The sequence below is a fragment of the Schistocerca piceifrons genome, chromosome X (genome assembly GCF_021461385.2).
Source record: "Schistocerca piceifrons isolate TAMUIC-IGC-003096 chromosome X, iqSchPice1.1, whole genome shotgun sequence".
NCBI classification, from domain to species: Eukaryota; Metazoa; Arthropoda; class Insecta; order Orthoptera; family Acrididae; genus Schistocerca; species Schistocerca piceifrons.
Genome location: NC_060149.1, coordinates 899,810,882 through 900,387,597, shown reverse-complemented (window position 1 = coordinate 900,387,597; position 576,716 = coordinate 899,810,882). Strand labels below are relative to the sequence as shown.

The following is a 576,716-nucleotide window of genomic DNA, read 5'->3' as shown; positions in this document are numbered from 1 at the left end:
TTTCTACGGAATCCAAACTGATCTTCCCCGAGGTTGGCTTCTACTAGTTTTTCCATTCGTCTGTAAAGAATTCGTGTTAGTATTTTGCAGCTGTGACTTATTAAGCTGATAGTTCGGTAATTTTCACATCTGTCAACACCTGCTTTCTTTGGGATTGGAATTATTATATTCTTCTTGAAGTCTGAGGGTATTTCGCCTGTTTCATACATCTTGCTCACCAGATGGTAGAGTTTTGTCATGACTGGCTCTCCCACGGCCGTCAGTAGTTCCAATGGAATATTGTCTACTCCGGGGCCCTTGTTTCGACTCAGGTCTTTCAGTGCTCTGTCAAACTCTTCACGCAGTATCGTATCTCCCATTTCATCTTCATCTACATCCTCTTCCATTTCCATAATATTGTCCTCAAGTACATCGCCCTTGTATAGACCCTCTATATACTCCTTCCACCTTTCTGCTTTCCCTTCTTTGCTTAGAACTGGGTTTCCATCTGAGCTCTTGATATTCATACAAGTCCTTCTCTTATCTCCAAAGGTCTCTTTAATTTTCCTGTAGGCGGTATCTATCTTACCCCTAGTGAGATAGGCCTCTACATCATTACATTTGTCCTCTAGCCATCCCTGCTTAGCCATTTTGCACTTCCTGTCGATCTCATTTTTGAGACGTTTGTATTCCTTTTTGCCTGTTTCACTTACTGCATTTTTATATTTTCTCCTTTCATCAATTAAATTCAATATTTCTTCTGTTACCCAAGGATTTCTACTAGCCCTCGTCTTTTTACCTACTTGATCCTCTGCTGCCTTCACTACTTCATCCCTCAAAGCTACCCATTCTTCTTCTACTGTATTTATTTCCCCCATTCCTGTCAATTGCTCCCTTATGCTCTCCCCCCATGAACCATGGACCTTGCCGTTGGTGGGGAGGCTTGCGTGCCTCAGCGATACAGATAGCCGTACCGTAGGTGCAACCACAACGGAGGGGTATCTGTTGAGAGGCCAGACAAACGTGTGGTTCCTGAAGAGGGGCAGCAGCCTTTTCAGTAGTTGCAAGGGCGTTGGCCCACTGTCAAATGATGTGGCACATTTTTTCGTAAAGTTAATGTTAATGTAGGATTCAGAGATAACTGCACGTTCTCAAAGTTGCTAACACATTCAGTGGAACAGTTCGATCCGTTACAGAAATCATACGTATACAAAATAACCTGTGCTGATTGTGAATCCATATACATAGGCCAAACTAGTAGAACTTTCAGAGAAACATGTAGAGAACATGCTTCCCTGCATACTATTAAACATTAGAAGTTCAAAGAACATTTGAAGACAACGAAACACACGGTCGTTGGTATAGATGCGAATCCAAAAATTTTGCACTTCGTAGATAAGAGAGGTACAATGGACATCACAGAAGATCTGGAAATTTCTTTCTTATCTGATGATAAAACCGGCAAGTCCCTCGAAGTAATGAATCCACGTGCCCCCTATTTACGAGCACAACCAAAAATTCATAAAACGAATGTCCGAATGAGGCCCACTGTTAATTATTGGTTGGTTGGTTTGTGGGATTGAAGGGACCAGACTACAAGGGCCATCGGTCCCTCACTGTGAATTATATAAGCAGTCCAGTTTATAGACTGCGCAATAAGTTAAATGAGATTTTGGTCACTCACTAAGTGTTGAGCGACAGTTCTCAGTCAAGATTGCTTATGATCTGATTGGGAAAGTTAAGCTTATTCAAATACCTGATAATTAAATATGGATGTCGCTAGACACTGTAAATTTGTACAGAAATGTTCCTGTAAATGAAGTCATTTCTCTTGTAAGACTGAATTTTATTAAGTACAGACGTATGTCAGTACGTGAGATTGATGATTTTTTTAAACTGTTAGAACTAGTTCTGTCACATAATTACTTCTCATTTAAAGGAGAGTTTTTCAAGCAGCATGATGGATTAGCACTGTGGTGTTGTCTGTCGGGAACACTAGCTGCTATTTTTATCAATCATTTGGAAGTAAAATTTTTATACAGCAGCATGAGTTGAGTGGCTTAATTATATACTATTATCGATATGTTGACGATATGCTGTTATTATTTAACGAAGAGAATGAGGGGTCAAAGATAATTTTTGAGGCGTTCAAAACTCTACATCCCAGTATACAGTTTACATGTGAAAGTGAAGCAAACAAGAAAATTAATTTCCTGGATATTGCGTTGATGAATAATGATGGAAGTCACACATTTGCAATTTACAGGAAGCCAACAGCTATAGATGCGATTATCCCACGTCATTCTGCCCATCACGATAGAAATAAAACTTCTTTCTTTCACAGTTCAGACAGCAGACTCATAAAGATTCCATTAGAAGTTGATGAAAGAGAACGGGAAAATATGTTTCAAAGGATATAGCGTTCAATAATCGGTTTCGGCCTGAATTAATTGACCAAGTATAGTCAAAGATCATCAAGAAGAGTTCTGATTTTCTACACGGGATTTCTTTAGAGCGACGCAGAAAGAGACAAAAAATTTTGGCCAGTATGAGTTACGTTGGCCCACTGTCAAATGATGTGGCACATTTTTTCGTAAAGTTAATGTTAATGTAGGATTCAGAGATAACTGCACGTTCTCAAAGTTGCTAACACATTCAGTGGAACAGTTCGATCCGTTACAGAAATCATACGTATACAAAATAACCTGTGCTGATTGTGAATCCATATACATAGGCCAAACTAGTAGAACTTTCAGAGAAACATGTAGAGAACATGCTTCCCTGCATACTATTAAACATTAGAAGTTCAAAGAACATTTGAAGACAACGAAACACACGGTCGTTGGTATAGATGCGAATCCAAAAATTTTGCACTTCGTAGATAAGGGAGGTACAATGGACATCACAGAAGATCTGGAAATTTATATCCATTCCCACAAAGAACCCAATTGTTTGCTGAAAGAACAATCTAAGTCTAAGAACAAACTATTCTTTGACTGTTTTCGTAATTTCTTACGCACTTACGCCATAGTTTATGTCCTGCGTCTTAGAATTTCCTTGACATTGTAATCGGTAGATATTGTTATTAATGCTGTACAGACAGACTGTAATCTCAATGTACTTTATACCATTTGTTTGACTATACCCCGTTATTGGGTTTCATACTCTTATCTAAATATTTCAGTTACGATATTCCTTGTACATGGCTTTGTTTTCGATTACTGGTGTCGATTGTGAGACACTTTTACACTCTCAGTTTTGATGTCGACCGACTTCTTTGAGTATTCGCTGACACATATCTTTGGACGTTGTGATTTGAATGATTCTCCAATCAGTTCGCAACTGATGGTTGAAGTGCTGACATCACCGTTACAGCTACTTCTGGCATTCATTTAATGGTTGTTATTTGAGTTGTACCTTCTCGTACTGTTTTTATGTCGTTCTGTAGATAGCCTGCGTAATTCAGTTATGTTGGCCACTGATGCAGCGTATATTGGATCGTGATAACCCATTCAGCATCAACTACGTTGAGTCCGTCAGCGTTCTCAGTGTCTTTGTGCGCATTTGGCATATGAGTGGTGAGGGTTTTTCTGTATTCACGTATGATTTCTTGATAAAACGCCGTAGTTGTTCGGGTCTCTGCTTGTTCTCGTATTAGTGGTACATCATTTGTAGTTGTGGTTTGTAGGGCGCCTATTACAATCTGTCTTGTGCCTGTACGGTTATGATAACTCTTTCTCCCTTCTCCCCCCTCCCTTTTCCACTCACTACCTATTACAGGCCACGTTTCCGCCCTTTCATAACTGTTTTAGCATTGACTAGGTACGTGCCTCTTACCCATTCTCGTTGGTAGTTGATTGATTCATGATACAACTGTTACTGGATTTAGTTTGGGTTATCTGATCACATGATAAATAATTTACAGCGTATTTAAGAGAATTTTTCGGGTAATGATCTATGCTGACGTGTACGTTGCTGTCATTGGCCTCCAGTTAGTTGCTTGGTGGTAGGATTGTGTTAGCCCCAGGATTATGGGTAGATCCCTTTAAATCTCTTCAATATGCAATTATTTTAGCTGTATGTGACACATTTAGTGGTTACGCAACCGTTTTCAAGTTTACAAAGGTTTACATTTACCTTCATTCGGGTCCCGCCGGACAGGACTTGTGGCATTGCCAGTGATTTTGTTGTAATAGTGTATGTATTGCCAACTTATAGATTGCTGTAACACGTTCATAGTCTTATTTTTAACAGACATAGTAGATTTACGGAGGATCTGATTACTGACATGTTGTGTGGCCTCCTCATTGGTCGATTAATAACATGGTTTGTGTTTTAGATGATATGTATGGCCAGTAAGTTCCTTTGAAATTTTGATTGCATGGATGTAATGGCTTTTGGTTTTAATGTGGTGGAAAGACCAAGTTGTGTACTGGTTACAGTACATTTATTCATGACTATGTTACTTTAGATCTCATAGTTTTTGTTCTCTTGTGTTTAATACGTATGGATATTTTTTTAGTGGTTTACTAGCCAGAAAGCTTTTCTGATATTTTATGTGTATATATTGTTGAGTCATCCTTTATGGGGCATTGCATGCGCCCTGGCTACTTAGTGTCCTTGTTTCATGGCAGTACATGATACATAGATACAATCGCACATGAATGTTGTTCACCATGAAGTTTCTTGTGGGGTTTTTCATATGTTCTACACATGTTATGGTCTGAGGTGGGTCCTACATTGGTCTTCTAACACGCCTTGGCCATTCATTTTATGTATATGACATAAGTATTCCCCTCAACTGTTTACAATTCAGAATTTTATACTCCGACACGACACATGAACCATGTTTTTTCGCTCTGCTTGTTTCTGTGGTTGTTATTTCCTTCATACATTTATCATCTTCTACAGTTATTGCCTTTCAGTAGGTTATTTCAGGGTTGGGCTGATAATGTATTTCCGACTGGCCAATAAAAATCATAGAACAGTTATTTAATGAAATTATTAATAAATAATATAATTGCACAATGTATAGAGTGGAAATTCGTTATTGTATGCTTTTGTTATGTGACCATGGATGTATTTGATAGCGTGTGGCATCACGGACTGCTGCACAGCATGTTTGGCTATGGCATACCAACAGCATACATTCAGCTGCTCAGAAGTTACCTCACTGGCAGGACATTCAAGGTCAGACTGGACGGTGCACTGTCTACGGAACCACCTGTTGAAATGGAGTACCGCAGGGATCTGTAATGGGCCCCACCCTTTACAGTGTCTACACTGCAGATATTCCAGAGGCGCCACGTATCCGCCGAGCGATATACGCTGACGATACAACACTCATCACGAGGAGTCGACGACCAGACACCCTCCACAGAAGACTGCAAGAAGCCTGCTCAGACCTAGAAAGCTGGGCAACGAAGAAGAGAATTGACTTCAACGCCACCAAAAGCCAAGCTCTGCTGCTAACTAAAAGACGCCGTCCGGTTATACCGAATGTACAGCTCTTCGGCACCATCATTCAGTGGACTGACTCTGCAAAGTATCTGGGAGTCATACTTGATAGAGGACTCACGTGGAAGAAACACATAGACGCAGCCTGGCGGAAATCGTCTCAGAGACTGGGTCAACTATACCCACTCATCAACGAGAACTCGACGCTCCCTCCAACAGACGGACTGCATCTCTTCAGAACGTGTGTACGACCAATAATGGACTACGCGTGTACAGTCTGGGGAAATGCCGCAAAACCACACATTGACCGATTGCAGAAGCTGTAAAACAAGGCTCTCAGAAGGATATACCATGTTCCGAGATATTTCCCCGCCAAATATCTCTATGAAGCAGCGGAGGAACCACTAGTCATCGACAGATTTCGCCAGATAGCAGCGAAATTCTACGACAAGACTTGGGTTTCAGACAACCCATTTCTCAACCAACTCGGACAAACCAATGACGACCGGGACCGCCAAAAACGGCCAGTGGCACTTCTCCACCTTTAAAGAGAGGAGTCCACCAGAAGAGGACACTGCCCATGAAACTGCCAATCGTGAAGACGCATAAACACTAGGAGCACTTGAAGACAAAGACCAAAAGAATCAGTAGGCGAAACCTCCAATGGGTTAATGCTACACACAGACCGGGACGAAATACCCACAGAAGAGGCATGTGCGGCAGCTCAGTCGGCATCCATCCGTGACAGTGGGAACGTCTCTGCGCTTCTGGTTTTTTCCATTTTCGAATTTGAAATGTGCGCTGCAATCGAAAATCCCGCCACGGTTTTTGTTGGCGAAAAATCTAAAACCTATAGAAATTTATCGTGAACTGTGCGAAGTGTACGGAAGCAATGTAGTGAGTCAATGTTCCGTCCGGAAATGGTGCATTCGGTTTAAAAATGGCCGAACCAACGTTCATGAGGAAGAGAAGAGTGGACGCCCGAGCATTGTGACTGAGGGTCTTGTTGCTAAAGTTAATGAAACGATTCGTGAAAACCGTCGCTTCACAATAATGGAGCTTTCGCTATCTTTTCCACATATTTCACGGACTTTGTTGTTTGAAATTGTCACTCAAAAGCTATGCAGGCGTGACTCACTGGCTGAAGTCTCAGTCGGCAGAATTTTACGACGTATGTCTTTCAAAGCTTGTTCACCGCGATGATAAATGTCTCAATATGTTTGGAGACTATGTGGATAAGTAGTACGTCAGTCGCTCTTTCAGATGTATATAATAAAACGTATTTCTTGTACTCAGTTTTTTTAATGCCAAAATATTCCCTACTTTCTGAATAGCCCACGTAAAATTTAGCAACAGTTCAGATGGTCCGGGCTTGAGAGGGGGCTATGTTATATGTTCCTCTCTCTCCGGCCATCTATTACTTAGAACATCAAGGAATCCTATTATATCACTTAGAATGTGCAGGTGCTCTATAACATTTTACCGACACATAGAATAAAACATTTAATTAAAAATTAATTTGTGTCTCAATGTTAAAGGGGATATATATTGTTTATTCCATGTGTTTCTGTGTAAATTTTGTATTTTTCCTCTTATATTCACGTAAAATCGAAGGATTTATCCGAAATATACACGTTGTTTCACTTCTTCTCGTCACGTATTTGAAAGGATTCGATGTCCTGCGTGTTAGAGTTCGTCGACGTTATTTGACGTTCTCACCAAAAATCCCGAAAAGTTCTCGATTGGAACATTTTCATCTTTTTTTTGCAAACATAACATCAAAATGTGTGTTCAATTTCTAATGCTGTAATGTGTAAAAATAAAATTTCAAATTCCAATTATCAGAAGAAGAACAATTATAACAAGGGAATAAGAACACAACATGTAGATCAATATCAACGAAATCTGTCACTGAAGACTCCTTGCAAAGATAACTGTCTACATAGTTATACCGTAATAAGTTCTTGACCGATTTACTTCAATTTTTTACGATACTCTAATAAACATTCAAACGTACGTAGGCTATATTTTTCTAGCAACAATGTAAAGGTTTTCTGTTTACTCCAAACGGAGAAAGAATATGCTGTACCATACTATGCTGCGGAACCGTGTGGTTCCGTTTCTTCTTGCAGTCAGTGTTACCGACGATTGCAGGTCCCTTAAACTATTAGACAAATCCTTTCCCCCTTTTTTCCCTCATATATTATAATTTTAAATAAAAATTGTGTACACAACAATGTGCTGTTTCATTTTCTTCCTCGCAGTCGGCTTTAGCAGAATAAGAAAACTTTAAATTACGTTTCGTATATTTTTCATCTTTGAATGCATTGAATAAAAGGCGTGCAAATGACAGATACCAACAAGAAACAACCATATCATACATTTAAAAATTAATCCTTTATTGTAAATACATTTAACCAATATGAATGTTGCCTTGTGTATTAGAGACTTTGGGATATATAATTGGCGTTAACTTTGGTTACATTAGCCCTCAAATATTTAAAACATTTCGATCATTTCAGAGTTACGAATCAAAGGTGTTGGCAAACAACAAAAATATTTTTAAAAACAAATTCACTTCATTTATGCTTGAGAATTCTTTCACACAAGAATTTCTGAATAGATCGTATTTGTAGCTAAGTTACATTTTCTTGTACACAGATTTTAATCGAAAACTCCATTATGTAAATGATCAATACGGAGCCACGTTCTACATCATAGCGAGTTGTTGCAAATATAACTAACATAAACAGTCCTATTATCATTGATTATGACAACTATCAGACACTGATAAGATAAGGAACAGGAACTGTCTCTTATTCAGTAAGACCACACATATCAATGATGGCAACCGATTTGTGTTGTTGTCTTCAATCCAGACACTGGTTTGATGCAGCTCTCCATGTTACCCTGTTCTGTGTAAGCTTCTTCATCTCGTAGTACCTACTCCAACCTACATCCTTCTGAATCTGCTTAGTGTATTCATCTCTTGGTCTCCTTCTACGATTTCAATCCTCCACGCTGCCCTCCAATACTAAATTGGTGATCATTTGATGCCTCAGAACATGTCCTACCAACCGATCCCTTCTTCTATTCAAGTTGTGCCACAAATTCCTCTTCTCCCAAATTCTTTTCAGTACCTCCTCATTAGTTACGTGATCCATCCATCTAATCTTCAGCATTCCTCTGTAGCACTACATGTCGAAAGCCTCTATTATCTTCTTGTCTATACTACTTATCGTCCATGTTTCACTTCCATACAAATACTTTCAAAAAAGACTTCCTGACACTTAAATCTGTACTCGATGTTAACAAATTTCTCTTCTTCAGAAACGCTTTCTTTGCCAATGCCAGTCCACATTTTATGTCCTCTCTACTTCGACCATCAGCAGTTATTTTGTTCTCCAAATAGTAAAACTCATCTACTACTTTAAGTGTCTCATTTCCTAATCTAATTCCCTCAGCGTCGCCTGATTTAATTCGACTACATTCCATTATCCTCGTTTTCCTTTTGCTGATCATCTTATGTCCTCCTTTCAAGACACTGTCCATTCCGTTCAACTGCCCTTCCAGGTCCTTTGCTGTCGCTGACAGAATTACAATGGATTTTAATTCCTACTTCAAATTCTTATTTTGTTTCCTTTAGTGCTTGCTCAATATATAGATTGAATAAGAATTGGGGGTAGGCTAGAACCCTGTCTCACTTCCTTCCCAACTACAGTTTCCCTTTCATGCCCCTCGTCTCTTATAACTGCCATATGGTTTCTGTACAAACTGTAAATAGCCTTTCGCTCCCTGTATTTGACCCCTGCCACCTTCAAAATTTTAAAGAGTATTCCAGTCAACATTGTCAAAAGCTTTCTCCAAGTCTACAAATGCTAGAAACGTAGCTTTGCCATTCCGTAACCTATCTTCTAAGAGAATCCAAACTGATCTTCCCCAAGGTCGGATTCGTGTTAGTATTTTGCAGCCATGACTTATTAAACTAATAGTTCGGCAATTTTCACATCTGTCAACACCTGATTTCTTTGGGATTGGAATTATTACACTTTTCTTGAAGGCTGAGGGTATTTCGCTTTTCTCATACATCTTGCTCACCAGATGGTAGAGTTTTGTCAGGGCTGGCTCTCCGAAGGGTATCGGTAGTTCTAATGGAATGTTGTCTACTCCCGGAGCCTTGTTTCGACTCAGGTCTTTCAGTGCTCTGTCAACTGATTTACCCATTCATTTTAAGTGACTTCAATTGCCATTCAAAGTTTAGATTGCAAAAATAATAAGCAAGGTCAGGGTCAGAGATATTGGGGAAGAGGAGATGAACAAAGAGGGTTTTGGGGCAGGAAATGGACATAGCGATGGGAAGGAGGAGACGGAGAGAGAGGGGGAGGAGGTGATGAACAGAGAGAGAGGGGAAGAGGTGATGCACAGGGAGGGGGGGAGGTGTAGGAGATGAGCAAAGAGAGGGACGAGGAAGAGAAGGACATAGAGAGCAGAGGGAAAGACATTGAGTCTTGTCTGCAAACGAAACGTTGATTGAGAATTGAAGTCGGTTAAAATGCATGGGTAAATCGGTTGGGATCATTGTTATTTGAGATATGACAGAAACTTCTCAAGCTGCGGGCTTTGTGAGAATAGTAGCTTCAATAACAGCATTTCGCATAATGTATCTTCAAATGCAAAGGATTACACAGTATCGGACGGTTCAGATTCCGTAGTAGTATTCAGTTCCCATACATATTTAGGATTTCGAAGCATTCCCAGGTTCGCTAGCTGAGGATAAACATCCGAAAGAATAAACTTAACACAATAATTATCTTTGGAATTCGTATACTGTGATTCAAAAGACACATTAAAACACAATAAGTAAGTATTCAGTTCAATATTGTAGCAAAACAAATGCAACCAATGAACTGTCGGCACACACAGCTCTGCCACGGACTCATGGCTGAAGTCAACAGACATCGACCACGTAACAGGCACCAAAGTACATTTCATCAGTTATACGTAGAGGTAAAACTAGGCTATAACTAATTTTATCTTTCACATTTTATATGACGTTCAGGGAAGTAGGTCCAGTAGAGAAGCTACATTCATTAAATTGTTAGTTAGCTACTGAGAAAATTCACTGTTCAGTTGCTAAGTCATTTATATCTATTATAGATGCTTTATCTAGCACCACATTCTTCAAGTGACAGAGAATAAGTAAAGAAATGATCCACTGTACACATCATCGTTTCTTACTGAATAAGAGAGTTGTTATTCCTTCTCTTACCACTGTCTGGTAGTTGAAGTAATCCACGATTAATAGGGCTTTATTTTAGTTATTCATATGTTCTGGAAATTATATTTGCAACAACTCGCTATGATGTAGAACGTAGTCGCTGCTGATCACTTACATAATGGAGTTTCTACATTAAAATCGATGTACAAGAAAATCTAACCAAATTACAAAACCTCTCTATTCAGAAAGTCTTGTGTGAAGGAATTTTCAAGTATAAATTATGTGAATTTGTTTATAAAAACGTTTTCGTTGTTCGCCTATTAACAGGGTGAATTATTTTTATGGCTGCATACTTTGCTCCTTTCTGTGCAAGAACCGTGTTTAGTTGTAGACAGTGGAGTGCGTTTCGTTCTTAGCGGTATACCTGTGATTTCCACCACTATTTCGCTAATTCTTGACAAAACACTTCATGAGAGAGAAAGTGTAGAGTGAGACTCTTGTAATGTCCTGTTTCTTAAAGTTCTGCCGATATGAGGTTGGATGGAGGACACCAGATTATATTCGTACAGCGCGTTTTTGTGTGCATACACAACCTCTTTCATGGGAAAAGTCGGTAACATCTGTTTCTTAAAATAAAAAAGGAGTCATAAAATCTGAATAGTGAGGCACACACAACAGCACTGCGAGTCGTAACAAGTAGTGTCCTAACAACAGGCATAGTTATATGTCAAAATACAGAATGAAAAAGTACCTTGCTCGCTAGAGAGAGCACAATTAATATCAAGCCGAAAATTAGTGTCATGTTCCCAAACAAAACAATTATGGCAGAGGAGAAAGCACTGGGCGGGTTACCAGAGTTTATTCAAAATAAGGCACCGCACTATAGTGAAGCTGTGTTGTGCTTGGTCACAGTCTAGTAATCCCAAGAAAGCAAGGCCTTCATGTGAAATGAATCAAGTTCTAGGGATAAATAATATCGTATGGAACGCGTAGAATTTACGACGATTCTTATCAGATGAAATGTAAACTATAACATATATCAATGCAGTTCGGTACTTTTGCGACTAATATAAAAAATGTTCGTGCTTATCATTGCTGGAGATATTTCAGGAACTTTAAAATGAGAGTATACAACGATTAGCTTGAACTGAGGACCGTCGGAAAATTGTGAAAGAAAATAGTTGAAGCCAATTATGTGGAAAACACTACAGATAATTTACCATTCACAGAATTTTTTTGGAAGAAATCTCAGTAGCACATCAGGGAAACGGCGCAGCAAGTATCATGGTTTTACGAATTTTGAGGACCGCATTATAATTCAAATTACGTAGCTCGAATAAATAGCTGGAAAATTATCAGTGAGAGATGAATGTAACATTACGTTTCAGAGTAAAAGATGTACTCTGGAAGATGAATGATTAGTCCTCCATGCTATTCACGAGGTGATGAATCTACATAAATAGCAAGGCAATACCTAATTTTTATAGTCGGCATCAAGCCCTATTTGAAAATGCTACAACTAATAAACGAATATGATTGCTGGAAAGCCATTTCTACTACTTAAATATTTCGAAAATAATGCTTATGCCAGGGTGATTCATGTAAGTAATATGTAAAAGAAAAGTTGTTCTCACAAGTCTAAACGATAATGATTGCTTGTATGGAATTTTAGATAATTAATACGTGGTATCGGTCACTTATGATATATTCAAAAAAGTGGTTAAGGTGTCACACAGAAAGTCTATAAAATAATCCGCTAAGGTGTAAATGAAATTCCCCCTTCATATTCGTGACTTTAACAGTCAGTGTGAAACACTCTCCCCGGGATCTTGGTACAAGTAATAAACACAATCTTAAAGATGTATTCCGCCAAGCAACAAAGAGGCATTTTATAATAGTTATCAACAATATATGTTACTGTCATGCACAAAGTTTTAGCACAAAAATGCAAATGGAATGATATGAACACAGCAACTACTCTTGAAACAAGCAGGATAAGAACACATCACCTCGAGCGTCATCGTCAGCTGGTAGTTACGTTGAGTCTCAGAACTGCACAATTGACTGTATTTCGCAACGTAGCACTTGTGATCAAGCTTTAAAACTTAGTTCCACCGCTTCCTTCGCACAACAATAGTTTGCAGGTTGAATATGCATTGCTATGAACAGCAAATCAGGTAACAGTTACCAGGCATGAAATGTTAGTCATGTCAGCTGGAATTTTTATAGGCAATAATAATGCCTGAAAATATGTACTGTAACTAACAAGAAATTCCGCACAAGTCCAGTTACTTAACAAACATGTTCACTAATCGGTTTATACCCCTAGTGAAAATATAGTGATTCGACCCTTCATTGATGTATTTCATTCCCGCGCATCTCTCATAAATTCTGAAATGATCGAAATGTTTTAAATACTCGAGGGCTAATGCAACCAAAATTACCGCCAATTACATACCCCAAAGCCTCTAATACATCTGGCAACAATCATAATGACTAACTGTGTGTTACCACCAAGAGTTCATTTTTAAATATGTGGTACGGTTGTTTCTTGTTGGTATCTGCGAACTGCACACGTTTTATTCACTGCATAAAACATGAAAAATGCAAAGTTTATTGTTGTAATGTAATATAAATTTTTATTCATGTCGGGATGGCACTGAGTATTAGGATTGAAATTACTGTTAGCGAGCATGCGAGAATACGAATTACTTACTGTGCTTCGCGGGTGCTGGATGCCGATGGCCTAGGTCCTCCTCCTCAAATTGTGGGGATATTACACGGTCTTCACGTCGTGCATCAGTGTAATCTGGAAACAACAGTTAAAATTAATACTGGATCAGAGCTGAAATTAAATTTAAAGAGACAACAAAGAAATTAGAATATGTGTAACAGTGGCTGAATTTTATCAATTTCATCACGCTTTAAGATGTTACCACGAAAATTTAATATGTCTAGGTCTCCCCTCGGGTATATTCAAACACAAAGAATTTCGTATGTCTGCCGGAACTCTACGTTATCAATAGAGGAAGGCATCATCACACGGAGCAGCACACGACGCTGGTTGTTGTCAGATCACGAGCAGCGCACCCGCTGGCGTCTACCAGTCGCCTAGCCATACTTGTTGCTGTGAGATCGATAAGGGGGCGTCGTCGCTTATTGGCCCAGCATGCAACATCCGGGCCTGTTGCGCAGCTACCTCATAGAGTGCCGCGCGTTAAGGTAACAGCGGCTCACAGTTCTTTTTCGAGAGTGTTTCAAACAAAGATCTGTACCGATCAAGAATAGCGGGCGGCGCAGTTGCGCCTACTCGGTACTTACAGGATACGGTAGAAGCAGGATGTGCGGTCACCCGAAGCGACGCCATGTTGCGAGCGGCAACCCCACCCCGCGTCTCTTCAATCCACAGCCGCGCGTGCTGTGATTACCGCTAGCGGCACTGCTGTCGCTCCCTCTACCTTTAGCTGCTTCTCACGCATCATAAGCCGTTACACGTACGAATGCAAATAGATCAGTTACTGTTTCTGATACAATGTATGACAACAGCCTCGGAACGCAGTTGCAAGCGCGCGAATGCGTACGAGCGCTTGGTGTGTGTGTGTGTGTGTGTGTGTGTGTGTGTGTGAATTCCTATGCGTTCGTATTTTTCCGAATAAGCGCATAAATCGTCACCTGTCTCACATTAATTTCTCAATCGCTGAGAGCAAAATACAAATATACGTCAAAGTCCGAAGTTCGATGAAACGTAAAAAAGGATGGCCTATTTCGATTAATGGTGCTACTTTTGCAGTAATGTGAAATTTAGCATACATCATAGTTCAGCGATAATTTAATATGTTAACTCATTTCCTAGCCAAATGATGTAGTCCAGCGGTTAAAACACTGTAAAGCACTGGCCCATTATTGGACCTTCACTAAGAAGGAATGGTGTACAAATCTGTTTTCTTTGATGAAAAAATATACGTATACGTCTATACTACGCAAACCTTACCATGTGTGGCCGAGAGAACTTCGAGTAACACCCTCACTTGTCCTCTTCATCTGTAGATAATTGCCGGCCGAGTGGCCGTGCGGTTCTAGGCGCTACAGTCTGGAACCGAGCGACTGATACGGTCGCAGGTTCGAATCCTGCCTCGGGCATGGATGTGTGTGTTATCCTTGGGTTAGTTAGGTTTAATTAGTTCTAAGTTCTAGGCGACTGATGACCTCAGAACTTAAGTCGCATAGTGCTCAGAGCCATTTGAACCATTTTTTGTAGCTAATTCAGCCAAAACTTTGAATACTATGTGTTATATGGGCTGATGACAAATCAAAGGCACTGTACGAAAAAATTATAAATTGCGCTGACTAAAAAAATCAGTCATTATTTACAAAAAATCGTTATTAGTCGCCGTCCCTTTCATAATAACAGAAAGCCGGCATTAAGCACAAGTATGTTTTCAGCCAAATGATTTACGAATCCATAAGTAGGTGGCAGTAAACAGCCTCGATCCATCATACAATACAAAATCTGCGCACGGGAAGGGAACATCTTATTGAATCCTTACTGCTGGCAGACAGCACAAGATACACTAAACAGTGAAAACAGGACGACCACTTGCTTCATAGCGAGTTGCTACACAACATAGCACCTATTCGACTAGTGCTTGGTACAGTTCTGGAGATACGTGGCACCGCATGTCCGGGCCATTCTCCTGCGCTTGCATTAGACCTGTGGTAGTAATCGAAGACACGCTGACAGCTGCGAACCACAGGCATCCCTTCATGCTTGATGTCTTGCCCAACGGCGATTCCCTCTTTCAGCAGTATATTTGTCCGTGTCTCGGAGCCAGAACGGTACTACAGTGGTTTGAGGGACATTATAGCGAACTCACGTTGACGTTTCGGCGACCAAATTCGCCAGATGTATATCCTATGGAACGCATCTGGGTCGCTATCGGACGCCATCACCGCGTCCGTAGATCAGCGGCTCGTTATTTATGCAAATTACATGACCTGTGCTTATGCATCTAACGCTACACGCCTCTACAAACCTAGCAACAAAGTATCGGGTCCATGATCCACGCAATCAGAGATGTATTTCGTTCCGAAGACGGGCAAGATGATCATAATGTTTTGTCTCATCAGCGTAGTTTTAAAGATATTAAAGTCTTAAGTTCCAATGGACACGTTGTATATTAAAAGTCACTGTCTACCGACAAAACATAAGCTTTTCCAAAAACAAATGAAAAAGTATTTTCAACTATATTTTATAAAATTACAAGATCATGTAGACCCAGTGGACAGTGAAATCTGGATCACTTCACCTCATATCACATGCATAGCCTCGTGTTTGAAAAACAGCGAATTTCTTACGGCTTGCGAGAGTAACGGAATGTATCAGGTTGTTAAGACAGCGATGAGGAACAAATCTGCCGGACCTGATGGGCTTCCCATAAATTCTAACCTCAAACTTCGACAATTTTAAAATCGCAACTAAGTATTATATACAATGAAATCTTAAAAGTAACTCACTTACGTACGCCTGCAGAGAGCGCTTTACATTAGGACGTTCGTTTGGATAAAACTCTGTCATACGGCAGAGGTTTAACCCATATCAGTACCCTCTGCCAAGTACATTTTAGCAGTTCCCTCATACCACATAAACAGCTTAAACATTGTTAAAATACCTTTGTAACAAAACGGGGATATTTACACAGCAAACCCATTTATATCAGAATAAAAACATCATCAACGCGACATCTCCGAAGAGCTCTTCCCAGTGTTTCAGTCCCCGTACATCAGGGTAGCCAGCAAGAGAAGGCATACCACAGATTATAACAATTTATATTATCTTAAATTCAGTAATATCTGATCAGAAACCGCAAAACTGGCAACGGTGGAAATATATCCAGCTTTAACGTGAAATATACCGAGGCATTCAACGCTTACTAAATGTCCGAAAACGAATTGTAATCAAATACAGAAAAACATTCATCATGCGTTTCTAACCACTAATATCAGAACGACATAGTACGAACTGGTAACGGAAACCTTAAGGACACATGAAATGAAGCCGGCCTGTGTGACCGAGCGGTCCTAGGCTCTTCAGTCTGGAGCCGCGCGACCGCTACGGTCGCAGGTTCGAATCCTGCCTCGGGCATGGATGTGTGTGATGTCCTTAGGTTAGTTAGGTTTAAGTAGCTCTAAGTTCAAGGGGACTGATTACCTCAGATGTTAAGTCCCATAGTGCTCAGACCCATTTTTGAACCTGAAATGAAGTGGATTACATCTAGCAACGAATTCAAACTGCAATGTCTGTATTCATGATGCCACCACTGTGGATCACTCCATTCTTAAAGAGTCGGTCAGAAATAGAATACAAGCGAGTGACGTTGGACATACTATGCTCAATCGGGAGGAACGGAAAGTACGATTGTAAATGTTATTTTTCAGAGCTGTTGTTTAAAAATCTTTTGATTCCCATTTTATATACTTTCTGATGTTATTAAGTGAAATTCTCTATAAAACTATTTTGGCTTTAGCAAACCAGTTTGAAACAGAAGTCGACAGATAATGTAACAACTGGTGTAACAATGATGTGCTAGAACAATTAGTGACACATCGAAAACCTGGACAACTGTAATGCTTCCTTGAGACAAGCTTCCACCATCTTAAAACATTCACAATATACAATTTTACCATATAATGAGCGACATACAAATTTGAAAATCGGTTTATAAACGATGCAGTATTTTCCACTAGGGGTCGTGCTGTATGCCTCTCAAGTACACGTAAATCGGCGAAGCGCTTGTATCTTACAACAATTAAACCACAAACAAGTAGCAGCGATTGCTTGCAGTCCGGATATACACACAAATATTATTTAGCTGTAGTTGATCCGATTGCTGCGGATTGTTCTACAATGGTTTGTCACGATTTCCCTATGTCCAAGAACGACTATCTAAACCTAAGTGAAACCATAATTTATTAATTTTTAGTGAACTTCTCCCCCACGTACGCAGACTAGGCCCGAATTTTGTGTTGTATTGCAAATTAAGAGTATTCGTTCAGCTACGTTGCAATAACCTTGATTATTGATACAGTTGTATTAAAAGTTAAGAAACTAGTTTATTCGGTATGTTTCCATTCACTAACGACTCACGGAATCAGTTTTTGAGGAAATTTAGCTTATAGGGATAATAATTTTAGAATACAAAAAAATTGTTCAAAAGGCTCTGAGCACTATGGGACTCAAAATCTTAGGTCATAAGTGTTGTGGACTGACAAGACAGCCAGTCCACAGTGACGGGTAACCGAAAGGCACGCGCTTAAATTCATGCAGGCTGGCGTGAGGTCTGAAACAGGATACGTAATGAATGCTATAAAGAAAAGTACGTAGCTGCTGGAATACTTAACTTTAATCCACAATTGGTGAACATTGGTCTTGCTGATGTACATGCTTCATTAGATACATAGCAAAGGATAAATGGCGCCTTGCTAGGTCGTAGCAATTGACTTAGCTGAAGGCTATGCTAACTATCGTCTCGGCAAATGAGAGCGTAATTCTCAGTGAACCTTTCCTAGCAACGTCGGCTGTACAACTGGGGCGAGTGCTAGTAAGTCTCTCTAGACCTGCCGTGTGGTGGCGCTCGGTCTGCTATCACTGACAGTGGCGACACGCGGGTCCGTCGTATACTAATGGACCGCGGCCGATTTTAAAGCTACCACCTAGCAAGTGTGGTGTCTGGCGGTGACACCACAATAAGTCCCCTAGAACTTAGAACTACTTAAACCTAACTAACCTAAGGACATTACACACACCCATGCCCGAGGTTTTAGAATACAGAAGCGCATTGTGAAAACTATGTTTCGTGTTAGCTCTAGTCATCCAAAAGATGCCTCTTCAAAAAACTTCTTAATTTGACAAATGATGTACAGTTTATATATATTCATTGAGTTTTAAATGATAAAAATTCTCTTTCCTCAGAAAACATTAATATAACATCAGGACCAATGACAACCTCTACTAACAAGGGGAGGCCGCCAATTGTGAAATTCAGATTCGATTCATACTGCACATAATAAAAGCTCATGGCCAGAGGTGTAATGTAGCAAAGCACCAAGATGCACTTCTCAGCCGTTGTCGAGAAAATCGACAGTTAAAAGAAATCGTTGCGGTGAAATACTCTCTACGATTAATAATTTTGTACAGCGTTGTGGCGCAGCGGTAAGCGCTGGGGTTGGTAATCCGAAGGTCGCCGGATCGAATCTTGCGCCATGCAACTTTTTTTATTATTTGTTTTTCCTGATTCAAATGTATATATATATATATATATATATATATATATATATATATATATATATATATATAATTCCCGCAATCAGTTGCAACCATTATGCATATAATAAGTTGCTGAAAGTCGTTTGTCGTGGAAAAATAATACTTGAAATAAAACACAATATCACAAATAATATTCAAGTGTGTGTGTGTGTGTGTGTGTGTGTGTGTGTGTGTGTATGTGTGTGTATACATTTGAATTACAAAAAACAAATTATAAAAAAAAGTTAGAAGGCGCGAGATTCGATCCGGCGACTTTCGGATAACGAATCGTAGAGAGTATTTCACGACAACGGTTTCTTTTAACTGTCGATTTTCTCGACAACGGCTGAGAAGTGCATCTTCGTGCTTTGCTACAGTACACCTCTGGCCATGAGCTTTTATTATGCGCAGTATGAATCGATTCTGAATTTCACAATTGGACGGCTCCCCTTGTAAGGCTTAAAAGGGTTAACATTACTATAGAGAAGGGTCACATAAATTGGAGCGCATGTATTCAACAACCTCCCACGGCACAGTAAATGTGTTGTACGTATTGTGGCAGAGCTTAAAACCGAATTTAAGAACTTTCTGTCATGGGACTCCTGCATTAATGTACATCTTGACAGAAACTCTAAAGATTAGTGTTTTGGGTTATAATAGACATTATCACTGCAATAAGATAATCTTTTGTAGTGTTAATTCATTTCATTGCGTTGCAATAAAATTAAATGTACATCTTTGACCACTTTTCACATCCAAAAGACCCCTCCCTCCTTCCATACGCGATCCATGGAATGTAAAGTAAAAATAATACAAAGTTTGTCTGAATGAGGATAGCAGAAACTACCAAAAATTCTTAAAAAGTAACCATTCGAATAAAGAACCGACAAGTAGGTTCAATGCGTATGATTTGTTTCTGTAACTATTTCATAAAAACCGCGTACAAATAATTCAACGACAATTCTAGTTTTGATACATGTAGCTGAATCTCGCAGAGAAATAACGGCTTTGACTTACAAATGACAGTAAATTTCCATTATTTAGAGTTTTCCTGCTTATTTTCCATAGCGTACTAGATATTGTGCTTTTTATCGACGTTAGCTATTTTTTATTGGTATTTCAATATATAGATAGCTATTGGGGAGAAAGGTAGACGGTATTTTAGAAATCGAGGTACATAACACTTCAAAGTAATTGAAATTTACGCATTTTTTTTTGGTTAGTGCGCAGATACTAATCTGAAGGTTCTCAATTACCTTACATTATTCCGTGTAAAGGTGAATTAGTCGCATTGGACCACAGCTTTCTAATGTATGTTCTTTCTAATATGGCAGCATAATGTAATGGACAAAGGCTTTTGGTAGAATACCATAAAATCGTTAAATGGAAACAGAGAAATAAAGTGGGTGAAAGTGTAAATCTTCCCCATAATAAAAGGAATCTCAGGACACTAGCTACAGTATTTTCAGTTTATCAACGACTGTATTGCAATGAAAACCACGGTTATACGTTATCTTCTTACCTTGGTGTTTCACAGTATAAAAACATAATTACCAGATGAAAATAGAGCGTCGAAGGATAATGGTATGCACAACACAATTCAATCTTAAATTACTGTTCTTGAGGTGAAGAAGGTATACTTCATTTATTTATCAGTATCACATTTCAAGAGGCGTACTGTTTGGTATTCATCACTAGACCTTAGAATTATATAATATGACATTAGACTCTCAACAAATAAATCACTTACTCTGTAGCAAAATGCTGCTTCATTACTTTATATACATGATTACCGCTTTCATTTATTTCAGTTCAAATTTGTCTCTTAATAGACTTCAGGTACATGATTTTAGCTTGAGCTTTTCTTTCACCTCAGAACTTTTAACATTATATCTCTGCAGAATAAAAACTGCATGAATTAACCCATTTTGAAGTCCAAAACGACCACTAATAGTTTATTCTAAACTATCGAATGAGACTGTATAATTTTTAAGTAACTTTAAGAATTAGACTTAATTATTCTTCACGAATTGCTTCTTAATGCTTGATAATCAGCAATTACAACTAAATACTCGAATCAGAAATTAAAAATATTGTAATAACGATATTTTCTCCGTAATTACTTAATGCAGAAAAATGCAATGGTTTTGGATTAGAAAGCTAATGCCCCCTTGTAAAGGGACACCCTGCTCTAGCATCACTTTTCCTCAACAGAAGTAGTCGATACCAGAACTAATTTTCGAATTTTGGACAGGTCAGTATTAACTCAACTGTTTATCTGAAAAATTTCACATGTTTTTATACACAATGTTATATTTCAATCTAAGAACTATGAGTTTGAATTACTTTATTTTCGTTGTTACAACCGATATGTACTGGCTGTGTATGTACAGTTAATTTTTTTTAGAAATATTTGAAATTACTAAATATTTGGCACACTTAAAATTCCTGTTATTAATTATGCAATCTGATACTGTTTATTACGTTTACTTCTGGATTCGCTTATAAAATAATAGTATAAACTACTACAAATTCATTTGTCTAGAAAAATTGTAAAGTCTTTGTAATATTGTTATTTCCCCAGAGTGAAGTAGTAGTGGGCATGCCTTTGATGTGTTCAGATATGTTTTTGTATTAAGGAAGAAGAATGTAATTTCGGCTTCCTGAATATGAAAATTCAAAAGACAGTGTCATAGAGTAAAATGTGAAACAAATAAACATAAAAAAATCTGCACAGGCATTCATCAAATTTATTTACGTTAATTGGAACATTAGAACCTAAAATGAGAAAATTTCAGCTTCAAGAATCAGAACCCTAGACATGAAGAAATGGAGCCAACAACAATAAAAGAAGATAAATAAAAAGTTTATTGTAAATCTTACTCCTCTCGTATTTTTGAAAAGACTTTACCATCGACAATAGTAGTGACAACAGCAAAGGAGGGAGGGGGAGACTACAACCTGTATTTTATGTTGCAGTTAATGTCGTGCAACTTGCTTACCACGAGAACAAATAAACTACTTAGTGTCACACGGCGATTGTCTCCCTTCTAGAAGCCATTCTTTTTGCGCTAGATTCCAGTCTATGAGAAGTGTAGAGTGGATGAAAAGATAAGTAGCGGCAAACAATAATAATACTTAAACACTGTGCTGGTTTTTAACAAATACAATTTATAATAATTATTAGCTGTTGTTTTTACATATTACCAGTGGCCTAGAACCTACTAAAGACATATTTCACAGTTGTTGTTATTATCAAAAGAAACAGTACCTTAATGGCGGTAGTTTTTTTCGGTTTTGTTTAAAGAAGAAATCTGAAATCCAACATCACATAAATAAGATTTGAAGCCAGAACGTACCTCAAAGGCGTCGTCACATAAAACCTCCCATAAATGGCTACTGAGCATTTCCAATTTGATAAAAAATTATTTTTTACTTTCCATTGCTGTTAAGTTACTAATTATTTCAAAATGTCTTACTATTATCACTGGTGACGGCTGTTACCTGCTGCTAAAGACGACACAGTATGCTGCTCAACAAGACTTAGCTGCCATGCTTCTTCCAGCAAGTGAATCAATAAGCAACGCAATCAGTTCTGCCACTACCTGCGGCGCATGTTGCAGGGTGGAACCTGGGAATGGACCCGGCCGCGGGCCACGGTCCAGGCACGCCCACGCCGCGAGCGACTCATAGTTACAGCTGTTCGCCACTTTAGATATGGCGTGGTGTTGCTCTGCCTCCAAGTCGTTAGTTCCTCAGTAGTACGAGTACTTGCTAACTATCCCTGCCTATGGCACCGGAATCGATATTCGTATCTCATGACTTTAGCGCTTTCATCAGTGACTAATAGTGTTTTCTGCGAGCATGGCTAAGGGTCCAGTCTGTAAGCCATTATTTCTAACAGTACCTGCTGGGGTTTAGTCTGTAGGAATGTTAAGAACGCTCGTGCAGAGAAAAACAGTCGTGCTTCAAATATGAGGGAACACTCGCGAAATTTTCTTTCCGAAATCCAAAATTTAATTCTCACATACAGAATTCCGAGTACTAAGGGAGAGCTCTAGAAATGTTCTCTCTGAAATTATTCCTAGGTCCATATTGCAATATTTGACTCACATTTCAAATTTACTAGCGTACATTGATGCTATAACTTCCCATCCGATCTTTGCAATTCGTTCACTCAATTGAGGCAGACATGGAAATCCTCTACACTACACTGGCCGTTTCCTTCCCTCATCTATGCCAAACCAAGCTAGAACTACCTGCTAATGATGCCCAAAATGATCACTTGCTGACGAAGCTAGGAGGCGCTGTGGTTATCACACTCGTCTCGTTTTCGGGAAACTGTCAGATCCCCGTCCTGCCAATCATATTCTGGTTTTCTGTATTGTCCTTCCATCGTTTAAGGCAAATACAGGAATGGTTCATAGCAAAGGACACGGGCGATGTTCTTCTCTATTCTTCCGCCTAGCTGAATTTATGTTCCGTCTCTAATGACCCCATGTCTTATTTTCTTCATCAAAGTTTCCTTTCCAACTTTCTCATAATCGTCCGTAAATATCGCCCTTCAAGTACCGACCATGGATTTTCTGTCTGTGTCACAACAAAGAACAGGGAGCTGCTCCGGTGTTAATTGTGCTTGCATACATCATGTTATCATGGCAGAGAAACGAGACATTTTTACCAGTAATAATACTCATAAGCGGTAATTTTAGTAGAAAGAATAATCAGCAATTTCTCTCTTGAAAAACATTCAATACTCTGCAGGTTCATCACAATAACGTGGATTTACGCTACATAAATCGTCAACAAAGAGCAGATCATCACAAAGTTGTAGTGACGTGGAAAATAGATACGTTTAGGCTTATGTACAATCTCTTCGCAAACAAACAAATATTGTTCATGATAATCGGATTTTTTTTTTTGTACATGCTGCAGAAATTAGAAGTTTCAAAGAGAACTCACAAGTAGCAATAATACCTGGTTAAAATATCCTGGGGCAGAATAATAACGTAGCTACAGTATTTCTCGGAATCGAGATAACGAAAAAGCTAAGTACTACAAGTCTCTAAACAAACAGACCTGCTTAGAGCACCAGAACGGATAGTATGGGCCACTTATTCCAGAATCTGTATAAAACTTGTGTTCTTGAATATATAACCGTATAAAACCTATATTTCCCGTAAATGGTGAGAAAAAGATTTCTAACAAAACTGCAAAAAGCAAGAAAAGATTTTCGAACACTTAAAATTTGAGATGTTAATAAAGTGTCGGGTAGCATGGATCATACGAAAGGATGGGGTATTAAACAAAAAAACGTTTTTGTGCTTCATTAATCATATTGTATTCTGTTTGTGTGTCAGAAGTACAATACAACAAGAAATTAAGGTAAAAACTTAGACAATACAAACATAAATTTTACCTTGAAAAATATCTTGGTTCTTTCGCATGGTGAAAGTTAGCTAAACAGCACTTGTCAAATTTTCAAAGTTGAAAGTACAAAAGGAACTGTTTTCATCGTAACACAATTAATCTTCAATATCTGCACAAAATTCGTGTGAGAAGCCCTCAAATCTTTCACACTGCATCCAGTTTCCTCCAAGAAGTTATCCGTAACCAATGGTGGATTGAAAAACACCATCTATGGTATCTCCCTATTCCCTACAACTGATTTCAATCTGCTTTTCAGAGTAGTCTTAGGAGAATTAAAGCGCCGACGAATTACTTGAAACCTGTTGCTCATGGCAGTCTCAGACCTCTCTCATCGACGCTCACTGAGAAGCTTCTTCAAAGTTGGAGCCATTTGTAGAGAAAGAAAAAAAAAAGATGTACTTGTATGGCTCATACTGCCCGATTGGTACTGTACATTATAACATGTCGGAAACAAAACCGGGTATAGTGAGCGGTATTTCATTATTACAGTACAGTCTACATTTGACAACTTAAATATCCATACTTCTACGGTAATATTACTTCTCGATGCTGAAAATTATACCGTTCACCAGCTTCTATACTCAAAAACTAATAAAACATATTTGTGACACAACCTCACATACTACATCACTCAACCTTTACTAAATGGTGACGTGTATGCTTCGTTCCACACATTGCAAACTTCCGCTGCCTTACGGCACACCACGGTTTTCCTTGCTCACTTACATGCTAATCACATCCAGTTGTGTGCCAGTCCAAGTACAAAGGTTGGACGAAAATATGGAAACAATCTGATATATGGATGCTTAAAAATAAACTGAGATAGCAGCCAAGTCTGCAAGTTGAGCTGTACTATTCGACGACGAGCGGCACCTGCGTAATGTTCTCAGGACGTTGCAGGCGCCAGTTGGGGACAGAACAGTGAACTGTGTAGTTTTTAGCGCATTATGTCGGAGATGAGAAGGGGAGTCCAGAGATGCAGATCACCAATTTTGATCAAGTTTTCCAAGGACGTTCTATATTGAAAATGAAGAGGTATGAGTTTCGGATTTTTGTTAGATACTCCCTAGTTTTTGAAAAAATCGAGGACAGATCTGATGACGGAAAAAGATATTTTCACTGCTATACATAGAAAGATCGTCTGAACACAAATATTTTTTGATTAATTTACTATGGAGTTCAAAGTTAATAATGTTGGAGTTATTAATTAATGTTTTTATGTTGCGGTACCCACTGGGTACCAATCATTCTACATATCTGGCAGACCCCCACTTCCCCCCTCCCGCAACGCTCCCCCCCCCGCCCCCCGCCCCCCGCCCCCCGCCCCCCGCCCGTCTGTGGGGATTAGAATACGCCCGGGATATTCCTGCCTGTCGTAAGGGGCGACTAAAAGGGGTCCCACACGTTCCGGCCTTTATGTGATGGTCCCCTGTAGGGTTTGACCTCCATCTTCCAAAATTTTCCCGAAGAGCGAGCCAATCGGGGAAGGGTGCCTTACATGGTGCGTCGTGTCCATCGTGCATTGAGATCTTTAGCCCACTTTCTCATCTTCGCATGGTAGTCCCGCTCATTGTCCATCTCTTTGGTGTGGACACCTTTTTGTGTGCGTTTTCCACCATGCACTATGCAGTGTCACTTTCTGTGCCGACAATGACCATGGACTTCTTTGCACCTCATATCCAGCGCGGTAGCCAGTCCGTTGTGGTGGGGCCGCCATGTACCCTGTTGGTTGTAGCCCCCAGACAACACAGGGATCGCTCTGCTGAAGCCTGCGGCGTTAACTCCCCACGTATGCCAAGGAATAAATGCCCATCACACTGGGGCACCGGGACTCCCGGCAATGGCCATCCGGCCAGGAGGCCTTTGCTGCGGCTGGGTGGCGCCCGTGGGGACGGCTCCTGGTCGGAGTGGATGGCATCATTGCGGATGACGCGCTATGAAGTGTAGTACGTCATCTGTTACTGGTGGTACGCTGGCAGCAGTCTTTAAGCGGGCAAGGTCTAACTGTAATGCTAAGAAATATGACCCCAAGTCCTTCCCCTCCCTGGCCGCACAATGGGAGGAACTCCAGGCTGAGGATGGCAGTAAACCTTATTCGCCCCAGTACCTCATATGTATGAGAGGTGATGGGGAATCTTTCATGTCCATGAAGCCTCAGTTTTTGTGGAGCATTTGGAGGACAAGTTTGGGGAGGTGGAGGGATGGTCCAGAATGAGCTCTGGGTCAGTTTTGATAAAAACAGCATCCTCTGCCCAGTCACGAGCATTACTCGCTTGTGGCAAGTTGGGGGATGTTTCTGTTACTATCATACCTCATAAGATTTTAAATATGGTCCAGGGTATTACATTCCACATTGACCTTCTTTTGCAGTCTGCGGCCATCGAGGTCCGAGGGATAACCAGGTTACCACTGGTGCCTTCATCCTGGCCTTCGAGGGTAACACATTGCCTGAGAAGGTCAAGGTGATGGTCTACGACTGTGACGTCAAGCCATATATCACTCCCTGGATGGTGTGCTTTAAGTGCTGGAAGTTTGTTCATATGTCTTCCCGCTGTACTTCCGGCTCCACCTGTGGAGATTGTGGACGTCCATTGCATCCCAATACTCCATGCGCCCCAATTCCCATCTGTGTCAACTGTGGAGAGCATCATTCACCTTGCTCGCCAGACTGCAGGATTTTACAGAAAGAGAGGAAAATCATGGAATACAAAACCCTGGACCAACTGACCTACACTGATACTAAGATGAAATTTGAGTGCCTACATCCCATGGCTATGACCTCCACATACTCCGAAACTACGAGAACAGTTGTTGCCCCATCAGTTCCTCGAATTTCTGTCGCCACTCAGAACTGGGAGACTACACCTGCACCCTTGATGGTGGGGGGGCACTTCCCTCCCTGTTCCTCCCACACCACCTACTTCAGGAGTATCATCCCCCTGCCCCCAAACCATCAAACTGTCTGCAATGTATATCTTCCTCCAGATGGTACAGTACCCCTGAATGTATTAGCTGCACTGATTGATCAACTCCCTAAATCTTTCCTACTTTTGGGAGATTTTAATGCCCATAACCCCTTGTGTGGTGACACCATGCTTACTGGCCAAGGCAAAGATGTTGAAACTTTACTGTCTCAGCTTAACCTCTGCCTCTTATATACTGGGGCCACCACACATTTCAGTGTAGCTTAAGGTAGTTACTCGGCCATTGATTTATCAATTTGCAGCCTAGGATTTGTCCCATCTATCCACTGGAGAGGACATAACGACCTGTGTGGTAGTGACCACTTCCGCATCTTCCCACTTCCCCATCTTCCCCGGCGTCAGACTCACAGACGCCTGCCCAGATGGGCTTTGAAGAAGGTGGACTGGGAAAATTTCACCTCTAGTGACACTGTTGACCCTCCCCCATATGGTAGCATCAATGTGATGATTGAGCAGGTGACTACCACAATCGTTCCTGCGGCAGAAAACGCGATCCCTCGTTCTTTAGGGTGCCACCAGAGAAAGACAGTCGCTTGGCGGTCGCCGGAAGTCGCTGAGGCAATTACAGAGCCTTGGCGAGCTCTACAGCGACATCAGCGACACCCTTCCCTAGAGCATCTGATAGCCTTTCAGCAGCTCTGTGCCCGTGTACGCCAGCTTATAAAACGACTAAAAAAGGAGTGTTGGAGAGGTACGTATCGACCACTGGTGCTATATGTCACCTTCCCAAGTCTTTTTGGGTATCAGACCCCAACAGGTGTTCCTGGTGTTACCATCAATGACGTGATATGTACCGATGCAAATGCGATTGCCGAGCTCTTTGCTGAGCAAAGTCCTCTCGTTCACTATAAGCCACAGTGAACCCTATAACGCCCCTGGGCCAGATCGGATCCACAGTCACATGATTAAACATCCCTTGTCTGAAGACAAGCGCCATCTCTTCGTGATCTTCAACCGCATCTGGTGCGATGGCCTCTTTCCACCTCAATGGCGGGAGAGTACCATCGTTCCAGTGCTCAAACCTGGTAAAAACTCGCTTTATGTGGATAGATATCGGCCCATCAGCCTCAACAACGTTCTTTGTATGCTCCTGGAATGTACGGTGATTCGGCGGTTGTGTTGGGTCTTGGAGTGGCGTGGCTTGCTGGCTCCATGTCAGAGCGGCTTCCGCCAGGGCCGCACTACCATTGATAATCTTGTGTCCCTCGAGTCTGCCATCCGAACAGCCTTTTCCAGACGCCAACTCCTTGTTGCCATCTTATTTGATCTACGTAAAGTGTATGACAACAACTGGCGACATCATATCCTTGCCACATTATACAGGTGGGATCTTCGATGCCCGCTCCCGATTTTTATCCAGAATTTCCAATCACCCCATACTGCCTCCCATAGTTCTCCCCATATCCAGGAGAATGGGGTTCCGCAGGGATCTATATTATCACTGTTTTTAGTGACCATTAACAGTCTAGCATAAGCTGTAGGGCCGTCTGTGTCACCCTCTCTGTATGCAGACGACTTCTGCATTTCGTACTGCTCCACAAGTACTGGTGTTGCTGAGCGGCGCCTACAGAGAGCCATCCACAAGGCGCAGTCATGGGCTCTCGTCCACGGCTTCCAGTTTTCGGCTGCTCAGTCGTGTGTCATGCACTTTTGTCGGAGCCGTACCGTTCATCCAGAACCAGAACTGTACCTTCAAGATGACCCATTCACTGTAGTGGAGACAAATCGATTCTTAGGACTGGCTTTCCACTCCTGATTGACTTGGTTATATCACCTTTGTCAGCTTAAGCGGAAATGCTGGCAGCACCTCAATGCCCTCCGCTGCCTGAGCAACACCAACTGGGGTGCTCTACTCTGCTCCAGCTCTACAAAGCCCTTGTTCAATTCCATCTTGACTATGGGAGTGCGATTTATGGTTCGGCGGCGCCCTCAGTATTACGTGTACTCTACCCAGTGCACCACTGTAGCGTTCGACTAGCGACGAGAGCGTTTAGAACGAGTCCAGTGACGAGTGTCCTGGTGGAGGCCGCAGTCCCTCTATTGGAAATCCGACGTGCACAAACGCTCGCCAGTTATATCTCACACATTCGTAGTTCTCCTGAGCATCCGAATTACCGTCTCCTTTTTCCACCGGCGGCAGTTTATCTCCCGAATCGGCGGCCCAGGTCAGGGCTAACAATTGCGGTTCGTGTGCGATCCCTTCTGTCTGAACTGGTGTCCTTCTCTTTACCACCTCCCATCCAGGTCCGTCAGCATACGCCTCCATGGTGTACACCTAGGCCGCTATTCGTCTGGACATTTCGCATGACCCTAATAATTCAGTTACGCCTGCCACTCTCTGCTGTCACTTCCTCTCGATTCCTGACGTGTTCCGAGGCTCTGAAGTGGTTTACGCCAATGGCTCGATGGCTGATACTCATGTTGGCTTCGCCTACGTCCACAGAAACCATTTTGAACAGCATTCCTTGCCCGATGGCTGCACTGTATTCACTGCAGTGCTGGTAGCCATCTCTAGTGCACTGCAGTACATCCGTTCATGCCCCGGGGACTCGTTTCTTCTGTGTACTGATTCCTTGAGCAGCCTACAAGCTATCGACCAGTGCTACCCTCGCCATCCATTGGTAGCGTCCATCCAGGAGTCCATCTATGCCCTGGACCGCTCCCGTCGTTCAGTGGTGTTTGAGTGGACCCCAGCACACGTCGGCATACCGGGAAACGAACTTGCCGACAGGCTGGCCAAACAGGCTACGTGGAAACCGCTTCTGGAGATTGCCATCTCTGACCTGACCTGCGTTCTGACTTACGCCGTAGCGTTTTTCGGCTTTGGGAGACGGAATGACATAACAGTACGCACAACAAACTGCGTGTCATTAAGGAGGCTACGAATGTGTGTAAGTCTTCCATGCGGGCCTCTCACAGGGAATCAGTTGTCTTCTGCCGGCTCCGCAATAGCCACGCTTGGGCGACCCACGGTTACCATCTGCGCCATGAAGACCCGCCTGAGTGTCGGTGCGGCGCCCGGTTGACAGTGGCCCATATTCTGGTGCAATGGTGGGAGTAAGTACAAAATATTTATTTCTAGGCCATCTTGCGATGTATAGCATTGAAAATATGATTCTTCGTCATCAACATTGACATCGATTTTTTCAGTTACTAGGGAGCGTCTAGCTAAAAGGCAAACACATGTCTCTTTATTTTAAATATAGAACGTCCTTGCAAAATTTGATCAAAATCGGTAACCCAATGTCAGATCCTCCCTCTGTAAGATAATTCGAACGCGTGCACAACGTTGGTTCTTGTATGGTGGTGCTTCCGTAACTGAGGTTGCCGAGTGTTTGGTCTTTCAAGAGGCACCATATCGAAGATTTATACAGCATTCAGAGAAAGTGGAAAAACATCACCCTATAAGTCACAACGCGAAAGTGCGTGTTGAATGATCGTGACTAATGGTCATTGCAGAGAATTTAATAACAGGATGACAGCTGCAAAAATCACTGCATAAATGAATTTCTCACACGCGAACCCTGTGAGCACCAAAACACCACGAAGGGGGTAGTATAAGAAGGGAATTGATGGGCCAGTCGGATTTCCAGAACTACTCATCAGTGATGCAAACGCCCGTAACAGGAAAACGTGCTACCGAAGCCACAAAACCTGGACTACGGAGCAATGGAAGACAGTTGTCTGGTCGGATGAGTCTTGTTTCATTGTGTTTCCAACTTCTCGTCGCCTTTACGTCCCATGAGTGAAATGTGACGGGGCTTCGATGATGATTTGGGCAGCCATATCGTGGTATTCCTTGGGCCTTATGGGTACTCAATAGTGCCACATTACTGCCAAAGGTTATGTCGCTGTTTTTTCTGATTAGGTCCACCCTATGGTACAATGTTTGTTCCCCAGTGGTAATACTGATTTCAAAAACAACAGGACCCTTGCTCACACAGCTCGCATCATCCAGAACGGATTTTGTGAGCTCGAGGATGAATTGTCTCTGGTGTTTCCATACTTTTGCCTTGCCCCCTGTACCTTACTGCTGTCATATCAAACATGAATGACGATCTTCGTTCACTGTCATGATGGGCGCAAAACATGGGTCCTAATCTAAACCTTAAGAAGTCACAGGTCATCCTGATATCACACCAAAAATTGATCGACGAACACTTTCGTGAAACAGTTTCTACCCTGTCCTCCTGGATGGTGTCCAATTATCCTATCAAAAACAGGAAAATATGACGCCATTATTTTGGGCGAGTATTAATCTGGGAGCAACAAACGGTCCCAGCATGCTAAAATCTCCCTCTAGCCTATAAGTGATCCAAAAATTTAGTAAAATATTTCATAAAATGAAACAAAAGCAAGTCCAGTCTCATGTCTTAGCGAATCATTACTGTTGTGATATATCTAAACTCGGCACACAAGCTAGGAATAACTGCTTATGTAAGATATATTTATAATGTTCGGTTGTTTTATCATATCAGTCCTTCCTATACTCAGTTAGGGTCAATGCGCCCTGATAGGTGACTTGATTCTTCATCGTTTTCCACTGGTGTTCTTAACAACTTTCGTCCGCAGCTCATGGACCAGTGGCTAGCGTTGCTGTCACTGGATGACGGGGTCCCAGGTTCGATTCCCGACCGGGTTGGGGATTTTCTCTGCCTGGGACTCGGTGTTTGTTTTGTCCTCACCATTTCATCACCACCATCATTAGTGACAGTTGGCTAGATCGGACTGCGTAAAAAAAATTGGACTGTGTAAAAATTGGGACGTTGAACGGGCGCTGATGACCGCGCAGCTGAGTACCCCACAAACCCAACATCATCATCATCATCATCATCATCAACAACAACAACAACAACAACAATTCTCCTCGTATATCAAGTACCTATTCCCATTCCATCACATGAGATCAGTTACTTCAGATCCTCTCTTAATCTAACCAGACTTCTTTAATAAGTTAACAAAAAAATGGTTCAAATGGCTTTGAGCACTATGTGACTTAACATCTGAGCTCATCAGTCCCTAGAACTTAGAACTACTTAAACCTAACTAACCTAAGGACATAACACACATCCATGCCCAAGGCAGGATTCGAACCTACGACCGTAGCGGTCGCGCGGTTCCAGACTGACGCTCCTAGTACCGCTCGGCCACACCGGCCGGCAATAAGTTAACATAACAATATGTCTAGAACATGATCAGTAAATAATAATAACAGGGACAGCAAAGAATACAGCTTGCATTGCTATATCTATTATTGCTTTTATTATTATTATTATTCCTTTCGCTTATTTGGGCGTGTATACAATTCTTGCTACGCCGTTTCTCAGGAATTCTGGACGTATATATGCAACCCGCTTGGATTTTCCTACAGCGCTATGGACGTCTGAATGCGTCTAGAGACCCCGACCTCTCACGGACGCAGCCCCGATTCCTCCCGAAACCAGGCAGGTAAGCAGGTCACAGGACCGAATCCTCCAAAACTGACACAATGCAATAGAGCATTGTGTGCGCTATGGCCACAGCTACCTGCAGCCACTTCGCAGTTCGCGGCAGATCAGTAAGTAGGAAGGAAAGGAAAATGTTGGTTTTGAAAGGTAACACCTTCGGTTTTCAAAAACTGCTGAAAGGTGGTCTAGCGCGATGGACGTGCAACATTAATGGCTGCAGAAGTGTTGTAAAAACTATTTCTATTGAGGAGCTAGATGTCGTGGAGTGTCAAGAAGAGCACAATCATGAAGAAATGCCTCTTAACAAAATTCAGAGGCGAGAAATCATTTCTGACGTAAAGAGAAAAGCCATAGAAGATATTTGTGAGAGATCGTCAAAAATAATTTACCAGAAGTTAAAAGGAGAAGATACGCAAGATATAACTACGAGAGATGTCAACAATTTTCGTAAATCTATTTACAAAGCTAGGCGCAAAGTTCTGCCAAAACTGTCCATGAATGCTGCAGATGTTCATGATGTTATCAACACGCTGAATGTGGAAACCACAGACGGGACAAAGTGTTTATTAGAAAATAACACCGAGAAAAAAGTGATCATATTTTCTGACTCTGCAAACCTTAAAACATTAATGCAGTGCGAATCTATATATGTTGATGGTACGTTCAAGTGTTGTCCAAAGTATTTTTGTCAGCTGTTTACAATACTCGGGTTAGTTAATGGCCATTCCATTCCATTGGTCTTCTCTTTATTGAACGACAAGAAAACTTCGTCGAATTAGTACGTATTTCAAAGCGTTGTTGATAAATGTAGTGATATAGGTTTGAACTTTTCGCCATCAACAATGTTTTCTGGCTTTGAAGAGAGCATAACGAAAGCAGGAAGTGAGGTCTGGCCTGATATTCGCATTCAAGGATGCAAATTTCATTTAACACAGAGCTGGCGACGAAAAACACAAACATTGGGGCTTGCACATGACTACTACGCGATAAATGAAATTGGAAGGTTTCTGTCGTACATATTTGATTTGCAAATGCTGGCTCCTGATATGGTTGGCGACTGTTCTGTTGACGATTTCATGGCAGAGATGCCTGCATCGGAAAAATTGCAAGCCCTTTGTGACTATTTAGTAGAAACTTACATACAAGAGAATGCGCTCTTTCCTCCATCCATGTGGGCAGAACTAAGTTGTAACACACAGCGAACAGCTAATGCTTGCCAAAATTTCCATAGCAAATATAATAGTCTGTTCTACTCCTCCAGTCCTGACATTTACCGATTCCTTGCAGCGCCGAAACAAATTCAGCTCGATTTTAAAATTGCAATAAATTTTTCGAAAACGAAGAAAAATGAAAGAAATTCCCCACACTTGAAATTTATGGAACAGCAAGTAGCTAATTTCGTAGCTGATAAAATTTCTAGATTTCAGTATGTAAAATCAGTTTCATGCAAAATATACTTTCCTTTGCCTGTTTGGAGTATTCTTAACGTTTAGACCTGCTGCCTGTTTCAAAAGGGAGGAATCGGTCCCATCGTTTTTCAGACCCTTGCGGGCTTGGGAGGATTCGGTACAATTTTTCTGACCGCGGGAGGATTCGGGGCTGCACCCTCCTCTCACAGCTGCGGACGAGTTACTTCCGTATCTCGCAAAATAAGAAAAAGTTTCGAGTATTTATTAAACAACATACGCGTCTCACTGCGAGCTATCATTTGCAAACAACCTCGTTTCGATATCTCAATCGTTTAAGACATATGGCGACAGTTGCAACCACATAATTCGCGATGCGCTACTATGTCAATGGGCGTGTCCCGCTCGACCGTCCTTCGAACATAAAATCCCATAAATCAAGAACGAAATGAGATATTCGTCTGGTCTCAGTTTTAAATAAAATTTCGATATCTTATCTACATTTCATTCCTGGCAATGTATTAGCTAAAATCAACCATACACACTGCGTTTTTACCTCTGCAAAATCTTTACAATTTTGCGCGTTATTTTACTTAATTTGATGTAGCACAGTAACTATGGCATATAAAGAAAAGAAATGCAGTCCTTTTTCAAGCGAAGATATCAACTGGAAGATGTGCAAAAATCAAATTTTTTCACTTAATAGTTTTCTTAGAAACGAATGATACGTATTTCATAGCAGCCGGCAAGTCCCCGTGGACGGAACTGGGCGGGGATGTAATACCCATTAACTCGAGAACGAAATGAGATACCGTTCTGCTATCAATTTTAAATAAAATTTCGATATCTCATCTTAATTTCGTTCAGCGTGATGTAAATCAACCATACGCAATGTGTTTTTCTCTCTGCGAACTCCTTAAAATTTCTTGCAATGTTTTATGTAATTTGATGTAGCGCAGTATGACGGATAACGAAGAGAGAATGAATTCTTTATCGAGTTAAGATAGCAGACAGTAGGATGTGCCAAAAACATTTTTTTTACGAAACAGTTTTCGAAAATCTCATTGATTGTACTTTGAAGAGCCAAATAAGCTAGTACACCTACCTAATATCGTGTAGGGCCCACGCGAGCACGCAGCAAGTGCCGCAACACGACGTGGCATGGACTCGACTACTATCTGATGTAGTGCTGGAGGGAACTGACACCATGAAACCTGCACGGCTGTCCATAAATCCGTAAGAGTACGAAGGGGTGGGGATCTCTTCTAAAATGCACGTTGGCGGCCAGTGGAAGCGTTTAAACTCAGAAGGGGTCCCTGGAGCCACTTTGTAGCAATTCTGGACGTGTGGGGTGTACCACTGTCCTGTTGGAATTGCCAAAGTCAGGGTGCTTACGTACATGTCACCTGTCAGAGTCATATCTAGACGTATCAGGGGTCCCATATCACTCTAACTGCTCACGTCCCACACCACTACAGAGTCTCCACCGCCTTGAACAATCCCCTGCTGACGTGCAGGGTCCATGGATTCATGAGGTTGTCTCCATACCCCTACACAGCCATCCGTTACAATTTGAAGCGGAACTCGTCCGACCAGTGAAAATGTTTCCAATCATCTGCAGACTGCAGTCGTGTGTGTGTGAGTTGCGTTTGCCTGAGTGTGTGTACGCGTGTGTCTGTAGTCTATTGTTAACGAAGGCCTTAATGGCCGAATGCGTTATTTGTGACAGTCTTTTTGATGTGCCTATCTGCGACTCAGCATCTCCGCTATATGGTGAGTAGCAACTTTACTTATCTTAGTAGTAAGTTAGTTTTTAAGTAGGATGTTTTGAGCTAACGTACTTTATTGTTCCGAAGGATATTTGGTTCTAACTCTTTCACCACATTCTTTGACGTTTTCTGTTTGTATAGCCTTATGCACATAAGGTGTGCGCCTCAGATGCGGCCGACCGATTCGGTTCATATTTGGTACATCGCTTCTGTGTAGCCTAAAATCAAGAACTGTAAGATATTTTGCTTGATAACCCCCGTTTTGAGAAAATCATTCCTAAAGTTCATAACGCAGAATCGACTCAAAATTAACGCGATTGATAGATAATTGAAAACTGAGCATTTCCATAGTCCGCAAACGCATATTTTCCTAGAAATCTAGGAAAGAAACTTTTTCGACCACCGCTTATGTACCCACAAAGTGAAACCCGCTCACCCAAAGATCTTACGGTTGAGCCATCAAGCAGAAAATCTATGTTCGATTCGCAGATGCATTCTGCAGATTTTTTTCTTTCTTCTTTTTTCGTATCGAAATTTATATAAAGGGTTAATAATGTAAGTAAATTGATAAGGAATAATAACAAGTTAGGCAAATAAATTTCTCAAACGACTTAGATGAGGAATTGAAATTTTAAGCCTCGTTGTATGAAAACAAGCCTGACTACTGCACAGACGAACATTCGAAGCACGTTATCGCACACGGAAGCGAAAAGAGCCCTCTTACCAGTTGGTAGTATACATAAAATATCGCATTCGTAGACGGATCAATATTCCATCACAGTGTCTGGGAAGTTGTTCACTGAAGTTTTCCTGTGCTTATAAGAAACTATTGATAATTTTGTCCTCGTGGTATAGAAAAGGTCAATCATTTAACCGAAACCTTGAAAAATGTTTACGTCACTTGTTCTAAATCCGGAAAATTTACAAATTCAATTAAAAAGAGATATCTTGAGGACATTTTAAAACCAAGTTTTGTTTCGTACTGGATTCCTGGGGTGGATAAACTAATATCATCATGTACGACGGAGTGTTTGTAGATGACGAGAATCAACTGATTTGCACAGTAGAAATAACACCTTCTAATTGCACACCTGTGTGCCAGCCATGTGAGTTTTATTTTTATCACCAAGTTAAAACTTTATTTTGAGGCTTCAGAATTGCAGTCTGCTTCTGGAAACCCAGTGCATGGCGCACTCTTAACACCGAGCGACCCTTAAAGATACATTACAAGCCGCATACACACGAACACGCTCGCACATATAAAACTTCACAATTCATTCGTAAAGAGCTGCGCCTGGACCCACGATAAGTGACAGTTATTCACTTCTTTATCACCGGCAGCGTCGTCTACATTAAAATGACGACGGAAGAAGCATGCTTTGACGTAGGTCAGCAGCACGCACACGGACTAAAATTCAAACATTCTGATGGGCATATTTGGGAAGTGACAGTGGATCACCCTGGTTTCGGTCTTCGGACAATTTGGATGTTTGAGTTCCCTTTCAACGTGCTCCAGGACGTGGCCGTTGAAGCCTTCTGACCCTACAGCAACGTTGTGAGCCACATCGCGGGAAAAATGGTAGACGTTCACGACCGGCCAAGTGTTAAATGGTGGCCGACAGATCAAGATAGAACTGTCCAAATATGTACCATCCTATCTGCTGATAGATGGTGTGAGAGTCATCGTCGTGGATGATGGTCAAGCGCGTCATTGGCAGGATATGGACAGGAAGGTCATGTTGTATTGTAATCTATTCTATGTTAACTGGGGACCTAGAAACGACGTGAGGCTCCGTCCCCGCCGCAGCCGCAGTGGTCCACAACCCCACGACGACTACCGCAGTCCACTTCAACCCTCCGCCGCCTCAAACTGAACCCAGGATTATTGTGCGTTTAGGCCCCTAGTGCACCCCCTCTCCCACCAGACGAGTGTAGGAACTATGTTTGCGTGGTAGAGTAATGGTGGTGTACACGTATGTGGAGAACTTGTTTGCGCAGCAGTCGCCGACATGGTGTAGCTGAGGCAGAATAAGGGGAACCAGCCCGCATTCGCCGAGGCAGTTGGAAAACCGCCTAAAAACCATCCACAGACTGGCTGGCCCTTCGGACCTCGACACAAGTTCGCCAGGCGGATTCGTGCCAGGGACCAGGCGCTCCTACCCACAGTGGAAAGCCATGCATTAGACTGCTTGGCTAACCGGGTGGACAAGGTCATGTTAGGTCCAACTGCCTCTGTCGCCATTTGCTCCAGATTCCAGCCAGTGATGCAGCTCCCAAAGCAACGGTCACTTCTTTACCAGATACCCACACCTTGGCCAAATGCAACCCAGACGTGTCACTTCAGAATTCACCTGTTCTCCCATCAGCACTGCCCCTCAGGAACGACAATGTGGACGAGACGTCACCGCCACTATCTCCTCTGACAGCGACGAGACTCACAACTCCCCACAGCTCAATGGACGGCCTGACCACCACTATGGACATCGAATGGAGTGTGGTGCCTATCTCCAGTTTCCTTCAGACAGGCACGATTTCGGACGACGAACAACCATATTCCAACATGGAACGGCACCTCCAAAAGTAGTGGTCACTCCGAAAACGGAAGAAGCAAAGTCGAGCTCCCTTCGACGACACACTCCCTCTTATGGCATCATGGGTAGTGGACAAGACACCAGATAGTGATCTCCTTTTGAGCACCCCAGCGACAGGAGTGGCCACTCACGATATCCCATCTGGGGATCGTCCTTTCAACTGCCTGTGATCCCACCAAACAATGACAGATCCCTCGGAGGGAGGTTCCCTGGATCCCACCATGGTAGCATCACCACTCATAGCCTTTGATGAGTCAAACAGTCGCCAGCCACCATTTTCGATATCCTGGGCTGATGAGGTCAGCTCTGGAGCAGATGGGAATGCTGGCCCAGTAGTCAGGAAATGCCTCCCCCCACCCTCCCCCCCCCCCCCCCCACACACACTCTGACGCCCAAGCCAGTTTCCACCCAGAGATGGTCACAGTGGCTTTGTCGGATGTTTGGATGTTTCACTCCTGTCAGACTTCTCTGCAGGACCCTCCCTGCCAATACAAGGAGCACGCCAACAAGACTACCACATCGCAACAAAGAATCTGATCACCATTCAGGCTCCATATAAACTCGCAATGTTCAGAGGCACTATTTACGCTGTGATGTGAGCATTGCACTCCTCCAAGCAGTGGTTGTCGCTGATTTCTTCATTCCCTGGCCGAGCGGTTCTACGCGCTACAGTCTGGAACCGCGCGACCGCTACGGTCGCAGGTTCGAATCCTGCCTCGGGCATGGATGTGTGTGATGCCCTTAGGTTAGTTAGGTTTAAGTAGTTATAAGTTCTAGGGGACTAATGACCTCAGCAGTTAAGTCCCATAGTGCTCAGAGCCATTTGAACCATTTTTTCTTCATTCCCACTAACAACATAGCCCACATCACCTATGCCTTTTACAACAGTAGCAAAGTGGCCATCCCCCTCCGCACAGGGCTCCCCACTGAAGATTTAGTGTACCTTCCTAATGTTAAAGGTATGGCCCTCATGCCGTTCTGCATCTGCATCCTAAATGTATTTGGACTGTCCAGCTCCATTCAACATAGCGAATGACACATTATCTCTGCTGGCGAGGTAACGCCGCTTTTCGTGGGTCCTTCGGACGATCTGGTCCACTGTGTGAAGCTCAACTTCACGCAAGGGTCTAATGACCAAGTGCCACAACATTCACCATGCTTGGCCCTCTCAGTCATCACTGACCGACTTAAGCTTATTGACACATGAACGAATATTCATGGCACCCACGCGGGTTTCACATATTCGTATTACATGGTGCGCTCATATAGTACTCTGGAGTGTATATACCTCACACAGTCCCTTGCTGATGACACTCGACAGACCTAAATTTGGGCTCTGGCATTCTTTGACCGTGAGGCATGCATCTGCTATGTTGCCCTCGATACTGTGCAATTTTTCGCAACCCCAGACACAAGCAGTTCTTTCAAATTTTCTATGGAGCGCCTTTCATGACCTACCTTACAGCTGGAGCGTCCAAGCCATGAGCTGCTGATGATCATTTTGCCGACATATTGCTCTGACCGAATGACAAATGGAATCTCCAGAAAAATTTCTAGAAGAACACATTTGGAAGTTCCACCAACCGAAGGCGCGAGCGACTCTTGCAACACTGTTACATAGTAAAAAATAAATAAAAAAATATTAAAGACAATGAAAAAACAAAAGAAGTCTATAAGCAACACCTTTCATTTTCATGACTCCCCTGTGTGTTCTCTCCCCCAACCTTCTTCCTTTCCTCCTCCCCCCCCCCTTTCCTTTACTGATAGATGTTTTCGGATAGACACAGATAAGCGCCAACCTTGACGAGGTACAGTTCTTTTTTCTTAATACTCAAGTGACGGTGGCAAGTTAATCATTTTTTGTAGTTTCCCTTTCCTGTCCAGCGGAAATTAAAAAAACGGCCCTCCCCTTGAAAGCGAGCTAAGTTGCAACACACAGATCGAATCCGGGTCCTGGAATACCGACCGTGGGTTGGTCCACCCGTTAACTTGTGTGTGGTTTTTAAAGGGTTTCCAACATCCGTTGGGGAAAATACTGGGCTTGTCCCCAAATTCCGTCTCAGAGAATACGGTAAACCAACAGATAGAACACGATAACGCACTGAACAAAGTTAATGAGATTCACTGTTAGATGGCGCACACGACTTCCCTGGCATAGCATACTTTGACGACTGTGGCTTCACGAAAGGCATCAGGCCACAAATTTAAATAAAAAGTATTATGATGTGCTACTTACGTAATATGTACACTTTAACGGTTATAGTAGCTATTATTATTATTATTATTTACTGCTCATGAGTTACTCATATTGTCACGTTTACTCATTGACAAAGTCTGATTTGATGTAAGAGAAGGCATGAAAGCCCGGATATTCTCACATAGAATAAATACGTAACTAATTAAGAAAATAAAATAAAATAATAATAGCTGTAATAAGGTGTAAAGATCATTAGAGACGAAACACTTGCTCAACTGTAGAATGAGAGGCACAGGAGGGGGGGGGGGGGGTGGAGGTATCAATCACATTTTGTTTTAAGAAACCGTCTTTCGGAAGTGGCTTATGGAATCTACGATGAATTTGAATTAAGATGGGCAGACGGTGGCTTGAAAACCGTTAGTTACGATACCCGAGTCTCCAGCCTACCTCCATTTCGCTCGATAACTCATGATGAGACAATGCCTCGTCAAACGCTAGAAACATGCCTGTGTGACCAGTGCTGCTGTGTTCGTGGTCCTGTGAGACTACCTCCTGGAGCCAACTGAGAGAGTCTGAAAGTGGTAAAATCGTGGCCTTCCCAGTGGTGGGATGCTCTTTTCGGAGACTTGCCACCGAAGTTGGACGTGCTACGTTAGTGGTGCAACGATGCTGGTGTCAGTAGTCTCGTGACCATACTCACATCTGTAGACGAGGTTCTGGACGTCCATGCAGCACATACGCCGGCCAGGCTCTGAGCACTATGGGACTTAACTTCTGAGGTCATCAGTCCCCTAGAACTTAGAACTACTTAAACCTAACTAACCAAAGGACATAACACACATCCATGGCCGAGGCAGGATTCGAACCTGCGACCGTAGTGGTCGCGTGGTTCCAAACTGTACAGCCTAGAACCGCTCGGCCACTCCTGCAGGCCCCGCCAGGATCGTCGTATCGTAAGGGTAGTAGTGGAAGATCGTACAGCTACCATAGCACACATAAGAGAACTTGTGAGCTCATACGTGTCAACACGAACTGTTACGAACCAGCTATTAGCAGTGGGACTACGGGCACACACACCTCTAGCCCTTCAACTCATGCTACAGCACTGACGTGCACGGCTCGGCTGGTGTCGTCAGAGGATCACTTGGAAGACGGAATGGCCTGTCGTTGTTCTTAGCGATGAAATAAGATTTCCCCTGCATACAAGAGACGGTCGTTAGCGTGTACGACGTAGACCTCGTAAGTGCTGTCTAGAAGAGTGCATTCATCCAAGGCACACTGGCCCCACCCCAGGCCTTAGGCGATAAGGTACAGCTCCCGTTGACCTTTGGTTTTTCTGGGGGGGGACGCTAACCAGTGGAGTGTGTTGTTAGCCCCATTCTTCTGCCGTTCTTGCAACAGGAAGGTGATGTGTTGTACCAATAGGGTAGTGCTCTCCCACACGCTGCTCGTGAAACTCAACGGACTCTGCAAGACATGCAGTAGCTTCCCTGGCCAGCACGATCTCCAGACTTGTCTACAGTCGAGCACGTATGATGGGACGAGAAGTGACTCGCGCGACTCGACAACCAAAAACTCTTACGGATCATTGCGAACAGCTGGAGCAGGCGTGGCAATCCCAAGACAGTATTGAACATCTGTACGCTCGACTGGATGCCAGTCAGCACCTGGAATGCCACCTGTGGAGACAAACTACGTACTTCAAATGGCTCTGAGTACTATGGGACTCAACTGCTGTGGTCATCAGTCCCCTAGAACTTAGAACTAATTAAACCTAACTAACCTAAGGACATCACACACATACATGCCCGAGGCAGGTTTCGAACTTGCGACCGTAGCAGCAGCGCGGCTCCGGACTGGAGCTACGCACTAATTTGTATGTTTCAGCATGGTCGATACCTGGTTTCTCAGAACCGGTTCTGCTATTTATCTGCAAATGTAACCATTTCATGTAGTCTATGTGCACTGTTGGAACAATAAATCTTGAATGAACTGGAAACATCTGCAAGGGTGTACTGCTTTTTCGGCAGTGTATTAAGAGATTGTCAATATTTGTTAGGTTACAAATTAACTTCCACTTCAAATTCAACGTAATCTTACGGACAGGAGATGTTTTCGATGGCATAAACCACCACAAGTCTTCTTTCACTAAAAGGTGTTACGTATATTACGTATAACAGCTGGGACTGAAGGTAAACAGGAAGCACGCACAGTAGAGTTTAAATCGAATCTCCACTCAATAACCCATGAAACGTCTCAGAATGAGAACTGCTATAGAGAATGTAAAGTTCGATCAATTAGGCCTTTAATCAGTATGACTGGAATGCTTCAACGCTGTATTTAACAAACCTCACTCCACATTAAATATGAAGTTTATTGATTAAGGATATTTCAGCCGGTAATGATACAATAAATATTATCATTCAAATAGCCAAAGGGCGTTACGCATCAATTCAGGTTAGTGCAGCGGAATCCGAACAGTCTGTAGTTAAATCCTTGAAGCGGCGTGAAGCATACACTAAGCAGACTGTACTATGTTAGCGTAGGAGAACTTGGAGGTAGGCATGCAGGCGGGCACCCTCTCTAGGACAGGCCACTAGGGGGCAGGAATCTGGCCTTCAAAGACTTAGCGAGCGTGTGTCTTGATATACGAATATTAAAGCCAACTGGGTCAGATATTGTTAATGAATGTTTTCAGAAAAAATTATAACAAATTCTGAGAGGCGAGGGAGGGCCTAAATGGAGATCATTATAGTTATACAGTTGAATTATTTGCACTGATGAGAAATCAAAAACATTGCACGAAAAAACTATAGATTGTGCTGACTAAAAAATCTGTCACTGTTTGCAAGGAGACATTGTTAGTCTCCGTAGTTTTCATAATAACAAGAGACCGCTGACATTAACCACACTTTTGTTTCCAGCAAAATAATTTACGAATCCATAAGTAGGTGGCAGTAAACAGTGTCGATCCATCATACAGTACAAAACCTGCTTGGCAAGGAAACATGTTACTGAATCCTTACTATTGGCAGACAGCACAAGATAAATTGCACTGCTAAAACAGGATGACGTCCTGTTCATACTGTGTTGCTACACCTCTGGAACACAGTATAGCACCGATTCGGCGTGTATAGATTCGACAAGCGCTTGGCACCTTTCTGGGTGTATGTCGCACTAGATGTCTAGGCACAGGTCACGCATTTCCCGCAAATTACGGGCCAGTGATTTGTGAGCAGCGTTTTGGCACCCTATAGCGTCCACAACATGTTACATCGGGTTCATATCATGCGTATTTGGTGGCCAAGACATAAACGAGTTCACAATCCTGCATATCAAACCAAAAATAGTAATCGAGTTCATTGTAAAGAACTCTTCAAAACACTGTGGATTTTAACTACACGACGTGAGTACCGATCAGTTATCCACATAATAAGTAACATTAATAGTTACTGCTGAAACAGTTCTGTCCACGACCATGGATCAAAACCTGGACTGAAATTGCTTTTACCAAAATAGGATAAACTCAAAACAGCATTTTTTCTAAGAGTAAAACTGTTCAATAAATTCTCAAACGAAATTACTGCTGCTGGCTCAAGGGAAGCTGCAGCAATGGTTGGTTGGTTGATTCGGGGGAGGGGACCAGACAGCAAGGTCGTCGCTCCCATAAGATGAGGGAAGGATGAGGAAGAAAGTCGGCCGTGCCCTTTCACAGGAACTATCCCTGCATTTACCTGAAGCGATTTAGGGAAATCACGGAAAACCTAAATCAGGATGGCATGTTTTAGGCAATACATTCTATACAGTGAGAGATTACTTAGATAACGCAGAGTAGTGGTTGTGAAAAAAATGTTACAACAGTAAATAATAGTTAAAAACCTTATTCGCAAAGCGTGGTATTCTATGATAATGTCACTTTATCCTCTTTCCGACCGAAACATCACACTCATTGTAAAGCGGTACTCATGCAGTCAATGCAAATGAAAAGTTACAGAACACAAAATAAAAACAAAGCATCGTCCCTATGGTCCTGACGTCAGCTGATAGTGAGTGGTATTACATCATTAAGTAATGTGTGTGTGTAATATGTGCAGTGACTGGTAGTGAGCGATGAATGATTAGGATAGCACTAGCCTTTTACATTACTGAGTAACTTATTCCTAACACTGTACTAACCCTAGGGATAAACCGAATTATGTAGCACTGTTTTTACAGACTGGCCTTGTATTCTCGAGGGTGGATATTTCAGTCTCCATCCGGTCATCTTCATTTAGGTTTTCAGTTGTTTCCCAAGAACTACTTCAGGAAAATTCTGGGATGGTTCCCTCTATAAACTCATGTAAATCTATAAACACTACTGGCCATTAAAATGCCTACACCAAGAAGAAATGCAGATGATAAACGGGTATTCATTGGACAAATATACTATACTAGAACTGACATGTGATTACATTTTCACACAATTTGGGTGTATAGATCCTGAGAAATCAGTACCCAGGTTCGATTCCCGGCGGGGTCAGGGATATTCTCTGCCTCGTGATGACTGGGTGTTGTGTGTGCTGTCCTTAGGTTAGTTAGGTTTAAATAATTCTAAGTTCTAGGGGACTGATGACCATAGATGTTAAGGCCCATAGTGCCCAGAGCCATTTTTGAATCAATACCCAGAACAACCACCTCTGGCCGTAATAACGGCCTTTATACGCCTTGGCATTGAGTCAGAGCTTGGATGGCGGGTACAGGTACAGCTGCCCACGCAGCTTCAACACGATACCACAGTTCATCAAGAGTAGTGACTGGCGTATTGTGACGAGCCAGTTGCTCGGGCACCATTGACCAGACGTTTTCAATTGGTGAGAGATCTGGAGAATGTGCTGGCTAGGGCACCAGTCGAACATTTTATGTATCCAGGAAGGCCCGTACAGGACCTGCAACATGAGGTCGTGCATTATCCTGCTGAAATGTAAGGTTTCGCAAGGATCGAATGAAGGGTAGAGCCACGGGTCGTAACACATCTGCAAAGTAACGTCCACTGTTCAAAGAACCGTCAATGCGAACAAGAGGTGACCGAGACGTGTAACCAATGGCACCCAATGTGCGTTCACCGCGATGACGCCAAACACGGATGTGACCATCGTCATGCAGTAAACAGAACCTGGATTCATCCGAAAAAATGACGTTTTGCCATTCGTACACCCAGGTTCGTCGTTGAGTACACCATCGCAGGCGCTCATGTCTTTGATACAGCGTCAAGGGTATCCGCAGCCACAGTCTCCGAGCTGATAGTCCATGCTGCTGCAAACGTCGTCGAACTGTTCGTGCAGATGGTTGTTGTCTTGCGAACGTCCCCATCTGTTGACCCAGGGATCGAGACGTGGCTGCACCATCCTTTACAGCCATGCGGATGAGATGCCTGTCATCTCGACTGCTAGTGATACGAGACCGTTGGGATCCAGCGCGGCATTCCGTATTAACCTCCTGAACCAAGCGATTCCATATTCTGCTAACTGTCATTCGATCTCGACCAACGCGAGCAGCAATGTCGCGATACGATAATCCGCAATCGCGATAGTCTACCATCCGACCCTTATCAAAGTCGGAAACGTGATGGTACGCATTTCTCCTCCTTACACGAGGCATCACAACAACGTTTCACCAGGCAACGCCGGTCAACTGCTGTTTGTCTATGAGAAATCGGTTGGAACCATTCCTCGTGTCAGCACGTTGTAGGTGTCGCCACCGGCGCCAACCTTGTGTGAATGCTCTGAAAAGCTAATCATTTGCATATCACAGCATCTTCTTCCTGTCTGTTGAATTTCGCGTCTGTAGCACGTCATCTTCGTGGTGTAGCAATTTTAATGGCCAGTAGTCTATATATGAATTAAGTTACTTTTCTTGTTTTCAAATTTTAATACCGTCACATGTCCAGTATCCTTGATCCGCAGATGAACAGAACAACTACTACTACAACCACTATTATTATAGCAGAGTTCTGGCCTTGTGAGACGAACAGTTATCCTGTTGTAAGATGAAATTGGCGTTGGGGAAGATATCGAACATGACGGCATTCAGGTGGTCCGCGACAATATTTAAGTAGCCAACAACTGTCACGGTTCCGTAGATTACTATTGCAGTCCCACAGACGTCTTCGTGAATGTCTGCCAGAGCACAATACTGCGTCCGTGGCGAGGTGCATGTTTCGAGCTGCCGTCCGCGAGGACGGTGGCGTAACCAGACAGGACCATCGACCTGGTGTAATTCAGAAGCGTGGTTCATCAGACGAGGCTACACGTTTCAGCAGCTGCTCGGTCCTGTCTCTATGATCACGTGTCCACTGAAATCTTAATTGACGATGTTGTTGGTTTAACGAGGAAACACGTAATGGTCGTCTGCTGTGGAGGTCCATTTTCAAAAATGTGTGCTGTAAGGTGTGCTCCGAAACACATGTGCCTGCACCGGCATTGCACTCTGTCGTCCGATATGCCAGCGATCGCCGCCTGTCCCACTTTACAGAACGGGTAAGCCTCCGACTTCCACGTCCTTTGACGAGGCGAGGACTTCCAGCAACTTCTCACTTATTCTTTGATTCGCCGTCCTTCAACCACTTTCCACGATAGCCAGCGATCAAGCAAAGAGCTTCGCCGTTTCTAAAATCCTTGCTCCCAAGCATCGAGGCGTAACAATAAGCCCACTTTCAAAGCCCGTGGGTTTCCCCACTTGTGGAGCGTATCGTCGCTAGAGTCTCACGGTGGGCTGTGATCAAGATGTTTAGGTCCATCAGTCATACATAGCAAATACACATAATATCTTCTTTGACGAAATCACATAAAAGATTTTTAACTAGAGTCGGCCACCCCTGGCCATTATCAGAACAATTGAAGGAGCATCAAGATATTCCGCAAGTAATGATTTGTCGGCCATAGGGAACTATCCTGATGCTGCTTCAGTCGTTCACATGATGGCCAATGCTGATCGATACCGTTGACAGTATAAAACGTATATGATTGGTTCAAAGAAAATATTAAATGTACAGGAAAATATTAAATGTACCGGGTGTCGATAAATCATCTTCACAAACTACCACTTTAATAACTTAAAAACTATACTAGGTATTAACACATGGTTCTCTACATGTGATAACTCAAAGATTTTTTTATCTTCCAGGCGACTCAATTTTGACACAAAATTGGACATGAAAATCTCATATAATATGGCCGCCTCAGGAGAAAGCTTGGTGTGTGGCCGGCAAGATCCTCTGAACTCACACCAGTAGATCTCTTCCTCTGACTTTCGTAAGCGATCTGGTGTGCCGAACCAAGGTTACAGACTACAGGACTTGAAGGCACGCATTCGCAATTCGTCTGAATATGTCAACGTGGAGATCTTGAATCGTACGTAGGGAGAAATGGAATTCCGACTAGAAATTATCCGTGCCACTACGGGTGCACACATTGATGTGTATGAATGAGGAAACGAAACTTTATGAATAATCTTATCACATGTTGAAAACCATTTGGTAATATCCACTATAGTTTTAAAGGTATTAAATTCTTAAGTTGAAAGGGAAATTTATGGACACCTTCTATCTTCGAAGTCACTCACAATCTACCGAAAAGGTGTCAAATTTTCCAGAAACACCTGTAAAACTACGTTCAACTATGTTTTATAAAACTATGAACATGTTTACCCAGTGGACAGCGGAATTACGGTCACTATATCCCATATCACGTCTGTAGTCTCTTCTCAACAAAATAGCCAACTTCTTGCGGCTTGCGAGGGTGACGAGATATATGAAATAGTCAAGTCAGCGACGAGAAACAAATCAGCCGGACCTGATGGGCTCCTCAATGAATTTTATCTCAAATTTTGTCAATGTTAAAACCGTAAATAAGTATTATGTACAATCAAATCTTAAAGGAAACTCACGTACCAATATCATGGCATGAATGCCAGAATGAGAAATATTCTCTTCATTAATTTAATAACTTACCGAAAGTTAGTGGTAAGTGGCCAGTCAATGAAGGAAATCTTAGCTCAGTGTAAGGATCTGGTACACTTGCATTTGTATGCCAGGACATTGTTAAATTTTAGTTATATAGAATAAAGGTTTGTCTGCTACCGTTTTTTCTCCACCTAGCTGTTTTTAGGGTTTTTCTGCGTTCATTTATCATCGATTTCAAAGAACCTACCGTTTTATGTTCTGACACACTAGCACTGCAGTTGATGTCGTATAACACCCTAATTATGCCCGGTTACTGTAACCCAGCATCCTCTGTTGTTGCATCTGAAAAACTCCTTTGGCAGTTGGATTCCTGAAATCTGCAAAGCATATGACCAAATGGAACGCAGCGGCATTTGTAAAGTCATGAGAACAACGGGATTCGTAGAGCCACACACGCAGGAGAATTAAAATAAATTAACCCCCACAGAGACATTACCATACGAAGAAATTAAAAACAACGCTGCACCCTCTCCTCATGGTCGTGTGCAGTAATTATTCCTTGTTAAGGAAACTCCTTGCGCATCTCCAAATCAAAAGTGTCGTGAATGCTACATAGATGAAACAGCTTAGTTACAAAGAAGACGTCGTGACCACGAAGGAAGAAATCAATGATTACAGAAACACAGTGGGTCATTATTAAGTAGTCAGAAATGCGCAATGTTCAGCTTTTGGCAGTTCTACATCCACCATGAAGCAACATCTGTTACCTCTCGTAGAAAGCAGACTAAATGCAGATTACAATTAGAGCCGCATGTCATGCCAATACCACAGTGTATGAAAAACTGTAATAGAAATGACAAACTGCGATTCATAAAGGTTTCCGCAACATCACCTAAATTTTTGGAACCCGCAAAGAGCGCTTTACATCAAGATGTTCGAATGGGCAAAAATCATTCGTAAAGCAGTGGTTTTTACCAGTATGAGGACCCATTGCCAAGTACATGTTAGCAGATGCCTCATGTCACACATGGACCTTAAAAATATTAAACTGTCTTTTGTAACGAGGGGATAAGGTCTACGTGACCCATGCTTACAAAGCATCCCCACTTAAATCAAATAGAGTTTCATGATCATTAAAGCGACATCTCCCAAACGCTATTCCAATTGTTTCGGTTCCCGGACAACAGGGTATCCATTGACATCAGCCAAGGAAGGCATACAACACATTGTAACAACTTACATTATCTCAAATTCAGTAATCTCTGATCAGAAACAGCAAAACTAGCAACGTTGAAAATATATCGAGCTTTAACGTGAAATTCACCGAGGCACCGAACACTGATTAAATATGCGCAGACAGACTGTAATAAAATACGGAGAAAGATTCACCATACGTTTAAAATCACTAATATCAGAACCAAATGGTTTACGTTTAGCAATCAACTCAAACTGCATCGTCTGCATTCTTGAAGCCATGAAGGAGTATCACTTCATTTCGAAAGAGTCGATAAGAAATAGAACTGTAAGCTTCGGCAGTTCCACGAAGTGTCCAGTCGTCAGGAACAGAAAGTAATATCATAATAATAAATAATAATAATAATAATAGTAGTAGTAGTAGTAGTAATAATAATGTATATCAGTATGTCACTTTCAGATTAGTTGTTTAAAAATATTTTGATAGCTATTTTATGAAGTTTTTCAAGTTATTAAGTCAAATTACCGACAAATCTATCTGGGCTATAGCGAACAATTTTGAAACAGAAATCGACAGATAACGTTACAACTGTTGTAACAATGATATACTGGAACAACTAGTGACACCTGTAACACCCGTACATCTGTAATGCTACCTGGAGACAATCTTCCACCATCTTAAAACAGTCACAATATAAAATTTTGCCATATCACAATAGGATTATAAATAACGCAGTGTTTTACACTGGGATTCGTGCTGCCTGCTCCTCAAGTACTTGTAAATATTTAACTGAATGACAGTACACTCACGCAGAAAACCCCTTGCACCTTGTAACAATGAAACAAGAAATAATTAGTGCTTGCTTGCAGTTTCTTACAAAAAAATGGCTCTGAGCACTGTCATCAGTCCCCTAGAACTTAGAACAACTTAAACCTAATTAACCTAAGGACATCACACACATCCATGCCCGAGGCAGGATTCGAACCTGCGACCGTAGCGGTAGCGCGGTTTCAGACTGAAGCGCCTAGAACCGCTCGGCCACTCTGGCCGGCTTTCTTAGACAAATATTATACAGTACTAGCCGATCAGATTCCTAGGACAGTTCTATAATGGTTTGTCATGGTTTCCTTACGTGCAATTACAATTACCAACACCTGAGTGAAATTGTAAATAAATAATTGTAAATTGTAGATAAATGATGGCCAAGAGTGAAAAAACTGGTTTAGAGATTAAAAAAATGTGTATGGCACTTACACAGAAGTAGTATAAAAGGTGGGAGTCTCTACACAAATACAAAAAGTATACGGGAATCTTCTCGTATAAGTGCCTTTACTCTGTTGTTTAAGAACCAAACGAAACGAAATTATAAGTCAGCATGAATGCAAAACTTGTAATTTGAGAGTTACTGTAAATAGTACATTTCACTGGTGATTAATGAAGGAAGAAAAATCATTATGTAAATGCATTGCAGCTGTACATACTTCCGAAATAGGTCCTTGACTCTTGATTGTGTCAGCTCTCATGGAATCCACAGCTTTCTTTGCTTTTGGCTGATGGAGCTCTAGGTGCAGTTTGGTGTCTTTATTACTGGGATTCCCTCGAATAGTCACTTTCTTGCGTTGGTGTGGCGTTAGTATGATCATCTACCAGTTTTCCATCTTCTTCTGTATATTTCTGGTGTTTTGTCTTATTTCCTCGCTTTTCCTCATAAGCAGTCTCAACACTCTGCTTCAGCTGAGTTAGTCTAAACACTTTTTCTGGTCACATCGATACCCTCACAAAATGTTCCTTTATCTACTCTTATTACATCTCACTCAGTATCAGGCAATATGTAGCAAATAGTTACTTCTTAATTATTACCTATTACCGGTTGTTCAGCACTTTCCTCAGAAGACACTGAGTAGTTTTGTTACTATCATTAATTACATTTTATCTTCGCCTCTTCGCTTAAGGAACATGTACGTGAGACTTCGCGCAGGTATTTCGCTTCACTATTTCTTTTTGTGAATGGAAATCATTAAGCTACATTAGTTTCTTGTCATATTAAAACTGTCTGCATTTAAATTTAAATTTACAGGTAGGACTAAAAATGTGAAACAGTATATATAATACATTTTTTAAATTAAAATACGTAGGTCTTTGCAGGTCAGTAAATGATTCCATGACAGTAGTTAACTGTAACCTCATTATCAGAACAATTATTTTATCGATACGAAATTCACTTCCATAATACATTAAAATAGTTTAACATTACTGATGTCGATTCCAAACCTTACATAAATGTGACAACAACAGTCAGGGCCTACCTGGTGCTTGGGAGCCTCTTTGGCAGGAACCACAAATTCATCTTTTCGAGTGTATACATTTCTTTCCTTAACTGCTTAGTTTCTTCCTTTCACTTTCAGCACTACCTTCACCTCTATTCCTCCGTTTTGCTACAGCTTTACTTTCCATTTAGCAATACTGTGAATTATGGATCTATAATAATTACCTCAGCAACGCCCTATTGTTGCAAACAAATCACGGAGCTACTTCAGTTGTCAACTATTCACACAATTGCGAGCCAAGACACTAACACAGAACAGAAAGTTGGCGCATGACTCATTATTTGAACGTTGGTGTTGGTGATAGAAACAGGTACAATCTTGTGACAGCTGTAAACAGTGTTTCCCACTGCTCTGGCACTTGCATTAGAATACATATTATCGGTCTTGGTGTTTACAGCGGAATTTCACCAATAACTCAAATTTTCAGTTTTTTGAACATGATCCGTTATTTATTTACATGCCACATTTATTGTTTCTAGTGAACGTCTACTCCACGTATACACTAGGAAAGAATTTCGTCTTGTGTTGGCGAAGAATTTTGTCTTATGCTGCCGATGTTCTAGAATTCATCAAGAACATTCGTTCACCTACGTTGCAGTACCCGTGGATACTGATGTAGTTGATTTAAAAATGAAAAAATAATATATTTGACATATTGCCATTAACAACATGTTTACGGAATCATTTTTATAAAGAAATGCAGCGTACAGGGATAATATATTTAGAATACGGAAGTGCATTATGAGAGTTATGTCTGGTACTAGGGCTAACACATCCAGCAGATATTTTATCAAAAAACAGTTTATATGTATTCGTTGATGTTTTAATGGTAAAAATTCTCTTTCCACAAAAACTTTTGAAAAGCGTTAATGTAACTTCAGGGCCGAAAAAACCTCTGCTAAGGCTTCAGTGGGTTAATATTGCTGCAGAGATGAGTCAGATAAACGGAGGCATATGTTTGCACCAACCTCCCCTAGAGCATATTAAATGTGTTTTACGTGTTATACTGGAGTTTAGAACTTAATTAAAGTACTGGCTGCTGGACAATTCCATCTACACCATTGATGAACATCTTGACAGAAACTCTTAAGCTTAATGATTTAGATCAGTTTAAAACAAACATTAGCACTGTAAGGTAATAATCTTTCGTCGTGTTAATTCATTTAATTGAATTGCAGTAAAATAAAATAAACATCTTTGACTACTTTTCAAGTCCGAAAGGTCCCTCCCCCCCCCCCCCCCACCTCCTCCTCCACGTGATCCATGGAATGTGACTCATGTAAGTCATGTAAGATAAAAATGATACTAGGTTGGTGAAAGTGAATATAGTAGACACTGCCAAAAAAGTCTTAAAAGTAACTACACGAATAAATAACCGCCAAGTAGCTTCACTGCTTATTAGTCGGTTCTGAGACTCGTTTTTAAAAACCACATACAAGTAATTAAACGAAACTCTGAAAGGGCTTTCACATACAAATGACAATCTACTTCCATTATTTGGAGATTTCTTATTTATTTTACGTAGCGTAATAAATATTGTATTTTCTATCACTTCAGCTACTTTTAATGGGCGTTTCGATGTATAGATGGTGACTAGGAGGAATAGTAGTTAGTAGTTTCGAAATAATGGTACATAATATTTCAAAGTAATTGAGATTTACACATTTGTTTTAGTTAGTGTGCAAATAATAATCTAAAGATTCTCACTTACCTTATTTTCTCTCAAATAAAGGTTAATTAGTAATATGGGAATATAGGATCACAAATTCCAAATGTATGTTCTTCCTAATGTGGCAGCATAATGTAAGGGGAAGAGGCTTTAGGCAGATCACCATAAAGTCTTTAAATGGAAACAGAGAAGAAAGTGGTTGGAAGAGTATAAATCATGCTCATATGAAAGCATTCTGCAGCATAATAGCTACATTATTTTCAATTCACCAACGATTTCTTTACGAAAACTGAACTTCAGTATCGTACTTCATTAAGCTTCACGTTTCGCAGTATAAAAACGTACTTATAGATGAAAATAGAGGACCGAAAGGTAATAGTAAGCACAACAGAAGTCAATCTTAAGTAATTTTTTCTGAGGTGAAGAATGTAAAACTCGTTTATTTATCAATATCACATTTCGAGAGGCGTACTGTTCGGCACTCATCACTAGACGTCAGTAGTTTATAATATGACATACAACACGCAACAAACATACTCACCCTGTAGCAAAAGGTTCCTTGATTACATTATGTACTTATTTTGGACTATAATTTATGCCAATTTAACTCTGTCTTTAAGGATCTTTCAGGTACAAGATATTAGCTTGACAAATTCCTTTCACTGCAGAACCTTTAACTTTGTATCTCTGTAAAATAAAAATAACTTGAATTAGTGCCACTTTGAAGTCCAATATGACGACTGACAGTTTAGAATCCATTGTCAAATGCGATAGTATAATTATTAAGTAATTGCAAGAATTATGCTTAATTATTCTTTGCAATATGCTTCCTAATGATTGATAATTAGAAATTACAACAAAATATTCGAATTAGTAATTAAAGATATTGTAATGACATTTTTTCTTTGATTACTTAATGGAGAAAAATATTACAGAGAATAGTTTTAGATTAGAAACCCACTGCCTCCTGTACTTTACGTTGCAGTTAATGTCGTGCCACTTCCTTTTCGTCAGAAGGAAGTAACGACACACTGTTACACGGAGATGGTCTCCCTTCTAGAAGCCATTCTTTTTGCGCACGATTCCAGTCATTGAGAAGTGTAGACTGTATGAGACGACACGTAGCGCCAAACAATAACAAATACTTAGGCAGTGTACTGGAGCTAAGAATTCAGTTTTCAACAAATAAAATGCATAATAATTATTAGTTGTTGTTTTCACATATGACCTGCAGCCTAGCAGCTACTGCAGATCGTATTTCACAGTTGTTATTATTACTAAGAGACACAGTACATTAACGGCGGTACTTTTTTCGGTTTTGTTTAAAGAACAAACCAGAAATCCAGTACCACATAAATAAGATTTGCAAAAGCCGGAACGTACCTCGAAGGCGTCGACAGATGAAACCTCATATAAATGGTTACTGAGCATTTCCAGTTTGATAAAAAATTATTATTTTTTACTTTCCATTGCCGTTAGTTACTAATTATTTCAAAATGTGTTATTATTATCATTGATGACGACTGTTACCTTCTGCTGGAGATGACATACGATAGTGCTCAACTACACTTAGCTGCCATGTTTCTTCCGGCAAGTAAATCGATAAGCAACGCAACCAGTTCGGCCACCCCTGCGGCGCATGTTGCAGGGTTGCAACTGTGGAATGTACTGACTTCCCGGTCCATGATTTTAATCTCCTTTACGGTGTAGGCCTAGGAATATTAAAACGATCGACGGCAGCCCTTTCGGCCATTACACCTCCCAAATAACTAGAAACCCCTTGCTTCACTGTAGTTTCGGGCCACTCCCATCGACCCTCACTGGCTGGCTTGTTCTTCAACCTTGTCATCGTAACATCCCCCCCCCCCCCCCGCCCTCCTTAAAAAAAATACTCGTATGGCTCACACCCCCCGACTGGCATTGCACATTAAAACATGTCGGGAACAGAGATGGTTTCGAGTGAACGAGATTTCAGTATTATAATACAATACACATCAGAATACTTAAATATTAATACTAGCATGGTAATTTTACTTCCTCCCTTCAACAGCACAAATCGATGCTGAAAATTACACCGTTCACCAACTTCAAAACAATTAAAATATATTTATGACATAAAAACATCAGCTATATCGATCAGGTTCTGCCAAATGGCGGACTGATGTCTTCGCTTTACTCCACACATGGCATGCGTCCGCTACCTTACGGCAAACATGAGAATCACCAGGTGATCAATACCTGTCGCCGGTCCAAATCAACCACTGTTTCCCTCTCTCCTCGCTGTATATCGATGGCTCTTCATCTGTGCTACAGTCTTGTAACTACCACTTATATGCTGATGATATCCAGTTGTGCGCCAGTCCTAACTACAAGCCGCGTGGTAAATGGATACTTGGAAATAAATGCAGATGCTAGGCAAGCCTGCAGGTTGCGCTGTTCTACTCGACCACCTGAGTAATGTCCTCAGTACGTTGCAAGCTCCAGTCGTCACAACCGTGTTCTGTGTAGTTGTGAGCACACTACGTCGCACATAAAAACGGGAGGGCCTGACATGTGGCTCATCAATTTTGATCAGGTTTTGCAAGAACGTTCTAAATTGAAAGTAAAGAGGAACATGTTTCGGATTTTTGAGAGACACTCCAAAGTTTAAAAAAAAAATCTAGATGAAAGTTGATGACGAAAAACAGTATTTTTAACGCTATACATCGAAAGATCATCTAAACACAAACACTTTTTATTAATATATTATGGGGTCCAAAGTAAATAATGTTAGAGTTATTAAAGTTTTCGTGTTTCCATGCTGTAGCTTGGGTACCCATCATTCTGTCGGTGGTCGAACGGTCGAGCCATTACGTTGTCAAGCTGCTGGTCCGTGTTCTATACTTGGTCGTCGCTTTTCTTTCACATGATATTTTTTCGGAGCATCTGATAATATTCTGATAATCGGAATACTTTTCTTTGCCTTTTCTTTAAAGTAAAACACCGATAGGTCGGATTAATAACCTAATAAGTATACTGTCAGTTATTTTCATCGTGATATATAGTACAAAAGTGCACCTCAAGTATATTACTGCACAATCCTAACTCATCGTCTATCCGTGAGCGTTCTCAGTCTGTGGCGTGAAACTTTATATATATATGAACCACGAATTAATGTAGACAGAGAGGTAAAACTTGACACACATGCTTGGAATGACATGGGGTTTTATTGAACAAAAAAAAAAAAAAGTTCACAAAATGTCCTACAGATGGCGCTGGACAGCTAAACGTCAGTGACTGCGCATGACAATCGTCATGCTTGGCCTCCCAGGTCCCCAGACCTCAGTCCGTGCGACTATTGGCTTTGGGGTTACCTGAAGTCGCATGTGTATCGTGATCGACCGACATCTCTAGGGATGCTGAAAGACAACGTCCGACGCCAATGCCTCACCATAACTCCGGACATGCTTTACAGTGCTGTTCACAACATTATTCTTCGACTACAGCTATTGTTGAGGAATGATGGTGGACATATTGAGCATTTCCTGTAAAGAGCATCACCTTTGCTTTGTCTTACTTTGTTATGCTAATTATTACTACTCTGATCAGATGAAGCGCCATCTATCGGACATTTTTTGAACTTTTGTGTTTATGGTTCTAATAAAACCCCATGTCATTCCAAGCATGTGTGTCAAGGTCGCTTGTGTACAACCTAAAATTAAAACTCAAAGATATTTTGCACGATGATCTCCTGTTTTTGAGAAAACACCCCTAAAGTTCATGTCGCACAACCGACTCGATCTTAACGGGATCGATAAGTAATTGACAATACATCATTTTTTGTCATCGCATATGGCGTCCGCAAACGCATATTTTCCTAGAAATCTAGAAAAGAAAAGTAATTGAAAATACATCATTTTTTGTCATCACATATGGCGTCCGCAAACGTATATTTTCCTAGAAATCTAGAAAAGAAATTTTATCGACTAGCGCTTATTTACCCTCAAGGTAAACCCTGCTCAAAGAATGCCCATCTGGCATAGCTACCAAGGCATCTGAATTGGGAAGCAGAAAACATATGTTCGATTCCCAAATGCATTCTGCAACTTTTTCAGCTTTTTCTCTTTCTATGCTTTTTCGTATCAAAATTGACATAAAAGAGGGTTCATAAGGGAAGTAAATCGATTACGAATAACAAAAAGTTAGACAAATAAATTTCTCAAACGACTTGAATTTGTGAGAAATTAAAATTTTAAGCCTTGGTGTATGAAAACAATTCCAAGTAACGCTGCTGCGCAGGCGAGCATTCGCCACACGCTATCGCATTCGGGAGAGAAATGAACCCTGGTCGCAGTTGGTAGTATACAGAGTGTTCAGAAAGAGCTACCGAATACTTTGGGAGGTGGTAGCACTCATCGAAACAAGAAAAATAAATCCAATAAACATTCGTCCGGAAACGCATCCTTCAGGAGAGGAACACGTGCTTATAGGAACGGCTGCTCGACGCTTGGTTGCGCGTCATTAGCTCAGTCGTTGCATTGGCGCTCTGTCAGATTTCTGGGCAGGGTGTTATGATGTCTTACAGTATCTTACTTCCTACTATTAGGGTTCAAAATGGTTCAAATGGCTCTGAGCACCATGGGACTTAACTTCTAAGGTCATCAGTCCTCTAGAACTTAGAACTACTTAAACCTAACTAATCTAAGGACATCACACACATCCATGCCCGAGGCAGGATTCGAACCTGCGACAGTAGCGGTCACGCGGTTCCAGACTGTAGCGCCTAGAACCGCACGGCCACCACGGCCGGCTACTATTAGGGGGTCAGTAGTCAGTTGTGTGGTTCGAGTCGTATTGTAGGCTACGTTAATTTTCCTCGTGTTTGTGTGCCTTATTGTACAGTACTGTCAACCATGGGTACGTATCATGGTGTTTTACCTCCTTCCAAACGCTGATTCACTTATGCGTTTACTGTAATTGCGCTGTTTGTACGTACAAATCACATTTTCTCTCTTTCACCACTTGTCAGCAATGGAAGCTAGCTACTCGACAAGTGAAATGGCAGATATGATGTCCTGGTACGGTTTAGCAAACGGACGTATCCGGCGAGCCCGTACACTCTACGCTGAAAAATATCCACAGCGCAGAGTCCCCCTGATAATCTCTTCGGCGGACTTTTGCAGTGTCTGAGGGACACAGGTACCCTTGCCCCTCGGAAGACAAACAGTGGACGGCCCCGAACATTCTGCACGTTTCACATGGAGGTGCTTGTGCTACGATCGGTAGAAGGAACCCGTGGGTCTAGTGTGCGACGATTAGCAGCAGCAGAAGGCGTGTCTCACTCTCTAATCTGGGAGTGCACTTCACGAGCAGTTCCTGTACCCATATCATCCACAGGGCTTTCAGGTCCTGAGGCCACAGGATCATCATTGCAGACGGCTGTTGCAGAAGTGTGCCGCAGATCCACTGTTCACATCCGAGATTTTATTTACCGATGAGGCAGGGTCCACAAGAGACGGTGTTGTGAATTTCCAGCATGTATGGGCAGATGTAAAACCCCAAGCAGTTCAGGGAAGAGAGCATCAACACCAATTCTCCATTAACGTATGGGCGGGCGTACTTGGCGATAGATTAATAGGTTCATACGTGCTACCACAGAAGTTAACTGGGCGTATTATCTGGACTTTCTCATTAATGTATTGCCTACCTTGCTAGAGGCTGTGCCATTTCAGTAACGAATACAAGTGTGGCTCAAATAGCTCTAAGCACTATGGGACTTAACATCTGAGGTCATCAGTCCCCTAGCTAACTTACCTAAGGACAGTACACACATCCCTGCCCGAGGCAGGATTCGAATCGGCGACCGTAGCAGCAGCGCGGTTCCGGACTAAAGCGCCTAGAACCGCTCGGCCACAACGACCGGCAATACAAATGTGGTTCGTGCATCATTGCGCACCAGCACGCTTTCGTCACAATGTGCGCGAACATCTGACGCAGACATTTCAGGACCGCTGGGTTGGTCAGGGGTCACACACCCTGGCCTGTTCGTTCTCCAGACCTCGATCATCTAGACTTCTCGTTATGGAGACACTTGAAGGAATTGGTCTACGCCACATCATCAGCGACGTGCTGACGCTACAGGGCCGCGTCTTCAATGCGGGCCGGCAGGTACAACAAAAACTGGGTGTACTTCAAAGGGTGCGTCATTATTTACGTCGGGGGGCAGATGGATGGAGTGACATCAATGGACGCCACGTCGAACACCACCTGTAAACACGTGTTTATCGCAGAAAGTATACGTTTCTGGACCCATGGTTATTGGATATATTTTTCTTGTTTCTATGGGTATTACCATCTCTCAAGGTATTCGACACTTTCTTTTCAACACCTTTATATAAAATAAAGCATTCGTAAACGGAGCAATATTCCATCACAGCGTCTGGAGAGTTGTTTACTGAAGTTTTCCTATGCTTATAAGAAACTGATGATAATAGTGTTCAAATGGCTCAAATTTCTCTGAGCACTTTGGGACTAAACATCTGAGGTCATCAGTCCCCTACAACTTAGAACTACTTAAACCTAACTAACCTAAGAACATCACACACATCCATGCCCGAGGCAGGATTCGAAATTGCGACCGTAGCAGTACATGGGAAGGAGTACAGTGTCACATTAATGTTCACCAGTATGTGTACCATGCTGAGAGATCTGGAGGTGAGTAGCCCAAGTAACTTTGTGCCTCCGCACACCACAAAACATAGACCATAAAAATGATCATGTTCGACGGTTTTCCTGGCTGTTACGTGTTCCCACCTCTCGCCATTTGTGGGCACGTCCAGAATCACAACTCAGACACAGCACACGACCGCCACTCCTCGTTGCTTTAGTCCCTACCATAGCAAACGGTGCTGCCAATGTGCAAAATGCTACCGTACTTTCATTCATTTCCACCAAACAGAAGGTTACGATACTTTACCTACCTCATTCGTAAGTTTTGCAGAGCAGTGCTTGTATCAGACGCATGAGGCATCATTGTAGAGACGACACTGGCCGCAATGGGGAAATCAATTGATAAAAAAGACTTCAACAAAGCGCAGCCTGTTCCGCGCCTGGGAACTAATATCACAGAAACGGTGAAGCTGGTCGGCTGTTTGTCTATTACTCTCGTTACCATGTAGGGAAAGCGACTGAAGGACGGTGAAAGCACGAATAGGTGAGAAGGTGTTGGACTTCGATGTCTCGTCGCCGAATGTGGAACAAGTTTTGCCCGCTCAGTAGAGTAGAATAGGTGGTGATCTGTGATAATTCCGACGACAGATTACACAGGCACAAATGTTTCGCAGTACTCTGACCAGCGCACGTTTTTACGATGGGGCCGGCCGCGGTGGTCTAGCGGTTCAGGCACTCAGTCCGGAACCGCGCGACTACTACGGTCGCAGGTTCGAATCCTGCCTCGGACATGGATGTGTGTGATGTCCTTAGGTTAGTTAGGTTTAAGTAGTTCTAAGTTCTAGGGGACTGGAGACCACCGATGTTAAGTCCCATAGTGCTCAGAGCCATTTGAACCTTTTTTTTTTTTTTTTTTTTTTTTTACGATGGGACTCAGCAGCAGACGACCCTTACGTGTTCCCATGTTAGCCCAACGACATCGTAAAATACTACTGCACTGGCCACGCGAATGGACTGTGGATCAGTGTAAACGTATCAAGTCGGTTGAATCACGTTTCTTGTTGCACAAGGACGACGGTCATGTCCGGCTACATGGTCATCTAAACGAATGGCTGCTCGAAAATTGCGTTGCGCCACGGCAGCAGACCGGTGATGAAAATGTATACACTGCGGGAAAAAAAATTAGTATACCTGACGGACAGTAAACGCACTTACAATGGTTTCAACGTCATCCGCCAACAGATTTCGTAGTGAGCAAGTTTGAAAGGGGTCCAATTGTGGCTTTTCGAGAACCGGTATGGTCCTTTCGGTGAACTGCCACACAAGTTGGACGTGCAGCGTCAGGGGTGCAACGATGCTGGTACCAGTGGTCACGTGAACATTCTCACAGACGTAGCCGAGGTTCTGGACGTCCACGCTGCATAGACGCCCGCCAGGATCGTCGTATTGTAAGGACAGCAGAGGCAGATCGTACAGCTACCGTAGCAGAAATAAGAGGGCTTGTGAGCCCAGACGTCTCAACACGAACTGTTGCGAACCGATTACTAGCAATAGAACTACGAGCATGGACCTCTCTAGCCCGTCTTCCACTCACACCACAGCATCGACGTGCATGACACGACCGGTGCCGTTGGAAGATGGTATGGCGTGCCGTGACCTTCAGTAATAAAAGCAGCTTCTGCCTGCACGCAACTAATGGTCGTTTGCACGTACGATGTAGACCTGGTGAGCGCTGACTCGTAGATCGCATTCGTCCAAGACACACTGGCCTTACTGCGTGGGGTGCGATAAGCTACAACTCTTGTTCACCTGTGGTGGTACTGGAGGGGACTGCTAGGTATATGCGGAATGTTGTTAGACCCGTTCTTTTGCCGTTCTTGAAACAGGAAAGTGATATGTTGTTCCAACAGGATAATGCTCGTCCATACACTGCCCTGAAACTCAACGCGCTCTGCAAGGTGTGCAGCAGCCTCCCTGGCCTGTACCATATCTGGACGTGCCTCCAATCGAGCACGTGTGGCGTATGGTGGGACGAGAAGTGACTGATGTGACTCGTCAGCCAACAACTCTTACAGAACTGCATCAACAGGTCGAGCAGGCGAGGCATTATACATCCCAGGATAATATTTGTCATCTGTACGATCGACTGGATGCCGGAGTCAGCACCTGCACTGCCGTCCGTGGAGGCTACACCATATACCAGTACGGGTGTTCCAGCATGCTTTGATACCTGTTACCTCAGAAACAGTTGCGCTATTGATCTGTAAATGTAATCATTTCATGAACTCCATATGCACTGTTGCAACAATAAATCTTGAGTAAACTGGAAACCTCTGAAAGGGTGTACTACAATGTTTCCTGCAGTATATTATGTTACAGGGAACATTAGCCTGCGCATCTCTGGGATATGTGGTGGTAATCTAAGTCAAGATGACAGAGACGACTGTTAATGGACTTCATTGTGCACCACCTGCATCCCGTTATGCTTCATGTCTTCCCCGAAAGTGATGGCATCTTCCAGCGGGATAACTATCCGTGTCACAACGCCAGAATCGTATTACAATGGTTGCAAGACAAGTCTAGTTCAATCGCGTTGACATCTCGACCACCAAATTCGCCTGTCGTGGTCCCGATGAAACACGTCTATCGGGCGCCAGCTCCTCGCCCACTAACGACCAGCCAGCAATTTACGGGAATTGCGTAACCTGTGAGTACACATCTTGTGCCACATACCTCTGTTCACCTTCTCAGATGAACAGGCAGATCGTTGAGGCACAAGCGTTTAACATCCTGGCGATGTTGTATCATGAAGTGCGTTAACGGACTGACACTAGGCGGCTGGAATACCAGTTGGCGTCCACCCTGCTGTTGCACCCGCCCACGCGCTCTCTTCTGCGAAGACACACACTGGCGCTACGTTTAGCTCTCTGTCACTCCATCGAACACCAGCATTATTCCTACAACTATCTCGATGTTCAACGTTTGCGTCCCGATCGAGTTATTCAGCTCTAAATCTACACTGTTCTTGAAACAGAACAAAGCGGAATCCCAGGTCTCCTTGAAGTTGCATCCGAAGTCTCCGCTAGTAAGGCTGACAGAGATTCAAGTTTTAGTGGATTCTTTTATGATCAGGTCGCAAAAGAGGTCTAGACCAGCACCTCTGTTAATTCCAAATCCATCTATAGGTAGCCACGTTTCCTATATATGTTCTCCAAAATTTATTATTTGCATCGAAACGTGTGGCGCAGATTTTAAGGAGGAGGAGATTAGTGTATAACCTCCCGTCGACAACGAGGTCATTAGAGACGGAGCACAAGCTCGGATTAGGGAAGGATTGGGAAGGAAATCGGCCGTGCCCTTTCAAAGGAAGCATCCCGGCATTTTTCTGTAACTATTTAGGTAAATCACGGAAAACCTAAATCAGGATGGCCGGAGACGGGTTTGAGCCGTCGTCCTGCCGAATGCGAGTCTAGTGTGCTAACCACTGCGCCGCCTCGCTCGGTGGCGCAGATTTTAACTCATCAGTCTTCCAGAGATACTATTGTGTGATTGCTGTATGCCAAAGCAAACTGGTACGAAATCTGAAACATTCACGACTTTCGGAGGTCTAGATGGTGTTCTACATTGTTCAGAAGCAGTCTAATATTGGCGTGAAGGTGGAATAGCCATGGTATCTAATACTCTGCAGTAATTTTGAGCTGTCGGGAAAGCGCTATTTCGTAGAACAAAGGTGATTTCTCTGCATCCTAGTCGACTGTGTTCTCATTTCCTGTCAGGAGAGGTAGGAGAGTGCGAATACATTATTCGTCAGCATATCTGCTGTTATGGAATACAGTTTTCAACTGTTGTTAAGTCGGGTGTAAAGTACGAGCATTGCCGTTCTGATTCCTTAGAAGACAACTTATATGAGCTAGATGATGACGACCACCGACATACTGTTGTGAGTATGTATGAGTAGGTTTACAGTGAAAAGTATGTCCCAATGTACTGTGGAGTTTCCTCCAGGCAAACACATCTGAAACCGGCAAGTTGTGGCTGAAAAATGGCTGTGAGCACTATGGGACTTAACTTCTGAAGTCATCAGTCCCCTAGAACTTAGAACTACTTAAACCTAACTAACCTAAGGACATCACACACATCCATGCCCGAGGCAGGATTCGAACCTGCGATCGATGCGGTCGCGCGGTTCCAGACTGTAGCGCCTAGAACCGCTCGGCCACATCGGCCGGCAGTTGTGACTGAACCAAGTGCTTTAGACCTTTGGCCTTCTATCTCACAGCATGCCAATGGAACCCTATATTGTCTCTTTTGTTTTAACAAAAAAAGTACCCATTGTTAAGTCAAGAAGCTTACAATTTTCCTTTGGAATCCTCTCACTAACTATGTATTATGTTCTTAAAAAATGTAATTTTACGCTCAATTAGCCTAAGTTACATAAGAAAGAAAATACGACAGACAGTGCGAAACACGTAGGAATCATATCCAAGTTATAGTAACACTTCGTGTGATTTGTAGGAGTTTTATAAGACACCACACGTTATATTGAAAATACGTTGTACCGAGCGGTCTTTTCATTTACGATGATATGCCTGTGAATTTTAAAGCTTTCTAATTAATTCCGTTAGGGGCTCAGCATTCTTTTTCTGGGTATGGGCTTGGCGAGCCCGGTGTTCCCGAGTTGGGGCCTGGTTAGCACCGCCAGTCCCCCGTCGCCGTAAGCTGCGAGCAGGTTCAGGCGGCAGTAGAACGTTGTGACGTTGTGTGTCACAGGGAACAGGGATCTTGGCTTAACCGTCCGAATCGCCAGGATGTTAAAAGCTTCTATAAAAAAACCTTAATCTCAAGGTGTGCTGCGCGCTAATGAGATACATGGCTACTAAGTGGAACAGTCGTTAGTGGGCAACCTCTAGGGAACCAGCTGCACCTCAGTTGTATAAGGCTTACTTTGGCACACGGGGCTCTGTCTAGGTGGACTTGTATTTCCACAGCTGCTCGTGGGACCAAGGTGGACCTCTCGAAGTCGCACAAGAGGCCTCCTGTGGCGAGCCCTCCGTATTCTGGAGTTGTTAAAAGTAGTTTGGGATTTAGTAACAGACTGCAAGCTGCAGGACAATGTATTTTTGCTACTTAAGAGACGAGTGGGAACCGTTGAGAAAGTCTCCCCTTTTTGCATTCAAAAGAGTTTAGCGGGCATCGCAGGGACATTAAAATCAGGCAAGCGGCTACGAAATGGGACGCTACTGGTCGAAACCTCTAATTCCCAGCAAGCAACGAACCTGGAGAAAACGAAATTCCTTGGGGAGCATGCCACTGTAACTGAGCACTACACCACACTGAATTACAGCAAAGATATTGTTACACGCAAGGAGCTGATGGACATTCCCGAAGAAGAACTAAAAGTTGAGTGGGTCCAAGAAGGAAGAGCTGATGCGCAGAATATCATGAAAAGGGTCGATGATGATCTTGTCAAATCTGACTCCTTTATCCTGATTTTCAGCAGCATGAAACTCCCAGAGCACGTGAAGCCAGGTTTCCTTCGCCTCAGCATGCGGCCTTGTGTCCCCAACGCAATGCGCTGTTTCAGATGCCAGCGCTTTGGACATGCTACTGTTGGGTGTAAGGGAGAAGTCGCTTGTGGCAAATGTGGTAAGACCGCCCACGAAGGAGGCACTTGTTCATCGCCGTTGAAATGTGCGAATTGCTCTGGTGCTTATTCTGTCTGAAATTGGGACTACAGGGTGTATCATGAAGAACGAAAGACACAAGAGCTTAAGATGACAAAGCACATCCCACATAGTCAGGCCAAAAGAATGTATAAAGCCATGCTACCGCCAACGTTCGTCACATCCTTTGTTTCAGTACTGAAACAGGCAGTGCAGATAGCTGATGTTACTAGACAAATGGAGATTGCTACCGCGCAGCCATGACCACTTCCGAAGCCACCCAAGACAAAAAAAATCGATGTCATAGGCGAAGAATCGTCCACTGACGGAAATTGGAAGAACACAGTCCAGCAATGTCGAGATCATCCTGTCTAATGTCTTTCGAGTCTTCTTCAGAGGTGATGGACCCTGATGTCAGACTGTGGCAATTATTTCACCCTAAAACTGAGCCTCCACCCATTGTGGGCTCCCCTTCCCAGCAGACTCTCATGATGAAAGTGCTAACCCCATGGTATATGGCTCGTATTTTCAACAGTGGAACATTAGTGGGATCAGAACACATGTGCAGGAACTGAAAATCCTTTTACAGGAACGACCCCTGTGATTGTGTGTGCAGGAAACGCATTTTAAAGCGTCTGATACCACTGTACTGTAGGGCTATACGCTCTATCATAAAGATGACCTGGCGGGAAAGAGCCAAGAAAGGGATCACTGTGTTTGTCAATAATGCACACCACTTCTCTGTTCTCCCCCTGGCTACTGATCCGCAAACAGTTGCATTGAAATTCATGTGTGTCGGAGGATCACTGTTTGTTCCCAGTACCTACCTAAGCAAGATGCAATAGGCTCTGAGACTCCCACAAATCTTATGGAACAACTCCCCCGACTGTTTCTCCTACTGGGAGACTTCAATGTCCATCATGTTTTGTGAGGCTCGACCTCTACGTGCCCTCAAGGTCGGGTTTTGGAGAGCACACTGGTACTCCCATCCATTTCTGTGCTCTTACTGGGTCATTCTCAGCAATCGACCTCTCTCTCTGCTCTCCAGTCCTCATAGACTTTGTTCAATGGGAAGTCACTGACGACCTTCATTCCAGTGACCACTCCACACTCCACATTCCCCTACTGGTGGTTGCATTACCTGCAGAGAAGCCGCCAAAATGGATGGTCAGCAGAGTTAACTGGATGCTATTCAGCCAGCTAGCTGTATGCAAAAACCACAACAGTGTCCAAGAATGGGCGGGCCACATTGCTTGAGCGTTCCAATATGCTGCAGAGTTATACATCCCAAAATCCTCAAGTCATCTTAGGAGGCAACCTGTACCTTACTGGACCAGTGAGTGCCACTCAACAAGCTGCGCCAGGCGTGCCACTCTTAGGTAGTGTAAGTACCGCCCAACAGGAGAGAACTTCACAGCATTTCGTGTCGCAAGAGCCAAGGCTTCACGCGTAATTAAGGAGAGCAAGAAAGGGTCATGGTAGGCGTTCATGGATTCCATCAACCATTCCACTTGTTCTGCGAAAGTATGGGAAGCCATCCAGAGGATTTCAGGTAAACACAGCAGTTTACCAATAACAACAGTACTGAAACAGGGGTTTCTCCAAACATCGCCTGGAGACATGGCTCAGACGATGGCAGAGCATTTTGCGAAGACTACTGCTAATTCCAGGCAGGATCCAGCGTCTCGATGCTACCATGCGACTGTAGAGAGGGGCAATTTGGATTTAAGATCCAACAATTCTGAATATTACAACTCCCCTTTCTCCATGTGGGAGCTGGAATCGTCATTGTCTAATACTCGTGACACTACACAGTCACGACCAAATCTGGAACTGCATGCTTCGATATTTGCCAGCGGCACCAAAGGTAATCCTCCTCGAATGTTTTACTTCCCCGACTCGTGGAGAGAGGCAATTCTGATACCTCTCCTCAAACCAGGAAATAACCACACGTCCCAATAGTTATCGAAGCGTTGCCGTAACAAGCTGTATAGGAAAGACACTGGCGCTCATAGTTAACCGTTCCCTGGTCTGGTAACTCCTTAGCCACTCTCACTGTGGGTTCTCGAGATTTCGGTCCACAGTCGACAACCTGACCCTATATAAACATCACTGTCTCGATATAGTCTTCGATATCACTCAGGTGTATGGCGCTACTTGGAGGCACAATATTCTCGTGTAACTTCATCAGTGGGGCTTTCGTGACCACCTCCGCATTTCCATATGGTCCTTCCCCTAAACGCATTTTTAGGTCTCGAGTTGGTGACGTGCTGACGGATCATTTTGGGCAGGAGAGTGGTAGTACTCAGGGTAACGTTTTAAATTGGCCATAGTGATCACAGAATCACGTCTACGGTAAGGAGTCCTGTAGAGTGCTCCTTATTTGTGGAAGATTTTGCCGTTTCTGTTCCTCCTCCAGTATTGCAACAGTGACACGTCAGTTGCAGCTTGCGGTGCAGAGGTTAGAGGAGTTGGTTGAAAAGACAGGTTTTCAGTTTTCTGCAGATAAGTGTGTGTTTGTTCATTTTAATCGATCTGGTCGTATTTTTAATTTACCTGAGTTACATCTGAGGGGCACCATTCTACATTTTAAACACTCGGTGAGGTTTCTGGGCCTAATTTTTGATCCCATATTATCATTGTTACTTCACTTGAGAGACCTGAGAACCAGGCCACAGAAGGCGCTGAATATCATAAAGTGCCTTAGTGACAGGTCTTTGGGACCAGACAAGACGCATCTGCTCCAGTTTTACAGGACTTTTGTGCGTTCACGTCTGGATTATGGATGAATAGTGTATGGGTCAGCGAAGCCTTCTTAACTGAAGATTGTTGATGCTGTTCACCATGAAAAGATTAGGCTGGAAACATGTGTTTACAGGACCAGCCCAATACCCAGTCTCTTTGCTGAGGCTCGGGCACCACCATGCGTCAGCAGCTCCTCATGGTGCATCAGGCATGTAAGTTCCACGCAGCTCCGAATTCACCTGCATACTATACCGTTGCTAGTCTTGCTTTCGAACGCCTTTTATCCAAACGTGCACAAGCATCAATGCTGCTTGGGATCTGGATGCTGCATGGGCTAGAGTCAGTCAGTGTGGAGCAAGTACAACCACCAATTCCACAGTTTTAAACGTCTGCCGCACTGGTTACTGCAGAGGCCCATTGTAATTTTAGATTAGGTGTAGTAGAGGAGAGACTGCACTCCTGGTTCTGTTTTTAATGCGATATATTTTGACGTTATATGAACACCACAACTATGTAGCTTTCTTTACATGCGGATCGAAACTTAAGAACTCCGTTGGTTGCTCTATTGTTTTCCCAGCTCATGTCCTCAATGTCCGACTGCCTCAAGACTTTACTGTCTTCGATACAGAATTACATGCGTCCTTGCGGTCACTGGATCAGATGAGAGTTTCTTCCAGTGCTAAATTTCTTGTCTGTTTCGATTCTCTGAGTGCCCTTCACTCCCTGCAACGTTTGTACCCAGCAGATAAAGTAGTTCAGACTATCCAGGATGACCTCCTCCAACCACAACGACTGGGGAAGGAAGTGTCTTTCTGCTGGGTACCAGGGGACATGGGTATTTCTGGGAACGAAAGGGCGCATCTGCAGCCAAGGAGGCGTGTCGTGATCTTCAGTTATTTCAGTGTGCCATCGCCCATATCCTAACTGTTGAGATTTAGAGTCTTGCGTCGGTGGGAGGTTGAGTGGCTGGAAGTGACTGACAATAAGCTCTGTCTAATAAAGCCCACAACGTGGCCGTAGGTGTATCTCTTTACAACCATGTCTAAGGGACGACGTCCTCCTTACTCGTCTTCGCATAGGCCACAGCCCTATGACGCATAACTTCTTGCTCCAGTGTGTGGTGATTTGGAGTACAGATTACTGTGTACCATGTTTTAATAGACTCTGTTCTATTTTCCAACCAGTGGGCCTCGGCGGATTTGTCCACAGATCTGCACTCTATTTTAGGTATAGATTAAACATGTGGTTAGAGTTTTAAAGTTTTGTGAATTGTCCAACATTTTTCCCAAGATTTTAGGGAGTTTTTTTAATGCGTTAAAAGGGTGACTGGGTCTCCCAGGTTTCTGTAAGTGGTCAGCCTGTGACCTTTTCCTGTGCCTTTGTTTTAGCTCCTTTGTCATTTTACTTGTGTTTTAATCACGCTTATAGCACCTTTAACTAATCCTCCGTTGCCTCAGTGCGTGTGAGACAGTGATTGTGTGGGCAGTGCGAATGAGGTGGGAGTGAGTGTGTGAGTGTCACTTCATAGGTTTCCTCTTCACTGTATGATCACATCTTCGTAATTTTACCCACATCCCTTTCTTGTAATGTGCATAAGGGCGCTGATAACCTAGCCCTTGAGCGCATGTAAGCTACAAATGCGTGCGCACGCGAGCGTAAACACTCAGCGCGAAGAAGGATGGCCACTTGGCCGTCGGGATGTCGAGTATGGATCCTTGCACGGACTGAGTAATGGTGGGTCTGTGGCGACGGCGAAGCCAGAGAATGATCTCACAAGACAAAACAGCATTTACTGGCAGTCTATTCTACAGGATGTTCGGAAATTCCCGTTACAGACTTCTAGGACTTGTAGAAGGGAGTTATTACACAATATTTTGAATAGGGCCCCATGTCCGGAAACGACGACGGTTTCAGTTCAGACGTGTAACGCGTCCACATCTGCCGAAGGAAAGAGAAAAGTCTCTGAGGTGCTTGTCCTGCTATGCAATAGGGCGGACAGGATAACGTTTACTAGTTTTTGTGGGGTTTTGCGGAAAGTTTAATATACGAGACTGCTGTAGAGACAGACAAAGATGTGATGAAACGAGCTCTGGCCGCTACACTAGAAACTGAAGGGACACCAGGAGGGATGGAGAGCGTGTACCACAACATGCTTCGTAGGTACAATGTCTGTAACAATCTTGGTAGTCGCCACATCGAGCCGCTGTTGTAATGCATCAGTACTGGTCTGCACGTACAGTACGCTAGGTTCTTTTTGTTTTGGAATAATGTAAACAGGTAATGTTTAAGTGTAAATAAAGGGTGACAGTTATTGACCTATACGAAAAAAACATAAATGAGTTACAAACTACAGGGTACACACACTTTATTCAACATGTAAACGTCACTACAGATATTCGAATTTACGTTATGTCATGGTCGATATGCCTGCAATCGTTGTCCATAATGTGGCGCAGACGAATAGCGAAATTCTGCACGACCCGCTGAAGTGCCGGAACATCAAAAATGGCTCAAATGGCTCTGAGCACTATGGGACTCAACATCGGAGGTCATCAGTCCCCTAGACTTAGAACTACTTAAACCTAACTAACCTAAGGATATCACACACAGCCATGCTGGAGGCAGGATTCGAACCTGAGACCGTAGCAGTCGCGCGGTTCCGGTCTGAAGAGCCTAAAACCACTCGGCCACAGCGGCCGGCGCCGGAACATCGATGTTGTCGATGGCCTCCTGGATGCCTGTTTTCAGCTCAGCACTGTTTTTTGGGTAGTTGCTGTGCACCTTGTCTTTAATGTAGCCCCACAAAAAGGAGTCATGTGTGTTGAAATCCGGAGAATATGGCGGCCAATCGAGGACCATGCCAGTAACCTCTGGGTACCCCAGAGCCAGAATGCGGTTCCCAAAGTGCTCCTTCTGGACAACAAATACTCTCCTGCATCCATGGGGTAGAGCTCTGTCTTGTATGCACCTAGTCAAAATCAGTGTCACTTTGAATAATGGGGATGAAATCCTCTCCCAAAATCTTCAAGTACCTTTCGGTAGTCACCGTGCCATCAAAAAACATCGCACCGATTGTTCTGTGACTGGACTTTGCACACCACACAGTCACCCGCTGAGGGTAAAGGGACTTCCCGATCGCGAAATGCTGATTCCCCGTTCTCTAAATGCGCCAATTTTGTTTATTGACGAACCCATCCAAATGAAAGTGGGCTTCGTCGCTAAAGCAAACCATGCACGCGCACACTAATTCCCATCACGGCCTGCGGCCAAATGTGCAGTTTGAACGTCCGAAAGCAAACCATTCACAAGTTATGACGATTTTATTTCATATAGTTCAATAATTGTCACCCTTTACAAACAAATGTGCTCAAGTGATAAACAGATTTTTGGTTATGTTTCCTTTCGAACTGTTATCTATTTACTTGTATTTCTTCACGAAAAGTGGATGAGTTAAACATCTGAACTGACACCGTCGTAGAACGAAACCGATACGTTTCCGGACATGGCTTGCTATATAAAATATTATGTAATCACTCCCCTCTACAAGTCCTCGAAGTTTGTAACGGTAATTTTCGAACACCCTGTACACAGCAGATTCGGCAGGTGTCCATAGCCGGGATCGGCTAAGGCTGCGGTACGCATAGGCTGCAGTGCTGGGCCACCTCGTTTAGGTAAGCGGTGCCACACAGCCCAGAGAGGCGACCAACAAGGGTCAGAAATGAGCTCCATATACTCGCTTTAAACTCGCCAGCGAGACATGTGACGTCGTCTCCGAACTCACCATGTTCGTGTGCCCACAGACTCGACTCGTGAGTCTCTGCCACCGCCCACACATCAACTGAATCTGTTGTCGGATGCAAGTGGACTCGCCTCGCTCAGAAAGGGGAGCGAGTACACTTGTTCGCTGGCACAGCCGTCGTGGACTCGCGGCATTCTCGCTACACACGCAACATTTCTGATGGAAATTTCCGCCACTAAACTGTAAATTACTATTCATTTATTTCACACAATAATGATTTCGGCTTTACAGCCATTCTCAAGCTCAAGCTGAAATGTTACAAAATGTGCAACCTGCCTAAATGACAGACGCAGGTTATATAGCAATAATGGTTCACATGGCTCTGAGCACCATGGGACTTACCTTTTGAGGTCATCAGTCCCCTAGAACTTAGAACTACTTAAACCTAACTAACCGAAGAACATCACACACATCCATTCCCGAGGCAGCATTCGAACCTGCGACTGTAGCGGTCGCGCGGTTCCAGACTGTAGCGCCTAGAACCGCTCGGCCACCCTGGCCGGCTATATAGCAATATAACGACGACTGATCGGTTAGCAGTGAATACTGTTTTGTTTGTATGTATATTTATACAGATAAAACTTTTTCGAAGACTGCTGTAATTTTTTTTATTTATTCAACATTTTTTCAGAGATTGTCTAACAATGAAGTTGACACTTCCGTGGCGTTACCGTTTTTGTAACGACAGTACCAGAAAACATGACATGAGGATGAAGTACAATCTCTAAACGCTGATTAACTATTAAAATAAATTACAGGGATGAATAATAAGCTACACAACGCACTGTTAGCCCAAAATGCACCCGCTATCACCAAGTGAATACAGAAACAGCGCGCTTTTTTATCGCATAGATACAACAGTGGCGTCGCTTCGTGTCAGGTTTACCTTTGACGCAGCACATATGTTTTCTCGCGGTGGAACTGGAATAAACAAGAATATAACCATTTTGTTTGTACTGGAAGAGATTTGTAAGTTTTTCGTCTGAAGTGTGGACTATAGCGTCAAACTTACTTCACATATTACTCCTTCTCTGATAGAACACATTTGCAGTTGTGTACTTTGAATCAATTAATTTTCGTCTTCCACGCTCCACAGAGCTTCGTTAAGGCCATCTAATACCGACAATCGGTAATTTTGTCTTGTCAGTGCTACTTTACGGCAGCAAGATCGTGTATTCATCTTCCGTATTAACAATAAATGACGGGTATGAAAAATGGTTCAAATGGCTCTGAGCACTATGGGACTTAACATCTATTGGCATCAGTTCCCTATAACTTAGAACTACTTAAACCTATCTAACCTAGGGACATCACACAACACCCAGTCATCACGAGGCAGAGAAAATCCCTGACCCCGCCGGAAATCGAACCCGGGAACCCGGGCGCGGGAAGCGAGAACGCTACCGCACGACCACGAGCTGCGGACTCGACGTGTATGAAGCGATAGCAGTGCCACAGTTCTCAGACTCGTCATACTCGCTGAACTACAGCGCGAACGAACGAAGCCCGTTAGCACCAATGTATCAGCGACGCCTCGATTTGTGAAGTATGCAACCCGAGGGTTGCAAGGAGCGCCGGTCCCCGGCACGAATCCGCCCGGCGGATTTGTGTCGAGGTCCGGTGAGCTGGCCAGTCTGTGGATGGTTTTTAGGTGGTTTTCCATCTGCCTCGGCGAATGCGGGCTGGTTCCCCTTTTTTCTCCTCAGCTACACTATGTCGGCGATTGCGGCGCAAACAAGTTCTCCACGTACGCGCACACCACCGTTACTCTGCCACGCAAACATAGGGGTTACACGCGTCTGGTGTGAGACGTTCCCTGGGGGGCCGAACCGCACAATAACCCTGGGTTCGGTGTGGGGCGGCGGAGAGGTGAAGTGGACTGCGATAGTCAAAAATGGTTCAAATGGCTCTGAGCACTATGAGACTCAACTGCGGAGGTCATTAGTCCCCTAGAACTTAGAACTAGTTAAACCTAACTAACCTAAGGACATCACAAACATCCATGCCCGAGGCAGGATTCGAACCTGCGACCGTAGCGGTCTTGCGGTTCCAGACTGCAGCGCCTTCAACCGCACGGCCACTTCGGCCGGCAACTGCGATAGTCGTCGTGGGGTTGTGGACCACTGCGGCTGCGGTGGGGACGGAGCCTCTCCGTCGTTTCTAGATCCCCGGTTAACATAACATAACATAACATGCAACCCGAACATTAAAACCGTACTCGCTTCCTTTCTGATCTCTAGCCGCCAGATGCGAGTGTTGTCGCCAGCTCAGGAGGCAGCTAGCTGGCTTGGCACAGGTTCGGTCGAAACCAGGATCTTCGAAGTCCATGGACGCCCGTGAATGCCTCTGGTAGCCGGTGTGTGGTGTGGAGACGGCTGAGCCTACAACGGTGTCGAGGCTGATGTCGAAGTCAGGACTGCAGTTGAAGTGCAGCACGGTGCAGGCGGTAGTCGCGTCACAAGCCCAGTCTGGCGTCAGGACAGTCTCGAGGAGAGAAACAAGTCTCCAGCGCAAGTGGTCTTCGACTGGGCTGGAGGCGCAGATACACTCGTCCGGGTGGCGCTCTTGGCACAAGAGCCGCGCTTATTGTCACGTACGGCCGAACAGTGCTGCCCCAGGCGTTAGCGTAGAGCAACCCGGTGGTCGTTACAGGTCAGCTTGAGGATTACAGGACGCCGAGGGAGCAGTATTACAGCGCTTACCACTGCAATTTCCCAACTGGTTGCCGACTTGTCCCACAGCGTTGGCTCGCTCGACCAGATACCGCGGCATTTGCGCTCTCCTTGGGGATAATTTGGTCCACAGAATTCAAGTCGACTACTGAACCTGTGAACTTACTGCAGTTAGGAAGGGCGTTCAATATCATGCAAGTCTTTTGACTACATAATCCTATTTTCCAACAGTGACGGCATTATGCCACTTTACTGGGAGAGCCTATACATCCACATCGTACCACTCCACCGGTCGACGTCAGAGTCAACGTCTTGCTGCACCAATAACCTCCTCATCATCGACGTACAGCTTCCCATAGAATGCATCATTCATTGGGACAAACAAATGGAAGCCGGAAGGAACCAGATGAGGCTGTAGGACGGATGAGGAAGAACAGTCCGATGAAGTTTTCTGGGCTCCTCTCCGGTGGACAAACTTGTGTGAGGCCTTGCATTGTTATGGAGGAGGAGAGGTTCGTTTGTATCTTTGTAGAGACGAACAAGCCGAAGTCCTCTCTTCAGCTTCCTGAGGGGAACGAAGTGCACTTCAGAGTTGATAGTTGCACTATGAGGGAGCAGATCAAAGAGAATAACCACTTCTGAGTCCAGGCGGCGATCACCGTGACTTTATCGGTCGAGGATGCGGTTATGAGCTTTTTCTTCAGAGGAGAGGTGATGTGGCGCCACTCCATGGATTGCTGTTACGTTTCCGGTGCAACCCTTGTTTCATCGCCTGTGACGATGTTCGACAAAAAATTGTAACCATCAGTCTCGTAACGTGCGTGCATTTCCGCACAGATGGCCCTTGGTTGCTCTTTATGGTTTTCTCTGTGTTAGCACTGCCAACAGACATGTCCAGTTGCGCAGCGAGGTGTTTGATTGTGAGCTGTCGGTCACCTCGAATGAGAGTGTCCGCACGTTCAAACGTTGCAGCTGCGTGCGGCAGACCGGCACGTGGGAGATCGGACAGGTTTGTGCAACGCCCCGCCCAACGACCGTGCTTTTGTTCATTGCTAGGTCTCCGCAGACATTTTGCAAGCGCCTATGAATATCTGGGATGCTCTGGTTTTCCGCCAAAAGAAACTCAGTGACAGCACTCTGCTTGGAACGTACCTCCGTTACAGAGCCTATTTAGAAGGCTACGTATAGCGCCGCCGCCTATCGGAACTTCATGAAACTATAGGGGCAGAAATGTAAATATTCCACGACGTCCCACAACAAATTCCGCATTTTTTCAGCCGAAACTGGCCGAGGAAAAAAATGTGTTGCATTACTTATTGAACTAACCTCGGAGTTTCCTTAACACGTCACGTCCCCGAAACGCCATCAGTCGGCATTCAATCTCGTGGTGTCAATGGCCATAACTTTTTAGGTCATCAGTGTAGCTACAGCCTGTATTTGCATATAGTATGGCCTGTATTTACATGCAGTGTAGGGTAGTACGTTCAGAGTTTCTGACATTCAGTTTCTTTTGAACTGATGATGTATAAGGCTGCAAGAGATGCAAAATTAACGTGGATAGGCATGAAGGTTCCTAGCGGGGCTTAAAGGGCATAAACAGATGATTTTTAGACAGGTCAGTGTAACGGAACACACTATACAAAATCGTAAACGCAACAGAGGTCAGTGGTAATCGGCGCAAGGATTGCCGTGAGCTCAGTCCCCTTTCTGTGAGCGCCTGTTAACGTCCTTGTGGGCATTGAAGCACCAGTTGCACGTCGGATCGATGATAATGACGAATCCCGGGCTCTTAGTGCCTCTCTGAGGACAGCTCGGTCCTCACGTTCTGTTGTCTCTCTAGGTCGACCGCTTCCTTCTTGGCGCTGTGTCCCGCCACGGTTCACTCATTCCTGCCAACATCGTCAAACAGTGGTATCGCTCCTATTCAAATGTTGAGCGATTCTCCGACTACATCAACCGGCTTCTTTGAGCGCAATTACACATCCCCTCACAAATGCTAACATCTGCGTATAATTTCCACACATCTGTCTGCAAGGCACAGTTACTTTACAACTAGCTGAATGGTTAGCGTGACGGGTTGTCAATCCTCTGGGTCGGGAAATTTTCTCCGCCCAGGAACTGGATATTATGTTGTCCTCATCATCATCCTATCATCATCATCGACTATAGGTCGCCGAAGTGGCGTCAGATTTAAAGACCAGCACTCGGCGAACGGCCTGCCCGACTGGGGGGCCCTAGCCATACGATTAAATAAACTGTACAGCTGAGTACACGGAATGAAATTTGCAAAGATTTTATGCTCTGATATCGACACATCCCCTGCTTACTGTACTTGCCAGCTGCCCATCGGCCACCATAGTTAAACCTTTTACGTTGATACCTGTATGAATATAAATGTATGACCAATTTGCATAACTTCTTCGTGGTGCGTCCGTTATATATATATATATATATATATATATATATATATATATATATATATATATAAGGACGTGTTTCATGCACCTTAAGGTAGACAACCCAACTTGCATCATCCACACCCACGGTAAATGTTGTAAGTCGGGTTGGCCATCTGGAGAGGCATGACATAATTGAAATAATTGTCCGAGTCCATCTCATTTTGCCTACCCTGCATAAATTCCACGTGCAGTCTACAAATAGGCGTTTCTTGCTAACTATTACAATTTACGGATGAGATACGACTGTGATAACATACACATATAACTCGCATTGCTGTCTGATACGTTCAGTTTTGCAAATAATAGAAACTCTAGCATTGATCACATGAATCTGAAACCGTTTTCTTTGAAGAATCAGTATTTCGTGTATTAACAAAAGATTTCTACTCTGACTCGTCTTTTTGTCTAATTCCTTCGTGTCTTTATCTGCAGTCTGGTTTCTGTACAAGTTGTAGGTAGCTTTTCGCTTCCTATCTTTTACCGGTGCTACATTCAGAATTTCAAGGAACGTATTACAATCAACATTGACAAAAGCGTTATCTAAATCTACAAACGCTGCGAACTTAGGTTTTCCTTTCTTTAGACTATCTTCCAAGTTAACTCGTAAGGTCACTATGGCCTCGCCTGTACCTACATTTCTCCAGAACGCAAGCTGATTTTCCTCCAAGGCGGTTTCTAACAGTATGCCAATTCATCTGCAAATAGTCTGTGTCAGCATTTTACTATCACGACTTATTAAACTGGAGTTTCCATAGTATTTATACCCGTATGCACATGATTGTTTTGGAAATGAAACTGTTACTCTCATTTATACTGCAGACTAGGCTGAATACATTTGCCAAGATTGGATCTCACATGGAACTCGATTACTATGAGAGAATGTAGTCCATTCCATGGAACTTGTTTCGATTTAGGGCTTACAGAGCTCTGTAAAATTCTTCTCGCAGTACCTCTCCCATGTCGTCTTCATTTACTTCCTCCGCTATTCCTATATAATTGTCTTTAAGTTTTTTTTCGCCCTGTATAGACCCTCCAAGTGTTCCTTTAATCTTTCTCCGTTCCGTCTTTGCTTAGTAGAGGCTCGCCTTCTGAACTCTTAATATTCACGCAGGTGATTCTCGTTTCCCCAAAGGTCTCTTTAATGTTTCTATGCGCTGGTACTATCTTTCCCATAGTTATGCGTCTACAGGCTTTCATTTCTCGTCTAGCTGTTTCGGCTTTTCAAGGCTGCATTTCCTGTTGCTCTCATCTGTAGACGCCTGTATTCCTTTTTGCGTGTTTCATTTGCTGCAGTTTTATATTCTCTCCTTTCATCAGTTAGATTCAGTATCTCGTGGATTAACAAAATATTTCTACTCTGACTCGTCTTTTTGTCTACACTCCTGGAAAATGAAAAAAGAATACCTTGACGCAAGTGAATAAGACCTGTGGTACTTGCACGGGACACTATGAGAGGGTGGTGCATGCGATGATCAAACGCGCCACACTGCGGACACACCAGGAACTGCGTTATCAGCCGTGGAATGTTACAAGCTGCTCAGCGGTTGTTCACAGCCAGTCTGCCGTGCTATACGGAGCTCCCAACATTGTCAGCATGCCGCGACAGCGTGTACGTGAACCGTTTGTGCAACTGACGGAGTTTGAGCGAGGGCGTATAGTGGGCGTGCGGGAGACCGGATGGACATAACGCGAAATTCCGCAACACGTGGGGCGAGAGGTCTCCACAGTGAGTCGATGTTGTCGCCAGTGGTCAGTAGAAGGTGCACGTGCCCGTCGACCTGGGTCCGGACAGCGGCGACGCACAGATGCACGCCAAGACCGTTGCATCTTACGTAGTGCCGTACAGGACCGCACCGTCACTTCACAACAAGTTAGGGACATTGTTGCTCCGGGGATATCATCGAGAACCATTCGCAACCGTCTCCGTGAAGCAGAGCTACGATCCTGCGTGCCATTAGGGCGTCTTCCGCTCACGCCCCAACATCGCTTAGCCTGCCTCCAGTGGTGTCACGATAGGCGTTTATGGAAGGGCGAATGGAGACGTGTCGTCTTCAGTGATGAGAGTCGCTTCTGCCTTGGTGCCAATGAAAGTCGAACGCGTGTGTAGCGTCGTGCAGGGGAGCGCCAAAATCTGGAGTGTGCACGACATGGGCACACGGGACCGACACCTGGCATCATGGTGTGGGGACCCATATCCTACACTGGCTGTTCTCCACTGGTGATAGTAGAGGGAACATTGAACAGTGAACGGTACATTGAAATCATTATTCAACCGGTACCCCTACCGTTCATGCATCAACAAGGCGACTTGCTTTTCCAACAGGACAATGCACGTCCACATGTCTCCCGTGCCACCCAACGTGCCCTTCAAGGTGTACGCTAACTACCCTGGCCAGCACGATCCCCAGACCTGATCCCCATTGAGCATGTTTGGGACCGGATGAAACGTCATCTTGCGCTGTGTGCACGACCGGCACAGAATATGGCCCAGCTGGGGCACCAGGTGGATACCGCATTGCAGGCCATTCCTCAAGACTACATTCGGCATCTCTACGATCGTCTTCATGGGAGAATTGCAATCTTCATTGCTGCAAAAGGAGGGTGTACACAGTACTAGCGTCGACACTGCGCACGCTCTGTTGACTTTACTCAGTTGGGTATGGCTCTGTGTTTGTGATCGTGTGTTGTATACGTCCCCAAGAGTGTGTCAATAAAACTTCCCTCTGCTGGGTCGACGAATTCATGGTGATCTTTTTTCATTTTCCAGGAGTGTATTTCATCTTTTGTTGCCCTACCTATTTCATCTCTAGAGGTTATCCATTAGCCTTTCGTTGTGTTGCTTATCCCAGCTTCTGTCAATATTTGCCTAATGCTGCAGTTGAAACTCTGAAGACCCTCTGTATTAGCTTATCCAAGTCCCATCTCTTTCATTTCCTGCCATCCTTCAATTTCTTCAGTTTTCATCTGCAGTTCATAACCAGTAAATAATGCTCGGGATCCACATGTGCACTCGGAAATGTTTTGTAGTGTAAAATCTTTATTTCGGAAACTGTAACAACAACGACGCTGTACTATTGTACATACACTCCTGGAAATGGAAAACAGAACACATTGACACCGGTGTGTCAGACCCACCATACTTGCTCCGGACACTGCGAGAGGGCTGTACAAGCAATGATCACACGCACGGCACAGCGGACACACCAGGAACCGCGGTGTTGGCCGTCGAATGGCGCTAGCTGCGCAGCATTTGTGCACCGCCGCCGTCAGTGTCAGCCAGTTTGCCGTGGCATACGGAGCTCCATCGCAGTCTTTAACACTGGTAGCATGCCGCGACAGCGTGGACGTGAACCGTATGTGCAGTTGACGGACTTTGAGCGAGGGCGTATAGTGGGCATGCGGGAGGCCGGGTGGACGTACCGCCGAATTGCTCAACACGTGGGGCGTGAGGTCTCCACAGTACATCGATGTTGTCGCCAGTGGTCGGCGGAAGGTGCACGTGCCCGTCGACCTGGGACCGGACCGCAGCGACGCACGGATGCACGCCAAGACCGTAGGATCCTACGCAGTGCCGTAGGGGACCGCACCGCCACTTCCCAGCAAATTAGGGACACTGTTGCTCCTGGGGTATCGGCGAGGACCATTCGCAACCGTCTCCATGAAGCTGGGCTACGGTCCCGCACACCGTTAGGCCGTCTTCCGCTCACGCCCCAACATCGTGCAGCCCGCCTCCAGTGGTGTCGCGACAGGCGTGAATGGAGGGACGAATGGAGACGTGTCGTCTTCAGCGATGAGAGTCGCTTCTGCCTTGGTGCCAATGATGGTCGTATGCGTGTTTGGCGCCGTGTAGGTGAGCGCCACAATCAGGACTGCATACGACCGAGGCACACAGGGCCAACACCCGGCATCATGGTGTGGGGAGCGATCTCCTACACTGGCCGTACACCACTGGTGATCGTCGAGGGGACACTGAATAGTGCACGGTACATCCAAACCGTCATCGAACCCATCGTTCTACCACTCCTAGACCGGCAAGGGAACTTGCTGTTCCAACAGGACAATGCACGTCCGCATGTATCCCGTGCCACCCAACGTGCTCTAGAAGGTGTAAGTCAACTACCCTGGCCAGCAAGATCTCCGGATCTGTCCCCCATTGAGCATGTTTGGAACTGGATGAAGCGTCGTCTCACGCGGTCTGCACGTCCAGCACGAACGCTGGTCCAACTGAGGCGCCAGGTGGAAATGGCATGGCAAGCCGTTCCACAGGACTACATCCAGCACCTCTACGATCGTCTCCATGGGAGAATAGCAGCCTGCATTGCTGCGAAAGGTGGATATACACTGTACTAGTGCCGACATTGTGCATGCTCTGTTGCCTGTGTCTATGTGCCTGTGGTTCTGTCAGTGTGATCATGTGATGTATCTGACCCCAGGAATGTGTCAATAAAGTTTCCCCTTCCTGGGACAATGAATTCACGGTGTTCTTATTTCAATTTCCAGGAGTGTATAAGTAAATTTCTTTTTCTGATTTTTCGATAAACTAGTGTAATTGATGTTCTGATTTCATTTGTTTTTTGTTTCATGCCATTGTGTTAAGAAAACTGTAAACAAGTTTCAATGTGAATATTAATATTTATGTCAAATGTCAAGCAATATTGTAATAGAATTGAAATGTAACAAATGCTGAAACTATTGTAAGATGTTGAAAATTGTAACTGTGCGTCTGGTCCATACGTAGGCAATGTGTTAGGATATTTAGAATGCAAAACCTCGGGTGAATACCCTGTCTGTAAGGGAGCGGTGAAAGGTGGATGGCAGGCGAGCGCGGGAAAATGCGCACGGGCGCGGCACGGCACAACGGGCTCAGCAGTAGGAGTCGGAGTTTGGCATTGGCCTGAGCAACACCTTCTGGAGCGAGGAGGCTCTCCTGGAAGACGTAGTTTCACTGAGCCTCGTGTATGCTGTTCCAACGCCCACACAGCGTGGCAAAATTCCATAGGCACTAAATGGAAAAGTATTGCGACGCTAAGAAGAATTAAAGTGCCAATACGTCAAGAGCAATAGCTGTAGTTGTATGTGTGCTCTGTGCCTCGCCATCTCGCCGCCTGCCAACCGCCGCATCGATACAAGCAGGTTGAAACTTTTAGTACTGTATTCGTATGGACCATAGAGTGAACTGTTCAATAATAACCTAAATTTTACCAGAACTTTCCCATCATTTAATTATCCTCACAACTAACCTAGACAGGGTCCTTTCCAAATGTTGTGCAATCCGAGTGTCCCGAAATGAAAAATTAAATTTTGTGTTAATAATAATTACTTGCAGACCTAGTTATGTCAGAATGGTGTTTAAAGAACTGATTTGTTAATGAACCAGTAAATGAATAACGAAGGTCTAACGAAGTTGAAAGGTAACTTTAATATTGATATAGTAATGAAGTTTAATTATTTCGAGACAGATATAAAGGTATTTAAATGAGAAGTAAGTAAGATAAAAAGAGTAGTAACTCATATACTGGAAATCTTGAACGCATGATAATTTCAGTAATCAATTTTTTAATATAGTGATCATAACAGTTTCAGGTCCCCCCCCCCCCTTATTCATTTGAATTCTGAAGTGTTCCACATTGGTTTGACCAGCAAAAGTTAAAGTCAATATATAAGTCAAAATTTATCAGTGTTTTATCTTTATCAAAATTGACATTTTGTGTGTGGCTCGAAAGTGCTATTTCTAGGGTAACCTATGCCCGATTTTAATCAGATCAATAGACAGTACGAAGCTTTTTAGTATACATTATAGTGTAGTGTTATGTATTCATGGTTTTTCCATATCAGTACAGAACGTGAAACTATCAGTTCAATAGATTTTCTGGTTCTAAAATTTTACTATATTATGCAGTGTTACTACGTGTTGTTTTGCATGAATATACATCAACTTGTACAGGGAAGAAACTCAGTTAATGCCTAATTAGGCTGGCGACCGTATTATTATCAAATTGGTAGCATCTTCAGTGTTGCTTTTGGTACATACTGACGTGTAATTGCATTTTGAACTTACTTGACGGATCATTGTTATTACAGAGTGGGTGTAAGTCTGATTTGCCACCATTCAGGTACACGCGGTCAATATCTATACGAAAATCCTGTCTCGTAAAGTGAACCCCGCTCACTTATCATAGTACAGGCTTTAATGAGTATTGTGTGCCCCACGCGCACGTTACAAACTTTGTCTTATCATTATGCTATCTGTTTTAAGCCTTCCTGTTCTTCAAGTCTTTGCCTCGTACGACTTGCTTTCATTATCTACAAACCAAGTATCACAAATGATTAAATTGTGTTCGGTGCAAAATTCTACCAGGTGGCTTCCCGTTTCAGTCCTTTGCCCAGTCTATATTCTCCTACTATGTTTCCTCCTCGACCTTTTCCTACTGTAGAATTCCAGGCCCATATCACAATTAAATTTTGGTCTCAATAATTTGTATTCTCGCATCTTAAGTTCTTTCAATCTCTTCATAATCTGTGTTACTAGTAGGCATATAAACTGGCACTACTGTGGTGGGTGTTGGCTTCGTGTCTGTTAGGGTCATTCAAAAAGGAACCAGCAGGAGGCTGTAAAATGAAAACTGCTGAAGGGGTCGAAATGCCACTGCCCAAGGAAGAAGGTGTGGTCCCTATAACAGCGCTGACGCTCCAAAATCGCCGCTAGAGAGACGGGAGCATGCGCACTTGGCGATAGAGCGGCCACGTGCACACGTCACCGAGCGAGGTGTTGCAGAGGTTAGCACACTGGACTCGCATTCGGGAGGACGACGGTTGAAACCCGCGTCTGGCCATCCTGATTGAGGTTTACCATGATTTCCCTAAATCGCTTCAGGCAAATGCCAGGATTATTCTTTTGGAAGGGTACGGTCGACTTCCTTCCCCATCCTTCCCTTTCCGATGGGACCGGTGACGTCGCTGTTTGGTCCCTTCCCCCCCAGACCAACCAACCAACAAATCGTGCACACGTCGAACGTCCACTGTTCTAAATAGTGGTGAAAGCAAAGAAATGGATGCTTCAAAAGAATAACAGAGAAGTGTAGTGCGTTTCCTGACAGAGGAAGGAGTGAGGGGACGGAAATTCGTCAAAGAATGACACAAGTGAACGGAGAACACTGAATGTCCGTTGTAAGGGTCAAGTATTGGAATACGCGATTGAAGGAAAGACGGATGTCGTTGGCAGATGAAGCACCATCTGGAACGCCGATCGCATTACCGATACCATCGTCCAGCAGGTGCATGCCCTCATTATTGAAGAGCCGCAAGTTACTGTTGGAGCCATTGCCACAGAGGTCGGAGTTAGCATCGGAGTTGCAATGAACATTCATTGTTTACCGTACACTTGAACTATTCTTTGATGAACTGCCGTTCTCCTTACTCATTTTGCTCTACGGAATTGTCCTACATCCCTTGCTTTTCGTCTGAAGTCTCCATTTCTATTTTCAACACGAGTGAGTGTAGCGGACAATATACGCGTGCACCTGCTCGCTACGTCATCACGTGGATGTGCGCCCGTGTACGTCTAGCGGTAACTTTATCCACAGAGTCAAGAGTGTGCCGAGAATACCAAGTTCCAGGCATTACCTCTCACCGCGGAAAACGCTGTGGCCGACGACCTTCACTTAACGACCGAGAGCAGCGGCGTTTGCGTATAGTTGTCAGCGCTAACAGACAACTAACACTGAGTGAAATAACCGCGAAAATCAGTGTGGGGCGTGCGACCAACGTATCCGATAGGACAGTGCGGCGAAATTTGGTGTTAATGGGCTATGGCAGTAGACAACTGTCGCGAGTGCCTTTCCTAACAGCACGAAATCTCCTGCAACGCCTCTCCTGGGCTCGTGACCATATCGGTTGGACCCTAGACGACTGGAAATCCGTGGCCTGGTCGGATGAGTCCCGACTTCAGTTGGTAAGAGCTGATGTCAGGCTTCGAATGTGGCGCAGACCTCACGAAGCCACAGACCTACGTTATCGACAAGGCACTGTGAAAGCTGCTGATGACACCACAATGGTGCGGGCTGTGTTTACAAGCAATGGGCTGTGTGCACCGGTCCAACTGACCCAATCATTGACTGGAAATGGTTATGTTCGGCTATCTGAAGGCCATTTATAGCTATTCATGAACTAAATGTTCCTTAACAACGATGGAATTATTATAGATGACAATACGCCATGTCACCGAGCCACAGTTATTCGCGGCTGGTTTGAAGATCATTCTGGACAATTCGAGTGAATGATTTAGCCACACAGATCGCCAGATATGAGACATAATCGAGAGGTCAGTTCATACACAAAATTCTGTACCCACAACATTTTCGCAATTATGGACGGTTATAGAAGCAGCATGGTTCAATATTTCTACAGGGGACTTCCAACGACTTGTAGAATCCATGCCACGTCGAGCTGCTGCATTGCACCGGGCAAAAGAAGGTCCGACACGATATTAGGAGGTATCCCATAACGTTTGTCACCTCACTGCATTCTTCCGTATGAAGTGGTATTACGGCTCCTTCAGCAGTTTTCATTTCATTGCCTCCGGATCATTTCTTTTTGAGTTGCCCTAATATTTTGCCGAATGTAATGACCATCTCTTTGCTGTTCATAGTAGCTTACCCAAATTCCTATTTTCTTGATCATTACTAGGGCTACTCCTGCATTACCCCTGACTGATTTTGTGTTGCTGTCCGTGTACCGACCTTGCCAGGCGTCCTATTCTTCCTGCCCCACAGCTCCACTAATTTCACCTACATATTTCCCTTTTTCAATTCTCTCACATGTCTAATCGATTAAGGAATACAACATCCCGTGCACCGACCCGTAGAACACCAGTGTTGTTTCTCCTCATGAGAACATCCTCCTGAGTAGCCCCATATGAAGTTCTGAATGAAGGCTGTTTCGTCTCTGGAATATTTTACCCAGGAGCATGCCATCGTCATTAAGCCACACAGTAGAGCTGAATGTCCTCGGGAGAAATAAAGGCTGTAGTTTCACCTTGAGTTCAGCCTTCGCAGTATCACCCCAGCAAGGACATCTTAGCTTGTGTTAAAAGACTAGATCAGTCAACTATCGAGAGTGCTGCCCCTGTAACAACTGAAAAAGTTGCTATTTTTCTTCAAGAACCACTGGTTAGTTGGGCCTCTCCAAAGATACCCTTCTGATGTTGTTGAACAAATGGTTCAAAATGGTTCAAATGGCTCTGAGCACTATGGGACCTAACTTCTGAGGTCATCAGTCCCCTAGAACTTAGAACTACTTAAACCTAACTAACCTAAGGACATCACACACATCCATGCCCGAGACAGGATTCGAACCTGCGAACGTAGCGGTCACGCGGTTCCAGACTGTAGCGCCTAGAACCGCTCGGCCACCCTGGTCGGCGAACAAATGGTGTGGCTGTCTCTATCATAGAGGCACACGAGCCACCCCATCTTTGCAATTTCCATGATTCGTACAAGGTGGAAGAAATTTAATGTATATAGTAATTTTTACTTGATTTTAAAAATTTTACTCCGAAACAAGGTCACAGTAAGTGCTATAATCTTTATGCAGGGAAATGGTCACATAAAACTTACTCTACCTGTGATATCATGTTACAAGCTCTTGTCTTAAGTGATAGGACAGTGACTGTAACAACTCTACCAAACACCAATACTTCCCATACTTTTCTTGATCACCATTTTGCTTCGATGAATAGAATAATCATCGCTAACTCGTATTGCAGTAAGAGACTCCGACAGCGATACAGAACTGTCACAGCTGTCGGAAATCGATCCCTGCTTCCAGTCCTCACCACCATTGGAACCACAATCTACAAGTTGACTCCGCAAGAGACGCTCTGGGAGGAGGCTACGCCCAGAGCTCACATGACGTGACTTGGCAGGGCCCCTTAACGACCGATCGGCTATAACTACAGTCGTAAAACTACTATAGCCTACCGTAGACCAACATAAGAAAGATGAAGTACGGCAGTCCTCCTACTAGCTTTGATCAGTTAATACCAAAACCGCGTTACCTGTATGTCGGGTGTGTTGCATATCTATCGGACGTTACCTCATTTCGATCGTTTTGTTTGTGTTTGCTATCAGTCTTTTACTAGGTTCCCCAAGAAGCCGATAAATCGTGTACAAACAAGGTAAGTATATATAAAGGGCAGTGTAACTTACAGAACTTCTTTGTGCTACATAGCTACATTTCCATATGTTACTTAAAAATAAACAGTATTTATAGCAAAATCGAAACTGTCAATGTTTAATAATGGTTTTATTCCAAAAATTGTTGATCTGTAACGGGAAAATGAGAGATATTGTAGAGAAAATTAAAAAACTTCAGATTTATCATATAGCGCCAGAAAATGCTATTTGCTAAAAAGCAGGTAAAATTAAAAAACAGCGTATCAAACATCACTTCAATACTCCATCGAGCTTATATAATACATGTTTCTGTTATTCGTGAACAACTTTCGCTCTTGTCGATAATAACAGGAAACTCCTGCCCTTTGATCATGACGAAGAATGTTCTATTGAGTGCAAAATAACAATAATAATAGTATGGATTGTTTTATGTTTGCGCAAGTAAACTGTGCTTGCATCAAAAATAATGGCTTTGGTTACATGAAAGCGCAGAAGTTACGCCCTTAACTAATTTTTAATATTTATAAAATGCAAATTGTATTTTTTAAATATGTAAAATGTTCAACGATCTAAAACTGAGCGATATGCGGTTCTTGTTACGCGCAAAAAAGAAAAAAAAAAACAACCAAACGAAAGATAAAGAGAAGTCGTCGGCTCGCCATTACTCTCTCGCACATTCAAATATGTTTCTTTCCGTACCAGTGCTACCAATACTAGCGGTAATCCTACCATTTACTACATCATTTGTGTACTGTGCCAAAACTACCGATTGGTAGAGTGCAACTCTAGTCAAAGGACTCATCCTCTTGTGTACTCGCTTGACGGAACCACTGTACCGGCTGCTGTCTGTTCTTGACTTTTGCTTTGATTTCGGACTTCTTATGGACTTCAATATTGGCCGCTAATCTCCTGTTTTGTGACTAATAGATTATTACCTCTAATAATCTACAAGGTATGAAATGTATTCGCGAACCACGTCCAGCTCTATAATGAAAGACAACAAAGAAAATTTGTGCCCCATCGGGACTCGAACCCAGATTTCCCGCTTTACGCGAGCGCTCGCCTAAACAGTTTCGGCTATCCGAGCACGACTCACGGCCAGACGCAAATTTCCATACGTCGTCGTCCATGTGTCATACCTGTACTCATACATTTCGTTAGTGTTATTGGTCTGCAGGGGAGACATTTTATTTTCTGAGGCCCGGTATCGGCCGATAAATACGAATACAGTATGTGTGCCTGTGTTGCGAAGAAGTACGATCCAATGTTCCTTCGGACATGCAACTGAACAACTATTGTAAATGTAGCAGCCTTTGAAACTTCTGCAGATAAATGCCTTCATTATTATTGTACTGTAGACTTAGGATTTTCGGTCTCTGCGACCTCAAGTGGTGCGCCCCGTTTGTAGTCCATCAACAGGGGACATTATCTGAGGGTATTGAAGCGTATTCAGTGGGAATTATCAGGATTCGGAATTTGGGTTCCTTTGTCTGAGCGCAACTCGAGGCTAAGGCGGAACTTGGGTCGACTATTGTTTATAACTTCCGACTCGGTCGTTCCCGGCCTTGGCTCTCTTACCTCAAATTGATACATTTAATCTTCTCCGTCATTCCTGAAAGTTTTTAACATCATGTATATTAAGAACAAGAGTGGTCCTGTAGCACTTCCGTGTGACACTCCTGGCGATATTCTTATCTCTGATGAACACCCGCCGTCGAGGGCAACGGACTGGATTCCATTAATTCAAAAGTCTTCGAAGCTACTCACATATCTGGGAACCTAATCCATATTTTGGTACATTCGTTAACAGTCAGCAGTGTGGCACCTTGTGAAACACTTCCCGGAAATCCAGGAATATAAAATTTGTCTGTTGCCGTTCATCCATGATTCTCAGGATATCGTGTGACAAAAGCGTGAACTGAGTTTCACACGAGCGACGCTTCATAAATCTGAGCTGATTTGTGGACAGAAGCTTTTCTGTCTCAAGGAAATTTGTCATATTCGAAACTTGAATATACTCAAAAATTCTGCAGTAAAACTGTGTTAAGAGAACTAGTCGGTAATTTTGCGGGTCCTTTCTGTTATCCTTCGGATATACAGGAGTCGCCTAAGCATTTTCCAGTTGCCTGGAACTTTGCGCTGGACGACATATTCACGATAAAGGCAAAATCAGTAATGAGCCAATGCCGAAGGGTGATATCAATAAAATTAGACTGGGATTCAGTTTGGACCTGGCGACTTATTTGGTATCAACTTTTTCAGTTCCTTTTTAACGTCAGGAATACCTATTTCTACTTCCTCGGTACGGGGTTGTGAGACGGCCAAACGGTGGTATGTATGTACGATCCTTCTGCGTGGATGAATTTGTAAAACGCTAATTTAAAACCTCAGCGTTCCTACGTATTATTCCTTGTAGGTGACCAGAAAGTATACACGGGGACTGCTCGCTCTCTTTATGGGGACAACTAGGAGGGCTGTGTCGATCCAAACAATAATTACAAGTCTCTCCACGATCAAGTTCGCTGCTATGTTTCCATTACTTACAACAATACAAGCTCTCCAACACTGTGGCGCTGGATAAAGGCGGATAAAGAAACACTTGGATTTAAACCTCGATCAGTGGCGTCTGATTGTCTTCGCTGACGAATGCAGGGTTTGTCTGAAGCCTGTTGATCGACGCAAAAGAGTGTGCGGGCGGCCAGGTACGAACGCACGTCTCTGGCAGGTAGGTCAGTTATGCTTTTGACCGGTATCATGTACGGATGACAGACGCCTGTCACTGCCATCGAGAGTAATTTTAGGGGTGTGCAGCCTGGGTACAGGATCTTCCAACGTATTTTCCAGCCTAACAGTCCACAGTTCCAGGGTCGTTGGCAGATGTTTTGCCGCCCTAGGCGAGAAGTGAAAAATGGCACCCTCTTTTTCTAACTACCGTCGGTCTTCCCGATGTCTCTCCTCCCTCCACCACCGCCAACATCTAACAGCACAACAATTCACATATCCTATTATACTTTTAATCATTAAACTGAAGTGACCAGACGTCCTCATTTACTGCGAACAGTTCTCAATTTTCATGCTTACTTTAAACCTGATTGAGGACAACAAATGTCCTCAGTTTGTTATTTTTTATTCTCAATATCTGAAATTCCCCAAAATAATCGAAACAGGAAGAATGTGCTGAACATTTTCAACTAGAAATCAACTGAATATACCAGAGTAACCAGTTTGGCACCAATTACTTATTTCATTTCACTGCAAGACATCAGCTTGCAAACACAAGGCACACAGTTTACACATTATGTGCCATCGATAAACAAATTATTTGCGTATACGTCAAATTTTAAGAAAACGCCAGCAAATTTGCTTGAGAAAATACAATGTCATTCGTTTTTGGTGATGCAAGTTTCAGTTACTCTGAGACAGACTTACAGACAGACACCAACTGGTTCTTATGCATCGGTATGATGAACTGCACGTATCTTTTAATCATTTTCGAAATGCTGAAAGAGAAGTACGAAACGTAGTTTGTGAATATCCGATCAGTTATCCACAGGAAATAACAGTAGAACTAAAAACAACAACAGAAACAGTGTAGGATTCGTCTGAAACCTGTTGATCGACGCAGAAGAGTGTAGGGGCGTCCAGGTACCAACGCACGTCTGAGGCAGGCAGCTCCACTGGTTTAGCAGAAAGGTAAGTCAGTTATGTTTTTGCTAATGCTTGACAAATGATCTGCAGAGACGAAAACAAAAGGGGCGACTGAGGGAGGTATGCTACCAAGTCGCAAGACCGTGCACGTGCCGCACTACACCTCTCGACAGAGAGGAATCAAGGTCATGTTACTTTCCGTTTGGTACTCCAACCCCCGCTCTTGCCATATCTTCACCATTGTGTCCTCCCTACCCTCCACCTCTATACCCTTCATCTTCTTTCCCAAGGTGGCTTCCATCAACTCCCCCTCCCAGATGATGCCCTCTCTCCCTTCATTTATCGCTCCTATCAACTCTGATCCTCACCTACCCCTTCCTCCCTCTGTCCATTTCCTGGGCTCCCTCTCCCCGTCCCCCCTTCCATCCTGTTTTTCCTTTTTAATTGCTTCTCTCTGACGTTCAATCTCGTTTCCATATTTCTTCTTGATTTCTTTAACAACTTGCACAATGTGCATACTCAATAACATCGCCGATAGCCTCAGAGTCCCATCAACTACAACACCAGAATAAAAGCAGTGTTCGAGAGTCAAAAATCGAAATGTGAGACTGATTATATTCATTAGCTGCTTCGCATATTTACCACAGAGTGGTGGAGACGTTGATGCTCAAGGTGTGTCCCACGCAGTTGTTAGTACGTTGGAATTGCAGTAGGGAGGACAACGGTTTAAGTCGGCGTGCGACTTACATTTTCCGTGATTTTCTTAAATCGCTCGAGGTAAATGCCGGGATGGTTCCTCGAAAATGGTAGGACTTATTTCCTTCTTGTGTTCCCTCTCTAATGAACTCGTTGTCGACGAGGCGTTAAACCCCAATTTTCCTTTCATTTTTTCAGTCTTTGACATCAGCCCTATAGAAGTCCTCCTGTGTTTGAAGGTACCTGTGACAGCGTACAGCGAGTTTGAACTGGTGTCAAGAATACCAAATCATTTTCACATCAGCACATACCGCAGGCTGTTCCATTTAATTGATGCTTACCTTCTGGAGGAAGGTTTTCATCAGAGTGGTTCGAACCTATCGACAGAAGGTGCGTGATCGTTTCTACCATTAGGGAAGACCAGGCGGCCGCCTACGGCTGCAAAATTTTAGGGTTGGTAAAGGGCAGAAAAAATTAATTTCAAATCAAACGGAGAAAAAAATTGAGCAAATGAGACGAAAAAATTGAAAAGAGGAATTATTAAAACACCAAATTGTCTTCAAAAAAGCACGTGGAACAGTTACTTAATACGTCCTTCTTCACTTTGTCTGCATAAACTCCATCCATCGGCTCCCCACCTTCTTTTTCCCCCTCACCTGTCCAGATCCTCCCTCTCCCCCCCCTCCCCTCATCAGCCATCGCCTGCAGTTTTAAGTGAGTGTTCAGTATTGTGGGTCCCCTATCAGTGTTGTGAACAGACACCATACTGTCGCTAGGTGTATAGTCCAAGCCGGCCGGAGTGGCCGAGCGGTTCTAGGCACTACAGGCTGGAACCGCGCGACCGCTACGGTCGCAGGTTCGAATCCTGCCTCGGGCATGGTGTGTGTGATGTCCTTAGGTTAGTTAGGTTTAAGTAGTTCTAAGTTCATGAGTAATCATCTTGGGTATTAATAAACAGCTGCAGCTGTATTTAGTCAATTACTTTTACATCACTACCCATTTTATGGCACTATAGACCAAAAAACGGTACAATCCATCTTACTGGATTTGAATCCATGCATCCGACTGTTTTATTCAATAACAGAACGCCTTTTAGTGGTCTTTTGTTTGAATGATTACTACGTAATTTTTTATTGTGCTGTGCTTTACATGTTAACATGCTGTGTGAGGGAAAATGCAGATAAGATGAGGTGCTTCAGCTATTTTGCTCCATCTGACATGTCTGTGTACGACCATCAGTCATCTAAAAGTTAGGACTCAATTTTATGTACCATCAGCGTCTCTTCCTCTGTTGGCGTATAAATTCTAATTAATTACTTCATGTGTGGTAGCTTGCTTGCTCTCTTTTTTTGTAAAGTGCATTATGTAACAGTAATGACTTAGTAGCTATGGCAAGCGATAGTTTCCGTTTCAGTTCGATGCCTCATGGTCAAATAAAGGTTATTCCTAATTAGGAAGGGACTGATTAACTGAAGCGAGCCGGCCGGAGTGGCCGAGTGGTACTAGGCGCTTCAGTCTGGAACCGCGCGACCGCTACGGTCGCAGGTTCGAATCCTGCCTCGGACATGGATGTGTGTGATGTCCTTAGGTTAGTTAGGTTTAAGTGGTTCTAAGTTCTAGGGGACTGATGACCTCAGAAGTTAAGTCCCATAGTGCTCAGAGCCATTTGAACCATTTTTGTATAGTTTAACTCTTGCGAACAGAAACCAGACTGTCGCCGTGTTTTTTTAATTGTGCCTGCCTACTTACTGTGTGTCTTCCTTTGCATCATCAACCCCGTGTTTTTATATTTTTAACTTCCACAACTTTCCACCATTTTACAGTCTTTTTTTAAAAAAGTCGCCGTTTTATCGCCTGTTTCTAATGTTTGTTATATTCTCATTCGGTTTTTTAACTCTTCTGTAGGCTGTAGAGCGGCCTATTACGCTGCTTCCAGCTCCGCTTTCAACGTGGAATGGTAGCTGGAGCTAGATGTGTAATAGAACTATATCAAATTTCGGAAATCGTTAGGAAATTCAGTATTCCGAGATCCACAGTGTCAAGAGCGTGCCGAGAATACCAAATTTCAGGCCTTACCTCTCATCATGACAACGCAGTGCCCAACGGCCCTCACTTAACGGCCAAGAGCAGCGGCGTTTGTATAGAGTTGTCAGTGCTAACAGACAAGCAACACGATCTACACGGTGGTCACAAACAGTTTGAAAAGCAGGGTACCAAACAAGCTTGTAGGCAGGGCAAGCACAGCCGTGAGTAATCATCTTGGGTATTAATAAACCGCTGCAGCTGTATTTAGTCAATTACTTTTACATCATTACCCATTTTATGGCACTATAGACCAAAAAACGGTACAATCCATCTTACTGGATTTGAATCCATGCATCCGACTGTTTTATTCAATGACATACAGCCTTTTAGTGGTCTTTTGTTCTGACAGCTAAAGTATGTTGGGTACAAAATTCCGATCTATTTGGCTCTAATGTGTTAATTATATGTTCACCTGATGATGAGGCTAGTGCCATGAAACTGGTAATGACCTAAAAATAAAGAACTAAATACAGCTGAAGCGGGTTTTTAATACCCAAGACGATATTGCAACGAAGTTGTGCTGAGAAAAAGTTGTTAAGGAAAAATCTATACGTTGCGCCGTTTCTGAGTTGAAGTTAGTCAATCAGGCGGCTGCTAGTACGAATTCCAGCGACCCGCCAGAGACGGTGTCGCCAAACGTGTTCTTCGTTTGGTTTCCTATAACCGAACAAGAGAGCGATACAAAAATTGGAGTTAGGACGGTAGTAATGATCAAATCCGAGCCGAGGCTGCACGACCTACCCTGCAATATCCTTACAAACTTTTCAGGTTTTTTCTGACCACCCTGCGTAATGCAATTGACATTATTACATCATACTCTGCTTGGTTTTTCTGGTAATACAATCATTTGCGACACTGCGTCAGTTACCCTTGAGACTGGACATGGTGAATTGAAGTTAATCAAGAATGCCTTTAAGGCGACAAAGACGCCATTTTCAGGACCGCACTGAGTTTGAACGAGGTCGTGTAGTAGGGCTACGAGAGGCTGGTCGTTCCTTCCGCGATACCGCAAAAAGACTTGGCAGGAATATAGCTACTGTACATGACTGCTGGCAGCGACGGTCACGATAATGTACAGCCGCAAGAAGACAGGGCTCCGGATGGTTACGTGACACTGCAGAGAGGGAAGACCATCGAGTTCGGCGTATGGCTTTGGGGCATCGCATTGAAATTGCAGCAGCAATTTGAGCAGCAGTTGGCACCACAGTGACACAACGAACTCCTCCAAATCGGAGCCCGACGCCCTGTAGCGAGCATTCCACCTACTCCAAACCACCACCATTTGCGACCTCAGTGATGTCAAACAAGAGCTCATTGGAGGGGAGGGTGGAGGTCTGTTGTGTTTTCTAAGAGAATCTGGTTCTGCGTTGGTACCACTGCTGGCCGCGTGTTAGTTAGAATGCAGTGCCGACATGTTGCCTTGGCCTGCTCCATCATCACATGTGTCTCCGATCGACCACATATGGGACATCATCGGACGATGACTCCAGCACCATCCACAAACAGCATTAACCGTCCCTGTATCGACTGACCAAGTGCAACAGGCATGGAACTCCATCCCACAAACTGACATCCGGCACCAGAAGAACAGAATGCATGCGCGTTTGCATGCTTGCATTCAAATGGTTCAAATGGCTCTGAGCACTATGGGACTTAACTTCTGAGGTCATCAGTCGCCTAGAACTTAGAACTAATTAAACCTAACTAACCTAAGGACATCACACACATCCATGCCCGAGGCAGGATTCGAACCTGCGACCGTAGCGGTCGCTCGGTTCCAGACTGTAGCGCCTAGAACCGCACGGCCACTCCGACCGACTTGCATTCATTATGGTGGTTACACCGGTTATTAATGTACCATCACATTTGCAATGACTTATCTCGCGCTTTTAGTAACTTGTGAACTTGCAACGTTAATCATTTAAATAAGTTATCTAGACAAATGTGTTCCCAAAAGTTCATTACTCCACATTAATTATTTTTTGGTATTGCGATTTTTTACCGTCAGTATATGACAATATGATAACAATAACCGTATATCATACATAACTATTCAAACGCAGTGGTTAGACATTACATTTTTAAATGCACACGCACCCACAGAAGATAAAGATGACAACACGAAAGAAGAATTCTACAGCCAACTGGAACAAACGTACAACTTATTAGGTAGGCGCACTATGAAAATAGTGTTAGGAGATTTTAATGCCAAAGGAGGAAAGGAATAAATCTACTAGCCAACCATCGGCAATTTTAGCTTACACGAGGAAAGTTCAGAGAATGGGGTTCGACTTACAAACTTTGCAATGACAAATGGTCTCACGATAAGCAGCACAAAATTTCAACATAAAAACATTCATTTAGGAACATGGATATCACCAGATGGAAAGGTAATCAATCAAATAGATCATGTAGCTATCCAGAAACGATTCCAAAACAGTATTAAAGATGTCAGAACCTTTAGGAGAGCGGATTGTGACACAAACCACAAGTTAATAATATCAAAATTGAAAGTGAAACTCAAAAGGAAAGTAAATAGAAATAGAGAAGAAATTACAAGATATAACATAGGAAACCTGGCGAAAGTAGATATAAAAGAAAATTGTACAAAAGAAATTAAAAGCAATCTAACAAAACCGAGACTGACCAATGCAGAACCACAGGATGTCGAAAGCAGATGGAGACACCTGAAGGGCTGTATTCAAGAAGCAGCTTCCAAAATCATAGGTGAAAGAAAACGACCTAATAAAATTTGGTTTAACACAAAGGGTCAAGAAAAAGTTCTGAAAAGAAGAAATGCGAGGAATGCATGGATTAAAGAAAGAGACAATATGACATTGAAGGAAAGATACTATAAACCCCGGCAAGAAACGCAAAGAACCGTACGACAAGAAGAAAGGGAATACTATAACAATATGATCAGAGAAGCAGAGGATGATTTCCAGAATCACAGGACAAAGCAGATGTATCAAAATATAAAAAAAAATCCTTTGGTAACTTCAATAAAAGGGAACAGTTTATACATGATCAGTATGGGAAAATATTGACCAACAAAAGCGACATACAAAACAGATGGAAGACATACTTTTCACAACTTCTCAACTGGAGTTATTAAAGAACGGAGGCTCGCAACTGGAATTAGAAATACAGGCGTTAATAGAAACAATTTGGGAGACAGAAACCAGCCCTGCAGATTGGAAAACTGAAACTGTGTACCCTATATTTAAGAATAATGATCCACTAGTTTGTGATAACTACAGAGGAACTGCCTTACTGGGTGTCACCTACAAAATCTTATCGATCTGCCTATTAAACAGGTTGATACCAATAACAGAAGAACTGATTGGGGACTACCAATGCGGTTTTCGCAGGAACAGATCCACATTAGATCACTTATTCACCCTAAGACAAGAAACTGAGAAGGCGTGGGAATTCAGTTTAGATGTCCACATATTAGTCGTAGATTTTAAAAAGGTCTATGATAGCATACACCGACAGACACTCCTACATATAATGAAGGAATTTAAAAAACCATCAAAATTAATCAGATTATTTAAAATGTGTATAGATGAAACTTTACGTCGCATAAAGACACCGGTAGGAGAAACTGAAGATTTTAAGGTGTACACTGGACTGAGACAAGGGGATGCCATTTCATCTATTTTATTTAACCTTGTCCTAGTGAAGATCGATAGAGAATTTTTTAAAATCAGTCCACAAGGGATCCAGCTACAGGATGTGAACATTACAAGACTTGCCTATGCAGATGATGTAGCACTAATAAGTAGTTCCAAAAGAGAATTAATCAGAATGATGCAAAATTACTACAAAATTGCTGAGAAAACAGGATTACATGTTAATGAAGAAAAGGCAGAATACCTGCCCATAAGTAAGAAAACCAGAAAAGATGCACCTCTGACTGTAGATGGATTCAGTTTCAAGACTGTTGACCACTTCAAGTACCTAGGAAGTCTTTTTAGTAATAACAACAGAACAGATATAGAAATAGATACCCGTTTATCAACAGCAAACAAGACACTTTTTAGTTTCATCAAAATTCTAAGAAAAAGATCACTTAGCAGTAACTTCATAATCCGCTTATATCAATCGACCATTATACCTCTGATGTTATATAGATGTGAAACATTAATATTTAGAATGAAAGATGAAGAAAAACTGTTAATATTCGAAAGAAAAGTATTAAGGAAAATTTTTTGACCTGTATACGACAAAAATAATATGGAATGGAGAATAAGAAGAAATGAATTAAGAGGGCTGTGCAAACACCGTAACATCATCGAAGTGCTCAAGAGGAGAAGGTTGAATTGGGCAGGCCATATAGCAAGAATGACAGAGAACAGACTACCTAGAATGGCATTCAGCAGAACAATAGAAGGAAGGAGAAGAAGAGGGAGACCCAGAATCAGATGGCGGGATAACATTCGGGAGGACACAACTAGGATGAACAGCAACAGCAACTGGACAAACATCGCATTGGACAGGCAGAAGCGGAAGTGGCTCATAGAGTAGGCGTATGGTCGATAAGGCCCTTGCCACATGTAAAGTAAAGTAAAGTATGATAATATTCAGTTTGGCATACACAGAATGAACCAGAAGTTCACCGACAAACTTTCGGAGATTTTTCCAGGATATTTTCAGAGTATTTTTGTCTAAGGCACCCGTGGTCTCCAGTGCCTCATTTTGGAGTAATAATTTAGTTTCTTAGCACAATTACCTTTCTGTCTGGGGAAAAAATAAGTCAAAAAGAAAGCAAAAGAAGCCATAAAGTACGATCACTAAAACGTACAATACAAAACACAGAGCAGACCAGCAGTCCTCAGTGCTGTGATGTTGTTGCCATCGCTACAGGAACAGGTGAGCATAGTGCCGTCGTGCCGCTCCTCCGCTGCATTTACTGGACTCATATATGAGGCACATATCGGCCAGTTCGTTCTCAGTAAACCTATCCATACTGCTGTGTATCACTGTCACCTCAGAACTAACTCTGCTGCAAAAACAAACCCGAGACAGAACCGAGTAGTACTGTATGTGCACAGTGACAATTATTGAACTATAATGAAATAACATCGTCATAACTTCTGAACAGTTTGCGTTAGGACGTTCAAACTGTACGGTTGACGGCGGGGCACGATGGGAATTAGCACGCGCAGTATGGTTTGGTTTAGCGACGAAGCCCACTTTCATTTGGATGGGTTCGTCTATAAGCAAAACTGAAGCGTTTGGGGGACTGAGAATCTGCATTTCGCGATCGAGAAGTCTCTTCATCCTCAATGGATGACTGTGTGGTGTGCAATGTCTAGTCACGGAATAGTCGCTGTGATATTCCTTGATGGGACGGTGACTACCGAATGGTACATGAAGGTTTAGGAAGATGATTTCATTCCCATTAACCAAAATGACTCTGATTTCGACAAGATGTGGCTTATGCAAGACGGACCTCGACCCAATCGAAGCAGGAGGGTGTTTGATGTCCTGGAGGAGCACTTTGGGGACCGCATTCTGGCTCTGAGGTACCCAGAAGCCACTGGTATGGGCCTCAATTGCCCACTATATTCTCCGGATCAGAACGCATGTGACTCCTTTTTTTGGGGGGGGGGGGGGCTATGTTAAAGATGAGGTGTACAGCAATAACCCCCAAACCACTGCTGAGCTAAAAACACCAATTCAGGAGGTCATCGGCAGCATCGATGTTCAGACACTTCAGCGGGTCATGCTGAATTTCGCTATTCGTCTGCGCCACATCATTGCCAATGATGGCAGGCATATCGAACATGTCATAGCCCAAATCCGAATATCTGTAGTGACTTTTGCATGTCGAGTAAAGTGTAACTAATTTACGTTCTTTTAATATATAGTTCAATAATTGTCACCCTGTAAACTCGAGGGCGAAGAATGAAGCGGGGATTGCTACTGTCAACAGCAAATACCGTGAGTGAAACGAACAAGTTTGCTTCCTAACAAAATACACAGAGCTTACCTTTGACTTGCACTATTATGCAGATATTTTCGTTCCACTCCAGATACAAAGTTAAAGATGTTCAAATGATTTAAAATTGCTCTGTAACGAGCCATCGGAGACTAGTGTCCCTGATACCAAAATACTTAGAAAATACCCCTAAACAACCTCCAGAATTTTGTCAGTAGAGTTCTGGTTCGCCTATTCTTTCGCCTATACTTCCATTCTCTTCACAGACATCGATACTACATGCAGCATTCACGCTGTCTGCTGTGTCAAGGCCTTGCACCTACTTGTCCAGAATCCATCAACACAGATGGGTTATGCAGGCACTGACCTTACAGGGGACAGCTCTTCAGATTGCAAACAAGGGTGGGCTGCACTCTCGCCGGCCACCAGGCGGCAACCCAGCCACCGCCACAGGTCACCTTTTCTCTTTCATAGACCACGTGACTGAAAGTAGTATGTGCAGTATCCTGATGCCTGTAAAGTATCTGGGCCGGCGCGTGGGCTATGCTCGACCAGTTCACACCGAGTGAATTTCCTGGGCCAGGTGTCGATTGCGAAAGAATTGCCATAATCAAATATGGAAACGCCGCCGCGACGACAACACCTTTCACGTTGACCATCGCCTCTGGGAGCTGCCAGGCTCAAAGACGTAGCATCCGTGGCCGTGACCAACAATTTGTAATATTTGTCTTTGTTTTTCGTCGGCAATATGCTGGACTTACACTTGCGTGTATCCCTTCGTGACCGTAACTTCTGCTCGTCCTCTCAGGACATTAAGTTTCGCACATCCCTTCTGGACACTGGATTCTGAAGATTTTAGTTTACCGTGACATTTTCAGGCTTTCAGCCCTCAGATAGTACTATCATTCTTTCAATATCCAAAAAGTAACATATTTCCAATTGCTGTGTTCCACAGCAACTCCAGTCAGAAAAGATTGTTTACGTTTGTTTCAATAAACTTCTCATTCATTCTATACCTGCACCACCTTCGGTAGACGTATCACTATCCTCATTACAACCTCTGACATCCAGTGGAGAGGGCCACCTAGCGACATGGCTCAGTAGTTAAGGCAAAATGGCACTAAACTTGGATTCTGGATGACCTATGTTCTGTTGTCCATCTGCCCACCGAGCTATAGATTCCTGTGAGTGCGCTAACTTACTGAAAAGAGCTACTGTTCTGTCTCTAAAAACCTCATCGTTAATGGGACGTTAAATGCCAATTTTTCTTCCTCGTGCAGGACCGAGTAGAAATTAATCCGCCGCTGCTGTCGACCCTTGCTATGCTACTGTCGCAGCAGCGCATGATGTGGTGCTAGAATTCTGAAGGACGAGGTATCAACAGTTTCAGGAGACAATAAGTAATGATAGTTTTTTGTTGATGTGTGTGTGTGTGTGTGTGTGTGTGTGTGTGTGTGTGTGTGTGTGTGTGTGTGTGTATTGCGGGTTTACTGGCATTCGACAGCCTGTCAGACATTGGTTGACGAGTGCTTTGACGGGTTAGCGCCCTTTAATCTGTGGACAGTGTGGTGTCACCGTCAGACACCACACTTGCTAGGTGGTAGCTTAAATCGGCCGCGGTCCATTTAGCTCATGTCGGACCCGCGTGTCGCCACTGTGTGATCGCAGACCTAGCGCCACCACAAGGCAGGTCTCGATATACGAACAAGCACTCGCCCCCAGTTGTACGACGACATTGCTAGCGACAATACGGACGAAGCCTTCCTCTCATTTGCCGAGAGACAGTTAGAATAGCCTTCTGCTAAGTCCATGGCTACGACCTAGCAAGGTGCCAATTGTAACAGTGCATGTATCTTACGAGTCGCATTTGTATAGTCCAGAGAGATGTATCACAAGGATCATTAAAGTTAAGTATAAAGCAGCTACGTACTTTTCTTGCAACCATTCAATAGTTATCCTGTTCCAGACTTGACGCCCGTCGGCGTGTGTGTACGCGTGCCTTTCTTTCGGCTACTTCAAGTGGCGTAACAGTCTTGTTACATCACTACAGACAGGACCAGATAGCGAGCTGAAGCCTGTGGGGATTTGTGAATACGGGGCTCCAGATGGAGCGCTGCCCAGCTCGCTGCGACCTCTCACTAACTTCCGTGTGCCGACTGTGGCATACAGCCTAAAATGTTACTTAGCCCCCGATATCTTCGAAATACCTAATTACGTCAAACTCTTTTTACTGACGATACAGCCGGCCAGTGTGGCCGTGCGGTTCCAGGCGCTACAGTCTGGAACCGCGTGACCGCTACGGTCGCAGGTTCGAATTCAGCCTCGGGCATGGATGTGTGTGATGTCCTTAGGTTAGTTCGGTTTAAGTAGTTCTAAGTTCTAGGGGACTGATGACCATAGTTCTCAGAGCCATTTTGAACTGACGATACAAATTCGTTAAAACCGAGCGAGGTGGCGCAGTGGTTAGCACACTGGACTCGCATTCGGGAGGACGGCGGTTCAATCCCGCGTCCGGCCATCCTGATTTAGGTTTTCCGTGATTTCCCTAAATCGTTCCAGGCAAATGCCGGGATGGTTCCTTTGAAAGGGCACGGCCGACTTCCTTCCGTAATCCGACGAGGCCGATGACCTCGCTGTTTGGTCTCTTCCCCCAAACAACCCCACCCAACCCCCAAATTCGTTGCAGTTTTGAATTTGAACGTACGAACAAAACTGTGAAAATTGGAATATATCTTATGATTTATGAAATTGCGGAAAAACAACTAAAGCTTCGCTGTGCGAAGACGCATACAGTTAGACCAGAATCTTTATACAGGATGTCCCGTTTATCTCGAGCACCCCAAATAACTTTCAGTTTAGCTATCAGGGTGTCTTTAATCAGAACGATTCCCTTTCATTTAACTTCATTCGTTACGAAGATGTGAACAGTAGTACATCCTTTTTAAAACAGTAGGTTATATTTTTATACGGCAATCCACCTCCTCTCTTCAAGACCTGTTTAGAAACACATCACAGTGTACCATTCACGTAACACGACGTTATTAAAAACGTAACACAAAAGTAACATTGACAGTCCTGTACCACAACAAAGTGCTGGTACCCGGGATAACATAACGCGTCGACGACCTACTGTAGCTGACTGTAAAAAAATGTAAACACAGGCAAAATTCATATTGGTCCCTCAGTCACCCATTTTCAGTTGAAGGGTTGTGTGAGCACGCTGTACACCAACGAAGAGAAGGTAGAAATGCTACTTACCTATGGAGACTTCATGGTAGTTGAGTAGTAATGGCAATAATGTTTTCCTTCTGTTTCCATCAACTCTAGCAAGTGGACGAGATACATTACCCAGATACCTGCCGGTGCTGGTGCAGGAGGTTCAAAGTTAATTTTATGTTACGTTTTTAATAACGTCATGTTATGTTAATGGTACACTGTGATACGTTTCTGAAAGGTCTTGAAGAGAGAAAAGGGACTGTGGAAGAAAAAATGTAGGATGCTATTTAAAAACGTCGTACCTCTATTCGTAACGAACAAAGTTACAAGAATGGCAATAACGCTGGTTGTTGTCCTTCTGATAGCTAAGTAACATTTGCTTGACAATTTTTTTTATTTTCAGGATTAAAAGTTATTTGGGGTGATTAAGATAAATGAGAAACCCTGTGTAGTGATCAACACGCATTACAGAAGCAAATCTGTAACGACCTATGCGTAACATTCATTCTCAGGTTTTCCAAATGGTAGCGCTAAGTTAACATTATTAATGAAAGTAATGTTAATTAAATGGCCAATAATAAAACTGCCAGTATACAAGTATGGTGCCACTTAGAATAAATTAAGCCGGCCGGGGTGGCCGAGCGGTTTTAGGCGCTACAGTCTCAAACCACGCGACCGCTACGATCGCAGGTTCGAATCCTGCCTCGGGCATGGATGTGTGTGATGTCCTTAGGTTAGTAAGGTTTAAGTAGTTCTGAGTTCTAGGGGACTGATGACCTCAGAAGTTAAGTCCCATAGTGCTCAAAGCCATTTGCACCATTTGAACTTAGAATAAATGTAACAGTCTGAACTAATGCAGCAGAAAGACATGCACAAGTTAAGGATGCCATGTATATCGTAATAATTTTATTTGATGTTTTTGCGGTTTTATGTCTTTTCTCGCTGTTGCGAGATTTAGACTTTTCTCGCTCGTTTTATTAGGGTATTTCAAAGGTCAGAGAGTGATGCGCTGCATGACTTTAACTTGCGACATTTGCTAACAGAAAGGGTCCGGGTTTTATTTGCGGCCGGGTCGGAGATTTTGTTCACTCAGGGACTGGATGTTGTGTTGTCCTCACGTTCGTATCGACATAATTGACATTCTACTATTGAGATGACTGTACGGGCACGTCCCGAAAGCCAATATATATATTAAAAAAAACGCGACATGAAGTAGCGCAAGGGGTCGAAGACCATTATATGACTTCTGTGCACCTGCTTTTCACCACTAATAACAACAGTTATCGACCGAAAAGCCGAGATACAGAGTGCTCAGAGCTATATAAGGCTGCACAGTTTTAATTGGAACAAATACTGCTGTTCGCAGAAAATTTCACGTGAGCCTGGACTGCAACTTTGGACTACAACAAGGAAGTTTTGCTATCGTTTGTCTTCGAATATTCTGGATACTCGGGAACTTGAACTGACATTGCATGTGATTCTCCAGGACTTATACTTATTTAACAGCATTTTTTGCGTTTACCTTTGTTAAGTGCCGGTGCATAGATAATTCGCATTTACACATCTGTCTTCTCAGTTCATGACAGAAATTCTCCACGTGTTCCGAAATACGAACGTTACTACAGCCCGAATCAGTAACTAATTACTAAGTAATTAATATCTCGACTTTCGTTTAATGGCTCTGAGCACTATGGGACTTAACATCTATGGTCATCAGTCCCCTAGAACTTAGAACTACTTAAACCTAACTAACCTAAGGACATCACACAACACCCAGCCACCACGAGGCAGAGAAAATCCCTGACCCCGCCGGGAATCGAACCCGGGAACCCGGGCGTATGACTTTCGTTTACATTTGTAAATTTGCAGTGGAAACTATTTATTTTATTTCTGTTGCCTGCTGAACAAACAGGACATGTTATTCAATTCTGAATGACCTTTCATTCAATAAATCATTTTCAAATGTTTATTGAAAGCTATCATTAAATCTTGGAAGCCGTCTCTGAAAAATTAGCTAGTATTACATAAATATAGCAGGGCATAGTGTGAGAATGTGTGATCCGCCCCTCATACGTAGGACATGAGCTAGGTTTATTCAAACAGGATCCCATATTTGCCCAATTCCTAGTGAAGGCTGGTGGAACAATGCTTTGTCAATTATTTTTTTTAGTTTTAACCATTCCGGTAGGGGAAACTTACAGAATGTGTGTGTGTGTGTGTGTGTGTGTGTGTGTGTGTGTGTGTGTGTGTGGAGGGGGTGGGGGGAGGGGGGGAGAAGTTAAAGATCAGTTCTCAGTTTTGGTTCTATATGTGCGAGTGTTTATTTTTTTCACAAGTGAACATACTACATATAAACTTAAGTGTTGCTACGCGGTGTAAAATAGTCTGTCACAATCTGTGAGCATGAATGTAAGCCAGTGAGGGCGCCTTCCTGGCCTGACAACGGAATGGTAAGACGCCTTGAGTTAACGAACACTGTAAACATCTCTCGTTCGTTGTGCACAAAATTAATTAACATTAAAACTTGTCAGCATTACTAATTGTGTCGACATTCCCCACATTTCTAGTTAGACAGTCCGCCAGACACTTGACCGACAGACTTCCATGTGTGGTTACTTACAGGTATTGAACTATTAACGTGTGACGCTCCTTTATCTGCAGATAATATCGGGAACCTGAATCATATCACGTTCCTTATCGAGCAGTGATGTTGTCAGTATTAGCAACAAATCTGTAATAAAAGGATGATTTTCAAAGTATGTCGAATAGAGGGGGCGATAAAAACGTTAGTTCATAGGACATTTTTCCCAGGTCTCAAGTTTATAAAAATATACGGGTTCTACGATTTTGTTTCTTATGTCCCGAAACTTGACTAAGAATTCTATTATATGAATACGTGGTGTCTGTTCTTTCGGACACGGGAGATTCGCAGCTGTGATATATAATATATAAATTGATGGTGGAGGAGGCAGGAAGGAAAGGAAAGGGATGGAACCGAATCAATTATATGAATGCATAGTACACCATGCGTTCATATAATTGATTCACCTCCAAGGTCAATGAATCCAGAACCTTCAGTGCGCATGCACATTTACGTTCAATCCCCAGCAGTGATCAACAATTAGCAAGCATGGAGGACACGGACGGGGCCTGGAGTAGATGGCGCTAGCTGCGATTTTGAGTCGAGCGGGGAGCGTGCCGAGATAGTCGGCGCAATTTTGATCAACACTGTGTCCAAGTGGCACGGTGGTTAACGCAACTACCTTGTAAGCAGGATTCCCGGGTTTGATTCCCAGTCCACCACACATTTTCATTCGTCGCCGCTGATTCCACACAAAGTCACGATGCAGCTGATATCGTTAGTTCCTTCCCTTTCCTTTCCTTTCTCCCCCCTTCCTCTTCAATTTACATACTAAGAATTCTGTGTCTTCACTCTTTATACTGAATATTTTTCACATGACAATTGTCTGTATCTCTTGCATCTCCCTTTAGATTTTTCTCACAAGTGGTGTCAGGACAGGAAAACACGAACTGTTGGTACGCTGCCTGACAAAAGAAGTGAAGAACACATAAGATATGGTCGGTCGACAATGTAACTGCTTACACGTGCACACTATCGGCGGGTATGTAAACGACCAGAGTTGCAGTTCTCAGTGACAGGTAGAACAGCCAGCAGATTGCATTAGTGCCGAGATTTTACGTACTCGTGTGAGACAACGTTATCAGCACCTCGCAAGAGTGTAAAAGTGGACTCATTGTGGGTCCCGATTTGGCCAGCTGGTCGAATAGTGCGACTTGTAGGCCATTCGGGTGTGACAATAGCCCAAAAGTGGACTGCGTGGGATCGTGATGGCAGGCATACTCGTTGTCAAGGTTGCTGTCGGCCACAGGAAATTTGAAACAGCCGGTGAAACAAACGTAGCAATCAAATTCCCCGCAATATGGGAACTTTATAACACTCACTCCTCAATGCGTTGCTTCAGCTGGACATGGCATACCTGAATAAACTTATGGACTCTCTTTCTCGCCAAATTAAGACGATTATGAGTACTAGAGGCGGTATTACACGAGGATGAGTAATTTTTTTAAGGGAAATATTTTAGATGAGTGCATGTCGTGTGGACACCCTTTTTTACCTTTAATGGAACGGTCCTCGTCGTCTTCTGCGCCTCTATGTCGTTGTTGTCTGTTATCTCACTTCTTGAGAAAGGCTCTATTCGTTCCCCTAAAGTTAGGACAAGACGGTGCACTGAACTGCTGTCTGCCACAACGACGTTTGTTTAACATTAGAGAACGATTTTTATTCCGAATGCCAATAGTGGCTGCAGCCATACACAAGACTTTTAACCGGAGGCAACTGGAGTCATTCAGTATGAATCAGTGGAGGTACTCCATATGCTCTTAGAAACACTGAAACCTTAATAATGTTACAATATGGAAAGCCTATGGCTTTAAAAATAAATGGAACTGTTTGACACATTGTTTTGAAAATGTTCACAACTTGTAGAAAGGTATGTAATAGATGAGAACCAACGAAGAAATCAGTAATTGTCCGTGTGGTCTTGTGATCTATCCAAATCCTTTGCCTTATTTCTTTATATTACACTCATATTTCTTGTCGTACTCCCCTCCCCTCTCCCCTCTCCTTTACTATCACGCCGTAAATGTGTGTGTGTGTGTGTGTGTGTGTGTGTGTATGTGTGTGAAGAGGGAGAGTTGTTGAAGTCGTAAAATGAAATCCCAAAACGAATAATTATTACTTGTAGACACTACACATGTATAGAATGGCACAGAAGTCCATTAGATATTTTGTTAGAAGAAAAATGCACAGAAGCGGATGTTTTATTACAGGTGCACGATCTGCGCAAATTAGTATCTCTGACAGCTACATTCTTTGTCAAAATGAAATAATGAAAGTTGCTTTCTGTAAAGTACTATATTCTGAACTAAAAGTCGATGTCGCTTTGTATATACTGTACTATAAACTCGAGGCACAATGACAAATAACCCTTTAATGTCGAGCTAAGTCGCTAAGATAAGAGCAGTCTTTTTTTCTCGCAAACATTTTTGAAAAGTCTGTACTTCGGCCAAAGCTTGTACCAGAGTCAGCGCCCATCGTAACTGTTGAATACAACAGAAGAATCAATTTAGATTGGCACAAACAAGTATCCGTACACAAAGAATTCGCATGTTCATGGCAGTGGTGACCCGTTTTTAACGTATTACTGCGTAGTATATCAGAGACTCGCTTAATGAGAATTACGTATAGCTGATTATTGATTGCAGTAACTACCTCTTTCATAAGCCCAGTTCTGTCAGACAGTGACAATATTTTCTAAAACTAGCCGTGAACATATTGCGACAATGTAGAAGACAGTGTAGAAACATTAACCACGCTGTCCAGCAATTGGTTAATTATGTAATTCTTCACCAGCCATGACGTAGTTTAATACCTTAATTTCCATTGCTGCTGTTCATATGAAGCAAACTAATCCAGGCGACTGAATAGTAAAAAATATAATTGCTGATACAGTAGTCAGAAGAGAACACACAACATCCCACTGCAAGGTCAGTTTTATTATACAGTTCATAATTTAATGAACTGGTAAGATTAATAAACCCAAATGAGCTAAAATCGTTAGGGTAATCAATACGATTTATTAACATCGTGGTGGAAAATTATATTCCTTTAAAAAGAACAAGAAGCTGAGTTGAGAATACAAAAATCAGTATTTCAATTCTAAAAACAAGATACCTCAACTTTAAGCAGATATGTTTCTCAGCAAATGCAAGATAACAAAAGGAATGTATCAACCAAGCATATTATGCCTACATTTAAAGCTCATACTACACATTCCAAAATAATCAGCCATAAAATGAATGTTTTAAATAAACTTATTGGTTAATTGCATTGCCCCTATGCTTCGCACTAATGAAGCTACCTACATTATCTCCATAACTTAGCTGTCTTAAAACACATTCAATATCGAACCAAAATAATATGTGGAACATCTTCTAAAATCGAGGTTCAAAGCCTTTATTTGATTGATTTCAATTTTAAAACAACCCTTTTTCATAGCTGCTTGTAATAATAAGTGACAGGTACACTCTTAAAGCGATCTCGAAATTATGAAAACACTTCAGACGTTTCATGGTTCCTGTATTGGATGAAATGGCATAAACAAGACATAGGCTTTTCGCAAAATCTCAAATTGCAAAAATTCAAACATTCTTATAAAAGTTTTTGCTGTTTTGCCAACTGAAATGACACGCTTTTGACTGGGAGTCAGTCTGAATTTGAATCGAGACAGAGCAAAATTTAAGAGGTGAATGTTAACTGAATTATCAGCTGTCCACTCATAAAAAAGCCCTCAGCCGAAAAAGTCCATAAAAAGAAATTACGTCTACCTCTCCACAGCGCAGTATTAAAAGATATCTTTTTTACGTTAAATGTTCGTGGTGGGTGTCCCTACGTTGCGTTGAATACGGTCGTGAGTATAGGCACCTTACAGAAGGAAAAAATTTAAAATAATACATAATTGTAGAACGTTCGTGATCTCGCATATTACAATGTATAGTACAAAATTACTATTGTTGATCTGTAACAGAATGAAATCTTAAAATCGCAGAACATGCAGAATAATTGACACAACAGACTACTCACTTTCTGCGGGACGTGTCAGCCGGATTCCACACCACGCTGACAGCGACCGCGTCCCAGAAAGATTATTGTTACTGTAATCAGTATTGAACAAATTAAATACAGGAAGCAAGAAGCAATTCAGCGCGTGCATAGCTGAAAAAAATTAAGAATAAAGACATGAGTGAAAGATAAGAAAATACGTATCCCTTGTGGAACACATGTGTCATAGACATTATTCTGAGCTCACGTAAAACATGCCTCAAATAGATAGTATACACTTAATGAAAAGTAGTACCTGTTTTGTTTTGCGGTTAGGAGTGGGGTCCGCCATGGCCGACACTTGCAACGGGATATTTGTGATGACAGGCTAATCGATCAGACTGCAGTGTCGATTCTTCCGCGCAGCGGCGCTCCGTAGTCGACGCTGCGGCACGTGTTGTCAACAGCGAACTCGCGCGCAGACCGGGTGGCCCACAGCGTCCCTCAGTCTCCGGCCGTGTCTGTGCGAAGGAGCTGCTCACCCTCGCATCGCGGTAAGGTGGCTATTCTCTCTGTCAGTCTGCTCGAGATATGCACAGCGCTGGGGCGCGCGAGTAGAAATTAGCTCGATACGCACTGGCTGCGCACTCAGAACATTTGTGGCAGACGGGGTAGCGACTTCGGTTGCTGCCTCTAGCGCGTTCAGTTCGAGGCGAACATTCTACCGTACTTCAACCGAAGGAAGAAATAGTCTGTGCGAACGCACGCGGTGGCGCCATGTTGGAGTCCTTATTGATTGTACCCTCGCAGTTGGTTGCAGAGAACCCCGCCCGTGGCGCTGCTGTCATTAACGTTGTAATAGCTGGCTGGGACGCGCTTCTGTTCCCACGTAGGAACGAATCATTGATGAGGACTAAAAGAGAATTTCTCTTGATGTAATAGTTTCTTCGTCTAACTGACTACGTCACTGCACATTCCCTCCCCCCCCCCCCCCACTCCCCGCGTCACGCCACCCCCCCCCCTCTCTCTCTCTCTCTCTCTCTCTCTCTCTCTCTCTCTCTCTCTCTCTCTCTCTCTGTGTGTGTGTGTGTGTGTGTGTGTGTGTGTGTGTGCGCGCGGACACGTGAGTTTGCGCATTGTCTACACCATCTTGCCGGCGGGAAGTCAAACTCGCGCTGTTTGAGGATGCGTGCACGTTTACGTTGCGTACATGCATTTGCATCTGTCGTAGGCGGGTGGCTGTGATGATGGTTGCGGCGAGGAGGGGGAACAGAAGAAGGGAAGTAACTGTTGACACTCCTTTATTTACATAGGGTAAGTCAGAAGGAAAGGTACGTGCTTTGAGGGGTGACAGTAATCGTGATTCTGAAGAAAAAACGTCCGACATACAGCTGTTTGAAAATCACGTACGTCTGTCGCATGTTCCTCTTCACCAGTACTCACTTGTGAGTACAACGAAAGCGACATAAGGTTTACGCAGTGATGTCTTTACTGACCATTTCAGGGCACACTATACTTGCGCATGGTGGGGTTCGAGTTTTACATGCGCGTGCTCAATTGAAGGGCCGTGCGAATGAGCTCACTGTCAGATAAACAACACAGCAGCTATCTACGAAAGCTGGAAAAATCACTGCAGTTGACGGTGGGGTTTTTGCAAATCTTTTGTGAGGAAATGCACGCTGTTAAACAGAAAATTAGATCACAATGTTTCGTTTACTATAACTTGCATTTGCTCTGTTCCCCAACGTTTACGTTAGTTTACTCGGAAACTGTTAAGGTCAGGACATGTGTTCATATGACGTTACTTGTCGGTTACACGTTGTGCCGTTACTTTGGGGATGTAGCTACATCGGCTGCGACGAATGTCGGGATGACAGTGCTACGGCCTATTCCTTCAGATGGTTCAAATGGCTCTAAGCATTATGGGACTTAACATCAGAGGTCATCAGTCCCATAGAACTTAGAACTACTTAAACCTAAGTAACCTAAGGACATCACACACATCCATGCCCGAGGTAGGATTCGAACCTGCGACCGTAGCGGTCGTGCAGTTCCAGACTGAAGTGCCTAGAACCGCTCGGCTACAGCGGCCGGCTCTGGGATTCGCTGCCGGATTATAATAGGTGGGTGTAGCCCACTACGAAATTCAAAGGTAATGCTCAGGGGTGCTAAATGGGACCGCTCGGAAGAAACACATCGTAGTTCTCACGAAAATCTGTCGGGTACGTTTATAGAGCCTGTAATAAAAGAAGAGTACCACCCTTATGTTTCCATCATCATGTTTCCATCATCATGTCTGTAGCTTTCGAATCACGACAATAAGATAAGAGACCCTGGGACACGTACAGAGGCACGTAGACGAGTCTTTTCTCCATCGCTCAATATACAGATGGTATAGGATATAAAATACGAATACCCTCCGTCATCGCTGTACACTGGTTTGCGGAATATGTACACCGGTGGAAAAAAATCGTTGCACCAAGGAGGAGTTTGCGACATAAACGGAAGTTGGTGGGCGTGTTTCTACATCTGAAATTTGATGTCTATTCAGATTTCGTGGCAGTCGCATAAGAGTGGCGCTAGTAGCTAGGTTCGCTTTAAATACACGCTGCAACAGTCGTGACCGTTAGTTACCTTCGAGATTGGACGTGGTGAGTTGATTTTAAGTCAAGAATGCCTTTCAGGCGACACATACGCCACTATCACCACCTCACTGACTTTGAACGCGGTTGTGTAGCAGGGATAAGAGAAGCTAGACGTTCCTTCTGCGATATTGCAGAAAGACTTGGCAGGAATGTAGCCACTGTACATGACTGCTGACAGCGGTGTTCAGGAGAATGTACGGTCGCAAGAGAACCGGACTCCGGACGGCCAAGTGGCACTTCCGAGAGGGATCGGTTATTTCAAGGACAGCTCCGAGCTAGACGCCCTGTAGCATGCACTCCTCTGATCCTAAACCAACGCCATCTGCGACTTCAGCGGGGTCAAGCGGCCGCGTGGGATTAGCCGAGCGGTCTGGGGCGCTGCAGTCATGGACTGTGCGACTGGTCCCGGCGGAGGTTCGAGTCCTCTCTCGGGTATGGGTGTGTGGGTTTGTCCTTAGGATAATTTAGATTAAGTAGTGTGTGAGCTTAGGGACTGATGACCTTAGCAGTTAAGTCTCATAAGACTTCAGACACATTTGAACATTTTTGGGGTCAAGCGAGAGGTCACTGGAGGGCAGGGTGAAGGTCTGTTGTGGTTTCTGATGAAAGCTGGTTCTGCCCCGGTGCCAGTGATAACCGTGTGTTGATTAGGGGGCGGTCTGCTGAGGACCTACAGCCAGCCTGTCTACGAACTGACTCACTGGAACTACACCTGGAGTTATCGTACGACAGCAGGAGCACTCGTGTGGTTTTCCCACACACTCTGACTGCAAAACTGTACGTCAATCTGTTGGCTCGACCTGTTGTGTTGCCATTCATGATCAGTTTCGAAATGTTGGAAATTTGTGGTACGTTCCTTTGGGACCAAACTGCTGAGGTCATCGGTCCCTAGGCTTACGCACTACTTAATCTAACTTAAACTAACTTACACTAAGGATAACACACACACCCATGCCCAAGGGAGGACTCGAACCTGCGACGGGAGGTGCAGCGTGAACCTTGGCAAGGCGCCTCAGACGGCGCAGCTACCCCGCGCGGCCCATGATCAGTTTCCAGGGTATGTTTTCCAACAGGATAACTCAACATGCTCTACAGAATGTCAGCAAGTTGCCTTGGTCTGCTCTAACACCAGATATGTCTCCAATCGAGCACATATGGGACATCATCGGACGACAACTCTTGCACCATTCAGAAACAGCATTAATCGTTCCTGTACTGACCGACCAACAGGCATGGGACTCCATCCTACAAACTGACATGCGGCACCTGTGCAATACAATGCATGCACGTTTGCATGCTTGCATTCAACATTCTCGCAGTTACATCGGTTATTATTGTACCAGCATTTCACATTTGCAAAGGCTTATCACATGCTTACACTAACCTGTGGTACTGTAATGTCAATCACTTAAATATGTTAGCTAGACACATGTATTCCAGAAAAATGGTTCAAATGGCTCTGAGCACTATGCGACTAACTTCTGAGGTCATCAGTCGCCTAGAACTTAGAACTAATTAAACCTAACTAACCTAAGGACATCACACACATCCATGCCCGAGGCAGGATTCGAACCTGTGACCGTAGCGGTCGCTCGGTTCCAGACTGTAGCGCCTAGAACCGCACGGCCACGCTGGCCGGCTGTATTCCAGAAATTTCGTTACTCTACACTAATCATTTTCTGGTACTGCGATTTTTTTTCGTCAGTGTATGTACATGCATACCTAAAAGAACTTATACAAACACTTGTACACTGAGGTGACAAAAGTCATGGGATACCTCCTAATAATGTGTCGGACCTCTTTTACCCGTCGTACAGCAGCAACTTCACGTGGCATGGATTCAAAACGTAGCTGGAAGTCCCCTGCAGAAATAATGGGACATTCTGTCTCTATAGCCGCCCATAATAGCGAAAGTGTTGCCGGTGCACGATTTTGTGCACGAACTAATCTATCCATTATGTCCCATAAATTTTCGATGGGATTCAAGTCAGGCGATCTGGATGGCCAAATCATTCGCTCGAATCATCCAAAATGTTCTTCACACTAATCGCGAACAATTGTGGCCCGGTTACACGGCGCTTTGTCTTCCACAAAAACTCCATCGTTGTTGGCTCCCGCGTCCGGCCATCCTGATTTAGGCTTTCCGTGATTTCCCTAAATCATTCCAGGCAAATCCCGGGATGGTTCCTCTGAAAGGGCACGGCCGACTTCCTTCCCTAATCCGATGAGACCGATGACCACGCTGTCTGGTCTCCTTCCCCAAACAACCAACCAACCGTTGTTGGCTGCAAATGGTCTCCAAGTAGCCGAACGTAATCATTTGCAGTCAACGATCGGTCCAGTTGACCCAGAGGACGGAGTCCATTCCACATCAACACGGCCCACACCATTATGGAGCCACCACCAGCTTGAGAAGTGCCTTGTTGACAACTTGGATCCACGGATTCGTGAGGTCTGCGTCAAACTCGAACCCTACCGCCAGCTCTTACCAGCAGAAATCGGGACTCATCTGACCAGGCTACGGTTTTCCAGTCGACTAGGGTTCAACCGACATTGTCTCGAGCCCAAAAGAGACGTTGCAGGCGTTGTGCTGTTAGCAAAGGCACTTGCGTCGGTCCTCTGCAGCCATCGCCCATTAACACCAAATTTCGCTGCACTTTCCTAACGCATACGTTCGTCGTACGTTCCACACTGATATCTGTGATTATTTCGTGCAGTGTTGCTTGTATGTCAGCACTGACAACTTTACGCAAACGCTTGTGCTCCCTGTCGTTAACTGAAGGCCGGCAACTATGGTGTCCGTGGTCAGAGGTAATGCCTGGAACTTGGAATTCTAGGCACACTCTTGACACTGTGGATCGAGAAACAATAGATTCCCTAACGACTTCCGAAATGGAATTTCCGTGCATCCAGCTCCAACTACTATTACGCGTTCAGAGTCTGTTAATTCCCGTCGTGCGGCCATAATCACGCAGGAAACCTTTACACATGAATCGCTGGAATTCAAATGACAGATCTGCCAATGCACTGCCTTTTTATATCTTGTCCACGCAACAGTACCGCCATCTGAGTGTGTGGATATCGCTATCCCGTGACTTCCGTCACCTCAGTGGACTTCCAGTTATTAATCACAGCGAAGCTGACGTGCTAAGGAGTTTCGCGGGAAGGCTCGCGGCTCCTCGAACTCCGCATGAACGCCTGTGTTCTATATATCTGTGACGTTCGACTCTTTGATCATATTTGACCATCACAGGCACAGCAGTCCTGGCTGTGGGCAGACAAGTGCCGGTGTTTCCATACGCTCTCTCCCCTCCGTTGTCTTATCGACGTACACTGTCCCTTATATCTCTCATCGACCTTAACGCTTTTGGCTGAAGAAAGAAAGTCTTCGTTGCTCAAAAGCGTGCTGTAACAATAATATGTGGTGCTTATGCACGATTACCTTGTACCCATCTGTCTAAGGAGTTGTGCATTCTGACTACTGCTTCATAGTGTAATTTTTCCCCTAATGGAGTTTGTTGTAAATAATCCACTACATTTGGAAAGGAACAATGATATAGATAATTACAATACCACAAGGAAAAATGACCTTTATTACTCCACATTAAGGTTGTTTTTGGCACAAAAAGCGGTGCACAATGTTGCAACAAAAATTTGATCATTTACCCAATGATATAAAATGTGTGACAGACAGCAAAGTAAAATTTGAAAACAAACTGAAAAATTTTCTCCTTGACAACTCCTTCAATTCCGTAGAAATATTTCTGTTGTAGTGGTGTGTAAAGGATGGTAGATAGGAATTACTAACTTACATATGTATAATAAAAAAGAAGCTTAGAAATGTTCAGCTTGTAACCGTATTTACATATTAATTTGGGATGTGAATGTAAAATGACTCGTTCCACTTCATTTAGGTCAACTCGCGAAAAATATCCATGGAACATAAAACTAACGAACTCTCTGTCTGACTCTGAACAATATGTCAGAGCCACCCGTTCCCATCACATCAAAATCCTTTCTGTCCCCTTCACCGCTCAGCCACTTTCTCGAAGTTTTTTCCATCTTCAGTTTCAAAAGACAGTTAATGACACATCTACTGAAGCAACACTAATGACTACCATTCTTCCTCCAAGTATTCATTGCCCCTCCATATCTTCTTTCCTACCAGATCTTCCTTATTTCCAGACGTACTTAGCTGGTGCAGTCTTCTTAAATTTCCCTTCCCAGAACTCTCTATCTCAGAAAATACCTATTTTGCGCACCTATAAATTCTTTTTATATCTGCCACAATCACTATTTTGTACCCCTATAATTATTTATCTGTCACTATTATTATTATTAATAATAATATCATTATTATTGGAAGCAGCAATAGCAGGAATACTGCCAGTATTAACTATATTAACTGTTAATCAGTACTATGTTTTCATATTGTCTCTACAGACACTCAGATCATTTTATTACTATTTGTCACATTAAAATTATTGTTATTTCTTAGATAACAATGATGTAAAAAGGTGTTGTATGTGTGAAACCCTTGTCCGATGTAAGAGAGTGCTCGAAGGCCTTAATGTGATGAAGTTAAATAAATGAAAATAAATATTTCTCTATAAGATATTGAGGTTAATTAAGTTTTCGGCTCATCTCTAAGTGAGAACTCGGTTAAATTTAAGAGGAAGTTATTTAAAATACATAAAATAACTCTGCAGGTCCAACAAGTTATATGCGGAACATGTCTTAGTTCTCGTATATTGATTTTCATAGTACAGTTGCTAATACGTAATGTTGTTCTGGTCTGCATTTATCACTTTCTCCTTCTTTACCGTGACATCTGAATGTGGAATGTGTAGCAGAGGCACTGGCCCAAACATGTTCCTCTTATCGATAGTGGAAACGTAATCTAAAAAAAAAGTGATAATTACGCGAACTACGAAATTATGCGGAAGGACGGAGATACTACAAATCCTCTAAAGGTCTGCTTTCCTTTTAATATCTTATAATATATTACAAATGAATCATTCCTTGTTTGAAGGTTTGTGCTACGAGTGAGACCTGTGGGTACTGATGGAAAGGTGGCCTTCACGAACTTTGCGAACCGTCTCTAACGACCTCCATGTCCACATGGACACAGACGTTTTCTGTAGAAAACAGTACACCCTTCCATTTGCTGGCAAAGCGTTTTCCGCAAACCCACAAAGGTCGAACTGAGTGGCAAACTTAACTCTTAGAACCTTCTGAATGCTGCAGGAAACAATGAGTAGAATATCAAATGAGAACATTCCCAAAAATTTGTGCGTTTGACTATAGCTCATGAAATTGAACGTTTTTTGTATATTTCGCCAATTCTGTGATTTCATTAAAAGAGTGTTCCTGCCGCTGATAACTTGTACAATAACTAAAACAAGATACATAAATTTTGTGAGATTATTAATATATAAAAATTAAATTTTAAAAATTTTTGTGGGAATAAATTATTCCTTGCACATCCTATTTTAAGTAATCACATGTTTTTTTCATTTTTTATAGAACATTATGATCTTTAGTGGGAAATAATCTTTTCAATAGTTAGAAAGGAGTATATTTGCTTTTTTCTGGCCACTATGTTCCTGCCACATTGTCAGCTGACCACCAGAATTTCCTCAAATAAATCTTTTCCTTGCCGAGGAAGTGGAAGATACTGACCAGAATTACTCGTCCTCACTGATTGTTTGCGGGGACGCATCTGAAAACGTATATTAATCGTGTCCTACAACTAGCGATTAAATGATAAAAAGATTTTAGGAAACGTGGTTGTCACCAACAGCTGCAGAAACATTTCGGCGTATCCAAAGCATACGAACACAGAGCACTAATGTGCTTGGGTCCAAGCAAAAAGTATTTGAACAATAGTTACAGTAAATTGAAAATTAGCAGTTTTGTCGTGTTTTAATGATTTCTATTTTACATGATCATTATTTACAACGAAAAAAGTTTAAAACTTTTACTTTTAAATAGCAAAATAATAGTTGTTTAAAGCGGAATGTGTAAGAAAATTTCTTCTGACTACTGACATTAAAAATACTCATTTTTAAACATCTGCTACGCTACAAAAGTCTGATTCTTTATTTATGGTTGTTTGCAGACCATCAATCAAACAGGGACCAATGAAGCGATTCCTGACAATAGCACACCACACGTTGACGGATCAACTCGTTATCAGATTAGTGTGGACTGAAATACTTACATGGCTAGTCTAGTTGGGCTATTTGTAGGGCAAGCGATAATGACGATTTGACTTACGTCCTACAGCACTGATAATAGCCACACATTGGTTGAAATCTAGCTATATCTGCAACAAACAGGTTATTAGCGATTGATTCTTGTACAGTTCTCAATTTTATCAACTTTTATCAGCTAGCGTTGATTTTCAGTTTATCAGTAGTGCATAATGTGAACGCTGATTGCCTACGATTTGTAAACTAGACTTCATCCGTAAGCAAAATCTTGCGTGGAAACGTCTCTTCACTTTGTAGCATTCGTGGGCACCATTCGGAACATAATAATCGATTCTTAAAGTCATTGCCGTAAGTCTGTTGATAGAGCGAAATATGGAGAGTATGAATGTACTATTGTCCTTTTTTTATCTCATTTTGTTCGCTTTCGTTCGTTGCATCTGCTCGGGGCGGACGTCGTAAGACATCCGTTTAAGTTCATTGTTGATCAATTAACTCAGTTTTTTTTTTTTTTATTACAGAGGGCAGCTAATCCTCTGACCGAACACGCTGAGCTACCGTGCCGGCAGATTGTCAGACTGATCGCACTCGCCATTCAAACCGCCCTGTCGGAACCTCTGTTGCGTTGCGGTTGCTAGCATGTTGGTTTCATATCTCTCATCAATTCTTTTTTTTCGCAATACCAGTTTCTTGGAATTTTTTTAATAATATGTGCAAAGATGGATCGTCAGGTTTGGCACTATGAGGATACTTTTCAGAAAACAAAACCTCTCTGCTGCTCCAACAGTTTGGCGTCATTCGCCATATTCGAAAGTCATATTTCCTCTTTCGACCTTCGTATACATTGCGAAAGTCTGAATAGCTTCACGAGCGACCTGTCTTATCGCTACAGCAGCAGAGCACAAACTGTTTCACGGGTATATATTTATTCAAGTCTGCTGGATGGAAAACCCCACTCCCAAATCAACCAACCAACAAATCTGCTATTAGAATGAGGTTTTTTTTTTTTTTTTTTTTTTTTTTTTTAAGGTAGGAGATGAGGTACTGGCAGAAGTAAAGCTCTGAGGAGGACGGGACGTGAGTTGTGCTTGTGTAGCTAAGTTGCTAGAGCACTTGCCAGCGAAAGGCAAAGGTCCCGAGTTCGAGTCTCGGTCCGGCACACAGTTTTAATCTGCCAGGAAGTTTCAATTTCCTATTAGTCCGTCTTCTCCTTCCCCCTCTACCTGTCCATCTCCGCCTCCCCTTTACTCTGTCCACGTGCTCCTCTCCACTCTCTCTGTCCATCTGCTCCTTCCCCCTCTACCTGTCCATCTCCGCCTCTCCCTTACTCTGTCCACATGCTCCTCTCCACTCTCTCTGTCCATCTGCTCCTTCCCCCTCTACCTGTCCATCTCCGCCTCCCCCTTACTCTGTCCACGTGCTCCTCTCCACTCTCTCTGTCCATCTGCTCCTTCCCCCTCTACCTGTCCGTCTCCGCCTCCCCCTTGCTCTGTCCACGTGCTCCTCTCCACTCTCTCTGTCCATCTGCTCCTTCCCCCTCTACCTGTCCGTCTCCGCCTCCCCCTTGCTCTGTCCACGTGGTCCTCTCCACTCTCTCTGTCCATCTGCTCCTTCCCCCTCTACCTGTCCGTCTCCGCCTCCCCCTTGCTCTGTCCACGTGCTCCTCTCCACTCTCTCTGTGCATCTGCTCCTTCCCCCTCTACCTGTCCGTCTCCGCCTCCCCCTCACTCTGTCCACGTGCTCCTCACCACTCTCTCTGTCCATCTGCTCCTTCTCCCTCTACCTGTCCATCTCCGCCTCCCCCTTACTCTGTCCATGTGCTCCTCTCCACTCTCTCTGTCCATCTGCTCCTTCTGCCTTTGTCCATCTCATCCTCTCTTTCTCCTCTCTCATCTCTCTCAATCTCCTCCTCACACCCTCTAAGCCCATCTCCTCTTCCACGTCTCTCTGTCCATCTCCTCCCATCCGGCAATCTGTTCATCTCTTACTCCCCGTCTCTCTGTCCATATTTCCTCCATCTATCTCCCTGCCCATCTCCTACTCTTTCCTTTGCCTGTTCGTTTGCTCCTCCCCTCTCTTCCTCTGTCTCCTCCACGCCCTCCCCCCTCTGTTCATCTCCTCCACACCCACTCTCTTCCCATTTCCCCTTCTTCCCTTTCTCTGTCTAATTCTCTGTCCCTGTCTCTCTGTCCATCCTTTCCTACCCTTTCTCTGTCTGCCCATCTTCTCGTCCCTCTACTCTGTAAACATTATCACTCCCACACGAACGGGAAGTCGCTGGTTCTTATCACCACAGTATTTGTTTCCAGAACGTAAGACTGTCTGTGTACCAAATTTGCTCTAAATCGATCCAGGGGTTTACGAAGAGCTTTTTACCTGCGTTTTTCCACAATACGCACTTGTCGCATATATTTAAGATATTACACTCATGTTTGGACACGTACACTACTCGCCATTAAAATTGCTGCACCACGAAGATCACGTGCTATAGACGTGAAATTTAACAATTTAACTGACAGGAAGAGGATGTTGTGATATGCAAAGGATTAGCTTTTCAGATCATTCACACAAGTTTGGCGCCGGTGGCGACACCTACAACGTGCTGACATGAGGAAAGTTTCCAACCGATTTCTCATACACAAACAGCAGTTGACCGGCGTTGCCTGGTGAGACGTTCTTGTGATCCATCGTGTAAGGAGGAGAAATGCGTACCATCACGTTTCCGACTTTGATAAAGGTCGGATGGTACCCTATCGCGATTGCGGTTTATCGTATCGCGACATTCCTGCTCGCGTTGGTCGAGATCTAATGACTGCTAACAGAATATGGAATCGGTGGGTTCAGGAGGGTAATACGGAACGCCGTGCTGGATCCTAGTGGCCTAGTATCACTAGCAGTCGAGATGACAGGCATCTTATCCGCATGGCTGTAACGGATCGTGCACCAACGTCTCGATCTCTGAGTCAACAGATGGGGACGTTTGCAAGACAACAACCATCTGCACGAACAGTTTGATGACGTTGGCAGCAGCATGTCTCGGAGAGCATGTCTGCAGTTACCCTTGACGCTGCATCACAGACAGGGGCGCCTGCGATGGTGTGCTCAACGACGAACCTGGGTGCATGAATGGCAAAACGTCATTTTTTCGGATGAATCCAAGTTCTGTTTACAGCATCATGATGGTCGCATCCGTGTTTGATGACATAGCGGTGAACGCATATTGGACGCGTGTATTTGTCATCGCCATACTGGCGTATCACCTGGCGTTATGGTATGGGGTGCCATTGGTTACACGTCTCGGTCACCTCTTGTTCGCATTGACGGCACTTTGAACAGTGGACAATACATTTCAGATGTGTTACAACCCGTGGCTCTACCCTTCATTCGATCCCTGCAAAATCCTACGTTTCAGCAGGATAATGCACAACCGCATGTTGCCCTGACCAGCACATTTTCCAGATCTCTCACCAAGTGAAAACGTTTGGTCAATGGTGGCCGAGCAACTGGCTCATCACAATACGCCAGTCACTACTCTTGACGAACTGTGGTGTCGCGTTGAAGCTGCATGGGCAGCTGTACCTGTACACGCCATCCAAGCTCTGTTTGAGTCAATGCCCAAGCGTATCATGGCAGCTATTACGGCCAGAGGTGGTTGTTCTGGTTACTGATTTCTCAGGATCTATGCACCCAAATTGCGAGAAAATGTAATCACATGTCAGTTCTAGTATAATATATTTGTCCAATGAATACCAGTTTATCATCTGCATTTCTTCTTGGTGTAGCAATTTTAATGGCCAGAAGTGTATTTCGCCTATATCTCTCGCGAATTTCAGTCTGCAGTTTCGTTTTCACGCCGCTCAATTTTATGGTGTCATCTCCTGAACTATGTGCGGTACAATTATATTACTCTGCAGGAACATCCAGTGGTGTATGTGGATACTCCCTACGAAAGGTGTTGCAAATAGAGTTAGTAGTAAAGAAGTAATAAACTAAAGCGGCATACATCGTGCGACAATTTTTCCTACATCTCAGGATTTAAATGTCATATCTACTCAACTATGAGTCACACAATGATATAATTTTGCAGGTACACTCAGTGGTATGTGAGAATACTGTCTGCAAAATGTGTCGTGAATTCATTTCGTAGTAAATAAGTAATAAATTATAACCTCGTGCCTTATGTGGTACTTTTAGTGCATGGACAGTAGAAAAGTAGTAAGTGTTAAACACGTAAACTTTTATCAATTTGTGGGGGTTATCAGCGAGAAACAAAATTCGTAAAGCTTTGAAATTATGTGTAAAGTTTGTTTCAAGTCGCTAAGTAATGTCATTCTCAAATACTGAATGAACGAAGTCTCAGAATTCACGCGTCGCTGGCTACCCTTCTTTTTCCTACCCACCCCCACTCCTTTACTACGCAGGTGTTTCTTACCCTCACGATTCATTCCAAACAGCAAGTGATACGTGCACCATGTTCGGGTGGAATTGGTCCAATGGTTTAGGAGGAGATGTGGAACACACAAGCATAAATATATACATACATCCATTTTTATAATATATATATGGATCTGATAAAATTCCGCACCTGTTATGTCGGTGTAAAAATGGTTCAAATGCCTCTGAGCACTACAGGGCTTAACTTCTGAGGTCATCAGTCCCCTAGAACTTAGAACTACTTAAACCTAACTAACCTAAGGACATCACACACATCCATGCCCGAGGCAGGATTCGAACCTGCGACTGTAGCAGCAGCGCGGTTCCGGACTGAAGTGCCTAGAACCGCTCGGCCACGACGGCCGGCTATGTCGTTGTAGTCTTCCTCGATAACTCTTGACAGTTCCACGAGAAAAATTGTCCGAAAGAAGAGACACCATGTGGAATCCACAGCTATAACACATATTATGTAAATTGAAGGATTATGTGGGAGAAAGGAAAGGATAAGGAAGGGGCTATATATTAGTTCATTAGGACTTTGTGCAGCATCAGCGGCGACGAGTGAACATGTGTGCTGGACTGGGATTCGAACCCGGGATTTCCCGCTTACTAGGCTCCTGGGAGAATCTCAAGGCACCGAGCATGCAGGACTTGGACAGGGACGCCGATAGGTAGTGCTAGATGGCAACGAGGACCGACCGAAAGGTGTGCCGAGATAGTCCACGCAGTAGCCATGAACACTGTATCCAGTTGGTGCATTGGTTAACGCAACAGGCTAGTAAGCAGAAGGTACCAGGTTCAAATCCCGGTCCGACATACATTTCTCACTCGTCGCTGCTGATGCCGCACAAAGTCCTGATGGCCCCCTGCGGGTATGGGGCTTACAATAGGCCCGAGCTATTCCCGCCTGTCGTAAGTGGCGATTAAATGGAGTTTCACACGTTTTGGCCTTTATGTGCTGGTCCCCTGTAGGGTTTGACCTCCATTCTTTAAAAATTTTCCGAAGAGCAAGCCAATTGGGGAAGTACACCTTATATGGTGCATCATGTCCGTCGTGAATTGAGATCTTTAGCTCACTTTCTCATCGTCGCATTTCAGTCCCGCTCGTTCTCCATCTCTTGGGTGAGGACACTTTCCTGGGTGCGTCGACGATGACCATGGACTTCTTTGCGCCTGATATCCAGCACGGTAGCCAGTCCGTTGTGGTGGGGCCGCCATGTACCCTGTTGGTTGTAGCCCTGCGACCACACAGGGATCGCTCTGCTGATGCCTGCGCCGTTAATTCCCCACATATGCCAAGGGGTAGATGCCCATCCCCCTGGGGCATCGGGACTCCCAGCAATGGCCATCCTGCCAGGTGGCCTTTTCTGTGGCTGGGTGGCGCCTGTGGAGAGGGCCTCTGGTCAGAGTGGGTGACATCAGGGTGGATGACATGCGATGAAGCGTGGTCCATCGTGTCTTGCTGGTGGTGAGACACCAGCAGTCTCTAAGCTTCCACGAGCTCAATCCAATGCACAGAAGTATGGCCCCAAATCTTTCCCCTCCCTGGCCACACCATGGGAGGAATGTCAGGCTTATTCGTCAAGGTGCCTTGTATTTTCGAGAGCTGATGGGGAGTCTTTCATGATGATGAAGCCTCAGTTTTTTGTTGAGCATTTAGAGAAGAAGTTTTGGGAGGTGGAGGGATTGTCCAAAATGAGACCTGGATCAGCCTTGATCAAAACAGCATCCTCTGCCCAGTCACGGGCGTTACTCGCTTATGACAAGCTGGGGAATGTTTCTGTAACCATCATGCCCCATAAGAGCTTAAATATGGTCCAGGATATCATGTTTGACATGGACCTTCTTTTGCAGTCTGACGATGAGCTGCGCGCCAATTTAGAGCAGCGAGGTATACATTTCGTCCGGCGTGTCGACCTGGGTTCGAGGGATAATCAGGTTGCCACTGGTGCCTTCATCTTGGCCTTCGAGGGTGATGCTCAGGCAAAAAGTCGGTGGCAGCAGGTGACCCAGAGGCGTAAACTGCCTCTTTGAATGTTCCATGCCTTCCCAGTCTCACAATGACATCATCCTCCAGTGAAATTGAGGCGGTTTTTTTCACCGCCTGGCTGAGCTACGACAACTGTTAAGCTTTACACCTGCTATCTGCATTGCCCTCCAGGAAACATGGTTCCCGGCAATGCAGACCGCTGCCCTCCATGGCTATAAGTGATATTACAGCAATCGTAGCGACTATAATCGAGTATTAGGTGGAGTTTCACCGCTCTTCAAGCTGTGGCTGTCAGAATAAGGATGACACAGGAAATAACTGTCTCCAATGTATTTCTTCTCCCAGATGGTACAGTACCTCTGAATGTATTAGCTGCACTGATGATCAACTCCCTGAACCTTTCCTACCTTTGGAAGATTTTAACGCCCATAACCCTTCCTGGGGTGGCACCACACCGTGCCTACTGGCCGAGGCAGAGATCTCGAAACTTTACTGTCTCAGTTCGACCTCTGCCTCTTAAATACTGGGGCCACCACACATTTCAGTGTGGCTCATGGTAGTCACTCAGCCACTGATTTATCAATTTGCAGCCCAGGACTTGTCCCATCTATCCACTGGAGAGCACATGACGACCTGTGTGGCAGTGACCACTTCCCCATCTTCCTATCACTGCCCCGGTGCCACGCCCATGGACGCCTGCCCAGGTGCGCTTTAAGCAAGGCGGACTGGGAAACTTTCACCTCTGCTGTCACCATTCAATCTCCTCCACACACTAACATCGATGTGATGGTTGAGCAAGTGACTACAACAAACGTTTCTGCGGTAGAAAACGCGATACCTCGCGTAAGGCAGTCCCTTGGTGGTCGCCGAAAGTCGCTGAAGCAATAACGGAGCGTCGGCGAGCTCTACAACGGCATAAGCGGCACCCTTCCCTGAAGCACCTCACAGCCTTTAACCGGCTCCATGCCCGCATATGCCAGCTTATCAAAAGACGGAAGTAGGAGTGTTGGGAGAGATATGCCTCGACCATTGGGTGCCATACGTCACCTTCTCAAGTCTGGACAAAGATCACATGTGTTTTCGGGTACCAGACCCCAACAGGTGTACCATAAATGGCGTGTTATCTACCGACGCAAACGCGATTCCCGAGTACTTTGCTGAGCACTTTGCTCGAGCCTCTGTATCGGAGAATCACCCCCCAGCCTTTCGCACTCTCAAGCGGCGTCTGGAAGGGAAAGTCCTCTCATTCACTACACGCCACAGTGAATCCTATAACGTCCCATTTACAGAGTGGGAGCTCCTCAGTGACCTTGCACATTGACCCAACACAGCTCCTGGGCCTGATCGGATCCACAGCCAGATGATGAAACATCTCTCATCTGACTACAATGATTAAACATCTCTCATCAGACTACAAGCGACATATTCTCATCATCTTCAACCGGATCTGGTGCGATAGCGTCTTTCCATCGCAACGGTGGGAGAGCGCCATTGTTCCGGTGCTCAAACCCCATAAAAACCCGCTTCTTGTGGATACCTGTCGGCCCATCAGCCTCAACAACGTTCTTTGTAAGCTCCTGTAACGTATGGTGTGTCTGCGGTTGGGTTGGATCCTGGAGTCACGTCGCCTACTGGCTGCTTGTCAGGGCGGCTTCCACCAGGGTCGCTCTACCACTGATTATCACTTGTCTCGCGAGTCTGCCATCCGAACAGCCGTTTCCAGACGCCAACACCTGGTTGCCGTCTTTTTTGACTTATGTAAAGCATAAGGCACGACCTGGCACCATCATATCCTTGCCACATTGTATGAGTGGGGTCTCCTGGACCCGCTCCCGTTTTTCATCCAAAACTTCATGTCGCTCCATACTTTCCGTGTCAAAGTTGGTGCCTTCCATAGTTCCATCCATATCCAGGAAAACGGAGTCCTGTAGAGCTCTGTATTGAGCATCTCTCTATTTTTAGTGGCCATGAACGGTCTAGAAGCAGCTGTTAGGCCTTCCGTCTCACATTCTCTGTAGACAGACGACTTCTGCATTTCGTACTGCTCCACCAGTACTGGTGGACTCTAGCCCATGGCGTCCAGTTTTCCGCCATGAAGACGTGTGTCATGCATTTATGTCGGCGTCGTACCGTTCATCCGGAACCAGCACTTTACCTTAATGACGATCCACTCACTGTGGTGGAGACATATTGATTCTTAGGTCTGGTTTTCGACGCTCGTTTGTCTTGGCTTCCTCATATTCGTCCGCTTAACGGAAGTGTTGGCTTCACCTCAGTGCCCTCCGCTGCCTGAGCAACGCCAACTGGGATGCAGATCGCTCCACGCTGCTGAAACTGTACAGAGCCCTTGTTCAATCCGGTCTTGACTATGGGAGTGTTAAACTTCCTGGCAGATTAAAACTGTGTGCCGGACCGAGATTCGAACTCGGAACCTTTGCCTTTCGCGGGCAAGTGCTCTACCAACTGAGCTACCCAAGCACGACTCACGCCCCATCCTCACAGCTTTACTTCCTCCAGTACCTCGTCTCCTACTTTCCAAACTTCACAGAAGCTCTCCTGCGAACCTTGTACAACTAGCACTCCTGGAAGAAAGGATATGGCGGAGACATGGCTTACCCACATCCTTGGGGATGTTTCCAGACTGAGATTTTCACTCTGCAGCGGAGTGTCAGATTTTCACTCTGCGGCGGAGTGTGCGCTGATATGAAACCTCCTGGCAGATTAAAACTGTGTGCCGGACCAAGACTCGAACTCCGGACCTTTGCCTTTTGCAGGCATGTACTCTACCAACTGAGCTACCCAAGCACGACTCACGGCCCGTCCTCACAGCTTTACTTCCGCCAGTCCACCAGGTTCGCAGGAGAGCTTCTGTGAACTTTGGAAAGCAAGAGACGAGGTACTGACGGAAGTAAAGCTGTGAGGACGGGGCGTGAGTCGTGCTTGGGTAGCTCTGTTGGTAGAGCACTTGCCCGCGAAAGGCAAAGGTCCCGAGTTCGAGTCTCGGTCCGGCACACAGTTTTAATCTGCCAGGAAGTTTAATATCAGCGCACACTCCGCTGCAGAGTGAAAATCTCATTATGGGAGGGTGATTTATGGTTCGGCGGCGCCCTCAGCATTGCGTTAGCTCGACCCATTGCACCGTTGCGGAGTTCGACTAGCGACAGGAGCTTTTAGAACGAGTTCGGTGTCAAGCGTACTGGTGGAGGCTGGAGTCCCTCCATTGAAGATCAGACGTGCACAACTGCTCTCCAGTTACGTTGCACACATTCATAGCTCTCTTGAACATCCGAATTACCGTCTCCTTTTCCCGCCCGTGGCAGTCCATCTCCCGCATCAGCAGCCCAGTTCTGGGCTAACGATTGCTGTTCACCTGTGGTCCCTTCTCACCGAACTGGAGTCCTTCCCTTTACCATCTCTACTTGCGGTCCGTTCACTTACGCCCTCTTGGTGTACGCCTCGGCCGCAGCTTCGTCTTGCCCTTTTGCATGGCCCAAAGGACTTCGTTAACCCCGTTGATCTCCTCTGTTACTTCCTCTCGATTCGTGATGTGTTCCGGGGTTCTGACGTGGTTCCCACCGACGGCTCGATGGCTGATGGTCACGTAGGCTTTGCGTAATTTCATGGAGGACATATTGAACAGCACTCCTTGCTAGATGGCTGCAGTGTTTTCACTGCAGAGCTGGCGGCCGTATCTCGCGCTCTTGAGCACATCCGCTCATGCCCTGGCGCGTCATCTCTCCTGTGTACTGGCTCATTGATCAGCCTACAAACTATCGACCAGTGCTACCCTCGCCATCGTCTGGTAGCGTCCATCCACGAGTCCATGTATGCCCTGGAACGGTCCCGCCGTTCAGTGGTGTTTGTGTGGACCCTAGGACACGCCGGAATACCCGGCAACGAACTTGCCGACAGGCTGGCCAAACAGGCGACGCGGAAACCGCTTCTGGAGATGGGCATCTCCGAAGCTGACCTGCGTTCTGTCTTAATCCGCAGGGTTTTCCGGCTCTGGGAGATGGAATGGCATAACAGTACGCACAGCAAACTGCGTGTCATTAAGGAGACTACGAATGTGTAGAAGTCTTCCGTGCGCTCCTTTCGCAGAGAATCAGTTGTCCTCTGCCGGCTCCGCATTGGCCATACATGGATAACGCATGGTTACCTACTCCGTCGCGAGGACCCACTTCTCTGTCGCTGTGGCTCCCAAATGACAGTCGTCCACCTCTTGCTGGACTGCGCACTTTTAGCCGCTCTTCGGTGGACTTTTAACTTTCCCAGCACCCTGCCTTCGGTGTTGGGCGACAATGCCTCAACAGCAGCTTTAGTTTTACGTTCTATCCGTGAGAGTGGGCTTTATACTTCTATGTAGGTTTTAGTGCGTGTCCTTTGTCCCTCTGTGTCCTCCACCCTAGTGCTGTTTGGGTGGAGGTTTTAATGTGTTGCAGAGTGGCTGGCTTTTCCTTTTTATTCTCGCGGTCGGCCAGCCACTGTTACCTGCTTTCTTGTTTTACTCACTTCTGTTTCTAACGTCTCTCTGTTATTTTCTTGTCCTCGTTTGTTCCTTTTAGTGTTCGTTGCCTTTCCTTCGTTCTTGTGGTTTTCCTTTCTTTCCGTTTTGTGTTATATGTCTCGTACATTTTATTCTCACATTTGTGGCATTGTTTTATTAGGAACAAGGGACCGATGACGTAGTAGTTTGGTCCCTTCCCCCCTCTTTTAAACCAACCGAAGTCCTGATGCAGCTAATATCAACAGTCCCTTTCTTTTCCTTTCCTTTCTCCCCCCTCCTCCTTAAATTTACATAAAAAGTATATAGTTCAATTTCAAGAAATAACGTACTCCGTGCCATTATTCGGCAGCTATAAACGTTAAAATTGCTTTCGTACCTCAGAAAGTTCGCTAAATTGTCCACACTCGATAAATTTGCTCGTTCTGGATGTAATGGAGGTGGCCGACCTCTAGAGTGTCGCCTTGTGCACGAACTGTGTCTTCTGAGTTATAAGGAACATTTTCTCTGCTCATCCGGTAAATACTATTTGCAATTTCATTTTTGTAATATATAGACAATCCATACATAAATTAATCATCGTGTGTTTCATGAAAACGTCGGAAGACGTCCGTTTCTCTCACATCACAAACAACTATTTTTTGTAAGTGGAATTTCATGACCTTCATTCGATCGAGCACTCCTAAATCAGTCTCGTGCGATATTCGGTTTAAAGACATGTGTTACCAGAGAGAGAGACCCAAGAAGAATAACCAGTACTCCAGCAGAGACTGTCTAGCACAGTTGCATGGCAGAAGTAGACAGCGCGGAGCGGTCCGGCACACAGGGTTAAGGAAGACTCGGCGAATTAGTGTTTATTGGTCTCAGAGGTGTTAGAAGGTATAGGAGGTGTCAGGTTTTTTATCCGAAAGCATAGCAAAAAAAAATCTGCAGATAAGATCGTGGTGGGGATATGGAATGTGAAACATTCAGCAATTTAACGAAAACGTCTTGAAAGTGATTGTGTCCCAGCCTGCTTTAGTACTGTGGCACTAGTATGGCTCCATCTCTTTGTGTTTCTGATGCAGTGTATAACAACAATAGACATCGGAAGATTGGTAGACATTTTTCTGCCACGTCTGGTGTGTCAGCCCGCTGCTACCGCCGAGCAACAGGCAGCCCCCACTGGCAACTGCAGTGCTGCCTATTCTTCGAGTTTTGAGGTCTTTTACAACACATAGTGTTAAACTGAATATCGCGTTAGACTAATTTTAAACTACTCTATCGGATGGGTACATAAAGTTCTCCGGTAAAACAAATTATAATTATGAACAATAATAGACGTTTTCCACCGACGCTGGGCGTCGGACGAAACCGTTCGTGAGCGCTGTTTGGTTCAACTGCTTTTGCATATCGGGGAAACGAAATTCCAGATACCCTGATGCACAAAACTTAAGGACGAAAGTAACTTTCGCACGCTGTATCACTCAAGTAACATAGCTGGATGAAATTTGGACCATATATATAAGGAAGTGTTGCAGTACACTACAAAAGTAAACTGAAAGAACTGCGCAGTGAGACGAACAGAACTGACAATTTTATTCAGACAGTAATTACACTAAAATCACCGTGGTATATGATGGTCCCCTTGGCATTACAAAAGGCGGGACGTGGTTCTCAACAGGGTGTGTGATTATCACGGACAGCAATCCATGCTCTGCAACGTGCACCCATACTGGCCACAGAGTAGCAACCTGCTACGCTGATCTTCTGACCGTAGTGCCCGGACGCGCCGAAGATGGTATGGATACAGCAGTTGTACATGCAGTACAAGACAAGAGGATGACTCACAACTTATGCTGGTGCCTGTCGCCGCACTCTGGTTCCAGGCCTTTCGTCCAGTAAATGTAGAACGTGCTCCTCCATCTGAGGTGTGTGGACTGACCGAGGTCTACTGTTCATCTTGTGGGATGCTAGAGAAACTGTGTGCTTAAGGCGCTGAAGAAGTCGGCCGAACGGCTTGTCGGATGGTATTCTTCGACATGCATCTTTTCTCCGTGTAGAGGGTACGGTCTCGCAGGCTACCTCCATTTTCTAACCCGTAGCAGAAAATTATACCGCCATGTCTCTTGTGGAGTACTACACTTCCGTTGCTAACATGTGGAAGAGACAAGAAAATGTACTGAACCATTCCTGTACAGAACAGTAAAAACATCACAATGGCAGTAAACAACAATTAAGCCATTTTTGGAAATAGATACAGACTGCGATACATACCCAGCATTACAAGTGATTTACTGCAAATAACACAGACTAACAAGTCTGAAACTACAGTACCTAAAACACAACGCCAGCAACACAACTGCCTGTAGACTACCCAATGCCCAGATTGATGTGTACGCTAGAGTACGCCAATACAGACAGACATGTACAGTAGTGAACCCTGTTCACAGATGATCGAGGCAACGACTGTGCCAATACAATATTTGTTTCCTCGATGTTTACCTTGTCTCTCACGGAGACAGACATATTCACAACCAAACGTTTTCAGCCACTATGGACAGGTATACAAACTCAGAAAGTATCCGTTCCCGGACCCATGTATATTGGACTTTTTGCTTTGTTTTGATGGTTACTATCACCTTTAAAATATTCGATACTTTTTAACGCAATTTAAAGACGCAGACGGAAGGGGAGTTTACTTAACAGAGGTACTAAAGATGAAACATAAGATGTTGCAGATATGAATAATGCAAAAAATAAAAATCTGAAATGGAATAAGACATCTGTTAAAGAGGAGAAGAAAGTTTTCAGTACACAATAACTAAAACATGAGTGTACACGCTGAAGTGAACACACCTACTTTGAAAATGTCTTCGACGTGCTCTGAGAAGATACGATAAAAATTTTACGAGACAAACAACTGAAATCTATAAGATTACAAAAAAGATAAAACGGAAACTTACGTTAGATAGACACCACATTTCATCAAATCAGACTTCAGATGGCACAACAGCGAACCACAGGCAGCAAATTTTACTAGGAATGATAACGTTTAAATAGAAATATCGTTAAAGTAAGAGGAGAAGTGATACAAATGGAACTTATAAAACTGTTAGCAGAATCTCTAACGAAGACAGACTACTGCCCAAATCTGGAACCTTGCTGTAATAATTCCACTTCACAAGAAAGGAAACAGATAAGAAATGAAACTACAGGCATATCAATCTTCTCTCGGCAATGCACAAAAATTCAGTAAAATCACTGTCAAGTAAACAGAAAAAACGCTCAATTTTAATAAGCCAAAGAAAAATTGTCTTTAGTAGTGCTGCGCAATTGCTCTAATATAAGTCGTGTTAAGAACTGTAGTGCAAAGTAGTCAGTAAAAATTTATCATTTTGCATGCCCGCGGCTCGTGGTTTTGCTGTAGCGTTCTCGCTTCCCGCGTACGGGGTCCCGGGTTCGATTCCCGGCGGGGTCAGGGATTTTTTCTGCCTCGAGATGACTGGGTGTTGTGTATGTCTTTCATCATCATTTCATCCTCATTCACCAGCAAGTCGCCGTAGTGGCGCCCCGCCAGGGGTCTCCCGGCCACCAATGCCATACGCTCATTCATTCATTCATCATTTTGAATGAGATTCACATGTTTATAGAAAACTTTTGCGTCGTTATGTACTAACGGTCCTTGAGATACAAAACATTGATTATATCTTTGGTAGCGTGTTGATGTATAAACGCATCAACAGTTTCCATTGGACTTCATCAGTATAGTGGGAATTCAGATTTGTTAGTGTATTGATGGATGTACACACCAATGATACAGCTTCATTTAGATTTCATCAGGATTGTGGGAATTCAGATTTGTTGGTGTACTGATGGGTATACACATCAGTGCTACAGCTTCCACTAGAGTTGGGATGAAACATCATCACAACTGTCACATTCCAGGCTAATGGTCAAGAAAATTATGGACTTCTCAGTCACGTATTTTTTATTATTTTCACATGTCAGTCCCTCTCCACCCCTACTCATACTGTGATGGTTACATAACACTGAGGCCTAGAAACAGCGGAAACTACTGATTCGATACTAATATTCGTCGGTGTCGATTATGTATACATCTCATCTCTTCTCCCAGAGGTACTAGTGACGGATTAAAAAATCCTCCCACACAGAAATTTTTAGTATGTTGTAAGCCACACGCGTACTAGGATTGGTTGAAACTGCTTCAGGAATTACAGTTTTATGCTTACATATTACCCGTTTAGTACCCTGGCGCGACAATCTAGGGGGCTAGAAGTGACTTAACGCGACGACAGTTGTTTCCTGGTACAAAGCCCCATGTGTACCATGTGTCTATAAACTGCCGTGACACCTGTAGAGACCATCTCGACTTTGATCCGATGGCGGTATTTGCCACGAGGGAGGTAGTAGATGTACTGATAAGGGTTTCTGTGTCGTCCGCCAACAGATGGCGTAGTGGCGTAGCCACCAGAGCCCCATCGGTGTCTACCCTTTAATGGGGAATGCTCACAGCCACAAGGCTCAGTGATGTGCAAATGTGTGAAGCAAGCAGGCAACCGTGCTACAGAGACGCACTTGTGCTTCCTAGAACCAACTGAGAGAGTTTGCAAGGGGTCAAATTGTGACCTTCCGAGTGCCGGTATGGTCCTTTCAGTGAACTGCCACCCAAGTTGGACGTGCTGCGTCAGCTGTGCAACGATGCCGGTATCAGTGGACACGTGATCATTCTCACAGCCATATACGAGGTTCTGGAAGTCCACGAAGCACGGACGCTCGCTAATATTGTAAGGGCAGCAGTGGCAGATCGAGCAGCTACCACAACACGGATAAGAGGGCTTGTGAGCTCAGACGTGAACACAACTGTTGCCAACCGGTTATTAGCAACGGGACAACGAGCACACACACCTCTAGCACGTCTTCCACTCGCGTCACAGCATCCACGTGCACGGCTCAACTGGTGCCATCACAGGCTCACTTGGAAGACGAAACGGCGCGCAGTGGTCTTCAGCGCTGAAAGCAGATTCTGCCTGCGTGCAACTGAGGTACAGCGCAGACCTGGTGAGCACTGTCTCGCAGAGAGCATCCATCCACTACACACTGGCCCCACTCCAGAGCTTCTGGTCTAGGGTGCAGTAAGCTACAACTCTTGTTCACCTTTGTGTTTCTGTAGGGGACACTCTACACCGCTTGGTATGTACTGAACGTTGTTAGACCTTTTATTTTATCGTTCTTGCAACAGGAAGGCGGTGTGTTGTTCCAAGGGGATAATGCTCTCCCAAACACTGCCTGTGAAGCTCAACGTGCTCTGCAAGACGTTCGGCAACTTCCCTGGCCATTACGATCTCCGAACTTGTCTACAATTGAGCACTTGTGGGATATCGTGGGGCGTGAAGTGACTCGTGTGACTCGTCATCCAACAAACCCTACAGAACTAGGTGAACGGCTCTAGCTGGCATTGCATAACGTACGCCAGGGCAGTATTCACCACCTGTACGATCGACAGTGTCTGAGTCTGCATTGCCACCCGTGGACGCTACACCACATACTGATATCGGTGTTTCAGCATGGTTAGATGCCTGATACCTCAGAACTGCTTGTGTTATCGATCTGTAAAAGTAATCATTTCATGTACTCCATAACCACTGTTGCAACAATAAATCTTAGTGAATTGGAAATCTCTAAAAGTGTGTACTAATTCTTTTTTGGCAGTGTATATAAATGGAGAATGTGTTCAACACGCGGCGAAACCAAGGTAAAACTACGTCCAGACTGGTGAAACAGTACGGCCGGCGAACTGTCGTGGAACTAGCATTGGGCAGAGTACAAGTGTGTCCGAACACACAGTACACCGAACACTCCTAACGATGGGCCTCTGCAGCCGACGACCCATGCATCTACCAGTGTTAACACCGCGACATCGACAACTACGACTGACATGGGCACGTGACAATCGGCACTCGACGTTGGCTCAGTGACGAAGCGTTGCGTGATCTAATGAATCACGATAACTTCTTCATCATGCAGATGGGAGGCGCGAATCCGCCATCCAGAAGAACAGCTGCTTGACACATGTACCGAGGGACGGAGACAAGCTGGCGGCGGCTCCATTAAGCTCTGGGGAACATTCACGTTGACATCCATGGGTCCGCAGCTAGTGCAAGGCACGATGATGGCTAAGAAGTATCGTGCACTGGTTGCAGACCACGTACACCCCTTCCTGACGATGATGTTTCCCGACGGCTGAGGCATTTTTCAACAAGATAACGCGCCATGTCACAAGGCTAGGAGTGTGATGGAGTGGTTCGAGGAACGCAGTGGCGAGTTCCAGTTAATGTGCTGGCCACAAAACTAGCCAGATCTATACCCGATCCAACACATCTGGGATGTGTCTGAACATAGCGTGTCAGAGTTCATTGCCTCCCTCCCCGGAATTCACGGGAATTTGATGACTTGTGTAGGCAGATGTGGTGCGAACTCCCTTACGTAATAAAATGAAACACCTGTAGGCGTCGTTTCGATGTTACTTTATTATATTGCAGTACAACAAAATAACATCAGATCGACGGCTGCAGGTGTTTCATTTTATTGCATAAGTGAACGGCCGATGTCCCGCAGACCATCGATCACAAGCATGGACATACAAAAACTATTTTACCTCCGGAATATTTTACCCAAGGGGATGCCATGCCATCATCATTTCCCCATCCAGTAGAGCTGCACGTCCTCGGGAAAAATTGCCCTGTAGTTTCCCCTTGCTTTCAGCCACAACTGACCTACTCAAAGTCTAGTCTTGAAAGAACTGTGAGAGACGTCAGAAAAACAGGGCACTGGTATGCATTGATAGTATGAAGTAATGCATTGATAATGGCTAGGCGTATCCGAAATCTAGGTTTTCCAAGTAAAACCCGCAAAAAAGGACGACTGATTGCTGTGTTCTATAATTTGTAAACGAAGATATCGACTTCGCCTCAGCCAACTGTCGGCCGAGTGCAATCCGCCAATGACCGGACGACAACGGGCAGAAACCTACTCGCGAGATAGAAGAGCAGGTCTCGCCCACTTGGTTATGTCATCGTCCAGGGCTGACTTAGGGAACGTCGTTTAGTGAACGCTTAGAAGTGAACAAACATGTAAATTGCATTTGCTATGTACTGTGAAATTTACCTAAGATTAATTGCACTTAGTCAGTGTACTTAGCCTTTTTTGGTGTTATATTAAATGCAGTGTTGCAGACTTCTTCATTCGACAAGTCACAAAGATAAGTAAACCTTTTTAACTCATTTGTGTGACTTTCTCACTAATTTGTTGGAGTGTTGTAGAACCTTCGTTCTCCTATTCTGTTACCTGACCCTGGGGCATAGCTGTGTGATAGTGGCAGAGAGATACTGTCTTAGCGGTGTACTGAACCAGAAGCCTTTTCACAAACTCGGCCTACCGTAACAACAGTGGCAACTCGGCCCCACAGCAGTAGCGACGAGGCCTTTACCAAACTGGCGACGAGGGTTTACAAAAGCTTACATGACAGATAATTCAACATTGAAAGACACTTCCTCTATCTCTTTTCTCATCGTACATGCCTTGTTCCTCGACTTCCGTAAGGCATTCGACACAACTCGCCACTGCCGCCTAATGGACAATATACGAGGGTACGGAATATAACGACAAATTTGTGACTGGATTGAAGAATCTCTATCACACAGAACACAGTATGTCATTCTCAAAGGAAAGAGGAGTTCAGACGCTAAAGTAGCTTCGGGTCTACCGCAAGAGACGGCTGTAGGTCCACTAATTTTTTCAGAATATACTATGTGTCTCTCCCAAGAGTCGTTAGGTACATTTTGTCTGGTGTTTCATCAGATATTTGTAATTTCGTTTCTGTGTTGTGCAGTTGGAGGAAGTGCCGGTTTGTTTCGCGTTACAGTGGAATTTTACGTGCCCATCGATATACATTAACAGGGACAGTAAAACACTAAGAATAACCAGTGCTCCAGCAGGGACAGCACTGCTCTCACCCGCGATGGCTGATACTGCCAAGCGTGCAGCTCTGCTCAATCGCTGCTGTATTGCTGTTTATTTGGGCTGACTCGAGCTCCATAGAACTGAAACGCCAGAGAAAATGCTGTATAAATGGGATGGTAGTTCGTAAGTTCGACGAGGCATTTCGCGGGTGATGTTGTTGTATACAAAGAAGTCATAGCGCTAGAATGTAGTAGCGTAATGCAGGAAGGCCTGCAGTGGATCGACAGATAGCGCAAGGAGTGGCAGTTGACCCTGCATATAAACAATTGTAATTATATAAAAACATATACATATAAACATACATAAACATATACATATAAACAATTGTAATGTATTGCGCATACATAGAGAGGGCCGGCCGCGGTGGCCAAGCGGTTCTAGGCGCGAAGTCCGGAACCGCGCGACTGCTACGGTCGCAGGTTCGAATCCTGCCTCGGGCATGGCTGTGTGTAATGTCCTTAGGTTAGTTAGGTTTAAGTAGTTCTAAGTTATAGGGGACTGATGACCTCGAATGTTGAGTCCCATAGTGCTCAGAGCCATTTTTTGAACATAGAGAGGAAGTTCAGTTACTATATGACCAGGGTCTACACGACTGGAGATCGATAAAATTTCTAGGAGTATGCGTACGGAGGGATTTAAAGTGGAATGCCCACATAAAACTAATCGCAGTAAAGGCAGATGCCAGAGTTCTCTTCAGGAGATGAAGTCCATCAACAAAGGAGGTAGCTTACAAAACCCTGGTTCGAACAATACTTTAAAATTGCTCGCCAGTATGGGATCCGCATCTGAGAGGATTGTCAGAGGAAATAGAGAAGATCCAAAGAAGAGCAACACGTTTCTTACAAACTCATTTAGTAAGCACGAAAATGTCACGTACATGATCAACCAACTGCAGTGACAGATACTGCAAGAGAAGCGTCCTGCATCGCGGTGTTGCTTACTGTTAGAGTTCCGAGAGCGTAAGTTCGTAGATGAGTCAACAAATACATTTCTTCCTCGTAGCATATCTTACAAAACGCCATGAAGAAAAAATCAGAGAGATTCGTGCCCACACTAAGGCGTAGCGGCAATCGTTCTTCCCCCTAATCATTCGCAACCGGTAGAGGAAAGCGGGGAAGTGACAATGGTACACAAAGTACCTCCGCCACAAACACCGAGGTGGCTTACGGAGTACAGATGTAAAGGAGGTTGACAGAAATACAGAAACATCAAAAGCAAAATTCATTACCATACCTAATACGGTGTATGAAAACCGTTTGCATTGAAAACAGCTACCGGTCATCTCGGAATACATGAGCACAGGTTCTTTATGGTTGTCAAGGAGTATTATACCATTCATACAGCAAAACTGTGGCAAGTTCAGGTAAGGATGTTGAAAGGAGATAGCGATCATCAAACTTTCTCTCCAAAGTCGACCGTAAAGTTTCAATAACATTGAGATCTTGTGGGGTGGACCTGATAGGTCAAAATGATCACGCAATCCTTGGCAATAATACGAGCGTGCAGAGTAATCATGGAGCCTGTGGAGTACCACGATACTGCTGCCCAAATCATCATCGAACCATTGCCACATTTGATTGATGGTACGTTAATTCGGCTAGAGATTAAAACAAAACAAAAAAAATTGTTCAAATGGCTCTGAGCACTATGGGACTTAACATCTGAGGTCATTAGTCCCATAGAACTTAGAACTACTTAAACCTAACTAACCTAAGGACATCACACACACCCATGCTCGAGGCAGGATTCGAACCTGCGACCGTAGCGGTCGCGCGGTTCCAACCTGTAGCGCCTAGAACCGCGCGGCCACAGCGGCCGGCAGGTTGGAAACAGTGGGAAACAAGACTCATCCGACCAAATTACTTTCTTCCATTGCTCCACTTTCCAGGTGTTCTGGCTTCCACATCACGTTAACCTAAGGACATCACACACACCCATGCTCGAGGCAGGATTCGAACCTGCGACCGTAGCGGTCGCGCGGTTCCAACCTGTAGCGCCTAGAACCGCGCGGCCACAGCGGCCGGCAGGTTGGAAACAGTGGGAAACAAGACTCATCCGACCAAATTACTTTCTTCCATTGCTCCACTTTCCAGGTGTTCTGGCTTCCACATCACGTTTTCCTGTTACGAGCATTTGCGTCATTGATGACTGGTTCTGGAATTTTACCTCGCGCTGCAATTCCCTGCCTCTGGAGTTCCGTTCGTGATGTTTCGATGCTAACAGGGTTCGCGAGTTCCACTTCCAGTTCTACAGTGACGTTTGCAGCTTTCGTCCACCTACTTTATCATTACAGACCTCTTCAGTAACCATCTGTCACTATCACTCAACACACATTTTCATCCACGTTATGATGTTTATCCGCTTTTCCTGTATGCGGTTCAAATGGCTCTGAGCACTACGGAATTTAACTGCTGTGGTCATCAGTCCCCTAGAACTTAGAACTACTTAAACCTAACTAACCTAAGGACATCACACACATCCATGCCCGAGGCAGGATACGAATCTGCAACCGTAGCGGTCGCGCGGTTCCAGACTTTAGCGCCTAGAACCGTTCGGCCACCGCCGGCCGGCCCTGTATGCGGCATAAATCTTCCACACGATGCCTCTTGAAACACCAAACACTTGGTTGCGGAGGCAGCCACCGTACGAGCACCAACAATTTGCCCATTTTTTAATTCGCTTGGCTCCGACATAATGCACTCACAACTACACAGTTCACTCTTCTGAGCATGACGCATACTTGCAACGTATTGAGGACATGACACAGGTGCTGTTCGTGGTCTAGTACAACAGCGCAACCTGCATTCTTGGCTATCATCTGGATTTATATTCAAGAATGCGTTTCTCGCGGTGTTCCCATATTTTTATGCAACACGTGTAAACGTAGAAGTAGGTAGGCCTATAGTTGTAAGAGGCCCTCTGTTTTCATGATCTGATAAATTAATTTCATTCAACTTTGGGACCACTTTTCCCTCCTGCAGCAACAGCCACAACCTGTGGTCGAGTGGAGGTTGTTTCAAGGTGTGGCAGGTAGCGAAACACTTTCCAGGGGGCCGTTTATACGGCCTCCCCAGTTCGTCTGGAATTCTGGGCACTATCTGTGGCTGCCAAAGATCCTGAGCCAGATGCAGTCGCTCGCTGTGCTACAGAGGAAGCCTCCCTGCCCGCAGTATCTGGGTATTCACAAAGGGTGGGATTTCTGGTAGTTGGGAGCTCCAGTGTCAGGTGTGTAACGAGGCTCCTTAGGGACATGACTACCAAGGAGGGGAACAAATCCAGTGTGCACTCTGTGTGCATACGATGTGGAACGAAAGCTTCAGGGTGCTATGAAGAGCACAGGGTGTAGCCAACTGCATGGAGCGGGTCATGTCGGTAGTAACGATGTGTGTCGCTTAGGATCAGCAGAGATTCTCTGTGGCTTCTGGCGGCTAGCTGGAGAGGTAAAAACTGCCAGTCTTTCTTTCGAGATGAAGGCAGAGGTCACCGTCTCTAGCATTGTCGACAGGATCGATTGCGGACCTTTCGTACAGAGTCGAGTGGGGTGTCTGAATCAGAGGCTCAGACAGTTCTGCGACGGTGTAGGTTTGAGATTTCTCGACTCGCGCAGTAGGATGGTGGGGTTTCGGGTTCCGCTTAATAGGTCAGGTGTCCGCCACATACAAGAGTGGCTACACGGGTAGCGGGGGCTGTGTCAAATTGACTGGGCAGTTTTCTTAGGTTAGAGGGTGTCAGGAAAGTGCAGAAAGGGCTTCAATCACAAAGGCTGCAGAATGAACACAGGAAGAGGGTAGACTTAGCAACAATCAATACTGTTCTTGTACATTGTCGTAGTTGTGTTGGCAAAGAACCAGGGCTCCAAGAGCAAATAGAAAGCACCGAAACTCAAATCGTTATAGGTACCGAAAGCTAGATAAAGCCGCAGACACGTTCAGCCTAAATTTTTACAAGGAACCTAACAGTATTCAGAAATTGGTGGCGGCGTGTTTGTTGCTGTTAAAAGTTTACCTTGTAGCGAAATTGAACTAGATAGTTCCTAAGAGTTATTATGGGCAGAAGTTAAACTTGACAACCGGAATAAATTAACAACTGGTTCCTTTTACCAACCCCCGTCTCCATGCAACTCAGATGATTCAGTTGCTGAACAATTCAGAGAAAACTTGAGTATTATCTCATGGGTAACCCTATCACACAATTATAGTTCGCGGTGACTTCACTCTACCCTTGATATGTCGGCGAAAATACACGTTCAAAGCTGGTGGTAAGCATGAAACATCTTCCGAAATCGTACTAAATGATTTCACTGAAAATTGTTTTGGGCAATTAGTTCAGGAGCAAATGGTTGTGAAAACCTTAGCAACAAATAATCCTAAGAAAATATGGAGCATCGTGACAGATGCAGGTCGTTGGAGCCAGACTGACCACCGCAACATCAAAAGCCACCAAATGTAAATGCAGATTATATCTATTTAAAAAAGCAGATAAAAATTCTCTTGTGGCCTTCCCAAGAGACAGTGTCCACTCCTTCCCAACTAACTACGCAAGTATAAACCAGATTAGCCTTAAATTAAAAGAACTAATATCTGAGATAATTGAGAGATTCATGCCGAATAAATTAATAAAAGATTGTACCGATCACCCATGGTACACAAAACATGTCAGAACACTTGCAGAAACAACAAAAGAAGCATGAAAAATTTTTTTGTTCATTTATAGACACAATCACATGTTTATGACACAGTCATAACCGGTTTCGTTTGACAACGCACGAACCTGTGTTCAGTGTGTGCCGCCTTTAGCATCTGAAGATGGTCATTGTATGGCCGAAACCGGTTATGACTGTGTCATAAACATGTGATTGTGTCTATAAATAAACAAAAAATTTTTTACAAACGAATCAATCACGCACTCCGTGGACAAAATGTCGTTTTTGTCCAGAAGCTTGCAAAATTTAAAAGAACACAAAGTCTCCAAGACTGTCGATGTTTTACTGAAGTTCGAAACTTGGTGTGGACTTCAATGCGAGATGGTTTTAATAGTCTCCACAACGAAACTCTCTTGAAAACTGACAGAAAAACCAAAGAGATTCTGGTCGTACGTAAAGTACACTAGCGCTAAGACACAGTCAATACCTTTAGAGTACGATACCAATGATGATATTACCAATTACAGCGCCACTAAAGCGGAGGTATTCAACACAGTTTTCCGAAATTCCTTCGCCAAAGAAGACGAAGTAAATATTTCAGTATTCGAATCAAGAACAGCCGCCAACAAACGTAACTTAGACGCAGATATCCTCGGTGTGGCGAAGCAGCTTAAGCACTTAATTAAGACAAGTCTTCCGCCCCCAGATAGCACACCAATTAGGTTCCATCCAGAGTATGCTGATACAATAGCCCCACATTTAGCACTCTTATATAACAGCTCGCTCGACGAAATACCCTTACTAAAAGCCTGGGAAGTTGGACAGATCACAGCAATACTCAAAAAATAAAATAGGAGTAATCCGCTGAATTACAGACCCATATCACTGACGTCGATTTGCAGTAGGATTTTGGAACTTACGCTGTGCTCGAACAATTTGAATTATCTCGAAGGTAGCAGTCCACTGAGACTGGATTGGTGATTTCCCGTCATAAGGGCTACAGTACGCAGTAATTTTTGGAAAATAATCGAGTAAAGCGGAAGTGATATTCGGCGTTCCCCAAGCAAGTGTTGCAGGCCGCCTGCTGTTCCTAATCTATATAAACGATATAGTAGACAATCTGAGCAGCCCTCTTAGACTGTTTGCAGATGATGCTGTCATTACCGTCTAATAAAGTCATCAGACGAGCAAAACAAATTGCAAAATAATTAGACACGATATTCGCATGGTGCAAAAAATGGCAGTTGTTTCTGAATAAGGAAAAGTGTGAGGTCATCCACACGAGTAAGAAAGGAAATCCGTTAAATTTCGGTTACACGATAAATCACACAAATTTAAAGGTTGTCAATTCGACTAAATTCGTAGGACTTACAGTTACGAACAACTTAAACTGGAACGATCACATAGACAAGGGGAAGGTAACCAAAGTCTTCATTTTATTGGCAGTACACTTAAAAGATGCAACGTTGTCTACTAAAGAGACTAAAATACGCTACATATGTTCGTCCACTGCTAGAGTATTATTGTGCGGTATGGGGTACTTTACTAGATAGGACAAGCGCATTACATCGAAAAAATCGAAAGAAAGGCAGCTCGTTTTCTACTATCGCGAAATTGGCTATTGGCTGCCACATATATGATAAGCGAGTTGGGATAGCAATCATTGAAAGAAAGGCGTCTCTAGTTGCACCGAGATCTTTTCACGAAATTTCAAGCACCAAATTTTTCCTCTGACGGAGAAAATATTTTACTGAGACCAGCGTACATAGAGAGAAGTGATCATCGTAATAAAATAAGAAAAATCAGATCTCGTACAGAAAGATGTAGGTGCTCATTTCTCCCACGCGATGTTAGAGAGTGGGACAGTAACGAGATAGTCTGTTGGTGGTTCGAAGAACCCTCTGTCACGGACTTAAGGGTGAATTACAGAGTAGCCATGTAGATGTAGATTTAAATGAAAACTATTGGAGATGCAGATAGCAGCTTGTTGTCCGTGAGGGCGAAAAGTCGCCCTGGAAGTGCGTTGTGTCGGCAGTGCCACAATCTTGGGCCCACTGACGTAGTCCATTCGTGTCAATGATGAATCTTCGATTTTGTCCGCTTAGAAATAATGTCAAGGCGAAACCACAATCAAGTCCAAATCTGGAGACAGGGTCTTCATTGTTGTACAATACTTAGCACTGAAAGCACGTTTATTAGTGACACCACCGTACAGCCAGAACAGAACTGAACTCCTGAACGGAGACCACTGCTAGTTATACAAACATCGAATGTCCAAGAATATATATTCATTACAAATATGAGACATATCAAGAACATTTCAGTAATGATAAATACTAAATAACAAATAATTGCTAGTCGTTAGATTTGAACAGGCGACACGGAGCAAGGCAACTAGCGATCCTCACTAAAACGCGGCGCTGCGTGTGCCGTAGCTCTACATCTACATTTATACTCCGCAAGCCACCCAACGGTGTGTGGCGGAGGGCACTTTACGTGCCACTGTCATTACCTCCCTTTTCTGTTCTAGTCGCGTACGGTTCGCGGGAAGAACGACTGTCTGAAAGCCTCCATGTGCGCTCGAATCTCTCTAATTTTACATTCGTGATCTCCTCGGGAGGTATAAGTAGGAGGAAGCAATATATTCGATGTAATTTTACATTCGTGATCTCCTCGGGAGGTATAAGAATGGGGAAGCAATATATTCGATACCTCATCCAGAAACGCACCCTCTCGAAACTTGGACAGCAAGCTACACCGCGATGCAGAGCGCCTCTCTTGCAGAGTCTGCCACTTGAGTTTGCTAAACATCTCCGTAACGCTATCACGGTTACCAAATAACCCTGTGGCGAAACGCGCCGCTCTTGTTTGGATCTTCTCTATCTCCTCCGTCAACCCGATCTGGTACGGATCCCACACTGATGAGCAATACTCAAGTATAGGTCGAACGAGTGTTTTGTAAGCCACCTCCTTTGTTGATGGACTACATTTTCTAAGAACTCTCCCAATGAATCTCAACCTGGTACCCGCCTTACCAACGATTAATTTTGTATGATCATTCCACTTCAAATCGTTCCGCACGCATACTCCCAGATATTTTACAGAAGTAACTGCTACCAGTGTTTGTTCCGCTATCATATAATCATACAATAAAGAATCCTTCTTTCTATGTATTCGCAATACATTACATTTGTCTATGTTAAGGGTCAGTTGCCACTCCCTGCACCAAGTGCCTATCCGCTGTAGATCTTCATGCATTTCGCTACAATTTTCTAATGCTTCAACTTCTCTGTATACTACAGCATCATCCGCGAAAAGCCGCGTGGAACTTCCGACACTATCTACTAGGTCATTTATATATATTGTGAAAAGCAATGGTCCCATAACACTCCCCTGTGGCACGCCAGAGGTTACTTTAACGTCTCTCCATTGATAACAACATGCTGTGTTCTGTTTGCTAAAAACTCTTCAATCCAGCCACACAGCTGGTCTGATATTCCGTAGGCTCTTACTTTGTTTATCAGGCGACACTGCGGAACTGTATCGAACGCCTTCCGGAAGTCAAGGAAAATAGCATCTACCTGGGAGCCTGTATCTAATATTTTCTGCGTCTCATGAACAAATAAAGCGTGTTGGGTCTCATACGATCGCTGTTTCCGGAATCCATGTTGATTCCTACAGAGTAGATTCTGGGTTTCCAAAAACGACATGATACTCGAGCAAAAAACATGTTCTAAAATTCTACAACAGATCGACGTCAGAGATATAGGTCTATAGTTTTGTGCATCTGCTCGACGACCCTTCTTGAAGACTGGGACTACCTGTGCTCTTTTCCAATCATTTGGAGCCTTCCGTTCCTCTAGAGACTTGCGGTACACGGCTGTTAGAAGGGGGGCAAGTTCTTTCGCGTACTCTGTGTGGAATCGAATTGGTATCCCGTCAGGTCCAGTGGACTTTCCTCTGTTGAGTGATTCCAGTTGCTTTTCTATTCCTTGGACACTTATTTCGATGTCAGCCATTCTTTCGTTTGTGCGAGGATTTAGAGAAGGAACTGCAGTGCGTTCTTCCTCTGTGAAACAGCTTTGGAAAAAGGTGTTTAATATTTCAGCTTTACGCGTGTCATCCTCTGTTTCAATGCCATCATCATCCCGGAGTGTCTGGATATGCTGTTTCGAGCCGCTTACTGATTTAACGTATGACCAGAACTTCCTAGGATTTTATGCCAAGTCGGTACATAGAATTTTACTTTCGAATTCACTGAACGCTTCACGCATAGCCCTCCTTACGCTAACTTTGACATCGTTTAGCTTCTGTTTGTCTGAGAGGTTTTGGCTGCGTTTAAACTTGGATTGAAGCTCTCTTTGCTTTCGCAGTAGTTTCCTAACTTTGTTGTTGAACCACGGTGGGTTTTTCCCGTCCCTCACAGTTTTACTCGTCACATACCTGTCTCAAACGCATTTTACGATTGCCTTGAACTTTTTCCATAAACACTCAACATTGTCAGTGTCGGAACAGAAATTTTCGTTTTGATCTGTTAGGTAGTCTGAAATCTGCCTTCTATTACTCTTGCTAAACAGATAAACCTTCCTCCCTTTTTTATATTCCTATTAACTTCCATATTCAGGGATGCTGCAACGGCTTTATGATCACTGATTCCCTGTTCTGCACTTACAGAGTCGAAAAGTTCGGGTCTGTTTGTTATTAGTAGGTCCAAGATGTTATCTCCACGAGTCGGTTCTCTGTTTAATTGCTCGAGGTAATTTTCGGATAGTGCACTCAGTATAATGTCACTCGATGCTCTATCCCTACCACCCGTCTTAAACATCTGAGTGCCCCAGTCTATATCTGGTAAATTGAAATCTCCACCTAAGACTATAACATGCTGAGAAAATTTATGTGAAATGCATTCCAAATTTTCTCTCAGTTGTTCTTCCACTAATGCTGCTGAGTCGGGAGGTCGGTAAAAGGAGCCAATTATTAACCTAGCTCGGTTGTTGAGTGTAACCTCCACCCATAGTAATTCACAGGAACTATCCACTTCTACTTCACTACAGGATAAACTACTACTAACAGCGACAAACACGCCACCACCAGTTGCATGCAATCTATCCTTTCTAAACACCGTCTGTGCCTTTGTAAAAATTTCGGCAGAATTTATCTCTGGCTTCAGCCAGCTTTCTGTACCTATAACGATTTCAGCTTCGGTGCTTTCTATCAGCGCTTGAAGTTCCGGTACTTTACCAATGCAGCTTCGATAGTTTACAATTACAATACCGATTGCTGTTTGGTCCCCGCATGTCCTGACTTTGCCCCGCACCCTTTGAGGCTGTTGCCCTTTCTGTACTTGCCTAAGGCCATCTAACCTAAAAAACCGCCCAGCCCACGCCACACAACCCCTGCTACCCGTGTAGCCGCTTGTTGCGTGTAGTGGACTCCTGACCTATCCAGCGGAACCCGAAACCCCACCACCCTATGGCGCAAGTCGAGGAATCTGCAGCCCACACGGTCGCAGAACCGTCTCAGCCTCTGATTCAGACCCTCCACTCGGCTCTATACCAGAGGTCCGCAGTCAGTCCTGTCGACGATGCTGCAGATGGTGAGCTCTGCTTTCATCCCGCTAGCGAGACTGGCAGTCTTCACCAAATCAGATAGCCGCCGGAAGCCAGACAAGATTTCCTCCGATCCATAGCGACACACATCATTGGTGCCGACATGAGCGACCACCTGCAGATGAGTGCACCCTGTACCCTTCATGGCATCAGGAAGGACCCTTTCCACATCTGGAATGACTCCCCCCGGTATGCACACGGAGTGCACATTGGTTTTCTTCCCCTCTCTCGCTGCCATATCCCTAAGGAGCCCCATTACGCGCCTGACGTTGGAGCTCCCAACTACCAGAAAGCCCACCCTCTGCGACCGCCCGGATCTTGCAGACTGAGGGGCAACCTCTGGAACAGGACAAGCAGCCATGTCCGGCCGAAGATCAGTATCAGCCTGAGACAGAGCCTGAAACCGGTTCGTCAGACAAACTGGAGAGGCCTTCCGTTCAGCCCCCCGGAATGTCTTTCGCCCCCTGCCACACCTCGAGATGACCTCCCACTCTACCACAGGTGAGGGATCAGCCTCAATGTGGGCAGTATCCCGGGCAGCCACAGTCGTAGTCCGATCGGGGGATATGCGGGACGAGCTGGCCGTCCCCGACAAACCCCCATCCGGAACCCCACAGTGATGCCCATTGGCAACAGCCTCAAGCTGTGTGACCGAAGCCAACACTGCCTGAAGCTGGGAGCGAAGGGATGCCAACTCAGCCTGCATCCGAACACAGCAGTTGCAGTCCCTATCCATGCTAAAAATTGTTGTGCAAAGAACGTCTGAACTAATCTACAGACAGCACAAACAATTCGACACAAAATTTAAACGGTTATTAAAATACAGGATTGACTAGTAAATGCAGTAATGCTGCTACTTGCGCACTGCTGACACACTGCTCGGCGGCGGAAGGAGACTACGCAATTTTACACTATTCAGGTACTAAAATGCGATGCTACAACTCTCAAATACTATAATACGCCAGAAATTTATGAATTAAACAATGCAAGTACCAAATACACGCAAAGAAATTAAGAATTAAACTATGTAACAAATAAGTGAGCTAAGAGTATACGACTTTCTGCTGGCAGCTGCTTATCCAACGGCGGCAGGGAGCTTCCGCGCCTGGAGCTCCCGTTTCAGAAATTCCCATTGGAGCCGAGTACACCACCCTCGATATAGAAATTGTTATTGATTCTCTGTATGGCAGCTCTGGCGAATCCTTGCCTTCTGGTCTGTTGGTATATCCTCTTTGCTCTGATGAGCATCGATGGTAGCCTCTGCCGTCGTTCTTCGCGATTTTCAGTTTCACTGTCACTGGACCACTCATCGCCGATCCGTGCTTCTGGACTGTAGTACGGCTTCATACTGACGATATGGACGACGTCTCCACGCTGCTGTCTTCTTGGTGTAGGGTCATAATCCTCGACTTCATATGTGGTGTCTTACAAGCGACGAAGGACACAATACGGCCCTCACTAGACTGTACTTCACACTCTACCGCTGTCGGTCCTTCTCTCAGGCGTCCAGGGACAGCATGCGAGCCAGCTGTCGTCAATCCTGGTGATAAGGTGTTTCACGTAGTCATCCTGAATATCGCCCAGTTGAAACCAGTACAGTGTATCGATTGTCGTTTCGGCCTCGCTACCATGAAGCGGAAAGACTGTTGTAAAGCCAATAGTGTTCTGCTTTGCTGCGTTGTATGCGAATGTAACGATGTGCAATATTGTACCCCAATCTCCCTATCTGACATCAACGTTCTGTGAGGCCGTTCGTCTGTGGATGGTAAACAGTTGTCAACCTGTGGGTGATGTCGCAACGTGAAATTGCCTCTGAGACTGGTGTCAACAGGAAAACATTTCCTCGATCAGAGATCGTCACATGGGGTACTCCGTGTTCCAAAGTGATGATCTCTACACGAAACTTTGACATTTCCAGCACTTCGACAGTCGACATAGCTTTAGTGACAGCATGTCGGGTGAGGTAGTCAGTGCAGATTATTATCCACCAATTCCCGTTTGTCGACTTTGGGAATTTCCCCAAGAGCTCGATTGCAGTTCGGTGGAATGGTGCCACTGGGAGCGGAATTTGTACCAGACGCCACGGAGGTAACTGCAGCACGTGCTTCCGTCATTGGTATTTCTTACAGTGGCTCACGTGGTGTCTAACAGATCGATAGAGACTTGGTCAGTCACACCTGCGTCTGATTCTGCCTAGGTCTTCGCGAATCCCAGATGACCTTATGTTGCTGAAGCATCGTGGGAAAACTTTAGGAGAGCTGGCCGTTGATGAGCTGGGATGACAGACAACCCTATCTGCCCCAGTTGACCATAGTTCCTGTTGTACAATTAATTAATTAGAATTCTGTTTTGGTCGGCTACTCCTTCTTCAGTGCTTCTATGATTTCCCTCTGTTCAGCAGCAGTGTCGTTTAATTCAGCTGTGACTGAGATTTCATCCACGCTTTTGTGTTCACAAGGAATTCCTTGAGAGGCAGTCAGTGTCGTTATGTCTGCGTCCACTTTTGTTTACCGCTGTGACATCATACTCCTGAAGCCTCAGCGCCCATCTCGACAGTCGACCTGATGGTTCTTCGGACAATGCAACGGACTGAGAGAGTGGTGATCCATCACAGCGCTGAATGTTTTGCCAAAAAAGTGCAGCCAGAATTTGCTAAAGGGCCGAACAACTACCAGGCACTCCTTCTTGTTTGTAAGTAGTGGTACTCTGGAAGCGTATGCTATCACCATTTCAGCACGGTCGTGAATTTTTATTCTGGAAGCATAAGCTGTCACCTTTCCAGCACCCTCCTGAATTTGTACTATAACTGACCCTTTTCCAAAACCGCTAGCCGTCAATGTAAAGTTCCCTCTCTGCATTCTCGTCATACAATGCTAGAACTGGAGAAGACGTTAGCACCTCCTTAAGAACAAGGAAAGGTCTTCCTTGCGCCTCGTTCCTGGAAAATTTGGGGTCTCCCTGCAGTAGTTCTTGCAAGGGATGTGCCTTGGTACAGAAGTATCGATCGCTTGTGGTACGTGCTCATTCCTAGAAAACTTCTAGCATCACGTATATTCCGCAGAGTTGGAAAATCTGTGACTGCTCTTATTTTCTCTAGATCGGGACGGACTCCATCGCCATTCATTAGATGTCCAAATATTTACTTCTTGGGGGACGAAGAAGCACTTTTTTTCGGGTTCAAACGGAGACCTGCTGTATGAACACACTTCAACACGGTTGTCAGGTAGCTTAGATGTTCTACAAATGTCTTAAAAAAAGCGGCATTGTCATCCAGATAGCGAAACTACGTCGTTCATTTAACGTGTCGGAGCAGGTCTTCCATCATACATTTGAAGGTGGTTGGAGCATTATGCAATCCAAAAGACATAAATTTAAACTCATAGCGGCCGTGAAGAGTCACGAAGGCAGTCTTTTCTCGGTCAGCCTTTTCAACTTAGATTTTCCAGCAGCCTCTCTACATGTCCACAGTTGAGAAAAACTTTGCCCCTTTCAAGCAGTCTCAGTGCATATCAATGGTCAGAGGTATTTCTTTGTGATCTTGTTCAGTCTTCGGTAGACGATGCAGAAACGCCGAGTTCCGTCATTCTCCTTCACAAGGACCATAGGAGAGGACTAAGGATTCACTGAAGGTTCAATGACGTCTTCGTGCAGCATCTCCTCTACTTTCTCACGGCTTATCCGTCGTTCATGGTTGATGGATTATCCCCAGCGTTGATGTGGTGTTTCACGATGGGCCGCTTTCTCTGTCATTTCTCCACTCCGCATTTGAAAGCAACCAAAAAATGACACAGAACCGCTTTCACTCACCAACGTTGTTCCATTATCAGGCCAGATCCTAGTGGCAGCTCGGTAGTAGCTTCCTACCCTGTGTTGTCTGTTGTGATAGAGTAGCACGACTGTCGGTGTCACTGAACTGCCCAACCTGGACTGGTTTGGCTATCCCTAAGCACACGCCTTTAGGAATGAATTGTGGTCGCTCGTGACAATTAATGATCCAAAGTTCTTCTTTACGACGTCCAGTGCTTATGATCGTCGCTAGTATGTGAGCCTGAGGAGCTTTTCGCAATTGGTAAGAGCTTTACAATTTAACTGAACATCTCGGTTGACAACTGCAGCTCGTGTTATTGATGTCGGCGGTATAACAACGCCTGCAACGGCAAACAATTGCCCAGAGCAAACTTTGTTATGCACTCTTGTTGGAATAGTTTCGTTAATATCTTCCTCAGTCTATGACAGCTTGTGATACGTGCAAGTAGTGCCATCCGAGCATAAGATCATTGAGTACATTCTGCTAAAACGACAAATTCTAAAGGCAATACATGTTCTTGCAATACATGTTCTTGTCGGCTGGATGAATTTCCTATTTGCTACCTTCAGGAAAATGGATTTTGAATCACCGAATATAGTCTTCTTTACCTGACGACTATAAGCATACGGCATTACGTAAAAGATAGGCCCTGAATCGACTAGCTCCCGGACAGGTTGGCCGTCGATGATGACGTCAGTAAGGTCTCCTGACATCTTGGTAACTGTCGTACAAGGAGGATTTCCATCTGTGGCTGCTTACCTCCATAGACGGTCGCCTCGCTTAGTTTTCTTGAAGTCGGCGGCTAGGTAAGGGGCTGGTATATCTTTAGGGTAATTACGGCGTGTTCGGAAACGATGTCGTCTAGGGCAAGGCTATGGGATTCGTCCCACAGGTTGACTATAACCGTCTGCAGTCGAGTGGCGTAATGGTTGGTGTCTTGCGGCGTAATATTCGCCAACCACTCGTCTCCTCACTCTGCACTAGCTTACAACGTCTCCAAGGTGCCCACAGTGAAAACATACTGACGTGTTGTTCTTCGTCCTTTAAATATGTATTTTTCTGCGAGTCTAGTAATACTAGGACGCGTGTTGCGCGGCAGCCTCGCTCTGCGGCCAAGTCCCGTTCAAGGTCACCCGCCTTACACAGCGGCATACGGCCAACGCACACAGCGTGTTGCGCGGCAGCCTCGATCTGCGTCTTAGTCCCGCTCAAGGTCACCCGCCTTACACAGCGGCATACGGCCAACGCACACAGCATAGAAAACTCCCACCCACCTCCCCAGGGGTCTTAACCCCTGCAACCCATAGAAGAGAAAGATGCTTCAGTAGCTGAATTAGTATTTTTAATTTAAAAAAAATCTCACGGGATAGATAAGAATGGTTCTCTTTATTAAGAATGGTAATACAAAGTAATATCTCCTTGTACAATAATGTATTTAGTTAACACACCAGACATTTTGCACCAAACATTTAACTTATCATCTGCATTAATCCTCCTGCGATTCCTTGTGTGGTTATAACTAAAGTTCAGCTACTAACGGAGGTCAGTGTGTGCTGTAATTACCGTATAGCAGCGAGACTTGGTAGATATGCTAATGCGTTAATGCGGAACCGATTTGCTCTGTAAAAAAAAAAAAAAAAAAAAAAAAAAAAAAAAAAAAACGGTTCCAATTTCGACTACCAGGTGCAAATCTAGCGCTTACACTATTTGTTTGACGGTATAACATCTACCCTGTCATTTGACATGCCATAAAGTGAGTGAACAGTATGGCTATCGAGAAGAGACCGTGCGCTGTTAGTAAAACAGTTTTGTGTGAACGGTAGCAATTACAGTGTTGCATTGAGTCGCTGACTGGAAGGACTGAGGAGAGGCTCCATGTCATTAAATGGTTTAAAGAACATGATAATGAAATTCGAAAACATGGGTGATCTTGGTGTGATATGTGGAAGAGGAACGCGTCCTATCACGGCGGAAGCTATCGACGGGGTTGCTGTTGCTGTAACTGACCATTCAGAACGTGTCCCGAGTAGTGCTAGTGCTCGTGCAGTGTCACGAGAATTTTCCATCCCACGGTCGACTGTATGGAAAGTTTTGCGGCCTGTTTTACACTGGTGGGCTGTACAGCAACTGAAACGGCATGATCCGCAGCAACGTACTGAATTTGTTCTTCGGTTTCTGTCACGTGTCGAAGTCGATGACATATGGCCGGGCAATATTCTATGGAGTGACGAGACACATTTTACACTTCAGCGTGCAGTGAATACACAGAACTGACGAATTTGGGTACTGTTAAACCACGTGTTGTGTACAAAGAGCCACTGCATCCATCGAATGGGACTGTGTGATGTAGATTCACAAGCACCTTTATTCTCAGTCCGTTATTCTTTGACGGGAATACACGCAAGGGCTTGTCAGGTATACCGTGGCGTCCGCACGTTATCGAGACCGTCGTGTACAGCATGTGATTTCTGCTTTGGAAGAGCGCAATTGTTTGGAAACCACTGTTTTCATGCAAGATGAGGCAAAGGCCCGTCTTATTCGCCCAGTAAAATATATGCTTAATGCAACCTTCCACGAACTTTTTATCTCCAGAGGTTTCCCAGATGCATGGTCTACCAGATCACCTGATCTGAATCCATGTGAGTTTTAGCTCTGGGGACGTCTTAAGGAAAGCGTTTACCGGGGATATGTTCGGTCTATTCTTGATCTGAAGGTCAGTATACAGGCACGTTGCTCAGATTCCACCGCAACTCCTGCGAGCAACCGTTGATTACGTCATTTTACAGATACAGCATCTCGTCGACGTCTCCAGTGGCCATATTGAACAAATTGTGAAAGCGGCAGTCAACATTATGCCCTTCCCACTTGTTTGACCTTTTCTGCCCCCACCCTGTTCCTAACATATGGAACCATTTCTATGTGTATTTCTTGGATTCACAGCACCAGATTTGCACCTGGTGGCTAAAACTGGAACTATTTTTTTTCAAGCGTCAATCGGTTCCGCATTAACGCATTAGCATATCTACCAAGTTTCGCTGCCATCCAATAATTACAGCCTACAATGGCGCGCTGTAAGTAGCTGCACTTTAATTACACTGACATGAAAAATTCATGGAATACCTCCACATATCGTGTAGAGATCGTTTTCCCCCGTAGTGCAGTAACTCGACGTGGCACGAACTCAACAAGTCGTTGGAATTCCCCTGCAGAGATACTGAGCCATGCTGCCTTTATACTCAGCCATAATTGCGAAAATGTTGATAGTGCAGGATCTTGTGCACGAACTGACCTCTCGATTATGTCCCATAAATGGTCGATGGAGTTCATGTTAGGCGAACTGAGTGACCAAATCATTCGCTCGAACTCTCCAAAATTTTCTTCAAACCAGTCGCGAACAATTGTGTCATCCATAAAAATTGCATTGTTGTTTGGAAGCATGAACTGCACGAATGGCTGCAAATTGTCTCCAAGTAGACGTACATAACGATTTCTAGTCAATGCTCTGTTCAGTTGGACCAAGGGACCCAAGCCTATCCATGTAAACTCAGCCCACACCTTTATGGAGTCACCGCTACTTTGCACAACCTTGTTGACAACTTGGGTCCGTGGCTTCGTGGGGTCTGCTTCACATTCGAGCCCTACCATCTGCTCTTACCAACTGAAATCTGGACTCACCTGACCATGCTACGGTTTTCTAGTCTATAGGGTTCAAGCAGTATGGTCATGAGCCCAGAAGAGGCGCTGTAGGTGATAACGTGTTGTTAGCAAACACACTCGTGTCGGTTGTCTGCTGCCATAGCGCATTAACTTTAAATTTCGCCTCACTCTCCTAAAGGATACGTTAGTCGTACATCCCGTAATGAGTTTTGCAGTTACTTCACGCAGTGTTGCTTGCCTGTTAGCACTGACAACTGTACGCGCCGCCACTGCTCTCGGTCGTTAAGTGAAGGCTGTCGGCCACTGCGTTGTCCGTGGTGTGAGGTAATGCCTGAAATCTGGTAGTGTCGGCATGCTCTTGACGCTGTGGATCTTGGAATATTGAATTCCCCAACGATTTCCGAAATGTGTTTAGCTCCAACTACCATTCCGCGTTCAGAGTCCGTTAATTCCCGTCGTGCGGGAATCACTAGAGTTCAAAGTACAGATCCGCCAATGCAGTGCCCTTTTATTCCTTGTTTATGCGATGCTACTGCCATCTGTATATGTACACACATCGCTATACGATGACTCGTCAGCTCAGTGTATAACCAACCGTTTGACGATTGCGGCAGAGATGGTGGAGATGGTGGAGATTGGTGTCGAAGTTCGATGCACCCGTTCCTCGACGTTCTCTGTTACCTCCTGCCGCATGGGGTCGACATTCATGGCTGCTATCCCCTGAGTACTCTGTCCGACAGTGGGTTTTTCTTCTCAACTCGGTGCCACCACTTTATCAATTCCTCTGTCGTCGTGACTTCCTTTAATAGGAGAGCTTACTACGCGTGTTCTGCGACTCTTTTCACCAAGTTGAGGTTTTTCCACTTCTGTCATATTAGACGTAAGATGTGGCATAGGCCAAAACATTCTATATATAGGACTGTATTATCTCTCCATGAGGCTGGGCACTGTTCTTCAATTGTTCTTCCGCTAAGCAGACTTGCTGGTGATTGTCGCCGAATGTTTTCAGTTCTCCCCAGAATTTGTGTCAGCTATTTAGCTTCTCTTCATTCTTCTATAACCACTGCTGGGTTGTGCCTTCCAAGTAAAAGTACACATTAACCAAGTACGTCATGCCCTTCCACCTATTGTATTTGGCGACTCAGTCGATTTCTTTCAGCGATTGCGCTGGGTCCTGACCAGCGTTCCGGAAAACACTGATAGGTGGCTGATGTGCGGGTGACTTACTGCCATTTTGGAATCCATCTCTCTCATGAATACAAAGATCTTAGGAACTTTTTACTGCTAGTATTCTGGTTCCTGTCCATGTAGGCGACGGCTTTTACGTAGCATAATTGGAGCCAAGGTGACGTTTTGAAGAACCAGATGTCTCCACCATAGAATGTCGCGTCGAAATCACAGTCAAGTCCAAATGCGAAGATAGGGACGTCAGTGTTGTACAACACTAATAACTTAAAGCGCGTTTATTACTGACACCATTGTACTGCCAGAACAAAATTGAACTCCTGGGCGGAGAGTATACCTGCCTATACAAACATCGAATATTCCAGAATGAACAAAACTTACAAACAGAATATATTTCAAGAACATTCCAAATACGATAACTACCAAATAGCTGTGTGCGCCAGAGCTCGTGGCAGTGTCGTTTATATGTCAACGACTTTCAGCTTTATTTAAGATATTAACACTGATATCGGCAAGATGAATTACTATCTCTCTTCAGTTGTCAGAAGGGTGCAAAACCTATGGCTTAAACCAAATGCGAATAAATCCCAAGTAATTTCAGTATCCTAATAGAAACAAATTAGCTCAGAATTCTGCGACGGATCGTTACCTTTTCGTCTAGAGTCTAGACAGTATTCCAACACCATACCAGAAAACGGCGAATGAACTGGGTGTAACTTTGGATGAACACCTCAGCTGGTCGAAAATACTGTTCCGCATGTAGGGCATCTTCCGCTTGCCTCTATACCCTCAAAGAGTTTCAGAACCTCAGGATGTGAAACGTAAACTTGTGCATTTATTCGTTCTGGCGAACATTCCGTATTGCTATCTAATCAAACAGGGCATAAGTATTGAAAACTATAAACGGGTAGAACTAATCGTGAATGCTTGTGTGCGTTATGTGTGGAAAATCCTTCCATATGATCACGTCGGAGCTTCATCCGTCCAGTTAGGATTGTTGCAGTCAGACAAGGTGCACCCTGTCGAGTGTAAGAAAAAGATGAAGCATTTCCTTTTGTCAGTCACATAACGTTTCTCAGAAAAATTAACATAAAAAACTACAGATACAAAATTTTAGAAAGTTTAGAGAAAATTATTGTGCATGACGTCGTACACAACGGTAAGGAGAGGTGAGCGACAGTATGGTGCAGGAACTGTCGTCGTAGGAAAGCTGGACAGCACCAGAAATGATTAGTGAACAAGTTAACACAGTAGCCAGAAGACTTATTTAACTTGCATTTCTCCAAACGTACAAAGACTTTTTACAAATAGTGCAGTAAGTAACAGAGTCCAGCTATCACAATGTCAACTAGGATGAGGCTTGCTGTACTATGCATGAATGTTGGTGCATTCCACAATGGGTCCAAGTGCAAGTCGTTTGCGTGGCTGCCGCCGGCCGTCCTATATCGCGGCGGCAGAGGGCGCTCATAGTCCACAGACGGAGGTGTGGCTCAGTGGGATCGCACCATTGGGTCCCCTAGATCCCACACGACCGCTGTTGGCGTCAGACAGAAACCTACTGTTCTGTTGCCAACTTCGCGACGCCTGTAGGGTGGTATTGATACGTGACATCACAGAGATAAGAATAAAAACTTTTTTATATGACTGAAATGTCCCAGGTGCACCGTTTCCCCGCTCTGAAAACTTGAAGGTTTTGATTTTGGACTCCATTATGGAAACGTTTAGCCACAACCACCATGTCTGGAAATGGAAAATCCTGAGGCAACTAGAGCCTTCCACCATCAACAGAGATTTACCATAAACTTGTGAGCTGGTATTGTTCACAATCATCCGATTGGGCCGCATCTTCTGCCCAACACACTCAGTGGAGGAAATGGCCATATGTTTCTCAGTGAACTACTATCGGAAATGTTGGATAATGTCCCGCTGACAGTTAGGCGATGATTATGGTTCAAGTGTGATGTAGCCCCGCCACATTTTTGCTGTTGATGTCAGAGAACATTTAGACCATAGTTTCCCCAGTTGCTGGACTGGGAGGGATGAGACCGTACCGTGGCCACAACGTTCGCCTGACCCCACTGGTATGAATTTTTTGAAACGGGAGATAAAACGTATGGTGTATGAGACACCGATAGACACTCCAGAAGAGCTGGTTGCCCGACTGACTGACTCTGCAGCCATTATTCATGAAACACATTGTCATTTCAGTAGCGTTATTCAATCATTACCACTCAGGTACCAGTTGTTCCTTAATGTAAACGAATGGTATTTTCAGTAGCATCTCTCAAACAATATTCATCACGCTACATTTTGTACACCAACAGTGTCAAAAACCTTTATAGACCCCAAGCGGGAAAAGTGTGTACCTGTGGCCTTTTCTGCTTTTTTGTTTTCACCTCCTACAAAAACTCTAAAATCTTTTATTTGTAGTTTCTTTACGTGCGTCATATGGTCAAATCTCTCTGTCAAACAGTATAGCAGTTTCGGTTGAAACTTTCGGGCTGAGAGGCCATGGTTGATATACGCAACAATTCTCTAACGTTTCGTCTCCGACTGAGGGAGACATCTTCGGTGGGGAAGGGAAACGGTACCCGAATTCATGGAGCTGTATACAGGGCACCGCCAACGACCTCGCCGCAGCGGTAACACCAGTTCCCGTCAGATCGCCGAAGTTAAGCGCTGTTGGGCTTGGCTAGTACTTGGATGGGTGACCGTCTAATTCTGCCGAGCGCTGTTGGCGAGCGGGCTGCATTCCGTCTTTGTGAGGCCAATTGACGGTCTTACCGACCGCGAAGTAGCTGCTCTGGTCACGAAAACGTACAAAGGCAGGGAGAGCGGTGTGCCGAACATTGCCTTTCCATATCCGCATCCAGTGACTTCAATCGGCTAATGATGACACGGCGGTCGGTCGGTACCGCTAGGCCTTCCGAGGCCTGTTCGGACGCAGTTTAAAGTTTAGAGGGCACCACCATTCGTCACGTGATACCGAATGAGCGATATTTCTGGCTGGTGCCAGCGTTTTGGATTAATAATAATCGATCATCGATGTGTTAGCGCAAGGTCGACATCCATGTTTTATCTAACTTAACACTTTCTTCTCTTCCATTAAAATTATTATGGTGTTTGTAAATCTCTACGTCTCTCTACACATGCGTGCATGTGGCTCTGAGCACTATGGGACTTAACATCTGTGGTCATCAGTCCCCTAGAACTTTAAGAACTACTTAAACCTAACTAACCTAAGGACATCACACACATCCATGCCCGAGGCAGGATTCGAACCTGCGACTGTAGCAGTCGCGCGGTTCCGGACTGAGCGCCTGAACCGCTAGACCACCGCGGCCGGCTGCGTGCGTGTCTTTGCCGAAATGCTCGTCTCCCAGAATATTATTTCATGGTTTTCATCTCTTAAAACATGTTCTGCTACAGCCGATTTGTCAGCACTTCCCAGGCGGCTGTTCCTTTTGTGCTCGGCCAAACGAGTTTCAATACTTCTTTCCTTGCTTCCAGTGTATGCTTGCCCACAACTACAAGGAGTTTTATATACCCCAAGTGTCGCTAGTGGATGCTGTACAACGTACGTCTTTTCCCGTTCTCAAATATTCTTTTATCTTATTGATGGGTATAAAAATATTTTCAACTCCATACTTGGCCATCACTTTCCCAATGCCATCTGTGATCTTGGTATAAATAGGAGGAAAACGTTCCACGTTAGTCCTGACTTTCTCTGTTATTGGATAGAGTCCTCGACCCACCTGTTTACTGGAGGAACCATTTCTCTTGAAAGGCAACAGTATGTGATCAAGCTCATATTGTAAATAAATCGGCTGCTAAACTTTATTACTCCTGGCCACCAAGATTTATTGTCAACTCTTTTTTTGTCTTGGTTGATGGCTGAATCCCTTATGGAGGTACCGATCAGTGTGTCCAGCTCTCCTGTACACACTATGTCTCAAAGATGCGTCCGCGCATTTGATTATAGACACATCCAGAAAATTAATTCTGTGAGACGAGCGTTTTAGCAAAGACAATGCATTATCATGTGCGCATGTATAGAGAGACCATATAGATTTACAAACACGGAAATCATTTCAACAGAAAAGAAAAAGTTGTTAAATTAGATAAAATAGGGATGTTGACTTGCGCCAACAGATTGACGATTGATTACTCTTAACCAAGAACGATGGCGACAGCCAGAGATAAACTCGCAATCGGCATCGCGTGACGAATGGTGGCGCTCTCTATGTGGCTCTATAAACTCGCGGGGCGTCTCGAGCCCTTCAATGGTTTAACTCCACCACGTCGACGCCAGCGGTTTGCCTGGACCTGCAAAACGCGGATGACGAGATTTGGCAGAACAATCTTGTGTACAAAATGCTGACACAGATGAACATCCCCGACATCTGTGTCAAGATCGTAGATAATTTCCTCCGCGATAGAATCTTCTTGGTTACTCAGCAATGAAAACGCTCAAGCTTACGTCAAATGTCGATGAGTACCACTCAAGACTCTGTATTGTCTCCAATCCTCTTTAATATTTATGTTAATGATATGCCAGTCATCCCACACTGCCACCTGGCGTTTTACGCGCTGATACGGCGCTTTATAGGTTCGGCCGAACACGGATCAGCTCGTTGCTCGACTCCAGAGGCAGGTGGACGCGACAGTGACCTGTTGTTCCAACAAGATTGCCCTCAATGCCGCCAAAGCTACGGCAGTCTGCTTCACTAAACGGCGTCTAATCCTCCGCCAAAACATCACTGTTGCAGGTGTCCAGGTCTCATGGTCCCCTGATACCAAATATCTAGATGTCTGGCTGAACAAAAAAAACTGCTCTTCCAACGACTTGCAGATACGTCACTTAAAAAGGACAAAAGCTAATAATAGCGTTGTACCAAACGTTCAACAGCAGGGCACTGAGCCTAGAAACCAAGCTCCGACTGTACCGGATGGTTGTCCACCCTCCCCTCACCTATGGCTCCACTGCGTGGGCTACGATTAGTGCCTCCCAGATGCAGAACCTCCAGCGCCTGCAGATTAAGGGGCCTGCAAGCCCCTCCCCTCAAGAGGGTAGTTACCCTCCACGAGGAAACGGGCATGGTCACTCTGAAGACGTCCATTCGAGAGAAGACAAGGCGTCTCTATGAAGAAATGGATGCCCCGCGCGAAACGGTCGCTGACTTACAAAACATTGGAACCACGACTCCCCGCCACTGGCAGCGCCACCCTGTTCCTCTCACAATCCTTGAAGAATCATATTCCGACCATGGCTAACGATAGCCCTGTTACGGCCACTAATGAAGTGTCAGTGCTGAACTGACCACTCTGCATGTGTCGACCATCATAAGCCACCAATGTCGGTATCTAAGGTTGTTGTGTTACCTATTGCCTGCACCTTGAACTTCCACCGACGGAGGGTGGTATGGGAGTTTTTACGGAAGTAAACACCAGCCGTGAAAGTCTACATTGTATGGGAGTACCAATTGTTCCCGTCTGCTTCCAGCCATGTTTGTTTATCTTTTTTCTCAGTCATTTTCCACTTTCTTCATGACTTATATTCGGTCACGTTACTCTATCTCTCCCTCTCCCACCCCCACTCTCACGTCTATTGTTGCCAGTGCCCTCAGTTTGAATCTACGTCCGTGTAATTTTTCTTTGTTGTACTACTTCTCATGGACTATGGAAAAACCATATTTTCGTTCTCTGCTATAGCTGCAATCGATTCCATCGTTAATAGTATAACCGAGTGAGGTAGCGCAGTGGTTTAGCCCACTGGACTCGCATTCGGGAGGACGACGGGTTCAAACCCTCATTCGGCCATCGTGATTTAGGTTTTCCGTGATTTCGCTAAATCGCTTAAGGCAAATGCCAGGATGGTTCCTTGTAAAGGGCACGTCGGCTTTCCTCGTCCATCTTTCCCTAATCCCAGCTTGTGCTCCATCTCTAATCACCTCATTGTCAAGGGGTTGTTAAAGACTAATCTCCTTCTCCTCTTCCTCCGCCTAATAGTTATTGAACATTATGTAAAATATGCAGATTGCGTGGTTATGTGTTAGAGAGTACCTGATGGCCGTGATCTTGCCGTTATAAATAAAGTGTATTAAGACTGGCAATGGAATTCAAATTGTTCCTCAAAAACTTGTTGATGGTATGGAAGCCTAAATCGGTTACAGTGGAATAAAAACAGAACTGCCATACTCCTTTTTTAGATGATTTTCATTAAAAAGGACCCGCGAGATATTAGTAACACAGGCGGTGCGTTTGCATCTACATCTATACTCCGCAAGCCATCCAGTGGTGTCTTGCGGAGGGTACTTTGTGTACCGCTGCACTTGCCCCGTTTCCCGTTCCAGTCGCCAATGTTGGCGGGAAAAACGCTTGCCGGTAAGTCTCCGTGTCTGCTAGAATCCCTCTAATATTGTCTTCATGGTTTTTTCGTGACATATGCGTATAAGTAATCAATATGTTTGTTGACGCTTCCAGGAACGTAAGCTCCCCAAATTTTAACAGTAAGCCACATCGTGAAGCTGGCTAGCGTTGCTAGCTCTGTATCACGGGTCCTGGGTTCGACTCCTGGAAGGGTTCATCTCATCATCATTTAGGAAGTGATGAGATTGGAACTGGAAAGATTGAGAACTTGTACAGGCGCTGATGACCTCGATGTTGAGCGCCCCACAAACCAACATCAACATCGTCATCACACCGTGATGCAGAATGCCTCTCTTGCTGCGTTTGCCACTGGAATTGGTTGATAATCTCCATGAAATTTCCGTGCTTACTAAATGAAACTGTAAGGAAAGGCGCTGCTCTTCTTTGGATCTTCTTTATTTCCTTTATCAATCTTATCTTCTTTATTTCCTTTATCAATCTGCTACAGACCCCATATTGACGAGTAGTATTCAAGTACTGGTCGAACAAGTGCTCTGTAAGCTACCGTATTGGTTGTCGGATCACATTTCCTGCAGGTTTTTCCAATGAATCTCACTCTGGCATCTGAAACTCAGATATCCTGGAACAGTCCGACCAGAAAATGTAATCGTTTAAAGTAACTGTTGGCGCTGTTTTTTTAAGTTTCTGTACACGAAAACATATATTTTAGTTAAACTTTCAGTTAAAAATCGGATATAATTAAAAAACTGACAATTTTTATGAGGTGACTCAACACAGCTGTCAGTAAATTAAATAGTTGCATGTTTGCCATCAGCTGTACAATTTTATTATTTATTTTCTGTCCAGGTATCTATATTTCTCATGTTTGCATGGGTTCTTTGGCGTTCTCGTGTTAACAGAGTTCAGTCTCTCAAAAACTTTCGTCTTTCATATATTTACGGCAGTAAATGGACGTTAAAGACTGGCAGCCATGCAACACTAAACACTGTAATCACATGTGCGGTAGCTACCTGTGCCAGGAAGTAGCACTGGTGCTGTGTAGATAGTGCAGTGGATTGCATTTTGGATTAGCATGCAGGAGGTCTCGGGTTCGTTTCTGGATCGAGGCCTATTTATTTTTATTTGCTAAATGTAGTCTGCGTGGTACGGTATCTAGCGGCTTAATCGTCATACAGCAATTATAGTGGGTCTTCTACAGAACATTTGCACTTATGTACTACGAACACAGAAGGGGAAGTATAATCGCTTTCTTCGGTTAGCTATTAAAGCCTAATTTGCACGTCGTGGACGCGAATTGTTTCGCAGTAATGCATCTACTAGATCCTAAACCTGCTTTCTGCGTACCCTCCCCCCCCCCCCTGCCCCCACCCAAAGGTCCCATTGATTAGTACCAACTATTATTATTGATATGTTCAGGTCCATTACATTTTGTTAGGACCTTACGTCACCAGTAGCGCTAACAACGTACTTTGCAAGTAATTTCCAACCTCGGTTACCATTCGTATTTATTATCTGCATGGAACCACTAGTCATGCCTACCAACGTTGACTTTGATAAGCGCATGCTGTTTAGTAAGTGTCTCATGCGTTATTATTATTATTACAGAATGAAATTTTTCGCTCTGAAGCAGAGTGTGCGCTGATATGAAATTTCCTGACGGATTAAAACTGTGTGTTGGACGACTCGAACTCGGAACCTTTGCCTTTCGCGGACAAGTACTCTACCGATATCTTGTTTTCTTTATCCCATTTTTTTCGTTATTGTTCGTTGTATTTGTTCGGGGCTGACGTCCCGTGACGCTTGTTCAAGTTCATCGTTTATCCATTAACTCAGTTTTTTATTACAGAGGAGAGCTAACGCTCTGACCAAACACGCTGAGCTACCGTGTCGGCGTCACACTGAGCTCCCCAAGCTCTCCTCACAGCTTTTCTTCCGTCAGTAACTCATCTTCTACCTTCCAAACTTCACAGAAGCTCTCCTGTGAATATATTCTTGGAATGCAGTTCTCTTGCCTGACTACTATGTCTCAATTTGATGTCGTTGTTCACGAAAACCTTTTTTTATATTGAAGGGTAATACATCACTATTGTTTGTTTGATAATTGTGAAGTTTCAAAAGAAGTGTTCGTCCGTCACGCTACAATGTTTGACTATGTAATGGAAACTAATTTTGGGTTGTTTTATGGGAAAAGTCTGATCAAACATGCGAACAGTAAATTGCGAGTATCGGGCAACCAATGATTTCATTTGTGATGTGAAAAGCCCGGCACACTTGGACAACGAAGCCTTTCTATAGAAACTATCGATTAAAGGCAAGTATTAAATTTGTTTTTATATTCTTCTTTCAGAACTTGCCTTCGCAATGGAAACATCAGACGCTATACCAGCGTTCGACTTGCTACAAAGGCACTGTCAAAACTTTAATTAATGCAACGTTTAAGTTTCATGGAGAATTTATTTGCATGTTTCTAAATATAGTGAAATTAATGGTTAATGGGAAATGCGAGTGCTTCGCATCTACATCTACATGGATACTCTGAAAATCATATTTTAGTGCCTGGCGGGGGGTTCATCGAACCACCTTCACAATTCTCTATTATTCCAGTCTCATATAGCGCGCGCGAAGAATGAACACCTATATCTTTCCGTACGAGCTCTGATTTCCCTCATTTTATCAGGGTGGTCGTTTATCCCTATGTAGGTCGGTGTCAACAAAATATTTTCACATTCGGAGGAGAAAGTTGGTGATTGGAATTTCGTGAGAAGATTCCGCCCCAACGGAAACGCCTTTGTTTTAATGATGTCCACCCCAAATCCTGTATCATTTCAATGTCACTCTCTCCCCTATTTCGCGATAATACAAAACGTGCTGTCCTTCTTTGAAATTTTTCGACGTACTCCGTCAATCCCATCTGGTAAGGATCCCTCACAGCGCAGCAGTATTCTAAAAGAGGACGGACAAGCGTAGTGTAGGCAGTCTCCATAGTAGATTCGCAGTACGCAAATGGGTTGTGTGTATGTAAGAATCAGAATTTAATGCAAAATCACGCATATATTACTTGGGGTCTCTGCAGAATTTTAACATTGGGACTATCATTACAGTTACAGTTACCCGCAATATCAATAATCTGAGAAGAAAGTTACGATCGCGGAGCAGAACTCTCAGTGGTTTACAAAGCGCGGCATGTCGAATCTTGTAGGCCACTGCACGATACTATATACCGTGATGCCTGCTGCATGTACTAGAAAACATCACTTTTCTATTATAGTGATCTCTCCTATGAGATTTCATAGATATTAGCATTCCGAGAGCGTCGACCACGTGTAACGCAAGTCTCGGTTTTCAAACAAGCTTTCGTGGAAACCGACCTTAACGTTAACGAGATAGTTTCTGTTACCGTTTTCATTTTTTATTTTCAACTTCATTCAGAAGCAGAATGAGGCAAAGTCCCATCACTGTGACTAGGTCCTGGGAGGAATGATGTGATCATTATTTTTATACTGAATGTTACTGGCTTTCGGACATACGTAGTTGTTACGCCGAATTTTGCACAGATTGTTACGGGACAGATTTTTTTCCCGAAACTGTTCCGAAACCTAATTAATAGTCAGTTATCCAAATTAAACTACCCGTATTTAATTCAAATTAAAATCGACACATGAAAATGATAATGTTAATGAAACAAACAGCAGTGATTTCAAAACTAGTAATTACTTGTCAATTTAATTTTAAAGGTGGCTGTTGTCTATGTGTGGTTGAATATATAAAAGTGGCCGGTGTGTGGGCTGCGAAGTGTGTGGCTGGCTGTGGCAAAAATAAATGAAATGAAACTGTCTACTGCGTGGTGAAGCCATTCAAAGCACACTGTATTTTGAGATCTTACCGCCAACCAGCACAGATGAACGCTTGAAAGCAAATACCATAGCAATCACACGACACTCTCATCGGGAAACGCTTAACAGGGAAAGCCTCGTTACACCAAACCACATTTGATTATCTACTATTCTACTGCTAAGACTATTTTTGGGGGCAGGGGGGATATAGCCTTAATTTATCAATGTCTTATAGACGATCTTCATTGCCTTTAAACATTGCTTCCTTCGGGTCATTTAAATTAGGTCATCCAATTTCTCAACAAAAACATAAGACATATGCGCTGTCATGAATTACACTTTGGTAATGCATAGGAATCCTATGTGAGAAAATTTTGTGGTAACTTCCACAATGAAAATTTATTTCCATAAAACACTGGTATCAGCATGCGAGAAAGGACATCCTTACGGGCTCGCGGAGAGGCCGCGTGGTTTGAGGCGCAATGTCACGGATTGCGTGGCCCCTCCCGCCGGACGTTCGAGTCCTCCCTCGGACATATGTGTGTGTGTGTGTGCGTGTGTGTGTGTGTGTGTGTGTGTGTGTGTGTGTGTGTGTGTTGTTCTTAGCATAAGTTAGTTTAAGTTAGTTCAAGTAGTGTGTAAGTCTAGGGACCGACGACCTCAGCAGTTTGGTCCCTTAGGAATTCTCACACATTTGTCCATTTTGACATCCTTACGCTGACGGTTGCTGGTGCCTCATTTACTCATTAGATAACCTTAAATTAAAATCCTTGTGCGTCCTAAAAGGGTTCTGTTTGTTGAATCACATGTGAAATTAAAGGAAAGGAAATAATGGATTAACACACTCGTAACTGGATCCATACACAGAAGATGAAAGACAGGCAGAAGGTAGACTATCGCCATACATTCAGATATAGCAAAGACTAATTCCGTTTAACAGTAAATAAAACAAGCATAAATACGGGGTGCAACCAGTCATCTGAAAAATATTCATACGCAAAAACGAAAGATAAAGCGCACTTGGCTGAGTAACTGAACAAAGGTAGCAAGCACGTGAATTATCATTAATGTTTGAAAATTGACAAAATAAACAACACACATTCGAAAAATATTAAGTGAAATGTAATAGTGACGATCAAATAATGAACAGAAAAATCTGACGTCTCGTCATATTCGTAGTGGTACGTACGAACAAAGCAAGTTTCAGAAACAAATCCAGGATTAACATCACACGGAATTCATTGTAACAGGAGAGTACGATTTGAATTAGAAAAAGATGTAGCTGAAGACTCTTGAATGAAATACGAACACTCGAGTTCAGTGGGACAAAGCACAACGATAGAGGATACAAAGAATAAATATTAAAACTACAGCAAGAAAACGAATTACACACCCACACACACACACAAAGACACTGTTACACACGGATTCAATCTGAAGAGTGTATTATTCTTACATAACTAAACCTCGCGAAGCACTTCACACTTTCATAACTGAAAATTCGAATCGAACAAAGCAAGTCTCTGAATAAACCAGTCAGTCATGGAAATTCTGTCAGTCCCTACTCTAAATAAATCATGGACATTATTCCGGAAACAAATTTGAATAGAAAATTATGAACTCCTTCAGTTAGACTGAAGACGTACACAATCTTTCACGATTTTAAGTTACCAGTCGCGCTGTTGATCGACGATGTTCACTCACCAAAATCCAGTAGCAGACTGCACGAGCATGCTTGCTAACCTGGTAAATGGAAGTGACCAAAGGGGTTCCTTCCACCACCAACCCAACAACAGTAGAACGATTTACACAGAGGTGACAGAACTCTTTCCCTTGGTCAAGCTACTCAGCGTTGGTCTTGCTGCTACTACAGCAGACGGAGGACACTACACTACAACCTTCTTGGAAATACAAAGCAGACACACACATCCACTAACTCTTTTATGCAAGAGGGGAGGGAAAGGAAAGAACATAGGAATAAAATATACAAGCAATATAAAATATATGAGTGGGTTGCATGGGAAACAATGATAAATAGTTTTGCCGGCCAGGGTGGCCGAGCGGTTCTAGACGCTACAGTCTGGAACCGTGCGACCGCTATTGTTGCAGGTTCGAATCCTGCCTCGGGCATGGATATGTGTGACGTACGTAGGTTAGTTAGATTTAAGTATTTCTAAGTTCTAGGGGACTGATGACCTCAGAAGTTAAGTCCCATAGTGCTCAGAGCCATTTTTTGATAAATAGTTATAAATACATATACATGTTTTAAGCTGATGCAGAACACATGTCATTTGCATCATAATGTTAACTATGGTTGAAATTCCACTGTACAATCTTCTTCCAGATTAAGTTAAAAAGTGCTCCGAAAATCAGAGGTGCTAATATGGATGGAATAACAAGGTAAACCAAGCAAAATACAGAGGCATTTTAATTTCTCTTCAGTGAAAGATATGTGTAATGCTTCTTTCTAAGTTGGGCCCGCTGGCAGTCTATGGGAACGTGAGACGCGCAGCCGTTCAGTGGCTAGCATGGGATAAAAATGTTTCTACCTGTAGCTGGGTCCTAAAGGGGCCCATTCACAACCCGACTGGTCTGCCGACCCATCCGTTGACCGGGTCGCCGACTCGACAGACTGTGTGTGGACACCGGAGACAGCTTGGCAGACTATACCTGCCTGCACTGATGCATTGCGGGCTGTCAAGTAGCAGTTGGGGCTAGCAAGTAGAAGTCTCCGAGTTGAACCGATTTATCCGGACCTCGGACGCGACTACGGACCCATCAGATGAAAAGATTGTGGTAGACCTCCTCGGTGGATGGGTCGGCAGACTCGTCCACTTGTGTACAGGAGGCCTTTTAAGGCAGGTATTCCGCGCAGGTGGCCGTTGTCAGAGAAAATGCTGCCGCGTGCATATAAAAGCCTCACAGAGCTGTGAAGGCGACTTTCGCCAGGCCGCAAACTGCCATTGTGAGAAGCTGTGCAAAGAAAGCTTTCGAAATACATGGGAATCTGCAATCACATGGAAAACATGACGCATTCAGGCCGACAGAAATCCGATTCATTCAAAGTAGTACAGCAGGAGCGGTTGCTTAAATTTTGTAACGCAGTTGCAGTTCCGAGCTGATTCGCCAAAATTATTTTTGGAGTGGAGAGAGATAGTCGCGAGTGCATATGTGCAGCCCTAGTCATTGGCACAAACGTGAAACCAATCTCATGGTGTGAGGAAAGTTCTGCTTTTGACATCTTGTGAGACAGAGACATACATTACTGGTTAATCACGGTAGGTTCTTGAGGAGAAGGGATATTGTTGTTATTGTTATAAACTTTTCATCGGTCATAACTCAGAAGGTCTGTTAAGATTGCCTGAAGAGAACCCAGTGCTGGCAGAACCAACAAGAATTCTGAGCAGGATAGAGGTACAAACTTCGTCTTAGGTGCTGCACAGAGGACTCTTCTTCTTGGGCAGGCAGAGGGAGAGATGGTTTCACCTTAGAGCTGCACAGAGGGACGAGTCTGTTCCAGTGGTGTCCATAGATACTTGGGCCCAACTTATAACTTTCAGCTGTCACTGCAGCCATCCTCTGCACCTGAGCCTTAGAGCGACGGTTAGAACAAACCGCATTCGCACGAATGGTGACGAGTGGACCGCGAAGTTGTTTGTTGGAAATTAGAGACATGGTTTTCTTAATTATTTTACACAGTCTGCTAGTTAAACTTAACATACACTTGGGCAAGGGTGCTGGTGCTTACATTTACTGTCCCGGCTTTTTTTCGTTGGTGTGTTGAATAATTCCGCAGTCATTGGGCGTTTATGTGGACATAGCTAAGTGTATCATTTCATTTCCAGCTACACGTTCCAAGATCTCACCGTGTTCGCTTCACAATTCATTTGAGCCTTATCGACTTTATTATTAATTGCTTCGTCTATTGGAATCCAAGTAATGTATTTTACTAATAGACAATATCTTATAGCGACCTACACTAAGGTGGAAAAAGTCATGGTATACCTCTTAATATCGTGTCGCGCCTCCTTTTGCCCGGTGTGGTGCAGCAACTGGACGTGGCATATACTCAACAACTCGCTCGAGGCCCACGCAGAAATACTGAGCCATGCTGCCTCTATAACTGTCCATTATTCCGAGTGTGTTGCCAGTGCAGGATTTTGTGCACGAACTGGCTTCTAGATTATATCCCACAAATGTTTTCTATTGGAGGCCAAATCATTCGTTGGAGTAGTCCAGAATGTTCTCCAAACCAACCGCGAACAATTGTGGCCCGGTGACACGTTGCACTGCAATCCTTAAAAATGACATTGTTTGGGAACGTGAAGTATGAATAGCTGCAAATGGTCTCCAAATAGTCGAACATAACCATTTCCTATCAATGATCGGTTCAGTGAGACCAGAGGACCCAGTCCATTCCATGTAAACACAGCCCACACCGTTACGGAGCCACCACCAGCTTGAGCAGTACCTTGTTGACAACTAGGACCCATTGCTTCGTGGGGTCTGCACCGCCAGCTCTTATCAACTCAAATCGGTACTCATCCGACCAGGCCACGGTTTTCTAGTCGTGTAGGATCCAACCGATACGGTCACGAGCCCAGGAAAGGCACTGCAGGCGATTTCATGCTGTTAGCAAAGGCACTCACGAAATTCGTCTGCTGCCATAGCCCATTAACGCCAAATTTCGCCGCACTCCCCTAACGTATACGTTCGTCATATGTACCACATTGATTCCTCCTATTATTTCAAGCAGTAATGCTTGTCTGTTAGCACTGACAACTCTACTCAAACGCCGCTGCTCTCGGTCGTTAAGTGAAGGCCATAGGCCATTACGTTGTCCGTGGTGTGAGGTAACGCCCGAAATTTGGTATTCTCGGCACACTCTTGACTCTGTGGATGTCAGAGTATTGAATTCCCCAACGATTTCCGAAAGTGATTATCCCATGCGTCTAGCTTCAAGTACCACTCCGCGTTTAAATTCCCGTCGGGTGGCCATAATCATGTCGGAAACCTTTTCTCATGAATCCCCTAAGTGCAAATGACAGCTCCACTAATTCACTGCTCTTTTACCGTGTGTGCGTATCGCATCCCACAACTTTTTTCACCTCAGTGAATGGTCTCATTTCGTAGTTTGATGATACCTGTTTTCCCATTATATCTATTTGAGTTATGGGACACATATTTCATGTGTGACTGGGTCACCCTTATTTAAATTCAGATTGCGCGACTTATTCCTTAATACTGCATATTACCTAATGGGAAGCGGTCTGTTCAGCGTATAGGTCACCGGGTTCAGATCTTTTTAGCATCTCAGTGGTATGCTAAATGCTCATCCGTGATCTCACAAGACGATACATACATTTGAGAGAGGAATGTTGCATGATAATCAGTCTCGTCTTAAAAATACTACAACTTTTTGTAGACAGGACTATTTAGCTTTCGATAAAACAAAATGGACCTGCAATTAACTAAACGTGATAACATCACAATTTTTTACTCAGTTCACTGAAACGTTACTAGAACCACTAACGCTACACAAATATCTTAAAAGTACTAATTCCTATGGATAAATCACACGTAGATATTGATTCACTGATAGCATACCAGGTAAACTGCATCAAGCCTGTGAAAGGAACTTATGCACAACATAGGCGTATACTATAATGTTTCTGAATAATCTCAAACTATGATAGTTATGGAGGATTTCAAACATGTGAGCAGACTAACGACATGCATTGTAACTTGCTTTTCTATTCACGTAAATGTCTGCAGATATTATTATTGACTTGTCGACGGTTATAGGTAAAATAATGGAGTTATTACACAATAAAGCACAATTTATGTTTCACAATCTTTTGTTGCATACGACCCATGTTTTCGGGTTGAAGCCCATTTTTTAATGTCACAATGTTCTGAAGGTTTATTAATGCATTATTATGTACAACCAAGAAGAGTCCGCAATAACCAAATAAATTAAAAAATAACTATGTATACATTAGACCTACAGTATACGAAACGATAGCTCAATATCTAACATAAAGTGCTAGTTAAATGGACAAGAATACAATCACTTATCGTTGGGGTGTAGAATAACTGGACTGAGTACTTGTAAGTGTTCGAGCAGTAAACAAGAGTAGCGAGTTCTAGTAGAACACACAAGCGGTATCGTTAAAGGAAACGCGGAATCAAACAGAGTTTTCTTCGTCTATTTTGCCAGAATACAGAGGCCATGGGTAGACAGTACCTGTTAGAAAGATATTTTCAACTTTGAAGACAAATACACTGAAAAACCAAAGAAACTGGTACACCTGCCTAATATCGTGTAGGGCTCCTGCCAGCGCGCAGAAGTGCCGCAACACGAGGTGGCATGGACTCGATTAATGTCAGTAAAGAGTACGAGGTGGTGGATATCTCTTCTGAACAGCAGGTTGCAAGGCACCACAGATATGCTCAATAATTTTCTTGTTTAGGGGCGTTTGGTGGCCAGCGGAAGTGTTTAAACTCGGTGTTCCTGGTGCCCCTCTGTAGCAATTATGAACGTGTGGGGTGTCGCATTGTCCTGCTGGAATTTCCCAAGTCCCTCTGGATGCACAATGGACATGAATGGATGCAGGTGATCAGACAGGATTCCTGATTTTCACGGTACACTCGTGAAACGGTCGTACGGGAAAACCCCATTTCATTGCTACCTCGGAGATGCTGTGTCCCATCGCTCGTGCGCTGACTATAAAATCACGTTGAAACTTATGGTGTCACCGCCAGACACCACACTTGCTAGGTGGTAGCCTTTAAAACGGCCGCGGTCCATTAGTATACGCCGGACCCGCGTGACGCCACTGTCAGTGATTGCAGACCGAGCGCCGCCACGCGGCAGGTCTAGAGAGACTTCCTAGCACTCGTCCCAGTTGTACAGCCGACTTTGCTAGCGATGCTACACTGACAAATACGCTCTCATTTGCCGAGACGATAGTTAGCATAGCCTTCAGCTACGTCATTTGCTACGACCTAGCAAGGCGCCATTACTAGTTTATATTCAGAGTGTAATAATGTCTAAACAAGAGCGATGTTCTCCAATTGTGGATTAAAGTTAAGTATTCCAAGAACTACGTTCTTTTCTTTATAGGATAATTACTTTACCTTGTTCCAGACCTCACGCCAATCTGCGTGAGCTTAAGCGCGTGCCTTTCGGCTTCCTCTCATAGTGACTTGGCTGTCTTGCCAAGTCACAACAAAACTCACTTAAATTTTGATAACCTGCCGTTGTAGCAGTAGTAATCATCTAACAACTGCGCCAGACACTTGTTGTCTTATAAAGGCGTTGCCGACCGCAGTGCCGTACTCTGCCTGTTTACATATCTCTGTATTTGAATACGCTTCCCTATACCAGATTCTTTGGCACTTCAGTGTAGTTCCCAGTGGATAAAAGTAGAATATACAACATCATATGTAAGAAGACTGGATCGTATTATACAAGAAGAACGGGGAGATCAGTCCTCACTGGACTGAAGGAAGGCCAAAGATCCTGGAAATTGCTGAATATTGACCTTCGCACAGAATTGTTTATAAAGCAGATGCAAATACAGCATCACCTTTGATATCTTGAACTTACAACAGAAAAGACCGATACTTACGTGGTCTGACAACACTAAAAGTCGAAAAAATATAAAAATCATCGTTCTGAGAAATTACTTCATTGCCAGAGTGAGTTCATTTACTCGGCCATGTAGAATACTGCTAAATTAGTGAAGATAGCGATTCCACACCTCTTTGTTTATTCAGTTAGTAAGCTTTCTATGTAATTTATCGATATATTAAATACTGAATATTCTTTTTCAAAAACTTTCTTCTTGTGTAACGTGTTCTTAAGATATTGTATTCAAGTGCTGAGCAGTACTGACTGTTGGTTGGTCCTGTATTGTGCTCTTGGACAGTGTCACGAAACAACACTTTAATCCTAGTGAAATGCTGAATTTGAAATAATGAAAATGAATCTAATTAAATCCCAAAAGAAATCAATTGTGTACTCAGTGAAAACAGTTCCACTGAAACTCAATACTGAAGTATGTTATGAAAGTTATGTAACATGAAGTACTATGTCTGACTTGAAATATCCAAAAAATAAAATACTGCTCAACTCGGAAGAAAATAAATGTTTGAGATTACCTTCACAGTTCAGTGTAAATTAATCTGCTTGCTTAACACAATGCCTGAAAATTCTGACTACGTACTGTTTGCTCACAAGAATGCAAAGTGAGATCTACCCTGAAAGAAAAATAACTTACCTCTTGTTCATCAGGCTGCTTTGAATCTGGTGTACTGATATTCTCAAAAGCAAATTCAAATTAGTAAATGCAGCAGCTAAAGAAAAGTAAAGTACCCACTACTAAACTTTTCTTTGCTTGTCAGAAACAACCTGTGGCTGCGTGTGGCGTAAGGTGCAATGGAAGCACGATAAAATATTTAAAACTTTATTAAGAATGATGGAGGACGGTTTTACTTTAAATAAAAGTGTTATTGAAGAATTAAACTCTGATTACTGTCAAAAAACACTGTACAACATAAGAAAAGTTTAACAATTATGAAATTCACTTATTACAAAAATTACAGATATTTCAACCAGTTGCGTTATTTGTAACTTAATGAAAACAAAGAAATAAAATTAGCACTAATAATGAATATTATTAGTTATCTATAGGACAAATATTTCCTTCAGTTAACAGTTTTGACAAACAAACATTTAATTCTTCCACGTGTGCTAGTTACCTTGAAATATTTATCCAAAAATCTTCTCCATCCACACAGTCACCACACTGTCTTTACAAACAAGTTTTCATCCCCATAACAAATATTCCAGATAATTTCTCCCAGATTCGCAAATATTAAATCTCCTTCTCTAAACCTCAACTGCTGACTACTATGCGTCTAAATAAGAATGTCCTAACGTTGCACAACTGGCCAACAAGCAAATCACAGATTGCATTTAACACAGAATCAAGGATCTTATCCACTACTCGTGCAGCGAGCTCCCCGTCTTTGTCCCAGTACAATGAAGGTAAAATATTTGCAATGAAAACCTTACAAGCTAGCAATATCATTTCTAGGATATTTACTTTGTAGCACTACTCTGAACTCTCAAACGCTGCCAGAATAGAAAAAGTTTCAAGTTTCCCATCTGTGTTCTGCAATTATCAGTACCCCAATGTTAACACTTTCCATTTAGTTTGTTCTATAGTTATATTTCACTATGTGTTTATCATGTATTGTGCCGACCGGAGTGGCCGTGCGGTTCTAGGCGCTACAGTCTGGAACCGAGAGACCGCTACGGTCGCAGGTTCGAATCTTGCCTCGGGCATGGATGTGTGTGCTGTCCTTAGGTTAGTTAGGTTTAATTAGTTCTAAGTTCTAGGCGACTGATGACCTCAGAAGTTAAGTCGCATAGTGCTCAGAGCCATTTTTGTATTGTGGATGCATATGTATTCATAATAAATGCTTAATTGGTTTTGTGATAATGGGCTCTTAGCTTAGTCGTACATCAGATTCATTAACAGCTACTTTGCAACAACTAAACCCTATTAAATGGGCAAGTGTGTATTTTCTTCTGTAAGTCTATCAACAAAAATGGGCGTTCTTGTTGTACGATACAGACAGGTTTGACGTACTACAACAAAATTTCACGGAGCAGGGTTTTCATATTAATATCTAAGTATACCCTCTAACACCCCGCGTAAATCTATTGTTTCATTATTCAAGGCGAACATTGACTACTTGCACCAATGTTTACACATGTAATGTGTTTCAGTGTGAACCATGGTGAATAAATTAAAATTCTGTTGAACTGACGCAAAAGAAATTGAAACTTGACGCCTGCTCTTCATTATCGGTTTAGTCCAAAATTATTCTATATGTAAGACTCGTTCATAAATCAAGGTGACAGAAGTGGGAACTCCAAACGGCTAAGCTTTTACAAAAAAATAATATTTTTGGCTTGGGCGGGTGAGGCACGAGCCTTTTACTTTAGCGTAGTTTCCAAGTAACGGACGGCGCAGCGAAAGAAGTGCGGAACGATATTCCAGGGGTCGTGGGATCGAGTCCCTGTGTGAAAACTATTTTTATTTTCAATTTGTACGTTATTTATACTGCAAACAAACGAAACAATGCTGCATATATTGTACTTACTAATATTTTCATAAAAGGCATGAAAAGGAAAAGCAAATGAAAATTAAGGATTGTGAATAAATTTCGAGGACAGGATTGTAAGGCGTACACGAGAACTTCCTGTATAAAATTAGATACTATTAGTACTTTACAGCAGGGGTAGTAATCGGCGTAAAAAAACATATTGCACAGCTCATAAACGGAGCATATTTACATGGCTGTTTTTAAGTTTCCATACAAAAACAAACTTCGTTTACGTTCATAAAAGTTCGCCTTTCATCGCACAGTATCGCATCAAACCACGCTAACGCTCCATTTCACTAAATATTGGCGAGGACAGTTTGTGATGTACAATGAAATATATTTTGAGGCAGTCTTTTCGGGATGCGATTTCTTGTTCTCTCTCAACAAGATAAGAGCAATTTTGAAGTTATTTGATTAAATTCTTTAAACGACGATAAATGTAGACCACGCAGGGCTGCACTAGCAGTTTACATTTGGAGGAAATCACTGTTACACTGCGCGATGGCAAACGTTCTTCGTCTTGAAGAATCTCGTCACACAATTGTGGATTTGTTTGTCCTCCCCACGAGTCAATTGATAGAAGAATTTCTTCTCCTGCACATAGGATTTCATCCAATCAAATACAATATATTGAGCATTCTCTGGGTCTATTTTCAGTGAAAGTAAAGTAAAAATTGAAAATAAAGAAAAGCTGCTACACATGGACTCGAGCCCCACGACCCTCGGATTACCGTTCCATATTCTTGCCGCTGCTCTAAGCGGTGGCTGGAGGCTAGGCATGTGTCAAATATTTTCACTTCGTTTTTCAAAAAATGAGGGGAGTCATGAAGTTGTTTTTGTTAGCAATTTCTAATTATGTTTAGAAGAAATGGCAAAATCGTTTTGGTTAGTAAATAGCTGCTTGAATTTCGCGATATTTTGACGTTTGATGTAGAATTCGCAGCAAACTGTCTTCTTTCGAGAAGTCCCTTCTTATCATTATTTCTGTTTGTACTTCTGCTCTAAGGATAAGAATATACCATAAAATCCGTAAATCGTCACACATGGCAATCCTCTGGGGGCTAGCCGGAAACTCCTTTCATAGGATAAAACCGCATCCGTAGCCAAAATGGACGGCCAGGGCTCACTACAGACGCTTCTGCGGAAAGCAGCATCGTCGAGTCCGCCTCCTTCCACTTCCACCAGAGCCTTCGTGAAAGACCTCCTGTGGTTACGCCAAAACCGCTACGTGACCACTCAGCCTTCTCACTCTCCACTAAGGCAAACCGAAATCTTCCCCTATAGCTTTGTGCTTCCCTCAAACTTAATCAATTATGAGAAAATAAAAAGATGTACATCGTATAGTGATAAATGACTGAATTGTCATAATTCATGATCTTCTTAGAACGACACCGCAGTCTTAATGACTAAATTTGGTATCCCATAGTATACAACAAGGTTAACCCGTAACTGCTGAAATGTTGCGTGAAAATTCGCCAAATAACCTAGTGAATAACGTCGGAAGTTCCATGAGGCTTTTCGCGAATGGTGCTGTTGTACACACAAAAGTTGTGTCGCTAGAAAATTGTACAGAAATACAGGAAGAGCTGCAGGGTATCAACGCTAGGTGGAAGGATGGCGTTTAATCCGCAACATAAACAAATGGAACGTATTGTGTATAACTGGCAGAAACAACCTTGTAATTGTTAAGGCTTTCTCGGCGATATGTTGACATGTTGAATACTCGGCTATTGTACAGGTTGTTCGCGTTGCTCTTGCACGATACTTCGACGGCGTGACTCACTGTCTTCTTCTGTTGCTCCCTGAGTCTCAGGGAGCACTACAAGCAGAGAACGAGAACGGCGCGAACAACAAGAACCGATTACTCGACACGTCAGAAAGACCCTTAACTGTATGATTACGCGATTGCAGAACAATCACTGGTAACAGTCACCGCCATTAAATACCTATGAATACGTGCGCGATTTAAAAAGCAACCACCACATAATTCAAATCGTGCGTAAAGCAGACACCACATTGAGATTATTTGGAAGAATCCTCAGCAAGCGTAGTTCATGCACTAAGGAGATACACTATGTGATCAAAAGTATCCGGACACTTGGCTGAAAATGACTTACAATTTCGTGGCGCCCTACATCGGTAATGGTGAAATTCAGTATGGTGTTGGCCCACCCTTAGTCTTGATGACAGCTTCCACTCTCGCAGTCATATGTTCCATCAGGTGCTTGAAGGTTTCTTGGAGAATGGCAGACCATTCTTCACGGAGTGCTGCACTGAGGAGAGGTATCGATGTCCCTCGGTGAGGCCTGGCACGAAGTTGGCGTTCCAAAGCATCCCAAAGGTGTTCTATAGGATTCAGATCAGGACTCTGTGCAGGCCAGTCCTTTACAGGGATGTTATTGTCGTGTAACCACTCCGCCGGAGGCCGTGCATTATCAACAGGTGCTCGATCGTGTTGAAAGATGCAAAAGGTGCTTAAAACATCAATGTATTGCTGTGATAGTGCCAACGCAAAACAACAAGGGGTGCTAGCACCCTACATGAAAAACACGATCACACCATAACACCAACGCCTCCGAATTTTACTGTTCGCACTACACACGCTGGCAGATGACGTTCACCGGACATTCCCCATACCCACACCATGCCATCGGATCGCCAAATTGTGTACCGTGATTCTCCACTCCACACAACGTTTTTCCACTGTTCAATCGCCCAATGTTAACGCTCCTTACACGAAGCGAGACGTCGTTTGGCATTTACCGGCGTGATGTGTGGCTTATGAGCAGCTGCTCGACCGTGAAAGCCAAGTTTTCTCACTTCCTGCCTAACTGTCATAGTATTTGCATTGGATCCTGATGCAGTCCGGAATTCCTGTGTGATGATCTGAATAGATGTCTGCCTATTACACATTACGTCCCTCTTCAACTATCGGCAGTCTCTGTCAGACAACAGTCGAGGTCGGCCTGTACGCCTTTGTGCTGTACTTGTCCCTCCACGTCTCCACTTCACTTTCACATCGGAAACAGTGGACCTAGGTACGTTTAACAGCGTGGAAGTCTCGCGTACAGACGTATGACACAAGTGACACCCAATCACCTGACCACGTTCGAAGTGCGTGAGTTCCACGGAGCGCCCCATTCTGCTCTCTCACGACGTCTGATGGCTACTGAGGTCACTGATATGGAGTACCTGGCAGTAGATGGCAGCATAATGCAAACTTTTGATCACATAGCGTAGCTTGGAAAACCATCATTCGGGCCACAATTTGAATATTATTCGTCAGTCTGCGGTACGAACCAGACAGGATTGAGAGATGAAATAGAGGATATCGAATGAAGAGCAGCACGTTACGTTACAGGTTCATTTGATAAGCGCGAAAGCGTCATTGAGATACTAGACCACGTCATAAAAAATAGTTTTTTCCAGGGCGCCTCTCATGCACGTGGAACGACAATAGTAACTGCGACGTCCAGCCCATACAAGGGAAGATTACACATTTAAGTACTTTAAAATCCAATCGCAGAATCAGATATAAGTTGAAATTACGAGTCCACTACCCACAATCACGTGTCGATGACGTGAATATTGAGTGATCTGAGAAACTTACTACGCAAATTTCTCCGCTTAAATCAATTTTGCTCTATATTCTGGACCTACCGATATGTTGCGGTAGCATAGGACAATCCGTTGATAAGGTCATTATAGATTTGTGACACCCGCAAAGCATTATAGTCTGGACCGTTAACAGAAATGGAAAAACGTTTGGTTCAAATTTTCTGCGTGGCCAGTCTGTCACGGACGAACACGGTGTTGTTACAGCGTCCTCAGTTAGCGCCACAGTGGAATGGTTAATCTGAGTCTGAAAGACACCTCCGCCTCCACCGCAAGGAAGCAGTGGGAGAGGGCAGCGCAGCCCCCTCTGAAAGGTTGGCTACACAGACTATGTGTTAGAAGCTCACGTACTCCAGCTAGGTAATAAAACACTAGCTGAGTCACCCTCTCCAGCCCTCTCTTACGCAGTCTCACGCCTCGTCCGCTTGACGGTGACCCTTCGTGGCGATTGGCGTGGCAGTCTGCCGCCTTCTTAGCTTACAACGTGTTCTGACCTCCATCACCTTGGCGTCGACGGCTCGAGTTTAATCGAGATAATAATTCGGTCCCGTCCCGACAGGATGTACTCGATTACCGCGGCTCCCGTGACCACACGCCATCACCGTCTGCGCTGCGAGCAGAGTGCACACGACCCTCTCAGACGATTTTGATTAGCGCTTGCCGCCCTCTGCAACGAGCCTCCATCACTCTCAAGGCCAACAAATCTCCTGTCTTTCTCAAATAAAATGACACAATTTCAGAGACTTACTGGACTCATACAGGTATGATTTTATGTATACGTATTGAGGTTCCGAGGGAAAATTTGTACCGAGGTCAGGAATCGAACCCGGGTCTTTGCTTACTGGGCAGGTGAGTTAGCCACTTTGGCACAACCGTTTACGTAACTGCACTTGTGTGAACCGCTGTGTCGAGGTGACTTAATGGCTAACGCACATGCGTAGTAAGCAGGAGTTTGATTTCCAGCCTCGGTACAAATTTTCACTTTCCGCTTCAGTCTATATTCATAAAATCATATCTGTATGAGACCAGTAAAATCTTTGAAATTACGTCATTTCATTTGCCTAAGTGCCTGCACCTGGGTCTTAGGCTGGATCCGTCATTTACGTTCGATGCTGAGGAGCTATTCCAGAACATGGAGAGCCTCGGCAATTCGGTTCGTGAGTGTAAGGGGAAATTCAAAGTAGACTCGGGTGGCAGTGAGAATTTGGTTGGAGGAGGAAGCCGTGCCAGGGTAACCCGAGCAATTATGTGAACCGCTGTCTCAAGGTGGCGTAGTGGCTAATGCACCTGCCTGGTAAGCAGGAAACACGGGTTCGACTCCCGGCCTTGGTACAAATTTGCACTGGCCGCTTCAGTCTGTTTACATAAAATCCTCTCTTTCTCTTGGAGTAGTTTGTTATATAAATTCTTTTGCCTGTGGATAACAGGCAATCACCACTGATAATCGGACAATGTGAACTGTTGGTATTCCCAAATTGCAAATGCTGCCACATATTTCTCTTATTGAGACAATATCCCTAAATTAATTAAATGCGTATTTACCTATCTGTGACTTGTCTGTGTCCTTTCCCCTGTCCCTTATTCTTCATACACTTTTCGGCTGAAACACCTGTGGTGTATAGGAAGCCTGCTTTACAAAAAGGAAAGATACAATACTTAACTTTTGCAGTTACACATATGTGTCGCAAGGAAAGGGTGACATACAAAATAATAAACAATTCCAAGTCTGTCCTACATGGAGGGTACAAACAACGAAACTAGAGTTGACGCTGCTGTTGAACTGGGCCGTCACCAGTCGGTCGCGGCGCTTATGTCTTCTTCACACAGGGGCCGCTGCTGTCGCGTTGTCGTCCTGGAGGGACACCCAGTCAGCGTGCAGTTGGCTGTCGTCTTCTCACAGCCGTCTGTTCTCTATCGTTCCCGACTGGTGTGCCGTCGCTTGATTTTACGCCGTAACAACACCTGCTATAGGCTCCGATTTCCGATGTTGAAACGGTCAAGTAGACAGAAAGATCTCATCAGTGTACATGGTAACGGGTGAAGATGGTAAAAAAATTTACTGTATTTTACTTCCATCATTGTACCTTAGCTTCAGGAAAAGGCGTGAGCTGTTACGTAAACTACTCCGCAGTACTTCTGGCTGACTCCCACGCTATTGCGCTGAGCTAGGGACGCCACCACGGTATTGCTAAGTGAGAGACGCCAACTTTCTGTCTCAAACCCGCCAATGGGAGGACCGGGTGCAGTCACATAACGTACGGCGAGGTAACGGCCGCAACAGCGGGTCGCTCTCTTGCCTGCCAGCTTCCTTACCATCTGGACGTGTCCGCCAGTCCTTCCTACTGAGGGCGAAATGCTCTTTCCGCACCATGTGCGGTTCACTCCGCGGCCATAGCCAGTATTCGTGAACGTAGTATTCTTTAGTGGTAGTATTTTGGAATAAAGCCCATCTTTTCCATGAATACTGGCATTTATCAATTTTCGTGTAGGAAAAACACTCCGGATGCCCAACTGCTACCATCCTGACATGCGCACCAGGTAAGAAAGTACTCAACTGAAGCTAGAGTGAGGAAGTATCGGTTAGAGCTGCAGGTCCGATTGTCACCTCCATTAATATAGGCTACCAGCAATAGCCCACCGCCATTTCTTTTAAAACCATTTTCAGTCGATCCCACTGAGTCGATCGTACCTCCCCTTCATTAATCACGCGCCACACGTGTTACAAACTTGGTGGCGAGTCGTTATACGTGCATGTTTCAAACTCCAGTGGCAGACTCTCGTTCACTGTTGAAATTCCGAGAGCGTACGCTCCTAGAAGAACCAATCAGTATATTGATTCCTCCTACATTTACCTCGCTAAATGACCATGAACATAAAACTGGAGAGATTCAAACTCAGAGAGAGGCTTACCAGCAGTCGTATTCCCGCGAACCATTCGGGTCTAGAACAGGAAATGGTAAGTGACTGTGGTGACCAAAGGAAGGCAGATTAAAGTTTAACGTCCCGTCGATAGCGAGGTCATAGAGCCCTGTGGTGGCACACAAAGTACCCTCTCCCTTGTGGAACACGGATGTAGAAGTAGTATACGTGCCAATGAATGTTCAACAATGCGATACCGATCGGCGGGGACAAACGGTGACCTATAAACGCTTGTGTGGAGGCTGAACTGAGTCTCCCGCTGATACACAAACGCTCTTTGAGGAAATACGAATTCCAGCAGCACACCCTGTAATACGTAACCGTGTGGCAACAGCTAACGGTCATTATCATGGACTTGGCACGTTACCCACAACAGACGATGTATTTCCGCACATTGATTTTTATGGTCTGGATCGACTCTTCCTGATATACAGGCCACTAATTACCTAAACCGGCAGTTCGAAAGATCTGTAGAATGGTAGTGAAGGGTGTGGAGCTAATTTAGGCTGCTGCCAACTCTAAATACACTGGTTACATTCTTCTACATATTATGACCAGATTTGTTTTCTGTTCAGGGTCATTTTGCAGCATGCTTTTTGCAGCGTTGTATAGGTCCAAAAGGGATCTGTGTAATGGGATTCTGTACAGAGTGTAACAAAACTTCAGGAATGAACTTTTCATACAAAGAGAAGAGAGATAAAGGTTATAACAAGATATGCCTGGAAAAACGTAATTACAAATTTACACTGATGCGTCGAACCACTACGAACATTTGCTTAAGGGCGAACTGCTCCACCTTTGAAAGGCAATGTAGCACAAGTTCTGCGTGGTATCGATTCGAAAGGTGCATATTAGGCAACTGGAAGTATGTAGCACCAGCTTTGTCACACGGGTCACTAAATTCCGGTAAGCTACGAGCCGATGGTTTCCGAGCAGGGAGCCGACGCCCCATAGCTTACAACGTGTGTTACATCTGGTTCAAATAAGACGAATTTGGTGGCCAAGACATCAGCGTAAGTTCACTATCGTGCTTCTCAAACCGCTGTAGCAGCATTCTAGCCTTGTGACGTGGATAGTTATTCTGATGGAAGATGCCAACGTCGTTGCGGATAACATCAAGTACGAATGGATGCAGGTGATCTGTGATAATGATTACGTTGTCCATAGCCGTCGTGGTGCCTTCGGTTACCACCGTAGGAGTTATGGAAGACCAGGTGAATGTACCGCATAATATAATACTGCCCCATCGCCCTGCATCTGTGGCGCCCCGCACGTTATGAGCAGCCTTTCACCTGGACACGATCATCAACCTGTTGTGAAAATATTTGTGATTTCTCCAGCCATGTATCACGTTTTCAGTGATCCACGGTCCAATTTCGATGATCCCGTGTCCAGTTCAATCGTAAGTGACGATGTCATTGGGTCAACATCGGAACACTGCTGCGGAACCCCATGTTCAGCAATGTGCACTGAACGGGGTACTCCAAATCATTTGCACTTGCACCAACGATGTACTCTGTCCTCAGATCTGCCAAAGATTGTCTCTTAGCCTATATTACAGAGCCAACAAGCCTCCAGCCTCCACACTCCGTGACGAGGCGTGAATGTCCAACAGCCTATTCGTGGTTTTATCGTCCTTCAATCCCTTTCCATACATGCTTACGACAGTAGCAGTCAAACGACTGGAAGGCCTCATCGTTTCCAAGATGGGCATTTCCGGTGCCGAATCACAACAATTTGCCCTTTAACGAAGTCTCTTATTTAAACAGATTTCCTCATAAGTGGTCTGTATCGTTGCTAGAATTATTGTTGTGGGCAGCGGCCCTTACGTATTAGCTCATATATCTCATTGGTGTATGTGGCCCATACATATTTAAGGCTAAACGTCCTGTTTCCCAATCAAAATGTGACACATGTAACGACACAAGAATTACCATCAATACAAATTATTCAAAATCAATTTTCGTTATTCTGCGACTGGTTGCATTTACCAATAGCGCGCACATCTGCGTGATGTTGTCGTCAGTATGGCTGGTAGTTGTGTCAAAGTGTACTATACCTAGCGGCAGTAGCGACTATTAACTGAGTGCGGCAACAACTCTGATATTGTGCTGTCAGTTGTTACCACCTAGTGCCAAAGATTGTAAATAATTAACTATGTACTCTATTATGTCTTAAATAATATTTCTTATCGATTGAGATGTCCAGTACTTAAATTATTTCATATATAAAATTAACAAATGCTATTCTCAAAATATATATGTAATTTAATAAGGGTAACGGCTTTAGAGAAATAGGTATTACTTCAGTTGGGGGATTTATCGCTGGACAAACAACATGATACAGTCCCGCTTCTTCGATAGCTCTCTGAGGAGTCGCTTTTGTGATCCTACACAGTGCTCATGTTTTGAGCAGACATGTTGTAAGTCTCGGATAAACTGTAAAAATGCTACTTGTGGAATCCACCGTCATAATGGGGTGTGTTGGATCTATTTCTGCAAGTATTTAAAAGTAAACTTCTGCAACTCTGAAACAGACATCGTAATGTATCTTGTGGGTGGTGGATGGCTATATATACGAGGAGTACAGCAGCTTATATGGATTACACGCTACTGCATTGAGCCAAATATTAATCTGGTTGCAGCACTGAGGTAACTACAGACTTCAATATTTTTATTACATGTGTTGTGCAGTCAGTTGACACGTTCTCAGGAAGTTATTGTGCAAAGTTAAGTTTTCATTTTGTGAAGCCAATCTCTCTCAACTGTAGAATTTTTTATATTTTAATACTTATCTGTTTGATGATTGCAGTTGATCTTATGTATTTCATTATGTAAATAGTGAGTAGCCGGCCGCTGTGGCCGAGCGGTTCTAGACGCTTCAGTCTCGAACCACGCGACCGCTACGGTCGCAGGTTTGAATCCTGCCTCGGGCATGGATGTGTGTGATGTCTTTAGGTTAGTTAGGTTTAAGTAGTTCTAAGTGCTAGGGGACTGATGACCTCAGATGTTAAGTCTCATAGTGCTCAGAGCAATTTGAACCATTTTTTTAAATAGTGAGTGTATTTTGATCCTGTGTTCCATGTGGGTAAAGTATTTCGTGTTCAGCAGTTACAAAAGAAGCCAACGGCCTTGCGGCAATGGTAGCACCAGTTTCTGTCAAATCACACACGCCCCTCCATATCCGAATCCAGTGACGCTGTGGGCTGAGGATGACACGGCGGCCGGTCTACAGTTGGGCCTTTCTGGCATGTTGGACGGAGTTTAGTTTTCAGTTAAAAAAGAAATCTGGTACAAGCTCTTGATTTCATATATTCTGTAATCAACTAACGCGATAGGGACCGATGACCTCACCAGTTTGGTCCCATTATTTAAAAGAAAAGCAACATATTTATATAAATGAAAAACAGCTTGCTGTAGTAAATATACCAACTGCTGTGCCAGATACAATAAGGCTGACTTCAGAAGGTAAAGCGCTAAATTCATTATTGATCAGTAGAGGCAATGTGGTGAATAAAATGCACTGGAAACATAACTTCCTTTGCGTGTGACGAAATTAAAGTTTTACTCAGCATAATTACGTTTTAGCGTAACATTCAGTTAAATATTGTCTTCCATATAATTACCGTAAAGTTAACTACTGTAAAACTTTCATTTATAAAAACAAATATTTCTCACACTTATAACTAAAAAATCATCCACCATAGTGCACACTGTGCCCTCAGTGCAATGCAGGTTAATCATATGTTTAATTATTGAATGATTAGTATATAATTTTTTTATTGTGCTGTGCTTTATATGTTAACATCGTGTGTGAGGGTAAATGCAGATAGGATGAGGTGCTTCAGCTATTTTGCTCCATCTGACATGTCTGTGTCCGACCATCAGTCATCTAAAGTTAGGACTCAATTGTATGTACCATCAGCGTCGCTTCCTCTGTTGACATATAAATTCTAATTAATTATTTTATGTGTGGTAGCTTCCTTGCTCTGCTTTTTTGTGAAGTGCATCATGTAATAGTAATGACTGAGCAGCTATGGCAAGCGATAGTTGGCGTTTCAGTTCGATGCCTCATGGTCAAATAAAGGTTATTCCTAAATAGGAAAGGACTGATTAACTGAAGCGAGCCGGCCGGAGCGGCCGAGCGGTTCTAGGCGCTTCAATCTGGAATCTAGGGGACTTATGACCTCAGATGTTAAGTCCCATTGTGCTCAGAGCCATTTGAACCATTTTTTTGAACTGAAGTGAAACGGTCGCATCCCAAACACCAACTACAATTCATACAGAAGTAACTTCCGTCTCGGAAAGCTTAAATGATGCAATCGATTCCCATCTCGGATACTGGTGAGCGTTTAAAATCCACCATTATTGCCTGTGATATATGTAATGCAGTATATGAATTTAAAATACAGCATCAATAGCAATCAGCAATTACAACCTGTGTGAGGTGGGTGTGACTACTAGAATGAAACAATGATTCGATGTCTGTAGAGCTTAATTAATGAGCCAAACTCGAATTTTAAAAAAAAAGGAAGATAAAAAGTAAAAAATCAAATATACTGCGGATTAATTATTGCGCACATCTAACCTTTCACCCAGCAACCTTTAAATAATGCTACACGAAGACTGACTCCACTGCCGATCTATCATTACAGTATCAGTAATTACCATATGAAACACTTATGAATCGACTCAAATGCCAATTCAACGACGAGTATTTAATTATGCCACTAACACAGATTCCCCTTTAACACACAGGCAGGCATTGTTGGAGATAGCTTGTTAGTAGGCCTGTTCAACGTTATCCATATTCGATTATTGTGAAGAATGGCATAGGTAACTTGCGTATTACACTGTCTGTTTACACGCAAGACGTGTCACAACTTAGCTCCAGTGGATACACGATGGGTATACTCACAGCAGTCCACGAGCACCTTAATGCACAGAATCCTTTATGCTAAAATGGAAGAGATAGGTGGGTAAACAATTTGCCTGCCATAAGTTAAATACCCTGAACTTTTACAAGTGTCGACGTGTTAAGTTAGTCGGGTACGTAAAGAACGCGGGCATGGTGCTACCTGTCAGACACTGTCATCTACATCGGGCCTATTTGGTCATACGTGGCACAAAATGCGACGACAAGTGAATGCTTGTATTCAGGAAGTAGAGATGAGTGAGAACGTTTCTTCTGGTACATGACCGTACTGTAACCATTGACAAGCGTTGAGAATCTTGATACCCACTCCGTAATCTAAGCATTCGGCTAACTCTATAGTTATGCATGTCTGAACCCATGTCTTCACACGTCCTTTCTTTGCTCTATATGAAGAGACAATTCCTGAGATATTGCCACTGAGTTTTCACACGAGGCGTATGAATTATTGTCAGAATATGAAGTAATCACTACCTCAAGAATGATGTAGACAGAAAGGTCACTAGAAGCTGAACAGAATTTCGTACTGGACAAAGATAAAGCAAAGTACCATAAATTTCCTTTTCAAAGCGCCCATCCAAGTGTGGTCCTTAATTGGTTTAGGAAAACTACGAAAGACTTATATCTAAAAGGCTGAAAGTAAATTTATAGCCCACTATGCGACACTGTAGTAGCAAGCAACATTCTTCTTTCGTACACCGTTGGTTCTGGTGTCCAACAAGACAGTATCCGACCGCGTGATGCATACTAGTACTTTTCTGAGGCAGGAAACCCCTGTTAGCCGGCCGGAGTGTCCGTGCGGTTCTAGGCGCTATAGTCTGGAACCACGCGACGGCTACGGTCGCATGTTCGAATCCTGCCTCGAGCATGGATGTGTGTGATGTCGTTAGGTTAGTTAGGTTTAAGTAGTTCTAAGTTCCAGGGGACTGATGACCTCGTCCCATAGTGCTCAGAGCCATTTTTTGAAACCCCTGTTATTTCCTTGATCTGGTCGTTTGCCAGACGTTTCACCATGTTAACTATTTGACTTGCGATCACTCGGTGATGTGATACACCATCTTTCAACCAGAAGCACGGCTGATCTCAATAAAATGTGGACTTCGATTCAAACAATTTGGCCACTGACACCTCCAAATCACAGAGAACTACCTATTTTGAAGCAAAACTCCGTAGTACCTTAATAAAGAGCTGTTTCGTTTTTACTGGCATAAAACTTTTGTCGAGCACTTGTATCACCACATGAGAACGGTTTCGTACTTCCCTGACAGTTCCAACACACCGTTACAATACATCTGTTCCCCATCACGTTAGATATATTGTGCAGTTTAATAGTATACACAACAAGAAACATCACCTACATTCCAAAAATGGGTAGTGTCCAAATCGAGTTACAGCTTAGGTTAGTGTATGTTAATGACGCTCTTGACTCATACCGAGGTTCACAGGGAAAATAATTGGACTCATCTTTTCTAAAAGGTCCTTTCTCAAATTTTTTGGTGAACTGAATTTACTGTGGTTTGTGATTCTCCAAAGCTAGATGCATCATACTATGCTTAGAAGTCCTCTCTCCGGTGATCAATGTTGACAGAACATTTTTATTCATTTTTGAAACCTCCCTTCTCCTGGAGAAGCGTAGTTTAGAAGGCAACTGTCATTTTAAATCGTTCTTTACAGACAACATGGTGAATAGGGAGGAAATTTTAGATTTTAATATGTGGTGACCGAGTTTCTACAAGAAAGACTGACACTCCATGAAATCTCAACGAAAAGAAGTGGATTCCGAATCCGGATACAACGAAAACAATCCACATATGACTATCTTTCTTTTCTTTGGCTGACCTATAAAGCACACTTTGACCTTTTGTTTCCCAAAACAAAAATATGACTTTTCTTTGGTGTCTAATGTAGAACAGAAGTATTACAGCCTGAAAGCCTCGCATGTATGTGAGGTCGAAGGATGTAGCAGAAGTAAGATCTGAGAATCTAACAAACAGTGCATCTCCGCCTTTTCCATTCTGTCTGTCTTCCCGAAAAATGTGGAAGCCTGGGAGCGACAACAATGAATGTGGTTTAAAGCAAGTTTCTGAGATAGCAGCAATGTGTATGTCTTGTGAAAGTAATTCTGGCGTTCCGTTGTGGAATTTTAATCGCCATTTTGATGAGTCAGACTTTCCAGTAATATCTGCCGAATCGCTATGGAACTGACCGGTCTTTGTGGTGCCGTTTGGATTTCGTGAATTACCTGCATGATAAGATTAAAAAGTTTGTCTTGTGCACTACTGGCCGTTAAAATTGCTACACCACGAAGATGACGTGCTACAGACGTGAAATTTAACCGACAGGAAGAAGATGCTGTGAGATGCAAATGATTAGCTTTTCAGAGCATTCACACAAGGTTGGCGCCGGTGGCGACACCTACAACGTGCTGACATGAGGAAACTTTCCAACCGATTTCTCATACACAAACAGCAGTTGACCGCCGTTGCCTGGTGAAACGTTGTTGTGATGCCTCGTGTAAGGAGGACAAATGCGTACCATCACGGTTCCGACCTTGATAAAGGTCGGATTGTAGCTTATCGCGGTTGCGGTTTATCGTATCGCGAAATTGCAGCTCGCGTTGGTCGAGATCCAATGACTGTTAGCAGAATATGGGGTCGGTGGGTTCAGGAGGGTAATACGGAACGCCGTGCTGGTTCCCAACGGCCTCGTATCACTAGCGGTCGATATGACAGGCATCTTATCCGCATGGCTGTAACGGATCGTGCAGTCACGTCTCGATCCCTGAGTGAACAGATTGGGACGTTTGCAAGACAACAACCATCTGCACGAACAGTTCGACGACGTTTGCAGCAGCATGGACTATCAGCTCGGAGACCATGGCTGCGGTTACTCTTGACGCTGCATCACAGACAGGAGCGCCTGCGATGGTGTACCCAACGACGAACCTGGGTGCACGAATGGCAAAACGTCATTTTTCGGATCAATCCAGGTTCTGTTTACAGCATCATGATGGTCGCATCCTTGTTTGGCGACATCGCGGTGAACGCACATTGGAAGCGTGTATTCGTCATCGCCATACTGGCGTATCACACGGCGTGATGGTATGGGGTGCCATTGGTTACACGTCTCGGTCACCTCTTGTTCGCATTGACGGCTCTTTGAACAGTGGACGTTACTTTGCAGATGTGTTACGACCCGTGGCTCTACCCTTCATTCGATCCCTGCGAAACCTTACATTTCAACAGGATAATGCATGACCGTATGTTGCAGGTCCTGTACGGGCCTTTATGGATACAGAAAATGTTCGACTGCTGCCCTGGCCAGCACATTCTCCACATCTCTCACCAATTGAAAACGTCTGGTCAATGGTGGCCGAGCAACTGGCTCGTCACAATACGCCAGTCACTACTCTTGGTGGCCGAGCAACTGGCTCGTCACAATACGTCAGTCACTACTCTTGATGAACTGTGGTATCGTGTTGAAGCTGCATGGGCAGCTGTACCTGTACACGCCATCGAAGCTCTGTTTGACGCGCTGCCCAGGCGTATCAATGCCGTTATTACGGCCAGAGGTGGTTGTTCTGGGTACTGATTTCTCAGGATGCCTGTTTCCTTCTCCGGGGTGGAATTTCAATAGTTGTTCAGCGACATGATGGCGTGGTGTTACGGTGGGTACGTATTGCTGCGGATCGGTCCCAGTGGCAGAGGTGGAGGTAGCGTCCATCGGGGCGGGAGGCTTGGCGTCGCCGCTTTGTGACTGTATATATGCGCGGCTGAGGCTGCACAGCTGGGAAGGCTCGTTCATCACGCCGGGATGGAGGAGACTGCACAACTTCAGCATGCGGCCTACGTGAAATATCCGACTAGGACTTCCACAAAAGTGACGCCTTGCCCGGCTCGCGCGTGGTTTCCACCAAATTTGGCCCATCGTATGGCAAAGCGGCACTCGCTGCTTACGTGATTAAATCTGAGACAGATAAAACATTGCCGCACAGAAGGGATACATACACTGAAGAGTCAAAGAACCTGGACACCTACGTAATACCGTGTAGGGCCCACCCACGAACACGCAGAAATGTCGCAACACGACATGGCACGGACTCGACTAACGTCTGAAGTAGTGCTGGAGGGAACTGACACCATGAATACTGCAGGGCTGTTCGTAAAGAGTACGAGGGAGTTGAGATCTCTTCCGAACAGCACGTTGCAAGGCATCCCAGATATGCTCAATAGTGTTCATGTCTGGGGAGTTTGGTGACCAGCGGAAGAGTTTAACCGCAGGCGAGTGTTCCTGGAGCCACTCTGTAGCAATTCTGGACGTCTGGGGTATCGCATTGTCCTGCTGGAATCGCCCATGTTCGTCGGAGTGGACAATGGACATGAATGGATGCAGGTGATCAGACGGGAGGCCTACGTACCTGTCACCTATCAGAGTCGTATCTAGACGTATCAAGGGTCCCATATCACTCAAACTGCACACGCTTCACACCATTACAGAGCCTCTACCAGCTTCAACAGTCCCCTGCTGACATGCAGGTACATGGATTCATGAGGTTGTCTCAATACCCGTGTACGTCCATCTGCTCAATATCCGTACACATCCATCCGCTCGATACAATTATAAACGAGACTCGCCCGACCAGAGAACATGTCTCCAATCACGAACAGTCCAGTGTCGATGTTGACGGGCCCAGGCGAGGCGTAAAGCTTTGTGTCGTGCAGTCATCAAGGGTACATGACTGGGCTTTCAGCTCCGAAAACCCATATCGATGATGTTTCGTTGAATAGTTCACTCGCTGACACTTGTTGATGGCCTAACATTTAAATCTGCAGCAATTTGCGGAAGGGTTGCACTTCTGTGACACTGAACGATTCTCTTTCGTCGTCGTTGGTCCCGTTGTTGCAGCATCTTTTTCCGGCCGCAGCGATGTCGAAGATTTGATGTTTTACCGGATTCCTGATATTCACGGTACACTCGTGAAATGGTCGTACGGAAAAATCTCCCACTTCGCTACCTCGGAGATGCTGTGCCTGTCGCTCGTGCGCCAACTGCAACACCACGTTCAAACTCTCTTAAATCTAGATAACCTGCCACTGCAGCAGCAGTAACCGATCTAGCAACTGCGCCAGACACTTATTGTCTTATATAGGCATTGCCGACCACAGCGCCGTACTCTGCCTGTTTACATCTCTCTGCATTTGAATACGCATGCCTATACCAGATTCTCTGGTGCTTCAGAGTTTATCCAACGGGCAACGCATCCAGTAAATTGAAAGAGTCTGGCAGTACTTGCGGGGCAAACTGAATCACACACGCGGCAGATGATGCGTTAGTGGTAATTCCGTCCTTCATCACCCTTTTTGATATGCACCTGACATGCAGAACGCTATAGGTTGAAAGTATCGCATGCAGTTATTCATCCTCATTTAAGCTGGTGTCAGTTTTTCTGATTAAACCCTGGCGCGTGATAACACAACTTGTTATGTAGGCCCCGAGTTGGTGAGCTGAAAATACTGGGGACTGACTCTACCAGTAAGTTAGCTTTTCTGGGGGATTTAAGTTCAATCCTGTTCCGTCCTACTGATAAGATATTTGCAATGTCTTGTCTGCACATTGAATTCGTTTTGTTCACAAGCTTTACAGTTGCCATCGGATGCAGGCGACCAACGTTTCCTGCACGTCCTTCCATATACAGGGTGTTACAAAAAGGTACGGCCAAACTTTCAGGAAATATTCCTCACACACAAATAATGAAAAAATGTTATGTGGACATGTTTCCGGAAACGCTTAATTTCCATGTTAGAGCTCATTTTAGTTTCGTCCACCTACGCTCAATGGAGCACGTTATCATGATTCCATACGGGATACTCTACTTGTGCTGCTAGAACATGTGCCTTTACAAGTACGACACAACATGTGGTTCATGCACGATGGAGCTCCTGCACATTTCAGTCGAAGTGTTCGTACGCTTCTCAACAACAGATTCGGTGACCGATGGATTGGTAGAGGCGGACCAATTCCATGGCCTACACGCTCTCCTGACCTCAACCAACTTGACTTTCATTTATGGGGGCATTTGAAAGCTCTTGTCTACGCAACCCCGGTACCAAATGTAGAGACTCTTCTTCGTATTGTGGACGGCTGTGATACAATACGCCATTCTCCAGGGCTGCATCAGCGCACCAGGGATTCCATGCGACGGAGGGTGGATGCACGTATCCTCGCAAACGGAGGACATTTTGAACATTTCCTGTAACAAAGTTTATGAAGTCACGCTGGTACGTTCTGTTGCTGTGTGTTTCCATTCCATAATTAATGTGATTTGAAGAGAAGTAATAAAATGAGCTCTAACATGGAAAGTAAGCGTTTCCGGACACATGTCCACATAACATATTTTCTTTCTTTGTGTGTGAGGAATGTTTCCTGAAAGTTTGGCCGTACCTTTTTGTAACACCCTGTATAAAGGGTGGTCCATTGATAGGAACGGGCCAAATATCTCACGAAATAAGCATCAAACGAAAAAACTACAAAAAACGAAACTCGTCTAGCTCGAAGGGGGAAACCAGATGGCGCTATGGTTGGCCCGCTAGATGGCGCTGCCATAGGTCAAACGGATATCAACTGCGTTTTTTCAATAGGAACCACCATTTTTTATTACATATTCGTGTAGTACGTAAAGAAATATGAGCGTTTTAGTCGGACCACTTTTTTCGCTTTGTGACAGTTGGCGCTGTAATAGTCACAAACGTATAAGTACTTGGTATCACGTAACATTCCGCCAGTGCTGATGCTATTTGCTTCGTGATACATTACCTGTGTTAAAATGGACCGTTTACCAATTGCGGAAAAGGTCGATATCGTGTTGATGTTTGGGTATTGTGATCAAAATGCCCAACGGGCGTGTGCTATGTATGCTGCTCGGTATCCTGGACATCATCCAAGTGACCGGACCGTTCGCCGGATAGTTACGTTATTTACGGAAGCAGGAAGTGTTCAGCCACATGTGAAACGTCAGCCACAACCTGCAACAAATGATGATGCCCAAGTAGGTGTTTTAGCTGCTGTCGCGGCTAATCCGCACATCAGTAGCAGTCAAATTGCGCGAGAATCGGGAATCTCTAAAACGTCGGTATTGAGAATGCTACATCAACATCGATTGCACCCGTAGCATATTTCTATGGCGACGACTTTGAACGTCGTGTACAGTTCTGCCACTGAGCACAAGAGAAATTACGGGACGATGACAGATTTTTTGCACGCGTTCTATTTAGCGACGATGCGTCATTCGCCAACAGCAGTAACGTAAACCGGCATAATATGCACTATTGGGCAACGGAAAATGGCTGCTACAAGTGGAACATCAGCGGCCTTGGTGGGTTAATGTATGGTGCGGCATCATGGGAGGAAGGATAATAGGCCCCCATTTTATCGATGGCAATCTAAATGGTGCAATGTATGGTGGTTTCCTACGTAATGTTCTACCGATGTTACTACAAGATGTTTCACTGCATGACAGAATGGCGATGTACTTCCAACATGATGGATATCCGGCACATAGTTAAAGTGCGGTTGAAGCGGTATTGAATAAAACGTTTCATGACATGTGGATTGGTCGTCGAAACACTATACCATGGCCCTCACGTTCAACGGATCTGACGTCCCCGGATTTCTTTCTGTGGGGAAAGTTGAAGGATTTTTGCAATAGTGATCCACCGACAACGCCTAACAACATGCGTCAGCGCATTGTCAATGCATGTGCGAACATTACGGAAGGCGAACTACTCGCTGTTGGGAGGAATGTCGTTACACGTATTGCCAAATGCATTGAGGTTGACGGACATCATTTTGAGAATTTATTGGATTAATGTGGTATTCACATGTAATCACTCTGTAACAGCATGTGTTCTCAAGAAAATGATTCAAATGGCTCTGAGCACTATGGGACTTAACATCTGAGATCATCAGTCCCCTAGAACTTAGAACTACTTAAACCTAACTAACCTAAGGACATCACACACATCCATGCCCGAGGCAGGATTCGAACCTGCGACAGTAGCGGTCGCGCGGTTCCAGACTGTAGCGCCTAGAACCGCTCGGCCACCCCGGCCGGCATGCGTTCTCAGAAATGATAAGTTCACAAAGCTACATGTATCACATTGAAATAACCTCAATAAAATGTTCAAACGTACCTACTTTCTGTATTTTAATTTAAAAAACCTACCTGTTACGAACAGTTCGTCTAAAATTGTGAGCCAAATGTTTGTGACTACTGCAGCGCCATCTATCACAAAGCGAAAAAGGTGGTCCAACTAAAACAGTCATATTGCTTTACGTACTACAAGAATGTGTAATAAAAAATTGGGGTTCCTATTTTAAAAAAACGCACTTGATTTCCGATTGACCTATGGCTGCGCCATCTAGCGGGCCAACTACAGCGCCATCTGGTTTCCACCTTCAAGCTAGACAAGTTTCGTTCTTTGTAGGTTTTTCGTTTGACGCTTATTTCGTGAAATATTTGGCCCAGTCACGATGAATGGACCACCCTGTATACAGAAATGGCCAATGCCACTGTCTCGATAACTGTTATTTTTATTCATTGCATATGGTGACCGACCGGAAGGAACAGCGTTGTTCGTAACAGGAGTGGTTGCAACACTAGAAGAGCTTGGCAAGTGCAGATTCAGGGATGGGTCTACAGCTGCGGGGCTCTCTGAGGGCAAAGCTTTATTTACGCACTGCTGCGATAAGCTGGCTGTTTCCCTCGTTTAGTTGTTTTACTGCTCCATGGAGAGTGCTGCTCGTTTGTCACTCTTCTGTTCTTTTGGTGGTAAGTTCCCATGGGGCCAAACTTCTGATGTCATCGGACCCCATTCTTACACACTACTTAATCTAACTTAAACTGACTTACGCTAAGGGTGACACACATACTCATGCCCGAGGGAGGACTCAAACCTCCGACGGGAGCAGCCGCGCGAGCCGTGGCAACGCGCCTAAGACTGCGCTGCTACCCCGCGCGGCTCTTATGTTCCTCCTCATGCTCCAGTGTCCGCTTCTGTACGGCACCCGAAGCACCGGTACCGGATGAGGTAATGGTGTCATTGATCAGATAATCACTGAGAACTTACGTGGCCTTCGCCACCGCTGAATATAGTAGCTGCTGGTCTGACGTCGAATGACACACGGCCACTGGCAAAGTGGCCGGGTAGCCGCGTTCCCCGTAGGGCCCGCTGTCCACGTTCAGAATAACTTTATGCTGCTCTTGGGCCAACTACTGCACCCTATTATCGTGTCACAACAAGAAGAACTTAGATCGTCATCGCACACGTAGCACGAACCCAAGTGACTGAGTGACACTAGATACGCAAATCGAAGTGAACAATGCTCCGCGACTACAAGGAAGTTAACGCCCCGGAGTCTCGGCGCAGAATGTTCTCGGAACTAGCCAGTATCGATATTGTGTCTTTTAGGAACGATCAAATAAATCTTCCTTCAGCATAGTGCACCGCGTGTTGATATTTGTCAGGCGGATGCGTCTGATAGTTGAGTCATGCAGTGATTTTGTTGTCATTCGTGACACTGGAAATGATAGGAATCGGTGATGTGCGATCAGATTTCCGTAAAAACATTACCACAGTATCAAAGAAGGCGTGTATTAATAAATAATGGGAACACATCTGAAGATTAGTCTGACAATTATCGCTTCTAAACCACTGACGTGAATTATCTGCAGATCCGTTGTAGAAAGAAAAACTGAGTATCTACTTGGTGCAGATCATTTTGATTTTAGGAGGGGATAAGGTACTAGAGGAAAATTCTGGAACTGCACTTAGTTAGGGAAAACGCACGGCAGATAAGGCAGGGTATGTTATTGGAGCTAAATTACTGAAGTATAAGAATGATTTACACCTGCAAGAAACGTGTGACAGTAATGAAAATGGAAGATCAAGATGGCTAACTTCTTGTTAAGGAGAGCGTAAGGCAGGACTGCAACGCTTTCATCATTGTTGAACAACCTGTATATCGAAGAAGCAAAGAAGCAAATGAAAGAACATTTCAGAAGACAAATAAATTTGTGAGGGACACATAACAATGCTACAGCCCTTCTGGTCAAATGTATAGAAGACTTGGAAGATATGAGGAAATAAACCGACAGTATACTTAAAACAGAACGTGAGTTCAGGATAAATGAGGCAAAGACGAAAGAGATAAAGAGCAGTAGAGTCTTGCTTAACGTCAGAATTGGAAACGACGCAGTAGTGGAAGAAGTAAAATAATTCTCCTAACTACGTTAGACGAAGCAATGAAGGTATCAGGAGTAGACTGGCATCGCTGAAGAAAACTTTCTTCAATGAAAGAGCTCTACCGGTTGGGACGGTGCTATCGATATGAGGAACAAGCTGCTGAAAATGTACATATGGAGAACCGTGTTGTGTGGATATGAAACGTGGGCCATCGCAGATCCGAAAAGAAAGAAACTGGAAGCATTTACAAAACGAGCTGCTCTCTAAGAACGTTAAAAATTAAGTGCATCCGTTAAGTACATTATAAACAAGTACCAAACAGAATGTTCCGCAGATTGTGTTGCAACCTACTCACAATCACTGTAGGCTGGTACCACGGGAAGCAAGGAGAGGATGTTGTTTGGTGGCCGGTATCATCTTCCTATAACAGAATTGCATGCATGTATTAATAGGATTATTTATTCATAAGGACAAGAAGTTACTTAACTCAAGATAGTCCAGGTGTTGTGGTATACGCTCTTCCGTAAAAGTCCACGTTAGCCTCACTGCTGGTGAGGCACAACTCCGCTAAGTATACTACTCTGGCGACTCAGAATGGGCTGCTGAAGACCCGACTCGTTGACTCACTGGATGACTGACTACGACTGACTGGGCCTCCCGGTCCATGGCGGCGACCTAAGTACTAGTGCCCGAGAGGGCGTTGGAGGCACGTTTCTTGCGAGTCTGTCTTTGGCCTCTATCGATCTTCTCGCAACCTCTTTGCCGCCTGGTGTGCTGCCAGCAGCTTACACCAGCACAAACACTATCTGACAAAAAGTATCAGGACACCCTTACATAATGCAGAATTGAGCACTAGATGTCACGAGAGGCTTACTCGCAGGTATAAGAGGAGGCGTGGAGAATTGCGTCGTCGGTAGAGAAGGAGAATAAATTGGTCAAGAGATGTCACTGACTTCGAACGTCGACTGGTTATTGGATGTTACCTGAGTAATAACTCCATCAGGGACATTTTGGCCCTTCTAAAGCTGCCGAAGTCGACTTTTTGTGACGTAATTTTGAAGTGCAAACATAAAGGAACAACCGCAGCTAAAACAAGACCGGCCATACCTTATCTACTGATCGACAGACAAAGTCGAGCATGAGTATAGTCGCTATAAAAACTCGCACGAAATCAGCAGAAGGAATCAACTGTGCATTCCAAAGTGATACTGAGCACCTCCTCACAAGCAACACATTTTCGTAGTCAGTGTTAAGAGACGCTTCAGATGGTGTCAAGAGCAACGCCACTTGACAGTGGGTGACTGAAACGATGCGAACGAGTGATTTGGAGTAAGAAATCACGCCACACCCTGTGGCAACCCGATAGAAAGATTTGGGTATGGCGAATGCCTGGAGCATGTTTTCTCTCTTACTGTGTGGTGCCAATAGTGAAGTGCGGAGGGAGTGTTATGCTATGAGGGTGTTTTCCGTGGTTGGGTTGTAATTCATTTATTGCACTTAAGAAAACGCTAAGTGCATTTTACAGCATTGTGTACTTTGTACAGTAGAGAAGAGTTCGTAGGCTAACATTGTTTGCATCAGCATGACAATGCACACTGTCATAAAGCAGCATCTGTAAGCCAATGATCTGTGGACAGAACATTCCTGAAATTGACTGGCCTGCCCAGAGTCCCGACCTGAACTCTACTGAACATCTTTCGGTATGAGAATGTGAACTACACTCCAAACCCCTACGTCCAACCTCATTGTTGGCAGTTGATGGTTAGAGTGCTGACATAGATAATCTGCATAACCAGTTACCTGGCCACTGACGCGAAATATACGGGGATACAGGGATCGTGTCAGCCCCTCCCGCATCAACTACAGCCTGAAGGCGACGCATTGAGACGCCGAAACTGGCTGCAACAAAATAAATAAAATACTAAGGACGGCTGTAGGCGTTTTATTTTTATTTTCTCATTATATTACCTGTTCTGGTTCGACTCTTGAGGAAGAACAGGCTGCCACTTCTCCACAGACACCTGACTGTAAGTGTGTTCAGCAGAGTTCAAACTGTCATAAAGGTAAAGGCTGTACACACCGTATATTCATGCCCACTAATAGGCGTCCGGATACTTTTGATAGGACAGTGTATAGTACGCTATCTCGGCGAACAAATCGGCAGTATGTTGATCATTGCTTCATTTATTGATTTTCCCTCATTCATTATTTCGAATGATGTGTTAAGCGTTTATGCAGTACTGTGACAGTTAGGTTGCAAACAACCAGTTATTAATTACTGTGTCAAGAAAATATTATTTACATTTTCAAATGTTATCGATACTCCATGTGTCCTAATTTTAGTTCTTGCATCGTCAGCGGCAAAGATAATATTGTTCTGCTGCTTCTTGGATATATTCAGCCATCCCTATAATAAAAGTTAAATATGTGTTCTAATTCCATTTTGAAATGATAGTATTAACTTTGGATATGCTGCAGTATTTTTCTGACATTATAAAAATTACTCCTTAAAGGTAATAGTTTTCCATATGTGAAACACTCTTCAAAGACACAACATTCTATTCACATTTAAAAGTGTTGCTGTCGAGAGAATCTAATAGCCCATGTGTTACATTATTTCTCTACTACAGACCAATAAGTGAAATCAGATTAGGAAGACTTATAATCAAAAATCCAGTTACAAGTTAAAAACATTTTGAAACAGAGGTTACTGACAACCGACACAAATTTCCATTTTGAAGACAACGATAATTGTTAAATCATTAAAGACACTCAGTTCATTTGCAAATATCATTTGTTCCATAGTAGAAGACCATTTTCCATTTCAAGGTAAAAGATGGTGCTCCACGCCCGCACTAACGTGGAGCCCATCACAAAAGTTCTAATGTCACCTCTGTGTCTATTAGTTACTCGATCTAGGTATTACAGGATGCGAGGACTGTGATGTTGTCCGTACGTCTCGGCACTATCACGCATTATTGCGGTCTCATCGGGAGGTAGAAAGTGGACGAAAGCGATTGAAGAGTAGCGGGTTCGACAGCAGAAGGAAAAAAGTGCCACGACAAGCGCCGTGTGAAAACGACCTCCGTGAGAGTCTGGGCAGAGAGAAAGAGCAGTAGCGGATTTATTGCTGTCTGCGACAGATCGTGCAACGGTAGGTTGTGTTAGAAGTGGTTGTCGTGCAGCTCGATACCAGAGTGACAGCCGTGTGGTCGTCATAAGGAATCTGGCTTGGTTCAAATGGCTCTGAGCAGTATGGGACTTAACATCTGTGGTCATCAGTGCCCTAGAACTTAGAACTACTTAAACCTAACTAACCTAAGGACACCACACACATCCATGCCCGAGGCAGGATTCGAACCTGCGACCGTAGCAGTCGCGCGGCTCCGGATTGAGCGCCTGGAACCGCTAGACCACCGCGGCCGGCATAAGGAATCTGTGCGGCAGCACCGAGCCCTGCTGTGGGGCCAGCAGTGGCGCGCTTTGTCAGCGACATTTCACACCGGCTGGTCCAGGCTGGCTGCAGCGTCTTCTGGCAGCCACTCGTCATCAGGGCAGGTGGCGAAGCGCCGGCAGCGCAACTTCATTGCCGGTAGGGATGTCTGCTGCTTCTACTGCACGGCGCTTTCGTTGGTGAGAGGTTCGTCCGGCTTCATTCCGCATGTGCGGAACTCTCACTGAGAATTGCTAACACCTCTGCTTTGTCGCCTCGTGCCATGTTCTTCTCTGGGATCACCCCAGTGGTTTCAAACTCAGCCGTCTCTGCAGCCACGACGGCTTTGAGGGCCGCAGTCGCTTCGTCGGCCACGTCGCCCATTGCCTCGCTCACGTCGTCTCTCACCTGCTGCTGTGTCTTCTTTAGATCTACCAGTTTCTCCCACCCTCTCGCTTGTGGTCGGTCTCCCCCTCCACTGATGGGACATTCCAACTTCCCGAAGGTGGAGAAATTCGCTAGCAGTGCTTCGGTCTTCTGTTACAGTCCTGTCTTCGCCAGTGTTCGTCGTCGTCTTATTCGCCGGTGATTGTTTCCGGGCGGGGCCGCCATACCGCCGTCGGTCTGAGAATGCCGGGCAGCCTCGCCAGTCGGCGACTTGACGCCCAGCACACCGGGTGCATGTCGGCATTTCTTGTTTTCCACGGCCGCGGGTACTGCTGTCGCGCTCGCCTGAGCACTCGACGTATCTCGCGGCATTTTGGCAGTGCTTCGTAACGTGTCTTTCCTGTTGGCAATGGAAGCGCGGGGTTTCCAGTCCGGGTCGGGCAGTAGAGCTTCTGCTTTCACAAGGAAGCCAAGCAGCCTCCTCAGATCGAAAATTCCGGCAGGGCTGTCTGCCGCTTGTGCGGCGACGACATACGGGGGTGACTTCTTCTTATTCGTCCTGTTGTACAGATAGAGTGATGCGTGGGCAAATCCTGCACGTGGTAGTCCTTCCTGGACTACTGCTTCACCGAGGAGCCAGGGCAGACCTCTGAGGAGCGCCTCGATGGGCTTCTTTTACTACTTTGGCGGCAGTGCGCTCTTCGTGAGGGGCGCGGTGACGATGTGAGCAGCCACAGTGCCATTCAGCGCTCTGTAGTCGGCGATGTTCACTGCCATCAGCTCGATCATCTTTACTAACTCCACGGACTCGACGCCAACTTTGTGCTTACAACAGTCCGCCGCCCGATCTTACAGGGCTGTCCGTCCCAAGTCTTTGCACTGGGTGTACAAAGGAGGAACAGGTATACCATCGTCTTCTTGCAGTTTTTGTGGTCGATCAGTGAGTTCAACCATTGATGGGCCCTTTGCTGAGGTGGCTTTGGCCTGGCCTGTTTTTTTTTTTTTTCCTTTATCCACACAGCAGCGCTAAACAACGACACATTGCTTACGATGATCTCGTCAATTTGCTCTTTGTCCTCGCCACAGCACAAACACGCCTGCTCAGCTGTCTGTCAGTCAATGTACCGGGTTGCACTATAGCAGCAATGGGCTCGCTTCGGCAGCTGGAGCTGAACTCGTCTGCTCATCGAGTGGAATGGGTCCAGTGTTTATACCTATGCTCTTACTCCTCCATCTTCAGTTCCTAGAGTTCTGTCTGCGGTCCGTTCCCACTAGCAGCGTACTTGGGCATTCCCTCCTCGGTCCAGAGTATCTGTTAGTTAGAAGCGCCCTGCAAAATTCCCTCTTCAGCAGGTGGCCCTGGTGCACCATCTAGAGTTCGTTTCCTATGTCCGCACGTTTAGATCTTTTTTGGAGTTCTGCTGCTGCCCCCTTTACGTTTTCAGTAACTCCAGTGCAGGACACCAGGCTCTACTCAGTTGGTACCCAGCGTCACGATTCGTGAGCTTTTTCGTCACTTTTATCTCTATAGCCTCTCTTATAACACTGTCACAGTATCTGGGGATCTGTACCAGCACCCTTGTTTCATCATAGTTTGTGGAATTATTCAGTTCCAGACATTGCTCGGCAATGGCTGATTTGCTTGCTTGTCTTAGTTGGGCGTACCTCTGATATTCTCTGCATCTGATGTCCATTGTCCTAGGTGCTTCATGTCACATTGGCAAGGTATATTATAAATCCCTGATTTTCGTAGTCCCAGGTCGTCTTGCGCATTCCCCAGCTGCCCTCTTATTTCGTTAAGTGGACAAAAGACACACTTAATATTGTGCCTCCTGAGAATCTTGCTGATTTTGGCAGAAATAGATCCTGCGTGGGGCAGATACCCCAGTCTTTGCCTCATCTTGCTCCGGAGACAAAGGGCACCCATAGCTACACCTTCTGTTTGCTGGTAATATTGGCCCCATACAGAAAATATGGCCTTTATCTCCAGTGGTTACCAATATACTCTTGGAGAGATTTGAAGAGGAGGCGTTAAAGGGGGCTAGATACAAACCCGCTTTCTTCTTCAGGTATGTGAGCAATACCTTTGTGATTTTGCCTCATGGTAGGAATAGGTACAGAGAGTTTCTGGAACATCTCAACTCACGCCATCCAATTATTAAGTTCCCCATGAAACTGGAAAAGAGTCGCCATTTGCTAGATGTACTTGTCAGAAGGAGATCAGATGGTTCGTTTGGCCGCCGTGTGTATCGCAAACATACAGACACTGATTTATACCTGGAAGCCAGTAGCTGTCACCACCCAGTGCAGAAGAATGGCGTTCCGAAGACATTGATCCGCCGGTCGGAGTCGCCGAGCTGTTCTAGGCGCTACAGTCTGGAGCCGTGCGACCGCTACGGTTGCAGGTTCGAATCCTGCCTCGGGCATGGATGTGTGTGATGTCCTTAGGTTAGTTAGGTTTAAGTAGTTTAAGTTCTAGGGGACTGATGACCTCAGAAGTTATGTCCCATAGTGCTCAGAGCCATTTGAACCATTTGACATTGATCCACAGGGCACACACCTTATCAGACCATGATAGTTTGGCATTAGAAATAGAGCATCAATAATCAGGGTTCTGCAAGAAAGGATACAAGGCTACATAAATTCAGAACGCTCTTCAACCAGGCACCCTCCACACAATCTAGATAAAGGACGTGATCAGTCATAGTACATCACCGTCAATGGCACGACAAAACCTGTGGACAACGAGAAACGTAGATATCGCATCATAGATCCCACCTTCAGAAGTCCTCCCCCCCAGGTGAAAACCTACAATGGAAAACGTGGAAGTCCCTCAACAGACTAAGAAGTGGTGTGGGTAGAACAAAGAATAATATGGTCAAATGTAATTACCTTGGGGACCTATGACTGTATGCGAATGTGGAGCCGAACAAACTACCGAGCACCTGTACAACTATTCTCAGTGGCCTGTTTCCTGCACGGTCGAGGACAAGTTGTGGGCCAGAAACAATTCCGTCGAAGTTCCTAATTTTTGATTATATTTAGTGTTTGTAATCTGTTGATAAAGAATGGCTCAAATGGCTCTGAGCACTATGGGACTTAACATCTGTGGTCATCAGTCCCCTAGAACTTAGAACTACTAAAACCTAACTAACCTAAGGACATTACACACATTCATGCCCGAGGCAGGATTCTGACCTGCGACCGTAGCGGTCACGCGGTTCCATACTGAAGCGCCTAGAACCGCACGGCCACACCGGCCGGCAATCTGTTTATATATAACTATTATTATATGGCGCTATTTACCTCACATTGCATATACACTACTGGCCATTAAAACTGCTACACCACGAAGATGACTTGCTACAGACGCGAAATTTAATCGACAGGAGGAAGATGCTGTGCTATGCAAATGATTAGCTTTTCAGAACATTCACACAAGGTTGGCGCTGGTGGCGACACCTACAACGTGCTGACATAAGGAAAGTTTCCAACAGATTTCTCATACACAAACAGCAGTTGACCAGCGTTGCCTGGTGAAACGTTGTTTTGATGCCTCGTGTAAGGAGGACAAATGCGTACCATCACGTTTCCGACTTTGATAAAGGTCGGATTGAAGCCTATCGCGATTGCGGTTTACCGTATCGCGACAATGCTGCTCGCGTTGTTCGAGATCCAATGACTGTTAGCAGAATATGGAATCGGTGGGTTCAGGAGGGTAATATGGAACGCCGTGCTGGATCCCAACGACCTCATATCACTAGCAGTCGATATGACAGCCATCTTATCCGCATGGCTGTAACGGATCGTGCAGTCACGTCTCGATCCCTGAGTCAACAGATGGGGACGTTTGCAAGACAACAACCATCTGCACGAACAGTTCGACGACGTTTGCAGCAGCATGGACTAACAGCTCGGAGACCATGGCTGCGGTTACACTTGACGTTGCATCACAGACAGGAGCGCCTGCGATGGTGTACTCAACGACGAACCTGGGTGCACGAATGGCAAAACGTCATTTTTTCGGATGAATCCAGGTTCTGTTTACTGCATCACGATGGTCGCATCCTTGTTTGGCGACATTACGGTGAACACACATTGGAAGCGTGTATTCGTCATCGCCATACTGGCGTATCACCTGGCGTGATGGTACGGGGTGCCATTGGTTACACGTCTCGGTCACCTCTTGTTCGCATTGACGGCACTTTGAACAGTAGACGTTACATTTCAGATGTGTTACGACCCGTGGCTCTACCCTTCATTCGATCCCTGCGAAGCCTTACATTTCAGCAGGATAATGCACGACCGCATGTTGCAGGTCCTGTACGGGCCTTTCTGGATACAGAAAATGTTCGACTGCTGCCCTGGCCAGCACGATCTCCAGATCTCTCACCAATTGAAAACGTCTGGTCAATGGTGGCCGGGCAACTGGCTCGTCACAATACGCCAGTCACTACTCTTAATGAGCTGTGGTATCGTGTTGAAGCTGCATGGGCAGCTGTATCTTACACGCCATCTAAGCTCTGTTTGACTCAATGCCCAGGCGTATCAAGGCCGTTATTACGGCCAGAGGTGGTTGTTCTGAGTACTGATTTCTCAGGATCTATGCACCCATAATGCGTGAAAATGTAATCACAAGTCCGTTCTAGCATAATATGTTTGTCCAATGAATACCCGTTTATCATCTGCATTTCTTCTTGGTGTAGCAATTTTAATGGCCGGTAGTGTATAATTCTGTGTATTAATTTTATATATTTAGTGTGCTTTTCTCTTTTGTCTATATTTTATGCAACGCTTTTGACACGGATAAATAAATAAATAAGGCACAGACTGTGGCATGCCTGCCCTATACAGGATCTATTTCTGACAAAGTCGGGATTCTCAGGAACCTCAAGACCAAATGTGTGTTCTGTCCACCTACCAAAATAAGAGGGCTACTGGGAAATATAAAAGACGACCTGGGACCACAAAAACAAGGAATTTATAAAGTAGCTTGCTAGTGCGGCATGGGGACACACGAGGACGCTGCTAGTTGGACCGGACCGCAGACGGAATGCCTGGGACCGACGATGCATGGGGAAGAGCGTAGGTACTGGACCCGTTCCACTCGACGAACGTCCCGTCGATTTCAGCTCGAGCAGCGGAATCGAACGCATCGCCGCTGTTGCGCGCTCCTGGCTTGGCCCTGATAGACCGCTCTTAAGGCTTGCCTGCGCTGTAGCGTGCGCGGAAGGCAAATTTTAGATTGCTGTTCTAACAGCGCAAAGCAAATTTTGTCGTATTTTTCAGGCCGCAGCATGGGCGGGGAAAGTAGAGCAGGTCGTGTGAGAGCCGAAGCTGTGAAGGGACTTTCTCTGTTTTGGATTCCCGAAAGCGCCAATCGTGAACGTCAGAAGAAAGAAGAGGAAAATCGCCCACCTGTCCCGCCTCTGCACACCCAGTGCAGAGGCTCGCTACGGACAGTATTGTTCGATGATATCGCCAGCTGCTGCAAGCAAGAAGTAGGTGTTACATCTGTCGACTCCGACACCACTGGCCAGCTGCTGGCAACGAGAGTGACATCCCACATCGTTAAGGCAACTCCTGTGAAGACGCCGCCGCCAAAGCAGCGTGACCAGCTGACCGAGGCGCTCCTTACGGGGCTACGTTGTGTTTAGTCGAGGAAGACTGCGACGAGCTGGGATCAGAGGCGCGGCTTTGAAGCTGTACAAGCCAACAAACAGTTGCAAGCCGTGGCAATTTATCGTCGCCACGCGTACGGGTGACAGTTTAGGCGGCATTTTCGAGCTGCAGGAGCTGCTCGGCTTCCCCGTAAAGACCGAAGCCCTCCCGCCTGGACCCGAAGCCGCAGTGTTTCAGATGCCAGCGAGAAGGACACGTTGCCAAGTACTGCCGCAATGCTGAAAAAGTGCACAAAGTACTCCGGCGAGCACGAAAGTGGCGCTTGCGGCAGGCGCAATGAAGACACGCCGACATGCGCTCGATGGGACGAGCCACATGCTGCCAGCTGGCGTGGCGTCCAGCTCTCTCGAACCACAACCCAGACCGAAGGCGAAGTGGCGGCCCCGACCACAAAGACGGTTTCCTCTTTGACCGACCGGAATGCCAATCAAACGTGCGGAGGACTGGCAGCACACGGGGGGAAGGGGAGCAGGCGCCGGGACGTAAGAAGATGCAACTGCAGACCGCGCGCAAATGCGCGACGTTGTCGAGAAAGTACCTGCGGCTCTTAGAACCATCGTGGCGGCAGAGAGAGCAGCGTTCGCAGCTGCCCTGGCTCCAGAGAAAGAGGAGCTCCTGTGACAACTGCTCGCGGTCTCTCCAGTCACCCAGAGGGGCGCCTGCCCCTGCAACTGCTCCAGCAGTATCTCACGAGAAGGGCGCCGGGACTCCACAGCACCATAGTAGGGAGTAAAAATAATAGGGTCAAGCAAAGCAATTTATTGAATATGTTGGTTTCACTAATTATGTTCAGATGAAAATATTAACGCAATACAGGGAAAGACGGAGGGTATCATCAAAACAGTCTGATAATCGGCGAGGGGCATTGGGAGGAAGGGAGGGAGGGGCAGGAAATGGAGTGAGCGAAGCCCACTGCTCACATCAACTCCTCTCCTCTAAGCTCTAAGGGAACAGACGAGTTGAATGTCCCCATCCGATGCAGCGTTCACTACCATCAACAGCATGTGCCCGATTCCATTAGATTCTGTGGAGAGGTTTTGAATTTGAGTCACGACTTTCGTGCTAGGTCTTTACGCCAGGACCTCTCATCCCCCTGCAGGGCTAATAACAGCGGTGAAAAATTTTTCTACTTGCAGGATTCGAACCGACCATGTCCGTGTCGAACTGTCGTATTAATATAGAAGCTGAGAGTTCCAAGTGAAGACGTGAAATCAGTCTTAGATTCATATTACAAGGGGCGATCAAAAAGTTTCCGTTCTGAGGCCGTATAGTCCAGAATGGGTTCGTCAATCAGGCAAAATCGCTGCCAGCATTAAGACTCACCTGATTGGATAAAACACCGTGTTTCGCTGCGTGAAGATGTCCGTAACTGCCTGTTGCACACACTCGCCCGACATGAATTGTCCCCACTTCGAGGTCTTTTTTAAGGGACCAAAGGCGTGATAATCGCATGGGGAAAGATAAGTACTAAAGGGCGGGTCTCGAGTTTCTATCACTTAAGTTGGCCTAACTTCTGTGTTACGACATTCGCAATATGAAGACATGTGTTACCATGAAGTAGTGGCACCCCCGTCGCAGTTTTCCCGGACTTTCCGCATTAACTGCGTGCACTTCTTCATTCTCTGATGGATGTCTACCAGTGTTTGTCCTTCGGCTGCGAAGAAAGATGTAACAGCGCTTTGGTCCTGTTTGGATCATTTGATAATAACGTCGCCATAGTTGACGTTTCCGCATGTACCGCACGCATGTCGGAAAGACACAAATGACTTGCCAGCGTGTCGGTGCTTATTGTACCCACATCGGAGTCGCGCTATGTTGCATATACGCTGCAGCAACGCCCTCAAACGGAAACTTTTTGATCACCCTGATATATAACAGATTCTAACAACTCCATATTAGTCATACTCATTTGTCGGAATTTTACTTAAATAAATACACTGGAAAAAATCGCAACACCAAGAAGGAGTTGTGCAAGATAATCGTAAGTTGGTAGGCGTGTTTCTACATCTGAAAGATAACGCCTATTCAAATTTCACTCCACTATGAGAATGCTTTAAATACGTGCTGTAACGGTCGTGAGCGTTAATTATCTTCGAGACTGGGCGTAGTGAGTTGATGTCAGTCAAAAATGCCTTTAAGACCACAAAGACGCCATTATCAACAAAGACGCCATTATCAACAGCTCACTGAGTTTCAACGAGGTCGTGTAATGGGGCTACGAAAAGCTGGATGTTCCGTATGTGCTATTGCAGAAAGACCCACTGTACACGATTGCTAGCTGCGGTAGTTACAGGAAGGTATGGTCGCAAGAAGAGGAAAGACCGGCGTTTTTTGCGTAGGGCTGTGGTGTATCGTACTGCGTCTGCAGCAGCAATTCGAGCAGCAGTTGGCACGACAGTGACTCAACAAACTGTTACAGATCGGTTACTTCAAGGTCAGCTCCGTGCCAGACGCCCTGTAGTGTGCGTTCCACTTACCCCAAACCACCGCCGTTTGCGACTTCAGTTGTGTTGAGCGACATCTCATTGGAGGGCAGGGTGGAGGCCTATTGTGTTTTCTGATGACGGCCAATTCTGCCTGAGTGCCAGTGATGGCCGTGTGTTGGTTAAAAGGAGGCGAGTTGAGGGCTTCCACCCAACCTGTCTGCGTGCTAGACACACTGGACCTAAACTGGCGGATATGTTCTGTCGTGCGATTTCGTATGACAGCAGGAGTACTGTCGTGGTTATCCCACACATCCTAACTGTAAAACTGGACGTCATTCTAGTGCTTCGAGCTGTTGTGCTGCCACTCATGTACAACATTCCAGGGGGTGTTTTCCAACAGGATAACGCTCGCCCACATACCGCTGTTGTAATCCAAGACGCTCTTCAGTGTCGACATGTTCCCTTGGCCTTCTCGATCACCAATCTGTCTCCAGTCTAGTACATGTGGAACATCATCGGACGACAACTCCACCGTCATCCACTACTAGCTTTAACTGTCCCTGTACTGCCCGCCAAGTGAAACAGACAGGAATTCCATCCCAGAAACTGGCATCTGGTACCTGTACAACACAATGACTGCACCTTTGCATGCTTGCATTCAACATTCTGACTGTTACACCGATTATTACTGTGCCAGCATTTCACATTTGCAATGGCCTACCTCGTGCTGGCATTAAACTGTTATCTTGCAATGTTAATCACTTAAGTATGTTACCTAGACTAATGTATTTCCAAAATTTCATTACTCTACATCTGTTATTTATTGATGCTGCGATTTTTTTCGGTCAGTGTAAATGCGTATTAATACGTAAACAGATTTCGTAAAGCAGTGTTGCACGAATACACGGCTGCAGTGTCCTGGTTGCCCGCAGATGTTGCTGACGGTGTCGAGGCTGGTGGTGTTGGCGTCGCTGTCGCTGTTCTTCGTGCTGCCGCTGCTGCTGATGCTAGCACCGCTAGTCTTCGAGTTAGCGCATCTAATCTCAAACTGATGTCACCCGCTTATTCGCCCACCAGGGCACCTCTAAAACTACCCCACGGTGAGTACCTCTAACCTTATTCACATTATACCTAGAGAGTTACTTAACGAGTTGAGCTTGTTCTTCCACATCTGAATCTATACTCTGCTAATCTGAATAAAGTGCGGGGTAAAAACGCCTTTTATTGTATATGTTTGGTTTGTGGGGCGCTCAACTGCGTGGTCATCAGCGCCCGTACAAAGTCCCAATTTTTACACTTTCCAAACTAGCCACTGACACGATTGATGATGATGAAATGACGGGGACAGCACAAACACCCAGTCCCCGGGCAGAGAAAATCCCCAACCCGGCCGGGTATCGAACCCGGGATCATGTGATGAAGAAGCAGCAACGCTAGCCACTAGACCGCGAGCTGATAAGTATTTACATTTCTCCACATTCTGTTTGCGGATGGAGTATGGCAGAAACAAACTTACGTGCACGAATCACCGCGGCTGTAGAAAGAATCGCTCGTGTAAAACTCAGCTTGCCCTTTTGTCACATGATATACTGTGAACTATGGAACTATGGCAACAGGCAGATTCTGTATTCCTAGGTTTCCGAAAAGCATCTGACACGGTACCCCACTGCTAATTGTTAACGAAGGTACGAGCATAAAGAATAGGTTGCCAGATGTGAGTGGCCTGAAGGCTGCTTAAATAACAGGACCCAGTATGTTGTCCTCGGCTGCGAGTGCTCATCGGAGACAAGAGTATCGTCAGGAGTGCCCCAGGGAAGTGTTATAGTACTGCTGTTATTTTCTGTATACATAAATGGGCTGGTGCACAGGGTGGGCGGAAATCTGCGGTTGTCTGCTGATTATACTGTGGTGTACAGGAAGGTGTCGGAGATGAGTGACTGTAGAATGATACAAGATGACTTACACAAAATTTCGAATTGGTGTCACAAATGACAGCTTACTCTAATTGTATAAAAATGTAATTTAATGTTGATGAGTAGGAAAAGCAAATCAATAATGTTCGAATACAGTATTAATAGTGCCCTGCTCGACACAGTCAAATCGTTCACATATCTGGGCGTAACGTTGTAAAGCGATGTGAAATGGCATATGAGGATTGTCGTAGGGAAGGCGAATTGTCGACTTCTGTTTGTTGGTAGAATTTCAGAAAAGTGTGGTTCATCTGTAAAGGAGACAGCGTGTAGGAGCTAGTGCGACCCATTCTTGAGTTCTACTCGAGTGTCTGGGATCCGCACCAGGGCATGAAAGTAAGATATGGAAGCAATTCAAAGGCAGGCTGCTACATCTGTTCGAGTAACACGCAAGTATTACGGATATTCTTCGGAATCTCAAGTGGGACCCCTTGGAGGGAAGGCGAAGTTCTTTTTCGAGGAATACTTTTGAGAAGATTTAGAGATGCGACATTTGAAGCTGACTGCGTAAGATCCTGCTGCTGCCTGCATATAATGCGCGTACGGACAGGTTTGTAGTATATTCCCGGTGTCATTTAATCCATGCACTGAGCAAGCAGTAGAGGGAAACAGAACGAGTTCGTCGTCCAGGATTTGCAAGTACAAGGGATGTCGACCGGCCGCGTCATGCGCATGTGGCATGGAGGGGCATGTGCTCAGCACATACGATGCTGACTGCACTCCGTACCACTCCTCCCACCAAGAAAAAATCCTTGCAGTACCGACCATCCAACACAGGTCCTCCGCATAGCACTCATCTAACCTGACTACTTTTATTTTGTATATCTCCTTCTGCGACATATACATCGTCAGTGGTTCTGAGCGGATGTCTCCGGATGTCTTTCAAATTAAATCGATGAGAACTTCACTTATTTCTTTTATTACTGACGGTGGCCAGTCCCCTGGCCGAACACACTGAGCTATCCTACTGATGACCACTCAGCTACACATGTGCACTTGTAAAGAAAAGCAAAAGCGAAATATGGAAAAGGAATTAAACTTTGAGGTTTGAAGATGACACTGTCAAAAACGGCAAAGGACTTGCAAAGGAAGTTCAGAGGAATGAATCGTGTCTCGAAAAGACGTTATAAGATGAATATCAACGGAAGTAAAACATGAATCATGGAATGTAGACTACGACATGAGACACTAAAAATAATCAACTTTCCGTGGCTGGGATTCACAGTCATGTATTTTTTGTATAATGCAGAGCGTGTGGCCATTACCAAGTGAGTACTCCAAAAGCTATGCTTCAACCGAAGGCCAAATCCGCAATAGTGAATAAATAGTTTTACAGTCAAAGGCGACCACGGTGCTCTAAAAGTAATTGATAAGTTTAGCTAGTTGGGCGATAAAACAAGTGTCATCGGTTGCAGTAGAGACAGTATTTAATATGGATGCCAATAGCAAGGAAAACATTTCTGAAAACAATAAATCTCTGAACATCTATCATAAATTTAATTGTCAGGAAGTCATTTGCTTTCCATGAAGCTTCCTACGGAAGTGAAACGTGGACAGTGAACAGTGCAGACAGGAACAGGAAAGAAACTTTTGAAATGTGGAGCTGCAAAAGAATGCTGAAGATAAGATGAATAGGTCGGATAAGTAATGAACATACAATAAGGTGACAAAATTTAAGGGGCAGCGTCATGCACATATACAGATGCGTGTAGTATCGCGTACACGGGATATAAAAGGGCAGTGCATTGGTGGAGCTGTCATTTGTACTCAAGTGATGCGGGTGAAAAGGTTTCCGGCGTGATTATTGTGGGGTCCTGCCCACCCGTCTCTTACAGGGTGCCTAGAGGATGCTGCCTTCTCGGATAGCTATACAAAAATTCAAGCAAATTACATTAATCGTTTTTATTACTATAAAGTAGACTGACAATACTTAACTTTGTATTTACAACGAGTTGTCACAAGCGATGGGCGACATGCAACCAGTCAATGTCCTTCACTATATACAATGTCCATGTAAGCTTCACACTCGCTCATAAGTCACTGCTATCGTTGATATCACTGCTCATCTAGGCCTCTCTGCTAATGTCCATCTTCTACTTTCCGTTTACTGTCCGGATGGTAAGAGCGGCGCTTATATTCTTTTCTTGTAGGGGCCGCTCCTATAGTGGTGCGGTCCTAGTCAGCGGGCTGTTGGCTGACGTCGTCCCACAGCTTTCTCTGCTCTTGCATTCTTCATCTTCGTGCCGTCCCTTGTCGATGCGCCAGAACAATTATGGCTGCACGACGGGAATTAACAGAATAAGAACCCGGCATGGTAGTTGGAGATAGACACGTGGGACAGTCCATTTCGGAAATCATTAGCGAATTCAATATTACAAGATCCACAGTGTCAAGAGCGTACCGAGAATATCAATTTCAGGCATTACCTGTCACTGTGGACAACGCAATGCCAAACAGCTTTCACTTAACCCTTTCAGGTGCATAAGAAAACTAAAGTGCTAGTGACTACAATTTTTGTATCTCTGTGGTAACTGGAGGTTTCGTAAACAAAATATGTTATTATTTCAAAACATTTTTGTTTGTACTGCTGAAAAAAAAGCTGGGACGTATTTGTCCCTGTGGTCCTTAAAGGACAGTTACAGAACACATTACACTTAATACATCGAAAAATTACAGAGGCTGTGTATATGTTGTCTATTTGATGTGAAATTCTGCAAAACAGTTTCTGCTTGGAGTAAAGCATAAATTAACACCACACTGTTCACAAACATTGTAGTTGCGATTTTCAACACACTTTGAAGCACAATGAACACATCTCTTCCTTACGTCTGATTTTATCATTCGGTGCTCTGGACTCTTTGGATTGCAACTGGTCTGCAACCTTCTTGACGTTTTCATTACTGTTGATAAATTCCTTTGTCGACTTGAATAATTTCCAATTAGATTTCTCGTAATGCATTTTCTGAACTCTAGGGATGATTGTGTCGATTTGAATCTTGATTTTTCTGCCAATTTTGAATATATTACATACGCATTGTTTACACCAATGTCAAGAAGATCAAAGAAAATTCTCAGGTAATACTTAATCTTTGCCTTCCTGTCAATCTCATAAGTCACTTTCTTCTGATCCATAAGGTCCACCCCTCCCATCCACTTGTTGTACTTTCTTATCATAAGAGGACACTGAACATTGATCTTTTCAGAAGAACCAGACTGACGCTGACGCCTCTTCACTGTCGTACATGGTACTGGGGAAATAAAATTAGTCAATAGAAAAACTGGCTAGTTATCCATCCATTTGAGGATTGTCAGACCATTGCTACTGAGACTATATGAATCACCTCTTTCCATTTCCCTGTCTGGAGGGAATGTCTTTGGGATGTTTTTACGATTGGTGCGCACTGTTCCACATGATCTGATATTTTGTAAACCAAGGTAATACTGCAAAGCTCGAGAGTTAAAAAAGTTAACTATGTAAATTTTATATCCCAGTCTGGATAGTGATTTTGTCAGTTGCAGAACTACTGACTCACCAAGCCCTACCTCAGGACCTGAGGTTTTTTTTCCAGTGTATAAATAACACTCAAATAGATAGCCAGTTTCCGAATCACATCTGCACCACATTTTGAAACCCCATTTGACTGGCTTATTTTTGACATAATGTCGCATAATATTATGTCCTTTGATGGCTCAAATGACTCTGAGCACTATGCGACTTAACTTCTGAGGTCATCATTCGCCTAGAACGTAGAACTAATTAAACCTAACTAACCTAAGGACATCACACACATCCATACCCGAGGCAGGATTCGAACCTGCGACCGCAGCGGTCGCTCGGTTCCAGACTGTAGCGCCTAGAACCGCACGGCCACTCCGGCCGGCTCTTTGAATCTGATCATATGCTCATATACAGATTGAGCTCTAGTTGCACTAAGAGATTCCTGGAAGGTTTTGTTCAAATGGGTAATTACAGTTCTCACTTTGTATATGCGGTCTTCCTTTATTGACTGATCTGCATTGATGGAAAAATGTAAGTACTTTCGCATGTCTTCAAACCGATATAGGGGCACAATCTGAGCTATATAAGGAACACCTAAATGGGGTTCAGTTGCCCAGTAGTTTCTGAATGTAGGCAAAATACGGTACCCCATTACCAGGTTCATACCAAGAAATGCCTTGATTTCATCTTCATTTGTACTGAATGCGTTGCCTCATTGTTCTGCATCCCGAATACTTTCAGGAATTAATATATCATGCACCAAATCTCTTAGGCCAATAGTGGAAAAAAAATTTCAAATGGCTGTGGCATTTCACGATTTTCACTGACACTAAACAGAAGCACTTTCCCAAATTCGTGATTCATGTTATCACTGACTGAACTGTCTTGGTTGGTAAGTTCTGGACCACTTAAATTCTGGTAAATCTGCAAGGGAATCAGGTACCTCAGCATTTGGTTCTGATATTTCGTCTGTATACCTTCTTTTGCTAGGCGGGCTACGTATTTCTTTTTCAGGATCTTCTATAATAACATGTTCTCTTTCATCTTCCATATCTCCTTCAAGAAAAATTTTATCTTTTTCATCCAGTAACTAATTATCCTCGTCATAACTACTGCAAGCCTCCAAAATCTGCATAACACTTTCATCAGTGATGAAAATTCTCTTTTTCTGGAGCACATGACCTAAAAGCAGATTTGAAATTATACCAGTACAAATTTTTTCCGCTTATTTAATAAAATGAAAGATTATATATTTTCAACCGAATTTTAAATACCATTCTGCTCGTTCTTTTTACGTGATAATAACGATTTCATGACATTCAAAAACAAGTACACAAATTACCATTGTGGGACATTGGGACAACTATGTCCCAAAGAATGAAAATAAACATTTCCACTGATGAAATACAGTTATTTTCTAAGTGAATGGTCTACAGTAAAAGAGAAACTTACTTGAATATACTTTCAAGCTTTGACAGCAAGGCAGAGAACACAATACGCACACAATAAGTGAATAAATTTGTGTGTCTGCTCGAAGTGAGAACCACCAACAATAACCGATGACTAATGGTAGTTGTAGTGATTGTTGCCACCAAAGATGTACGATATTAAAGAAAACAAATAACTCTGCTGCAAGTAGAGCACCTGCAGCACATCAAATGTGGTTACAGTCAAATTAGTAAAGTTATTTATATGTGGGACAAATGTGTCCCATGTACGTGAAAGGGTTAATGACTGAGACCAGCGGCGTTTGCGTAGAGTTGTCAGTGCTAACAGACAAGCAACACTGTGTGAAATACCCGCAGAAATCAACGTGGCCAGGTACTCCATATCAGAGACCTCAGTAGTCATTAGCCATCGTGAGAGAGCAGACTGGGACGCTCGGCGAACTCACGGACTTTGAACCTTGTCAGGTGGCTGCGTGTCGCAGTGTCATACGTCTGCACGCAAGATTTCTACACACCTAAACATCCCTAGGTGCACTGTTTCCGATGTGAAAGTGAAGTGAAAACGTGAAGGGACACGTTCAGCACAAAAGCGAACAGGCTGACCTCGTCTGTTGACTGACAGAGATCGCCGATAGTTGAAGAGGGTCGTAATGTGTAGTAGGCAGACATCTATCCAGACCATCACACAGGAATTCCTAACTGAATCAGAATCCACTGCTAGTACTATGACAGTTAGGAGGGAGGTGAGAAAACTTGGATTTCATGGTCGAGCGGCCGCTCGTATGCCACACATCACGCCATTAAATGCCAAACGACGCCTCGCTTGGTGTAAGGAGCGTAAACATTGGTCGATTGAACAGTGGAAAAACGTTGTGCGCAGTGACGAATCACGGTACATAATGTGGCGATCCGATGGCAGGATGTAGGTATGGCGAATGCCCGTTGAACGTCATCTGCCAGCGTGTGTAGTGCCAACAGTAAAATGCGGAGGCGGTGGTGTTACGGTGTGGTCGTGTTTCTCATGGAGGGCGATTGGACCTCTTGTTGTTTTGCATGGCACTATCACAGCACAGGCCTACATTGATGTTTTATACACCTTCTTGCTGCCGGCCCGAGTGGCCGAGCGGTTCTAGGCGCTGCAGTCTGGAACCGCATGACCGCAACGGTCGCAGGTTCGAATCCTGCCTCGGGCATGGATGTGTGTGATGTCCTTAGGTTGGTTAGGTTTAAGTAGTTCTAAGTTCCAGGGGACTGATGACCTCAGAAGTTAAGTCTCATAGTTCTCAGTGCCATTTGAACCATTTTGAACCTTCTTGCTTCCCAATGTTGAAGAGCAATTCAGGGATGGTGATTGCATCTTCCGACACTAAAAGAATGGGCTTCTATTTCCCAAGAAACCTTCCAGCACCTGACTGAACGTATGCCTGTGAGAGTGGAAGCTATCATCAAGATTAACGGTGGGCCAACACCATACTGAATTCCAGCATTACCGATAGAGGGCGCTTCGAACTTGTAAGTCATTTTCAGTCTTGTGTCCGAATACTTTTGACATAGTGTATCTGTTAGGACAGTGCAGCGAAATCTGGCGTTAATGGACTATGGCAGCAGACCGCTCATGACCATATCGGTTGGACCCTACACGACTGGAAAACCGTTCCCTGGCAAGGAGAGTCCCGATTTCAGTTGGTAAAAGCTGATGGCAGGGTTCGAGTGTGGCGCAGACCCCACGAAGCTATGGACCCACGCTGTCAACAAGGCACTGCGCAAGTTGGTGGTGGCTCCATGATGGTGTGGACTGTGTTTACATGGAATGGACTGGGCCCTCTGGTCCAACTGAACCGATCATTGCTGGAAATGGTTATGTTCTGCTACTTTGAGATCATTTGCAGCCATTCATGTACTTCATGTTTCCAAATGATGATATAATTTTTGCGGATGACAATGCGTCATTTCACTGGGCCAAAGTTGTTCGCTATTGGTTTGAAGAACTTTCTGGACAATTCGAGCGAATGATTTAGCCTCCCAGATCGCCGGACGTGAATCCCATTGAGCATTTATGGGACATAATCGGGAAGTCAGTTCGTGCACAAAATCCTGCACCGGCGAATCTTTCGCCGTTATGGACGGCTATAGAGGCAGCATGGCTCAGTATTTCTGCAGGGGACTTCCAACGGCTTGTCGAGTCTACGGAATGTCGACTTGCTGCAGTACGCTGCACGAAAGGAAGTCCGACGTGATAATACGAGACATCACATGACTTTTATTACCTCTGTGTGTAATGAATCGAACTGCGGAGAAAATAAATTTATGGCATAATGTAAGTAAATGGTGGGATCGGTTGATGAGACACGTTTTGAAATATCAAGGAATCCTTTGTTTGGCGATGGTGGGAAGTGCGGGGAGCAATAATTGTAGAGGCAGACCATATTTTGATTGAAGTAAGCAAGTTCAGAAGTCTGTAGGTTGCAGCAGTTACGCGGATATCAAAAGTCTTGCACGGGACAGATAGCTTGGAGATATGCAACAAACCAGTCTTCGCACTGAAAAGAAAAATAATGAAAACATTATTTAGCGCTAGTTGCTAGTCTTTGAAAAAATCTGGTAGTTTGTCAGTATCTGACAATTTGGCATGAAATAACTGTCCTTCGTAGAGAACCTAATCATTTACGGAAAGCCTGGTATTGTAAAATGGTTCAAATGGCTCTGAGCACTATGGGACTTAACATCTGAGGACATCAGTCCCCTAGAACTTAGAACTAATTAAACCTAACTAACCTAAGAACATCACACACATCCATGCCCGAGGCAGGATTCGAAACTGCGACCGTAGCAGTCGCGCAGTTCCGGACTGAAGCGCCTAGAACCGCTCGACCACCGCGGCCGGCTCCTGATATTGTAAATAATACTGTCCGCTAAATTAATAGCATATCACTTGAACAGTAAAGATTCTATTACACCGCGTTGGAGCACGCTACTTCGGCGTCTGTACCGTAGTGGTAAGACGATGGACTTGCAATCGGGACTGCGGCTTTTCTAATCTCCGTCCGGCCATCGAGATGTAAGTTGGCCGTGGTTTCCCTAAATGACTTAAGACGAATGCCAGAATGGTTCCTTTGCGAAGAACGCGTTCGATTTCCTCCCCTCTCCCCTTTCCATAATCCGATATTGTACTCCGTCTGTAATGACCTCGTCGCTGACAGGGCGTTAAACCCTTACTTTCCTTCTTCCCTTCTTGAGGCTATAAGCAGGATAACGTGCTGAGTTCTACCTTTTAAGAAGTTTCCAGTCCAGGGTAACATACTGAGTTCTACCTGTTAAGAAGTTTTCAATCCAGTTGCAGAGCTGATTCGATATTCGACACCTACGTATTTTCTTCAGTAAGCATCGACATGGTACCGAATAAAAAGTCTAGAATCAACGAATCCACTTCGTCATCTTTATCCACGGCACTCGAGATATTGCGTGTGAAGACGGGAGCCGGCCGCAGTGGCCGTGCGGTTCTAGGCGCTACAGTCTGGAGCCGAGCGACCGCTACGGTCGCAGGTTCGAATCCTGCCTCGGGCATGGATGTGTGTGATGTCCTTAGGTTAGTTATGTTTAATTAGTTCTAAGTTCTAGGCGTCTGATGACCTAAGAAGTTAAGTCGCATAGTGCTCAGAGCCATTTGAACCATTTTTGAAGACGGGAAATTGTGGTTTGCATGATGGATGTTTTCGGAAACCTTGCTGGTTTCCATGAAAAAGGTGATTTCATCCCAGGAGGTCATTATGTTTCAGCTTAGTATTTGTTTTTTAAATTCTGCTACAAAGATGTGGTTAACTTGCGCACCTTCTTGTAGATGAGTGCGACATGTGCTCTTTTTCAAACACTATGTCTATCAAGAATAATTCTCTGACTAACACATGTAAAGGCAAAAACTCCAATGGCATCTCTTCTGCAGGTGAATCAGACGGGGGAAGGGAAGTTAACAATATTCTGACACAGCAGTGACATTATTGTATTGACAATACTCAAAACATTTAGCAACAGGTATTCTTTTTGTTGTTAAGTTTTACTGTACAAGTAAAATATTCAACATATAATTTTCTCGCTGAAAAATTACAGTTTAAAATTCCCTTCTTTTTCTTATTTCACACCTTCAAAACGTTCACAGAGACGTACAAAATGGATCTGAGAACACGGACATTCTATGTGTATACAGGCTTATTCGTAAGTGCCTCTGGGGATTCGGAAGACACCTGCGTGGAAACTGCAAGACATACAGGAAACAGACGTATATCAGTGGACGGAGCGTCTCTCCATGTTTGTTACAGGTGCTCGATATTGGCACCGTTTGTCACACAGCAAATATGAACACTACTGCCGCCGCCCAGGAAGGCACAACGACAGGAGCTCGCCTTGTAAATCTTTTTCTTGGGTCGCCCGTCTGCAGATTCAACTAAGTCAATGCGATCAAATGGAGGAAATGATTTGTCCGCGCGTTCTCACACGTCTTCCCCATAGCACTGCGCTCTGCATCTACACGAGGCTACCTTTTACGAAAGGGTAATTGGAGAGACGCTCTGCCCACTCATGTATGTTATTTTTCTGTGTGTCGTACAGTTTTCTCACTGTAATCTTCTGATACTCTGTACGTATTTATGAATAACCCTGTACTTGGAATTTTCAGCCAAAGATCAACCTCACTTTTCTTCTAATTCAATATTACCCATCCAAGATAAGGCGTTGCCCACGAATGGGCATGTCATTTCCGTTTGGGAGACACCTTAAGAATTATCATCCATTAAAATGGAGAGATTTCCTGTAATTTGTCTCATTATGAGCTCTCCTTTGCGAGATAAGCCACGGGTCCTAAGCGTTAACTGTTCAAGGTACAGGGGACAGGCAAAATAATGTGAGCAGTGGTAGTAATGGGATGGCTGGGTATGACGATCAACAACGCAGGTCAGACACGTGTCGCGGCCGGCCGCGGTGGTCTACCGGTTCTGGTGCTGCAGTCCGGAACCGCGGAACTGCTACGGTCGCAGGTTCGAATCCTGCCTCGGGCATGGGTGTGTATGATGTCCTTAGGTTAGTTAGGTTTAACTAGTTCTAAGTTCTAGGGGACTTATGACCTAAGATGTTGAGTCCCATAGTGCTCAGAGCCATTTGAACCATTTGAACACGTGTCGCGTTGGACTGCGCGTGTTCAGTGCAAGTTGTTTACGAGTAGTACACACTTCGTATTTGCATTCAGATTTCCGAGGTCAAAGTGTAATGAAAGACCTAACAGAGTTCCAGAGAGGGCAGATTGTGAGGGCCCGATTAGCTGGACCATCAGTAATCAAGACAGCCAACTTACAAAATTTTTCAAGAACAGCTGTTTCAACAGTCATGACAACTTACAAAAAACGTGGAAAAACATCATCGTGTAAACGTAATAGTGGGCGCAAATCAAAACTAAATGGCAGAGATCGTCGTACCCTAACACGAATTGTGTCAAAGCAACACAACTACGGCGGCTAAAGTGACTGCAGAGCTCTATAGCCCCCTTCGAGACCCCGTATCTATCGACACTGTCCGCCGAGAACTCCATAAAGCGAATATTCACGGACGAGCTGCTATACCGAAATTATTAGCCACGACAACTAACGCAAAGAAACGTAAAACATGGCGTCAGGAGCATAAATCCTAGACAGCTGATCAGTGGTCCGACGAGTCAACGTTTTCGTTACTTCAAACATCTGACGGGGTTTACGTCTGGAGAACACTAAAAGAAGCCTACAATCCTGATTGCTTGATTCCAACGGTTAAGCATGGTGGTCTAAGTGTTACAGCCAATGATTATGTGAACATTTTTGGTGATCAAGTGCACCCCATGATTCAAATGTTATTCCCCAATAACGATGCCATATTTCAGCACGATAATGCAACCATTCACACAGCCAGGACAGTACAATCGTAAGATGAGGAGCATGTAACTGAACTCCAGCGTCTTCCTTGGCCAGTACAGTCTCTGGACTTTAACATTATCGAACCCTAGTGGGCGATATTGTAGCGCAGAATCCGCGGCAGAGATTTCCGCCTCCCCCGTCAGTAGAGGAGTTATAAGAGGTTCTGATCGAAGAGTTGTATAGCATTCCACTGGAGACTATACAGTCATTATATACCAGTATTCCAAAAAGAATCGCAGCTGTATTACGGGTAAATGGGAGTCCAACCCCTTAGTAAACCATTCCCAAGTAAGTAAAGGTGTTCACATTATTTTGCCTATCCCCTGTATATAGCTTCGTTGAATGGCTGTCATGTAAAGTGCTGTATTTTATATGACGGAAGTAAGAGAATCTAACCCGTTCCCCTCTAAAAGCATCGTAGTACCACCACGCATAACGTTCCCATTCACCTGACTTGTAGTGAAAGACGTTCCGGAAACGTTTGGGACTTTATTCATGACTCTGACACACGGCCACATGATCGAGACAGTTCCCCACAACATCTACTGCCCTCGATGAAAATTCTGATAATGTAACTTTTGTCCACATCCAAGATTCTAACCAACTAACACTGAATTCGTTGCTTCAGAACATTCACAACGTTCATACCATCACACTCATCGGTTTTGTAAATAAAGCGTACAAGCAAATACTTGAACTTGCATTACATTTGAAGTCACACACACACACACACACACACACACACACACACACACACACACACACAATTCCTCCTCACTTTCTCGTTCATTTGTTTTGACACCGGAGGGCCACTTACATGAGGCCCCTACCAGAATGCCTCCACTCCTCACTAAGATTCCTGGTTTCCTGCTACGTCGCTAAATGGCAGTGATGGAGCGTTCAAAAAGTACTAGGCATAGTTTTTCAAATTTTTGGAACATACAGTGCGCAAATGTGTGCCATTCTTTGATGAATTTCCGTTCCCCGCACTCTTTCCACTGTCAGCAAACCCTTTTGCCCGTCTTTTGAAGCCTCCATTTCACTGTTTTCAGCACTACAGAGTGCAGTGGACTGTCGACGCGTGCACATCCATACCTTCTTCCGTAGGCAACCGCACTACGATCACTTCACCGGTGTTCGTTTTGTAGACTGCGGCCGGCCGAAGTGGCCGTGCGGTTAAAGGCGCTGCAGTCTGGAACCGAAAGACCGCTAAGGTCGCAGGTTCGAATCCTGCCTCGGGCATGGATGTTTGTGATGTCCTTAGGTTAGTTAGGTTTAACTAGTTCTAAGTTCTAGGGGACTAATGACCTCGGCAGTTGAGTCCCATAGTGCTCAGAGCCATTTTGTAGACTGCGGCACGCTTCTTTCTGAACGACCCTGATACACAAATATGAGAAGGTGTTATTTACGTATTAATTGATTATTGATTATCTTACTTTGTTAGTTCGGTGCACTGTGTACTTCTAGTTGCCTGTCTTCTTCTTTAGGTCTTGAAGATTGTCATCATAGGCTTAATTTAATTACTTGTTGTAAAATATTATGGTTCACAACTGGAATAATAGAAAGGAAGTGCTCTTGTCTGCGTGAAATACAACAGATTAGTAACTACAGGATGAGCCGGCCAGTGAGGCCGAGCGGTTCTAAGCTCTACAGTCTGTAACCGCGCGACCGCTACTGTCGCAGGTTCGAATCCTGCCTCGGGCATGGATGTGTGTGATGTCCTTAGGTTAGTTAGGGGGACTGATGACCTCAGAAGTTAAGTCTCATAGTGCTCAGAGCCATTTTGAACTACAGGATGCCCCACTCCTCCTTTTGTGTGACGCGCCTACCGTGGATATGATTGACAGTTGATGTTGACTGAAAGCGGACGGAGCAACTGTGGCGTGACAGCGACGCGTGTAAGAGGCGCGAGGGGAGCACCACTGCGCCCACTGACGCCACGCTTGCAGCCAGGTTCAACCTCTTCCTCGAATTCATGTCTCTTCTGAATAGTCGAAATGTATCAATACGAGATTAAACACGGCAGAAGACTGTAGCTGAGGGAACTTCATCAGTTTACGTGAGGCACCAACCTTCAAATCATAGAGCTAGCAAACTACCAGAATATCTAGAAACTTAATATTTGGCCCGTATGTTCAGACCATCTGGTCCCCTCCGTGACATAGTGGGCAGTGTGCTAATTGCCACACAGAAAACGCGGAGATTAAATGAGCTGAGAACTTTGCGATCGAAGCGTCGCAGTGGCTGAGGAATTCGAATGTCGTTCTGGATGAATGGGGTTGGGATCTGCATAATGCCATCCGGATTCAGTTTATTCGTGCTGATATACATGAATGATTTGGCGGTCAGGATGGGCAGCAATCAGCGGTTGTTCGCTGATGATGCTGTGGTGTACGGGAAAGTGACATAGAACAGTGATCGTAGGGTGATACAAGATGGCTTAGGCAAAATTTCTAGTTGGTGCGATGAATGGCAGGTGGATCTAAATGTAGAAAAACGTTAAGTTAATGCGGATCACTAGAAAAAACAAACCCATAACGTTCGGATGCTGTATTAATAGGGTCCTGCTTGACGCAGTCACGTCTTTTAAATATCTAGGTGTAACGTTGTAAAGCGATATGAGATGGAACGAGCATTTGAGAATTGTCGGAGGGAAGGCGAATAGTCGACTTCGGTTTATTGGGAGAATTTTAGGGCAGTGTGAGTCATCTGCAAAGGAGACCGCGTATAGGATGCTAGTGCCACCTATTGTCGAGTACTGCTCGAGCTTTACCATCCGTACCATGCCCCATTAAAGACATATCGAAGCAATTCAGAGGGAGGCTACAAGATTTGTTACCGGTAGGTTCGAACGACACGCAAGTGTTACACAAAACGCTTCGGGAACTCAACTAGGTTTCCCTGGAGGGAATGCGACGTTCTTTCCGGGAAGCACTTTTGTGAAAATTTCAAAAACCGACATTTGAGGCCGAATGCAGAACGATTCTACTGCCGCCAAAGTGCCTTTAGAGTAAGGAGCACGAAGATAAGATTAGTGAGATTAGGACTAGTACGGAGGCATACGGACAGTCTTTTTTCTGTCGCTATGTCTGGGAGTGGGAAAGGAAAGAAAACAACTAGTAGTGGTACGGAGTACCCTCCGCCACGCACCGTACTGTGGCTTGCGGAGCCAGTACGTTGATGTAGACTTAAAATCGATTCCACCTCTACATCTATATGACTACCATGCAATTCACACTTAGGTGTTTGGCAGAGGGTTCTTAGAATCACTTTAACACTGTTTATCGACTGTTCCGCTCTCGAAAAGCAGATAGGAAAGATGAACACGGGCTATGACATCTCTTATATTATTGCAATTGCCATCTCTCCCTATATAGGTGGAAGGCAACAGAATATTTCTGCGTTTGGAAGTAAAAAAAAATGTAATTGAAATTTCGTGAAAAGTTCTCGCAGCAACGAAAAACGTCGTTGTTTGAATGATTACCACCCGAAGTTACGTATCATATCCATCACACCCTCTACACTATTTTGCGATAACTCTAAAATGAGATGCCCTTATCTGAAAATTTTCCATGTCTTCTTCCAATTATATCTGGCTCCATACCGCGCAGCAATACTCCAGAAGAGGACGGATATGAGGAACGTAGGCACTCTCTGAGAGTAAATTCGTTGCATCAACAAAGTGTTCTGCGAATAAAGTAGTCTTTAGTTCGCTTTCCTCACAACATTTTTTGTATGATGAGTCCAAATTAAGTTGCTCGTAACTGTAATCCATAGATATTTAGCTGAAGCAACAACATTTAAATTTTTGGCATTTATCGTGTAGGCGGAATTCAACGGATTTTTTTTTAGTACTCGTGTTGAAGATCTCACACTTTTTCTCGTTTAGGGTCAACTGACACTTTTCGCACCATATATATATATCTTATCTAAATTATTTTGCAAATCGGTTTCCCCTTCTCATGACTTCACTAGTCGGTAAACGACAGCGTCATCTGCTAACAGTTTAAGAGAGCTGGTCAGATTGTCTCCTAAATCATTTACATATATTACGAATTTTAAGGCGAATGCTAGTCCTCAGAAGGAAAACAAAGGATTAGGTCAATTCCCTTAAATTTCACTGTTCTATCTGAGCATCAGCTCCGTCGCTAACGCCCTCGTCGTCGACTGTACTTTAAACCCTAACATTCCCTCTATCCTAAGAATATTTCCTTGAAAACGGGTTCCCCTCATCCGCTTGGGAACAACTAAACAACTGTCGAAATCTTTCCAGCCCATCGGTTGATTAACACCTACTCTATCCACATCTACGTACTTACTTCGCAAACCATAATACACTGAAGTGACAGAAGTCATGAGACAGCGATATGCACATATACAGATGGCGGCTGTACTGCATACGCAAGGTATAAAAGAGCAGCACATTGGCGGAGCTGTCATTTGCACTCAGATGATTCATGTGAAAATCTCTCCAACGTGATTATGGCCACACGACGGGAATTAACAGACTTTGAACCCGTAATGGCAGTTGGAGCTAGAAGTATGGGACATTCCATTTTGGAAATCGTGAGGGAACTGAGTATTGCCGAGATCCACGTTATCAAGAGTGTACCGAGAATACCAAATTTCAGGCATTACCTCTCACCACGCCGTGGCAGCCGGCCTTCACTTAACGACCGTGAGCAGCAACGTCTGCGTAGAGTTGTCAGTGCTAACAGACAAACAACACTGCGTGAAATAACCACAGATATCAATGTGGGACGTACGACCAACGTATCCGTTAGGACAGTGCGGCGAAATCTGGCGTTAATGGACTACGGTAGCAGACGACCGACGTGAGTGCCTTTGCTTACAGCACGACGTCGCCTACAGCGCCTCTCCTGGGATCGTGACCATATCGGTCGGACCCTAGACGACTGGAAAACAGTGGCCCGGTCGGATGAGTTCAGATTTCAGTTTTTGAGAGCTGATGGCAGAATCAGAATGTTGCGCAGACCCCACGAAGCCGTGGAACCAAATTATCAACAAGGCACTGTGCAAACAGGTGGTGGCACAATTGTGGTATGGGTTATGTTTACATAGAACGGACTGGGTCCTCCAGTCCAACTGAACTGATCATTGACCATTTGTAGCCACTCATGGTATTTCTGCATGGGACTTCCAACGACTTGATGAGTCCATGCTACGTCGAGTTGTTGCTCTATGCCGAGCAAAAGGACGTCCGACACGATATTAGGAGGTATCCCACGACTTTTGTCATCTTCGTGTGTAGTGCATGGCGGCGACTATCTACATGCTTCCCTACGAGCCCTGACTTCTCTTATCTTGTCTTCGTGGAACTTACGCGAGATACATGTTGCCGGCAGTAGGATCGTTCTGAAGTCTGCAAATGTCGGTTCTCTTAATTTTCTCAATAGTGTTTCGCGAAAAGAAAGTCTTCTTGCCTCCAGGGACTTTCATTTGAGTTCACGTAGCATTTCCTTAATATTCGCTTGTTAATCGAACCTGCCAGTGACAAATCTAGCAACATGCCTCTGAATTGCTCGAATGTCTTCCTTTAATCCGACTTGCCTCAGATCCCAATCATTCGAGTAGCACTCAAGAACTGGTCGCACTAGTGTTCCATGCACAGTCTCCTTTACAAATAAAGTACACTTTACCCAGATTCTCCCAACAAACCGAAGTTGACCATTCGTTTTCCCTACTACCAATCTAACGTGCTCGGTCCATTTCATATCGCTTTGCAATGTTATGCCTAGACGTTTAATCAATGTGATGTGTCAAGCAGGACACTACTAAAGCTGTATTAGAAAGTTACAAAATTGTTTTTCCTACTCATCCGCATTTGTACATTCAGAGCAAGCTGCCCTTTACGACACCAACTAGAGATTCTAGAGATTTTATCTAAGTCATCCTGTCTCCTCCTTTAGTCACTCAGCAACGATACCTTCCCGCCGTACACCACAGCGCCATCAGCAAACAACCGTTAACTGCTGTTCACCCTGTCCGTCAAATCGTATATATATATATATATATATATATATATATATATATATATATATATAGAGAGAGAGAGAGAGAGAGAGAGACAAAACCGTTAACTGCTGTTCACCCTGTCCGTCAAATCGTATATACACTCCTGGAAATGGAAAAAAGAACACATTGACACCGGTGTGTCAGTCCCACCATACTTGCTCCGGACACTGCGAGAGGGCTGTACAAGCAATGATCACACGCACGGCACAGCGGTCACACCAGGAACCGCGGTGTTGGCCGTCGAATGGCGCTAGCTGCGCAGCATTTGTGCACCGCCGCCGTCAGTGTCAGCCAGTTTGCCGTGGCATACGGAGCTCCATCGCAGTCTTTAACACTGGTAGCATGCCGCGACAGCGTGGACGTGAACCGTATGTGCAGTTGACGGACTTTGAGCGAGGGCGTATAGTGGGCATGCGGGAGGCCGGGTGGACGTACCGCCGAATTGCTCAACACGTGGGGCGTGAGGTCTCCACAGTACATCGATGTTGTCGCCAGTGGTCGGCGGAAGGTGCACGTGCCCGTCGACCTGGGACCGGACCGCAGCGACGCACGGATGCACGCCAAGACCGTAGGATCCTACGCAGTGCCGTAGGGGACCGCACCGCCACTTCCCAGAAAATTAGGGACACTGTTGCTCCTGGGGTATCGGCGAGGACCATTCGCAACCGTCTCCATGAAGCTGGGCTACGGTCCCGCACACCGTTAGGCCGTCTTCCGCTCACGCCCCAACATCGTGCAGCCCGCCTCCAGTGGTGTCGCGACAGGCGTGAATGGAGGGACGAATGGAGACGTGTCGTCTTCAGCGATGAGAGTCGCTTCTGCCTTGGTGCCAATGATGGTCGTATGCGTGTTTGGCGCCGTGCAGGTGAGCGCCACAATCAGGACTGCATACGACCGATGCACACAGGGCCAACACCCGGCATCATGGTGTGGGGAGCGATCTCCTTCACTGGCCGTACACCACTGGTGATCGTCGAGGGGACACTGAATAGTGCACGGTACATCCAAACCGTCATCGAACCCATCGTTCTACCATTCCTAGACCGGCAAGGGAACTTGCTGTTCCAACAGGACAATGCACGTCCGCATGTATCCCGTGCCACCCAACGTGCTCTAGAAGGTGTAAGTCAACTACCCTGGCCAGCAAGATCTCCGGATCTGTCCCCCATTGAGCATGTTTGGGACTGGATGAAGCGTCGTCTCACGCGGTCTGCACGTCCAGCACGAACGCTGGTCCAACTGAGGCGCCAGGTGGAAATGGCATGGCAAGCCGTCCCACAGGACCACATCCAGCATCTCTACGATCGTCTCCATGGGAGAATAGCAGCCTGCATTGCTGCGAAAGGTGGATATACACTGTACTAGTGCCGACATTGTGCATGCTCTGTTGCCTGTGTCTATGTGCCTGTGGTTCTGTCAGTGTGATCATGTGATGTATCTGACCCCAGGAATGTGTCAATAAAGTTTCCCCTTCCTGGGACAATGAATTCACGGTGTTCTTATTTCAATTTCCAGGAGTATATATATATATATATATATATATATATATATATATATATATATATATAGAGAGAGAGAGAGAGAGAGAGAGAGAGAGAGAGAGAAAACAGCGGTCCTATCACACTCCTCTGGGCCACTCCGGACGATACCCTTGTCTCCAATGAATACTCGCTGTCCAGGACAACGTACTAGATACTATCACATGAAAAGTTTTCGAGCCATTCAAATACCTGAGAACCTAATCCGTATCCTAGGACCTTCGTTAACAGTCTGCAGTGTGACACTGTATCAAACGCTTTTCTGAAATCTGGGAATATGGAACCTGTTTGTTACCCTTCAGCCACGGTTATCAGACGAGAAAAGGGAAACCTCATTTTCGCACGAAGCTTTCCTCCATATGCTAAGGGCTGGCGGAAAACCCTATTGAAGTACTGTTAAACTGTTAATGAATGCGACTTTCTATCAAACGAAGTAATTTTTTTTGCACGGATTATAATTTAAATGCGTAAGAGAATTATGTAAAGCAAGGATTCTCTTGTAACGTATTTAACAGTTTTCTGTTCCATGCCAAAGGCTGCTATGAACGACGTACAAGTAGTATGCTTAGCCAACAGAGAGATAGTTACGATAGACCTACAGTTTTATATATGAGATATACATACACCTGCAACAGCTTGTCTCCCTGTTCTAGCTCAGCTGTTCCTAGTAACGACTTCGAGGTAGTATCAAGCGCGAGTGTAAACAACTGTCCGGAACGTTCCGAAAGGCGTTAAATGCTTGTGCTAATGAAGGTGATCCTGCGTTTATTGCCCTGATGAATCGACGCCAGCTAAGTGGCGTTGGATGAATGGTGTCTGTGCCAAGGTCAACGAAACGACTCTGCGGGAGCAGGAATTGCGTCACCACCGTACGCCGCGCGGAAAACCTACAAAAAAAAAAAAAAAAAAAAGTGTGTGAAATCTTATGGGACATAACTGCTAAGGTCATCAGTCCCTAAATTTACACACTACTTAACCTAAATTATCCTAAGGACAAACACACACACCCATGTCCGAGGGAGGACTCGAACCTCCGACGGGACCAGCCGCACAGTCCATGACTGCAGCGCCTTAGACCGCTTTTTTTTAATCTCATTTTGTTCGTTTTCGTTCGTTGTATCTGCTCGGAGCGGACGTCGCAAGACACCCGTTTCATTTCGTCGTTGATCCATCAACTCAGTTTTTTCGTTATGGAGGGTAGCTAACCCTCTGACCAAACACGCTGAGTTACCGTGCCGGCACCGCTCGGCTAATCCCGCGCGGCGAAAATCTACATATTTCGCGCTAACTGTTAGCGGGCATTATGTTGCACAGGACGGTGAACCCATCAATCCAGATTTTAGCGCCAAAGCAAGAACATTTGCACTGTTCAGCCGAAATTAGGACTGTAAAACATGGCGGGCTACGCATAGTCTGTTGCTGGAGAAAAGAGAGATAAATGCGGACTTAACATTCGCTCTGTCTTAGAAGTGTCTTTTCCGATCCTCTGTGTTCTTTCAACAATTCACAACTGTGCGTTACAAGCTTACGGTGATTTATACCTGAAATACGTATATTTAACCTAACAGAGTGCATTTAACCCATTTAGAGCAGTCTGTTCAAATGGTTCAAATGGCTCTGAGCATTATGCGACTTAACTTCTGAGGTCATCAGTCGCCTAGAACTAATTATACCTAACTAACCTAAGGACATCACACACATCCATGCCCGAGGAAGGAATCGAACCTGCGACCGTAACGGTCGCTCGGCTGCAGACTATAGCGCCTAGAACCGCACGGCCACTCCGGCCGGCAGCAGTCTGTAAATTCGTTGTTAGTACCCAAAAAAACCGGAATAACGTTTCCATGGGCGGAGCTTGTGTAGTACACACTTCTGCCGCTAGGCGTGTATGGTATAGCGCAACTCATTGGCAGTTGAGTGCGGCCTGTGTTGTCGACCTTGTGGTGTCTAGGAAGTCTGCATACTCGGGTCGCTATACAAACCGTATTAATGAGTTTTATTACAATTCTTAACTTTTCCAATTACACAGATGTGTCGCAAGCAAAGGGCGACATACAAAATAATCAATCTTCTTCAGTACAAACAATTCCATGTCTGTGCTACATAGAGAGGACAAACGGAGAAATTAGCGTTGACGCTTCTATCCAAGTCGGTAGTCTTGAAGCTGCTATGGACCTGGGCCGTCAGTAGTCGGTCGTGGCGCTTAACAGGGGCCGCTGCTGCCGCGTTGTCGCCCTGGAGCAGGTCCGGTCAGCGTACGATTGGATGACTTCTTCTCACAGCCATCTCTTCCCTGTCGTTCCAGACTGGCGTGCTGGCGCTTCACTTTACGCCGTAACAGACCTGACTTGTTCTGTTCATCTGCAGTGATTGTTTTTGCTAGCGCGGTTTTGTTCTTGTTTAGTTTTTTAAAGATACCTTCACACTGAAAACCAACTGCAACAAACTCGGTTGACAACTGTTTTCAACTCGATGTTTGACTTAGTTTTCAACTGTTGTCACAGCTGTTTGAAGTCGCGAGACTGAGCAACTAGTTGAGGGAAGTTTTGTCTCGAGTTTGTAGTTTATGGTCAGTGAGCAGAAACATGGCAGAGTTGTGTGACTTCCGCATGCGTATTTGCCGTGTCGTCTGCTGTGTTTCATTCTTCATCTGCTGTGTTTCTTTCGACAATGGCAATTCACGAGTCGTCAACAGATCCAACAATTAAGCTTTTGTTAGAAATTGAAATGAGGAAACCAATGTAAGATCCTTCTGATTCTGCATATAAAAACATACACTACTGGCCATTAAAGTTGCTACACCAAGAAGAAATGCAGATGATAAACGGATAGTCATTGGACAAATATATTATAATAGAACTGACATGTGATTACATTTTCACGCATTTTGGGTGCACAGATCCTGAGAAATCAGTACACAGAACAACCACATCTGACCGTGATAACGGCCCTTGATACACCTGGGCATTGCGTCAAACAGAGCTTGGATGGCGTGTACAGGTACAGCTGCTCATTCAGCTTCAACAGAATACCAAGGTTCATCAAGAGTAGTGACTGGCGTATTGTGACGAGCCAGTTGCTCGGCCACCATTGACCAGACGTTTTCAGTTGGTGAGAGATCTGGAGAATGTGCTGGCCAGGGCAGCAGTCGAACATTTTCTGTATCCAGAAAGGCCCGTACAGGGCCTGCAACATGCGGTCGTGTATTATCCTGCTGAAATGTAGCGTTTCGCAGGGATCGAATGAAGGGTAGAGCCACGGGTCATAACACATCTGAAATGTAACGTCCACTGTTCAAAGTGCCGTCAATGCGAACAAGAGGTGACCGAGACGTGTAACCAATGGCACCCCATACCATCACGCCAGGTGATACGCCAGTATGGCGATGACGAATACAAGCTTCCAATGTGCGTTCACCGCGATGTCGCCAAACACGGATGCGACCATCATGATGCTGTAAACAGAACCTGGATTTATCCGAAAAAATGACGTTTTCCCATTCGTGCACCCAGGTTCGTCGTTGAGTACACCATCGCAGGCGCTCCTGTTGTGATGCAGCGTTAAGGGTAACCGCAGCCATGGTCTCCGAGCTGATAGTCCATGCTGCTGCAAACGTCGTCGAACTGTTCGTGCAGTCCCATCTGTTGACTCAGGGATCGAGACGTGGCTGCACTATCCGTTACAGCCATGCGGATAAGACGCCTGTCATCTCGACTGCTAGTGATACGAGGCCGTTGGGATCCAGCACGGCGTTCCGTATTACCCTCCTGAACCCACCGATTCCATATTCTGCTAACAGTCTTTGAATCTCGAACAACGCGAGCAGTATTGTCGCGATTCGATAAACCGCAATCGCGATAGGCTACAATCCGACCTTTATCAAAGTCGGAAACGTGATGGTACGCATTTCTCCTCCTAACACGATGCATCACAAGAACGTCTCAGCAGGCAACGTCGGTCAACTGCAGTTTGTGTATGAGAAATCGGTTGGGAACTTTCCTCATGTCAGCACGTTGTAGACGTCGCCACCGGCGCCAACCTTGTGTGAGTGCTCTGAGAAGCTGATCATTTGCATATCACAGCATCTTCTTCCTGTCGGTTAAATTTCGCGTCTGTAGCACGTCATCTTCGTGGTGTAGCAATTTTAATGACCAGTAGTGTATATAAAAGGGAAGATATGTTGAAAGAAGTTTCCGACAAAATTGGTTTACCGCATGTGGAGTGTAAAAGGAAATGGACAAATAAGAAAACACAGTACACTCTTGGGCATTGTAAAATGGTCAAAACTAAAAAAGGGTCTGGGACAACTGAGATCAACGTTCCGAAATGCATAGTTTGTCAAACTCACAACAGTTGTATGGTTTTGTTTGTAGGAGTTGGTTTTCGGTGTAAAGGTACTCTTATTAATGATGGCATGTTTAAGTGAATAACGTGCAACTGTGAACTTTTGTTTTCTACCCGGTAAAAATGCTGCTGAAATTGTTTTGATGTTGAAAACAGCTTACCAAGGTGAAGCTATGGGAAAACTCAAGTGAACGAGTGGTTTCCTCGTTTTAAAAACGGCGACATGTCGATGGATGACAAACCTCGACGTCTATCAACTGCACGAATCGACGAAAATATTGAAAAAATCCGAGAGTTAGTGCCCACAAACCGTCGATAGCCAATTGATGAACTGTCAGAGATTAGTGGGTTATCTTGGAGTTCGGTTCAGCTAATTTTAACGGAGGCTTTGGGAATGAAAAGGGTTGCTGCCAAGTTCGTTTATCGGGTTCTGACTGACAATTCAAAGGAACGTCGAGTTAAAACATATCGAGCTTTGAAACAACATATTGAAACTGTTGCTTTTTTAATGACAAGGGCGTAGTTCATTCAGAGTTTGTTTCCTCAGGTCAGACCATGAATCAAACTTTTATTTCGAAGTTTTAAGAAGATTTCGCAACAGTGTTCGTAAAAAAAGACGCGATTTGTGGCAGACTGGAGACTGGCTCTTCCACCGCGACAATGCACCTGCACACTCAGCCATATCTGTTAGACAGTTTTTGGCTGGTTTTGCTACCCCAAACACCTTACTCGCCTTACCTGGCTACGCGTGACTCATGAAAAGTGGAATGAAAGAACACCGACCTGACAACATTGAAGAAGTTAAGAAAAAAACAAGGGAGGATCTGTCAGCCATTTCTGAAGATGACTACAAAAATGTTTCGAACAATGGAAGGACCGGTGGGACGAAGGTTGTTTTGCAAGCAATTTGAAAATATATAGCTTGTAAAAAATAATTCCGGTGTTTTGGTACCCCTTCATATATTAATGCCGGCATTCATATTCAGAAAGCATCTAACAAGGGAATGGTCTGATCCGATGTGTCGAATCACGCCTTGAAATGTTTTAGACAGGAAGAATACACGGAAAGAAAAATTCTGTCAAAATTTTAGCTGCTAAGATATACTGCAAGTATTTTTAAAAATTCATGAAAACTTCCAGATTCGTAGTTCACCAGGTGGCCGGAGAACTCTAAATTTCCTATCGGAGCTGTAGAGGACTGGGCATATGGAACATGTTTAGTTGACGGTGCATCGGTAAACAGATAATACGATTCGGTGCAATGATAATTTGTGAAGCGAATTTCAGTTTTTTCTTGACAATTTCTCTGAAACAGTTGTCCGCATCTACTGTTCATTCAAATTTGCAAGTCATTTAATTTCCGTAATAGTTACCAGTTGCTTTGCGGTAGCTCAAGTGTTAACAATGGGGATAAACTCAATTAATATTCATTGTGTTTAACTCTTAATGTTAAACAATCGGTAAACTTGACTTTGCTTCGAAAAAATAACCGTCAACTGTATAAATGAAAGAAAGAATTACACAAAGAAACAAATACGCACCGGCCGGCTGCTGTGTTCGAGTGGTTCTAGACGTATCAGTCCGGAACCACGCGGCTGCTACGGTCGCAGGTTCGAATCCTGCCTCGGGCATGGATGTGTGTGATGTCCTTAGGTTAGTTAGGTTTACGTAGTTCTATGTCTAGGGGACTGATGACCTCAGACGTTAAGTCCCATAGTGCTTAGAGCCATTTGAACCATTGTTTTGAACATATACGCACCAAAATGAAATGGTTCAAATGGCTCTGAGCACTATGGGACTGAACAGCTGTGGTCATCAATCCCCTAAAACTTAGAACCACTTCAACCTAACTAACCTAAGGACATCACACACATCCGTGCCCGAGGCAGGATTCGAACCAAAATGAAACTCGCAAAACTGTGAAAGAAACACTATCCAGAGGCTTTACTGTACAGGATTTACGCCTGCTTAGCTGTGTGGTAACGTGCTTGCCTGCCATGCACTGGGCCCAGTTTCGATTCCCGACCGGGTTGGAGACTTTCTCCGCTCGTGGACTGGGTGTTGTGTTGTTCTCATCATAATTTTATCCTCAGCATCGGCCGCAAGTCGCCCAGTGTCGCGCCGACTGAAGTTTATTATTTCTCGTTCGATCTTCGAGATACATTTTACAAAGAACAGATAAGATTAATACAAATCACAATAAACGTTTGGAGCTTACAATGAGGGAACAAATTACATCAGTTATTACATTACAGTTATGTCAGGGAAACTACATTACTACATTAAATGGAACAAAAATCGCATAAATTGAAGACAATTAATTACACAGTAACATTAAGATTATGGAGCCATGTCCTGGCATTGTCCGTTAATTTGTGGAGCAACATCAGAGAGCCGTCTCTGAAATCATGAATGTTACAAACCAGAAGATGGTCCATTGTTTGTACCTCGTCACAGTCACAACACGAATCGTCTGTATAGCCCCATATGGTTGTTTGCTGTCTGCATCGTCCAACTCCCGTGCGAAACCTGTTTAGAGCCGACCAGTGTTTCCTGTTGAGATTGAAACCTTCAACCCTTTTGGTTGGGTGGTGGATTAGGTGATGGTTTTCTACGACGCCTCTTCTCAGACCCTGCCATGCATTCTTACATTCAGCATCGAGCCCCTCTGTGCCCAATGTTCTGTTCCAGACGATAGATTTCCTGGGCACGAGTCTCGTGGGTCCTCCCATGTCGGCATGTATGGGTAGCCTCGGGTTTGCTTCAATTTTTTTCTACTATGTCCTGGGTTGCTTTCTCTCTACGTGTGGAAGCAGGAGCGATGTTTGCCAGCACCGGAGGCCACTCAACGGGGGTTGGCCTGAGAGTGCCGGTGACGGTTCTCAGAGTGGCATTCAGTTGTCCATCCACTTTTTTGGCGTGCGGGCTTCTGCTCCAAACTGGGGCATAGTATTCTGCAGCGCTATACACCAGTGCCAGTGCAGCAGTTCAAAAAAAAATGTTCAAATGTGTGTGAAATCTTATGGGACTTAACTGCTAAGGTCATCAGTCCCTAAGCTTACACACTACTTAACCTAAATTATCCTAAGGACAAACACACACATCCATGCCTGAGGGAGGACTCGAACCTCCGCCGGGACCAACCAAACAGTCCATGACTGCAGCTGCAGCAGTTCGTAGAGTGGCAGCATCACAACCCCAAGTGGTGCCTGCCAGTCTGTTGAGCAGGTTATTTCTCGTCTTTAACCTTTGGGCAGTATCAGTCAGGTGTTGTCTGAAAGTCATGCTGCGATCTAGCTTAATACCGAGATATTTTGGGAAATTCTCGTGGCTGACAGATTTACCATTTATCTACTACATCTACATTTATACCCCGCAAGCCACCCAACGGCGTGTGGCGGAGGGCACTTTACGTGCCACTGTCATTACCCCCCTTTCCTGTACCACTCGCGTATGGTTCACGGAAAGAACGACTGCCAAAAGCCTCCGTGCGCACTCGAATCTCTCTACATCTAATTTTACATTCGTGATCTCCTCGGGAGGTGTAAGTAGGGGGAAACAATAAATTCGATACCTCATCCAGAAACGCACCCTCTCGAAACCTGGACAGCAAGCTACACCGCGATGCAGAGTGCCTCTCTTGAAGAGTCTGCCACTTGAGTTTGCTATACATCTCCGTAACGCTATCACGGTTACCAAATAACCCTGTGACGAAACGAGCCGCTCTTCTTTGGATCCTCTCTATCTCCTCTGTGGACCCGACCTGGTACGCATCCCACACTGATGAGCAATACTCAAGTATAGGTCGAACGAGTGTTTTGTAAGCCACCTCCCTTGTTGATGGACTACATTTTCTGAGGACTTTCCCAAAGAATCTCAACCTGGCACCCGCCTTACCAACGATTAATTTTATATGATCCTTCCACTTCAAATCGTTCCGTACGCATACTCCCAGATATTTTACAGAAGTAACTGCTACCAGTGTTTGTTCTGCTATCATATAATCATACAATAAGCGATCCTTCTGTCTGTGTATTCGCAATACATTACATTTGTCTATGTTAAGGGTCAGTTGCCACTCCCTGTACCATGTGCCTATCCGCTGCAGATCTTCCTGCATTTCGCTACAATTTTCTAATGCCGCAACTTCTCTGTATATTACAGTATCATCCTCGAAAACCCGCATGGAACTTCCGACACTATCTACTAGGTCATTTATATATATTGTGAAAAGCAATGGTCCCATAACACTCCACTGTGGTACGCCAAAAGTTACTTTAACGTCTGTAGACGTCTCTCCATTGAGAACAATATACTGTGTTCTGTTTGCTAAAAACTCTTCATTCCAGCCACACAGCTGGTCTGATATTCCGTAGGCTCTTACTTTGTTTATCAGGCGACAGTGCGGAACTGTATCGAACGCCTTCCGGAAGTCAAGAAAAATGGCATCTACCTGGGAGCGTGTATCTAATATTTTCTGGGTCTCATGAACAAATAAAGCGAGTTGGGTCTCACACGCTCGCTGTTTCCGGAATCCATGTTGATTCCTACAGAGTAGATTCTGGGTTTTCAGAAATGACATGATACGCGAGCAAAAACCATGTTCTAAAATTCTACAACAGATCGGTGTCAGAGATATAGTTTGCTCGACGACCCTTCTTGAAAACTGGGACTACCTTTGCTCTTTTCCTATCATTTGGAACCTTCCGTTCCTCTAGAGACCTGCGGTACACGGCTGTTAGAAGGGGGGGGAAGTTCTTTCGCGAGCTCTGTGTTATAACTAGGCGCAGTTCCCTTCTCGCTTCCTCGTTGTTTAGTTGCGTGACTGTGCGTTTTTGTCACATTAATTTTTAGATGTCATGTGTTATAGTATTTTTTCAGTGTAGCTAGATCTTCATTTAGTGTTGATTCCAGGTTTTCAAACGAGTTACTTTGCGCTATAATAGCTAAATCATCTGCGTAGGCAAATTTACGTGAGTGCAGATCAGGCAAATCTGTTATATAGATGTCGAAGAGCCAGGGAACTAAGACTGATCCTTGCGGAAGACCATTTTTTAGGGTACGGCACTTCCTGGTTTCACCATTTCATTTGACCCTGAACTTCCTTTCGCTCAGCATGTTGTTCATGAGCTTCAACGTTGTTTTGCATTTGACTATCTTTGCCAGTTTTAACATGAGACCATTTAGTCTGAAGTAAGACTTGCACTTGGCGGCCGAACCCGTGAAGGACATCCCGGCCAGCAATGACATACGATCATTTCATTTCATACTGCACCGGATAGCCACAAAGTCACGTTACTCCATTAATAATTAACATAAATCCCTAAACTTGAATAAATAACACGAACAGCAGTTCTTTAGAGGAGTTTTCTTGAGATATGTACAACGTAGAGCTGCTCGTGACAGGCAATGCACCATTACCGATGGAGACCTACGAGACTGGACCCTTTGAATCACAGTTGAGATTAACATTGCTGGTTTCAAGTTTTTTTTTCTACCTAGTTAAGCAGAATCAAAAAATCATGCAGTATAGGAAGTCGCAAAAAAACGAAGTTTACTTCATGTCAAAGTGTAGAGGATATGCCGTTAATTCGTAGCTGACATGAAAATGTAGCTTTCTGTTATCCCTACATCTGCTATGTCTAACGTCGATCTGTCAGGTGTCTTGAAAGAACTGCGAGCAAATCGCACTCTATCACTTCGAGGCGAAAGAAAACAGAGTCTGTTGTGCAATCGATTATTGCTACGACACTTTCGTATGAATCAATGACAGTGATAAGTATAAATGGATTACTGTTTCTGCAGCTTTATATCTGTCTTCAGGGACCTCAAGGCTCATAAAAAATCTGGAAAAATAGGAAATAATAATTTTTTACATTTAATTGAAAACGGTTTCTAACCAGCTTCAGAAACTAATTCATTGCTTCTCTTGGACTGTTGGCCGGTACATAACGATACGTCTGTCTTTCAGGAGGATGACGGAAAGACTGTTGATATGATTCATATTCCACCTGGATCAACCAATGTGACTTTCGATAAAGAAGGTTTTCGACTGTGGAAAGTATTTTTAAAGAAACTGTTGAACAATGTCGTCGCAGCAGAAGCTGAGGAGCACCGAGGTGCAGTGGTTATGATACTAAACAGTTGCATGGAGGGTCGTGAGTTCAAAACTCACCTGGACTGAACAATTTTATATTCGGTTCGAGTACATTCTAGAAGTATCCAGACATGTCAAGCATCATTGTACTGGAATGTTCTGTAGCTGTATATATACTGAATGTGTTCTGCCCAGAAGCAGTTCGCTCCGCGCTCTTGTATGTGCAAGTGCTGAATAAACCTTCGTTAAGTGAAGTTAGTGTTCGTAATTCATCTAATTACACCGTCTTCAACGTGGCAATGTAATTTCTGATAGATCCGTGTCATCTAAGGTTTATCCGGAGAACATTATTCTTAAACTTCAGTCATTTTCGCATTATCAGCCTGCATCGGCACAGTTTACTAATAGTTTTAAGCATCTCGGTAAGCACCAATAAACAGAGCAACGGCTAGGACCATTTCTCACTCTGCCGCAATTCCGTCGAAATCATAATCACTGTGACGTTCCTGAAAGCACTAATTTTTCTTTCGTCAGGTGAGCTTGGCGCAAAGAAAATGTTTCTTTCCGTCATACAAATGACATTCTCTTTATTGTGACGACTATGGCGGATAAACAAGGTATTGTTTCATTCATGCTAAAATAGACATTATTCATAAATTATCTTATGAAGTTTTCTAGAGGTTATAAAAAGGTGTATATGTATGAAATACTCAGTTGCAATGAATTAAAGTCACGATTGATGGAAGAAGTCTGTAATGTAACATCAAACACTGCCTTGATTTATTTTCCTCTCGTAGTCACCTTTGAAAGTATTACTTATGAGGCAGTTTGGTTGTCAATACGGGCTGCCTGTTACTCAAAACATTAATTATACGTGACATTTTCTGTATGGTTTAGGTGCTTCAAATTCCCTTGTGTCACTCCGGATATTAGCGCTACACGGGACTGTGCTCTCCTGTCACGGCGGATCGCGCGCTGCGCAGGAGAGGCTGTACAAAACGCTCAAATTTCGGGTTCTTCGTGAGACAAAAACGAGTAACTTCAACGACTTTTTAAAGAAAAAAATTTGCAGTATGTCATAGCAGCTAAAATTTTGACAGCTCGTGTCTTTCGTTGTATTCTCCCTGCATAAAAAATTTAGGGTGCGGTTCGACATGTCACATTGAATCAATCCCTTGTAAGTATTGTAACTAGATCACTCAGTTTTTCTGATGCTTCATAACAAACGCTAGTTTAAGTTATGTAAGATATAAACAGATAATCATCACGAGGAAACCTGCATAAGTCAAAACAGAGTGGTTTAAAGATTCTTTTTAAGTGTTAATACTTAACTTTTAATTCAATTCGCTCAAAATTAATCATGTTGACTTGTCGACATTGCCAATTCTATACAGTGCAATACAGAGTATCAAGCGTTCGGAGGAGCTGTGTTTCGACTATACTAGGGCTCCTACTAATGTTGAATAACCCAAATACCTTACAGCACTGAAGAAAAATAGAAAAATGTACGAAGCAAATGTTATTTATCTACCAAGTGGACATTAAGCAGCATGACTGTCACTTCGTCCGTTAAGAATATCTGAACAGCAGTACCTTTTCATAAAATAGCACCCTATACTTTTTTATTCAGCAATCCACTTCCTCTCCGCAAGACCTGTTCAAAAACGTATCACGGTGTACCATTGACGTAAACATGAATGTATTAAAAACGTGTCATAAAACTGACTAAGATTCTCCAGTACTGGCACAAAGTGCAGATACGCGGTGTAGCGTGACTCGTCCACTTGCTGGAGTTGACAGTAAACAAATGAAAAGGCAGGGAAAATGCAGCGAACGGTCTTCAGTTGAAGATTTTTGTGAGTAAAATTTACACCAACGAAGAGAAGGTAGTCGGCCGGGGCGGCCGAGTGGTTCTAGGCGCTACAGTCTGGAACCGCGAGACCGCTACGGTCGCAGGTTCGAATCCTGCCTCGGGCATGGATGTGCGTGCTGTCCTTAGGTTAGTTAGAGGTAGAAGTGCTACTCATCTCAAGAGAATATAAGTTAGCAGAAAAATAACTACAGTAAAGGCCGCGGCTCGTGGTCTTACGGTAGCATTCTCGCTTCCCGCGCACGGGGTCCCGGGTTCGATTCCCGGCGGGGTCAGGGATTTTCTCTGCCTCGAGATGACTGGGTGTTGTGTGTGTGTCTCTCGTCATCATTTCATCCTCATTCACTGGGAAGTCGCCGTAGTGGCGTTAAAGAACTTGTGGAGCGGCGGCCTAACCGCCCCGCGAGGGTTCTCCCGGCCACCAATGCCATACGCTCATTATTATTATCACTGCAACAAAGTTTTCTTATTTACCATACGTGTACATACAATACACAGTACTGTAGTCCTTTCAAATGATATGTGCCATTTCTACCTTTTCGACATTGGTTTACATTGTACAGACGCAAACCTTCAACAAAATAACAGATTGAAGATGCTGTTTAAAAAGACATGCTGTTGTTCATATGTTCGTAAAAAAGTTACAAGAAAGGCAGTCATGGTGGTTAATGTCTCCCTGATAGTTAAATAACATCTACTGGATACATTTTTTTTCCTTCTGGCCAAATAGCTATTTGAGATGGTCAAGATAAGTTTCTTCCCAGACCCATTGACTCACATTTCCACTCTCACAGCTGTAAGTTCCTTCACGTTAACTTCTTGAACGTTGCGTAAAGTCTCAAACTTTCTGACACACAACGTGACTCGTATAGAAGTTAATGAGTTAAGATGGTCATTCAAGCAGGCGATTGGTACAGCAGTCTTTCGAATGCTACTGTTACCACTGAAATACATTATCAAATAAATAAAACTTGTGAAAATTTTGCTTTTTGGAAAACTCTGTCAGTTATTTATGCTAGTTCTAAAATATTTGCCTTGAAAACAGAGTCGGATTAAAAAGTGACTCACACAATTTCAAACATTAAAATTCATACTAAATATAATGACTGATATTGTAAAAGTGGTATCTTCGGATACACTGACAGTGAGACATCAAACTACGAAATCGACACATTATTTCAGTTTATTTAATGTAACATAACAGAAGTAGTTACGAGTAAACTTCGTTTCCACTGTCGCCCACCGCCCTGTACAGTTTGGCTGGAAACACCTACGACAGCCACCGTGTGGAATGACAAGTTATATGTTTGTTCATGAAATACCTACAATCATTCTCTCAAAAAATGGACTGTGTATATAGGCTATTCATACTAAGCTAACATAGGTAATCCTACAAAAAAAGCCCAGTACGAAGTATGAAGTATTGTTAGGTATGTAGTAAAATTTGTTAGCGGTGGTGTAGATGATAGCACTCACGTCCATCACCCTATGCCGTTGTTACAATGTTCCCATGGACTTTCTACTAGAGGATAACGAGTATGAAACTAAATGAAACGTCATATATTGAAGTTGATAATCCGGGAAGATTTTGTAAGCAAAATTCGTGAGTAATTGAAACTCTACACTAGTAATAAACGGAAAGTGAACACCCCACAGCAATGATCATACATTAATTAATTTTTATGGACACTGTACGCTGTTCATTATCATAATCATAGTACAGCAGTGATAACACCGGTTCACCTCGGATCACCGAAGCTAAGCGCTGTCGGGCCTGGCTAGCACTCGGATGTGTAACCGTCCGGGTCTGCCGAGCGCTGTTGCCAATCGGAGTGCACTCAGCCCTTGTGAGACCAACTGAGGAGCTACTTGATGGAGAAGCGCCGGCTCCAGTCACGAAAACTGGCAACGGCCGGGAGAGCAGAGTGCTTACCACATGCCCTCCCACATCCGTATCCAGTGATGTCTATCGGCTGAGGATGACACAGCGGCCGGTCGGTGTTGTTGGGCCTTCCGAGGTCTGTTCGGAGAGAGAGAGAGAAACTCCTGCAATTTTGCATACATCTACATCTGCATGGATACTCTGCAAATCACATTTAAGTGCCTGGCAGAGGGTTCATCTAACCACCTTCACAATTCTCTATTACTCCAATCTCGTACGAGCTCTGATTTCCCTTATTTTATTTTGGTGATCGTTCCTCCCTATGTAAGTCGGTGTCAACAAAATATTTTCGCATTCAGAGGAGAAAGTTGGTGATTGGAATTTCGTGAGAAGATTCCGTCGCAACGAAAAACGCCTTTCTTTTAATTACGTCCATCCCAAATACTATATCATTTCTGTGACACTCTCTCCCCTATTTCGCGATAATACAAGACGTGCTGCCTTTCTTTGAACTTTCTCTATGTACTCCGTCAGTCCTATCTGGTGAGGATCCCACAGTGTAGTGTAGGTAGTCTCCTTAGTAGGTCTGTTACATTTTCTAAGTGTCCTACCAATAAAACGCAGTCTTTGGTTAGCCTTCGCCACAACATTTTCTATGTGTTCCTTCCAATTTAAATTGTTCGTAATTGTAATACCCAGGTATTTAGTTGAATTTACGGCTTTTAGATTAGACTGATGTATCGTGTAACCGAAGTTTAACGCGTTCCTTTTAGCACTCATGTCGATGACCTCACACTTTTCGTTGTTTAAGGTCAACTGCCACTTTTCGCACCTTCCCGATTTTTTTTCTAAATCGTTTTGCAGTTTGTTTTGATCTTCTGATGGCTTTATTAGTCGATAAACAACATCGTCATCTGCAAACAACCGAAGACGGATGCTCAGATTGTCTCCCAAATCATTTATGTAGATAAGGAACAGCAAAGGGCCTATAAAACTACCTTTGGGAACGCCAGAAATCACTTCTGTTTTACTCGATGACTTTCCGTCAATTACAACGAACTGTGACCTCTCTGACAGGAAATTGCAAAAAAAGTGAGTGAAATCTTATAGGACTTAACTGCTAAGGTCATCAGTCCCTAAGCTTACACACTACTTAACCTAAATTATCCTAAGGACAAGCACACACACCCATGCCCGACGGAGGACTCGAACCTCCACCGGGACCAACCGCACAGTCCATGACTGCAGCGCCTTAGACCGCTCGGCTAATCCCGCGCGGCCAGGAAATCACAGATACAGTCACATAACTGAGACGATATTCCATAAGCACGCAATTTCACTACGAGCCGCTGGTGTGGCATAGATAGAGAACATCATAGAAGCGTCGGATGTCATCCTCGGAGATAGTGATATTGTTGCACATCCCACACGTAGTTCCATTGGGAAGGGGGAGATGGGGGAGGGAGGGATCGTGTTGCCGCAAATTCTTGTACACTGGTAGGAGGGAAGGCTATGAACAACATACTCAAAATCCTGACTTGTGAGGTGTGAGCGTGGTGGTGGGTATGTAAAGGTAATTTTTTATGTTTTTCGTGAATAACTCTAAAACCGGGACTTTAGCGAAAATGCATCCCAGTAATAAATTAAACTACATTAAGTTTCCAGCAAAAAAGTTTATATTAATTTTTTCCTAGGATTAATAGTTTCCGCGCTGCAGGCGATGAAAAAATCGTAGATTATTAAAAACAGTATTTTATTGATATAAAATTATGTTTGTTTTTAAATGAGATGGATTCTTCTTTTTTTCGTAAGTGCCTTTTCGCGCGTTTGCTCAGGGTTGGCGGTGTTATTAACAAATTTGGCAAGGTTAATTTAATGGGTGACCGGATGCTCTTCTTGTCGCCACCCCGTACTCGTATGAGTACCCCAACTGTCTGCATGTAATATCATCCGTGTAAAAGTGAAGTAAAGTTTTCTAAATGTTTACGAATCGTGGAACTGTCATGGCACTTGGGTATTCGCGTAGTGGCATGCGGGAAACAGCATAAAAACCACATCCAGGCTCAGCGACTCACGCCGTTGACCCGTCGGGCTGAATCGATCCGGGGCAGAGCACCTTGCCGTCCCGGAAGCAGCGCACGGACAGGCTCAGCTATCTGGCCGAATCAATGAAGTGGATTAAGAACAAATATTAAATGTACGTATCACATTTCAGTGCAGTAGAGCCGTTTTCAGAGTTAAATTGTGATCTTCGGGATGTACGTAGTGGAGCGCAGAAGCAAGAGGAAAGTTAGGTTGTCGGGTTGTGATCAAGCACTATCCTCCTCCTTAGGTCTACAAACTGAAGAGCGAGCAGGCCATTTCCCACTCTTCTACACTACTAAGTGACAAGAAACTACTAAAGAGTGTTTCACAAAGATATACCGACCATTCTGACGCACGCATTACGAATCACGGGCGACGAAGGGCGCAGAGATACTAGGGAGGCTTTTATTTTCCTACAAAGCGTGTTATCTCTACAGAGACTAGAAATAAATGAGATAGTATTAATAATGATTTGAACAGTGCATATGGACAGATTCTCCGTAAATCTCTGCACACTAGAGGGGAAATTGATTCTTAGTCGTCCTGTGCACCAGCTGTAGCGTTCTTCTAGGAAAGACAATTCTTATCAACGACGAACGCTGCTCGCTTTTCAGTTTACAGGCAGACTATACCTCCCCCGTATTTCCTGTCTGGATCTCTTATAAAAGTAAACAAAATAACGTCACTGAGCACCTGATCATATAGTGGAGCTACTTTCAGTTATTAATTGAGTACCTATTTGCAGGTGTACATACTCAAAAGTATCGATTTCGTTGCCTCCACTATCAATGGCTGGAATACTTTTCACAGCATGAGGGATATCAAAAGCACCATACAAGCTTCAGCTCCACCAACATCCGAAGTGACCCAGAAACTTAAATTGGCTTCCTCTGCAATAGAAGTCGGTCACTTAGCTGTTATGGAATGTCAGACATTCCAACGTAAGTCAAGCAACACAGTACAGCAAATTACTATTCTAGACTTGAACATGATGAGCCGCATTCCATCACACATATTCACGCCCTCCTTGCAAGGTATGCTGTGGTAAGTGGCTCCACTCAGTACACACCACTAGACAAGTGCCTGCAATTCCTGAATGGAAGAAATTCATGTAGTCTGCCAATGACACAGTTAACAGTAAGAGAAGTGCACAACATTCTGGTCATTCATAAATTCACCACCAAGTGACTACAACACAATTACACGGCTTTCAAGTCAACTGAATACTTAGGCCTTAGGGCATACAGATGCCAATAATTTAAATTGAAAAGATTACATAGATAATGTCGTCGAGAAAGCAAGCCATAGACTGCAATTTATTAGCAGAACACTTAGAAATGGAAGCAGATCTACTAAAGAGACTGTTTACACCACGCCTGTCTGCCCTCTTCTGGGGTACTGCTCTGCAGTAAGAGGTCCGCATCAGACAGGATTCAAGGAGACATCGAAAAAGTTCAAAGAAGGGCAGTTCGCTTTGTACTATCGCGATATAAGGGAGAGAGTGCCACGGATATGATACACGAATTGGGGTGGCAGTCATTAAAACAATGGAGTTTTTCGCTGCGGAAGGACCTTCTAATGAAATTTCAGTCATCAACTTTCTCCTCAGAGAAAATGTTTTGTTGGCGCCAACCTACATAGGGAGAAATGATCATCATAATAAAATAAGAGAAATTAGAACTTGAACGGAAAGATTTAAGGTTTCGTTTTTCCCGAACGCTGTTCGAGAGTGCAAAGGTAGAGAAACAGCTTAAAGATGGTTCGATGAACCCTCTGCCAGGCATTTAATTGTGACTCGCACACTAACGATATAGATGTAGATGAATGCTGTCAACGATAGATAGCAGCAAGGTGCTGCAGTTACCAACCCAATCCCTTCCCGCCAATACTGCATAAGTCATTGACAAAATCACATTTACAAATTAAGCATTTCTCAGTCATTGTTTATAGTAAAGTATTTTACATAACAGCTGAAAGTAAGTACCCATTTATAATCTGAAAATAACTCTACTATATAAACACGAGCTCAGTTAAGTTATTTTGTCTATTACATTGCTTAACTTCTAACGTGGTGAAAAGCTTCTCCGGCCCATTTATAATCTGAAAATAACTCTACTATATAAACACGAGCTCAGTTAAGTTATTTTGTCTATTACATTGCTTAACTTCTAACGTGGTGAAAAGCTTCTCCGGCAAGTAATAACAGTGAACTATTTAATCCACTATGGTTTGAGAACGTCGCGACTGTAGAAAAATAAAAGTTGAAAAAGGGCTAAAAACTGTCACAATTTCGTCGAATTAAGTTTAGAATGAAAGCTGCTTTTGAGACTGCAGCACATACTTCTTGTGCAGCTCACACGATTTCATGTACTTAAAAAATAGAGCACATATCAGTTCCGTGCGTCTTGTTGACTCTATAGAGACATACTGTCAGGATGTTGCACAGAAACACCATGTACTCGGCGTATTTTCAGAATTTTTTTTTCTGAATTAGACATATTCCATTCACACAGTAAGTTGGTGCCACCACTTTAAAAGCTGTTTATGCTACATATGTGAAAAGCATAAATAAATAAAACAGCAGACTTGAGTAAGCTTTCACGTTGTTTTTTTTTTCTTTCCTATGCTGTTCATCGCTGTTTTGTCCTCCTCCGTTACTTTCTTTCTTTTAACTTTGCTTCCTTTGCACTCCTCCCCCCTCAATACTCGACTTGCTGCGAATCTTGCTAAGATGCTGTGAAGCATTTCGCAGCGTGTAGGCGTGTAGGCGAAGGAAGTCGTTAGTGTAACGTCTCGCGAGGCAAGCGGTGCAGCTAATCACGTAGCATTTAGCGTGGACAGCAGACCGACAGCGCAGCACCAACGCCACTTCGGCCGTGGCCAGTATTCTGCCAGAAGGCGACGACGGTGGCTGCTCTCTAAGCTGCTCATACTTAATGAGTGCAAGTAGTGTTTGTCTTACGTTCAAGGCAATAATAAGATTCTGTTCCTAGATAAGAATATCCGACGATAAAACTCTCATTAACAGAGGAAAATAACACATGAGATTTCAGCGTTGTTTCCTATCGGATATATTTTAGCCTAGATTAATTAGTTATGTGTTAAGTAGGTCATTTTTGCCACATAATACGAAGGTGTATATCGAGTAAATGGAATGTAGTAGAATTAAATCAGGAGATGGTGAGGGAACTAGATTATGAAATGAGACACTTAAAGTAGTAGATGAGTTTTGCTGTTTGGGGAGCAAAATAACAGATGCTGGTCGAAGTAGAGAGGATATAAAATGTAGATTGGCAATGGCAAGGAAAGCGTTTCTGAAGAGAAATTTGTTAACATCGAGTATAGATTTAAGTGTCAGGAAGTCTTTTCTCAAAGTATTTGTATGGAGTGTAGCCATGTAGCGATGTGAAACATGGACGCCAAATAGTTTAGACAAGAAGATAATAGAAGCTTTCGAAATGTGGTGCTACAGAAGAATGCTGAAGATTGGATGGGTAGATCACATAACTAATGAGGAGGTACTGAATAGAATTGGGGAGAAGAGGAATCTGTGGCACAACTAGACTAGAAGAAGGGATCGATTGGTAGGATATGTTTTGAGACATCAAGGGATCACCAATTTAGTACTGGCGGGCAGCGTGGAGGGTAAAAATCGTAGAGGGAGACCAAGAGATGAATACACTAAAGAGATTCAGAAGGATGTAGGTTGCAGTAGTTACTTGGAAATGAAGAAGCTTGCACAGGACAGAGTAGCATGGAGAGTTGCATCAAACCAGTCTCTGGTCTGAAGACCACAACAACAACACGGAGTTAACTTGCAGTTTATATAACACAGTTTTATGTGTATATGATTTCTTACTGAGTAGTCACAGATGAGATTAAGTAATATTCAAAACACTTACGTTAATAACGGAAGGATTAAATTCTTTTGCATTACATAAACTACAAGTTTCGAAACAAAAACTTTACTATTAACTAAGACTTGCCGAAAAAGCTCGTAACTAGCTTCCAGTTTTGGCTTTAGTATCTTGAGACTTTCATATCATGGAAAAAGGAGTAAATATTTTGGCAGTACAATTTTTCACATCTTTATAATCTGTAACTGTTTTAATGCACAGTGATTCAGGCTACTTTTCTTCCAGTTTTCTAAATGTGTACATAATCCAACTGAACTCTAATGAATTATTTAAATCATACACTCTAAGACAAAAAAAAACGACGCACCACGAAAGAATTTTGCGAATAGGACGGAAATCGGTAGATGTGATGTACATGTATAGACAAACAAATGATTACAATTTCAGAACAATTGGATGATTTATTCAAAAGAAAGAGCTTTGAAAATAGAGCACATCAGTAACGCGTTGGTCCATTTCTGGCCCTTATAGTAACGGTTATTCGGCTTGGCGTTGATTGATAGAGTTGTTGGATGTTCTCGTGAGTGATATAGTGCCAAATTCTCTCCAATTGGCGCGTTAGATCTTGAAAACCACGAGCTGGTTAGAGGAACCTGCCCATAATGCTAGAAACGTTCTGAACTGGGAGAGGCCTGGCGATCTTACTGGCCAAGGTAGGGCATGGCAAGCACGAAGATAAGCAGTGGAAATTCTCGCCGTATGCGGGCTGGCATTATCTTGCTGAAATGCAAGCCCAATATGGCTTGCCATGAAAGGCAACAAAACTGGACGTCGAATATCGTCGACGTAGCGCTGTGGTGTCAGGGTGCCGCGGCTGACACGCTCACACCCGGTTGTCTGGCCGTATCCCGGGGCATGTCCAGACAAGTCTTCGGCTTGCAATCTCATTCACTGCAGCAGAAATGTCTTCAGTGATGAGTCGCTCTTCGCATGGAGCACCGATGACCTGCGAAGACGTATCTGGAGACGCCGCGGACAGACGTGGGATTCCAACCTGACTGTCGCCCGCCAGTAGTGATGGTCCGGGGTGCTATTTGTTTTCGTAGCTGGTGGAACCCCTTGATTGTCATCCACGGCAGATTTACAACACAGTGGTAAGTAGACTATATTCTACGCCCCGTTCTGTTGCCCTTCATGGCAAACCATACTGGGCCTACATTTCAGTAAGGTAATGTCCGCTCGCACACGGCATGTGCTTCTACTGTTTGTCTTCGCGCTTGCCAAACCCTGCCTTGGCCAGTAAAGTCGCCGCATCTCTCCCAAGCTGAGAACGTTTGGAGCACTGTGGACAGTGCCCTCGGATTTTGATAATTTGGCACGATATCTCGTGAAAGGACATCCAACAACTCTATAAATCAACGACAGGCCGAATAACTGCTTGCATAAGGGCCAGAGGTAGACCAACGCATTGTTGACTTGCTGAGTTTATCAAGCACTTTATCTTCAATAAGTCATTCAAAAAATGGTTCAAATGTCTCTGAGCACTATGGGACTCAACATCTGAGGTCATCAATCCCCTAGAACTCAGAACTACTTAAACCTAACTAACCTAAGGACATCACACACATCCATGCCCGAGGCAGGATTCGAACCCGCGACCGTAGCGGTCGCGCGGTTCCAGACTGTAGCGCCTAGAACCGCTCGGCCACTCCGGCCGGCAATAAGTGATTCAATTTTCTCAAATTGTAATCATTTCCCCCCCCCCCCCCCCGTCCCCCCATGAACCATGGACCTTGCCATTGCTGGGGAGTCTTGCGTGCCTCAGTGATCAGCGATACAGTTAGCCGTACCGTGGATGCAACCACAACGGAGGGGTATCTATTGAGAGGCCAGACAGACGTGTGGTTCCTGAAGAGGGGTAACGGCCTTTTCAGTAGTTGCAGGAGCAACAGTCTGGATGATTGACTGATCTGGCCTTGTAACATCAACCAAAACAACCTTGCTGTGCTGGTACTGCGAACGGCTGAAAGCAAGGGGAAACTACAGCCGTAATTTTCCCGAGGGCATGCAGCTTTACTGTATGGTTAAATGATGATGGCGTCCTCTTGGGTAAAATATTCCGGAGGTAAAATAGTCCCCCATTCGGATGTCCGGGCGGGGACTACTCAGGAGGACGTCGTTATCAGGAGAAAGGAAACTGGCGTTCTACGGATTGGAGCGTGGAATGTCAGATCCCTTAATCGGGCAGGTACGTTAGAAAATTTAAAAAGGGAAATGGATAGGTTAAAGCTATATATAGTGGGAATGAGTGAAGTCGGTGGCAGGAGAACAAGACGTCTGGTCAAGTGAATACAGTGTTATAAATACAAAATCCAATAGGGTTAATGCAGGAGTAGGTTTAATAATGAATAAAAGCTACTACGAACAGGATAGTGAACGCATTATTCTAGCCAAGATAGACACGAAGCCCACGCCTACCACAGTAGTACAAGTTTATATGCCAACTATCTCCGCAGATGACGAAGAGATTGAAGAAATGTATGATGAGATAAAAGAAATTATTCAAATCGTGAAGGGAGACGAAAATTATTAGTCATGGGGGACTGGAATTCGATAGTATGAAAAGGAAGAGAAGGAAAAGTAGTAGGTGAATATGGACCGGGGCTACGGAATGAGCCGGCCGTTGTGGCCGAGCGGTTGGGGGCGCTTCAGTCCGGAACCGCGCTGTTGCTACGATCGCAGATTCGAATCCTGCGTCGGGCATGGATGTGTGTGATGCCCTTAGGTTAGTTAGGTTTAACTAGTTCTAAGTTCTAGGGGACTGATGACCTCAGATGTTCAGTCTCATAGTGCTTAGAGCCATTTGAACCATTTTTGAAACGGAATGAAAGAGGCAGCCGCCTAGTAGAATTTTGCGCTGAGCATAACTTAATCATAGCTAAAATTTGATTTAAGAATCATGAAAGAAGGTTGTATACATGGAAGAGGCCTGGAGAGACTGGAAGATTTCAGACAGATTATATAATGGTATAACAGAGATTTAGGAGCCAGATTTTAAACTGTAAGGCATTTCCAAGGACAGATGTTGACTCTGACCACAATTTATTGGTTATGAACTGTAGATTAAAACTGAAGAAACTGCAAAAAGGTAGGAATTTAAAGAGATGGGACCTGGATAAACTGAAAGAACCAGAGGTTGTGGAGAGTTTCAGACAGCGGATTAGGAACGGTTGACACATACAGGGGAAAGAAATACAGTAGAAGAAGAATGGGTAGCTTTGAGAGACGAAATAGTGAAGGCTGCAGAGGATCAAGTAGGTAAAATGACGAGAGCTAGTAGAATTCCTTGGGTAACAGAAGAGATATTGAATTTAATAGATGAAAGGAGAAAATATAAAAATGCAGTAAATGAAGTGGGCGAAAAGGAATAGAAACGTCACGAAGTGCAAAATGCCTAAATAAGGATGGCTAGAGGACAAATGTAAGGAGGTAGAGGCACGTATCACTAGGGGTAAGGTAGATGCTGCCTACAGGAAAATTAGAGACCTTTAGAGAACAGAGAACCACCTGTATGAATATCAAGAGCTCAGATTGAAAACGAGTCCTGAGCAAAGACGGGAAAGCAGAAAGATGGAAGGAGTACATAGAGGTTCTATACAAGGGCGATTGCAGTGGTTAGCACACTGGACTCGCATTCGGGAGGAGGACGGTTCAGTCCCGCGTCCGGCCATCCTGATTTGGGTTTTCCGTGATTTCCCTAAATCGCTCCAGGCAAATGCCGGTATGGTTCCTTTGAAAGGGCACGGCCGACTTCCTTCCCCGTCCATCATTAATCCAATGAGACCGATGACCTCGCAGTTTGGTCTTTTCTCCCAAACAACCCAACAAGGGCGATGTACTTGAGGGCAATATTATGGAAATGAAAGAGAGCGTAGATGAAGATGAAATGGAAGATATGATACTGCGTGAATAATTTGACAGATCACTGAAAGACCTATGTCAATAAAAGGCCCCGGGAAAAGACAGCATTCCATTAGAGCTACTGATAGCCTTGGGAGAGCCAGCCATAACAAAACTCTACCATCTGGTGAGCAAGATGCACGAGACAGACGAAATACCCTCAGATTTCAAGAAGAATATAATAATTTCAATCCCAAAGAAAGCAGGTGTCGACAGGTGTGAAAACTGCCGAACTATCGGTTTAATAAGTCATGGCTGCAAAATACTAACACGAATTGAAACTTCCTGGCAGATTAAAACTGTGTGCCCGACCGAGACTCGAACTCGGGACCCTTGCCTTTCGCGGGCAAGTGCTCCACCAACTGAGCCACCGAAGCACGACTCACGCCCGGCACTCACAGCTTTACTTCTGCCAGTACCCCGTCTCCTACCTCGCAGGAGAGATCTGTAAAGTTTGGAAGGTAGGAGACGAGGTACTGGCAGAAGTAAAGCTGTGAGTGCCGGGCGTGAGTCGTGCTTCGGTGGCTCAGTTGGTGGAGCACTTGCCCGCGAAAGGCAAGGGTCCCGAGTTCGAGTCTAGGTCGGGCACACAGTTTTAATCTGCCAGGAAGTTTCATATCAGCGCACACTCCGCTGCAGAGTGAAAATCTCATTCCACTAACACGAATTCTTTACCGACGAATGGGAAAACTGGTAGAAGCCGAACTCGGGGAAGATCAGTTTGGATTCCGTGGAAATGCGGGAACACACGAGGCAGTACTGACCCTACGACTTATCTTAGAAGATATATTAAGGAAAGGAAAAGAAAAATTTTGAGCAGGAATTAAAATCCATGGAGAAGAAATAAAAACTTGTAAGTTTGCCAGTGACATTGTAATTCCGTCAGAGACAGCGAAGGACCTATAAGAGCAATTGAACGGAATGGACAGTGTCTTGAAAGGAGGATATAACGTGAACATCATCGAAAGCAAAACGAGGATAATGGAATGTAGTCGACTGAAGTCAGGTGATGCTGAGGGTATTAGGTTGGGAAATGAGACACTTAAAGTAGTAGATAAGTTTTGCTATTTGTGGAGCAAAGTAACTGATGATGGTCGAAGTAGGGAGGGTATAAAATGTAGACTGGCAATGGCAAAGAAAGCGTTTCTGAAGAGAAATTTGTTAACATCGAGTATAGATTTAAGTGTCAGGAAGTCTTTTCTCAAAGTATTTGTATGGAGTGTAGTCATGTATAGAAGTGAAACATTTACGGTAAATAGTTTAGACAAGAAGAGAGTAGAAGCTTTCGAAATGTGGTGCTACAGAAGAATGCTGAAGATTAGATGGGTAGATCACGTTAACTAATGAGGAGGTACTGAATAGAATTGGGAAGAAGAGGAAACTGTGGCACAACCTGACTGAAAGAAGGGACCGGTTGGTAGGACACGTTCTGAGGCATCAAAGGATCACCAATTCAGTATTGGAGGGTGTCGTGGAGGGTAAAAATAGTAGAGGTAGACGAAGAGATGAATCCACAGAGCAGATTCAGAAGGATGTACGTTGCAGTAGTTACTTGGAAATGAAGAAGCTTGCACAGGATAGAGTAGTATGGAGAGCTGCATCAAACCAATCTCTGGACTGAAGACCACAACAGCAACAACAATCATTTGTATGTCCTTACAGGTACTCACATCTAACGGTTTTCGTCTCATTCGGATAATTCCTTCGTAGTGCATTTTTCTTTTTTTGTCTTAGAGTGTATTTAGTCAGCGGATCTATGTACATTCGAGGCGTAGTTCAAATGCCTAACACGAAATTGTTGAAAGGAAATAAATGAAATATCCTAACACACTAATAGTTTATATCCGACATTTGAGATGAGACAAAGCACAAATCTGTCTGAACTTCGCCGTCTAAGATGATTTGCCTAGAGGACGTAAGGGTTTAAACCGTTTTGTAGTTGATAGAAGTAAAGTCGAATTTCATAATTCGCTCCTACAGTTAGGATGCAGAGTTATCTCCGGCCTCCTGTACATCCACACTCCGCAGACGACCTTACGGCGTGTGGCGGAAGGCACTTTTGATTCCACTTCCCCCTTTCCTGTTCCATTCGCGAATAGCACGTGGAAAGGGCGATTCTTGGTGAACCTCTGTTTTAGCCACTAAACAGAGGTTCTTTCCCTTTGGCTCCGATGTTAAGCTCTGTGCACTTTTCCTTGGAAGGAAGAATATTTGCCGGCCGCTGGGCCGAGCGGTTCTAGGCGCTTCAGTCCGGAACCGCGCTGCTGCTACGGTCGCAGGTTCGAATCCTGCCTCAGGCATGGATGTGTGTGATGTCCTTCGGTTAGTTAGGTAGTTCTAAGTCTAGGATGTGAAGTCCCATAGTGCTTAGAGCCATTTGAATCATTTTTTGAAGAATATTTGGCACACACTACGTTGTAAAGTGACAGATTTTTTTCTGAGAGAAATCGGAAAGGCTTAGTTAAAAAGTCCGCTGTCATACACCTTTTTTCATAAATGTTGCTGTTATGTATGAGAGCCACTGTCGACCTCGGAATATTGAGGGAGAATTACTGTCCTTGAGGTTTTCTCGGATGTTTCAGTCTGGTAAAGCACTGTTTGTGAAAAGCAGTTACCTAATGTTATCGAAGGCCCATCATGCGCTTTCAGTATTTCACGCAGGCTCGAGAAGATGTATTTCTACTAAAATTTGACAAGTACTGAGAGTTAAAACCTGTCGAAATAACAACAGTACTATCGCCTTCACATAGTAATAATTTTATTTAGTTGTTAAATATTTCGCTTGATCAAGTTAGTACTCCGAAAGCTATTCTTAATTCTTGCTATTCGTTCTTTGTTACATTCTTCTTGCACAAAATCATACAGTGTAAAGCTAGCACAAATACAGTAGCAATAGCTCAGTACTAGGTGTACATACATTTAGAATGTAGCTTAAGCGCTTTATTTAGCAGCGGGTAATGACGAAATTTTATCTTTAAAGCAGGAGTTAAGTGATGATACAACCCGAGCCGAGTGGCCTCGCGGTTTGAGGCGCCATGTCACGGATTGTACGGCCCCTCCCGCTTGAGGTTCGAGTCCTCCCTCGGGCATGGGTGTGCGTCTTGTTCTTAGTAGAAGTTAAAGTAGTGTGTAAGTCAAGGGACCGGTGACCTCAGCCGTTTGGTGCTTTAGGAATTCACACACATTTGAACATTTGATGATACAATCAAGATCCGACAAAACAAAACTTTGAAAGAGAAGAGTAATGAAAGTAGACAGACAGAATTACAGGGTCGGCAAAATAGATCAGGCTTGCAAAATACAGGGCTATTCAAAAAGAAGAAACAAATTTCAAACGTATATTTCCTTCCAAACTACAAAAGATAAAAAACACAATTGCAATATTTCTGGGGAAAAAATTCAAATTTTTATGCATTCAGTGTGAGCACAATGTGTTACTCAACAAATATCAAAACGGTGGCTCATTTCCTAACAAACACACGAAGCAGCTGGCCTCTCGCTATCGAATCGACAGCTTCCTCAACGTGATGTCGCAGACTTTCAAGAGTGTTAGGTATAGGGGGATCAAAACGCAATCTTTTACTTTGCCCTACAGATAAAAGTCACAAGGTGTGAGGCCTTGGAGGGCGCCGGCGATGAAGTTCATCTTCTGCCTCTCCTCTTCCAATTTAACGTCCCAGACCTCACACCTTGTGACTTATCTGTGAGGTTACGTAAAAGACCGGGTTTTCACCCTCCCTATGCCTGACACTCTTGAAAGTCTGCGACACCACACTGCTGAAGCTATGAATTCGATACCGAGATATCAGCTGCTCCGTGTGTGGCAGGAAATGAGCCACCGTTTTGATATTTGTCGTGTAACACATGATGTTCACATTGACTGTATAAATATTTGAACTTTTCTCTTTCCAGGAACGTTGGAATTGCGTGTCTATCTTTTTCACTTTGGAAGCAATAAATATTTGAAATCTGTTCCTTCGTTTCGAGTAGCCCTGTATCTCATGCACATTATATAGGCAACGCAACTTACATCGCCTGTCCCAGGTGCGGATGAGCTACGTTGGGTTGTCTGTCTTAATGTGGATGAAATATTTTCAGCGTCAGTTTCATTTTGACTACTTTATATAATAATTAAGAGATCAGATATAGAAAGAGAGTAGTAGAGAGGAGTAAATAGACAGCGAAGAGAGTTTTTATTCCGGAGGTTCCAGGCTAAAGTCTGTGAATAAGTAACAACGAGAGAAATTAATGTGATGAAATCAAGATTACATATTCACACACTTCACAGTTTTTGCATTGTTTAGAATCTCATACATTACACATCTTGCTTTAGACGCAGGTGGCTAGAACGGATGACACTGAGAAGGGTTTGGAGCTACGCATGACTTTATGCAGTATTTACTTGGCAAGAGGAAGATTCGTAGCGACGTACAGTTCCTGAACATCAGCCTGCATGGCTTATTCAGGGATAACTCCCCAACTTGGTGCAACATCTCACGTAACACTGTGATCCGCTCATCGAATGGAGACATTAAGCTCGGTAGCGCCTTTGATGCTATTTCAGTGAAGTAGTAGCAGCGGTCAACAGTTTTCACTACTATCGTTTCCATTATCATACTACAATAGTAGAAACCCGACTACCCTGCACAAGCGTTCCTCAGTCATTCGCACGTCTCAGATACATACTGCATACAGTACCCTCAGAAGAGAAGGGGCGTTACATCACTACTTCCCACGAAAACACATGGAAATAAATCACAATGCTATGATTCGAATATTGACTATACACTATGGAACAATGTGTGGATGTCTGTGAAAAGATCTTCACGGAAACCAGGAATTAATTGAACTGGGTATTAATATTCCGTGAAAATCCTTTGGATACTGTTTCGTGCCGAAACTCTACAACTTTATTACAGAATGCCAGTCACTGCACGAGTGTGAGATGACTTCGGACAGAAGCACAAAACTGATTATCAGTTTATTTAAAGATTATGCTTAAGATTAGATGTGGCATGTATAGAGAACACGAGTTCCATATAGGAGACACTTTTGCATGAGTGCAAAATCGTTGGAAATACTCATCGTTTACCTTACATCACCGTAGACAGTAAAGGACCTGGAAACAGAAACGTGAAGCTTACCCGGAAGGGCGCGGTGTAAGAGATAGACCAGGTATGTGACTGTGAACATGGACAGCAGACTTCACACAGTCCGCGGAGGTATACGCATTGGCAGAGCGCGACAGTCTCACACACCGAATCCCAGATGTTAAAACCGTCCCACGACCCAAGTGAACTGTTCCAGAGATCGCGAAGTTTTAAAGTATCATCTCATGTGCCCCATGGTTGTAATAATTTCCGTCAATACGTGGAGTTATCCGAATACCAGCGTCCAATGCTCCACGTGTTCTCAACGTTAGTAGTGGTAGTATTTCAATCAACTGAAATTGAGGCCACATGTGTTCTGTTGTAGTGGAGACTAACTACCCGACAAATATCGCTCATTGTCTACTGTTATATTTACTATGCCGTTTAGACTATATCTCAAATCCACAACTATTACTCATTCATCCGAAGTTTGAAAAAATAAATAAGCGTTTGTAAGGTAGCTGTAGCCCGCTCGGTTGGCCGTGCGGTCTAACGCACGACTTTCCGGGCGCGAAGGAGCGCCTGCTCGCCGGCACGAACCCGCGGCGGATTTTTGCCGAGGTCCAGTGAACCGGCCTGTCTGTGGACGGTTTTTAGGCGGTTTTCCGTCTCCCTCGGAGAATGCGGGCTGGTTCCCCTTATTCCGACTCAGTTACACTATGTCGGCGATTGCTGCGCAAACAAGTTCTCCACGTACGCGTACACCAACATTACTCTACCACGCAAACATAGGAGTCACTCTCGTCTGGTGTGAGACGTTCCGTGGGGGGGTCCACCGGGGGCCGAACCGCACAATAACCCTGGGTTCGGTGTGGGGTGGCGGAGGGGTGAAGTAGACTGCAGTAGTCGTCGTGGCGTTGTGGACCACTGCGGCTGCGACGGGGACGGAGCCTCTCCGTCGTTTCTAGGTCCTCGCTTAACATACAATACAATACAATACAAGGCAGCTGTTCTCACAGCTCGTCCGAATATGAAAAGTGCATGCGAAACTAGAGAGAGGAAACGTCGACGAGTTGTTAGAATAAATAAAATTGCATTCCCGGCCACGACAGCACGCGTGTTTTGCCCTGTTTTTAGCGCCGTGGGCACGAGTCGGTAGGCACAGTCGTTGGTGGGCGGACATAGTGAATGATTGTACAGGTCGGTGGCGGCAATTTGACTTTGATATAATTCGTCTGCGGGTGATAAGAAACTTGGTCGCGCGTGGTGGTTCAAGGTTTAATTTAACTGGTGATCAGGCAGATCAATTAAAAGCAATGACATGCAAGTTTGATTGCAGTGGATAAAGCTAACATTAATAAATGGTTATTGTCCATCGGAAACACAGTGTGTGACGATTAAATTCAATTTCTCGATTCATACCGCATCCTGCTTTAGGACAAGAAAGAATGAACAGATCTACAAGACGGCAAGCAACGAGCCTGTAAAGAAAGGGACGTTATACGTTTCAGGTATTTAATCCATTTTAAATTATTTTCTTACAATGTCTCGAAAATTATTTTCTCATAAAAGAGGCTGCCTGGACCAAACGTTAAGGCTCAAAATCAGGCTCACACAGTGGATTTCATTGCGCTAAGTCTGTAAATAACATCTATCCATCCCCGTGTTTTATCTAAGGTGTATACAAAATATTCAAAAATTTTCCGCTCCGTTTCTGAACGGATAAGACACTCCATTGTTAGTGATCTCCATCATAACAACCACGGAAAAAAGTTTCTGCTTCCGGCGGAAAAATCGGTACATTTGTGTTAACCATTAAACAACAAATTAAAGAAAATCTACATACAGATAATGAGGGTTAAGTTGGTGAATGTTCGAAGACAGGAAGTGAACAGTTTAACATAGACTGACGACGAAGTTACTTCACAGGGAGCATAAGCTGTAAATGGACAAGGCTAACGGAGGAAATCCGCATACACTCCGGCATCTGCCAAACGGCATCGCAGTAAACCAAAATCTAAATGGGTCGATTGGAATAAACCACACTCCTCCCGAATATCAGAATATGAGTCCAGTGTGCTAAGGACTGCACAATCTTTTTGAGTGGCGAGATGATTAAACGAAGTTCTGAAATCATCTTTTGGATAAAATATGTGTCGGAAATCTCTGCTCCTTGTTGGTAGTTGGTGTAGTCACAAGAGTGAATCTACTCGGAATAAAATGAGACCGATAATGTCCTAAGGATCAAGACAATACATTCTAAAACGACAAATTACTCTAATAATAGGACGGCAATTTCTTTCATCGCCTGTTGTCGATACAACATAGAGCACAACCTAGAACTTACATCCGGATAACCTCTATGTGACATACTGCAGTACGTGTAGCACGCAAATCAAGCAAATCAATTCAGCAGCTCACATATAGATATTAACGTGATCTGTATCAAATTGTGACAGAACTTTTACAATTTAATGTAACTACGCACTAAACAAACAATCACTGAGAATCCACATATCATCCACGTCAAATTCATGTTCGTGATATGTCCACATGCAGACTCAAGTACAAAAAAGCTGTCCCAACATATTGCAAAGAGGTTATCAAAGACTTTACTACTTTAGTGGTTTTTATCGATAATGTATATCTCACAGATGCCATGCATTTAATACAGCTCTCTGTTCGTAGGGTAAGGAACGGCGATGATCATACGCTTCATTCCCGAAATACAGTACACATACCGTTTGCTACAGGTTCTTAGCTAAATAAACTTCAGTGCAGGAGTGTCCGCAACCACGTAAAATGGTTCAAATGGCTCTGAGCACTATAACATCTGAGGTCATCAGTCCCCTAGAACTTAGAACTACTTAAACCTAACTAACCTACGGACATCACACACATCCATGCCCGAGGCAGGATTCGAACCTGCGACCGTAGCGGTCGCGTGGTTCCAGACTGAAGCGCCTAGAACCGCTCGGCCACATCGGCCGGCGCAACTACGTATCACGTACAGTAATGAATATAATATACGTAAATAAAACCCCATTTATTTCGTCATTGTTGTACAGTTTACACGATTTACACTTAACTGCATGTACCTAAATGTTTATTTTATATTCCTTACTGTATGTAATACATAGGTGTTAACATTGTTGTGAATAGGTTACAAGTTAGTACACCGTCAGAAAAAAAAATCGCCACAACGAAACTAGTTAATGTGGAGTAATGTAATTTCGGGAATAAGTTTGCCTAGGTAACATATTTAGGTTATTGACGTAGCAACATCACAGGTTAATGTAAGCGCGACATAAGCCATTGCAAATGTGAAATGCTGATACATTAATAGCTAGTGCAACCGCCAGAATGTTGAATGCAAGCTTATAAACGTGCATGCATTGTTTTTTACAAGTGCCGGATGTCAATTTGTGGGATGGGTTTCTAGAGTTCCATGCCTGTTGCATTTCGTCGACAAATACAGGAACAGTTAATGCTGTTTGTGAATGACACCGGAGTAGTCGTCCTATGATGTCCCATATGCGCTCGATTAGAGACAGATCTGGCCATCGATCTGGCCAACGCTACACGTCGACACTCTGTAGAGCATGTTCGATTACAACAGCGGTATGTGGGCGAGCGTTATCCAGTTGAAAAACACCCCGTGGAATGCTGTTCGTGAATGGAAGCATAACATGTCGAAAGACCAGACTGACGTACAAATTTTCAATCAGGGTGCGTAAGATAATCACAAGAGTGCCCCTGCTGTAATACGAAATCGCACACCAGACCGCAAATCTAGGTGTAGGTCCAGCGTGTCTAGCACGCAGACCGATTGGTTACAATTCCTCCTTCTAACCAACACACGGCCACCAATGGCATGAGACAAAACCAGCTTTCATCGTAAAACACGACAGACCTCCACCCTGTCCTCCAATGAGCTTTCGCGAGACACCAGTGAAGTAGCAAATGGTGGTTGTTTGGGGTCAGTGGAATGCATGCTACAAGGAGTCTGGCTCGGCGCTGTCCTTCAAGTAAGCGATTTGTAACAGTTCGTTGTGCCAACTGCTTCTCAGGCTGCTGCTGCAGATGCAGTACGATGCGCCAGAGCTACAAGCCGATCACGATGGTCTTCCTTCTCAATAGTGCCACGTGGCAGTCCGGAGGACGGTCTTGCGATCGTACGTTCTCGTGAACATCGCTGCCAGCAGTCATGTACAGTGGAAATATCGCAGAAGGAACGAACCAAATCAATATCCGAACACTTGTGGTAGAGGAATACATTGTTTCGTCAGACTTCAGTTTGAAGCACTTCAAACTAATCTTCATTACAAACTGCTGTCAAGAAGATTACTTTCTGCAGCTTACAATCAACACGGTGAAAATTTATGCAAAAAATGTTTCTCTGCCTTTGGAAAAAATCATGTTCGTGTTTTCGGATGAAAAAAAACGCGATAGTTTTCTTGAAAACGAATTTGGTGCTATATTACAGTGTTGTATTGATGATGAACATTAAAACTTAGTTTGAGAACAACGAAGCCACTGTTTAGTCTTTATTTGTTTTCACTATCGTTTTCATAACTTTTGGTGAAAAATTGTTACTATGGATCATTTCTGACTTTTTGTTGATGAACTTCTTTCCATATGTCTTGCAATACGGAAAATCTTATAAGTTTCAACATTAAACACTTGCCAAACGCAGTTCCATATTCAATAATGAAAAATTATTTCTATTATAATTATCGCGTATCAGCAACATGATTTCATTTTAGAGATAAACAAATTTTTTTCTGGACTTCGGACACTGAAATTTATGTGATGATCATATCGAGTATAAATATTTTGGCCAGCAAAACCGATTAAGAAATAAGTATCAACTTTACAATGTATTTTATCCTGAAATATTGATGATGTTTTTCTGGTGCATTGCGTTACAGAGACAGAATTTTTACTTATCTGAGGTGGTTAAACTGAAATCTCTCAAAATAATTGTTTATTTGGTTAGAAAAAACAATCTGCACAATCTTTATTCATTTTGTCTCATCATCGCGAGCAGTGAGAACCTTCTTCCAGGTGTACAAGTCTCGAGAGAATATATTGCTTGAATCATTTGTTTCTTAGATTGAATTTCATTTATATTCAATCTCTTCTCTCTCTTTCTCCACGAACAGTTTGCACGAAACCTACTATATCAAATAAACACATAATTTCACATATATTTCAGAAGAAAAAATTTCACGCATTATTCGATTAGACCTTCTAAAGTGGAAGCTTATCTGGTGAATGTAGAGTCAGTTCGTTCTTTATCGCACATGGTTTGAATATTTAATGTCCGACATGAGATCTGTAATTCTTTGGAAAATAAATTATGAATACGCGCTACAAATCCATCTACTAACTAGTGTCAAACCTCAAGAGTTTGGTGGAATTGTAAGAGAGAGTTGTATGATCAGATCGACAAAGGGATACAAATAATTAACAGAAAGCGGTTAACATCACTCTATAAACTATTTGTCCACTTTTGCAGAATGATATCACATTGTTTTGGATTGCCAACAAAGGAAATGTTTAGTGCTTGTTTTAATTTAGAGTGAATAACACCGCTGTTATCCTGTTCAGATTTGAATATCTTTCCAGCAGTTGAGGCATTCTTTAACTGTAGCTGTAGGGTTCTTTCTACAAGCTACTTTCAGACGATTAACTGCTACCCGATGATTTAGTTTCCAAAATCCCTCTGAAAGCTAAAGCAACATAGATATTGGCACCATATGTCGTTTAGCCATTTTCCGTTTATCGTATGTATGAATCCAACTTCATAAAGTCTAACTCGAATCATGTCTAATACAAACGACACAATTTTTCTGATATACAGTAAGAGGTTTCATTATCCTCCTCATTTTATGATTATTAAGATCTAGAAATTTTAATTACTATATGCGGTTCATAAATTCTGTGTCATATAACTTTCTCGAAAATTCCATCTGTAGGGACTATTCCCGCTTAGAGACCGGGTGAACACAGTGGATTAGTATTCGAGACCAGAGGTGTTCCAGCCCTCGTCTGGTCATGTACATTAACGTTTTCATCATTCTCTGTATGGTTCCTTCAATATCAGAGTTTACTTCCTCTCTTTGATGTGCAATTCAGCTAGGAGCTCGTCTTTACTCAACCCAGTATCGACGAGACGTTAAACCCTCTCAGACCATTCTGCTTCATAGCGCAAGTTCCGACATCAGTAGAACTTACAAAGTCGGCAACGGAAGAAAGTGTTCAGATCATCCATCCAGCGCTTCTCCTACAATTATATAAGCAAATTACGATTATGTTCAACTGCCGGACCGGAATTCGAACATCAGTCATGCTGACAAAGGGTGCAGTGTTTTGCTAGTGAACCATGTTTCTCCATGTAGCCTCTGATGCAATTCCAATATTACGCTCGGAATTTTTTAACGAAAATGGACCCCATTTTGAAGGACGGTGGAACACTAGACTTATTTTATGATTATGATCCGGAAAAGAGTGGTGACCTTCTTTTGTCAAGTCCAGTCGTTTATGCGGGACCCTGCAGCTTACGTTAGTATAGAAGCCGCGGTGTGACATGCCAAGGTTGACATATTGGCACTGGGAATTCCATCTGCGTCTGACTCACTTCCCGATCGTTTAAGCAAGTGTTCTGCGCTTTGCGTCATGCGGAGCGGACGGAGCTGTCACACTACTCGTTACGCGCAATTCCTTTCAGTACATGAACTGCAGTATTATAAGGAAAAAATAATGGTTTTCATAACATTCTAAAACAACCTTTATTTAATAAGAAATCGGATTTCGGATTATCAGTCTATCATCAATTGACAGTTGAATGTCAGACCTGCAGATAACATTAGAGTATTACAGAAAGAACTTTGGTTTTAAAAATGTGATAAACCAGAAATCTAAGTAAAAGGTTTCCTTTTCGCACACACCTTCTATTCTATACAGTAATCCCTCACAGTAGTTGAGAAATTCCCACTGTTACATTTTATTTATTAGTATACTGTCTCACAATATTTTTTTGGTGTTTTCCGAAGGCATTTAATATTCTCCCACGCTGCCGCTTACTGAAAAAAAAGTACGAGCTTACCGAGTATCAGACCATATCTGCGAATGCATTCAATACTTCCTTGCAGGCAGAACTGAACACGTCACTCTTAACGGAACAACATCGACAAATTTACAGTCGATGAGTAAGTCGGGTTAGGAAGAAGCATGGGTGAATATGCAACAGAATGGTAATTTCTGGAGTACCCCAAGGAAGTGTGATAGGAGCGTTACTGTTTACAAAGTATATCAACCAGAACATTATGACCACCAACCTAATAACTCTTTGGTACGGATAACAGCGGTGACTCGTCGTGGCAACGAATCAGGGATGCCTTAGTAGATCATTAGAGGGCGTTGGCACCACATCAGCACACTAAAGTCACCTAATTCTCGTAAATTCCGGAGAGGGGGCGATGAGCTCTGACGCTATGTTCAATCACATCTCAGATGTGTTCGATCGGGTTTAGATCTGGCGAGTTAAGCGGCCAGCACATCAACTGGAACTCGCCTGTGTTCCTCGAACTACTCTGTCACATTCTTGGCCTTGAGTCAAGGCGAATTATCTTGTTGAAAAATGCTACTGCCGTCGGGAAACATGATCGTCATGAAGGGGTGAACGTGGTCTGCAACCAGTGTATGATAATCCTTGGCCGTCATGGCGCCTTCCACGAGCTCCACGGGACCCATGGATGCCCACATGAACGCCCAGAGCATAATGGAGCCACCGCCTGCTCGTCTCCGTCCCACAACATACGTGTCTAGGAGCTGTTCCCCTGGAAGACGACGGATTCGCGCCCTCCCATCGGCATGATGAAGAAGGTATCGGAACTCATCAGAACACGCAACACTGTGCCACTACACCAACGTCCAGTGCCCATTTCAGTTGTAGCTGTTGATATCGGATGCGGAGGTCCATCTTACGAGTGTTCGGGCACTGTGTCTGCAGACACGCTTGTACTGTGCCCAGCGTTAAAGTCTGGTGTTAGTACCGCCACAGTTCGCCGCCTGTCCTGTTTTACCAGTATGCCCAGCTTACAACGTCCGATATCTGTAACGACGGGTGGCTGCCCAAACCCACGAAGTCTGGACGTGGTTTGACGTCGGTTTCGCCACGTGTTTATGACACCACAGCACTCGTCGAACACCCGACAAGTCGTGCAGTTACCGAAATGCATGTGCCGAGCCTCTGGGCCATCACAATCTGACCTCGGTCAAACTCAGACAGATCAAGCGCGCCTTTCCCCATTCTACACACGGACAGCACGCTCACTGGTAATACATGCACCGTGCGTGTGTCTGGCTGGCTGTAATCTCTAGTCAGGTGACGCTGCTATCGCCTGAGCCGGTTTATACAAATAGTAGATCGGTGGTCATAATGCTCTGGCTGATCAGTGTAGATGATCTAGCATAATGCATCGGAGTTTTTTAAAGCTGTCCACAGGTGATGGAGTTGTCTATAAGAAGATATCAATGTCAGAAGACAGTAACGATTTGCACCAGGACCCAGAGAAAGTTTATGAATGGTGCAGGGACCCAGTTGACCCTGGATGTAAATAAATGTAACATATTGCACATACATAACAAAAGAAATCCACTACTGTGTACCTACATTACTGATGACAAATTGCAGGAAACAGCAACTGCCATAAAGTATATAAGAGTATCTATCCAGAATTACCTTCATTGTAACGACCACATAAAACAAATAGTAGGAAAAGCACATGCCAGGGTACGATTCCTAGGAAGAATCTTAATGAAACATAATTCATCCACTAAAGAAGCGTCTTAAAAGGCGCTTGTTCGACTGGTCCTTGAGTAGTGTTCATCAGTCTGGAACCCTTGTCAGGTAGGACTGATAGAAGAGATAGATAAAATCCAACGCAGAGCGGAGCGTTTCGTCTTGGGAGACGTTACAGGAGCGTTACAGGAGTGCTCAACATCCTTCAGTGGCAGACACTACGAGGGAGATGTTGTGAGTCACGGAGAGCTTTGCTATTAAATTTCACCAGAGTACATTCCGGGAAGAGTCGGACAACATATTACTTCATCCCATTTACGTTTCGCGAAATGATCACAACCAGGAAATTTGAGAAATGCGAGCTAATACAGACCGACAATCGCTCTTCCCACTCGTCATTCGGGAATGGAAGAAGGAAGGATGATGATTTGGTGGTAGCAGAAGCAGCCTTCGTCCACGGGAGTCAACAGCGCTAAATTATTGGGTGGGAGGGGGGGGGGGGGGGGAGAGGGGCACGACGATAGCGTATACATCACAAGGCATTCTAAACGGCAAATCCACTTAAAAACTTTTGAAAAAATTAAGGCCTAAAACCACTTTTTGGAGCATTCTGGATGCCACAGACCATATAATTCCATGGCACTTCAAACTCCTAAGGCTGCCACTTTAACCCTGGATTAAAACGCATCTTGCGATTACCGAGTATAAAAAGTTGTATAACACACACGTCAAAAAACGTTTCGCATCAACTCAGTACCATCATACAGTGAGACCTTCAGAGATGCTGGTTCAGATTGCTGTACACACCGGTACCTCTAATACCCAGTAGCACGTCCTCTTGCACTGATGCATGCCTGTATTCGTCATGACATACTGTCCACAAGTTCATCAAGGCACTGGTGGTCCAGATTGTCCCACTCCTCAACGGCTATTCGGTGTGTATGCCTCAGGGTAGTTGATGGGTCACGTCTTCCATAAACAGCCCTTTTCAATCTATCCCAGGCATTCCGATAGGGTTTGTGTCTGGAAAACGTGCTACCACTCTAGACGAGCGATGTCGTTATCCTGAAGGAAGACATCCACAAGATCTGCGCGATGGGGGCGCGAATTGTCGTCCATCAAGACGAATGCCTCGCCAATATGCTGCTGATATCGTTGAACTATCGGTCGGAGGATGGCATTCACGTATCGTACAGCCGTTACAGCGCCTTCCATGACCACCAGCGGCATGCGTCGGCCCCACATAATGCCATCCCAAAACAGCAGGGAACCTCCACCTTGCTGCACTCGCTGGACAGTGTGTCTAAGGCGTTCAGCCCGATTGGGTTGCCTCCAAACACGTCTCCGACGATTGTCTAGCTGGAGGCATATGCGACACTCATGGGTGAAGAGAAAGTGATGCCAATCCTGAGTGGTCCATTCGGCATGTTGTTGGGCCCATCTGTACCACGCTGCATGGTGTCGTGGTTACAGAGATGGACCTCGCCATGGACGTTGGGAGTGCAGTTTGAGTCGTAACACGACGTCCTATGGCTGTACGAAAAGCACTGGTCAACACTGTGGCGTTGCAGTCAGGGTTCCTCCGAGCGATAATCCGTAGGTAGCGGTCATCCACTGCAGTAGTAGCCCTTGGGCGGCCTGAGCGAGGCATATCATCGACAGTTCCTGTGTCTCTGTATCGCCTACATGTCCGAACAACATCGCTTTGGTTCACTCCGGGACGCCTGGACACTGCCCTTGTTGAGAGCCCTTCCTGGCACAAAGTAACAATGCGGACGCGATCGAACCGCGGTAGTGACCGTCTAAGCATGGCTGAAGTGCAGACAATACGAACCGTGTACCTCCTTCCTGGGGGATTGACTGGAACTCATCGGCTGTCGGACCCCCTCCGTCTAATAGGCGCTGCTCTTGCATGGTTGTTTACATCTTTGAGCGGGTTTAGTGAGATCTCTGAACAGTCAAAGGGACTGTGTCTGTGACACAATACTGATACAATATGCACAGTCAACGTCTGTCTTGAGGAGTTCTGGGAATTGGGATGACGCAAAACTTTTTTTGATGTGTGTACTAACATTTAAATATCTCGACAGTGTGTGTATGATTATTATGTATTATGTCCTAAATCTTTAATTATTTGTGTAGAACATAACAGGCTACATGCTATATTTAAATCAGTTTAAAAACAGATGATAAATTGCTACAACCTCGGTGTTCTACAACATTGTACTGGTGAGATTAAGTAAACTGGAATACATTCTGTAATAAACCTTTCATTACCATCACTCTTTTCCTTTTAAAGAAAGACAGTATTGAAGAATTGCCTTGAACTCTCTTCATAGTAATTCCTCTTGGCTCATACACTGACTGTACAGTAACTGTACTACCATACCGTCATCGGACTGTAAGTGAATATCACGTGGCGTTCGATTGTTAACCGTCTGCCTCCTGGCCACCCTTCCTACAAACTTACAGACTCGTAGTCGTACCGAGAGAATCGTTAAAACTTGGAATAGTGTCTTTTTAGCGAAAACGCAAGTGGATTTGGTTTACTTGGACGTTAATAAATCCAGCAAACTGTTAATTTCTACTGGTTTTCAAAAACTATTCGAGAGGAACGCCCCCCTCTCCGGCGGTGACGCCCATGCCTCCGCCACACACCGTTATTTGGCTTGCAGAGTATTGATGTAGATGTAAAATGTTAAAAAGCTTGACGATTTGTGATGGTTAAGGCAAATGGAAACTCATTTTCAGAATACGTGTCATAAATCTGTCTGCATCAGTAGTCAGAAAGGGAGCTCTGGAAAAATCCTCCTACTACGAAAGAGCAAACCGCTTGACACTGTAACCGACAGAGTGACAGGAAATTTAGCGGCGCGCCATGATATAAGACAATCGATGTGGCGCCACCCCACGGCGGTTTCAATTGGCGGGCGGCGCGCGCGCGGTGCGGTAGCCAGCTGACGCCCTGTTGGGCAACGGTGACATTGGGTGGCGGGCTGTGATTGGCTGTTTCCTGCCTTGCCATAGGAGACGAAGCCTGGTCTAAGCAGTCGTGTGCGCGCTCCCGCCACAGAATGACGCCCGGCCCGCCCGCTCAGGTGCAGTACTCAACCCTCACCGTACTTTACTTTCACTTTTTCCTTATCACCACCATATTTTGTGTCCACTTTTCACTAGTCACCCAGTAACCACTAGACCAGCAATAATTTCTGTAGCCTAGGTAATTTCTGAGAGCACCTCGCCGTGGTCGGTAGATACAACATATTCGGGTTATCAGCTGCGTTGACGATTCCATTTCTGCGCGTTGCTGACCGACTTACCAAGCAGTTCTTTTCAGATTATGCGAACGGTGCTTTGATGTGCGCTCGCTGCCTGGACTCGATCCGTACTGCAGTATTGTTGAGTCGCTTTCTGTCATTCGGGAGGACGATGCTTCAAACCCGCATCCTGCCATCCTGATTAAGGTTTTGCGTGATTTCCCTAAATCGCTTCAGGCAAACGCCGGGATGGTCCCTTTGAAAGCGCACGACCGATTTCCTTCCCCATCCTTCCCTAATGCGAGCTTGTGCTCCGTCTCTAATGACCTCTTTGTCGACGGGACGTTAAACTCTATAATCTCCTACTCCTCCTCCTCTTCGTTTTCTTCTTATTACAGAGTTAGACTCCCAACGGCTTTTGAAGAACAATTTTTTTTCTTTTTTTTATCTAATCCAGGACGTTTGTGCGTGAAATGCACATCCAATTGGTGTTTCCTGGCTGACGAATGAGGTACACACCAGATCTTAAGTCTTGCTTTAAGTGAAACCTCTGTCCTTGTTTACTGACTGATATATCCCAATAAATACACTGTCGTCCGGCAGTGCCTGAATTAAAATCGTGAAGTCAGATACGACAATACCACCGTGGTGATGCCGTCTCCACGTAATTGGGACAGCTTAATTAAGGTGTCTATCGAACTGGAAATGCCGTGTGGCTAGGGCCTCCCGTCGGGTAGACCGTTCGCCTGGAGCACGCCTTCCGAGTTGACGCCACTTCGGCGACTTGCGTGTCGATGGGGATGAAAATGATGATGATAAGGACAACACAACACCCAGTCCCTGAGTGGCCGTTAGGCATGACATTCCGTCGCGCTGACCACTCAGCTACCAGGATCGGACGTCTATCGAAATAAAATTTTCGAATAATTTTAAAAACAGGAACGTCTCTTCACTTGGGAACTGAAGCCCGATATATTACGATACCGTAGCCACCCCACCCGTCAGAGACAAAAATACCAAAGTGAAGCGAACTTTGCGCAATAACATCACGGGCACTGAGTAACAACCGCGCATCGAAGACTGTAACAAGCGCCGGGCTGCAAACTCTGCTATGAACAGGAGCGCGATGCTATCGATACCTCACAATACATACACAAACACACACTTTCTTTCTTTTCTTTTAAGACATCCGGAAACATTGTCTTAGAATAATATTAGTAATTCGCTGACGGGAAAAATCGCAACACTAAAAAATAATTAATTTAGAGTAATGAAATTTTGCGAATATATTTGTCTAGGCAACATATTTAAGTGATTAACACTGCCAGATCACAAATTAATGTACTCGCGAGATAAGCCATTATAAATGTGAAATGCTGGTGTATAAATAATCGGTGTAACCGCCAGAACGTTGACTGCAAGCATGGAAAAGTGCACGCATGGCAGGTGCCAGATATCAGTTTATGGGACTGAGTTCCATGCCTGTTGCATTTGGTCGGTCAATACAGGGACGGTTAATGCTGGTTGTGGATGACGCTGGAGTTGTCGTCCGATGATTTCCCAAATGTTCTCGATTGGAGTCAGGTCTGGTGATCGAACGCAATATTTCCACTCTATGCAGAGTATTTTGGGTTACAAGAGCGGTACGTGGGCGAGCGTTATCTTGTTGGCAAACACCCACTGGAGTGCTGTTCATAAATGGCGGCACAACAGGTCGAATCACTAGACTGACGAAAAAATTTGCAGTCAGGGTGCGTGGGATAAGCACGAGAGTGCTGCTGCTGTCGTACAAAATCGAAGCCCAGCCCATAGCTCCATGTATTGGTCTAGTGTGTCCAGCACGCAGAGAGGTTGATTGCAGGCCCTTCTAACCAACACACGGCCATCACTGCCACCAAGGCGAAACCAGTTTTCATCAGAAAACACGAAAACCTCCAGCCTGCCCTCCAGTGAGATCCCGCTTGAGACCACTGAAGTCGCAGGTGGCTGTGGTTTGAGGTCAGTGGAATACACGCTAAAAGGCGTCCGACTCGGAGCTGTCCTTGAAGTAACCCATTTGTGACAGTTCGTTGTGTCGCTGTGGTGACAACTGCTGCTCAAATTGCTGCTGCAGATGCAGTACGGCACAGAAAAATTAAGTTTCATTTAAAAAAGAAGACGGTCTGTCTAATAACTCTGCAGCTATAAACTTTAGTAATTACTTGTGTATGCCAGAAAATGTACTCCAGCTTCCGCTATAACTTAGTGAAAACCGCAGCTTAATACATATCCTCGTAATGAATATTTTTGGAGCAGCCTGCCTTACTCGCCTCTGGCAGTGGAGCGAGTTTCAAATCCCTACCTGGGCATCCAGGTTTAGTACTTCCACGGGTTATCAAAATTGGTTGGGCTGAATGCCGAAACGTTTCATTAAACTAATCCGTGGCCAATTTCCTCCTCCATTTTGCTTGGTCTCGACATAAACCCACTTTCGAACAAGTCGGCTAGAGGGGGAAGGATATCGGCCACGAACTTGCTTAAGGAACTACCCCGACATTCTCCTGAAGAAGTTTAGGAGAACCATAGAATATCTCAGTCAGAGGGACCTGGCAGGGATTTGAATTGGGATGTTAAGGCACTAAAATCACACTCAGGAAGACAAGCGCTTGCTCCGTGTGCCACGGTGTCATTAGACACGAAACACAAGTTCGGACTGGTCAAGTGTGGGAAACAAAGTTGGCCATATACTTTTCGAAGGAACCATTCCGGCCATGGCACCACCATGTTCGGTTCGTAGTCAAGAAATGCGGGTTCAATTCCCAGTCCGGGAAACCTGATTTAGGTCCCCGTGGTCACCCTTAATTTCGACAAGGTCTCTGCCGATTCTTTACCCTATTCTTCTGAATTACGCCCGTATTGTTTCTAAGAAACACGTAGTAGATCATACGTTTAACTTCATCAATAACTTTTGGCTAGCTCAAATGTGGATGTTGGAGTATATGTGTATGAAAATAACATATAAGTTATTTCCTGTGTCCTAAATGGTCACCAAAAATATGCTGATTAACTTTTAGTATAAATAGTACATTCCGAAACAAGTTTCTGGCAACTTTGTCGTCCAACAGCAGTCGGTTGAGAAGCTTTTAGATTATCTAAGTCGAAGTGGCCGCGTGGTTCTAGGCGCTGCAGTCTGGAACCGCGACACCGCTACGGTCGCAGGTTCGAATCCTGCCATGGGCATGGATGTGTGTGATGTCCTTAGGTTAGTTAGGTTTAACTAGTTCTACGTTCTAGGGGACTAATGACCTCAGAAGTTGAGTCCCATAGTGCTCAGACCCATTTGAACCATTATCTAAGTTGATAAATCAAACGTATTTCTGCAGCGTAAAAATACGAGTATTGTTGTATGGAATTAATTTTAAATTTGTCGCAAATAGTAATAGTGAGTGCATCAGGAAAACCTTTGCATCGCGTACTTCACTAATCACTTATTAGATTCAAGCATTAAAAATACGAGTATCACTAGACAGATGAATAAATAACTTTCCTAGGCAATGTTCTCACTGGATCGGAATTAAACTCATTTCTGGATCTTTGCTGTCGCACTGACTGGGGTGGTGCAATGGAAAGACACAAGACTCGGATTCAAAAGAGCGGCGTTACAAATCCCCCGCCGCGCGGGATTAGCCAAGCGGTCTGGGGCGCTGCAGTCATAGACTGTGCAGCTAGTCCCGGCGGAGGTTCGAGTCCTCCCTCGGGCATGGGTGTGTGTGTTTGCCCTTAGGATAATTTGGTTAAGTAGTGTGTAAGCTTAGGGACTGATGGCCTTAGCAGTTAAGTCCCATAAGATTTCACACACATTTGAACACAAATCCCCGTCCAGCTATCCAGATATAGTATCACCACGGCTTCCCTGAATCACTTTAGGCAAATGCCGGAATGGTTTGCCTTAAACAGGACACCGATGATTTCCTTACCCATTCTACCTGAATCCCCAACTTGTGCGCCCTCTCTATCGACCTCGTCGTCGACGGGATGTTGAATCCTAATCTTCTCTCCTTCATCGCTGTCGCGATTCTCAATATTTGGAGTACACTACGTGAATTCATGAATTTCCTCCGTTCGAACTTAAAACACGCTTTTGCAAATTTTTCTTGAAGTACACAGTTTCATTTGTTCCGTTGTTGTTACAGAATTGTTTAATATATTCTAATTTCGAACATAATAAATTTCCTCGAGAGAGGAAATATTCTATCCGCAATTCAACACGACCTTAAAACGCATCGCCTGCCCTTTTCACGCACGATATCCTGTAGACAATGGATGAAGGGCAACAGGCGGATTCTATACTCCTAGATTTACGGAAAGCGTTTGATAGAGTGCCACGATACTAACTGTTTTAAAGGTCCGATAGTGCGGAGGAGGTTCTCAGATATAAGAGTGGCCTGGAAACATTTTGAGTAACAGAACCGAGGCTGGCCGGGGTGGCCGAACGGTTCTAGGCGCTACACTCTGGAACCCGCGCGACCGCTACGGTCGCAGGTTCGAATCCTGCCTCGGGCAGGTATGTGTGTGACGTCCTTAGGTTAGTTAGGTTTAAGTAGTTCTAAGTTCTAGGGGACTGATGACCTCAGAAGTTAAGTCCCATAGTGCTCAGAGCCATTTGAACAGAACCCAGTATGTAGACTCGGACGGAGCGCGTTTATCGGAGCCCAATGTATCGTCAGGCGTGTCCCAAGTTAGGGTGACAAGACGGCTCTTGTTCTCTAGACGCAGCACGAAAGCACTATCCGAATAGTACGGAAATCTGAGGATGTAATGCACGTTTATAGACAAACAAGTGACTACAACTTCAGAAAAATTTGAAGATTTATTCAAGACATAGAGCTTTACAAATTGAGCAAGCCAATAACGCGTTGGTCCACCTCTGTCGATTATGCAAGTAGTTATTCAGCCTGGCAATGACTGACAAACTTGTTGGATATCCTCCTAAAGGATATCGTGTTCACTTTTGTCCAATTGCCGCGTTAAATCGACAGAATCACGAACTGGTGGGATGACAAAAACGTTCTCAATTGGAGAGAGATCCGGCGACCTTGCTGGCCAAGGTAGGATTTGGCAAACGCGAAGCCAAGCAGTAAAAACTGGCACCGTGTGCGGGCGGGCATTATCTGAAATGTGAGCCCAGGATGGCTTGCCGTGAAGGGCCACAAAACGGGGCGTAGAGTATCGCCGTCCTACCGCTGTGCTGTAAGAGAGCCGCGGATGACAACTAAAGGGGGCCTGCTAGAAATGAAATGGCCCCCCAGACCATCACTCTTGGATTGTTGTGGTCTTCAGTGCAGAGACTGGTTTGATGCAGCTCTCCATGCTACTCTATCCTGTGCAAGGTTCTTCATCTCCCAGTACCTACTACAACCTACATCCTTCTGAATCTGTTTAGTTATTCATCTCCTGGTGTCCCTCTACGGTTTTTACCCTCCACGCTGCCCTCCAATACTAAATTGGTGATCCCTTGATGCCTCAGAATATGCCCTACCAACCGATCCCTTCTTCTAGTCAAGTTGTGCCACAAATTTCTCTTCTCTCCAGTTCTTTTCAGTACCTCCTCATTAGTTATGTAATCTACCCATCTAATCTTCAGCATTGTTCTGTAGCACCACATCTCGAAAGCTTCTATTCTCTTCTTGTCTAAACTATTTATCGTCCATGTTTCACTTCCATACATGGCTACACTCCATACAAATACTTTCAGAAACGACTTCCTGACACATAAATCTATACTCGATGTTAACAAATTTCTCTCTTTCAGAAACGCTTTCCTTGCCATTGCCAATCCACATTTTATATCCTCTCAACTTCGACCATCATCAGTTATTTTGCTACCCAAATATCAAAACTCATTTACTACTCTAGGCGTCTCATTTCCTAATCTAATTCCTGCAGCATCACCCGATTTAATTCGACTACATTCCATTATTCTCGTTTTGCTTTTGTTGATGTTCATATTATATCCTCCTTTCAAGACCCTGTCCATTCGGTTCAACTGCTCTTACAAGTCCTTTGCTGTCTCTGACAGTATTACAATGTCATCGGCAAACCTCAAAGTTTTTATTTCTTCTCCATGGATCTTAATTCCTACTCGGAATTTTTCTTTTGTTTTCTTTACTGCTTGCTCAATATACAGATTGAATAACATCGGGGAGAGGCTACAACCCTGTCTCACTCCCTTCCCAACGGCTGCTTCCCTTTCATGCCCCTCGACTCTTATAAGTGCCATCTGGTTTCTGTACAAATTGTAAATAGCATTTCGCTACCTGTATTTTACCCCTGCCACCTTCAGAATTTGAAAGAGAGTATTCCAGTCAACATTGTCAAAAGCTTTCGGGCCGTATCGCGGGCGACACTCAGGTTGCATACCACTGCTGTCCGGTGCGTCTCCAGCCACGTCTTTGTTGATCATCGGGGCTCAGTTCGAAGCGGACTCATCACTGAAGACAGTTCTATCCCAGTCAACGAGATTCAGGGCGGAAGACGTGGGTAGAGACGCCCTGGACAGCGGTGGGATATCAACCTAGCTGTCGCCCACCATACGGGCCGACACCCAGGAGCTATGGTCTGGAGTCTCATTTCTTTTCGTAGCAGGACACCTTTGGTTCTCATTCGCGGCACCCGTAGCACAGCGTTACGACGAAAATATTCTCCGCTCCCTTTCGTGGCAAGCCATCCTCGGCTTACATTTAATCGAGATAATGCACGCCCGCACACGGCGACAATTTCTGCTGCTTATCTTCGAGCTTGCCAAACCCTACCTTGGCCAGCAATGTCACCGATCCCTCCCCAATCTAGAACGTTTGGATCATATCACCAGCTCGTGATTCTGAAGATCAAGAGCGCCAATGGCACAGAATTGGGCACAATATCCCCCAGAATGACATCCAACAACTGTGTTAATCAATGCCAGGGCGAATAACTGCTTGTGTAAGGGCCAGAGGTAGACCAGCGCGTTATTGACTCACTCAATTTGTGAAGCTCTTTCTCTCGAATAAATCGTCGAATTTTTCTGAAATTGTAACCATTTGTTTGTCCATACATGTGCATCACATCTACCGATTTCCGTCTCATTCGGATACTTCCTTCATGGCGTGTCTTCTTCTCCTTCTTCTTATTAGAGTACACATCAACGATATGACGGATAATATGAGCAGCAGTCTGAGACTGTTGGTTGCTGAGGGTTTAGTGTACGGGAAAGTGTCGTCTGCAAGTGACTGCAGGAAGATAAATGACGACTTGGATATAATTTCTATTAGATATGATGAATGGCATCTTGCTCGAAGTGTGGAAAAATTTAGGTTAGTAAATATGACTAGGAAATACAATCCTGTAATATTCGAATACAGTATTAGTGGCGTGTTACTTGACACATTTACGTCGATTAAATATCTAGGAGTAACGCTGCAAAGTGATGTGAAATGGAATGAGTTCGTAAGGTTTGTCGTAGGGAAGGCGAATGGCCGACTTGGGTTTATTCGGAGAATTGTAGGAAAGTTTAACCCTTCTGTAAAGGAGACCGCGTACAGAACATTTGCGCGATCCATTCTTGAGTACTCTAAGAGTGTTTGGGATACCAGGAAGGTCAAATGGCTCTGAGCACTATGGGACTTAACTTCTGAGGTCATCAGTCCCCTACAACTTAGAACTACTTAAACCTAACTAACCAAGGACAGCACACACATCCATGCCCGAGGCAGGATTCGAACCTGCAACCGTAGCGGTCGCGCGGCTCCAGACTGTAACGCCTAGAACCGCTCGGCCACTCCGGCCGGCAACAAGAAGGTCAGATTAAAGGAATACATAGAAGAGGAAATTCAGAAGCATGCTGCTAGACTTGTTACCAGAAGTTTCGATCAACAATCGAGTATTATGGATATGCTACCTGAACTCAAATAGAAATCACTGGATAAAAAAAGAAGCCCTTTTCGTCACACACTACCGAGAACGATTAGAGAATAGGATTTTGCGAAAGACTGTAGAACGATCTTACTGCAACCAACATAAATCCCGCTTTAGGACCACGAAGATAAGATACAAGAATTTAGGGCTCGCGCGAAGGCATATAGGTAGTCGTTTTTCCCTCGTTCCATTTGCGAGTGGAACAGGAAAGGAAATGACTAACAGTGGTGCAAGGTACCCTCAACCATGCTCCGTATGATGGCCTGCGGGGTATGAATGTAGATGTAGATGCTCCTGGAACGCATCGTAGTTTTTATTTATTTATTTAGCGTATGATAACATAACAATCACAATAACACATAAAATACAGTACCACAGACACATTGAAATACAGTTTAGATCTTTATATCTAAGCCATTGATCCAGTCCACCACTTAGGAAGTAACCAGATTCGAATCCACTACATTCCCAGGAAAGGCACGGAGGGGGCAGTCCACTGCGATATGCTTCATTGTTTGTGGAACGTCAGCACAGTCACAGTTCCAAACACGAACAATAGGCCCACAACCAACTATATGCCAATTAAACATCGAAGGCATCAGTAGAGCCAAGAGTGATTACCTCACTAAGATCTTAGAGGAACACAAAATGGGCGTTCTAGTACTGCAAGAAACACACACTGGAAGCGACGAACAGCAGTTAGCTCGAGGTAGAATTCCTGGATATAAAATATTGGCAACACGTCGTAGTTCTGTTTCCCACAGACACTTCTCCAGGGACCCAGCCTCGTGGCAGTGTTCTGCGCAGTACGCGGAACTTGTGACGTTTTCAGCCTGTGAGGCTGTCTCATCATTTTGTGTCGTCAGCGGTTACTCAATACCACAACTAGTCGGTCCATTAAGCATTACGCCTTTGAAAACTACCTACCGTAGTCGTGTGCTGTCCGTGACTGTAGTTTATAGGATACGGATATTTTTTCTAGTTACAAGTTGTCACGAAAACATTTCCAGCGGTTCAGGAAAATAGTAGCTTTATTATAATTCCAGTCTTGGCCCAGCATGTTTATTTGCAATCAGGTTATTAGTTTCAGTCGGAAATGACCATCTTCGGACCTAGGAAATATAAGCACGTAGAGGCAGCATAATTTACTGAACAGTCCTAACTATAAGAATGTAAAGCCCAATTTACAAAACACACCTAACTATACGAATGTAAAGCAGAAAACATCTACAAAAGAACTGTACAACAGATCCCTACCTGAGTGAACACGTGTTTCATTACACATATCACGGTTTTACATGTGATGGCACAGTCAAAATCATTAGTCATATTGGCTTCGTCAAACAAATAAAATTATGATATGTAAATTCAAGTGTACATACTGCACATGAAGAAAACTTAGTTATACTGACGTACTGAGTTTGTCTTCATGTTCGTACGCTTGAATGGTGCTATTTACATACTATAATTTTGTTTGACGAAGCCGAAATGGCCAATGATTTCTACTGCGCCATCACATGTATTGGCGTGATAGATGTAATGCAACATGCTTTGACTCAGGTATGGATATGTTGTACAGTTGTTTCCTGCTTTACATTTGTATAGTTAGGAGTGTTTTGTGAATTACGCTGCCTCTACGTGCTTAGTTAGTTAGTTACATGTTCCATAGATCGTTTGAACGATTCTTTTGTCGAAATGACTTGAAATGAATAAGTTTATAGGATGTGTAATCGTGATTACTGTTAACATTCACATTTAATTTCCTGCACATGCAGATGCATTTAAAAACAAGTTTTTTTCTGGCTAGTAGTTTTTAAGCAGAAATTCGTCAGTAGAATAGTTCTCCAGGAGAACTGATTTTAAATTAGATTTAAAACTTGCTTCGCTACCTGTCAGACATGTTATTGGACAAATGAACCAAAACTTTTATTGTTGCATATTGAACTCGTCTCTGAGCCACTGGCAGCTTTATCAATGGTTATTAAAGGTACTGTTCCCTCTATTGTTTTAGGTATATACATCACTGTTTTTCTCAGCTTGTGTTGGATTATTTATGACGAATTTCAATACCGAAAAAATGTATTGTGACGGCACAGTTAAATTGCCTAGCTCCTCATGAAGTCCGTGGATGAACAGCTCACATTATTATCACTGCTCACTTTTGTGCAATCAATACTTTCTGTCTAAATGATGAGTTACCCCAGAAAATTATTCCGTACGACAGTATCCATTGTAAAAAATGCAAAATATGTCAGGAGGTTGATACGTTTATTTCCAAGATTAGCAATTATATGAAGAGCAAAAGTAGCTGAACTTAATTGTCTGAGATGTTCAGTAACATGCTTCTTCCAATTCAAGTTTTTCTAGATCTAAAGATGGCCATTACCGACCGGAATTAATACCCTGATTACAAATAAACATTGTGGTCTAAGACTGTAACCACAATAAAGCAAAAACTTTTGCTAGTAATATGGCATCTTCAGTCATAATACTATAATTTTTATGTTTAATTCCAACACGTTTCTGAGGTACAATTCCATTTTGAAATGCGTCATATTTAAATAGAAAAATAAACTGCTGTGACTGAAGACGCGCGACTAGCAAATATCTCACTAAATTACCGTACACTATTCTGTATTCTGCATATCACAATAACATATTTGACATTACTAAATGTTTTCCCATTTCTCTCAGAGAAGTGTTGTGGGAAGAACGATGAACTACGCTTGTCTCCGAGTACACATTTCCACCTGAGAAGTCGCCGGCCGGAGTGGCCGAGCGGTTCTAGGCGCTACAGTCTGGAACCGCGAGACCGCTACGGTCGCAGGTTCGAATCCTGCCTCGGGCATGGATGTGTGTGATGTCCTTAGGTTAGTTAGGTTTAAGTAGTTCTAAGTTCTAAGGGACTGATGACCTCAGAAATTGAGTCCCATAATGCTCAGAGCCATTTGAGCCATTTTTGAGCCACCTGAGAATGCCGGCACGGTAGCTCAGCGTCATCGGTCAGAGAGTTAGCTGCTCTCTGTAATAAAGAAAACTGAGTGAACGGGTGAACGATAAACTTGAATGGATGTTGTGGGATGTCCGCCCCGAATAAATGCAACGAGCCATAACGAACAAAATGAGATTAAAAAAAAAGAGAGAGAATATGTGTGATACCAGCTGACAAGCGGCTATTGAACGCTCACGAGCAATTTTATTACAATTATCGTTCTTTCAATGACATATTGCAATTTCGGATGGTTCAATACTTCTGTAGGAAGATTTGTAAAAATTTAATAAACGCACAACCATCACTGTTGTCTCTCTGTCTTCACGTTCTAACGTACCCCTGTTGTCCAGTTTCGTATAGAAGCCGAATACACTGTCGGTGTTCATTTACAGGTTATGCAAGCGTTCTGTAGGTAACCTCTTACCTAGAAAATCTACATTTCCGTTACTCCACATTTCTTAAATTTCTGCCCCTTTCACGAGGCGCTGCTGAGGAACAATTCGCTGGCTGTTACATTCCTATAACGCTAAATATCATAAACCCGTCACTACTGGATTCAAAATTTTCTGGGAATTTTCTCGTTACCTCTTGAAGGGCGAAAACTGCTCTTGCCATAGGAAACTGTAGCTTTCCTTTCGGTTATAGACACTCTTATCGCTGTTGACCTCCCAGAGTTCAGTTCATTCCTCAGCTATCGTAGCGTCTCACTTTAATTGTACTGGCGTGTGTCAGCTATGGTCAAAGTCTAGCCGCCTCGTATGATACGATATGACTGTACCGCATTTTAAATCCCAGTAGAGTTTTCTCTCTTCTCATATCCAGAGCTAGGGTCTGAGCAGCGGTACTTCTACCTGCTTTGGCATCGTACTGACATTCCTCCGACTTACGTAAGTCACATTTCAACAATTGTAAACTCGAACGTAGCTTACTGCTTGTTGTAACTTTCATATTGTTATTTCATGTGGCTCACGATTTTGTACAGTTATTTGTAGTTGAAGCGAATTCAGCGATTTAGGTAAAAGGTACTCTCAGCGTAACTATTTTAGTGAAGGTAACAACGCTGGGAGTAGGTGCAGTGTAGTGTCATGCTATCGGTTAGGATAGCATTATTTGCAATAATAACTAATATTTTGCATGATTTTTCTAAGTGAGGAATATTATACTAGCTGAGTCTCCTTACGAAACATGATATTCGTATGTCGCCACACAAAAATTACGCCTAATTATCTTCCTTTATCACAAGGTATTTCTTACTTCGTTCTCTGTCTAATGAAGGGAGCACTCAGCTAGTTGAACAGTCGCTGCCATTATCTAGGCTACGTGCACAGTTATCTATTACCAACCGCTCTAAATATATACTCTGCTTAAATGCAATGTGGTGCGGTACTCTGCGACGTTAAGTATGCCGTTTGCTGTGACAGCAATGGAAGTAGAAGAGGTATACTCAGTCTCAGTCATTACAAAACGTAGTCATATACAATTTCGTACATTGTTTGCAGCAAATAATGCTACAAATAAAAATAAAGACAAATGAACATAGAAAAATTTCGTAAGGGTGAGGATCTGGAGCACGCAATACAAAGCTATACTTGCTATGAAAATCCATTTCGCAAACACTCTGATCGTCCTCGGGCCATCTGTACCAAAGGAGAACACCTGTACATGAAGAACATACAGTAACTGTTCACAGCACCTCGAGGAACGTTTTTCGTAGAGCATAGAGTGTCACTCAGTCATACTAAGAATGTACTTAAAATAGACATTTGACTGTGCATTCCACAGCTGCAATAACTAATTTTGATGATGTGCAGCACAGTACTGTTGGTCGCAAATGTGTGTCACGTAGCAGATTAAAATCACTTAATGGCTTCATTGTATGCTTCATAAAAAAAGTGTATTTCATCAAGAGTAGTTCCAGTGTTTTCAAAGTGATTATCTATTGCAGTTGTGCCGCGCGGAGTGGCCGAGCGGTCTAGGGCGCCATGTCACGGACTGCGCGGCCCCTCCCGCCGGAGGTTCGAGTACTCCTTCGGGCATGGGTGTGTGTGTGTTGTTCTTAGCATAAGTTAGTTTAATTTAGTTTCAGTAGTGTGTAAGACTAGGGACCGATGACCTCAGCAGTTTGGTCCCTTAGAATTTCACACACGCACACACACACACACACACACACACAAACATTTTCTATTGCAGTTTTAGAACACACATTTAAAAACGTCTTTTGTAAGTATATTCTTTGTATAATTCACATTCTGTGTACAATGCATGTATATTCGTCGAAAAATATTTTATAAGGTACTATGCGCAGCTATCGTAATGAATTTTATACACAAATGTTCTCCTTTGGCACAGAAGGTCCGAGGACGGTCACATTGTAGCCGGAATCGACAGTCGAAATAAAAATAGTTACCGCTGTTTAATGCATGATGCAGGTTTTAACTTTTATGAAAGATCTTCAACATCGCCTGAACAAAATAAAAAAAGTCGTACTACGAACGGCTTCTCCTTACTCTCGGGTGAATTGCGGACAGTGGTGAATTCGCATTTCTCGGGGCGGGACACGAATGTGGGAACCGGTCACACGACTGTCCCCTCAACGCCGCGCGACTCGGCGCAGGTGCGTGTCGCGTCCCAGTCGCGTCGCGTCCCTATTTGCGCGGTCCCGTTTGAACCAGTGAAGTTACAAAAACGCGCGCTGCGCATCGTCGCGTCACACGCGCTATACGCGTGTCAATTTGCTCCTAGCCTCACGCCTTTAGCGACGGGTACGAGGTGCTACCCAGTGTTGATAACAAACCTGAGCCAACACTGGATGCCTCGTCCGTTGGGCCATTGATCGATTTCCCTGCCAAGGCCGAACGAGCGTGGATGATGGGTATGTTGGTCACCGGAAAATCCAGTGTTAGGCGGCTAATAAAAGGAAGGAAGGAAGATCATGGTTTAGCTTCACATCGACATAGCGGTCATTAAAGATGGAGCACAAACGCGGCATGTTTCAAGGATGGGGCACGAATTCTGCCATGCTTTTTCAAAGAACCATCCTGGAATTTGCCTGGAGCGATTTAGGGGAATCACGGAAAACCTTAATCGGAATGTTCGGACGCTGATTTTTAACCTTTGTCCCCCAGAATACAAGTCCAGTGTGTTAACCACTGCGCCGCGTCGCTCGGTGTCACTAATGGAGTTTCTCAGAGAAATAGCATCGTAACTCGCTAAAGATGGCCAGTGTGCACTCTGTATTCTTAACCGCTGATCTCGTTCGAGATGTAGAGGAGGCTCTGCCGGCGGTTATTGAACGCAATGGATGCAAAAAACTGTAAATAGCAGTAACTCGTGTCGGCACGAATGTCGCTTGCCTCTTGGGTTCTGGGGCCAATCTTGTTTCCTTTGGATGGTTGGCTGGATAGATGAAGACAGCTAGCCTCGTACACGAGGTAGAAGAACGGTTCGCTATTTGTAACACAGTAGCTATTATCTCTCGTGGTCCTCTTGTATACAGCTAACTGCAAGATCTAAATCAGAGGCTGAGACGGTTATAAGCCGATCTCTCTGCGAATATCTCAATCTCCACTATCGGGTGGTGAACTGTAGAACCCTCCTCAGTACGTGAGGCGTGCACCACAGAAAGGAAGTGGCTACTCTGGCAACAGACTACATGTGGCGTGTACATGGGGATTTTTTTTTTTTTTGAGGCAAAACCGCCCCATAGGATCAGTCCTGAATTACCTGCCGCATTCGGAGAAAGATCATCCACGTTACTCTTGGAGGAAAACTTACGTTCTTGCGGATCAGAAATGGAAAATACACACATCAAAAAAAGTTTTGCATCACCGCGGTTCCCAGAACTCCTGAAGATAGACGTTGACTGTGGATATTTTATCACAGACACAGTCCCTTTGACTGTTCGGAGAAGACACTAAATCCGCCCAAAGAGGTAAACAACCATGCATGAGCAGTGCCTATTAGGCGGAGGGGGTTCGACAGCCGATCACTTCCAGTCATTCCACCAGGAAGGAGGTACACGGTTCGAGTTGTCTGTAGTTCAGTCATGCCTAGGCGGTCAGTACCACGGTTCGACCGCGTTCGCATTGTTACTTTGTGACAGGAAGGGCTCTCAACAAGTGCAGTGTCCAGGCATTTCGGAGTGAACCAAAACGATGTTGTTCGTACATGTAGGAGATACAGAGACACAGGAACTGTCGATGACATGCCTCGCTCAGGCCGCCCAAGGGCTTCTACTGCAGTGGATGACCGCTACCTACGGATTATGGCTCGGAGGAACCCTGAAAGAAACGTCAGTATGTTGAATAATGCTTTTCGTGCAGCCACAGGACGTCGTGTTACGACTCAAACTGTGAGCAGTAGGCTGCGTGATGCGCAACTTCACTCCTGACGTCCATGGCGAAGTCCATCTTTACAACCACGACACCATGCAGCGCGGTACAGATGGGCCCAACAACACGTCGAATGGACCGCTCAGGATTGGCAATACGTTCTCTTCACCGAAAAGTGTCGCATATCACTTCGACCAGACTATCGTCGGAGACGTGTTTGGAGGCAACCTGGTGAGGCTGAACGCCTTAGACACACTGCCCAGCAAGTGCAGCAAGGTGGGGGTTACCTGCTGTTTTGGGGTGGCACTATGGGGGGCCGACGCACGCCGCTGGTGGTCATGGAAGGCGCCGTAACGACTGTACGATAAGTGAATGCCATCCTACGACCGATAGTGCAACCATATCAGCAGCGTATTGGCGAGGCATTCGTCTTCGAGGACGACAGTTTGCGCCCCCATCTTGCACATCTTATAAATGACTTCCTTCAGGATAATGACATCGCTCCAATTTAAAATAATTTAAGTGAAAGTAAAATGAGGAGGGGTTGAACCTGTTAATCGGATGCTCTTACAGAAAAACCAGCCTCCGGCGCTGTAGTGGGAGAACGCTGCAGAGAAAACTTGCAGAATATCGCTATTAAGTTTCCTGACAGTGCTCTTGACAGAGGGGAGATTTCAGTTTGGCAGTTATAGAATGAGAGATTCTTGCAATTAAAACTGGTGCGAGAAACAGGGATGAGTATGAGATTTTTCTGACTGTTTCGCCTGAAAATTACTTCAAACAGATAGATAACCGAGTTGCTAGAGCAATGACTTAGTCTTCCTACATTAGTAACCAGCAGATATAAAATTTTTGAATTAGTTAACGTAGAGAGTGAACGAGTGATCTTAAGGGTATGGTAACATCAATGACTGCACGTGTTACAAGAAAGACTGGGAAATATTTTTACATAGTGAAAGTTACAGGAAAGAAATCGCAACCTGTCTGAGTATTCAGCAGTAAATGTTGAGCTCTGACGACGAATATGTGAGACACAAATGGGTAAATCTAGAATGACATTTTCACTCTACAGCGGAGTGTGCGCTGATATGAAACTTCCTGGCAGATTAAAACTGTGCGCCGGACCGAGACTCGAACTCGGGACCTAAAAGCTATGACGACGGGGCGCGAGTCGTGCTTGGGTAGCTCAGTTGGTAGAGCACTTGCCCGCGAAAGGCAAAGGTTCATAGTTCGAGTCTCGGTCCGGCACACAGTTTTAATCTGTCAGGTGGTTTCATATCAGCGCACACTCCGCTGTAGAGTGAAAATTTTATCCTAGAAACAACCCCCAGGCTGTGGCTAAGCCATGTCTCCGTAATATCCTTTCTTCCAGGAGTGCTAGATCTGCAAGGTTCGCAGGAGAGCTTCTGTGAAGCTTCGAAGGTAGGAGACGAGGTACTGGCGGATTTGAAGCTGTGAGGACGGGGCGTGAGTCGTGCTTGGGTAGCTCAGTTGGTAGAGCACTTGCGCGTGACAGGCAAAGGTCCCGAGTTCGAGTCTCGGTCTGGCACACAGTTTTAATCTGCCAGGAAGTTACAAATGGGTAAACTTTAGAAACATGGTCCAATTCGTTTTTTACCATAAGTCTGGGACGTCTTTGTGAGTGATGGTAAATACCCACAATGCTTCAATACCCGTGTTGTTAGTTACTGCGTAAGCAAAGAGAGTTTCATCACACATTTAACCGAAGTAAAAGTCTAGTACATAAACAAAAACTGAATAGAACGAAAGGAGTTCAATGCGAGAAGCGCTCAATGAATTCGAGAAAAAAATATTGCCAACCGACCTTTCCAAAAACCCATAAGAAGCTTTGATCCTACGTAAGATCAGTAAACGGAACGAGAGCATATATTCAGTCGCTCAGTGTCGATACAGACACCGAAATTTAAAGCGAAAAGGCCTAAATACTAATTTCAGTCTTCCGAAATTGTTTCACCGCGTAGGATCGTAATTCGGTTCCTCCTTTCAACCACCATACTAGAGCTGAAATGGCAGATATTGAGGTAAGTGACAGCGAAATAGAATAGCAGCTAAAATCGCTCAACAGTGAAAATGCGACTGCGGCAGAGCAGGTACCTGTGACTCTACAGCAGAATAGAAAATCAACCGAAATCGCTCGGCACTCCAAAGGCATCTGAACCAGATGAGGTAGCTGTGAGATTATATGAAATACCGTGCCCCCCTTCTAGCAGCACTTTATCGTAGGTCGCTGGAGAGACGAAGGGCGCGAAGCGTTTGGAAAGAAGCGCAGATTATTACCGCTGAAAAAAGGATCGTCAGGCAGATGCAATAATTACAGACCTATCTAGGTGCGGATCCTCGGGAATAATTCTATACGGAGGGGGGGGGGGGGGGGGGGACGTGGCTTGAATATAGCAAGCCGGTTCTAGTGGACGTAGATAAGGACCAGCAGAGGGCCTATAACACTACCTTGGGGAACGCCAGAAACGACTTCTGTTTTACTTAAGTAAATATTTAAGGAAATTCGAAATTTGTGGTAAGGTCTTATGGGGCCAAACTGCTAAGGTCATCGGTCCCTCAGCCTACACATTACTTAATCTAACTTAAGCTAACTTACACTAAGGACAACACAAACACCCATGCCCGAGGCAGGACTCGAACCTCCGACGGGGGAAGCCGCGCGGGTCGTAACAAGACGCCTAAGGCCGCGCGGTTACCCCGAGCGGCAAGTATTTAAGGAAATATCTTGCATTAGGGTAATCACTTTCGAATGCACTCTCGGAGTTTTTACTTATATAATACGTGAGCTGCATAATTCATGAGCCTATTTCTTATATTCTACACACGGATCCATTTTCCTTATCTTTATTGGATGTTTATGTTCTGTTTATTTGACATGTGTATTGACATGACTTTAAGAAGGCATGGAACTCTTTAATATACAAACACAAATCAACACACAGAATAGCAAAAATACTGAGAAAAACACGGCGTACAGAACAAGACACATACTCCAGTCACATTTACAAACACGAACAGAGTAACCCGATAAACATCAAGGAGCTTGTATATACTAGTTAGAATGTCAACATTGTAAATAAATGTATCTGGGAATGACGGGCAGAAATTTCAAAACTAGATGTAAAAACACATAAGACGCTGGAAATATGGAAACTGCCATGCCACCTTTGTTGAACACCTAATAAAACATGGACATGAACCATCTACCATGGAACATGATATCAACATTATTAGAATAAACGACGGCATCAGAAAACTCGTGTAACGGTACAGGAATACTTTCACATACAAAGAGCCTTTGTAATGAAGAAGAAAGTAATAAATGACCTAGTCAATGTACGTGAGAACTCACTGATCATGTCGCCCACAAAAACAGTAACAGATGTTCGGAACATAATCAGACCAAATAATAACTTAATATCTCCAAAAAAATCACACACACACACACACAATATGCAAAAAAATATACAGACATCACAACACAAAAAACGACAAACACATAGAGACAGTTGGCAACTCTTCATACAGGAAACACACCATACCGGAACACAATGAACAGTAAAAGTTAGTTTGAAATGTGTTCGAAAAACGCCGACACTCATAGATCCTGGTATACGCAGGCCAACTATGTACAATTACAGTACGGCACATATGGATAAATAAGATAACACATCGTAAGCAGAACCACACAGTAATTTATCCTAAGGGAACTTGTGCTGCAAAAGTTGCTTCTCACATAAGAACAAGAGAATAACGGAAAACTGTAATGTAGCAACATGTTTGTTATTATTTCAAATTGTTCAAATGGCTCTGAGCACTATGGGACTTAACTTCTGAGGTCATCAGTCCTCTAGAACTTCGAACTACTTAAACCTAACTAACCTAAGGACATCACACACATCTATGCTCGAGGTAGGATTCGAACCTGCGACCGTAGCGGTCATGCGGTTCCAGACTGTAGCGCCTAGAACCGCGCGGCCACCCAGGCCGGCCCGAGAATACAGAAGCAACTAAGGAATGATGGAAAACATAATAAATGACGACAATAGAAAACAGCTGGGATATATATTTCACTCAATACAAAGTAAATAATGAGAGTTATTTTATTATTATTACGTTAAAATATTTTATGAGTATTAAATTAATTTATTGTTATTGTTAAAACATTTTATATATTTTAGTGTTGTTATAACTGAAGTCATATAAATCTATGGCACGTTGAAAGTGGAGATGACAGCAAATTATATTACGGATACTTTTTGTCGGAGAAGGAGACAGTAACAAACTGAGAACCTCCCCAGAACCAAACCCTGGGTTCGCGCCTGAACGTATGTCGCTGACGTCAATCTGCTGAAGAAATATGGAGAATGCTTCACGCTGATACTTTATGAAGTTTTGGAGAATGAAAATCTTCTCTATAAAAACTAGCATGGATTCCGTAAATGGAGATTTTGCGAAAGACAGCGCGTTCTGTGCGTCCATGTGTGTCTGTGTGGACAGAGGCTCTCAGGCTGTTTGCTTGTTCCCTGGCTTCGGCACACTTCCACATTGCGTTTAGTGAACATAATAAGACGAACACGAAATAGCAATCCCTGTGTTATTAAGAACTACGATGTCTGCATGTCCGAAGAAACATTGCATCGTACTTCTTAATAACATAGGCACTGCTATTTCGTACTTACTCACCAATACCAGGCCCTCAACTCTCAATAAATATGCCCTTCTTGGCCGTAACGTACGAGTGCAGGTTGTGACGTATGGACGACGACGTATGGAAGTTTGACTCTGGCGGTGATTCGTGTTCGGATGGCTGCAGGTGTTACGGCAACTGTTCGAGTAAGACGGAAAGCCGGCTTCGTGTCCCGTGTGGCACAAGTTTTCGTTGTCCTCATTCCAGTATACAGCCGAAAGTGGATCATATTCGCAAGTGCGAATACATGTCCTGTATAACAAAATAAGAGTCTGCGAGTGGCGAACGCTATTTGTGAGATGAGTCTGGACTTTCCTGTGGATAGATCTCAACACGTTTTTAACGGCATTAAATCCGCAAATGTAAATGTTATTTCGGGAGTTCTCCATGAAAATGGTAATAGGTCGTTATTGTTTATAATATATTTAATGATTAAATGGATAACGTAGGAAGCTCCGTGAGGTTATTCGCAGATTATTGTGTTATCTATAGGTAGCTTGCAATGCCGGAAGACTGTAGTGAAACGCACAAAGAACTATGGATGTACGATGATTACTGCAGAACTGATAGTTAACCCTGGGCGTAAGTAAATGTAACGCTAAGGCTAAGAAAAAATTGGAAATTTTTGGTAAGGTCTTATGGGACCAAACTGCGGAGGTCATCGGTCCTAAGCTTACGCACTACTTAATCTAACTTACGCTAAGGACAACACACACAGCCATGCCCGAGGGAGGACTCGAACCTCCAACGGGGAGAGCCGCGCGAGCCGTGACAAGACTCCTCAGACCGTGCGGCTACCCCGCGCGGAGCTGAGGCTAAGAGATCAATTGCTAGTATACTATGTTAAGCTAAACTAAACTCCGTCCAAACAGGCCTTAGAACGCCCAACGGTACCGACCGGCCGCCGTGTCATCCTCAGGCCACAGGCGTCGCCGGTTGGGGATACGCAGGGGCATGTAATCAGTACACCGCTTGCCAGCAGCGCTCGGCAGACCGGATGGTCACCCGTCCAAGTACTAGCCCAGCCCGACAGCGCTTAACTTCGGTGATCTGCCGGGAACTGGTATTACCACTGCGGCAAGGCCGTTGGCAGTATACTATGCTATTAGAGATAAATCACTGGGAACATTAAAAGCGGTTAAAGTACTTAGTAGTAACCGTCAGGAGCGACCTACAATTAAATTACCGTTTCAAACTAACTGTAGGAAAAGCAAATGCCAGGCTGAGATTCGTTGGGAGAATTTTCAGGATACGTAATTCATTCACAAAGAAGGGTTGCTTACAAAACACTAGTTCGATCGATTCTTGAGTATTGCTCGTCAGTCTGGGACCCTTACCAGTCAAGATTCGATGAAAAGTTACAGGTTTTGTTACTGAATCGTTTTATAATTGTGACTGCGTTATGGAGACCCCCAGTAATCCCCAATGACAAATGCTAAAAATGAGGCGTTATGTATTTGTATTATGGAGAGATTTTCTGTTAAAATTCTGAGAGCATACATTCCAAGAAAAGGTCACCAACATACACTGACGAAAAAAAACGAAACACCAAATAATAATTAATGTTCAGTAATGAAATTTCGGGAATACATTTGTCTTGGTAACGTATTTAAGAGGTTAACATTGCAAGATCGCATATTAATATCAGCGCGAGATAAGCTATCGCCAATGTGAAATGTTGGTACATTAATAACCGGTCCAGTGCTCGATGTCAGTTCATTGGATGGAGTTCAAAGCTTGTTGCACTTGGTCGGTCAATACAGAGACGGTTAATGTTGGTCTAGGATGACGCTGCAGTCGTAGTCTGACAATGCCCCATATGTGCTCGATTAGAGACAGATCTCGTGATCGAGCAGGCCAAGACAACATGTCGGCACCCCTCAGGGCATGTTGGGTTACAACAGCGGTATGTGGGCGAGCGTTATCCTGTTGGAAAACAGCCCCTGAAATGCTATTCATGAATGGCAGCACAACAGGTTGAATTACCTGCCTGACATACAAATTTGCAGTAAGGTTGCGTGGGATGACAACAAAAACGCTCCTGCTGTCACACGAAATCGCACCCAGACCATAACTCCAGGTGCAGATCCTGTGTATCTAGCACGCAGGCAGGTTGGTTGCAGGCCTCATCTGACCTCTTTCTAATCAACAAACGACCGTCACTGACACCGAGGCACACCAGCTTTCGTCAGAAAACAGAACAAACCTCCACCCTGCCCACCAATTAGCTCTCGCCTGACATCACTGCAGTTGTAAATGGCAGTGGTTAGGGGTCGGTGGAGTGCACGCTACAAGGCGTGTGGCTCGAAGCTGTCTTTGAAGTAACCGATTGGTAACAACTCTTTGTGTCACCTTGGTGCCAGGTGCTCCTCAAATTTCTGCTGCAGATGCAGTATTATGCGCCAGAGCCACACGCCGAACACGATGACTTCCCTCACGGTAGTGCTACGTGACAGTCCGGAGTCCGGTCGTCTTGCAACTGAATATTCTCGTGACTACTGCTGCCAGAAATCACATACAGTGGCTACATTCCTGCTAACACTTTCTGCAGTATCGCAGAAGGAACATCCAGCTTCTCATAGCCCTTCTACACAAACGCGTTCAAACTCAGTGAGCTGTTGTAATGGCGTCTTTGTCGGCTTAAGGACATTCTTGACTAACTCAACTCACCACGTTCAGTCTCAAAGGTAACTGTTGTGTACATAGTTCTGCATAGTCAGCGCGTACACAACTTTCCCACTAGAGCGCGCCCCCCTAAGCACAACAGCGCAGGCGCAGCGCTCGCCCGTCTCTGCACTAAGAGATGGCGCTGTCTTAGAGACGGACCAAATTCTGCTTCTGCCGAGCCGCGTATTAATATGTCTCGCAGCCAATGAGATTGCTGCTAACGTAGAACCTTTCCTCCTCGCGGATCACACTCGCGCAGTGATACCTGAATGCTCGAGGTGTTATAACGAGTGTACAGACCTCCGATTAGTCAGTCTGCATTAGTCTGTAGTCAAGTTTCAGTCTGCGCCTAATAAGATTACCATATTCCTGTTCATAGCCATGAAGAGAAATGTATAGACGCTTTGTCAAGTATCAGAGATATGTGAGGATAAGATTAACGTACCAAGACCAAAGGAACTTCAGATTGTCAATTGTGACCAGCAGCCAGAATCAAGGTACGTAATGTCTATTATTTTTATTATTTTAATAAATGTGTGTGAAAATTAATCAAGTTCTGTTTAAAGTTGGTCACCATCAATCTGCTACTCTAAGCGTGCAAGTGGCATTTCTATCGTCTGACCTAACGGCAGAAGATAAACACACCATGATAAGACCACGAGACATAGTGCTGACACTCGCCTACTTCGTTAGAGCGACAAGTCAAATAATCTGATGGTGTGTGTACCGAAGGTCTTACAGTACGCACACCACAATAACTGACACTCACGACCGTTACAACGTGTATTTAAAAGAAACCTGATTTGCACCCTCATAGTGGCGCTACTAGCGCCACTGTTATGCGACGGGTACGAAATTTGAGCAGACACGATCTTTCAGATATAGAAACACGCCTACCAACCTCAATTTATGTCGCACAACTCTTTCTTGATTTTGCGATTTTTTTTTTTTCGAGAGAGATTTTTACTTCATCTGACACACGTTTCGTGAAAGGAGCAAGACGAGAAAATTAGATTGATTAAAGCTTATACGAAGGTTTGTCGGCAGTCGTTTCCACTCAGCATTCTCGAATGGAATGGGGAAGGGGAAGTGACAGTGGTACCAGAAGTACCCTTTAGCACTCACCGTAACGTGGTTTGCTGGGTGCAGATTTCCTTCATATTAAATAAAATTTTACTCGTACTAGTGCACAGTGTAAATCACTCCCCGATTTTGCTGTGTTTGAGTCTCTAATGCTACATTCACTCTTCCTATTTTTCTTCGATAGGTTACTTGTATGTACATGGTGCTCGCGGGCGCTCAACTGCTCTTATGTAAAACAGCTTTTCTTCTTATCATGAAGTATCGTTTGGTAATGCCGTCTTCAAAGAACGTTACGAAGCTGTATGAATGAAGGACAGTTTTTCCCATGGAGAGAGATGTCCAGATTGATGCACCCTCTTTATCTGGGTAGATCTTTAAATTTTTTTATCCTTTAGAATCCAGAAGATTAGTGTTTCACAGAAACTGCTGTTCTTAGTACAGTCAAAGTTGTTAGTGAAGTGTCAACTTATAAAAATAAGTTAGAAGTTGCATGTAGATTTATTCCTTTGCAAATTTCTGTGAGCATTACAAATGTAGCGTGTAAGTTCTTGGTTTGTCCAAGTCATACCTACAACGCCTTGAAGAAGGATGTGGTCTATTATTTCCACAATTATTGTCCTATCCAGGAAGTGCTACGCCCATTCCTTGTACACTGAAGCGCCAAAGAAAATGGTGTAGGCATGCGTATTCAAATACAGACATATGTAAACAGGCAGAATACGGCACTACGGTCGGCAACGCCTATATAAGACAAGTGTCTGGCGCAGTTGTTAGATCGGTTACTGCTGCTACAATGGCAAGTTATCAAGATTTGAACGATGTATTATAAGTCGGTGTACGGGCGATGGAATACAGCATCTCCGAGGTAGCGATGAATTGGGGATTTCCTGTATGACCATTTCACGAGTATACCATGAATATCAGGAATACGGTAAAACATCAAATCTCCGACATCGCTGCGGCCGGAAAAACATCCTGCAAGAATGGGACCAACGACGACTGAAGTGAATCGTTCAACGTGACAGAAGTGCAACCCTTCCGCAAATTGATGCAGATTTCAATGCTGGGTCATCAAGAAGTGTCAGCGCGTGGACCATTCAACGGAACGTCATCGATATGGGATGTCGGAGTCGAAGGCCCACTCGTGCACCCTTGATGACTGCACAACACAAAGCTTTACGCCTCGCCTGGGCCCACCAACACCGACAATGGTCTGTTGATGACTGGAAACATGTTGCCTGGTCGGACGAGTCTCATTTCAAATTGTATCGAGTGGATGGACAGGTATGGGTAGGGAAACAACCTCATGAATCCATGGACCCTTTATGTCACCAAGGGATTGTTCAAGCTGGTGGAGGCTCTGTAATGGTTTGGGACGTGTGCAGTTGGAGTGATATGGGACCCCTGATACCTCTAGATACGACTCTGACAGGTGACACGTGCGTAAGCATGCTGTCTGATCACGTGCATCCATTCATGTCCATTATGTATTCCGACGGACTTGTGCAATTCCAACAGGTCAATGCGACATCCCACACATCCAGAATTGCTACAGAGTGGCTCCAGAAACACTCTTCTGAGTTTAAACACGTCCGCTCTCCACCAAACTTCCCAGATATTAACATTATTGGGCATATCTAGGATGCCTTGCAACATGCTGTTCCGAAGTGATCTCCACCCCCTCGTACTCTTATGGATTTATGGACAGCCCTGCAGGATTCATGGTATCAGTTCCCTGCTGCACTACTTCAGAGATTATTCGAGTCCGTGCCACATCGTGTTGCAGCACTTCTGCGTGCTCGCGGGGGCCCTACACGATATTAGGCAAGTGGAAAAGTTCCTTTGGCTCTTCAGTGTATACCACTGGACTTTAAAACTCTCATTATTAATAACTATTGACGTAATGACACTCCTAATTGTGGCTAAAGGAAATTGTGGTGTATTAACCAGTGACATACACTGTCGCCGTCATTGCTCAGCAACCATCAGCTACGAATGGATCGTTCAACTATAGTCTACATAAAAATGAATGGTGTAAAAGTTATTTGTTTCATGTGTGGCGTTACATTTTTTACGCGGCTGAAAATATACTAAGAAAGCCTGCGAAATCATCTAGAACATATATTTCGGCGGAATGAAATGGAATAATTATTTATAACTTAACAGTATCGTTCAAAGAGAATGGTGCGAGGCGGCGTTCAATAAGTAATGCAACACATTTTTCTCGGTTAGTTTCGGTTGAAAATATGCGACATCTGTTGTGGGGCATCGTGGAATATTCTCGTTTCCGCCCCTTATTGTTTCATGAAGTTCCGATGGGTGCCGGCGCTGTACATAGCCTTTAAAATGGCGTCTGTAACACAGATGTGTTCCAAGCAGAGAGCTGTCATGGAGTATCTTTTGGCGGAAAACAAGAGCGTCGCGGATATTCATAGGCGCTTGCAGAATATGGTTCAAAAATGGTTCAAATGGCTCTGAGCTATATAGGACTTAACATCTGAGGTCATCAGTCCCCTAGAACTTAGAACTACTTAACCCTAACTAACCTAAGGACATCACACACATCCATGCCCGAGGCGACCGTAGCGGTCGCGCGGTTCCAGACTGACGCGCCTAGAACCGCTCGGTCACACAGGCCGGCGCTTGCAGAATATCTAAGGGCCATGGCAGTGGACAGAAGCGCTGTAAGTCCTTGGGCGAGGCGTCTGTCATCATTGCAACAAGGTCGAGCAAACCTGTCCGATTGCCCCCGTGCCGGCTGGCCGCACACAGCTGGGATTTGCGGGCACTCCCATTCCAGGTGATCGACAACTCACATTCTGTGTTGGTAGTGCCGACACACTCGTCCAACAAGACGTTGGCTCCGACGTCGACCAATGGAGTGGTACCATCCGGGCATACAGGGCCTCACAGCACGGCACCGTAAGGTCGTCGTACTGAACGGAGCTTATGTTGAAAAATAGGGTTTTGTAGGCAGAAGGGTGGGGATTAATATGGTCTATTGGAATCCTGAATAAAACCAATATCCTTACAGAAAAAAACGGGTTGCGATACTTATTGAAAGCCCCTCGCAACTCTCTGACATGCGACTGAGCCAGCGCCGGTATCAAGAGAACGTTCGGCAGATATTCGCTTCTGTCTTAGTGTGGCGTGTGGAGTGGAAGGAAACAACATTAGGACTGAGCAAGATGACACATATTTGGGAGGAGTGGGTCTGAAATGCCTGCAAGCCACCTAGGTGTTTACATGCGTTTCCCTAAATCGATTAAGATGGATGGTGGGGTGGTTCTTTTTAAAGGGACGCGGCCTATTTTCTTCCCCTGCGCTCCATCTTTGATGACGTCGTAATCAACATTAAACCTCGTTTTTCCTTCCTTTCTTCCTTGGAGGTGAGTAAGCTTCAGCCGTGCAAGTCGTAAAACTGGACTTTTCGTCGGTGTTTCACACGCCCGTAGAGATGTCTTAGCGGCCGTTTCGACCAGTGCTTACAAATGAAAGAGCACCGAAGTAGTCAGTTAATGTAACATCAAATACTGATTCATACAAGGGAGGGAATTATAAATCTGATGACCACAATCACGTGTCCATTGCGTGCATATTTAGTAAGATGAGAAACTTAAAAAAAGACCCGTTTAGTTTAAATTGGCTTCATAGCTACGATGCCATGGCGGAAGACCTTTTTTCTCGGTGGTGTCGGAGTGGTGCCAGTTCAGAATGGCTAAGTTAAGAGCCAGGGAGACGCCCCCACCGTACCGCCTAAAACGCCGCAGTATGAGTCAGCACAGCCTCCCCAGTAAAGTTGGCTGCAGGAAATATTTTTTTATTGGTGGAGACGTTCCACCGAGACAATAAAACTGTTGGAGACATGCCCTCCAGCTCCACTCTGATGCACGTTCTCGTTGGTGCAGATTTATTTTTAGATCACTGTTAGAATTACCGCCCAACTTGCCGCCTTTTTTGCTTAGCATTTACTGACCACCATTATTTTGCGGTCAGTCGTGTTTAGAATTATATCGGTACGAATCTGGTCACAACGCGAGAGGATACTGACGAGCACCGCAACTGCCAAAATGAGGAGCGCATGCAGTCTGTTCTGGAAGCTGACTGCCCATCAAATGCCAGTCCTGTGTGAGTTAACAGCTGCCGCCCTTTGCATTGGAAGCTCGTTTCTGCTATTATCACGAGTATCTCCCACTTTTTTACTATTTAGAACTGCCTAGGGGCTGGAAGAACATTTTATTTATCTTTGACGAACTTCTCTCAGAAGTTCTTATTCCCTTGAAGGGCTGTGATGTGACAGAAAATCTGAAATTGTGGATTGACGCCATCCCATTTTGTAAAGAATGCCTCGCATGCTATTGTGTTTAATGACTTTCTGCCTTTCTGTTACATGTTTGTGGCTTTCCCTCTGTCCCTTATTCTACATAATTTTTGGCTGAAACAGCTACTGTAGGTTACATCTACGGTGCTGCCACGGTCAGGGAGACAGAAGATCTTCAGGTAAGCCGTTATTTCTCTGGAGATACGAGACGAAGAAGCGGTTATGGCAACAGATCAGATAGTCACTATAAATATTAATTCACCACTTCATCAGGTTATCTCTTTGAAGTCATTCTACTGAATTCGTGAATTTTCATAATATATTCTTCTTCTTTTTATTTCGTATAGGCCAACTAAGGACCACGACATTCAACTGTTGCGTTTGGAATGGGCTTTGACGTTTGCCCAGTAGTTACGCATCCTCTGGCTGTGTTGTTCCTTCTTCTCCTGTGTCCAGAGGGCACCAGTCTTCTTTCTTGGTAGTCTGTCCTGGAACCTCTTTTGTCAAAGCTTCTTCCTGAGTATTGTCCGATCCTTCAAGTTTCCTTTTTTATTCCCAGTTCTTGAAGATCTTTCTCCACTTCCATCAACCATGGTGACTTGGTCTTCCTCTTTTGACAGTAACGGAGACGCTGGTTAGTCAGTCTGTCATGGTGCATCCTGTAAACGTGTCCATAAAATGCTAGACGTCTTTTCCTAGCGACATCTGTGATACTTTTACAGCACTTGTGAAGCTCTCGGTTACGTTTTTTTTTTTTTTTTGTAACAACGTTAAACAACAAATTGTCTTTATATAGTTATATAGATATATAAATGAATATTTAATGACACAATTCGTTGTTTAACGTTGTTACAAAAAATCTGGAAAAGTACTCTGCTGATTTGCTTCGAATTTTTACATGATATTCTAATGAACATTCGGACGGACATTGGCTATATGTTTTTTTAATGTATGTAATATATAAAGAGGAAATTTTGCTACCAAACTTCTCGAAAAGTTCTTGACCGAATTACTTCAAATTTTTACACCCTACGCTAGTTAACATTTAGATTTACACAGGCTTTATATCTGTTTAAACAACGATTTACAGGATTCTGTGTAAAGCAGCTGCGAGAAAAAACTGCTGTCCCTTGCTGTAAGAATGTGCGGTATCGTTTTCTTTCTCGCAATCAGTCTTAACTACGACATACGGGTATTTAAAACCATTATATCTTCCGTATGTATTTTTCCTCCTTAAATATAATTGTAAATAAAGATTGTATGCGAAGGAATGGGCTGCTTTGTTTTCTTTCTCAGAGAAAACAAAGGAGTTGTAGTTATGGCTTGTCGACCTATCATTAGAACACTACTACGGAATCTGAATCGTCCGAAACTTTGCAATCCTAACTTTTCGCAGATTAAAACTATGCGAAATACTGCCATTGAAGCTCCTGTCCCCATAGGTCCAGCAGCTAGAAAGGTATACCTCATACCCCATATACCTACTGTCCTAACCGATTTACCGTGTCATTTTAAGTTGCTTCATTTCCCAATAAAAGTTTCGTTTGCAGTAGCAATTATTTGTTCATGAGACCCAGAAAATATTAGATACAGGCTCCCAGGTAGATGCTATTTTTCTTGACTTCCGGAAGGCGTTCGATACAGTTCCGCACTGTCGCCTGATAAACAAAGTAAGAGCCTACGGAATATCAGACCAGCTGTGTGGCTGGATTGAAGAGTTTTTAGCAAACAGAACACAGCATGTTGTTATCAATGGAGAGACGTCTACAGACGTTAAAGTAACCTCTAGCGTGCCACAGGGGAGTGTTATGGGACCATTGCTTTTCACAATATACAGGGTGATTCAAAAAGAATACCACAATTTTAAAAATGTGTATTTAATGAAAGAAACATAATATAACCTTCTGTTATACATCATTACAGAGTATTTAAAAAGGTTTTTTTTTCACTCAAAAACAAGTTCAGAGATGTTCAATATGGTCCCCTCCAGACACTCGAGCAATATCAACCCGATACTCCAACTCTTTCCACACTCTCTGTAGCATATCAGGCGTAACAGTTTGGATAGCTCCTGTTATTTCTCGTTTCAAATCATCAATGGTGGCTGGGAGAGGTGGCCGAAACACCATATCCTTAACATACCCTCATAAGAAAAAATCGCAGGGGGTAAGATCAGGGCTTCTTGGAGGCCAGTGATGAAGTGCTCTGTCACGGGCTGCCTGGCGGCCGATCCATCGCCTCGGGTAGTTGACGTTCAGGTAGTTACGGACAGATAAGTGCCAATGTGGTGGCGCTCCATCCTGCTGAAATATGAATTGTTGTGCTTCTTGTTCGAGCTGAGGGAACAGCCAATTCTCTAACATCTCCAGATACTGTAGTCCACCTTCCAAGAAAAAGGGACCAAAAACTTTATTGGCTGAAATGGCACAGAAAACGTTCACCTTAGGCGAGTCACGTTCATACTGAGTTGTTTCCCGCGGATTCTCAGTGCCCCATATACAGACATTGTGACGGTTGACTTTCCCGTCAGTGTAGAAAGTTGCTTCATCACTAAACACAATCTTTGAAACGAAAGATTCATCAGTTTCCATTTGAGCAAGGATAAAATAACAGAAATCGATTCTTTTAATCTTATCAGCTGCAGACAGTGCTTGAACCAATTTCAGACGATAAGGTTTCATAACTAACCTTTTTCGTAGGACTCTCCATACAGTTGATTGTGGAATTTGCAGCTCTCTGCTAGCTCTGTGAGTCGATTTTCCAGGGCTGCGAACAAATGCTTGCTGGATGCGTGCTACATTTTCATCACTCGTTCTCGGCCGTCCAGAACTTTTCCCTTTGCACAAACACCCATTCTCTGTAAACTGAATGGCTCTGAGCGCTATGGGACTCAACTGCTGAGGTCATTAGTCCCCTAGAACGTAGAACTAGTTAAACCCAACTAACCTAAGGACATCACAAACATCCATGCCCGAGGCAGGATTCGAACCTGCGACCGTAGCGGTCTTGCGGTTCCAGGCTGCAGCGCCTTTAACCGCACGGCCACTTCGACCGGCATTCTCTGTAAACTGTTTATACCAACGTTTAATACACCACCTATCAGGAGGTTTAACACCATACTTCGTTCGAAATGCACGCTGAACAACTGTCGTCGATTCACGTCTGCCGTACTCAATAACACAAAAAGCTTTCTGTTGAGCGGTCGCCATCTTAGCATCAACTGACGCTGACGCCTAGTCAACAGCGCCTCAAGCGAACAAATGTACAACTAAATGAAACTTTATAGCTCCCTTAATTCGCCGACAGATAGTGCTTAGCTCTGCCTTTTGTCGTTGCAGAGTTTTAAATTCCTAAAGTTGTGGTACTCTTTTTTAATCACCCTGTATATAAATGACCTAGTAGATAGTGTCGGAAGTTCCATGCGGCTTTTCGCGGATGATGCTGTAGTATACAGAGAAGTTGCAGCATTTGAAAATTGTAGCGAAATGCAGGAAGATCTGCAGCGGATAGGCACTTGGTGCAGGGAGTGGCAACTGACCCTTAACATAGACAAATGTAATGTATTGCGAATACATAGAAAGAAGGATCCTTTACTGTATCATTATATGATAGCGGAACAAATACTGGTAGCGGTTACTTCTGTAAAATATCTGGGAGTGTGCGTGCGGAACGATTTGAAGTGGAATGATCATATAAAATTAATTGTTGGTAAGGCGGGTACCAGGTTGAGATTCATTGGGAGAGTCCTTAGAAAATGTAGTCCATCAACAAAGGAGGTGGCTTACGAAACACTCGTTCGACCTATACTTGAGTATTGCTCATCAGTGTGGGATCCGTACCAAATCGGGTTGACGGAGGAGATAGAGAAGATCCAAAGAAGAGCGGCGCGTTTCGTCACAGGGTTATTTGGTAACCGTGATAGCGTTACGGAGATGTTTAACAAACTCAAGTGGCAGACTCTGCAAGAGAGGCGCTCTGCATCGCGGTGTAGCTTGCTCGCCGGGTTTCGAGAGGGTGCGTTTCTGGATGAGGTATCGAATATATTGCTTCCCCCTACTTATACCTCCCGAGGAGATCACGAATGTAAAATTAGACAGATTCGAGCGGGCACGGAGGCTTTCAGACAGTCGTTCTTCCCGCGAACTATACGCGACTGGAACAGGAAAGGGAGGTAATGACAGTGGCACGTAAAGTGCCCTCCGCCACACACCGTTGGGTGGCTTGCATAGTATAAATGTAGATGTAGATGTAGAAGGCTGAAGGTGAGAGAGTGAATTAAGAGGACAGAGAGGGGGGGGAGAGGAGGGGAGGAAATAGAGATAGAGGGAGGCAGAAGGAGACGCATAGATATAGAGGGGAAGGGGAGATGCACAGCGGGGGGGGGGGGGGGGAGGAGGAGGAACTTGACAAAGAGAGGAGAAGGAGTGGGGGAAGGAGTCTCGGATGTATCCCTAATTCCCATGCATATTTAGCAATAGCGAAGCATTACCGAATTCACAAGTGTAATATTAGGTTGGTGCATAGGTTCGTAGCATTTTTGTTTTTCATATTTGTATTCCGGTTGCTATGGGTTTATTTATCGATTGTCATTTTTTATTTGTAGTTCACTGTTGCGATTCGAGTTTACGTATTCTAATTTTGTCATCTGGAGATAGTGAGTAGAGCTATGAACGGTAGAAAATGGAGTGCAAAGTGCAGAAATCGGAACATTTAAGACATATTCTCCTGCTGAGTTCAGTAGAGGGGTAACAGCAGCGGAGGCAGAGAGGAACATTTACGCCATGTGAGGGGATAATGCCATTGGAGAGAGCACGGCCAGAAAATGGTTTTCTCGTTTTGAGGAGGATCGTTTTGACATTAGAGACTCTACGCGTTCAGGAAGACCTTCGGGATTTGATGAGGATCGTTTAAACGCATTAACCCACGATGATCCACGTCACTGTACTCGAGAACTGGCAGATGTGATGTACTGCGATCATTCCATCATTGTCCATCATTTTCATGCAGTGAGGAAGGTTCAAAAATCTGGTGTGTGGGTACCGCATGCTCTAAACCAAAATCACAAAAATCAGCGAGTGGTCGGACATATGTTCCTCTCTGCTTTCTCCTCGTCAACTGGCTTGTGAACAACACCGACTAATCCTACCCAGTATCGTTACTGCTAACGAGAAATTTTGTTTTTCTGCCAACATAATGAAAATAAAAGAATGGTTGAGCCCAAACGAAGTAGCAACTCCCTGTACAAATACCTGCGCGCATCGACAAGAGATAATATTATGCGTCTGAAGGAACATCTATGGTGTGCTGTACTAAGAATTGCTTCCCCGAGATGCAACCATTGCTGCTGACATTTACTGTCAACAATTGAGACGTCTTGTAGACACAACCCAAGGATAACGGCCAGTAAGACTCCGTGAAATGATGGTACTGCGTGATAACACACGTCCGCATTCTGCTAGACTGACAAAAAAAACTGCACAGGAGTTGGGGAGGGAAGTCATGCCGCACCCACCTCATTCACTTGATCTTGCGCCCCTATGTTGATGACGATGTTTGGTTTATGGGCGCTCAACTGCGCGGCCATCGGCGCCCGTACAAAGTCCCAATTTTTACACAGCCTAACCAGCCACAGTCACGAATGATGATGATGAAATGATGAGGACAACACGAACACCCGGTCTCCGGTTAGAGAAAGATCCCCAACCCGGCCGAGAACCGAACCCGGGACCTCGTGATCCCGAAGCAGCAACGCTAGCCACTTTTTTTTTTTATTTCTTTTTTTTTCATTTTGTTCGGTATTGTTCGTCACGTTTGGTCTTGGCGGACGTCACAAGACATCCGTTCAAGTTGATCGTTGGTTCCTTTACTCAGTTTTTTATTACAAGGGCGAGCAGCCCTCTGGCCGAACACGCTGAGCTACCGTGCCGGCGTCACTGGAGCACGAGCTGCGGACCTTGCGCCCTCAGATTTGCACCTTTTCCGCACTCTATCGAACGATCTTCAAGGAACTTCCTTTCCGGATAAAAATGCGCTCCTAACATGGTTCGACGATTTCTTCGCCTCAAAACAACGTGATTTCCATAGTCGCAGAATTTATACTTGCCCCGGCGTTGGCAGACTTGTAAATATTGAATGAGAATAAACCATTGATGACTAAAGTCTCTGTTATGTGTATCTGTTGTGTTTATTAATCTTACGGAAAAACGCTACGAACTTAAGCACCAACGTATTACAATAACCATCGTCCCACACTACTGTCTGACACAGCGACAGCAATACAACTGCTACAAACATGGCGTTCCGTTACATAAAAGCTACAAAGTTGCTTGTCGACACTGACAGAAAACATCTGCCACAACGATTCCAGCAGATGTAATCGACATCACCTACAATGATGCTAAACGACCGCCTTCACCCACAGCTCTGATACCATCTTGTTTTCTGGCATGAAATGATTGACACACGTTTCAGCCACAGTAAAATCGATATACACGTGATCGTTGAGCTTGGATCTGCAGCTGCAACTAATCGTTTGAATGGCTTGATACCGCCTGCAGCTGCCATTTATTTCTTTGTTTACTGTTGTGTAATTTCGGTCTTCATTTTCAATTATCATGACTAACCAAATATTCCGTTTGGTTCTTGGTAGAACAACACTGTAATAAATGAAAGGCGCTAGTTTGCTTTTGTTCTACGGTATTACTTTTCTTGTATGAGCCAAAGAAGATACGACGTTTGTAAACGACACTTGAAAAGAAGTTACCCATCTAGACTGAAGCAGTAACGTACAGTAAATAACATCTTTGACAGTATTTACCACCACACTGCCAAAGATGTTATTTACTGTACGCTTCTGCTTGACTCTAGATTTGTAACTTCTTTTCCAATGTCGTTTACAAACATTGTATTTTCTTTGGCGACAATAATCAGTAAATATCTGAAGATGGACTTGTAAGCTGAAAACCGTTTAACACAATAAAAGTAATACTGTAAAACAAAAGCAAACTAGCGCTTTTCAGTTATCATCCTGACTAACTCTGCATGAAGGACACAGGATGGACCGAGCGAAGGGGCGCTGTCGTTAGCACCATGGGCTTGCACTTAGGACGACGGCTCAAATCCCCGTCCGACCATCCATCCAGTTTACGTTATCCGAGAGTTTCCGAAACCACTTAAGGTAAATGCTGCGATGGTTGCTGTGATAAGAATATCGTCGGTTTGATCCTCATATTTTCCTAATCGGAACTTGTGCTCTGTCCGTAACGACCTCGTCGTCGACAGGACTTTAACTTCTAATCTTCCTTTCTATAGAAAACAGAATTATCGTGACACATATGTGCATCATCTCTGCATGTTGAGTACATCACCTCTATATGTCTGCTGTGTAGTTTAGTATAAGCTTTCCCATCATAACGTCTAAGCTGAGTTTGATTGTACGTGGAAATACATGTAATTTTAAATGTGTGTCGTGAGCCCTTAATATCGGTGCTAGTGATACTGGTTTTATGACAACGACAACATTTGCACTTAGCGCCTTTGCGTTTATAGTGGACGCCGTCCAAATACACTCCTGGAAATGGAAAAAAGAACACATTGACACCGGTGTGTCAGACCCACCATACTTGCTCCGGACACTGCGAGAGGGCTGTACAAACAATGATCACACGCACGGCACAGCGGTCACACCAGGAACCGCGGTGTTGGCCGTCGAATGGCGCTAGCTGCGCAGCATTTGTGCACCGCCGCCGTCAGTGTCAGCCAGTTTGCCGTGGCATACGGAGCTCCATCGCAGTCTTTAACACTGGTAGCATGCCGCGACAGCGTGGACGTGAACCGTATGTGCAGTTGACGGTCTTCGAGCGAGGGCGTATAGTGGGCATGCGGGAGGCCGGGTGGACGTACCGCCGAATTGCTCAACACGTGGGGCGTGAGGTCTCCACAGTACATCGATGTTGTCGCCAGTGGTCGGCGGAAGGTGCACGTGCCCGTCGACCTGGGACCGGACCGCAGCGACGCACGGATGCACACTAAGACCGTAGGATCCTACACAGTGCCGTAGGGGACCGCACCGCCACTTCCCAGCAAATTAGGGACACTGTTGCTCCTGGGGTATCGGCGAGGACCATTCGCAACCGTCTCCATGAAGCTGGGCTACGGTTCCGCACACCGTTAGGCCGTCGTCCGCTCACGCCCCAACATCGTGCAGCCCGCCTCCAGTGGTGTCGCGACAGGCGTGAATGGAGGGACGAATGGAGACGTGTCGTCTTCAGCGATGAGAGTCGCTTCTGCCTTGGTGCCAATGATGGTCGTATGCGTGTTTGGCGCCGTGCAGGTGAGCGCCACAATCAGGACTGCATACGACCGAGGCACACAGGGCCAACACCCGGCATCATGGTGTGGGGAGCGATCTCCTACACTGACCGTACACCACTGGTGATCGTCGAGGGGACACTGAATAGTGCACGGTACATCCAAGCCGTCATCGAACCATCGTTCTACCATTCCTAGACCGGCAAGGGAACTTGCTGTTCCAACAGGACAATGCACCTCCGCATGTATCCCGTGCCACCCAACGTGCTCTAGAAGGTGTAAGTCAACTACCCTGGCCAGCAAGATCTCCGGATCTGTCCCCCATTGAGCATGTTTGGGACTGGATGAAGCGTCGTCTCACGCGGTCTGCACGTCCAGCACGAACGCTGGTCCAACTGAGGCGCCAGGTGGAAATGGCATGGCAAGCCGTTCCACAGGACTACATCCAGCATCTCTACGATCGTCTCCATGGGAGAATAGCAGCCTACATTGCTGCGAAAGGTGGATATGCACTGTACTAGTGCCGACATTGTGCATGCTCTGTTGCCTGTGTCTATGTGCCTGTGGTTCTGTCAGTGTGATCATGTGATGTGTCTGACCCCAGGAATGTGTCAATAAAGTTTCCCCTTCCTGGGACAATGAATTCACGGTGTTCTTATTTCAATTTCCAGGAGTGTATAACATGTGCAGAGACTACTAAGGCATAATGTCCCATCCCTGAATTTTTAAACGGTAAGTTCTATTCATCCTAGCACATTTTATCATCTTATTTGTTACTTTGTTTAACTTTTAACTGATTTGAATCCACGGACTTTCTGTTGTTCCCGTTTAATAGGATATTTGAAAGAGGCTCTGGCTCTGAGCACTATGGGACTTAACATTTATGGTCATCAGTCCCCTAGAACTTAGAACTACTTAAACCTAACTAACCTAAGGACGTCACACGACACCCAGTCATCACGAGGCAGAGAAAATCCCTGACCCCGCCGGTGTTCGAACCCGGGAACCCGGGCGTGGGATATTTGAAAGAGGCCTAAGACCGAAAGTACACAAGTAAGGAAAGAGCTACAGCCACAAATGCCATCAAATAATTCAAACATCGGTGTACACAATCAGTCGGCCTCTTTTAAAGACGTTCAGAAGTTTTTGTTCGTATTTGCACTTAGTCAGCAATCAGTAGTTACAACATCTGTTTAGTAATAGGCTTTCTCATAGGTAATTCGTCATGTAAAATCTACCGTACCCTTTCTTGAATGACTGTGGTGACAGTCGTTAATTTCCGATCGATTAATACCATGGTTCAAATGGCTCTGAGCACTACGGGACTTAACATCTGAGGTCATCAGTCCCCTAGAACTTAGAACTACGTAAACCTAACTAACCTAAGGACATTACACACATTGATACCCGAGGCAGGATTCGAACCTGCGACCGTAGCGGTCGCGCGGTTCCAGACTGAAGTGACTAGAACCGCTCGGCCACACCGGCCGGCAATTAATACCATGTTACGCAGTTCCTCGCTATTCATGTGTGCGTAAGGTTTGCAAAGTTTCTTCTGATGGATCATCTTCAAAAGACCCATGGAAAACTTTGAATTCAGTTGCCATCTCTTAACCAGTGAAACTGGAGGAACAGTCTTTTCGTAAACCTTAATGAACTTTGAACGAATATCTTTTTGGTGGTAGACCGTCGAAACGTAAGTTTTTTATGACAAGACGTATTCCAGTTTATCCATTTAAACGAAGCATACACAAAACGAGTACTTAAAAAAGGCGAGAGAACAAAATTATGTCCTAGGTAAAGCTGACACCTGGAGGTACGTTACTGAGTAACGTAAAGCTGTCGTCAAATTGAACACTGATTTGAATACCATAACGCTTTATTAGGCATGGTCATATTCGAGATGATGTACCCTTTCCTTCCTTCGACCTCTGAACCGTCAGTTAAAGAAGGGGTCTACGGTGCACGTGGATTCCGAGTGAAGATACAATTTGCAATTTTGTTCGTTAACAAATCACTCCCAGACGTGAAAGACGCGGTATGCGAAACAAAATATTTTTGAACCGGTCGAGGGTTGAACTCTGGACTTTCGGCACTTTAGCCTAACACTAACCCTCCTAGCTACCGGACCACACATATAGTAACGATACCGGTTTTAAAAAAATTACTGTCTTTTCTCTGCTCTACCAATAACATGCCTCCATTAAAGAAAGCATTTATTAATAAAATGAATACAATGTGATGTAGTGTATTCTGACAAATTGATACGTCTGCATTAAGTGCGAAGAGACTGATCAACATCTTCTGCTTACTGCTGACTGCGAAACTCATTTTACCTACCAACTACTGCTAAAATATTAAATTATGCTGTTTCTTTCAGAGCAGAAAGTAACTACTTTAACCCACTAAGAACTTTTGTTTACATGAAGATCTTTAGAACGTCACTTGCATTTAGAACAGTCACATTATTGCAATTATGTAACGTCGATAATCCGTAAGCAAAGAAGTAGATTTTTCTCCTAATTGTACTATACTCGTAATATAGGCATGCATAGTGCCAATCAGAACTGCATGGCTCAGAAGTCCGTGACAACTTCCACCCAACTGAAATTAGTTAGAAAGCAGCATATTAAAGTTTACATAGTTATTGGTGCTGTGGGTCCACTTGATTGTTTTGTTATGGTACTGATCCAGTCATTCTTATTTGGATTTTCCATCGTTTTGAAATTATTCCATGTAAAGTTCATGACTGATAATTCCTCCATTCCCTGCACCTACTATAAAAGGATATTCTTCTTCTGAATTATTATTATTATTACTATTTTCGCTTTAGAATTTTCATATTCTGAGTTTGTCTTTAAAAATTTCCGGACATGTACACAAGATGATGTGTCATAGGCACAAGGGTATAATGCAGTAGAAACGAAAATACATATGCCGTCAAAAATTTATGTTCTGCCATAGCTTAAACCAGGTCCGTTCAGTGAAGCTTATCGGGATTGTAGAGGCGTCCAAGGCAAACAAGTGTCGAACGCTAGCAGCAGCAAAAGCAAAGGACCACCTCGTTTGATAATGCTACTTGCATTCCAACATGGCAGACAAATGAAGGAAAAGTTTCTACAACTTTATGAAAGATGTATTTTAGATTTTTGTCTTTGTAACTGATATTAAATGTCATTGAGCGTCTGTAATATGTAATTCCATAGCAAAGTGTTTATTGTCATTCACTTGTGCAATAAATTACAGGCGTCCCGGATAGAATTACCACTCGGTTTTATGCAAAGTACTCTGCTATTTTGGCACCACATTTAGATTGCATTTCACACGAATGCCCAGTTGACTTCCGTATAACGGTTGATTTAAAAAGAAAGGACAGGTTTCCAATTGTTTATTACTGACAAGCTATAAAGGATAGAAACACATTGCGCATGACTCTGGATAGAGGAAGGTTCAAAGTTTAGATACAGCTGCGCTGTTGGTTTGTAGCACCACGGCTACTTCATCACAAGAGAAATCATTTTGTGTGTCGAAATTTGCGCGAAGTCAATCCATTGTTGAAGTGCAACCTGCGTTCCGCGATCCAGCAAGAAGCTGCCTCTGCACAAGTAGATTTTTGACTGACATGCAAAATTCTTGGAAGTCTGTTGCATATGCAAAGAGAAGAGGACTGGTCGGACGCGCACGTCTCATGAAAATGTCGAATTATCCGAGATGCATTCACACGGAGCTCTCGGAACTCTAGAAGACGGTCAGCCGAGGAACTTCAACTTCCTCAAATGACGGTGAGGTGTATTCCGAAACGACGCCTGTATATAAAGCCTTACAAGTTTCAGTTACTGCACCAACTACGTCCCGGCGACCGTAACAGAACGTACAAATTCTGCATTTCAGTTCTCCAGGGTATGGCAGAGGACACTTTTTCCCTACGACTGATTTTTTCCAACGAATGAGCATTTTCATCTATCGGCTAAATTAAGCCGCCATAATGTAAGAATTTGGGGGTCACAAAATCCTGACATCGCCGTCGAACATGAAAGAGACTCACCGAAACTGAATGTGTTTTGTGACGTTTCTGTTCTTTTTTGCGGAGGAAACTGTGACAGGAAAGTCATACCTGGACATGGTGCAAAATTATTTGTTTGATTTAGAAAATCTTCCTAAGTCGACTAATGTGATTTTGAAGTTGAAACGCAAAGGAACAACTTCAGCTAAACCAAGAGCAGGCCTCGTGTACTGACCGAAAGTGACCGTCGAGCTTTGCAGCAGCTAGTTGTAAACATTGGCATGGAATCAGTGGAAGGACCAGCAGTCCAGCTAACACAGTGACTGTGTACAATTGTCGAACAGCTCCTCACAAGCCACATATTTCTGTAGTCAGCGCTAAGCGACGCCACTGGACAGTGTATGCCTGGAAACGAGTGATTTGGTATGAAGACTTACGCTGTACCCTTGGCAGTCCGATGGAACCGTCTGGGTTTGGCGGATGCCTGGAGAACGTTACCTGTCATCATGTACAGTGCCAACATTGAAGTACTGAGGAGATGGTGTTAAAGTATGGTGGCGTTCTTAGTGGTTAGGTTGTGCACCACTTACTTCACTTAAGAAAACGCTAAACGCGGAGCGATGCGAACACATTTTACAGAATTGCATACGGCAGTAGAGGAACAGTTCTGAGACAATGATTGTTGGTATCGGCATCACAATGCACCCTGTCATAAAGCAGCATCTGTGGGCCACTGGTTTGTGGACAGCAACATTCATGTCTTGAGTTCCGACCTGAAACCAATGGAAGGACTTTGGGAGGAGTTATACCGTCGACTTCTGTCAGGAACTCTAGCGTCCAGCATCACGACGTTCTCTGGTTTCAGCTTTTGGATACAAGTTGACTTCCATTCCTCCACAGATATTCGCGCACCTCTTTGAAAGTGTCCTCAGCAGAGTTCAAGCAGTTAATAAGGGCAGTGGGTGGACACACTCCATATTAAATCCACTAATAGGTGTCCAGATACTTTTGTTCAGGAAGTGCATAGGCGGATTAGAGACGAATGGGGAGTCATTCTAGCGACAATCGGGTCACAAATAGAGGAATCAACTTTGACAAAGGGCAGATTGTCATAGCCCGCCTCCTGGGCACAAGCATACCGGAACGGCCAAGCTGGGCGGCTATTCGGATGCCACTGTCGTGAACATCAGTGGAACGTGGTTGAATGGCGGTGAAACCACAAGTAGGCTAGGTGCCTGCATTTCATCACAGAATGTGGTGTTGCAGGTACCCGCACTGTAAAGCAGGGTAGCCGGCGATCTGTCGCACACCTGACGACAGAGTATAATGCTGGTGCATGCAAAAGCCTTTCAGAGCACACCGTTTGGTAGACATTGTTGAACATGCAACTCCACAGTAGACGACCCCTATGTGTGGCCTGTTGTCCCAAGGACATTGTCAGTTACGACTGCAGTGGGCAAGGGATCATTGAGATTCGACCATGGATCAACAGAGATATTTTACCTCGAGGAATGAACGTTTCTTGTTACGTTGTAAGGTGGCTATAATTTCGCACCCTACAAGCACTCATCTACATACTTTGCCGTGATTTGGCGCTGCAGTCATGGACTGTGCGGCTGGTCCCGGCGGAGGTTCGAGTCCTCCCTCGGGCGTGGGTGTGTGTGTTTGTCCTTAGGATAATTTAAGTTAAGTAGTGTGTAAGCTTAGGGACTGATGACCTAAGCAGTTAAGTCCCATAAGATTTCACACTCATTTGAACATTTTGCCGTGATTTGCAACCGGAATTAGGTATCATTTGGTAGGGTGTACATCGTATACATGAATATTTAAGGAAGACTGACGTTGTCACATACACCTTGTAAATAATTGTTAACGCTTCTTGCATGAAAGGTGACGGAGTGTCTTTATTATCAAAACGGCGTAATGAATGATTGCCTATACTAGTAGAGGTTGGAACGACAATGGAAATGAAACGGCAGGCGTAACTCAAGCCCTGGGTGGAAAAGCCCGCACAGGTATGTTGGTTCTGCTTCACACAGGAAGTGCCGAGACGGTCGGTCTGGGTACCTGAGCGCGGAAGCACAATACAGCCGCGGCCGGCCCGTGTGGGAGTGGGGGCCAGAAGGATAACCGGATAATAGTTCGGAAACTCTGAAAATCTTGGATGCAGCAGAGAGGAACGAGGAAACGTTACCTCGGAAATCGCAGGCTGGCTTATTTCCGAGGATTTTCACTCTGAGAAGCGTACTGTTATATTAGAGTAGGTATTTCCTCGCAGACTTTCCGCACTGGACGACAAAAGACTAAAATATGGTTGGTCGGCGTTCGGAAGAATCTGTAGAGAAGCAGAATATTCCGTGGCTTCGAGAATATGATTCGCCTTCTGAGTTACGAGGGAGGGGAGCCGAGCTTTGCCGGGAAGCCAGCGGTAGAGAGAAGAGGTCTTTCGTTTTGAGCGCCCGCGTTTGACGGTCGCTGAGTATCAGCTTTCGTTGGTATGGAGTATAGATGGACTTGCTGCCTTTGCTCTCAGGAGATTTTATAGTTAGAACAGTTAGGCACTGTACTGTTGTGAACTTATACGATTCTGGACTTCGCCTCCAGGTAGGGAGTCGTCGGTGAGTACGCAGCGTTCAGTGATTGAGAGTGCTTCTTCTGCCTACACTCACGTTGAGACGTTACCTGAACTCCGTCCTTGTGGCTGGGAGTTCGAGTTTCTCGTCTTTAGAACACAGAGAGGGGAAGACAGTATTGGAGTATGCTAGTCAGAGGACCACCTTCTACCTATACTCACGTTGAGACGTTACCTGAACTCCGTCCTTGTGGCTGGGAGTTCGAGTTTCTCGTCTGTAGAACACAGAGAGGGGAAGACAGTATTAGAGTATGCTAGTCAGAGGACCACCTTCTGCCGTCCTAGTGTTTGAAAGAGTTTATTTGTGGCAGGAGTTCTTCCATCGTCACAGACGTGTACGAGAACCGTTACTCCGACGTGCCGGACGCAGCACATACCGTGATATTGCTAATTGCTTCGGCTTATTGGGGCTATAAGGCTAAACAGCTGTGATCACGTGTTTTATTTCCACTGATGTTGCACACCACTGTAGATCATCTTTGAAAGTAGTGTCTTCTAGTGTTTGGTACGTAGATGGTGTCAGTCATCTCGCGTTATTTACATTAGATCGCGTAGCCATAAAAAGGGGCAGATTTGGGCAATTGATCACTGATATTAGGTAGGAAATTCATTTGTTTCTCTTTATGTCCATTGGACATCGATATATACACATTTGTAATATATAAAGGGGTTTTAACCTACAATAAATGTACAAGCAGAAACAGCATTTATCATTTTATAGTTACTAGTTTCCTTAATCTTTCATTTATGTTTATGTTGTAATTTATATGTTAAAGAGCAAGAAGAAGGAGATATCACCATTAAGAGATCCTAAAATCTGCTTCAGGGGGTAGTCAGATAGGACCAAATCTTCATTTACGCATTCAGTTTTTCCAATGCGCACATTCATTTTACACTCGCATCGAGTAGCATCTTGGAACGTCAGCTCTGTGGTTATGTCCGGATACACTGTCATCCAGGTGAACGGCTACTCGAAATATACACTGTGCAGATTGCTAGTGGAAGGGTCCCGGATTCGAGTCCCGGCCGGGTCGGAGATTTTCTCCGCTCAGGGACTGGGCGTTGTGTTATCTCTACGTTCGTATCGTCGTGACAAGAAAATCGTCTCCAATACGTTATCGTATCGTTTTATCTTTACTGAGATGGCGGAATGGGCACGACCCGAACGCCAATAAATTGAAATAATAATAATAAAAAAAGACACGCACCGCGCATCAGATGCAGGCCAGTGGTGGCAGTATTGTGCTACAGCAGAGAATCATCTGCGTTTCCATGAGACCAGTGGTAATAATCTAAGACATGGAAGCTCTGGATTACGCGAACACGATTGCAGGCAGCATGCATCCCTTCATGCTTGATGTCTTTCCCACCGGCGATGAGTGTGTGGATAACTGCACGTGTCACAAAGCCAGAATCGTGACACACTGGTTTGACGAGCATGGTAGTGAATTCGCGTTGATGTCTTGTCCACGATCTGAACCCTACAGCACGCATCTGGAAAACTACTGGGCGCAAGATCAGAGGTGTAACTTACATAACGAAACTAAAATTTTACCTTGGGCACCGACAGTAAGTTGTTGGTCCATGTGATTGCCACTAGAAGTCTCCGTGGTGCAGATATCTAGCTCGCTCCTTCATTGCCCAATGTACGTCGCAATGGAAATACATAACACAGCAACAAAAGAAAACCTTTTTTTTTCGTTTCAATAGGTGCAGTTCAGGTGGTATCATTTGCGTCAAAAGTATGGCCTCAGAGATAGACAAGCCGTAAGGATCGAACGAACCTCACATTAAACCATTGACGTCTAGGTCGCCTGATTTCAAGGTATGTGTATCGTAATTCGGCGTGAACCTCAAAGCCATGTAAGTTGACACGAACACATGAATATTATAGTGGGAGAGGTAAATGGTAGGCTGCATTTCACGTGTACGACTCATAGGAGACGTATATTCTCTAAGAAAGAAGAAGCGCTCGTGTTATCTAACTGACCATGTAATGGATTGGAAGCATTCGTTCAGTCGCTCGGCAGTCAGTTTAACACCTCTTGTGTAGAACCATTATGAACGTGGAGTGAGAAAGGAAACTGATAAAGTTTAAAGAAGAGGTACGCGGTTTTTCACAAGCCCATTTGATCGACACGAGAGCATTACTGAAATACTGAACAGACTTAGGTAGAAGAGACCACAAGTAAGGCTCCGTATATTACGTGAAAAGCTACTTTTAAAGTTCCGGAAAACCGTCCGAACAAAGGATTCTAAAAATACATTACCCGCCTCTACGTACACATTCCCCATGGAGTCCACATTGACGTATATAATCCGTAAATGTAATAGAAATTAAATAAATAGTGTCTGTCTTAAGACTTTTTTATGTAGCACATTCGACTGGTGGTGTTCGCATTGCATAATGGAAAGAGGACAATCGTTCCACAGAAGCTGACAGATTTTTCGGAGTTATCACGGAGGTCAGTCACATGTACAGCACGAATACGGAAGCCCCTATCTCAACTGGTGACCTGTGATCCAATAATCTGTCTTTTTGCAGAAAAATTTATCTCATCATACAAGTTCAAGTTCAAGAAAGTACTGCTAAATCATAATGTAACGTGCTGTTTCATCAGAAAGAGCTCGTGCGCTACTTAACTGATACAAAGCATACAGATGGAAAACGAGAGAGAAAGAGCTCGTGCGCTACTTAACTGATACAAAGCATACAGATGGAAAACGAGAGAGGTGTCGCATTGAATACGACACTGAAGGCGTGTTAAACTATACAGATTTAGCTTTTTGGTGGTTTCCCAAACGTCAGAACCTGTCTTTCTAAAATCGAACTAGTTCTTCGCCTTTACTGCTCTGATCATCGACGGTTCGTTAGATTCTAAAGTTCCTCCTGTCAATTTCCAGGACATTTCAGCATGTGAAATTTGCTATTAATTAGTCTTCAATAAACCACCTTGGGAGACGTGATAACTCCGCCACGGAACAAAACTTTACTAATAATAATTTTAAAACTGTCTAGTAAATTACACTACTCGCCATTAAAACTGCTACACCAAGAAGAAATGCAGATGATAAACGGATATTCATTGGACAAATATATTATACTAGAACTGACATGTGATTACATTTTCAAGCTATTTGGGTGCATAGATACTGAGAAATCAGTACGCAGAACAACCACCTCAGGCCGTAATAACTGCCTTAATACGCATGGGCATTGAGTCAAACAGAGCTTGGATGGCGTGTACAGGTACAGCTGCCCATGCAGCTTCAACACGATACCACAGTTCATCAAGTGTAGTGACTGGCGTATTGTGACGAGCCAGTTGCTCGGCCACCATTGACCAGACGTTTTCAATTCGTGAGAGATCTGTAGAATGTGCTGGCCAGGGCAGCAGTCGAACATTTTCTGTATCCAGAAAGGCCCGTACAGGACCTGCAACATGCGGTCGTGCATTATCCTGCTGAAATGTAGGGTTTCGCAGGGATTGAATGAAGGGTTGTCGCCAAACACGGAAGTGACCATCATGATGCTGTAAAGAGAACCTGGATTCATCCGAAAAAATGACGTTTTGCCATTCGTGCACCCAGGTTCGTCGTTGAGTACACCATCGCAGGCGCTCCTGTCTGTGATGCAGCGCCAAGGGTAACCGCAGCCATGGTCTCCGAGCTGATAGTCCATGCTGCTGCAAACGTCGTCGAACTGTTCGTGCAGATGGTTGTTGTCTTGCAAACGTCCCCATCTGTTGACTCAGGTATCGAGACGCGGCTGCACGATCCGTTACAGCCATGCGGATAAGATGCCTGTCATCTCCACTGCTAGTGATACGAGGGATCCAGCACGGCGTTCCGTATTACCCTCCTGAACCCACCGGTTCCATATTCTGCTAACAGTCATTGGATCTCGACCAACGCGAGCAGCAATGTCGCGATACGATAAACCGCAATCGCGATAGGCTACAATCCGACCTTTATCAAAGTCGGAAACGTGATGGTACACATTTCTCCTCCACACGAGGCATCACAACAACATTTCACCAAGCAACTCCGGTCAATTGCTGTTTGTGTATGAGAAATCGGTTGGAAACTTTCCTCATGTCAGCACGTTGTAGATGTCGCCACCGGCGCCAACCTTGTGTGAATGCTCTGAAAAGCTAATCATTTGCATATCACAGCATCTTCTTCCTGTCGGCCAAATTTCGCGTCTGTAGCACGTCATCTTCGTGGTGTAGCAATTTTAATGGCCAGTAGTGTACTTCAGCAGTTATTTACAAACAAGCACCCAACGATGTTTTTGGAATTCTTAGTTACAAAAAAGCAGTCTTTTTATTTGTAAACGATGTAAACAACTGCTGAGCAAATTCGTGATAGTTGTTTTCCATGTGATGCGCTTCTGACGTAATTGGCACATGCATATAAAGCTGGTTGGTCAAATTTTTGTTTCCTACAGAAGAGATGTTCTGTCTGATGTTTCAGTGACAGTGATCTAAGAAAGATCTCCAAAATATACCTACAACTACTAAATACATTAACATGCTGTTTTCTGATGTACACAAGTAATTGTTAACGTTAGTAATGGAGTTAAGAGGATTGCAACACAGGTTGCATTCTTTTCAGATTCCCCCCTCACCCTCCACCCCTATGACGCCATGCACTGTTGCTAGTTTTCCTGCCATCCCTATGACGTCATAGGCCAACTTCCCTGTGTCTTAAATGGGGGAAATTAGAAACTTGACACTGAGTGACGTGGTGCAGTGTTTAGCACACTGCACTTGCATCCAGCCATCCTGATTTAGTTTTCCACAATTTCCCTAAATCACTCCAGGTAAATTCCAGGATGGTTCCTTTGAAAGGGCATAATCAATTTTCTTCCCCAACCTTTAAACAATCTGAGCTTGTGCTTCATCTGTAATGACCTCATCATCAATGGGACATTAAACCCTAATCTCCCTTCCTTTCCTTCTTCAAAAACTGGTGAGAAATTCAAAAACAGCCAAACTGTCCTACATACAAAATTGCGTATTCCAAGATGACGTCCAGTTGTCATAAGTGTAAATTGCTGGGAAACCCAAGATGGACAAATATCCTATCGGTATGATTTCCAAGATGGCTAACCTTAGCACAGCCATAGGGTGTCACAATCCACAACCTGCTTGATTGTCAGATTTCCCGCCAATCCAAGATAGCTCATGTCAACACAGCCCTATGATGTCACAATCCAAGATGATCGACCTTAGCACAGCCTGCATGGTTGTCAGATTTCGTGGGTTTTCTCCAGCTCTATAATGTCACAGTCTAATGTGGCAGACCTTACCACAGCCTGCATCACTGCCAGATTTCATGTCTGTTCTAAGTTTACTATCCTATCCTAAGTATAAAATGATGGGAAATTCAAAATTTTGTGGTTTTCCTCCACTCCTATGACGTTGCAATTGTGCTAAGAGTCCACTTGCCTCTAAGCTTAAAACTCACACAACTTACATGTGCAAACGATTGCCACCATAAGTTTGCAGCTGACTGTCCTAAGTTAATGTCCTCTTGCGCTTTGCTCATCTTTAATGTGTAAACAGTTGTCACCACTGCTGGGACAGGATATGAAAAATTGCATGTTTAATTAACAAAAAATGCAGGAAGTGTCCCTTCTCCACACATCACAAAGTTCATAACTGCCGTGTTGGTGCTACCACACTGGAACCACACGCATTGTGTTGAGGAGAGCTGACAGCCATTGTCAACTGCATCAGGCTGATGGCACATGAATATGTATCTTGCATGTGCTCTAGCACCAGATGTATAGGCAACTTGCCTCATCTCACCAGGTCTCCGTGCACTGTGATTTCACACTGCTTGACTGTCTGAAAGGAAGTGCAGACTGAGATATGCCACCCCAACACAGAGTACACAGCCCTGAGTTAAAAAATGTGGGAAATTATCCAAATTAGTGGTTCCAATTTCCGCCACTAATAGTTTATTTGTGGCGGCACAGCATTCACGCACACAACATTTCGAACATCACAGTCCACGTGAACCAAGTTGAAATGAGAGGAAAATTTGAAAATGCAAACAGCATACTTACACTTTAGTGCATGTTGAAAAATGGCAGGAAATTCAAAATTGTCCTAAGTTTAAAAATGATTGATGGCCCACACGTACATTTCGCAGGGAAATTAAAAAATTCAGGCATGCTTATCCCCTCAGAGTACTTGTTTCAGTGGTTCAGGAAACAAAAAAAAAATAGGTTCAAGTATTATGCTCATAAAAATCACTGCATGAAATTAATGTGCAGGTGACGGTTATGTCAACAGCCAGCCACCTCAGATACGTCCAAATGTGGGAGGATACTATGCAACAGACATGTTTCAAGCACAGTGATAGCACTCCGCACTCCGTCTTCAGGCCACGAGTGGCCTACCGGGACCATCCGACCGCCGTGTCATCCTCAGTGGAGGATGCGGATAGGAGGGGCGTGTGGTCAGCACACTGCTCTCCCGGCCATGATGGTATTCTTGACCGAAGCCGCTACTATTCGGTCGAGTAGCTCCTCAATTGGCATCACGAGGCTGAGTGCACCCCGAAAAATGACAACAGCACATGGCGGCCTGGATGGTCACCCATCCAAGTGCCGACCACGCCCGACAGCGCTTCACGGTGATCTCACGGGAACCCGTGTATCCACTGAGGCAAGGCCGTTGCACAGTGATAGCAAAACACTTTTATACTAAGTGAAAGAGCTATGTGACCACGAAAAATATTAAAAATACATGCGATGAAAAGAATGAAAAATTACGAGAGTAATGGTTTGTAACAAAGTTGTATGCAGCATTTCAGTACGATAAACAGTCAGCTGTGCAAGGTGCAGGACCCAGGCGCCTCCTGTCGGATGCGAAACAAAACAATACAGGGTGTAACAAAATGTATGGGACAAATTGCAGGACACTTTCCTAACGCATAGACGAAGAAATTATTTTATATGATTATGGTTCCGGAAACTCTTTGTTTCCATATTACAACTCATTTTCTCCAACGAGCTTCAACGAGATCAGACTGCAAATTTTCCCAATCGTCACATATGGATGGACACCAATCCTCAGGCAACTGTTGAAGCAAATCATCAATAAAGATTTTCTGACATGTTTGGGCTAACATTGTTGGTGACTGTTTGGTAGGGCCTTACTTCCTTTCACCCAGGCTCAGTTCTGTGAGTTATAATTTTGTAGAGAATGTTCTTCCTCATTTATTAGCAGATGTGCTGTTAGTTGTGCGACAAAACATGTACTTCATGCACGATGGAGAATCTCCTCATTTTATTCTTAATGCCTGTCGGCTTCTAACTAACAGATTTGGTGACGGATGGATGGGTAGAGATGGGCCAATTGCCTGGCCTTCCACACTCTCCAGACCTAAAAACCCGTTGGACTTTCATTTGTGGGGGCATTTGAAAGCTCTTGTGTATCGAACCCCAGTACAAGATGTTCAGAGTCTCCGTGCCCATATTATAGAAGGCTGCAAAACCATATACAATGCTCCAGGGATATATCAAAGTAGCCGAGATTCACTACACTGGCGGGTTGATGAATATATCAATGCCCATGGAGTGCATATTGAACATCTCCTGTGAGAAAGAATTGCATGTGGTATGCTGGTGTGTTCTGTTCGTGTGTGTTTCCCATGATTACTGAGTTGGAGAAAATGAGTCGTAACATGGCAACACAATTTTTTCAACTACTTGTGAGGAATGTGTCGTGCAGTTTGTGCCATACATATTTGTTACACCCTTTACAGTGGAGATCGGCCCAGCGATCCCAACTGTCGAGACTGCCACCTGCATCCACAAAAGCGTGTGCCTGTCTGTAAACAGATTCCAAACATATGGGTCACATCCTCTGCTCAGCGCGACAAAGCGCCACAGCTGTCAGCTGGTGTGATAGGTGCGATTTGTAATAGCTCGTCGCAAACGAGCTTTCGCTGTGCATTGATATCATAAACCATTACAAATAAGCTTCCACTGTGAATAGATGAGTAATGTGAGTGTAGGGATATGATTTAGAAATCCTGTTACTATTACAGTTTGTTGGGAAACTATTTGATCTATAGTACGAATCTACTGGCCTTCCCAGTTAGCCATGCGGTCTGGTGCACTGCTTTCCGTGTGGGAAGCCGTGCCGGTCCCTGGCACGAATCCACCCGGCGGATTAGTGTCGAGGTCCGGTGTGCCGGCCAGTCTGTGGATGGTTTTTAAGATGGTTTTTCATCTGCCTCAGCAAATGCATGCTGGTTTCCCTTATTCCGCCTCAGTTACACTACGTCGGCGATTGCTGCGCAAACACTGTCTCCACGCACGTGTACACCGTAATTACTCTACCATGTAAACATTTGGGGTTACACTCGTCTGGTGTGAGACGTTCCCAGGGGGGAGGGTCAACTGGGGACCGAACCGGACAATAACCCTGGGTTCGGTGTGAAGCGACGGTGGGGTGAGTATACTGCTGCAGCCTGTCGTGGGGTTGTGAACCACAGAGGGCTATGACAGGGACGAAGCCTCTCCATCGTTTCTAGGTCCCCTGTTCCATACAATACAATGAATCTACCGCTATTCCATACGGAATTCGTCTTGGGTTCTACTGTTGGAATCTATGGAATTTATGTGCTGTTAGAATGACCACTAGTACCCTAGAAACTGCACCACATGGACAACACGTCTCTATGAAATACACCCTAAGACAAAAAAAGCGGTACATCACCAAGGAATTGTCAGAGTGGGGCGAAAACTGGTAGATGCAATGTACGTGTACAAACAAGCAAAAAATCGGATGATTTATTCAAGACAAAGACCTTCACAAACTGAGCAAGTCAGTATTGTGTGCCGGCCGGTGTGGCCGAGCGGTTCTAGGCGCTTCAGTCTGGAACCGTGCGACCGCTAGGGTCGCAGGTTCGAATCCTGCCTCGGGCATGAATGTGTGTGATGTCCTTAGGTTAGTTAGGTTTAAGTAGTTCTAAGTTCTAGGGGACTGATGACCTCAGATGTTAAGTCCCATAGTGCTCAGAGCCAGTATTGTGTTGGTCCACCTCTGACCCTTATGCAAGCGGTTATTCGGCTTGGCATTGATGGACTTGTCGGATGTTCTTCTGAGGTATATCGTGCCAAATTCTTTCCAACTGGCACATTAGAGCGTCAAAATCTGCAGATAGTTGGAGCACCCTGCACGTAATGCTCCAAACGCTCTCTGTTGGCGAGAGATCCGGCGACCTTGCTGGCTAACGTAGGGTTTGGCAAGCACGAAGACAGGCGTTAGAAATTCTCGTCGTGGGCAGGCGGGCATTATCTTGCTGAAATGTAAGCCCAGGACGACTTGCTATGAAGGGCAACAAAACGAGGTGTATAATATCGTTGACGCGCCGTTGTGCTGTAAGGGTGCTGCGACAACCAAAGGAGTCCTGCTACGAAAAGAAATGCCACTCGAGACCATCTCTCGTGGTTGTCGGGCCGTATGGCGGTCGACATGCAGGTTGGTATCGCACTGTCTCTGGAGCGTCTCTAGACACATCTTCTGACGTCTCATTGACCGGAGCAGAATTGCATTCAGTGGTGAGTCCCGCTTCGAACTGAGCCCAGATGAGCAACGGAGAGTGTCCGAAGACGCCGGCACGGTGGGCGGCGGCAGCAGCAGGGCCCACAGACGCAGCCGCGCCGCCCACCGGCCGCCATCGATTTCCGTAGCGTCCAGCGCGCTTTCAAACACCCCGGGCCCCGGGCCGGGATACCAGACCCCTCCCCCCTAAAATGGGCGCGTAGGACTAGAAGCGCGCCGGACGATGCTGAGGAAGGCGAATAGGTGGCACGGGTTGATGTCTGTTGTATTCTCCAACAGTTTATTGAACTTAACTTGTTCTACAATACAATAGCTGGCTGTACAATAGATGTAGACGTCCGTCGATCTAGCCGGAGATGTTGTTCCTCTCGGTCGGCTGGTACTTCGATCGGCGGTGCAGTACAGCGGCTTCGGTGATATCTTCTCGGAGACACTGCTATAGCGGTTGCCATTAGCAGCGGACGAAGACTGGTCTGCCTTCGACCGGCCGGGCCTATATAGTGAGCTGGAGCCAATAGAAACCCGGCGTAGGAATCCGTGGCCGGATATGTCGCGGCGACCTCTGCAAGGAAAGGTTCCTGTTAATCGACTGGAATCTTCGGCGTGTTTACCTGATGTCTTCGCCTGTTTGGCTGGTGGTTTGTTTCCCTCATAGCGTGGCTGTTATGCGGTGCTGCCTGCCATGTAGGGGAACCCGATGGCAGACAGTACAATGCCCAGCGTAGAAACCCGCCGGAGGGGACGAAAAATCTGGGATGCCTGGCAGTGTGCTGGGGTACATGAAACGTAAGGGAATGGCGGAAATTAAAATTTGTGCCGGACAGGGACTCGAACCTGGATTTGCCGCTTTACGTGAGCAGTCGCCTTAACCGCTCTGTCTATCCGTCCACTATTCACGGTCAGACATAAACTTCCACATGTAGTCATTCCTGCGTCACAACCTGTACTCGTACACACATTATGTAATTTCCATACTGTGGAGGGCACTTTAATTTAAAGTCGCTACCTGGTATCGGCAGATAAATACGATATTGCAGCGCCTTTGTTGTTTAGAAGAATGATGCTGTGTACCTTCTGACAAGCGTGCATGTCTCAAGGAAAAGGAACTGCGGTGACTGCAGCCATTACGAAGTACATGACATGTATACGCAGTTGCGAATACCAAAAAGCGTCAGCCGTATAAGGGCATGACGACAATGAACATTCTTAACAACAGACGCACTGCAATATCATATACCAGGCAGCGACTTTCAATTAAAATATCCTCCCCTGTATGGGAATTACGTAATGTGTGTACGAGTTAAGGTTGTGATGGAGGAAAGACGACATATAGAAGTTTGGGTCTGACCGTGAGTAGTGCGCGGATAGCAACCCGGTGAAGACGATTACTCGCGTCAAGCTGGAACTCGGGGTTCGAATCCTGGTCCGACATCAGTTTTCATTGTCGTCATTTCTTTATACAGCTGACGGTTATTCGTATTCGCAATTGCGAATAGATTTAATGTATTTCATAACAGCTGTAGTCGCTGCAGTGCCGGTTCTTCGTACATTCAAAATGGCTCTAAGCACTATGGGACTTAAGATCTGAAGTCATCAGTCCCCTGGACTTAGAACTACTTAAACCTAACTAACCTAAGGACATCACACACATCCATGTCCGAGGTAGGATTTGAACCTGCGACCGTAGCAGCAGCGCGGCTCCTGACTGAAGCGCCTAGAACCGCTTGGCCACAGCGGTCGCTTCGTACATTCATGCACGTCAGAAGGAACATTACGTTGTTGTTCTTAACAACACAGGCACTGCAGTATCGAATGTGCTGGGGCGCAGCTGCGGGGGCGACAGTGGCTCAGATGGCAGAGGTCCCACTCAGATTACCACCTGGGATAGAGAAACGTTGCGGTCAGTGGCGCGGATCCCATCCTTGTTGTGTAAGCGGCAGTTTTGCGATCCGGCTTCGTACAAGTGAAATCGCAATGTCGACTCAACCCTTCCAAATCCGTCAACCACTAGCGGGTCCGCAGATCGCGGTCTAGCGGCTAGCGTTGCAACCTCTGGATCACGGTGTCCCAGGTTCGGTTCCCGGCCGGATTTGGGATTTTCTGTGCCCGGAGACTGGGTGTTTGTGTTTTCCTCATCATTCGTGAATATGGCGATATTGGACTGTGTAGAGATTGGGACTTTGTACTGGCGCTGATAACCGCGCAGTTGAGCGCCCCACAAAACAAACATCATCAACCACTAGCGATGCGACTGACCCGGTTGTTTGTGGTATTGATGAAACTCGATGTGCGATGCGACCACACGGAGCCGTTGTGAATAATAAGTGGACAACAACGGACACATCTCTCCGAACGTGAGTGCAACCAGATTCGATATTGGAACCAAATTCTTTATCAAGAAAAACGCCTCTGAGAAAGCGCAAGAAAGGAAGGGCGACCGTTGGACAGTGTCATCTGAAACCTGAAAAGTGTCGAAGTGCTGTTTGAGCCGCTGCAAATACGTGTCCCAGTCGTCCTTCGTATCATTAAACGGCGGAAATAAGGGCAGGCAGCCCTCCGCCTCGTAAGTGACCGTAGCCACGATATGTTGGGAACCCTGCATGTGTAAGCGCGCCGACAGAAGTTGAAATTGTTTTTGTAAGTGATGTTGCTGTTGTTGAAATTGTTGTTGGAACTGTTGTAGCAATTGCTGCTGCAGGAGCAGCTGTTGCTGTTGCTGTTCCGTGAGTTGCATGACCTTGGCGTCCACGTAACGCCGCTAATCTTTTTACCTCGTCACCAATTATAGTGACCGGAATCAGACAAAAGGACTCGAGAAGCAGCGGTGACTGGCCGAGTGCCTTCCTCGCACTGGACAAGGCAGCTAACGTTGACGTGGACACAGACAGGACATCCGACTTCACGAGAAACAGCGCCCTCGACACGGGTTAACGTGATTTACGCTCTCAGCGCTCTCCAGCAGCCATTTTCGGCTTTATTTCACTCGCAGACCACGCAGTTTCTTTACGAAAGTGGACGCCTGTGAAGTAGCTGTGTTAACTCTAATAGCGATTGTAGAAAAAGAGCGGAGAAAATAGCGAAGATTCTGGACTTGGCGATGGCTTTAACAGCAAATTGCCGGTATTTAATGTCAGTTTGCTCATGCATACTATCCATATTCTCGATATCGCACACTGAAATAACGTTCTTCATCACATAGATTTCTAGATGGAGACTCGTTTCGTAATTTCGTTCGAATGGAAGAGGAGACCTTTTCGAAGCTGCTCACCTTCACTGAAGAAGATATTTCCTGGGAATATACAAACATGACAAACATGAACCAGTCCATAAACCTAGAGATAGGTATAAATATTTTACAGAAAATTGCACAATAGCAAACAAAAACTTTTGGTGTGCAACTTGTGTCTACTTTCTGACACAGTCTGCCAGGCATGTTAAGATTTCTGGCCACTTGGCCTTTGCAACAAGAACTGCAGCAAATACATTATTTATAATAAATAACATCGACTTTTGCGATAACACTTCTATTAAATGAATGAGAGAGACCCAGAATCTTTTAGAAAACGAAAGGTGAAAAAAATTTGATGGAGCTGGACACGAATTTTCTATCTTAAACTTCACTGCTCACGACGCTATCAACTACGCTACAGCTTCGAGATAGCACTAGGGCCTCCATTTATTGCATACCGTGTCAAAAGACTGTATCCATAAATGTCATTATTTAAAAGTTAATATGTAAATTGTACAAAAAAGCGCGCTTCTGATAGATGTACATTGTGCCGTACCAATGAAACGGTATACTTTCGTAGCGCCGAAGTTATGACACTAACAGCCTCAACTGTAAGAAGCCTTTGCCTACCGATGTGTAGTTTCCTGTCATTTTATTATAACAAATCGTAGCTTAAACGGCGCGTTTTCGAGAGATCCTCAATTTGCTGATCCTTTGAAACAGCTTACATTCATACCACGTACTATATGAAAAAGAAAACGAACCAAATACTATGTTTAACGCCGTACAATGTGACGGTTCCTATGTTTCGCTTGATACGTAAAATGATGTCCCGTCTCATTGGCCACGTTCCTCTCCGCGAGACAAAAATCTGAGATGCCAGTTCTTTTATTTCCCGCTCCGCATTGTAGTGGAACGTGGAATTCCACCGAGGCCCCCGAGAAAGGCGGGCTGTGGCGCGTACGTCACAGCGCATGACACTGTAGGTCTTACGAGTGCCAGCACCGTCTCCGGCGAAGAAAGAGTAACTACCGGATGGTTATAATTAAACTGTCCCTATTTAACACGTTATAACACGGAACCTAGTAATCTTACGAGTACCAAACTTGGTATCATCAGTGTTCAGAGTATGAGGTGCATGATTTCCATCGCCACAGCGCCACCGTCCAGTTCCAACTATGGCCACTGGGTGCCGTGATCACTCATCGTGATTCATAGCCTCACACACCTGACCAGTCGCAGTGCACTTATTGACGTGTCAACATGGGCTTGGACAAAAGGAACAGGGCATTATTGGTCAAGATCTATTATCAAAACAACAGTAATACTGCAGCTGCACTTCGAGAATATCGCCGGCTGAAAGGATTACGGAACAGTTCTCTTTCTGCACTTGATGAAGAAGTTTGAATCAACTGGAGAGAGACCGACGACCGGTTGCACCACAGGTGGTTGATGAAATCGCTGTTTCTATGGCAGACAACACTGCGCCCAATTCGCGATCGTCTGGCACTGCGCGTTCTGTGTCACGACAGCTGAACATCCTGTGACCCACTGTACGGAAGGCGCTTCGAGCCATTCTCAAATGGTATCCGTACCAGATCCGCATCGTAAAGCAGCTTGCACCACAGGACGCACAACGACGTGTTGACTTCGCTCTCCACTTTTTAGCAAAGACTGAAGTTGACGAGAGCTGGCCCTGGACGATCCTATGGACAGACGAAGCTCATTTTTCTGACGGGTGAGGTGAACACACAGAATTGCCGAATGTTGATATCTTCATCTCCAGTCACTGTGCATGAAGTTCCTCTGTATGGTGAACGTGTCACTGTTTGGTATGGTTTCACATTCATCATTGGCGCATTCTTTTTTGAACAGGTTGGCGCTCAACGACCAAAGACGTGCAGTGTGACTGGCCAGTGTTACTGCGATATGCTCCGCCAGCATGTTGTAACCGCCCTTAAGGAGAGAGACGCATTGAACTCAACAGCTTTCGTGCAAGATGGGGCCCACCCCTCGTGAAGTTCACCTGCTTCTCCGAAACACATTTGGAAACGATCGAATCATCAGCCGATCGTTTCCAAATGCTTGGTGGGCACGATCACCTGATCTTACTCCCTGTGATTTCTGATTGTGGAGCTACCTGAAGGATAGGGTTTACCAAGGCAACATTAACACATGTGCTGATCTGAAGCGCAGCACATCAAGAGAGGTAGCCAGCATACCTACGGACATGCTTCGTTCTGCTGTGCGGAATGCAACCCTCCTCTTTCAGACTCTTCTGGAAACTGATGGGCGCCATACTGAGCCTCTTTTGTAGCAGTAATGGTACCGGGTATGTAATGGTGTGATGTACCTTAGCAGCACATTAAAAGTGTTTCAGTTGAATTGATTCTGCATTATTTCTCTTCCCCTTGTCCTTGAAATTAATGTTATCATGTTTAGTACTCCTACGGTAATTAGTTTCCGTGCTATAACGTGCTAAATAGGGAAAGTTTCATTATAACCACTCGGTATTTCAGACGAGTTTAATAATTCATGGCTGAACATTTAACCGCGTGCAAGCTCTCCATAGCACACGACGAAGGTAAGACATTTAGTGGGTACCTTTTCAATTACGTATTGATTTCTCGTGGGCCCTGCACGGAGCCGAACGTTCTCGAAGTCTGGCGGACAAGCCGACTAGTCTGAACACAAGTTCGTTACAGGGCCTCTTTCTAGTGGGCCTCGAATTCCACGCTGTGACGTCATCAGCTCCTCGTCCATGTACGTTTCCACGTCCTGTGATAGAACGGCTTAATAGATGGACAACACGAGAGAGAGACAGAAGAGAGAGAGAGAGAACGGAGACGACATGACAGAATAACAAATACAGCGAGCAAACCAAAATCGAAAACTAAGATGTAGCGAATTCAGAGCCAAGACAGCGATTTGTAGGAGATTTTTAATTTAGCGTAGAGGGATCACAACTGACTACTTACAGTCGGCTTTTAAAGGGAAGCCACGGGCGCCGACAGGCCGGCACTGTGGGCGTGGCCAGGCGGCGGCGCTTGCTGCGGCGGCTGCAGCGCCCGCAGACCCAGCTGCGTTGCCCGGGGACCGTCATCGATTTCCATGCTGTGCACAGAGCCTTCAAACACATCGGGCCGGAATACCAGATCTATCACGAAGAATATTCCATAAGGCCATCTGACTTATCTACGCAGTCAGGCAACTGCCTAGCGCTGATACCAGGGTCACCGTCAAACATTTTTTACCTCCACCTTCAAATGGGTGTACTCCCCTTGGAGAGCATTTCCGCCCGTACTTCCACATGACCTTTTCTGTCCCTCATCTTCTCAGCGATCGTTCCCTGCAGTTTTTCCAATTTAACAAAATCATTCTTTACACATTTTTCTGTGGCCAGCCTTTTGCATGCCTCACGGTGCTGTGTGTGTGAGTGTGTTTGGGGGAGGGGGAAGAGAAGGGACGGAGGGAGAGGAGGGGAGGAGAAGAATAGAGGAGAGGGGAGGGGGGAGTGGAGAGGAGGGAGGAAAGGGAGGAGAGTACAGATGGCTCTATAGGCGTCAGAGTGACCGTATGGAGTCGGTTATGTACTTTCTCGTCTGGGCTGACACAATCGTACCAGTTGATTCCAAAATGGCAGTGCGCCGATCCCTTTCTGCTGTGAAGTAAAATTGCCTGCACGGTCTAAGCTTGAAAATATTCTTCAAGGAAACTTCCTGGCAGATTAAAACTTCGCGCCGGACAAAGACTAGAAACCGGGGCCTTTGCCTTTCGCGGGCAAGTGCTCTACCATCTGAGCTACCCAAGCGAGCTTCACGACCCGTCCTCACAGCTTTACTTCCGCAGTACCTCGTCTCGTACCTTTCAAACTTCTCTCTCTCTCTCTCTTTCTCTCACGCGCGCGCGCATGTGTGTGTGTGTGTGTGTGTGTGTGTGTGTGTGTGTGTGTGTGTGTGTGTGAGACCAAACTCCCGAAGTCATCGGTCCCTGGACTTAAACTAACTTATGCAGAGAACAACACACACGTCCATGCCCGAGGGAGGAGTCGAACCTCCGGCAGAAGGGGCCGCGCAATCCGCAACATGGCCGGAAGCTCTCCTGCGGAACTTGTAAGACTAGCATTCCTGGAAGAAGGGATATTGCTGAGACATGGCTTAGCCGCAGCCTTGGGGATGTTTCCAGAACGAAATTCTCCGCCGCAGAATGAAAATATCATTCTGGAAATATCCTCCAGCTTGTGGCTAAGCCATGTCCCCGCAGTACCCTCTTTCAGCAGTACTAGTACTGCAAAGTTTCACAGGAGAGCTTCTGTGAAGTTTAGCAGGTAGGAGACGAGGTATTGCCTGAAGTAAAGCCTTGAGGACGGATCGTGAGTCGGCCGGTGTGGACGAGCGGTTCTAGGCGCTTCAGTCTGGAACCGCGCGACCGCTACGTTCGCTGGTTCGAATCCTGCCTCGGGCACGGATGTGTGTGATGTCCTTAGGTTAGTTAGGTTTAAGTACTTCTAAGTCTAGGGGACTGATGACCTCAGATGTTAAGTCCCATAGTGCTCAGACCCATTTGAACCATTTTAACAGATCGTGAGCCGTGCTTGCGTAGGTGAGATGGTTGCCGGCACGGTAGTTCAGCATGTTCGGTCAGAGGGATAGCTACCCTCTGCAATAAAAATGTTGAGTTAATGGATCAACGATGACCTCGAATAAGCGTAATCGGACGTCTGCCCCGAACAAATACAACAAACAATAATAAACAAAATGAGATGAACAAAAAAAGATGGCACAGCACTTGTCCACGATATGCAAAGGTCCCTGGTTCGAGTATTGGTCCCGTACACGGTTTTAATCTTTCAGGAAGTTTCATATCAGAGCACACTCCGCTGAAGAGTGAAAATTTCATTCTAGATTCTTCAGGGCATGTTGGAAAACTGAATGGTATACACAAGTGGTATTGTCTCATTCACGACTTAAGAGACAGCGCGTTCTATAGAACTGCAGCATCAAGAATGGAGGTTTATTTTATCTCTGTCATTACACGGCTGGCTCCACATAGCGATCTCCTGTAGCCAAAAGAGCACTGTGGAAGAGGTTTCTGATTATAGAGAAAGAGAGAGAGAACAATGTATTTATGTATTCATGTATATATGACGCTTTCCAACTGTTTGAGCAGTTCTGTGTACTACGAGACACGAGGTGCCTTTTAGTCATTTGTGAAGTATTGGGACAGCGGTGAAAAGTGAAGATGACTTAAGTGGCCTTGCAGTGTACTGCGAATTCTAGATAAACTTTCTTTAAAAATATTCTCTTCAGTGCGGGGAAGGGCCATCCAGGCAGAATTAAACTCTCTGAAATTCTTGGATGCTGTCTAGATATTGTAGAGCAACGCAATTTGTGTTTTCCAAGTTATGGATACTTTTCACTGAATCACTCGTCCACTGACGACCTTAGAGAAAAGCTTTACAGCTTAACTGCTCGCTGTTCTTATTCCTTCCACTGGAACACTTTTTGATGCCAGTTGATTTCCCCACTTACTGTTCAACCTCCCGAACGTGGTCAAGAGACAGGATGTGAGCGTCTGCAGCTTCACACTGCAGACTCTTCTACCATAAACAGAAAAGACATTTACTTTTGTTATATCTGATCTAATTATTAGTCCGTGGCCAAGGTGTTTGCATGTACCACTGCCAGAGACCCTGTCCTTGGAACGGCCAAAGATGATTCCTGGATGGAAATTTCTTAATCCCCGCAAGGACAACTGAGAGTAAGCGGTTCGCATTATAAAGCCAGGGAGAGCGTTGTGCTGCCACGTAGCTTTGTGATACTGCCGACAAATAAGAGGCGGAGGATGAACCATCACCACAGGGCTCAGTTTACAAATTTCAGCAGAACATTTTTATGTGACTTGCGGAACCAAATATAGTTTTTAGTAACTATCAGCGGAATAAAACCCAGCTGTGGTCCGTTGAGCTGGGAATCTGACTGGAACGTCAGAATAAGTAGTTGAATGAATGCCTCTGAAGTGGTGTTAATAAATGACTTAATAATGACGAAAGCAGCAGCAATCTGATGCATGCATTTACCATCTACGGAAGACGCTATTTCAACTGTACTTTTCCTTTTTCTTGCGACTGTACTTTGGCTTTAGCCCAGTGTTCCTGAATTAGTTTCCTGTCCTATTCCTTCCTCGCTTCAGTCAGCGTTTTACCAGCTTTTTGTTTTTGCTTCTATTGCGAACCAAGCAGCTATTGGAAAGTCTTCTTGAGCGGAAGGCGGTTATGGATATCCTGTCGAGTTATTCCCATTTTTGCGGGTATTTTTCTACCTCGGTGAACCACACCTGCTTGGATTTTTTGTTGAGAAAGTAGCAGAAGATCGACTGCTCTACTGTGTAGGACTCATACGAGCAATGTGGCCATAGAAAAAAATCCTTACCTCCAGTGGTGTCTGCGATCTTTTCTACGAGGGCGTGCTGACGAGTAATGGATCCAATTTTTTTATGTGAAAACTTTTAAAGAGTTTCAAATAAACCAAACTTTATTAACATTCTCCATCTTTAGTCTTCATGTGTACGTATTTATTTCTCAACATAGTCATCCTGGCGACAATCATGTTTCTCCCAACGAGAGACCAGTTTGTCGATACCGTCACCGTAGAATATTTCACCTTGTTGACGGAGCCACAACCTCACCTTTGCTTACACCGCTTTATCACTATCAAAGTGAAGTACCCGAAGGTTTTCGTAAGTTTTGGAAACAGATGAAAATCGGATGGGATCAAGTCGGGACTGTATGGAGCGCAGCCAATGACAGTGAACCCGAGGCGTCGGATTGTTGCAGATATCGCAGGGCGCTCGTGTGTGGTGTGGCATTTTCATTCAGGAGAGGAAGCGCCATGTGTAACCGATCTCTTCAGATTTGTGCTTTCAGTTTTCTGTCATAGTTACACTGCACACCGCCACGTTACACGCTACAACTTGGAACCCTCTAGGGGCAGAGGGTTGCAGCTTGGCGTCGGCGAAGCGGGAAATTCGACCGAGCAATATCCGTGACATGCAATACCTCAACCGATATTGACAACAGAATAAAAAATTCGGAGGCATTACTTTTCAGCACCCCCTCGTACATATGTATTGAGTTCACGGTTCAATGTCCAGTCAAGTCATTAGAAGATCAAAACAGACTGCAAAATTAATTAGACAAAATACCTGCATGGTGCAAAAAGTAACAGGCGGCCCTAAACAATAAAAAGTTTGAGTACTAAAATAATCCGTTAAATTTCGGTCATACGATAAATCCCACAAATTTAAAGGTTGTCGGTTCAACTAAATACCTAGGCATTACAATTACGAACAACCTAAACTGGAACCATCACATGGAAAATGTTGTGGGAAAGGCGAATCAGAGACTACGTATTATTGACAGAACACTAGAAGTAGCAATGATTCTCCTAGTGTGATTGCGTACACTGCGCTTGTCCATCTTCTTCTGAATTATTACTGCGCTGTATCGGCTCCTTATCAGATAGGGTTCAGGGAGCACGTCGAAAAGTTTCCAGAAGAGTAGCTCGTTTTGTATCGTCGCGAAATAGGGAGGAGAGTATGACGGACATGATACGTAAATTAAAGAGGCACTCGCTAAAACAAAGGCTTTTCGTTGCAGCGAGAGATTTTCAAAACTGTCAGTCACAAACTTTCTCGTCCGAATACGAAAATATTTTCTTGACTTCAGCCTAGATACGGATAAATGACAATCGTAATAAAAGAACAGAGATCAGAACTGGCCCAGTAAGATGTAAATATCCATTTTGCCTAAATGCTATTCAGTAGCGGAACGCTCGAGAAATAGTCTGGAAGTGGCTCTATGAGCCGTCTGACAACACTTAAATGTGAACTGTAGTGCAGACAGATTGATATAGACGGTTATGTCATCTCCTGAGTTCACTAATTTTTTATTGGTCAGGATTTTACTCAAGCTCGTATGTCTATCTCTTGTTTCTAATTCCTCGATGAGATTTTTTTTCATTCGTAACAAGGCGCTCTGTGGCGTATCCTCCGATCATATTACTGTGTCAATCTGGGAAGATCAGGGCGTTGAAGCTTCTTCAGTGCCCGGCATCGAGTAAACGAACCTCAGCAGATCGTACTGTAGTAGTGATAATGATGAAGCTGTACTTGTATCGAGATTTAAAGTACTGCTACTTATTTTTTTTCTTTCTTTATTGAGTTTCGATTCCCCCCGAAAGGGGCGGGCTGGCAGCAGCTTAGTACGCCGCTCTTCAGCCTACAGAATTTGTTTTAAAAAGATGAAGATAATAAATAATCAAAGCAGGCGATAAAATCGGTGACTAAATGGTAAAATGGCGGAAAATCGTGGAACTTAAAACATAGAACAAAGGGTTTATGATGCTAATAAAATACGGATGAAGCAGGCAGACAATAAAAAAACACACGGCGACAGTCTGGTTTCTGTTCGCAAGAGATATAAAATTTTACACCCAGCGACAGCATGGTTTCTGTTCGCAACACTGGAAAGACTAACAACACTGAACATTCACTTGGACACTGCACTAAAACATTGGCACAAATATGATATATGACGGGAAAGGAAAGGCGGGGAAGGAGAGGAAAAAACGAAGTGGGGGGGAGGGGGGAACTGCTACTTAAATTATCGACCACTATTAAATATAACAATGTACCTACACTGACGAGCCAAAACATAACGACTGCTGTTCACCGCAAGATTGATTACCTCCTGGTGGCGATGTGAAAACGTGAGGCGGAAAGAAAAGTACGGGGTGACCAAACAGTCAACCAACATTTCAAAACGCACTAATTCACAAATAATGGGGTTTTATTGAAACCAAAAACACGAGTGCAAAATCCGGCCAACAGATGGCACCACATGAGAATCGTGACGGGTGTGAGGTACGTCGATATGTTACAGAATCTTATCATCCCTATCTTGGATGATAAATGGCCGCTATAAGGTATGACTTTTACGCAGGATGGCGCTCCGCCCCGTATTGCTACTCGTGTGAAAGCTCTCTTGCGCACATCGGCTGGTGGGGACCGCGTGCCGAGCCACCATTTCCGTCATGCTTGGTCTCTCTGGTCCCCAGACCTTAGTCTATGTGGTTATTGGTTGTGGGGGTGCCTGAAGTTGCAAGTCTACCGCGACTGTCACACCTCGTTAGGGATGCTAAAAGACAACGTCCGACGGCAATTTCTCACCATACCTAGTGACGCGCCATACAGTGCTATTCACAACATTGTCTATCCATTACAGGCACTGCTGATGAATGTCAGCCTACATGTTGAGCATCTGTTATCAAGAACGTCTCCTTTGCTAAAAACCAATCGATAAGCTAGTTATTGATTGTGTATCATCTGAAACGCCATCTGTTGGTCATTTTGTGCACTTTTTTGTTTCAACAAGACCCCATGTCATTTCAAGCATGTGTGTCAATTTTTGCCTCTCCACCTACATTATTCCGTGAATAACTGAATTTTCAAATTTTAACGGACTTTCGGGTCACCTTTTATATAAGAAGAGCAGAGACAGATGGGGAGTTATTCTACACGTGATACGGACCACAAATGGGAAAACCCACTGACATAGTCGATTCTGACTGAGGGCAGATTATGGCACTGCGCCTGGGAATGAACATGTCGGAAAGGGCGAAGTTGGTCAGCTGTACGCATGTTGCTCTCTTGAGTATCTATAGAAAATGGTTGAACGGCGGCGAAACCACGAGTAGGTGTCAAGGTGTCGAACGGCAACGTGGAAGCCGGAGGATTGCCCGGTCTGTGCAGCAGGATATGCGACTGTCTGTCGCGCGTCTCACGACAGAGTACAATGCTGGTACAAGTGTTTCGGAGCACTCCGTTCACGGCGCATTGTTAAACGCTGGACTCCGCAGCGAAAGACCTCTACATGTTATCACTTTTCGAGGAAAGCAGCGAATGGTGGAAGGACTTAGTTTCCTTTTACTTGCCTATTTCATTTAATATTTTGATTCTATGTATTTTGAAACTGAGAGAGTCAAAATGTTTCAATCTTTGTTCGATTTTTGTGTTTATTATAGAAAATAATGGGAATTAAAACCGAAAATCGGTTATTTCAGAAATCGGTTATTTTGAGCGGTTTATACCCTCAGATTAAAGTGGCGTGGGAAAAACCGATATAGCCTAAAACTGGTTGTTTCAGCGATAACCGCCATCCCTAATTGATGGTGCACTCTTGTCGTACACTTCCATCTACTTGGCATAAATTGTTGCAGCATCGTTGCCTTTATCTCTTCGAGGTCTTACCGCTTCAAATCCATAAAAATAATTGCCACACGATACTCCATTTTATCAGTGGACTGCACCATTTCCTTTGGCAACGGTATTGTGGCACGTACTTAGACTGCACACATTTACCTGAAAACATTCAAAAAATTAGTTACCTAACTCTACTTTTTCGAGGTGATAGTTAAATCCCTATGCCTGCTCTTCCTACAAGTTGCTTTGGATAAATTTTCCGGGGTACTTTGCTCAGCACACTCACTTACTGCAACAATGTTGAGCAGCTGTGAACTCAACTCCCAACTGTGCACATGTGACAGTCAACCAGTTCCGTGTCTCGAAACATTAATGAATTAAATTAAAATCGCTGAACTTGTGCAAAATAATGAGACCCAGGCAGATAAAAACTAAAATCCGCGATGGAAGACAAAACGTAAGTTTGCAATATCAGTCATAGCAACATGCACTGCAGCACTTTGAATTGAACCAGATACCGTTGGTAATCGAATTTCAGTGGTACAGAATGTTCATCTTATAAATTTATTTGTTGAAAATGTAGTACGCTTCAAATCTGCAACTAAGTAAAGGCTAATAAAAGGTCAAAATTAGTTGTGGGGAACAGGGCCGTTGCTATGGGTTTTGCCATCCTAGGCGAGAATATTGAAAAATTTTATCACCATCCGTCTCTCCGATACCTTTCCCCTCTCCACCACCACCAACATCCGACGTCACTGCAATGCAGACCTCCTATTATACTTTTAATCTTAACCTAAGGTAAACAGATACCCTCATTTTCTGTGGACAGTCCCCAATTTTCATGCATTGTCCTCAGTCCCTTTACAACTGACTGAGGACAACGAAAGTCCTCAACAATGCAGAACTCGTTTATGATGTTATCGCACCTGTCGAATTGTATTGAAACTTGGCTAATCAGTCCACAACTTCATCAAACTTTTGGATGAAGTGGACCTCTCATTTATAACTTTATCATGAAACATGTTGTTAATAATGTCTGTTGCAATATCCAAGATCACGAATGCTTCTAAGAATTCTTGTCTTAACAGTGCCCGAAGCCTAATCTCTAAACGCTTTAAAGCAGAAAATGTCCTTTTGCACTTCACTTGTGTAACTAAAACTGTCAGCAACGTGCAATATGAAGCATACAAACGGTCGTATGCATTAATGTGTAAGTTATAATAAGACATCAGCTTGCATGCACAAGGCACACATTTTCTAGAATATACAAGTCATGACACTCACTTCTTGGTTGTTTTTTTTTTATACATCAAATTTAAAGAAAACAACAGCTAATTTGTTTGAGAAAAGACAATGTAGTTCTTTTCTCGTGTTGCGAGTCTCGGACGCTCAGACTTACGCCTAGTTTACACGACGACACTATGTTGCAGGCAACTGCCACTAAAACTAAACACTTTCGGCGTGTTCCAACTTTGGCGACACTAGTTGTATGAGTTTTGAGGTTATGTGTGTTCGTAGAGTGTAGACAGACTGAAATACAAAGTGGGGAACGGAGAATAATGTTCGCTTTTTGGATTTCCATGCTTTGCATAGGTGTTTGTAGGATTTCAGTGATGCTGATTACAAAAATAAGCAACATATTGCTGCCGCTGAGACCGTCATGTATCATCATAATGTAGATGGTTTGAAAATATCTGAGGTGCAAGACAAAATTTATTGAGTTAGGAGCACATACACAACCGGATTCAGAAAAATACAAGCAAGTGTAATTCTAGCTGTGGCAATGCTCTTGTCTACAAGACTAAAATCCCATCGTTCGAGTTGGCCAACTCTTTATAAGGAATATTGTTGACAGGAGGGAAGGCTATACAAATCCAAGAAGCTCCATTCTTTATTCAGTATTCATCTATTTAAAACGTCGCTGCAGTGCTCCCCATTCATATATGTTAGAATTTTGAAGTATTGCCATTGTACAGATCTATCTTCAAGAGAGTAGTTTGCAAACCATTCTCTTCTTAATGTGGCCTGCTTCGAATAATTATTGTTGCTAATGTTAATAATTATTACTGTTAATGTTAATAATTACCGTATTGGTGTTAATGAAATAGCGTCGTCAGCAACTAAAACCGTATCTTATCATGCCAAGTGTTCTCGATTGTAATACACACAATATGATATGTAATTTCAGTTCTAGCGACAGTGCTTCATGCATTACAGTACATTTATTCCTTATCACATAATTAACTCTATTTAGAAGAAACGTGAACAGTTCTGGTGACATTCTAAGATAATTAAAAGAACTTCTTGGATCTTCTGTTATAAATTATTTCAGCAAGTAAACTGAGCAACCGAGCTGACGTCTTTTCGTCATCCAGTCACGAATCAAATGGTTCAAATGGCTCTGAGCACTATGGGACTTAACATTTATGGTCATCAGTCCCCTAGAACTTAGAACTACTTAAACCTAACTAACCTAAGGACATCACACAACACCAGTCACGAATCGAAACACATTTCTTATTTTTTTCTTGTTAGCGATTCCACACAACAAGCTTTAACTCCATTACAACTCGTGTGAAGTGCAGCTGCCAAAACTTTCATTTCAGACGTGAATCAGGGACCCACAAAACGACGAAACTGAAGTGTATACTGATGTCGCCGCGTCTACAGTCATATATGAAATCACTTGCGTGCAACTCATTCCATGCAGAGTGGCGAAACCCAATGTCGTGGTGTAAACTAGGCCTTACAGACAGATACCAACTCATTTTTATGTACAGGTATGATCAGCTGCACTTACCTTTTACTTTTAGGTATGTTGAGAGAGAAATACAAAACCTAGCTTGTGAATACATGATAGATTATCTACAGGAAATAATAGTAAAACTAAAAATATCAACAGAAGCACTCAATACATCAGACGCTTGACAAATGGTCTGCATAAAAAAGCACTGAGGTAGGCATGGTATCAAATCGCAACATGACGGCAGCGCACTTGCCCCGCTCAAGCGCAAGACAGAGATGAATCAAGGTCATGTTCGTTGCCGTTTCGTACTAACTAGCGGCTGTTTTAGTTTTGAGATATGTAGACGCAATGCGTTCACTTTCATCAAAGACTTGTTGAGAAACTGTTCTGTATGGTTTTGAAAACAATTTGGTGTTTTAATTTTCTACTTTTTTCATTTTTTCACTTCATTTGCCCAATCTTTTCGCTATTTGATTTGAAATTAATTTTTTCCTCCCTTTGCCGCCACTAAAATTTTGCCGCCCTAGGCAGCCGCATAGCCTTGCCTAATGGTAGAAACGGCCGTGGAGGGAAAACAATTATCGCGTCCAAAGCGACACTGTTCTACCAGACATTGGTCAACACTGTCGATTTTAGACACATTACATTATCTGTGCCACCTGCAAATTTTCGATAAATCACCAAAGTATCGACACAGCAGATAACTGCACATGAAAATTCATATGCATCAAACGAAAGGTAACAAAGCGTTGAATAGAGTATTACAATTAGTTTGTACCCTCGACATTAAATTCGGAATTTACGCAATTTTCTCTTATTGGCGTGATTTCACTCGCGAATAAGGGAAAAACCAGTAATGTTTAAGAACTGAATTTAATGCCATTTTTCCCACTCAGCGCCTTTAAGGGGACCACACCCTGCCTATCTAACCCACGTTAATTTAGGCAAGTATTTGACCCATTTCTGAAAAAAGCTATTTGATGCAGGAGCTTAATATTATTACTGTATGTTACATGATGCTAAGAGAGTCAACTGTACTAAAATCTACTTTATCCATTTTATAGTTTTTGAGAAATACTTTTTTAAATTTATTAGTAAACAATATTTAGTTTTTTCTGCAGAAAATATTTTGTGTGAACTTCGTGATGGGGGAATATTAATGAATGTAGTACCAGAGGTGGCTTTTTATGTTATGCAGAGTCCCTGAAAATTTCATACATTTATCTATGATAGTTTCTGATATAATGGGGCATATGTACTGAACATTTTAGTTTGTGGGAAATCGACTTTAAAGAAAAAACTTTTGAAATTTGTTACTTACAGTTAATTAAAACTGTCCTGCCGCATATGATGGCCCTTCTTTGGCCACTTGCAGGTCTTCCAGCTTCTTTTTCACCTTCCTGGATGTTTGTCTTGCTTTCTTGGCCATATTAGAGACAGACCTGTGTGCATCAGCTACCCTCATTTTATCGCAATGTTGCAGCCCAGTGATCATATTATTACCAGGATTAATTCCCAGCTTTTTCAGTACCCAACACTTTCCAATATTGCCACAATTGAATGTAATAACAGAGTCATGAACTCCTAGTTTCATTGTATGCATGCCTACAAATACAGTTTTAGGAAGGCAGTTTCAAATTATGCTGTTCAAACATTCATTTTGGTTCTGTGTCTGCCCATGCAGACATTTCCTTAGGAGGTTAGGATGAGCCAAGTCTCTGAAAATAGGTTTAATTGCTGTAATAACAGCAGCAGGAAGAGAATGCTGGTGAGAATAAGATTCTCAAGTTGCCTGAGCCCTATTGTATTTGCACCACGAATTTTCTCCTGATGGGACACAATCCGACATCGCTTATCATCAGTAGAGTACTTATGGAAGAATATGGCCCAAACATCTCTCTTCATTGCCCCCAGATTCTCTTTATTTCTCCCAATTGCCTGCCCATAGTATACCTGCAAGTTTTCTATAACAACTACTCGCAATCACACTTGAACAAAACTAACCGTGTGTTTGAAAGCGTGTTGTTTAAAAACAGCAGAAACAAAAGAATACCGACTAGACTTAGCAATGTTTCTATGTTTCGAAACAGCGTATCGATACGTGGAACTGTTTCAGTGTTTCGGAACGGCTGTGGTTCACTGTTTCGAAACAGTGGTGTTTCATTCCGCCCCTGTCTCGGATATCCGGACCAGATTCGATCTCGAGCCAGACACAGAAACTGTATCGTTGTTTCAAAATAAGGCTGTTTCAGTCCACCTGTGCTTGGAACGGACTGATTGTATCGAAACAGTGATGTTTCATTCCGCTCTGTGTCGGACGAGATTCGGGCTCGGCACAGGTACTGAAACACAACATACCACTTCGTGAAACACTTTCAAGAGTGTCGAAATCGTTTTGACAAGCAATAGCATGAAGCTTAAGATATCCGAAAATAAAGCTTCGTTTCTAGATGACTGTCCTATTCCGAAATGGCGTAACATTTGCTTTATAAACACTAACCAAACAATAAAACAACGCATACTATTCACATTCAAAATAATAAATATGTGAAAATCATTCAGTTAAATTACACTTTTTTTATAACATACGTTTCTCTGTTCAAGTACAGTAATCATATTAAGAAACGCAAGTAAGCCTAGAACATTCTGAATAAAAAAAAGGCGTGGAGTGACAGTTATTATACATATACATAAATTTAATGTAGGTATAATTGAAAGCAATCTGTTTGACATATCACTGATAGTGTAATGGTGAACGGGAAGAGCTGGGAAGCATGGTGAATTTACAGTAACGGTTCGAAACACCCTGAAAGACAAAATTTTTTCTGTTATATTTTGTTATTTATTCGAATTATTTGGCGTTATTTGTGCGTCTATAGTCACTCTGCCTATTTCCACAATGATTCCCTTTGTGTGCATGGAAATTAGCAGGATGGGTATATTACCCATACTAGCGGAATGTGGGAATCGCAGTAGCATATCCGTTGTTTCTGCAGTTCGCTCCCACCTCCAGTTCCGTTCGTGGTGGTTCTTCTGTCTTCAGCTATGGCTGTCCTCAGCCAATTGAAAAGTATGAAAGTCACACGACACGAAAGCAGCGCATTTGCTGCATGAAATACGAAATTGCCAAGACGCCTAAGTGATAGTTTCATACTTTCTGCGATATGATTAGCGCTCTCGCACCTCATTTGTGTTTATATGGACATACCTATACAGTAGACATTCAAGATGATAAAATGTCTAGGTTTATTAGATTACAAAACACAAACTGTTTCACTGCTTCGAAATAGCGTATCGAAACATGACATTGTACTGTTTCATTTGTTTCGAAACAGTTACGTGTTTCAGTTTGCCCATCTCTAATACCGACCGTTGCATTCCAAGGATTGCTAAAACACTCAGGAGAAAAAAAAAAAAAAAAAAAACGTGCAATGTTGTCGATATAAAGATCTAAAGCATATGCAGAAAAGTGGGCGACAGAAAAGTGGGCGTCACACATAAACACACGTGGTAGGAAAATGCACTTTAAATGCCCGAAAAATTTTTTTCAGCAAAATCCTTTTCAGAGTACTTAAATAAAACCTTAATCTATCGAAATATGATGAAAACCGAAAGTCTATTTTTTCGACCTGAGCCACAGTGTGGTCCCCTCAATGATGTCTCCTACATTAGTGTGGTATAGATGAACACAATATTTACGATTATCCCAGTCAAACCTTTCAAAAATGGTCGCCACTCATACTGAACATCTTTCAAACTGGAGGCGATAAGTTCCTACAATTTGAGATGTATCAAAGAATGAATAATTATTATTATTATAACATTTAGTCTAGGAAATTTTTAATTGTGTAGCTTTATTTTGTTGTTGTTCTTAGGGGATTTCACATTTATGATCGGACATATTATATTTAATTTTTTAATGATTCTTGTGTGTGACTGTTGTATATATTACTATTTTTATGTAATTGTTTATTTACAGAACTATATCAACATGTCCCAGTATACCCCTTCCTCATACTCTATCAACATGGATGGTTATGACAAGCAGGGCTGCCTGCATGAAATATTTATTAAGCAAGCCAGATTAACTCCTCATAACATAGCTGTAGTAACTCACGATGGGCAACAGGTAAGCTGTCTCCTAAGTAGCACAATATTATCTTATATAAAGGAATATTTTATGTCAGTCATATTTTCAGATTTTAGCCAAATAGTTTCTCTGCAAAATTCAACTGGTCTCTCTCCATGACATAAGGTAATACACTTACTAAAATGTACTACATTTCCTTGGCAGAATGATTTCTTAATTCAGTTTATGCACCACACAGAAGACAATAATAATACTTTTGAAGATCATTCAGTATATCATGTTGCCTCCCTTGTACACATAATAATAAAATGATCATGTGTACTTGCCCAATTATTTCATTCCAATTGTTTACTACAGACCAGCTGTAGTACATTAAATTTCCTAAAATCTCAATGCAAATTTTGCACAACAGTACATCAAAGGACCAGTTTTCTGTCATTAATCCTATTGTTAATTATTCAAGAACAATTTATTTGTCCATGAGTCCAAATTTAAAAGTTTATCTCTGCTCATATTTTGAATAACATGGTATGGTACAGCTGGGTTTCAAATAGTGATTATACTGGTTTCTCAGATTGAAAGAGAAACTGAGTGGCCATAAACTGTAGCTTAGCTATAGCCTGTATGGATAGTAACTTGCAAAACTAAAGATTTTATGCCATTAAAAATACTGCCCATACAGGCTGTAACTTGTCTATCCTTTATATGTGGTTACGTGAAATTACTCTCTCATCATTGCACTACCTCTTGGATAACTGATGTTCATTGTTCCAGTGCTATACCTAGTTTAAATGATTCTTCTTCTACACAACATTGCTACTTAACATAGTGATAATGATTTATTTGCACATTGGGATTTGACAAGTCTACCAGTACTAATAAACTCATCCACTAGGCATTTCATGTTGGTGATTACATCTTCTATAAACTTCTACAATCACCTGTGTGCATTGCTCTTTTCAGTGGGTTCATACCCATACATGTTCTGTAACTATCAAAGGGTCTTGAATAGCCCACACCCTTTCTTCAACAATAACCCAAAGATATCTTGTTGCTTTGACATGCAATCCACTATACAAGCAAAAGAAAAGAAAATAGACTCTTAAATGATTGTACAAAGGAAGAATCACTTGAACTACGTGAAAAGTTGGAATTATTTACATTATTAATAAGGAAGTTAGAGCTGTTTTTGTTCCGTTTGAACATGATAGAGCTGAATGCAGTTACTCTCACTTGATTGTCCATCTGTGTACAGTGTGGTACAGTAGTCAGTGTGTGCATTTTTGCTTTTGTCAAAAAGTTTAGTTTTCAACAACACCTAAAAGATGCTGTGACAAAGTTTGTTTTCACAATTTCATTCTCTGTAGTTTGAAATTTCAATAGTGTTGCTAAATTCTCCAAGCACTGCCACAGACTTTTAGTGTGATCTCTTTTTATAGCTGTCTCCCTGCAGTCTTTGGTAGCTGTGACATTGTTTGGGTTAATACTTTCTTTCTTGTTACTGTAAATATGGATAGATAATGTGCTCACTGTGTGCAGATGCTGGGGGTGTTGGCACGTGTCCATAAAAAGCTAGAACCTGTGTAGTCCACAGTAGACAGGTTTCAGATTGTTGCCCTGGGTTGTGACAGCCTTTTGACACCACTGAGTATGGCTGTGGTACCCACAAATACCTAATGTGGCTGTGCCTTCCGATGCGCATAACATAGCCCAAGACAACATTTTAATATCTGCAAGCTGCATTGTCAAAACCTGCATATCTTGTAGGCCACATATGGTTTCAACTTACTATTTCAAAGCTTTTGAATAAGGTATTAGTTAAAATTCAGCACCTTTTTGTTTTGGCAGTAACTTTGTCCCTGCACAAACCATAGACCTATCTGCAGTGGAGTTTCTTACATGGTTCAGTATACAAATAGCTGTACCATAGGTGCAACCAGATCAGAGCGATATCTATGGAGAGTCTAGACTTACATAGGATTCCTGAAGCCTATTCAGTAGTTCATAGCAACAGTCTTGATATAGCCTTGTAACATTAGCCAACATGTTATTATGTTCATACAGCAGACATCTGAAAGCAAGGTGAAACTACAGCTGTTATATTTCATAAGGGCATGTAGTTCTCCTGCATGGTTTAATAATGATCACATCCTTTTGGGCAAAATAGTCTGGAGGTAAAAAGTCCTAGTAGTTCAGTGTAGACTACGTAGGTGGGGGTGTCATTAAAAAAAGAAATTGTCGCTTTGGGTCAGTGTGTGGAAACTTAAGTTCTTAATCGTGCAGGTAAGCTAGACAGACTGAAAAGAGAAGTGGACAGGTTGAAATTGGATATAGTGGGAATTAGTGAAGTGAAGTGTGGCGGCAGGAAGAGCAGGACATCTGCTCAAGCAAGTACAGAGTTATCAACACAAAATTTACTATGAGTAACATAGGAGTAGGTCCAATAGTGAATGAGAAAATAGGGATATGGGTGAACTGTTATTAATAACAAAGAATACAAAAATTGAGAAATCACCAGGGCATGGAACTGTACCTATAGAATTAGTGAGGTGTGAACCAACCATTCTGTATGACTATCTAAGAAGTTGTTTAATAAATGTATGTGGGATGGGTAGGAAATTCCAGCAGAGTGGAACCTAACATATTTAAGCCACATACATATAAAAGGAAGCAAGAAAGTATGTAGTAGTTATTGTGGCATGAATATAATAGAGGGAAACATTCCACGTGGGAAAAATATATCTAAAAACACAACAGTTTGTTGCGAAAGCTTGAATTTCATGTGTATGTTTGTGTTTGTTTGTGTGTCTATCGACCTGCCAGAACTTTCGTTTGGTAAGTCACATCATTATTGTGGCATAAGTGTCACAAGTACAATTATCAGGCTGTAAGGGAGGAATTTAAAATTAAGAATGGAAAAGTTTGTAAATGAAGCATAAGAACAAAGTGGCTTCAGAAGAGACATGTCACGTACAGTTCAAATGGCTCTAAGCACTATGGGACTTAACTTCTGAGGTCATCAGTCCCCTAGAACTTAGAACTACTTAAACCTAACTAACCTAAGGACATCACAAACATCCATGCCCGAGACAGGATTTGAACCTGCGACCATAGTGGTCGCACAGTTCCAGACTGCAGTGCCTTGTCATGTACAGATAACATCTTTACCCTAAGATAGATCATGGAGAAGAGATTGGCAAGGAATCTAAGCAGTCATTTGGTTTTCATAGATCTTGAGAAAGAATATGACACAGTGCCACTAAAGCTATTGTTTGAGGTGCTACGTTCAGGGGAACTGCCAAAACTTTATGTAAGAAGCATCATAAACCTCTACAAGTTGGCAGAATGTGTCATTAAAGTAGGGAAAGAAATTTCTAGACAGCCCTTCAGAATAACTAAAAGACTGAAGCAAGGATGCTGTCTGTCTTCCTCACTCTTGATGTATGTGCACTGAATCTGTTGTATAAAAAGCACATCGGAATGGGGATTGAAGTAGGGAACCAGTATATGTACATACTTTTCTATGCTGATGATCAGATCATTGCAGCAAATGATGAAGAGGGTATATCTTACATGTTCAGGAAGTTGTTGGAAGAGTATAAAAAGTAGGGTTTAAAAATTAATTTTGAGAAGATAGATGTTGCAAAAAAAGAGGGAAATAACCTGGACATTGTCAGACATCTTATTGAAGTGTTAAAGAGTTTAAGTATCTGTGTAGTATCCTATGACATGGTGGAAGATGTGTCAGAGATCAGGCAGGGTAGGGCGGCTATCCAAAAATTAAACTTTGTACTTCAGTTCTCAAAAATGAGTTTAAAAGTTAAAATTCATTTATACAAATCCATCGTGGACCCAGTAACAGCCTATGGGAACTCACAAAAAGAAATGAAAAAAGACTTAGTGTTAGAAATGGACCACTTGACATGAAACTGTAAAATGTCCGGACTTGATCACATAAGAAATGAGGAAATAAGAGAAAGGACACAGGCTCTTTACAGCATTATGGATAAAATAGAAGAAAGACAGCTAGGATGGTTTGGGTATGTCAAAAGAATGGGTGAAGATGAATGGCCCAAGACAGTAATTTCATGACAATCTCCTGGAAGGAAAAGAAGAGGAAGACCATGGAAAGTGAGGCTAAGTGGTATCCAAGAAGTGATGGAGAGAGGAGGAATGGAAGAGCATGAAGATGAATGGTGAGATCGAGGTATTTGGCAACAGAGATGTGAAATGTGGCAACAGTTCAAGAACCCCCACAACAAGTAAGGAAGGAAGAAATGGCAGAAGGATTTAAGAGATGAGACCTAGATAAAGTGAAAGATTCAATGGTTGTTCAGAGTTTCTAGGGATGTATTAGCTAGTGACTGGTTGAAACTGAAGAAATAAATAAAATAGAAAATGAATGAGTAGCTTTTAGAAATGAAATAGTGAAGATGGCTAAGCACCAAATAGACAAAAAGACAACATGCAATAGAAATCCTTGTATAATGCATGAGATATTGAATTTAATTAACAAAAGGTGAAAAAATAAAGAAACAGCAAATGAATCAGGTGAAATGGAATACAGACATCTTAAAATGAGATGGCAATAAGTGTAAAATGGCAAAGCAGGAAAGTGTAGAGGGGGAATCCAAAGCTGTGGAAGCAAGCATAACCATGGAAAAAGTAGATACCACCTGTAGGAAATTAAACAAACCTTTGGGGATAAAAGAAACAACTGCATGAATAGCAAGAACTCATATGGTAAGCCTGTGCTAAGCAAAGAAGTGAAGACTGAAAAGTGGAAGAAATATACAGGGTGTTACAAAAAGGTACAGCCAAACTTTCAGCAAACATTCCACACACACAAATAAAGAAAAGATGTTATGTGGACATGTGTCCGGAAATGCTTAATTTCCGTGTTAGAGCTCATTTTAGTTTCGTCAGTATGTACTGTACTTCCTCGATTCACCGCCAGTTGGCCAAATTGAAGGAAGGTAATGTTGACTTCGGTGCTTGTGTTGACATGCGACTCATTGCTCTACAGTACTAGCATCAAGCACATCAGTACGTAGCATCAACAGGTTAGTGTTCATCACGAACATGGTTTTGCAGTCAGTGCAATGTTTACAAATGCGGAGTTGGCATATGCCCATTTGATGTATGGATTAGCACAGGGCAATAGCCGTGGCGCGGTACGTTTGTATCGAGACAGATTTCCAGAACGAAGGTGTTCTGACAGGAAGACGTTCGAAGCAAATGATAGGCATCTTAGGGAGCACGGAACATTCCAGCCTATAACTCGCAACTGGGGAAGACCTACAACGACGAAGACACCTGCAATGGACGAGGCAATTCTTTGTGCAGTTGACAATAACCCTAATGTCAGCGTCAGAGAAGTTGCTGCTGTACAAGGTAACGTTGACCACATCACTGTATAGAGAGTGCTACGGGAGAACCAGTTGTTTCTGTACCATGTACAGCATGTGCAGGCACTATCAGCAGCTGATTGGCCTCCATGGGTACACTTCTGTGAATGGTTCATCCAACAATGTGTCAATCCTCATTTCAGTGCAAGTATTCTCCTTACGGATGAGGCTTCATTCCAACGTGATCAAATTGTAAATTTTCACAATCAACATGTGTGGGCTGACGAGAATCCGCACGCAATTGTGCAATCATGTAATCAACACAGATTTTCTGTGAACGTTTGGGCAGGCATTGTTGGTCATGATTTGATTGGGCCCCATGTTCTTCCACCTACGCTCAATGGGGCACGTTATCATGATTTCATACGGGATACTCTACCTGTGCTGCTAGAACATGTGCCTTTACAAGTACGACACAACATGTGATTCATGCACGATGGAGCTCCTGCGCATTTCAGTCGAAGTGTTCATACGCTTCTCAACAACAGATTTGATGACCGATGGATTGGTAGAGGCGGACCAATTCCATATCCTCCACGCTCTCCTGACCTCAACCCTCTTGACTTTCATTTATGGGGGCATTTGAAAGCTCTTGTCTACGCAACCCCGGTACCAAATGTAGAGACCCTTCGTGCTCGTATTGTGGACAGCTGTGATGCAATACGCCATTCTCCAGGGCTGCATCAGCGCATCAGGGATTCCATGCGACGGATTGTGGATGCATGTATCCTCGCTAACGGAGGACATTTTGAACATTTCCTGTAACAAAGTGTTTGAAGTCACACTGGTACGTTCTGTTGCTGTGTGTTTCCATTCCATGATTAATGTGATTTGAAGAGAAGTAATAAAATGAGCTCTAACATGGAAAGTAAGCGTTTCCGGACACATGTCCACATAACATATTTTCTTTCTTTGTGTGTGAGGAATGTTTCCTGAAAGTTTGGCTGTACCTTTTTGTAACACCCTGTATAGAATGGCTACAGAAAGGAAACAAACTTTAAGGCAATATTGTGGAAAAGTAAAATGGATTAGATGAAGGTAAGATGGGAGACATGATACGATGAGAAGAATTTAGCAGACCACTGAAGGACCTAAATTGCAACAAGGTGCCTGGAGTAGATGACATTCCCTCAGAATTTTTGATATCCTTGGGAGAACAATGATGGCAAAACTATTCATCTGGCATTCAAACATACAGCATATGGCATAAGGGAAACACCCTCAGACTTCAAGAATAATGTTACTACCTTAGTTCCAAACAAGACAGGTTCTGACAAGTGTGGCTATTACTGAGCCATCAGTTTAATAAATCATAGTTGCAAAATACTGGCATGAAGTATTTACAGAAGAATATAAACTGACTACCACAGGGAAGATCAATTTGGATTTTGAAGAAATGTATGAAAATGTAAAACTATACTGTCTCCTTGACTTATCTCAGTAGGTAGATGAAGAGAGGCAAATCTCCATTTGTTGTACTTTTAGATTTAGAGAGAATTTCTAACAATATTGGCTGGAAAACACACATCAATAAAACAAGAGTTATCTACAATTTTTACAGGTACCAAACTGCAGATATGAGAGTCAAAAAACATGAAAGGGAAGCAGTAGTAGCCTGTCCCTTTTGATATTCAGTTTCTACATTGAACAAGCAGTAAAGGAAACCAAAGAGAAATTTTAGAAGTGGATTAAAGTTCAGGGAAAAGAAATAAAGACTTTGAGGTTTTTGATGAAAAAATACGCTCTTGAAAAAAGGTTCTAAAATGGATGTCAATATATATAAAACAAGACTAACAGATTATAATCTAACTAAATCTGGTGGTGCTGAGAGAATTAGATTAAAAAATGAGACAGTAAACATAGTAGATGTTTTTGTTATTTGTGTAGCAAAATAGACAGTGGCAGAAACAGAAAAGATAACCACAAAATGCAGACTGACAATAGCAAGAAAATTGTTTCTGAAAAAGAGAAATATTTTAACTTGTAATATACATGTAAGTATTAGGACATCATTTCTAGAAGTATTAGTCTGAAATGGAGACTTCTACAAATGTAAAATGTAGTTAATAAATACTACAGATAAAAAGAGTGTAGAAGCTTCTGAAATTAGATGCTACAAAGTAATGCTGAAAATTATAAGAGTACATTGGATAACTACTGAAGAGGTACTAAATTGAGTTGATTATAGACACTGAAGTGCCAAAGAAACTGGTATAGGCATGCATATTCAAATACAGAGATTTGTAAACAGGCAGAATATGGTGCTGCAGTCGGCGCAGTTGTTAGATCAGTTATTGCTGCTGCAATGGCAAGTTATCAAGATTTAAGTGAGTTTGATTGTGGTGTTATAGTCAGCACATGAGAGATGGGACACAGCATCTCCGATGTAGCGATGAAGTGGGTATTTTACGATTTCACGAGTGTACCATGAATATCAGGAATCTGGTGAAGCATGAAATCTCAGACAACCCTGTGACTGGAAAAAGATCCTGCAAGAACGGGACCAATGGTGACTGAAGAGAATCATTCAACATGACAGAAGTGCAACTCTTCTGCAAACTGCTGCAGATTTCAATGCTGGGCCACCAACATGTGTCAGCGTGCGAACCATTCAACGAAATATCATTGATACGGGCTTTCAGAGATGAACGTCCACTCATGTATCCTTGATGACTGCACGACACAAAGCTTTATGTTGCAGTTCTCAAAGACACGTAGAGTGGCCACCAGAGTGACCATGTTGTTCATGTTTAGTTTTTTACCAGGAGGCGTCAACCGTGTCAGATGTCGAATGATCACTGTGAATGGTGTGGAGATGCTGCATACTCGAGTAAGACAGTGTTGTCAGCACCTGACAGAGTTTGAAAGGAGTCGTCATTATGCGTCTACATTTGGCCAGATAGTCAAATTTCACAGTATCTAGGTTTGTGGGGCATCTAGATGTGACAGTGATCCAATGCTGGACTGCACAAAAGTGTGAGGGCAGCCATACTTATCTTCAAAGTGCTGTTTGACCACAACTGACTACCACAAGGGAGGATCGTGTTGTGCACCAAACATGCTGTAATATCTTCAAACCTGTACCTGCCATCCAAGAGCAAGTAATTCAGTCCCTGCAACATTCTGTGTCATCCTGCAACCATTGGTCTGAGACCAGCAGCAGCCTGAGTAGGGAATTACCACCCCGTGTGAGACCTGCTGTTAACACTACAACACAAATTGTTGTGTTTGGAGTGGTGCTGTGACTGGGAAGTACGGACTGCTGATGAATGGTGTCACATTGTATTCAGCGACAAATTGCAGTTCTGCCCTACCCTAGGTGACAGTCATCGACGAGTGTGGCGGCAACCTGGGCAAAATTCCCATTCTTTCAGTGTTTTTGACAAGACAGCATACTACGAGGAGCCGTTGTGTATGACTTCAGGTCATTGCTAGTAGTGATTGAGCATACCCCTGATGGCACAATGGTACATTGCAGTCATCCTGTGTCCTCATTTTTAACCTCTCATGTGACAGTATCGTGAGGCCATGTTTCAGCAGGACGATGCTAGTTCACATATGGCACATATCTCTATGAACTGACTGTACGATGTTGAGGAACTCCTGTAGGCAGCAAGATCCCCAAATCTGTCCCCCACAAAACGTGTGGGACAAGTTCAGACATGAACTCCATCCCAGTGCCAGTACGCAGGATATCGAGGACCAATTGCAACAGTTGTGGGCCAGCTTGCAGCAAGAGAGGATACAACAGCTTTATGAAACCCTTCTCAGTGGAATCAGTACATGCATCCAGGCCAGAGGGGGAGCAATGTCATACTGATGAGTGAGCTTATACAACAAAGTTCTTTGTCATTTTGGCTCAATTTTGTAATCACTGCAATAGCATCACATATCCTCTCAACCTATGAAACTCCATTTCGTTTCCTCCTCCCATTCTGTGTGCTTCATTTTCTTTGCCACGAAGTGTATATGAAAAATTACCATACACAGTAAATGATAATATACTGATTTGCATATGTAAAGAGATAGGATGGAGATGTGGATGGAACAGTAGCTGGGTGTGCGAGTTCCTTTTGTACTACTGTTTGACCCTCATCATGTCAGTCACACGTTCCCTGTCATTTCAAATCAAAAACTCTCTGTGCTACAGCAGCATTGACATATGAGAAGGCCGTGTTCTGTATTTATGGTGTGTTCACATGACAGCAAAGGAAACATAAAATCTTTATGATGAACAATTAAATGACTAATACGTTTAATGAGTTATGAGAAAATTAACATGCAGCTCCATACTGTCATGTTTTAAAGATGTATGAATAGTTTCAGGAACAATATATTCTAAGTCTGCTTGTGATATAATATCCTCAATTCAGTTATCTTTCTCATCAGCCCATTAAAAAATAAAACTCACTTTAAACATGAATTAAAATGTAGTTTATGATTATTACAGATCACATATGAAGAACTTGACAGATTAACTTATTTTCTATCTGTAAGACTACGTCATATGGGAGTGAAAAAGAACACTGTTGTGGGAATTTTAATGGATCGCTGTCTTGAGTACACAATCTCATACATCGCAATACTCAGAGCAGGTAAGAATTAGTACTAGCAGTCAGTTTCTAAAATAACCAGCACCACTTTCTAAAAGAAAATAACTTTACCAACTATCTCTAGCCTCAAGAAATCATTATCTTCAACATAATGTTTGGACATCATAAGTTAGTAGCTTATGATATGAACTGCATGCAGTTTTGTTCCTTCTTAAGTAGTAAAATGCGTGTTTCTTTCAAAAGTGTGTAGAAATAGCTTAAGCCATAAATAATGAATCTCAGAAATGCAGAGGAACATATGAATCTACAAGAAAATAAAATTGGTGGAAGAGTGTCATATGGCACTCTTCTCTCCAAGGTTGGAGACTGTAAAATGGTTAATGTCGGATCAGATAGTTGTAGACACCAAAAGATTAAATGTTTTGTATAGACCACTTTGTAAGATTGTAATGATGTAACAGCTTCTAATCAAGTTTCTTCTGAGAGATGAAAGAACTGAAACCAGAAGTGAAAATGGGGAGAAAATTCTTTGTAAGCTTACATCACAAGAGGTTATTTGCCCAAGATGAATGAAAGAATGGCAGTCAACTCTCTGGAGTGAATGAAATAGCCATTAAAATTCTTGTGTACTGTTACTATACTATAAATGAGATACTGTGTTGTATTTTTCACAATTCATTGCAATAAGGAATTATCCTAAATAGACATTAGTATGCTTCTGTCAAACATATTTTTGAAATAGATGACTGTGTATCACCCAGTCTGCCTTCTAGCATGCTTTTTTAAAATTCAGAGAAACCAATTCATAAAATTTTAGGGAAACACTTCAAAAACTACAACTCACTGAATTAAAGCCATGTTGGTTACCAGCAGGGTGTATCAACTAAACAAGTAATATTCTCATTTATCAGCCTGTTTTAATAATCCATTAATAGAAGAATGTCTGGTGTTGGAATCCTGAAACCTTTTGTCATCTATCCAAGGCTTCTGATTGAATCAACAGTGAGAGTCTTACAAGGAAGACAGAGCATTACAAGTTAAGTGAGATAGCCAGAATGTTGATTAAACTGTATCTAATGACAGAAAGCAAAACGTCTTGTTGAACCATTGCACATGGAATATGTGTATCGTCTAAGTGGGATCCTATTAACTGAGAAGTGTCACATGACCCTGAGCTTTGTCCCCTATTATACTTCATCTTTATTAATGATCTCATGATGTGTGCCATCTCTGAGATTCATTTTACACTTTCGCTGATGATACAATTATTATTACTAACAAAATACCCAAAACAATCTTAAGGAAACTGCAAACATTCCCTTTAATGGCATTAAAAAGTGAGTTGCTTCAAATAGATTCCCACTAAATGCAACAAAATACAGTTTACTCATTTCACTGCTACTAAGAGAATGCAGCAGGTACCAGGTAAATGTTATATGTAATTGTCAAGACCTAAAAACTGTGGATTCATATCAATTCTTATTCTGAGAATAATCTTAGTGGATTGATCATAGTCTTCACGTAGAAAAAAATCTAAGTTCGGCCCGTTATTCTGTCCATATAATTATTTCTGGCTGGAATATTTATCCTGTCAAAACTGCGCACTATTTCTGCTTCCATTCACTGTCAGATTACAGAATTATATACTGGTGGAACCAAACAAAAGTAACAAGGGTTTTCACCTCCCAAAAATGTGTGATGAGAGTCACGTGCAGGGTTCACCCCAGACATTCACAAAGAAACCTCTTTAGAAAATTAGGAATTCTGCTAATAATATCCCTAAATACATTTGCTCATTGATGTGTTTTATTTGTAAGAATCAGATCCTGTATATATCAAATAACACAGCCACAATACAAGGAGAAATCTTGATGTACAGTGTGAACTAAAAACCTTAATGTGCTATAGGAAGTGGTGCATTATACAAGCAAAAAAAAACTGATCAGTTGCTCCTTCCTCAAATTAAATCTATTGTGAACAAACTTTTAAAATTCAAACAACAGTTTAAGTAGTCAATCATAGAAAACCCCATATGTACCCTGGATGAATATTGTAACCAACAATAATAATATCTGTAATTTATATAACTGGCAATTCTGTTCTACCTACATTAACTTAATCCACAGGGTCTTTGTATTCCAAATGCCTGTGTTAAATTTGAACAATCTGATGCTGGTATACTTTTGATTGCAATTCACTAATTTTAACACATATGTAAATTAGTGGTAGCTGGTAGTCATCAGTAGATATTTATGAACATTGTTTATCCTTTATTTTGCAAAGCCTTCAATTTCCCTTAAGTACCGTATCTGTTGTCCATTCTGTTTGCTCATTGTAAACACAATGAAAAAAACTGCTGTTATGTTATGACTAAATAGTTTATTACATTGTATTTTCTATGTCTTGATGTAAATTATAACAATTACTGCAATCATTTGTGCTTCTGTCTCTCTCTCTCTCTCTCTCTCTCTCTCTCTCTCTCTCTCTCTTTCTCTCTTCCTGCATCCTAGAAAATTATTCATTACCTGGATACACTGGAGTTAAAATAAATGAATAAACAAATAAAAATAAATAAACAAAATTCTAGATTTGTAATTATACTAGCCAAACGAGGGCCAGCTTAAGGCCCAATAAACACAAGCAGCCACTTTTGATGCCAAGCAGAGAAGTACACAAGTGCAAGATTTATATTATTCAGGGTGTGTCATAATTAGAAGTGAAAACTGACACAGATGAAGTATATCAAAGAGAGAGTGAGAGATGGAGGGGGGGGGGGGGCACCAAATGATACAGTATATCACCAATGTGGAAAAATGTTCTCGAACTGGCCGTGCTCCAAATAAATGTAAAGTGGAAAGGCCTTTCTACAGTTTTTCCCATATATTGAAGTTTCTTCCCTTTCCTTACAGGGACAGAGCTTCAAATTGGTATTAGTCTAGTTTTTATGGGCTTTTAGGAATCTTTCCTCCTGCTCAAATTTTTCTGAATTTATGCAAGTCAAGCAAGCCTATGACTATCTGCACTGGCCCTTCTTTATGAATGCTTGATGTTCCCTATTAGACATAATATGGATCTCACACACTTCAACACTGTGCCAGGATAGGTCATGCAAGTAATCTGTTTTTTGCACAAACTGTAGTTTTCAGGATCCTACCAATGAATTGAAGTCTGTCAATTACTTCACCGATGATGTACATTTTGATTATTCCACTGAATTTTCCCATACACTGTTACACAGGCTTTTGTTTGGTATCTCTAGCTTTCTATGATTCACAAACTGTAATTTATATACATTTACAGCAAGTTTCCAGTCTTTCCATCAAGTTGTGTCTTATCATGATCTGATTGCATATTACTGCCTTTTTTCACATAATACTTCTGTTAAATACTTCAAGCAACATATTTATTACTCTAACAAATTTGTCACAAAATGTACATAGCAGTAAAATCATAGAAATTTGAATTATACAGAGACACTGACTGTTGCTCTCCTGATGCACTTTCACAAATGGAAGAAGATAGGTAGACAAGGTTGTTATAGTGTCATATGGTACCCGTTCACACACACTATAAGATAGATTTCAGAGTATGTACACATATAGTTGCAGATATTGTAGCACTATCTCTATTTCTTGGGATCATCCAAAATTACTTCTGTGTTTGTGAATCCTCCCATCTCCAGGATAATATGCTGTGTTCTGCATGTCAAAAAGGTCTCAACCCATTCACAAAAAAGGCTGCATATTCCATATTAGCACATTTCCGTTAGCTTAAATCACAGCAATATTGAACCCAATGCTTTTTGAATATCACGGGACCATGGAACCACCCAAATACCCCTTAAAGAGTGCTTTAGGGTACAAAGAGTACAAATTGGGTTTTGCATAAATAGCCTTTTTGTAAGCTTATGCAGAAGATCATTTTGTTTCAGATGTGTTATTACATTTGGACACAATACATTCTACAGATCTACTACAGAAAGATGTTAGGGGTATAGCATTTCCTGTGGATTAGTTCTGTTGCCATTTCTGTGTGTAGTTAAAACCTGTGCTCTCCTCCAAAGACTGGAGGCAGTTTTCTGCTCAAGGAATCTCAGTTACAACAAAACTGGAGATAAGATACTTCAAATTTCTGTGCAAAACCTTACAGTAAGTCTTTCAAAACATGGGGTATTGTTGAATTTTAACAGTATCAGCCTTTTTCCTAGGCAACATGATATCAACATTACTCCTCTTTGTAGAGTCATTACAATCAAATTCTTTTATTTTACTTTCTGATGACCCATTTGAAAGTGAAAATCAGTATTTCAGCTTTCATACAGCTGTTACAGTTTTAGCCTCTACAACATTAACATGCGTCTGAACACTGTGTCTTGTGCCGACAGCAGCAATTTTGGGGTGATCCTTCAACAGAATTTTTACAAAAGTTGTTGAACATTTTGATTAGTGAGTCTTTCATTTCTCCTGGTGAACTTGTCGATCAAACAGTCTACAGGTGTACAACTGTTTTGAAGTGTCCAATGGGCACAATATTTTGACGATAATACTTGTTGCCATTGTCAGGTGTGTTGACAAACTGCTCTCCTGGGGTGTATGGCCAACTTATATCACGTGCCCCCACAAGCCATTCTGTATGTTATCTATGCCCAAGGACTCATCAGCAGCAGAGCAGGCAGTCATTTTGACATATGTGGCGGGCAACGCCTAGCAGGGCGCCCCTTGTTGCGGTAGTGTGGGTGTAGTTAATCCATCTGTCCTGACCGCTGGAACATAATGTTTGTTGAGTGTCTTCTTAATTAGACCCAATGCTGCTTCCCAAGCCTTGCTGAGGTAGTAGCCACAGTCACGGTTGATGAGATATTTCCTGATGCATATTTTGATGGTCTCTCTGACGACTCTGTCCCAGTATTCCATCTGATGAGTCTCAGACAAACAGTGCTCTGTGACTACCGGCTTGATGGGATGGATTAGTCATGTGTGCCACTGGCGTTCTCTGCATCGATCTTTGATGGTGTTCATTCTTTGTCCAATATATGTCTTGCAAATTGGCACATAATCTGATATACACTAGCCTTCCTTAAACCAAGATCACCTCAATACTTCCCAGTAATGTCCTTGTTTTATTGGGAAAGCAGAAGACAGTTCTTACTCTGTCCTTTTTCAATATGCACCCAATTCTTCCTGATAGTGTGCTGGTGTATAGTACAGGGGCAGTGGCTGCATCTTTCTTCATGACTTCATCCTTCTCTGCATGTTGTACTGTTGTGGTGGGGTGCAGAATGTGCCTAATGCACCATTCTGAGTAATTTTTGCAATTGCCCTTCTGAGGATCCATCATTTTTTGTTTAAATTATCAGTTGCCTAACTTCAGTTCTACATTCCACATCAGGACCATTGTGAAGTGGGCATTGTTTCTTGTGCTCTTACATTTTTTGTGTACCATGATGAAGGTTTCAACATCCTTAAGTCTTTTGCTAGATATATATATTTGCCCGCGAAAGGCAAAGGTCCCGAGTTCGAGTCTCGGTCGGGCACACAGTTTTAATCTGCCAGGAAGTTTTATATTTATAGAGTTTGCTCAACTAGTTTCTTTAGCATGTGCCACAAAATTCACTTGAATATTCTGTGCCAGTTTTAAGAGCATCTATCTCCTATTTTAGAAATGATGTTGCCACTTGTTTGTGCAGGCTACTATTTGTCTTTGGAGCACTTCATAACCCACTGATCACTGTTACTGTAATTGTACCATTATCATTTATCCTAGTCTTTATGTCAATATCCTCATTGAAAAGTCTGTTCATCATAAAAAAACTTTTGAGTTAGTCTTTGAACTACCTGTTCTGAGTAGTTTTTAAAGTATGTTCTTATATTAGTGTTTAAGGGAGGTTTTATGAAATTGTAATATTCTCACTGTATTGCAGTATAGTTAAAGTCTGTTGCAGTATTATAGCCTGAGTGAGAAATGTAGACTGGGGCACTCAGATTTTCTATGAAATTTTCAGTTATTTCTGCAGATAAGTATGGTATCTAGTAGAAGTATCCAATTTCAGTTTTTAATGTACTCTGCTAGTTAACTTTGTTCAAATGATTTTACACACTTGGCTAGTTCTCAGCAGAGAAATTTTGTCCCCTACTTACCACTACAAATTCATCGCCTCAAGTTCCATGTATCCTGACATTCTGTAGAACACTTAGATTTGTCCCAAGAATTCCACTGCTATTATATTTTGAGTTTTAGCAGATTTGAAGTACAAGTTATTATGGCAGACCACTGCATTTCAAAAACTCTTCAGATTCTGGCAATCTTCTGTGAATGCTTCTTAGTCTGTCACTAGTACCTTGTCTTGAAGCATGGATGACACTAAGATTGCAGCAATGGAATGACTGAATAAGAAAAAACTGGAAGAAAAAGAAGATAGCAAAAGGAGATGCAAAATGTAGAAGATATGTGACAATTAGAAATAAATAAATGTGAAGTGGTGAGGAGGTTATAGAAGCATGAATGTATTAAAGACACTAACCAACAGGGTCATTGATAATAACAAAAGTGATTTGGATGAATTGAAGCCATATAGGTGATATGAAATAAGCACATGGTGTAGAATAAGTTCTCACCTGACAAGTCCTGGGTAATGGGTGCAGGGAGGACGATCTGAAGTTACAGTCTGGTGAAGCTGACATGTTCAGTAACAGTTTTGTTGTTCTGTTGCCATTTTAATCACTGCCTGAGTCTGTTCATTGTTAATAACAATTGAATGATCACAATGTTGACACAGGATATACAAAAGTGGTTGCTGATCAGCTGATATATGAGTCTTCTCACAGGTAGCTAAGTTTTGACAAAATAAGTCTTGCCACTGAGGGATCTAGAGTAATATGGGGATCAGCATAGAATCTGACATGATTTTGACAATATTAGGGGGATGGTTGCAAAATATACTCCGAGTAATGTTGTAAAAATAGCACTGAAGACCAAGAATGAAGAAGTCAGTAGCTTTAACAGGAATGGTAGTGAACATTGATTCATTGTTTGATGTAAATTATAATGCTTGTAAACAAAATAAACTTTTTCATATGGTGACCTGTTGCCTCACAGTTCAGTTCTGCAAATAATAATTAGCTAGGCCTTTCCAGTATTTTTTTGCTGCTTCAGTTTGTGATTTTCCTGTCTTCAGTTGTTAGTTTGTAGATATAATATTATATTTATTTCAGAATGTTATTATTTCAGGGTTTTGTTTTTTTCATGTTACCTGAATCCCTGAAAATCCTGCCCTCTTATTTGGAATGAGCTAAACTCAAATCCTGTACCAGCTACACAAACCTTCAAAATATATTCCAGAACAGATTTTTCAAGGAAAAATTACAAATTCTTACTCGAACCTCTTTAAAACTGAAATAACGCACTCTTTCTGAAGTTTTGCTTTTTCCGTGTATTGAAACTGAATGTTAACAGAAAAAAAGGGAGAAACATCTTTTTGTTCAGTCTGCACTATTGGCCAATAACATTACAACATGATGAAGGCAGCATGCAAAAAATTTCAAACTGGCATGAAATGTGCTATATACTTCAATATGCAAATGATAAGCATTTCAGCACAACTACACAAAATAGATAGGAATAATGCCGTCTACATTCTGTGCATAAAGAAAACTAATACTGCAGGTTTACCTATCAAGATTGCAGTTTTATTGTTCCATGGTATTACTGCTCACATTGCTCAGGAGCCCACAACTGTCATATAAATATGGAATCAGTGGGTTCCAGTCTGTATTCTATTCCATGCAGGATCTCAGTTGTCCCACTCGACTAACACCAGAGAGGATAGACACATTGTTCACTCGTCCATGCAAGATTTTGCAGCCTACTGTGCATACCTTAAATCAGGAGATGAGCTTGTTTGTAGCAAGACATGTATCCTTAGACAATGTGATGATGTTTAGAGCTCTGCTGAGTGTCATTGTGGTATCAATTGCTGTGGCTTCCCTTGATGCAACAGTAGAGGGAGGTGTGCCAACTGTGGTGTTCCCAACTACAACACTGGACACAGAAGTGGCAGCGTGTATTTGCAGGTGAATACCATTTCTGTTTGCAGCATAATGATAAACATATGCATGTGTGGATGCTCCAAGGAGAACAGAGGTTGCCAGGCTCCATTCACCATCATCATAAAGGCCCAGCACCTGGTGTGATGAGATTTGGGTGCACAACACGATCACTTATGGCTCACATAGCCAATTATCTGGACAGCAGCCATTACATTTCTAATGTATTAAGGATAGTGATTATCCATATCTTCAAGGACTCTGTGACACTGTATTTCAACAAGATACCACTAGACTGCATGTTGCCCATCCTATCCTGACTTATTGTCTGTTCTTCTGGCCTGCATTGTCTCCAGATGTTTCATCCATTACAAACATCTAACTATGGGTTGCTGAGAGACTGGAAAGCCACCACTCACCAGCTAATACAATTGATGAACCCTGGCATAGAGCAGTAGCAGCATGTAATGATGTATCTCCACCTGTCATCCAAGTTCAGTTTGACTTGATACCCGGCTTGATTAGAGTGGTTATCACTGCCAGAGATAGCCTATGTACTAAAGTTTTCGCCCTGTATACCCCCAGATGACCAATAAATGTAATAATTTACTCTTCCTACTATTCTGTTTATGTTCAGTAAGTAAAATTACATATTTTCTCTATCATTCCTGGTGTTGCAGTTTTAATGGCCAGTGCATCTTTATTATTTTTTGCTCATCCAATCCATGCATTCCCAAATGTACTAAATTTATCATTCACCTTATCATGCTATGTAAAAGTTAAAGATTTTTAATTTTTAAGTTGTGACGAATCGTGCCCTACTACTTTCAACAACACATATTTAATACAGCCAATCAAAAGTTGAGAGACTTCTGTGAATATATAGCTTGCTGACTGTTGGAATAACCCTTTTCCATACTAGGTATGAGGCTATTTTTGATATAGAGTGCCATTCAATTGCAATTATTTATTCCAGATGGATGAGTTATTGTATGCTTAACAATATGATTGAAATTAACTTCATGTAAAGTTTAATTTTAATTCTTTTTAAAGTTGTTAAGTAGGCTTCATAGATGACACTTACTTTCAATAGTTAATAGCAAAGCAAATGTTAATTGAAAATTATTTCTATTCAGGTGGAGCTTATCTTCCATTGGAAGTCTCTTATCCCCCTTCATTACTTATGTCAGTACTTGAGGATGCAGGACCTATAGCAGTGTGCAGTAAGAAACAATTCTCAGATCGTCTTGTTGGTCTGATTGAAGAAGATATGACCATTCTATTAGAAGGCGATTGGCTTGAAAACTGCATGGCATATCCACCATTTGAAAAAGAAGCTGAGTGCTCCCTTGATAACATGGCCTACACTGTGTACTCCGCTGGAACCACTGGAAAACCTAAAGGTAAAATTACATTGCATTTTGTGTAATACCAATATAATCTTCACACAAAATAAATATTAAATGTATTAATGTGTATTCACACATGGTTAGCATATACCAGAGTAAACAGAAAAGTCTGTAACAACAAAGGGCCCATTTTGCTATGACTTCAAGTTACTATGGTACTTTTTATGCTGTAATTGTAGAGTTTTTACTACTGTGAATAATGCACTTGCAGTTTTTGTCTTGTAGCATTCAAATACTTTCTCAAATGTATTAGGTGTTTGATGGATTTTCTACAGTCATCTAACAAGCAATAACAAAAAACTTCAGTGCTGCAAGAGAGGTTTGAATAAACAATTTGTTGCAGATAGTCTCAAAAAACTATCTGTATTTAATTTAATAATGGTGTCTGTAAGTCACCCAGAAGATCCTACTCTGCTTATCCATTTGCTGTAAAAACATTAATTCAGTATACATCTGACTACTTCACTGAAACATGGCTCTGCATCACCATGCCTAAGCCACATATACTGTCTAACATAAAGTGGGGCATTCAGATCATCTTATACTTTCTACCACTATTTTTTAAATGCATAAGACTGGTTCATTCACACCTTTCAAGAAAAAATATATAGATGAATGCCTTATATTACATCTTCTCTGTTTTGTTTCTGAACCATACCTAATGCCCTCATCACCATTGGGATGTATAAACCCTGAACTACTACTTTCTTAATGGTCCTGTTTTTTGGTGATACCATTATTGTTGAGTAATGCTGTTAAACCACTAAGGTTAAAAATCACCCACTGATAGTTGTTTACTCAATATTGCATGTATGATGGACAGGTAACAGATCTACTGCCAACTAGGAAAACAACAAATTTACAGGAAGAAAAGTGACTGTTGTGTCCATTCACATTTTGCACATTAAACAAAATAAAATAAAAGTGATTATTTGCAAAATGTTCCATCTAATAACTATTGTATTTATACATTTGTATGTGTGAAACATTAATATTTTTGGCTGTTTTGTGTTGCCTATAGAGTTGTAAAATTGCCATAGGCTACCATAGATTATCACGAGTAAGCATAGACGACAGTAGTTTCATAGTAGCCTTGGTCAGCTAAGATCATAACCACGTCACCTGTACATTAGGTGTTTTAGAACCCTATCGGGCATTATCTCACTTAGATCCCTTTGTTGTTGTATGCAGTTAGTGTCTTACTAGATTCTCCAAGAAACAAGAAATAGCGAACCGTCTAGAAACTGTATGAGGGCATTTAAAAGGCCTAATGACCTGTGGAACATTTTTTTATACATAGTTATCCTCCTGTCTGCTACAGTATTTATAACAAAATTGAAATTGTCAATGTTTAATCACCTTTTATTCAAAAACTGTTGATTTGTAATGTGAAACAGGGGAATGTTGCAGCAAAAATAGAAAAACAATGAAGATTTATCATATAGTGCTATAAAATGTAAATTCCTCAAAAAAAAGTAAAATAAAAAAACACAGAAAACAAAAACATGTTTCTGTTATTCACAAACAACTTTTGCACTTATTAATAAAAACAGGGAACTCTTGCATTTCATCATGATGAAGAACATTCTGCTGATTACAAAATAACAATAATTATATTAATTATTTATGTTTGTGCATGTAAACTGTACTTTAATCAAAAGCCCAGAAGTTACATGATCAACTAATTTTTATTATAAAATGCAATTTATATTTTGTTAGGATATACAATACTCAATGGACTAACTGTGAACGATGTGCATTTCTAATTATACGCAAAACAAACAAACAAAGAGAAGTTCTCAACTCCCAGTTTCTCTCTCACATATTCATTTGTGTACCTTCCCATAATAATGCAACCAATACTACAACCAACCCTAGCATTTACTATGTTATTTGTGTGCAGCACCAAAACTAACCTACTGCAGTTTACATAAGGCACAATTCTAGTTGTATATGATTCCCTGGTTGCCAAATCTGGTGATTTGTATCCATGTCTGACATGTGTCCTGTTACCTAGCATTAGGATACTCCCTGCCTCGGATCTTGCAAGTGGGGAAAGAGATCCTGAATAGGCTAGACTGGACTTGCTCATCTGCTGGGTACGTTCGTGGTATGACTTGATGAGTACTCAGGGAGTCAGAAGCAGGCAAGGAATTTCACACCATGAGTGTGTTTCGTCTGGCCCAGTGGCTTCAAGATCATGTATGATCCTCATTAAGCACAGTAAATTTCTTTGGTAAGTGAATCTTAACACAAGACCCAGGGATAACAGCAAACCATACAAGAGAATACTCCCTGCTTGAACCCATGCAGAATAATGCCATAGAATTAGGTTACTCATTTAAAAGTTCTCAAAACATTTTGTATTTAACAAAAATATGATTGCAAGCAATGATCTCATTTTAAATTGATGCTTTCATGTAAAGATATGAGATAAAAGTTAACTTTGTCACCATCCCTGTTGACGTTGATGTGATGTGATGTAATTGATAAAAATTTATTTATTTATTCAAAATGAAAAATATATTTTGAGTTCTTTTCTGTGAGGCTACAAAAAATTACTGAAATAGCTATAACTACATACAATAATGTGACCATTAGTTACTCTTTAGCATCTGTGACCTGGCAAAATATGTTATAAATTCCTTTTCTTTCTCAGATGCTTGCCAGTTCTTTGTTGCACAAAGAAATTACAAGTAAAAATCAGCATAAGCAGAAACAGGTGTGCTGTCACAAGCAATACTAACGCTCCTCTTGATAGTCTACTGAAAAAGAACACTGGAAGCCACAAAGTTGTCACAAACAGTATAAACATCAGTTCCTTTTGAAAGAGTAGGTCAGCTGCAGACTATTAACAAATGATTTAAGCAGAGTAAAAGCAACATAGAAATTAAGTGTAAAGTAGGTGAGCCAGCCTGATCCTTCGCATGTGTGAACGCTAAGCAGAGGTTTTGTTCATTGGAAGCATCTAATGTGCCATCAAAGATGAGGGTACACCTTCATAATGAGGAATGTCTCCATCATTCCGGCCTGACCTCACAATCATAAATGGTGAACTCTGACACCAGATTTCTTTTTCATCATTTATAAGTTGTAACAGTTTATTGAAATACCATGATATTTGTGACTTTGAAAAGGCCATGTTTGCACGAATCATGGCAAAGCAGGTAAAAGGCACCTCTTGTAGTTCCATATATACTCGAATAGTCTGCGCCCTTGAATAATTTTGTGGGAGGGAAATTTCTTTTGCTTTAATTTGTTTTATTTACAAAAAAAAGTTCTAACAGTACAATGTGTTCAAAATTATATATGATATCAATTGGTTTGAAGAAATGCATAATAATCTTCACATGTTGTTTTACGGATTGATAAATCATTAAAACACAACCAATTCAGCAGCATGCAGCTGGCCACCATGTGGCCTGCTGGCTAGCGCATTAGCTGGGGAGCTGGTCTGGGAACATTATCCCTGCCAGCCGGGACTCCATAGGCCTACCTACAGTAGGAAAAAAAAAGTATTACCATATTTAAGAATTTAATGTTAATATACACAATAAAGTATTTTAGTCAGTATGTATGCTCCCTTACCTCTCTATTCATCATCACTTTGATTGTCATCACTAGTGGGAGAATAATTGTTGTTGTCACTATCTTCCCATAGAGTGTCATCCTCTGTTCCATCCAGTGAATTTGTAATACCACATTTTGTGAAGGTTTTTTCCACCAGTGGTTGCAGAATGGAGTCTCATGCACTTTTCACCCACTCACAAATCTGGGACAAATCCAGCCATTTGATTTTTCCACTCTGTGTGAACTTGTGGTTTTCATCATCCATCCATTACGTATACCACTGTTTAAGTGCAGCTTTGAATGGCCAATTTATTCACACATCTAGTGGTTGTAGGATGGATGTTACGCCTCCAGGGATAATGACCAAGTCAGTTTTCCCTTCTTGTAATTTGTCTTGCACTTAGCTCTATGTCTGCGGAAGCTGTCCATGACCAACATGTTATGTAAATTCAGTTATGCACCAGGAAGACATTGCCAAACAGACATCACACAATCACAAGTTCATTTTCCAACCACCCTTTCGGATTCACTCTCAGTGATATGCCTTTCACTTATGTTTTCGGAATTGTTTTCCATTCAAATATCGCGTAAGGTGGTAGCATTCATCCATCACCAGTTACACACAACATCACTGTAAACCTTTGCTTCTCACTGTCACAAGTTCATATTAGGATGCTGGATTCTTCTTGCCTGTTCACGGTGTTGTCGAGTGGCATCTCAAAGTAGACTGGCATTTGAACCACGTTACCAATTTGCCATAATATGTAGGACTGTTCGTGTTGCAGATTTATCACATAATGATGAAAATGCACTATTGTTTCCTTGTAATCACCTGGAAGCCATTGAGCAACAGTAGTATTCCTCTGGAATCCTAATCCATTTCGGTTGAAAAATCGTGATAACCAACTCCGGTCAGCTTTGAAACAGGTAATGCCTAGTTCTTTGGCTAAAACCAAAGCTTTAAGTTGGCACATTTTACTCATCACCATGCATCCATATTGTCGCTTCTCATCTACATAATTCCAGAGCCTTTTTTTGAAGTCCGGATGCTTCACTTTTTGGCCACAAAATGCCTGGGGATTACTATTAGTTTCTTAAAGCTGCATTTTGTTCTTTTGCCGGTCACAAATACAACACTCACTTATGTCATACACTCTTCCTGCTGCATGGTTTCCAATGTTCTTGGCTTCTTCAATAATTTTCAGTTTTTCTTTAGCAGTGGATGAGTGATAATAAGAACTTGTAGCCACAATTAACAAGTTTGAAGTCATTGTTAATACTTCACTTCTAATGTGCTACTGATATGCTACACACTGAAGCCACAACAATGCAGTAGTATAATGGGATCTCTTATTGGAGGCAGAGCAGTTCCAACCATGTTTTGAATAATCCACACTCCCCAGTTTTTCATCATTAAATTCGGGAAAAAACATGAGTAAGTTATTTGAGTATATACGTTATGTTCCAAGACCAGTCTACACATGTAGAATTGTCTTTTTACAATGCTAAATATGACTGAAAAATAAAATAACTCTCTCTTTGACTTCCGTTTCAGAACTAGTTGGATCCTTGATGCACATAGTTGCATGCAAACATATGCAAGTCATTATATTGTGTTGTGAGAAAAAAGACGTTGCTGTATTTGATTATGTTGTTTATCACTGTAGGCCTATTTCACCATGACTGCCATCTTCAGGTTATATCAGGTGGTCTACATATCCATATCTTTATGACCAGATGAAACTACAATTGTCCTTTTGTAACTGTGGGTTCTTTAATTACTGTGGAAGGTGGCTCATCTAGACTACAAAATATGAAATATTAGGTCACTTTATTAAATGACCGATAAAAAGATTTTCTTCACTTGATACAATCCTTTGCTACAGGAGAGTGTGATAATTTATGACTCTTATTAACTGTTAACTAACTAACTAACTAACTGTTCTCCTGAAGTTCAATTTTCAGCATTTACAAAAGCACATTCCCGAGACTTGAGTAACTTTTTAGTCCTACTTGATGATGCTAACTGCTTCAGCAGAGGTCGCAAACTGAACAGAACACTTCCATATTCAGCTCTATATTGACCCCTTGCAAGGGCACTGCTGTGCTGAGAGAGAGGACGTGTCTTCTTCAGCTTCTCCCATTCGTCATTGCATATTGCTGTAAGACATTGCTAATGTCTGCAGTATTGATGTGTACTGCCAACTTTGGTGTGGCACCATGATCTTTGGATGACACCACACATATGAAACTGATGTCTCCAGTGCTGTTACACTATTTTATAACTTGCTCATTTGATGCTGATGGAACTGTAGTAGATGTTAATTTTTTTAATAGTTATTTATACATGTGTGCTGGCAGACAACCTGCCTCTTTCTGCTGGGCTTGTTTATGGTGAGTACTTTCAATTGACTTCATGTGATTCTTTTCTTGATGGACTTTGTCAAACCTATAGTTACACCTGGGCTGTTCAGTTACTTACAACTGCTTGCTTTTTTATTGTAGAGCACTCAAGAATGAGGTTATTAGTGCCCCTGCTAAGTATTGATGTGTGTGTTATATAGACACACACTCAGTTAGTCTTATTATGTCTCTCCCTTTCACATTTACTCACACAGTCACAGTATGTCACTAATCACACAAGACTATGAAAATGGTTTGCCCCCTAAAAGCTGCTAAAATCTTGGATAATATGACACAGTAATGATAACTCAGGAAGTGATGCTAATGATAAGATTAAAGAAAACAATAATTAGTGGGGCAACTACATTAATAAGGCAATCAGATCTACCCCTTAATAAATGAAAAAGAAGAACGGACATCTCGCATAATCTTAAAACATTATACCACATTTGTTGTCTCTTTTACTACAATAAAGGACACAACAGATAGTAAACTTGCCCCTTCCTCCTTGTCTGAATATAAAATACACTCAGTTAAAATATAAAATACTAAAATCTGCATGCCACAACAATTATGCATTGATGAGTATTCTTGCTGGAGCAAGAAACCATGAGTCTTCAGCTTGTACTCTTTTTGTTGCCATGTGAAAACTATTTCATTTTGTCTAAGGGTCTGAAAGATGTATGCATGGCTGAGTCGGCTGTACCAGCCTCAATTTGTTGTCTGTCAACTGCAGCTCACTATCTTCCCACCACCACATACCTCTAAACCTCAACAGAGCCATAGAGTCTGCCATGAATGCTATGCTCACATGTCCTGATTCTCAGCATGATCACACTTCCTTCCCAGTCTTTATAGGTGGAGAAAGATATACTGTATGGTCTGGACTGTTCATCTGCTAGATTTGTATGTTGTATAAATTGAAGGCCATTCAGGGAGGAAGAGCAGGCAAAAACTTTCACAGCACAAATGTGTCTTATCTGCCCAAATGCCCTCAACACCGTATGGGTCTCTGCTTCAAACACAGTCTCTCCCTGCTGGAATCCACACAGAATATTGTTGTACAGATGGTGCATTCATTAAAATTTTGTAAAATATTGGGTTAAAAACATCTCCAGAGATATAGTGTCTCGTGTACTCCAGCTGTAAAATAACTCTGGATGTCTTCAGTAACTAGTGCATCACACAGCTCCAGTTGAGGTTAATATTTGTCCCACACCATGAGCTACTACCCCATGATTTTGACAGATCTGAAATAATCTTGTTGCTCTTGTGATTTGTAAAACTCTGTGCATGCTAGAGCACACAGTGGTTTTGAATTATGATGATTCTGCAACAACCATCACATGCACTGAGAGGAGTTGCCACCATATAGAAAGTGCTCCCCACACAGTACAAAGATTATATTTGTGTCTCATTCTGTAAGTGCCCGTGGCCAGTAATCCCACCATGATGAACAGCATTAGTGGTTTTGAGATGTGTAGGTCTCCATGGTACTTACCTATGAAGCCATAATCTAGCCAGGATTACACAAAAGTCTTAAAAATGGTATCAAACTCATTTTGTCTTCCCCCCTCCTCCCTCCAAGATTTATGACAGAGGCACATCAAGAGGTTCATACTTGATGGATTTCACCATTAGGTTTTTTTGTTTGGTAGCCACGACAGCCTGGAATCAAATGTGAGGTTCAGAAACCTCAATTAATGTTTGAAATTTAGAATGGTGTCTCATGAGCAGGTCAGGCAAATTCAAAAGAACTACAGTGATTAAAATCAGCATACATACATTTCACTGTACAAATCTGAAACCAGTATCTGCACTCCACTCCAAACTGTAAGTTACAACTGGATGGTTGTTGTTGCAGGTTTGGTTGATTATTTACTGCACTTTACAGTAACAATTTCCATATCTTGTCTGTGACAGAAAAATGTTTATGTGCTTACAGTGTTGTGCCAGATTTGTAATTACTGATTTAGCAGACATTCGTAACCATGTAAAACTGTCTCAGAATGTCATATGGTATGAACACTGTGTCTTTTCTGTGCATTAGGGTACAGGAGACATGTGTGAAATGAGTAATATAATTCATTGATTTGAAATACCAGCTTAAAAGAGCAAGCAATATTTTAAAACTAATACTTATTTTTACTGGGAATGTATTGCTATGTTTACATAATAGGCAATAATAAACAACAGCCTACTGAAATTATCAGTCTTTTAATCTGATGTAAATTTTCATTTCTGAAGCTCTTCTAATGCTCTACAACCATGAAGAGCTATAAACTGTATTCTCATACTCAGAAATATAGCTTCCATAATTAATTATGAAGAAAACAGAATAAATATTTGTGATTTAGTGACACATTCCTTTTTCCAAAGTAGGAAGTTACGAAACAAAGTACCCAATATCAAATATATTAGGCTGGGATGGAATGTCATGACAGTTAGTTAATTAGGTAGTAGTTACATTTTCCATGGATAATACGAATGATTCTTTTATCAAAATCATAAAAATGATTGGAGGATATTTATATATGATTATTGTTAACATTAATGAACATGTTAGGTTTTTTTTACTCACACCCATGCAACTACATTAAAAAAACAAGTTTTTTATGGCTACCAGTTTTTAAGTAGAAATTTGTCAATTTAAGACAAGGAGTTGTCCAGGAGAAATAATTTCAAATTAAATTTAAAACTTGCTTCGTTACCAGTCAGACATTTTATGTTACTGGGCAATATGGGAAAATAACAGAAGACGAAATTAAAAAATTAACAGTAAATATGCATACCATGTAACGAACAATTGACAAGGAAGCAATGCAGAAAACAGTAATACCCCAGTATATTAAAATCACAGAAGAAGAAACCAAAAAGTTAACAGTAAATATACCTTCACTGGAATGAACAAATGGCAGGGAACCAGCACAGAAGACAATATCACCATGTAAAAAGACTAAGGAGAAAGCTTTACCAGAGTGGACAGAAGTTAAAAACAACAGATCACGATGAAGCACAAGGCAGAAGTGAGCCTCCAAACAACATATGAACAATTTTTATGGCCCAATCCACAGCAGAAGAAAACAACCAAGAAGAGGTCCAGGACCCCCAGGAGGTGAAAATCAGGTCAGAAACGAAAAGACTAGAGCCTACTCTTCAAATAAGTAACCAAGCACGAAACATACCTGTCATAGAACTGAATAATTCTTTAACTCTCCTATATCATAATGTACAGGGCTTTACCAGTAAGCTATATAAGCTAGAGGTCCTTTTGAATGGTTCATTGAAGGAGATTTTTATCTTGTGTATAACTGAACACTGGCTACAAGAAGTACAAAAATGTGCAGTTGGGATTTCAGACTTCCAGTTGATCAGCAGCTTTTACAGGGAAACATACAGAGGGGGTGGAAAATAAACAAATAAATAAATATAAACAAAGATGATGAGACTTACCAAACAAAAGCGCTGGCAGGTCGATAGACATACAAACAAACACAAACATACACACAAAATTCAAGCTTTCACAACAAACGGTTGCTTCATCAGGAAAGAGGGAAGGAGAGGGAAAGACGAAGGGATGTGGGTTTTAAGGGAGAGGGTAAGGAGTCATTCCAATCCCGGGAGCGTCTGTGTATGTTCGGATGGATATGTGTGTATGTGTGTGTGTGTGTGCGAGTGTATACCTGTCCTTTTTTCCCCCTAAGGTAAGTCTTTCCGCTCCCGGGATTGGAATGACTCCTTACTCTCTCCCTTAAAACCCACATCCTTTCATCTTTCCCTCTCCTTCCCTCTTTCCTGATGAAGCAACCGTTTGTTGCGAAAGCTTGAATTTTGTGTGTATGTTTGTGTGTCTATCACTGTGTGTGTGTGTGTGTGTGTGTGTGTGTGTGTGTGTGTGCTAACAGATAGTAAAATTATAATTGCATGTGTATATAGGTCCCCATCTGTCAACTTTGAATTATTCTCTGAAAATTTGTAAAATCCTCTCAACTATCTAAACAGTCAGTCTAAATACAAAATTGTGCTTGGGGATTTCAATATTAATTTCAAGGACAACTGTAAAAAAGGGCAAAAACTTGTTAATCTGCTAAAAACATACAATATGAACATGTGTGTAGAAGATATCGCAAGATACAGCAGCAAAAGTGAAAGTACTATAGACCAAATATTCATTGACAAATCAAAATGTGGCTTTAAATCTGAGGTATTGGATACAGGTTTCTCTGATCATCAAGCAGTTAAATTGACTTTAGGTAAATCTCATGAGAAAAGTGACAACGGGAGATATATTGAGAGAATATTAATTAATGATGACCATTAGGGTATTTAATCTAATGTTAAAAATTGTAAACTGGGACATGGAAAGGAATAGTTCTGTAGATACAAAATTCAGCAAGTTCTTGTCAAATTATACATACTGCTATGATATTTCATTCCATCTAAAGAGAATCAAAATTTTAAAAAATCAAATTCATTTATAACAAGTGAAATCAGAGAATGATCAGAAAGTCTTAGAATGCTACATAAGTGTGCAAGAAAAATACTATCTTGAAACCATATTCCAAGTGTTATAGGAAAAAGCACAGGGAACTATAATTGCTGCAAAAAGGAAGCACAATGATTCATATATCAGAAAGGGTAACAACAAAATGAAAGCTATGTGGAAAGTTATTAATAATCATGCAGGTAAACATGAAAGTGCAGGTAATAAAATCACCATAAAACACAAAAATGAAGTTGTTGATGGTCCACTTCTAATAGCTAATATATTTAATGATCATTATATTAATGTAGCCCTAAACCTGATCACCTCTAAATATAATCCAAAGACAAAGGTAACAACTCCAATACATGAAAGGACAATGTACATATATCCCATAACACCCAAAGAAGTACAATCGGCTATTATCAAACTAAAGAGTAAAATGTGTTGTGTTGGCAGAAGAGCCAACACCGTATTACTAGGGGAGGCCGAAATGCACACGTTTTAGCTCACGCAGGCAGGTGTGAGGAGGGAAGGACTATACTGACGTGAGGTCTGGAACATGACGAGGTATTAGAATTCAGAAAGTGGGTGTAATTAGTTTGATACTTAACTTTAATCCATTAATGATGAACGTCGCTCTTGACGGTACATGATTCACAATATTGTCTGTTCAGAATTCATTCTAATTACTGAATATGGCGCCTTGCTAGATCGTAACAAATGACATAGCTGAAGGCTATGCTAAACTGTCATCTCTGCAAATGAGGCTGTATGTAGACAGTGAACCATCATTAGCAAAGTCGGCTGTACAACTGGGGCGAGTGCTAGGGAGTCTTTTTAGACTAGACGTGCCGTGTGGCGGCACTCGGTCTGCAATCACTGATAGTGGCGACACGCGGGTCCGACGTATACTAACGGTCCGCAACCGATTTAATGGTTACCACCTATCAAGTGTGGTGTATGGCGGTGACAACACATTCCTCCCCCACAAATCGTCGGACAGTTGTGGTATAAGGCCTCCGCCCGCCGTTGGGAGGACCCCCATGTTGACGTATGCAACGAGGTGGAGAGCCTAACAACAGGCGAGGCTGTGCCACCCGCACCCTGCCTTTCGAACTGCGGGGAGCTAGTGAACACCTGAAAACCTAGTCCAGGGTGCACGCCAACATGCGGTGTTTGTGCCCGTAGAGAGACAGAAGGGGCCGAAGGGTCAACCTCCATCGGGCCGGGGCACCCGACGGGCGATGACGACATATGGTCTAGAGCGGGCAAGAGTTCCATGTCGGAGGACAACTGGTCACGGCGGCAGCGCGTCGCCATGGGGCAAAATGGAAGACAGCGCCAGTAACACCTGGGGCTGAGGCGAGCCAGTAGATGGGTCCCCGGGGCGCTGACTGGACGGCACCGTTGCTGAAAGCAGACAGCGAGCAGCAGATCTCGTCCGATGACAGAGGCGCAGCTGATTGAGATGCTGGCGCACCTCACCAGAGGCCCCCAAAACCAGATACGTAGCACGTCCGAGGCAGTGAAGAATGCGCCCTTCGAGCCAATGCCATGAACCTCGATAGTGGCAGTAGTAGACAACGTCGCCTGGGAAAAAGTAGGTGTCTGCCACTGCACAGGAACCTGATGCGGCGGATGTAGCAAAGACATCAAGGTTCAATGAGAGCGACCGTGGAGCAACTCAGCCGGTGAGCGACCATCTCGGGGCTGAGAGCGATACGAGGACAAAAAGAGCAATAACGCATCCTCCCGAGAATGCGACTCTTTGAACTTCAACATCTGTGACTTGAAAGTCCTGACCAATCATTCAGTGGCACTGTTTGACTGTGGCAAAAAGGGCGCAGACGTCAGATGTTGAATACCATTGGCCTTGCAGAATGACTGAAATTCAGCAGACATGAATTGTGGGCCATTGTCGGAAACAATTGTCTGTGGAAGACCTTCAATGCAAAAGATAGCAGGTAACGCTTGGATGGTAGCAAATGATGTCGTGGAAGACTTCTGGACAACAAAAGGATAATTACTGAATAAATCTATCACAACCAACCCTCGAGCATTCCAGAATGGACCAGCAAAATCGATGTGTAAGCGTTGCCAAGGGAAAGTGGCTTTTGGCAATGCAAAGAATTTCCGCGGTGGTGCTGATTGTTGTTTGGCACATGCCATGCAAGAGGAGCACATAGTCGTAATCGCGGCATCGATTCCGAACCAAGTACAGTGCTGATGAGCAAGTTGTTTCGTTTTTGCTATACCCCAATGTCCTTGGTGGAGAAGTTTTAAGACAGAGGACTGTAACGAACATGGTACCACGACCCTGGACTGATCATTATCAGAACGCAAAAACAAAACACCACGTCAAACAAAAACTCTCTCCTTGTGAGCAAAAAATCGGCGAACCAATGACTTGGACAAGGGCCATTGCGTAGCAACAAAACGCAGACCGGTAGCAAGGACAGGATCGGCAGTTGTGGCTGTAGCCACATGACGAAAATCAATCGGAAATGATTCGACCACGTATTGGTTTCCAAATCAATGAACATGCAAGCAAGTTCGGAGGAATCAAATGCTCTATGCTCAGCAACAGGCAAATGGGACAACGCATCGGGTTCCATGCTTAGCAGTGGACCGGTACAAGATATCGTAGCGGTACTGCGAGAGGAAAATAGACCAGCGAATGAATTTCTGCGCTGTACGTGGAGATACAGGCTTGTTCGGATGAAAAAGTGATGTCAAAGGTTTGTGGTCTGTGATTATGGTAAAGTGACGACCACACAAGAAGTCATGAAACTTTGTAACACCAAATACGAGAGCCAATGCTTCTTTCTCGATCTGTGAATAATTTATTTGCGCAGACGAGAGCAATTTGGACGCAAAGGCAATAGGGCGATCGTGCGAGCCATCTTTGTGCGCAAGCACAGCACCGATCCCGAAATCCAATGCAATTCCGGCCTGAAGAAAAGGTCCTGGAATGGTTTGGAGTTTCCGATCTGAGCTTTTTCTGGCAAACACTCTGAACATGCCCTTTTTTATTACAGTAAAAGGAAATAGTTTGATGTGACGGGCAATTCGCACACGAATGTTTAGTAGCCCATGTTTTAAGCACTGCATTTGCTTGCCGGCGCGGCACATGTGGCTGAGAGCCTGGCGGCAACGGCACGGCCGGGCACGAGGGCTGTTTACTGCTCCGTGCAGCTCGCCCAGCGGGCCGGCTAACCTGACACACGGCTGGTGAAGTTTCAAATGATTCCTGAGCAAAGTCAAGTGTGTCCTGCTGATCCAATATGTCCATCACTTGTTGAAGGGAGGGATTTGCTAGTTTCAAAATCTGTTCCCTTATACGAACATCAGAAACGTTCTGTGCAATTGCATCATGTACCATAGTATCTGAATATGGGAGTCCACATTGACACTCAAAAGTGCAATCCCTAGTAAGGCCTTGCAAGGTTGCAACCCACTCCCGATTAGTCTGACATTTTGTACGAAAGAAGGTATACTGTTTCACAACTACATTGACTGTTTGTTTGAAATATTCATCTAATGCAGACAGAATTTCGTTGTAGGACAGAGTTGCTACGTCGCGTCGGGGAAATAATTTAACTATCACTCGGTAGGTTTGCACACCGACGGACGGCAAAAGAAAAGGCTACCGCTCGCTACCTTGAATTCTGGAGGTGACGAGATGGAATCCAAATTGGTGTGACCACTCCGTCCAGCTTTCCAGTGCAGCATCAAAAGGTCTGAAGGTCGGTGCAACTGCTTGTTGTGGCTGCGTTAGCGGTGGAGCGGCGGCTGCCGCATCGTTTTGCATTGCACGTTGACCCTGGACGAGCTGTCTAAGGGCATCCAGTAATGCCTGCATCTGATGATTCTGTAAGCGATAAAATTTGGACAGTACATCTGGAGATTGTGGCGAAGCCATTACACAATTAAATCAGGGTAGTATAGATAAGAACACCGTTTTTACACTTGTCACCAATGTTGTGTTGGCAGAAGAGCCAACACCTTGTGACTAGGGAGGCCGAAATGCACGCATTTTAGCTCATGCAGGCTGGCATGAGCAGGGAAGGACTATACTGACTATGAGGTCTAGAACATGACAAGTAATTAGAATTCAGAAAGCGGACATAATTAGTTTGATACTTAACTTTAATCCATTAATGATGAATGTCGCTCTTGACGGTACATGATTCACAATATTGTCTGTTCAGAATTCATTCTAATTACTGAATATGGCGCCTTGCTAGGTCGTAGTAAATGACGTAGCTGAAGGCTTTGCTAAACTGTCGTCTCTGCAAATGAGGGCATATGTAGACAGTGAACCATCATTAGCAAAGTCGGCTGTACAACTGGGGCGAGTGCTAGGGAGTCTTTTTAGACAAGACCTGCTGTGTGGCGCTCGGTCTGCAATCCCTGATAGTGGTGACACATGGGTCCGACGTATACTAACGGACCGCGGCCGATTTAAAGGCTACCACCTAGCAAGTGTGGTGTCTGGCGGTAACACCACAAAATGACCTGTCAATTTGATGGTACCCCTGACAAAATTATTAAATATAGTACCAATAATGTTGTCCCTCAACTTGTGTACATAATCAATGACTCCTTTGAAACTGGTGTGTTTCCAAGTAAACTTAAGCAGTCAGCAGTAATTCCAGTTTATAAAAGTAGTGACAAGTTTAACATTAAAAATTTCAGACCTCTATCATTATTATCTGTATTTTCGAAAATAATTGAAAGACTAATGTATGACAGATTGCTAGTCTTCCTAAACAAAAATAAAATTCTTGTGAATGCACAGAATGGTTTCAGAAAATGAAAATCTACACAAAACCAGCTCTCTTCAGTTTCCTAAAACTTGTTTACAAAGCTATTGAGGACCAGGAACTGATCTATGAGTTGTTTTTGTACCTTTCCAAAGTGTTCGATCTTATAAATCATAATCTATTGCTGTTAAAACTGTATAATTATGTTGTCCATGGTATTTCCTACGAGTGGTTCAAGTCATATTTAATTGAAAGGAAACAAAGAGTAAAAATTACTCAAGACGGGAATGTATACCATTCTGAATATAAAAAAGTTAATTGTGGGGTGCCCTAGGGCTCAGAATCAGGACCATTGTTATTCTTGATTTATATTAATTATCAGTTTTCAACAGTTGATACCATATTATTTGCTGATGATACCAGTTTCATTATAAAAGAGAAGAATGATTATGAGATGCAGCAAAAAGTCGACAAACAGCAGAAGTGGCAGAAAAATGGTTTAAAGATAATTTTCTAGTTGCCAATGACAAGAAAACTGTATTTATGAACGTCAACATATAAGGAACAAAAATAGGACCAATGTAAAATTCACATTATCGAATAGCCAAAATTAGCAAAAGAATCACATAAAATTCTTAGGATTATGGATGGATGAGCATCTAAGATGGGAAAAACAGGTAGAAATGCTTCACAAAATATTAAGCAAGTACTGTTACATATTAAGAGTGCTTAAAGATTGCTGCAATACTGAAACAGTGTTAAGTGCTTATTACACATACTGCATAGTCTACTGAAATATGGAATAGTGTTCTGGGGAAATACCTCTTTTGCAAAGCAGTCTTTTAGGCTCCAAAAGAAAGCTTTTAGGTTAATAAGTGATGTTGCTTACAGAGCACTATGTTGGGGTATCTTTAAGGAATTAAAAATCATGACTTTACCATCTATATTTATATTTGAAAGCATATGCTTCATTAAAAACCATCAAGTTTCACCTTTGAATAGTGAGATCCACCATTATCAAACAAGAAACAGGGATGATTATCATAGGGATGTGCACAGAAAATCACTATATCAGGGTAGTGCTGTTTACAAACCAAAAATTCTGTAGAGATAGCATCAAAAAATACCAAACACTAATACATTCCAAAAAGAACTAAAAAGATCAACTAATAAACAACAGTTTTTACAGCATTAACGAATGCCTGGAATGTTGCTCAAATCTGTAGATCTACTTCATAACTCTAAACAAAAATTCATAGTTATCCACCATACCTAGATAAAACCAAACTTCTTTCATTCATGTATGTATGCAATTATGCACCTAACTTTTGTGCTGTATGTTACTATGCCTAGTTAACTAAAGTACTGGTATTTAATAGTTTTAGTAAAATCAATCAAGGGGTTTCACAAGCTTTTCTGCTATTTGTATGTAGTACGTAAGCAGAATAATGTTTTGTTCTAAAGATGTGTTGATACCAATGATAAGATTTTGTACATGATGTAAATATGTAATATTTTATACTGTTCTGTGCTTTGACAAGTCCAATATCATGAATGTGATAATACGGGTGCTAAATAAATAAATAAATAAATAAAATAAATTAATAAATTATCTGAAATTTTTATTGCTTCATCCTCAGCTCCTCTCTGTACCACTGACACTTTTAACACTGGGTAATAAAAGTCATTTTTCCCTCTAGTGTTGTAGGTATGAATATTAATGTGATGGATTACTTACAACATGTCTTATTAGCGAATATATATTTTGTAATGGCGTGGTTAAAATTGCCTATTTATCTGCTATCAATACTTCCTTTCTGAGTGATGAATTACCCCAGAAAATTATTTGATAAGACATTATTGAGTGGAAATATCCAAAATATGTCAAGAGGTTGATTTGTTTGTAGCAAAGATTAGCTATTTTATGAAGAGCAAAAATAGCTGAACTTAATTGTCTGAGAAGCTCAGTAACATGCTCCTTCCAGTTCAAGTTTTCATCAATATGTACTCCCAAAAATTTGGAGCATTCTACCCTATTTAGTGACCCTTGCTCATGTTTTACATCAATTATTGGCATGACTCTACTTGTTGTATATAACTTAATATAGCATTTTTTTTTTTTCAAAATTTGGGGAGAGTCAATTTTATGACCAATTCTGCTTTTTGAATGTTAAGTGGAAGGTCATTAACACATGTAAGGAATAGGAGTTGGCACAGAATTGAACCCTATGAGACCTCCTATGTGGTTTCTCCCCAGTCACTAAAATTTTCTATCCTTCCAACATTGTTTGAATTATTATTCTCTTTGTTAGGTATTATTCAAACCAGGTGTATATAAAGCCATCAGTTCCATAAAACTTGAGTTTTTCTAAGAGAATAACATGATATACACAATAAAACACCTTGGGAAGATCACAAAGACTCATCATAGCACTGCACTACTAGCCAAGAAAGAGCTGTATCATATACATTTAATCAAGTAAACCTAATGAGAATATTTTGAAAGAAACATATGTGAACAGGCACCATAAATTGATATAACAGTATGTTTAAGTTTCAACTAACAGTGAAGGTGTACATTTTAATTCTTAATTGAAATACCAGTTATTGAAAGTCTTTGCAGTTTTTATTCTTTGGACATTAGGTAATGGTCTAAGACATGTTTCTGTGCCTAATTTTCATCTCCTGGTGCCTTATGTTTCATCAGGAACCTAAATTATGCAGTAGGTTAATACACCAACTTGAAACAAAGTCAACAAGCCAAATTGTTTATATATAACTGTTTAGTTTCTGAGCTTGTTGAAGTTTGAATATTGTCTAACTGCATATTTTAGCCTCAATGGATTTCTCCAGGAATAGGAGACAAAACATCAAGCACAGAAATATGCCCTAGACCATGACATAATGCCCAAGAATAAAAATAACCATGTTATTGAAATATTTGAAAAACTGCTTTTGAATACTTACCTTTTTATTACTTTTTGTGTCATACCCATTAGGTATACAGTGTCCACATCGTGGAGCAGTTTTTTCTTACCACTGGCGACATCTTGCATATCCATATGAAGAGACAGAGCGAGAGGCCTGCAATGTATTTTTTGTCTGGGAAATGCTAAGGCCGCTGATGAAAGGTAAGTTGTTTGACCTGTAAAATAATAAGACATAAGAAGTAAAATAATTATAAAAATGAAATTTTGGTATATTTCATCCACATCTGTAGAAAAGATATCCTCAGAGAAATGTTTTGAAAGTTTGAGCAGGGTCTACCTGTTCTTCTCTGTAGCCTACATAATGTTAAGCTGTGTATCTAATGTTAAGAGTTTTTTGCAGAGGAAGTCTACCATGAGTCATAAATAGAGTTATGTTGTACTTTGGGGAGTCATTCAAGATCCATAGGATGCTGACTAGAAAAACAGGAAGGAAGATGGGGTTTAACATCCCATAAACAACGAGGTCATTAGAGATGCAGCACGTTCTTGGATTGTTTTGAGGATGGGGAAGGGAATTAGCTGTGCCCTTTTCAAAGAAACCACCTAAGTATTTGCTTTAAGTGGTTTAGGGAAATCATGGAAAACCTAAATCTGGTAATATTACTTGACTCCTGAAGAGTAAAATTAATTTATTCATTCTTCAAATTGTGACAACTTATGTAGCAGATGTTTGAGATTCCCATTCATTTTTCCCTACTCAAACACCATTCACTTGAAGAAGAAAATTTATATAGTTATATAGAATGGATAATAATTTTTAATTAATATGATATTTCCACATATTTATGTAGTTTGATGTAGTTCACCCATATTTTGAAAAACTAATCAGATGATGCTGAGCAGTGTATCAAATGCATGAGATACTCAGTGTTATTTTCTGCATCAGGAAAGTCTTAAACAATTGATTATATAATTATTTGAATAATATTTTGTGGTTAAAAGCCTCAGTGTACATGTAGGTAGGGCAACAACAGCTATGAGTAGTCATCTTCGACATTAATAAACCACTTCAGCTGTATTTAGTCTTTATTATGAGTCACTACTGGTTTCGTGGCACCACAAGCTACATCTTCAGGTGATCATATGTTTTAGTTATATGTTCACCTGAAGATGTGGCTTCTAGTGTCAAAAAATTGGTAGTGATCCAATAATAAAGGACTAAATACAGCTGAAGCACTTTATTAATGCCCAAGATATTCTTATCAGTTAGAGATTAATAATTACCAAGAATGCTGCTGTCCAACCCAAAGACTACATAAGCTTACACTGAATGACAGTGATAATGAGTGCACCGAGACGTGATTGTAGAGCAGGGCCCACAAAATAAAAAGGTTGGATTTTAATCCTTTCCTGTAATGGACTTTTGATTTGTAATAAAAATCAATGTAATTGTGGCTGGCTAGCCAGGTGACTACCTGAAAATCTCAATACCATGGGTGGTATAACTGAATTGAGGCAGTAATGAAGTTGTAACAGATGCATTTCTATGAAGATAATCTTTATTATTTCAAGATAGTATTATATGCAGATGTGTCTGGAAAATTTGCAGCAGGCTTTGATGACTCTTCACTTTCCAAAACAACAGTGTGTTACTAGTTTCATCATTTCAGGCATAAGTGAAACTCTCTTGAGGACAAAAATCAGTAGCTGGTGCTACTAAAGTAAACAACCTTTGAGTCCACATTCCTCTTGCACCTGTCTACAAATGGAATGCACTCATGGAGATCAGCAGCAGTTTATAAGATTGTGTATGAGGATCTTTTAATTTATGTCTTTAGTCATTGGACACTGCACCTTCTAACTTGTGATCAAGAAACTCAGAGCATTTAATTTTGCCAGCATATGCTAGGAAAATTTGATTCTGGCAGGTCACGATGATGATGATGATGGGGCGCTCAACTGCGTGGTTATCAGCGCCCGTACAATTATCCAATCTTTGCTCAGTCCAATTTCGCCACTTTCCTAGATGATGATGAAATGATGAGGACAACACAAACACTCAGTCATCTCGAGGCAGGTGAAAATCCCTGACCCCGCCGGGAATCGAACCCGGGACCCCGTGCTCGGGAAGCGAGAACGCTACCGCGAGACCACGAGCGGCGGACCTGGCAGGTCAAATTGGAGGCAGTCATCTGTATAGACGATCTGAGAGGAGAGCCATCCAGTAATAGTGGAAATTGCATAAAGTGTGAGGAAAAGGATGGTATACACATTCTTTGTGGAAAGTGGGCATGTCACTACCAGTGTATTGACAGAAGTAAGACTGTTATTCTAGGTTGGCATTGTGGAGATTCAGTGCCTGAACTATTTGAATTTATCAAGCAGAAACATCCAAATCATGTCTAGCAGGGATTCTGCCTCATCATTACGATGTACCAGCTCACCATGCTCCTAAAACAAACTCTTTGCTCTGGATTCTCAGGTCCAGACACTTCCCCATCCACCTCTTAGCCCTGACGTAACTGTCCCTGTTTATGATACATACCTAAAAGGCCTACCAAAAGAAGCCTACCATGAACAGATGCAGCAGTGCATAGAATACCAGCAAGAGCACATCAAAAAGTTTGTGAAGGTTATACATCACAGGTATTGCTTTCCAACAAACTGCATAGGGAGTTTCCCACACTGTATGCTTTAATATGTTCCCAAACCATCAGAATATAGTATCATCATGTTCAAGTTAATGATACAATACACCTTATTTTATTTACACCAAGGCATAGAGGATGTAATAAAGTCTGGAAATATGAATTTTCATGACATAAATTGACATTTTAACCATTTACTTTGAAGGCAGTTTTTCCACATTTTTAAGGTTTAGATTTTGATAACTGTAATAAAGCAGGTTGTCTTTAGTCTGCTAAAAAACAGATAAATAATTTTATGTCCACAGGGAAAACTTTATACATTGTGCCAGATGATATAATTTATGATCCACCTAGGCTTTTCACATTTTTATCAAAGCATAAAATTACACGAATGATGTTCACTCCATCATTGCTTCAGACACTGCTTGACTTCAACAAGGATAATGCAATTCAAGAAGCTTTCAAACACATGAGGTAATAAAACACTGGATATATTTCCTAATCAATGCTACACTTTACATACCTGTTGATCTAAGTTTACTTCTTGTTACAGGCAAATATGGTTCTGTGGAGAAGTTGTTACAATGATACTTAGAGACAGATTTGCAAAAATTTTTCCTCAAGTGAAGATGCTGAATTTGTATAGTGTTTCAGAATGCCATGATATTGCATGCGCAGGTATCCTGAAGATTTATGTTTGAATCTGATTTAATTTTCCTGATGATGAGTATAAGGCTATTCCACCATTCTTCTTTTTATCTTCTATTGCAGACTTGTCAGTAATACCTGATCCAGAAAAGCGTAAGTTTTGTCCTGTGGGGAAGCTTCTACCAGGAGTACATGTAATTATAATGGATGAAGAATTTAATATTAAACCAGTTGCTGTACCAGGAGAGGTATGTATTTAGCTATAATATCTACATACTATCAACGTCCATAAATTTTCTGGTTAATTACATGATTCATATCAGTTTCAGTTGTTATCTGGGATGGAAAGTCTGTGTGGAGAGATTTATTTATTTTACACATCTAGTTCCATGGAACCAAACTGGGGGCAAATCTCCATTATCATGGAATATGTCAGTACATGAAATTAACGTCAGAAAAGTTAATAATAGATAAAAATAAATTTACATGAATCCTGTGCAAATGACAAACTGTATATAGTACCATAATCAACGATATATCTCAAGTTTTTCCAATAACTCCCTCAATAGAATAGGAGGAGTGAACCATGAGGAAATTCTTCAGGTTAGACTTTAAAGTGTGAGAATCACTGCTAAGAGTGTTTAATTATTATAGCTTACTGAAAATGGATGCAGCAGAATACTGCACACTTTTCTGCACGAGAGTCATGGAGGTGCAATTCAAATGCAGATTGTATGTGTGCCTAGTGTTAACCGAATGAAAGCTACTAAATCTTGTGAATTAGCTCATATTGTTAACAACAAAATCATCAAAGAATACTCTTTGTCAATAGGAATAGTTACCACATCTTGCATATCCATATGTCATAAGCAAATGAAAATAGGCTAAGTAGACTAATTTGCACCTCACCATATCTCTTACTGCAGATACTGTTCCAGTGGTGAGTATAGCAGCACCCATTTTTTGAACAAGATTCAGAAATTTTGCTTTCCATGACAGATTACCATCTATCTAAACACCTAGAAATTTGGATTGACCAGACTTGATAATAATATGCCAGTTCAGTTTAATCAAAATGTCAATTTTAATTGAATTGTGGGTTATAACATGTAAAAACTGAGTCTTACTGTGGTTAAGCATCAATTTCTCTTCTACAAGCCATGAATGTATGTCTTGGAGTGTACTATTTGATACATCACCCATGTATCATCCTTCATGACCAAGCTAGTGTTTACGAGCAAACACAAATATTTTAGAATCACATTAAAAGACAGAAATAGTAGTCGTCGTCCTCACCCTTGCGGCATCCTCCACTTAACCATGCCTCAGTCAGATGCCTCCTCATAGTAGCTCTCATTACTATGGAGAATAACTTTTTGCTGTCTGTTGTTACAGTATAAGAGGAACCCATTGTGAGCTGCTTTTCGTATTCCATAATGGCCCGACCTCTACAGTAATATTCTGTGACTAACACAATAAAATGCCTTAGGTAAATCAAAGAAAACACCTATTGTTTGCAACTTTTTGTTTAATCCCACCAGTGCCTCACTGAGAAAAGAGAATATAGTGTATTCAGCTGCTGAACCTCTTCAAAAACAAACTGTAAATGTGACAGAAAATTATGTGGACTGAACTCATCAAATATTCTTATATATACAGCATTTTTAATAACTTATACAACACCAGTGGCGTAGAAATAGGTCTAAGATTATCTACGTTATCCCTTTTTCCTTTTTTTTATAAAGTGGTTTCACCATTCAGTACTTTAATCATTCAGGAAATTGAACAATGCTAAAGGAAAAATTGCAAATGTGGTTAAGTACTGGGCTAATGTATACTGAACAACAGTGCTTTAGTACCGTGCTAGATATCCCATTATCTCCACGAGAACCTTCAGTCTTCAGCAATTTGATAATTGACTCAATCATTCCCCCCCTCCCCACCCCCCCCCCCACCCCCCCGCTCGGTCACGGCCCCCCTTGTCATTATCGTGAAGATGAAGCTGTATTTCAGATAGCAGTCTTGGAAAGCCATTTCTAAGAGGGTTATATGATTCCTTGTAGATAATAAGTTTTTATTTCATCTGCTATGTTCAGAATAGTCCCCCATTCGGATCTCTGGGCGGGGACTACTCAGGAGGACGTCGTTATCAGGAGAAAGAAAACTGGCATTCTATGGATCAGAGTGTGGAATGTCAGATCCCTTAATCAGGCAGGTAGGTTAGAAAATTTAAAAAGGGAAATGGATAGGTTAAAGTTAGATATAGTGGGAATTAGTGAAGTTCGGTGGCAGGAGGAACAAGATTTTTGGTCAGGCGAATACAGGATCATAAATACAAAATGAAATAGGGGTAATGCAGGAGTAGGTTTAATAATGAATAAAAAAATAGGAGTTCGGGTAAGCTACGACAAACAACATAGGGAATGCATTATTGTGGCCAAGATAGACACGAAGCCCACGCCTACAACAGTAGTACAAGTTTATATGCCAACTAGCTCTGCAGATGATGAAGAAATTGATGAAATGTATGATGAGATAAAAGAAATTATTCAGGTAGTGAAGGGAGATGAAAATTTAATAGTCATGGGTGATTGGAATTCGAGAGTAGGAAAAGGGAGAGAAGGAAACATAGTAGGTGAATATGGATTGGGGGTAAGAAATGAAAGAGGAAGCCGCCTGGTAGAATTTTGCGCAGAGCATAACTTAATCATAGCTAACACTTGGTTCAAGAATCATGAAAGTAGGTTGTATACAAGGAAGAACCCTGGAGATACTAGAAGATGTCAGATAGATTATATAATGGTAAGACAGAGATTTAGGAACCAGGTTTTAAATTATAAGACATTTCCAGGGGCAGACGTGGACTCTGACCACAATCTATTGGTTATGAACTGTAGATTAAAACTGAAGAAACTGCCAAAAGGTGGGAATTTGAGCAGCTGGGACCTGGATAAACTGAAGGAACCAGAGGTTGTAGAGAGTTTCAGGAAGAGCATAAAGGAACAATTGACAAGAATGGGGGAAAGAAATACAGTAGAAGAAGAATGGATAGCTTTGAGGGGTGAAGTGGTGAAGGCAGCAGAGGATCAAGTAGGTAAAAAGACGAGGGCTAGTAGAAATCCTTGGGTAACAGAAGAAATACTGAATTTAATTGATGAAAGGAGAAAATATAAAAATGCAGTAAATGAAGCAGGTAAAAAGGAATACAAACATCTCAAAAATGAGGTCGACAGGAAGTGCAAAATGGCTAAGCAGGCATGGCTAGAGGACAAATGTAAGGATGTAGAGGCTTACCTCACTAGGGGTAAGATAGATACTGCCTACAGGAAAATTAAAGAGACCTTTGGAGAAAAGAGAACCACTTGTATGAATATCAAGGGCTCAGATGGAAACCCAGTTCTAAGCAACGAAGGGAAAGCAGAAAGGTGGAAGGAGTATATAGAGGGCCTATACAAGGGCGATGTTCTTGAGGACAATATTATGGAAATGGAAGAGGATGTAGATGAAGATGAAATGGGAGATATGATACTGCGTGAAGAATTTGATAGAGCACTGAAAGACCTAAGTCGAAACAAGGCCCCGGGAGTAGACAACATTCCATTAGAACTACTGACAGCCTTGGGAGAGCCAGTCCTGACAAAACTCTACCATCTGGTGAACAAAATGTATGAGACAGGCGAAATACCCTCAGACTTCAAGAAGAATATAATAATTCCAATCCCAAAGAAAGCAGGCATTGACAGATGTGAAAATTACCGAACTGCCAGTTTAATAAGTCATGGCTGCAAAATACTGACGCGAATTCTGTACAGATGAATGGAAAAACTGGTAGAAGCCGACCTTGGGGAAAACCAGTTTGGATTCCATAGAAATAAGGGAACACGTGAGGCAATACTGACCCTACGACTTATCTTAGAAGCTAGATTAAAAAAAGGGAAACCTACGTTTGCCTCCAATTCTAGCATTTGTAGACTTGGAGAAAGCTTTTGACAATGTTGACTGGAATAATCTCTTTCAAATTCTGAAGGTGGCAGGGGTAAAATACAGGGAGCAAAAGGCTATTTACAATTTGTACAGAAACCAGATGGCAGTTATAAGAGTCGAGGGACATGAAAGGGAAGCAGTGGTTGGGAAGGGAGTGAGACAGGGTTGTAGCCTCTCCCCAATGTTATTCAATCCGTATATTGAGCAAGCAGTAAAGGAAACAAAAGAAAAGTTTGGAGTAGGTATTAAAATCCATGGAGAAGAAATAAAAACTTTAAGGTTCGCTGATGACATTGTAATTCTGTCAGAGACAGCAAAGGACTTGGAAGAGCAGTTGAATGGAATGGACAGTGTCTTGAAAGGAGGATATAAGATGAACATCAACAAAAGCAAAACGAGAATAATGGAATGTAGTCGAATTAAGTCGGGCGTTGCTGAGGGAATTAGATTAGGAAATGAGACACTTAAAGTAGTAAATGAGTTTTGCTATTTGGGGAGCAAAGTAACTGATGGTGGTTGAAGTAGAGAGGATATAAAATGTAGACTGGCAATGGCAAGAAAAGTGTTTCTGAAGAATAGAAATTTGTTAACATCAAGTATAGATTTAAATGTCAGGAAGTCGTTTCTGACAGTATTTGTATGGAGTGTAGCCATGTATGGGAGTGAAACATGGACGATAAATAGTTTGGACAAGAAGAGAATAGAAGCCTTTGAAATGTGGTGCTAAAGAAGAATGCTGAAGATTAGATGGATAGATCATGTAACTAATGAGGAAGTATTGAATAGGATTGGGGAGAAGAGGAGTTTGTGGCACAACTTGACAAGAAGAAGGGATCGGTTGGTAGAACATGTTCTGAGGCATCAAGGGATCACCAATTTAGTATTGGAGGGCAGCGTGGAGGGTAAAAATCGTAGAGGGAGACCAAGAGATGAATACACTAAACACATTCAGAAGGATGTAGGCTGCAGTACGTATTGGGAGACGAAAAAGCTTGCACAGGATAGAGTAGCATGGAGAGCTGCATCAAACCAGTCTCAGGACTGAAGACCACAACAACAACAACAACATGTTTAGAATGTGATTGTTAAATACATTACATATATCTAACTTATCAGTAACAAAAACATTTCTTCTGTGTATTGACTTTACATCCTTGAACTTGTACTATTGGTGAGACACTTCCTTCACAACTGACCACATTGTTTTAATTTTATCCTGAGAATTAGCTATTTGATGAAAATGAAATGATTGTATGGCATCTATTGGCTGGGATATCCCCTTCAGGGTTCAACCGCCATATTGCAAGTCTTTTTAGATGATGCCACTTCAGCGACTTGCATGTCAATGATGACGACAGATACACAACACCCAGTCCCCTGCTGGGAATTGAACCCGGGCCCTCTTGCGCGGTAGGTGGTAACACTAATGCTGCACTATGGAGGAGCTATTCGATTTGCACACCACATGATTTTTGCCTTGCTAATGACATCTTTAAGCACCTTACAGTACTATTTGTAATGTGCTACAGCCTCTCAGTTGTGAATATTTCTAAAATTTTGATTTATTTCTCACCTTGCACTACATGATATCCTTATCTCATTAGTTAGCCACCAAAGTTGTCTGTTAATGCTAGTACCATGTTTGAAATGTTCTAATGGAACACAACTTTCAAACAGCATGAGAAATGTGTTTAGGAAGACATTATATCTGTTGCCTATGTTATCAGCACTATAAACATCCTGCCACTATTGCTCGTTGATGACGTTTAAAAAAGTCCCTGCCATCAGATTAACATTTCTAAATAATTCTGATGGGATGAACATTATATTTAAATAGAAAATTTATTTTGTATAAAGAGTCTGTTCCACTAGTGGTTTTTTCCACTTCATTTTAAAACTCACTCATCACATAAGTCTAAATGACGTAAATATGATTAATTTTCAGAGATAAATTAAAATATTATAGTGTTATTCCCACTCTACTCACATTATCCTGTCAGTTGGTGTACATATATCATCTCATTATCTGATATTCTTCAGCTACAGAAGAATCTTTTTCTGTTATGAATCATGTTTAGTCATTTTGAATAACATCAAAAATAGTTTTGAGATGGTGTTCTGTTGCTTGTACATCCCAAGATACTTCATGTAGATTGACTGGAACATAATACTTATGTTACTTTTGTTTATCTCATTATTTACAGTGAGAACATTCTCAGACATATGTGATGTAAAAGTAGGAAAGCTGTCATATGTTGCGTACTTTGGTTTCGCAGTGTCATGTGATATAAATTTTGGTGAAGCACTCATCATGGAGGACACTGCACATAGGCTATTTGTGGTCAAATACAGCAACACATCTCGTGAGCTTGGCTAGCAGCCACATTTATGTTCAAGCATACATTTCACATGCTGTTTCCATATTTTTGCCCAAACCTGTATTCGTAAAATGACGAATTCTACCAAAAAATTTATTCTTAAAAATTCATCAATGGGTGCTCAACAACATTCACTTGCAAACTGAGTGCCCTCGGTTAGAACTGACTTACCATACCACTGTTTACTTTCTGCATGAATTAACAAAACTTTACTATAAAACCAATGAAAAATGTGAATTTAAAACATCTGAATTATTTCAGTTTTTAATTCTAAGATTTGCATTAACAATTCTTTCGATAATAAAGTATAACAACCTCAAAAATTAATCTGCAATTCAGCACAATCTAAATAATTTTAGCAAGCACCTTGCTACAGCATGTAAACATTTTTAAGGTTGGCCCATAATATTTCTAACATCACCCTGTCATGTAAATTAAAGTAAATTATGATAAAGGACAGGACTTAACAGTGTTTACTTTCTTAAATAAATATTCATATTTACCTGATAAGCAACATCTTGTGAAGAGTACTTGCATTCAGGATTGTCTAAAGTATGAATTTCAATTGGTACACTGGTATAACAGCCTTTGATTTTCTCAAAATCATTTTGATGTAACAGCTGTGTATGTTCTACCACAATCTACCTTGTTGTTTAGGTCCACCAATTCAAAAAGTCAAACATGCAATCATTAATTTATGACATGAACTACCATGTGGAATCATAGTAAGAGACAGTTAGAGTGTGTCCTCCAGCAACGTTGGAGGGTGAAGGGGAATTCAACAAATTAAAGTGACTGTCTTATATTAAACATGTTGCTGGATCTCCCAGTCTTGGCTCAGTATTTCCATACCAGACTCGTGCCTTCTCCTACCCCTAGCCCTCCCCCCCAATCCCCCCTTCCCCCTTCATCGTCCCTCAAACAGTTCCATTGCAAATGTCCTTCCTGTACTAGCCTCCAATAAGCTCTGTTTAAGATTCTCTCTCTCTCTCTCTCTCTCTCTCTCTCTCTCTCTCTCTCTATCTCTCTCTCACTCACACACACACACACACACACACACACACACACACACACACACACAAATAACATCAGATCGTGACACCACTAGGTAATCCAGGTGATATGTCACTTTAAACCAAAAGAAACTAAACTGCAGCTACTATTTAGTATAACAGGGCAGGCAGTAGCATATTTTGCTGCTGTTAGTATGAACTGTATTAAGCAGATACCTAGTAAAGTTTATTTATAATACTATGCATAGATGAAGTTACTGCAAGTTGCGTGCATTTTGGTAATTTATACCTTGAAGGTTCTCCTTGATGGGGTCTACAGGGTGTGATGAATGAGTAAATGAGTAAATGAATAAATGAAGTCTTGGTTCTGTATTTTCATTCAATTTTCTCGAGATATTTAATGGATATTTCATTTTCTGCAATTTTACTTTGTAGAAACCTACAGCTATGTGTGTGGACATGTTATCTTCAAACAAGTATGTTCTTAGATTTGTTTCTGTTCTTTTAAAACTCAAACTGTTTTGGCATACAAATTTGCGGCACTGGTGTACCCCATTTTCAGAATCTTTCTGATGTCTGTTGATCATAATAAAATCATCAACCATAAATTTAGATATACATGAGTCAGTAATCTGCATTTGCTGTTGGCAATTAATAAAAAGTTGTTATCTTTTACACCAGACAGCCTTATTTTAATTGTACTGTGTTGGTGTGAGTGTACTGACCCAGCAGGTATTATACCACATTTGTCCATTTGAAGGATCCTAGTGGTGTGAATATATTGAACATTATTCTCATGAGAGTTCTGTTGATACATTCAACAACTGAAGCTTTCAAAATTGTAAAATTGCAGTCATGGTTAATTATGAGATAATGAATTAACTCTTTGAAAATGATGAAACAAAACTGTTTTCCTAAGAAAATTTATATAGATTCATGAGCTTCTTCTGTTTATTTTCTTAAGTGAATCTGCAACCTTAGTATCAGCTTTGGTGTGCAGAGCAGAAACCTTTCTGTATTTAGAGTAAAACACATCATCATCAGTAAATACTGATATCCAGAATTCAATACAAAATGTGGTGTCATATCAAGTAAATCTGTTTGACCAAGATCACTGTGTCATTTTGCAATTACTGTTCACCTCAGATAAATTATGAGAGCTGGGCAGTGCATTTCTGCAGCAGCAGCAGCAGCAGCAGCAGCAGCTGTTCACATAATGATCAGGGAAGACACCAATATCGCTTTGTAATATGGCAGCAACAACAAAATGTTTGTTTATACTGTGAAAACAAAGTTATTCTAGACACAGCTTTATTATCCAATAGTTATAATATTAATAATAATAATAATAATAATAATAATTTAATAGTGAGTTCTTTGAGTTCTGTTGATTCCAATAGCATCAGAGTTGGTAGGATATGGAACCATCTACATCTACATCTACATACATACTCCACAATCCACCATACGGTGCGTGGCAGAGGGTACCTTGTACCACAACTAGCATCTTCTCTCCCTGTTCCGCTCCCAAACAGAACGAGGGAAAAATGACTGCCTATATGCCTCTGTATGAGCCCTAATCTCTCTTATCTTATCTTTGTGGTCTTTCCGCGAAATGTAAGTTGGCGGCAGTGAAATTGTCCTGCAGTCAGCCTCAAATGCTGGTTCTCTAAATTTCCTCAGTAGCGATTCACGAAAAGAGCGCCTCCTTTCCTCTAGAGACTCCCACCCGAGTTCCTGTAGCATTTCCGTAACACTCACATGATGATCAAACCTACCAGTAACAAATCTAGCAGTCCGCCTCTGCATTGCTTCTATGTCCTCCCTCAATCTGACCTGATAGGGATCCCAAACGCTCAAGCAGTACTCAAGAGTAGGTCCTATTAGTGTTTTATAAGTGGTCTCCTTTACAGATGAACCACATCTTCCCAAAATTCTACCAATGAACCGAAGACGACTATCCACCTTCCCCACAATTGCCATTACATGCTTGTCCCACTTCATATCGCTCTGCAATGTTACGCCAAAATATTTAAACGACGTGATTGATTCAGGATGAAGTCTTATCTATATTTAGAGTTAGCTGCCATTCTTTACACCAATCACAAATCCTGTCCAAGTCATCTTGTATCCTCCTACAGTCACTCAACGATGACACCTTCCCGTACACCACAGCATCATCAGCAAACAGCCGCACTTTGCTATCCATCCTATCCAAAAGACCATTTATGTAGATAGAAAACAACAGTGGACCTACCACACTTCCCTGGGGCACTCCAGATGATACCCTCACCTCCGATGAACACTCACCATCGAGGACAACATCCTGGGTTCTTTTGCTTAAGAAGTCTTCGAGCCACTGACATACTTGGGAACCAATCCCATATGCTCATACCTTAGTTAGGAGTCTGCAGTGGGGCACCGAGTCAAACGCTTTCCGGAAGTCAAGGAATATGGCATCCGTCTGATACCCTTCATCCATGGTTCGCAAAATATCATGTGAAAAAAGGGTGAGGTGCGTTTCGCAGGAGCAATGCTTTCTAAAGCCGTGCTGATGCATGGACAGCAACTTCTCTGTCTCAAGGAAATTCATTATATTCTAACTGAGTCGGTCAGGTTTTTAACAATATTTACAATCATGATTTATTTATAAAATTTACAGTACTGGATACAGCGGGGTACAATATGGTTGATAGTACTCATATTAGTTAATATTATGTAATAATACACGAAAGTAAGTACGGTACATAATACAACAAGACATGAGAATTAATATGTACTCATACACTACAAGACATTCATATCAGAGATATCTTAATACATAAACGTCAGTATATCTTTTACAACAAGATAATTTATGCTTATACTAATGGGACATCCCAGTTATACAATAAAATTACACACATGCATTCTCATTTATGCCAAAAAATTCGCTAACTGAGTGGAATGAGTTTTGCAGCAGTTATTTTTTCAGTCTGATCTCGAATTTGTGTGTGTAAAGACTAAGACTTTTTACATCTGTAAGTAGATCACTTAAAAATTTCACACCTGAGTAATTTACTTCTTTCCGCATAAGGACGAAGTTGGTTTGGCTACTGTGTAAGTCCTGTTTAGACCTCATATGTTGACCATAATGTGAACTACTTGTTTTGAAAGAGAGTGAGATTTTTGTTAATGAAACATACAAGGGAGAAAACATAATAAGATATCTTTGTAAAAATCTGTAGTTTTCTGAACAGATTTCTGCAAGAGTGTCTTAGATGAGCACCTTTCAAGATCGATAGCTCTCTTCTGAACTACGAATTTTTTTGCTATGAGCTGATTACCCCAAAATATGTTTCTGTAAGACAACAATGTATAAAAAAGTTACAAAGTAAGCAACTCTTGTTGCATCCTTATATGTAGATGATGCAATTATGCATAAGTAAAAGTTTCAGGATGAAGTCTTTTTGCTAGACGTAGGACAAGGCAGAGCAAGTTTAATTTGCTGTCAAAGTACACACACAAGAACTTCTAATGCCCACCAACTTGCTAATAACTGAGAGAGGTGACATAATGGTTGGCACACTGGATACACATTGTATAGGACAACAGTTCAAACCCATGTCTGGCCACTCTGATTTAGGTCTTTCATGATTGCTCTAAATCGCTTCAAGCAAATGCTTGGATGGTTGACAGAGCTTGGCCAATTTCCCTCCCCATCCTTCCCTAATCCGAGCTTTGCTCCACCTCTAATGACCCTCTTATCGACAGGATGTTAAAACACTAATCTCCCCCCCCCCCCCCCTCCAACCTCGATAATGTACCAATAATTATGAAAAATCAAAATGTCTTCCCAAACCTCACTTTTACAATGAAGTGGTTGCAGTCATTTTTCTTCAACTTCTTAAACAGTTCTAGAAAAGAGATAACAGATTACAAATTGTATATCATTTCCAGTAGTAGCAAAAGTGAAAGTAATTATTTTCAATTATCTGTTTCTTTAAGTTCTGTACATTTTCTTGTTGTCAGCCCAGCAGTCTTGAGGCACCTAAATACCAAATGGATGCAGAAAGATGTTGGGTTTGTCTACTGTTGCATTTTGTACTACAAATAAAAGTTGCAAATGTTCATATCCATGGTAGACATGTTTATTTCATATTTTCTAAATGGTTATGATTCACATAAACAATTACAGACACAACACAACATGTGCATGAAACAAAACCAACTTTCACATCTCACTTCCCTTCAGCTACATACAACAGCTTCTTCTAACCAACTCAAGAAGATCAAAGCTAATATATGCATTGAGATCAAAGCTAATATATGCATCAAACAAACTCTTTTACATAACAACTAAATTATTTGTCACTAATAGTGCTTCAAGTTATTTTGACAGCTTATATTTAACAATTTTTGATATCAGTGACTTCAAATTAAAATTAAAATGAATATCCAGATTTTGAAATAAATCCAACATATGAAAAGTAATTAGGTTTTTGAAAAATATAAAATTAATATTATTCATGTTAAATTCATGTTTGAACAATTATTCTGTATATCTGTGTGTGTGTGTGTGTGTGTGTGTGTTCGCGCACACAGAATTATTTTATTGATGACATTGAAGTTCTATAAAATGGAAAATTATAATTTTGAACTTGTCTTTGTCATATAGTAAATTTATGGAGTGTATCAGGTAATCCACTCATTTAAATGTAGGAGCAAGTTCAGCATGCAGTGAAAAGATGAGCCATTGATCAGTTCTATTAAAAGCCTGAAGTCCAGTTGGATATGTCATCCATTACATTTCAAAGAAGTTAGTAACATTGGTGCCAGTGGGAAATCCTTTAGGTGGTAATCATGCCACTTCTTAAATAATTGATTCACATTTAATTTTTCAGTCACTGGCTCTTATTTCCCAAGCCTCGGGCATGAATGTGTGTGATGTCCTTAGGTTAGTTAGGTTTAAGTAGTTCTAAGTTCTAGGGGACTGATGACCACAGATGTTAAGTCTCATAGTGCTCAGAGCCAACTACCTCTTATTTCCCAACATCTGTCTTCAGTCTTAATGTAGGAAGTGACAGGCACCTTCACCTTCAACATTACATACCCTGTCAGCAATACTCTGTCTCAGTTTACTTTTTAAAAATTCTCAAAAATACATATAGTCACGGCAGTATAATTTCATGTAAATTATTGAGCACTGTCTCCACCTACATGCATGCTGGTCAATGCTGTGTCAGTGACATTTCTCTGTCACTCATTTTGCTGTAATCACAACAAGCAACCACACTATTGGCACATAATATCTGAAAAATGATTTCCTTTATAAAAAAACTCATTTTTTGTGATCTTGAATCTCTGACAGTCAAAGAGAATGCTGCATATATGTGCACGAAAAAAAATTGTCACGGAGAAAACTCTAGAAGACTCTTGCAGCACATAGCTGTCCACAAGCAAAATGTTCAAGATGTTTCACTGACCTAGAGTTGTAATATGAGCAACATGATGGCTTCTTGGAAAAATAGCCCGAATGCACATGAATACAGCGTTGTGCACCCAGCTCTGGTAATTGACAAACTGTGTAGAATTGTTCTATAAGTTTGTTTTGAACACACAGCAGCAAATTTGGTATGGTAAACAACAGCCAGATAGCTGCATGTGCACAGTACTCTTCCAAGGATTCACTTTAAGATAGCAGATGCAGCTGTAATCAGAAGATTTGCAGAATTGCTTTATCAAATCATTGTATGTTAGTACATGCATTGTACCCTTATTAGGAATTTAATTTGTATGTCTCATGCTGCTGTGTGTAATATGAGAATTTACAAGTGTGCAGTTACTTATAAGCTGCATTATAAAGTGTTGAGTTTCAGTAAAACAGAAGTGATAAAATTATATTCATTTGTCAGCTGCTAGAGGCACCATCATCATCATCATCATCATCTTCATAGTCATAATTGCCTCCAGCAACAGTTACATAATTCTCCCTCACTACAGAATGTGTTCTACTACTACCACTAACAGTCTCTTTTTGTATATTATCAAATTTCATCTAATTTTAAGGGAACAGGGATTCAATATTGCATCTACATAGATACTCTGCAAGCCACCACACAGGGCATAGCAGAGGGTACCACATACCACTATTAGTCATTCCCTCCTCCGTTTCATTCACAAATAGAGTGAAGGAAAAAGACTGTCTATGTACCTGTGCATGAGCAATAATGTCCCATATCTTGACTTCGTGGTCCTTATGCACAGTGTATGTTGGTGGCAGTAGAATTGTTCAGCAGTCAGCTTCAAATGCCAATTCTCTAAATTGTCTCAATTGTATTCCTCGAAAAGAACATCACCTTCCTCCCAGGGATTCCCATTTGCATTCCCATAGAATCCCCATAGGTTCGAACCTACCAGTAACAAATCTAGCATCCCGCCTATGAACTGCTTCAGTGTCTTCCTTCATTCTTACTTGGCACGGATCCCAGACACTCAAGCAGTACTCAAGAGTAGGTCACACCAGCATCCTATATGTGGTCTCCTTTACATTTGAACCACAGGTTCCTAAAATTCTCCCAATAAACCGAAGTCAACCATCCGCCTTCCCTATCACATTTCTCACATGTTCATTCCATTAAATATTGCTTTGCAACATTATGCCCACATATTTAAACAACTTCACTATGTCAGGCAGGACACAACTAATACTGTATCTGAACCTTACAGGTTTGTTCTTCCTGCCCATTAACTTACATTTTTCCACATTCAGAGCTAGCTGCCATTCATCACACCAACTATAAATTTTGTCTAAGTCATCTTCAATCTTCTTACAGTTGCTCAACTTCAACACCTTACCATACACCAGATCATCATCAGCAAAAAACCACAGACTGCTGCCCACACTGTCCACCAAATCATTTATGTTGGTGAATAGCAACAGTGGTCCTATCACACTTCTCTGGGGCACTCCTAATGATACCCTTGTCTCTAATGAACATTCACCATCAAGGAGAACATTGTGGGTTCTATTACTTAAGAAGTCTTCGAGTCACTCACATATCTGTGAACTTACTGCACATGCTCGTACCTTTGTTAACAGCCTGCAATGGGGTACCATGTCAAATGCTTTCCGGAAATCTAGAAATATGGGATCAGCCTGTTGCCTGTCATCCATAGTTTGGTGGAGAGAGAGTAAAATACATCAAGAGACTGAACACTCTGCAACTAAAAGAAAAATTCAAAATCATTCAAGTAAAGCAGATCATAAGGCAGTCATATCAGTCATCTTATCAGTATGTTTTACATCTATCAACAAAGAATGAATGGAGTACCAGAACAACAGATAAGCCAACATAGCTGTAATCATCTTCAAGAACAATCCAAAATAAATCAAAAGGATTTAGTTACTGTTAAAAGAATAACAATGTCAGTGCAGAGTGTCTCACTCTGGTAGCAATTAACTGTTCTGTCTGTTGTGATTCAGAATTCCATTTAATCATGTATATATATTTGATGACAAAGCAGGTTTTTTTTAAACAAAGATATATGGTTGAGCAGAATGTGAAATATGTATAGTTGAAATCTATCTCTTTAGATAAAATTATTACTTATTCATCCATCATATGCAGGTATGGATGCAAGAAGTATATATTGTCTATAGCGCTGCACACTCTCAGTTTCATGTGGAAATATATGGAAGTTTGTGATCCCTTCTAAAGAAAGTCACCCCACATAAAGACTCTTTATTGTCTGAAGTCATTAGTGTAATGGATTTTCATGGGACATAATGGGCTCTGCCAGAATGAGATTTTCACTCTGCTGTGGAGTGTGTGCCCATATGAAACTTCCTGGCAGATTAAAACTGTGTGCCAGACTGAGACTTGAACTCAGGACCTTTGCCTTTTCATTCTGGAAACATCCCCCAGGCTATGGCTAAGCCATGTCTTCGCAATATCCTTTCTTCCAGGATTGCTAGTTCTGCAAGGTTTGCAGAAGAGCTTCTGTGAATTTTGGAAGGTAAGAGACGAATTACTGGCAGAACTGAAGCTGTGAGGATGGGTCACGAGTCATACTTGGGTAGCTCAGTTGGTAGAGCACTTGCACATGAAAAATAAACAGCACTAACTCCACAATTCTGCCAAACTGAAGAGAGTTGTGCCAACTGAGAAATACCACATCACAATACTCAATGAAATGTTGTGCTCTTGTGGATACTTCTGAGAAGGACCAAGCAAATCCGAGGCAGGCCGGGCCCTAGCCCACACAACCTGCACACATGAAGTATGGCATGCCGTGGCTGGGCCTGGGGTATATAAAAATTGTAGACCGTATATTGTTTTGTGTACTTCAAACATGTTCAAACTTATACATAAATTCTTTGTTAGGGCCCTTGTTTTCATTTCTTATTAATGGTATGATATTTGTTTCTAACTTTTGGAAAATTTTAACGCATTTAGCAGAAAACTTTGTATTTACATCTGATTACCTTATGTATGTAACTCTGGTCATTTGTTCAACTCACATTTCTATTAAATAACATCTGTATACAATTTTGTCCTACTTCTCCTAAAGTTATCAGCTTTATGTGAAGTAAATGCTGTTGATGTTGTTTGTTTTCACATTTGTAATGCAATAAACTATTATCACAGATAACTGATATTTAACAATTAGCATGCTAATAAAATTAGAAAGGAAATTTATCTATGTAAACAACTACATTTAAATGCTTGTTTGGAAATTTCACCAAAGCTCTAAATTTAATGCCCAGTTTAAAAATTTTCCATAACTCAAGAGATATTTAAGAAATGCTATGTAATTAACAAGTGTACTAAATTTGGAAGAAATAGAGATATATTTGCAGAACTTGATTAACTAAAAAGCTACTAGAGAATTGTTACTTTTGTTTATTTTTAGATATATGTTGGAGGCCCAACACTTGCAATGGGCTACCTCAATCGTCCCGATTTAAATACTACACGCTTTATCCCAAGGCCAGACCATGTACCTCCAACTGTTGGTCCACGTCTATACCGTACTGGTGATTGGGGTTACATGCTAACAGATGGTAATCTTGAAATATGTGGTCGCTGTGATTCTATGATAAAAATACGTGGTTACAGTATTGAGATACAGGTGAGTGTTGCTTGAATGGATGTCAAAAAACTCATATAGAATATAAGCACACAAGTAATTGAAAATTTGGTTGCATTTTGTGTACCATAAACTGAAAATAAAGGAAATGTTATTCAGTTAAAATTCAAGTTTTCTATTCCATCTCAATAAAAGAGAGTGCATTAACACCATATATTGATATAATTTTAAGAAACAACAATTGGGCTCATCTTAAGCAAATGTTTTATTCCCATGAGTGGCTGCAAATATCTTCAAATGCCAGATGGAATGGAATGGCAGGAACTTTATTCAATTTTAGCAATGTCAGCTGTTTCTTAATACCACTGACCTTAGTGTCTATATCACTAATCTTTGTCGTGATGTGTGAATTGAATTGGGGCAATACCACTGCATTTTCATTTGTAAAGGAAAATCAAAAACAGAGTCCAGCATTTCTGTTTTTGCTTTGCTATGCTAGCTTCAGCCCCATTCTCATACATGAGTGTCTGGATGATAATTTTGGTACCACCAATGGCCATAACATATGACCAGAATTTCTTTGGGTTTTGGGAGTGGTCCTTCAATAATATGCTGCTACAATAGTAGCTGAAGGGTTCACACATTGCCTTCTTTAGAAGTTTCTTGTGTAAATCTGAGCCATAGTTCTTCTACATACTCCTCTCCAGAACTAAATGTTTCGAGTTCCTTATTGAGGAATGTTTTAGTTACCCTTTGTATTTTGCTAGCCATTGTTGCTACAATTGCCACATTATCATGACACCAGTTTCTATGTGGACACACTCAAAGACGTCATATCTATTTGTTGCTATTAGATCCACTATATTTCCATCATGAGTGGGCTTCCAAACAATCTGCTTTAGATAGTTCTCAGGGAATGCATTTAGTAATATTCTTCAGGAAGTCTTGTCAAACCCATCTCTATCAAAGGGGTAATTTTCCCAGTCTGTTGTTAGACAGTTAAAGTCTCCTCCAATGATGACAGTATGATTGGGAAATTTACATACTAGTGAACTTTATTTTCTCCAAAGTTTTTGGTTATATATGGAGGTGAGTTGGTGGCCAAAAGAAGGATCCAGTCATAAGTTTATGACAACCCATGATAGCGCTCCTTACCAAGACAATCTCCCAAGCAGTTTCAGTATCTGTCTTGGAGGATTTTAGTTTCTTGTCTACTGAGACAAATACACCACTTCCATCTACAAGGTGTGTTTTTTAAGTAAGTACTATTTTGAAATAAAAATAAAAGAAGTAGACATTTATAAGTAGTTTCGTTTTTACATAAAATCCTGTACTTTAATGTCCTTTTCTACATAATCCCACCAATATTAAGGCACTTAATGTACCATACAACTACCTTTTGAATAGCATCCTTGTAGAAACCTTGCCACCTGATTAGGCAAAAACTGTGTAAAGCACTTACAGTATTAACCACTACCAGTTGATCGCACTTTGAAGTACATGCTGCACTAGTCACTGCTTAGCTTCCCACAACTGCCACTGCAACCAGAGGGCTGAGGTCCAGCAAAGGATGTATTTATGTTGTGAAAACAGCTTCTCTCAGGCTCACTTGTTACTTGCTCTTGTACTTGCTATTCAGTGTTCTCATGTACTCGCTGGCCAGGGCTTATGTATTCTGTAATTATCATTCATAATGTGAAGTGTGACTGGATAATTCAGAACTGTGTATTTGTCTTAACAAGGATCTTGTACAGTCAACTGCTATGAGAAAGATATGTATTCATTCCTTTATTAATGTTATTAGTACTAAGAATAAAAGATAATTATCTGACTTTATGTCAATACAGCATTGTGCTCCACACTTGCATCAACCAATTGATGGTTGGTTGGTTGGTTTGGGGAAGGAGACCAGACAGTGTGGTCATCGGTCTCATCGGATTAGGGAAGGATTGGGAAGGAAGTCGGCCGTGCCCTTTCAGAGGAACCATCCCGGCATTTGCCTGGAGTGATTTAGGGAAATCACGGAAAACCTAAATCAGGATGGCCGGACGCAGGATTGAACCGTCGTCCTCCCGAATGCGAGTCCAGTGTCTAACCACTGCGCCACCCCGCTCGGTCAACCAATTGAGATCCCACATGTGCATAAGACCAAGTATAACAGCACACTTCTTGACACTTGAGGAAATTCACCACATAATGTCAAAATCATGCAGTGTCTGTTCTCTCTCACTTTTTCATCAGTTTCCTGCATCAAACCATCATGTACATTCATACAGCCATCTTTAAAACCTCTTACCCATTACCATATCATCTCATCACACATAATGTTTCTCCATACACTTCACTGACCTGATGATGAACTTAGCCACTTTCAGATCTTCAGCAGTAAGAAAATGAATCACAGTGCATGTTTCACGGACAGCAGGATTCTCAGTCGATGGAGGCATTTCACGTACTCTCAACCAAATATATAAGCAATGAATACTGGTGGGAATTATTTAGAAAAGTAGATTAAAGTCAGGCTTTCATGTGAAAATAAAATTTCTAAGGAAACTCTACTTGTGTTATGTTTATTTCAAAACAGTGCATACTTAAAAAAAAACATGCATTGTACTATTACCCTTGTCTTTTTGATATACACTTATATTTTCCCCAAAAGTCTCACTGCTATCAATTTTGGGTTTTAACCAGTTTTCTGTAGCTAGAATCATGTGCAGTCCACTGTTTTTTAAAGTGTAGTGGCATTTTGTTGCAATTACTTTAGCAGTTAATCACTAAGATTTTAATACCTTTGCCTGTAGGTGGCATTTCTTTGAATCTTTTATCAATACTTCCTGGGTAGCAGCCTTTGATGTGTGGTGTACATGTGACACATTTAGGAGGACCCTACAGTTTTTAACCTGATGGTGCAAGCACAGAAAGTCACAGCCCAGTTTGTCACTGAGCCTTCAAAGTCTCTGGTTCAATCTTTCCATTTGACTCAAGACCAACTGGGGACAATGCTGCAAATTTTATTTAATTCATAAGGTAAATACAGTGAGCAAATGTGTGTGTGTGTGTGTGTGTGTGTGTGTGTGTGTGTGTGAGACGCTGGAATGAACTGAACGGTTCTTTCATTAAAGTAGTAAAAGGTCACTGTCTGGAAAAACATAGATATTGTTTTTAATTTTTGAAATGTTTAAGTCTGCAATTTGTAGGCATAACTCATTGTTTCACATTATATTACTAATAAATATCCCAAATAGGTCATTCTATGTTTTATACTCTACATTACCAACATATGGTATCTTGTATGAACTTGTTGTTATCTTATGCTTTGTGTACATCATATGATTTAGAGCTCTGAATGATATTTCCTTCCTTTTTCTCTTACTGCCACTGTGATATTACTTTCCAATTTCCAGTTTTTCTTTAGTTTCAAAACTTAATTTCATGATTTACCATTTTATTGTTTTGAGCTGTTCTTAGTTTCACCATTTATTGCAGTAAGTTAATGCTACAGTATATTTCTAATTCTTTCTTTTGTTCTTGACTATATGCAGGTGTTAAATTCTCCTTAGTTTATTTAGCCACATATAGAGAGATTAACATATGAAGATGAAAATAATTTTGCTGTCCTTACTGTCAGCACCTATGAGGTATATCATTGCTGCCAGAAAAATCATAACAATCAATTCACAGATGATAGCAAATACTGTAGCAATAAATAAAATAAGATACCTGCAATCTTTCATTAACTTACTGTGTGACATTTATATTATCAATCTATTTACAGGCTGTTGAAGCTGCACTTTTGGAGTTGCCCATGGTCAACAGTGGATGTGTACTAGCACTAGGAGAAGAAGGCTCTGATAAATTTCTTGTTGCTTACATAGTGCCAGAAGGTAAAACTTCTCGTAAAGCAGTGAGAGCAGCTCTGAAGAAAAGGTTACCATTTTACATGATACCATCAAAATTCTTCTTTCTTTCGAGGTTGGTTGCAGTGGATATCTGCTAGTGTTCTGTTGCTTGAGATAAATATTCACAGAGATTACATAAAGTAGTAGTATTATTGTTATATTTTTGATTTTGTATTTTTTATACAGTACACCGATTGTGGAAGGATCAGGGAAATTAGATAAGAGAGCATTACCAAAAATTGATGTAAATGAAGACTGCAGTATTGATCCACAAGATCTTCCATCAACACCTATGGAGCATCTGATTGCCAATATATGGTGCAACATTTTAAGAATACCAACCATTGATGTCCAAGAAGACTTTTTCGACTTGGGAGGGTGAGTAAATATCTTATTATTTTCATTTCTTAGTACACCATTTATTTATTTAAATTTTTTGCATGTAGCTGTCAAGATGAAGACTTTTGCAAATGTCATACATAATTTCAGTAATAAATTAATATAAATAACACATACAGTAATGATATATGTATTCATCTTAATATTCTTAGTATATTGCATGTTGCAACCCAGGTCCTGCAGCTTAGAATTCACCGAGTAGATACACTTATTTATTAGGAACTCTTTTAACTCACTGTGGAACACCTTTGCTTCACAAGTTTTCAAAGTATGCAGCAGCTTGTTGAACCATGTCTGCCCATTAGTATAAGAACAATCAACAGTTATTTTTAATGTTGTCCTCTTCCTGAAGCAGTTGCCCTTACTCCTAGTGTCATAATTCTGTGTATCACTACATTCTTATACATTGTTTTTGTTATTCACAAAAATATAATAAATGTATACAAATCTAAGGAATATATTTTGTTAAATATTTATGTTGGACAAAGGTTTCACAACAGGACACTCTGAACCTTAGTCCATGTATTAGCCTAACTGCTCATTTATGTAACAATAGTATTCTGTTCAGGTATAGGTCTGCTTCACAGCCTCACAATTCATACCATAGTTAAGAAATGCATAAATTATTCCATAGTGTATGATTGGAACTATTTTTGGCAGTTGGCTTACTAGATACAAGCTACTGATGATTTTGTCGCATACAGCATTAATGTGCTTTATCCAATCAAGATTTTTGTCCAGATTAAACCAAGGAAATTAATTTTACCTGTTTCTACTGATGTAAAACTATATATGTTGTTTATTTCAACCTCATGAGAGCTGGTTGTTTGAATATTAGTATGTGGACTTTACTGATTTTAGTGGCTAGACATTGGTGTAGAAAATACATGGTTACTTCTGTTACATCATTAGTTGCAACTTACTGTAATGACGAGTCTTTCTAAAAAAAATAGGAGGAGGTGTCATCAGCATGGCTTACTAGATGTGAGTTGAAAGGTTGTGTCATGCCACTGACATAAACCAAGACCAGGAAGGGACCAAGGATTGACCCTGTGGCACCCTCTGGATTACTGTATCCCTAAAATATGGGAAATTATGATGTTATCTATTTTGCATGAAAATTTAGAGCACTGCTTACAGTTCGTTAAGTATGTGGACAGTAACTGCATAGATGAGTCTTTGATGTTTTATATCTTCAGTTTCTCAATGAGCGGCCCATGGTTGACTGAGTTGACGGCTTTGGTAAGATCTAAGAATATCCCTGTTGTCCTCATTCCTTCATCTAGGAGGATGTACACTTTATGGAGAAATTTAGTAACTGCAGATGTTGCACAATGATCTTTTGTAAAGCCATGGTTTCTGCCAGTTAACAATTTTTTGTGTAAAATAAACATAGATCTGAGAAATGAATATCATTTCGAAAACCTTATTGAAGGTAGGCATCAATGTTTGGCGGTAGTTTGAAGTTTCTTTTGTAATTCCCTTCTTATGCACTGCTTTAACAGTGCTTATTTTTAGACTACTAGTATAAGTGTTTTCACCAATACTACAGTTTATGAGGTAACTTAGTGGTTTAACCATTTCTTTTAAGCATTTTTTAACTGCAGCATTCAATGTACCATCCCATCCAGCTGAGTATTTGTTCTTTAATGTGAAGATTATCTTACTTATTTCACTTTCCTTAACCACCTCAAATTCAAAATCCACTGTCTGAGTGATGTGATTTGATAGCTCTCACTGCATGTCTATAGTCTTTGACAGGTTTCCTGTTGGTAATATGAAATGTATGTAGTGCTCTTGTGTCTTTTGTAGTATTAAAATTCTGTGCAATGCACTGTAGTTGAAAGAATTTATCTGCTGTCATCCTCCATAAGCAACAGTACGGAGCATGGAAGAGCTTACTTTTTACCAAAATTAGCCTATTCCATTTTCATATGGAACATGGCAACAATGCCTGCATGCATGTGCTAATGTCTTATATCTTATTATTAAGGTCTCTACACTAGCTTTAAGAAAGGTTAACATTTTATTTTTAAAAAGAGAGAGCTAAGAATTTATTGACTCTTTTCATAAGGTTAAATTTTTATCAGCTTTGAATGTATGTGCAGTACATCCGCATATATACTCCACAGGGCATTGTGAATTAGAATTTTCATCCCTCTCTTCTGCCATTCCCATACATTTTAATGGTTTGTGGCAACAGATCTCTAGACTGCCTCTTCTTGTGCAAACAGCCACTGGACCTGTGAACATCTTTGATACCAAAAACAGAAGAGCTACATGCCCTCACAGAAAATAACAGCTGTAGTTTCCCATTGCTTTCAGCCATTTTCACTAACAGCACAGCAACACAATGGTGGACTCAGTTACAAGGTCAGATCAGTCAATTATCCAGACTGTTGCTTCTGTATCTACTGAAAAGGCTTCTGGCCCTCTTCAGGGTCAATATCAAACCTTCCTGGTGGATTAAAACTGCATACCAGTACTCATATCCAGAACATTGCCATTCATGAACAAAGTTTTTATTAACTGAGCTATCTAGACCTGGATAGTTAAGTTAATGAGATCATTTCCCACAGAAAGTAAGATTCCAGTTTCAATTGCTCTTCCAGCACACAGTTTTAATCCAGCAGGATGTTTGGAAACTGCACACACACACACACACACACACACACACACACACACACACACACAGACAGCTTCAGTTTGAAAGATGAATTCTGGAAACATTCAACATTATTTTGCAAGAGTGTTTGTCTTTACTACCAGTTATGTATGCTTAGTTTACCCAATCAATACCAAGCAAACTAAAGTCACCCTCAATTACTACACTAACATGGGGGTGTTTAAACTACCTTTGAATGACTATGTGATTGATGTGTCTGTTAAAATGTTTGATATTTAATAGTAACTTTAGAATTTCCAGTACTACACTAACACTTTTATTCATATGGAATCATGTTTGGAGTGATATTCTCCATCCATCATAAATTTATGTCCTGTTCTAGCTTCATCAATGGAAAATCAATACTAGTTCTGTACTTTTTATTTAAGAAGGTTGTCATGCTTGTTTAAAGGTGAAATTCTTACTGTGAGTTTGTATGTGATGAGATGCTTGTTTGAAAACTGAAATTAATGCTTTCACAAACCACCAAAATATTAATATTTTATTTGGCTACTCTATGTAAGTATCATTGTTTTAAAGGCCTTATATATCGTTACTTTCATACGTGTAAGTAATGAGGTAGTGTGGTTGTTAAGACACTGACCCTGTATTCAGAAGGGTGGAGTTTGCTCTATGCAGTTTAGGGTTTCTGTGGTTTTCCTAAATGATTTCAGGCAAATGCTGGGATGGCTCCTCCAGCCAGACCACGGCTGTCCATTTTTACTATCCTCATAAAACACTATTATGAATTCTATATATGTATATTTTTAAATATTTATTTTCATTGCATTATGATGGAAAATCCTGTATCATCATGAAATGATCCCTGGATGAATAAATAAATTAATTAATTCTGTAGAAATATTCAGTTATTATTCCAAATCCACCATCGCCCATTACTTTTGTCCACATGAGTTCACATTGATTCAGTTGTGACCTCACTAGTTGTGATGTTTCTGCTTGTTGCTTTACATATTCCAGTTCCTTGGGAAATTAATCTGTCAATCTGATATTTTTCCTTATGTTCCTGACAGCTTCCCTACATTCTGTTTCAGGTTTAAAATAATTTTTCCCTAATATTCTGTGAGGATGACTGCTTTCGTGGACAGAGATTAGTGAGATGTTGGGGTTTTAACCTGAGGATCTAACAGACCCATCCTAAAAGAAAACACCATGTACATTCTACACATAATCAGCCACCTAAGTAACCACTTCTATAGCACACAATGCATGCTTGGTCTAACCAGTGCAGTACAACAAGTTTCCATCTCTAGTGCAATTGGTGACTATACAGGTATACTCCTCACAATACTGACAAAGTGTGCAGTTTAGAGCCTACAGTTAGCTTCTGGCCAGAGTATCCTGATCAGTATTTCAAACAACACTCCAAATGAACAGCAGTGCCGAGGCCCCATGAGCTAAGCATCTGTTTGCATTACTTTTGACAGTCTCTGGAAATAACCAACAATACCCTCAGATTTTGTGCATTAATTGACCTAAGAAGAACCATCAGATGCCTAACATTCAAACTGCTTACTACTGATTTCTTTGTTACCCCCTTTTTTAAGCATAGTCCTCAACAAAGAAGATGTTCCAGATAATGGAATGACCCAACAGTCACCATTAGGTGACAGTTTAGTGTCCAAATGAGGTTGTTACAGACCATGTCTGGCAAGAAATGCCATGTTTTGCAGCAACAGAAGACCACCCTACCACTCTATCACTGGTGCAGCTCAGAGTACTCCTAGGAAGGCTTTTAACTGTTGTCAACTTGTCAGTGCTGCTTCCAACTGTTTACAAACAGCAGTCATCTCTTCCATCGTGCACCCACAATACCCACAATATATCTATTGGTGAAAGTGAGATGCAAAACTAGCTCTTTCAAATACAAAAGCAGTTGAAAAATTAATAGAACTTCTGAAAACAGTAAAAATTTGCTGTTCACTTCTGCATGGAAGTACATAATAAACTAACAAAACTAAATGCTACACCCAAGCTAAGTACTGTGGATGCTGTAATGGACACAGGTAATTACTAGCTATTTTCTATTTGAAAACATATGATCTAACGAAGTCTTGGAGACTGGGTTTGGAGTTTTTAATCTCTATCTCTGGCCTTAGATACACTTGATGTAAGATACATGTGTAGTGTAATAGATGTCCAGGGAATAATCCCATTCTCAGCAAAGACTATTTAAGCAGGTCTGGCATATTGTTCTCAGGAAGTGAGATAATACAGCTTCTCAATTCTTAGAAAATTGTGAGAAGTGATGGACATGAACATTTTCCCTGAGGAAATCTCACAGGAAGAAATTATGTACTGAGAAATCCGTCATGTGAGATGATCATATGCAAAAAGTATTTTCTGTGGCCAGTGTGCCATCCTTCCATGAGCCTGTCATGTATTTGTGAATGTAGACTTTCCTAGCATATACTACTGATGAAAAACCCATGGGTTTCCAGCTAGGTGTTAGTCTTGAAAAACCTGACATTTTGATGAGTGTTGTACTCTCATATTCGTCATCTCCAGGGGAAGTGTTGAGATGCACTATGTGCCTTTCTATTTATACATGAGGGGTATCTACCGCCTTCCCCTGGGGCAAACACTGTGCTATAATGCACACTGATGGTGGGGGAGGGATGTTGTGCCAAGGCTGGGAGCTGTGATCAGTTCCATTTGTGGGTATTCTTGATATACCAGACATTCTGGCCTTGCTCTTGAGGTACTGCTGCTAATGCAGGATTCCCCATTGAACTAAGCTGATGGTGGTCATCCCTTTTGATGAGACTGTGGGGAACCTTTATTTCTATTGATTCCCTATTGTACTCTACCAGTAGCCATTCACTCAACACAACACTCAACACAGCTTAGTGTTTTCAATATCAAAGGTATGTTCTTCATTGAGGCTGTGCACGGCCACTGCTGATTTCTCTTTTTGCCTCAGATGCACAAATATAATGTGTTCAGCACAGCACTATGAAGTACAGTGCTGCATTTGCCCACTGTAGTTTATTGATTATGAAGTAACCTGTTTTTGTTGGAAGCACATTCTGTAGATCAAGGGTAGACAGAACTATATGGTTATTTGTAAAATTAATTGTCTTGTTGGATCTTAATATGTGTTATTATTTCATTCAGTTCTCTCTTTTAACAACAAAATGTTCTTTTTCTGTAATATTAGGCATTCACTCCAAGCAGCACGCATATTAAATGAAATGAATCAGAAACTAGGAGTCAATTTAGTAATGAGTGACTTATTTAAACATCCAACGGTTTCATCCATGGCAGCCTTTATTGAAGACCCTGAAACAGTTAATGGAGGTGATCCAGTCCAGCTTGATCTGGCTGCAGAAGTTGAACGTCACAGTCAGGGGAAAGATATGTAAGTATTTTAAAGTGATATATATATATATGGTTATAATAGAGGGAAACTTTCCACGTAGGAAAAATATATCTAAAAACAAAGATGATGTAACTTACCAAATGAAAGTGCTGGCAGGTCGACAGACACACAAACAAACACAAACATACACACAAAATTCAAGCTTTCGCAACAAACTGTTGCCTCATCAGGAAAGAGGGAAGGAGAGGGAAAGACGAAAGGATGTGGGTATTAAGGGAGAGGGTAAGGAGTCATTCCAATCCCGGGAGCGGAAAGACTTACCTTAGGGGGAAAAAAGGACGGGTATACACTTGCACACACACACATATCCATCCACACATATACAGACACAAGCAGACATATTTAAAGACAAAGAGTTTGGGCAGAGATGTCAGTCGAGGCAGAAGTGCAGAGGCAAAGATGTTGTTGAATGACAGGTGAGGTATGAGTGGCGGCAACTTGAAATTAGCGGAGATTGAGGCCTGGTGGATAATGGGAAGAGAGGATATATTGAAGAGCAAGTTCCCATCTCTGGAGTTCGGATAGGTTGGTGTTAGTGGGAAGTATCCAGATAACCCGGACAGTGTAACACTGTGCCAAGATGTGCTGGCCGTGCACCAAGGCATGTTTAGCCACAGGGTGATCCTCATTACCAACAAACACTGTCTGCCTGTGTCCATTCATGCGAATGGACAGTTTGTTGCTGGTCATTCCCACATAGAATGCGTCACAATGTAGGCAGGTCAGTTGGTAGATCACGTGGGTGCTTTCACATGTGGCTCTGCCTTTGATCGTGTACACCTTCTGGGTTACAGGACTGGAGTAAGTGGTGGTGGGAGGGTGCATGGGACAGGTTTTACACCGGGGGCGGTTACAGGGGTAGGAGCCAGAGGGTGGGGAAGGTGGTTTGGTTTCATAGGGATGAACTAAGAGGTTACGAAGGTTAGGTGGACCACGGAAAGACACTCTTGGTGGAGTGGGGAAGATTTCATGAAGGATGGATCTCATTTCAGGGCAGGATTTGAGGAAGTCGTATCCCTGCTGGAGAGCCACATTCAGAATCTGATCCAGTCCCGGAAAGTATCCTGTCACAAGTGGGGCACTTTTGTGGTTCTTCTGTGGGAGGTTCTGGGTTTGAGAGGATGAGGAAGTGGCTCTGGTTATTTGCTTCTGTACTAGGTCGGGAGGGTAGTTGCGGGATGCGAAAGCTGTTGTCAGGTTGTTGGTGTAATGCTTCAGAGATTCCGGACTGGAGCAGATTCGTTTGCCACGAAGACCTAGGCTGTAGGGAAGGGACCGTTTGATGTGGAATGGGTGGCAGCTGTTGTAATGGAGGTACTGTTGCTTGTTGGTGTGTTTGATGTGGATGGACGTGTGAAGCTGGCCATTGGACAGGTGGAGGTCAACATCAAGGAAAGTGGCATGGGATTTGGAGTAGGACCAGGTGAATCTGATGGAACCAAAGGAGTTGAGGTTGGAGAGGAAATTCTGGAGTTCTTCTTCACTGTGAGTCCAGATCATGAAGATGTCATCAATAAATCTGGCAGGCCTGGGTAACCAAGAAGGCTTCCTCTAAGCGACCCATGAATAGGTTGGCGTACGAAGGGGCCATCCTGGTACCCATGGCTGTTCCCTTTAATTGTTGGTATGTCTGGCCTTCAAAAGTGAAGAAGTTGTGGATCAGGATGAAGCTGGCTAAGGTAATGAGGAAAGAGGTTTTAGGTAGGGTGGCAAGTGATCGGCGTGAAAGGAAGTGCTCGATCGCAGCGAGGCCCTGGACGTGTGGGATATTTGTGTATAAGGAAGTGGCATCAATGGTTACAAGGATGGTTTCTGGGGGTAACGGATTGGGTAAGGATTCCAGGCGTTCGAGAAAGGGGTTGGTGTCTTTGATGAAGGATGGGAGACTGCACGTAATGGGTTGAAGGTGTTGATCTACGTAGGCAGAGATACGTTCTGTGGGGGCTTGGTAACCAGCTACAATGGGTTTGTGAATTTTAGGAAGAAGGTAGAAGGTAGGGGTGCGGGGTGTCGGTGGGGTCAGGAGGTTGATGGAGCCAGGTGAAAGGTTTTGTAGGGGGCCTAAGGTTCTGAGGATTCCTTGAAGCTCCGCCTGGACATCAGGAATGGGATTACCTTGGCAAACTTTGTATGTGGTGTCGTCTGAAAGCTGACGCAGTCCCTCAGCCACATACTCCCGACGATCAAGTACCACGGTCGTGGAACCCTTGTCCGCCGGAAGAATGACGATGGACCGGTCAGCCTTCAGATCATGGATAGCGTGGGCTTCAGCAGTGGTGATGTTGGGAGTAGGATTAAGGTTTTTTAAGAAGGATTGAGAGGCATGGCTGGAAGTCAGAAATTCCTGGAAGGTTTGGAGAGGGTGGTTTTGAGGAAGAGGAGGTGGGTCCCGCTGTGACGGAGGACGGAACTGTTCCAGGCAGGGTTCAATTTGGATAGTGTCTTGGGGAGTTGGATCATTAGGGGTAGGATTAGGATCATTTTTCTTCGTGGCAAAGTGATACTTCCAGCAGAGAGTACGAGTGTAGGACAGTAAATCTTTGACGAGGGCTGTTTGGTTGAATCTGGGAGTGGGGCTGAAGGTGAGGCCTTTGGATAGGACAGAGGTTTCGGCTTGGGAGAGAGGTTTGGAGGAAAGGTTTTAACGTCATTATTTCTTCGTCAAACAATTGTTAGCCCCATTTTCGTAATCTTTCACCACAACACCACTCCTTTTAATACATTTACACGTTTTTTCGAAATTTTCCCGAATTTCTCCGTCCTTTAACGTGTTTTAGCGGCAACACAACCACCTAACCTTCATGCACATCGCTGTCTACCAACACAAGTTCACCACAGGATCAACTTAACCAACACTTTTTCGCCTTTTTTCATACCAGATCTCTAGTTACTTTCTAGTTCACCCTTATCTCTCCCCACATATTTTTATCTTTCATTTTCATTTCAACCTCATGTTACACTTTCCACCTTCTAATACCATGTCACCCTCACAACACCCCCACAACGACCCCATTAAGTTTTATTTACATTCCCTCCGCAAACATGCCTTCACCCTAGCCAGATTACGCTCGCATATTTTATTTTCTCAGGCTTGTCTGACATTTGGCATAACCCCCAAAGGCCTCACACTTAAAGTTCCCATCTCTGGCTGCAACCCTTCTTTCCATCAGTCCCTATACCAGTTCCAAACTGAACAATCCATTGCCCTCACCCACCTAATCCTTCACCTACACATCAACTCAGCCAATGAACACACCCGTCAACTCCTATCCTTAATAAAAGTCCTCAATCTTTCCTCTCCCACATCCACACCGGCTATTCAGAGCGTCCTCCTACAGGCCAACCGCAAATTAGAACAGCATGCCACCCTTCACCTCAAAAAACTATCCAATCTCCTGGTTTCCCACCTCCGGAAAGGCAACTCACTCACCCTTCACAACCTTTCCAGCAAACCTCAACCACCTCTCATTGCACACAAACCCAGTCTCTCCCATCTACTCAGTCTCCCACTTCCAGCTCCACTCCCTCCAAAACCTCAAAATTCCAATCAACACAATCTGGCACCACAACACCCTAATTCAGTAGTTAACCTTTCCTCCAAACCTCTCTCCCAAGCCGAAACCTCTGTCCTATCCAAAGGCCTCACCTTCAGCCCCACTCCCAGATTCAACCAAACAGCCCTCGTCAAAGATTTACTGTCCTACACTCGTACTCTCTGGTGGAACTATCACTTTGCCACGAAGAAAAATGATCCTAATCCTACCCCTAATGATCCAACTCCCCAAGACACTATCCAAATTGAACCCTGCCTGGAACAGTTCCGTCCTCCGTCACAGCGGGACCCACCTCCTCTTCCTCAAAACCACCCTCTCCAAACCTTCCAGGAATTTCTGACTTCCAGCCATGCCTCTCAATCCTTCTTAAAAAACCTTAATCCTACTCCCAACATCACCACTGCTGAAGCCCACGCTATCCATGATCTGAAGGCTGACCGGTCCATCGTCATTCTTCCGGCGGACAAGGGTTCCACGACCGTGGTACTTGATCGTCGGGAGTATGTGGCTGAGGGACTGCGTCAGCTTTCAGACGACACCACATACAAAGTTTGCCAAGGTAATCCCATTCCTGATGTCCAGGCGGAGCTTCAAGGAATCCTCAGAACCTTAGGCCCCCTACAAAACCTTTCACCTGGCTGCATCAACCTCCTGACCCCACCGACACCCCGCACCCCTACCTTCTACCTTCTTCCTAAAATTCACAAACCCAATCATCCCGGCCGCCCCATTGTAGCTGGTTACCAAGCCCTCACAGAACGTATCTCTGCCTACGTAGATCAACGCCTTCAACCCATTACGTGCAGTCTCCCATTCTTCATCAAAGGCACCAACCACTTTCTCGAACGCCTGGAATCCTTACCCAATCCGTTACCCCCAGAAACCATCCTTGTAACCATTGATGCCACTTCCTTATACACAAATATCCCACACGTCCAGGGCCTTGCTGCGATCGAGCACTTCCTTTCACGCCGATCACTTGCCACCCTACCTAAAACTTCTTTCCTCATTACCTTAGCCAGCTTCATCCTGACCAACAACTTCTTCACTTTTGAAGGCCAGACATACCAACAATTAAAGGGAACAGCCATGGGCACCAGGATGGCCCCTTCGTATGCCAACCTATTCATGGGTCACTTAGAGGAAGCCTTCTTGGTTACCCAGGCCTGCCAACCCAAAGTTTGGTACAGATTTATTGATGACATCTTCATGATCTGGACTCACAGTGAAGAAGAACTCCAGAATTTCCTCTCCAACCTCAACTCCTTTGGTTCCATCAGATTCACCTGGTCCTACTCCAAATCCCATGCCACTTTCCTTGATGTTGACCTCCACCTGTCCAATGGCCAGCTTCACACGTCCGTCCACATCAAACCCACCAACAAGCAACAGTACCTCCATTACGACAGCTGCCACCCATTCCACATCAAACGGTCCCTTCCCTACAGCCTAGGTCTTCGTGGCAAACGAATCTGCTCCAGTCCGGAATCTCTGAAGCATTACACCAACAACCTGACAACAGCTTTCGCATCCCGCAACTACCCTCCCGACCTAGTACAGAAGCAAATAACCAGAGCCACTTCCTCATCCTCTCAAACCCAGAACCTCCCACAGAAGAACCACAAAAGTGCCCCACTTGTGACACGATACTTTCCGGGACTGGATCAGATTCTGAATGTGGCTCTCCAGCAGGGATACGACTTCCTCAAATCCTGCCCTGAAATGAGATCCATCCTTCATGAAATCCTCCCCACTCCACCAAGAGTGTCTTTCCGTGGTCCACCTAACCTTCGTAACCTCTTAGTTCATCCCCACGAAACCAAACCACCTTCCCTACCCTCTGGCTCCTACCCTTGTAACCGCCCCCAGTGTAAAACCTGTCCCATGCACCCTCCCACCACCACTTACTCCAGTCCTGTAACCCGGTAGGTGTACACGATCAAAGGCAGAGCCACGTGTGAAAGCACCCACGTGATCTACCAACTGACCTGCCTACACTGTGATGCATTCTATGTGGGAATGACCAGCAACAAACTGTCCATTCACATGAATGGACACAGGCAGACAGTGTTTGTTGGTAATGAGGATCACCCTGTGGCTAAACATGCCTTGGTGCACGGCCGGCACATCTTGGCACAGTGTTACACTGTCCGGGTTATCTGGATACTTCCCACTAACACCAACCTATCCAAACTCCGGAGATGGGAACTTGCTCTTCAATATATCCTCTCTTCCCGTTATCCACCAGGCCTCAATCTCCGCTAATTTCAAGTTGCCACCACTCATACCTCACCTGTCATTCAGCAACATCTTTGCCTCTGCACTTCTGCCTCGACTGACATCTCTGCCCAAACTCTTTGTCTTTAAATATGTCTGCTTGTGTCTGTATATGTGTGGATGGATATGTGTGTGTGTGCGAGTGTATACCCGTCCTTTTTTCCCCCTAAGGTAAGTCTTTCCGCTCCCGGGATTGGAATGACTCCTTACCCTCTCCCTTAAAACCCACATTCTTTTGTCTTTCCCTCTCCTTCCCTCTTTCCTGATGAGGCAACAGTTTGTTGCGAAAGCTTGAATTTTGTGTGTATGTTTGTGTGTCATTCCACGTGGGAAAAATATATCCAAAAACAAAGATGATGAGACCTACCAAACAAAAGCGCTGGCAGGTCGGTAGACACACAAACAAACACAAACATACACACAAAATTCTAGCCCTCGCAACCAACGGCCGCCCCACCAGGAAAGGGGGAAGGAGAGGGAAAGACGAAAGAATGCAGGCTCCAAGGGAGAGGGCAAGGAGCCACTCCAATCCCGGGAGCGGAAAGACCCACCCTAGGGGGAAAAAAGGACAGGCACACACTCGCAGACACGCACACATTCATCCGCACACACACAAAAATTGAAGCACCCAGAGGACATGGTCAAATATCAGTGTAATTTCAAATGATAAGAGTTGCAATTCTATATGACAGGTAAAAAAGATTAGCAAAGTGCCTGAGTGGTGTTTATGTTTTGTGTTGTTGTCATGCCTGATAGGGTATATAAGGGGCATGATCAGCATCAGTTGTCAAGTGATCACTGTAAAAGAGATGGACATGCCACGTGCTGGTGTGAGTTAGCTTTAGCAGCAATTAACAGAGTTTGAAAGGGGCCTCATTGTGGGTGTCCATTAGCATGGCTAGTTGAATCATGCAATATCCAGATTTGTGAGACATTTGGACATGGCAGTGACCTACGTTTCACTGCATGGGAATGTGAGGGCAGACACAGACATCATTAGTGTTCCAGTAGACCATTTCTGACCATCTCAAGGAAGGATTGCCATATTGTGCACCAAGCTCATTGCATACCCTTCACATCTGTGCCTGCCATCATGTACTGCTGATGAATGATGTCACAATGTGTTGTGTGATGAACTGTGGTTCTGCCCTATCCCAGTTGACCATCATCAACAAGTATGACGGCAACCTAGGGAGAGGTCCATTCCTTCCTATGTTCATGAGAGGCATAGAGATGTGGGGATCCATGGGGTATGAATTCAGGTCATGACTGGCAGGGACTGAGGAAGCTCTGATGGCACAATGGTACATTACAGCTATCTTGCATCCTCATGTATTACCTCATATGTAACAGCATCCTTGTGCGATTTTTCAACAGGACAGTGCACATCCACACATGACACTTGTCTCTGTGAACTGTCTGCATGATGTTGAGGTACTCCTGTGGCAAGGAGAATCCCCAAACCTGTTCTTGATAGAACATGTGTGGGACCATTTCAAATGTCAACTCTGTCCAAGTACCAGGATGAAGGATATCAAGAACTAGTTACAACAGTTGTGGGTCAGCTTGCGTCAGGAGAACATACATCAGATTTATGACACTCTTCCCAACCAAATCAGTGCATACATCAAGGCCAAAGGGGAAGCAATTTCATACTGATAAGTGAGCTCATACTACTACATCCTTTGTAAATTTGACTCAATATTGTAATCACTGAAATGTCAGATAACCTCTCCACTCACGAAGTTTCATTTCATTTTCCCATCCCCTTCTAGTTACTTCATTTTTTCTGTCAGGTGATGTATATGCAATATCTGTTAATGAACATCTTTCCTTGGAACAACATCCCACTGTTAGTAAACTATGTTATCATTCCTGTCTTTGTTGTCTATAAAATCTACATACTTTTTGAAAGTAATACACATGAGTTCCAAGGAAATCTTTTCAGCATTGATGTTATAAAGATGTAAATAGAATACATAGATGTAGTACTTTATTAGTGTTAAGACCAAATAGATGGATATTATTTTAGAGTCCCATTTAGAAAAATGAGTGGCTTTGAAGCATGAAATATGAACTATTATTTTCGTTGGTTATACAATGCAATGTGGCCAGTATTTACATCTTTGATTATTTCTGTTTAATGGATATTACGCCATGGTCTAAGGCATGTTTCAATGCCCAACATTTCATCTCTTAATGTTGCAAACATCCTTGTTTAAGTTTTAACATCATCTAACTACACTTTTATACCCTCTGAGGATGTATTCCGCATTGTGGGATAAAACGTTGGGCACTTAAAAATTCTTAGACTCTTGGACCATAGCCCAAAGCCTATAACACACAAATCACCAGGGACATTATTACAGTTGCCTTTCTAGTGTCAAATTGTTATGAAATTTCTTATTTGTTTCACATGCACATGTCTTTCTCACCATGCCATATGGAAGTAATTGTCACATGTCTGTGACCTCTGCAACCCTCATTTGTGATGAAGTTATTTCTTTTCCATTGACTCGTGGTATAGAAATATAACTGATGAGCTTCTGCACAACTGTACACTTTAACAAATATACATACCACCCCTAGACTACAATGAATGCCCAGTAACTGCACATGATTAAAGAAACTACAGCACTGCAAGCTGTACTGGAAAATATCAGCCTTATTTTGTACCAAGCTTCAAGAGAAAAATCAAAAGTATTTGCAAAAAATGGGCAAAACAATGATTCACAGGCTTATTCTTTTTAATATAGGAGTTAATAGCAAGTAGTAGAGAGAATCTGTAATAAAGTTCTTAGCAATTTAACATGACGATTGTTAGGAAAGTAGCTAACTAGGCAGTGTGAAGAAATTAAACACTGAAATGTGGATATTGCATTTTAATTTTAAATTTAAAAACTTGTTGTTTGTGGTTATCAGAATATTTATTACTGCCTAAGCTCGACCTTTCTGTTTGTTGGTTATGAAACTTGCTAGGTCTCCTTGTGTTTATAAGTACGAAATCTTTACAAAAGATATGTATGCTAATATTTATCAACTATGTGTCTAACTGCACCTATTTCGCAAAGGAATTTGACTATTTCTAGATGTCATTTTAATACTAACTTAAATAAACAATTGCCTAGTACAATGCACATAAATAAATAACCAAAAAATCTATCATTTTGTGAAATACTTTTGTAAATCCAGGCCTGTGAATCCCTGTGATAAATAAGAAGAAAATTCCATCCTGGAAGCATATAATAGTTTCATTGCTGCCCTGCTTTACATGTAAAGTGTTTAGGCTTTCTCTCACAAATTCAGAAGTAAAGAACTGAAACTACTAGTAGTCAACATCCATGTAATGCACTGTGATGGCATGTAGCTGGGATGTCCTAAGCAGGTCAAGGATAGGGTGTGATGGAAAGATGGCTTAATGTTCATCCTTTGGGGATCTTTAATCTGTAGAATAAAGTTCCATTTAATGCAGTAGGTCTCACTGAGCTGCAATAAATGTGAGCCAAATTTAGTAACAAGCAGTGATAATGTTTATAATCTCACGAGTACACATAGAAAAGCATGTAACCTACATTACAGGTATGGGATGCATATTTAGAGAGAATGGGGAATCTATTATCATCCAATCAAAAACATTGGAAGGGATGAATTTGGGGATTCAAGAGTGTTGCCTTGTGGTATCTCTTTTCAAATATGCATATACATCCATGTCTTCCTCATTGTTGTTCTGGGGCATAGAGGTACTTTTGATTGTAATGTTAGGTGATTTGCCAAGACTAAGTGGGAGAAATCATCCTCCAGAATGATAATACCTCTTAACATTTAGCATATGAAGTCAGCCAGTTCTTGCTGGATACTGTAAAGGAAATGAATGTGTGGCAATGTTTCTGACCCTTAACTATATTGAGCACATGCAGTTGATCTTCATCATTGTTCAGTTGAGCTTGTGCCCCTGATCACTAAGCAATACAGAAACTGTAAATTGTTATTGAATATAAGTGAATTAATTAATGGTATTTACTATTAGTATTGGATATAAAAGGCGGTTAGAAACAGTTTGCAAAGCTTGAAATGGTGGTGAAGACTATGTTGTGCAGAGAAATAATTGTTAAGAAAAAAATTCCATGTGTTGTGTTATTTCCAAGTTAATTAGCATATTAACACTGAAATTTAGTGTCAGTTGTTCTCATAGCATAGATGATGCACACAAGACTGCTCAGTATTTGGGTCAGGTTATTGCCATGCCATATCCAGATTTTGTAACACTCTCTTGTTCAGTTTTAGGAAACCAAACAAAAACACGTTGGTGACAATGTCTGGTGGGCCACTTGAATTTGTGTATGCAGTGGTCTGATTGGCTAACTTCAGTGCTAATTAATAAAGAAACAGTGCAGTGTGTCGAATTTTTTTCTTAAAAATTATTTCTCTGCACAACCTACCCTGCAACATCCTTGCAAGCTTTCCAGATTGTTTCTGACCACCCTCTATTTGGATGATCATATTTCTTATTAGAGCCTGACTGTAATCTTTTCACTCATTTTCTTTTTGTTAAACTGCAGTGTTATGTCAGTTATATGTATGCTGTACTTTTTGTTTTGTTTTTTATTTAAACTGGTTCCATTGTACATGACCAGCAATGTATTTTGATTTTGCGCATGCACAGAATGAATGTCACAAGATATCCATATGTAGAACACATTTTATTTACTTACAAAAATTCACTTTTCTTTTTCAAGAATGGACATAAGGCTTAGGGCCTTCTGGAGATCTTTCCAGCTTTCAGGTACTAACTGGAGACGTGATAAAGTGCTCCTGACTGGAGTCACTGGTTTTGTTGGAGCATTTATTCTGGAGGAACTGCTCCTGAACACAACGGTTGGTCATATACAAAAATTAGTAGTAATTACACTTAGCAGTCTTCGTATATCATATAAATGAACTAGTAATTAAACTATATGGAATACATTTTCCTTGTGTTAGGCTACTGTGTACTGCCTTATACGAGGTGCACCAGGAGTTACCTTGCTAGACCGTGTGAAAAAAACCTTGAATGAGTATGGGATTTTGAAAGGAGATAATGCCAGATTAATACAAGAGAAACTGAACCAGAATGTTATAACTATTGCAGGTGTGTTACTTTATTTATACTATTGTAATTATAAGTCTGTTGCTATGTGTATTTTTATCTGTTCTTAAGTCAGCTGTGCAATGAGTCTTTCAGGTGTGGTCAGTTTCCTAACAGACTGATATACTTGTTAGTGAAACAACTTTATAAAAATGATGTAAGAGATAATGTAGATAATTACCAGCAAGTTTATCTACTGCTAGTGTTTTGAAAAAAATTTGAGAAAGCACTGTCTGTAGGAGAGTAGTCTCAGTACACATTAGATAGTTAGTCAGTTAGTTAGTTACTTGCTTAATCAGTTAAATTCATGATAAAATTTATGATGTGGAACATGTCAACAGAACAAAAATAGGACAGTTTAAGGGTGTGGACAAAAAAACACAAGCACCAAAAACACAATACATTAACATGGCTAATATGTTGCAGAAAAACTGTTGGCATTCACAACAGCTTCCAGTCATCTTGTAATGCATAAATACAGGTGTTTTATGGTTTTCAAGCGAATCTTATACCATCCTTCTCGCAAAATAGTGGCAAGTTCAGGTAACAATAGTGGAGGTGGATACCAATCGTGCACCCTTCTCTCCAAAGCAGACCACAAAGGCTCATTAATAGTGAGATCTGATGACTGGCCATTCTTCTGTTTCTTAAAGAGGAGAAGAAGTCACACAATCCTTGGCAGTAATGCGACCTTGCAGAGTAACCTTGGGTCCCATGGAATGCCATGATATGGCTATCCAAATCATCACTGAACCCCTGCCATGTTTCACTCTTGGGATGATAAACTCAGCCAGAAGTTGGAAACAGGCCCCAACAAGACTCATACAACAGAATGACTTTCTTCCATTGTTCCGTAGTCCAGTTTTTATGGATTCAGCACCATGTTTTCCTGCCATGGGCATTTGCTTCACTGATGAGCGCCTTTAGAATTCCAGCTTATCCTGCAATTCCCAGCTTCTGGAGCTCCCTTCATGTAGTTTTGGTGCTGACAGAGTTTGTAAGTGTGGCATTCAGTTATACAGTGACTTTACTTTTGCAGCTGTTGTCTTCTTATTTGTCATCACAGTTCTCTTCAATGACCTTCTGTTACAGTCACTCAATCAACACTTTTGACCATGTTGTGCCGGCCAGAGTGGCCGTGCAGTTCTAGGCGCTACAGTCTGGAACCGGGCGACCGCTACGGTCGCAGGTTCGAATCCTGCCTCAGGCATGGATGTGTGTGATGTCCTTAGGTTAGTTAGGTTTAATTAGTTCTAAGTTCTAGGTGACTGATGACCTCAGAAGTTAAGTTGCATAGTGCTCAGAGCCATTTTGATCATGTTGTGACTTGGTGGTTGATGTTTTTCCACTTTCCCTGTATGCGGTATAAATCTTTGATAGGTTGTTTCTTGAAACACCAACCATTTTGGCTACCATGGTTATGGAAGCAAGCACCACACAAACACCAACAATTTTCTCATGTTCGAACTTGCTTACGTCGGACATAATGCACTCACAACTACACAGAACACTGTTCTGACCAGGACTGACACATGCAACATATTGAGAACATTGCACATTTGTGATCAAATACAGCAGCACAATCTGTAGGCTTGGCTAGCACATGCATTTATGTTCAGTTTTTTTTAAATATACATTTGAAAATGTTATCTATGAGACATTTTATTTCTGTGGATAGATTGTCAAAGAGTTTTATAGCTGCATATTGCACCCCATTTGTACCATAGTTAGATTCTTTAAAGGGCAATGCAGATCTTTTTTCCTTCTGGTGTTTTACTTGTACTACCTCTGCTACTCTGAAACTTAAATGGATTGTTGATAACAAATTTCATAAATGAATAAATGTACTGTGAGGCTGTAGTTAATATTCCCATCTGCTTAAAGAGGTATCACCAATATGTATGTAATAGAAATCCACACATAATCCTAATTATTTTCATTTACGCAATGAATACTTTTTGCATAAGTGAGGGTTTATCCCAGAATATTATTCCATACAACATCAGTGAATGAAAATACTCAAAATATGTTCACTTTCTGACTGCCGTAGCCCCAAAGTTGGCAATTATTCTTATGGAAAAAGTAGCTGAATCTAAACATTTTAGCAAGTCTGCCAAATGGTTTTTCTAGTTTAAGTTTTCATCAAAATGCATACCTAAAAACTTACAATTTTGTACCATGTTAATTATTTTTTGTTGGTATACTATATTAATAGGAAGTGGCATATTTTTGACAGAACGAAAGTGGGTGAACTGTGTTTTTTTTCCAAAGTTTTTGTGCAAAACCACTCAGCAACTTTCACAAAAACATAATTTACTATCTTCTCTGTTGATGCCTCTTTGCTGTGCTACACAACAATGTTTGTATCATCTGCAAATAGTCCTATTTCTACCTACTGATTCAAATAAAATGGCAGATCATTAACATAAAGCGAATACAGTAGTACGTCAATAATCAAACACTGTCAGATTCCCATTGTCATTTCTTCCCATGCTGATGATGTGATGTCCCTCTTTGTATTACTCAAATAGTCTAAGATAGTCTAAGGTACACTACTGGCCATTAAAATTGCTACACCAAAAAGAAATGCAGATGATAAACAGGTATTCATTGGACAAATATATTACACTAGAACTGACATGTTGTTACATTTTCACGCAATTTCCTGAGAAATCAGTACCCAGAACAACCACCTCTGGCCGTAATAACGGCCTTCATACGCCTGGGCATTGAGTCAAACAGAGCTTGGATGGTGTGTACAGGTACAGCTGCCCATACAGCTTCAACACGATACCACAGTTCATCAAGTGTAGCGACTGGCGTATTGTGATGAGCCAGTTGCTTGGCCACCATTGACCAAACGTTTTCAATTGGTGAGAGATTTGTAGAATGTGCTGGCCAGGGCAGCAGTTGAACATTTTCTGTATCCAGAAAAGCCCGTATAGGACCTGCAACATGCGGTCGTGCATTATCCTGCTGAAATGTAGGGTTTCGCAGGGATCGAATGAAGGGTAGAGCCATGGGTTGTAACACATCTGAAATGTAACATCCACTGTTCAAAGTGCTGTCAATGCGAACAAGAGGTGACCGGGACGTGTAACCAATGGCACCCCATACCATCACGCCAGGTGATACGCCAATATGGCGATGACGTATACACACTTCCAATGGGCGTTCACTGCGATGTCACCAAATATGGATGCGACCATCATGATGCTGTAAACAGACCCTGGATTCATCCGAAAGAATGACGTTTTGCCATTCGTGCACCCAGGTTCATCATTGAGTACACCATCACAGGTGCTCCTGTCTGTGATGCAGTGTCAAGGGTAACCACAGCCACAGTCTCCGAGCTGATAGTCCGTGCTGCTGCAAACGTCGTCGAACTGTTCGTGCAGATGGTTGTTGTCTTGCAAACGTCCCCATCTGTTGACTCAGGGATTGAGACATGGCTGCACGATCCGTTAAAGCCATGTGGATAAGATGCCTGTCATCTCGACTGCTAGTGATACGAGGCTGTTGGGATCCAACATGGTGTTCCATATTACCCTCCTGAACCCACCGATTCCATATTCTGCTAACAGTCATTGGATCTCGAACAATGCGAGCAGCAGTGTCGCAATACGATAAACTGCAATCGCGTTAGGCTACAATCCGACCTTTATTGAAGTTGGAAACGTGATGGTACGCATTTCTCCTCCTTACATGAGGCATCACAACAACGTTTCACCAGGCAACATCGGTCAACTTCTGTTTGTGTATGAGAAATTGGTTGGAAACGTTCCTCATGTCAGCACGTTGTAGGTGTCGCCACCAGTGCCAACCTTGTGTGAATGCTCTGAAAAGCTAATCATTTGCATATCACAGCATCTTCTTCCTGTCGGTTAAATTTCATGTCTGTAGCATGTCATCTTCGTGGTGTAGCAATATTAATGGCCAGTAGTGTAACTTTCCACATTCTGTTTCTTAAATAAGAACTAAATCAGTCATCTGGTGAACCTCATATTCCATAATAACTTAACTTCTCTAATAGGACATGATGACTGACACAATCAAATGTGTTTGTTTTCTGGAAATCGTCTTAAATGGTTAATTATGTTATTTTATGCTCATAACATGCTTTTTTTTCCTTCTTGAATTTCCATATTCTTTTATAAAAGCAGAAATGAAATTCAAATAATTTTAAAGCCCTCTAAAATGCTCCATTCGAGTCATGTGATGCCTGTCACGTCACTGGCTAGCTCACTACTCCTACTGTCATAAAGCTTATTCACAGTGATGTCTTGTTTTGGAATTTACGTTTCAGAAAATGGATTGCAAATGGTGTGTAATACCCCACAGTACAAACACATCCATAAAAACTCTAGAAAAATTGTTGTTAAGTGTTTCAGAGAATGAGAAGGTGCATAAAAATTGATTGCACTGTACTGGCAAAATACCACCACATCGATGCCGAAGTACTCTTACTTAACTAAAAAGCCTTTCACTATGAAGTTAACAGTAATTTACCTCAGAGATACACTTTCCCATTGTTACAAAGAAGGATAGCATCAGTTGATGAAATTAAAGTGTTAGTAAAAATTATCATTATAGCTGCTTCCTTCACACATCATTGTTAGCTCAGCTGGTAGAGCAGTAGACTGTCGAATAGTGAAATATGATATTCAGAGGTCCCTCATTTGAATCTGGTGTGCATTAGTATTTTAACCTTTATAAAACAAGTCGACACTACTTTCATATGAAAACCAAGTCACAATTACAAAACTTCACTATACCAATTAGAAACAGAGTATTATTGTGATTTCCTTGGCGTGTACATGTGCTTACATTTGCAAAAGGGGGGAGTGATCACACACATCATGTTCAAAAGATATTTTCTAGTTAATGTGACTACACACTTTTTACTTTATTAGAAACAATTTTTTTTTTAATCTTCATACTGTCCAGCTACGATCCTTATTGTTTAAGCTTTTGAAATTTCATCATCTTACATAAGATGAAGTTAAGTCTGCTTCAGACTCTGATGTTAGTTTACACTCACAAACAACACAGCACATACGTCTGTGCTACCTGCATGTTGTGCATACTTTATATTTTGTTACCTGCATACGTAAGATGAAGTTAAATCTGTTTTAGACACTGACATTAGTTTATACTCACAAAAAACACAGCACTTATGTTTGTGTTACCTTCATGTTGTACCTGCTTTATATTTCTCCTCATACAAAACCACATCATCCTACACGTCATTGTACTGCGGGAGTATGGTGATATCTTCACTACTAGCAGTGCATTCTAAAAAAGGTAATTGTTTGTAAACAAAGAACGTGCATTTATCCTCACTTGTCCATTTCTCAGACTAAGATTAATGTGAACCTACATACAATACAGCTCACCATCAAAACAACTGCTACAATGAGTTCTTCCTAGAGCTGTTTTCCTATTTTGTGTAAAAATGTGTGACCTTTCCAGGACTCAAGCCACATTCTTATTATCTGTAGTTATAAGTGTTGCACCACAGAGTCCATACTTCTCACTCTTCCTCTGCTGAGTATATTCTGGAGCAGAAATCAGCACTAACATTTGCCAAGAATAATTTTATTGTGCTTTGGGTTGTACATCATGACTGACAGTCAATACTCTAGATATAAGATATGAACGCATTTGCAAAAGTTCCACAATTGCTTAGTTTTGAATGGGTTTAATGATGTTGCAGGGAGTGGGGAAAACAATATCTTTACTTGCACATATCATTGCTCTAAACGCTTTTCATAAGATTTCCATTATCAGCCTTCACATAATTCCTTTCTATTGTTACTTAAAAGCTGTAAATAAATTTTCAAGCACTAAATAGCTAAACTGTTTGTAGAAAAAGCATGTAAAAACCTATTAACTATGGCTAACAGTCCTGTAACACATGTATAAATTCATCTTACTCCTAGTCTGTGGCGTCATCAGAGCAATCAGCCAGTAACAGAGCATTTTTGATTACATGACCAAATCTGGATATTTAATGATTTTTAAGGTTTAATTACATAAAAATAAGAGATTTTTGTGAGAATATTGACCATAAATGCAATTTGAATCTTATAATCACTCTGAACAACAATCCAAATCATGTTTTTAACATAGGAAAATAGCCTATTGGTTATTATGTGCTCAATAAATGTGCAAAGAGCTGGCCCAGTAGAATAGCTCTTTTGAAACCCAAAATGTAATTGATTAAGTATCCAATTAATATTCAGGTGGGTGACAATCCTGGTGGACATTACCTTCTCAAAAATTTTAGAAAATCTACATCTACATCCATACTCCGCAAGCCACCTGACCGTGTGTGGCGGAGGGTACTTTGAGTACCTCTATCAGTTCTCCCTTCTATTCCAGTCTTGTATTGTTCATGGAAAGAAAGATTGTCAGTATGCCTCTGTGTGGGCTCTAATCTCTCTGATTTTATCCTCATGGTCTCTTCGCGAGATATGCATAGGAGGGAGCAATATACTGCTTGACTCCTCAGTGAAGGTACGTTCTTGAAACTTCATCAAAAGCCCGTACTGAGCTACTGAGCATTTCTCCTGCAGAGTCTTCCACTGGAGTTTATCTATCATCTCCATAATGCTTTCGCAATTACTAAATGATCCTGTTACAAAGGGTGCTGCTCTCCGTTGGATCTTCTCTATCTCTTCTATCAACCCTATCTGATACAGATCCCTCACTGGTGAGCAATATTCAAGCAGTGGGCAAACAAGTGTACTGTAACCTACTTCCTTTGTTTTCAGATTGCATTTCCTTAGGATTCTTCCAATGAATCTCAGTCTGGCATCCGCTTTACTGACGATCAACTTTATACGATAATTCCATTTTAAATCACTCCTAATGCCTACTCCCAGATAATTCACAGAATTAACTTCTTCCAGTTGCTGACCTGCTATATTGTAGCTAAATGATAAAGCATCTTTCTTTCTATGTATTCACAGCACATTACATATGATGTAAGGTATGACACTGGGTGGTAGTTATTGACATCTGTCAAGTCACCATTTTTATAGAGAGGCCTAACCATGGCATATTTCAATCTTTCTAGGAAAATGGGCTGATTTAATGATGCATTAACAAGTGCTAAGGACATTACATATTATGGGCCACAACTGTTTAGTGCCATGTTTGGGATATTATCCATGCCATATAAACTTTTACTTTTTAGAGTCATGATGATCATCTTTATTTCATATGGGGATGTGAGCTTAATTTTTAATTCACTGAATGTCCTCTGTACTGCTGCTCCAGTGTACTGTTTTGCTTTCCCATCTGAACTATTTGCACCAATTTTCTCACCTGTTTTTGAAAAGTAATTATTAAAAATATCTACTACACATAAATTTTCTTTTACAGTGATCCCATTACCTTTAACATAAATTATGTAATCTTTTATAGCTTCTTTCTGTGTCTTTTTTCTAACAATATTTCATATTGATTTAATTTTATTATGTGATCTGTCAATATAACAAGATATGCATACTCCTGAAATTTTTTACAACTTTTCTATATATGTTAGAGTATTGTTTGTAATAAGAAAGTACTTCTGGGTCATTACTTGATTTGACTATTTTTTATAATTTCTTCTATCATTGTGGAGAGACACTGATAAATGTATTGATCCATGGTTTCTTTGATCACTCACTATTATTACATTTATCATTTTAGGAAAAGTTCTTTCAAAAATGGATACAGACTCATCGAGAAATATGTTGAATGTAGAGTTAACATTAGATTCATTGTAAACTTCACCTGAATCAACACTTTTTAAGCCTTCTTTAAAATCTTCATTGTTTTCTGAGAGTGTTTCCAAACTGTAGGTGGACCTGTGTTATATAATGTGTCTAATTGTGCATCATGATGTGACAGCCCTTTTACCACTGGATAAGCATGTGTCTAACTTCTGCTTGTTGAATGAATACATTATCTGTGAGATTGCTCCCTGCCGTCGTTGGATAAGCAGCTGCAGCAGCAAGTCGTATACTCCTAGCTCACTCATTTGTTACATAGATTAATTCTTAATTTCTTTGCGTGTTTTTGGTACTTGCATTGTCTAATTCATAAATTTTGGGCGTATTATAGTATTTGAGAGTTGTATCATCGCGTTTTGGTACCTGAATAGTGTAAATTCGCGTAGTCGGTTGTCTTCTGTTTTTGTTTTGAATGGCCAGTGTCGGTTGGTCACAGTCTGTGTGCTCCCTACCGTCGTTGGATAAGCAGCTGCAGCAGCAAGTCGTATACTCCTAGCTCACTCATTTGTTACATAGTTTAATTCTTAATTTCTTTGCGTGTTTTTGGTACTTGCATTGTCTAATTCATAAATGTCTGGCGTATTATAGTATTTGAGAGTTGTAGCATCGCGTTTTAGTACCTGAATAGTGTAAATTTGCGTACTCGTTTGTCTTCTGTTTTTGTTTTGAACGGCCAGTGTCAGTTGGTCACAGTCTGTGTGCTCCCTGCCGTCGTTGGATAAGCAGCTGCAGCAGCAAGTCGTATACTCCTAGCTCACTCATTTGTTACATAGTTTAATTCTTAATTTCTTTACGTGTTTTTGGTACTTGCATTGTTTAATTCATAAATTTTGGGCGTATTGTAGTATTTGAGAGTTGTAGCTTCGCGTTTTAGTACCTGAATAGTGTAAAATCGCGTAGTCTCCTTCCGCCGTCAAGCAGTGTGTCAGCAGTGCGCAAGTAGCAGCATTACTGCATTTACTAGGCAATCTTGTATTTTAATAACCGTTTAAATTTTGTGTCGATTTGTTTGCGCTCTCTGTAGATTAGTTCTGACGTTCTTTGCACAACAGTTTTTAGCATGGATAGGGACTGCAACTGCTATGTTCGGATGCAGGCTGAGTTGGCATCCCTTCGCTCCCAGCTTCAGGCAGTGTTGGCTTCGGTCACACAGCTTGAGGCTGTTGCCAATGGGCATCACTGTGGGGTTCCAGATGGGGGTTTGTCGGGGACGGCCAGCTCATCCCACGCATCCCCCGATCGGACTACGACTGTGGTTGCCCAGGATACTGCCCTCATTGAGGCTGATCCCTCACCTGTGGTAGAGTGGGAGGTCGTCTCAAGGTGTGGCAGGGGGCGAAAGACATTCCGGAGGGCTGAACGGAAGGCCTCTCCAGTTTGTCTGACGAACCGGTTTCAGGCTCTGTCTCAGGCTGATACTGATATTCAGCCTGACATGGCTGCTTGTCCTGTTCCAGAGGTTGCCCCTCAGTCTGCAAGATCTGGGCGGTCGCAGAGGGTGGGCTTACTGGTAGTTGGGAGCTCCAACGTCAGGCGCGTAATGGGGCCCCTTAGGGATATGGCATCAAGAGAGGGGAAGAAAACCAATGTGCACTCCGTGTGCATACCGGGGGGAGTCATTCCAGATGTGGAAAGGGTCCTTCCGGATGCCATGAAGGGTACAGGATGCACACATCTGCAGGTGGTCGCTCATGTTGGCACCAATGATGTGTGTTGCTATGGATCTGAGGAAATCCTCTCTGCCTTCCGGCGGCTATCTGAATTGGTGAAGACTGCCAGTCTCGCTAGCAGAATGAAAGCAGAGCTCACCATCTGCAGCATCGTCGACAGGACTGACTGCAGACCTTTGGTACAGAGCCGAGTGGAGGGTCTGAATCAGAGGCTGAGACGGTTCTGCGACCGTGTGGGCTGCAGATTCCTCAACTTGCGCCATAGGGTGGTGGGGTTTCGAGTTCCGCTGGATAGGTCAGAAGTCCACTACACGCAACAAGCGGCTACACGGGTAGCAGGGGTTGTGTGGCGTGGGCTGGGCAGTTTTTTAGGTTAGATGGCCTTAGGCAAGTACAGAAAGTGCAACAGCCTCAACGGGTGCAGGGCAAAGTCAGGACATGCGGGGACCAAGCAGCAATCGGTATTGTAATTGTAAACTGTCGAAGCTGCGTTGGTAAAGTACCGGAACTTCAAGCGCTGATAGAAAGCACCGAAGCTGAAATCGTTATAGGTACAGAAAGCTGGTTGAAGCCAGAAATAAATTCTGCCGAAATTTTTACAAAGGTACAGAAGGTGTTTAGAAAGGATAGATTGCATGCAACCGGTGGTGGAGTGTTCGTCGCTGTTAGTAGTAGTTTGTCCTGTAGTGAAATAGAAGTGGATAGCTCCTGTGAATTATTATGGGTGGAGGTTACACTTAACAACCGAGCTAGGTTAATAATTAGCTCCTTTTACCGACCTCCCGACTCAGCAGCATTAGTGGCAGAACAACTGAGAGAAAATTTGGAATACATTTCACATAAATTTTCTCAGCATGTTATAGTCTTAGGTGGAGATTTCAATTTACCAGATATAGACTGGGACACTCAGATGTTTAGGATGGGTAATAGGGACAGAGCATCGAGTGACATTATACTGAGTGCACTATCCGAAAATTACCTCGAGCAATTAAACAGAGAACCGACTCGTGGAGATAACATCTTGGACCTACTGATAACAAACAGACCCGAACTTTTCGACTCTGTATGTACAGAACAGGGAATCAGTGATCATAAGGCCGTTGCAGCATCCCTGAATATGGAAGTTAGTAGGAATATAAAAAAAGGGAGGAAGGTTTATCTGTTTAGCAAGAGTAATAGAAGGCAGATTTCAGACTACCTAACAGATCAAAACGAAAATTTCTGTTCCGACACTGACAATGTTGAGTGTTTATGGAAAAAGTTCAAGGCAATCGTAAAATGCGTTTTAGACAGGTACGTGCCGAGTAAAACTGTGAGGGATGGGAAAAACCCACCATGGTACAACAACAAAGTTAGGAAACTACTGCAAAAGCAAAAAGAGCTTCACTCTAAGTTTAAACGCAGCCAAAAGCTCTCAGACAAACAGAAGCTAAACGATGTCAAAGTTAGCGTAAGGAGGGCTATGCGTGAAGCGTTCAGTGAATTCGAAAGAATTCTATGTACCGACTTGACAGAAAATCCTATGAAGTTCTGGTCTTACGTTAAATCAGAAAGTGAGTCGAAACAGCATATCCAGACACTCTGGGATGATAATGGCATTGAAACAGAGGATGACACGCGTAAAGCTGAAATACTAAACACCTTTTTCCAAAGCTGTTTCACAGAAGAAGACCGCACTGCACTTCCTTCTCTAAATCCTCGCACGAACGAAAACATGGCTGACATCGAAATAAATATCCAAGGAATAGAAAAGCAACTGAAATCACTCAACAGAGAAAAGTCCACTGGACCTGACGGGATACCAATTCGATTCTACACAGAGTGCGCGAATGAACTTGCCCCACTTATAAGAGCTGTGTACCGCAAGTCCCTAGAGGAATGGAAGGTTCCAAATGATTGGAAAAGAGCACAGGTAGTTCCAGTTTTCAAGAAGGGTCGTAGAGCAAATGCGCAAAACTATAGGCCTATATCTCTGACATCGATCTGTTGTAGAATTTTAGAACATGTTTTTTGCTCGTGTATCATGTCATTTCTGGAAACCCAGAATCTACTCTGTAGGAATCAACATGGATTCTGGAAACAGCGATCGTGTGAAACCCAACTCGCTTTATTTGTTCATGAGAGCCAAAAAATATTAGATACAAGTTTCCAGGTAGATGCCATTTCCTTTAACTTCCAGAAGGCGTTCGATACAGTTCCGCACTGTCGCCTTATAAACAAAGTAAGAGCCTATGGAATATCAGACCAGCTGTGTGGCTGGATTGAAGAGTTTTCAGCAAACAGAACACAGCATGTTGTTCTCAATGGAGAGACGTCTACAGACGTTAAAGTAACCTCTGGCGTGCCACAGGGGAGTGTTATGGGACCATTGCTTTTCACAATATATATGAATGACCTAGTAGATAGTGTCGGAAGTTCCATGTGGCTTTTCACGGATGATGCTGTAGTATACAGAGGAGTTGCAGCATTAGAAAATTGTAGCGAAATGCAGGAAGATCTGCAGCAGATAGGCACTTGGTGCAGGGAGTGGCAACTGACCCTTAGCATAGACAAATGTAATGTATTGCGAATACATAGAAAGAACGATCCTTTATTGTATGATTATATGATAGCAGAACAAACACTGGTAGCAGTTACTTCTGTAAAATATCTGGGAGTACGCGTGCGGAATGATTTGAAGTGGAATGATCATATAAAATTAATTGTTGGTAAGGCAGGTACCAGGTTGAGATTCATTGGGAGAGTCCTTAGAAAATGTAGTCCATCAACAAAGGAGGTGGCTTACAAAACACTCGTTCAACCTATACTTGAGTATTGCTCATCAGTGTGGGATCCGTACCAGATCGGGTTGACGGAGGAGATAGAGAAGATCCAAAGAAGAGCGGCGCGTTTCGTCACAGGGTTATTTGGTAACCGTGATAGCGTTACGGAGATGTTTAACAAACTCAAGTGGCAGACTTTGCAAGAGAGGCGCTCTGCATCACGGTGTAGCTTGCTCGTCAGGTTTCGAGAGGGTGCGTTTCTGGATGAGGTATCGAATATATTGCTTCCCCCTACTTATACCTCCCAAGGAGATCACGAATGTAAAATTAGAGAGATTTGAGCATGTACGGAGGCTTTCAGACAGTCGTTCTTCCCGCGAACCATACGCGACTGGAACAGGAAAGGGAGGTAATGACAGTGGCACGTAAAGTGCCCTCCGCCACACACCGTTGGGTGGCTTGCGGAGTATAAATGTAGATGTAGATGTAGATGTAGATTGCTACTATCTTTTTTAACTTGGTCATTTGCTGTCAGAGTCTCAGTTTGGCTTTAGGGAGGGAGTATCCATAGAAAATTCTGTACCAACAATGAAAGATCCAGGCTAGAGTAATGACAGTATTATGAAAAGGATATATTACTATTCGCCATATAGTGGAGATGTTGAGTCACGGACAGGCACACCAAAAAGACTGCTAAACAAATGAGCTTTCAGCCAAAAGGTCTTCATCTAAACTAGCCAAAAAGGAAAAAAACACACACACGTATTCACGTATGCACAACTTGTGCACACATGACAACTGTCTCTGACATTGGCAGTGAGAGAGAGAGAGAGAGAGAGAGAGAGAGAGAGTACTTCAGATGAAGGCCTTTTTGGCCAAAAAATTACTTTTTTAGCAGTCTTTTTGTTGTGCCCCTCTGTGACTCAACATCTTCACTATATGGTGAGTGGCAATCTATCCTTTTCATAATATTGAAAATTCCATACATTCTTTTGTGTTTGCAGCACTAGCAGGGCAAGGTGATAGATTGAGGAAAGTAGGTATTATATTTGATTTAACAAAAGGATTGGATTGTGTGGACCACACAATACTTTGGCATAAGTTGGAACAAAATGGGATTAGGGAAATATCTCAGCAATGGTGAACTTCATATTTGGAGAGTAGGAACAGAATGTTGTCCTCTGGTGTCCACAAACAGGGAAGAGGGTTGTAGTTGACTGGGGTCATGTTAAGTGCCACAGGGTTCTGTTCTGCATTCATATTTGTCTCCTACCTGTTCTAATGTTAGCCTCTTGAAGTCTATGTAGAGATTATTTTTGGTCCTAGTATTAAGTCTGTGCTTTGCACCGTTTTTTGAGAAAAGATATATGTTAGTATCAACAAGGACCATTAATAAATATATCTATTGTGAAGTAATTGTGACAGTACCATTGTTTTTAAGAGGTCTTGGCCGAACATTCTAGAACTGGCATCAGATTAATTCTAGGGTGAGAGTTTCCAATGAAGGTTGTAATCCATTTGTATTCCCAAACACTTAACACTTTCTACTTCTTATAGTTCATTGCTGGAATCAACTAGTTTAACCATTTGGCCACTACACACAAGCCTATGTGGATGCCTCCTCACCCATGCTGATTGTTGCTGAATACATCTAATACGCTCAGCATTTGTCAGCCAAATGTTTTTTTTTTTTCCCCTAGGTTTTATGCAGGAATTGGGAGAAGTGGAGTACTTCTTTACAACATTTACTCTATTTACTGTAGTCTTTAGCAACATTGCCTTGCAGCAAAGCATGAAAATGTGGAATTGACAGTATCCACAGAACGAATGTTAAAACATTATATATGAGGGCTTACAGCACACTATAAATTGTGGTGAAATTCTGTCAGAAGTGATGACACTGAACTGACAAAGAAATCAGGCACTGTATGTTTAGTCAACATATGGTAGATTTACAGAAAACTACAAAATGTTGTGCATGACTGCTGAAAGTGCTAGCTTCAAACTCACAACAAAGTTAATTATTGTACACTGAAATGCCATCTGTTGGATTTTGTGCAAAAGATAATGTTTGAGGAGAGAGTGACAGTAGTGCTGCAAGTAAATGGACTGTATGTTTCACCTCATCTAAATGATAAGTAAGCACGTGTCTCAAAACTTCTACAACAGTTGACCGTACAAAGGGCACATCGGAGCTGAACCACATTCAGGGCATAGCACAGTTTGACTGTTGTGGCAGTCTACCACAGACAGAAGATTAATAGCTTGTGAAACTGTTCACAACAGCACTTGTGAGGGCTTCCTCATAAGAGGTCACTAGCATGATTTTCCTTATCTGAAACATAAGCATATTGGCCAACCACTCCTCCTCTGAATCTGATGCTGAGTGGAAAGGGACAGTGCTTAGGAAGACGATCCATTGTGCTTGCAATATCTTTGTAGCTTGGGTGTAGTAAAATGTGGGTCAGTATCCAATATCAAGGTCTGGGGTACTTCCTCTATGGCAAATATGTTTGTCAGTGGCCTGATCATTGTGAATGTATTTGTTGCTTGCATGTGCATTACATACAGGAAATTACAAAGTGAATTAGCTACTAAGAGCCACCTGGAACCATTAAATTCTGTGTTAAAGTCTATGTGCACTCCCTTCCAGGGTTGTTCTGGCTTGGGCCTGGATGACTCTTATTGTGGACATGAATGGAAGTCGCAAACCATTTAGTCTCTCTCAGTGTAGATTTTCGGTCATTATGTGTGACATGGTGTCATCACCTTAATCATACTCATACTTCAGTGCAAATGGTGGAATAGCAGGATGATTACAAATAAAATTGGGGATGTAATGATGACCTGGAATCTCATTTCCATGGTAACTAACAAAAGGACATCTGATGCATTAAGATGGTGTTGCAAAGAGAAATTCATTTTGTAGGGTGTGACTGTATGCTTGGATAAGTTCTCCAGCATCCCATACCAAACTGATGACAATATGCCACAAAGCAGATCATCAAGGTCTATAGTTCGATATTTCGGGCTATTTTGTGCACCGTAGTGGTGAATTCCTCTAGGCATCGTGCCCATCAAAATTGGCATCGAGATCCATTTACAGGCAAAATAGGGCATTGGCATGCCATAAGATGGACCTTTAGTGAATACCAAAATTTTAGTTGCTCAGGAATAAGGCCCATCTTCGCAACTGTTGTGCAATTTTCTCAACTAGCTTTGGTTAGAGGCTGAACAATGCAATCAGTGCCTTATGGGTTTTACGAGGGTAATCCCAAAAGTAAGGTCTCCTATTTTTTTATAACTACATAGACCTATTTAGTTCTACAATGGTTTACATCAGTTTACAGCTTGAACATTTAGCTACTTTTTGACATAATCACCATTTCTGTCGATGCATTTTTGTAGATTCTGTGGCAGTTTTTGTATGCCCATGTCATACCAGCTCACCGCCATGTTTCTCAGAAAGTTATGAACCTCTTCTTTCATCACCTCGTCATCGGAGCTGAACGCTTTCTGGCCAAATGTTCTTTTAACTCAGGGAACAGTTGATAGTCACTGGCCGCCAAGTCAGGACTATAGGGTGGGTGGGTGATAGGGAACAGCTGATAGTCACTGGCCGCCAAGTCAGGACTATAGGGTGGGTGGGTGATTATGTTCCACTGAAACTGTTGCAGGAGAGCAATGGTTTACCAAGCGATATGTGGGCGAGCATTGTCATGGAGAATGTGTACACCCTTGGTCAACATTTCTCTTCTCTGGTTCTGAATTGCCCATTTAAGTTTATTCAGAGTCTCACAGTATCTGTCAGAGTTAATTGTGGTCCCAGCAATTCAGCTCCGATGACGAGGTGAAAGAAGAGGTTCATAACTTTCTGAACAGCTTGGTGGCGAGCTGGTATGACATGGGCATACAAAAACTTCCTCAGTGTCTACAAAAATGCATCGACAGAAATGGTGATTATGTCGTAAAATAGCTAAATGTTCATGCTGTAAACTGATGTAAACCATTGTAGAAATAAACAGGTCTATGTACTTATAAAAAAATAGGAAACCTTACTTTTGGGATTACCCTCGTATTATACAAAGTTTGGTACCATATAGGAAAATATGGAACCTCCTGACACAAAAATTATCTTTAGACCTTTCTTTTCCACCTGAGAACAATTTAACTGAGCTGGTGATAGTGTATTTGAGGCAAATGCATTGGTTGTTTTGTGGCATTTGTGTTTTCTGAGACAAAACCACACCTATACTGTATCCACTAATACTGAAGCATTTTCCTGGTGTAAATGTTGTCAGGCAAGGAGCAGATCTGAGGTACTCCTTTAACTATGTAAATAATTTCTGGAATGCCTCTGACTATGCAAATCTGACACATTTTTGACTCTGGTAGTTCAATGGATATGGAATATGAGCCACCTAAGATATAAACTTACTGTAATAATTTACTTTCACCATGAATGACTGCAGCTGTTTCAGCTTTATAGGGACTTCAGGGTGTGCCATTGTATCCACACATTTCACTGTGGGGTTTAAAATATCCTTACTCAATATGTGTCTTCATTATTTAATGACAGACTCAAAGAAGCTGCATTTATTAAGCTGATAATGCACAGCATTTGGCATGAGTCTCCCCTCTCCCCAATACTACCTAGAGAGGTTATACATGCTGCTCACTTTTACGGTTACATCTACATCTATATTATACATACTGAAGTGTCGCTTCTAGTTTCACTTGGACCAGGACTTCTTCTCTAATGTGAGGCTCAGAATTTTAAATAGAGCCCAAGTCACAGTCTACAACTATTCAGAATTAACTTTTGTTGATTGAAAGTGTTTCACAAACAGGCCTTTGTTTAGGAATACTATGTCCATAATAAGTTTGTTTCTACATCTACATACATAATCCGCAAACAATTGTACAGTGTATGGTGGAGGGTACCTTGTACCACTACTAGTCATTTATTTCCCCATCCCACTCACAAACAGAGCAAGGGAAAAATGACTGCCTACATGCCTCCACACAAGCCCTGATTTCTCTTATCTTCATGGTCCCTAAGCAAAATATAGTTTGAAGAGAGTAGAATAATTCACCAGTCAGCTTCGAATGACAGTTCTCTAAGTTTCCTCAATAGTGTTTCACAAAAATAATGTCATCTTCCCTCCAGGGATTCCCATTTGAGTTCACAAAGCATCTCCATAATACTTGTGTATTGATGAAACCTACCAGTAACAAATCCAGCAGCACAATTCTGAATTGCTTTACTGTCTTCCTTTAATCTGATATGGCAGAAACTGCAAACGCCAAAGCAGTACTCAGTAATGGGCTGCACTAGTGTTCTATATATGCTCTCCTTCATACATAAGACACACTTTCATAAAATTCTTCGAATAAAACAAAGTTAACCATTTGCTTTCACTACTACTGTCCTTATTATTCCATTTCATATTGCTTTGCATCATTACACCTAGAAATTTAATCAATGTGACTACGTCAGGCAGCATACTACTAATGTTGTTTTTCAACACTATGGAATTGTTTTTCCTACTCATCTATAATAACTTACATTTTTCTGCATTTAGAGCATACTGCTATTCATCACGCCAACTAGAAATTTTGTCTTAGTCACCTTGTATCCTCCTGTAGTCACTCAACGATGACATTTTCCCATAGACCACAGTGTCATCAGCAAACAGCCACAGATTGCTACTCATTCTGTTCATCAGATCATTTATGTATATAGAGAATAAGATCAGTCCTATTGCACTTCTATAGGGCACTCCTGAAATACCTTTTTCTCTGATGAACACTCACTGTTGAGCACAATGTGGTGGGTTTAATCATTTAAGAAGTCTCTGAGCCACTCACATATCTGGGAACCTAATCTGTATGTTTGGACCTTCATTAGCAGTCTGCAGTGGGGTGACATGTCAAACAATTTCTGGAAATCTGGGAATATGCAAGCTGCCTTTTGCTCTGTATCCAGTGTTTGTGGGATATCATGTGAGAAAATGACAAGCAATGTTTTGCACAGATGATGCTTTCTAAATCCATGCTGATTTGTGGACCGAAGCTTTTCCGTCTCAAGGAAATTTATTACAGTCAAGTTCATTCAATATATGGTCAAGAATTCTGCAGCAAACTGAAGTCAAGGTATTGGTTTGTAATTTTGTTATCCATTCTTTTACCTTTCTTGTATACAAAAGTCATGTGCAATTATTTCGAGTTGCTCGAGACTCTACGCTGGGCAAGAGATACATGATAAATGAAAGATAACTAAGGGACCAGTGCCATAGAGTACTCTCCGTAAAACCAAATTGGAATTCTTATTTGTTTTCAACTCTTTCTGTTGCTTCTCTGTGAGAGGGATGCCTATTACTATGTCCCCCATATGAGACTGTAGGACAATCAAATGATGGTATGTTGGTATGATTCTCCTTCCGCTGTCTTCTATTGCCACACCAGACTGGCCAGTGAGTGACTGACTAGAAATTTTTGATCCAGTTAGCACCCCCCTGTGGGTCCGAGGATTAGAATAGGCCCAAGGTATTCCTGCCTGTCATAAGAGGTGACTAAAAGGACTCTCACACATTTCAGCCTTTCCGTGATGGTCCCCTGTAGGGTTTAACATCCATTTTTCAAAATTTTCTCGAACAGCGAGTCAATTGTGGATTGGTGCCTTACATGGTGCATCATGTCCATCATGCCTTGAGATCTTTAGCCCACTTTCTCGTCTTTGCGCTACAGTCCAGCTCATTCTCCATCTTTTGGCCGAGGATGCCTTCCTGGTTGCGTTTTCCACCATGCACTATGCGGTGTCACTTTTTGTGCCAACGATGACCATGGACTTCTTTGCACCTCATGTCCAGCACAGTAGCCAGTCCATTGTGGTGGGGCTGCAATGCACCTTGTTGGTTGTAGCCCCCTGACAACACAGGGATCGCTCTGCTGATGCCTGCACCGTTAACTCTTCACATATGCCAAGGAGTAGATGCCCATTATCCTGGGGCATCGGGACTCCCAGCAGTGGCCATCCTGCTGGGTGGCCATTGCTGTGGCTGGGTGGCACCCGTGGGGAGGGCCCCTGGTGGGATTGTGTAGCATCAGGGTGGATGACACGCAATAAAGCATACTGCGTCATCACTTGCTGGTGATCAAACACCAGCAGTCTCTAAGCGTTCCAAGGCCCAGTACAATAAGAAAGTACAACCCTATATCATTTCCCTCCCTGGCCACACCATGGAAGGAACGTCAGGCTAACGATGACAGCGAACCTTTTTCACCCCAGTACCTCGTATGTATGAGAACTGATGGGGACTCCTTTGTTTCAATGAAGCCACAGTTTTTTGTAGTGCATTTAGAGGACAAGTTTGTGGAGGTGGAGGGCTTGTCCAAAATGCGATCTGGGTCAGTCTTGATAAAAACAGCATCCTCTGCCCAGTCATGGACTTTACTGGCTTGTAACAAGTTGGGGGATGTTTCTGTTACCGTCACGCCACATAAGACCTTAAATATGGTCCAGAGTATTATCTTCCACTGGGACCTTCTTTTGCAGTCTGACAATGAGCTGCATGCCAAGTTAGTGACAAGGTGTTCATTTCATGCGGCACATCCATCAGGATTCAAGGGATAATCACGTTGCCACCAGTGCCTTCATCTTGGCCTTCAAGGGTAATACCTTACCAGAGAACGTCAAGTTGATGGTCTACCGCTGTGATGTCAAGCCATATATCCCTTCCCTGATGCAGTGTTTTAAGTGCTGGAAGTTCAGCCATATGTTTTCCCGCTGTAATTCCAGCATCACATGTCAAGATTGTGGATATCCACCACATCCCAATAATCCATGTGCCCAGCCACCCATCTGTGTCAACTGACTGTGGAGAGCATCGTTCACATTGCCCACCAGACTCCAGGGTTTTATCATATGATCTAAGTTTTAGCACATGTCCTTTGTCCCTCTATGTCCTCCAACCTAGTGCTTTTAGGGTGGAGGTTTTAATGTGTTGCAGAGTGACTGGCTTCACCTTTTTATTCTCATGGTCAGCCAGCCATGGTAATCTGTTTTGTCCTTTTAATCCCTTCTACCTGTGTTTTGCGTGTCTGTGGTTTTCTTCTCCCCTCTTGTCCATTTAAGTGTTTGTTGCCCTTCCATCATTCTTGTGGTTTTTTCCTTTCTCTCAGTTTTGTGTTGTCAGTCTCGCTTGTTTTATTCTCACCCTTGTGACATTGTTTTGTTCTGAACAAGGGACCGATGACCTAGCAGTTTGGTCCCTTCCCCGTCTTTTAAACCAACCAACCAATCCAGAATTTTCTTGGGTTCTCAGCAAGATCTTTTGCTATGGTATGATTGTGAAAGCTTTGTATGCTTCATGCACCAATGTTTTTATAGACACACAAATTTCCACTAACTTTTACATGTCATCATTTGTGTGTTCTTTTTCAAACTGAGAGTGCAACAGCCTCTGCTTTTGTAGAAATGGCATATTGTAAAATGTGAAGCTGCTACAAGAACAATTAAAAATATACAGCAGCTTCATGTGTTGCAATACATCACTTCTGTGATTTATCAAAGCTGTGGAACACATACAATGAAAATTATATTAATCTTTGCTTCCTCAACATTTTCTGAAGTTTGTTATTAAACTGCTTTGGATCTTTTCCATCATTAATCCACTTACTTCATACATACTTCTCCAAAATCTTATTGGCAATATGTTTAAACTTTGCCCATAATTTCTCTGCATTCATCATATTGGAACTAACTGATGGTCATTCATTGTCTAAGCAGGATGCTAACAACTGCTTAATGGCTCTTTCTAGGAAGAATACTCCTGTAGCCTTCTTGATGGGTTTGCTAACTTTAGTAATCACCATTGTTATGATGACATCACAATCACTTATCCTTGTCTCTACGCAGACACTGTTCATAAGGTGAGGTCTCTTTGTTGCTACAAGGCCTAAAATATTTCCTTTGCATGTGGACTGTCAAAATAACTGCTCAAGACAGTTCCCAGGAATTCTGTTCAAAACTGCTTCCCAAGACTGTCTGTCACTACCACCTGCAATGAATCCATAGACATCTCAGGGTATACTCAGTAGGTTACAGTCACCTCCAACTGATATTGCATGATCTGGACAGTTCCATGTTACTGAGCATAGGATTTCTTTGAATGATTCTAAAACTATCACGGCATGATTGGGTGGCTGGTAAAAACATCCAATAATTAATGTGAGTTCACCTAAACCAGTAAACCATGTCCAGTTGACTTTACAGTTAGACTCAATTTTGGCCTTAATAAACACAACATTCTTTTCAGCTGTAATGAACATACACCCTCCCATGGTATCTAATCTGTCTGTTTGATTTAAGTTCCAGGCCTCACTAAATATTTTGGAGGTTTCTATTTTGGATTTCAGCTAGCTCTCAGTTCCAAGAGTAACTTGAGTGTGACAGCTTTCCTGGAGGGAAGTAAATTCAGGAACTTTGTTACAAAGACTTTGACAGTGTACTGCTGCAATTAGGTCATCAATGTAATTAACACACTGTAGTATGCTTTGGATGGCGCGTATCAGATAATGTTGAAAAATGAAAGACAGACCACAATCCCATATGGAAGCCTTTCATATATATACTTGTCAAATGGGGTCTAAGACTTGCTATATTTCCACCTTCATATGTAACTGTAACTATACTTTGTCTAGATCTGCTTTTGAAAAGAATTAGTTCCTGGGTAAATTTGCTACCATTTATTTAGGATGTTATTGGGGTATATGTCTATATTTCATTGAATATTTTTTGTGGACTCAAATACATCAAAAAGCATATCAAACTGTTTGACCTTTGGGATTTCCCAACTGCTAGATGAAATAGGAGAGACCACCTCTGGTCTTTCAGACTGTCTAGTTCTTTCTAAATATGTTCTGTTCTGCAAATAAGACTTGTCGTGCACAACATAATGGAGGATGTATTTCCAACTAAAGAGATGCATGAGGCTCAAAGTTATTTTCACTCCCATGTTGGTCCATTTAATTCATGTTATCCCTTATGCAGCTTATCTAAATCATTAAATGGAATGTATTTTGATGTTAGGTTCACTTTATCGAATACTTGCTGAGTACCCGGCATTGCCCAGATATGTATTTATTCCAATCTGCTATTAATTCATCTCTTCCATCTGCACTCTCTGTCCTTCTCCTCCTCCTCCTCCTCCTCCTCCTCCTTCTCTCCCTGTCCATCTTCTCCTCCCCCACTCACTGTTAATCTCCTCCTTCCTCCTCTCTCTTTCCATCTCCTCCTCTATCCTCTCTCTGTCCATCTTCTCCTCTGTTCTCTCTCTGTCCATCTCCTCCTCCTCCTCCTTCTCCCTCCCTCCCTCCAGCTATGATTAGCGATTAACCACATTGACCTAAAGAGTGGCACTGAGCCATATGCCTACTATATTACTAACATCTGATATGCACCTGTGACAAGCGTCAACAATACTGCTTACATCCGTGACTTTGTTGTGAATTTTGGTAATTTCCCTCTTTTACTGAATACATCTTCTGACATCCTATCAACAGATTCTTTATTATTAATTAATTCTTGCACTGACAGAAAATTTGAAACTGCTTAGATCCTCCTTCAAGTTGCCAACCAGCATGATTCTATTGGTTAAATGGCCTTTCACTCCTCTTACTTCTTTGTTTACACTGTCTATTTTATCCCCTAAGATTTTTGTGAGCTGTTTAAATAAGTTGTTGTTGCTGCCTAACATTCTCCAGTGATCAAATCCATGAAAAGGGGAGCATCAACTACTTAAGCCTCCATCTACAGCTCCCTCTCCATGACTTTTGTCATGTAAATTGCCATTGTTCACTAAAGACTGCACATCACCACTGTCTTGTTCGAAGCCTGCATTCTCATCTACCTTCTGTTCCTGACCAACAGCTTCATCTAGATCACTTATTAAAAATAAGTTACTAATTAATTAATCTAAACATAAAGTTCTTCGCACAACTGAAACACTAAGATGAACAAAGTAGATGATATTAATGTTTTAAAGTACTTTCTCAGTTGTTGAAGTCCATAATGTTGATTGTAACATGTCTGATTTTGGTTTCAAAATTCAATCTCTCTCCTCTAAGTTTGGCTCCAACATATTGCTCCACAGTCCTGGTTCATATTTGTAGATTATCACGTTAATTCTATTTTCTCTACAGTTGGCGTAACTGAAACTCAAAACAGCATTAGCACTTTATCCTCTATTAGTTTGGAACCTAGCTCCTTCACCATGTGTAGACATAACTTCTTTTCCAATTAAATGTGTTTTATTTCTTCACAGTTAAAATGTCATAAACTTACTGCAATTTAAACTCGATGAAATATAAATAGTTAAGATGGGTGGTTTAACTAAATTAGTTAACTTCCTCATATTTAGTGTCCTGGAATTCTTCACAAGAATAAGATCTGGATGTGTATCCATTCAGTGTGCTAGGTAAATTAATTAAAAGATACACTTTCATACAAGTTATGACATTTTATTACTCAGAGTGACACAGATGGTCTGTCGTAAATACCAGATCAACAGCAAACCCTGAACCCTCTGAGTCATACCCTTATATACACTTTCAAACAATTACTTCATTGTTGACTTTACAGTTTTAAGATATTACCATTAAGAAATATCTCCTCAGGTTAATTTGACATACGTACAGAAATGTTACAATGGTTAATATTCATTTCATACATACAGATCAGCCAGAACACAATGTTATCACTTGAATTTACATCAGATATGCAGACCAAAAAATGATCAGTTTCATTAATTACAAAATAACAAATCTAAGTACAGAGTTCCTGCCATGTTTTCAACAGATCTTTGACTAGAGTTTTTGGCCAGTATTAACTGTAATTCTGTCTTTTGCTCAGAAAGTACCTCTTGCGATTTTTTTTACGTGTGTCAGTTTCATTATTTTGCAAAATTTTATAACTATTCTGAAAACTAGTAAATTTTGTTACATACATTTGTACAAATTTGGATAAAAGCAGTTCTCATGTTATTCCAAACATTTCTTTAAATATTTTGGCCAACAAAATGAAAATGAGTGATATGGTATAACACAGTTTCATTATATGTTAATTAAAACAGAATATGACAATTTAAGATGCTCCTACCAATTGACTTAGTTTTGTTGGTTTGATGTGTTGGTATTTGATAATCATCTACATATTACATCATTAACAAGGTAGAGATCACTGGTTGTGACATTTAAATTATCATTTTAATTTGAATCCAGGTGCTGACTTGCCCTGAAATATGACTCTAAAAATGCTGATAAGCTGCTGAAATGAAGGAGATCCAGATGGTAGTAAATCCTATATTGTGCTGACATGTTACAGGCAAAGCGTATTATCAGAGTGCTGGATGATGGGCTTTGCCCGGGATGCGCCAGCACAATATAGGATTTACTACCATCTGGATCTCCTTCATTTCAGCAGCTCATCAGAATTTTTAGAGTCATATTTATATTGATTGTGATTATGGCTGCATATCTCCATAAAGTCCTTAAGTTTGATCTATGTTTTCCAAAGTGGTCTGCTACATTTCAACTGGCAGAAGAAGTATTGCAACATACTAATCAGTTATCTCAACTGAAGACCCAAGGACATTCACAAGCCTACAGTGTATCCTAGTTTTAATTGCTTTAATTTGATTACCAGCACAATGACTTCCTGGACTTTTTGTGTAAAAGAAGTGGATTGAGGAATGCTAAATACAAATAACAGACATGTGACAAGTAGTTGTCAGTGGTTTCTGCAGCATGGGCTATTAAACTTACATTGAACTTTGAGGTGTACTTATTACACTTGATTGCTGCATTTTTATCTGGGCTCTTGTAAAGACCATTTTATTTGATTTGTCAGTGTAGTTTAATATTACTGCAGAGAATTACAATGTGATCACATTAATCATAACCTGTTCATGTCATAATTTAAGATGGCAGGCAAATGTTTAGTCAGTTCTGTGACATGTTGGTATGTGGTGTGGTAGGATTAGCTCATGAAGAAAGATGACTTTCACTTTTACTTACTTCCATTACAGAGAAAACTAATATAGGATTTCTTCCAGGTGATCTCACTCTACTGAACATGGGACTGAGTGACGATGAGTATATGTGCCTGTCTTATGAAATTGACGTGATAATACATGCTGCAGCAACAGTAAATTTAATTTACCCATACAGAGCTCTTCATGGTCCTAATGTTCTTGGGACAGACAATATATTGAGATTTGCTCTAGATAACAAGATAAAACCAATACATTATATCAGGTTAGTGGTTGTAATACATAACAAAATTGTACATTCATAAATGAGTTAATTACAACATTTTTTTTCCTGTACACTATATATATATATATTTTTTTTTTCTGTGATCCAACTCATATGCAAGAAGGTGAATGTTGGCTGTATGAAAATGTTAAATTAATTTAAGTAGAATAAAAGATTTAAGCAAGTATAAAAGCGATGCTTAATGCAAATTGAAAAGAGGATAAGTTCTTCATACAAAAAGAGGCAGACAATGTATGTAGTAAGTATGAGGGTGGTTTGAAAAGTTCTCGTAAAGGAATAGAAAAAAAGTACTCACATCATTGAAAATATTTTTATTTTTCAATGTAGTCTCCTTATAGATTAATGCACTTGGTCCAGCACCTTGAGCCCATCTCGAAAATGAGTTTCCACCAGTCCTGCAAAATAATTGTCAACTCCAACTATCGATTCTTCGTTTGAAGTGAATCCTCATCCACCAAGAAAAATTTTCAGTTTTGGGAAGAGATGGAAGTCTGATGGAGCCATATCAGGTGAATAAGGTGTGGCAACACTTCATACCTTAGTTTGTGTAATTTTCACATGGTGACAGCACAGATGAGTGGGCATGCATTGTCTTGATGGAAGATGACTTTCTTCCTTGATAAACCTGACCTTTTTTTGCACATTTTTTGTTGTAATTTGTCCAGGAGGTTAGCATAGTTTTCTCCAGTAATTGTTTGCCCAGTGGGGAGATAATCTACAAACAGAATCCCCTTCGCATCCCAGAACACTGATGCCATGACCTTTCCCACCGAAGGAATTGTCATTGCTTTCTTTGGTGGCAGAGAATCAGCACATTTCCACTCCTTTGGCTGTTGTTTTGTTCTGGGGTATAGTAGTGCACCCAAGTTTCATCTGTGGTCACAAACCAATACAAAAAATTTTGTTTGTTTCTCCTAAAATGGGCCAAACATTGTTCCGATATGTCCATTCTCATGCAGTTTTGGTCCAGCGTCAAGAATCACAGTACCCATCTTGCAGATAATTTTTTCATTTCTAATTCTTCAGTTAAAATGTGATATACCCTTTTGGATGACATCTGGGAAGCGTTAGCAATTTCATGCACTTTCAATTGGTGACCCTCCATGACCATTTTGTGCACTTTTGCAATGATTTCTAATGACACATCATGGCCACCCACTGAGCGGATCATCATCTAAGTTCTCTCGACCAAATTTAAATTCATTTGCCCATTTGGCAACAGTTGAATATGAAGGAGTAGAGTCCCCCAGTGTATTCTGGAAATTGGCTTGAATGTCCTTCGCTTCCATACCTTTCTTTACGAAGTACTTAATCACTGCTCAAATCTCGATTATATTTTTTTTTTTTTTTTTTTTTTTTTTTTTTTTTTGCAAATCTCTACATGGGACAATAACAGATCCACATCACCACCACAGCTCTTTTCCAAGAGCACTGACATGGCGCATGTTTACAGGCAACAGTCCAATGAATATCACATGAACAACTTGTTGTGCTAGCGCTGACCTCTTGTGGTGACTCCGAGAACTTTTCAAACCACCCTCGTAAACCAAGGAAATGGAAATGGATGGCAGGTTGTAATGTTTTCCTTTAGGAATGAGACTTTTTATCAAAAACAGTAAGTAATGGAATAAGTGTCAATATAGTTATGACAAAGTCAGAACTCAATACTAATGTGCTGTTTAATTGAAGTATGACTCGTAGTGTTTTCACAACCACCCTTGAAAATGTTGCAAACTATATTACACTCACCAAGATTACCCAAAATGCTATCAATTGAATACTAATGGACAAGGGATAAGATTTTTAGAAATTGGTGCAATATTAATATTAAAAATATACATATAGGCTCACATTTCTCTTAAAGAGTTAGAAGCTGTTGATGATTTCATGAAATGATGATTGGAAGAAGATTAGTGAAGATATCAAATCATTGCTTTAGATTTTCCCTTTCTTCTATTCTGTTTGTAAATGCTACTGCAGTTGTAAATTGAGGTGAAATCAAAGTTCAAAGATCTGATATTTGTGGGGCATGGACGAAATTATATGAACACCCACCTGATTTGGTAACAATCCTCATGACAGGCTGCACCATAAATGACAGTACTGCCTGTGAAGTATCTGACAACTCTGATGACTTTGTGGAACTTTCTGACAGTTTAAAACTGTGTGTTATACCAGTAATCACACATAGAGCATTGGCTTTTGCGCATGGTACTCTTGCCTGTTGAACTATGCAGATATTATTGATGGCCCATCTCTACTTCTTCAGTTCCACCAACATCACCCTCCTAGTTACCAAATCCCACAGTAGTTCTATTGCATATACTGATGATGAGCCAACATTCTTAGTATAAAGAAGATGTTGGAATAGGGCTTACTCACAGCCTATGGATTAGTTTTGGAATGAATATTTTACTAACAAATAATGCCTTCATAGCTCAACAAGTAGTAAAATGGCCTGCAAAAGGTAATGATCCACAACCAAGTCCCAATCTGGCTCAGAGTTTTAATTTATCAGGGAGTTTTACAGCAACAGGGAAGGGAGAGACTAATACTCTTCAGTGCAGAGTGAAAGATTCAGTTTCTAATGACATTATTTAAAACAAAGTTGTGAATATACTCATCCCATCAATGTATCACTCGCCCTATTTCATCCTGTGTAAGCATTCCCCACATGAGAATACCTCTGCAATCTGTCTGAATGGTGTTTTTTTGGCAAGCATGCTGCATTGTCTTACGTGTTCTTTGGCATATTCATACATCACTCTCAATGTGTACATAGATGTTGTAACATAAGCAACTACCAGTGTGACAATAAAAGTCAAAGTTTATTATTTTATGTTTTGCTTCTTTAAATTCGTGAGAACAAAGGATATCACAAATCTACTAAATACAATAGTCGTACGTCACTAAAATAAAGGATAATTATCAGCTTGAATGTTCATTACTAAATTGACAATGGGGGTTACAATCTCTTTGCTGCAGTCTCCACCTTTCTGGGTTTTAATTTTATGGAACATAAGTGTAACATTATAAATAACTGACAAATACATGCCTTTTAATTTTGATTGAAATTCAGTGAAACTATCTTGAACTGAATTTACACAGACCTTCAACACTGATATGTGATCTGGATTGGACTCAAACACTCATTCAGCACTAAAAAATTCTGTCTTGAACACAGTCTCTTGGCATTCACAGCCTCCAGTCAATATCATATTTCTAGCAATTAAAGGTGGTCTGAATATCATTAGTAATACAATTTAGATTGACTTACAGTTACTTAAATTAATTACAAATAAAATAGGATGCCCTATGGCATACATTATGAGGTGCAAAAAGAGATTTTCCTGGATCACTGAAAACTTTTTTGTGACTGTGGCACAACTTTTAAACTCCAATATATGTTTCTTGGTCTGCTATGTTGCAATGTACAGTGACTCACCAGTCCAGGTAACATTGTATCATGGCTCAAGTGTCTAATGGTGATAATCTTATGTCCCTCTTAGTCTCTGCGGCCTTGTGTATTCAAAGATCAGAGGTGGCTTCTGTACCCCAAATCAAGGAAGCAGCTTGGGATGTAAGAATTTCACTTCTTATTATTATATTACATTGGAAGAAGGAAGGAAGGAATATTAGGGTTTAATTACCTTTTAATGACAGTCCTTAGAGACAGGACCAGCATTGAATTAGTGAATGCTTTGCTGTTGTGTGGTCTGCCTATCCACTTTTACTATCTGTAATAATTGATGAAAGTCCCTGTAATCAACAGATTAATGACTGTGATAGTTAACTCAGGTGACAGAGGATTTTTCCTAGCCAACAACCTGGCCAGAACAAATGACCTGATACCGCACGTCTTGTCCATCATACATTCAACTACCAATCTGTAGGTCAGTATGAAGTTTAATTACACCTGTCCTGTGGCACATCAAGCTACTCCATTCATTGTAGCAAGAGAAATTGTCTCTCTCCAGTATGGTGACTATCTTTAATTTTATTACTCACAGTGAAGAATTCAATGGTCAATGGCTGTGTTGTGGTGGATACACTGGTTCCCATAGGTCACTAAAGTTAAGCAATGTTGGCTGTAGTAGCACTTGAATGGGTGACCATCTAGGCTGCCATGCACTGTTGACCTACCAGAGTGCACTCACCCTCAAGATGCCAATTGAGGAGTTGCTCAACCATGTAGCAGTGGCTCCAAGTCGCAAAAACTGACAATGTACGGGAGATTGGTGTGCTAATCCCATGCTCATACATTTCTGCATTCAATGATGCCAGTCATCTGAGGATGACACAGTGATCAGTCAGTAGTGTTGGGCATTCTGAAGCCTGAGCCTCTCTGGACAGAGTTTAGCTGGAAATATTTTATGGGGGTTGTGTACAGCTTTAATGAATGTTAAGAACTGCATTATGCAATACACAGCTGTAACGGTACATTTTATCACAGACAATAAATTTCACTCTAGGCTCAGACCATCATCAGGTTCACTGAACCAAAGATGAATACAAATACATGTAACAAAGTGTGTAACATAAAAGTATACAGCTGTTCAGTGAAGCAACAATAAATACATCACAACTTATATCTCTCTAACAAAGTACTTATAAAACCACCTCAGCTATTCATCTTTGTAATTACAGTATGAGGTATTGGATGTACAATGTTCCACCATTACTACCAGCTGTATATGTATAACATTGTGTCCACATGCCCTCATAACCATTAATGTGGACTGTGCAGAGTAAGTCAAAGATTATCCAGTGAAACATCTAAGACAAAACAAAGATACACCAACTAAAAACAATGACTATCAATACCTCACTGATGTCAACATTATATATAATAACAAACTCAAGGTGCATCCACTATGTAGTTACTTCAGAATAATTCAACAGAACCTGCATCCTGGTCTCTACTTTCATGCAGAGATTTTACCTGCTCTTTGAGTTCACAGTTGTTTATCTTTCTGTACCACATCTTCTCATCCCTGTGATGGTTGAGCAAAATAGCTGTATCACTATCTTCTTTGTTCAGTAAGTTTTGAAAAATGGAATTCATAATTTAAGCCTTCACTTTGTTTTCTCTCATTTTTGTATCACTTTCTTCAACAAGAAACTGAATGGACAGTTATTATCTGAGATCTAATTTCATACATGAACAAAACTTTTGGAGTTCTTATATAGTGCCGTAAAAATAATTTTGCTGTTAACTTAGTCAGATATTTCTCACATTGTTCATTGTATAGTCGTTACTATTCAATTCTATTTCTGTTTTTTCAGAAGTCTCTTGCCAGAATAAAATTTTCCCTGTAGAGCAGAAAACGTTGGAAAAAATCATTTCTAAGAAGTAATCACTGTATATAAACTTCTATTGCTTTTCCTTCTGCATACAATTCTCAAGCATCTGAGCCATCCAAACACACCTAATGACTGATCTAGATCTTCAGTCTGCCAATACTTCCTTTACTAATATATTTCTCTTTACACAACCTGAGAAATACGACACAAAAAGATAAAATGTAAAACCTAAATGAGCATGAACAAATGGTGTACAAGTAATCCTCCAATTAGCTTAGGGTTGTGTTATGGCTTTGGGAAGGTTGTCCATACACTGAAACAGGTATCAGATGCGCACTAACCAAATATTCATTAGGCACTAACCTTGTACTGAAAATAGAATAACACAAGGAAGTAAAAAACAAATTAATTGTTTCATTGTGGAAATTGAGAATTTACACTTGTTCTCTTGCATACATTCCCATTACTGAAGGACCATTGTTGTTCATTACCAAATTCTTCACATCTCCCCATTAATCGGTAATATGGCTTTACACAATTTTCTGAATAAATATCAATATTTTGTATCATTTCACAGTACTAATGCAGTGTATCCAGAAGGAATGGTTGACTGTGGAGAAGACGATGACATGTCACAATATGCACAACACCTTAAATGTGGATATGCGCAGTCAAAGTGGGTTGCAGAACAGCTTGTTCTTAAACTTAGAACAAGAGGTCATCCAGTGTCAATTTACAGGTGAGATATGTCTTGAAATATCACAGATTTAGAGTATTTTTGACTGAACCACTTAGGTAAAAATGGCAGCATCTACAAAAGTGGTAGGGAATTGTAAGTTGCCAAGAATGGCATCGACAACTACTGAGAAAGTAAAAAAATACATTCCTGTTTTGAATTACATAAGACAAAAACCATGATGTTCATTACATGAAGGTGACTGAAATTGTTAGTCATTTTAAATTCCAATCCTTACATGTATTTACAACATTTTCACCAAGCTATTACCATAAATTTTTTTTACACTACTGTAAGTACACTGACTGATTACGTCATTGCAGACTATGTCTACCTCTAGCTGAAGATGTTTGTATTACTCTCAGTACTATCACAAGCACTGTCATGAGATAAAAGCTTACCTTCTAGTAAAATGATAATATTCCTTATCTGTTCTCTTGCACACTAAGTGTCAATTTATTTCATTTCTCTTACACTTTGAGCACCAGTTCACGCCAATAGGAAGAGCAATTTATTCTCTACTTACAAATTTATATGTTGTGTGTTCACACATAAGAACAGTTTTGTTGTTAATGTGTGAAAGGAGAGTCGTACCAGGGATGAAGTTCTGAAGTAACAAACATTGGCAAACTGTGTTATTTTACATACCAAGTGTTATAAGTAGCAGCTACATCCAGAAAAATGTGTGATACCTCCTAATTACCTTTTAACATATGTAACTTAGGAAACATATGAAATAGTCCACATCAGCCTCACTGCTCGTGAAGTACAAGTCCACTATGTACACTACTCTGGTTGCTATTATTACTGTCTGAGACTGAAACTCTGATTGCAACTGTGACAGTCTGCGACTGCAAGTCTGGGCTTCAATTGATGACTTCACTCAGTGACTCACTGGATGACTGACTGGGCCCCCCAGTCCATAGTGGCGATCTAAATACTGGTGGCTGAGAGGGCATTGGTGGTATGTTTCATGCATGTCTGTCTTTGGCATCTCTGATGATAGTCTTGCTTGCTCCAGTGCCTACTATCAATCTTCTAGCAACTTCTTTGCCACCCGGAGTGCTGGCGACAACTTATGCCAGCACATTCAGATCTTAGTGTAGTGTAGATGTCATGCAAGATGTATTTCTGCCACAAAGTAATATGGTGATACATTTGGTATAGAGATGGCTATACTATGCCACATGCTGTATGAAACAAACGTGTCTTGGTATTGATTTGATTTACACAGGGAGACAAAAAATTAGTTGTCTTAGCCCTCTGTTGCCTGTGCTGAAACTTAGTTTATTGTGCAGTTTCTCTCTGTGTCATTCTAGAAAAGCCAGCCAGTACTCTTAAAGAAGACTCTTCACACGGTCTGTATTATATAAGGTTTCTTCAGCAATTAATGACCCAAATATTCTGTGTCCTTTAGTCTCCAGTGCTTTTTATTGGAAGACTACATCTGGTGCAGTTTCGTCCCCCTCGCCACATAGTCTATACTTACGAGCTTCTTTCTCTATATCCATCAGGTGCAGGTGCTTCCTGAAGTTCCCATAGCCAGTCATTTTCTGTCTCCTGATCTAGCTACATAGTTTTGGTTTTACCATTGCCCTAGTGATGGGTAAGACAGTTTCTCCTGTCCTGGCCTGCCTATCAACTTGTTCATTACTGCTAATCGCTGAGTAACCGTGGACCCATAGCAGGTTTATCTGTTGCTTTGCTTTAGCCTCGTAAAGGATTTATGGCATTCTGCAATTATCTTTGATGTCATTGCTTGGACTGATGGCGATTTCAGAGTTGCCTGACAATGAATGTAGATGCCATGATACTTGTAGCTCCTTTGTAGATTCTCCTCCATGCCCACTCTGATAACAAATATCTGTGCCAGGAATACCATAGGCAGCTTCCCTAGAGGGAATCCACTCCCCTGTCTAGTCTGTATCCAGGCCCCAGAACCTTCATCTGTTTTTGACCCATCAGTCAACCAAAGTATCATGTCTCCTAAATGGTATCATGGTTCATCCTTCTGATGCTCCCTACTTCCAACCATTACATTAAAAGGTTCATTGAAGCTGCTGCAAGTTACTGTATAATTAGCTGACAGTTTCTTCACCATTCATATATTTACCACATTCATTATATTGGTGTGGGATGCTGAATATCCTAAACAGTTTCAGGATTTTAACCTATCTGCCCCTTCCACTGCCTCCACTGTAACTCAAACATGTAATGAGGGCATGTCCATCATGGTCTCTATCTCAGTTTGGGTGTCCTGCTAATTCCTCCTGTTTTGGTTAGGCAGACCTATCTCTGCACCTTCCCAAGCTCCTTAGCAGCTACCTTCTGTTCTATATTATTCAACCATTCTGTAGCCCCATAAATTATCATAAGCCTCATTACAGAGGTGTACCAGGTGATTAAGATTTCAGTTGTTTCTTACGGACAAACTATAAAAGTCAGAAACACATTGCATGTGTCACTGGATAGAGGAAGGTTCAAAGTTCTGACACAGCTGCACTGTTGTTTGTTGCAAACACAGCATCAACACCACAAGGGAGATCATTTTGTGTGTTGGAATTTCCACAAAGTCAGTGCATTGTCCAAGTGCAATGTGCATTCTGCTATCGATTCAGTGAAAAGCCACCACTGCAAAGTAGATTTATGACTGTCATACAAAATTCTTGGAGTTTGGTTGGATGTGCAAAGTGAACAGCACTGGTCAGCCATACACGTCTGATGAAAATGTTGAGTGTATTAGAGATGCATTCACATGGAGTCCTCAGAAGCCCACAAGATGGGCAGGGCAGGAACTTCAACTTCCTGAAACATCAGTGCGGTGTGTTCTGAAATGATGCCTGCATATGAAGTCTTACATGTTGCAGTTATGGCAGCAACTGCTTTCTGGCAACCATAACAGAAAGTAGGAATTTTCATTTCAGTTCTCCAGGATATGGCAGATAACACTTTCTCCAAATGACTCATCTTTTCAGATGAATCAGTGTTTCATCTCTCAGGTAAAGTAAACTGCCATAATGTAAAAATTCAAGGGTCACAAAATCCTGGTGTCATTGTTGGACATGAAAGAGACTCACCAAAACTGTATATGATTTTTGCTGTTTCTGTTTCCAAAATTTATGGATCTTTCTTTTTTTGTGGAGGAAACTGTGACAGGAATGTCGTACCTGGACATGCTGCAAAACTGATTGTTTCCTCAACATCAAAGAGATACCAATGATTTCATTTTTACTCACAACAGCACCCAACCTCACTCTCACCTCGAGGGGCAGCTTCATATTGGTGTGACCTGTGCAACTTTCCAGTCTTTTGGTACAGATCTTTTGTCTAGCGAGTGGTTGTATATGATTGTTAAGTACGGTGCTACTGCATCAGTATTCTCTGAAGGGAACCTAACTAGTACACAGTCTGGACCAGAAGACTTGCTTTTATGAAGTGATTTAAGTTGCTTCACTACTCTAAGGATATCTACTTCTATGTTACTCATGTTGGCAGCTGTTCTTGTTTTGAATTCTGGAATATCTACTTCATCATCTTTGGTGAAGGAATTTTGGAAGGCTGTGTTTAGTAATTCTGCTTTAGTAGCACTGTTTTCCATAGTTTTTCCATTGCTATTGTGCAGAAAAGCATTGATTGTGTCTTGCTGCTAATATACTTTACATATAACCAGCACGTGTTTGGATTTTGTGCCAGGTTTTGAGACAGAATTTCGTTATGGGAACTATTATAAGCATCTCACATTGAAGTCCATGCTAAATTTCGAGCTTCTGTAAAAGATCACCAATCTTGGAGATTTTGCATTCATTTAAATTTATAATTCTTTTTTTATTGTTTCTCCAAGAGTATTCTGACACATTATGTGTATGAAGGGGAATCAGCTCCATCATTTGTTAATTTATGTGGTATAAATCTCTGAATTGCTGTTGATACTATTTCTTTGAATTCAAGCCACACCTGTTCTACACTTACATTGTTAATTTGGAGGGAGTGGAGACAGTCTCTCAGGAAGGTGTCAAGTGAATTTTTATCTGCTTTTTTGAATAGGTGAATTTTTCGTTTATTTTTCAAGGATTTTGGGGATATAATAGTCAATTTCGCTATGATGACCCTGTGTTCACTAATCCCTATATCTGTTTTGATACCCATTATTAGCTTAAGATTATTTGTTGCTAAGAGGTCAAGTGTGTTTTCACAACTGTTTACTATTCACGTGGGCTCATGAACTAACTGCTCGAAATAATTTTCAGAGAATCCTTTTAGCACAATTTTGGATGATGCTTTATGCATGCCTCCAGATTTAAACATGTATATGTACCAATGTATATGTACCAATATATCGAGGCCAAATTGAAGTCACCCCACCAAATATAATTGTATGAGTTGGGCATGTGTTTACAATTAACTCAAGTTTTCTTTGAACCTTTGAGCAGTTGGATCATCTGTGTTGGGAGATCAGTAAAAGAACCTAGTTATTATTTGAATCCGGTTGCCAAGTGTGGTGTCACCGCCAGACACCACACTTGCTAGGTGGTAGCCTTTAAATCGGCTGCGGTCCGGTAGTATACGTCGGACCCGCGTGTCGCCACTGTCAGTGATTGCAGACCGAGCGCCGCCACACGGCAGGTCTAGAGAGACTGCCTAGCACTCGCCCCAGTTGTACAGCCGACTTTGCTAGCGATGGTTCACTGACAAATTACGTTCTCAGTTGCCGAGACGATAGTTAGCATAGCCTTCAGCTACGTCATTTGCTACGACCTAGCAAGGCGCCGTTATCATTTGCTATTTATCTTGTGATGCATGTACCGTCAGACCGATGTTCACCAATTATGGATTAAAGTTAAGTATTCCAGAAGCTACATACCTTTTTTGGTAGTATAATTACTTTACCTGTTCCAGACCTCACGCCAGCCTGCGTGAGCTTAAACGCGTGCCTTTCGGCTACCTCCTAGTGGCTTGGCTGTCTTGCCAAGTCACAACACCAAGAATAACCTCTGCCCTTACTAACTCACAGAAACTATCTACTTCAATTCTGCAACAAGACAAACTACGTCTAACAGCAACAAACACTCCGTCACCAACTGTGTTTAGCCTGTCCTTTCTGAGTACCGATAGGTCCTTCACAAAAATTTCAGCTGAACTTATCTCTGGCTTTCACCAGCTTTCAGTACCTATAATTATTTGAGAATCAGTGCTTTCTATTACCACTTGGAGCTCTGGTACTATCCCAACACAGTTATGACAATTTATAACTGTTATACTGATGGTTCCTGGATCTACATTCTTCCTGCATTTTACCTGCATCCTCTGAGACTGAAGCCCTTTTTGTGTTTCCCCAAGACCTTCTAACCTAAAAAACTGCAGCCCCTGCTACCCATTTAGCCACCTTCTGCGTGTAGTGGACTTCTGACCTGTTGAGCAGAACCTGAAACCCAACCACCCCCTGACTCAAGTTGAGGAATCTGCAACCTACATGGTCACTGAACTGTCTAAGCCTCTGATTCAGACCCTCCAGTCAGCTCCGTACCAGAAGTGTGCAATCTGTCCTCTCAACTATGGTGCAAATGGTGAGCTCTGCTTTCATCTTACAAGTGAGACTGGCAGCCTTTACCACTTCTGTTAGCTGCTCGAAACCATAGAGAATCTCTTCCGATTCAAAGCGACACACATAATTGCAACTGATGTGAGCCACCACATGCAGTTTGCTGTACCCTGTGCACCTCATGGCAACTGGAAGGACCTGTTCCACATCTGGAATGACTCCACCCAGTATGCACACAGAGTGCACATTGGCTTTCTTCACATCCGTGGCAGCCATGTCCCTAAGGGTCCCCATAATGTGCCTAACATTGGAGCTTCCAGCTACCAATAATCCCACACACTGTGATTGCCTGGATCTTGTAGGCTGAGAGGTTTCCTCTGAAACAGGACAAGCAACTGTATCTTCAGCAAATAGTCACAGATTGTAGCTTACATTATCTGTCAAATCATATATGTATGTAGAGAATGAGAGCAGTCTTATCACACCTCCCTGGGGCACTCTTGATGATACCAGTGTCTCTGATGAACACTCAACATCCAGGACGATATAGCATTGTATTACTTGGAAAGTCTTCCACCTGCTCTCATGTCTGATAACCCGCTCCATTATGTCCATATCTTCATTAAAAGTCTGCAGTGCAGCACTATGTCAAACACTTTCCGAAAATCTAGGAAAATGAAATCTGCTGTTAACCTACCTCCATGGTTCACAGGATATTGTGCAACAAAGGGCAAGATGAATTTTTCATGAGCAGTGCTTTCTAAATCCATGCTGATTTGTGTCAAGAAAATTCATTATATTCAAACTTAGAATATGCTCAAGACTTCTGCAGCAAGCCAATGTTAAGGAATTGGTCTCTCATTTTGCTGGTCCATTCTTTTAGCTTTCTTATATAAGGTAGGCACCTGCACTTTTTTCAAGTTGCTTGGGACTTTTGCACTGGGTGAGGTATTTGTGATAAATGCAGGTTAAGGGGCCAATGTCAAAGAGTGATCTCTGTGATACCAATTTGGGATTCCAGCTGGACTTACTTATTTATTTGTTTTCAATTCTTTCCGTTGCTTCTCAGTGCCAGGGATGCTTATTTCTATGTCCTCCTTACGGCAGTCTGTGTGATAGTCAAATGAAGTTATGTCTGTATGATCGTCCTGCATGTAAGATTTTTTAAATGAGAAATTTAAAACTGCAACTTTCCTTTTGTGTCTTTCATTGTCACATCAGACTGGTTGATGAGTGACAGAGTGAATGCTTCACCTCATTTAGTGACTTTACATAGGACCAGAATTTTTTGGAGTTTTGGGCAAGATGTTTTGCTAACATATCATGGTGGAAGTTGTATGTCTCACTACATTTTAGCTCAGAATATATTCTAAGATTTGATAACAGTTGAAGATCAGTGATATAGGATGGCATTTTTGTGGGTCATTTCTGTTATCCTTCTTGTAGATGGATCTGACCTGTGCATTATTTCAACCACTTGGCACAGTTTCTTGTGCAAGGATTCAGCCTGAATACATGACGAGTTTTTGCAATGCTTTCCCAAGATGCTGAAGTGAAGTGCAATGGCTTAAACCACTGGCTTTTGGTTGTGGAAGAGTACTGTGAGAATGGTGGTGGTGGTGGTGGTGGTGGTGGTGGTGGTGGTGCTGGTAAATGTATGGTAATAGATGCTATAGTACTTGTCTTCCTTCCAACCTTCCTTCTTTTTGTTTCATGCCACTTAAGAAATTGACATAGGACTGACATTATTGTTGAAGTGGTAGTGAGTAATGATAATGATGAATAATCATGATGAGAATGGTGGTGGTGGTGGTGGTGGTGGTGGTAAAAGTATGGTAATAGATGCTGTAGATCTTTGCATTGGGGAAAAATCAGTGATATGCACAGTGAGTGAATAAAAATCTTTTATCCTAGGAATTAGCTTTACTAATGCCTGGATCACAGTTACTGACCCTGTAAAATAAGATTTACTTAATGCGAAGAAGCAATGAATGGGAAAATACTATACACTTGCTCGTTTTTGCAGTAATCTTCGACTTACATTTTAGAAGAACAATACGTTGCTCTTGTCTGTCAGAAAGCTATTACTGTAAATAATCCATACATGGAATTAATCTTTTGGTTTTTACTAGCATTTTTTTCAACTTTCTTTCAGATGTGGAAATGTTTCTGGACCACAGGATAAATCTTGCTGGAACCCCAATGACTTCTTTTTGCTCATGCTGCAGAGCTGTATTTATACATCTTCAGCACCAAACATTAACTGGCAGGTGAGTTAATTTACACTAAAATGCTCCAGTTCGATGGAAAAATGAAAGTTCATTGAAATTATAAGTTTGTGGAGCCTGGTGCGTTAAAACCTCAAGTTGAACAAATATATTTCAAGGACGACGCAATACATGAAAGTCACAGATCAAGTAAAGAGATTAAGACGTGTGTCACTTCAACAGTCAAATCATAACTGAGTCCGAGTCTAGCGGCCACTGGCTGGCTGCCCGCTTAGGTGACACTGCTGCTGCATGGCTGGCAGACAGCGCCGCATGTAGAGGATGCCCATAACTGCGCGGCGGCACTTTGAAAGATCGGCGAGTCACAACACTTTTCCCCCCTTTGAAGTTCTTGCACAGGTCTTGATGGAGGTGGCCTGTAGATTGCTGACGTCCATAGGTGTTGTTTGAGTGGCCGTGAAGTCTCGAGGAGGAGGCTTCCCGTACGGACGGAAGTGTCCCCAATAATAACAGGTCGAGATGACAGGAGATGTGGGGGTCGTCTCTGCTGGGGCCCCGTGCACCAATCTGCCCGTTGTGGCAAGTCCGGTTGTTATAACAGGAGACATGGGCGATGTGTCCTTGTCCATAGGAGAAGGAGGCGAATAGAGTTGCTCCAACAGATGATGGTCATCTGGTTCCTGCATGTGCAAGTCTCCTGGTGGTGTCAGTTCTTGTGCTGGCACCGGTATGATGGTGAGAAGACTGCGTTGTGAGTAATGAGAGATTCCAGGATCCCAAGCGTCAGGTAGAGCCAAAGGTGGTGTAGTAGCATCCAGAACAGACATTGCTGGCACACGAGGCCGAAGCTGGTCTGAATGACGCACTGCAACACCCATGTCCATCTGGATTTCATACAGGCGTCAGCCACGGTGTCGTAAGATGCGGCCAGAACTCCGTTTTGGCCGCCTACCATATCCCCGTCCATACAAGGTCGCTGGCGGTGAACCGGCCAAGCGAAGGCACCCATGGCTGTGAGGTGGAAGGCCACAGAAGATGAAGTAGCGTGTGCGGCTGTTGGCCATGTAAGAGCTCAGCCGGGCTGTGGTTGCCCATGGGGGTGAAATGGTAAGAAGCCAGAAATTGGAGAAGCGCATCAGCAGCACAAGAAGTCAGGAGTTTCCTCATCTGAGCCTTAAATGTGCAGACCAGTCGTTCAGCCTCACCATTTGACTGTGGATGGAACGGAGGGGCCGTGACATGCCTGACACCGTGACAGGCACAAAAATCCACAAAATCGGAAGAGGCAAATTGCGGACCATTATCAGTAACAAGAGTAGCAGGAAGGCCTTCCAAAGAGAGAATGCGCGCTAGAGCATTGGTGGTTGCCGCAGTGGTAGGCGATGTGCAACGGACAATGAAAAGAAAGTTAGAGTAGGCGTCAATAATGAGAAGCCAATAAGTACCTAAAAAAGGTCCCGCAAAGTCAGCATGAATATGCTCCCAGGGCTTCTCAGGTGAAGGCCACAGTGACAAAGATGACTTCAGGGCGGCGGCCTGTGATGCACAAGGGCCACAGGCAGCGACCATGTGTGCTATTTCAGAGTCGATGCCAAACCAGTAGACATGACAGCGCGCCAGAGATTTTGTGCGAGAGACACCCCAGTGCCCTTGGTGAAGGAGGCGCAAGACCGAAGAATGCAGAGACGCAGGTACCACAACACGCGGCAAAGCATTTTTGGTGGAAAGGAGGATAACACCATCCCTAGCCGTGAGGCGGTAATGCAAAGCGTAGTGGTTCTGCAATGGATCAGAAGTCTTATCGGGCGGACGATCTGGCCAACCCTTCTGAATACAGTGTAAAACCCGGGAGGGGGTAGCGTCAGAACCCGTAGCAGCTGCCAGCTGGTCCCCAGTGATGGGGAACCCATCCACAACCCGCTGCTCGGCAACATCCAGGTGGAAACACAAAAGTTCATCCCTATCGAATGCCAGATCAGGACCCATGGGAAGGGGAGACAGTGCATCAGCATTTGCATGTAGAGCCGTCGGCTGGAAATGAATCTCATAATTGAAACGAGACAGAGTCCAACGCTGGAGGCGGTGTGCAGCCTTGTCGGGAAGTGACGTTGATGGATGAAACAAGGAAACAAGTGGTTTGTGATCCGTACCAAGATGAAATTTGGATCCATAGAGAAAAACACCAAACTTATGAAGAGCATAAATAATGGCCAAAGCTTCTTTTTCAATTTGAGAATACTTTTGTTGGGCATCCATGAGCGTTTTGGAGGCATAAGCAATGGGTTGTTCAGAACCGTCAGAAAAATGGTGCACAAGGACTGCACCAACTCCGTATTGAGAGGCGTCTGTGGCAAGAACCAGATGTTGGGCAGGTCGATAAGTAGCTGTGGTGGTTTCCCAATTCAGTCTTGTGGAAATTTATAATTGCACAATACAATAAATTCTCCATACAACATTCTGTTACAAATTTCCCAGAAGGAGACACCTTGTACTACCATAAAATACAATATTTAGTTTTTGACAGGATTTTCATTGAGAGTCAGAGATAAATGTATTGCAGGTAGTATGTGCAGCTTTACTTCAGTGCATCATATAGGTCAACTGAACTGTAATGCCAAGAGATATGAATTCATAAAACTCATTCTAACTGATCTTCTTTTAGTGTCTATATCCATATTTTAGCAGTTCAGATTTTTTTTAGTTAAAAACTATATTTTTCATAAATATGTTACATTTTGGTAATGTTTCATTATAATATTTACATGGTGTTAGGGATCTTAATGCGTAAATATGAGATTATAAATTAAAAGTTTACAGATTTACTCACCAGTTGGTTCTACTTTTATACTTTATTTTTATTTATTTATTTTATAGACTTTCAATTTAGTGACTCTCACCTCCAGTAAATTCATAGTTAAACCCCCTCCCTTCCAAATAGCTGATCTAGAGGGGCAGATGACAGTTGAGAAGACGGAAAAGACATATCAGGTCCCTAAGCAGCATGATAAATATCACTAATTTTACTAATGTCATTCCTTTACAGCGTATGTGGGGAACTGGAAGGGGGACAGGGGGACTTATGTATTCATTTTCAAATTTGTTGTTTTTCTAAATTGAGTTATCTCCACGTTAACAGTTATTTTCCAGGGAAAACTCTAAACATTGTACCAGTACAGGCATCAGATAGTGCATGGATATTAAAAGTATGTTGCCACAGAATTAGTAAATGTCTAAGAAGAGTGCTATTGTATATAGGGATGAGTTATTTAAAGTAATAATAATTATAATAATGATGATGATAATGATAATAATAATAATAAAATTTTGGGATATACTGGAAATTAATACTTCCATGAAAATATTGATCACTGTTATAGATATTTCAAAGGAAAATAGCGTAGCTAAAGTGAGCAAACTTTGGAGTAGACATGGGGAACAGTATCACATACATTCAGTCAGCTGCCACTGACTGCTTCTAATGTAATAAAGAAGATAATTAAATCTAATAAAAGCAAAATCTCTCACTCATTTGATAATATTTGAGTAAAAATATTAGAAGATAGAGTACAGTATTATTTGAGTAAAGCAGTCATATATGGTATGACCTCATTACTAATTAGACAGAAATCTAGTATGGTGGCACAGTTGCACTGAACTCATATTCCAGAGAGGAGTTAAAATCCTTATCTGGTTATCAAGATTTAGATTTTCTGTGGTTTCCCTACATCACTTAAAATATGGTAATGATTCTTTTCAAAAGAACAAATTCAATCTTAGGCACTATCTCTAATGGCCCATTTGTCAACAGGATATTAAACCTTAATCTTCCTTCCTTCTAGACAGAGTGGAGTATGCTCCTAAAGATACATTGCTATTTGGGCTGACAATAATAATTGTTCATTTCATAAGTATGATTCAGAGTCATCACTGTTTTTTATTACTGACTTTCTTTCTTTCAACTTACAAGGCACATAGGAAAATATTTAAACAGTAAAACATCACCAGTCAGGATTATCTGTGATTTTTTAAACATTTTTAATACAAATAACTTTCTTTGAAAAAGTAAAGTTGTACAAAACTGAAAGTGCAGTTACTAATTTAGTTTCCACATTTGTCCAATAAGAAACAGAGACTCATGATATGCAGTTTCTTCAGTTTCATAAGCAATTCACAATACATAAATTGTCTTGTCATGAAGGGTGAAAGCTGCCACCAGTACTGTACAGGATCTAATAATGTGCTCACTTTGGTTTTATTTTATTTTTTTAATTATTTTTTTATGTGAAATGACTACAATCTGATATGACAAGAGAAAGATAGACTTCATGATTGAATAGCAGTAACTGAGTTCCTAAGAGGTATTACTGCTCAGTTTACAAATTAACTTTGATAAAATACAGGGCTTGCAAGCCTTGTGTAATTTCATCAATAAATACAGAACACCATGGAAATTTCACAGTAAAAAGAGAATGTTCAAAATTTGTGTTTGTGCATATTGATAAGAAATGGAATTAGAAACTTCGTTATGGTCCATTCATTCACATGTCATATTCCATAAATTCTACAATGAAGGAGAGGCTTCAAAGTTAAATTGGTCTTCAGCAAGCAGAATAAGTGACAACAGGCTACTGCCGTGATTTATGTCAACAAATTATGACTAGTGGTCATCTACTTACACTCATAATTATGAGAGTTACATCTGGATTACTTTTTATATGTATGCGCATGTAGGAGGAGAAAAACTACTTTGAAAAACCCGCTGCTTCTCCTCTTAAACAATTCAGCTGCTATTTTTTTCTAATTCCAAATAAAACATTTGCATGACTACACAGAGAAGTATTGCTGTTTATAAACTGGTAACTTCACTTTCTATTTAATACGCACACATCAGAGTCCAAATATTCTTATAAACTGTTGTTGTAGCAGCTAATAACACAATATTCTTACCACACACTTCTGTAGAATAAATACTTTTTTGACATTAGCTGCATTACACTAGAAGATTATGTCATATGGAAGTATTGAGTGAAAGTATGCTAACAATCCTATCTGCAGGTCACCACAATGAGAGAAATTTCTAAATATGAAGCAGGCAGAGCTGTGTGTTTAGTTAACTTATCCATGTGCTGTTACCACCTCAGGTTATTATCCATTTGGATGCCTTGAGACTTCCCACATGAAGCTTCATTGTGTGTGTGTGTGTGTGTGTGTGTGTGTGTGTGTGTGTGTGTCCACTGATTTCTTCCTCTGGTACCTGTAAGTTATTTTTGTTGGTCTGGAACTGCATTATATGAGCCTCTGTACGGTTAAGGGTAAAGCTATTTTCTGCAAACCAGTTGTAAGCCCATTCCACTATTTTCCTGGCTCTGTCTGCTAGGGATCTGTTTGGGCCCTTTATCAGTAAACATTACAGTTTTTGAAGATTCCTCTAACGTATCAGGTAAATCAGTTATGTAGGCTGAGTGCAGGAGTCACCCAAGCACCAAACTTGTGGTACACTGCATTTAATGTTTCCTCACTCCAAATTTAGTCTTATTACTGTAATATCATTTTCATGCAAGTCCTTGTTATCTGTTGTTAGTTTCCCTAGTAGTATTTTATGATTACACTATCAAAGGTCTCAACAAAATGACAAAAATGTCAGCAGGGCAGTTTTTCTGAGTTCATGAAATCATGTTTTGTTATCTCAATATAGAAGCTTTTACAGAAACCAAACTGAGATGTTGTTAAAAGGTTATTCCCAGAACATAAAAAGGTGATTCAGTATTTTCTTGTAAGTTATCTATGGAAATATTTTTGAGAATAAGGGAATGGAGGAGGAGGGTCTATAATTACCAGTCACTTGCTTAGCTGCATTTTTGTAAATGAGTATTATTAGGGCATGCTCCAGTTATTCAGCTAATACACCTTGACCTATTGACTCAGTACAAAGGTTTCTCAAGGGATGAGGGTTCGAGTGGAGTACCACCGAGTCACTATAGGATTTTAGTACCTTGGTTCAGATACCATCACAGCCAGAAGAATTACTGCTTTTCAGTGGCCTAATCAGTTTTTGTAAGTTTTGTAAGAGTTAATTTAGCAGAACTGATGTCTTGTGGTGGGGTATGAAATGCCTGTCTAAGTACGAGGGTTGCCCAGAAAGTAATGCACCAATATTTTTTTTTCTTCGACAATTATTTATTGAACATAATGAGAATTAGACACATGAAAGATTGGTGTTTTATCTGCACACCCATTTTTTCCACGTAATCTCCATTCTGTTCTGTGGCCTTCCTCCAGCGTGAAACAAGGGCACGTATGCCGTGTCGGTACCATTCTTTGTCCTGGTGGCAGAGCCACTGCTTCACTGTGTGAATCATCTTCTCATTGTCGTCAAAATGTCTTCCACGAATGGCATCCTTTAATGACCCAAATGAGTGGAAGTCCGAGGGGACTAGGTCAGGGCTGTCGGGTGTGACATCCATGGATAGTCTCCCTGACGGCTACAAATCGTGGAACTCCACCGAACCACCTCCTGATGACCTCACCCTCTGTGCCCAGCCGCTAACTGTTCTTCTGTCAACAGCAGATGCTCTGTAGGCTTTGCACAAACGTTTGTGAATATTCCCCACAGTTTCTGTCTCTGCAGTGAGGAATCCGTGCATGGATAGCCAAATCCAGGCTCGAGTACCAGTCTGGCACAAATTTTCACTGTCATCATTCCATTCTACAGCTGATGGTAGTCATTATTCACAATTGCAAATTCATCTGATGTGTTTCGCAATTTGCATGTATAGCCAAATGGTAGGGTGACTGCTCACAATAAGAAGGATCTCTGGCTTTGATTCCCAGTCCGGCACAAATTTTCATTGTCACCATTCCATTCTACAGCTGATGGTGGTCATAATTCCCAATTGTGAATTCATCTGATATGTTTCATAAGGGCTGTGGTCGCCGCAGTGCATCATCATCAGAATAACACAGGCACTGCAATATCGTAAGAAAAGAAGAAATGTTTAGTAAACATGGCCTCTAAAATGCATAATTTAATAGCTATGAGCCCTTGTTCATCTTTGCTACTGTGAAACACATCTCTTCTACTTAACAAGTCCACCACCATGGAATCACTCTGTATTATGACTACAATAAGGTGATTTTGTATCCATTTAGGTGCATTGGTTCAATGTCTGTAACTTCTGAATGATGTTCAGGTAATGCATAGTACATCTATATCAATGCTGTTAGATTTTTCAGTTTCCTACTGTGATACAAGAAGCTCATCTTCCTTATATAACAAGCTTCTTATGCTATAATGAGAAAGTCAAAATGTATTATGAATGTCACCCTTTCAGCTGTCCAAATTATAATTTTTTATTTTCCCTCTGATTGTTGCAACTGTATCTGTTGTTATTTGGCAGTTCTGGCTTTCAGGAACATTAACCCTAAAAAGGCCAAGTGAAAATATTGGAAATCTCAGGGATTGGGCACATAGTGCCCTGTTAATGACTCCAGAAGATCAGAATTTATACATTTGACAGAATACTTCATCCAGGGGTTGTCATATTGCTCCAAGAGTGATACAATTTTCACAGTAGCGTGTGGAGCATTTTCATGTTCCTGGTACCATTCTCAATTGCATAATCAAGGTTATGATTCAACTTGTTCCCTGTACCCTCAATAATCACTAAATAATCCTTACCGAGAAATTTTCCCAGAGAGCCTAAATCACAGGTGTGCTTGTCTGGGAATGCTAATTACCTGATATTCCTTACCCAACAAGTTATGTATTAGGTTCAAACATTTTCAGCCCATGATTATCCCCAGCAGAAGACTTTTTAATGCTCTAATTTCTATTACTCTTAACCTGCAATTTTTTTTTCCTCTCTTCTCAGTGCATTCCTGAACTTCTGCGTCTGTCTGCACACTTTTGCCTATAGTCTGCAGAACAGTGAAGCTGTTGCAGATGTCTAGACTAAAGCTAACAGACTTGCAGTATCTTTTGAACCTCTTGCCTGATCTGGCAGATTTGACAACAGTCTAGTCATCTATCCTGTTCTTCACCTTACTGCTGCCACAAGCCACTCTTAACTATCTTAATTCAGCCTGTGCTACTGTCAGATCAACTTTGAATTTGAAGATCAACTGCTCCTTCTTCATAATCATGTAGTGATAGGTACAACTATTGCAGTGCCAGAAGCTTGTCATGTCTCCATCCAAACCTGCTGCTGCTCAGTGTCTAACATGAAAAATGTGTAAGCTTTCTTCACCCTGATAAGCATTTTTCACATCTTTGTGGCAGTTTGCACTCTTGCCCATTCTGATGACATTTTTTAGACTAGACAGATTAGTGATTGCTAAAAAATTTATAATTTCACGACTTTTTATTGTTTTATTTAATCAGAAACAACTGACTTACTACATTTATTTTTTGGAAGAAACATGTGTATGTGATAGCTTATACAGAAGTAACATACATCAAAACAATTAGTTATTTTCATCCTCTGCTCATAACTACTCTCTAAAAAAATATTAACTCTTATTTACTACAGTATTTAAATTTTTTGTCATTGTAACAATGTTAATAGCATTATTTGACACTTAATTTCTGTAAACTTTCATATGCTAATACTTATATAGCTGCAGATGCACTAAAATTAAACATCTAACTAGCTATTATATCTACAGCAGGTTGAGACTACTAAAATTATCAAATTTGACAGCACTTGAACATCTCAACCATCTATTCAGTGTCAATGTTACCATCGACTTCTGAAATGCAGAAGTTCAACAATTGACAGCTTGTGTATGGTAACTGATTTTAGTAATGAAAATAAAAAATTTGCTTAACTTTTTATTTTTCATCCATTTTTCCAAGTCTATTACTGAGGTACAGTACTCAAAGAGCTGTACTGGTTTAGGTCTATGGCCTTGAATTAATTCCATCTTTTGTATATGTAATCACTCCCACTTTCATTACACCAAGTGATTCTGTGATCATGTTACAGACAATCAGGGATGATGATGAAGTATAAATGTATCAATTTGAGGAAAGGGACCCTGGTCATAAATGGCCAAGTTGAAAGTTATAAGCAAAAATTGTTCCAATACCTCTGACTGTGGATCTCTTCTACTGCAAGTTACTGATACCCATTATGGCTCTTATGCAGATTGTATGGTGTGCGATGCAATTACCTGTTTAGCTCCAGACAGTGGAGTGCACCAGAAGGCTTTACTCTGTGAAAAACCCCTGTTGGCAGAAGTTTTGCAAATAGCACAATCTTTTGGAGTTTTTCGAGCAGCATGTGACCAAATTGAAGCATGGGGCAATGTGGCAGTAGTGTCACAAAATCTGCTCCCTTGGATGACAGAGAGCTTGCACAAGCAAGCGGCAGTGGCTGCAGTAAACATGCGGGCCTAGCACTGAGCAGACCAAGACTAGCCCAAGCAGCCGCGACTGCCACAATGCCAGCATCAGTATTAGCATTCTCTGTTTCCGGCATGTCCTAAGAGCTGGGCTACTTGTTATGCATGCCAGAAGGAAGGCCACATTACCTCTGTGTGTCATTTGCTGAAGGTTGCTCAGGATACGGACATGATCATAAAATGTGTGACTCCAATTCTTGTGGCTTCTTCCAGGTTGTTTATTGAGTTAAGTGTTTTTTGCCAAGTGCTCCAGCTTCAGGTCAACACAGGTGGTGCAGTGATGTTATTGATTAGGTTCACTGCCATTGCAATCAGTTCTGTGTAAGCTGATCAGTTATAACAAACAGAACATTGTACGGTTGGGATGCCTCGTGATGACTGGGTGTTGTGTGATGTCCTTAGGTTAGTTAGATTTAAGTAGTTCTAAGTTCTAGGGGACTGATGACCATAGATGTTAAGTCCCATAGTGCTCAGAGCCATTTGAACCATTTTGAACCATGGTTGGGACAATTTAGGGCATCTGCCTCTTACAAGTCAGTGGTTCGTTCCATGCTGGTGTTGAGAACTTGTTCGGGACAGGTGCATTCCAGACATTTGGATTTTCTATCATTGATGCAGTTCACCTTGTGTCCAATCAGGTATTGTATTCTCAATTGGAAACAGTGTGTGAGGATTTTTCACAACTGTTTTCAGAAGGTATAGGCTGTGCTGCAAATTTTTATGCCCATATTTATTTGAAATTTACGGGTTTGCTCATTTTTGTCATGTGCAGCCTATCCTGTCACCCTGGAAGATCAAGTGAGAGCAGAATTGGATGGACTTCAATCTCAAGAGGTGGTGCAACCTGTTATTGCTAGTGAATGGTATCTCTGCTGCTTGCAGTTTGGAAGCTGTCGGGGAAACTTCACCTCTGTGGCAACTTGAGTACTATTGTCAACATGCAGACAATCATGCCAGGAGGAACTGTTGCTGAAAATGACAAGATTCCAATACTTTTCTAAAACTGATTTATCTGAAGCATATCTGCAGGTTCCTGTGGATGAAGAGTCTCAGTGAACTCTGGTTCTGAATACTTCTATTGGTCTCTATCAATATTTCCTCCTTCCTTTTGGTGTGGCTATTTTCCAATAATGTTTAGAGCAATCGACGATATCTGTCCTGGGTTGCATTAATTATCTGGATGATATTTTTGTCATGGGCTCCTCCACAGCCAATCACTTGACAAATCTGCACACTTTGTTTCCTGTCTTACAATCTGCAAGCTTAAGATATAACCTCACACGATCTTAATTTTTCCAACCCCACTGGATGGGGTTTGCCCTCTGCCAGACCACATCTCCACTGTTATGTCTATGCCTTGCCTCTTGTCCATGAAGGAGCTTCAGGCCTTCCTAGGGAAGATAGCATACTACCATAAATTCTAGCCATAGGTGGCCACATTGGCCCACTCATTGCGTTAATTGTTATGCAAGAATGTCATTTTTGTTGGAGCTCAGACTGAAAATGTGCTTTTGAAATTTTGAAATCCAAAATACTCTCAGTCTCTTGTTTAGCTATGTTCTCTCGGGACCAGCACAAAGTTTTGGTGACTGATGCCTTACAGTATGGCCTTCGTGTAATCCTAGCACACCAATATGTGGACAGCTCTGAACGATCTGTTGCTTTCACCTCTAAACCTCTCACTCTGGCCCAGCTGTGTTGCTCTCAGGAGTAAAAAGAAGCTCTTGCTGTAGTCTATGCTCTCCAGAAATTTCATGTTTTTTTTGTATGGCTCCATGTTTCACTTTATTACTGATCATAACCCCTTGGATTCATTTTTCAACCCTCACACTTCCTTGACTGAAAAGGCAGCACCCCACCTACAACACTGGGCGTTGTTCTCATATTGCTACAAACAATTTTTGACCTGTGTTTAAACATGCCAATGTGGACACTTTATCCACTTTCCTGTGGGTCCTGATCCTGACAGTGATCATGAAGAATTGCTTTGCTTCCATCTTGATATTTAAATGCAGGCCACATTCGAGGGTTTTCCAATTGTGAACTCACGCATACCAATTGCTGTTACTGCCAACCCGGTTCAACGCAAGGTGGTTCGGTTTGCTCAACAGGACTGGCCAGATAAACCACTGGGTTGGGCTTTGGAAGCACTGTGCAACTATTTTTCCTTACAGTATCACCTTTCTGTTTTTGATGGTGTTTGCTGTTGTCCGCGGAAGAGTTCTCATTTCCAGCACATTATGGCATGAGTTGCAAAGCTTTCTCTCCCAGGGCCATTGAGGACTTTTACACTCTAAATTTTTAGCTGGTAGGCATGTTTCTCGGCCAGGGACTGATGGTGAAATTGTTCATTTTGTCACGGCTTGTAAGCAGTGTGCCCAACAAGAGGCAACCCCCAGGGCATCTCTGTCCCCTGGCCCTCGCTAGTGTGGAGCACCAGCCATGGGAATGCATTCATGTACACTTAGTGGACCCTTCTTGAATTCCTATTGGCAGTTGGTTGTAAATGGACTTTCACAGTTTCTGAACATTCTCTGGTGTGCATGAATATCAGCTGAGATCATAATTCATATGCTTTTGAGGATATTTTGTATTGAGGGGTTGCCTTGTACCTTAGTTTCTGACAATGGGCCTCAGTTCATTTCTAACACACCTTTCAATTGTTTCATTTCTGTCGTGGCATTCATCATGTTACAGCTCTGCCATTCCACCCTCAATCAAATGGCGAAGTAGAATGACTAATGCATACGTAGTGGATTCTTTCCTGGACGATGTCCTTTACCATTTTCTGAGCACCTATCACTTCACACCTATGGGGGAGCAGAGCCCGGCTGAGATGCTTCACAGTCAGCAGCCATGCACGCTCCTCCACCTTCTGTGCCATGTGCTGCACCTGCCACAACTGGGATCAACCGGTCACTTTGCACTGGGATTGGCGGTGTGGGTGCAAGGGTTTGGTTGCTGGCCCAGGTGGATACTGACCACTGTTGGGGATATTGTCTTTGTAATGTCTGTAAGGCCAATGGGCTGGTGGCACGCCATTTTGATCAGTTGCGACCCTGCTCTCCAGAAGCTACCAGTTCATGGGTGTGGCCCTAGTTGCCACAGCCCACCCAGCTGCCCTCCACCTTGAGCCCATCATTGCCTGCTGTGGAGGCACCCCCATCCCACTGGCTGCCTCCTCCATGTGCAGTGCCCTTGGGTTCCAGATTCCCTGCACCACCAGGTGCGGGTCTGCCTCCAGCCTCGCATCCATTACTGCAGCCTGCTGTTCCGGTCGGGCCATCTCCACTGGCCCCCTCACCATTATCACCTCAGCCATCATCACTGGTGGTCCAGCCCCATCTCCTCTGCACTTTGACCTGCCTGTGGATGACAACACAGAGATGATGACGGCACCCTCCTCCCCAGTGCTGTCGTTGGATGCAGTACAGACCCATCTCCGTTAGGCATGCCCACGTCTCCACACGTTCCAGCCCTCTGCTCCAGTGCCCACCTGGCATGGCATCCTATCCCTGCCACTGGCTGCTGCCACTCTGGAACAAATGGTGTCTCTCTTGTTGGGCTGCCAGTGTCTCCTCTATCACCTGGGTGCCCTCATCACATGAGGGAGATGTGTGCTGTATCCTCCTATTAGTGCATGTGAGTGTGAATGCACCAAGTTTAGTATTGCCATGTGTGTGTGCTTAAGTCAACTGCCAACTGCATCAGTGCAGCCAACCACTTGAGGCCACCTGTAGGAAGTGTGTACATGGCACAGTCTCTGCAGTGTCATCTACTGGCAACTCACACCTATATGCACGCAGTGCAGCACTGACTCCTGCTATGTTCTTTTAGTTTGCATCACTCACATGAGTTGTTCTGCGTATCACTTGAGTTACACCTTCAGTATGATTCTTTTGTCTTGTTACATGTCGAGTCATGAGAGGCTTATTTCCATTATTGTTCAGAAGTATATGAATAAAGCCATGTTGGTGTACTTGGATCATTTTTGTTTATTACTTGATTACTACAATACTGAACCATGAAGTTACCATTTCATAAAAACTTGTGGACAATTGGATTAAAACTATTGTGGATAACTGTTTAAAAAACTCTCTGATAAATTTGTTCTCATATAAAAATAGTCACTAAAGTGATGTGTGTATAACTAAGTGCATTGCATGACACTTTCTGCACAGAGAGAGGAAGCGAATGCTTCCTCTGTGTCTCCTCCACACTCCATATGCCCCAATTCCTTAATCTCCTGGCAATATACTCTCTCAACAAATTTATATTAATGGGGTTTCCCATACTTTGCTTAGTGGTAACATGCTTGCCTACCATGCAGCAGACCCGGGTTCGATTCCTGGCTGGGTTGGAGATTTTCTCCACCGGTGGACTGGGTGTTGTGTTGTCATCATGATCATATCATAATCATCAACACACAAGTTGTCCAGTATGGTGTCACTTGAAATAAGACTTGCACACAGCAGCTGAACTTTCCCAGACGGGGCCTCCCGATCAGCAATTCCACATGATCATTTCATTTCTTTCTCTCATTTTTTTCCATTCATGAGGCTCTACTAGATTCAATTACTGTAATATTTGTTGTGATTCCTTTGTGTCACCCACAATGAAGATTGCAATGGCAATTAATGCTCATAGTGCATCCCCAAAGTGATGGCAATAAACACTTGTGGCAGAATGATACCACTGACTGGCAAATCATGAGGTACACACATCTCCACCACCTACCTTATAAGCTGCACATCACTCTAAGAGTTACTTACAATTTGAGAACAGTAATGTGGATAATTATAACATTTGTAATTTAAAGAAAAAACATTCTTTGACTGCTTTCATAAATAATTAACACTAGAACAGTGAGAAGGGTTAAAAGACTTTCAGCTTTTATTTCTGCAATAACTAATTCATTTTTAATGTCTTTCCACCAGACTTCATGACTTTTCTTCATTATTTATACTCTTGACAGTGTATTGCAATTTTTTGAATGTTCACTACTTCATGGAAATTTCATGAAGTATCTATAGAACAGAGGGAAGGGTCAATTGACCCCTGTCTAACTCCATTTTAGAATATCAGGGTTGTGATAATTACAAAGAAACTTGCATTGAATTTTGCTTTGGTCAACAATCACTGCCTAGAATGATGATTTACAGTTTTTCAGAAGGGTTCCAGTCTGTGGACATATTCACATAAATTTTCAGTCACATTTCATATGTTGCTGTCGTTCCTCACCTCATCAACTAGATTGGTTTCTATGTTGCACTACTGTGGTCTTTTGCAAGTAAAATGATTTATTATATTTTGGAGAATTCATATATTGGTAGCTTTCTGCCAGAGACAACAGTGATAAATATTTAAAGATTGATGAGGAATTGCCATCAGCAGATGTCTCCCCATCTCAGTTGTTTTGACAAAAGTCTTGGGAGTTAACTGGAGGAACTGTGAAGATGGCAGCTAGAGATGGAATGGAATTTAAGCTCACTAACATGCTATCACCAGGAAGAAGGGGTGCTTCAGATGTCCTGAAGGAGTGCGCATATTTAAAAATATGGAATGACTTAGGAATCCCTTGTTGACAGCACTCACAACGTTGTGTGAGTAAAGAGCTAGTTATGTTTCACAAGAATGATGTTTTCTAGATCCGTGTTGACTGTGTGTCAACAGTCCATTGTCTCTGAGGTAATTCATAATGTTTGAACACAATATATGTTCCAAAATCCTGCTGCATATCAACGTTCATGATATGGGCCTGTAATATAGTGGATTACTCCTATTGCCTTTCTTGAATCCTGTTGTTGTCGAGCACTGCCAGCCGCTTGCCTAGCCACCAAATTCATGAAAACTAAGTGACGTGGCTATCTATGGAGGTGTGGGTGCCACAGATGAATGTCAGTTACCAATGTGACAGGAAATCTCATCGATGTCACCATCAAAGACCAACCAGTCCGGGCACTAGTTGACTCAGCTAATTTTTTTCTGTAGTGTCAAATGCTTATCATTGCCACCCAGAGAATATTCTGTTCCATGATATGAAAGTGATTCTGCTGAAGCCTGTGAATCATAAATATTCCAACCAATAGGAAGCAGAATGTAGTCATGATGTTATTCTTGGATGTGACTTCTTCCAGGCATCACAAGCAACCACAGACTGTGGAAGACAAAAGCTCACAGCATTGCTCCCTCTCCTGGAGAAGCAGTTGCCCATTGAGTGAGAAGTCCTCATTGCAGCCGACTACAGAACCCTGGATCTACATCTTTTCAGTGGTCCTCATTATGACAGCACTGGCAGGTCTTCACATTCTGGTCATGTTGTTACATCCTATTCACTGTGATGGGCAACAAGAGTTGAAGCTTTATGACTGTCACGTAGGTCTTCAGTTTTCTTGAACCTCCCTTCTCCTCTGCAAAACAGAGCCCAAATGGCATCTTGTCATTGTGGTCTTCAGTCCAGAGACTGGTTTGATGCAGCCCTCCGTGCTACTCTATCCTATGCAAGCTTCTTCATCTCCCAGTACCTGCTGCAACCTACACCCTTCTGAATCTGCTTAGGGTATTCATCTCTTGGTCTCCTTCTACAATTTTTACCCTCCGCACTGCCCTCCAATACTAAATCGGTGATCCCTTGATGCCTCAGAACAAGTCCTACCAACTGATCCCTTCTTCTAGTCAAGTTGTGCCACAAATTTCTCTTCTCCCCAATTCTATTCAATACCTCCTCATTAGTTATGGGATCTACCCATCTAATCTTCAGCATTCCTGTAGCACCACATTTCAAAAGCTTCTATTCTCTTCTTGTACAAACTATTTATTGTCCATGTTTCACTTCCATACATGGCTACACTGCATACAAATACTTTCAGGAACGACTTCCTGACACTTAAATCTATACTCGATGTTAACAAATTTCTCTTCTTTAGAAATGCTTTCCTTGCCATTGCCAGTCTACATTTTATATCCTCTGTACTTCGACCATCATCAGTTATTTTGCTCCCCAAATAGCAAAACTCCTCTACTACTTTAAGTGACTCATTTCTTAATCTAATTGCCTCAGCATCACCCGACTTAATTCGACTACATTCTATTATCCTCACTTTGCTTTTGTTGATATTCATCTTATATCCTCCTTTCAAGACACTTTCCCTTCAACTGCTACTCACCATATAGCAGAGATGCTGGGTCACAGATAGGCCTCACAATTAAAGCTTTTGGCCATTGGCCTTCATCAGCACTACACACACACACACACACACACACACACACACACACACACACACACACACACACAAACGTGCGCGCATGCACGCGCGCAAACACACACACACACACACACACACAGACACACACACACATACACACACACACACACACACACACAGAGAGAGAGAGAGAGAGAGAGAGAGAGAGTGTGGGGGGGGGGGGGGGGGGACCCTGCTCGCACATGTGTGTCTAGTGTTGATGAAGGCCAATGACTGAAAGTTTTCTTTTTGTTGTGCCTATCTGCGACTCAGCATCTCCACTATATGGTGAGTAGCAGCTTTCCTTCTCATAATAATATTGCTCAGAATGATAGAAATAAAATAAGTCTGGTAATTGTTACCTCCCATATACTGCAGTCTTAGCAAGTTAAAAAATGTACAAATGAACATTAGAAAATACAGGGAGGCATTATTGTCTAAGTTTGAACAGTTGACATTTGACAGTAGGCTGTAACGAATGCATTGTGTTATCCATTCAGGTGGTCCTATATTTTCAAGATTAGGCCTATCAATATGAATCAGACATATATTTGAAGGCCTTTGACACTAATATTGATTTGTTTTTGTGGCAATATTTGTTTTTTAACTGTAATAAATAAGAATGTTATAATTTTAACAAATTGTGTGTGTGTTTACTCTGCCAAGTATATTTACAGTCTTGTTTCTCATTCTATAGTTCCACCACAATGTATGCGTGATGCTACTTCAGTTAATAAATTTTATTTCAGATTGAACTCACACCAGTTGATTTTTTAAGCAAAGTAATTGTAAACATGACACAGGAAATTCATTCTCTGGGAAAAGTCTTCAATCTTATCAACACTAAAACAATGGACAGCAGGTAACTATTTCATTTTCATCTAACTATCAGCAGTCGTAAGTGTTGCAGCATAAAGTATTTTACAGAAAAAAGCTCAAGAGATATTCTCCCAAAACAGCTTTTTTTTACTCAGCAGCTATCATGTCAAACAAAATTTGGTAGCCTGCAATCTAGATATGGACAGCAACTTAGCATTTCTAAGGAAACATTTTCAAGTAGTAGGCTATTCTCTATATATGTGAACTATATGGTAATATATTTTTTCTATCTTTCATTCTTTAAATACAAACTAAAATGTGCCATTTCTTTGTATTTTCAGGTAGTTTTCAAGCCACTAACATCTGGAATTAATTTTAAAAGAAGTTTTATTTGTTTCTTGCCAGTGAAGTGCCCTTCAATTCAACACAAACATTTTTACTTTTGGCTGATGTACTGTTAAAGCATGAGTGCTACTAATGCAAAGAAAATATTATTTGTACTTTTAGTTTGAACTTTGTTAGTCAAAATTTGATCTTCAGGTTTTGAGAAACGAAAGCTTAAATTTATCTCATCATCTCACCTACTGTAGCCTCTGAATGACCTATTTCTGAGCCCTATGTAAAGAAACTGAAAGAGAATGCTTCTGGTTTATAAGTAAATTAGAGGCAAAATAGAAATGTCATTTTTACCCACTTAAGGCTCATCATCAAATGGTGGGCATGACAAAGAGTTACAGCATTTACAGACACACAGACAGGAACTTGTGGGACATCATCCAAGTTCATTTTCACATTTTATTGAACCTAGGACACTATTCAATCCCTGGAGGAACAGCTCAATTTACAGCCAGTAATATTTCCAGTAAAGCATTGAAATTTGTTATTACTCTAGAGGTGTTATCATCAACTGCAGATATAATTAACTGTTATTCCAGTCTCTGTGACAGACTGAATGAAAGAAAAATAATATGCTTCATCTCAACAACTAATGCCTCCCTTCTACTAGTTTTAAAAATTTCTGTATGAAATAATTGCTGTTTGATATTATCAGATTATTTCAGTCATTCAGCATTTTGATCTGTTCTGGAGGATACATTATGTTGAACACATGGATGCAGAGTGCAGAAAATTGTTCATGAGCGTGAGAGTATCTCCCAGGCAAGTGATTAATGCTGTGCCACAAATTTGGAAGCATCAGAAAAATAATGACTACAATTTAAATGCAAAATGGAAGAAGTTACTTATGTGGCTCATCAGCAAAAGGGCTAATGCTATCAGTATATCATTCACTTAGTCTCACTTTTTTCTAGACCTCACAGCAGATTCATTTTGCAATGCAGTGAAAACAGGCACATAAACACTTAGCTTTTAAGCCTCAGCTAATTATAAACACTACATTTAGCTCCTTTGACTGTATATCATTCAAATAATTTGAACCAGAAAGGCGATCTTCCACAACCATAGAATTTCATATTTCACAAGCAGAAAACATCTGAAAGTTCAAACATATGAAAGTCCTTTGAGCAGTTGTAAAAAGTTTTAAGAGAAATCTAATATTGCAGTAAGATAATTGTAAGTTAAGACTTTTAACATTTATTTTTTATCAGCTTGTAGCAACTACTGGCAGTTAAAATTCAATTGCTACTTTTAAATTACTTCCCACACCAACAATATTTGCATGACTATTTGACATCAAAAGTAGTTGGTGCCACTACCATTAGCACACTATTTGTATACGATACATACTCTAAACTATAAACAGTGGGCTATAGTAAACAGCATATCTGACAATTCTGGTGAAATGACAACTCTAAAACTTGCTACTAGTAATTTAGTAACATACCACACCTGTAACAGCTCCACTGGGAAAAGGTTAACCAGTCATGTGTTGGATAGTTAATTAATTGCATGTTACATGGATCATATTCACAGTGTGTTACTATGATGTGGAGTGCAGCATTTGATTGTGGATGGTGTTAAAACTGGTTAATTTTCATACCCCTTTCTCCAGCAGTTTGATGTTACATTTCCAAAAAGTTATGTCACAAAGAGTTAAAAATAAAAATGTGAGAAAATGAGTTCACAATGGAAATGAGAAAACAGAGTGGGAAATACTTGTGACTGGAGTTTCACAGAGAGAATTAACTTGATTTGATACAAGGTCATGGGAGACTGAAACAAATAGTGACACAAACCAAGCATGACTCTTGACAACAACTAATACTGGGAAAGATCAAAATAATCTAAGAATCTTTCTTGTTGTGTCTAAAAGAATTAGTTATTAATTTATCATAGTCTGTGGAACCATGCAAACTAAAGCTATTATGTAATCAAATGAGTGAGTACACAGTTTAAAACATGCAGATTAGAACATTTATAAACAAAATAAATTAAAGAATTAATAAAATATGAAGAAATCTGAACAGTATACAAATAAATACGTTACAGACAAGTGTTCTGAACTACTGTAAGAACATCTGTACAGAATAGAAATATCTTGAATGATGTCAATTTGTCACACTAGCTCTTAGTGTTAGGATTACACTGATACTTTATTTTATATGATTCATTACTATGTAGTTTCGAGCAGCGTGCCACAAAGAAGACTTTCAACTTAGATTGAAAACTTGGAGTAATCATTTGTTTCTTTTTCAATTCTGCTGAAAGCCTATTGAAAGACAAGCCTGTTGAGTAGTACATTCATTTCTGCACAATCCATAATGAAGTGCTATCCAAATGCAAATCGTGTTTCAGTCTCTTCTTCACTAAATGAATGTTGGTCTCTTCTTCACTATATGAATGTTGCAGTTTCATATGAATCAGACACTATTTTCAACAACAGGCAGAAGCAGCATAGCGAATCTTGTACTGTAAAATCAGAAATTTATGTTTAACATTACCAATGCCATTGAACATGGCCATAAATTGTGTATCAACATATTTTGAAGCATATAGATGCAGGCATTTGCAACACAACAATATTTTATTTCACAAGTCATTAAGTAAAACATAGTGAATTTGATGACTGCACTATGTAGCACTTGTCCAATAACAGGTTCAGGTGGTGTAGCTAGAAAATGCAGCAGTTCCAGCTATTCTGAGCTTTGACTTACGTAATTTGATGCCAACTACATAAATGGAATCAGTTACGTCTGTCATACCCACAAAAATAGTTAATGGTATGAACAGTGTAGTCAATACATTCCCATCTGTACTGTACAAGTTGTGGCCATATAATCCATTAATTACTTTCAAGTCATCCTGCAAACATCAAGTGTAACTTAACTGAGTTGCACACATGTATATGATTTTCGCAGAATATAACAGCATCATAAACACTTCTTCCTGGCTTTATGCAGAATGTTTTCCAGAATGATGACAACAAGACCATAATGTTATTTTACATCTTTTAAATTAGTCAACCAGCTTCTGCTGGGTGTATTGATATGGGACGTAACTGAAGTACACAAACTGTTGCAAATGAAACTTGTGTACTTGCACTGTACACATAGATGCCTAGTCATCATTGTGGCAGGCAGTAGGCAGTATACCATATGGGAATCTCACATACAACTGTCCATACGCCTTTACAATGTGTGGTGTTTACCCTTATCACTACACTAGAATTCATAGCTTATGGTTGGAGTACCACCATAACAGACTGAAAATTTGCTCTATTGGCAACTGCGACAGTGTAATGAACGTCAAGATTTGCTAACTAATCTGTTTTGGATTGATGGAGCTAGATTTACCATAGAAGATATTGAGAACACACACAACTAGCATCAGTGGATACCTGGACCCCGTTGTATATTACATGAATGGTGTGGTCAATTTCAAATGTCTGTTAATGTTCGAGCTGGAATTTTAAATGGCTCAGTAATCTGTATTTTCTTCCTGAGAACTGCATTCAATTCAGTTCCATATTTTCCTCACATATGTACTTCCTATTCTGTTAGTAGATATCCCTCTGAGAGCATACCAATATGTGTGGATCCAAATGGATCATGTACCAGCACATTGTGAGCCTGCTGCAAGACTTTATCAAAATAAGTGGCAAAATAAGAGACTAGAGTCTGGTAGTTATATTCAGTGGCCAGCAAGATTTTTTAATTTGAATCCCATTGATTTATTACTGTTGGGTCACCTGAAGTCATTGAGTTACAATAGAAATGAACAAGATACTGTGTTTGTATTGACAGCACTCCTACATGTAGCCATGACTACCACTGATGCTTTCTCAGTGCAAAATGTTCATGCACATAGATTAAAATTCTGAAGCATATATTTGCAGGGAACAGAAACCATTTTGAACACTGTAAATTAATGCACTGATAGTTGATTACACATAAATTATAAATTAATTCAAGTATGTTCAGTGTTTCTCACTGGAGAAAGTATGCCTACTGTTGTGGTTGTAACTCTATTGAATTTTATATTGCACCATATCTTAATAAGTCATGAATAGAGTTGCAATAGTCATGAACAGAGTTGTAAAACTACTGTAGGCTACCATAGACTGTCATAAGTAAGCATAGACTACAGTAGTTTTTGCAGTAGCCTTTGTCAGTTAGGACCATAGCTTTGTTACCTGAACGTTAGGTTGTTGTATACCTACCAGGCATTACCTCATTTCAGTCCCTTTGTTTGCATATGTGATCAATGTATTACTAAATTCCCATAGAAATGGGAAGCATTGAACCAAACAGAACAGAAACTGAATTAGGATACGTATAAAGGGCCATGTAACATACAGAACATTTTTATTTTACATATTTATCCTTCTGCCTGTTACTTAAAAATAAGCAGTATTTATAGCAAAATTGAAACTGTCAATATTTGATTATGGTTTTATTAAAAATTGTTGATTTGTGATGTGAAAAAAAGGGATGTTGCAGTAAAAATATAAAAATAGAGATTTATCATATAGCACTAGGGAATGCAATGTCCTGAAAAATTAAAAAAATACAGAACAAAAACATATCATACGTCACTTCAATATTTCACAGATCTCACATAAAATATGTTCCTGGTATTCATAAACAACTTTCACACTTATTAACAACAACGGGAAACTCTTGCCTTTTATCATGATGAAGAACATTCTATTGAGTACAAAATAACAATAACAATTATATAGATATTTTATGTTTGTGCATGCAAACTGAGCTTGCATCAAAAGTAATTGCTATGGTTACATAAAAATGTAGAAGTTATGTTATCAACTAATTTTTATTATTTATAAAATGTAATTAATATTTTGCAAGTATATAAAACACACAGTGGACTAACACTGAATGATGTACATTTTTAAGTACATGCAAAACAAGAAACCAAGGAAACAAAATACAAAGAGAAGTGGTCAATTCCCAGTTTATCTCACACACTTTCATTTGTGTTTCTTTCTGTAATAATGCTACCAACACTATTGGTTATCCTACCATTTATTACATCATTTATGTACTTACCAGAACTACTGAACTGTACTTTAGATAGAGCACAACTCTGGTCATGAATATTAAGATGAAGTTCAATGTTAACACCAGATCATATGTAATACACTGAGGTGACAAAAGTCTTGGGATAACTCCTACTATCATGTCGGACCAGCTTTTTCCTGGCATAGTGCAGCAGCTTATGGATTTAACAAGTCATTGGAAGCCCCCTGCAGAAATATTGGGCCACACTGGCTCTATATCCATCCAAAACTGCAAAAGTGTTGCTAGTGCATGATTTTGTGCACAGACTGACCTCCTGATTATGTCCCATAAATGTTCAATGGGATTCAAGCCAGGTGATCTGGATGGCCAGATTGTTCAATCAAACTGTCTGGAACATTTTTCAAACCAGTTGCGAACAACTGTGGTCTGGTGACATGATGCATTATCATCCATAAAAATTCTATTGTTATTTGGAAACATGCAGTCCATGAATGGCTGCAAATGATCTCCAAGTAGTTGAATATGACCATTTCGAGTCAATGGTTGGTTCAGTTAGACCAGAGGACCCAGTCCATTCTGTGTAAACATAGCCCACACCATTATGGAGCCACCACCAGCTCGCACAGTACCTTGTTAACAACTTGGATCCATGGCTTCATGGGTTCTGCGCCACACTCAAACCCCACTATCAGCTCTTGCCAGATGAAACTGGGACTCATCTGAGCAGATCACTGTTTTACAGTCCTCTAGGGCCCAACTGATATGGCCATGAGCCCAGGAGAGGCACTGCAGGTGATATCATACTGTTAGAAAAGGCTTCCACATCAGTTGTTTGCTGCCATAGCCCATTAATACCAAATTTCACTGCACTGTCCTCTGTCTCCTGTAGTTTTGCCACAGTGAAATTTATCAAAGGTTTTCCCACAAACAATGTATCACACAACATTTTGTGAATGAATATTCTTATTTTCAAATTCACTACTGCAATTGTATGGTGAAGTGGTTGGGTGAACAGTTTGGGACAATCTGTACATAAAACCTACTCCACAAAAAACAACTTCACTCACAAATCTTCATTTCTCTTATATTGCTAGCCTCATTTCTACATGTGGCTGTATAACAAATGTATGTGGAACAGACAAAATAGAAACATTCTTATTGGATATAGGTTCTGCCTTCTTTGCAAAACACCATTTTTTCTTGTTACCCCAACATGTTTCGGTACCTCTGTGCCATAATCAGTGGATTTTGTTTATTGAAAAACTGTAAAAAGTGAACATATTTTAGATTGTAACTGGTCTAACAGAATGACGCCTAAAGACAGGTGTAACCTATATCCAATAAGTTTAATTGCAAACTCAGAAAAAAACACAAGAACTGCAAGTCCAAAAGAAGAATGGAAACATTTCTATATAAACACAAAATTAAAGCAGTACACCCCTATCTCTGCTTGAATATACTCAACAAAATTCACAAGGTTTAAGCATTAGTATGAGTGAACTTATCCACTTAAAGTATAAAAAACTAATCTCAGGTAGAAATGATTTTGGTCCTGCTTTGACAATTATTTCCATATTTCTGTTGAGTTGACATGTAAGTGAAACAGGTCACATACTTTACACATTTCCAGTCTCTCTTTATCCACAGACTAATGCTCTGGAAAAGTTCTGTGAGAATTGAATGTTTTCATCCAACAGAAATCAACTATAAGTCTTACACGTGGAGTTAATAATTATATTAGTTGTAGGAGCATCTTCAAAGCAATTGATGGGATGTTAAACCATAGACTCCCTTCCTTCCTTCAAACCACTTGAATATTTATGTTCAACTGATAGTGCATATAGTCAGTAACCATTTTCAGGCAAGCAAGAGATACTTTCTCAAAAAATTTATGACTTCCAAAGCCACAGCCCATTTTTCAGGGACATTCTATGATTCTCTAATATCTTAGGGGGACAAGAAACTAACTAGGAACTTTCTACACCACAAACGACTGTAATAGTGAAAATGTCCTGTTTAAATTACTGTTCTGTGAAATCAACATAGAATCACTGTGTGTGTGTGTGGGGGGGGGGGGGGGGGGTGGGGGGGGTGGGGGGGGAGGGGGGAGATTGGAGAGGGCACTTGGCACTTAAGGATCCTCAACAGTGGTGTTATTTTCTTTTTTTTTTTTCTTCCAATTCATTTTGTTCCTACCTATGGTGTGTTTCCATTGACATGGATTGTGAACGTTATAGTAGTGTATTTTCTCAGTGATCACAATTTCTGTACATGCACACATTTTGTATCTGTTTCTTCTTTATTTTACATTGCTAAAGCTTGATGTGGCAGCTTCTTAAAGTGGAGGGCTATAACCTTGAAATTGTCCCATATGATGAGTGGTATAATATCATAAAATGTGGCGTCCAAACTGGAGATGATCATTCTGAAACACTGAAAGCCCTCCTCTATTTACTGGATTCATATGTCATGTGAGTATAAAAAGAAATATGTCTTGAATCAAGCATGTCCTATTGTTGGAAATAATTAGTCATTACATACAATTTTCATTTTATACATACATAATTAAAATTTTCAGGGATGCTAGCTACTTTTCTGATCAAAGCACATTCAGGCAAGAAAATCTCATAGAAGCCTTAAAAGAAATGCGGCTTCAGTATCCTCCAGTTAATACAGACCTCATGAAACTCTACCTGCAGAATCTGTCAAAAGTTGGTTTGATTCCCCGCCCAAAAAGGGCACGCAGAGAAAGTAGGTAGTATTTGTTTGTTTTAGTCCTAAAAATTCTTTTTTAAATTGTATTCATTGATTATTTTCTCTTGAGATGTCAGTTTGGTGGTGTTTCACCCCAATTTAACAACTGTTTTTTATATTGTTCATTAATATTTATTTGTAGTGTAATTTCAGGTGTTCGGCCAAGTTGTTGGTCTCATCAACAGTTCAGGTGAAAATCTGAATGTACATGATTAATCAGTCATGCGGGGAACACCTGAGGCATTACTATGCTTACTTATTTACTTTTTGCTGTTTTTCTCCTGTTCCCTTATTACTTTCAGGGAATGGTGAATTTTAATGGTACATGTAGTCTGCGTTATTCAGTTTTTCCAAGCTGGCCCAATGTTAGCCAACAATATACAAACTACGCTTCTGCACATATTTGGCACTCAAAATTTGCAGCCAGTGACCCTGAAATAGTAAATTTCACTATGTAACGGCTTCATTCTGTATATTTGATGTAGATTAGAGTCTCAGATTTCACAAGATAAGAGTGTAGTTCAGCATCATGTGTTGAAGGATAATGGAAATAAACATTGTGGATTTGTCTTTCCCTCTGTTTTGAAATGATCTGCTTATTGGGTTCCTGCTTAAAACATACCCATGAAAAAGACAAAAAGCAAGGGAAAAAACATAATAATTTTTTTTAAATACTATAGTAATATGTTAGTTGAATACAGCATTCTGTTTCATAGTTAATGCCACTAACCTAAAACGTTTTTATCCAAGGTCTAATATTTAACTAAAAACTGAAGGTGAAGATACAACTGAAAACTGATTAATTAATTCCTAAAACCACAGCACATATAAATTATAGAGATAATAATAGTTTAAAATGTCCTACAAATATGATGAATGTCAGCTATTTATTATATTTCAACAAAAAGGTAACATTAATGAAAGAAACTGCTGATGAAAAAGTTTTTATCTGTCGGACATCATGAGTACAACTGGAATCAGTTCAGAGTTTTATAGATGAACTTGTATAAAAGAAGTTCTTGATTGTTGCTTCTTTTTAAAATGTATCTGGAAGCTGCATAGACTTCAGATTTGTTGCAGTTGCATAGATACATTTTGAACTTCCTCCTTCTTTGCCAAAAGATTAATGCTTTCACCATTTGAAATTTTTTCTAGCTGCTCATCGTCATCTTTAGGTGAAATTTCCTTTTCTTCATCCTGTTGTGTGATAAACTAGCTTAGGTTTTCTGTATCAAGTTCTTGGTCACACATCACAAGACATTCTTCTTCTTATACACTGAATAGCCAAAGAAACTGGTACACCTGCCTAAAATCATGTAGGGCCCCCACAATCATGCAGAAGTGCCGAACACAACATGGCATGGACTCGACTAATGTCTAAAGTAGGGCTGGATGGAATCAAAACCATGAATCCTGCAGGGCTGACTATAAATCCGTAAGAGTACGAGGGGTGTAGATCTCTTCTGAACAGCATGTTGCAAGGCATCCCAGATATGCTCAATAATGTTTATGTCTGGCGAGTCTAGTGGCCAGCGGAAGTGTTTAAACACAGAAGAGTGTTCCTGAAGCCACTCTGTAGCAATTCTGGATGTGTGGTGTGTTGCACTGCGCTGCTGGAATTGCGCAAGTCTGTTGGAATGCACAATGGACATGAATGGCTGCAGATGATCAGACAGGATGCTGTCATATCTAGACATATCAGGTGTCTCATATCACTCCAACTACACATGCCCCACACCATTGCAGAGCCTCCACTAACTTGAACAGTCCGCTGCTGACATGCAGCACCCATGGATTCATGAGGGGGTCTCCGAAACAAGACTTCTCTGACCAGGCAACATGTTTCCACTTGTAAACAGTCCAATATTGGTGTTGATGGGCCCAGGCAAGGCATTAAGCTTTGTGTTATGCAGTCATCAAGGGTACATGAGTGGGCCTTTGGCTCCGAAAGCCCATGTTGATGTTTCGTTGAATGGTTCACATGTTGACACTTTTTGATGGCCCAGCATTGAAATCTGCAGCAATTTGTGGAAGGGTTGCACTTCTGTCACATTGAACAGTTCTCTTCAGCCGTCATTGGCCCATTCTTGCAGGATCTTTCTCTGGCCGCAGTGATGTCAGAGATTTCATGTTTTACTGGATTTCTGACATTCACAGTACACTCGTGAAATGGTCGTACAGGAAACTCCCCACTTCATCGCTACATCAGGGATGCTGTGTCCCATCGCTCATGTGCTGACTATAACACCACATTCAAACTCACGTAAATCTTGATAACCTGCCATTGTAGCAGCAGTAACTGATCTAACAACTGCACCAGACACTTGTTGTCTTTTGTAAGCATTGCCAACCACAGTGCCTTATTCTACCTCTTTACGTATCTCTGTATTTGAATACGCATGCCTATACCAGTTTCTTTGGCACTTCAGTGTACTTTCAATTTAGGGTATGAACAAATGCGCAATATCCTTTATTGGCTTGCACCCTTTATATTAAGTTTCCTCTTTACCAAAGGGAGGATATTGTTTCTGGTGAACTGATTAGATAGATGATGTATTTTTATTGCACAACTAGTTTTGAAGACTATTGTTCCATCATAGTGTGACACACATCATATGGTTTGTTAAGTCGTGTGTGGGATGTGTGAGCCAGTTAACTGCAGAAGATGTAACTCTCACACATGCAGCATTAGGAAGCAGTGGAGCAGTAAGAGGAGTGCCTACCTCCCAGTACACAGAAGAATTAACAAATCTTACAATTTGTGGGACCTAATGATGGAGCAATAGTCACCAAAAGTAGTTGTGCAATAAAAAATATGTCATTTACAACTGAAGAGAATTTCTCAACTTATTCAATATAATCCTCAGTTGCAGTTGTTTAATGGCTTTTAGACAGTTCATTGTTACTTCTTGTCAAGCTTTCACACTTAGCTCACTCATATGGCAGTAATGAATCCTTTCTTCCTAAATTTTCTTAGAGTTGTGTTGGTAGTTCCACATGTTTCAAAGCACCCAATAAAAAGTGCCTGTGCATAGAGCTTCTTTTTATCTGCAATTATCGGATGATCCATGGGTTGAATCATAAATTTGGTCTTTGGAAGGGTGACTTGTGAGGGGGGGGGGGGGGGGAGGGGGAGAGAGAAAATCACCTTAGTATAATCTAATTGCCCATGTCTTGTTGTAAGTCCATTGGACAGCTAAAAATATAATATAAGGTTCAATAAATTAAAGCAGATTATTTTGCTCAATGTGGTTTTTGACAGATAGTGTAAATGATCTATTAGTCCAGTTTCTAATTTCCTGTCCTTGTGAGCCAGATTTCGGGTGGTAGATTAACTTTAGTTTTACCTAATTGTCACCTGTTGCATTTGTTGCTAGAAAAATTAGTATGTCAAGTCTAATCAGTAACAGTGTTGTTGGTCACAGACCAGATGCCCAGATTGAGGAAATTGATCATGTCCTTTTCAAAGAAATCATCTAAGCATTTGCCTTGAGCAATTTAGGGAAAGCACAGAAAATCAGGATCTAGATGGCTGGATAGGAATTTGAACCATGGTGCTTCTGAATAAGATTTATGTGTTGAACCACTCTGCTGCTGAAATATACCTCTTCAGTCTATGTCTACATCTACACCTATGTGTGCATCTACATCCACACTCTGCAAACCACTGTGAAAAGCGTGACAGAGGGTACTTCCCATTGTACCACATTTCACAGTTTCACCCCATTCCATTCACATAAGTAGTGCCACAAGAATGACTGTGATATGTAGGGGCTGAAGTACACTTCTAGATGCTCCATTTAGTTCTGGTTCTTCCAAAATAGGGTTTCACAGGGTATTTGGTGTCTTGTCTTCAAGAGTCTGGCATTTGAAGTCTTTCAGCACTTTTTCCATGAGTGAAACAAACTTGTGGTCATCTGTGCTGCCCTTCATTGTATACCTTCATTGGATTTGCCTTTTATATATATGTTCTGATTCAGATTGTTCACATTTATTCATTTATTCATCCGTAGACAACTTGTGTTGTATGGATGTCGTCAACTGTATACATGGAATGAGTATATACATAATAGTACTTCTGGTAGTACATATTTCTATGGTGCAACTTAATCATTTGTACACAAAACAAATACACACCAATCTTAGTTACAAATAAATATAAATTTACAAATGTATTCTTGCATGGGTTACACAAAACAAATACACACCAATCTTAATTACAGATAAATATAAATTTACAAAGGTACTCTTGCATGAATTGAGGTGAACACATGTCATTTACAGTATTCTTTGACACTATAGTAACATTTATCTGCTAAATAACCTTTTGCAGCTTTCCTAAAGGCATGTATTCCAATTTCAGCTTTGATCTCCTCTGGAAGTCTATTATACATTTTTATTCCATTAAATAATAAACTATTTTGGGTTTTTGTTTTGTTTTTTCGTATAAGATGCAAATGGTGGCAGGATCTAGTCCAGTGTTGGTGTATAGATCTGTTTTGTGTGTACTGGTCAATGTGTTTCTTTTTATATATCACAGTCTGAAAGATGTATTCACATGGTACTGTCAAGATTCCCATAGTTTTGAATAAATCAGTACAGTGAGCTCTCTTGCTGCTTTTTGTTATTATTCGTACTGCCCTCTTTTGCAGCTTGAAAATTGCTTGTATGTTCTGCACATTTGTACCCCAGAAGGTTATGCCATAACTAATTATTGAATGCACATATGCAAAGTATGTAGTCTTAGCACATTAACTATTACATACTGACATAATTATCCGGAGTGCATAGCAAGCAGTAGCAATTTTCTTTTCTAGTGCTGCAATATGGTCAGTCCAGTTAAGCTGTGAGTCAACATGCATTCCTAGGAATTTTGTGTTTGTGACACAATCTATAAGTTCATCTTTAACTTTTAGGCCTATGCTATTATGTTTTTTATTTATGTGGAAATTAATACTGTTTGTTTTTTTAATATTGAGGGTTAATTTATTGCTTACTACCCACTTGCATACATGATCGAGAGTTTCTTCAGCTTTGTCTCTCAATTTGTCTGGTGACTCATCCCTGATAAGGATGCTGCTATCATCTGCAAATAGTATTGCTTCCCCGTATTTGACACTCTGGGGAAAATCATTGATATACAGGGTGATTCAAAAAGAATACCACAACTTTAGGAATTTAAAACTCTGCAACGACAAAAGGCAGAGCTAAGCTCTATCTGTTGGCGAATTAAGGGAGCTATAAAGTTTCATTTAGTTGTACATTTGTTCGCGTGAGGTGCTGTTGACTAGGCGTCAGCGTCAGTTGATGCTAAGATGGCGACCGCTCAACAGAAAGCTTTTTGTGTTATTGAGTACGGCAGAAGTGAATCGATGACAGTTGTTCAGCGTGCATTTCAAACGAAGTATGGTGTTAAACCTCCTGATAGGTGGTGTATTAAACATTGGTATAAACAGTTTACAGAGAATGGGTGACAGAGCACTTCATCACTGGCCTCCAAGAAGCCCTGATCTTACCCCCTGCGATTTTTTCTTATGGGGGTATGTTAAGGATATGGTGTTTCGGCCACCTCTCCCAGCCACCATTGATGATTTGAAACGAGAAATAACAGCAGCTATCCAAACTGTTACGCCTGATATGCTACAGAGAGTGTGGAACGAGTTGGAGTATCGGGTTGATATTGCTCGAGTGTCTGGAGGGGGCCATATTGAACATCTCTGAACTTGTTTATGAGTGAAAAAAAACCTTTTTAAATACTCTTTGTAATGATGTATAACAGAAGGTTATATTATGTTTCTTTCATTAAATACACATTTTTAAAGTTGTGGTATTCTTTTTGAATCACCCTGTATATTAGGAAGAGTATTGGCCCTAACACACTTCCCTGAGGGACTCCTATGTTAATATGTTCTGGTTTGGAAATGTGTTTTGTCAATCTGCTGAACTTCGTTTGTGAGATCTCTACACACTGTACCCTATTTTCCAAGTACGATTGAAACCAATTATTTACTGTTACCCTTATTCCTAGTGCCTCCATTTTGTTTAGTAGTATTTTGTGGTCTACCATGTCAAATGCTTTGCTAAGGTCAAGGAATATGCCTGTTACATGTTCACCTTCGTCAAGTGCCTCCAATTTGTTTAGTAGTATTTTGTGGCCTACCATGTCAAATGCTTTGCTAAGGTCAAGGAATATGCCTGTTACATGATCACCTTCGTCAAGTGCTTCTAAGACAAAATTTGTGAAGTGAGCTACTGCTGAACCTGTGCTTCTTCCTGGCCTGAAACCAAACTGTTCTTTACACAGTAGGTTGTACTTGTTTATGAAATCCGTTAGTCTCTTTTTCATTATATTTTCTATTAGCTTGGAAATGGATGAGAGTAATGAGATGGGCCTATAGTTTTCTATATTTTCTGGATCGCCGTTCTTAAATAGAGGTAGGACTTTTGCACATTTTAAGTATTTTGGGAAGCAGCCTGCATTGAAAGATTCATTTATGATGTGTGCCAAAGGATGTTGTATGCTGTCAGTGCAGTCCTTCAGTAAGCACACTGGCACTTCATCTAAACCTGCTGATGTTTTATTCTTTAGATTCTTCACAACCATCCTTACTTCTCCTGTAGATGTCGGTAACAGTAACATTGAGTTAGCCATATAGTTTAATTTTTGTTCAGGCTGTTTTTTGCCAAACTTATGCTGTAGCTTGGTAGCAACACTGCTGAAGTACTCATTTGCAGTATTTGCTAGTGTATTTGGGTTATGTATAATAGCACCATTATGTTTAATTTGAATGTTTACTGTTTTTAATTTATTACTGTTTGTTTCCTGTTTGGTGACAGTCCAGGCTGCTTTAATTTTATTTTCTGCCTTTTCTATAATACTGTCATTGTGGGCTTTTTTTGCATCTCGTAATACTCTTCTGTATATTCTTTTGTATGTGTGGTAGTAGTTTAGGAAACCAGGATCACTATTGTAGTTTTATAACCTGTTCGGTTGTTTGAGTGTTGCAGAGGATTTCCTTATTCCTTTGGTCACCCAGGTATTTCTTTCGTGTGAGTGTACTGCAGTTTTCACCTTTGGGAATGCTTCATCAAATCTGAGTTTAAATAGTGACATGAATTTAGAAAATTTCTTATTTACACTAGTTTCAGCATACACTTCTTCCCAAGTTATACTGTTTATTTGCTTGGCAAATTCTGATCTGTTTGGTTTGGAGAAAACCCTTCTGTATGTGTATGTTTTAGTTGTATTGTCTATATTTATGTTTAATTTTAGGATTTGACAGGAGTGATCAGAAAGGTCAAGGTTATCTACAATAATTTCACAACTTTCTTTATCTATGTCTGTGATGATGTGATCAATTGTTGATGATGAGTTTTTGGCTATCCTCGTGGCTCTGTGATAACTTATAACAGCACAATATATTCAAGGATGAGTTACAGAATCTATCTGGGTTTTGTGTGTTTATATTTAAGTCTCCACAAATGAGAACCTTCCCTTTAGGATTCGAAGCCATGTCTAGAATCTGGATTAGTTTTGCAGTGAAAGTATCTATATCACCACTGGGTGAACGGTAAATACATATTATAGTTAACCTTTGTGCCTCATCTCTCTTGCTTATCTCTATGGCAGATATTTCTATGTGTTTTTCCTCACTTAGAACTCTCAACTGCAGCACCTTAAAGAAATGATTAAATAAAACTGGTTTGGTGCTAAAAGTTTGTACTTGCAGTAGTTCTTGTACTAAAGTCTTTAAGTCTTGAACTATTTCCAACTTTCTACAAATGAATAGAAAGCACTTCTTCTGAGAACATATACAATTACTTAATGTAGAGAAACATTTCATATATGTACATTTTGAGTTTGTTCCTTCAACACTGATGTTATACGAATGAGAAAATGACCTGACATTTCTGGGACTTCTTTTGTTCACTGTGACATCATCACCATTGTAATGGCAAGTTCCTTATTTGGTGGCACGCCTTGCTATTCCGAGTGAGGACATCAAACCATGGTAAAAATACAGGTACCACAACTCTTGATAACGCTGCAAACAGCATTCCACCTTGACGACATGTGGCATCCACATCACATCACATTACATGCAAAAACAAATTACAAAAATAAAATCTCCAAAGTGTTGTATGTTCTTAACTATTTAACTAATACAGGGTTTCAACTATTGTAACCATCATTCATCGTCGACGTAGTGTAATGTAATTAAGTGTCAGAGATAAAGTTTATCTCATGCGAAAAGTACGATGCCCACAGTAAAGAGTTAAGGTAATTTCATTATGTTGCCAGAAAATGTATTTAATTTATTTAATTATGAATATTTTCTTTTATGATAAATAATGGATTTGTTTGAGATGTTAAATGCTGTATATTTATATGTATGTATCCTTGGACTTTATTAAGGTCAGTAGACCAAAGAATCTAGAATGCAGGAATGTCTGAAACTTCTGGGCACATGTTGGCTTGCCCGCCACTTCTTTGTCGGTATTGGAGGGAGATGGACGTGTTTATGTGACAAGTGCAGTATAATGCGTTTAGAGTATCAATGTTCATAGTGAAAATGATGTAGGTACTAACAAAAAGTACGAATAAATATAATGTTTAGCTGAAAGTATTTCAGATCCGGTAGTGTTTATTTCAAACAGGAAGAAAACCCAGGCCATGCTTGTTGGAATGATTATTTTGCAGATAAAACTTCGAGAACCCCTAGACAAATGAGATCTGCAGTGTGTAATATTTCAGCAGCTACTAAAAAAAATAAAAATAAGTCTTGCTGAAATTGTGCTGGAACTACTCGTATTATTCTCATTCAAAAACACGTGGTGAGAGTGTGGTCCTACCACAATGTACCGCATAAGATTCCACAATTGTTCAGTTATGAAGAAACAAGATAGGTAACAACCAGTACAGCAGGCGTAGGGTTACACACCACTCTATCTGAGTGTATATTACTCCACAACCAGGGGCAGTTTAAGGTCCAGTTGACACAAGTAATGTCTTAGTGTGACAAGCTGAGAGGGACACCAGAGGTGCCTAAGTGGAAAATTCTATCACTTAATTCAGTATCAAATATTGCTCTCGTTAATAGAGTTGTATTTGAAATGTAAACTTTTAATCAAATCCCCTTCTAATTGGACACAAATTTCACCCTTCAGATTGTGTTGATGAGTGTGACGTCAATGGGAAGTAACTAAATGATGAAGCTTACTGCCCATTCTTCCTGCTGAAAGTTCTTTCACATAGCTCATTACCTTATATTGCAAAAAGCTATCTTTTTGACATTTTGTTCAATAGTTTTGGAAGTATATGCAACTTCCTCACTTTACCTATATCTGTAGCTAATGATGAAAGGAGTTTTTCAAAAACAAGTTTGTAAAGATACATCTTTGGTCAACACTCTCCCAAAGACTGTATGATATGTCAACTGTAGCTATGGAATGCAATAACTTGATGTCAAAAGATTGTGATTCTATTTTGTCTATTTTGAAAGATTTTACTAGTTGAAGGCTACAAAAATTTCAGTGCAACGATTTTATGCAATGGAAAAAAATGTTGGTACATATACTGAACAACTGTAACAATTATATATTACTTTATTAATAGAGCATTTGTTTATTGTATCAAACACAAACCTGTGCCTTCCTTTTCAGTAATGTACATAAAAATTTTGACCATGTTTATCAATTTTGAACTGATGAGGTTTTTTTTAATGTAATGTACATTTTACACAATTGAAGAGTGTCTGATACATGAAAACATAAAATTAGATGATATTTTTTTGTATTTCTGTCTCATTTTTTTCATTGAAAAGTGAAACAACTTTTAAACTATAGATTTAAAAAGTTCTATTAGTAAACAAAAAATAGCAGAAAAGTTTATAATTTCATTTTTGCCACTTATTTTAATATATAGCACATTGTTATCGAAACTATAACAATACAATAAGTTTAGTTTCTTCTGCTTTCACTACAAATTTTTAAAGATCTTAGAATAAGCCTAAATGGAAATGAATTGTTTCTTGTTTTTATATTTAGCAATGGAATGAGATTTAAAAATTAATTCTGTTGCTGAGGAATGTGTGTGTAGTAATTAGTTACTTACTTTCATGTCCCATGGATCATTTTGCATGATAAACGTCATGATGTGGAACGAGTCATTTTACATTCATATTGCAAATTAATTTGTACATCTATTTGTACTCTAAGCATCACCATATAATTATTCACCCCTTCCCCTCCCCCAGCCCCCTGAAATGGAAACAAAATTTACAGACTGAGTTAGCAATTCCTACCCACCACCTTTTACACATTACAGACATAGAAATTCTTCTGCAGAATAGAAGGAGTTGTTAAGGAGAAACTTTTTCAATTTATTTTCAAATTTTACCTTGCTGTCTGTTAGACATTTTATATCACTGGGTAAGGGGTCAAAAATTTTTGTTGCAGTGTTGTGCACCCCTTTCTGTGCTAAAGACAACCTTAATGTTGAGTAATGAATGTCATTTTCTCTTCTAGTATTGTAATTTATTTATTTCTTACACCATGGATCCAAATGTGAGAATTTCAGATGTATGTAGTGTGTGTCAATTTTTACATTGTCAATGACAAGTACTTATACACTATGTTCACAAGTAAAGTTTAGAAAGTTATGTAACTGCTACAATGATCTGTAACACAATATGATGAAATGAGAAACCTTAGGCCTACAGATTACAAAGTATAAAACATAATAAATTAAATATGAAAACATCATATAACCCAGAGAGTTAAATATAAGCAGTTAACACTAATAGAGTTACATATGTGACAAGAATGTATAGCTTAATGTTCAACTTATATGATAATACATGTTATTTTATTTTAAGGCAGTTTCTCACTGTGTTTCATAAACTTTTGCAAACTGTAAAATGATGTGGCTAAAAGAAATTGCCTTAGAAGCTCTTTAAATGTAGATTTGTTGGCTGTTTCACGTTTGCTTTCTGGAGGAAGAGCATTAAATATCTTTATACCAGAGTGCTGTACACCCTTCTGCACAACCTTCAAATTTTTACCTTAAGTGTGGAAATCATGTTTCCTCCTTGTGTTGCACTGATGGTATTCACTGATACATTTGTATAAATCAGTGTTTTTACTTATGAAACACATAAGTGAATATATGTATTGAAAAGTAGTTGTAAGAATACCCAGATTCTGGAATAGGCTTCTGCAACTGCATCTAGGGTCTACATCACATATCATTCTTACAACATTCTTATGAGAAATGAATATTTTCTTTGCAAAAGGTCGATTTTCCCAAAAAAATAATTCCATATGCCATCAAAGAATGGAAGTAACCATGGTATGCTGCTTTTTTAATGCTTAAGTTTGCACTGTCAGAGATGATTCGCATTGCAAAAATTGAAGAGCTGAGTCTCTTCTAAAGATCTAAAATATGATCGGACCAATTTACTCTACAGTCAATCTTCACACCTAGCAACTTTGTTACTTCCACTCTTTCTATGACCTGCGTGGCATATTTAACAGTCATTGCTTCCTCAGTTTTGGCAGTTGGGGTGAACTGAATATAATTAGTCTTACTAAGGTTTAGTGAAAGACCATTTGCATTAAACCATTTCATTAAATCTATAAGAATAATATTAACAGACTCTTGAACATTTTCCCATTTATGACCATTAACCCTTATGTTTGTGTCACCTGCAAAGATGGTAAAATTACACTGTTTCATGGTCGAATAAGGTACATCATTTGTAAATAACAGGAACAGTAAAGGACCAAGAATAGAGCTCTGTGGCACTCCACAATTTATGTCTCTCCATTCTTATAAAATCATTCCACCACACAAATTGTCTGATGTATCTAACTAAGACTTCTTTCTGTTTCCTATCTGTCAGGTATGACTGGAACCAGTTGTCTGCCACACCATTTATTCCTTGATGGTCTGCCTTCAGTAATAGTATTTGGTGGTTCACAGTGTCAAAGGCTTTAGATATATCACAAAATAACCCTGTTGTCACTATTTTCTCACTTAGAGATTCCAAAACCTTATCTATAAAGGCATATCTCTCTTGTTCAGTTGCAGACCTTTCTGGAAATCAAACTGATGTTTGCTAAGAATATTGAATTTATGTAGGTGTTCTAAAATTCTAGAATACATAAGTTTTTCTAGTACCTTTGGAAACACAGTCAGGAGAGATATTGGTCTGAAATTTGTAACATCAGGTTTCTCCCCTTTCTTAAAGAGAGGCTTCATGATAGCATACCTTAGTCTATCAGGAACAATGCAACAATTTCTTGTTGCAAAGGGGCATTGAAAATATGACACAGTATTACAGAAGTACAGCACTGTTTTATCAATTTGCTAGAAATATTGTCTACTCCACAGGAGTTCTCGGTTTTCATGGTTTTCAATTTCTCATACTGTAATATGTCTAATATGCATATGATTTTGTTAGGGACAGCATTAGCAAAAAGGTCAAGGCTTCATTCACAGAATCCTTGCAGCCTATTTGCTCAGACACTGACAGGAAGTGTTTATTAAAGATTTCAGCTATGATCTCAGGATTTTGCACAAGATTCCCTCGTGTTTGATTTTGAAGTTTTCTATGGGTCTTTTTTTATTGTTCCCTGTCTCCTTGCTAACTGTTTGCCAGACAGTCTTCATTTTATTATTGGAGTTATTAATTTCTTTTATATAATACAGTTCTTTTGATGTCTGAATATCTTTCTTTAGGATTTTGCAATACGTTTTATAATGGCTGATTAATTCTCTGTCCCTGGACCCTCTGGCTGCAATATAAAGTTCCCTCTTATATTTACATGACACTCTAATACCCTTTGGGCAACAGTCTTGCCGCAGTGGATACACCGGTTCCCGTGAGATCACCGAAGTTAAGCGCTGTCGGGCGTGGCCGGCACTTGGATGGGTGACCGTCCAGCCGCCATGCGCTGTTGCCATTTTTCGGGGTGCACTCAGCCTCGTGATGTCAATCGAGGAGCTACTCAACCGAATAGTAGTGACTCCGGTCAAAGAAAACCATCATAACAACTGGGAGAGCAGTGTGCTGACCAGACGCCCCTCCTATCCGCATCCTCACGGCGGTCGGATGGTCTCGATGGGCCACTTGTGGCCTGAAGATGGAGTGCTAACACCCTTTGTGATCCAGGGCTTCTTTAAGAATGAGGAAATATTGTTCCTAACAAACTTTTTAGGAAAAGCTTCTTCAAAGTGGGACAGGAAAACATTTATGAATATGCTGCAGCTTATGGTTAAAAATTTCCAGGGACTCTTCGTTCATAAGTCTGATGGCCTTCCAGGATGGGATTGTTTTCTTGAGGGTTCTGTAGTCATGTAGAGTGAGGAGCTGTCCATCATGTACTGATATACCATTTAAGATTGGGGTGACAGTGAAGTTCTGGTATAAACTTACATCTAAAAATATATTGTTCATCAGAGATTGACAGTCAGGTGTTATCCTAGTAGGAAAGTCAACCACCAATGTAGGATTGTAGAAACTCCACAAGTTCTGGAGCTCTCCTTTGTTGTTGTATTTGGTTGCAAAGTTGACATTAAAGTCCCAGAGTAAGATAATGTCATTATTTTTTAAAATAAGGTTGATAGTAACAATTCAAACTGCACCATAAAGACTGTGAAATTGGTACCTGGTGCCCTGTAGACTGTAACCAGTATTAATTTTGAACTGTTTAATGTCACTTCTACTGCACATACTTCAAACTGTTCGTCAATGCAATATTTCCTTACATCTACATATCTAAAAGTTAAGTTATTTTTAATGAAAATAGCTACTCCACCTATTCCCATGCTATGTCTACAGTAGTAGGTGGCAAGGCTATAACTGTTTATATGTAATGTTTCAATTCCTTCTGTAATATAGTGTTCTGAGAAACATAAGATCTGAGCTTTGTTCATAAATTTTTTTTTCATTTATGTTAACTTCTAATTGATCTAGTTTGCTTCTTATTCCCCTTATGTTTTGATGAAAACTGGAGAAGTTGTTTGTGTTATTACCTATTTTGATGTTTTCTTCTTTCTCATGCCTGTGCTTAAAAAAATCCTTCAGATGAGGAGGACACACAACTTTATGTTTACCTGCTGTTCTCTGTGAGGATGTTGATTTTTCTTCAGTGTATGATGCTTTCTTTACTGAAGATGATGAATCTGTTGACTTGCTTGTTGATTTACCTTGAGCTGATGCTGTTTTTTTCCCTTGAAGATGATGAAGCTATTGACTTGCTTGTAGGTGGGAATAAGATTGCTGTTACTGTAGGTTCTTGGGGTCTTACTGTTGTTGCAGCTGGCCTTTCTGCTAACGATGATATTTTTGATGAACTGCATGAAGTTGGGTGCACAAGTAGTGCTGCTGTAGATTCAAAGGGTGGAACTGCTGCCTTTTCTTCTTCAATTCCGATTTCTTCTGTTCTTCTTAAGTACATGTAACCATTGAGTTAACTCTGTTTGATGATGAAACTGTATCATCTGAGCATCTAACTACTAAAAATTCTGATGCATTCATTTCCTTCATTTTTGTTGCTAAGCTTACTGGCAGAGGGATTACAGCATGACCTTCCGCTGCATTGCAGTTAATAGCATTTAACACTTGTTTGCACATAGCTTCCTTTCCCTGTTTGTTCCTGTGCATACCATGCTTTGTAAAGTGACCTCTCTCCATGCTGTTTGCATGAATAAAGGTAGACTGTGGGAAACTGCAGCAGAGTTTTCTTATTCTCCTGTTGACTTTGTTAATTTCTAAGTTAACACATGAGCTACTTATTAAGTCATGCCTATGTGGAACACTAAGCACGAAAACTTTTATATGTGAGAGTTTTTCCAAAGTTTCTTTGAGTGTTCTTGTTGCATGATGGCTTTCATTATGATAAACACCATTTGCACCACTTATTATGACACAGACAGAGGAATTTTTTGTTAACTGCTCACAGTTTTTCACAATCTCACCAAGAGGAGCACCTGGTTTCACAACACTTGTAATTTTGTAGCGAGATTGCATAATTATCATTATACTGGCTACTCCTATGGGGTGGCTATCTCCTAATATACATATTTCACTTTTATCTGACACTAAATTGACATTAAAATTCTTCACTGTAGGTTTATTTGTTAAGCTCACGTATTTGAGGTTGATGTTTTCATCATTGAAGAATTAAACATCACACTTGCAACATTTAATTGTTATTATGTACCTAATTGTTCCATTTGAACTGTAGTGGATTATTTACAACAAACTTCATGAGGGAGTAAATATACTGTGAAGCAGTAGCCAGAATGCCCAACTCAATAAACAGATGTCTACAAGGTGATCGCGAGTGAGCACCACATATTATTCTTACAGCACATTTTTGGGCAATGAAGACCTTCTTTCTTAAAGATGAGTTACCCCAGAACATTATTTCATATGACATTACTGAATGAAAATAATCAAAATATGTCAGCTTACTGATTTCTCTCTCCCCAGATTTTGCTATGATTCTAAGTGTAAATGTGGCTGAACTAAGTAGTTTTAGGAGTTCCAAAATGTGTTTTTTTCCAATTTAAATTATCATCAATATGGACACCTAAGAATGTTGAAGTTTCCACCCTATATATTCTTTCATCACCATGTGTTACACTTATCAGTGGTGCAGAACCCCTAGAGGTGCAGAACTGAATATGATGTGTCTTTGTGAAATTCAGGGTGAGGCCATTTGCAGAAATCGAGTCAATGATACTTTTTAGAACTATGTTCACCATTTCTGTATGTGTACTGGGATTGATTACAATACTGGTGTCATCTGCAAAAAGAACTAATTCTGCTTGTTGTACATTAGATGGTAGATCATTTACATATATGAGAAACAGTAGTGGACCAAGACTGAGCTTTGAAAAACCCCATAGGTGATTTCTCCCCAGTCAGAATTATGTCCCTGGATTCTATTGGGTGAATTACTACTAAGTACAATTTCCTGCATTCTTTTGGTTAGATATGACATGATCCATTGGTTGGCTATACCATCAATCCCATAAAACTTCAATTTAACTAGGAGTATGCTATGATTCACACAATCAAATGCCTTGGATAGGTCACAGAAAATACCTACCAGTGCTATTTTGATATTTAACGCTTGTAATATATGGTGTGTGAACATGTAAATGGCATTCTCAGTAGAGCAACCCTTCTGAAACCCATACTGTGATTTGCTGAGGATATTACTGTTGCCAAGGTGAGATACTATTCTAGAGTACATCACCTTCTCAAAAATTTTGGAAAATGATGTCAACAGTGAAATAGGTCAGTCAGTAGTTACTGAAAAGAGAAAACAAGCCGTTTCCATGATCACTAGATTTAGATTTATTTTTAAATGTCTTATGAAGGGCCCAAGTGAGGACAACTAATGCCTGATGGAGGAGGAGCTGCTGCCAAATAAAATATCACTTGTGTGGAAAAATGTTCTCAAACCAGCCATGACCGTAACATACAATATCCCTTGTTGGGTTGTTTAGTGTATGTCCCACATAGTTGAACAGTATTCTAAGCTGAAATGCATGAGTGGTTTTCAAGTAGTCTCATTTGTACGCTAACTTTTTTTCCAGTATCCCAGCAATAAAATTAAGTCTACCACCTGCTTGGTGATTGCTCCATTTTATATACCCACAAATTGTTACTCTCATGTATTTGTATGAATTTACTGATTGCAATTGTGACTCACTGATATTGCAGTGGTAGGATACTACCTTTCTGCATTTTGGGAATTGCACAACTACACATTTCTGCACTTTTAAAGCAAGCTGACAATCTTTGCACCACTTTGAAATCTTATCAAGATTATATATTTGTGCAACTTATACAGATATTACTTCATTATAGATAACTGAATCACCTGCAAAAGTCTGAAGTTACAATTATTATACACTTTTCAGGGGCATACTTGATGTTACGTTTAGTTCTGATTTGCCTATAATGACATAAAATATATTTCCATCTAGTTCTGTCAATGACTCTTAATTCCAAATAACAAATTATCTCTGCCCTACTTTACTCACATTTCTTTTTTTATTTGGGAACTTTGAGACTTAGGAGGTTTCATTTTAATCTCCATGTGCTGCATATAAACAGACTAGGTAAGAAAAAGGTTTCCTTTAGGTTTGTGCAGATAATAGAAAATACGACAAAGCTCAGACAAGACAGAAAGGTCACACCACCTCATCTCTGTGAAAAGAATCAACAACACCAACCAACAAATCTGAACAACACGCAGCACATGAAAAGTACTGCAAAATATACAGAAAAAGCTAACACATCTTAACAGTGTTTCTCCAGTTCTCCCACAAAAAATATTAATAATCTGAATATCTGAATAGAAGCCAGGAACATCAACGAGGACACAAAAATTCTGTGTAAAAAAGAGCAACAAGAAAACAATGGTGGATTTTCTAATATGAAGTATCTTCACTGTAACTTCATCCCAGAGGATCAGACTATGAATTATGAACGTTTCGAACATTCTGCACTACCTAGAAAACTTCCTTCAAACTTGCGAGACATAAAAAATATAAATATTTTCAAAAAAAAATCTCTCAGAACATTTATGATAGGAAACTGTTTTGTAGCTCACTTAAACCACACAATACATTCTTAAAAAGACAGAGAAAGAAACTCTCAGACCATATAGAAATATGTACACATGTAACATAGACAGTGTAAGCAACATTGCAATTAAAGTGGTATGGACATAGAATATTGATGCATGCAATCATAATTTCCTAAATGCTACTTATTAGGTATATGTATTGTATTGTTTTGTATTGAACTAGGGTCCTAGAAACAAACGCGAGCCTTCATCCCCGCTGCAGCCCTCAGTGGTTCACAACCCCACAACAGGCTACAGCAGTCCACTCATCCCACTGCCGCCCCACACCGAACCCAGGGTTATTGTGCGGTTCAGCCCCAGTGGAGGCCCCCCTCCCCTCGGGAACTTCTCACACCCACACCAGATGAGTGTAACCCCAAACGTTTGCGTGGTAGACCAATTATGGTATACGTGTACATGGAGATGGTGTTTGCTCACCAGTCGCCGACATAGTGGAACTGAGGTGGAATAAGGGGAATCAGCCCGCATACACCCAGGCAGATGGAAACCCGCCTTAACAACCATCCACAGACTGATCAGCACATTGGACCTCGGCACTAATTCAACAGGCAAATTCATGCCGGGGACTGGCACGTCTTCCCACCCGGAAAGCAGTGCATTAGACTGCATGGCTAACTGGGCAAGCTAGGTATATGTATACTTTTTAGAACTGATGATACAAGTTTGAATGGATCCATACTATGTATGTTGTCTACAGATCCAACTTCAATAAACAAAGATTAATTAAAAATCTAGTCAATGTTTTTACCATTGTGTAATTTGATGTGGGCTGTTAGACAAATATATTGATTTTGATGTGTTGTACTGTACATGCATGTGAACAAGAATTCACAGATGAAATTGCCAGTAACAAAAACAAAATAAAGAGACATTTTTATCCACCCAATGACATCCAGTGTGATGGAATGATATAATTCATACTTGCAAGAGCTTTCACTGAATGAAATTTACACAGTTTCAAAGCTCTTACAATTGCAATAGAGACCATTTAATCAAGAACAGAGGGCATTACTACACCTGATATGCAATACCAACCTAAAAGCAATGGGCACCAAAAGAGCACTATATATTACTTTTCATCTTAGAATTAAAATGACCCAAGAAAAATGTGCGCTAATTTGATTTACCAATTTATCATAATATACTCAGAAAATGTAAAATAACATGAACTGATGACTGTTGTGACTGTGAACATAACTCAAATGTTCACCTCAGGAAGATAGTCTAGTGTAGTATATCAGAGAAATTGGGATGAAAATTGAGGTATAACTACACCTATAGCTATATTGGTTTTATAGGCAAATAAATCGATATGTAGGAATTGTCTGTAAAGACTAACTGTTAGCATAAGTTTTTTATTTTTAATCAGTACATTTTTTACAGGTACTTTGCCTCTTTCTGGACATGTTGCACTTGTGACTGGTGCTTCCTCCGGAATTGGTGCAGCAATCGCTGAGAGCTTAGCTTTGGCAGGAGCCAAAGTGGCAATGGCTGCTCGAAGAGTGGAAAGGCTTAAACAACTTCAGCTAGAAATAGAAGAACAGGGTGCAATGGCTATTGCTGTGCAAATGGATGTCTGCAATGAGGATGAGGTATGCTTACAGAGAACTGCACACAGTTCATAGGACTGAAAAATTTCAGAATTTCATACATATAAGTCTCACATCGAGGGAGAAAAAACTTACCAAGTGCCATATCATTCTTCACATTTCTACATTTACATCTACATGTACACTACTGGCCATTAAAATTGCTACACCAAGAAGGAATGCAGATGATAAATGGGTATTCATTGGACAAATATGTTATACTAGAACTGACAAGTGATTACATTTTCACGCAATTTGGGTGTATAGATCCTGAGAAATCAGTACCCAGAACAACCACCTCTGGCCATAATAACGGCCTTGATATGCCTGGGCATTGAGTCAAACACAGCTTAGATGGCGTGTACAGGTACAGCTGCCCATGTAGCTTCAACACGATACCACAGTTCATCAAGAGTAGTGACTGGCATATTGTGACGAGCCAGTTGCCCAGCCACCATTGACCAGACATTTTCAATTGGTGAGAGATCTGTAGAATGTGCTGGCCAGGGCAGCAGTCGAACATTTTCTGTATCCAGAAAGGCCCGTACAGGACCTGCAACATGCAGTCGTGCATTATCCTGCTGAAATTCAGGGTTTCGCAAGGATCGAATGAAGGGTAGAGCCACGGGTATGAAATGTAACGTCCACTGTTCAAAGTGCCGTCAATGCAAACAAGAGGTGACTGAGACGTGTAACCAATGGCATCCCATACCATCACGCCAGGTGATACACCAGTATGGCAATGACGAATACATGCTTCCAATGTCCGTTCACCGCAATGGTGCAAAACACAGAAGGGACCATAATGATGCTGTAAACAGAACCTGAATTCATCCGAAAAAATGATGTTTTGCCACTCGTGCACCCAGGTTCATTGTTGAGTACACCATCACAGGTGCTCCTGTCTGTGATGCAGCATCAAGGGTAACCGCAGCCATGGTCTCCGAGCTGATAGTCCATACTGCTGCAAACGTTGTCGAACTGTTCGTGCAGATGATTTTTGTCTTGCAAATGTCCCCATCTGTTGACTCAGGTATCGAGACGTGGCTGCACGATCCGTTACAGCCATGCGGATAAGATGCCTGTCATCTCGACTGCTAGTAATACGAGGCCATTGGGATCCAGCACGGCGTTCTGTATTACCCTCCAGAATCAACTGATTCCATATTCTACTAACAGCCATTGGATCTCTACCAACACGGTCAGCAATGTCACGTTACGATAAATCACAATCGCGATAGGCTACAATCCGACTTTTATCAAAGTTGGAAACGTGATGGTACGCATTTTTCCTCCTTACATGAGGCATCACAACAACATTTCACCAGGCAACCCCAATCAACTGCTGTTTGTATATGAGAAATCGGTTGGAAACTTTCTTAATGTCAGCACATTGTAGGCGTCGCCACTGGCGCCAATCTTGTGTGAATGCTCTGAAAAGCTAATCATTTGCATATCACAGCATCTTCTTCTTGTCGGTTAAATTTTGCATCTGTGGCATGTCATCTTCATGGTGTAGCAATTTTAATGGCCAGTACTGTATACTATGCAAATCTCACTTAAGTGCCTGGCAGAGGTTGCATTGAACCACCTTCACAATAATTCTCTATTATTCAACTCTAGAACAGAGCACAGAGAAAATTAACACCTATTTCTTTTTTTGCAAGCTCAAATTTCCCTTATTATGCTGATCGTTTCTCCACAGGTCAGCGTTAACAAAATATTTTTTCATTCAGAGGAGAGTGTAGGTCATTGAAATTTTGTGTGATCTTGCTGCAATAAGAAATGCCTTTGTTTTAATTATGTCCACATCAAATCCTTATCATGTCCATGACATCAAAGCAGCAGTGGCAAATATAGCATTCGATTAATAGGACCAAGAATCTGGTGTTCAGCAATGTACAACAACTCTGTCCCTTCTGACTGTGTAATACTGAATTTGAACTACTTTCAGGAGCACAGTACCTATGTTTAACTGTTTAAAGAAGTGATGTGGCAAATCCTGTGGTTGTATTGTATTTTTATTGGTCCTGTTGTCTACAAAAGCAGCTTATGTATAAGACTTTGGACAAGTTAGCTTATAAATATACAATTGAAAGTAATTACTGCCCCACATTCTCATTTCTACTTCATAAGCACCGCACAGCACAGTAGAGCATACCAACCTATCATTTCACACAGAACATGCTCAACAGTACAATGACCCATTCAGTGAATGACAGCTCCTCAGTGCTGCTAGATCAACACATTGGCAGGCCTATATGGAATTCGTAGAACGCAGCTCCCACAAATTCTGGCCCTCCACTGAACACTTGATATGCTTAGTTTCTGCAGTTTTAGATGCCACCTGGTGCATCTATTAATTTATCCTAGAATGAGTGAATCCAACCTGAATTGAGTATGAACCCCCTTGACAGTGAGCCATACACTTGTAAAATGTACTGCTTTCACCAACATGAGCAAGGAACTGAAGCTGGACATTACCCTATATTTCATACTCACAGGCGATGAAATAACCATCAAATGGATTTTGTGTTTCATGAGAACAGGCAGCCATTATAATAAACTATATCTCTGTTTGTTGGTGTAGAGGTTGGGCATGGAGGGTCAGTCCCTCCCCACAGGTTTAACTCTCAGCAGCCAACTACTGGGCTCTCTTCCTGCAAATACATTCTGTAGATAACTTTCATTGATTTCTGATTTTGGCGAGGACAGTGTGAATGCCTCCCTCTAGAGCCTGAGCAAGAGTGCCACCAGTTATGCCTCTCCTTCTGCCCAGACGCACCAGATCACAAAGATGTCATTAATAAATCTGTACCGTGTCCGGGGACATACCTTCTAGGTCTTCATGAATATCTCTTCCAACAGCCCATGAGTAAATTAGCTTATTAGGGGCCATATTGGCTCCCATAATGGCCCCCTGATGTATTTATAGGTCTGTTCCTCAAAAGTATGGATTAAGTTGGCTAGGGGACAATAAATGAGGTTTTAGGGAAACTTTCGGGTGGAGAGAGTGGAGAGAGTGTTATATGACTGAGAAGCCACATGTTGTCAAGGACAACATACTGAGTTTCTTACTTAAGAAGTCTTCAAGCCACCCACATACCTCCGAACCTATTTGGTATGCTTGTACCTTCATTATCAGTCAGTATTGTCGCACTGTGTCAGATGATTTACAGAAATCTGGGAATATGGAATCTGCCTGTTGCCCGTCATCCATGATTCACAGAATCTCATGTGAGAAAAGGGCAAGCTGAGTTTCACACAAACAATTCTTTTTAAAATTGTGCTGATCTGTGGACAGAGGCTTTTCCCTCTCAAGGAAATTTATTATATTTGAACTCAGAATATTTTCAAGGACTCTTGCAAACTGACATTAAAGATATTAGTCTGCAATTTTGTGGGTCAATTTTTTTACCCTTCTTATATATAGGAGGTGCTTGCACTTTTCTCCAGTCACTTGAGACTTTGCATTGGATGAGAGATTCGCAATAAATGCAAGCAAGGGGCCAATGCTGTAGAGTACTCTCTGTAAAACTGAACTGTGGTTCCATCATGACCTGGTAACATATTTGCTGTCAACTCTTTCAGTCATCTCACTACACCAGTGGTGCTTATTACTATATCCTCCACATGGGAGTTTGTGTGATGGTCAAGCAACAGTATGTTTGTATGATCCTTCTGCATGAAAGATTTTTTACATGTGAAATCTGAAAATTCAGCTCTACTTTGGCTGTCTTCTGCTGCCACACGAGACTGGTCAATGAATGACTGGGCAGAAGCCTTAGACTCACTTAGCGGCTTTACGTAGCACCAGAATTTTCTTCAGTTCTCAAGGTCTATTGCTAAGGTATGACAGTGATAGTTGCTCTTATTCTAATCTAAGAATACTGTAATTTATTGCTCGAACTGTACAAAAAGATGGAAGAAAAAGTACAATACAATTAGTAATACACAAGTGGCCAGTGGAACCTTGATCTCCGGCCTGTGGATTCATTAGGTCCAACAGGGGGCACAGCCGGGAGCTGCGCACACAACTGCTGTCGTATTAGCAGGCCTAGCGGCCTCTAGTGGTCAAATCAAGCATAAACTTCTCATGAGAACTATGAAGCAGTGTACACACAAAATTAGTAATTACAGCACTCCTCTTTGAGTGTGAAGAAGTGAGCTCTGTGCTCATGTCCATTTCTCCTATGGCCGACATAGGTTGCCGTGTCATGTGACGCACTGCCACCCATTTGTAGGGTCAGAAGGGGCATTAGTGTGGACAGGTGCAGTGCCCACCCCACAGTGAGAGGCGATATGGCAAAACAGGTGACATTGGTGTAGCATCCATTTTCATATCCATGTCCAACCCCAGGGAAGGAGATTGTGGCAAAGGTGGCGGAACAGGTGGTGCCAGTTGTGGTGGTGACAGCAGAGCTGGAGGTGTTGCTTATGACAGCACAGCAGCCGGGGTCATGCCGTGGTTCCTGACTGCTGAAGGGGGCACCCACAGCAGAGGAGACAGTTGTGAAAATGTTGGCAGTGGCAACGTAGAAGGTGAGGGCCCCGGCTGCGATGTAGGAGATGGTCAGACAGATGGAGGACACGGGGGTGGCGGAGGCGCACCCACACAAGATCATAGCTGGTTGACATGTTGCAATGCCCACCCCTTAGCTGTGCAAATAATGCACAGGTGTCAGCGATTACCAGTAGCACCCATTTTAGCCAGTGGCCAAATCCTTGAGGCCAAACAGCTGTGCCAGGCCAGAAGCGTTTTGGCGCTGGTGCAGGTGGGCAACCTAGTGTTGGCTGAAGCAGGCTGACGACCGTGTGACACCTCTGCCAGACTCTTATTGCCAACAGGGGTGAACCTATAAGAACTGGGAAACTGGCCAAAAGTTACTTTTGGTGACAGATCTAAAACGTACTTTTCCTCTGAGTCTTAAATGTTTATACTAGTCATTCCGCTTCCGTTTTTGATCTTTCGATTAAAGGTGAAAAGGAGAAGCTGTGACATGATAAACACCATGTCTTTTACAAAAATCTTCAAATTCCTGAGATATGAACTGGGGGCCATTGTCTGTAATTAACGTATATGGAAGACCTTCCGTTGCAAACATTTTTGACAAACTGGAGATTGTTGCTGCCACAAAAGTAAACAGACAATGCATCACATACAGAAACTTGAAATAAGCATAAATTACAATTAGACAGTAGAAATTCAAAAAAGTCCTGAAAAATCTACATGAATTCAGTCCCAAGGCTGCTGTGGATCCAGTCACAGTGACAAAGCAGCACAGGGAGTCACACAATTGGTGGCACTCTGCAGGCAGGCTGCATCAGCTTGTGCTATTTCCTCCATCAATGGGTGCCCAAAAAACAATTCTGCATGCTAATGCTTTTGTACGTGACACACCCCAGTGGTTCACATTTAATAAATAAACACACAACCTCACACCGAAGGGCAAACAGAAGTACAACCCGACGAGTGGTGTCCTCTGTAGCAGCACTCTATCCCAGACAGAAAGACAAAGTTGCAATGCAAAATAATTTCTCAGAGGATCAGAGGCACAGCCTGATGGCTTTTCCAGTCAGCCGTGTTGCACAAAAGAAACAGCTTTGCTTAAAATAGGATCCACAGCTACTGTGGTTGCAATTTTAGTGCTAGTAATAGGACAACCATCACCATCTAAATGAAAACAAAGTAATTTCTCCTTATCAAACTCTGGATTCGAACCAGTCAGCAAACACAATAAGGTGTCAGCATTTGCATGTTGCACTGTAGGTTGAAAATGTATCTCATAATTGTATCCCGACAGGAAAAGAGCCCACTGCTACAAGCACTGCGTGGCTCTGTCCAGCAAGGATGCTGAAGGGTTAAAAAGAGACACCAGTGGTTTGTGGTCTGTGATTAGGTGAAACTTAGGCCCATATAGAAAAACATGAATTTCTTTTTAGAACATACACGATCACCAAAGCCTCTTTCTCTATCTGAGAATAATGCTGTTGTGCTGAATTTAAGAATTTAGAGGCCTATGCAACAGGGTGTTCAGAACTGTCTGCAAACTTATGAGTAAGGATGGTGCCAAGACCAAACTGAGATGCACATCTGTTGCCGTGTTGGCCCAGCTGAAAAGTGACCAAACAAGGGGCTGACTGCAGCTTATATTTCAACAATAACTTAAACGGCCCAGTCACAAGTTGGGGACCAGTAGAAAGGAACATCTTTATGTAATAGTGCATGGAGCAGTTGTGCCACAGTAGCAGCATCTGGTATGCATTTGTGGTAGTACACAATTTTGCCTAATAAGGCCTGTAATTCCTTGATGGATATGAGGTGTGGCAATCCTGCAATAGAATCAGCATGCTGGCACAATGGTTTAATGCCAGCATGCGATACTTCAAAATCCAAATAAATAATGAATGGTTGAAAAAACTGTGTCATGTCCAAACTGCAATTTAACATTGCACACTGTAAAACAGAAAATAGAGCATGGTGATTCTGCAAATTTTCCTTTGTAGAGGCACCAGACACCACTATGTCATCTAAATAGTTGATGCAACATGAAACTGATGCAATAAGTTGCTCTAAAAAGCACTGAAAAATAGCTGGTGCACTTGCCACAACAAAAGGCAAAAGCTGGTACTGATGAGCGTGAAATGGGATATTGATAACTAAAAGGGGTTTAGATTCATTGTAGAGTGGCAGCTGTAAATAAGTATTCCTCTACCAAGTAAATCTTTGAAAGATAATGACCCTCCCTGATAATTTTGTGAACAGCTCATGAGGTCATGGCAAAGGATAGGTATCAGTGCCTGACTGCATTAATAGATTTTCAAAAATCACCACAGAGGCATAATTTACTCAGTAGCTTTTTCACTACCACCAATGGTGCTGACCATTCACTGGAAAAAGCGGTTGAATAACATTAAGGGACTGAAGATGATCTAATTCTGCTTTTACTTGATTCCATAAAGTTAGCAGTAAAGTACCAAGAAAAAACTGGGGTGGGCAGACTGTTTCATTGTAATATGAGCCTGAAATTCTGTTGCACAGCCCAGTCCTGGAGAAAATACAGAGGAAAATTGGACACAGAGAGCATCTAACTGTTGATATGGAACTTAATCAGAAAGCAAATGCACTTCAGCATTGATGAATATTTCAAACAGTTTAAAAGTTTTCAAATCAAACAGATTTTCAGTTAAGCACTATCCACAACTAAGAACGTTAATGAACGAATCATAGCCTTGTAAGTCACAGGTGCAGAAAACTGATCAAGAATGGGAATCTGTTGTTTGTGATAACTCACCATCCTCCATGACAATGGAGTCAGAAGGGGAGAACCCAAGTCTACATAAGTCTGAGAATTCACCAATGTTGCTGCTGCACCAGTATCCACCTGCATTCTCAATGACTTGTTAAACACACACGCTCTAGTGTATAATTTGCTTTGAGACATCATCACTGAACACACTGTTCACATCCAAGTTCATTTCATCCTCGCTCAGGTTTGGAAAGGAGTTACATACAGAAACAATATTTCCTTTCTTATGACACCTATTACAGTTTGCCCAGTGCTTGGTACATGGGATCCATTCATGTTGAATGAAGCAGTATGGGCACGAAGGCAGCGGAGCGCAAGGCTGTCACTGATGTGATGCGGGCTGTTGTTGTCGCAAACACCAATTACCTACACGATGCTGAGGCATCTGCTGGACTGCTGCTATAGCATCTACGTTCCCTTGTGAGCTGACTGAAGGTTGGGATGGTTGATAGGAACTGATTTCTGAAACTTTGGACAAGGTTTCTATCAGACTACCAATAGCCCTTGAGCTTCAAATGACTGAGCTATGTTAAATACTTGCCTAAGTGTAGGACTTACACACTGTAGATCTCACTCTCCAATTTCCCTATCAGGAGCAAGATGTATAATTGCATCATCTGATTTCTCTGATCATATAATTGAAACCATCTGATTGGCATAGGCTCTTTTTGCTGCTATTGGCAGCGGTAAAACTCCACACAAGCAGCAGTAATGTAAGTTCACAATGATAGGTAGAAAGTAACTCTCACATCTGATCAAAAGAAAGACTTGAAGGTTCTTGTATGGGGGTGAGCTGGCACAGCAACTGATACCTGCAAGGTGAAATCCATGACAAAAAAGGACCTCGCACAGGATTACGTCTGTTACCTAAAGTGTCTAGAAATGTTGCTGCAGGCATTTTTGGTAAGAGTCTCAGTCTTCTTCTGCATCATCATATGCAGGAAACAGATGCAGATGAGTTGTTGGCAATACCACAAGTTATGCCAATGTAGTCATTAAACTGAAAATAGCAATTGTCAGTGCCTGCTGTTGCTCAAGAAGAGATTTAAGCACTGCCTCCATGGAAACTAAACTCAAAGGAGTAATGACTGATGTGGAGCACATGGAGACAATCCCATCCTCATTGCCAAAAAGTGTTTTAACCCAGTAACATTGTAATTTATTGCTTGAGCAGTACACACATGGAAGACAAGGTATAATACAATTAGCAGTACACAGGTGACCAGTGGAGCCTTGTGCTCTGTCTTATATATTCATTAGTTCCAGTGATGCCAGCAGGCTGCACATGCAACTGCTGTCATATTAGCAGGCCGCATATCCTCCAGTGGCCAAATCAAGCACAAACTTCATTCACGAACTATGAAGCAGTGCACACAAAAAATTGATAGTTAAAGCATTTTTAAGCTTCACACATCAATCTTCTTACAGATGCATGAATTTCTATTAATTTACCTGTTGTCATTTGCACATTCTCTTTTGAACCGAGAGTGCAACAGACTTTGCTTCCTCGGCATTTTTCAATTCCATTGTTAAACCACAGTGGGTCATTTCTATTCTTGATCCATTTACTCGGCACATACTTCTCCCAAGTATGATTTATAATCTACTAAAATTTTGCCCCTAATTCCTCTATGTTCATTGTACTGGAACTGATGTCAGTTCAGTTCTAGTGGGATGCTAACAATTGTCTATCTGCTCTTTCTAGCAGAAATACTCTCCTGGCCTTCTTGATTGAATTATTAATTTTAGTAACCAAAGTCACTGTAGTATTTTAAGGAAGGTAATTGAAATGTCCAGAAGTATGCACATACTGACAGAAATAAGTAAAGCAGGTTAGTAAGACTAAAACTATATGGGATATTTTCAAATGGGAGATAGGACAGTAATTCAGAGGACAAGCTACCATAACAATTAGACTAAATGTCTGTGTTGTTACTGAGTTGCAAGTACTTTTAACAATCACTTTCTAAATGTAGCAGCAAATATAAGATACAATAGTTCAGCAGAAGAAGCAGAGGATATATTAAAAATGTCATTCTACAAAATTTTAAGCAACTTGAAGTAGCACCAACATACTGAAATTAATGGAATTAATTAAATTCTAAAAAACTGAAGCTCATGTGATGTTGATGGAATTTTAAACAGAATTCTGAAAAGTTGTTCCAACTTAATAAGTAACATTCTTAGTGATATATGCAATGCACTGCTGGCACAGGGAATTTTTTCAGACAGGTTAAAAAAAAAAAGCAATGCTAAACCTCTTCATAAGAAAGGGGACAAGACATAATTAAACAGTTTTCATAAAGTTTCCTTGCTGACATCTTTTTCCAAAGTATTTTGGAAATTAATGTACTCAAGTGTTATCTCACACTTAAGTTGAAACAATTTACTTAACATTTTCACAGTTTGGCTTCCAGATGGGTTGCTCAACAGAGAAGGCTATTTACACATTTACTCATGAAACAGTACAAGCCTTAAATGATAATATATCATCCGTTGGTATTTTTGTGATCTTTCTGAGGCATTTGATTCTGTAGGTCATATTACTCTAGTAGGAAAACCTTAAGTTTTATGAATCGATGGCTTTATGTATACCTGGTTTGAAACATACTTAACAAACAATGTGAAAAGTTATGCTAAATAATTCAAACAATGTTGGAAGGGCAGAAAATTTTTGTGGCTTGGGAAAAATCACAATGGGAGTCCCACAGGGCTCAATTTTGTGGAAACTTCTATTCCATATTTACATGAATGACCTCCCACTTAACATTCAGTTAGAAGAATTGGTAAAAGCAGTTCTCAGAACATGAATTCTCCCCAAATTTTGAAAAAAACACACTGTATTCAGATCTGTACAACAAAAACAATCATACTAACAATTCTATTGATGCAGCACATAAGCAGTACTCAGTAAATATGATAGAATGCTCAAAATTTTTGGAAGTACATATTGATGAAAACTTGAACTGGAGGAAGCATATTACTGACCTTCTTGAACAATTAGTTCACCTAATTTTGCTCTTTGTATAACTGCTAGTCTTGGACAAACAAATCAACCTCCTGGCGTATTTTTCAAATCTCCACTCAACAGCCTCTTATGGAATAATTTTCTGGTGTAGCTCATCACTCAGATTCATCAAAAGCCACAGCAACATTTCAAAAGTGGTGTTGAACTTTATTCCATTTTTCAAGTGAAATTTAATGGAAATTCCTTGATCCATCTTTTTCAAAAGTAAAAATTCACTGAGCACTCAAAAATATGTATAACCTTTTTGAGTGCCAACAATACATCAAATATTCAAAACAGCTGAAAATGAAAACATGTATCAGGAACATATGTACCAACGAGATTTTAAAAAAATTGAAAACTATATGTATAAAAGCCTCAAAATAATAAAAAAAATCCCATTATTTTTTGATCACACATTGTATATTATCTCTATACCAAAGTTGACTTAGCATTTACTGATACACCATCTTTGGCTTCCTACTCTCTCTCACACCTCTCCCTTCATCTTTGTGTACTCTTGTCCAAAAAACAGTTGTTTCCTTCTTGTCATTTAAACTTGTTGACATCAGAATGTTGAATATAATGAACGATGTAAAAATAAATCAAAAATCAAAGTTTCCTGTGAATGAAAATAAAGCTCTACAGGAACATTAATGTAGCATAAGTTTGCCATCCTTTCAAGTAAAAATGAGGATAATACACTACTGGCCATTAAAATTGCTACACCAAGAAGAAATGCAGATGATAAATGGGTATTCATTGGACAAATATATTATACTAGAACTGACTTTTGATTACGTTTTCACGCAGTTGGGGTGCATAGATCCTAAGAAATCAGTACCCAGAACAACCACCTCTGGCCGTAATAACAGCCTTGATATGCCTGGCCATTGAGTCAAACAGAGCTTGGATGGCATGTACAGGTACAGCTGCCCATGCAGCTTCAACACGATACCACAGTTCATCAAGAGTATTGACTGGCGTATTGTGATGAGCCAGTTGCTTGGCCACCATTGACCAGACGTTTTCAATTGGTGAGAGATCTGTAGAATGTGCTGGCCAGGGCAGCAGTCGCACATTTTCTGTTTCCAGAAAGGCCTGTACAGGACCTGCAACATGTGGCCATGCACAATCCTGCTGAGATTTAGGGTTTTGCAGGGATTGAATGAAGCGTAGAGCCATGGGTCGTAACACATCTGAAATGTAACGTCCACTATTCAAAGTACCATCAATGCGAACAAGAGGTGACCGAGACGTGTAACCAGTGGTACCCCATACCATCATGCCAGGTAATACACCAGTATGGCGATGACGAATACCCGCTTCCAAGGTGCGTTCACCGCGATGACACCAAACACGGATGTGACCATCATGATGCTGTAAACAGACCCTGGATTCATCCGAAAAAATGACGTTTCACCATTCGTGCACCCAAGTTCATCGTTGAGTACACCATCGCAGGCGCTCCTGTCTGTGATGCAGCATCAAGGGTAACCACAGCCATGGTCTCCGAGCTGATAGTTCATGCTGCTGCAAACATCGTCGAACTGTTCGTGCAGATGGTTGTTGTCTTGCAAATGTCCCCATCTGTTGACTCAGGTACCGAGATGTGGCTGCACGATCAATTACAGCCATGTGCATAAGATGCCTGTCATCTCGACTGTTAGTGATACGAGGCCGTTGGGATCCAGCATGGCGTTCCGTATTACCCTCCTGAACCCACCAACTCCCTATTCTGCTAACAGTCATTAGATCTCGACCAACACGGGCAGCAATGTCACAATACGATAAACGGCAATCATGATAGGCTACAATCCAACCTTTATCAAAGTCGGAAACGTGATGGTACGCATTTCCCCTCCTTACACGAGGCATCACAACAATGTTTCACCAGGCAACGCCGGTCAACTGCTCTTTGTGTATGAGAAATTGGTTGGAAACTTTCCTAATGTCAGGTTCTAGGTGTCACCACTGGGGCCAACCTTATGTGAATGCTCTGAAAAGCTAATCATTTGCATATCACAGCATCTTCTTCCTGTCGGTTAAATTTCGCAACTGTAGCACATCATCTTTGTGGTGTAGCAATTTTAATGGTCGGTAGTGTAACTAAATCAATTTAAGAGCTAGCTGATGATGTTAATTTATCTGTAAATGTGGAGTTTTCTCACTCCTAAAATATTTATCCTGTGGTTACCATACATTAAACTCTTAGAACTAAATGCACTATGTTGTGTGATAATGTCACCTTGATACCAATAACCTCAAATTTTCCTTTTAGGTGTGTGGAGGAGTGAAAAAAACAGAATCATTGTTAGGACCTATCAGCATATTGATAAATAATGCTGGAGTTATGTATTACACGTTAATGAAAAACCTAAAATTATCTGATTGGAAAAAAATGGTGGATGTGAATATAAATGGTGTTTTGACTTGTCTGTCTGCAGTGTTGGGTGGGATGGTAGACAGAAAGTGTGGACATATTATAAACATATCATCTGATGCTGGAAGGAAGGTGAGGCTTCTGAAAGTGCTACTATACAAAAGTTTGCTGTAAGACCCTCATAACATTTTCTCTTTGTTTCTTTTTCAGGCATATGCTGGACTTGCTGTATATTCAGGCACAAAGTTTTTTATTGAAGCTTTGTCAAGGTCGCTAAGGGAAGAAGTAGTGGGAACAGGTATCAAAGTAACTTGTATACAACCAGGTGATGTCAAAACAGAGATCCATGGTCACTCAACAGATGTAGAAGTGAGTATCAAACCATGTTTGACTTTTACTCATTGGTAAAGATATTAATAATTTGTCTCAGTTTAGTATTTCAGTATACAATATTCTATACATTTTGAGAATGGCTGTAAAGATAAAGCAGCAAAAGATGCTCCAGTAAAAATTAGGTTGAAAATAGTTCTGCAATTTCAACACCAACTTTCTAGTCAGACCAAAAGCTACAAGGTGTACAACTTTGCTCCCGCTGTTTGCCGATTGGTGGTGACTACGGTAAGTAGCGGTCGAAAGAGACAGATTGCAGATGTTAGGCAGTCAGCTTGGACCTCAGTCAACATAACCTCATTCAAACATTACTCGATTTGTGTCTGCATCATAAAGTTGTTCTTGATTGAAAATGTCAGTTTACAACCCTAATTCTTGTCATTTGCGGGAGGTCTTACTGTTTTGTTTCAGTATGAAGAAAACAGCTGCTGAGTCTCATCAAATGTCCTCAAGTATATATGTTAAGGACACTATTAGTCAAAGAACGTGTTGAGTGGTTTCAACGCTTCACAAACGGTGATTTCAATGTCATAGACCAGCATAGTGGTGGAAGAGAGAATGTTTTTGAAGATGCATAATTGGAGACATTGCTGACTGAAGACTCATGTCAAACTCAAGAAGAATTGGCACGATTAGAGGGAGTGACACAGCAAGCCATTCCAAAATGTCTCAAGGCTATGGGCATGATTCAGAAAGAAGGAACTTGGGTCCTGTGTGAGCTGAAATCAAGAGATGTTGAACAGCATTTGTGTGTTAGTGAACAGTTGATTCAGAGGCAAAAACGGAAGCGATTTCTGCATCGCATTGTGACTGGGGATGAAAAATGGGTTTATTACAATAACACTAAATGCAGATAATCATGGGGATATCCCGGCCAGGCTTCCACGTCGACGGCCAAACCGAATATTCACGGCTCCAAGGTGAAGCTCCTCATTTGGTGGGACCAGCTTGGCGTTGTGTACTATGAGGTGTTAAAACCACGTAAAGCAATCACAGGTGCTCATTATCGAATGAAATTAATGCATTTGAGCAGAGCATTAAAAGGCAAATGGCTGCAATACAGCGAGAGGCCTGATAAAGTGATTTTGCAGCATGACAATGCTCAACCCCGTGTTGCAGAAGAGGTCAGAATGTACTAGGGAACATTAAAGTGGGAATTCCTACCCCACCTGCTTTATACTCCAGACATTGATCTCTCTGACTATCACCTGTTTCACTACAGTCGCAGGTTCGAATCCTGCCTCGGGCATGGATGTGTGTGATGTCCTTAGGTTAGTTAGGTTTAAGTAGTTCTAAGTTCTAGGGGACTGATAACCTCAGAAGTTAAGTCCCATAGTGCTCAGAGCCATTTGAACCATTTGAACTATCACCTGTTTAGATCAATGGCAGATGGCCTAGCTGACTAGCACTTCCAATCTCATGAAGAAGTCACAAAATGAATCGATTCATGGATCGCTTCAAAAGATGAACAATTTTTTCAACACAGGATTCGTACACTGCCCAAAAGATGGGAAAAAGTAGTAGCCAGTGATGAAAAATACTTTGAATGATACATGTGAAATCAATTTGTTTCATTAAAGCTTCAAATGGTGGGGAAAAAATGGTGGAAGCAAAGTTGTACACCTTGTACAATTGATTGGTAGTAAGTAAATACCTTCCAAATGATTCTACCAGTCATTTTACATTTGTGTGTCTGTTCAACAAGTCACTGTAAAGTGTGAAAAATTGATATTTGTTTTAATAAGGTAAAATGGGTACATTTCCTTTCAATTCAAAGATAGAGCTTAGGAATCATATAATCTTCTATGCTTCCATGTGTGCTGTAGTCAGACCATATACTTACAAAATATGTTTGAGTGGTAACCAGGGTCTCTGAAAATAATCCTAGGTGGCTCACTGGAAACTACTTCTTGAAATATATTTTTTTTGTTTGATATTGTGCATCTTTCATGAAGTATCATCCATTCCAGGTTCTTCAGTTTTTCATCTTTCTAATCTCCCCTATTACACACACACTTGATACCCCATGTTATTGCAATCTTGTAATGACACCATATACTTCATAAATATTTTAGTAGATCTTAATTCCTTCCATGTACTGACAGCAGTTTCTTATGTCATAAAAATAAAGTGAAACCTACCACATTCTTCATTTGTAGCTGAACCTATGTGAGCATTTCATTTAACATCCAATCATACTTCCAACATACATACATCAATATTTGTTCCATATCATGAATACAACATTTTGTAATATTGTAGAATGTATCACTTTAACATAAGTTTTTTTACACAAAATAATTAATTTTTTATTTTTATTTATTTATTTATTTATTTTTACAGTTGCTACTACAGCTCTAAAAATTCACCTATTGATTAGAAGGAGTTGCCATTCATAAATTCTTTTAATTTGTTTTTAAATGTTGTTTGGCTGTCTGCCACACTTTTAATGCTATTTGGCAAATGACCAAAGATTTCTGTGGCAGCATAATTCACCCCTTTCTTTGCCAGAGTCAGATTTAACTCAGAATAGTGAAGATCAACCTTTCTTGTAGCTATGCACTTTGCTGTTAATTTTGAATTTGGATCCATTATTAATAACAAATTTCATAAGTGAATATATGTATTGTGAAGGTAGTGTGAATATCCCAAGTTCCTTAAATAAATCTCTGCAAAATGATCTTGGGTGGGCTCCAGCTATTATTCTAATTACATGCTTTTGTGTAATGAATACTTTTTCTCTTAATGATGAATTGCTCCAAAATATGATGCCATATGAAAGCAGTGAATGAAAATAGGCACAGTAGGCTAATTTAATGATATGTTTATCACCAAAATTTGCAATAACCCTAATAGCATACGCAGCTGAACCTAACAGTTTCAGCAGACCATCGATGTGTTTCTTCCAGTTCAATTTCTCATCAATGCACACACCCAGAAATTTTTAATATTCTGCCTTACCAACAGACTTTTGTTCATAGTCTATATTTATCAATGGTGGTTTGCCATTTGCTGTACAGAATTATATATACTGTGTTTTCTCAAAATTTAGTGAGAGCCCATTTGCAAAGAACCACTTAATAATCTTCTGAAAGACATTATATACAGTTTCATCAGCTGGTTACTCAGCACCGAATATAAAGTGGCAAGTCATTAATATTACGAACAATAAGGGACCCAAGACTGAACCCTGTGGGACACCATTCTTGATACCTCTCCAGTTAGAGAAATCTGCTGATTCTTGAAGACTATCTGTACTGTTAATTTCAACCTTCTGCATTCTTCCAGTTAAATATGAATTAAACTATTTGTGTACTGTCCCACTCATACCACAATACCTAAGCTTATCTAGAAGAATTTCATGATTCACATAATCAAAAGCCTTTGAGAGATCACAAAATATTCAAATGAGTGATGGTCAGTTATTCAATGCATTTGATATTTGATCAGTGAGAGCATATATAGCATTTTCTGTTGAAAAGTCTTTCTGAAAACTGAACTGATATTTTGTTAGTACTTCATTTTTACAAATATGTGATGCTGCTCTTGAATACATTACTTTTTCAAGAATGTTAGATAAAGCTGTCAGAAGTGAGATTGGGTGTTAGTTGTTAGCATCAGACCTATCCCCATATAGCATATTTCAGTCTATCTGGAAAAATGCCCTGTTTCAGTGATCTACTATGTATCTTGCTGAGTATCCCACTCACCTATCGGGAACAAGCTTTTAGTACTTTGTTGGAAATGCCATAAATTCCATGTGAGCTTTTACTTTTGAGTGAATTTATTATTTTTCTAATTCCAGTAGGAGAGGTGGGCTGAATTTCGATTTTATAAAATTGCATAGGTATTGACTCTTCCATGTAATGCCTTGCATTTTCTAATGTGCTGACTGAAATAAGACTTCCACTTGGTGGCCGAACCCATCTCGGACCTCTCAGCCAACAATGCCATGTGATCATTTCATTTCATCATCCCAGCCAATTTACCCTTTCCTTTCCTATTGAGATGCAAGCCATGTCTTGTGAAGTCCCACCTACCAATACCATCAACAGGAACCAAACCTATGCCTGACAAAGTAGCCAACCGAAGTAGCTGATCTAGCTCCATATTGACCTTCCTGACAGAGATGTTCAATTGGGGCTGATCATACCGCATGAAAGCAGGAAACAAGCCAACATTTGTATGGTTCATTGCAGATGCTACTTTTAGTCTAAAGTATGTAAATTATGTAAGTATATAGTCTAATTCAATAATCCTGATGTCAAGGTCATTTTTTACAGTTGACAAAATGCACAATTTTTGGCTCTGAGTTGATATTTGTGTACTAAATTTTTTCACTTTCTTGCACATAATCATACATATTTACATAATTTGCTGAAGTTTAAGGATAAAACCGAGCATATGTTCTCGACTGAGCATGACACAAGTTACAGATCAATTAGTTCAAATACATTTATTATTATGTGAACTAAATACAAATTATACATAAATTATGTTATGGAAGTTCTCAGTGTTCTAAAATATTGTAGTCACAAGTGTACATGAAATGAAACAGTGTATATTCATGAGATGTAGATTTATTATAAAGCTCCTCAGGCTACCTTCAACTCTTGATGTACATTATATGTCTACATAAAGGCTATTTTACATGATGAATATGTCACGGGGGTTTGACATAATGCTATGGTTAAAACCTTATCATTATCCCTGAAGTTGATCACAAATATGAGGAACTGTTACACTTTCATTTCTGTTTTCAGGCAAAAGAAATGTATGATGCCAGTGATAAGGTAAAGATTTTAACACCAAATGATGTTGCGCAGGCAGTAATTTATGCTCTTACACAACCTGATTATTGTGCTGTGAATGAGATTCTCCTGGAGCCCCAGGAAGCTCCCATATGAAATGTGATGTCAGTTTTTCCTTTGTGTGGTAGATCTAAAATATTTTGAATTTAGTTGCTTGTCTGCATTACCAAAACTGTAGTGCAGTCTAAGGGAGTTTATTTGAGAAAGCTGACACTGTATGTAGTATTACAATTAAGTTATTCAGTGTAAATTGACTCAATACATTTTTATATTGTTTTGTTCCTCACCTTTTGTAGTATACTAAATAAAAAAAAAAAAAAAAACAAATAAAATTTAATGTCTTTGTTTACCATCCACATCTGAACTACAGACATAACAATGCGTATAATCTCTCCTGTATGCAAACTAAATGGATTGTAAATGTACATCATGAGATAAATAAACCACAATTCCTAATACTTGTCATTTTTCAAACAATTCTACCACCAAATTAAAACAGTGGAAAGTCCAGGATGGAGTAACAGCCACATGAAATGGACAGAATATTACTCATCACACAAAGAAGGCACTGAGTCACAGACATAATGCTATAAATTGTAGTAACCTAAACCAACCACAGGAACGCCTTGGGCTGCGGATCGGAGCCGCCATGCGGAGAAGCCGTCGGCAGTGGAGCACGCACCACCGGGTAAACACAAGGACGAGTCAGACAACAGACCAATGACAACCGACAACAACTGACAATGACCGACACAACAAAGAAGAGATAAACAACAGAGGCTTGTACAAACCACAACACCAAACACCAACAGTAAATCCACTCGGAACCAGAGCCAGGCAAATGTCAACAGCGAGCAACGACCAGAACGCAGTACCACCAAGATATAGACACAATCCAGAGTGAGTACCAGACTGACTGGACTAGGGCAGAGCGGGCCCCTATATATGAAACCAGAGGGAGCGGCTATTGGCCGCTGTCTGCATGTGGCATAGCGGTGGCGCCCTCGCTGCGCAAGAGCCGCTGCGCGGAATAGCCGCCGCGGATGCGGAGCCCTCTATGGGCTGACCACGTCCATTTGTTCTGGCACATGTTCAACTTCCACAGCAGGAGGTACTAGATAAATATTCAGCTTTTGGGCTAAGTCCTTCATCATAAGTAGAAAACACACACGCATTCACACAAGCACAACTGATACACACAGGGCTAATGTCATCTCTGGGTGGCAAGGCCTGAATGCAACTGTGTCTGATGGGAGTAGCAGTCCAGCTTTGGTGTATAGTGAGGGTGTAGAAGAGGCAGCTCTAGCATCTTTCCCCATCTCTACCCTGCTATCCCTCCCTCTCCCTGCTCCATGCTTCTTCTGAAGCCCCAATACCAACCCAAACTGGACTGTTGGTTATTTCAAACGCAGTCGCAATTGGTCCTTAGCACTCAGAGACAACTGTGGCCTTGTGTGTTAGTTGTGGTTGTCTGAATGTGTGAGAGTTTTCTACAGTCACTGATTTCTTTATAAAGGGTGTTCAAAAAAAGTTTCTAATACTTTGAGAGGCAGTAGTACTCACCAAAACAAGAAAAATAAGCCCAATAAACATGGGTCCAGAAATGCATACTTTCTGAGATAAATGTGTTTAGAGAAGAGGCTGCGTGACACTTTGTTGCAGATATTAGCACAGCCGTTACATTGGCATTCTGTCAAATGTGCCAGCAGGGTACTATGATGTCTTACTCACAATACTCGATGTACTACTAAGTGGTCTGCAGTCAGTTGTGTGGTTCGAGTCACGTTGCAGGCTACGTCAGCTTTTGTCATGTTTGTGTGCCTTATTGTACAGTACTGCCAACACTGAGTACATATCCATGTGTTTTATCTTCTTCCAAATGTGGATTTATTTACATGTTTACTGTTGTTGTGCTGTTTGTATGTACAAATGGTGTAATAAATTTACATTTTCTTTCTTCCACCACTTGCTGGCAATGGAAGCCTACTACTCAACAAGTGAAGTGACGGATATGATATTCTGATATGGTTTAGCAAACCGACATAGCTTGCAAGACCTGTGCCTTCAACACTGAAAAATATCCACAGTGCAGAGAATCCCCTGATAAGCTGTTTACCAGATTTTTGAAGAGTCTGAGACACACAGGTACCCTTGCACCTTGTGAGAGTGACAGTGGAAGGCCCGTCCACACACCTGACACAGGAGAGCATGTGCCATGTTCACTGGAAGAAACCTCTGGGACCAATGTGCAATGATTAGCAGCAGCGGAAGGCATGTCTAACTTTTTTATCTGGGGAAGTAGTCCCTGAACAATTGCTGTACCCATATTATCTACAATGCGTTCAGGCCCTAACACCACAGAATCGTCATGGCAGATGGCAATTCTGTCAGTGAATGTTGCAGAAGTGTGCCACAAATCCACTGTTCCCATCCAAGATTTTATTTGCCAATGAGGCAGGGTCACAAGTGGTGGTGTTGTGAATTTCCATAACCAGCATGCATGGACAGAAGTAAATCCCCAAGCAATTGGAGAAAGAAGGCATCAACACCGATTCTCAATCAATGTCTGGGCAGGCAGACTTGACAATAGATTAACAGGGACATAGGTTAACTGGGGCACATTATCTAGAGTTTCTCATTAATGTCATTGCCTACCTTGCTGGAGGCTGTGCCATTGCAGCAACAAATTCAAATGTGGTTCATGCATGTTGGTGCACCAGCATACTTTTGTCACAATGTGTGTGAACATCTGATGCAGACATTTCATGACTGCTGGATTGGTTGGTGGGCAGGGGGCATGCCTTGGCCTGCTTGTTCCCCAGATCTCAATCCCCTAGACTTTTGGTTATAGGGACACTTGAAGGAATTGGTATACGCCACACCAATCAATGATGTGCAAACACTACAGGTCTGCGTCTTTAATGCGAGCCAACAGCTACTACAACCACAGGGTATATTTCAAAGGGTGTGCCATTCCTTAAGCCGCAGGGCTGAGGGGTGCATTGTAATGAATGGACGCCATGTTGAACACCACCTGTAAACACGTATTTATAGCAGAAAGTATGCATCCCTGGATGCATGTTTACTGATCTTACTTATCTTGATTTGATGAGTAATGCCACCTCTCAATGTATTTGAGACTTTTTTTGAACATACTGTATATATGGCACAGTAGTAAAACATTGGATCAGTCCAGTGAATCTGTTTAGGATGGTCCCTGGTATCCCAAAATCTGCTCTGTCAGTGGCAAGACAGATCCATTATAACATCATCTATTTTCAATTGAGGGATTGGTTGTCCCCTCTTGCCTTGGTTTTGCTGCATCTTTGCGTCAGTTAATGTCTGCTGCAAACTCTGTAGCTTATTTTTCTATCTTCAGGCCCATACCTAAAGCTTTCATGCCATTAAGTATTAGGCTGGTGCATAAGTTCATAGCATTTTTGTTTTGCATGTTGGTATTCCAGTTGTTATGGGTTTATTTATCGACTGTCATTTTTTATTTGTAGTTCACTGTTGATGTTTGAGTTTACATATTGCCATTTTGTCATTTGGACATAGTGAGTGGTGCTGTGGATGCTGGAAAATCGAGTGCCAAGTGGAGAAATCAGAAAATTTCCATCATATTCTTCTGTTTGAGTTTAATAGAGGGGTCACAGTAATAGTGGCAGTCAAAAACATTTGCGCGATGTATGGGGATAGTGCCACTGGACAGAGCATGGCAAGAAACTGGTATTCTCATTTTAAGGAGGATTGTTTTGCCATCAGTGACTCTCCACCTTCAAGAAGACCTTCGAAATTGGATGAAGATAGTTTAAACACATTAACCCAAATGATCCATGTCAATGTATTCAAGAACTGGCAAATGTGATGAACTGTGATCATTCAACCATTGTGCAACATACACATGCAATGGGGAAGGTTCAGTAATAACAATAAAAAAATATATCAATGGGTGGCCCCATGTCCATCTCTGCTTGCTTGTCATCAATCGGGTTGTGAACAACACTGACCATTCCTACATTCCTATCCTGTATCATTACTGGTGGTGAGAATGGTGTCTTTATGCTAACATAAGGGAAAGAAGTGAATGGTTAAGCCCAAACAAAGCAGCAACTCTTGTACAAAGATCTTGGCACATTCACAAAAGAAATGTTATGCATCAGGTGGAACAGCGATGGTGCAGTGTACTACAAACTGCTTACCCGAGGTTTAACCATCACTGCTGACATTTATTGCCAATAACTGAGATGTCTTGCAGGCGCAATCAAAGAACAATGAGCAGGAAGCCTGTGTGAAGTGGTGCTTCTCCACAATAACGCACACCTGCATTCAGCTGGACTGATGAAAAACACTATACTGGAGTTGGGTTTGGAAGTCATTCCAAACCAACCTTATTAACTCGATCTTAAGCACTCAGATTTTCACCTTTTCTACTCTCTATCAAACAGCCTTCAAGAAACTTCCTTTCTGGATGAAAATGGTCTCCAAACATGGCTCAATGAGTTCTTCACCTCGAAACCATGTTATTTCAAGAGTTTCAGAATTGAAAAGTTATGCCAGCATTGGAAGGCTGTTATAAATAGTGAAGTAGAAAGGAATACTGCACCAGTTAACGAAGTAGTCACTTCCAGTACTGCTACAATGTAACTACCAAGCTTGTCTCATACTTTTCAGTCTATCATAATGAGTAAAGAAAACACATTTTCTTAACTGGCTTTTGTGTGTAATTCCACACTTATCATAAAGACTGTCTCAATTCTTTTTCATCCTTTTGTATATGACCACACCAGTACAATAGGTGATGATTTAATTCTACAAGGTGCTAATTAACGCTCAACCACTTGTGGCTTATATTGTGCACAAATATTTTCATTAGAGAATAATTCAGTGTCTGAATAGTGTCATGTAGAAGAAGGTTTATTCAGCACTTGCACATACAAGAGCATGGAGCGAACTGCCTCTGGCCAGAACACACATGGTATATATAAAGTTACAAAACATTTCAGTACAATGATTCTTGACATTTGTGGACACTTCTAGAATGTACTCAAACTGAATATATAAATTAAAATTTTACAGTTCAGGTGAGTTTTGAACTCACAACCCTCCATGCAACAGTCTAGGATCATAACCACTACACAATGGTGAATGCATTATGCAGGTTCTTCTGCGACATTGCTCCCTCCTTAAGAGAACAGCATCTTGGTTTTACATCCTCCTAGTCTGGGAATGAGTCATCAGCCCTGCATACTCCGACTCCTGATGACTGATGTCCTTAGAACTTCCTTTGCCGCTACGCTCTTTGTCACCCATCTGCTTGTTGCCTGTCGCTAGAGCTTCAAATTTCCCCTGGGTTGCAGGATCTTTATTGGGCTTCATTCGAAGGACGTAGACTGCATCTCTGACCTTTCGTCGTCTTGCGTCGGGGTCGAAATCTTCAACTTCATAAGTAACATCAGACACCTGTTTTACAACCTTATAACGTCCAAAGTAACTCCTGAGGAGCTTCTCAGAGATACCAACCTTCCAAACAGGAGTGAAGCTCCAGATGAGGTCACCAGGATGGTAGGCAACAGGGCGGTGGCTCGCATCATACCTTCGGCAATGGTTTTCTTGAGCCTGCAGTGTTAGGAGTTGAGCTAACTGCCGAGCTTCCTCAGCTCTGGTTAACACCTGGCCAATGTAGTCATCATTCACGTCATCAGGATGTAATGGAAACACAGTGTCCATTGTCGTAGTTGCCTCACGCCAATGCACCAGGAAAAATGACGTAAATCCTGTGGTGTCTTGTTTGGCGTTGTTGCAGGCAAACGTCATGAAAGGTAGAACCTCATCCCAGTTGCTCTGATCAACATTGACGAACATTGATAGCATGTCAGCCAAGGTCTTATTAAGGTGTTCGGTAAGCCTGTTAGTTTGCAAATGGTAGGCAGTCGTCATGTGATGAGTAATGTTGCACCGGCTGTTTATCTCTGTCACAAGATTCAATTGAAAAAGTTTCCCTCGATCCATAATTAACAACCTTGGGGGCACCATGTTTTAATACAATGTCTTCCACGATGAATTCGGCTGTTTTCACGCCTTTTGTAATGGCATAGCATGTCAGATAATCTGTGCAAACAATAATCCATCTATTGCCACTAGCAGACGTTGGTAATCGTCCGAGGAGGTCAATCCCATCATGCTTGAAAGGTGTTTCGGCTGGTGGAATTGGTATGAGTTGGCCAGGTGGCTTCGGAGGAACTGCCTTTCTCCTCTGGCACTCTCGACAGTGCGACACACAGTGACGGACATTCCTAAACAAACCTGGCTAGAAAAATCTCTTGTAGATCTTATCGTATGTCTTGCACAGGGTTTCTTGAGAGACAGTCGGCATCTTGGTTTTTTTCTTCCACTTTTGTACACTATGGTAATTTCATACACTTGAAGACGTAGTGCCCACTTGGCGAGTCGTCCTGTTGGATCCTTAAGACCTGTCAACCAACAAAGTGAATGATGGTCTGTAACAACTGTGAATGGTCTGTCGAAATTTGCACATGGCCCAAATCACAGCAAGGCATTCCCTCTCTGTAGTTGAGTGGTTTCTCTTGGCGTTTGTAAGTGTCCTAGAAGCATAGACTATAACCTTCTCTTTTCCCTGTGTGTAGTTCTGTAGGTGCTCTCTCGTCATATAGACCAAGTACAGGGTCAGTCGTCGGAGCTTTTCGCAGCACATCGAAAGAATCTTGTTGAGCACCACCCCAGATAAATTTAGCATTGGCTTTTAACAAGTCTTGGAGTGACCTGGCTTTGATACAAAAGTCTTGGATAAAACGATGGTAATAAGAACATAATCTGAGGAAGCTTCTCACATCTCTAACACTTTAGGGAATAGCAAATTCCGTTACAAATCTCACCTTCTCTGGGTCTGGCTGCACACCTTCGTTTGATACAAGGTGTCCAAGTATTTTGATTTCTTTTGCTCCAAAGAGACACTTTCTTGGATTAAGTTTCAGTCCTCCTTGTTGGAGACACTTAAGAACGACCCTCAGTCTTTTTACGTGTTCATCAAATGTCTCTGAGAACACTATAATGTCATCTAAATAACAAAGACACATCGTCCACTTCAGGTGACTTAGAAGATTATCCATCACCCGTTCAAAAGTTGCTGGTGCATTACACAAACCAAACGGCATTACCTTAAACACATACAGGCCCTCAGGGGTGATGAATGCAGTTTTCTCCCAATCAGCCTCATCTACTTCGATTTGCCAGTATCCCAAGCACATGTCCATGGTTGAGAAAAACTTAGCCCCCTTCAGACAATCTAGTGTATCGTCAATTTGTGGAAGGGGGTAAATGTCCTTTTTAGTTATCTCATTAAGCTTCCTATAATCAACACAAAAGCGCCAACTGCAATCCTTCTTCCTGACGAGAACCACTGGTGATGACCATGGGCTCTGCAAAAGCTGAATGATGTCATTCTTCATCATTTTCTCTACCTCGTCGTGACTTATTTGACGTTCTGTTGCTGACACATGGTATGCTCTCTGGCTTATTGTTTGATGGTCTCCAGTGCTAATCCGGTGCTTCACCATCGATTTGTCTAATTTGCTCTTCACCTGTGAATCGAAGCATTCAGAGAACTCTTGAAGAATGCAAGCAGCTTCTTCTGTTGTTCCTTAGTGAGATCTGGTGATAGTCGAGCTAGAAGATCTTGTCTTGTAGTAGTAGCGCCAATTTCGCCCAGACTCGGCGTGGGAGGTTTCTATGTTCAGTTGTTCGGCAATTAACAGCTCAGCATTTGCTATGCACATGCATCTTGGAATGATCTGTGGTTCTCGTTGACAGTTAACTATCCACAATTCACCGAATTCATTCTTAAACGAGGCGAATTAGGCTAGGATGACCAAGTTATTCTTCAGTGGTATGCTTATCTTACATTCCACTACAAGATCCATGGGTTGATGCATGGCATGACACATGACAGTTATCTTTCTAGCGCTGACTGCGGGAATTATCACTTCATCCAGCACACATAGTCTCCACTCACTCGGATGCGCATCTTCCTGCCCACAGTATCTCATCTCGTCTAGCATAATCTTCGAGTGACCACAATCCATAATTGTCATGTAAGACGATGAATTCTAAGGGCTGTGTATGGCCACTTATACCCATATGAATGACGCATCTTCCTGTAGGTTTTACATATTTCCCATTAGCCACCTTCAGCAGAAATGTTTTGTTGTCGATGAATATGGTTTTCTGCAACTGGCGATGGTACTTCTCTGAAATGACTGAATATGATTCTCCAGAGTCCACAAGAGCTTGGGCTTGTCAGCCATCCATGAGGATATCGACGTAGTCGCACCCTTTAGTTTTCCAGGTGGCGGTGGCTAGGTGATCGGCTGGAGATTCTAAACAGCGATGGAGACCTTGATCAGTGTGTTGGGGAGCGTCCTCTCCAGCGGTTAGCTTGTAGCGATGGTAATCTACGTTATCCTGCACCCACATCTTCTTGTTCATCTTCGTCATCCCGGAGTTGGTGTCAGCTAAAATTGGTCTGCTGTCTTCTAGCATGGGCGTCATCAAATATCCGCCGCCTTTCTCGACAATAGCGCACAACATGTCCCAGTCGTCTGCAGTGGAAACGTACTGGTTGGATATCTTGGGTTCTCCAGACGTCAGTCTTCCTTGGTGCCTAAACATGTTCTTCATGCGACATTGGGCACATAACTTTGCCTGGGTCTCAACTTTTTCACCGTTTTAAAGGGAAATAAAGGACGAGACATTGGGTTCAATGTCTGTTCCACTTCCTCCCTTATGACCTCTTGAAGCGTCTCGGGTTTTTGCTCGGCGTGCAATCCAAGTGCCTTCTGAACTGCCTCTCTCGTTATCTGATGAAGAAAACTTGTGAAATCAGTTCCTTCCTCCATCACAGACATCGATACGACGTTTGGAAGCACACAGTTGCTGTTTTCATAACGTCTTCTTCTTCTATCTCCAACAGGTTGCAATCTGTTGAATATGGCTCAAACCCTGGTCTCTTGCCACGTAACTAGCGGCTCTGTCATGGCCTGATGGGAGCCACTGTGTCATCAATAATGTGCGCTATCACAAGTTCCAGTACCCAGCGTCTCCACCAGAATAATGTCACATATAAGAAGGTGTAATTAGATGAATGACGAACACTAACTTCACTTAACAAAGGTTTATTCGGCACTTGCACATACAAGAGCGCGGAGCGAATTGCGTCCGGCCAGAGCACATATGGTATATATACAGTTACAGAATATTCCAGTACAATGTTCCTTGACGTTTGTGGATATTTCTAGAATGTACTCAGACTGAACATAGAAATTAAAATTTTACAGTTCAGGAGAGTTTTCAACTCACAACTCTCCATGCAATAGTCTAGTATAAAAAATCACGTTGACTCACCGTCTTCTGTGAGAATAGATCAGGATGATCTGATCTGAGTATCAAATGACATGTGTGAACTGGTCTGAGGAAGTATATCTCTGATTCCAGTCTTCTCTAGACTCTTTCAGCAGTGAGTACACCATTGTAAGAATTTATTCTTTCTCAAAACATCTTCCATTTCAATGGTAGTCATCTATCATCTCATGCATATTAAAAGTAATCACGGACTTCATACAGTAACACATTATCGCTTATAATGTATTTAACGAATCGATTTGTTTTCAGTTGGACCACTCTGTCAATGACACAAGGTCATAACATATCCAGAACTTTATAAGTGACACAAAAATCAGAATAATAAAATGAACTACAAGAATCTGTTACAAACACACTAATGACAATAAACTTAAAGCATAAGAATATATATAATTTTTGCAAAGCAAGGAAAGAGAAAGATGTTGACCATAAGCTATTAATATGGACCAGTTAAGAATTTTCCTGGAATGATTTGGGAAAACTTAAATCAGAATGGCTAAATCACGTACACAAGTCTGAACCCTCATTAGATTTACAGTTTTTTATTATATTCCATTCCATTTTAGTGAGTTATAATAATAATAATAACAGAAATGAGCAGTCCCTCTGTTTTGTCTACTATTGGCATCATCTCAGTAAACTACATTCTCATAACACAGTGAACCTTATGTATTTCTGCAAGAGATGGGAGTTAGGACACAAGAAAGGCCTGCAGATTAAATTTCAAGACCTTGATTCACAACAAAGAATCTTTAAATCTTGTGGAAACTACTGAAAATGTATGAAAGTGAGAGATTCACACTGTTTGGGACAAAACTTGATGATGTGCTCACCGAAGAAACTCATTCCTTTGTCTTGTGTTGCCTGAATTGAGGGTGTGCTCCTTTTAAGCCAGTCTATGATTTCAACCACAAATGACATAGTGAGTACTTGTACTGTGATATCAGTATAAAAATCCCCAACACCGTTAAATACGAGGGCGGTTCAGAAAGTAACCTCCGATTGGTCACAGTGCGGGTTGTGGGGGGAGTAGCGACGCCATCTGTGCGTTCACGCACTCAACAGGTCAGTCGGCATCAAGCCGTGGTCGAGTGAACGTTGTACCTGCGCTAGTTTAGTTTTTGTGGCAGTTTGAAATGTGTGCTGCAATAGAAAACCCCACCAAATGTGAAGTGCGTGCTGTCATAAAGTTTTTTACAGCCAAAGGATATTCTGCAGCAGCTATTCATCGTGAGCTTTCTGCTGTGTACAGACCAAGAGTTATGAGTGAAGGAGTTGTCCATGAATGGGTACGTTTATTTAAAAGTGGACGAGAAAACGTTCATGATGAAGAGAGGAGTGGTAGACCATCATTGGTGACTGACGAACTCGTTCAGACAGTTGATGCAAAAGTTCGTGAAAATCGACGTTTCTCAATGTCGGAGTTGTCTACTGGTTTTCCACAGATTTCTAAGACTCTCTTGTACGAGATAGTGACAGCAAGATTGGGTTACCGTAAGTTCTGTGCACGATGGGTGCCCAAAATTCTTACCCACCACCACAAAACTCAAAGAATGGCCTCTGCATTAGACTTTCTGTCACATTATGAGGACGAAGGAGAACCATTGTTAAACAGAATCGTGACCGGTGATGAAACCTGGATTAAGTACGTGAACCCTGAGACAAAAGAACAATCAAAGATGTGGGCACATTCAATTTCGCCTACCAAACCAAGAAAAGCCTCGCAAGATTTTTCTGCCAGAAAACTGATGGCAACGGTGTTTTGGGATGCCAAAGGGGTGTTGTTGGTTGAATTCATGGAACGTGGTACGACCATTAATCAAGACGTGTACTGTGAAACAATAAAAAAGTTACGACGGGCTATACAGAACAAACGCCGTGGTATGCTGACTTCCGGTATCGTTTTTTTGCACGATAACGCCCGTGCTCACTCTGCTCGCAGAACAATGGCCCTTCTTGAGTCCTTCAAGTGGGACGTTATCAACCATCCACCTTACAGCCCAGACCTGGCGCCAAGTGATTATCACCTCTTCATGCATTTGAAGAAATGGCTCGGGTCACAGCGGTTTGATGACGACGAAGAGCTCAAAGATGCGGTCACAGGCTGGCTCCAGGCACAAGCGGGTGATTTTTATGCAGAAGGAATTTCAAAGCTTGTGAAGAGATACGATAAGTGCCTCAATCGCTATGGAGACTATGTAGAAAAATAGTGCAAAGATGTAGTTGTAAGATGTATATATTAAAATATTTTTATTTAACTTGGTGTATTTTTTAAATCAACCGGAGGTTACTTTCTGAACGGCCCTCGTAGATGCTACATGAGATTTCTGAAGTAACTCCTCACACAGCCCTGATTGTTCATGTGTGTTAGATATTCTTTCACCTGAAGTGATTTGCCCCAAAATATCCCACATAAAATCAAGGACTAAAAGTATGCCAATTAAACATTCTTCTGTGATGCTGAATGCGAGAAAAATTGCACTCAGAAATAAGCTGTATTCAGTTTCTGCAGGAGGCTGTGGATGTATTCCTTTGCAGGGGAGCTTCCTATCTACCCATAACCCATAGCCCAAAAACCTGGTGCTTTTTGTTCTATGTGATTTGATTTGATTTGATTTTTTATTGGTCCAGTTTTATCATACAGCACAAATTGTACAATTGATATTGGACAGGTCAAAGATAAGTTACAATAACACATAGTATTAGCAAAATAGTAGTCAACTTAAAAATAGGTACCTATTATAATTAATTTTGTTATGTATTCAGAAATTCTCTGACAGAACAGAAACAGTGCTTTGTTAGAATTGCCTTTCGTTTAGCTTTAAATATTGGATGAGTAGCATTTTTTATTTCCTCTGGTATCTTATTGTGTAGTATTACACCAATGTTAATTATGCTCTTCTGATAGGTGTTTGTTCTGTGATATTTTTGATGTATATTTGATTTCCCTCTGGTATTATAGTTGTGTATAGTTTTGTTCTGTAGCAGTTTGCTGCTATCAGGAGGCAGTCCCTAGTGAACAAGATAGTTTCATAAATGAATAAACATGGAACATTTAGAACACCAAGCTCAGTAAAATGGGATTTACAGGATTCCATCTTTTTAAGGCCACAAATTATTCTTAGAGCTCTTTTTTGCAGTCTAAAAATCTTTACACTGTGAGTTGAGTATCCCCAGAAAACGACCCCATATCGGCCTAGTGAGTAGAACTGTGCATAGTATGCCTGCAGTACTGTTGTTTTGCTTGTTATAGCCTTTAAAATTCTTAGGCCATAGCACACAGATGATAGTTTTCTAGACATGTTATTTATATTTGTGTCTCACTTTAAGTCTTTCTGAACCGATACACCCAAAAATTTTGTGACACTTACATTTCCTAGGAGATCATTTTTTAATTGTGCTTGAATACATTTGATTAGTTGGAGGAATCAAATGATAATCGACACACAGTTTTTCATTATTTATAATGATGTTTTTTGTGAACCACTCAGAAAGTTTTTTCATAGAACTTTCTGCTGTGGAGTGCAAAGTTTGAAGACTGGATTCATTGAGCAATATGCTGGTGACATCGGCAAACAGGACAGTTTTTGTGGGACTCATATATTCAACTAAGCCGTCCACATAAATCAAGAAGAGCAGAGAACCTAAGATTGAGCCCTATGGTACACCATATTTTATTGTTAATTCGCTAGAAAGAAAGGAGTTGTTTATTGTTTTATTCATTTTGTTGAAGTCATACTGAAGTGATACTTCCTGCCTGCGGTATTTTAGGTGTGAACACAACCAGCTATGTGCTACACCTCTTACTCCTCGTCTTTCTAATTTTTCGAGCAGAGTGTTATGGTCCAGGACGTCAAAAGTTTTTGAAAGATGTAGAAAAATACCTGCAGCTAATTTATTTTGATCAAGGGATTTTAAAATGCAGTCTAAGAATCCGAAAATTGCTGTCTGTGTAGATTTAGACTTTCTAAAACAATGTTGTTGTATTGTACGAGGTGCATATTTTATTTATGAAACTTAAAAGCCTGTCATAGAAGAGTTTTTCTAGAAGTTTTGAGAAGGAACTTAACTGTGACACAGGTTGGTAGTTTGATATTTTTTCAGAAGAACCTTTTTTTAGCAGTGGGGAAACTTTTGATATTTTAAAAATACCTGGAAATACACCAGTTTTGAAAGAGAGGTTGAAAATTTTTGCCAAGTGGTTTGCTAGTGTGGTGAGCACATTCTTCTAATGTGAAATCAGGTACTTCATCAAGACCACTTGACATTTTATTGGTTAATTATTTAATTTTACGTATAATTTTATTGGAGTTTGTTTCATAAACACACAGAAGCAGTCTAGATCACTGACTTGCTGGAGAAACTTGGAACTAGTCCTTGACAGTGTACTTGAATGAGGTCTTCAGCTAGTGAAGTGAAGTATTCATTGAAGAAAGATGCTCTGAAAACTCATGTACATGCTATCAACATTGTTCTGAGTGGCGATGCTTTCCCAGTTTTCCTTCGCCAGTAAAGAGATTAAAAATTCTAATGTTATCTTCAGAAAAGGTTCTTTTTTCAACTACTTTTTCGGAACTGCTACTACTTGTTGGCATTTCTATACACAGCAGCTGTACCTCATGATCACTGTAACCCATACTCAGCACTCTCCTTGTGGATCTGTAATTTGTTTCAGAGGTGAATATTTGGTCAATACTGGAATTTGTGCATTCTGTTAATCTTGTTGGGCAGTGTATTGTGGGGATCATATTGAATGTGTTGGTCATATTTATCAAAGCATCTCTGGTGCTGCTGTCTTTTGAAAAATCAATATTAAAATCCCCACAAAGCACTATCTTCATATTTAGTGAACTGATCCTGTTCAACAGGACCTCTAGTTTATTCATGAAGACTCGCAGGTTTCCACTTGGTGCTCTATATATGTTAATAACTATGAAATATGAAATTAAGCTCTGGCAGTTTAGTAATCGAAAGATCAAAGTCTTTTTCAACTGAGTCAATATAACTTTTACTGACATCACAGAACATTATTTATTCTTTCACAAAGATAGGAGAGCCACCATGTTTGGAAAACTCTTGGCTAAAATGACTTGTTAATCTATATCCTGAGATTGAGGTTAATTTTACTTAGTCATTTCGTAGCCATTGTTCAGTAATGCGAATTATGTCTATATTTAAGTGCATACTGGAATAGTGCTTCCAACATGGAAATTTTATTTGTGAGTGACTGAACATTGTGGTGTAGTATAGTAAAATCTGAGTATTTCGTAACTTTAGGTGAAACGGTTTCTGATTCTTTATCGTAATGGCATTTCTAATACAGCACTTACCCTAAAAAAATTTCGCTATCTTTCTTGTGTGTGGCTTCTGCTTGCTGGTGGCAATCAGCTGGTGAGTTAACTTCTGGAGCTTGTATAAGTTTTGCTTTATCCACATGTGTCCTCTTCGGTTTAAACCATTTCGTATTTTTCGTTCGGGTGACGACTTGATTGTTTGTTTCTCGTCTAATCGATTTAAACCACTTGGGAATTTGCGTTTGTCCGTTGGCACAGCTTGTAACTCGTCTAAAACACTTCTTAATCTCTGTTTGTTTGTCACTTATACTTTTTTCTTCACTCTTCTTCGAAATGCGAGTACATATTTTTTTCGGCTAGTAATTTCTTTCCTGGCGTGTTTAAATGAATATATCTACAATATCGACATTCTTAAAGTTATGGCATATTTCAGTGATACACTCGTTTGCAACATTAATTTCGCGGTTCACACACGACCAGGGCGGTAAATCATGACGATGTGGGATGTTCACTATGAGTACATCTGTGTGGGTTAAATTATTTAAACATTTCCTCATTTCTGTAATAACCTTGCATGTCTCGTTTCTGTAGACGTCGTTTGAACCTCCTATTAACACAGCGAAATCGTCTTTATTCAAACTAGTTACGTCAGTTGATGTTAGGTCCGTTTTTTCACTCAGTGGGGGCCCTGGCTTTATGAAACCAGATGCCTTGAAACTACATGTTCTCATTAACATTGCAGAAATTTCGCGGCCGTGACTATCACCTAACCCACAGATTGTTTTGCGTTTCACACTTTTTGTAACCGGAGGATTTAAGGTTCTTCTCCTCACCTGACTAGCGTTGTTTTTTTTTTTTTTTTTTTTTTTGCCGCATGTATTCTACATGTTCTTCAGTTTGCAGTTTCGCTGGAGATACGTTTTTTAACGTAGTTTCCTTTGTTGCATTTTAAGTCTGTGGCACTGTAGATGTGCACACTAATTTTCGGAGTTTTTAGAATATCTCCTGATGCAGTATTTTTACTGTTTGACCTACTACAACGAGCAACGGTTTGCCTACTTTGTTTTCCAACTTTTCAACCCTTTCCGACGTGTTCACTGAATCCACGGCAGAAAGCACTTCAAAGGAGTTTTTTTGCACCAAATTTTCACTGCCTTTCAAATCTTTTACCTTCTGAGTACAACTTCCATCAATCATTGTCTTCCATTTTCCCCGAGACCGAGTCTTCTTTCTTCATTAGCGTCTCAAGTTTTTCATATTGTAGTTTACTTATTTCCACCTTTTGAGCATCGATTGTAAACTGTAGACTGGATATCCGTTCAGTATTTCATTCTTACAACTTGTACACGTTTTCCTTTTACTACCAAAATTTATGATTTTTCGTGGAGACACACGATACACTTTCAACTTGGGCTCCATCGTGGTCTCAGATCCCGACTTTTGTAGGACAGTTGAATATGGATGATTTGAATCTTGGAATATCATTATTCAATTATTGAAACTGTTTAAAATTTTTTGTCTCCTAAAACAATCAATACAAACTCAACGCATAGCCGACAACAGTCAATGCTTATTTCTTGCGTGAGTCAAGTAAGCCATGTCCAGTGGACCTCTATTAATGTAGAATACTGACAAAATCGTGGTAGTGCAGCCAAGCTCAATGTGATTTCCACAAGATTTCCCATGCCAGTTTATATGAAACATTGAATGACCCATTATTTCTGTTTCAAGTGGATGTATAATTATGCATAGAGTGACAGTTACATTTCATAAGGCGAAGGAGACTGAGATTGATTAAAACTGTGGACCACCCCATTCCATCATAGAGCCCTCTCTCTCTCTCTCTCTCTCTCTCTCTCTCTCTCTCTCTCTCTTATGGGAATTCCAGGTATGAGGAGCAAGATGGTATCATAAGAAGCTCCTGCTAAAGAAATGTTGGGTGGAGAGGGTGGGGGAGGGGTAAATCTCCACAATGACTTTCTCTTTGCTCTCACCTGAGATATACTGGTCATGAGCAGTAGTTTCACTGCAGTTTTTAGACACTGATAATTTATAGAAAATAATATTCATATAATTTGCACTTTGAGATATTAAGTATTTTAAAATTTGTGATTTATAAAACTCACTAAACTTAAATTTCAGTACTAGGTTAAAAATACAGAATTCCTAAGATTTTATGAAATTCCTGAAACTCCCTGAGATTGCCCTGATTTTTTCAGGTAAGAGGTAATTCCCTGACAATTCCAGATTTTCCAGAAGAATCACCACTCTGGCCTTATGCAAGCAATTATTTGGCTTGGGATTGATTAATGGAGTTCTTGGATGTCCTCTTGACAGATATCATGCCAAATTCTGTCCAATTGGTGTATTAGATCATCTAAATTCTGAGATGGTTGGAGGGCCCTACTCATAATGCTCCAAACATTCTCAACTGGGGAAAGACCCAGCGACCTTGCTGGCCAAAGTAGGGTTTGGCTATCACGAAGCATCATATCGTTCATGTACCATTGTGCTTTAAGGATGCAGTGGATGACAACCAAAAGGGTCCTGCTATAAAAAGAAATGGAACCCCAAACCATCACTCATGGCTGTCAAGCCATTAATAATAATGAGCATATGGCATTGGTGGCCAGGAGACCCCTCGCGGGCCAGTTTGGCTGCTGCTCCACAAGTTCTTTAATGCCACTACGGCGACTTGCAAGTGAATGAGGATGCAATGATGATGAGACACACAACACCCAGTCATCTCGAGGCAGAGAAAATCCCTGACCCCGCCGGGAATCGAACCCGGGATCCCGTGCGGGGGAAGCGAGAATGCTACCGCAAGACCACGAGCCGCGGGCGTCAGGCCGTTTGGCAGCTGACAGTAGGTTGGTATCCCACTGCTGTCTGGGCATCTCCAGACATATCTTCAGCCTGTAATCTCATTGACTGGAGTAGAAATGCCTTCAGTGATGAGTTCTGCTTCAAACTGAGCGCTGGTGACCAGCAAAGATGTGTTTGGAGATGACTCTGACAGCAGTGGGATACTAAATGACTGTCACCTGCCATACTGCTCGGCTACCAGGAGTGATGGTTTGGGGTGCCATTTCGTTTCATATGACCCATTAGGTTGTCATCTGCAACATCTTTACAGCACAGCGGTATGTCAATGATATTTGATGCCAAGTTTTGTTGACCTTCATGGCAAGCCATCCTGGGCTTACATTTCAGCAAGATAATGCCTGCTTGCACATGGTGAGTGTTCCTACTAGTTGTCTTCGTGCTTGCCAAAACCTACCTTCGCCAGCAAGGTTGCTGGATCTCTACCCAGTTGTGAACATTTGGAACATTGTGGGCAGGGTCCCTCCAACCAGCTTGGGATTTTGATAATCTAATATGCCAGTTGGACAGAATTTGGCACAATATCTCTCAGGAGGATATCCAAGAACTCTATCAATAAATGTCATGCCGAATAACTACTTGCATAAGGACCACAGGAGGTCCAATGCATTATTGACATGCCCAGTTTGTGAAGCTGTTTCTCTTGAACAAATCATGCAATTTCTCTGAATTTGTGATATATAGTTTGCCTCTACATGTACATCACATCTATCAATTTCCATCTCATTTGGATAATTCCTTCATGGTGCATCCTATTTAAGAGACCAGTACAAAAATTGATGAAAAAGTTTCATAAAACTAATAAAAATAATACAATGATAATGAACAACAATATTATTTCCCTATGCTGTTAGAATTGCTAAGTGCAGGAATCTGCAGTTTTCTGATGATGCTGTGGTGGATGGTAAGGTGTCGAAGTTGTGACTGTAGGAGGACACAAAATGACTTGGACAAAATTTATAGTTCGTGTGATGAATGGCAGCTAGCTGTAAATGCAGAAGAATGAAAGATCATGTGGATGAGTAGAGAAAAAAGCCATAATGTTTGGATACAGCATTAGTAGTGTCCTGCTTGACACAGTCATGTCATCTGAGCATAATGTTGCAAATTCCACAAACAATACGAGACTGGAATAGAAGGGAGAACCGATAGAGGTACTCAAGGTACCCTCCACCACACACCGTCAGGTGGCTTGCGGAGTATGAATGTAGATGTAGATGTAGATGTAGAAAGTGATATAAAAAGGAATGAACATCTGAGGATTGTGGTACAAAAATAAAGTGACTGTATTCAGTTTATTCAAAGAATTTTTGGAAAATGTGGTTCATTCGTAGAGGAGACAGCATATAGGACACTAGTGTGCACTATTTTGAGTACTGCTCAAGTGTTTGTGATTCATATCAGGTTGGGTAAAGGAAGGCATTACAGTAACTCAGAGGCAAGCTGCTAGATTTGTTACTGGTAGGTTCAAACTACATGCGGAGATGCTTTGGGAACTCAAATAGGAATCCCTGGAAGGAAGGTGGCATTCATTTTGTGGAATACTATTGAGAAAAAATTAGATAACTGCCATCTGAAGCTGATTGCAGAATGTTTCTATTGCCTCCAATATACACTGCGCTCCAGGATCACGAAGGTAAGATACGAGAAATTACGGCTCATACAGAGGCATAGGGACAGCTGTTTTCTTTCTCACTCTATTTTTGAGTGGAACAGGAAAGGAAATGACTAGTAGTGGTGCAGGGTACCCTCCGCCCTGTGTTGTACAGTGGCTTGGAGAGCATCTACGCAGGTGTAGATGTAGAACCAGTCAGATTGGTACCTTATTTGGTGTGTGACAGGGTTATACATATCAAATCTTCAGAGATGTCAGTGCAACTATGGGCCGTGAGCTGCCAGAGGTCAGAGTGACAAAATGCAGGAACAGTTTGTTGAACTGGACTCCTCAGATTATTTGGCCATGTACTATTTACTGACATTGGCTGTTGGCTGAATTTCAGATGTTTCTTCAGCATGTAGCACTTTGTTTTCAAACTGGGTGCAAGAGCTTGCAGATGTCCTCCTTTCATTAAAAAGATATAGCTTGTTTATTGAAAATAATAGATTACCACTTGGAAAAACAGATCATTTGCATATGATGACTCCTTTCATTGGACATGATTAATTCAAAAAGCTTGTCTTCTAAGAAACAAACTTTAGTTGATCGTGTCCCCCATTCCTCATTAAATGCAACATCGATGGCACAATTATTTAAGTCAACAATAACGCTGAAAATAAATGTGGAATCGCTGCTTCAAAAGTCTTGGTGTGGTACAACAGGCACCAATATTGGCCATTAGGCACAGAGATACCATGCTACGGGTAGAGCAGACAAGGTGTATCCTCAGCTTTTAGCACTTTGTGGCTGTTTCTTGACAACTGTGGGAAGTGCTCGCCCTTGCCTTTGGTAAGATAACAGTCAGGGGTGCTTCCTTCAGGTCACCTCCAAAAGAGTTGGCAGCCAAATCCAGGTTGTGGGAAGTCACTCAATAGTCAGATTTAAATGACAAAACTATATAGCCACCAGTGTGTCACTGTCAAGACTTTTTCAGTTGCTGAGAGTACTGAAACAAACCTCTCCTGCCAGTAGGCAAAGAAGTCCAACTTGCTTGTGCAATGGATAAATGAAGTTAATTGCAATTTTGTGTGGAATGAATTCACAGCACAACAAGATCTCCCACAAGCATATTCGTGCCCAGCTTCCATCAGTTCCTCTCCTCCCCTCCCCCATGTTACCATAAGCAGTAAGACTTGTATTATGCCTCTGGCTATCAAACCTTGTACTGAGTCCTTCTTGTACAGACATTTGTATGTAACTTCAAGCAGTACAATAAATAGCACCAACACGTTGGCAATGAGTTGGTTTAAACTGCCATAGTGAATTATTATCCATCAAAATAAGTCCAAAGTTTGTGAATTAATGACACATCAACTGAAACTGGAAGAAGATCAGCACCAGTAACAAGAAAAATGTTACCAGTGACAAGAAGTAGGTTACTAGCAATAGGAAGCATATCACCTTTTGGAAACAGTACTAAACAACATGAACTGTTTTACCCCAGCAGCAGTGCACAGCATATCACAATTGCTCGCAAGGTTATCTGCAACATTTCTGACATTCTATGATGAAGAAGGAGTTTGGGACATGCATCAGTACCTCAGGCAATTGCAACAGTATTCAAGTTAACAGATGTGTGTAGCAAAAAGACAATTTTTTCTTGCGTGGTCTGAGCCAGAAATTTTTCAGTACTTCTATAAACTGGCCACAGTTGCAGAACCCAATTCTCTGTCATTTTCCCAAATAGGGCAGGGTGGCTATAATTAAACTTTTGCTACTTAAGCCAGTGCAGATGCAAAACTATTTACTGTACAGGTACCCAACTTTATAGGGATGATGTGCACACTGTGTGCTGCAGAATTTATGTTGTTAGTAGCGTTAATGTCATGATTTACTGTTAGGAACCAGCACTGGTATGGTGGAGTAGGGCTGAAACACAAGCATCAGTGTGCATTACAGTTGCAGACAGTCAACATGAGTCTGGATAAGGTGAGCACAGTTTTACTCATAAAGCTATTTTACCAAATCAAAAGCAATAATGCTGCTGCTCTTCACGAGTATCAACATATTAAAAGAGTATGGAGAAGTGCTCTTTCTGCATCAGAGTTGAAGAACATGAAGAGTCATTCACCAATTGTTCCAAACTGCACGGCCAAGACGATCCCCAGATTTGAACCTACGTGATTTCTGGCTGTGGGATTACCTGAAGGACAGGGTTCATCAATAGGACGCTAAAACATATTGGATGTTGATTCAAGCATGGTGAGGCAGGTAGTCAACATCCCATTTAAGATGTTTCAGTCAGCAGTAGAGCAATCTCTACTGTTGTTCCAGATTGTTGTGGGTGCAGATGGTCATCATATTGAGCAAAATCTGAAGCCTGGAACATAAACATCATACACAATTAACAAATGTTACCATTTCATGTAAATGTTTTCACAAAATTTCTTTTTCCTACGATCACTTGTTTTTCATGGGGGCCCTCTCAAGTAGCAAAAGTTTAATTATAACCAGCCTTTATATGATTAACTAACAGTATAGTTTCGTGAACAAATGCATTGTAGGGTACATATCGTGTTCTCAGTAAGTGCTAAATAGATAAATAAATAAAAATAAAAACAGGTCAATTTTATGACATTGATTACCGAGTTTTAAACTTCAGATGAATTTTCGCTCTGCAGGAGAGTGTGTAGCAGATTGGTAAAACTTGTGACTTTGCATTTTGTGGACAAGTGCTCCACCAATTGAGCAATCCAAGCACGACTCGTGACCTACCCGCACAGTTTTACTTCCACCAGTTCCTCTTCTTCTACTTTCCAAACCTCATATAAGTCCTCCTGTATACCTTACCAGACTAGCATTCCTGGAAGAAAGGATATTGTGGAGAAATGCAATATCTTTTCTTCCAGGAATGCTAGTCCTGCAGATTATGCTGGGAAACTTCTGTGAGGTTTGAATGGTAGAAGAATAGGTACTGAAAGAAATAAAGCTGTAAGGGCAGATGATCAGTTGCACTAACTAGCTCAGTCGGTAGAGCATTTGCCTGTGAAAGGCAAAGGTCCCAAATTTGAGTCTAGGTCTGAGGCAAAGTTTTAACCTGCCAGGAAGTTACAGTTTTTGAATTAGCTGCCAAGTTCTTAGAAAACATCATATAGGGTGCACAGGTTTTTGAGCTCGTGCAGTGTGCAGATTCTCAAATACTTCAGGAGTCTTAAGTAGTACAACTGCACAGGTCACAAAATATGTCTCTTAATATTTCAAATCCTATCTGTGTGTCATTCAGGTCACAATAGCACAGTTCTGTGACTGTTGATAATACAGGGAACTAGCTGATCTGCAACCTTATTGTCATAAATAAACACCATTGTCAGAAAAAGCAGAGTGCAGACAGTCAACAACATACTTCTCTGGGCCCTGACAAGAACTTTCATCCTGTCCTCAGCATTTTAATGTGATGTGACCACCCATTCAACAACGTTTACTGTAGATGCTTTAACAACACTTGGCTAGTGTATGTAGCAGTGAGACAGCACTATCAAACTATGTTACCACAGTTTTAGTAGACTCTGCAAGGTATAAGTGATTTTAACTATCAATTAGAACCAAGTTTCCTTCCAAATTAATACCAGTGCTGAATTACTGTATTAAACCTCAAAATCTATCAAAGAATGGGTTCTCTGCTATTGTGAGATGTGAGTCATCCTCTAGTGTAGACAGCAAGTAGGATATTCTGATTAAATGCTCATTCAGGGTACAACTAAGTAGTCCATAAAATTACAATTCTAGAGGTACATATCAGACAGGATCAGACATATTTGGATTAGAAACACTCACCACATTTTGTTTCTTTTTGTAAGATGCCATGAATCTTTACACAAGATATTTCCCTCCACATGCTGAAAGATTTATGCCAAGAATTTCCATCATTGTTCACGCTTGGCCCAGTTTGTGCCAATAATGTTGTAGTAACACATTACTTTGATACCTTTGGCAATGTCCAAATTCCGTAGGCCATTCCCTGTAACTATTGCCATGAAACCACCAGTCAAACTGTTATAGCCACGAGTGAGCAGCAAGTGGTGCACGCCAGAGAATGGAGACACAAAGCCGCCAGGTGGGGATGACAGACACTACGACTGACCAGGACACAACACAAGGCAAGCAAGCAAGAGTCTAGGTGATAAACATGGCGAGACAACAACAACAATGCAGGAGCACTCCAAACAATGACAGTATGCATTTCAACACATAGAACTGGAATGCAGTTTGGCCAAGATGCACATGCAAACCACAGTGAGTACCAGACTGCTGGCATAGCACTACGCAGCTGCCTAAATACATAACCGCAGGAAACGCAATTGGCCGCGGACTTCATGTGGTATGGAGAGTGGCACACGTGCATGGTGATGCTTGCAGTGCAGGCATGCCGCGAAGCACATAGAGCCCTTGTGGGTATCCAGGGCCATACCCTCTGGCGCCCATTCAACTTCCGTGCCTTCTGATACCAGATCCCCCCCCCCCAAAACCTATGCGCAGGGGCAGAAACGCCCCAGATGGCGCCATGGTGAGCAGAAGGAGGGAACAGAGGGAGACACTGTTGTGTTGTGGACCGCCAGCAGTGAGTTGGGAAGGCAGTCCATGGAATCAGTCAAAACGTCACTGGAGCAAAGAGCATCGCACAGCACCTCCTATCGTTGTGGATGTGGGAAGGAGTGCCAGCAGCGGCCTTCGGCAGTGGGGACAACTCGAAGGCCTCAAGCACACCAGAAGGAGGCAGGGGGTTGGGGGATGTGAGGTGCCACGAAGGAGTACCAGGCCGGAGTACGTTATGGTGGTGGCACTTGAGCTCCCTCTGTGTCTGTACCGATGTGACACACAGCCCGTGGGATGCAACTACTGTGGCGGGAGTCCAAGCAGCCTTGTCCCAATATGAGCGGGCCCACATGGTCATGCCTGGAGTGTAGCGCAAAGGGTCAGAAGCAGGGCTCAGAAAGCAATGGCTTAGAAGATGGAACAGGGTTCGTGCTTGCCACTCATGGAGGAGTTCGGCCAGGCAATGATCATCAATCAGCGGGGTGCAATAAACGCTCCGGAATAAGGTGAGGGCCAATGTGGTGGCAGCAAATTCAACTGCTTTTGTCAGCTGTTGTTTGAATGTCCTGACCAGTTGTTCTGCTGTGGCATTGGAGGATGGATGGAATGGAGGGATGCGGATGTGTTTGATATCGTTGGCCTCATAGAATGCGTGGAAGGAGGATTCTGTGAATTGTGGGCCACTATCGGAGACCAAGGTATGAGGCAGGCCTCTGATGGCGAGAACCTGTGCCAAGACCGTGACTGTGGCATCAGTCGTGATGGTCACCATGTGCACCACATATGGGTATCTAGGGTATGCATTCACAATGAGAAACCACATTGATCCCTACAATGGGCCTGCAAAATCGAGATGAGTGTGGTCCCAGAGCTGGTGAGGTGTGGGCCATGGTGCAAATGATTGTGGAGTGGTGACATGCACACACCATGCACCCACGGACCAAGCACTCAATGTCACCATTGATGTCAGGCCAATACACATGCCGGCAAGCCAACGTCTGTATACGGGACATCCCGCGGTGTAGCGAGCGTATGACATGGTTGTACAAATCGGGTGGGATGATCACCTGATGGGTGTCAGCCAATGTGGCCAACAGAAGGACACCAACCACAACTGAGAGCCTGTGTGAGAGATGATGCCAGGGGCTGAATTCAGTTTTCAACTGGCGAGTCACGTAGTTTGGCCAACCACGAGTCAAGTAGGAGAACCTACCACAGAATGAGGTTCCTGGTGTGTTGCAGACGCAACCTGTGCAGCTGTGACGGGAAATCTGTCCAGTGTATCTTGGCAGGTCGTAGCAATTTGAAAGCAGAGGACTTTCTGCTGGTCGAACTCAGGATCAGGGCCCGAGGGGAGACGGGACAAGGCATCTGCATTGGAATGTTGAGAGGTGGGCTTATATCAGATAAGGTTAAGTGCAATTGCGTAAGAGCAGCAACCAGCACTGGAGATGTTGAGCGGTTTGCTCTGGGAGGTGTGTGAACTTCATCCCAGACAGGTAGATGGGAAACTTTTGAATGGCAAACACAACCACCACAGCCTCTTTCTCAATCTGAGAATTACTCCTCTGTGCTGTGGATAGCATCTTGGATGCATACGCAATGGGCTGTTCTCAACTGTCCTCATTCCAGTGAGCCAGGACTGCCCCAATACCATAGGCCAAAAGCATCAGCCACCACAACAAAGGGGTGATCCAGAGAGAAGGGATTCAGGCAAGGGACAGACTTGAGCATAGTTTTCAAGTGTAGAAAAGCTTGATCATAGGCAGGAGTCCAGTTGAAAGCTTTGCGATACAAGTGACTGAGGGGTTGTGCAACGTCAGCAGCCTGGAGTAAAAACTTTAAGTAGTAGCTACCCTTGCCCAAAAAGACCTGGAGGTCAGGTACATCCTTGGGGTGGGGAATGGTGGTGGTAGTGGTTAGTGTTTAACGTCCCGTCGACAACGAGGTCATTAGAGACGGAGCACAAGCTCGGGTTAGGGAAGGATTGGGAAGGAAATCGGCCGTGCCCTTTCAAAGGAACCATCCCGGCATTTGCCTGGAGCGATTTAGGGAAATCACGGAAAACCTAAATCAGGATGGCTGGAGACGGGATTGAACCGTCGTCCTCCTGAATGCGAGTCCAGTGTGCTAACCACTGCGCCACCTCGCTCGGTGTGGGGAATGGAATTGATGGCCATGACGTTGCAATCCGTTGGACAAATGCCATCTTTACTGAGCCTGTGCCCCAGGTATTCAACTTCCAGTTGAAAGAAACTACACTTTTCCAGCTGACAGCATAAGCCTGCGGCCTGCAGGGTGTGACATAAGGTACCAAAGATCTTTCAAATGCTTGTGGTGTGTACAGCTGATGATCAAGATATAATCAAGATAATTGACACAAGCCAAGATGGGCTGTGTGAGCTGCTCCAGGTACCTCTGGAAAATGGCTGGTGCCGCAGAAATACCAAATGGAATTTATATAATACAAAAGGTATGTTGATGACAGTTATGTTCTGGGATTTTGCATCTGAGGGTAATTGGTGGCAAGCCTCCGCCAGGTTGGTCTTGGAGAATTACTCACCATGCACAAGTCTGGTGAGAAGGTCTTCCTGCTGGGGAATTTGGATAAGTTTCAACGAGTAATTGTGCATTGATTGTAGCTCTGAAATCCCCCCATAGACGAAGGGAACCATTGGATTTCCTGATCACCACTAACAAGATGATGATGATGTTGCTTGGTTTGCGAGGCACTCAACTGCACGGTTATCGGCGCCCATACAAATTCCCAACCTTTTCTCAGTCCCACCTCCCCCCTTTCATGAATGGTTATGAAATGATGAGGACAACACAAACATCCAGTCATCCCAAGGCAATGAAAATCCCTGACCCCGCTGGAATCGAACCTGGGAACCCATGCTCGGGGAGTGAGAATGCGACCGCGAGACCACGAGCTGTGGATGGCATGGGCTGAGCACAGATCGTTGAGGTCCTGGATTGGGACAGCAGTGGAAACGACCTTAACTTTGTCTGAAACTGAAAAGCCAAGCAGTGTGAAAGCATCGAGTCCAAAAATGTTTGAAGCCAAAGGATGGGCGACCACCAGTAAGGTCAGGAGCCGGGGAACATGTTTATAGGTGGCCGGGACCGAGAACTTCCCACAGAGGGGGATTGAACTATCACTGTATGCGACCAATTGCCGAGAGGTGGGAGACAGCTCTGGGAAATCCAGGCGTGTATACATTGCCAGATTGATTGAGGAAATGGTGGCCCCCGTATCGACCTGGAAATGAACGGCCATGTTAAATATGCAGAATGTCAATGGGACATCCAGTGGGACGACTGGTTGCAGCATGTCCACCATATCCTGATGCCCCGTGGGTGGGTATGAGAGTGGTCTGAGTGGGTGCAGACAGACAGATCAGAGGCAAGCGAGCAAGAAATTATGTGATAAACATGGTGAGACAACAACAGTGCATGAACACTCCAAACAACGACAGTATGTACCTCAACATACAAAACTGGAATGCAGTACGGCCGAGATGCACACACAAACTACGGCGAGTACCAGACTGCTGGGGTAGCACCGTGCGGTCGCATAAATACATGACCACAGGAAACGCAATTGGCCGCGGACTTCACGTGGTATGGAGAGTGGTGCACTCGCACGGCGAGGCTTGCGGTCCAGGCGCACACTGGAGTACAGAGAGCCCTAGAGGGTATCCAGAGCATGCAAGTCTTCCAGTGATGAGGACAGTCTGCGCAAAAGAGGGCAGAAAAGCACTGCGAGCAAGACAGAAGGTCACCATGCAACCGCCGACAAGGGGTGACCAGTGGCTCCAAAGCCATAGAAACGTTGGACCAGGAGGAATCTCGACAACATCGCTCTCTGTGGACAGTACCACGTTGACTGAGCGAGGAAGGCACCCATGGGGAGGACTCTGCTGCTTCCATCTGTGCCCTCACCATGAGACACTCATTCGCCGGTTCTGCAATTTCAAAGGAGTGGGCTATGCGCAGAATGTCTTCCAGCGAGGGGTTATCAAGTTCCATTGCAGCCGTGCAGACCTCTGGATCGGGTGCCAGTAGGATGACAATATCATGAATCAAGGAGTTTGCATACGATGCCTTGCAACACTGATTGGTGCAAGTGAAGTCGCATTTGCAACTGAGACTCTGCAAGTCTGTGACCCAAGAATGGTATGACTGACTGGTCTGTTTATGGTACTGGTGGAACTCAAGCCGAGATGCCATGACATGGTATCACTGGGGATAGTAATTAATCAGCAGCACACACCGTCTGACAATGGTGCCAACTTGCAGAGCAGAAGGAACGTGTTTAGTGATGTCCAGGACAAGAATAATGACGCCATAGGGAGTCATCCATGACCTGAAACACAGTGAAATGTTGTTTCAGATGATGTTTCCGAGTCTTTCTTAGCGTTGTTAAAGGGCAGAAACAATGGCAGACATGTGTAAGTGGCAGAAACCGGGACCCACTGGGAGCTGGTGCAGTAGGGCATCTCATGCCATGACTTTGTCCATCAGCAACTGCAAGGATTGCTGTAAGACGTCTAACAGGCACTGCTGCTGCTGCTGCATGAGCTGTTGCTATTCCTCGAGGAGACAGACCAACGTAGCCTCCATGCTACTGAACCTTTTATCTCGCCGCCAATGTTATAGCCATGAGCCACCGGCGAGTGGTGCATGGCAGCAAATGGAGACGCAAAGCTGCCAGGCGGGCGAGCTGCTGGAGGAACCACTAACAACCAGCAGTCAGGACAGATGAACAAGTAGGGGATGACAGACACTATGACTGACCAGGACACAACACGAGGCAAGCGAGCAAGAAATTATGTGATAAACATGGTGAGACAACAACAGTGCATGAACACTCCAAACAACGACAGTATGTATCTCAACATACAAAACTGGAATGCAGTTCGGCCGAGATGCACACACAAACTATGGCGAGTACCAGACTGCTGGGGTAGCACCGTGCGGTCGCATAAATACATGACCACAGGAAACGCAATTGGCCGTGGACTTCACGTGGTATGGAGAGTGGTGCACTCGCACGGCGAGGCTTGCGGTCCAGGCGCACACTGGAGTACAGAGAGCCCTAGAGGGTATCCAGGTCCATACCCTCTGGCGCGCATTCAACTTCTGCACCTACCAACACCAGGCAATCGTAAATTTAAGTATCTCAAAAATTTTGTCATCCTTGAACCTGTAATATGAAGCACGCCATTGGTATTTATCAAGAAATCTAGTAGTTCTCTTCAACAATGTGGTAATTTTAGGTCAACAGTAAAGACAAAATCTACGACAGGCTTATACCCAATCCTGAAGCAAGAAGAATTTCTGTTGAAACTTGCTTCAGGATGGCAGATGGCTTCTTACAATTGCCATTAAATTCAAAATGTCAAAACATAATAGTAATTACTACTCTCATTGGACTCTATAGATGTCTGTGGCTGCTATTTGGTGTAGAAAATGCACACAGAGTTTATAGAGCGCTGCAAGTAACTATCACAGCTGTGTCACATACTTGTGGTTCTGTTTCTGGGGTAGCTGAGTTTTACATCTGCTCAACTGCAGCTTTGTCTCTGACCTGCTGTTGAGGTTGATTTTCTGTCATACTAAATACCATCCACCTTTAATCAGCACATATTATAATAATTCCCTGGGCAGTTGCATGATGATGGGGAAGCAAGGAGATCAGCACTGTACATCTTACTAGTGAGTCCAGCTGCATATCAGCTTCAGGGATGGCCAGAGATGATGTGTTAGTGTGTAATGGCACTGTCATAGCATGATTTAAAAAACTGTCAAAAAGTTTTCTTTCTTAATAATGCACAAAATAACTTAGGGACACAAAGATGGATTTGTTTGAATATTTTGTGCAGCACATGCAGGAATAGTGGAGTAAACTTCAACCAAAACCAACATGGGACTTGCCATTGTGGAAATTCTAGGAGGCAGATTCAAAATGTGAGACTTCATTTATTGAGTTAAACCTCAAACTATTATAATTATAAATAGGTAAGGCTATAATGATCTGTTTTTGTAAAAAAGTAACTTACACATTTCTTCGTAGCAACCTAAACCACACAAGGACTTCATGTATTTAAGAGGAAGAGCACTGTGAAGGACTGTTAATCAGAACATTTACCAGTGAGTACAGAATGGTGGAACAGGTGGTAGAGAAGGCACCTTTATCAGAAGAAGAGAGAAGGTCACCAGAGTGAGTGGAACAGAACACAAAGCTACAGGATCCCTCATGGGGTGTTGACCTGTTGAAAGGTGAAGGTCAGACACACCACTGATGCGGCCACATGTGGACATTGACTCATTTGGCTGCCTTATCTGAGTTGCCAAATCAAATTATGAGTAATTCCAACAACTGGGGCTACAATAATTAGGTGGGTATTATTCTTAGAGATAAAGATGGCTACCTTTTGTTAGGCTACATAGAGGAAGGGTTTAGTATCGTAAGATACAAATGTCACCTAAGACAATAAGTCAGAGATCCTAGAAATGTCCGAATCAGCCACAGTCCTTCCTGTGTGCAGTGCTCACACCAGATCAGCATTTCCTGGTAATTGCATTAAGTACCCAAGCACAGCAGCCTGACAGTAACTCTCCAGTCTTGTGTGAAGCTATATATCATGTACTATTCATTATTTTGGAACCAACCAACTGTACCTGACTGTCTTCCTCTGAACTTCCTCTCTGGATATATTACATTTGGGCAATGATGACACACGGTTCATAGTAGTTTCTGATCCAAATATTACTGCCTTTTGTCAATAAACATGTAGTTCTCATGACTGGCTTGGGTGGCAGCCATACCACTCTGAACTTTCCTGTTTATGGCCCTGTCACAAGTCCCACTAGTCCATCTGCTCGCAGCCATGATATTGCCAGAAAGGATAAAGAGGACCACCATCATCTGGGATCATTGCTCAATTAAATTCAAAGACTTTGTGGAAGGGTTTTACCCTGTTCACACTGCTGCAACAACAGTTCAGAGTTCCATCTCAGCACCTAGCAAAGTTAATTACATATTTATCTTTGAGGGATTAGCAGTGTGCATGCCAATTGCACATGAAATCCAGGCTGCCTATCAGCAGGTGCCGCACTTGCACCATATTCCCCATCACTCACTGCAAGTCTGACGGGTTGTACCACATATGAAGATAGAGGTTGCTGCTAGTGGACACACCCACAATGGAGCAAATAGTATCCTACTGCACCCCTTTATAAGTTAGCATGTGCAGAGATCTGGAAGAAGACACACTGAACCTTGGAGAGCTGCCATCATCAGCGCCTACACCCCAATTATTAATTATTAGAAGTGACTACTGACAATCAGTGGCAGTATTCTGACACAAATCACCATAAATCCAACAATCTTGCCAGTTTCAGCAATAAATAAATTGTAAATAAGAGTGTGTGAATTTTACCCATGCAAGAGTCTCTCTTTTTAGCATAAATGTCTTCCTTGTATCTGCTGTCTGCAAATGCAGACACAACAATCAATCAAAATGCATGAAACATTAGATTACTCCACCACTGCTAACTCCACAAAATGTATACTGAATGCCAAGATCTGTTGCTTCTGATTGTCTAATAGCAACATATGCATCCATGGGATAAATCTTAGAAAAATACTGGCCACCAGTTAGTTTTTGCAGTAAGTCTTGACAGTGAGATTGGATAAAGATTAATTTCAGATTTTGTGTTAGTAGTTGTCTTACAATAACCACCAATGGTATGCTATCATTAGGTTTTTTTGAGTAAAACCACAAACGTTGCCCGTTGATTTGCTCATATGGACTAATGACACCAAAATTATGAAGTCTCATAAACAGAACTGGCTGATCTTGACAGAAGCAAGGGTTTTTTGTTTTGGTTTAGGGCACAAAAGCAACTAAGGTCATACGTGCACGTCGTTTGGTAAAATGGCTCATAACTCGGATGGTAAATACAAACAAGAATGTAAGTGGTTAAAAAAAGGGCATTCCGTCAGGAAATGGCGGACCGTCAAAGGTTGAGTGCAATGAGCACAAAGTAGTGGGGGAGCACCACTTAACAACTGGTGGCAGCTAAAAAGACAGAGCCCAATGCGCAACATAGCTAAAATAATCTCTTCACGGTGAGAGGGTATCCGAGCCACTGGGAGAGGCTTAAAACCCAGAGTTTGTTCCCACGAAGGGAGGACCAGAGGTGATGCCAAAATGACACCACATGTTGACAGATGGCAACACAGAGATTATTGGAGTGAATGTAAGAACTAGCAGGCTGAGGTACAAGAACTGCAGCCTTGGCAGCAGTGTCAGCAGCTTTGTTTCCTGTCATACTGCCGTGACCAGGAACCCACGTAAACATCACAGTGGTTCCATCAATAGTGACAAGTGACAGCTTTCCTGGACCCATTGCATTAAGGAATGGATGATGTACAACACACAGAGACTTTGAAGGGCATTGAGAGAGTCAGAGCAGATGACAAGATGACACAATTGAAAAGCCAGTGTTTCCGCATGTATGCCAGGCCTGATACAGGGTGTAGAGCCGTGCTGTAAATACTGAGCAATGTTCCGGAAGCTGATACTGAAAAACATCAGTGCCAATGACGAAGGCACACCCAACACCTCGGTCAGTCCGAAAAGCCATCAGTGTACACAAAAGTACTATTGCTAAGTTCTGTGCAAAGGTCACGAAACTGAAGGTGATAGAGCGAGGCTGGAGTAGTGTCCTTAGGACGCAGATGAAGGCCAAGGTGAACACAAGCTGTGCACGAAGCGAAGGTGGTGGGGGGTTCAATCCCACCAGGAAAGTGGCAGGTAGTGGAAGCTAAGCTGCCAGAGCAAGAGCTGAATGTGAGCTCCAGGAGATAACAGAGAAGAGGGGTGTGCCCCATACTCGTGATCAAAGGAGTCATCAAAGAAGGAGGCATAGGATGGGTGGCCATGCATGGCAGACAAGCAGCATGCATAGGAGAAAGTCATGGTGGTAGGACAGTGGTAGTTCAGCAGCTTCTGCACACAGACTCTCAACTGGACTAGTGTAAAAGGCACCAGTGGCCAAACAGATGCCACAATGGTGTATAGTATTAAGACAGTGTAAGAGGTACGGATGTACAGATGCATAAACAAAACACCCATAGTCTAGTGTCGAATGGACAACAAGCCAGTACAAACAGAGGGAGGTCATACGATCTGCTCCCCAGGAAATACCACTCGGGACGCAGAGAACATTAAGGAACTGCATACAGTGGGCTGCCAGGTAAGACACGTGGGAGGACCAAAAAAGTTTTCTATTGAACATGAACCACAGGAACTTCATAGTTTCAATGAACAGAAGAGCAACACGTCCAAGATGTAAAGACAGTGGAAGAAACCAATTGCATCACCAGAAATTCATACAAACAGTTTCGTCAGTGGAAAAATGAAAGCCACTGTCGATGCTCCGTGAGTAAAGACAATTGAGACATCACTGAAGATACTGTTCAATGAGACAAGTTCATGGAGAACTGCAATAGATGCCAAAATTGTCAACAAAAATGGAGCCAGAGATGCCTGGTGGGAGACAGGTCATTATAGAATTAATGGCGACAGCAAAGAGGATCACGTTCAGGATGGAAGCCTGAAGTACACCATTTTCCTGGATAAAGGCATCCAACAAGGCAGAACCCACACGTACATTGAAAACTTGGTCTTTCAAAAATTCCTGAAGTAAATGGGGCAGGCGGCCACAGAAGCCCCACGTGTAGACTGTACAGAGGATACCAGACCTCCAGCAGGTGTCGTAGGCTTTCTCCAAATCAAAAAACACGGCCACAGTCTGGGATCTCTGCAGAAAACCATTCGTGACATGGGGATGGGCAACTGCAGAATGGTGAGCTCATAATCCACACAGTGCAGTCGTTAGTTAATTGCGAGACTCAAGCCACCATACCAGCTGGGCATGAATCGTACATTCCGTCACCTTGGAAACACCGCTGATGAGAGAAATGGGGCAGTAGCTAGAAGGAATGTGTTTGTCCTTACTGGGCTTAGGCAGGTGTATGACAGTGGTTTCATGCCAGTGTCTGGTAAACGTGCCCTCTGCTCAGATGTGGTTGTATGTATGAAGCAAAAAGTGCTTGCCTGCAAGAGAAAGGTGTTGCAACATCTGAATGTGGATATCGTCTGGCCCTGGGCTGGAGGATTGGGATGAAGTGAGAGCATGCTCTAATGTCCTTGCAGTAAAGGGGGCATTGTAGCAATCACAATTCTAAAAAGAGAAGGGTATTGCCCGAGCCTCCTCCGCTCATTTACGATGGAGGAGTGATAGTGGCAGGAGCTTGAAATGTCTGCAAAATAGCAGCCCAAGGTGTTGGAGATAACAATAGGGACCACTATTGCATCGTCTTCTACTGTCAGGCCAGAAATTGGGAAATGGATCTTCGTCCCAGAGAGCCGTCGGAGGTTGGCCCACATGATGGAAGATGGAGTGGAACTGTTAACAGAACTAGAGAGTGAAATCCAGCTAGCATTTTGCTATACCAAAGAATGTGACAACACACTGCAGTCAACTGTTTATAATGAATGTAGTTTGCCATCATAGGATGATGATTAAAAAAGTGGAGAGCACATCTCAACTCGTGAATTGTGTCACAACACGCCTCAGTCCACCAAGGGACTGGGACACACCGTGGTAAAGAGGAAGTGCGAGGAATGGAATGTTCCTCGGCAATATGGGTAATGTTTGTAAGATATTTGATCTGGTCATCACACCTGGGGAAACATTGTTCATCGAATGTTGCCAGGGAGTAGTAAAGCCTCCAGTTGGCCTTTGTAAGCTGCCATCTGGGTTTACATGTAGGTGGGGTAGGAGTCAGCAGATAACAAACGGGAAATTGTTGCACGAGTATATGTCAGAGACAATAGACCACTTGAGATGATGGGCAAGTTGGGCAGTGCAGAAGGATAGGTCCAAATGGGAATACGTGTGCATGGAGTCTGAAAGGAGCGTGGGTGCTCCTGTGTTACGACAGAGAAGGTTAAGTTAATTGAGAAGTTCAGCCAAGAGGGTACCTCTCAGATAGGTTTTGGGAGAACCCCAAAGGGGATGGAGCTCATTAAAGTCACCAAGAAGCAGAAAGGGGGAGGTAGCTGCCCAATAATCTGGAGGAAGTCTGCCCTAGTGACATCGAATGATGGAGGGAAGTAAACGGTACAAAGGGAAAAGGTCAAGTGAGGAAGGAAAAAGCAAACTGTAACAGCTTGAAAGTGGGTAGTCAGGGAGATGGGTTGACCATGAACGTCATCCCATATGAGCAGCATGACTCTCCCATGATATCATGAGATGCAGTGCTGTCCTTGGGGGGGGGGGGGGGGGGGGGAGGGGGGAGGGTTGAAATGGACGGGGAAGAATTGCGAGAGCTCAAAGCAGTTGTGAGGACACAATTTTGCTTCCTGAAGTCAGTGAACACTCTGATTCTAAGAGCAGTCATAAATTCTCTTTGTTTGATTGAAGGCCATGATCATTGAAGGAGGGTCATAACAAGGAAAGGGGATGAGAGAAAAATGAAGTGGTGTCACCTCAGCGGCTGCCAAGTGCCAGCCTTCAAAGACTCACTGCTACAGGGTGCAGAGGCAAGAGCATCCTTCTCCATGAGACCTACAGGGGTGTCGGCATCTTCCTCTGTCAACTTGCAGAGTCCAGGTCAGAAAAATGGTTGGCAGTGAGCACCGGTGACATGGAGGTCGGCTGGGTGAGGGTAATGTGTGGCTACACCATCAAAGAGAATCTTCGAGTCGGTGAAGAAGACCACTTGCCTTTGTCTGACTTCTTGAAGCCTTTCTGGTTGGCAGAGGAAGACTCAGATGTCTGTTGGCTGGAGGGAAATAGGAAGTCTTCCCAGTAGTATTCCTTCTGTCCTTTCGGGCCTGCCAGTTGTATAGCAGGTGACTTCGCCTCGGGAGGCGAATGTTTGGTGGCTTGTTGCACAGCGGGGTGAGGAGATGGTGATGCTACCAAAACACTGAGCAATTTCACAACCTCAGTGCTGAATTTGAGGTTGCATGTCTGTGTGGCCATGTCCTTCATGGAGCAATATGTAGGAAGTACAGTACAGTACAGTAAGTGCCAGATGGTACAACACAGGGTTTGCGACTAGCCAATAACCTGCAAGCAACAGGGTAAGGTACTTTCTCCTTTACCTTGATTTCCTGGGCAGCACACTCATCAAGATACATGGTACAATCTTGAGAGGATACGGCCTGGTTGCCCCTGCAGATGATACAGCGAGGACGAGGAGGTGGACAACCACCCTTGTGCGCATCCCTAACCCAGGTTACATATTTGGCCGGGTGTCGAGTGTGGTTGAAATGATGACAGTGGTAGCAGAGCATCAGGTTTGGAATGTATGGTTGGACTGTGATAACTTCATAGCCTGCTTTGATCTTGGACGGAAGCACCACTCTATCGAAGGTGAGAAAAAGAGTGCTTGTGGGCTCTAAGGATGCATCTACCTTTTTCATCACCCAATGGATGGCAATGACACCTTTATCAGAGAGGTACATTTGGATTTTTGCTTTGGTCAGACCATGGGAAGAATTCAGAGTTTTATGGGCCTCGACATGAACAGGATAGCCATGGAGAAGTGAAACGGCAATCAGTTGTTTTGCTTGAGAATCAGTAGTCTCCAAAAGCAAAGTGCCATTGTGTAAACGAGAGCAGGATTTCACAGGGCTGGTAACTCTATCAACGCCTTTCTGAATAAGAAACGGATTTAACTCTGTAAAGGATTGACCGTCTTCAGTATGTGAAACCACAAGGAACCATGGTGCAGTTGGGAGGGTCTTTGAATCGGGAGCTTCATTCCGTTTATATTTGGTAGCCATGGCCTGTGAATATGATGATTGGCTCCTCGCGAGGAAATCACCCATGATTGCCAGTGTCTCTGATGGCACACTCCTTCCCTCAGAGGGAGCCTCACCCGCCTTAGGTGATTGTTCACATCTCAGGTTACACCTCCTGAACACCTGAAAACCTGACAGAGGGACCAGTCGGCAGTTTGGGAAGGTAGCAGCTCAGGCAATCACCCCTCCCTAGGCCTGGCCTGTACCAGGGGGTATGTGCGAACCCTACCTGTCAACCTGGGGCTGGGAATTACATGTTACCCAGTCACCTGTTACATGTCAGACGCATGCAGTGGGCCTTCAGGAGCACACAGGGAGGAAGAAGAAGAAAAAGAGAAGCCTCAAATGCTGAAGCAGAGGAAGGATAGGAGAAGGTGAATGAAGAAAGGAAAAAAGAAACAAGAAACAGTAGTGAGACTGCTCTTATGACGGCTACTGAAAATGCAGAACACATTTCCAAAAACAGACCAGACATGTTCCCCAAGGGAGGGGAAAAGGAGTAGCAAGAGGACAGGCATGCAGCATATAAGGGAAAAGATGCTGCAAAAGGCTGGCGCCATGTGGTAGCCAAGCACAAATGTGCCATAGAGCAGTGAGCCCCCTGGGGATAGACGCAAGGGTGAGCACACTGTTTTAATAATTTACATGCCTGGAAATTTGCGGCACAGCTGAGTGATGGTTCAGAATTGCCCATACTATTTACACAACTTACCTACCTCTCTTGAACTATGTTGTACAGTTGTACAGATTTTTACATTGCTGCAAACTATCAGCTCTTACATTGTGATCTCCATGTATTACCATTTTGCATAACTTCAAGCAGTGAAGCAAATGCTGACACAAAACCTTAAACCATTGTCTTTGGGGAACACTTTACAAATTGATTGATTTCTTTATTAATCCATGTAACAATTTACATTGTGTGGATTTCATCAGCAAAATCATATACAGTACAATATACTTACAATTATACACATAAAATTAGTATTTACACACATTTTTGAGGTATCTTAAATTAGTTTTATATCCTTATGTAATTTGTAATTTTCTTATAGTACTGTACAGTTTTGGATTTCATATTATAATTACTTCCTCATGTATTACAATGCAGGCTACTTCAATTACACTACATGTTTTAATTCAGATAGTCTGTTACTGTGCAATAACTTTTATTTAACAAAAATTTTTTTAGTTTTTGTTTTGAACTGTCCAATTGTGTCAATATCTTTTATTTTTTGGGGTAATTTATTATATAATTTAACGGCATTGTACAACAAGCTCTGCTGAGTTTTAACTTTATTTTTCCTCTCTAGATGCAGATTGTATTGGTTTCTAGTTTCATAGCTGTGTACTAAAGAATTTTTCATATAGCAGCCAATATTTTTTTTACATACATAATACTTTGAAAAATTTATTCACAGGGGACAGTTAGGATTTCCAGCTTTTGGAAATGTTCAAGGCAGTGAGCCCTACTGCCACTCTTGGTTATTATACGAATTGCTCTTTTCTGTAATTTGAAAACTATTGGAATATTTTTACTGTTGATTCCTCAAAATATTATTCCATAGTAATAACAGAGTGGATATAAGAAAAACATACAGATCTGACACATGTAGTATCACACACTGCAGTCAGAATTCTAAGAGCATAGCAGGCTGTAGTGATTCTGTTACTAAGTATTTTAATTTGTTCTTCCCACTTTAACTGACTGTCAACATGCATAACAAGAAATTTTGTGTAGTATACACATTCTATAGTTTCATCGTTTAACTTAAAGTTGTTATAGCGTGGTTTATTGCAGACATAGAAGTTAACAGCATTTGTCTTTTCTTTTTTTTAAGATTTAGTGTTAGTTTATTATTGGATGCCCACTCACGTACACTGTTTAGTGTTTTTTCGGCTTTTTCTTTTAGTGCATCTGGTGATTTGTCACTGATTAGAACATTTGAGTCATCTGCAAACAATATTGTTTGTCCATGCTTGATGCTCTGTGGGAAATCATTTATGTAAATGAGGAATAGTATTGGGCCAAGGACACTACCCTGTGGGACACCTATATTTACATAATTTGTGTCTGAAGTATACTTTACAATATAGTTTGAGCAACTTGAAATATGTGAGATATCAGTTATCTGTCTTCTATTTTTTAGATATGACTGGAACCACTTTTTCACAAGTCCCCTTATTCCCAGTTCATCTACCTTATTCAACAATATGTTGTGGTCTACTGTATCAAACGCTTTAGTTAGATCAAGAAATATACCTGTTGTGTAGTTCCCTTTATCTAATGCTTCTAGAATGTGTTTTGTGAAGTGTGCTGTTGCTGATTCTGTGCTTTTCCCTGATCGAAATCCAACTGGTCAACAGACAGTAAGTTGTATTTATTTAAATAATTCATTAGCCTATCTTTCATAATAGTTTCTAAAATTTTTGCAAAGCATGATAGTAGAGAAATTGGCCTATAATTTTCAATTTTTCCTGCATCACCTTTTTTGAAGAGAGGTAGTAATTTCGCATATTTTAAATAGTCTGGAAAGTAGCCATGCTTGAAAGATTGATTTATAATATCAACTAAAGGTGGAAGTAGGCTCTTGATACAGTCCGTAATTATAAATGGGAACTTCATCCAGACCAACTGAGTTTTTGTTTTTCAGTTTGCTGACTGCTTTATAGACTTCTTCCTGTGTTGTAGGGAATAACACCATTGAGTGTGATACACCATTATTTGGCTTTTTGACCTGAGGGGCTGTTAGAAAACTTTCCTGTAATTTTATTCCTATGCTACTAAAATAATCATTTATATAGTTTGCCAAATATATTGCGTCTTTTATTAGAGTCCCTTCCTCTTTGATTTTCAAGTTTGACAGATTCATTTTCCTGGTACCACTTTCTTGGTTCACAATCTTCCATACTGCCTTATTTTTGTTTTCAGCAGAGAGCACCAGTTTGGAGTTATGAGCTCTCTTTGCTGCAAGCAATATTTTCCTATATCTTTTATAAAAGAGTGAGAAAGCAGGATTAGTTGTTTAAGGGAGCTCAGGTACTTTAGTGTTTCAGACGATTTTTTGATTCCTTTTGTGACCCACTTGCTTTTTCCTGCTGTTGATAATGGACATAATACTTTAGGAAATGTTTCTTCAAAATTTAATTTAAACAATGTCATGAAATTTTTGAATTTTTCATTTGCATCTACCTCTAAGTATACTGAGTCCCATGTTTGTCCTGCTATCTGTTTGGCAAACTCATGTCTATTTTGTTTAGAAAAAATTCATCTGTAAATATGCATTTTCTTTGTTTCTTCTGGAGCCACTTTTATATTAATGATTTGACCTGAGTGATCAGATAATCCTAGCTCTGCTACCACCACCTCACAGTTTTCTTTGCCTAAATCTCTTAATACCTGATCAACAGCTGTCTTTGAGTATTTTGTTATTCCGGTTGCACTGTTAACCATTGGAACTAGATTGAAACTTTGAGAAAGACTTTGTAATGAGTCCCATGTAGAATCAGGATTCAGTTTATCTACATTTAGGTCTTCACATATGAGAATGGGGTTCTTTGGAGTGGATATCTTGTCAAGAACATTATTAAGTTTGGAGAAAAAGATGTTGAAGTCTCCACTAGGAGATCTGTATATACATAAGATAATCAAATTCCTACACCTGTATTGGTCCCTGATTTCAACTGCTGCCAGTTCAAAATGTTGCTCTTCACTGATTACACATAAATCGCTTCTGGTCTTATACTGATAATTTTGTTTTACATAAATACAACTGCCTCCACATTTCATAGAAGTCCTACAGTATGCACACGCTAAATTATAAGACTGCAAGACTAATTGATTAATTTCAGCCTCATTGCACCAATGTTCAGTGAGACAAACAACTGAGCACTCTGTAGACTCCAGCTCCACTTCTAACTGTTGGGTCTTATTTGCTAGGGAAAATATATTTTGGTGAACAACTGTTAAGTAATTTTTTCCAACACTATTTGCATTCCCACTTTTTTTCGTTTTAATGTCGTTCTGTTTTGGTTCAACTGCTTCCTTATTACGATTACACTCACGTTTTTTGTTTGCATATGGTATTCTTGGATAGTCACCCCTGCAGACCATATTAGTTTCCCTTATTTTTTATAATTTTACATAAGTCCAGGAGCATTTTACTGAAAGTCATTGCACCTCGTCTGTTTAGGTGCAGGCCATCCCTACCCAGACATTTGTCATCGAGAAATTTATTTGGGTCAACAAATACAACACCAAGTTCGTCGCACTGTTCCCTGATGCCAGTGTTTGTTTTGTTTGTATACGCGTTACTCACCGATCTTCTTTGTAGAATTCCGTTGATAACAATTCTGGAGCTTGTAAACAAACCTTTGGCTGACCGAATTACATTACGAATATCATTTATAATTTCTTCTTGTCTGCTGCTTCTAATAGAGTTTGTCCCTACGTGAATTATCACGCCTTTAAAATTTGTGTTGGAATCATTGTTGTTTTGGTTGGATTTTTCCGTGTTCCTAATGTTGTTGAAATGTTTCACAGTCTGCTGTGGTCGGATTCCAGGTTGAACATCGACTTTACAGTTCGGAACCACTACATTTCTTAACATGAAAATGCCGATAACAAAGAAATCACTTTTGTCGATCTGTTTTGCTGGATTGCTTTCACATTTATCTTTTTTTCTTATGGTGTTCTTGGAATCGTGCCAGACATCAACTAAAAGAAAGTCCATATTTTATTAACATGATCAGAATATTGCAACCTTTCAGGTCATTATGTTCTTTGATCATTATACACTATACAGCTCTATGTAGGTATAATATCAGAAATTATATGTACTGGGGTGGTTCTTACAAACCACTTTTTAAAAAGTTTCATATTTTTTCTTATGTTACCATGGTGCCCTCCCCCCTCTCAGCCCCCCCCCCCCCCTGCCCCCTCCACTGTTTGGTTCCATTTCAAGTAAAAATTACCTGAACGAAACTGAGCTCAGTAGAATAAGTGGGAAGGGGTGCTCCTGGGCATTCAAAGTCAGAAAATCTAGAGAAAAAACTGCAAACTTCTCAAAATATTACTTCTACATGATAAATTCATTCACTGCCTAATGCAACCAGATAGCTTACAGTATTTCAAAGTCCTTAAATTAATGCATTCTCATTTCACAGACCATGTTGATAAGGTAATGGACAGTGACATTAGAGTAGGTAGAGAGAGAACATAGCAAGTTGAGCTATTCTAAGTTACATAAGTCATTTATTTGACCCAACCCAGGCAACCCAGTTGCAGTTCACTTTTGAGAGAAGACAGTAATCATAGCAAGTACAATGTCTTCATTATCAGTTTATTTATGGGAGATAATTCACTTGCTCAGGTCCTCTCTGCGCAAAACAACTGGAAGTAAACTGTCATCTGTCAACCAATTGCTACTAGTTCTTTTTTACAATTTGTGGACATGTAATTTACCTGTGAATCTAGCTTGTTGGGGAGCGATTATTCATTAGAAAAAAAAAAAAATCACAATATCTGACAAAGGAGCTGAGAAACTCCACATCGAAATTGTGAGCTTTCTATCAATAATGGAGGCAACCACAAGAATATGCTGCAAAGTTATTGGAGATTCACAAATGTAATGCAACAGATTTGTTTTCAAAAAAAACTTGATTGCATAATGCTTGCTTTTACTTTCAATATCATTAACATTCAAAAAGATAGTCAAACAATGGAAAATCCAGGATGTAATAATGACAATATTATGAAAAAAATAACTGCTACTCACCGTACAGCAAAGAAGCTGAGTTGCAGACAGGCACAACAAATAGACTGTCAATCAAAGCTTTTGGTCAAACAGGCGTTCATTAAAATAGACAACCTGCACAGGTGGGAACTTTCCCTACAATATGTTCTATGTTCCTGTAACCCCACTGGCCTCAACCTTCATTAGCCATTGTCCTTTACCCACCTATCCCCTTCCCTGTTCACATTCCAACACTGGCCTCAATTCTAGCAGTGCACCCACAGTCTTTTTACTTCTCTCCTTTTCTGCTGCCACCTCCCTCCCCCCTCCCTCCCCGCCGCCCTCCATTCTAACCTTCTGACTGCACCTAGCTGTCCCACCCTCTCCCAAACTCGCCCTGTATGCTCCCACTAGCAGCACTTTACTGTCCCCCACCCCCTCCTCCCACTACCCTGCTATCCCTCATCCTCCCTGCCCCAGCCTCCTCCTTACCCCCACCTCCCAGTCTGCTTCTCCCATCATGTGCCGCTGCTCACAGTTTGGCCTGTCTTTTTGTTGGCCTATCTGCGACTCTGCATCTCCGCTATGTGGTGAGTAGCAACTATCCTTTCATAATACCGTCAGAAAAATAGTCAGTTTCTAATAAACCATCAGTTAAAAGGAAGGACAACGTTCAGGCATGGATTTGATCAGCAGTTAGGTGAGAAATAAAGATGATGATTTGAGTAAGCAGAGGCAGCTGTGAAGAAGTGAGCGAACTGAATACAAAATTCAGTAAGTTATATATTTAAGTACTTATAAATTTTACACATAAATGTTTGAAAATAAAAGAAAATCTACTATTCATATAATGCTGGCAAATTTACTCTGATTTCAGGTGTTTAACTTAAGAGAAAAATGTTTATAAAACTCTCACTGAATGGAGTTTTTGTCATATACTGCAGCATTAGTTTATGACACATCATCAAATACAGGTACTTTCTTGAGTGAATTTTTTTCAGAAAAATACCTCTTATATTTACCTTGCAGGCATCAGGTACCTAAAATGATTCTCAGAAGCATTTTTGAGGAAAAGACGAGCATGTAGAAACACAAGCTCAATTATACCAGTCTTGAAGCTATGTCAAAATGCTTAGTTCGGAATGAAAGGTAATGTGCATCTGTGTTGAAGTGATCAGTTGGTTGTTCTCACCTTAATTTCATATGTGGTGTCTGTTCTTTCAAACATGTTGCTCATACTCTCATAGGAATTGGTGAAATGCCACAAGTAATGAGGATTATGGGCAAGGGGGCCCTACATCAGTAGTGTGTGGATAAGTTGAGAATTTCGGTCTGGCGAGAGGTATGCTATGGCAGTCCATGCAGTCACAATGACAACTGTGCCCAGATAGTGCAGTGGTCAACATACATACCTAATAAGCAAGAGACCTGGGTTCAAATCCTGGTCTAGCAAAAATTTTTAACTTTCCCCATTGATTTAAATCAATGCCCGCTAGCGGCTAATATCAGTCATTTCTTTGTGTCCCCATCAGCACATAAAGTTCAAGGAACACTTGGATCAAATTGATAGGTTTTAAATCCTAGATTTTCTGAGATACTCTGATGTGCAGCCTGTAGAGGATTGCATGAAATTTTGAGATTAACTGCAACCTCTCTTGTTGAAACACCATGTTGTGGAGTATCTTCGTGTGCCCCAGGTGCCATACGTCACACTAGGTGGGTGGTATAAGCTATTTATTACTTCAATATGTGGGTGTTCTCATTACAGATTTGAATAATAACTCCAAGAAGAAAATTTGAGTTTTGTTGCTTTTGTTTTCCTTATCAATGTGTATGTCCAAACACCATTTGACTCCTCTTCTGAATCCAAAGCATCATATTTGCATTTTAGTGTTCTTTCAAAACTTTAGAAACATCAGGTCTCTGTCAGTCCATCTTTATACAGATTGAAGCTGGACCTTGCCTGTTCAGTATAAAATTTCAAATCAAAACACGTCCAGCCGTATAAGTTTCCAGTTGTTATTTTATTTGAGCAACCAGCTTCAGCACTACATTATGCTATTTTCAGGCCCCAACCAACATTTAGGAAGAATCCCACCTCTGGTCCAGTCAATACAGAGCCCAGCATTCAGTGACTTGTATCGGCAGATTTGTTCTTAACACAGCAATCCCTTTGTTCATCACTTGAGCTGACAAGTGACAATCGAAGGGATCACTGTGCTAAGAAGAACTCTATGGATACCAGTCACTAAATGATGACCCCTATTTTGATTGGACCAGGGGTGTGATTCTTCCTATACATCAGCCTGGGGGCCGAAGACAGAGTAATGTAGAGCTGGATTGATTGCTAAAATAAAATAAGAACTGGAAATTTATACAGCTGGAGGTGTTTTGACTTGACATTTATAAGCATCAGGTTGCCATAGTCTCTGATATCTTTCACATTACTTTATAAAAACAGAAAAATCATTTCTGGTGCCTGTTTCTTGTTATGCTGCTTTGCATGTCTTTAATCCAACTTAGTTTTCTGAATCAAAAATTAAAATGGTTCATGCACTGAATCATGAAGCAGAATCCTCAGATAAAGAAATTAAAATGATTTTGATAACAGTCTACCAACACCAAGAAATTAGCAATAATTGGACTACACAATTTGTTTATAACAAAAATAACAATACTGTTATCCTATATTATCTGAATGAAAGGTTCCTTCAGTAAGACCCTTTGCAGTGGGGTGAACATAAAGATTTCACCAAAGCTAGCTACAGCTAGTTTTTAAACCAAAAGTTGTAGATGGTCCAACATCAGGATCATAAATAAATTACAGAAAACAAGAAACAGAAGCAGAATACGCTTCAAGATGTGTCGGAATGTCACTATAAGTTTCGAAGGCATAAAAAGGTATTTCATCAAGCAGCATAAATTTGTAAAATAAAATGTGCTTTTCTTGTCATGTCTGCTTTTAAAACATTGTACATGCTACCATTATAGATGGTATTATCAAAGTTAATACAACAATAATTTCATTTAATGGAACCAAACTGGGGGACAGCACAAAAAAGAGGCCAATCTTGAAACCGAACAGACAATATGGTGTGTATCAACATTTTCCTCAGAGTAATTATGTTATAACGTCAAGTTAAAACACATATATTTCAAAACAACACAACATATGTAACTCACAGAGCAAGTTGACCAAGCAAAACATGTGAACACGGTAACATTCAAATTAGCACTGAGTCCAAGTCTAGCGGCCGCTGGCTGGCTGGCCGCTTAGGTGGCGTGGCTGCTGCATGGCTGGCAGACAGCACGCATGTAGAGGATGCGCGTAATTCACGGCGGCACTTTGAATGATTGGTAAGTCACAACACTTTCCCCCCCTTTGAAATTTTTGCACTGGTCTTGATGGAGGTGGCCTGTAGATTGCTAACGTCCATAGGCGTTGTTTGACTGGCCGTAAAGTCTCGAGGAGGCGGCTTCCCGTATGGACGGAAGTGTCCCCGATGATAACGGGTCCAGATGACAGGAGACATAGGGATTGAGTCTGCTGGGGTCCCATGCACCAATCTGCCCCTTGCGGCAAGTCCGGTTGTTATAACAGGAGACATGGGCGATGTGTCGGCGTCCGTAGGAGAAGGCGTCAATTACAAGTAGCCAACAAGTACCTAAAAAAGGTCCCGCAAAGTCAGCATGAATACACTCCCAGGGCTTCTCAGGCGAAGGTCATGGTGACAAAAACGACTTCGGGGTGGCGGCCCATAACGCACAAGGGCTGCAGGCAGCGACCATGTGTGCTATTTCAGAGTCGATGCCGGGCCAGTACACATGACGGCGCGCCAGAGATTTTGTGCAAGAGACACCCCAGTGCCCTTGGTGAAGCAGGCACAAGATCGACGCACGCAAAGACACAGGTACCACAACACGGGGCGAAGCATTGTCGGTGGAAAGGAGGATAACACCATCCCTAGACGTGAGGCGGTAGCGCAAAGCGTAGTATTGCCGCAATGGATCAGAAGTCTTAGCGGACGGACGATCTGGCCAACCCTTCTGAATACAGCGTAAAACCCAGGAGAGGGTAGGGTTAGAACCCGTAGCAGCCGCCAGCCGGTCCCTGGAGATGGGGAACCCGTCCACAACCCGCTGCTCGGCAACATCCAGGTGGAAACACAAAAGTTCGTCCCTATCGAATGCCAGATCAGGACCAATGGGAAGGTGAGACACTGCATCAGCATTCGCATGTTGAGCCGTCGGCCAGAAATGAATCTCATAATTGAAACGAGACAAGTATAGAGCCCAACGCTGGAGGCGGTGTGCAGCCTTGTCGGGAAGTGACGTTGATGGATGAAACAAGTGGTTTGTGATCCGTAACAAGATGAAATTTGGATCCATAGAGGAAAACACCAAACTTATGAAGAGCATAAATAATGGCCAAAGCTTCTTTTTCAATTTGAGAATACTTTTGTTGGGCATCTGTGAGCGTTTTGGAGGCATAAGCAATGGGTTGTTCAGAACCATCAGAAAAACGGTGCGCAAGGACTGCACCAACCCCGTATTGAGAGGCGTCCGTGGCAAGAACGAGATGTTGGCCAGGTTGATAAGTAGCCAGGCACGGGGCCTGTTTCAGCATAGTCTTCAATTTCTGGAAAGCCGCATTGCATGATGTGGACCAGTGAAAAGGCACGTTTTTATGCAACAGGCGATGCAACGGCTGAGCCACCAAAGCTCCAGACGGTAAAAACCTGTGACAGTGTGCTATTTTCCCCAAGAAGGCTTGCAGTTCCTTAACAGATGTAGGGCGAGGAAGGGCATCGATCGCAGCGACAGTTTGCTGAAGCGGATGAATACCATCCCGAGAGTTGGAACCTCAAGTACGTGATAGATGCCTGAAAAGTTTGTGATTTCTGAAGATTACACTTAAGACCGGCAGTCTGTAAGACATGAAAAAGCGTGTGGAGATTCTGAAGATGGTCTTCAGTGGTGGAGCCAGTGACAACAATGTCGTCCATGTAATTGATACACCCAGGGACAGGGAGCAATAATTGTTCCAAGAATTGCTGAAAGAGAGCAGGGGCGCTGGCAACCCCAAATGGCAATCATTGGTATTGATAGAGGCCGAAAGGCGTGTTCAGGACCAGAAACTGCCGGGAAGCAGCATCAAGAGGAAGTTGATGAGAAGCTTCTGACAGGTCAATTTTAGAAAAATACTGGCCTCCCGCAAGTTTAGTGAACAATTCTTCAGGTCGAGGCATAGGGTAAGTGTCGATGAGGCATTGTGCATTTACAGTGGCTTTAAAATCGCCACAGAGACGAATATCACCATTGGGCTTAGCAACGACAATAACAGGAGAGGACCAATCACTGGAAGTGACAGGAAGCAAGACTCCTGAAGTTGTGAGACGATCCAGCTCCCATTTTACCCGATCACGAAGGGCCACAGGAATGGGTCAAGCCCGAAAAAACTTAGGCCGAGCAGTGGGTTTGAGCGTGATATGAGCTTCAAAGTCATTTGCACGGCCTAACCCAGGAGAAAAAAGGGACGAAAATGTCGTCGACAAGGAATCCAGTTGAGCATACGGAATAGCATCAGAGAGGATATTGACAGAGTCATCTATGAAGAACCCAAAAACGCAAAAGGCATCGAAACCAAGAAGATTTACTGTGTTACTCTGGTCGACCACAAATATGGGAACAGTGCTAACGATGGATTTGTAAGATACTTCAGCATTAAATTGTCCCAAGAGAGGAATCTTCTGTTTATTGTACATCCGTAATTGCCGAGTGACAGATCATAGGAGAGGAGAACCCAACTGAAGATACGTCTGAGAATTAATGATAGTGGCAGCAGAACCAGTATCCACCTGCATGCGAACATCCCGACCAAGGATTTGGACTGTGAGGAATAACTTCCCTGAAAGAAAGGGAAGAAGTGCAACTGACAGACAACACAGAAGCAGAATCAGGGTCACGGTCATGAACATCATGTATGAGGTTGGATTTGCAAACGGAAGACACATGGCCCTTCTTTTTGCAATTGTGACACACGGCCCAACGTTGGGGACAATCCTCGCGTGAATGTTTCGTAAAACACCGCGGACATGAAGGAAGTTGCTGTGGGTTTTGCTACAGTTTCTTAAAGGTTTGTTTACGGTTAGGCCGAGGCTGCGCATGGGAGCGTACTGCGGCCACGTCGGCCGGCGGGGACACGCCGCACGTGTCGTCAACAGTGCACGGAGGTTGTATGTCCCCAACGTCACCCCACGCCTCTATTTGCGCTCCAGCGGCGCAAGAAATTTCAAAAGACTGCGCGATGGATAGGACTTCATCTAGAGTTGGATTTGCCAACTGTAGGGCACGTTGCCTCACTTCTTTGTCGGGCGCCGACCTGATAATAGCATCCCGTACCATGGAATCCGCGTAGGATTCTTCGTGAACGTCAGTAACCAATTGACACTTTCGACTGAGGCCGTGAAGCTCAGCAGTCCAAGCGCGATAGGATTGATTCGGTTGTTTTTGACAACGATAAAAGGCAACACGAGAGGCTACCACACGCGTTTGCTTATGAAAATATACGGACAGAAGTGAGCAGCACATTTCAGCAAAGGAGAAAGACGCAGGATCTTTCCAAAGATGCAGGATCTTTCAAAGGAGCCAATTGCGACAACAACCGATACATTTGAGGTGAAATCCATGAAAGGAACAGAGACTTACACTTTGAATGATCGGCAAGTCACAACAAATTATTCATACTTCTCATTTGTGTAGTTATCTCCAATAATAATCCAGTATGTATTTCCTTATATTTATCAGTCTCATATACAACATGCACTGCAAAACAGTTGTGGTCAGGCTGAGACATATTTGGTATAGAGTTTCATATCTATTAAAAATGTTTACTTAATGAGACACTGAAATAGCAGTTTTGTAATATGTTTATTCACTTATTATTCACCATTTGGCATTAGTATTCATAAATATAACCATAGGAATTCAACATATTTATAATGCACGACTTTACATTAACACTGTACAGAAAGAGACATGTCGCTAGGCCACAAAATAATTTCACTTCTATTGAGTCTCTGTCATCGAGGAAACCATTAAGATCAGATAATGAACAGCTTTGGCCAAGAAAGTAGCTAAACTCTTAGTGGTCCAAGGAAACTGGTACTTGGGGCTCAGAATCTGCAGAGGAGTATGCCAAGTTCTTTACTTCCTGATTGATGGGTCTACTAGCATTCCTCTGACATAATCATCAATATAATCTGTTGTAGCATACATAAATTCTGTGTCCTTTGCATGATATCACCACAATATAATTTATCCCCATTGTTACATGCTTAATTACCCCCCCCCCCCCCCCCCCGGTGTCAGTTAAAGCCATCAGCTGCTGATAATGGCAATGGAGATGGTCATAAAATGTTTGAGATATCATTAAAAAATTAATGCAGCTGGAAAACTAAGAGAATTTTAGCCAGTAACACTGAAGCTTAGTATAACTGACAAAATTACAGTTATTTTTCCAAATTAGCAGTTCCTTTCCTGCACGCAAGCGCATGCGCATGCCCACTCTCTCTCTCTCTCTCTCTCTCTCTCTCTATCTCTCTCTCTCTCTCTCTCTCCCTCTCTCTCTCTCTCTCTCAGGTACACTTAGCATTATAAGTGTGTATACAGTGTGATCATAATCATAGTTCGTTTCAAAATGCTGAAAAGAAAAAAGAATCACAACTCAGAATGATGTCAAATTTGAACAGAATATTACCTAAGAAGGTGAAACTGTAATGGAAAAAGAAATTAATGAAATATTTAAAAATATTTTTTTGTTTATATAACGTTTCCCCCTTCTTCGATAATATTCTGTTGAAGTA

General features: G+C 42.3%; 1 protein-coding gene and 2 pseudogenes across 3 annotated transcripts; all 3 read left to right on the top strand.

The window, feature by feature from the left end:
- The first annotated feature begins 159,611 nt into the window (after positions 1 to 159,611).
- LOC124723815 lies at positions 159,612 to 159,730 on the top strand (annotated as a pseudogene).
- Positions 159,731 to 211,962: 52,232 nt separating this feature from the next.
- Positions 211,963 to 526,765, top strand: LOC124721554 (glycine betaine reductase ATRR-like). Of its 3 annotated transcripts, none has more exons than XM_047246590.1 (24): positions 211,963 to 212,130; positions 345,492 to 345,641; positions 355,461 to 355,605; positions 364,742 to 365,008; positions 383,239 to 383,370; positions 386,123 to 386,291; positions 386,371 to 386,495; positions 386,589 to 386,713; positions 402,736 to 402,954; positions 406,688 to 406,884; positions 406,998 to 407,189; positions 413,057 to 413,257; positions 423,846 to 423,984; positions 424,090 to 424,237; positions 449,566 to 449,767; positions 455,670 to 455,831; positions 463,523 to 463,637; positions 480,991 to 481,103; positions 488,820 to 488,972; positions 489,080 to 489,252; positions 508,312 to 508,520; positions 521,116 to 521,349; positions 521,428 to 521,586; positions 526,371 to 526,764. In XM_047246590.1, exons 2-24 carry the CDS (start codon positions 345,504 to 345,506, stop codon positions 526,512 to 526,514), a joined length of 3,861 nt encoding a protein of 1,286 aa, XP_047102546.1. In that variant the 5' UTR covers positions 211,963 to 212,130; positions 345,492 to 345,503; the 3' UTR covers positions 526,515 to 526,764. The 3 variants fall into 3 exon arrangements, with proteins under 3 accessions (XP_047102546.1, XP_047102544.1, XP_047102545.1); XM_047246588.1 differs by lacking the exon at positions 211,963 to 212,130 and adding an exon at positions 272,508 to 272,546 and having other exon boundaries at positions 526,371 to 526,765; XM_047246589.1 differs by lacking the exon at positions 211,963 to 212,130 and adding an exon at positions 284,399 to 284,516.
- On the top strand, positions 502,105 to 502,221 carry LOC124723369 (annotated as a pseudogene).
- Positions 526,766 to 576,716: the final 49,951 nt, after the last annotated feature.

Bases quoted from the DNA above. Each gene is read 5' to 3' on its own strand.
- LOC124721554 (XM_047246588.1), top strand. From the start codon at position 272,523: ATGACGCCCGGCCCGCCCGCTCAG. The intron at 365,009-383,238 runs GTAAAATTACAT...CATACCCATTAG, and splicing joins AACCACTGGAAAACCTAAAG to GTATACAGTGTCCACATCGT. The intron at 481,104-488,819 runs GTAACTATTTCA...ACATTGCTAAAG, and splicing joins ACTAAAACAATGGACAGCAG to CTTGATGTGGCAGCTTCTTA.